The sequence below is a fragment of the Archocentrus centrarchus genome, chromosome 10 (genome assembly GCF_007364275.1).
Source record: "Archocentrus centrarchus isolate MPI-CPG fArcCen1 chromosome 10, fArcCen1, whole genome shotgun sequence".
Taxonomy (NCBI): Eukaryota; Metazoa; Chordata; class Actinopteri; order Cichliformes; family Cichlidae; genus Archocentrus; species Archocentrus centrarchus.
Genome location: NC_044355.1, coordinates 20969134 through 21506137, shown reverse-complemented (window position 1 = coordinate 21506137; position 537004 = coordinate 20969134). Strand labels below are relative to the sequence as shown.

At 41.3% G+C, this 537004-nt stretch overlaps 17 protein-coding genes across 42 annotated transcripts; 9 read left to right on the top strand and 8 right to left on the bottom strand.

Annotated features, from left to right (window-relative positions):
- Nucleotides 1-25399: 25399 nt before the first annotated feature.
- dctn4 (dynactin 4) lies at nucleotides 25400-35654 on the bottom strand. Of its 3 annotated transcripts, XM_030739490.1 has the most exons (15): nucleotides 35442-35654; nucleotides 34672-34742; nucleotides 34382-34560; nucleotides 34207-34250; nucleotides 32001-32108; nucleotides 31386-31406; nucleotides 30811-30884; nucleotides 29917-30029; nucleotides 29718-29827; nucleotides 29531-29604; nucleotides 29138-29192; nucleotides 28827-28934; nucleotides 26806-26903; nucleotides 26484-26722; nucleotides 25400-25907 (listed from the first exon to the last, which is right to left on the bottom strand). In XM_030739490.1, exons 1-14 carry the CDS (start codon nucleotides 35574-35576, stop codon nucleotides 26503-26505), a joined length of 1410 nt encoding a protein of 469 aa, XP_030595350.1. In that variant the 5' UTR covers nucleotides 35577-35654; the 3' UTR covers nucleotides 25400-25907; nucleotides 26484-26502. The 3 variants fall into 3 exon arrangements, with proteins under 3 accessions (XP_030595350.1, XP_030595348.1, XP_030595351.1); XM_030739488.1 differs by having other exon boundaries at nucleotides 25400-26722; XM_030739491.1 differs by lacking the exon at nucleotides 31386-31406 and having other exon boundaries at nucleotides 25400-26722.
- Nucleotides 35655-37844: 2190 nt separating this feature from the next.
- On the top strand, nucleotides 37845-41028 carry gpx3 (glutathione peroxidase 3). Its single transcript, XM_030739492.1, has 5 exons — nucleotides 37845-38052; nucleotides 39334-39484; nucleotides 39569-39686; nucleotides 40138-40237; nucleotides 40505-41028. Exons 1-5 carry the CDS (start codon nucleotides 37981-37983, stop codon nucleotides 40724-40726), a joined length of 663 nt encoding a protein of 220 aa, XP_030595352.1. The 5' UTR covers nucleotides 37845-37980; the 3' UTR covers nucleotides 40727-41028.
- Nucleotides 41029-41417: 389 nt separating this feature from the next.
- Nucleotides 41418-56792, bottom strand: tnip1 (TNFAIP3 interacting protein 1). 5 transcript variants are annotated; one of them, XM_030739484.1, is made up of 18 exons: nucleotides 56735-56792; nucleotides 52411-52593; nucleotides 50162-50305; nucleotides 49938-50023; nucleotides 49696-49755; nucleotides 48831-49040; nucleotides 47628-47722; nucleotides 47103-47274; nucleotides 46754-46846; nucleotides 46565-46630; nucleotides 45111-45242; nucleotides 44858-44986; nucleotides 44641-44775; nucleotides 44428-44553; nucleotides 44189-44272; nucleotides 43527-43742; nucleotides 43214-43295; nucleotides 41418-42859 (listed from the first exon to the last, which is right to left on the bottom strand). In XM_030739484.1, exons 2-18 carry the CDS (start codon nucleotides 52556-52558, stop codon nucleotides 42768-42770), a joined length of 2070 nt encoding a protein of 689 aa, XP_030595344.1. In that variant the 5' UTR covers nucleotides 52559-52593; nucleotides 56735-56792; the 3' UTR covers nucleotides 41418-42767. The 5 variants fall into 5 exon arrangements, with proteins under 5 accessions (XP_030595344.1, XP_030595343.1, XP_030595346.1 ...); XM_030739483.1 differs by lacking the exon at nucleotides 56735-56792 and adding an exon at nucleotides 53551-53681; XM_030739486.1 differs by lacking the exon at nucleotides 56735-56792 and adding an exon at nucleotides 53551-53681 and having other exon boundaries at nucleotides 43527-43652.
- A 1336-nt stretch (nucleotides 56793-58128) lies between these two features.
- On the bottom strand, nucleotides 58129-78694 carry anxa6 (annexin A6). Of its 3 annotated transcripts, none has more exons than XM_030738804.1 (26): nucleotides 78489-78639; nucleotides 71001-71123; nucleotides 70051-70106; nucleotides 68113-68197; nucleotides 67858-67952; nucleotides 66497-66610; nucleotides 66320-66410; nucleotides 66151-66230; nucleotides 65995-66051; nucleotides 65437-65530; nucleotides 65025-65120; nucleotides 64885-64943; nucleotides 64588-64710; nucleotides 64446-64504; nucleotides 64079-64157; nucleotides 63391-63472; nucleotides 63197-63291; nucleotides 62970-63083; nucleotides 62165-62255; nucleotides 61995-62074; nucleotides 61716-61769; nucleotides 61524-61617; nucleotides 61297-61392; nucleotides 61110-61168; nucleotides 59571-59708; nucleotides 58129-58521 (listed from the first exon to the last, which is right to left on the bottom strand). In XM_030738804.1, the coding sequence occupies exons 3-26, from the start codon at nucleotides 70051-70053 to the stop codon at nucleotides 58462-58464; spliced, it is 1998 nt and encodes a 665-aa protein (XP_030594664.1). In that variant the 5' UTR covers nucleotides 70054-70106; nucleotides 71001-71123; nucleotides 78489-78639; the 3' UTR covers nucleotides 58129-58461. The 3 variants fall into 3 exon arrangements, 2 of the variants coding, with proteins under 2 accessions (XP_030594664.1, XP_030594665.1); XM_030738805.1 differs by having other exon boundaries at nucleotides 59586-59708; nucleotides 78489-78635; XR_004020448.1 differs by lacking the exons at nucleotides 58129-58521; nucleotides 59571-59708; nucleotides 61110-61168; ... (5 more) ...; nucleotides 62970-63083; nucleotides 64079-64157 and having other exon boundaries at nucleotides 63240-63291; nucleotides 78489-78694.
- Nucleotides 78695-81280: 2586 nt separating this feature from the next.
- Nucleotides 81281-88547, top strand: LOC115786593 (cationic amino acid transporter 2). 3 transcript variants are annotated; one of them, XM_030738806.1, is made up of 12 exons: nucleotides 81281-81354; nucleotides 82995-83411; nucleotides 83811-83966; nucleotides 84129-84288; nucleotides 84428-84564; nucleotides 85096-85318; nucleotides 85840-85976; nucleotides 86879-86981; nucleotides 87059-87192; nucleotides 87322-87488; nucleotides 87566-87674; nucleotides 87757-88547. In XM_030738806.1, exons 1-12 carry the CDS (start codon nucleotides 81348-81350, stop codon nucleotides 87885-87887), a joined length of 1881 nt encoding a protein of 626 aa, XP_030594666.1. In that variant the 5' UTR covers nucleotides 81281-81347; the 3' UTR covers nucleotides 87888-88547. The 3 variants fall into 3 exon arrangements, with proteins under 3 accessions (XP_030594666.1, XP_030594668.1, XP_030594669.1); XM_030738808.1 differs by having other exon boundaries at nucleotides 81286-81354; nucleotides 83038-83411; XM_030738809.1 differs by having other exon boundaries at nucleotides 81288-81354; nucleotides 83041-83411.
- Nucleotides 88548-89252: 705 nt separating this feature from the next.
- On the top strand, nucleotides 89253-91681 carry LOC115787283 (platelet-derived growth factor receptor-like protein). Its single transcript, XM_030739891.1, has 7 exons — nucleotides 89253-89475; nucleotides 89661-89770; nucleotides 89851-89993; nucleotides 90075-90226; nucleotides 90354-90647; nucleotides 90791-90930; nucleotides 91356-91681. Exons 1-7 carry the CDS (start codon nucleotides 89346-89348, stop codon nucleotides 91560-91562), a joined length of 1176 nt encoding a protein of 391 aa, XP_030595751.1. The 5' UTR covers nucleotides 89253-89345; the 3' UTR covers nucleotides 91563-91681.
- Nucleotides 91682-93868: 2187 nt separating this feature from the next.
- On the top strand, nucleotides 93869-122171 carry n4bp3 (NEDD4 binding protein 3). 3 transcript variants are annotated; one of them, XM_030738539.1, is made up of 10 exons: nucleotides 93869-94086; nucleotides 117057-117337; nucleotides 117426-117597; nucleotides 118147-118359; nucleotides 118650-118771; nucleotides 118923-119118; nucleotides 119194-119286; nucleotides 119383-119634; nucleotides 119771-120029; nucleotides 120379-122171. In XM_030738539.1, the coding sequence occupies exons 2-10, from the start codon at nucleotides 117090-117092 to the stop codon at nucleotides 120744-120746; spliced, it is 1923 nt and encodes a 640-aa protein (XP_030594399.1). In that variant the 5' UTR covers nucleotides 93869-94086; nucleotides 117057-117089; the 3' UTR covers nucleotides 120747-122171. The 3 variants fall into 3 exon arrangements, with proteins under 3 accessions (XP_030594399.1, XP_030594401.1, XP_030594400.1); XM_030738541.1 differs by lacking the exon at nucleotides 93869-94086 and adding an exon at nucleotides 100643-100708; XM_030738540.1 differs by lacking the exon at nucleotides 93869-94086 and adding an exon at nucleotides 102522-102670.
- A 2110-nt stretch (nucleotides 122172-124281) lies between these two features.
- On the bottom strand, nucleotides 124282-129535 carry rmnd5b (required for meiotic nuclear division 5 homolog B). 2 transcript variants are annotated; one of them, XM_030740016.1, is made up of 10 exons: nucleotides 129426-129535; nucleotides 127435-127608; nucleotides 127102-127244; nucleotides 126879-127016; nucleotides 126596-126696; nucleotides 126247-126413; nucleotides 125973-126138; nucleotides 125777-125879; nucleotides 125538-125692; nucleotides 124282-125214 (listed from the first exon to the last, which is right to left on the bottom strand). In XM_030740016.1, exons 2-10 carry the CDS (start codon nucleotides 127571-127573, stop codon nucleotides 125151-125153), a joined length of 1176 nt encoding a protein of 391 aa, XP_030595876.1. In that variant the 5' UTR covers nucleotides 127574-127608; nucleotides 129426-129535; the 3' UTR covers nucleotides 124282-125150. The 2 variants fall into 2 exon arrangements, with proteins under 2 accessions (XP_030595876.1, XP_030595877.1); XM_030740017.1 differs by lacking the exon at nucleotides 129426-129535 and adding an exon at nucleotides 129024-129336.
- Nucleotides 129536-134552: 5017 nt separating this feature from the next.
- LOC115787095 (serine/arginine repetitive matrix protein 2) lies at nucleotides 134553-142815 on the top strand. The gene has a single exon (XM_030739668.1). The coding sequence runs from the start codon at nucleotides 134553-134555 to the stop codon at nucleotides 142545-142547; it is 7995 nt and encodes a 2664-aa protein (XP_030595528.1). The 3' UTR covers nucleotides 142548-142815.
- Nucleotides 142816-179035: 36220 nt separating this feature from the next.
- On the bottom strand, nucleotides 179036-181346 carry hbegfa (heparin-binding EGF-like growth factor a). 2 transcript variants are annotated; one of them, XM_030739419.1, is made up of 6 exons: nucleotides 181059-181345; nucleotides 180113-180367; nucleotides 179794-179992; nucleotides 179551-179703; nucleotides 179351-179437; nucleotides 179036-179236 (listed from the first exon to the last, which is right to left on the bottom strand). In XM_030739419.1, exons 1-5 carry the CDS (start codon nucleotides 181099-181101, stop codon nucleotides 179365-179367), a joined length of 723 nt encoding a protein of 240 aa, XP_030595279.1. In that variant the 5' UTR covers nucleotides 181102-181345; the 3' UTR covers nucleotides 179036-179236; nucleotides 179351-179364. The 2 variants fall into 2 exon arrangements, with proteins under 2 accessions (XP_030595279.1, XP_030595280.1); XM_030739420.1 differs by lacking the exon at nucleotides 179351-179437 and having other exon boundaries at nucleotides 181059-181346.
- Nucleotides 181347-184554: 3208 nt separating this feature from the next.
- Nucleotides 184555-190255, top strand: rufy1 (RUN and FYVE domain containing 1). The gene is made up of 17 exons (XM_030738751.1): nucleotides 184555-184890; nucleotides 185113-185292; nucleotides 185382-185499; nucleotides 185595-185696; nucleotides 185783-185906; nucleotides 185993-186054; nucleotides 186213-186348; nucleotides 186466-186567; nucleotides 186684-186800; nucleotides 186927-187094; nucleotides 187180-187277; nucleotides 187363-187482; nucleotides 187675-187804; nucleotides 188796-188890; nucleotides 188968-189016; nucleotides 189093-189170; nucleotides 189269-190255. Exons 1-17 carry the CDS (start codon nucleotides 184557-184559, stop codon nucleotides 189410-189412), a joined length of 2157 nt encoding a protein of 718 aa, XP_030594611.1. The 5' UTR covers nucleotides 184555-184556; the 3' UTR covers nucleotides 189413-190255.
- A 9-nt stretch (nucleotides 190256-190264) lies between these two features.
- LOC115786563 (heterogeneous nuclear ribonucleoprotein H) lies at nucleotides 190265-196352 on the bottom strand. 3 transcript variants are annotated; one of them, XM_030738754.1, is made up of 11 exons: nucleotides 196217-196352; nucleotides 195154-195250; nucleotides 194916-195071; nucleotides 194676-194819; nucleotides 193662-193800; nucleotides 192732-192910; nucleotides 192428-192540; nucleotides 192179-192314; nucleotides 192001-192084; nucleotides 191805-191897; nucleotides 190265-191040 (listed from the first exon to the last, which is right to left on the bottom strand). In XM_030738754.1, exons 2-11 carry the CDS (start codon nucleotides 195233-195235, stop codon nucleotides 191033-191035), a joined length of 1134 nt encoding a protein of 377 aa, XP_030594614.1. In that variant the 5' UTR covers nucleotides 195236-195250; nucleotides 196217-196352; the 3' UTR covers nucleotides 190265-191032. The 3 variants fall into 3 exon arrangements, with proteins under 3 accessions (XP_030594614.1, XP_030594612.1, XP_030594613.1); XM_030738752.1 differs by having other exon boundaries at nucleotides 190265-191036; XM_030738753.1 differs by having other exon boundaries at nucleotides 190942-191036; nucleotides 196135-196267.
- Nucleotides 196353-198587: 2235 nt separating this feature from the next.
- Nucleotides 198588-231766, top strand: ankhd1 (ankyrin repeat and KH domain containing 1). 4 transcript variants are annotated; one of them, XM_030738759.1, is made up of 39 exons: nucleotides 198588-199050; nucleotides 201888-202041; nucleotides 213516-213672; nucleotides 213816-213963; nucleotides 214091-214238; nucleotides 214324-214557; nucleotides 214992-215086; nucleotides 215837-215992; nucleotides 216311-216392; nucleotides 216538-216729; nucleotides 216839-216948; nucleotides 217242-217329; nucleotides 218139-218266; nucleotides 218381-218524; nucleotides 218642-218744; nucleotides 218864-219126; nucleotides 219277-219558; nucleotides 219658-220075; nucleotides 220185-220324; nucleotides 220432-220543; nucleotides 220687-220832; nucleotides 220919-221061; nucleotides 221274-221487; nucleotides 224449-224624; nucleotides 224935-225097; nucleotides 225188-225283; nucleotides 225375-225491; nucleotides 225591-225759; nucleotides 225891-226090; nucleotides 226185-226537; nucleotides 226624-226776; nucleotides 226976-227125; nucleotides 227864-229418; nucleotides 229530-229719; nucleotides 229946-230068; nucleotides 230242-230493; nucleotides 230607-230791; nucleotides 230881-231048; nucleotides 231154-231213. In XM_030738759.1, the coding sequence occupies exons 1-39, from the start codon at nucleotides 198772-198774 to the stop codon at nucleotides 231211-231213; spliced, it is 8046 nt and encodes a 2681-aa protein (XP_030594619.1). In that variant the 5' UTR covers nucleotides 198588-198771. The 4 variants fall into 4 exon arrangements, with proteins under 4 accessions (XP_030594619.1, XP_030594618.1, XP_030594617.1 ...); XM_030738758.1 differs by having other exon boundaries at nucleotides 215831-215992; XM_030738757.1 differs by having other exon boundaries at nucleotides 213801-213963.
- A 3209-nt stretch (nucleotides 231767-234975) lies between these two features.
- higd2a (HIG1 hypoxia inducible domain family, member 2A) lies at nucleotides 234976-237705 on the top strand. The gene is made up of 2 exons (XM_030739481.1): nucleotides 234976-235196; nucleotides 237148-237705. Exons 1-2 carry the CDS (start codon nucleotides 235010-235012, stop codon nucleotides 237312-237314), a joined length of 354 nt encoding a protein of 117 aa, XP_030595341.1. The 5' UTR covers nucleotides 234976-235009; the 3' UTR covers nucleotides 237315-237705.
- A 1547-nt stretch (nucleotides 237706-239252) lies between these two features.
- Nucleotides 239253-244048, bottom strand: cltb (clathrin, light chain B). 4 transcript variants are annotated; one of them, XM_030739547.1, is made up of 7 exons: nucleotides 243614-244048; nucleotides 243098-243141; nucleotides 242810-242927; nucleotides 242369-242480; nucleotides 241925-241945; nucleotides 241474-241527; nucleotides 239253-240323 (listed from the first exon to the last, which is right to left on the bottom strand). In XM_030739547.1, the coding sequence occupies exons 1-7, from the start codon at nucleotides 243765-243767 to the stop codon at nucleotides 240152-240154; spliced, it is 675 nt and encodes a 224-aa protein (XP_030595407.1). In that variant the 5' UTR covers nucleotides 243768-244048; the 3' UTR covers nucleotides 239253-240151. The 4 variants fall into 4 exon arrangements, with proteins under 4 accessions (XP_030595407.1, XP_030595409.1, XP_030595408.1 ...); XM_030739549.1 differs by lacking the exon at nucleotides 241474-241527 and having other exon boundaries at nucleotides 243614-244047; XM_030739548.1 differs by lacking the exon at nucleotides 241925-241945 and having other exon boundaries at nucleotides 243614-244047.
- A 1896-nt stretch (nucleotides 244049-245944) lies between these two features.
- pdlim7 (PDZ and LIM domain 7) lies at nucleotides 245945-275938 on the top strand. 4 transcript variants are annotated; one of them, XM_030739356.1, is made up of 11 exons: nucleotides 245945-246096; nucleotides 248194-248292; nucleotides 255615-255766; nucleotides 259367-259394; nucleotides 260216-260412; nucleotides 270647-270699; nucleotides 270916-271159; nucleotides 271616-271796; nucleotides 271889-272009; nucleotides 274473-274588; nucleotides 274927-275938. In XM_030739356.1, exons 1-11 carry the CDS (start codon nucleotides 246067-246069, stop codon nucleotides 275011-275013), a joined length of 1308 nt encoding a protein of 435 aa, XP_030595216.1. In that variant the 5' UTR covers nucleotides 245945-246066; the 3' UTR covers nucleotides 275014-275938. The 4 variants fall into 4 exon arrangements, with proteins under 4 accessions (XP_030595216.1, XP_030595217.1, XP_030595219.1 ...); XM_030739357.1 differs by lacking the exon at nucleotides 245945-246096 and adding an exon at nucleotides 247327-247468 and having other exon boundaries at nucleotides 274927-275937; XM_030739359.1 differs by lacking the exon at nucleotides 245945-246096 and adding an exon at nucleotides 247433-247555.
- Nucleotides 275939-281892: 5954 nt separating this feature from the next.
- Nucleotides 281893-426128, bottom strand: unc5a (unc-5 netrin receptor A). The gene is made up of 16 exons (XM_030739111.1): nucleotides 426035-426128; nucleotides 350081-350296; nucleotides 325316-325459; nucleotides 323573-323676; nucleotides 322138-322318; nucleotides 317605-317772; nucleotides 310983-311147; nucleotides 305334-305522; nucleotides 304199-304498; nucleotides 300199-300286; nucleotides 299568-299736; nucleotides 297201-297434; nucleotides 286600-286749; nucleotides 284586-284750; nucleotides 284282-284460; nucleotides 281893-282134 (listed from the first exon to the last, which is right to left on the bottom strand). The coding sequence occupies exons 1-16, from the start codon at nucleotides 426126-426128 to the stop codon at nucleotides 281969-281971; spliced, it is 2712 nt and encodes a 903-aa protein (XP_030594971.1). The 3' UTR covers nucleotides 281893-281968.
- Between the last annotated feature and the right edge of the window lie 110876 nt (nucleotides 426129-537004).

Genomic DNA, 537004 nt, shown 5'->3' with positions numbered 1-537004 from the left:
TGATGTAAACAACATGAAAACATGGCTCCATCCCTCCTTGGATCAATGGTTCAGGCTGATGGTGGTGGTGCAATGGTGTGGCAGATAATGCAGAGCACCTTTGTGATGTGGTGCAACAGGAGATTTGCATCATGTGAATCCGTAGCAAGTGTTTGATATTATCATGTCAAACACCAAAATCTCTGCAGAGTGTTTCCAGCACTGCCAGATTAAGGGAATTTTGAAGGGAAAAGGGGGTCCAACCCAGTATTAGCCAGGTGTAACTAATGAAGTGGCTGATGACTTCTTAATTCAGGGTACACGGGCAAAGACATGCAGGTTCAGACCTTGTTCAACACTAAGACTCATCTTAAAGTTAAAATACTTCAGTACATTTTACGGTATTAAACATTTTATGCAAATTACAGTAGGAAAATTAAAGGAGTTAAGGTTACAATAATTGTTTGAAGCTGAGTTATACTGTTTGCTAAATTATGATTTACTCAACACTAAATTAAAACAGCTCGGACCACACAGGCTGTACATATACAACTAAAGCAGTTCTTTAACTTAAAGTCAGTTCAGTAAATCACAAGATGGAACTACTCACAGCAAACTTAGGAAGTGCTTTTCATATAAACTTAGTGATGGATTTATGAAGAGTGGATGGAAGCCGTTCCTGGATCTGTCATTTATGGTGACACCGGCAGCAGGCTGTCATCGCACTGCCTCGGTGTTTTGTGCTGATGTCGATCAAACCAAAAAAAAAATCATTCATGGAGCGAGTTCCAATTTTCTTTTCTGCCTCGGCTTGACCTGATTTTGAACAATTAACACTTTGAGCTGAGATTATGGGTAAGTGCTCAGATTGATGGTGCTGCTCATGCCTTTGTCACGTTTAATTTCAGGTCAAACATACTGAGGTGACTTGTAATAATATTCATCCCCATCAGACGTCTCCTGGGGTGTATTTGTGCAGCTACAGCACCTTGCACCTCCCTCTGCTGCTTGCATTGTGTCTGGAAGTAATTAAATTCATACCTACATTCCTCCTGCCATCTGTGCTCTACATGTCTTTCTCACTTTTTTTTTACTCTGAATTGAGAGACTATGTCGAATCATTTTCCGTTCTGTGGGTTCACAGCACACTGTAGGCTTTGTTGGTTCAGATTTTTCTTTGCCCTTTTCTACCTTTCTCAGTGGAAAGTAATCCACTAGAGAAGGTTCCATTCTCTCACCTGGGAATAACTTACTGTAACAAGATTTTCAGAGTTAATGTACGAATATGGGCAGCTGCAAAAACACTCATGTTAAATGGCTGTGATAATATGATCCAAAAGAGAGGCATGGTCTAGAATGACTTCATTCATAATTCAAAATCAGTTTATGGGACTCATTCATGGAGAAATGTGATCAAAGAGCAAAAACTGAAGCTCAGTGTCATTTAAGCTGCCAGGCTGTGCCTGAAGGTTTGCCAAACCGGTAAGTCAGGCTGTAATAGGTGTTCCTGCTGTTCACATTTATGCAGAGTCTCCATAGTGTGCTTTCTTCATCACTGTCACTCCGCAGGTTTAATGGTCTCTCACCGGCCTGTGGTAGATCCCATTACTCTGAACCAAGTGAAGATACTGGCAAGGACATTTTTTTTTCCATTAAAGAGAAAGTGCTAAACAGGTCCGAGGAGGCTGATGGACGGGTCATGGTGAAAGTGCTTCACAGGAGGGTGGAGGTGGTTATTTATCTTCTTCAGCCAGGCTCGAGTGACCACGGGAGATAGCCACGGCTGACAAGAACCCTTCAGAGCACTGACAGTTGGGACAAACAGCAGCACAGACAGCTGCCCCAAGAGCCTGAAAAAATAAGCCAGGAACTGATAATGGGCAGCATTTCCCACTTTACCAGCTTCTCACTTCCTTTTTGAACAATGATAAATTAAAGTTTTCTACTTAACCAAGTATTAACAACAGAAGAGAAGCTGCACGGCCCTAATATGTGTTAGCCATTGTAATTAAACATGGTACATGTCATGCATGAAAAGTGGTACATATTGACAAGTATTTATTATGAACACTCTTGTGTCATGGAGTTACTCACAAGCAGTGGGAACCCCCTCTTTTGCAGTCCTCAGTGACTGGTCCATTTCACCACAATGACTTATTCAATCATGGTTTGTACCAGTAAAAAAAAAAAAAATCCCCAAGTCAAAATCCAGAAAGTCTTAGGAAAGAATTTCCCCTGTAAAATCTGCAGGCAGCTCGATCACACTTGTATGTAAGGGAAAGTTTTGACACATTCATGAGAGTTCACACACAAAGTAAAGCAGAGTAAACATCAATCTGCAACAGGGATGAGATTTCCAGATTTTATGGGACTAACTAACAGAATGCTAGAGGGGCTGCTGGAGCCAGATGACAGACCAAAGCATTGGCCATCACTTCAGGGTTTGGATTTTGTGTGTACGTGAATGGACTCCTTCATTTTGTTGATTTTTTTATGGGTCGGCATGAGGCTAATGTTTCTTATGGTAGTTTCCACGGAAACATGGAACACGTCTAATTGTGCAGACTACACTAATCAGTGAGCGAGAGGAGCCAATAGCAACAAAGTCATTTATTTATTATGCATAGAGAGAAAATTAGTATGGTATTGCATTATGAATGAAAGTAAACTGGTGCCACTGAGCTTGGTTTTACCTAAGGGTAAAGTGGGGGTGGGGGTGAAATGACAGTGATTATTGCTGTTTGCAACTGTTGGCTCATGGTCTATTATTTCATCTCAAGTTATCTATTTGGTTAATCTGATTTATTAGATGGCTAATCAGCTTTATGTGCCTTAGTATTTTGGGAGGGGATATTACTGTCGACTCATGCCGAGAGGGATCAGCCTCCGTGGTGCTCGGTATCCTCTGGACTTCTGTCAATGCCAGTCACAGCTCGCTGGTTGTGTAAGCATTGCGAGGCATCATTGCCTCTTAAAGATACAGTTCTTTTGTTTGACTGGCTATAGTTTTGAAGAGATAAATTGTATGCATTCGCAGACTAAGATGCTAAATGTTATATTCTAAATATACGCATCTGTACACACTGACAAATTTAATTTGTGTATTAGGAGATTATAGCACAGAGAGAGCGTAAGCTGGAGTTGGCATTTGAATGATTGCGGTACCTCATGTAGGTCTTAGAAGGATGGCGAATCCAGCTGGATGGTCTTTAAAATAGATCTTTTCCACAGCTGATATTTTTGATAAGAAACAGTGGGTAATCTGTCACAAATGTGCATGTTAAGGACTCAAATGCAGGACTCAAAGGCAGATATGACAAAAAAAAAAAAAAATCCCTAACCTTTATTAGGTCAGTAGCTTAAGCCCAAGAATACAAAAACCCACACAGGGAAAACAAACCAAAAATCCCAGGGATTAACAGGCAGCTCACAGGGCAGAAACACAGAGAGGAATGCAGACATTTTAACAAAGAACAAGGGGAAGACAGGGCTATATATATACTCAAAGGGTAATTAGGGGAAGTTGAAATAGCTAAGGAACAAGACAGAGGTGAAGAGAATCAGTCACAGACATGACATGGATAAAACTCACACTAAGGCACAGGAGACATAAGTTAACAAAGTAAAACAGGAAATAAATAATTCATGACTGAAATGGGGGAAATGCAGGGACATGAATAACTGGACAGAGGGGAAAACAGAAGGAAGAGAAAGAGGAAAAAAGAAACTGATGCAAACAGGACTGGGAATTAACGCTAATGGCTCAAGATCCTAAGGAAAAGCATAAAAATCAAAAGGTAAATGTAAATGTAACTAGGCACTAAAGAGCAAACAACATGAAAACAGAGTGAGCCTTAATGTCATTGCTAACACCTGTGTTTACCTGTTGTTTCATATCAAAACAAAAGGTGTATTAAAAATCCAGAGCTGCCCTAATGAAGCTAGGTGCTATTGACTACACCTAGCTTTGGTTGGGCCTGGTAAGGTTTGATGTGGTGGTCTCTTCAAACCTGAGACAAAATGTCTAAATCTTTCAAGCTGTCTAAAATTATTTTTATCTATTTATGACTAATTAATTTCCATCCATTCACCCATTCATTTTCTTCTGCTTATCCAATAGAGGGTCACGGGGGGGCTGGATCTTATCCCAGCTGTCATAAGGTGAGAGGCAGGGTACACCCTGGACAGGACAACAGTTACTCTGGGTTATTTTTTTTCCTGAGTAGGCGAGACATCAAGCCTCTCCTTACAGCATCCTGGGTTGTAAGAGTTGTGGTCACATTTGCGCAGACTATAATCAAGTGTATATTGTAATGGGATGGGTATGGGATTAGATGTATTGCCCCACAGCAACACTGTGACAAATTAATGTTTTTCTTATGTGCCACTGGTGGAAACAGTGTAAGCACAGCATCCTTCAAAGTGTTCTAGTTTATAATGAGAATCACATCCTCACAGGGCCGCTTTCATGATGACAGATTTTTAGTCCTGTTTTCTTCTTCTTCTTCTTCTTCTTCTTCTTCTTCTTCTTCTTCTTCTTCTTCTTCTTCTTCTTCTTCTTCTTCTTTTCATAGAATTTAAAAAGGCCGCTAAAGCCTTTTTTTTGTTTTTTTGTTTTTTTGGTTCTTCTCCATCAAATGTTACTCTGTTAATGATGCATAGCTCTTAAAATTGCTTTCGTGGGAAACTAAATACCAGACAGGATACCACAGGTGGGTGATTCAGTGTGAGAAAGCACAATGTAGATGAACATTAAGTCTCAGAAGCTGGTGCACCACTTTTCACCACTTTGTGAGCTGTCTCAGATGCTGGCCACGGTGATTCAGATGACTGGAGCTTCACTCTGTGCCCCGTAGGCGTGTGAAAACATATGTACTTGCTAGCACACGCATACACACTATTACCAGAACTGTTAAATGATTCTCAGGTGTATGGGTGCTGCCCTGTGCTGAAAGCAGCTGTGGCCTAAATCTCTGGAGAACACCCTGCAGCTCTGACATCATCCCCTCTTCCCATAAATACCAGATCCTCTACTATGCACGCTCTTCCACTTGACCCCTGACGGGCACTTAGCAAGGCAGGGCAATGTGGAATCAATACCCAAATTATTCACACAGTGTGCAGTGAATAATAGGAAAATAGGAAGTGCTCTTTCCTATTTTAAAGTAAACTCATTTGTTATTGTTAATAGGAGGTTGAACCTTAGGACATCCAAGTTGTTTATAACTGCCTGCGAATAGAAGTTAGTGAGTTTTATCCCATCTGCGCAGCATATGGGTTTGAGAAAGAAAAAAGGTTCTTTACAATGACCAATTTAGAAAACATGTTTTTCCACCTGATGCCATTTGTAATGGAAAAACCCATCTATGCCTCGAGTAAACCTCTCATCCACTGCTGTTAGCAGCCACCCACCTGGATGATACCACTGTGGCCCTTCCGTGCTTAGACATGCAGCGTGCGCTAAATAAAAACAGACTCCAGAGGCTCTTTTTTTTTAAACCATCCTGCACAAGATTGGTTTAAGCTTTTGCCCCATTCACAAGGAGAAATATAGTTTATGCAAGCTCTTGTGTGAAACCCACAGCCTGCAGCCTTCTTGATTATTACTCTAGTCACAACCAGGCATTCCAGACAGCAGCAACTGACTGTGTTGTAAATAGACAAAACAAGCTTTGACAGGCTTCCTACATCATCCCAACTTTTTGTAATGATTTCTTTCGTTCAGTTTTGTCTTTATTTTGACTGCTTTTTTTCTTTTCTTTTTTTTCTCTTCCTGCTGTACTAGTAATCACTAAACCACAGATATTCTCTGTGGGCTGAGCCAGCTTGGTTAAGAAAATGGAGTGCAGTGGAAATGTCCGTTTATAATGGAGCCAAGGCTTGAGCAGTGAGAGGGACCCAATAACTTAGTGCTACTTTCCCATGAGTTTTTTGTGCATGACCTAGGGTTATTTTATGCTAATGTAGGTTTAAGCCACAGCTGCCAAAACTCTGTGGTTTGCCTGTCTGTGAGAGTTATCTGTGAGAGTTCAAGCTGCAGAAACAGTAAGTCACCACAGAAGAGAGGGACCCCACATACTGGCAGTAGATACACTTTATAGGCGACTGGATGTTTGACATGCCCCCTAGTTTGTGTGTTTCTGTCACTCTGCCTGCCTGCTTTACACAGGCGTTAGTCTTAAAAGGTGCTCTTTTTTTTTTTTGTCTGTGTGTGCTTCACATTAATTTGGTGCACTCACAAGTGTGCATGAATGCTGTACCATGCATGCCTTTCTGTGAGTGAGCATGTTTAGTCTACAAGCAAAGGAAAGGGCGCTTGCGGCTTGACAAAGACAAATAGCTGGGTTTGTTCCTCTGCTGTGAACTTAACCTGTATCAGCACATGACATCATCTCTTCAGTTTTCACTGGCTGGTGGTCGGTACGCTCCGGGCATGCTCGTGCCCTAACACAGCACATGTATACTGCATAACGAGCAGGATGCGCAGTTGAAAAACAGAAGGAGAGAGAAGAGGACAGAGCAAGGTTCGGCGCAGTGCCTGATTAGATAGACGGTATGCCATTGTCACAGCATACAGTAAGCTATTCTGTGGTATTACCAGAGTGTCAGCGACATGTGCAGCATCAGCGCAAAATTATGCTGAGCAGCAGTGACGGTTTCTTTTGTGGAGAGAAAATCGTTACATTGAAAATACACACGAGTTAATGGTAAACAGATGCTGTCGATGTAAATGAAGCCTTTGCCAAAATCTGGTTGTTAGTCTTGCTTCTGAAATGCAGTGACTAAATCTAAAAACTCAAAATCTGCAGTGGCTGAAAACAATGTCATAGGAGCCAAAGCAATAAAGATGTGGGTAATTCTGGCCAAAAATGAATCTCCTAATCATTATTGGTGGTATTTTCACATGTTCAGTAAATATAATGTGTATGTGGTGTGCAGCAAATAGCCACATGTGCACACTTTAATAAAAAAAAAAACCCTCAGTGTTCTTATATTTCCAAATTAACTGTAAAGCATGCATAATAAAAAGAGTTACGAACTCGTTTTAGTCAGACGTCAGGAGAAAGCTACAGTCTCTCAAATGGCAACTTGAGGGAGGCTTCAAAAGTGAGATGATCCAATGTTAAAATCTCCTGTTGTGGAGTAGGCTTAAAGTTATGCATTATCAGGGTGTGACCATTTGGTAATAGGTGGGTACCAACACTGGTGGCTGTTCCGTCCAGCTGTTGCCTCAGGTAACTGGAGTCACCAAAGCTGACTTCCCAACTATGATTATTCTGTTGGTGCATTTTGGAGAACTTTTGATGCAGTTATCTGACAAATAATACAGGCTGCTGTGCACTTAAAATGTGCTGTGCAAACAAGAAGTCTGTGCTACAGTTTTTCCTGGATGAAATTCAAGCATTTTATTTGATTAGTACTTAACACTGATTAGTTGGTATCTGTGCCTTGAGACCTTGAGGCAACTGTTTGTTGTGATTGGGCTCTATACAAATAAAATTGAACTGATTCAAATTGAAATTGTGTTGGCATAATACGTCCATAGAGTCTACGGATGTAGCTCGCTATCCAAGCTTGCTAAAATTAACTGATAACTTAGCATTCGACCCTCTTATCCAAATATAATAATTTCTGGTTTCAAAATGACAAAGAGACACAATGGCTATGGCCAAAAACATAACATCACAGTAGCTGCATGTTTGTGTTAAATACAGTCTGTGTAGTACTGTGACATAGAGTAAATGGCCAATGTGTAGGATTTAGGGGGCTCTAGTAGTAGTGATTGTAGATGGTATTGTGTCTTATTAGTGTAGAATCACAAGTATCCTGTTTGTGTTAGAATGAGGCTGCCCTATCTAAACAGGATTCAGGTCCTTATCCATGGAGCCATGCTGCATTGTGATGTTGCTGTGTATGACGACTCGTCAGCCACAAAGTTGGCCTGCCCTCAAAGAATGATTAATGGAATCTGCTGTAATCCCTCTTTTTTTTTTACTCTAATGGGGACCATATTTAAAAATGAATAAATAAACATCACATTTTATTCAATAAGACATGAAACAATCAACTGAAACCATAAACTCACCAACTGTTTATTTGAGGTCATAGATCAAGTGAGCAGTAGGCTCAATGACTTTTGCACAGTCTGTTATTTTGCAACTAAAGGAGTCACCCCCCTGCTAGCCATTAGAAAGAATTCAGTTTTAGGGCTCTTTTGCATTGGCTTCACTTTTCAGTCCCAAAAGCTGCTTCCATCTTTTAAATGTAATCTATGTAGCTCTTACAGACAGCTGTAGCTCTTAGTGGTCTGCAAGGCTTCACCTCAGCTAGTTAGAGTCACAAAACTGGACCTCTTGACCATGTTTGTGGTGTTACTGTATCCTCCTGGTGCTGAGGTTATGCATACACACTTCCATGTATACTTACCTTTAATGTGTGGCTTTTATGCAAACTGTGAAGCACGTTCATAGCAATGTGCCTTATCGTCATTTGAAAAATATTTTTAAAAGCTGCTTTGTACACCAAGGTATATTAAGAAAATGAATGTGCCTTGCTAATTTGCATGACCGCAAATACTGCAACCACTACAACAAGATCCAGAGTCTGTCCCTGGTTTATGAGCGGTTTTGTCTTTACATGTACACACCTAATAAATGGCTCTTACAACCGTGTTCACAGTGGAGGTAAAATCAACTTTCAGGCTGCAGTGAATTTGTTAGCTGGCTCTTACATCAAGGAAGTGTCGTGTGTTATTGTCATTTGAGTCTTATCGCAGTTCCTGTAGTTGCATTTCTTTTTGCTTGAGCTCAGTAACATTTCCCACCATGTTCCTTTGATTAAGAGCACATCTGATTTCCATTAAAACTTCCACATTCAGATCCAGGGGCTGCCTTGGAGCTGGATGGAAAACTATTTTCTTCTTCGTCTTCTTCCCCACTTCTTTCTCTTTTTTCATCCAACCAGAGGCCAACTTGAGCCTGAGGTAAACTTTGCAGAAAAGGTTCAGTGGGCTAAAAGAAAGTGTCGGGGAAACAATTTTCTCATTAACACATTCCAGTTTTAGCTACACACACCAGCAAGTTGAACTTACCATCAAATGAGAAAATAAATGCCTTCTTCTTTTTTTTTTTTAAATGACTTAGCCAATACCACATAGGGGTTTGAAAGATTGTTGGATAAGAAAAGTCTGCCTTCGGCCACACAATAAAGCCCTCAGCCAGATGACATTCAAAGCCTGGGAATTTTGAAATGAATGACAGTTCCAATACACTCAAATTTCCCAATTTAATTTTCCAACAGCTAAATGGGAAAGAAATGTAGAAAAGTAAAGAGACAAATGTTCTTGACAGTAGTGGGCATGTTTGGACTGTGGCACCACTGGCCATAAAAAGCAGGACAAAGATGATCTGCTGCCAAGTGGTTCACTGCCTGGCAAGGACAATACAAAGTGATATGACTAATCCACGGATTCCAGGGAGGAAATGACACGCCACGGAAAAACCTCTCAGGCCGTGAATCGCACAGAAGATGAGGGATCTGGAGTCCACCCCTGAAGGAGAGCAGGTCATTTTACAAACTGGGCACATATTCTAATGTGTGTGATTGTCCCTTGGGACAGATTGTCACTCTGACGGGTGTACAGTGTGTATTTGAGACGAGATGAACGCTGACGGGCTGGAAGAGATGAGGACAACACGTCATGTTCACTCAGTTGACACAGCTCCTTAAGCTGCTACAGTACAAGTGTGCGTGTGTGCATGCGTGTGTGCATGCTCAAAGGATGACTATCAGTCAGTCCACCACTCAGAGTTCATTTTTTGTATTCCACATTTTTTTTTTCTCCTGGTACAGAAAAGCTTTGTGAAGTCTTTTAGGAATGCTGTTTCAAATATTGGATAATAACACTGGTGCAGCCTGAGCTGGCAAGACCAGCTAGGATTGTGGTTCTGTATCTGTGTTGGAATTCAGCCCCACTCCCAGAGCAAAGTAGTAAACAGCACTGTGCTCCATTTGGCTTTCACCTGGGTGTTGCTCACTTTGCAGAGGACAGTTGAACTTTTTTCAGTTTTCTTCTGGAATATCAGCGCTTGCCCTTTGACTCTTTATCTCAGAAAGCACTGCTAAGCTGCATTGCCAGCTCCCATTCACAGTTAATTACAGTAGTTCACTCTCCCTCGCTTGAAACCTATGTTTGAGAAGCAGCTCAAAATAGGTAAACATTTTCAACAAAAAATAAAAAGATTCAGTATTTCCACAACACCAACAAAAACCGCTATTTATACAAGGTTTTGAAAGGCAGCGAAAAAATGTAATTAAAAACAATACTCGCAGCACCAAAATCACCTGAAAAAACTACATAATGCCCCCCTGGTTATTATTTCCATTTCCCCGCCTGGCCATGTCCGTGGGACATATGAAGTGCATTTTACATGGCAGACTAGACCCTCCCATTTTGATTGACACCTCATTCGGCCAATTTTGGCCGAATGAGGTGTCAATCAAAATGGGAGGGTCTAGTCTGCCATATAAAAGGAACTACAAACGTCCCGGGACGTGGCCAGTTAAGGGGCTATGAAATACACTGCTAGATCATCCATCCAGCCATCCATTTTTGTCCACTTATCTGGGGCAGGCTCGCAGCCTAAGCAGAGAAACCCAGACCAAACCAGAACCATGCCCCAGTTCTCCATGCAATGCTGCAAAGGTATGTCAACCAGGACAGCCCTCATACATCCAGAGCCTTCAGGAACTCAGGGCAAATCTCATCCATTCCAGGGGCCCTGCCACCAAGGAGTTATTTAACTACCTCAGTGACCTCACCCCGAGTGATGGGCGAGTTGTCTCCAAACGCTGCTTCCTTTACTCTACTATAGCAGATGGTACAACTTGTACTGCTAGTACTGGGTTGGACCCCTTTATGCCTTGAGAACTTTGTTAATTCTTCATCACACAGATTCCACAAGGTGCTGGAAACATTCCTCAGAGATTTTGGTCCATATTGACATAATAGATTTAGACACTTGCTGCAGATTTATTAACTGCACATCTATGATGTGCATCTCCCATTCCACCACAAGGTGCTCTATTTGGGTTGCAATCTGGCAATCTGGAGGGCATAGTACAGTGAACTTAGGGTCATGTTCAAGAAACCATTTTGAGATGATGTGAGCTCTGTGGCAAGGTAAATTATCGTGCTGGAAGCAGCAATCACTAGATGCTAAAGGGATGGACATAATCAGCAACAATACTTTGGTAGGCTGTGATATTTAAATTGTGCTGTTATTACTAAGAGGCCCAAAGTGTGCCAAGAAAATATCCACACACCATTACACCAGCAGCAGCAGCAGCCTGATTCATCAACCAATCCATCCTTTCATGTTTAATGCCAAATTCTGATCCTACCATCCAAATGTTGCAGCAGAATTTGAGACCAACCAATGTTTTTTTCTAGTCTCCTAGTGTCCAGTTTTGGTGAGCCCGTGTGAATTGTACCCCCAGTTTCCTCTTCTTAGCAGGAGAAGCACCCAGTGTTGTCTTCTGCTGCTGTAGCCCATCTGCTTCTAAGTTCTGCGTGTTGTACATTCAGAGATGACCTTCTGCATACCTTGGCTGTAGCGTGTGGTTATTTGAGTTACTGTTGCCTTCCTATCAGCTCAAAGCAGTCTGGTCATTCTCCTCTGACCTCTGGCGTCAACGAGGAATTTTCACCCAGAGAGCTGCCTCTCACTGCCCCATACAACACTCAAAGTCACTTAAAACATTAAACAGTCTTTCAGTTAGTGCATATATTCAACTTCTTCTCCAATAATTCTCAGCATGTATATGAACAAGAGTGCTTTACAGACCACAAAACTTCCTAATTGTAGATTTTTGTAGACTTGTTACTTTAATATCTCTAAATGGGGTGATGTGGAGAGGACTGAGACAACTTTATTTTGCTAAAGCACAAAATCCAAAGTGTATAAAAAGCCACAAACAAGGACTCCAGAAACCACATGATCAGGGAAATTACCAGTAGGATCTGACAAAGAAAAAGCAGGAGGCAGAGCCGTGGCTGTGTCCGCACGTACGAGCGTGTTTCAGAAAACAGCTTCTCTGTGCATTTTGGCCTTTTGTCCGCATGTAAACAGCATTTTAGGTCACTGAAAACAGAGTTCCTTTGCGGATGAAGACGTTCAGAAAATCAGTTTCTGTATTTACATGTGTAAAATAAAGATTTTGTCTTATTAATGCAAGCATGTTTTTTGATATCAAACTGCGGTGTTATTGTTTCCAGTGGGGCTTCTGATTGGACAATCTTTCTAAATGGTCAGGAGACAGGTGCATGTAGACGCAGGTGAAGCTAATCAGATGGACAGGAAGCAAAAACTGAAGCAACGCCCACAAGAAAGCAAGACGGAGACCAAGCACAGACACAGATTCACACTAAGCATGATAACAGAAACAGGGGAACAGAGGGAGGAAGAGGCAGGGAAACTCTGGGAAGACGACAAAACAGTAAAACCAGAACTCAGTTCTAGCAAGTCAACTTCCCTAGAAAGACAATGGAATCAAATCAAATACCAGAATTCACAAATACAAGAATACACTAAAGCTTTCTGCGTGCATCACACAAGCCTGAGATGAATCTGTTTGTTCTTAATATAAATCCACACAGAAGCCCTGAAAATGTTAGACTTCTCTCCAGACAGTATGGGAGGTATTACCATTCCCAATCTGCATTACACTGGCTACCGGTCCCTCTATATTATAGCAGATTCATGGCACTGACAGAGCAGCTATTTCAGGTCATGCACCCTGCCACAGCAACCCAAGCATGTTGTAATTTGTGCTTGTCGCCAGGAATTAATTGTCTATTTTATTTTATTTTTTGCCAGAAAACATAAATCAGTTGTCCGCATCCGTTCAGCGTCAGCCGCCTTTAGCACAACGAGAGGCAGCCAGGCTTGTGAATTCCTGACAATTATAACACTGGGGTGGGCCACAGCCAACCATGAAGTCAGCCATTCAGGATGCTCAGACAACAGATGTCGTGGAGGTAAACGTGAAGTTCAAAACTTTCTCTATTTTTTTCGAGCAAATGGGAAGAAAACATCTGATATTATGTCAATACTTACTGTTGATTTCATTTCTTGTCGAAGTACTCAAAATAAACGCAAGATGTCTGATAATATTTCAGCACATATTCACTAGTAACATATCTCTAATGAATGATATAATAATAACAATAATAATCACGCCGGACTTGTTTTCATAAATTCCTATTTCCTGAAAGTCTGGCTCTTTTTGAGGATTAGCTAAGTGTTTGCAAGGTCCAACTAAAACAAAGATGACGGTGGTTTGAGTACTGCCCTAAACCACCATCCAATCTATCTACTGATCTCAGCCTAGATCCTGTCCAGACAATGCCCTGCTTCCCCCTGCTGCACCAATCAAAACACATGCCATTATGAGGCAGCCTGCGAGAGGCCTGCAGGCAAAAACAAGGAGAAAGGAGAGGGAAGGTGACAAAAAAAAAAAGAGAGAAAAGGAGGAAGAGGTAGGAAGACAACATGGCATCTACTGAAGAGAGGTTCCTATGTTGTCTGTTTTCACCAACTTCTCTACCTTTGTTTAGTCTTTTGTCCTGTTCTCATACCCGTGGTTCTGCTGACTGCATCAACTCTACTCTCCAGTGCTCTTAATAAAAGCCTTTAAGTGGAATGGAGAGCAGCCCTGAGTGGCTGATACTGCGCTCTGATGAACTAAAGGGACTAGGACTGCTGGTTGGGATCAGTGAACTCAGTCCTCCTCTAGTGCTCTCTAACAGAGTCTCTAATCCATTTAGGTTGAGGGCTGGCAGAGTCTGAGGTCTGACAAAGCACAGCTCTGTCTCTGTGATCCAGCCCACTGAGTCTTAAGTTTTTACAGATGTGTAGAGAAAGTGGGCATGGAGTTAGCCCAGACTGGGAAGGATGACTAACTGGACACAGGGTGCTAAATCTGCCTCTCAACAACTTCCTGATTAATCCTTCACGTCTGACTTCTAAGCTGACCTCCCCAACACACAGTGAACTCAGACAGGCAGGGCCTGGTGGGTATTTCCAAAACTGATATGTCAAAATTTGCACGTGAGGATGTCTGAAACCTTATGCTTTGTGTGTGTGTGTGTGTGTGTGTGTGTGTGTGTGTGTGTGTGTGTGTGTGTGTGTGTGTGTGTGTGTGTGTGTGTGTGTGTGTGTGTGTGTGTGTGTGCGCGCGCACGCGCACGGGCGCGTGTATGCATGTGTGCGTTCACGGGGCAGGCAGCCAAGCATCTTATCAGCCCTGATGTTGTCTTTCTTGGTTTCTGTCCCAGTGCTTTCCAGAAGAAGAGGAGGGCCCGATGAAGAATGTAATTTCTTTTGACTCAAATTTCCACTCGACCAATTGTCATGCTTGTGCCTTCAAACAAACCACTGTAAAATGTGGAAAAATGTCTCAGATCAGACAAGTCACAGCAACGGCTGTGCCAAAAATTATATGAGATACATGCAATGCAGACAGGCTAAGTTGTCTTTGATGATAGGCAGTTTATCTAGATTATGTTATGGCAGATGAATACAAAAAGATTTCCTCAACATTATGCTGAAACAGATGTTACCACTATGAGTTACCATGGGAGTGCCCCTTTCTTTCCTTTTCCAGTCAAGGAAGTAAGTGACAGGACTATCACGGAGAATGACCCCACCCCCCCCAGATCAGGGCTTCAAATTTGATTCATTTTTCTTTTGCTCAGTCAAGGCCAAATTCAAATTTGGAATGAAATCCACATCCTCTACTGTGCCCCTGTAAAATCACACAGGCACTGAGCTGGTTTAGCATTTTTTCTTTTACTTAGAGCTGCACCCATGAACCAAGAAACACACTCTCTACAACTGGGTGTAGGTCAAAACCAGGATGACAGACTGTGAGTGTGTTGCTGAAAAACACACACAAAGTGCACAAGGATGTGATAGCTAACTGAGTGAAATGGGTGTGCTTTCTGCGGCACTTTCCCTGTGCTATTTCCTGGCCACCTGTGTGCCAGCTAGCATGAATAGGAAAGTATTGTGCTTCTCTATTTTTTACCATCTCCCACAGCACTCTTTCCTCCCACTCCTCCTCCTCTCTCCTCAGAGCACTCTACACAGTCTAAGTCAGACTCCATTTGAGAAAAACTGTGACCCACGCTAGTCATTTGCCCAAACATTTCCAATAAAATGGAAGAGGCAGGGTTTGAATCATGTGTGGGCTGTTTTTTTTTTTACTTTCAGTTCAGTCCAGAGTGTCTCATAACCCCAATATTTCATGTGAACCAGAAATAGTTGAAATGCTGAGGAAGTCATTTAAAGAGGATGAAAGTTTATCAGAAGATCGGGGGGGCTGAAAAAAAGCCACAAAAAAAGAAGAAAAAGAGAAAAGAAAATTCAACTTTACTTGCTGCTTTTAAGAAGTACTTGGACATTTTAGAGTTATGCTAATTCGTTTCTTGCTACGAGTCCCACAAGAGGATCAATAGTGCTCTCTTATCTACCACTAGCAGCCACTTTCCTTAATTTTACAGAGGGGGGTGGGGGGTAAAGGGATTAGTTCTGAGCCTTAAAAGCTGGTCTTAGAGCTAGAATACTTGTTTCTGTTAGGCTAAGGTTATCTGTTTAGTTGTAGCTTCATATTTACCATACAGATGAGAGCTGGACACATTTTTCAGTAACACATATTATGGCTGAGTCGACCAGAGTAAAAACTGGATGGAAACATCCTTGCGACAAGAAAAAATCGGTGGTTGCCCTATGATCGCATTCAACTTTTTTTTGCTCTTTTTTGGGGTTTTTTTTGTTTTTTTGCTGTTGGCAACCAATTGCAAGTAGTTGCGGCAACTAGCTGGTCACTCAGAGGTTGAGTGTGCAACACTTTCGTCTGGTGGGAGGCAACCTGTGTCCATGTCAGACTGACTGTAATCAATCTCAGACAGATTAGCAAGGGTGTGCAAATAATCACCATCTAACTTATAAACACAGACAGATTGCCAACATGTTGCAGTCAGTCTGAGTCAGCCTGCACCAATGACCACGACTCATCTGCAACATGTCTCTTTGCAATAAGACTCAGCTGGTTGCTAATTAGCTATATTCTGCTTATATTCCTACTTTATATAAAAGCAAGGTTGCCAAGCACCTGTGTCCTTTTGCAGTTAAAACTCTGTCCTGCAGCAGTCAGCTGTGATGTGATGAACAGAGACCATGAACTCTTCATGAAACCTGCAGCAATGACAAAGCTTTCCAGCAACTTGAATAGAGAAAATGTTTGTACATAAGTTGCCAAATTGTTGACATCATACACAAAAACATGTCAAATGAATGTAAATAAAAGGGTAAGAAGATTTTGATAAATGTGACCATTATTTGCAAGTTTTTAATTTGCATATGGCATTAGATTTTAACCATTAATTGCTGTCTGAGCAGAATGACCAAGATTAGTTTCCACATTTCCAACTTTGAAGCACATGAATGCGAAAGTCAGAGGAATGAATTTCCAACTTGGAGAAAGGCACCATCCAAGGAGCGCGAATCAACTCAGAGGTGACATGATCCAATAGGAAGACATATGATAGGCTCAAAAAATACACAAGAGCGTTATCCACTCAACCAGACCCTCTAGCAACCAACTGTCGGGCAACGGAGCAATGGAGTGACATCAAATCCCTTTACTTTGTCCTTCCTTTGTTACAAGTCCCTGAATGAATATTCCCTGTTCACTGGTGACCACATGACTGTTTGCCTCTTCCTGTGTGTAAACCTCTGAACACGACGGCTGAACCCAAACCAGTGCAACACAACAATGTTATTATATTCTGCAGAACCAAAGAAAGCATGGACCATTCTCTCTGGGATTTCGTCCAGACCATCATTGTGCTTTCTAACTCTGAGTCAGTAACCAGTATGCGATTTCCACTGGCAAGTCTAATTACTGGCTGCAGCCAAGGTTAACTGGCAGTTTGGGTTGTAATGTATTTCCTTTCATAAACCCTTAGAACTGAAATGCAACACCACAGAAATAATTAAAACAAGTGTGGAAAACGTATGTGAACGATACCTTTTTTTTTTTTTTGCGAAGCCACAGGTTGCAAAGTTGTAAAGAATAAACCATCTTGGAATGACTTTAAGAGAATGTGTGGCGAGGAATTGCTACGTGTATACTCATCAGGTATTCATGTAACAGCCATGAAAGTTTTAAAAGTATCCCTGGATACACAACCAAATATAAACAGCCTGAAATACACGCCTGTTAGTTCTAGCCAGCAGCAGCCGTGTGGGCCTATCCAGTTGCAGTGCTGAATAAGAAAATGAGAAAATAAATAGCTAGCAGGACCAAGTTCCTGTTCGGGCTGACTCAAAAAACCACCTACTTCTGTTCTAGCCCACAGGTGATCAAGCCAGGCTAAAAGCTCGCTAATAAATTCAGCACCACGTTCCCTGAGGTGTCTGGGATTTGAAGGTCCTGATTAAGGGGATGTTTGACCTTCTGGTTGGATTCCCTCTCTGGGCCTGGAGCTCTCTGCTTCCAGAGGGGCATTTTCAGTACTAAAAAGTCACACTGGGTTTCAGTTCTATGACCCACTTAAAAGCTATGTGCTGGCAAATGTGCCCAAAAGGTTTCTTGTCAGCTCTAGACCGTTCCTTTCTTTTTTTCTTCTTCTTCTTCTTCTTTTTTACTCCCCTCTAATTATGGGCTGGGTGGAGAGAAAGAAAGACAGAAATGGAAAACTAGTCAAAGAAATACAGAAAGAGGAAGTAAGGAGGATTTTAATGAGAGGGATTGAGGAAGCATTTAGAGGGAGACAGAGATGCAAATGATTTGTATTCTATGCAGAAGGAGAAGGAATGTTTTGTCCAGTTATTCATGAGGTCATGCTATGATAACCCTCAGCATAAAAATATTTATGAACTCAGTGAAGTGAGGGAGACAAGGGACCTTAACAACAAATCACGCTGGACGTTTGCTGGCAAAAGTTCCTGCTAACAATGTTGTGCAAGGAACACGAAAAACATGAAGTCATCGGAGTCCCGAGGCTTTACACCCACATGTTGTTTTACTCATACTCGGAGTTTTAAAGGACTGTCTCAACAACAACACAAAGTTCTCCACGTGAGACTAAAACGTATGAAGCTGCACCTCAGAGGTGGTCTCTCTTAACATTTAGCTAAAGGAAACTTTTCTGAGATGCTAATCCAGTGGGGAATGTGCCAATCTTGCTTCGGGGGGGAACAAGGTCAAGTACAGAGGGGTCGAGCTCATCCATCCTCCCGCAAATGGAAGGATGTCAAGCATGTACTGCAAAGCCTGCCGTGCGCTCCTCTATCTGTAGCTATGGGTGAGCTCCTGTGTGTAGATGTGCACTTTGTTGCCCTGCTAATGCTGACACCATGATGGGTCGGCTTTTGCCCACTGATTGCTGTTAGCGTTTGGTTTGAACACAAATGACGGACAGAATGCACAAGTAATTTCAAAAGTGTCACTAAAGAAGCCAACTCCTTTGGGGAGTTCCAAACTGCTCGTTAAGTCTTGCGTATTAGCAGAGGACGTGATACAGGAAAGGCCTGACAGATGCTTTAGATTGGTCCCAGACCAAAATATTCCCCACCTTTGAAGAGATATTTTCCTTGTTTAGGACCCCTCCCTGTCCATCTCTCTTCTTTTTTATTTCTTCCTTCTCCTTTAACCTTCTTCATGCACCATATAATGTCAGACTTATTGGATTAAAAACATCTTGCTGTTAGTGGTAGGTGTTAAAATATGTAATGATTAATTGTCAAAACTAAATTATGAAACCATGATATGCATGTGACAGAGAGTTAGGGGGTCTAGAGATAAAGTGTCTAAAAGAAGGAAGAAATTCTTCCCTGCTAAAGTCAGCGGAGTGGCAACAAGATTATCTGTGCCGCATAAGCAGGAAATCAGATCTGTAAGTCTCATCAACAGGAAATTAAAGAGAGCAACATGGTTTAGAGAAAAGCAAACAAAGCTCCGGCTACTTAGATTCTCCCAGCAGCAACATCAACTAGTGGCAAGCCCTGGCAATGCCTGAGGATGTCCTTGCAGAGAAACACCCCTCAGGTCCATCTAGTCTGTAGATAAACAGAGACCATAGCTCCCTGACTGCAGACATCCTTGTGTAAATACAATTTGAAAGAATGTAGTCTCCATTCTGTTGGCTTATCTGGGCTTGGTTCATTTATGTTGCTGTTTTTATATTCGTCAGGCATTACTGCTATTTGTAACTCAGCCCTGTGTTCTCTGTGAGATCTTGAGGCTGCCTGTGTTTCCACAGCTGAGCTGGAATATTTCATTTGCAGACAATGTTTTCTTTAATTCAGTACATGGGCACAGGTTTTGAATGGAAAACAAGGGCTTGAACCTGCTAGTTGACTGAGGCTTTTCTGTGTGGGGTTTGCATTTTAGGCGCATAGGTTCAATCCCCGCACTCCAAAGAAATTATTCAATTCAATTCAGTTCCATTTTATTTATTTATATAGTGCCAAATCACAACAATGACCTCTTTAAACCGAAACCCCGTAACCCTAAATATAATCAGATGTCCCCCTGTGAGCGAGCATTTGGTGACAGTGGGAAGGAAAAACTCCCTTTTAACAGGAAGAAACCTCCAACAGAACCAGGCTCAGGGAGGGCAGCCATCTGCCATGACCAGCTGGGGGTGAGGGGAGGGAGGCGGGACAAAACACACACTGTAGAAGAGAGTCAGAGGTTAATAATAACTAATGATTAGCGTAGCGGTAATAAATGTATGAACTAGTTTTTCGGCATCACTCTGAGACAGGATGTTTCTCATTTTAGAGATATTGTACAAATGCAAGAAAGCAGTCCTACATATATGTTTAATGTGTGCATTGAAGGACATATCCTGGTCAAAAATGGCTCCAAGATTTCTCACGCTGTTACTGGGGGCTAATGCCATCCAGAGTAAGTATCTGGTTAGACACCATGTTTCTAAGATTTTTAGGGCCGAAGTACAATAACTCTTCGTTATTGTATTTTGCTTTGTCTGAATTTAAAAGCAGGAAGTTAGAGGTCATCCAGGGCTTTATGTCAAAAATATTAGTAGACGTGGTCCGTGATATTTTGGCAACCTGTCCAGAATGTATTCTATCCTCATGTGATGTCAGAATATCCTAACTGGATAGGAAAATAGTAAAATGGACTCAATGCTTAATAAAAACACAACCCACTGCACTGGTGGTGCCATGAAAAATGGTTTAAAAGCACATTTGTATTCTAATAAATGTAGCCACATGCCATAAACAAAGTGCCATCAGTGGAAAATGCAAAAGGGAAACATTATTTCATTCCAGCAAACATACAGAGTCTGAGAGTGAAATGCATTTCAGACTTTTATAGACTTCTACTTTTTAGGGACTCTTCACCCTGTGAAATGTGCCACTGATAGAGTCACAAATCCACATCTACAGTTTGACATTTCATATTCTTGCACTGTAAATCCAGTGATGCTCTCATTGATTCCACACATTGATTTAACTTAACCTCTCAGGGGTGAAATACAGCACTCAGTGGGAGCTTGTGTGTGTGTGTGTCTCTACCTGTACTGAATGTGGATAGACAGCATTTGCAGTGTGATGGTGGGTCATGTTGGGCTGGTCTTCTGTGGGTTTGGCTGCGTGCCCTGGGGTGGCTGCACAGCGGAAACCAGTCATCTCTGTTCTTGAACATCCAACCGCACACCGCACACATTCTCAGCTGCAAGCATGCTTTCATCAGAACCTAATGGGCCTTAGCTGCCCAAGAAGCCTGCGGCTTTACATTGAGACAACAACAGTACTTCTTTTGCAAGTGTTGCCCTAATTGAAATCATCTATTTACTTAACAATGCGCTATCGCTGGTGTGTGTCTGACTTTCTCTAGGGCGTGCAATTCTTCTAATTAATGAACCTTGTTTGGATGATACTTGTAGACCACAGAGGATTAGGTTGGGGTTTGTATTGCTCAATTAGGCTCTTGTTGAAGCAGGTGCAGAGATACTTGACTTTTCTTATAGACCTGTCTATAAAGGTGATTTCTGTTTCCTGATTTAAGAAAATAAATGGGTGTAATTAGTTTGCAGGTCAAAAGAAGCCCTGGCAATTTCTGGGTAACATATTTACCTTTTTGTTTGTTTGTTTAATCTGTCATTTTGTGCACTCAGATTACCTTCAGTCCTCATTCCTGATCCTTTTTCATTTCATTTGGTCAAATCTGACATTTCTGCTCCTTGCGTAGCGAAAACCTCGTGTTTTTACCTATCCAGCAGGATGGATCAGCTCCAGCAGCCTATTTATGTGATCTGATCTTTCTTTGATTTTCTCTCCATTAATAACTAAATGTTTGCCTGTGGCAAAGCCAATGATTAATCCCATTTTGCACAACCTGTGCTGAGCTACTTGAATGTACATTGCCTGTAGAAATATTAGAATTTTAATTCAAGCTCCAACAAACAAAAGCACATTTTATGGAATTTTATTTTATTTTATTTTTCTTAGGTTTGGCAACCAGCAACCATCAGCACTGTAGCCATAACAGAAGCGCAGTTCCTCAAATGGCCACTTGAGGCTTGGTCCAAAAGCAACAACTGCGTGGTGGCCAATTCATCCATTTTCAAGTGACATGGGTGCTTCATATGACAGGTGAATGCAGACAGACTCATATTGGTCCTTTTTCAAGCATATCTGGCTTAGCAACACACGCTCTCATTCAAGTATGGCCGATTCTGATTCCAAAAACAACAACAACAACATGGAGATGGCTACTATGGGTGAAGTCATGCTTGCTACTTCCATCTGTAGAGTCTGTGTTTGAAGGTGATCGGATGATAACGGGTGGTAACACAGATCTGGGCACACAACTGGAGCTTCCCAAATTGTAAATTTTTTTTCTGTAAAAGGCATCACTTCCTTCACTAGCTACACTGATTCTCAAATCTCTTTTCGAGTTACAGTTGTCAAGTAAGCGAGAAGATGTTCAGTGAAAAAGCAGATTTTCTGTCCTCCAGAGACCTCACAGGCTTCATTCTTAGCAATGGCCCCAGTCTGGTGTCTTGACACACATGCGGCCTTTATTGATCAAATTGTAAATGAAAGCAGAGACCGTGGCTGCGTATCTGTCAGTTAAGGCACACGGGGCTTCCGAGAGAGTGTTGAAGGTCAGCTGCTTTCTCATTTTCAACCGTGCATCCAAAATAAACATTCCAACCAGCCTACAGCCGTCAGAGGGAAAGCAAAGCAAGAAAAAAATGGAAGGAGAATTTCAAAGCATGTTGGGGGAGAAAATTCACTTTTTTTTCTTCTTTTCTTCTCTTTTCTTTTTGAAAAGCTAAGGTTTCACAGGTTTGGCTTTCCCAGCACTGAAAGCCCCCCCCCCCCCCCCCCCCCCCCCCCCCATGCCTCACCGGTTATTCATCAGGGTAGACATCATCAATTACAACTAATTAACCAGATGATGGTCTGGTGAGCAGAAAATGGAAGAGGTGATTCATCACTTAGAGCACCTCTGGGCCTCCTGCTCAACCTAAAAGGAAAAAAAAAAAAAGGGGGAAATGTGACTAAAAAAGGGATCTCAGGTTTTGTACCTGAGCTAATGCCCAGAAAAGGACATGTCAAAGCACTGTGGTCCACAAGCAGTGAAAAAACATACATTGGCAAGATTATTTCACCTGACAGCTAACAAAGAAAACACACCTCGATCCCCGAGCGTAGCACAGTTGGCCTGTGAAATAAGGGCCATGGAGAAAAGCTAGTTGGACACATTTCTGTATCTTTCTTATTAGATTAACAGAATTTTCTTCCTCTTTTGAGCTGCTGCTTTTCTCCTCTTTTGTTTGTCATGCTTCCTCTGTGGGTGAGTTACTGGCGGTTTGGGTGATGACGTAATTGTGGAAAGGTCCCGGGTGCAGTCAAACTTGTAATTCAGTGAGGAATTTTTCATCTGGTCAAGGCTGGCTGCGTGTGTCTTTATAAATAAAGATGTTAGTCTTCAAAAGGAGCAAACAGAGGAGCAGGGGAGACATTAAATGAGCGGGCCCTTGCCTAACCTACTTACTATACAGGCACTGCTGGAAACGCCTGATCTTAATTTCTAATCCTGATAACGTGGTCACAGGTCAGATTTCTGCGCTGTTTACAGTGTGAGGTTCTGCAAATAAGAACACGCTGATGCCGAGCGTGAAATAATTCCCGTCTTGATCCAGGAAAATATTATCCTGACCAGAGCGATCCAGAATTTGTCCTCCAGACGGTGTTTTTGGGGAATCGTTCAAGGGCTGCTCATGAGTCATTTAAAAGATGAGTGCATAAATCACCATATTCAGTCCATTTCCATCAGTTATGTCTGTTTAGGTGAACAAAAATTATGATTTACAAATATAGACTCATCTTTTTAAATAAAGTATGATATTCCCAGCAGCAGAGCAGGAACCCAGAGAGTGTATGCTTGGTACGCGACTGCAGGGCACTGAAATCAGCTACTGCTATCATCAGCTGTGTTTGAAGAGGGAGCCTGTGCTGTTTCAGTGGTATGGCACCCCCCCCCCACCCCATGTGTGCTTTATTACCTCATCTTCAGTGGTGATTTATGGCTCTCACAGAGACCACTTTTCTGGGCTGTTTATATCTCCTGAAGATAAAAGAAAATCATGGGTTTATTACCCAGATGGAGTGGGTCTGTTTACACAGCAGAGGGCCTCATCAGGGAGCTGCAACATACCAGCATCGCACATATCTGATCTGCCTTTTTGGAGGCATTAAACTACACAAGTGTGCAAATCATCCCCCCAACAAGATGAATACGTGTTAAATATAAAATGCTATCTGCTGGAATACAAATTCTTTTTCCTCTCTACTCCTCGTGTTGATCTACCATTCTGATGGCTTTTGCTCGGATCATAAAAATATTTTTCCTGTTAAAAAAAGAAAAGAAAAATACCTTTTGTTTTCACACCCACAATTACAGAGAAATTCAAGATCAAGGTTGCATCTGAATGCTATTATGTCCTCCCAGAGCCCCATTTTTGTGCAGCTGATAATATAAAAACTGTTTGGCTTATGGCTCCATCTTGTGGTGAGAATGAGCACAACACAAGCGTGACAGGCATGATCAAAAAGCTTTTTAAGAGATTAAACAGATTTTGGGAATTGGCATTACTTCAGATTCACTACTCTATACATTAGGTATACATCCGGATGATATAATATATGGGAAACTGATATGTCTGCTAAGAATTCTGCTCCTAATTGCACAAAAACAAACAAAGAAAAAGCTTCTTGGTTGAATCCTCCTGGTATAATAGCACGGGGGAATCAGCTAAAAGCCGTCTTTATTATGGAAAAAAAAATTACTGTGAGATTAGAGTTGAAAACAGATTCATCAAGATGCAAGCAATACCAGAGCTCAGGCTATCTCCTGTACTTCTTTTCTCTTTTTCTCATTGCTGTAATTTTTTTTTATGTGTATTAATGATGCAGTGGGTTTTCATTTTATAAATGCAGACTAAACTGGTTGACTGATGAAATGTATTTCTTAAACAGAGGTTTAATTAAGCCAGAAATAAAGAATGATATATGAATATAGTTCTGTAAAGATAAATGCGCATCATCAAATGTACTTTTTGTTGTATTACATGAATTAATAAAAATAAGTTTAAAAAAAGAGAAAAAAGACAGCAGAGAAAAATCCAGCCTATTTATATAACTTTATATTATTTACAGTGCTTAACAAATGCTTTAGACCACCACCCGGTGGAAGGTTTATGGCACAGTTGCCCTAAATTAACAGTATTGGTAATTATCAAAATCATTTTTATGTTTCTGTAATAGTCAATACCTCACTATAGACAAGCTCTTCAATCAAAATCCTAATTAATGTGAAAATATAATTATTATTATCCATGAATTTTCAAATTTACAAATTTTTCAATTTACAAAAAAGTAGAAAAAAGAAAGTATATTTTTGATTAAGGTGCCCAATTACTCATTTACTTGCATTCCTGTAACAGAAAAATGAATTTTAAGTGGTTGAATTTTATGCTTGAATATTTCTGGCTTCATTAGGAAAGTCCAGCTCAAAATTGGGTATAAAAACATGATTTCAGTTTTTGTTTGTTTTACACAAATTTTTAGACAGATTTCTAAAATATTTTTCTCATTTTTATCACAGGCGATCTAATAAATCTGTTAAGCACCATAGCTGTCAGGTCTGCAGTGTCACTGTTTAAAGTTCATTGCTTTAAGAGCGTTATTTTAGCAGGAAAAGTGCTAGAAACCCAATTCATGCCAAATGCCTTGCCCCAAATAAGAACACAGTGTGGATTAACCACTTTTAAACTCATGTCAGCTTAGAACATAAGACATCAAAGAGCTCTCTTTGACAGCATTATTTATTAGCCAGTACAGATAATTAACTGTGATGTCAGGACAGTTTTTTTTTTATTTACCAAGACCAAAAGATGGCAGCAGCTAACAACACACACTGACAGGGAGGTCAGTGAGCTCTACGAACCAAAAGCAAGTTTTCAAATCAGACAAAAAAATAGTGTTTCAATACACAGAAATGATGGGCACTTTGTACTTCATGTCATTTATACAGCTTGTCATAAATCCTCCTCAGAGTGCCATTAACAGTTACTGTGCAACTTCAGACAATATTAAAACTATCTTGATTTATCCAAAGAAGATCTTTTTGATAAGAAAACTACAGAATCCGTAACTGTGAAGACACCGTCTAGCCTGTGCAGTTTTTACTATATGTGAAGCATGCACGTAATTATCCTACTATTGTCTAAAGAATGACGAGGATTCACAAGCTGAAAGCGCAGAGGTGTGTGCGTGTTTCACGGCTGGGATTCGTTCAGATTGTTCTTCGTTCTGATTTCTGATTCTGCTCGTCGACGTCACGCATTTTAAGTTTCTATAATCTCATTTCCTCAGCTTTGAATTTAAACTTCTATTGTCTACAAACAGTAGAGACAAATATACAAAATAACCACAGCACAGCACAGCTGAGACAAAAAGTGCATCAAGGGTGGAGAGAAAGAAAGTTATACATTTAATCAACTAAGTAACTAATATGCATATATACGGATCTGTTCAACGTATCCACATACTAAACTGCTTCTTACTGATAAACTCGATAGTGTTTAGGATGAGAAAAGGGAGGTTTTTGGTACATCAGGCAACAATAAACTGAACCAAGAATCCACAGTTATCAGTTAGTGTGCAGCCAGTCATGGCTTCATACTGTTTTATAAACCAGGCAGCACAGGGAGCTGCACTCACTGTATTTTTAACAAGCTGCTGATGTGACTTAAGCCAAAGCATAGCAACAGCATTTGAAAGCCTCAAAAATATCAAATAATTCTTAGACATCAACGAGCTGAATCAGAAATCAGTTTTCAATTAAATGAATCCCAGTTTGAAGAAACTAGTTCGAAGAGCCTAACACTGGTAAACGCAGTATTCGTGTTCAGGGAGCGAGCGGTCCCAGCCTCAGCTCTACGTGGTGAGTGAGCCAGATGGCTTCGGCGGCAGTGTCGGCTCCCTCCTCGCTTGGCCTGACGGGAGCTGCGAGGTTGCGGAAGTCGTGTCGCATCTTAAAAGAAACGGCGACATCCGTGTCCTCTTCCTTCTGAGGGATCACTTTGATAAAGAAACCAATCTTGTTGGATTTCCTGAAGGCAACGACACTGTGGAGAGGACACATATCAGGTTGAGAGTTCTCTCGCGCCATTACTTTTAAGAGCGAGCGCCTGTTTGTGTAATAACTTACTCTGGGTCATCCTGGAAGTCCTGAGGTTCAGCTAGTTCATCATACTCAGCAGCAGCATCCTTTCCTGCCAACAGCAGTTCCTTACTGGGTACTATAACCTGCAAAAAATAACAATGACTGACTTCTGTGGGAAGATGATTTTAAATGTGGCTCTTCCATTTTAAAACATCTTAGAGTCTCATGAAGATGAATTATTACACGTCTATTTAAGTTCATTGAGCCTTAAAATTAATAAAGACGGCTATTAAATAAAAAGATGTATTTTACTGAATTCTACGCCTCACATAAAAAGCAGTCCTCAGCTGACCGTTTATATCTGTGTTGTGGGTTTTTTTTTTTTTTTTGGGGGGGGGGGGGGGGGGTCTGAATCCCACTTGTTGCTAAAATTGATGCAACTTTTCAGCTGTTACATATATACGGACTTACAGAAAGCACAGATGTGATACATAAAAAAAATATATATGCAGGAGGTGGGTGAACCCAGCCATGAGAAGTGGCGATAAAACTCAACCGAGCATAGCTTGATATGGTTCACAATGCCCTCCAGGTGTTTGGACATCAGATCGAGCAGAAAGACAGGACTGCACTCTCCATTTGGCCAGAACGTCAATGGAAATGGGTCATCGGGATGCTCTTATTTGGCCAGGAGCTCTTCCTTACCCAGGATGACCCATGACTTCATCACTAAAGAGGCCGATAACTTAAAAAAAAAGCCTGTAGTCAGAGAGCCTGAGAGCAGCTGCTGGCAGCAGGCAGCACTGTTAGCTGTGACAAACAGTATGGAGAGATGATGTGAAGGCTACCGACAACTCAGTTTCCAAAACAGCTGAGACGCTGTGCAAAATGTAAATAAATACAGAATGAAATGATTTTTTAAAGAACATATGCTCATTTTATATCTGATGCCAGCACATTAAAAAAAGCTAAAAGCTGGGGGAGAGGCATGTTTACCACTGTGTTGCATCACCTCTTTTTCTAACACTTCTAAGTGTTTGGGAGCTGAGACGACCGACTGCTGCACTTGTTAAAGCACTTTTGCTGCTTGTGGCCTCCTTTGTCATATTTTTGTGTCATAATGCACCATAAGTTTTCTATCAGGGGCCAGTCTGGACTGCAGGCAGCCCACTTCAGCACCTGGGCTCGTTTACCACAAAGCTACTGTAATATGTGCACAATGTATTTCAGCTGTCATATAATGCTCTAATACATATTTATACTGCTGAGCATTGATGGTGCCTTCACAGACGTTAAAAGTTACCCGTATGCACTAATGCACCCCCGCACGAACACATGCTAACTAACAACTAGCCAGATGGCTCTTCCTCATAGCCCGGAGTACACGGCATCTATGATTTTCTAAAATCTATTATATGTGGTCCATTTTCCATTAAAAATGAATGAAAGGGCTGGGTTTCTGAATGTTGTTTATATTTGGTTTTCCCTGTTAGATAGTTTTAGCATTTCTAGATGCAGATTTCTTAAAGGAAATCCCTGTCATTGATTTCCCTTCTGAAATTTCTCTGGATTCTCTGAACTCGTTAATAATATTACAAAAGTCAGATGATAAAACCCTCCCCAACTTTACCTCTGAAAGACTCAGCCTCTCTGATATGCTCTTATTGTGTCAATTACCTGCTGCCAATGAACCTAATTGGCTGCCGCAAGCAAATTTATTTATTCTCTTGGTATTTTAAAACTTTTCCTGTCTTTGTTGCCCCTGTTACAACATGCCAGTTGCAACAAAAGCTTACAAATTTCAAAATATTAAAAAAAACAAAAAAGGCAACAACCCTGCAGTAACTTTTGTAGGACCCACAGTTTGCCATGTGCCATCTGGAGCTTATGAAAAAGCAGATGGAGAACAACTGTGAGCAGCTTTTTTGGTTATGTGCTTAAGACTGATTTTAGGTTACAGATGGGCAAAAAAAGCCCTGAGTGCTGAGGACTGATTTTACGTCCCATTAAAGAAATTACAAATGGGATCTTTTGTCCTGTATTAACAAACTATTAAAAAAAAATACCTTTGCAGTGCTATTAATGTCATCAGGATCATTTTCCTCACAAGCAGCCAGTGTGACATGGGTGATGTTCTCCACTGGGTTGGTCAGAGTCAGCAGCACCTGGCTCTCCTAAATACACAGAATGAGGGGAAAAGACAAATGTTTTACCTCAAGTATTGTCTAGATGCCTTTTTTTTCTAAACACAGTGATTTTTCATTTTAACAGTCTATTAGAAACTTAAAACATTAAGGTTACGTTTATTTACATAAAGAATTTAAAAAAAAATATTAAAAGGCAAAGCTACTCTGCCAAAGTCAGCGTGTGCACGGACCTTCCCGTTCCGGAGATTTGGAATGGACATGATTCTCACTTCTGGGATATAACTCCTGTGGAAGGAAGGAGGCCAGTCAACACATCAACACACCACCACAATGACAGCATTTCACAAACAATTCAGTTAATGTCTAAACTCCTGAAAACAAAATCAATTAAAAAAAGCACACAATGACAATAATTTCCCCTGTGGGATCAACAAAGCATCTATCTATGATAATCATCTCCACCTAATATGATATAAGCAAACTTTTTTGTAGATTTAAGCTGTTTTTGCATGAAAAGGTTCCTGACCTCTGGGTACAGTCATCTAACTAAACTACATTTAAACTTCTCACGATAAACGGATCGGCTTCACCAAGAAAAACAGAAACTGAAGAGCGGCACTCACACAGCCACCAGCTGAATTTTAAACTTGATTGAAGTAGGATTAAACTCTGGCTTGCTCAAGTTGTGCTCGCATTTCTGGAGAAGGGAATGAAGAAGGAAAAAAAAATAAACACTGTCATGTAAATACACTCTGTTAAAAGAGAGGCTTTGATAAATATGGAACACTAAAAGCCTGAAGTGGTTCTGACCCTGCAGCGCAGCGAGCGCTTCATCAGGAGGTGTTTGTGTCTTGGGTGGAGCTGAGACGCCCCCGCGGGTTGGAAGTCTGGCTGCAGAAGCCGTTGGCGCAGTGTGGTCACTGGGACAACAAAAGAAAACACAGATTCAACTCAACCTCACTCAGAGAAGTTCTCAGTACTCTTTAGTGTGCTCCAGACAAGATCTCACCTTCAGGTAAATTGATGGGTCTGGTATAACAATCCTCAGGCAGGGGCTCCACCTCATCAAGGGCCTGGGCTGGTTCGATGCTGATCTCCTTCTGGTCCTCACCCTCTTTAAGGCTAATTAGGTTTACATAAATACTGCTTAATGATCTGTTGTTTCTCTTTAATGATTGTCTTTAAAGCAACTGGAAGTTAATTAAGTACACTGCAATGCAAACAGTGCAGTTATTTTTGGAGGCTTTGGAGCTTTATGAATAACTTAAATAAAAGTTGTGTGGTTACAGTTAGAACAAAGACTCTGGAAAACTTAAGGTCAATGCCTTCAAGGGCATCCAAGTTTTCATACTTGGCTACTGCACAGGAGTCCTTTGTAACAAGAGACACCGAAATACACATCACTCTTTTCGTTGAGTCCTCGCCGGCTTTACATTTGTCCCCTCGGTCTGACAGCATACTTTATCAATACACTGCCTTTTGTCAGCTAATCATTAATTTAAAATGTTAGGCAGGGTCCTTGAAAGAATTCTGGTGAACAATTTCTGTTAACAATTCTGTTAACAGTGCAAGGTGATGATGCAACTTGAGAGGGGGAAATAAAGGTGACAAACTGTTCATTGTGATGGATTAACTGCAATAAGTATTCTAAGCCAAGTTTCAAGGCTCTGCAAATTCATTTTTATGGCACCCTGAAATTAATCAAACTAATGGTTTGTGGACAGCAGAAAATTTATCTGAGTCACTGATAATATGCATATTAAAAATGTGTAATTACAGGGATGAAACATGCAAACCCAGTGCTGACCTTTAAAGTCAAAAAAAGTTCAAAAGGGCAAAACTGGTTCATGGGATGTGTTAAAAGCTGCAATAATTCCCAATAGATGACAAAAAAAAAACTCACGAAAGGCCAGCCAGGCTTGATAGGGGAGCTCCGGGCCTCTGCCTCTGCAGTCTGGTCCCAAGGCCATATTTTTCCTGAGTGGAATTGGAGGACAAAACACAATGAGGGAGCTAGCCTGGTGAAAATGAATGAAATCTCAAGATGATTTATAAAAATGGATCTACGGCTATTTTTCTACATGACAAATTGAACACCCTGACCCAAAACGGGAATTTATGATAACTTGTGAAAAACAACAACAACAAAAAAAGTAACAAAATGGCATTTCACATTTGGAAAAACAATACATAAAGAACAAACTGTTTAAATTAGCTTGTGGTAAGAAACTAAAGAAGAGCCTTTCTACTCAGAGTAGATGGAGAGAATCAACTAATATTAGTATGAATAAATGTTTTCAAAGAGAAAGCTCTTCTATTGCTTCCCTCCCTCTAATCAACATCAAGGCTCCCTTTGTGTGGATCGAGACATTCATGTGATCTGTGAGGTCAGTAACAGAGTAGACAGGAACTGAGAGAAATAGAAGACGGTGCTACTGTAAAGATGAGAATACCCAAATTGTGAAAAATACAACTCACCACCACATGAATAGTGTGTTGCTGGGGGGTAAAAACCAAAATGTCAGAGTGCATAAGCAAAGAAAAAAAAAAAAAAAAGAGAGAGAACAAAGAACAAGGTGAAACCAAAGCGATTAAGCAAAACATTAGTGGCATTTGGTGACATGCAACAGCAACAGAAATACATCAGTGATGGAAAACAACTGCAGGACATCGCAGCTTAAGTGGATGTTAAGTATTGCTTAAGAAGAAAGTGGCAGGTGTGAACAATGTGCCAAGCTAAGGAAGCGTGAAGACTACATCCACGGCAGGGGGACTAAAACTGAATATGCACATTTTTTACTGTGTTTTGGCCTTTTAGGGAAACTGAAATTGTTGCTGTTGTGAAATTTATTTTTGAAAGCAGGGTAAGAGAATGGATATGGTGTCAATCTTTAAATAAGACAGCAAATTTATTCCCTCCTGCTTTGGCTGAAGTTATGCAAATCAAATAATATGCTTACTGGCACACAAAAATATTCCAATATCTATTATTTAGATCAAAGTCAAAGTAAATTAATCTGTTATTTGCAAATTACTACTGTTATTTGTAATGACAACACATCAAACTGAGGCGATGGCTAACATTCTGAGTACCGAGAACGCCAGGGGCATGCACTGTCGTCTCCTGGCCATCTTCTTCCTGTCTCTCTCCTGCTTCTCTCGGTGGGCCAGCTGCTGGTAATACTCAATCAGCTTGTTGATCTGTAGCAAACAAACAAAAGAAAAATTATGAAAGCAGGTTTTGTCTTTTGTAATTTAAATGAGAACTGCACACTTGGGTTCATATCAATATCTATACTACCACACTATTTAGCAGGCACAAAAAAGATTTACGATGTCCTTGTACATAGTATGTCGAACAAAATACAGTATATTAAAAAAATTAAGAGCTTGACCGATATCATTGTCTGATGCTGGCCTATCATGATAATGATATCAGTTTATATGTTGTCTCATATGTGTGTTGTGTAACTTTTGTTTCAACAGAAAATAATGTTAAAATAAGTTGTTGGGATCATTTAGAGTTAACTTCATTAATTTGCTGAGGGGCTCCAACTCCAAGATTACACGTGAGCAGATTTTCAGATGCTTAGTCAACTGGTGTGTGTGTGTGTGTGTGTGTGTGTGTGTGTGTGTGTGTGTGTGTGTGTGTGTGTGTGTGTGTGTGTGTGTGTGTGTGTGTGTATGTATACATATATTCTTCCAGAAGCACATTTGTGAGGCCAGAGACTGATGTTGGACAAGAAGGCCTGGCTCGCAGTCTCCGCTCTAATTCACCTCAGAGGTGTTCTATCGGTTGAGGTCAGGACTCTGTGCAGACCAGTCAAGTTCTTCCATACCGAACTCTCTCATCCATGTCTTTATGGTCCTTGCTTTGTGCAGTGGTGTGCTGTCATGTTGAAACAGGAAGGGGCCATCCCCAAACTGTTCCCACAATGTTGGGAGCATGAAATCATCCAAAATGTCTTGGCATGCTGAAGCATTAAAAGTTCCTTTCACTGGAACGAAGGAGCCGAGCCCAACTGCTGAATAACAATCCCCCTCCATAATCCCCCCTCCACCAAACTTTACACTTGGCACCATGCAGTCAGACAAGTACTGTTCTCCTGGAAACCACCAAACCCAGACTCTTCCATCGGACTGCCAGACAAAGAAGCGTGATTTATCACTCCAGAGACGACGTCTCCATTGCTCTAGAGTCCAGTGTTGGTATGCTTTACATCACTGCATCCGACATTTTGCATTGTGCCCGGTGATGTAAGGCTTAGATGCAGCTGCTCAGCCATAGAAACCCATTCCATGAAGCTCTCTACACACTGTTCTTGAGCTAATGTGAAGGCCACGTCAAGTTTGGATGTCTGTAGTGATTGACTCTGCAGAAAGTTGATGACCTCTGTGCACTATGCGCCTCAGCATCCGCTGACCCCACTCTGTGATTTTCTGTGGCCTTCCACATCGTGGCTGAGTTGCTGTCACTCCCAATCATGTCCACTTTTTTTAGAATACCACTAACAGTTGACTATGGAATAATTGATAGCGATGAAATTTCAAGACTGGACTTATTGCGTTGGTAGCATCCTATCACAGTGCCACACTGGAATTCACTGAGCTCCTGAAAGTGACCCATTCTTTCACAAATGCTTGTAGAAGCAGTCTGCATGCCTAGGTGCTTGTTTTATATACCTGTGTAACACATACTTTTGGCAATAGAGTGTACATTATATCCACCGATTTATCAGAATAAGTTTTTTTTCCCAGAGAACCAGTATAAGCATTAGCCCAAAAAATCCATAGCAGTTTGGGCTATGACACAGCTCAAACTGCATTATGTCCTACTGCAGTTGGTCGCATTTTGGAGAATGCACAATGTTATAATAAAGTAGCATGTGACAATCGTATGCAAACTAAGAGCAAGTCAGGTACTTGGAGCTGCATTAAGTACTGAATGTAGGCAATTTTTTACAGGTTAATTTGATTGACTTACAATGTTATGCTATTAAATTAACTTGTAGCTGTAACTGTGGAATAATAAGTGAAAAGTCAAAAACAAAATTGATTTTATACAATAACTACGCATGTACAAATCTGTTCATTTCAAGAAGAAAAATGAACTAAATGGGAGCATGTGCCAAATTTGCAGCCTAAAGCAAAGCAAATGTTCAGCTATTTAGTTTGACTTTGCCTGGGTTGCACGATGTCACTTACTCAGGGACGCATCTATTTAAAAGTAAGCAATGTGTGATCGAGAAACATGTGAGCAACTTGAGATAATTTAAATGGCCACAGGGGAAAAACCTACCCGCTGGGTGTGAGGGTTCTCCGGCTCCTGCCATCCGCCGCTGGCTGCAGTAAACAAAATGCACCAACATCAGATTTAAGACGGCCACAGTGAACAAATACTGCCTTAGAAAAAGGCACTGACTAGGACTCGTGAACTAATTATGACCCATTATTAAAAATGCATCATCACCCACCAACTGATTTGTCAGCCATCCCCACATCTCTTGAGGTCCAGCGACAGAAGCCACAGGCCAAATAGTAGGCTTTCTTCATGGCTGTCTTGGTAGGATCATCAGGCAGAGGAGCTGGGATGTTAGTGGCCCGAGTAGACAGTGTGTGCATGCAACATGGGCAGTCAAAACAGTTTGCACACCTACAACAGGGCACACATATAATTAGGAATGAAAGGAAGGCTATTAATGGCATGACGGCATAAGGGGTGCAATATAAACTTGCAGCCTTTACTATGAATCTGCATACTCACCTGTTCTTTTTAAGCTTTGCCTCTGCAGAAGGCATGTTTTCCAGACAGCTGGGACAATAGTGGGAGTCCACCTGAACAACAGAGACAGAGGGGCAGCAGAGCAGGCAATCAGGATTAAAATGCATCTCATACAAACTTCCCAGCTTCCCAACTATTGGATCACCAATAGTGTTTGGAGGAATAACAATTAAGATTATTATTGTATATGGTTATCATTTCTATTGGACAGTATGGCACAATGAAAAAGAGGGGCAGCCATTTTTGTAGGAAGTGAAAAATATGTTTTCAATCAAATATCAACAGCTTTGCAAATGAAGTCAGGTTATCCGATGATGATGATGCCACTGATGGGAAAATCTAGCTAAATCGCTCTGGGCGTGGTGTCCTAAGCTTACAAGCGTTTAACACTGACGGCGTTAGCAGAGGTAGAGAGACGTCCAAATATTTTGTTTGTTTATTTGTTTTAATAACAGAGCATGACACTCATATCTTAATATAAGCTAGCTAGCCCGTTTATCGCTAAAGTCTATTGATAGCAACAGCCTGTTAGCTTGCTCTCTCGGTTCTTTCACTCAGCGGAAGCGAAACTGTGCAGCCAATGAGATGAAGGGGACCCTTTGATTGAGAAGCGGCCTAGCCAGAGAGCGCACCGTGTGACTGAACTAGACCCTCCTACCTGTCAAAGCTAACATCAGGTAACAAAGTAGCTAGAAAAGGCTAACTGTTAGCTTGCCGTTACCGGAGGATGACAAGGAGAAACACTAACGTACCTCATGAGACACGCATTCCAGAGACCGTAGCTCACTGCAATAGCGACAGAAATAAAGCTGAGATAGGGGAGCTCTAATCTTTTTTTCCCCACGAACCAGATAGACAACTCTATCTGGCTGCAGAAGAGACGCCATCTCTGCTCAGCGTAGCCGAGTCCAACGACTCACTGCACCGTCTGCTAATGTTGATGTCACCGCTGGCCGCCCGGCCCGTGGGCAGCACAGTGCGCTCATCGTCGCCCTCATGTGGTGAACATGGGAAACACCAGGATAACCAAAAAGAGGAGTACCAGAAACAATTTTCTGCTGTTAATGTTTGTGTTTGGACCAAATTTGTGTGTGTGTGTGTGTGTGTGTGTGTGTGTGTGTGTGTGTGTGTGTGTGTGTGTGTGTGTGTGTGTGTGTGTGTGTGTGTGTGTGTGTGTGTGTGTGTGTGTGTTTTTTTAATTGGGCTACTGAAATTGATGCCTTTTACATTTATGAAACAACTTAGCAAAGTGACAATTTTAAATTGTATCTTTAAACACTTTGTTACTAGCAGCCTGTTGGAAAAACACGGCATTTGTTATCATTTCTTTACTTGAATCTATGAAAAATGTCAAAGATAACACAATTGAACAGGCATAAAATATTATTTTTGCACCAACAAGGTGGCTTGTGTTGTGTGGAGTTTAGATAAAGCTGTAATTTATTGTTATATATACTGTATTAGTCATAAGCATTTGTATTTACATTTATATTTGTCCTTGTAGCACCTTGCAACTTATCATAATCAGTTAAATTTCAGTATTTTTCCTTCTGTTGCCTTTTGCATCCTCGCTGCGTAACAACTGCTTCTGGCTGCGTGGCACGCTGCAGATCTGAGTCAAACACTGTGTAAAATACAGCGAGCTAACAGGCTTGCAAAGACTCCTGTCAGCCACCCACAGGGCATATGGCCAAGTACCAGCTCACCATGGCAACAGCTGATCCCAAAGAGGAGAAATGATCCATGAATAAAATAAGCCAACAGTAGGCCGCTTAGCCCTCATGCATTCATGAAGATTCGGGCAAGTTTAACTTGTAACACCACAGGAGCTTTTTATTCAGTGTTTCAATCCAAAGCACACAAATTGTTTTTTATGAATCTTTACAGTCAGCTAAACAGCATTTATAGTAATATATCTACATTTACGAAAGTACTTAATATGTAACATGATGCATCAGCTCTGTTAATAGCTGAGATTTAACCCTAGAGCACTAAAGTGAGTTTTGTAACACACATACACACACACAAATAAATCCAAGCAAGTCTGCTAACCATCCACATAACTCACTCGTGATGCATCATGTCCTCTGTCAGAGGTGAGAGTGACTGGAAAAGTTAAATTTGTAACCCGATGCCATCCGTGGTGACCGACATGACAGTTTACTTTTATGACTTGTATGACAGCCCTTTTTTCTGTGTTTGCACAGAGGGTGTATCAAGCCTTATCTACACTTCGTGCAGTTATCCAGTCATCTTACTGCAAATAATTCAAGTTCCTATGAGACAGCTTATGCACATCTTAGTTTCATCTGTCAAAAGAACTTTTTCCAGCACTCTGCAGGGTCTTTTAGATCTTTCCTGACAAAGTCTAAGCTGACCTTCTTCTCCTTGATTGTAACCAGTGGTTTGCACCAAATGACTGTATAGAATGAATAGTTATTTTACACCTTGTTGTAAACCCTCTATATTTCCATTCATGATTGTAGAGCAGAGCAAGATACTCCTACGTCCTCCAGTGTTCTTGACTATGTTAGATGTTGTGAAGTTTTACTTAACCATGGAAATAATTGTGTGATCATCCACTGTTGGTGTTGCTGAGCTGGCCAGTTCATTAATTCTTTTTTAAGAATGCACCAGATTATTGATTTGGTCACTCCTAAAGTTTCTGCGGTCTCTCTGATGGCTTTATTCTGATTTTTCATCCTAATGATGATGCTCTTCGCTTGCACTGACATCTCTTTGGACCTTATATTTAATATTATGGCAAAAAGCTCTAAAATACAAATTTGATACCTTGAATCAACTTCAGATATCATGTCTACTTCAATTGCCATGAAATAACAAGTGCGCAGGCCTCACCTGGCGTGAGACTGCTTGTCAGTCAATTGTTTTTTTTTTCTTTGTATGTATGTAACCTGTTCCCTATCTTGTTTGTGAGCTGAATCTTAGACTAATAAAATAAGAATTTAAAAACATGTTTACTTTTTATTATTTGACAGTTACAGACCACAATATCAAGGACTCCTAAATTACAAAATAAACAAACGTGGTACTGCTCAGAGAATGAATGCCAAGAGTGAATAATTAACATTTTATTTGTCTAACCTGGAGCCATACATCCTTTTATTCACTGACGCCTTCATCCCCGCTTACAGCCGGTGCACGTCATCAGATGACGACACCTCAGCCAGCTGTGCGCCCCTCCCCTTCCTACCAGAGGAGTTTACCCAGAGGGAGAAGCTGACGGACATCTATAGAGTTCAGTCACGGTATCGGGGGAAGGACGGCACGATGTGGCCCCTGTTACCGCTGCTGCTGCTCGGTCTGTTGCGACCCTGCACCGCAGAATCCCCGTTGGTTCAGGTAGGTCTACCTGTTGATATCCTGCACATTTGTGGCGTGGATTCAAAAGCATTCGACACACGTGACTGCTGTAAGACGACATCCTTTATTTATTTGTTTGTTTGTTTGTTTGTTTTTTGCTTAATAGAGTTCTGTTCAGGTTGTAGGTTATCCGGAGAGTGTGGCTTGATGTTTAAGGAAAAAAATGTTACACAGCAGCAGGTCTATCCTGTGCAATTTAATTTAAATATTAAGAAAAAAAAATGTTAAAGATAATCCAAATCCTGCAGCCAAATAGGCTTTATCATATAGTTACAGTGTTAGGAGACGCCCCCGTGTTATTTTGTTCTTGCTATAGTTTGTGTGGCATTGTGTCAGTGTTTTCCAGAATGTTCTTTCTCACAGAGCCAATTATTTGTTCCATAAGAGTGAAACTGTAAGGAAATTTGAGCACGAGTAGGTCGCTATCTGTGCTCAGTGCACACCTCTTTCACTGATTGCTGGTTATTTTTTGGATATTCAGGCTTACTCTCACACCAAGACTTTGAATAGAAACATAAACACCTGGCACAACCAAAGGCTTTCTTTTGTTGGTAGAATTTCTAAGTGTAATTTACATCTTTTTTTCCCCCAAGCTGTGCTGATATTTTGTGACAACTGATTGCACAAGGCAGCATGTGGCCACCTATCAGCCACAAACACAGCAAGTTAAGATGCATCAGCAAAAGCTAATGGCTTAAAATGAGGTCATTTTAAACTCTAACCCCCCCCCTCCGGTTTATATGTTTTTGAATATCAGGACACCCATTTTAGGTAGTGACAGTTCTGCAGCTTGTGTTTTACACCCCTGTTATCTCAGCGAAATAAAAATAATCCCTGGTCATTTCACCAGATGGACTAGACCAGATTCGTAGGTGGGCGAGAGTAATTTGACAGCTGAAGTCCCTTTAGCTGTTTGACAGCAGAGTTCTCCTGTTGACACAGAACTTGTTTTGCAGCCCTGCAGCTGCATAACAACAGAGGTATGAAGAGGATAAAAGGGAAAGTATCGCAGCTGTCCCTGATGCTGCTTATCTAGTTAAAGCTTCAACATCAATTTGAGTCAACACACTCCTGATGTCTGTAGCGGATATGGATCAGACGAAGAAATGGGGATAGCTGATAATGACTTTCTTGTGCACCTTTTTTGTTTTTGTAATCTATAAAACCTTTTGTTTGTTTTTTGGGAGTAAGAACACTTCCTTTACATAAGCAGAGTTAAAACAAACATTGCATTCTTTGACCTTTTGTCTGTTTCCAAAGCGGTGTAACTCATCCACAGAGGGCACCATTTACAAATATCGGGCAAAGACTCTTAATGGTAGCCAGACTGTGAACTTCAGTGACTACGCAGGCAAGGCTGTCCTCGTTGTCAACGTGGCTACATACTGAGGATTCACCTATCAGTATGTAGGTGAGAAACAGCATTGTTTTTAACCCTGCAGTTAAGAAAGCAAAAGGCTTCTCCACCTGAACTCCTTTCTCTTTTTTTCATCAGAACTGAATGCACTGCACGAGGAGATGAAACCACTCGGGTTCGCTCTTCTTGGCTTTCCCTGCAACCAGTTTGGAAAACAGGAACCAGGGCAAAAGCACGAAATCCTGCCAGGTTTAAAGTGAGAAATCTTTGTCTTTCAGTGCACCTCAAGCCAGTCACATTGGAAACACTTTAAAAAAAAAAAATACTCATGGCTGAATTAAGTCTTAGTTTTCTGGGGGACTTGATGTCAAAATATTACATTCCCTAATACTGAGTCAGGAGCTTAACACACAGCCGTATATATGTGCTGTAAGGAATGTGCAATAATGGTAAATCCTCAGTCAATCAACAAAGCTTCATTAAAGCATTAAAACATCCTTTGGCAATAACAACAGTTTCTCTTCAAGGCCTCTCAAGCACAACCAAACGTATGTCTCAGATTTCATCAGTCATCACAGATCCATGGAAAAGCCTTTGCAACATACTATGAGGCTCTGCTCGGCTTGCAGGAAATCTAAGGCAGCTGCCAAGCAGCAAAGTGCTCAGAGGCACGTCCACTGATAGGATGTCCTTTTTCTGGATTCCAGGCACGTTAGGCCAGGCAATGGATTCGTTCCAAACTTCCAGCTATTTGAGAAAGGGGATGTGAACGGGAAAAATGAGCAAGAGCTTTTTACTTTCCTTAAGGTAAGAAATGGTCTGCTTGTGAAATTCTGTGATTTTAACACTTACGTTTTGATTTCGTATAAGTGAGTTGTGTGTGCTTAGATCATTCAGAAGTATTTAGTCACACAGTATTTGAATGCACTAGGTGTAATGCATGCCCAAAATGTGCAACAAAAAAAAAGGGACCTGACACACATGCACTGGGTTTGACACACAAAGTCAAACCCAGTGCATGTGTCTGAGTTTGAATGCGACTTTATTTACTTAAAAACTCTTTGTGCTATGCAGAGCTCCTGCCCCCCTGTTGGAGACAGCTTCGGTGCCGTGGACGGCCGGTTGTTCTGGGAGCCTCTAAAGACTAGCGACATCAAGTGGAACTTTGAGAAGTTTCTGGTGGGACCAGATGGAAAGCCAGTGATGAGGTGGTACCCGGCTGTTAAAATTTCTGAGATCCGAGCTGACATCCAGAGATACTTTCTCCAACAGTACACGCAGGATGTCTTTAACTAGATCGGCGTGATTATTTAGTATTGTCCATCTAATAAAGTAATCAGGATTAGTAGAACTAAGGTAGTCTGTTAAGGCGTAATGTGACAGTTTCTTACACGTGAAGATGGCATGTTGAATGAAGAGGAGGCTTGAAAACAGGAACTCTGTGGTGCCTCTTTGGAGCTTAGGGTTTAGGCCAGCCTTTCAGTGCATTCAGGCTGCCCTGCAATCCCACAGCACCATGTCATCTTCTCATCTCAGGACCTGTTAGCAATTACTGCCGAAATGTTAATTACTTCCAATAAATCATGGAGAATAGCACACTGATGTGCAGACTTGTCTTTCTGAGAAACAAACATGGGTGTCCTGTCACAGAAAGGTGACAATGATGCACTCCCTTGACATTTCCACCCTCTGGACAAAATAGGAAGATGAATAAACATGGTAAGATACAAATAAGACATTTAGAATAGATTTATTAAGCCAGTCAAATACAAAAAGTCTCACATGTGCTTTTTTTCCTACAGCAAAAAAAGAAAAAGGAAAAAGGGGGGAAAAAAGGCTACAAACCAGGAAAATACATCTGCCATTAATTACAGCATACCTTTCAAAGTGCAATTCTGTTAATGTCTCATCTCAGCTGTCACCAATCATGATTCTGTTCCCTGTTGATATCTCGGTAGATAAAACTGAACCATTTCAAAACTCATCTCCACATTTTTTTTTTTTTTTGAAGCCCTTCAACTGACTAGTCAAAATACACTATGCTAAGGAAATCATAACTGGCGTTCAGTTTAAACAGACGAGGCTTGTTGAGTCTGGGATTGAACTTTTCTTAACAGTACGACCTGGAGGTGTGGGCCTGCTGTTGCTGTGGCTCTCGCCTGCGTTACAGCAGTGCACAGGTCAGTTGGTAAGGTGTGGGTTGCTGGTTGTTGAAGTGGACAGAAACAAAAATCAGACATCCTGGCAGAGGATTTATCCTCTGAGGAGCGGCTGTACTGCTGTAACTGGGTGTCTGAGGGCCTTCAAATTGTGATGAAAATCGTCCTCATTCTGCTGCTTGAACTGAATTTGAATATTTGGTACTGATAAGAACGACTCAGTGAGTTTATATGACTTAACAGGTATATGAGGAGGCTGCTGCCATCTGATTTTGCTGCTGTAATCTCGTGGTACTGTGTGTTGGGGTCAAGCTGTGCGCAGTGGTTACAGGATGCAGTGAGATGAGCATAAATATCGGAATGAGTGGTCAAATCAAGTCGAAGTGTTTAATGAGATTAGGTCCATCATCATGGGGGAAGGAAAAAAAAAAGGTTGTGTATGTACTGCGTATTGTGTCTGATACAAACATACAATGTCAATAGCTACAATATATTGGGATTACACTAACAACATAGAAAGAACAGCATTACTAAAGACAATGATTTACACTTAGTCAATGCAACTATCAAAACAGCAGGTTATAAATAAATTATCAGTAATCACAATCATGTTTTTTGGTATGATACCATCAAAATTCATTTCCCAAAATTTTTGTATTTCAACAACCACTTTTGAACAGTTACACAGTTATGGGACAGTTCTATAACATCGATGGTACTGAAGAAACCCTCATAAATCAATTAACATTCACATTGTAAGCTCTATGATTCAGTGTACCTATATAATCATTCATGGTTGGAATGAGTATATGGAGTCTTAGTTTTAGTGGGGAATGGCTTCCTGTGACCCTACAAGTAACAAACTACTTGTTACATAGTTGCAGAGAAACAATCACATAGGTATATTGTCTGGGAAAAAAAATGTTAATTTATTCCAACTTATTTAACAAATGACTTAAGTTGCTGATTAAAAAAAAAAAAAAAATCTAAATAATATTTCATGTATATATTCAGAATAGCGTCACAAATAGCCTTATAAAACGCAAGTATAAACAACATTACAATAGGATATCTACAGTTCAGTAGGAAAATTATAGATCAAATCACACCTTGTCAACTCAAAAACAAACTGATTTCATGCTACTACCCAGACTCCTTTAAGTGGGTACGGTGATGCTTTAGTGCTTTCCAGGGTCAATGTTCTGTCGCTCCCTTTTTCCAAATCCAGTTCCAGGTGCTGCTGTCCCTGCTGCTGCTGCTGCTGACTGATCTACAAACATCAAAATAAGGTGCAAAGCTACATCATTTAAATCATTTGCTGCAGCACAGCTGCCTTTAGTCAATTGTTTCAAACCTCTGGCATCAGTGGAGATTTGTATAGGAGAATAGTGCTTCCTATAGTCTGTGTATTCTTATAAAGTAAAAAAATAAAGGCTCACATAGTTTACACTTTCGTGCTGAAGAACTTGAGACACTAATGAAAAAGGAGGTTCAATTTTGTGTCTCACTGTGTTTAACAGTACTTTGACTGTACATCTGGTTGAATACGTGCCATTATGTATTAGCCTGCTATAAAAATAAAACTGCAAGAATAAAGAGTTGCACTTGACAGGCCGTATCTTACCTGCATTCTCTGATGGTCGTGAACTCTCTCCTACTGCTCTGCCCCCTCTGGGTTGAGGGAATGGCATCTGCCAAGGAAAACCCTGAAAAAAGGAGAACAGCATCTATGTTAAAATCTCTATTCTTAGTCTTCACAATCAGCAGCCCTTAAGTCTTTTCTATAACCTAATATTGGTTATTGAATGTAAGCGTGCCCCCAGCAAGTAAGGGGAGTAGAGGTGAGAGAGAGAAAAAAAAAAAAAAAGAGCCTTGTTTCTTCAGTGAACCAGAGTCACTCCAGAGACAAAGACAGAGGGGCTTTAGAGCGCCCTTACCGGGGTAACGGCCTGGAAGTCTCGTACAGGGGGTGGTGCTGCGGCGGCTGAGGCTGTGGCGCCTGCTGCATTGGGCATCCGGGGAGGTAAGTGTATGGGCCAACCCTCAAGGCCCTGCGGTCCCACCTGCACAAAGGGACCACAGTAGGGAGGGCTCAGCGGGCCGTTCACTGAGTCTGACGTGGGGTCTGAGGTACGTCTTTCCTGCTGCTGCCCCTACGAGGGATCACAAGTACACACGTGATCCCCAATCAGTGCTTTGTGGCTAATCTCAGCGAATGCAGCAGCCCTGTCATGGCACAGGACACTGCTGACCTTCAACCCTGCTGCAGCTGCCTCCCACTGAGGAGTGCCAGTGTTCACGTTGCTGCTCCCAAATGCACTGACCAAAACAAGCTAGCTGGAGTGAGGCTCCTGTGATTTGTCCAGCATGAACCTATTACAGTCAATCTAGTCTTCCACCATTCTGTCACTAGGGGGCACTAGTCGGCAAGATTTACCACCACCTGTATCCTACTGCAACTGCAAAAGTCTTAAGTTTACTTCAACAAGTGGCCACATTGACCAAATATTTCACCTAATCAGTCTGACAGCACCATTTTAATGACCATTTCAGTATATTTGCAATACTAGCAGGCTGAGCCTTGAGCTGCAGCCAGTACCTGTTTGTGATGTTGCATCTGCAGTCTCTCCAGCTTACATCTCTCTGTACGTTCTCTCTGACACTCGTTCTGCGCCTGATGAAGCTGAACCACACAAACACATATGTAATAAGAAAAATAAAAATCTCATACTAGACCAGCTCATTTAGAACAGCTACTCATAGCAAAATAATGCAAAAGCTAAAGCTTTCATGATCATATTACATCCAGGAAAAAATTCTGCATACACACAAGCTCACCTGATTGGTCAAATTAGTAATCTGACCCTGGAGTCTCTCAACTTGCCGCCTCAAGTCCTCTTTCTCTTCATTCATTCGCTCCCTGTCGCTCCTTTCTTTTCTGAAGTCCTCCTCAAAGATTTTTACCTGAAGGGCAAAACAAACAAAAAGCAGTTGAAGGGAAATACACATAATTGCAGAAGATGTGTGTGTATGTTCTGTTGTTTATCTGACCTGTTCTTTGAGTACAGCGATTTGAGTGAGCAGCTCCTGCTTCTTAAGGTTATTGGCCGCATCTGCAAAGTTGCTCTGGCCAGGAGGTTGTTGGGAGGATGAAGGGGGGTGCAGGTTTAAGGCTTCTTCTAAAGCCTGAATAAAAAACAAACAAATGTTACCCTGATAGAAATGTCCCTGTACCTGATTGCTCTTTTTGCATTGCTTCCACACTCACTCTGTTGAGGCGTTGGATCTCCTTCTCTTGGTACTCTCTCTGTTTGCTGAGGGGCACCAGCTGATCCTGCAAGTAGCGGATCTTCTGCTTCAGCTCAGCCGTCTCAGTGTTTAAACACTCCTTCTCCCCCTGGAAGGAAAACACACACACAAACAATTCAAACTTTAAAAACACCTTTTGCCCACTGTCATTCTGAGTCCTGGTTTTGTTTAGATCAGTTTCGCCCAAGCTTTTTCTGCCTCTGTATTCTCACCTGTACATTTTCGATCTTGGACTTGGCCAGCAGCAGTTTCTTGTCGTAGTCGCGTTGCCTCTGCTCTCGCTCAGCCTCCAGCTCAAGCACAGTTTTCTGCGACTCAGCTAGCCGTTGTCTGAGGTCTGTGATCTGGGGAAAGGTGTAAATCGTAAAGTATTCACAGAGTCCTACAATCAGACTGTTAAAAGGTACAACTTTTAGAACATGTACATATAAATAAATAAAACTGATTAAGTAATAACTCTCTGGTACAGACAAACATCAGCTGGCGTATCTGATTTAGAAATGTTATCTAAATAGAAAACTAAGCCACAGTATCAAGGACACATTCGCAAACACGCACTGCTGTTTTTGTGTAAAATATGAACGAACCGAGTGACGCAAATGGATATATCTAGGGTTCTGTGGTTATAACCCAAAGCTGCATGGTGTCCCTGTCTGAACAAAGTGTGAATGTAGGTTTGTACATAATTGTGGGTGTGCACAACATAGGTGTGTGAGTATGAGTAAGAGAGTGTGTACATCTGTGTGTCTCTGCTGCCCTCTGACTGCACCACAGCAGGAAGTTAGCGGGTACCGGAGAGGTAAGGGGAATTCTTACTGAAGTGTGACAGGCCTTGTGGTAAGCATGTTCAGATCGCGAGCTATTGCAAGATTGCACCTTTTCCACTGGACAAGCATATTCAAAAAAAAAAAAAAAAAAAAAAAAAAAAAAAACTACACACAGACATCTGCCTCACTGCCAAGTCATGCACACAAACTTCAGAGTTCCTTAAAAATGTTTTCAAGTGCTTTCCATCTGTCACTTCACCCATCAGAGGTTTTTAATCATAACTAATCATAATGATATTTCACTTAACTAGTGTAACTAGTGTTACAAACCTACATAAATTGGTATTTTCTGATGATCAGATGATGATCATCTGATGATTAGTTTGGCAAAACACTTGAAACTAAATTCAACCATCACTTAGAAAACATGAAGCAACTGTAATTTATAAATAAAATAAGTAATTAAAGCAATACCTGAGCGTTAAGTTACGGGTAACTAAAGTTAGCATCTGTGGAAGTCTTTAGTTCAGTTTTATCCTTTAATAACACAATCCATTTTAAGCAAACAAACTGTCTGAAATTAGTAAGAATGGTGGAGAGATTCCCAATTAAAATGTGATTGGGTCTGTAACTTGTATTGGGTACAAGTGATTTACTTTAAGTCCAAAAATAACCCTAAAATCATTCTTAACTAAACGGGACTAAACAGAGCTAAGAGAGCTAAACATTTTCAAAATGTTAAAAACAAAAACGAGGCCTGAAATTTAAAAATATATTTTTTTTAAAGATTTTTTTTTCAATTTTTCAAAGGAATCTGTCTGTAAAAGTCTCGTAAGCAGTCAAAGGCACTGTAATGTCTTCCCACACCGTGCATAGCAGCTGTAAAGTCATTACTGTACCTTCTGCTCAAACTGTGACTTCATGGCGTTCCACTGAATGTCCCACTGCTTGTTCACCTCCAGCACCTGTAAGAAGCCAGAAAGTGAAACAAACACCACTGAACACGTAGGAAACAAAATACACACAGACTTTCCCCTATGGCAAAAGAGGATGAGCAGTAAGTAAGAAAGTAAGTAAGCAAGACTCACATCCTTTCTCTGCTTCTCCAAAAGCTTGATCTTCTTTTCATACACCTCAACATCACAAGGTTTAGCTGGGGTTTTCTCTGCAGCTTTTCCACTCTGGGGGGGGGGGTAGGGGAAATAAAATATTCCTAAATCCACAACATTTCTCCGCTGCGCATGTTATAAGACGTCACAAGTGGGAAATTCTCAGTCACAAGATTATTGAGAACCCTTTTGTTAAATGTCTTTTAAAAGACCATAGCTTAAGAAATATTTTTCATACAAAACTGCAACTGATTTTTATATGTGAAGCTACAGTTCAGTGTGTCTGTACAGAATTTAAAGAAATCATCTCTAACTGAACCAAAACTACCTTCTGCGGTGTGGTGGCCTCCATTTTAGGTCGGACAGCGGCAGATTCCTCCTTCACGGGCTCCTCTTTCGCCTCCGGAGTTTCGGCGTCAGGTGGCGACGCAGATGCTGCTGATGTTGCTGCTGCTGTTGCTGCTCCTGTGACCAGCTCCTTAAGTTTCTGATTTTCCTGTCTACACCAGCAAGAAAATGATAATGATTGTGTTTGAGAACAAGGACTCATTCTAAGAATTGGTTGTCATCTTGCTCCAGCTACAGGATGTCTTTTGGGAAGAACCTACAACACCAGAAAGCCCTGGGATAATTCCCCCTCAGAAGTGAAAGCATGCCCAACTGTCCAAGTAAAGAATAGATGATGCATATTTTATCAACAGTGATGAGAGTTTGATTCACCATACATTCACAAGTTCATCAGAAATAAAATAGTCCCACAAAAAGCAGCCCAGAGGAATGGAGAACAACATGTCAGAGTGATGGTATTGTTTTGTTATTTGTAGCTCAGTCGCATCAAAAGGAGAAACATTACCTCAGCTGTTCCAAGTCTCGATTCCTGATATGATGATCCTCTTCCATTTTCTTTCTAAGCTCATTGTTCTCTTGTCTGAGCTGCTCACAGAGAGTCTATAAAACCAAAACAGGACAATTCTGTATGATAACACTGACATTTTTTTTTTTAATCTATATTCCGCCACATATCCAAAAATGCTGTTAACCGTGCGGCACAAAGATAAGCATATACAGAGTTTCAAATTATGTTGGAATGCAAGTCACGAGTATAAATGGAACAGATAAGAAAATGCCATTCGTTTTATCTGATACGTCAGGTTTAGTTTCCCATTTTCATCCCATAAAAACAAACAATATTTTTTCCAGAGTGTGTTGAGAAAAAAAAAAAAAAAAATGTTCCAAGTAGCGTCACACAAAAAATTCAGAGCGTGCTCTTTGTGGGGCCCTAAAAATATTCTCTCTTTCTTAAACCTGTCCACCTTCCTTTTGTTGTAAACTAGATTTGAGTTGTACTTAAAAACGTAACCAACTATAAAAATGTTATTTAATATGTCTTATAAGCACTACCTCAAGCACTGCGTGCCTGCGGCTTTTGTTATTATTGTGTATGTCATGCAAATCCAAGTCTCCAGCCTACTTTAGAACACACTTTCATTATTGTTTCAGTGCTGAAACAACATCCGTCAGAATGGAATATAACTGATGTGTGCATCTGTAGCTTTACGAAACAGCCTTTTTACACTCACGACCCAAAAAACAAAACACAAAAATGCTTTTACAAATCACCAAGTTGTTCCCGGGGTGCCGTAAATGTCACGCTGTCGCATTTAATGACACAGTTTCAATTTTCTATAACAAAATTCAGACTTGATAGTTTTCTTCATCATGACTAATCATTGTACAGTATAACCCCTTTGGTCACAATCCAGGAGTTTTTGGTGTTTTTAAAAAAAAAAAAAAAAAATTCATATTCTGCCTACACAATCTTTTTAGGTAGGAGATGTCAGAAAATGAGTATTACAGTACAATATAAAACTATAGAAAATGATGTACACAACTGTGTACGCAGTGATCAAAGGGGATAAACACACTTGGTTTGCTCTCGCAGTATGATGCAACTTAAAATAAACTCAGATTGCCTATAAAGCAGTATTTCCAACAAGCATTATGGTGATTTGTCATATTTTTTTTTCTTTTATGATAAAATAGTTGTGTGCAATACCTGTAGGAGGGAGGTCCTCTGTTCATTCTTTTGGACTTTAGAGGAAAGATGATGAAACTCCACAGCCATGCGGCCAAGGTGTGCCAACAGCTGGTTTGGGTTGGACTCCTCTGCAAATATGCTGAATGAGCTCTCTAGCCTCTTCAGTTGGCTCGCTAGCTCGATGTTCTCCTGAGGAAGGAGGGGAATTACTCCTACTGCTGACCCGGCCTGAAGATACCCACACAAATAACCAGTCAGTCACCTGTTCCTCTCAAGCTGACTCAGTGCTCACAATTACATATGAATTTAAACCAACACAAAATGTTCTTTAAGAGTCATCATGTTCTATGAAAGGGAGCAGCTGACTTATGTGAAAGGAAAACTAGTTGACCCTGTTGGGTTTATTTTTACTCTTCGCAATTAGGTCTACAATTAGGTCTTCTGATTTTGTCAATATATACTTTTTTAGGTAAGGCAACAGTGGCAAAGCAGGCTGAAGAGTTTATAATAAGTGACACGCTGGCCAGTAGCACAAGTTTTGACATGTATGCCTCAAACGTTATGGCCTAGTGTCCTATTAACACATCCCCTAGGATTTAGTGTGTGAATGAATCAGGGGTGCAATTCTAGTGAATGATAATCCTGGACTTTCCCCTGACTGACTCAGGCTGGAGCTACCAGTATTGAGTTTTTTGGTGACTCAACACACCAAGGATACATTTCCAATATTGAGGAAATGGCTATAAAGAGGAATGGTTAAATTTAGCTTCACTAAGCAGAAACCTGTACAAACTACTGTTATGAAGTCATTTTATAGGGGGAATAAATCCTAAGAATAAGCACATGATTCAGGGATATTTGAGCCATTTATCTTGATACATACTGTCAATCCCTCTGAAGTCTTTCCCTCCAAATTCACCACCTCAAACTCTGACATGGCATCCTGCAAAAAAAAAAGAAAAGAAAAGGAGAAGTAGCACATAGTGCCCCAAAACAACTACTTTTATGAATGAAGTGACATTGTTCATTCATGTTATATTTTAGGCCCTGACAATGTCTACATCTAGTCTAAAAATAATAAAATCATTTCTACCTGAATAGAAAACATAAACACAGATTATTTACATTGGGCTTCTCAGGCTGAAGGGTCTTTCCTAAGCAACTTGATTGCTCCTCTTTTTGCTCTGTAGCGGGGTGTGAACAGGGTTTACCTGAAATATACCAAATGTACATTAATGGTAAAAGTCACTCAAATGCCAAATGGTGGCCACACTGTAATAATCCACAAATATACATATATGTCTACAAACGTAATATTTCTCCATTGCCTTTAAGTATCTGAAACCTACTTTGTGTCTCAGTCTGAATCGGCCCTCCCATACACAAACTGGCAGCGAAACTGGACGACTTCAGGGCTTCATTGTCTCTCACAAGTTCCTCCACTCGCTGCCGAAGCCTCGATGCCTCTGACTGAGACTCTTCTAGCAAATCACCTGCAAGTTTCAGAGAGAGTTCGTCTCTTAATATAACTTTCTACCAACAAATGCTGCTGTCAGTAGAACAATCAGCACAACGTCGAATAGCATGTGACAGAAACTCAGTGAAAGAGTACACACTCCTTTGGTTAGTCACTGAGCCATTCACATGGCATGTGAGCTTTAAAATAGATGGCTAATGCAGATTTTCAGGTTTCACTACATTCCACCACTATTGCTGAATAACACTTTTTATTTGGTTTTGACTACAAAAATAACATACTACAACATCACAAGTCTTTGTGGCTATATTAAGTTCATTTTAAATAACAATTCTGTGCTGCTTTCTTTATATTACACACACACACACACACACACGCACACTATAGTTCAGCACTAACATTAATAGACAAACACTAATATTGAAGCTGAAGATCAAACTTCAATAGCAGCTGCTTGAAGAGTGAGCAATATGGACATAATGAGCTGACCCCAGCAGACGAGAAGAGAGCAATGTAACTGAACTACATGGTGCATCTACTGAGCTGATCATGGAGATTGTAGCCAGACTCAAGATAGACACACAACAAAGGGCACAACTCCCCCAACTCACTGACAAAGTCCCATCAGAGAATACCTCTCTACTCGCCATCCCCACTACCAGTATCACTAAAACTAGAATAATACTAGAAATATTTGGGTCTAAGATCAAGAATGCATGTAGCAAAAAACCCTGTTGAGTAAAAGGCTGGAAGCCAAAATCAGGGAAGCCTGGAAGGATGTTAGGTGGCTAACAGTGGTGCAGATGGGCGTCAAGGTGACAAGTCCTGGATGAACAAGGGGTACAATAAGATTCCATAACTGAGGCCCTAGAAACTGCCAAATAAAGACTCACACCTCTGGCCACTAAGCTGAAAAGATGCATCAGAGAAGCAGAGGGCAAGAGAATAAATGGCCTCATCTCCAAAGACCCATCCATGGTGTACTCTTAACTGAAGGGAACAATAATACTAGAGCAGAGCCACTCAGCTGAGACTGAACAATACTGGAAGAATATCTGGGGAAAAGAAACAATACAAAACCAATGCCAAGTGTCTGGTGGACCTAAGAGCAGACCACCTCAACATCCCAGAACAAGAACCAGTCAAAATCACAAAGGCAGACTTCCAGCAACTCTCTGGAATGAAGAGCTGGGCAGCACCAGGACCTGAGATGATCAATGCCTACTTGTTGAAGAAGCTAACAGCACTCTATGGACGCCTTGCATCACAAATAAGGGGGCTGCTAACAGCAGGTACTCATCCGTACTGGCTAGCACAGGGTAGAACAACACTGATCATGGACAGTAGTTTAATGGTGGTATGACATCATCGAACTACCAGCCAATTACCTGTCTCTTCACAACATGGAAGCTCCTCTCAAGATCATAGCAATGAGTAGGCACAGGAGTGCAACTCAGAACAGCATTGGAAATAACACCAGAGGATCAAAGGACCCAAGCTGCAGACTGTTCAAAGGTACCTCAGAGACATCCAGTACATTGTAGCAGGAGAGACACAATCAAGCGGCTAGTAACATCTGCACCACATATGAATTACAAGTCCCCGTTTACCAATGGAAGGCACAGCCAAAGGTGGTTGAGAACAACATAGCTATAGTCCTATGGGACTTCAAGTTCCAGACAGACAAGCAGCTTCTGACCAACCAGACCTAGCGGTGGTTGACAAGGAGTAGAAGTGAACAGCAACATCGGAAAGAAAAAGCCCAAGAAAATAGAAAGGTACCAAAGGCTGAAGGAACAACTGGAGCAGATGTGGAAGGTAAAGTCCAAAGGAGTATTGGAAGCTGTAACCTGGAAACTGGAAGATGGCTCCAGCAGATTCCAGTCACAACATCAGAGATCTCTGTCCAGAAGAGTGCAATCCTGGATACTGTGCTGAACCCTCAAACTCCCAGGCCTCTGCTAGAGGACCCAAGCTTGAGGATCGCACACCAGCCCTCCGGGGGTTGAGAGGGATGGATACATACATACATATGCACGCACGCGCACACTCACACTCACACGTGCACACAGCCTTAACTTCAATCCACAGCTTTGAGATAACTAGTCTTTAGAAACGTACCTAAGCTTTTAAGTCCCTTCATCCGCTCCCTCAGTATGCTGTTTTCCTCCAGCAGCTGTCGATAGCTGTTCCCCCCTCCAGCCTCATCCCGAGCCTTGACTTCACTCCCACCTGGATCATAGATGCGGTACGGTCCTTTCCCCTCCATTGCCGTTGCTCACTTCCTACACATGGTCCTCTGAACTGTGGAAAGAAGACAGTCTGGTATTTTTAACTTAATAAAAATATCAGAAACTACTCAGCAAAAGACAGAGGAACACGAAGAAGACGAGAGGAGTAGCTGACCTTTACAGACCACAAACAGTTTTCTAACAGACTGAAAGTCCTGTAAAAAGAAATCTTGGCAATTTATACATTGTAAAAATATATTTAAGTTCTGACTTAAAACTGTGGCACGGATACGGGTAATTTAAAAGAATAAGATACACTACAAGAACACCAAATGCAATATTCGTGCTCCGTCTCAAACCAGAACACTTGAACATATGGTAAAGCATTATAACACCAGTTCGAAAGTAAAAGAAATATTCTCAGATGAAATTAATATCACCCGCTTTCTGTTTTATACCAAACAGCGTGACAGTGCCGACCTGTTTGTAAGTTATAATTTCCAAGGACGAGTGTGAACTATCCGTGAAGCCCAGTACAAAAAAGAAAACCCCCAACGACTCTGAGATGACAAATGCAGTACTATCAACTCCATGTTACCCTGACAGAGTGAAACATATGGCAAAAATGTGCTAGCGTTAGTGATAGCAAAATATGACAACTACAATGTTCATTTTAAAGGGAAAAGGGGAACAAAGGCAGAGCAAAAAAATTGCAAAACGTAACGCAAATCCAACTAACATTCATCTAACCAGGAGACCAGACTCAAATACAGCACAATCTAGCTAATGACAGCTACCTTGATTGGCTGAAGAAGGCTAATATTAGTTTTCGCTGTTGTCATGCAAATTGCTAGCAACATCTTCGTTAGCTGTCGGCTAGCTAACACTAGATGACTGTGCGGGAAACGAAGGCGCTAACTCCCCTTATTTTACCCTCTACAGAGACTTTTAGCGATTCGGTAAGTCGCTCGAAACGCGGAGATAAACGCTAAACCAGAAAACAAAGAAGTGGCTTTTTTTTGCTCGGTACCTTTCAGCTCGCAGTGGCCTCTCGTCTGCCCAGACATCTATTGCGGAAGTGGTCTACTGAGTCTATGCTGTAACCTGGGAAATTCCACCTCGCAACGTTTGGTAAACAGCGATGATTGACAGCGCTAGTAGCCAATCACAGCCCAGCTCTGTCAGAGGCGCACCAACAGGAGCAGCTGACCTTAATGTAAACACTGGAGCAAAGGCTTTACATGTATTTTAGCCTGGAGGTTTTACCAGAATTGCCAAACCTGCTCACATGATGCACTTTTAGATATATCAGTATCCACAAATAGCAAAGTAGCGCGTATGACGCAATAATTCGGCGATAAGGCTCTTAATAATAATATATTTTTAAAATGCCCTGTATTTTCTCTTTAATTGTATTTATTTTAATTAAACTTCGCATTATTATTAGTAATAGTACTTTTATTATTTACCTACTGAACCCCCACCCTCCCGCGACAAACCCGGACCATTTTTACTCAGTGACTTTTTTTTTCCCCCTTCATTGATAAATTCAGAGATGGAGCTGGTGGGGGTTTCTGTGATTGCATCACATGTTTCCTCTGAACTGAGATGGCAATAAGTTTTAGTTCGAGATACGCAGATTTTTTTTTTCTTTTTTAAAGTTGAACTAAATATTTGTCAAGGAAGCTAAGAGATGTGTAATAATGCATTTGAGGCTAGAACAAATGTATTTTCTCCACAATTTCATGCAAAAATATGTAGAAATGTAGATACGTTTGTTTGATTGTTTATAAAAAAAATTCATAAAATCACAAAAAAGAGAAGAGTTTGCTCAAAAACCAAGCTTTCATATTTAACGTCCAAAGCACACCCTATTTTGTCTATTACTTGACTGACTAGTCATTTTAGCTTTAACTGTAATATAACAAATAAAAGGAATCTGAAATCTCTGTGTTATAAATAAGGTGAATAATTGGGTTTGATCTTATTTAAGAGTTAAGCCTTTAAGAAGTGAATATTTTGAGGCCTTCATATCTATATTTTTTTTCTGTCCATTAATAAGAGGTATCAAGAGTGAACATTGCATCTATAACATAATCAATATAAAATATTAGCTTTGCCACTTCACTGACACCTCAGTAGCATCTGTGTTGTCTCACTAAAGTAAAAATATCCATGTATTGTTATATAAGGAATACATGTACAATGTAAAATTAACAGACTGATCATTTCTTGGATGGAACACTTACCTAAAACCGTGTTTCTCACACAGTGCTTACTATCTTTGACTTAACTGCCTGCCCCAACTCTATTGAAGACCCCCCCACCCCCCCCAAAAAAAGAAGCTAAAATTAATCACTTGGAGCAATAGTGACATCTTGTGGGAATTGACAAATAGATCATCTGTGGTTATGCTTCCTCAGGGAGTAATACACATTGTTCCTCGGGTAACTGGAAGCACGTAGTACTATACTTGAACCACACAAAGACATTCCCAGCTGAGTAGCCTGCTGTATGATTTCTAAGGCTCCATGAGCAGTGGCGATGTGACAATAAAATCTTACATCAGTAACAAGTAAAACTGCTATACATGGCTAATACATGCCAAACCTAAACTAATCTTCTAATTTAATCCAGCTTTTCTTTTATGCAATCATTATTTTTACTTCCTGTAATGTATAAAGTCCACTGGTGGGGCACTGAAATAATGTTAAACTGGTTTAACAGAGAAATCAACTTAAATTTAAATAGGATTTCCTTTTCATCATTTATGTCTTTGACTTAAAGTCTCTGAAAGACAACTTTACTGTAAAGAAAGAGAATAAGTGAGAAAACAAGAGATAGTGGGTGGACAGTGTGTGATTTAAAAAACAAAACAAAAAAAAACCCAGCTTATTTGAAAATCCTTTCATAAATCAGCCATAAACGCCCTTTTCAAGTCAAGTGAAAAGTCACATGCTTCAACCAAAACCACGTACAACAATGAAACAATAGGCGCGCACAAACACACACAGGGAAATGCATCCCTTTGGCCATAAAAATATGGTAAAATGTGTGACTGTGGCCCCCGGGGAGCCATTTGGTGTCAACAGGACAAAGCAAAAGCGCAGTTCATGTGGCTGTGACACACAGAAGATGTTTTTTCCTCATTCCTGTGCCTGCCAACATTTACCTTTCTTATATTTTTTTTGGTGCAAAGTGTTTCCAGTTTGAGGTGCTGTGATGTGCAGAAATGATGAACAGGGTACCAGCAGAGAACAAAAACTACAGGCCAGAGGATACAGGAAATGTCACCCATCATTCAGTCTTGCTGAATGACAAATTGCACAATTCATCTTATGCTTCCACCTACATTTAAATAAGCAGAATGGACACATATTATGTGGGGGGTGAAAAAGGGGCCAGTCCTCAGTTGTGAGCCCCTCTCTAAGCCCTCTATGTCTATAGCACAGAGCATGCACCTCACCCTGGTAAGACAGTCCAGCTTCCCATTTCCCAGCAGTAGAAATTAGCAGCTGATAGTCATTAGCTCTGCGCAGCTTATTACAAAAAGTCCTTTTGTTAGCCAAGTAATGACCAGCCAGCCTTCCGAGCCATTAAATTGGGGACATTATTGCTGCTGAGACTCAATCACAGCGCAAAAAAAAAACTGGACTACATATCACTGGCAACAGATATGCCTGAATTCTAACATTTAACAGGTTACTTACATCAATTTTAATAAAAAAAATGTAAGTTCTAGGCTTTGTAAAATCCAAAAAGCCATTGTATTAGATTGATAAGCACAGTTCTCTCAGGCCCATGTGTAAAGGATAATAACAGATTTATTTATGATAATGAATAAATCAGTTTTTAAGTATAGTTCGGGTTATTTTATCTTCAGTTGTTATAATAGATAACCATATTTTTAAATGTTTTTAAATGGAAAAACTTAAAGCAAAGAAGTTATAAGCATGATAATATACGTACTGTGATCAGTATACATGATACAGTTACAGAGATATTTTTCTAGCGTAATGGATGTTTTCACTTTGTTACATTTGCCTAAAACATTCTGTTCCAAACAAAGGGCAGCATGTAACTGAGAACATGAACTGACTCACGCAAAACTATCAAAATAAATAAATAAAAATCCACATTTCTATAGATGTTAAAACACTTAAAATATTCTTTACCTACATTTCAAATGTTAAAACAAATAAACAACAACTCACCCACACATTCAGCTTGTGTCGGAGAGGCACTTTTTAAGGAAACTGGTGAATAGGGGGGAAGCGATTTCACTGTGAGACTTGGGGAATTCCCATAACCCATAAAATGGCCTGATACTGAAGGCTCAGCCTGAACAGAACCCGGTGTGTGTATCCAACTGTGTGCCAACACATGAATAGAAAGCTGTATACATTTAAATCATTTATGTGCAGCAGCTTGCAGTACATACACCACACACCACACAGGGATGCATGGCACAAAACTGAATGATACAAAAGAGCCACTGGGCACATGATGTGAAAAGAGTAGTACTCAAGAAAAAATGCATAGACAGCCTGTACTGCTATGTATGCACAGTGCAGCAGGCTTACATGCAGAACAGTGCTTGGTTTGTGTGCATGAAGGAACCACAGTTATGAAAACAGTAAAGATAAAAAGTCAAAGGCTAAAGCAACCCCCTCGACTCCCTCTGAGCACATAACAGCTTCGAAATATGTAAACTACAATCTATTTAATTTATGCCGCACAAGCTGATCATCGCTACAGTTAAAAAAAAAAATCCCCAGTTATCAAAAGGGAAATTCAAGAACAGTGTATGTATTGGCATTAACAAAGTGTTATTGAAGCAATCTCTTAATCTCTTGTAATTATCATCAAATAGAGCAATTTCAAGTTGGGTGTGCCACAGAGAGCAGCGAGCGCTGCAGACTCTTATTTGTTGCCTTGGATTTTGGTGTACTGCAGGGGATTTCCTCGCCACACATCGTTTTTTTTTTTCTTCTTTCCTCTTTTAACTCAAAGTGGCCCGACAACAGCTGCGCTCACACATATGCAATGAGCTGAGACGCTAACAAGAATAAGACAGCTGTCTTGCACTTTTCCTCTGCATTAACAAGTGTACGAGTGCAACTGACACACGTGAAATGAAGCGTAGCGTGACGTGTTAATGCACACAAATGGGAGGGGATATTTGCTATCATTATTGCCTATTTATTATCTGCTATCCAGTAACTAAAATATTTGCTTTAAATATGCTGTTATTCTGGCATTATCAGCCTTTATTTACACCAGTTCTCTTTTATGAGCAACAATAACATATGGGTATTTTGCTCAGCAGAAGAGGCAATAAAATGGAAGGGGGGGTTTCCTAATGTTAAATATTCTAGTTCCCATTTTGCTCACCTCTGTACTGTTGCCAGTATCAGCATGGTTAATTATTAAATTGCCTTGCCAAATACAGGAACCCACGCATAAAGAAAGTACAGCAAGAGAAGGTGTGGTCTGATAAGAATTAACAACTGTAATAACATGTAGCACAAAATAAAAATTACAACACTTTTCAATTATATTTATATCTTTTTTTATTATTCAGGTATGTGCTACCTTTAAATCACAGTATTTGTTGGACAGGCTACAAACTAAAGGCACTGCACCTACTTGTCAAATACACTACAACACGATGATCTTTGTGAACATGTAACTCTGTTAAAAAAAAACAAAAAAAAAAAAACAAAGAATGGCATCATCTGCTGGGCAGGAAGATGAGATGTGCGTGCAGAAAACTGGCTTGCAAAGCTGAGAGGTCATAGGTCACTTGATTTGGCTGAGGAGTGGCAGCAGTTAGAACACTGAGAAAAGATGCTGACATGAACGACCACAGTTTCACTCTGTCAACAGTCTTGTGGTCACTAAAGTCTGCGAACTGAGCTGCAGCAGGGCTATAACTGGGTTAATCTTCCCCTCCACAGAGAATCAGCAGGGTTTTGCGATAGTCTCCTGAAGTGTCACCCTGTGCATGGACAGAAAAAGAGAGAAAAAAAAAAAACAGACAGACACAGAGGGAGATGGAATTAATGTAAAAAAAAATTTGGTTATTATTTATAAGACAGTGTTTATTTCTGACTCACACAATAGGCAAATGCAGAAGAAAAGCTGTGAAACCAGCCTATATCAACAAAGAAGTTAAAAGTGGAATTTCCCCTGTTTATCAGCTGACACTCATACAGTCGATAAAGATTTCTACTTTATAATCTTGATCAGGATTTCACATTTGTACGGCAAAAGTGAAACTGTACAGGGCAACTGGTTAGCTTAAATTTGTATACATTTTAGAAACAAGGGTAAAACAGCCTGGCATTTTCCAGAGGTAATAAATTCAACCAATCAGCACTAAAAAAAAAAAATCTCCTGTTGGCTTTAAGAGGTGGTGGAAGGAGGCTTACAAGCGTAGCCATGGGATTTGAAGCTTCTCCCGAAACTCTTGCAGGAACGTAAATAAGCATATTTCTCAAAACATGCACAAATGTAGCATTTGAGAAATTGCTCAAATTGAAACCGCTTTTGTAACTGAAACTAGCCAACTGAAAATATGCAATTAAACCAAATGAATCAATTATTTATTTGCACATTTTATAAAAACAACATAAAGCAATCCTTGCTGTTGCATAATCTGGAAATGTGTTTTCCAAACCAATCCAGTGCAGCCTGCTTGCTTGTTTTTATTTGTGTCACAATGATTTCATCTGTAAGTTATTATAGAACTGCTTTTAGGAACTTCCTGTCTCTGTGACTGCCAGCCAATCACACAACAGAGATAGAGGAAGCATGCAAGAGGGAAATTCCTAAACAGCTGTGTTGTGGCCACAGACCCATAGTCCACCGCAGAAAGCTATAGATTACCGTACCCCACCACCTTACCGCAGCAACAGGAGGAGGATGTGCATCGCATGCTCTGCACAGAGCAGGACAAAGCAATTAAACCAAAACTCCACAGACACACAAGTCACACGTGAACACAGCAAGCCAAACAGGGGTGTTAGTAGACAAAGACTGACTTACAATCATAGTTTCTACCTGGATGAATTCATGGAGGGAGGCATCATGCGTTTCCTTGAACTCTTTTCGAATGTTGAAAAGGTCAATCTCACTACGGGACACCATGATGCGAATCAGTGCTCTGTCATCTGTACCGAGACCCTGCAGAGGAGATCAATAAATACTTTGTATATTCTGATTTAGACTACAGAGGATGCTGCTGGCTGAGAGCACAAAGTCTAAATGTATTGCATGCACTGATAAAAGTGGCCTAATCACTTATGTCTGGCATCCAGTGCCCAGATGACATTCTGCAGGATGGCAAGCACTACCAACTAGGGCTGCAACTAATGACTAATTTGATAGTTGATTAGTCATCGGCTACTGAAATGATTAGTCGACTAATCGGATTATGAATCACATAATTATGAAATGGCACTTATTTAGCTATCAGCTTTTACATTTTGCATAAGGTTATTTAAAATGTGGTAGTAAACACATACTTCATTCAAAACTTTTAATCAGGTTTGCTGCTGATATAACTTTAACGGTCCATTTTTCCAACCATTAAAAAAAATAGAGAGTAGTTTTTCGTCCCTGTAATACAAAGTTGGCACAGTTTCACAGTATCCCCCATCACTATCCGGTCTTTAAGTCTGACGTAATTTCTGGGTCCAAATGTTTCTAAATAAACAACAATGGTATAACCATAGACATATATACGTAGACGCCGCATTGAGCGCTGACTCGTATGTCAACATCGCCGCCATATTGGAGGAGGCAAAAGCGGCCAACATAATATGAGAGAGATGCTGCACTCTGATGCTGTATGGAATTTTTCGAACCATTTTACAATCAAAACGGGATCACATGGGATTACCTTTCACAGGTAATACTGACGAATTGTTTTTGATCGTATTTGGCCATTCTAACATTTTGACAACAAAATTATTTTTTTTGTGCCTAACAGTTTCCCAGTGTATATTAGTGCATATTTGAATGTGTGAATGAACGCATTAATTTAAATAACTTTGTAGAAAGGCGCTTTATGAAGATCACTCCATTCACTTGGATTAGTCCGCAGCTTTGCCTCCTCCAATATGGCGGTCACACTGTTACGCCACATCAGCGGGCCAACCCAGTCAACGAGGGGTCTACGTATATATGTCTATGGGAATAACCAATGACTTGTCACTATTAAAGATGATTCTAACATACCTTATCAACTGCAGCCATTTCCGCTTCTCTTTCTCATCGGTAAAATCACAGCTGAGTGTGTTTTTTTCGAGTTAAAACAACCAGGGACACGGCATTGAAGCAAATTGATCACGTGACAGTTTGGACCCGGAAATGGAATTCTACGTCATCACTTAACAATCGGATTGCGCATGTGTGAAGCATGATAGACGGACAGGAAGATGTCTCACTACTAAAAAAAAAAAAAAAAAATCACCAGTAATAATAAACGACTATTATCAACAATTAAATTCGTCGTCAACTATTTTTATTGTCGATTATTGTCAACAATGTCGACTAATCATTGCAGCCCTACTACCAACATACCTTCATGGCTTTGTACAAGCGATCTGCAAAATAAGAGGGCTGGTTCTTCACACTGCGGACTGCAAAGAAAGGATAAATGAGCAAAGGCTGAGAAGCTGTCGCCCAGAATGGATTTTGTCAACAGTATCAGCTGTGGTATACTTGAAAGTAAAACAGAATGAAACCTACAGTGAAAAACAGTTATTACCTATTGCATAAAAGGCGTTTTTCACATCTCCAGACATTTCCTTCTTAATAATCTGTTCAATGTCCTTGTTGGTGCATTTGACGAACTCCTGGAATACTGTGAACAGTAAAGAGCACGATGACCTATCATGACCTGAATCCACTGCATTTTGTTAGAAAAATTTAAGATGAACATACATCAGCACTTACAAAGATCACTGTGACCTACATATCTGTGATGACCTTTACCTTTCCTGAGATGCGGGAAGCTCCTGGTGCACAGGATGCTCATAAACTTCATCACCATGTCATCTGAGTCGGCATTGCATGCATCGGCAAGTTCCTGATACGTTCAGGAAGAACAATGGGAACACAAAACTTTTAAATCTCTTCTTCCATTTCGTATCTGAACACAATAAAGAAAAGGATGCATTCGTTTACCTGAGCATCCGCATTAGTTCTTTCAACATCAGTGGGGCCCTCCTCTCTTGCACCCTGAACAGCAAAGGAGGTTAAATGCAAATTAGTGTTGCTCAGCTTTGTAAGACTAGTGGTTAACTAAGAACATGTTCTTTTATTTTTTAAGACACTAAAAGAGACATTTATGGAGGGGATTAAATAGGCCCTATGTGTAGCAGAGAACACAAACCAGACTGCAACTGGTGAGTGGGCGTGGAAATTACACACTGTCTGAGTTCTCATGATGATGATAGACATTACCTGCACGAGAGACACGAGGATGCGACAGAAATGGCCTGATGTGTCTGACTGAATGGCGTCCTCCAGAGACTTCTTATAGGCTGTGAAGTATGAGATATTACAGGAACTGAAAAAGGTTTTAAGGACAAGAAACTGATATTTTTTCAGCCTTAATTTGGTGCCAAACTCACCACTATGATAGGCAGCATTCATGGCATGTATTTCTTGATTGCTCCTGGTAACCAGGATCTCAATGAGAGCATGCTCATCAGTCCCAGCCCCCTATTGAAATAAAGCAAAATAAAAATATAAAAAAGTAAGATAAACCGTACCATAAACCTAGGAAAAAAGCTAGCATGAGCTTTATGTTTTGCTATTTTGGTCACTATTTTTTTTTAAAGTAACCTGACTTCCTAACTCTACACTGATTACTGTATGTGAACCAAAGAGGAAGTGCTTTGTGAAGCCTGTTTCACACTTTAGCTGGATTTTTAACTCTAAATAAGAGATTGGATTTCTAAGTTCTTGTGACCATCCAAGACTTCATTTTGCTACAAACAGGTGTCACGTGTCCAGTTCCCATACTAACTGAAAATTTGACTGTTTGTCTTCAAATAACCAAATTATTACATTTAAATACTTTAAAATGCACAAAACAAGGACACAAACAATTATGAAACACCATCTGCATGCAACTAATGTCTGCTGAGAGCAGAGGATGAGTCAGGTTTGCCACATAAGGAAATCCAGTTATAAATACATTTATTTGACTTTAAAATATTTCATGGCAACAACATTCAGGCAACGACAGCCCTCTGTGCCAAAACATCAACCACCGCGTGCTTGGAAACAGGTAACATGTATGCAGGGTTAAGATGTGATCCATGTGCTCCCCTGTGTTTACCGCACACAGAAGTGTAACATGCCAGCACTTTACTACAGGAGTGTCATTTAAGAAAGAAATCAGTGGGTGTTTTGGTTTAACTCCTACTTTACCTCCATTGCTTTTCTCATCATTTTGGCATCAAACTCAGCTGGGGTCAGCATTAGCCCAATTATCAGCCTTTCTAAGTTCTTTGACAGTTCAGACTTCAGGTCCTTCATCAGATCCTGGAAAACCAAACAAAGTGAGTTGTCATATCCAGTGGAAGATGTGTGACAAGGAAGTTGCATTGCCATTCATTTTTGATTTAGGCATATTTTCTATCATTCCTCTGTCTTACCCTTCCCAGTAGGGATTTGAAGGCCTGTCTGATCTCTTGTCTCTGGGCATTACTTCTCCGTGCAACAATATCAATGATTGTATCTTCATCCGTTCCTGTTGTCAAGAAAGAGGAAATAACATATGTAAAAAATAAGTTTTGTAAAGTTGCCACAGTAGTGTCAGTGTGTTTTATTTTTTTCAAGGTTTGCATACCAAATCCCTTCATGGCTTTTCTCAGTGCTTGTGCATCAGCAGCAGGGTCAAAATTAGTCGCCGGGCGGACTGTAGGCCTCAGCTGAGGTAGTGCAAATTCCAAAATTGAAAGAATGACAATTAGAAATCAAAAGATACACTGATACACTGACTAATATCCTTCAATTAAATGCATATCTGTAAGCTTGAAAAAAAAAAAAACACAAAGAAGTCTGCAGAGCATGCAAAATTAAATAATTTGTTATTCAAGATTTTTTTTTAACTGATAAATTATGAAGGAACACATTTGGTTTTATGATAATAATCTCTTGACATTTGAGGGGGCGGGTGCCCTCTTGAGTTTAGAATTCATGACAGCACTAACAATGCAAAAGGTTGGTAGGATGAAAAACAGCTCAGTTTCAGGAAGCATTAGTGAGACAGCCTATTGTTGTCAAAAATGCTGAGATCGTTCTGACATTCACTCTCCAAATGGGGGTTTGGAGAGTTCATTCTAACAAAAAGTATCTGTATTTCAGTGAAAAACATTCTGATCACATCTACACAAAGCCTTCGCTGTGTAGACATGAGAGTGTTAGCATATTGCTACAGCACATCACTACAGGGCCAGCAGGTAGTTGAGATACAAGGCTCTGCCAAGGCAAACATGCAATCACACATCTAAAGTGGGAGCAGATTGGGCCCAAACCTGCACTCTGGTCATGGCACTTAATTCCCACATCTTGTAGGCTATCTGAGCAGCTTCAGGGAAGAATTCTCCAGCTAAGCTGCAATGAGCAGTTTGACAAAACATAGCACACTCAGCAAAGCCAGAACCTCAAGCAGTAAATATTGGGCACATTTCTAGGAAGAAGACTAAACTAAAGTCTCTGCAAGACAAGTTTATTTTACTTTGAGGCAATGTTCAAATATCAGATTCACTTAGGAGTTCCCTTTAGCCTCAGCAACCATTAGGACAATAAACCTTTCATGGAGTTTAAACAAAAAAAACCCCAATAATGACTTAAAATGGTCCTCTAGCACCCCCTTCTGGATGCAGCCAGCCTAAAACTTACTCATCATCCCCTCCACACAGGTTGAGCAGAGTCCTCTTGTAATCCCCCGATGTATCATCCTGGTTTGCAAATGTAAATCATGTAAGTGGTCTACATTCACATACTGAGTGCACATAAAACATGCTGTACACGTTTCTCTCACCTTAATCATGTTATAAAGTGACTTCTCGTATCTGAGGCGGAAACACTCCCGAATGTCCAGCATGTCAATTTCAGAGCGAGAAATCATGATCCGGATCAGAGTGTTGTCAGCTGTACCGAGACCCTGGAGAGACAACAGTTAAGTCATCCTGAGCTATTTGAGTTAATATATAATATTATCAACATACACTGGATTGCAATCTGTCACTAACAAGACCAAATTTATCATAACTGTACCAGTGAGGCCTAGCTGTCTATAAACAGACTGGAACCCAACTGAACAGCCACTTGTGTTTACCTTCATTGACTTGTAGAGGCGCTTGGCAAAGAACATGGGAACACTCCTGACGCACTGGACTATGAGGAAAAATGCCAAAATTAAGCACTGTGTTAAATTGACAGTGTAAAGTATAACGGTACTTTGAGTGTATTTCCTACCAACGGCCAGCATCAGCCTTTCAAAGTCTCCGGACAGCTCGTTCTTAATGCTGTCCTCAATGCTCATCTCTGCAATCTTCTCATATTCATCAAAAACTAAACGAAGACAATATTGTACAGAATTATTAATCTCATCCTTCTGGGCCATTACTGTGTTAAATGTTGAGTTTGTCCTTGTACTTTAATTACTCCCAGATTTTACCAAAATTATTGTCCTGGTAAATAACTAAACATCAGCACTGTATTATTAAGCATGTCAGCAAGTTTTGATAACATACATAGTAGCAGAAGAGTATTACTGTGAGCAGTTTCAGCTTCTACTGTGCCATCGCCTTCTGAGTCACTTGAGGTCACAGTGGGAATGACTTGAAAGCCTCCCTGTTGTGCTAATTTCTCTGAGAACTGTGCTCACCCATGCGGAGGTGGGCCACGCTACGGTTTCCCAGGATCATGATAAATTTGGCCTCGTCCGTCCCCCACTGTTCCTCTCCAGCTGCATACAGGTCCTACAGAGAGTTGAGAAAACAAGGATGAGTCAGATCATTAAAAAAGAATGTTTATTTTGCAGGTCTGAGGTTTATCACAGTGTTATAGGAAGCCGTTTCATTAATATACCAAATTTCCACTGCACATAAAATTAAATATTTTTTAACTATTCCTGGATTCCTAAAACACTTGGTTCACATGCGCTTTTATGTTTAGTCTTAATGAAAAAAGGAATGCAAGCAAACTTGCTAAGCTAATTATTGTAGCTGCAGAGCTGTTAGCGCTATACTGAAGTACTAAAGTAATTAATGTTAAAGGGACAGAGGCCATTCAGCATTGCCACTAATTTGATACTTTCAAAGCAAAGTAAAAGATGGTCTTACCACAGGGCACTTTGATTACTTTTCAAACAAAGGCTATATAAAGTCAAACAGCATGTGCATGTTTTGCTTTTATGTTGGTCATGAAATGTTTAAATGCTCACTTGGGCGTCCTGCTCCACCAGGTTTGCATCCACTACTCCTGACTCATCTCTGGTCCCCTGGAATTGAATCGAATCAAAACAACACACTGCTGATCAGTCAGCGTTTAAAGGTACAGTGGTTAAAGCATTTTAGACTTTCCTGCTCAGTCAACTGACCTGAAGTAGAACAACCAGCATCTTCTTAAAGTGGCCTGAAGTGTCTGCGATTACATCCTCCTCCATGTCTCTGCCATAGGCTGCATACAGAGACGACAGTTTTAAATGCTGCCAGATGCTAATACAGCATTTGTTTACTTCAAGTGACATCTCAGATAAAATATCTTACCGTCCTTGTATGCTGCAACCATGTCATGTATCTGTCTGTTGTTTCTAGAAGCCAGGACTTCAATCAGGCATCTCTCATTTGTTCCAGCACCCTTAAAATAAGAGTATGAAGGTGAATATTAAAGTTTCTGCCTCATTTAATGCAGCGTGAGAGCAACTCACACTTTGGCTGTCTTACTTTGATTGCATCATGGATTTCTTTGGCATCATGGTAAGCCGGGGTTCTCATCAGACTGACAATGAGACGCTCAAATTTTCCTGTGAGCTCATATTTCAGATCATCAATCAGGTCCTGATGAAAGAGCATTTCACATATATAAGATGATGCTGGACTTAGAAATGCCATCTTTAGCTTTAAAGGTTACAGTATAATATGTAAGCCATCTCTGGAAAATACAGATTTGGTCAGAGGTTTACAGAAACTCATCATGGGCATGAATGTCATGGGAATTTCAGGCTTTTAAGGATTTTTTTGAGCTCTTCTTTTTCCAGGGTGGAATGATTGTAGAGCATACATCTTTAATGACTTCAAAATTTTGTATTTTCTCTAATCCACACAGAATCAAAAGTATACATAGAAGCTCAAATACATCCCCCACTGATATTTGGTTAAATGTCCCTTAGCAAGTTGCACTTCGACCAGACACTTTTGGTATCCATCAACACACTTCTTGCACAATTCTGGCTGAATATTTGACTACATTGGTTGCTTTCCTGTCACAGGCCCAGCCTTTAAGTGTAGTCCACAAATATTCAACAGGGTTGAGGTCCGGGCTTTGGGAAGTTCAGTCCAAAAGCTTAATGTTAACCTGCTTTATCCACTCCAAAACTGAATGATGTGTGTCTGGGATCATTGTTCTGCATGAACACACAATTGTGTCCACGTTTCAACCATCTAGCTGTTGATCTGAGGTAAAGTTAAAGAATTTGGAGATAGTCCTCCTTCACAACAGCCACAGAGCATGACGCTGCCACCACCACGCTTAACACTTGGTAAATGCTCATTGGTTTGAAAGCAGTTTCCAGTTTATGACAGGCTTGAGCCTTGGTGGTTCCTGAGTTGTTCCTGAATATCCTAACCAATTTCTTCTCATCTGTAGGTGACAGTTTGGGTCTTCTTCCAGACCTTGACAAAGTGGTGACACACTGGAATAACTTGTGCTTAAGTACAATTGTTCGAACCAGTGATCTTGGAATCTGCAGCTGTTTAGAAATAGCTCTAAGAGAGCTTCCTAACTTGTGTAAAACTGCATTTCTCCTTCTTAGATCTTCACTGAGTTCCTCTGACTTTTCTATTGCTCTGAGTATTGGTCAATCCAATGAGTGCTGTCAAAAAAAATACTTTTTAGGCTAGGTTGATTAGAGAAAATCCAAAATAAATTAAAACTTGCAAAATTCTTGTTTTTAAAGTCATTAAAGATGTCTGCTGTGCAATCCTTCCACCCTGTAAAAGAACATGTCCCATGAAATTCATGCCCATGATGAGCACATGTAAACTTCTGACCGCAACTGTAGCAATTAAAAATGTGTTTTTTTTACCTGCCCAAAGCTGCTTTTGTAAGCTGCGCTGATTTCCTGCCTTTGCGCATTGCTTCGAGAGGTGACAAGGTCCAAGATGGCCTCTTTATCACTACCTAAGAAAGACAAAATGAACATTTTCAGCAAAGACCAAAAAACCCATCTTAGAGTGCATTGGGAAATTCTTAGAGTGATGATTCAGCTGCCAAGAGGGGAGGATAAATGATGACCTTTACACCCCCATGGCAGAGAATCACGGAGGTGTGAAGCACTCACCAATGCCTTTCATAGCATTGTAAAGAGTTTCAGCATCAGCAGTGGGGTCAAAATCTGGAGCATCTGTTATTGTGCCTCTGAACACCTGTAAGAGAAAACAGTTCAAATAAATCTAAACATGAAGCATTTTCAGGTAAGATGATTCAAATGTGCCGTAATGTCCTGAGTGCTGTCAGCTCTGAGATATAACAACATAGACATGCTATTCTTTCACATTTAAATAAAGAGTGACATGATCACATGACATCCATGCTCTATTGTTCAAGATATTTGTGGGGACGGGGAATTATAATAATAACAATAAACCAAAAAGATAAATAATATAGTAATGACACTGATCAGTGGCTACAGAGGTGAGGCTACTGGCCACCAGAGCAATAACAAAGGCCTATAATTCCCGATATGGCACAAATATGTTGCATTAGTATTGTTAATGTAGCAAATAAACATCAATGTGGTTCTAGAGATGGCATTTTACAACTGTTAAGTGGACTGCCATGAAATGTGGTGCAAATATTCTCTCAGTTTTCCACTACTGCAATATGGCATTAACATTTCTGTTTTTTAGTCTCCACGGACAAGAAATCTGGTCCATTAATGTCCCTGTTAGGATGAATTCCACTCACTTTTTTTTCATCTTACTCTGTCAACAGGTCAGATTATATATTTGTTCAATGCATGCCTGCAAAACTATTAACATTCCATTCAGCCTCAACCGAATGTGATCGTGTTTCTGTGCTGATTAATAACCAAATGTTAGTGTGCTAAAACACCATAATTGTGAGCATTATTCATTTTACACATCAACAAATCAGTTTAGTGTTTCTTAGAAAAAAGGAGCCTACCAAAACTAACGAGAGAAGAGGATCTCACGTTTCCAGCCACATTTGCATGCTGCAAATGTGTAGAAACAGCCATGGGGCTGACTCTGTTCAGTCTTTGCATATGCTGCTCACTTCCACCCCAGTAACCCTTTTATTTATTTATTTTTTTTAATGGGGTATCATACACTTTGCTTTTTGAGGTTCACAAACTTGCACTTTATATTCATTTTCTAACACTGCATTATTTAAACTCATACTCCCTTGTATGGTGAGAGTAGTGGAGTGGTGAAGCAGCAGTGACAGCAGCTGACTATTTGCACTTGTCCCACCCCCAACAGATCAGAGGGTGTGTATGCTGCCTGTCTGTTTGTGCAGGGGTAAGAAAATAGAGTGGGTCAGGTTGCACACAGAACTTTTACACATCAGTATGTCTAATGTGCAATGATTTAAAAAAATGCCTAAAAATGTCAGGAAGGGCACCTACGCCCCACCACCCCTCAGGTTTGAATGACTGTATAATAACTGCAGCAGCTGCTGCCGAGATTACTGCTGCATTGAGGCTCTCAGCCAAAATGTGCTCTCCACCCTGCTAAAGAGGCCACTGCACATGCTCTGATACGCTGCTTAACATCACTCTTCAGGACAGCTGAAGAGCTTCACCCACATGGCAACAGGGCCACAAACACAAGCCCCTAGAAACAGACTAACTAAAAAAAATCATGGTTCTTATGAAAGGGACTAATATGGATTTAATAATATTAAGTTAATTTCCATCCATTCCTCCTTCCTATAAGTGCAGCTTGTTTCCTCTGATGCCCAAACTTTAATATAGTTAAGAGTTAGTTTGTGTTAAACCTTAAATAATTTTACAAAGTCATTCTGGAAAAATGCTGTCAGGTATATCTAGGTGCCACAGGTAGCACTGACACCCTACACTGCTGTCTTTATGATGCGGAGGGCTCACATGGTGGCAGATGGCAGCCTCACTCTATCCATGCCTCATTCACTGTCACACAAAACAATCCATTCTGCTGCACCGATACAAGATCTGGTGTGCAGTTTGATTATAGCCAACATGATACAACACCGCATGAGCAAGGTCTTGTCCACTTACCATCTCTATATTTGGTCTTATGTGTCAACACTGCTCAGGAATCAATAGTTTCAGGCCTAAAGGGAAAGACAGAAATGCTGAGGCAGGGCTTAGATATCAGCATTGCAAAACACGCCTGGCCTGTGAAAGGTGTCCTTCACCTCAGCTTTGGGTGAAGTTATGTTGCACGCCATGACAATCTCTCCTGTCCTGAGCAAATGCAAAGAGGTGAGCTGTTCGGTGCTCAGGCTGTTGGCTACCTAGTGCAATTCTTAGCAAGAACACAGCAGGAAAAAGCACACAGGGGGCCTATTTTCTATTAGACTCAACCTCCAATTCACACAAAAATACAATGATGCATAGAATGTGTTACTTAAACTTGCAAGAAAGCTATAGGCACATTTTCCATTGAGTTATACTCTGGCTGCAATGCAGTCATTCAGACAAGGTAAACATTTTGAGCCACAACTACTACAGAGAACTACTTGTGCTACCTTTTCTATACTGACTACAGTGAATCACAGTATAGAAGCAGGCAACACTGGATTTACACACAAATAAACTTTTTTTTTTAAGTAATTACATTTTATGCCAATTTAGTTTTTAAAAAGAGGGGGAAAAGCGTTCTCAATCAAGATTTGAAATGGTGTCCTGTTTTTTTTAAGACTGGAGTGAGGCTTTCCCAAAATAGCACACAAACTTAATGTCAGAATCCAGGTCTGGGGGGGCTGGGCCTCTATATATACAGGGCCACACCCCACTCTCTATACCCCACACTTCTGAGACTTTAACAAAATCTAACTACAGACTATTTTTCTGAATTAAAATTCTCTCTAAAACGTTCTCTGACTTGAATTTGATGATGTCTCTCTTTCTGCAGAGGCACATTTAAAATTGACGTCTCAGCAAACGCTTCTATCAATTTCTGATGCTGTATTGAGCAGACAACGAAAAGCAGAAGAGCAGCTTACCTTCTCTATGCAGGAAGTATGCGTGTAGAGCGGTGGTGGTTTCTCTCCCAGTCTGTCTTCCTCGGGTCCGATGAATCCAGGCCGGCCCGCTACTTGTCCTCAGTGACGTGTGACTAGCGCGTTCTAGCGCGGCGTGAACGCGTGTTTGCCATGAGAGAGTGGGAGCGCGCGCGCAGGCGCGAGAGCGAGAGAGAGAGAGAGAGAGGAGTAATATGATATGGTCTTAATACAAGAAAATGCTTCAAATATGGGTCTAGATGTGACCGGGTAATACTCGAATGCTGCTCATTTTGATTATTCCACCTACACCTTAATTTAAAAAGTGCGTTTTATCATTACTTCTTTTTCAAACGGATCAAAAAACATGTACCTTTCTTTCTTATACGTAAACCCACTGACGCGAAAACGTCCGTGTTTCACCTGTGAGTTTCTGAACTTTGTCACATGCTTGCGAGTCTGATCTTAACAGAGGGCAGCTTTCAGACACTAATGCGAGAACTAGTCTGCTCTATTTCTGTCCTGTCAGGAGACCTCCAGTAAGTTGTGTGTGTGTGGGGGGGGGGGGGGGGGGGTTGATTGGCCCTTCATGTATGACAGTAAAATGACTTTCAGATTCATTACTGTATTCCTGGAATGCATGTTTAAACCACAAGTTTGCGTGTTACGTGTGTATTTCCTGTCATCGTTTTTGTGTTTTTTTTTTTTTGCCCCTGCGTTGATTCATTCATTCATGGTGCCACCACATGTGGAGAGGGGTGATGGAAGAGATGATGAGAAACTAGAGGTGACTTACAGGAAGCCCCGCCTCTCACAGGCAGTCCAGTGCCCCGCTTAGCAAAAGCATGACTCAGTATTTCATTTGGTGGAGGAAAATGTGCTAAAATCTATACCTAATCTAGTGTGTTTGATAAATGATGTCATTTATTGCGCTCAAATGCAAGTTATAGATCATATTATGCACAGGGAGGCAGAGAAGATGAGGACACAAGATTAACATGCAAAATCTTAAATCCTACTTGTTATCTTCAAAGGCTGGGAGTAGAGATAGGCATGCTATGTTTACAGCAGGGAAAGACAAGATAATGATGGTGAGGCGCTTTCTATTAAGATCTGTAGTGATGTTTCAGCAACATTTTAGATAATACCAATCAGATAATCCTGTGTACGTTGATCAGCCAGTTTAAAAAGGAAGAGATGTTCTTTTTCAGATTTTGTATTTTGTACTCTCTCTTACTTGAATAATATGTTTTGGTCCACCTGTGCCTCTGGTACTATGAATTTTGAAGTAGATGTTTTCTTCTGTCAAAGATGACAGAAGAAAAAAGATAGATTACATAGCAAAGCCTGACTGTCAGTGGCTTGAGCTTTGATTTGTGAATAATATGAATGACACTTTGTAGAAAGTCCACAGAGAATTTTTCCTTTATTCTTTAGTTTTCCTCTCTTTTAGTGTATTCTTTTTCATCTTTCCTCAACCAGTGTTGAAAGACAGAGGGGACCAGATGAGGAAAACACTGGTGGAAGTGGCAATGATGACATGTATTTGTTGCATAGTGACCTCTTGTGCTTTGAAGATGCACTGCACACTCAACATGAGAACCCAATTCTGGATGAGATGGGAAATCGCAAAATCTATATTAATGCATATTAATCATTTTATGTATTGTTGTAACTAAAACAATTTCAAATTTACATCATTTAAATTGTGTTATGTATTTAAAACAGCTGAAATATTTAATGACTAATAAACATTTTGTCAAGCATGAGTCTATGATTGTCATGGTCCTGGGTCTTTGACGCTGAATATTCAGGCTTTTAATTCTTGCTTATTGGGTATTCTTTTTGGTTCTTAGGTTGTTATCGTTATATTTGACGTTCATATTCCTTTGTATCTTGACTCTTAGTTTTTTGTTCCGTGAAATTGGCATCAGTAATTTTGCTTAGGGGTTATTTTGTATAATCTGTGTTTTTCTTTTGTTTTCATAGCCTTCTCCCTTGCATCCTTCTGTGTCAAATTTAAGTGTATTAGGCTCTTGTCTCTGTGTGTAGTCACTTTGTTTATTTTTTGTTTTTGTTTTTTTATTTCGGGTACTCTGTCTTTTGTCTTGTATTAAGTTTTACTTCCCCTGTCTCATTGTCTTTGATTAGTTTCAGCGGCTTTCTGTTACCCAGGTGTTTCCACTCCTCCCTGATTGCCCTCTTTGTGTGTATTTAAAGCCTCATTCATGCCTGCCCTTCTCCTCTGTGTTTCTTTGTGGTGTCTGGATTTTGCTACTTTGTATCTAGGACTTTGAGTTTTCGTTTGGACTTTTATCAGCCAAATAAATTAACTCTGCCTTTGTATGTTGAATTTGGGTTCTCATTTAATATACTTCATTATACAACAGTGATTTTTATATCTATATTTTTTCATTTAACATTACATTTTTGTAACTTAAACCAACCAGTGATAGTATTTTAGCATCAAAGCAGGGCTATGATGCTAAAATATTTGCATCTCAATTGTCTGTCACTGGGTATCATATCGCATCCCGTTCCTGTTACAGAGTACAGTGGTATTTTGTGTAGCTCGATTAATCTACATAAGGACTTATTTCATAGTGTAATCTTAACGTGCTTTATCTGTTACGGGGTTATTGCAGTCAACTGCTTTTATTTTGTTAGGCTCAAAACCCCGGAAGTAGGACCTGTCGGATCGTTTTTGCTGAATACACGTTTAAAACTGGAAACTCACGTTGAGTGTCTGTGTTTATTGAATGCTGCATCGTAACATGGTGTCAGAAGTCGGTGAACTTGCGCTTTTGCCATAGCCTGATTATCGTGGGCAATGTCAGTGGACGGTAGCAGCGATACTGTACGAGTGACCCAGCGCCCGCCGATCGCGCGGCCAGGCATGGCTGCCAACATTCCACCACCATCTCCCATGAGCTTTGCGGGCGACTGGAGTGTAAACTGGGAAATCTTCAGGGCTGAATTTGAGGACTACGCCTTGGTCACCAGTCTTGCTGACAGGACAGGTGATGTTCAAGCTGCAATGCTGCGAACTGCGATGGGAAGTGAGTGCAGGCATGTTTATCGTCACAATCTGAACCTCACGGCCGAGCAGCGAAATGACCCTAAAGCTATACTGGATGCACTGGAGCAGTACTTCAAGCCTGCCAAGAACGTGATCTATGAGAGGTATGTGTTCGGACGATGCACGCAAGAAGACGGAGAATCGATTGACAGTTTTGTCACCAGACTAAGAGAAAAAGCGGCCACATGTGATTATGGTCAGTTGAGGGATGAAATGATCCGCGATAAAATTGTACTGGGAATTACAGATGAGAGCACTAGACGCAGGCTATTAAGAGAGAAGACATTAACACTTGCTAGCGCAATTGAAATGTGCCATGCAGCGGAGCAGACTGACATGCGCATGAAGATGATGGAGTGCGCGCCTCGATCCGAAGCCGTACACGCGGTTGCCCGGCAACGATTCAGACCAAGCACCTCGAAACAGAGCGCTCCAACCCCAGCCACCGTGGCTGGTATTGCATGCAAATACTGTGGCAATGCACACTCCAGGGGTAAAGAACATTGCCCCGCATTCGGCAAATCCTGCAGATTATGTGGCACAATGAATCATTTTGCAAAGATGTGCATGAAAAGCAGGAAGACTGAAAGGAAGCTAAACTGTGTAGATAATTCATCAGAGGGTTCAGAAATGAATGATGGTGACATATACATGCATGAGTCTATAGGAGCAGTGCAAACAAAGGGGAAGAAGTGGTTTGTAAGCATCAAAATCAACAAGAAGTCTCAACGTTGTCAGCTTGACTCAGGTGCCACCTGTGATGTGATGAGCCACAAAGACAAAATGAAATTGGCACCCAATACGCCACTGAAGGCCAGTAACACCAAATTAAAGCTGTATTCCGGTGACATGTTGCACTCCATGGGCATCTTTGAAACTGCCTGTGTGATTAATGGCCGAAAGCACAGGCTAGAGTTTGAGGTGGTTAAGACGGAGCAGAAACCTTTACTGTCGGGCTCCACTTGTGAACGCCTCGGTCTTATTCAGTTCAGGAGTCCAGCAGAGGTACATGCAGTAGAACACAATAGCTTCAGAGTGTTGACCAGAGAGCAGCTGATTAAAGAATATGGGGATGTTTTTAACTCACCTGTGGAATCTGTGCCAGGGGTGGTTCACTTTGAACTAGACCCAACCGTTCCCCCTGTGCAGTGTGCCCCTCGCAATGTCCCCATTGCAATGAAGGCAGTCGTCAAAGCGCAGCTGGATGAATACCAGGCAGATGGACACATCACAGATGTCATAGAGCCAACAGAGTGGATTAGCAACATGGTTGTAGTAAAAAGGCTCGACAAACTACGAATATGTCTGGATCCAAAGTTTTTGAACAAGGCTCTGAAACGTTCGCTTTACATTATGCCCACACTTGAGGATGTTTTGTATAAACTGCCAAAGGCTAAAGTTTTTACACTGGTGGATGCCAAGCATGCCTTTTTGCAGTGCAAACTGGATGAGGAGAGCAGCCTCATGACCACTTTCTGGACCCCCTGGGGCAGGAAACGCTGGCTTAAGCTGCCTTTTGGAGTGTCTGTGGCCCCAGAGGTCTATCAACGCAAGCAGCATGAGCTCCTGACTGGACTGAAGGGGGTGGAGCCGATTGCAGACGACATTTTGGTCGTGGGGTGCGGGGACACTGAAGACGTGGCAGAAAGAGACCATGACAACAACCTGCGGGCACTGATGGAGCGCTGCAGGAAGGTGAAATTGCGGCTGAGCTTAAAAAAGCTACAGTTCAAAGTAGCAGAGGTCCGCTTCCACGGGCACATCCTGTCAGCCGCTGGCTTAAAGCCCGACCCTGAGAAGGTGAAGGCCATCATAGACATGCCAAACCCTTCGGATGTGAAAGGTGTACAGCGTCTGGTAGGCTTTGCTAACTACTTAGCAAAGTTCATGCCACACCTATCAGATGTCTGTGAGCCACTACGGCGCCTTCTAGACAAAGACACCACATGGCACTGGCTTCCCAAGCATGACATGGCAGTGTCTGAGCTGAAATCACTGGCTACATCTATGCCAGTGTTGCGTTATTACGATGTGACCCGATCTGTCACAGTACAAAGTGACTCCAGCCAGAGTGGACTCGGGTGCTGCCTCATGCAAGAGGGCCAACCAGTTGCTTTCGCGTCAAGAGCCCTCACTCCTACAGAGAGAAATTACGCACAAATTGAAAAAGAGTGCCTCAGCATTGTTTTTGCCTGCCAGAGATTTCATCACTACCTGTACGGACGTGATGTTGTTTCAGTCGAGACGGATCATAAGCCACTGATTTCCATATTCAGTAAACCACTTCTCAATGCACCCAAGAGGCTTCAGAGCATGCTTTTGACGTTACAAAACTACAACCTGAAAGTTGTATACAAGCCAGGATCAGAGATGTTCATAAGTGACACTCTGAGCAGAGCCACAGCTACCTGCTCGGGCCGCGGCACCGTCTACGAACGTCAGGCCATCTGCTCACTGCAACAGGCACAATTCGACGTGCAATACATCAACCAGGCGGAATACTTGAATGTGAGCGAGCGACGACTTGAGCAGATCAGGCAGCACACTGACAGGGATGAATGCCTACAGTCTCTTAAAACCACAGTTATCACAGGCTGGCCAGAGTCAAAGGAATGCACGCCATTCAATATACGAGAATACTGGCCCTTTCGCGATGAAATCAGTGTGCAGAACGGCATTCTGTTCAGGGGACAGAAGGTCATCATACCCAGAGCGATGCGCCCAGAAATGCTTGCCCGTATCCACTCAAGCCACATAGGTGGGGATGCCTGCTACCGGCAGGCCAGAAGGACTCTATATTGGCCCAGCATGCAAGCAGAAATCAAAGATTTTGTGAGCGCATGCTCCACCTGCAATGAATATGCACACAAACAGCAAAAGGAGTCCATGCTGTCACATGAACTGCCCACACGACCATGGCAGATTGTTAGCATGGACCTGTTTACTCACAGACAGAAGGACTATCTGCTTATTGTGGACCACTATTCCGACTTCTGGGAGATTGAGCTACTCCCAGACTTGTCAGCAGACACCATCATTAAACGCTGCAAGTCCCAATTTGCTCGACACGGGCAGCCAGACAGAGTTATATCTCATAATGGCCCACAGTTTGGTTCTCAATTCAAGCGATTCACCTCTGACTGGGAATTTGACCATGTGACCTCCTCACCAAGGCACCCAAAAGCAAATGGCAAGGCAGAGTCAGCTGTTAAAATAGCAAAAAACATTCTGCGTAGGGCAGCACGAGATGGAGCTGATCCATGGAAGGCTATTTTACACTGGAGGAATACACCCACATAGAACATGGACAGCAGCCCAACACAACGACTTATGTCAAGGAGGCTCAAGACCTCTATACCTGTTACAAACAAGCTACTAGAGCCATCCGTGGTGGTGGGTGTCACGGAGAAATTGCGCCATCGGCGTCAGCTCGCAAAGTCCTTTTATGACCGAACAGCTAGGGACTTGCCAGAATTGGAGATAGGAGAGACAATCAGGATGAAACCTGTGCCAGGAGACACTTCTGGCCGCTGGAAAAGCGGCACCTGTCTTCGCCAGGTTGCACCCCGCTCCTACCTGGTGGATGTTGATGGCACCCTCTACCGCCGCAACAGAATAGACCTCAAGGTAGCAGAGCCCACAGTGTCGGCGGATAGGGATGGGCCTGAACCCCTCCACACACCTACACCAGAGGGAAATGTCACTGACAGCCCAGCACCAAAAGTGGTGCTAAGCCCTGTGAGGCCCATGCCTGAGGCTTCCTCAGACACTGGGAAGCAAGCACCTCACCACAGCGGCACTTACACCAAAGCAGGGCGACTATCTAAACCGCCTGAGAGACTCAATCTATAAACTGTAATGTGTCATGGTTGTACTTCTGGGTTATTTACAGTATATGTACATGTATGTTATTTCAGACAACCAGTCAAAACGATAGGACAAAAGGGGTGAGAGTAATGTACTATATTCTGTTCAGGAAATGTTTCAGTTGTTAACCAGATTTGGTTATTACTGCCTAAAGATTTCACTTAGTTCAAGCACTATGGGGTCACAGTAAGGCTTTCTTCTTTTAATGATTTACTGTCTTTCCAATTTTGTAAAGGAGGATGTTACGGGGTTATTGCAGTCAACTGCTTTTATTTTGTTAGGCTCAAAACCCCGGAAGTAGGACCTGTCGGATCGTTTTTGCTGAATACACGTTTAAAACTGGAAACTCACGTTGAGTGTCTGTGTTTATTGAATGCTGCATCGTAACATTATCCTAATCATACTCAATGCCGAATCTCTTAAATTATATTCACATTATTCACTTAGTGTGTTTTTTAGGGATTCGCTAGCTTAGTGTAGCTATTAGCTTAGTGTAGCTATTAGCTTAGCTCTTAGACGACTTACTAGCGGTATGGTTTCTTCACCTGCACTTTCCTGCTCTGTGTCAGATGTCTAGCTACTCCTCGGCCTCCTTTAGCAGTAACGGTATTTGCAACAAATGAAGCCTCTTTTGTAGTCTTGAAGACTCGGCTCCGCACCCTGGAAAATCCTGTAGCCAGGCCCCTGTAGTCGGTGCGGATCAAGGTACCTTAGCCGCCGTTAGCTCTCCCTCAGCAGATCCCGAGCAGCCGGGAAAGCAGGCAGGCTTGGTGACTTTGAGGAGGAAGCATAGTCCTAAACAGAATCCCCTGGTACACCACCAACCCGTTCAAATCGTTTTTCACAACTCGGCAATGCACACTACTGGCTAAGTCTAAACATAAATTTGGTAAAACAATTTCGGCAGTAATGGCACCCGGTTATGCCAATAGGAGGTCAGTAAAGTTAATATTGAATAGGTATCTAACTTTGCAAAAACAATGTCGGACTCTGTAGTTTTCTTTGGATCCCTCCCCAGTTGAACCAGGAGTGACATGTTTAGCAGTGTTTTGTCCTTAAATTGCTGTTTGTCTGAGTGGTGTCCAATAAATGACATGGGCTTTGGATAACTGGGAAACTTTCTGGGGAAAACCTGGTCTTGTTAGGAGAGATGGCATCCATCCCACTTCGGATGGAGCAGCTCTCGTTTCCATGAATTCAGCCCACTTTAGGTTTTAGCTCTATCAATTAAATTTTAGCCTTGTAATGTGAAGTTCATAGGTTCGATTACCAGCCTTAGTCAATTTTTTCCTCAAGTATGTCATTATTTAAATTTGGCATAGAAACACAGGTCAACGAGCTCATCCAGTGTCACTCGGTTGTGTGCGTGTTAAAGGCAGAGGGGTGTTTAACAACATTCAGTTGTTAATTTTCAGGATTCAAACTGTGCTTGTTTCTGGTCTGTTTCTCATGTGCTGCATTTATTTCAGTTCTTCTTCATTTTGATGAATTTTGCTGTTTCCTTCTTTTTTAAAAACAGTTTAGGTACTTTCTTGAGAATTTGAACTCACAAACGCACAGCTGAAAGCAGGTAACCCATAACCTGGAGAGGAGATGGTGTCTCAATAACTTAGAAGATCTTCATTTAGCCTGGAAAGAGAGTTTGTTGCTCTATTTAAAAAAAAAAAAAAAGCCTTTTATAAAGCTAGGACATCTTACTATTCATCACGGATCGAAGAAAATAAGAACAGCCCCAGGTTTCTTTTCAGCTCTGTAGCCAGGCTGACAAAGAATCAGAGCTCTGTTGAGCCGAGTATTCCTTTAACTTCAACAATGACTTCACGAATTTCTTCACAAATAAAATTTTAACCATTAGAGAAAAAAATTATTCACAACCATCTTACAGATGTATCTATGTGTACATCTACGTTCAGTACTGCTGTTATTTATTTAGACTCTTTCTCTCCAATTGATCTTTCAGAGTTAAATTCAGTAATTACTTCCTCCAAACCAGCAACATGTCTATTAGACCCCATTCCTACTAGACTGCTCAAAGAAGTCCTACTATTAATTAATGCTTCTTCTGTCATTATTAATTGGCTACGTACCACAGACTTTTAAGGTGGTAGTAATTTGACCATAACTTACTGTAAAAAGCTTGATCACTTGACCCAGATGTCTTAGCTAATTAGAGGCCAATATCCAACCTTTCCTTTGGCTCAGAAATTCTTGAAAGAGTTGTTGTAAAACAGCTAATTGATCATCTGCAGAGGAACGGTTTATTTGAAGAGTTTCAGTCAGGATTCAGAATTCATCACAGTACAGAAACAGCATTAGTGAAGGTTACAAATGATCTTCTTATGGCCTCTGACAGTGGACTCCTCTCTGTTCTTGTCCTGTTGGACCTCAGTGCAGCTTTTGATACTGTTGACCATAACATTTTATTACAGAGATTAGAGCATGACGTAGGCATTAAAGGTACTGTGTTACAGTGGTTTGAATCATATTTATCTAATAAACTCCAATTTGTTCATGTAAAGGGGGAGTCTTCTTCACACACTAAGGTTAATTATGGAGTTCCACAGGGTTCTGTGCTAGGACAAATTCTATTTATGCTATACATGCTTCCCTTAGGCCAGTGGTCTCAAAGTCAAGAATGCTGCTGCCCCCTTAAAAACCAGAAAATCCCATGGGCCCTCCCTCAGCTCTAGTCTGATTGGCTGTCCCTTGCAAACAGAGGACTTAAACAGCAAGTAGATGGGGTTTCTGTGCCCACATCAAGAGCTGTATGCCTGAGATGACCATATAGATCATACAGATCCAAGAGCAGAAAAAACAGTTGGAAACAGAGCATTTGGAACAGTCTGAAGCCTGAGATTTTAGCTCACACGGATTATGTAAATGTAAACGCATTATTCAGTTGTAACACAATATTTATATGACAGAAAAAGAGGAAAATAATAGAGGAATCTGGAAGCTTTTTTTGTAGCTACTACAGTTATAGGAATGTAATTATATAGATTTTTCCACATATTCCCAAATGTCAGTAATCCTCAGAAATGGTTAATTCCCCTAAAATGTATGCACTCATTGCAGATTGTATATCTGAAAGTATGGAACAAAATCATGTAAAAACACAACAACAAATCAAGTGAGCACAAAAGCATTTTTCACATTCTGAATAGGATTTGCTGTTCACAGTTCTCACCCTGTGCCTTCCATGCAATAATGAGCACATTATGATCCAAACTGGTCGGGAGTGAGAAAGGCTACTTTGTAAGTAATTCCACTGAGTGGGAGGGTCACGCAGGCCAGTCTTGTATATATCGCTGTAAAAGTCATGCTTCTTTCACCCAAAGTCAGCATCACGGATATTTTTGTTTCACTGCACTTTTGAAGTCACCAGTTATTCCTCGTGGGGCTGAATGCAAGGTAAAGAAATTGTGTGTCTGCTGCATAAAAATATCAAGTCAGATTCAAATCCCTGACCTCGTCTTTAATCAGAATCTGTTTGTTTTAATGAGTGTTTCTTTAAATGCACAGTAGGCAGCGAAAAACAACATGACTAATATTAACTCCTAAACTGTGGTGATAATGAGACTTCTGGCTAAACATACCATGTTTAGTGCAGGTCTTTTTTAGTTAAGCATTACCCCGTGGGCCTTGATATGCTATCTCAGCGAGTAAGATCTGCAGATACAAATGCTTAAGTTTAGTCAAAAGTACTTTGACCGTCCACACAGGCTTCCTCCCCACTCACCTCATGCCTGCAAAGGTAGATGCCATAAGGGATTAGGAGAGCTCAAATCCCCTGATTGGAGATGAGAAGGTAAATGCTGCCTCTCAAAGTGTGCTGCCTTCTGCCTGCATAAGTAATAAAAGCTGCTTTGTCCTCCCTGTCTCATGAACTCGCGGGGCCATTAGAGCGGCAGGCTCACACCTCCATGTAGAGATGGAGATACTGCTGCTGCACTGCAAGCAGGAAAACTCCAACATAGCTGTAGTGATAAGATCACAGGCTTGTTTTAAGCCTGCAATGCAGCCTGTAAGCAGCGCAGAAACATGAAGACCCTTTGAGAAGAAACAGTTATTGTTTGATTCACAGATCCCGGACATTAAGGATTAAAAAAGTGTTTCTTACTGTTCCTTTTGTTTAGAACATACTTTAAAAAAAAAAAGGTTTCTTTTGGCTGAAATGCAAACTTATAGTCAAAAATATGGTCACAGCCACAGCTCCAACTTAAATGAGTCACACACAAGAAAAGGTAGAAAATAAAAATCTGTACGAACATTTAAAAATAAGAAAATATACAAGTAATGCTGTCCTTGTTTAACTGCCTTTATATGAAGTTAAATATAAGAGAAAGCTACCATATATCTTTTTTTTGTTTCTCACTATGCCTTAAATGTGATTTTATGTGTTTTTTAACAGTGGTTAATCAAAAGCAGCACACAGTTAACCCAAAAGACTGTAATAAATCTGACATGAACTGCTGCATAAAGCTTTTTTTTTAATGACTTCTTCGGAAACATTCAAAGAAGTAATTGTGCGGTAAATGAAGGCTTAAAGTGCAATCCCAAAGCCGGGGCGTGGATTTCTGTTCTGTGGGTGGCATTAAAATCTCAGGTATCAGCATTATCATATCAGCAGAATGATAAAGCGGTATATCTATGAAGGACATATGTAATTTGGGGGAATGACACATCCGATTCGGTCTCTCTTCTAAGAACACCTGCGAGGTACAAAATTACACCGAAGAGGTGAGTGAATATGTTTTCCTTAGTCTCAGTTCTTTGAAATGTTAGTGGAGCATGTCAACTGTCATGTGAAGGCTATTAAGCTTTTAAAAAATGATTTTCTAAGACTTAATAATTTGCGATTGTTCTTTGGTGCCTCCGGTGTGAATATAGAAGTGTTCAGTTCTCTTTTTATGCAAAGAAAAATATTACTAGACTTTGAAAATAATGACTCAGAAATTTTCTGTGGGGCTAACCTGGCAATTATTCACTGATATGCCCTTACTTCCTGAAAAACACCCCTCACTGTTGCCCCCACTTACTCACTCATTCAGCCCCTCTTGTTCGCTCATCTTCCATCCTGATCCAAACCCACAGAAGTATGCCGTGTGATTTATTGAAGTCCTTTCTGGTGAGCCTGTCCCGGAGGAAGCCCCTCGAGCCCGAGGGGGAGCAGTCCACCTTTAATCGATGCCTAGGCACTCTGGATTTGGTAGCCCTCGGTGTGGGCAGCACCTTGGGGGCTGGTGTCTATGTCCTCTCTGGAGAGGTGGCCAGAGACAGTGCAGGACCCAGCATCATCATCTCGTTCTTCATCGCTGCCGTGGCCTCTGTGTTTGCTGGGCTATGCTATGCAGAGTTTGGTGCCCGGGTTCCAAAAACAGGCTCGGCATACCTTTACAGCTACGTGACAGTGGGAGAGCTCCTTGCTTTCGTCACTGGCTGGAATCTGCTACTCTCTTATGTCATAGGTAAGTTATTATGTATATTAGTCAATGACCTTTACATCCTTTTTATGATAATGTATTGATTTTCCTCTTCCCTGTATATGTAAAATGGATGCAGAAAATGTATAAGCTTAAGTTAATCTTTTCACCACACAATGATGCTCATAAATGATCAACTACCATCAAGACACTCTTTAACACTGCTCTCTAACCTTTTACCTGGTGTAGCAGCATATTCTTAACTGCTGCTTTTCCACTTCTCTGTTTCATAGCTATTGCCACAGTAATTTTAATAACCCCATAAACCAGGACTGTGGTCCAAAATACTGAGTTATAAAGTGGTTAAGAAGTCATTTTTTGTTTATGGCTGCAGGAAATTGTGATTATTTGATTAGTTTATTACATCTTTTACTATCTGCTCAGGGACATCCAGTGTTGCACTGGCATGGAGCGGGACATTTGATGACCTTATTGGGGGAGTCATATCAAAATACTTTGAAGAGAATGCAGCCATGGGCCTCCCTGGCTTAGCACCTTACCCAGATGTCTTTGCAGCAGCTCTCGTCCTGCTATTGTCAGGTAAAACAGCAAAACCAGTGGTAAATGGTGACTACAAAACAGTAAGGAATATATATATATATATATATATATATATATATATATATATATATATATATATATATATATATATATATATATATATATATATATATATATAAAGCAACCATGTTTTCCACGAAGGTCTGCTGGCATTTGGAGTAAAAGAGTCAACACAGATCAACAAGATCTTCACAGCAGTCAACATCCTGGTGCTGTTGTTTGTTACGATTTCTGGCTTCATCAAGGGAGACATCTCCAACTGGCAAATCAGCGAAGAGGCTGTGATAAATGCCACTACCATGTAAGCGAATAAACACACTCGAGTAAAGCCAGAGAGTCAAAAAGTGTGAAAAATCATGCCTTACATAATTACAGTATTATGGCTCTCCTGGTAATCTAACTGTAAATAACCACAAGGTAATGCTCTCTCCCCACTGTAGAAATGTGACTGACACTGCTAATGTAACAAGCATGTTTGGAGTGGGTGGATTTTTCCCTTATGGCTTTGGTGGGACCCTGGCTGGAGCTGCAACATGCTTCTATGCTTTTGTTGGATTTGACTGCATTGCTACAACAGGTAAGAAGGCAATTTGTCAGTGTGATAAAAGCTGCTCTCCGCTGCTCCCTTATTCACAAGGGGTTAAACCCACAGTGCCACAGTGGGTAGCTTTCCGTGTTTGATTTGGCAGCTTTTTTTTTTTTTTTATTCCTTTCTGGATGTAACCCCATAGGGATGTGTGTCTCCTCCCAGGATCAAACTAGGGATATTTCACTTGTTAGGTGCATGTGTAAAACATTACACCATGGAGCCACTATAATATAATTAGATTAATTAATAAAGCACACAGAAAATGTTATCTCAGTATCACTGAGTACGCCCATTGATTTAATAGAGCAGGTATTTTTTAAAGGTGCCACAACAATCCACTGTTTTAACCTCAGTCGCTCTTTTAGCTTAAATTTTCAAAACTTCTAATTTTCCAACATGGAATTTATTTTATTATTACAGGTTTCATCATGTTTGTATGACAATGCTATTTTCTTAATTGATTGTCAAACCACTGCAGGAGATTAGGAGTCACTGATTTCTTGGTGTCTTCTCTTGTAGGAGAGGAGGTGAAGAACCCCAAGAAGTCAGTCCCTATAAGCATTGTGGTCTCGTTGCTTATATGTTTCCTGGCCTACTTTGCTGTGTCTGCTGCTCTTACCCTCATGATGCCCTACTACCAGCTCAGTGAAAAGAGCCCACTGCCAGTGGCCTTTGACCACGTTGGCTGGGGTCCTGCCAAATACGTTGTGGCTGTTGGATCCCTGTGTGCCCTGTCAACTAGGTATGACAGTACAGGTAGTATATGTACGGATCATGTGATGTTTAAAACTCAGATTCCTACTCTGTATAAGTACAGCTTCTAAGAGCTGATAGGCCTGTAGACTTTCTGCCAGCAATATTTGATGCTGAATAATCAGTTTGGGCAACTTCTCAAGCATGAAAGAATTCCAAAAATTAATTTTTTACATGCCAGGGACCGAGCCAAAAGGCACAAGTACAAAAGTGAAAAAGTAGCTACTAAACAGTAGCCAACTCAGAAGGTTACTTAAACAAGAATAACATGTAATTTAGTTTGGAATAACTCACCTAAGTAACAGTTAACAGACAACATCATGGGCTTGGACACAAAAGTTTGGCAAATTAAAGAAATATTAGACACAACTGTTAACTAAATGTCTGCAAATCAGCTTTTTAAAAAAAAACCAAAACCAACAAACTGATGTGTAAAATAATGGCTCATTCAGATTATAAATTAAGCAGGAGCTGCACGGTCTCGGTTCATTTTGATGTTTGTCTTTCCAGCCTGCTGGGTTCCATGTTCCCAATGCCTCGAGTATTGTTTGCCATGGCGAGAGATGGTCTTCTTTTCCAACCTTTGACCAAAGTGACCGCCAAAGGCAGTCCAGCAATAGCTACCATATCATCGGGAGTTGTGGCAGGTACAGTTATACACTATATAGAGAAAAATACCATTAAAAAAAAACTTTTTTTGGTATGAAAAAAAAATGGGTTGGTATGGCTGTAAACTGTTTTGACAGTTTAGGAATATTTGCAGATGTTATATACTTAAAAATATAATAAAAATTGCTGCCCCAAGTGAAGGAGATAAGTATCTCGTGGTCCTGGTCACCAGTAAGAAGACATGGGAGCGGGAGATTGGCAGATGGATTAGTGATGTGGTGAAGGGAGAGCTGAGCATAAAAATGAAGCTCTTGTTTTATCAGTCAATCTACGTCCCTACCCTCACCTATGCTTTGAGTGGTTACCGAAAGAATGAGATCACGGATATAAGCGGTGGAAATGAGCTTCTTCCAAAGAGTGGCTGGCCTCTCCCTTACAGATAGGGTGAGGAAGGAGCCACTAGATGTGGTTTGGGCATGTCCTACCAGTAAGAGGCCCCCGGGACAGACCCAGAACACACTGGAGAGATTGGCAAGCAACGTAGCAGTGTGGAAAGTGTAGTGGTAACATTGCTGTCTTTGGAACAAGAAGTTGGGGGTTCGAATCCTGGGCGTGCATCCAGTAAGGGTCCCCATAGCAACTCTGCCATAAAGTGAAAAACCACATAAAGTTACAGAGTGGGGTTGTTGATGTGTCATATAAGTCACCAACGCTCTGCTGACTCAGTAAAAGCAAAGTTCTAAATCTCCTCTGGCATTAACATCAGCACAAAAACTGTGTGCCAGGAGCTTCGTGCCAGGCATGGGTTTCCATGGTTTCCTGTAGGTAGCCCAGTTCTTTTGCCCACAGCTGCTTATGAGGTTCTGTGGTACCTACAGATGTTGAAATGTATGCACTAGAAGTAACTTTACATTAAATTTTTTTTTCTATCTCTCTTTAGCCATCATGGCTCTACTATTTGACCTAGAAGCCTTGGTGGAAATGATGTCCATTGGTACTCTGTTTGCTTACACACTCGTGGCTGTATGCATCCTAATACTGAGGTACACTTATTTGTTTACACACTGGAGCTATATACTCAGTGTTATACAATCAACTTAATTTTTTCTTTTCATTGTAGGTACCAGGCGAGTTCATCTGAAGACACAGACCTCAAGATCCCAGAATCAAGGACAAAGTTTAGCTTCTTGAAGCCCCCATCAACACCCAACTCTTCCACTGCACGAACAGTCACAATCTTGACCATAGTTTCCAGTAAGGAAGGAAATAATACTGGGACAATTGTGGCTTTACTGATGTTTCTGTAGTACTTTTCTCAACCAGCAACAGGTTCATGACTGTCTCTCTTGACCGTAATTTTTCTCTAATCTCTATTCCCCCCAGTTGCATCTGTGATTGCACTGTGTATCACTCTGACCCAAGCAATAGAAGCTCTGACCAACATGGAAGCTTGGAGCATTGTGCTTGTCTGCATCTTTGCATTGATACTGGTGGTAAACATGTTGCTCATCTGGAGACATCCACAGAATCCCACGAAGGCATCATTTATGGTAAGAAGTCATTCAAGCGGTTTCTAGTTGGCATCAATTCGAAAAATCTCACATCTCGACATTTTCTCTTTCCTCAGGTACCTTTGCTCCCTGCTCTGCCTTTGCTGAGTACTTTCATCAATGTCTACCTAATGGTGCAGTTAGGGGGTGACACATGGATACGATATGCTATCTGGATGTTAATAGGTATGATGACCATATATTTTGTTTGAGAGCCTTAATCGAGCTGGTTGTTGAAATGTTGTGACCCCGACTCTTCTCTCTGCAGGGTTAGTTATCTACTTTATCTACGGAGTGCGTAACAGTGTTCAGAGGAAGCGACTCAGGACCGACCACACAGAGATTGAAACAGTCAGCAGCAAAACAGACAAGGATATCCTTAAAGAAGAGAAATTCTGAGCTCAGGTGGAGTGAGATGATGGACTGAGATGTTACAGTGAGCAACTGCTTTGAACTTACAACCACTGCTTGACATTTGCCAGGTGCTGCTGCTTTTCTGCAGTCTTCAGTCTCTGACGGCGCAAAGCAAACAGACAGATAACTTGTTAACTTTTACTCTACACGGACAGTTTATTGTATCTTAATGGAATTTGTTTTGCATCTAAATATTCCAAAATGAAACGCTCCCTAAAATATATTTGGACCTTGAAGATCTTCACTTATCACAAATTTTCACATTGTTATTAACTATATTTATCTGTGTATCTTGCTGTATTAGTGAGCCTCTTTGCTCTTCAAAAGAAAAAAGATTCTGTAGATAATTAGCATTTTATAATACTGAAACAACATCTTTACACTTTTCTTATCTGGTGCAAAATGTAAATATGTTTATTTCAGTTTTGTGTTATTTTCATAATATTTAATAAGTTTGTTTTTGTTTTTAACATGTAGAATTCAAATGAAGAAGTTATATTTTACAATATCGATACAGAAAATCTTTCGTGGGATTTCATCTTCTGCGTGTAAATGTGGAAACTGTTCATGATTGTTGATTAAATGACTGTTAAATGACTGTCGATGTAAGCGGTAATTAAAGTGAAATTGTAAAGTTTTAAAAGACAACAATCTGGAGTTGCTTTGTTGCAGGCTGTGTCGATAAAGAAGGTAATAATAAAGGACTACTATAGGTCACTTCCCCCTGTAGTCTTGGACAAAGAAGCAGAGATGGATCGCTATTTAGAGTTCACTGAGAACAAAAGGACCTTTCAAAGAAGCTTATCTGTCTCATGTACAAAATCACAGCTTAGCTAGTCACTCACACAGAAAGGTTTACATTGTTTCCACTGCATACAGCATGTTATAAATTTGATTAGCATGTATTTTAAGTAATGTGCCATTTCACAGGGATTACTTCTTAAATGCATTCACAAGAGGGCTTTAAAACTCTGCAGTAAACTTGAATTTTGTGATGATGTGTCTCTTTAAGCACCTAGAGGTCAGTGAACATTATAACTGCAAATCTTTCATGTCTAATTTGGGGTTTGGTTGTCATGTTACTTACGTTTATTTACCTGTGAAAACAATTTATGGAGGACACAAGGTTCATTAGACACCAAAAGCTCCTTTTCGAGGCAGTGTTTCTGTGGGTCAGGCTCATGCTGCTAGCACACTTTAAATCCAGCAGCTAAATAAACAGGCAGTGCGAGTCCAGATGGAGGGGCCTCATTCTCTGGACCCTCATTGGTTTGGACAACCTTGAAAGCCTCCATTGAGCCACACTGGAGGAATTTAGGGTACTAATGCCACTCTGAGGAAAAGGAATTTGTGGGATTCTGGTAAACAGCAGGCTGCTCACTTCGCAAGCTTTGCCCTCCTCCTCTCTTCTCCTCCGTCTTCTCTCCTTTTGGTTTCTGTTGTATGTTTCTCTGGGCTGAACTGCATGAACTAATAATCGACTTATCAGCCATGCCTTTGATGAACTTGTCTGAGTCAAAGTGGAGGTTGGTGCTCATTGCTCTCCTTATGTGTGCCGTAATCTTCGAGTTGGGTAAGTGACTTTAGTCCCTTGCCATCATATTTGTAGAATTGCCAAGCCAATTTTCTGTTGGTCTATTGCACAATGTGGCTTATTCTAGAAGCCAAAATGATACTTTTTTCACAGCAATCTTGTCTTTGTTTATAAAATATTCTGAAACATGTGCTCTGCACACTGTGTAACTTTTTGTCAAAAAGATGCCCAAGAGCAGAAGGCTGTTCCAGGAAGGACACCAAAACCAAGAAAACCAAAGCACGAGAAGTCAAAGGTCAAAGGTGCACCTGCAGTACAGACCTTCCTCACGCAGGTATTACATTTATTATACGTTAACTTTTTGATTTGGGAACGTTCATGACTGAAGTGCACGTCTGTGTTTGACTAATAAAGGTGCTAAACAAAGGTAAGTTTAAGAAGGTGGGTGAGACCATAAGTGTGCAGACAGGAGACACTCTGGAGCTGAGGTGCAGGGGAAAACCTGTGCAGTGGAGCGTCCCCAAGTACCTGGAAGAGGATGATGACGGGAGGCTCAGGTAAGTTACCCTGTCCACAAATCGTTATTCATAAAGTGTGATTTATTGTTATCAGTTAAAGAGTAAGTGTGTTCTGTGTAGAATTGTCCAATATGAGCGATATGGAGTTCTGACATTAGTCAACACCACTGGTGCAGACACAGGGGAGTACACATGTTATCCAATGTACTGTGAAGATACTGACTGCAGGAAGGAATACAGCAAAGCTGCTAAAGTCTTTGTCTTCTTTCCAGGTATGATGAATAAACTTTATTGATGCTTAGGCTTGCATTTCTCTGAACAGCAGGCTTGATAGGAATCTTTTTTATATCCTAGTAATTTTATCATCGATTTGCCATATCTCCTTTATGCGCCAACCAGATCCACATGAACTATTTGTTCCATCATCTGAATATTACGAGGTGATTGTGCTGAGAACTAACTGGCCTACAGTCCTGCCGTGTCTGGTGACGTCACCTGAGGCTAAAGTAACTCTGCATTTTGAATACCCACCTTCAGAGGTGGTGGTGGACGGGATGGAGATCTCCTTTAATGTCAAGAAGGGCTTCACGATCCATCGACCTCGGCCTTATCATGCCGGAGCCTTATACTGTGTTGCCAGTCTGGGAAACCTAAGGCAGAGCTCCACCAAGTACATGCTTGTCTATGTCAACTGTGAGTGCTGCCTACAACATGTCCACTCCCTCCTGGAGGTGTTCAGCCTATCCCAGCACGCATTATACAATGAGAATATGAAAATATCCCTTTATTACAGGATTACAACATTTTACTTACTGACACTTCACATTTGTCCTCAGATCCCAGGGCTCCTCCTGCTCCAGTGATCCAAGCGTCATCGAGCACAGTGGCTGTGGGGGAGAACCTGCGTGTCAGCTGCTCTGTGATGGGAGAACGAGACGTGGCCATAGAATTCACCTGGGAATACCCAGGACAACAGGTCAGACGCTCCTGGAAACAGGGCTGTTATACTTTAACACAAACTTAACTTATTTTTCTGTAGCTTTATTATTAATGCTTCACAAATGAGTTTAGGTTGTGAACTAAAAGACTAAGCGGAAAAAAATCTTGCTGTTGGCAAATACCTTCAGTCAATTTAGCTTGCGTTGCCTTTTTATCAAGTTCATTATTAGTCAAAAGGCATTCAATCTATGGACTGTCTGAACCTTATCCCCTTGGAAAAAACCTATAATAACTTGGGTCCTTACTGATGAGTCAGGAGGATATAAAGTGCAACTTGGCAGCTCATTGCAATGTTTACGCTCGTGCTGTGTGTGTGTGTGTGTGTGTGTGTGTGTGTGTGTGTGTGTGTGTGTGTGTGTGTGTGTGTGTGTGTGTGTGTGTTTATTCCTATGCTTGCTCCAGATTGAGAGGCCTCTGTACACACAAGAAAACATCAGTCCAGTCAGTGGAGGAACTGCTCAGCAGCAGTCTCAGTCCGTGCTCCTCGTGGATGAGGTTAGAGACGTGGACCAGGGAACATACACTTGCACCGCTCAGAACCTGCAAGGGGCCAAATCGGTGTCCACCACCATTAAAGTGATCCCTAGAGCCAAACCTAAGAAACCATGAGTTGGATGACATTGCTGAAAAAAAGGTGGTGGCTCTGACTCTTTGACTCTGTCAGAGAATGAAATGTTTTTTGTTTTGCTTTGGGGTTTTTTTTTTTGTTTTTTTGTTTTTTTTTTCAGAATATACAATCACAACAAAACATTATGTTCTCCAAATTGAATTGCAATAATAACAGAAATGTGTTCGTTTAGATAAATGTTTGTATATTAAACTATTTTTTCCACACACTCACAGTGCTGACAGTGTTTGTCTACTTATTTATGACTGTAAAAGATCCTTCAAAAGGTAAACACAAGCATAAAAAAAAAACAAAAGCTGTTGATAATGGGGTTTATTCAGTATATTATTATAGCAATGCACTCACCAGCTACTTTTGATACATCTGTTCAACTACTCATCAGGACAAATGTCTAAGCAGCCAATCACATGGCAGCATCTCAATGAGCTCACACATTTTGGCATGTAGACGTCGTCAAGTTGACCTGTTGAAGTTCAAACTAAGCATCACAATGAGGAAGAAAGGTGGTTTAAGTGACTTTGAACGTGGCATTGTTGTTGGTGTCAGCTGAGCTGCTTTGAGTATGTCAGAAACTGCTGATCTCTAGGATTTTCAGAGAATAATCGGAAAGGAGAATTATCCAGTTCTTAGGGATGAAATGCCTTGTTGATGTTGGAGGTCAGAGGAGAATGGCCACACAGCTTTGAGCTGATAGGAAGGGGACAGTAACTCAAATAACCACTTGTTACAAGCAACATATGCAGAAGAGCATCTGTGAACTCACATTGTACGAAACCTTGAAGCAGATGGGTTACAGCAGAAGAAGACCACACTGTCACTCTTGTCAGCTAAGAACAGGAAACTGAGTCTACAGTTTGCACATACCAAAACTGGACAACAGAAGACTGGAAAAGCATTGACTGGTCTGATGAGTCTTGATTTCTGGTGTAACATTTGGATGGTAGAGACAAAATGTAGTGTAAACATGAAAGCATGGAGCCAGCCTGCCTTGAATCAGTGGCTCAGGCTGCTGGTTGTGGTGTAATGGTGTGGAGGACTTTTTCTGGCCCGCTTTGGTCCCTCAGTACCAACTGAGCATTTTTTAAAAACTCCACAGCCTACCTGAGTGTGGTTGCTGACCATGTCCAACCCTTTATGACCACAGCGTACCCATCCTCTGATGGCCGCTTCCTGCAGGATAAGGGACCACGTCAGAAAGCTCAAACCATCTCAAACTGACTTCTTGAATATGAGTTCCCTGTACTCAAATGACCTCCATAGTCAACAGATCTCAATCAATAAAGTCGCATCATGCATGTGGAGCAACAATAGAGCACCTTTGGGATGTGGTGGAAAAGGAGATTCACATCGTGGGAGTGCAGCCAGCAAGTCTACAGCAACTGTGATGCTATAATGACATCATGGACCAAAATATCTGAGGAACCTTATTGAATCTAGGCCATGAGGAATTAAAGCAGTTCTGAAAGCAAAAGGGAGTCCAACATGGTATTAGAAAGGTGGAACTAGTGGCTGGTGAGTGCATCATAATCATTAATGTGTATATGCATGATAACTGTGAGATCACCCTGTCCATAGTGTACCCCACCTCTCGACCAGTGTAAGCTGGGAGCCTTCCCCCTGACCCCCTGAATTGATAAGAAGATGGATGGCTGGATGGATGGATGGATGGAGTACTTGTGAGACAATCCATAAAAAATTGGCCCACATTATGACTTCCTTTTCTACCTGTTTTGTTTCCATTGTCTCCAAAGTACACACTATGCACGGAGCACATGTACAATAAAGTTGTAGATAACAACTTTATTACTGTACAGCGCGGAGTCCCACAGACCAGTCAGCACCCCTGTGCTTCAGTGACACCACCTGAGAGGTTATTTTTCGGTTAAACATCAATCAGCTGATATTTGCAGAAAATTCCCTTATAAATTTACATTTAATAAAATTACTACAAACAACTGTCAAGCAATAAACCTGAGACCAGGGGGTCCGCCAGGGGAGGTCGCCCTATTTACCGGTCGGTAGTTTAGCTCTAGGATCAACTAAAAGATTTGTATTTATTTATTTACTTTTAATGTTTTTATTTATTATTATTATTATTATTATTATTATTATTATTATTATTATTATTATTATTATTTGCTGTTTCTGTTTTTCTTGCCGTGCATTTACTTGTCGGTAGATGGCGCTGCCTCTCCTCTCAGGTAAGTGTGTCAGTGTAGTTACCGGGGGATAGGACAGGCGCTTGTTTCCCTGCCTCTCGTGTTTTCTCTCATTCTGCTCTCTGCTGTTCAAACCTCTGCGAGGGAAAAGACACGGTCCCAGTCTGCACTCCGCTCTCTGTACGCCGGTCGATCGCTGTCCGTTCCGCACTAAAGTACTGGAAAATACCCCGGGGAGCCACGTAAAACCACGTTTTTTTCCTCCTTTTTTTCTATAACCACCGAGATACAAAACTGCAGCAGAGTACCTGAGCTGGTTCAAGAGATGTCCTGCATGCAGAATATGGTGAGCGCCAGTTTTTCCTAATCTCGCTGCGATTCGCTTCCACTGCTGCATGCAGCGCTGCAGCTGTAATTTGTGTCAGCTCATGGTGTGGTGTGGTCCACGACGATAAAATAAATAAATATATAAAAAAACTTAGTGCAGGCTAGACTTACACTTGATAAGCTTGCCTGTGCAGATTAAAGCCTTTAAACTGATACAGTGTCGCTCTCCCAAAGTTTTTAGCTCCTAAATCAGGGTTAATCCTTACGGTTCAGTGTTACCTGGGCGTTTGCAATGTTTTCACTCTGTCGGTGTGTATGTTAAAGAGAAGAGAGACCCATATATATATATATATATATATATATATAAACCGCTTGACACTTTGCATCTTTGGTGGTCTCCTGCGGTGTACTGAATAGTGTTTTGGCTGCACGGTTGTAAATGTTTGGGCTGAAGCTCGCACTCCGTGCTCTCTTTTTGATGCCCAGGAGTTTGGGAACAAAAGCTGCTTCTCTGTGAGTGTCTGTATTTGGGGGGGGGGGGGGGGGGGGGGGGGGGGGGGCTCCGGTCCAGTCTTGGGGACTGCGAGGCTGTCGTCGTGGAGACCAGAGGCCACAGGTGACCTCTGACCTGAGGAGTCATGGAGCGTTGCAGAAGGAGTCCTTTGACTGGTGGTTAAGGGTGTGTGCTGACGCAAGTGAAGGCTCACAATAGAGAGACAAGTGCAGGCTGTTGTTTGAGACTGTTTGGTAACCATTCCTGTAATTTAGGACTGGAGGTGATAGTGGAGTGATGCTGCTGTCTCTGTTGGTGTGAGAGTGCGCTCATCGCTGCATGGCAATTGCCGAGACAGCTTAAGTACTGTTTAGGGTTCAAGTCGCCGCATAAAAATATACATTTTCTCCCTCTGGTCCAGCTCAGATCATTGTCACATGAAGTGATGGAGAGATGAATCAGAACTTTAACCTCAGCAGGTGTCTATGAAAGCAGATTGCTTCAATGGTTTTGTTCAGAAACATGTTGCTGCCAATCAATAGATGTACAGAAAACTAATATTATAATAATTAATTGAAGATTTGGGGAATCTGTAGAGCAAATGTACCTATTACACATTCTCCCCTATGTGTCAGTATAAAAATAATGCCCTGGCTGTCACTCGGCATATTGATTAATGTTCTAGTAACCAGACATTTCCATGTGCTGTTGACCTATTAAAGAAAATAAGGGCTGATGCTAATTATTGCCATATTGTGCATTCTAGGATAGTCAGTGCATACTGTGAGGTTGTTTTTTGTGACACACAGGCATGGCCTGTCTCTTTGGTGCTCTTCTCTCAGCTGAATCAGCCTAACAGCTGATGCTAGACTTCGTTCAGCTGTTTGAGCTCAGGGCGATTGATGCCCCCCCCCTGTGAGTGTGAGTGTCTGTATGTCTTCCTTAAAACACAAGCAGCTGATGAAACACATTTTCTGCTGACCATTTGGTGAGTGTAGTAAAGATTAGAGGATCCAGATTCTTGTCCATCAATCAGTGGACTCTCCATCTCTGCACTCGTATATTTTTGTTTTAATGCAAGTACTGAAGGTGCAACTGAATGTTATATACTGTTTAATGTTTTTTATTATTTTGTAGTGCATAAGTGCATAGCAAGTCAGTCATGCATACTGTGCTCTAGCAGATGGTGTAGCGGGGAGAGCACAGTAGTAATGGCACAGTGTTCCTTGTATGACATTTCCCCTCAGGCCAGCCACCTAATCAAACACTAATCAGCTCTCCTTCCACTCACTGGTTTTGGTCTGCCTCAGCGTTCCTCAGATTTTCCTCTTCCTCCAGCCTCTGTTCTCCCTTCCCCTGAACTCAAGCTTATCCCGCTGCCCTATTCTCCCCACCTCCTTTGTCTGTGGTCATCTCTTTACAGGCACGGCCATGTCTGATTACTCTAAGGTGAAAGTGTCATGCTCTTTTACTTAACACTCCTCCCCTTCGCTCAGCCCGCTCCCCGTGGCTTGGCCTGATCTGCTCTCTGGGCCGTCTGTCGCTGCGATTAAAGCCTGGTCAGGTTAAGAAAATCACTGCAGGACCTGGCCAAGCGTGCAGCGCTGCCTGCCTTCATTCTGCCACAGTTTGAAATGAGGCTGTTTAGCTTTCAAAAACCTACCACGGTCAGAGCAGTTTCCATCAGTAAGTGTTTAAGTAACTGCCAGCAAACATTAGTGTGTCTTGCTGCAGGGCCAAGTTGGTCTCACTCACAAGTTAATGTCCAAGTGCCAATACAGAGAACACACCCTAGTTAATCATTGGCCCCAAGTGGCAGGTGTTTCCTTATAACTGGAGATTGATCTTTGGAAGTTCCTTCCACTTCCTCCTAACAGAATGGGACACTACCATACAACTTAGCAAATTAAACCTGCAGTGCAGTGGCTGTGTTATTTGGCTCGATTGATAAGACACCTTAAAGTTGCGCTAATCTATAACAGCAATGGATTGGTGGACTGTTTGTACAAATTTAGCAAGTAGTGCATCAACATAATGGAGCTTTGAAACTAAAACAATGCTGCACCACACTGTCACAAAAGCAGATATTAAAACAAGTAATACAGCTTTAAAGAATAATGCACACTTGCACGTGGTTAAAACAGTGATTTGGTGTTCCCAGTTGAGTGTGTAGCTGTTAAGTAATATCGCTGCACTCCTAAACTTGTCCAGCGCCGTCTGCCAGAAATATTCTGAAAGTCCCCAACTTTCACACTTTCACATAAGTACTGCAAAGTACAGTACATCACAGATTTATGATGTATAACAGTTTAAGTGTAAGTGTGAGTGAACATGGGTGGATTTGGCAACATCGGGAGCTGGCTCGATGGCCCACACACGCATTTCTGTCAGTCAAAATCATCCCCACTGCCAGGTTCACTTTTTGACATTTAATCCCTGTAAAAGTGTACTTTACCCATTTATTTTGTGGTATATAACTGACTGTGTGGTTAGTTGATCTCCCACCTGACTGTTTAACAATTGTCTCATCCTCACGGGACAGACTGGACCCTCTGACCTTCAGATGGAAAAGGTCTGAGAGTGTAGGAGGCTGGACCGACCCTTTTGTCTTTAAATGTCACCGACTCTGAAGGATGACGTGAATAGCTCTGCCGCTCACTCCCGCTTCGCCTCATCCTGGGACTACTGGCTTGTTTAACGAATGCAGCATTTACCCGTGAGTCAAATGCGATGTGTTTACCTCGTCTCAGCCTTATCGCTCGCTTGTGTTTTTATTGATCGGGCTTATCTCCCTGTGAGAAGCGCTCGCGCTCACCTCCCCTCTGTAGTTATCAGCAGCAGTTGTTACCTTCTGTGTGTGTGCGCTGGGATGAATTGCGTGTCTGTGTGTTGTGCTCAGCCCGTGTCTCTTATTTATTCTGAAGAGTTGTAGTGTTGCGGAACAAAAGGCCACGAGTCAAAGCGCTCCTCTGTGAGTGGGCATTGTTGTATTTCTATCTGCGTGTACAAGTAGCGGTCGTCGAGGCAGCTGTGGCTCTGTTCTCTCCTAGCATCATTTCAGTTTGCTGTCACATCCTGTGTTTTCAAATAAAATCAGCATGGTGGTTTTAAAGGTTACAGTAAGCTTACATGACCTCCTCCTGGCTCACTTAGGTCTCACGGGTGCAGTGGTTAAGTGGATCATTGGTAAAGACTTGGTGATGCTGTATTTCTCTTCTTTTCATGTGCCAGGTAATACAAAGGGTTATGACATAAATAAATATGAAGTATGGATGTAGCCACTGGTTAGTGAGGTCCAATTTTGATACTTTGATTTCAGCTTTCTTAATTTTTGGAACCAGAAGAGGACAAGAGGGTGAAGCACTAAAGCTGTAACCAGGGAAAATGTGCAGACAGCTATTGATATACACACACCAGCCACTTTATCAGATAGACCTGTTCAATTGCCCGTTAATGCAAATATCTGAGTAACCAATCACATGGTAGTACCTCAATCCACTCAGGCGTGTAAATATGGTCAAGATGACCTGCTGAAGTTTAAACCGAGCATCAGAATGGGGAAGAAATGTGATTTAAGTGACTTTGAACATGGTGTGTTTGTCTGAATATTGCAGAAACTGCTAACCTACCTAACCTACCACACAACAGTTTTTAAGGTTTACAGAGAATGGTTTGAAAAAGAGAGAATATCCAGTGAGCATCAGTTTTCTGGGAGAAAATGCCTTGTTGATGCCAGAGGTCAAAGGAGAATGGTCAGACTCCTTCGAGCTGGTAGGAAAGCAACAGTAACTCAAATAACATCTCATTACAACCAACGCCTGCAGAAGAGCATCTCTGAACACACAACACATCAAACCTTGAAGCAGATGGGCTACAGCAGCAGAAGACCACACTGAGTGTCACTCCTCAATCAGGAAGATGTTGTCTGATCTGATGACTCTTGATTTCTGCTGCAACATTTGGATAGTAGGATCAAAACTGAGTGTTGTTGCTGACTGTGTGGATCCCCTCATAACCACAGTCCAGCCATCTTCTGATGGGTGCATCCAATAGGATGACGAGCAGTGTCACAAAGCTCAGATCATCTCTAACTGGCTTCTTGAACATGACGGTGAGTTCGCTGTACTCAAATGGCCTCCACAGTCACCAGATCTCAATCCGGTAAAGTCACATCATGCATGTGCAGCAACAAATCAGCAACAACTGCGTGACACTATCAAAAGTCTCCACCAACATCTCTGAGGAATGTTTCCAGCATCTTGTTGGATCTCTCTTGTTCAATCACTCAATCACAGACACCAGCTAACCAGCCAGCCTCAAATGGCCACTTGACAAGCTGCACTTTTGCCTTGGCTTCATTTTTCATCCCTGGAGTTGCTGCATTCTTGAAACAGGGAAAATTATCTAATATAGCTCTGTGAAAAGGATCTATTTTGGTATAAATTAAAGAAATGAGACATTGTGTGCCAGTGTGTGAGCTTTACAGGAACTGGTCAGTATATTATGTGACCTTCAGACAGAGCCAGATTAATGGTTTCTTGTTTTTCCGCTAAGCTAAGTGAATGCTGTTTATGTCTGCCATACAGATCTAAGAGGGGCATCGGGGCTCTCATCTAACAGCCCAACACTTCTTACTCTTCATTTTTTTAAATGTGAAAATAAATTGTGTTAACTAATTGTGTAAGCGTCTGAATCCTTACAGACAGTAAGAGTTGCAAAATGTTATGTCCTGTTTTTCTAAAGGAGCTAACTCCTGTCTGGCAGACACAGTAAGCTCAGGTCTAACATGGGATAATGGTATTTCTCAAGAACCAGTCAGCCAGCATACCTCCCATAGCTCTTTCCTGCAATGATATAGAAGAGCTTAGGCAGAGGAAATGAGTCTTGCTTACATTGAGGTTGTCATCTAGTTGATTGGTCAGACAGGTACAATAACTATAAACAAGCCTTAACACATTCCTATCTTTTTTTTGTCTTCTCCATCTTTCTTTCTTTCTTTCTCTTTTTTTTTTGTTAAAACTTCTCCATCAGCCAGCTTGAAGTAACTATCTTTGAAATTTGACGCCTTGTGGGGCCCACACATAATGACGGGTACAGAAGCACCTGCTCTAGTTTTGGACTGGGCTGCCTGGCTTTGATGGGGTTATTCCCACTTTTCATTTTTTTTGCTGATTTTCTTAAGATTACACTCAGCAGGTCGAGGGGCACCATAAAACAACATACTCTAGTTCAGGAATGCCTTTAATGGTTTGCCAGTCTCAGCATCGTGCATCCCTGGCTGGCAAAGTGCTTTTATGAGCTGAGATTCTTGTGTGTCCACCCGTTGGTCCAGATACCCCTTTCGCTCCCCTCAGCTCCTTGGCCTACATCGCATTGCGAGTACAGAAGAAAGAAGTCGCTCTCTTCTGGTTACGGAGCAGAGAACAATGCCCTCTCTCTTCTTCCTTCTCATATCCAAGCATCTCCAGCTTGAATTGTGTCACTTGATATGATGTAGAACCCGTCCAGTAACTTAGCCTCAGGAAGGGAGACTTACACTCAGACTGTTGTCCAGACAGTCCACTCAGACACAGCCCCCACATGCCCTCATTTTTTTCCCATACATCTTCCTCTTATTTTGTTTTCATACCCTCATCCTTCTCTCTCTGTTTCTGCCATTTGCTTTTGAACTGAAGTCTAATCCCTCGTGATTGTCTTATTATCCTCAACAAAACAGATGCACTGCGCTGCCTTTGTCCAGTGAAGCTGGCACTTTAATTCAAGGTCTGGATTGAAGGCTTCAAAACAGCTGGGGCTTTTGTCTCTGGAACTGGAGGAACAAGTTCAACCACACTGGCCCCTGAGAGAGCGCAAGGTGCACAAAGAAATAAGCAGGACGGCAGGGTGTAGGGTAACTAGGAAAGCACAGAGCTCTCTTAGCTCAGTCTTGTTGATATGGGATCTAGTCGACTATTTAGAGCAGTGCAACGTCAGCCTCAGGTCAGTGGCTGAGGCAGTTTCCTCTTCATCCATGCACCTCCCACCTGCCATCACAGACTGGGAAACAAGTCATGTGACGTCATCATCAGTAGCTCGAGTGTGATAGAGAGCAATAGGGCGTACATGGGATCAGGAGCAGAGAAGTGAGGATTCAGGTGGACAGACACAGGTAAACAAATGGTTTTCTCTACATTTCGTACTGTTTAAAGACACTCTGCCAAAAGTTGACTTTGTCTCTCTGTTCTCTTGTGATTTGTGGGTTTGGATTTGTTTTGAAAAGTTCCTTTAATAACAGTGAAAGTACCTGAAGTCTGCTGTATGATACTGGGTTTCAGATCAAAGATCCATGTATTTACTAGCATGTTATACAAGGCCCAGATTTCTCCAGGGAGAGTTTGACAAAGTTGAATACCAGTAACCTTAAAATGCTCTCTGATGCACTGAGATTTAAGGCGGCATTGTCAAAGAGCAGATTAAGCTGCGGAGAGAAGAGGGAAGCGTCCTGATTTTTAATTACTTTGCCCACGAGGAATGCTTGTTTGCAGTGAAGCTGAATTGGAATTAGCTAACATTATAACTGAATCTTTTCTCCTGGGCGAATGACGTCACACCGAGCAGCAGAATCAGCCTTCACTTCCAGCTCGGAACTGACATGTTAATTAACAGTTAATTATTGAATGGCCCAGAATGAAGCCGCATGGTACTCAAATAATAATACACAGGGTTTTCTGCTCCAGTGAGTGGTGTAGCTAAAGTTCTTTAATAAAGCCAGGCTTTCTTTTTCTGTTATATCTAAATGATCTCTGGTCTGATGCTCTATTTGTGTCTCTGGAATTCCCCCTGAGGTCTATTCATGAACGCTGTACCCAAGCTGAGCAATTAGATTTAACTGACTCTGCTCTCCAGTCAGTTAAATTGAATCTAATTGTTTTTGAGATTTTTTTTTCTTCTTCTTCTTTTTGCAGTGCAGCCACAGTCAAAACAAAACAACCTCACCAGGTGATATTTACCTCACGCTCCACACGTCACTTTCATTTCTTGCTGCTTTGTTGTCACTGTAAACTCTCTACAGTAAACCTATTACCTAATTTGGCTGAATAAGGTGTTTTACTGCTTCTCAACACTGACAAACAACAAACACTCACTTTAGTTAGAGAGGAAACTCCAACAGGAGGGGAAAAAAAAGTGCTGATCTTCTGACTGGGTATCAACCTTCGTCAGCATCTGTGTTTACTGCCCGACATCCACTCTGCTCAGTTCTTCCTCTGGTGTTCAGGTGCAGATGAGATCAGAATAATTTGCTGGGATGTGATCGGTAAAGCATTTTCACCTGGCCTGAAGTGGAAGGCAGTAACAATTTAATCACTTCACATGGGATGGCCCATTTGTGTGTGTGTATATGCTTCTGAATCCAAATCAATTTTTAGCTACAGTGCACCAATTTTCCTGTTTGTGTTTGTGCTGAGTTTGTGTGGTCAAACACCGAGGGCATCCCGATGGATGCGTGTGCATTCGCTGCAGCTAAGTGGAAGTGGTTCAGGTGTGGGTCGATGTGGGAACCACTCAATTTCCATGGATGTAATCACAGAACGCTGACTCCTACGTGAACCGCTCCAGGAAACAAAGAAGCCACAGTGAAGCTCTGCTCACCCCCTCCTTACTGTAAAGAATTTAATAAAAAAAGCCTTTATCAGCTCAGTTTAACATTATATTACCTGCAGCCTATGATTATGTGGCTGAATAATCGGTCATTGAGTTGTTGTTTTTGGTCTGCTGTTACCAGGTTCTCATGGGAGTAAAAGTACTGTTAATAATAGATTTTTAAAAAGTCCCACCCCCTCCAGCAGTGGGAATGGTCCACATCAGAGCTATACGTGTTAAGTGTTGCATGGCACATTAATAATTATCCAGTAAGAAATGTAAGGAATGTGAGTTTGTTTCCTCACACTGCTCTCAGTGAACTTCTGCTCTGCATTGGACGTAGCTCTGCTGATAGCAGCAGTTGGCAAACACTATAACAGGCTTTACTGGCTGCCAACAGAAACCGAACAGAACCTGAACTGGACTTTTGTACAAATATAATAAATAGCATGAAATCGTGCCGCTTACTTTCTCACAAATGCCAATGAAGGTAAGTAAGGAAATATTTTAGCATGCTGCTGTTTTTTATAGCTGTTGATCTCCTTTTTGAAATAAGGAAAATTCACTTTAGGAGCGTGCTCATTAAGGCACTTTTGGATTGTGGGGTTCCCTTTATAAAGTCATAGAGTCAAGTGCCTTGAGATTACTGTTGTTGTTAATTAGTTCAGTATAAATGAAACTGAACTGAACAGCTTCAATTCTTGGCTTTTAATTCTCTATTTTCGCAAACTCCACCGGTAGGCCGGAGCAGCATTCACCCCGTATTTCTGCATTTGGTGTTTTGATGGTGGCGGTGGAGTGTGCTGACTAACACGTTGGTCCAAATTCTCCCAATAAATGTTCAGTTTGGTGTAAATCTGGACTGTAAAAGTCAAAGCATATTATTAGAACAAAGAACAACCGTTGTCTGTATTGATTTGTAGTGACCCAACTCCTACCAACAGAGAAGAGCTGCTGGATCCGATCACCAAAGGGGTCAGGGATTCAGTTTTTCCTCCATAGCGCATCACCTAAAAATGTGCTGAATTCCAAAAGAATTTAGCTGGATATTGTTTGTCTCGAGACCAAATTGAATGCAAGCGTTCTCCTTTATTACTGGGAAATGTGGTTCTTCAAAATTTCTCTTGCTGTTCAAAAAAAACCCCTAAGTAAAACACCAATTTAAAAACCTTTTTTTTTGTATGAAATATTAGCTTTTTTAAAGTAGCTCAGTAAGAAAACAATAGCAGTACTCTATGGTGTGATACATGAACAATGTTGCATTCTTTATTTTCATGTCTTCTACATGCATCGCTTTCATATCTTAATACCTAATGGTGAGCTAATAAGTTGTTGAAAAATAAAATACACCTCCAGTAAAATCTGCTGGCAGCTGTTGTGATTTCAGTGAAATTCTTTTCCTGTCAGAGGCCTGTCAGGAAACTCGGGAATTCTGATTGCTAAACCCGATACTGTTGTAACTGCAGCCCATGATACATTTTATGTGGGAGATGAAAGACTGACGGTTGTAGCAACAAGTACTGGCAATAGGAAGGGCTAGTTTGTTCAGAGATTAAGTCCTTTAGCTCCCAGACTGCTATCTAACTCACCATCTGTTGTGACTGAGCAGCAGTTGTTGTTTTGAATAGCAGATCTAAAATTATATTTCAAAGCATCTTGTGGAAGTTGTCATGTAGTTCTGTATCATTTGTATTTATTATTAGATATACTAGCAAAAACGGTTTTTACCAGGCCTGCAGCGTTTGTTGGCGCCGCTCACGTATGAAAACACAGACATGGATGTTAATTTATCATGTTATTCTTTATATCTTCATTACACCCAGGGGTTATTGCTCTGTGTGACTGATAAGCATGTATGGCGTATTTATATGTGAAGGGCAGGTGGATGTCATTGTGTATCTACAGCTGAAGAGGACACAACCACACAATCACAACGTGCCTGACCCTTAAACATTTCTTCACCTACATGAAGACCTTTTTTTGTTGTCCCCCATACAGGAGACACAAATACACACTGATTGTATCCTCACAACATGAGTCATACCTGGACTATACACACATACACAAACACACACATACAGGTTGAACTCATAACCTAACAGATGGAGCAGCACAGGCACTCATCCAAACAAAGTTAGGGATTACGCAATCAATTCTTTTCATGCTACAAATTGATAATATTTTAACAAAACCTACTCCTACTGCTGAAACACCATCAGAGGAAAACCACAGCAGGGACACTGTTGAATAAATTCCCCCATAAATAACACAAATAATACACATGAGGCTAAGAGCAGGCCCTCCCTTGTGCTGTCTTGTCATAATCAAACAGTTTTATGTAACAGCAGTCAGGTACAGATCAATATGGTGCAATGAAACAACAGTGCAGCCAGTCACTCCAGATAACCCCAACATGGCTGCCGTGGTCAGAGCCAGTAATTGAATTCTTTGCACAAATACTGTGATGTCAATAGAGGCAATATAGCCAAAGCACACTGTGCAGGCTGCCATCGATAGGCACACTGGTACAAAGTGAGGAAACCCACATCAGCTGCTGTGCCTCAGAAGAAGTCGTCACCTGATTTACTGAAGTGTTCAAGGCAAAGACAGCCGGTCAGATCAGAAATGTTAGACTTATGTATCGAGCTGAAGAGCTCATAAAAAATAATCCTGCTGATTTTCTACAAGAGATCTTTTCATTCCTCCTAAATTTTGAGTTTCACTTGATAATAAACGGATAGCAAAATAAATGACATGCATGGCAGGATTTTGTAATAAATGATTTATCTTCAAGATACATACGCAGCTGCAACCCTTTATCATATGAAAAGAATAAACACTAATAATTTAAATAATTTAAAAACCAAAAAGAGAAATTTGCATTATGCACACAAAAATTCTTATGAATACAGTTATTAAGGCAGTGGCTGTGATAATAAATATGAATCTAGAATATACTGTATAAGCAGTTCAGATTATTGCACCTCTGAGTTATTGCACACATGATAAATTGCACTGATGAACTGCAGTGTCACCTATTAAGGGAGGAGTTGTAGAGTTTGATGGCCACAGGTAGGAATGACCTCCTGTGGTGCTCTGTGATGCAGTTTGGTGGGATGAGTCTTGCACTAAACGGGCTCCTGTGTCTCATCACTGTGTCGTAGAGTGGGTGGGAGCCATTGTCCATAGTGGCCTGCAGCTTAGACAGCATCCTCCTCTTCTGCCATCAGCGAGTCCAGCTCCACTCCCACAACATCAGTGGCCTTGTGTGTCAGTTTGCTTAGTCTGTTGGCATCTGCAGCCCTCAGCCTGCTGCCCCAGCATGCAACAGCATAGAGCAGCGATCCTCAAATCCAGGCCTCGAGGTCCGGTGTCCTGCAGCTTTTAGATGTGTCCCTGATCCAACACACCTGATTCAAATGGCTGAATTACCTCTCCAGTATGCAGTCAAGTTCTCCAGAGTCCTGCTAATGACTTCTATATTTGACTCAGGTGTGTTCGATCACCCTTTTCCGGCTGGCACTCCACCCTTTTCCGGCTGAGGACCATGGCCTCAGACTTAGAGGTGCTGATTCTCATGCCAGCCGCTTCACACTCGGCTGCGAACCGTTCCACTGCGAGCTGGAGGCCCCCTACCTGATGAAGCCAACAGAACCGCATCATCTGCAAAAAGCAGAGATGAGACTCTGAGGCCACCAAGGAAGAAGCCTTCCGCCACCTGGCTACGCCTAGAAATTCTGTCCATAAAAATTATGAACAGAATCGGTGACAAAGGGCAGCCCTGACGGAGTCCAACACCCACAGGAAACGAATCCGACTTATTACCGGCTATACGGACCAAGCTCTCACTGTGGTTGTACAAGGACTGAATGGCCCGCAACAATGGGCCAGTCACCCCATACTCCCGCAGAACCTCCCAAAGGACACCCTGAGGGACACGGTCGAATGCCTTCTCCAAGTCCACAAAGCACATGTAGACTGGTTGGGCAAACTCCCACGCACACTCGAATATCCTTGAGAGGATAAAGAGCTGGTCCAGCGTTCCACGACCAGGACGAAAACCACATTGTTCCTCCTGAATCCGAGGTTCGACTAACGGACGCACCCTCCTTTCCAGCACCCTGGCATAGACCTTACCGGGAAGGCTGAGTAGTGTGATCCCCCGAAAGTTGGAGCACACCCTCCGGTCTCCCTTCTTAAAGATGGGAACCACCACCCCGGTCTGCCAATCCAATGGCACTGCCCCAGATCTCCACGCGATGTTGCAGAGGCGTGTCAACCAAGACAGCCCTACAACATCCAGAGCCTTCAGGAACTCAGGGCGAATCTCGTCCACCCCAGGGGCTCTGCCACCAAGGAGTTGTTTAACTACCTCAGTGACCTCACCCCCAGTGATGGTCAAGTCATCCCCCTCATCCCCAGACTCTGCTTCTACTACAGAAGGCGTGTCAGTAGGATTCAGAAGGTCCTCGAAGTATTCCTTCCACCGTCCGACTATAGCCTCAGTTGAAGTCAGCAGCACCCCCCCCCTGCACTATAAACAGTGTGAGTGAAGCACTGCTTTCCCCTCCTGAGTCGCCTGACGGTTTGCCAGAATCGCTTCGATGCCGTCCGGAAGTCTTTTTCCATAGCCTCACCGAACTCCTCCCACACTCCGGCTCAGGAACGAGTTCTTGCCTCAAGTGGAGGAGTTTAAGTATCTCGGGGTCTTGTTCACGAGTGATGGGAGAAGGGAACGGGAGATCGACAGGCGGATCGGGGCTGCTTCTGCAGTGATGCGGATGCTGCACCGGTCCGTCGTGGTGAAGAGGGAGCTTAGCGTAAAAGCGAAGCTCTCGATTTACCGGTCGATCTACGTTCCTACCCTCACCTATGGTCACGAGCTTTGGGTAGTGACCGAAAGAATAAGATCGCGAATACAAGCGGCAGAAATGAGTTTCCTTCGAAGGGTGGCTGGCCTCTCCCTTAGAGATAAGGTGAGGAGTGCGGCCATCCAAGAGGGGCTCAGAGTAGAGCCGCTGCTCCTCCACATCGAAAGGAGCCAGTTGAGGTGGCTCGGGCATCTGATTAGGATGCCTCCTGGCCGCCTCCTGGGTGAGGTGTTCCGGGCATGTCCCACCGGGAAGAGGCCCCGTGGTAGACCCAGGACACGCTGGAGAGATTATGTATCTCGGCTGGGCTGGGAACGCCTTGGGGTCCCTCCGGATGAGCTGGAGGAGGTGGCTGGGGAGAGGGAAGCCTGGGCTTCTCTGCTTAGGCTTCTGCCCCCGCGACCCGGCCCCGGATAAGCGGAAGAAAATGGATGGATGGATGGATGGTGTGTTCGATCAGGGACACGTCTAAAACCTGCAGGACACCGGACCTCGAGGCCTGGATTTGAGGATCCCTGGCATAGAGGATAGCACTCGCCAGCACAGATTCATAGAAGATCCTGAGCATAGTCCAGCAGATGTTGAAGGACCTCAGGCACCTCAAAAAATAGATGACTTTGGCTCTTCTTGTATAGGGCATCAGTGTTCCTAGCCCAGTCCAGTTTATTGCCAATGTACACTCCCAGATATTAGTAGTCCTCTACAGTGTCCATACTTTACGGAACCATAATTTGAAGCCTGGAATTTGTCATTTTGGTCATCGGGATCTTAAATTTCGGAAACCAGATGTCACAAGAAAGGAGCAGATCAGACTGAGACCCATGGCCATAATTTGTTGGACAAAGACTCAATTTTGCCTCTGTACACCACTACACTGGATTTGAAATCAAACAGTCAAGATGTGACATGCAGACTCTCAGCTTTGATTCAAGGGGTTTAACAAAAATATTGCCTTAACTGTTTACGAATTACAGACATTTTTATACACAGTCCCCCCATTTACAGAGGCTCAAAATTAATTGGACAATTTAAAATATAAGGATTGTTTTTAATATTTGGATGAAAATCCTTTGAAGTCAGTGAATCCTTGAAGTTGAGCGGATGTCACCAAATGCTGTTTCCTCTCTTGAGGTGTTCTGCCAGGCCTTTACTGCAGCCACCTTCACTTGCTGCTTGTTTGTGGGTCTTTCTACCTTCGGTTTTGTATTTAATAACTGAAAAGCTGCTCTGTTGGGTTGAAATCAGGACTAACTTGGCCATTGAAGAATATCTCATTTCTTTGCCTTGAGAAACACTTGGGTTTCTTTTGCAGTTTGCTTTGGGTCATTATCCATTTGCAGTTTGGCAGCATTTGAGCAGAGAGTACAGCCCTATCACATCATCAATAAACACCAGTGACCCGGGCCCACAGGCAGCCATATATGCTGATGCCATTATACTGCCTCTATCATGTTTGATCGTGAGCTGTTTCTCTCGTTCTCCATACTTTTCGATCATTCTGTTACAAGTTCATATTGGTTTCACCTGTTCTTGAGTTTAACCAGTGGTTTCCCCCTTGTTCTAAATCCTCCGTGTTTCCATTCACGAAGGCATCTCTTGATTGTAGACCTCGACAATGATACACTTTAGTTGTTTTCTGCGTTCTTCCAGGTCTTTTAGTGTTGCTGAGTTGGTCAGTGCATTCCTTCTTTTTAAGAATGCACCAGACTGTCAATTTTGTCATTCCTAAAGTTTTTGCTTTTGTCTCTGATAGATTTATTTTGGATTTTTTTTCTTTTTCAGCCTAATGATGGCCCTCACTCACTTGCATTGGCGTCTGTCAGGACGTCATATTTAAAACAAATTACAGTGAAAAGATCTAAAATATAAATTCAACACTTTGAATCAACTTTAGATATTATGTCTACTAGATTTATCTTGAAATAAGGCAGCAGGCCTGACCTTACCATAAAACTCCATGTCAGTTAATTATCCAATTAATTTTGAGCCTCTGAAAACTATCAACTATGTATAAAAATGGCTGTAATTCATAAACAGTTAATGCAAAGTTTGTGTTAAATCCTTTGACTCAAAGCTGAAAGTCTGAACTTAATCACATATTAATTGTTTGATTTAAAAATCCAGTGTGGTGGCAAAACTATAAAAATTGTGAGGAGTTTTTTTTCCAACAAATTTTGGACCTAACTCCATGGTGGTAACTTGTAGTCAAGCACACAGTAGGCCGATCCCAAACTATACTCTACCAAATCATTCATTTTCCTCTAAATGAGACTATAATTTACAAAATGAATATCATATGTAAGACTTGAAACCAGTGATTAAGACCATAAACTCAGTAGGAAAGAGTTTACTGAGGTCATAAATCAACTGAGATTCTAACTTTTTCTTTCTAATAGATTTCTGTACAGTCAGAAAAATGCAGGTGCACACACCGGCTTCAATTTCCAGACCCTGATGGTGCAGTTTATGTATAAAAACCTAACAACACATACTGATGTCATGTAAAAAAAAAAAAAAAAATTATTGATTAAAAAGTTTTTTTGTTGTTTTTTAATTGCATTTTGATAATTTTGGAGAACTGCATATTAGTGGATGGTGCAAAACAAGTAGAATATTTTATCTATAATAATGAACGAGCTTGCAGAATGAAATGTCTGTGTCTGCTCTCAACTGTCTGTCTGCTCAGTGGCACCCGGTATCGATAGCTATGACTAAATATGACCTTTAACCTCTGTAAAGACCGGTGTACTCATCATCAATGGGGACAGTGTGAGGCTGAACACTGGGCCTTCAGCTTTAGCACCACCGCATCCAACCACAAGTGAATTATAGTCTGTGTTTCAGAGAAAGACCCGTTGTCATGAAATCAAGTTTTAACCTTTCCTGTGATGTTCTCTTTGTGTCTCAGTTAGAAAACAGACGAGAATCACCCAGAAGCAGTCGTGCTTGAGGCGGCATTTCCAGTTTGTATCCGTTTGAACTTCACTGATGCTAAATGACATAAAAAAACTACCATCGAAGAAACGGAAGAAGAAACATTTAATGAGCCTGCTTTTTAGCGTCTAGTCTCTTCTGAATGGCCTCTGGGTCTGTGGAGAGGAACTACATCCCCCTTCTGTAATGAATAACCTGCTAACAATTAGAGACTGCTGTGTAACACTCCCGTACTGTCATGCCCTACAACCAGAGACACTCTCAAACTCACTCATTACAGGCTACCGTGTAACAGTCAATCACAGAGTGAAGCTCTCCTTTTCTTCATATGCAGTAAGGTGCCTTCCGTGTCGGCCTCAGGCACAGCTTACCACCCTGCTGCTGCTGACGAATTTAGACACTCAAAGCGTGCTCATATAAAATGAAACTCACATGCACGTACATCAGTTTCACAGGACTCCATGCAATTCTGTGACAAACTAAGTGAACTCCATCATCCAGTAGCTTGCAGAACCACTGTTAGCAGCACTAACTCGAAGTTATCCTTTTGTGTATGACTTTATCAGTCTCTCGCTCCTCTTTAGGATGTTCCTTCAATTCACCAAAGTGTGCAGGTACTGATTCATGCACAGCTCGCCTAAAGTTCAACCACAGCATTTTAGTCAAGTTGTGGTCTGTGTCATGTTTCAGCTGTGTACCTGCATTTGCAGGATGCTGGAGGCAGGAATCAAACTCAAACAGGTCTTTAATGCAGGGAACTTCTAAATACAAAGTCCAGAACCAAAGAGAAAGCTGGGAAATACTGAACCATAGAGCTCTAGGTAGGCTTGGAAACACTGGGAATACAAAGGCTGGAAACACACAGCTAATACAGACAATGCAGCACTGAACACAAGGACACAGAGGCAATAAATGAGGGGAGAGGTCACAGGTGGGATGCACAACTGAAAACTATGAACGGAACGAGGCGGGAGAAGTAAAACTGAACACAGAACATACAAGACAAAGGTTACCAAAATACAACAGGAAATAACTAAATGGGGGACATCACAGACGGAGACTTGACATTACATGGGGAACACAAGGGAGGCAGAGAGATAAAACTAATGACACCTAAAGAACTGTAAGAGGACATAAATACAAAGGAAATACACAAAGGTGACAACTAAACAGTAAGAAAACTAGGAGTCAGACTAAATATAAACAATGATAAACAGACTCAGAAGTCCAGAAAACATAAAATGCTGTGTCCTAGACCAGGATCATGACAGTCTGGACTTTGACTGGGCCATTGCATCACTGTGATTCTTTTTCAGTCGTAGATCTGCTGCTGTGCTTGGGATCATTGTCCTGTTGCATGACCCAGTTTCAGTCAAGCTTCAGCTGTCAGACAGATGGCCTCATATTTGACTGTAGAATACTTTGGTACACAGAGGAATTCACGGTCCACTCAGTGGCTGCAAAATGCTCAGGTCCTGTGGCTGCAAAACAAGCCCAAATCATCACCTCTCCACCACTGTGCTCGACAGTTGGTATGAGGTGTTTGTGCTGATATGCTGCGTTTGGTTTTCGCCAAGTGTGGTGCTTTGCGTTATGACACTGAAAGAAACTACTACAAGATGCTGTCATGGCCTTATTTTTTTTGATGGCAAGTGTCCCTCAGGGCAGGCTGTCAGAGTAGGTGTTAAATATATTCCCAGAGTTCTCTGTAGAATTAAATAACTAGGCCTGATGGTAGCAGCTTCATTTCACACAACTAACAGCTGTGAAAATCTAGCGAGCGCAGCTTTGATAGAGCTTATATAATGTAACAGAGTGTGTGTGCTGTGTGGGAGTTTTAGATGTAACCTGCAAAAGTTACCCCACAAATGTAAACAAACTTTGATCATGAGCAGGGGAGAGAGAGCGAGTGCCGAGGGAAGAGGGCAGAGGATCTGGAGCTGCGAGTGGTGCACATGCCTGTTTTTTTTTTTTTCTTTTCTTTTCTTTTTCCGGGACTGCGTTGAGTGACCGGCGCACACACACAAGTGTAAGTGGATGTCCGTAGGAGTGAGCCTTTTGTGCATCAAACACTGACGAGCCCGAGCTTGTGTTCTGTAAAGCATCTTTGGAATTTGGCTTCACCATGAATTCTCTCCTCTGTCCGAGTCCCGGTGTAAGGGTTTGAAATGGTCCCTCTTCACGCTCAAGCATTTCATTGAAAAGCACACAGGAGGTCTGATTACAAGATTTCAGGAGGGATCGCCCTTGAAACACTCTTCTCGAAGGCACGTTTTGTTTTCCTTGTTATTGCAGTAAAGCAGTAAGGGTATGCTTTTCTAGAGGACACGAAGAGGGATGAAAATTCTCACTGCAGGACTTGTGGGGGACACACCCCTTAGCAGTAGCTTAACATCTTTCATCTTTAGGACACTCTGCTCTGGAGTAGTACTAACAAAACTTTATTGATATTTTATATATTCAGGAGAGTCAGCAAGCAGAGGTTTGATGTGTGAAGTGTGTGTTTCTTGACAAATAACTTGTTTTACAATCCTTTGTCAGTTTGGAAATTGTAGTTTTCAGTAACTCCCCATTTAAAGACAAATCATGCAGGACATGACGCTCAGCTCTGTACAGTATATTCAAGGTTGACAACGGGTGCCTGCAAAACGTAGCCAATGTGCATTTGGTGGCAATCTTTTGCAAAGAAAGACATAGATGTGCATGTGAAAATGTACAGTATATGAAGCATCTGCTCTCTTCACAGGATTTAAAAAAAAAAAACAAAACTCATTGCTGCTTTGAAGGAAGCATAAATCAGGAACAGACTACTTTCTATTGGACTATAACTGTTCAAGGCTGGTTGAAGGTACCGCTTTGATGTGCACACACGCATGTGTGTGATTTAGGGAGGAGTGCTGCATTTCAGGGCCCCTTTGGCTAAGTCGGGGCTGAGCTGTAAATCTGGCTGTGTCTCCCGGTTTACTCGGGCCCATAAACTAGAAAGCAATTATGGAAAACAACTGGATGCAACATTTCTTCAGTCCTGCAAGATTTGTGGTTGCAGCCTAAAAGGATTTTTTTTTTTTTTTTTTTTTCTCTTATCTACCCAAAAGGAATTGCTTTGCCTCACACGCCCCTTACCCCAAGCTCAGCTTCCTGTCAAGGATCGATTGGGCTCTCGTGTATTTGGTAGATACAAGACACGGGCCGAGTAAAGTACTGTGGCTAAAAATACTGAGTCAGACCTTGACCAGTGCCCATTAGGTTTGGCACACTCATGATTTATTCATAAGGTGTCAAACACAAACAAGCATACACACTCATTTAGACTGACTCACATTGTTCATGTCATACTCTGACCCAGGCCTCAGATGGACAGCAGCAGAGAAGTATGTTTAACAAAGCATCTTACAGTCATTATCACTGATTATCAGGTTTCTTTTCTCAGCCTGAGTTCGGTATGCATTATATTGGCTTATCAGGGACCGGATGCTTTAGTGGAAAAGGTTTTCTTTGGGCTGCTTTGATCTCGCCCTGGCTGAGAGCCCCGAATGGAGTGGGCTGGAGCTGCCATTGCACAGCTCTCTCTGCCTGTTTAAACCATTTGCATAATTGTCATAACTGTCGAGGCCAGCAGTGCAAAACACTTGATAAATGCGGATTGTATTAGAAACGAGAGGGGATGCCAGGGTGCCACTGCGGGTGTCTCTTCTCAAACGTGGGAGAAAGTAGGAGAGTGAACTAAGGATGCGAGTGTGTCATGAGTGTGTGTGAGCAGACAGAGAGCAGACAGCTGGAAGGCCCAGTCATTAGCTGGGATGATCATAGACTTGATTGTCAACATATTCTTGACCAACACTCTGACTTTTTTTTTTTTTTTTTTTAAGTTTCAAGACTTGTTTAAATTGTTAGGCAACACTACATTTTATAGGGAAATTGCACATTTCCTTAATAAATACAGCCTGTTTCTTCATGTTTGTGACTGCTAACTAATGCACATAGTAATGCACATAGTGTAAACTTTGATGCCATTTTGCTGTTGTGTAACTGGAAATGTGCTACTGATTGGCAGACAGTCAGTTCCACTGACTGTTCTTTGCTTATTTTCCCATCATCACTCATACTAATGCAGGTTCCAGTCAGAGCAAGAAAATACTCGTTTTATGATGCTTTTAAGGACTCTTGTGAGATTTATGTGTCACCGACTAAACAGCATCCTAATGGAAGAAATAATCAAACACACATTCTTCTTTTAGAGCATGTTTGCCCAATGATGATCTGTCAGGCTAAATCTCAGGCTGGCATACGTTTACCTTAGAGCGTTTTTGGCAGCTGCGTTTCAGGTGTCTTATTTTATTTTATTTTATTTTTTTCACTTTTGTGGCTTAATAATAGAAATGCAAATACTTGCTGACAAGTAAGTATAGTCAGGAGTGATGCTAAGCATTCAAGATTGGTAGTTAATGGGCTAAAACAAGCAAAAGGTCCCTATTTGGCCCCTTTGAAGTCTACGTGTTCTTTGGTTGCCACATCAGTTGGCTGAACACAAAGGGGGACTAATCCTCCCTCGAGTCCTGTTTATACTCGGAAAGGCTGCAGCATGCTTGTGTTTTATGGTCTTGGGAATGTTTTATGGCTGCTGGGGGTGTTTATGCACAGGAAGAGAGGGGGTCAGAGGGGTGAAATCGATAGTGATCCTTAATGAGGTTCCTAAAAAGGAGGGAAGGAGCGGATATACCGGTGATGAGAGGGTTGTAGAGAGGAGATAATGTTGTGTGTGGTGAAGGGGCTCAAACCTGAGCTGACAAAGTAATTGGGCCTCTTATGTGGGTTTTCTAGTGACTTGACAGCTTGTTTAGTTTTGCCAAACAGATAATGGAAATCAGTGTATTTCTGACACTAATAATATCATAAAACAACACACGGTGCGACTGGCACTTTAACCATGATTTTCATGAGAGGCAGGAAATTTGCAAAGAAAATAAGCAGCCACCGGACTTGATTTCCCACAATGTGCACTGTGCAGAGCACCTCTCCTTTTTTAAGGAAATGAGTTGTAGTAACCTAGCTGGGTCAGAGTTACATAACAGGCTTATGATGTGACATATGGTGTCTGACCTCAGAGAAAAACATTACATTGACACAGTTTATGTTTCACATAATCCTGCCGTCTTTTGATTTGCTGTAGAGATAAAGATAACACGAGCTTCCGAGAAGAAAGATTCTGGGATAACAGTATTGTAACATTTTTGTCATCTTGGGAGGAATTTACCCTCTTTTTAAAGGCATCGTTTTAAGTTTGTCGTTGTCCTCTACCGTGCATGGAGCTCAGCTTGTGCGAGTTTGCTTGGCTGAGTTGTTCTGGCTGTGCCGTGAGACAGCTGTCTGTACAGGCAAACACAGCTGATGAAACGCGTGTCAGCTCGTCCGCGTCCTCAAAGGATTAACATCCACTAGCAGTAGTAAGGGGTCAAGAGGTGGGGTTTATTTCGGTAGAGGAGAAAAGGCAGTGTCAGTCGGTCCAACATTATTGTTCCACAGTGAAATATCTCAACAACTAGTAGCTGGATGTTTCCAGGAAAATGTGTCAGGATATTATAAATGGACTGGCACATTTACTGCAACCCCAATTCCAAAAAAAAGTTGGGACACAGGCAACAAAAGTAAGTAGTACCAACTAAAAATGTAGAACAATTTCATAATAGTGCTCCTCAACATAAAATGAAGATTTTGAATATCTCATTATAACAGCACATAATGTCATCAAACGATTCTGAGAATCTGGAGAAAGGGACAAGGTCGAAAATTAGTATTGGATGCCTTTGGTCTTCGGGCCTGTCAAGCGGCGTTGCGTTAAAAAAAACAGGCATGACTTTGTCATGGAAATCACTGCACGGGCTCAGGAGCACTTCTAGAAATCACAGTTCACCGTGTCATCCACAAATGCAGGTTAAAGCTCTGCAAAGAAAAAGCCTGATCCAGAAACACTGCCGTCTTCTCTGGGCCCAAACTCATTTAAAATGGACTGAAGCAAAGTCGAAAACTGTTCTGTGGTCAGATGAGTCAGAATTTTAAATTCTTTTTGTAAAACGTGGACGCCGCGTCTTCCAGACTAAAGAGGAAAAGGACCATTTAGCTTGTTAGACATCTTTTTCAGGGATAATGCATAATTCAGCAAGACAATGTTAAACCGCACACTGCAGCTATTACACCAGCGCAGCTTCTTAGTAGAAGAGTCTGGGTGCTAAACTGGCCTGCCTGCACAAACCTGCCTGATACAACAAAGAAGACCCAGGACTGCAGAGGAGCTAGAATCCTGTATCAGACAAGAATAGCACAGCAGCCCTCTCCCAAAAGTCCAGCAGCTGCTCTCCTCAGTTCCCAGACATTTAAGGACTGCTGTTAAAAGATGAGATGCTACACAGTGGTAAACATTTTTGAGACATGTTGCTGCCATCAAATTCAAAATGAGCTAATATTATTCTCTGAATGGTACCTTTTCTCAGTTTAAACATGTGATGATTTCTATGTTCTATTGTAAATAAAATATGGGTTTATGAGATTTGCAAATCCTTGCACTTTACATTTTACACAGCGTCCCTACTTATACAAATATTTGTGGTTCCCATGGGATGAATCCAGTGACTGATCCTCTGACCTTTACTTCCTTTTTACTGCTAATGCATACTAACCATGCTGCATGCTAACCATGGTGGTTAGCATGGATTTGCATAGCAAAAGATGCCTTGTAAGTGCATGCTTTCTACAGTGTAGATGGTATACATCAGCCTATTGGCATGACAATGAGAGCTCCACTTTGCATCTCTGCAGAGCTTCTATCATAGTTGCAGACTCTTTTCTATATTTTGACATTTCTGAAATTAATCACCAGCAATACTGGTAATCAGTTTACGAGTGTTTTTTTTAAAGCGAGATTGCCAAAATTCTCCCATTCTAGGTCATCAAAAGGTTTGAAGTCACTGTAAACACACCGTGAAAATTTTTATTTTTTTTTATGGACAAACAACAAATTAATTAACTGAGAAGATAATAAGGAGATTTTTTTTTATGTTTTTCTCTTTTTTACAGAGCACCTTCCCTCCCCACAGTGACCTGTAATCAATGGCAACCTCAGTCCAGACTCTTCCTCTGACCCGTGGCCCCAACAAAAACTTCCGCAGTCCCTTCCCAGCCCCACCTCTCTCCCCGCGTTGCGGCATGGGAAGTGTAGGTAGTTTGGTGGAGAGGCCAGATGTGTCTCCGACTAAAGGCAGCCGTGCAGTCCCCCAGGTGAGACCAAAACACACCAACGGGCTCTTGAAGAAAGGCTTCACCCAGAGGGAGCTGCTCAACTACCTCAACATCAACAGGTGGGCTCTGATGTAGTTGAAGTAGTCCACAAGGCACTATAAAAATGACAGGACTTGACCTCAGCTGAACTACTATGCTTCCAAACAGAAAAGAGCCTAAAGTGAGCCCAAGCAGTGATGGCAAGAAGGACATTATCTCTGGCCTCAGCTCGGTCAGTGCACGGGACGAGGATAACGTTTATGCTAAGGTCTACCACAAAGATGGCACTGAAGTAGATTTGACAAAGAACTCCCTGCCAAGCGGGGGCAAGTATGAAAAGGTGAATATTTTTTTTTTTAAATACTGCAAAAAGATCAGATCAGAAGTTATATTAATTCTGGATGTATCAAGGGGGGAAAAAAAAAGGTGTTAACTTAAAAACTGAATATATTGAATATTTCTAGTAATTTACATAAAAGTACCCATGCAGCAGTCAGTTTGAGGAGATCTGCACAGATGCAGATGAATAACTTCCCGTTGTTTCCTTTTTAGGAATGATTTACGGTCAGTGAAAGGCTTCTAGGGCTGTGGTAAATTGATCCATATCACATTTATACATCTCTGGCAGCATGGCGAAACACCCCCGTGGCCTGTTATCCAGCATAAATCAGCCGTAAACATCTTCCAGCTCACCAGCACAGATTGAGAACCTGCCACTTGCTGTGTTGTGAATTTATTGCACCGATCAAATATCACCTTTTTTTCCTGCTTGAATTGATCAACGCTAAAAACATAGGGAGGTGGAACAGTATTGATTTAATAGGAACATTGTGATTTACGATACGGAGCCTCGCTACCTCTCTCTGCTCTCTTGCTTCTTCTCCTTTAGGCGCGTTTCAGGTCTTCGGCCTTTAAGCCTGTCACCCCCAAAAACTTCAGCTCCATGCAAAACCTCTACCCGTCTTCCAAATCGGAGGATATGGATCACGGCCTTTCTAACGGCTTGCACAGAGCGTATGCCCATGTCCCCAAGGCTGTCTCCACCTCGTCTTCTTCTTCCTCACCTTCACGTCACGGAGCACCAGCATCAGCTGGTAACAAGGTGAGCTACCCTTATAACCTTCATTCATCCAGTTAATACCTCTGCCAAATAGGTGGCAAGTCTGTTGTCCTCTTGTTTACTTTACTGTTTACTTAACTGCTTGCTTACTTTAATTAAATTTGGTGGAAAGCTATGAGTAATGAGCCGGGCGAGCAAGATTACAGATGCACAACAATTAGCTACGCCTGACTTTTTATTTCATTTCCATCCATTATTTATGGCTAAAATTAAACTTTTTTCAGCTCATTAATGCTACAGTGATGAATAGCTGTATAATTATGACTGTGTAGGCCCTCTCCTCGGTGTGTGGGATGAGCCAGGAAGATGACAACCTGTCAGACTCGGGCCATAACTCCATGAGCAGCCTGCCGCCATACCGACCTCCCTTCCGCCCACACCTGGCTCACATCAGGTCGGCTGCAGTATTAGTGTCTTAACTATACTTTAGACTAAAAAGCAGTGTTGCTAGAATTGATTTTTCATGCTTACTGACTGTGTGGGTTGTGATAAAAGAAGAGATTTTAATGGCCTTTGTGGATTTTTTTTTTTTTTTTTTACACTAGTGCATCTATGGGCCACATCAACACCATCGGTTCTTTGGACCGCACCTCTGTGGGCATGAAGGCTGTGGGGTCAGGGGGCGTGGCTATAGGGGAGATGGCGTGTCGAAGCATGGCCACTCTGAGCCGCCTGGCTCCATATGGAGGGGAGGCTCCACCTCCTTATGAATGGACACTCTCCCTCTCTGTGGAGGAAGTGGTGAGTACTGGGGAGGGTGAGGAGGTCAGTATGATGTACAGATTGCTAAATGATTTGCTCTGTTGTCTTTTCCAGGTGCGGGATTTGGAGGAGCGCCTGGTGGAGAAAGAACATGAACTCAAACAGATGAAGAGAAATCTGGATGAGAGCGAGGGTGCCATCGCACAGGTGAATCTAATCATCTTCCTCTTCTTCAGCTTCAGTCTACACACCCATCTGCCTCCCCTTTAAAGTCTGACCCCTTCATCTGCTCACCGCATGCAGGTGTTTGAAGGGAAGCAGCGTCTGTGGGAGAAGGAGGTGGAGGAGCTGAAGCGCCTGTATGCTGCCAAGCTGCGTCAGGTTTCCCAGCATGCCCAGCGTTCCCAGCGCAACTTGCAGTTGCAGCTGTTTAAGGTCCAACAGGAGAAGAATCGGCTGCAAGAGGAGCTCGACAGCATGAGAAAGGAAATGAGTCGAGAGGCTGGAGTGATGCCCAGGCGAACCAGTCCGACCCTGGAGGAGACGCAGTGGGAGGTGAGGATGTGGAAGGGCAGTGAGGCACAGTTTATGGCACTTATACGTAATTACAGGGAACAGACAAGATATCTGGATTTGTCCTGTTTGAATTATGTCAATCTCGAGCCCCTTTTTTTCCCCATTACTCTCTCAGGTTTGCCAGAAGTCAGGGGAGATCTCCTTGTTGAAGCAGCAGCTGAGGGACTCCCAGGCAGAGGTAACTCAGAAGCTGAGTGAAATCTTCCAGCTGAAGACAGAGCTCAGGGAGGCCCGAACAGAGCTGCGCAACAGGGAATGCCAGATAGATGCTCTAAAGCTCGTCCTGCAGGGGACCCAACGTCACAGACGACCCTCTCAAGCTGCACATGAAGATGGAAAAGAAGCTGAAGAGAATCCATCAGCTAGGGCAACAGGTAGACTTATGTCACTCATATCTTCATATCTTTGATTCTTAAAATATGTAAAAATTCACCTTAATGGTCTTGAGGCTCAAAAGAACAAATAATAGTTGCAGTTTCAGGCACAGCGTTTCACACCGCAGTGTTTGTAGGTCACAGATGTGCTTTTAATATTAAACTAAGTGAGGCATTTCACACAGATGATTGGCTTATTTTCAGTTCTTATATTTACATGTTTCAGCCCAAAATCAGGTCATTTGAGTAACCAGGTCGAGAGTTTAAAAGCAGCCAATGTTTTTCTTTGTATTTTCCCTACGGCTCTGCTCGGCTCTAGTTGAAGCCATGTGAACCACTTTCTTTTCAGGGGGGTGCGGGGGCCCTACAGAGGAGCGTCTGCGCGCAGAGCTACTGCTGGAGCGACGCCAAAGCGAGGCCCAGGCCATGGCTTTCGAGGAAGAGAGGAGCACATGGCAGACGGAAAAGGACAAGGTCATCCGCTACCAGAAAGAGCTGCAGGCCAGCTACTTAGACATGTACCACCGCAATGAAGTGCTCGAGAGGGAAGTGCAACACCTGAGGGCAAGCAGAGAGCGAGGAGGAGGAGGAAGTGGAAATGGCACTTTGGAAAAAGAAGTGCCAGAGCTGAGGGAAGAGAGAGAGGGTGACAAACAAGAGGACACGCCTTCCCCTGGTCTGCCGTGGATAGAGCGGATTGAATCATCGGAAATTTGACTGTGACAGACTTGTTTGCAATGCAAAGTGTTTTCTATGGAAGACCATATGTGCCAGTAGAAGGGGAAAAAAAAATCAAATGAATCAGTGTTGCTAAATGAGATCAAAATTATCAGACAATAAGCAAAGATTTACCACTAATTAATTGCTAATAATAGTAATAAGTGAAACAATAGACTTGTTATGCCAAAATAAAGGAGAAATAACAGAAAACTTAGATTTACCAAGTCAAAATTGTGAAATTATGAGTTGTATTTCCTACTTTTAGTGTGTAATGCAATTCTTGACTTAATGAAAACTCAAAAAATATATAATGTTAAATGTGCAATCCTAAAAGAAGCATCTTAGGCTATTGTTTAAAAAATGATTATCATTTTTTAAAAAAAAGAAACAATGAGTCAAAATTATGTGATTTAAAGAAAAAAAAAAGTGTTAAATTTTTTTTTTTTTAAATTGCCAAATCAAAATTTGTTTCTATTATCCCATATTAAGTCTGTCCAAACTGGACATATGAGTGTATTCATTTTTAGCGTAATTAGCTTTCCTTTCAATTTTCTTCTTTTCCTGGCACAAATGGTCTTCCATAGCCTCCTCAGATTTCTTCCATAGACTCCTCAGATTTCTTCCATAGACTCCTCAGACTTCTTCCATCTCTTCCACTGCAATCTTGTTTAATAAAAGCCCTTTTCCTGCAGATACTGGACCTCATATAGAGCCAAGTGATACTGCGGGTCATCTATCCTTCTTGTGTCAATGCTGTAAAAAAAAAAAAAAAAAATAATACAGCCATGCACCTACACAATCCTGCTTTAAGACTTCTTCTTTAATGATAAACCTGTAAATGAGCAAAGTGACACGATGATTGTGACTGTTTTGTGTTCATTTGCTTTGAACTGCTGTAGGGGGCTTGACAGTAGCAAAATGAGTCAGATTACACGATAGTTAACATCTCAGCCTGTTCAGTGTGTGCAGATAGTCTATAAATTTGGGCTTCACCTGGACTCTTGGAGGAAACAGCATCTTTGGGTTAATTATGAAGAATTATCTGGTGCCAAGGTAGAGAAGACTGTGTATCCTAAACTGGAAATACTCAGCTTATTTTGCTCATTCAGTTTCCAGTCAGGTGAGATCTATATATAAATATGTATTTTGTACATAATTGTAATTTTGATTTTACTGACCTTTTGCCATTGTACTTCAAGCACACTGTTGTCTTAAATATGCATACTTTCACAAAAGCAATCAGTAGATGCGTCATGATTGCCCTGCTTACTGGTGCACAAACCTAGCACATAACAGCAAATGCATGACCTAGGTGAAAAATTGTCCTCTAGTACTGTTATTATTAATATATAAACATTCAAAAGCCAGCTCTTATTTGACCTTTCCACATACTGTGACTCATGTCTGTTTACTGGAATTAAAACTGTACAGTATAAAGATTTGTTTTGTATTCATGAATTATTCGTCAAGAGGTGCAAAACTGCCTCTGATGCCTTTTTTGTGAAAATTGGGGCTGCAAAATGGGTTATAATAAGCTTTTCTATCCAATGTAGCCTGAATTAAACTGCTAGAAATCACTTGACAAAATGTTCGAAGAGTGACTGATGGCGTTCGCTCAAGGACTCGGTCTGCCTGCTTTGAAGGGGCTTAAAATCCACAGAGAGCATACCAATAAAACCCACTGATAGGAGCTTTATGACAGAGTGGTGTAGGCTTTTGGGACTAATATGGCTTTTAGGGGTTTATCCTTGGATCCTTATCTCACCCTCTCCCTAAGGCCCTCCCTGTTCTACCTCAACCAGCCCTCGCATACCATCGCCTGCAGTACAGAGAGGAAAGAGGTGGAAGGTCAGCACAGATGGAAGCACAGGAGGATCCCTGATTGGTGAGGAGGAAAAAAAAAAAAAAAGCACCTCTGTAGAAACCATCAAATGTACAAGCCTGAACTGGATGCCAAGAAAATGTTGGCAGGAATGAAGGTTTAGCACCTGACTTTTTTTCAATAAAAATGTGCTATGGATACACAAAAGTGAGAAAAGGGAGAGCACATGCAAGTCCATAATGTAGGGTTATTTTTTTCTTATGCAGGGTGATAATCGGAATAGATAGGAGCTGCAGCTGACTCACAGGCCCTTACCTTGGCATTTAAAACATTATATAAACTGGGGCTTAATATAACTGTGCAGCTCCAGAGAGGCTGAGTGATTTACTGAAGTGGGATGAGGAAAGATTCTTACCTCTCATATGTTGTCAGTCTGTGGGAGTACTGCAGAGCTGCAAGGCAGCAATGCTGTTTATCTAATAAATTAATGCGTCGGTTAAATATTAGTGAATTATTTCAGAAGATAACATCATTTCTAGTTGTGAAACTGAAATTATATCAAACACTTGAAGGCTGTTTAGCTTGAAAACTGATAAGATGGCACCAGTGCCACCAAGTGGTAGGAAAAGATGGGGTAAACAGCTACAGAACCCCCCACCCCCATATGGCAGGAGCAGTCCACCACCAAATCCCAGCACAAGCCTCCAAAACCCGACTGGAGTATAAATTTTTATTTTAATTTCAGATGCAAGTATATGAAACATGTTAGAGGATAAATATTTACAATAAAAGTTGCATAACACACAAAAGCAGGAAATGCACACATTCAGCTAAAAATTAATACAAGTAGTACGAAGAGCTAGCGGTCTATCTGAAGGAACACTCAAAGAAGCGGTGAATGATTGTCAACCAAGGAGGAGGAAAACAGAGGAAACTCCACACAAAGCATGTAGCAGAACTGATTCAAGATCAAACCTAAAGCTGAGTGTAATGTTGCATCGTCGGTGCGAGCTGTGCTGGTGCAGTGCTTGCTGAAAAAGAAAAAGAAAAAAAATTTGCCTCACTAGTGTGCGAGGTGACATCACCAGGAACTTGCACTATTAACATCTAAACATAGTAAATGCTGCCTCGGATGTTGTGACACATCAAAAATTTAATATTATATACAGACTCCACAACCCCTCAAAGCAAATCAGCCTCTATAGATGTATAATCTTTGTTCAAGACTCCTTATATAAATGTATAACTTTAATACTAAATGCAAAGTGTGGTATGAACTGTTACAATGAGCCCTGAGGAAATGTAGGGGTTTTAATGTCACTTATTCTGTCTCAAGTAAAAGCCAACCCTACACAGCAGAGGCATTTTCTATATTTAAAACAGCCACAACAACCAGAGGACTTCCCCATCCACGACACGTAAAGCTTAATCACAAGCCTACAGTCACTGCAAGTCAGACCATGCGGCTACCATCACACCAATTTACATCTCCAAATCACATGGCGTGCAAGCTCGGGACACATGACGCGGGGGGGGGGGGCACAGTGAAGCGATAGCGAGGCTGTGATGTGAACTGTCGAGTCCTTAGCTCTCAAAGTTACGCAGTAGTAGTGTTGAATGTGCCTGTTGCTCTTCTGTTTACTATTTTACATGAGCCACTGCAGTGATTGCGATTAAAAATAGGAACAAAACACATTTCACAGTAGTATATATATAGATATATATATATTTTTGTTTGCTTTTGCTGTATTTGTTAAATACATACATAGAACAAGACAAATGGCTTCTATAATGAGAAAAAAATTTTTGCTGGTGCAGTAAGTCACAAAAGAAAAGCTGTCCCACCATCGATGGATAAACTGATCAGAACAGATGCATCAGCTGACAGTGACTTTCAAGCTACGTGAGGCCTTTATTACATTATGGAGGATTAATGGGTCACAATCAGAGTTCGGTTTGAGAGAGACCTCCAGTTCCCTTCACTCCAGCAAATTATACACCTTCAATAGTTTGTTACTCAGCGGGTTTCTTTTATGTATAATAGAAATTTATTACCAACCTGAAATCAGAAACTGCTTATCTACAACGTTTACCCACACGCTACACCCATTCATTATCATTCTGCTTCTGTCCAAAATAAAAAAAATAAAAAATAAAAAAAAGAAGCAGTCATCAAACTCAAATTAATTGATAAAGCCAAGAAAGCAAACACTAGCAAGTATTACATACTTGAAAAAGATAAGAGTATAACTCTGCAGGCATTTGCAAATGACTTTCAATAGATGATCCTTTTTCATTGGTGCTGCTTCGTGAGGATGCTCCCATTGCTGACTGACACCTCATTCTACTACAGGTTGTCAGTGGACCATCCCTGCTGGACTCTATATTATGCAAAGTTAGAGGGTCCAAGGTGGGTGACGGGATGGCCGAGACAGTCCAGAGGAGCACTGGGATAAAACCTTAATGCTTACAATAACAGGCCAGGAGGCCAGGGACAGAGGAAAAGGGTCAGAGCAAAAGGTCCTGGAGACACAAACAGCTCCAGGTAACTTCATCCTTGATGGGGCGAGAGTGCGGTATCAAAAGTAGATCTGCTTGGCATGTGACGGATTCTGCTCCATGGGACAGTACGGGCATTTCAACCTAAGGAGAAAGATTATAGGAACAAGGTGTTAACATCTTTGAATTCTTTTATCCTCTATTTTTACCTTTTAGAGAGCCACTTTAGTGTCCATTGAATTAATTAATTTGTTAAAGAATATAGGACTTTTTGGGGAAGCAATGACTAAAGTTACAGTTTATAATGCCCTCAACATCAGGCTCAGCATGTCACTCTTAAATCTTTCTTTTACATCTGGGTGATTAGTAAGGTTGAATACTTTAATCCAGGAAAATAGTAAAAGTGCTTTTAACCAACACTACCATGCAAAAACTATATAAAATAAAATCCTTTTTTGCCGACTTACTTCCCAGCGTTGGTTAGTTTGTTGAGAGCATCTCTGGAGATGACGTGTCCGCAGATGAGTTTCATGGGAGGATTGCTCTCTGACGTCTGCTGTCGAAGAATTGGGCACGCAAACACAGAGTGGTACCAGCACTTCTTCCCGAGGTCAATTTCAATCTGCCAGGTACAGACAGGACACGAGTTAACTCGCGGCTCAGAAATAAAGCGATGAATGCATTTTAAAAACTGTAAGGGACTTACAGGCAGTTCATCTTTGTGCGTCCACACTCCGCTGCACTGCCTCTGCTCTATCACCTGTTTGATGTTCATCAGCACAGGCAAGGCCATGCATCCTGATGCAAAACTGTAGAGAAACAGACATGGCAGTGTTGATAAGACCACATGGAGTTTGAACTTGGTAAGAAGAGGTCTGGTATACGGTTTGTGTTTTTCTAACCTAACACTTAGTGGAGACTCTACAGAGAGGCCCAGTAAAGCACAGGCATCCCGGGTGAAGATGTTGCAGATCTCAGCCCACTGATTTGTCTCCAGTAAACTGCGGTACGGCGAGTTTTCAATGCCGTGACGCAGGTACACCAGGCTGCCCATCAGGATCTGGATATCTACAAAGAGTGATGGAAAATAAGTAAAATAAACATACACTTTAAGAAAAAACTCATTCTGAATTGTTGCTGCATGGAGCTACTTGACGACTGTTGTATAATGCCCACCTCTCTGGTGCTGAGAGGCGAAGGGCTGGAAGTGCCTGGCATACTGCAGGGCCTCCATTTGGTTGCTGATTCCTCCACTGAGCAAGCTGATGAAGTACAAGCGGTGCAATTTGAACTCTAAACTGCTGTTCAGGTCCAGAAGGCGCTGCCGATTTGTCACAGCCCACCTACAGAGAAACAGGAAAAATAGTCAACTATTCTATGTAAACACTCCTGTAACAATAAACACTGAAGGGAGATTTGTACTGCTAATATCAAAAGAAATGTCTCAGCTGTGTTAGAAGGCAGCAGATGGTTATAAAGAAAAAAAAAATAAAAAAAAAAAAACAGATACAGAAAGACAACATACTCTAGCGCTGGCCTGAGGTCCTGCATCCTCAGAGCTTCAAGGATCCTGTTTAGCTCCAGGAAAGGCTGCTTCATACTCATGTCTATAACTACACCAGACTCCTAAAAGATTAAAACAACATAAGGAATTCTTAAAACAACTATCTTCACAAAAACAGGATGACAAAATTTTTAGACCAATATTCTTTCTTCATTTATGTGCACTCATCTCAAAGTAACTCAGGCGAATAACCCCCCCCCCCCCCCCCCCCCCCCCCACAAAAAAAAATGCTTGAAGGCTTTACCTGACAAAGGTCCTCTGCTACACTGAGCATCCCTTGTCTGTACAGGTGTTCCACAATGGATTCACTCAGGTATTTCTGTCTCTCTGGGGTGTCCCACACTGTCTCTGCCACAACAGCACTGATCTCTGCATCAAAATTCTACAGAAAAGCATGTCAGAGGTGACGGATATGTTCTCAAACATTTTCAAGGAAAACTGCAGAAAAACTTGTAGCCTTTCCTCACCCTGTCAATGGCTTTGCCCACTTTAGACACACTGCCATGGATGTCCTTATGTCGAGAGGCTAGCATCTGCACTGTTTCTTTGATATTTTTACAACACTGCGTCATAGTCTGTGATAGGACTGATAAATCTGCATCTTGTACCCCTGTCAAAGGAAAGAGGGAAAAGTTTAATGTTCGAAGCCAGAGGATGGAGAACAGAGAGGATGGAGAACAGAGAGCATGACACCCCCCCCTCCAAGAAAAAAAAAATTAACACCTAATACAACTGCAATCACTGAACCTTAAAAAAAAAAAAAAAAAAAAAAACTTTCACATTAACAGGTTCAGTCTTACCAAAAGCAACTAGCTGTCCTCGTATCTCACACACGCTACGCAGGAGTTCATCTAGCCTCTCCTCAGACTGGTGGCCGTACATTACAAAGCGATGGAGCACTTTCTCCAACTCCCGCTCCACACATGCACACTGTTCCATGGTTTAGGCTGGAACACGCACACACACAGTAACACCTAGAAGAAAGGAGAAAAACAAACAAACAAACAAACAAAAAACACAAATATTTAATTAACTACATGTTTTTGATATTAATTTGAAATAATTTTCAAAACTGTAGCAAAGATTTCTTTACATTTTTAAAAGAAAATGTGAAATGGGTTTAGCAATTTGTTGAAAAATGTGCAAGCATTTAAGACAACCCCCTGGCAGCATGTTTGGGATCATTGTCATGCTGAAAAATTAAGCTGTGGCCAATCAGTCACTTTCCAGATGGTATTGCATGGTGGATCAAAGTCTGATGGTACTCTTCTGCATTCATAATTCCATCAATTTTGACAAGATCCCCAATAGTTTTTTTTTTTTTTTTAAGGCCTACCACTTCTTTTGTCCTCCACTTGTCCAACTTCCTAAAATTTTTTAAGGACCCACTCCACACCATGCTGAGTTATGCCAAATTTTTGACTAATAGCACCATGTTGGTGCAAAAATACTATTTAATAATATTTTATGCCTGTCACGCTGTTATCTTTGGGATTTTCTTATTAGTTTTTTGTAGATTCAGCAAAAGGAATGAGAACAAAATACAAGTTTTTTTGTGACAGGTTACTACTCAAAAAGTGGCTAAAGATACAATTTAAAACTGGTTCTCTGCCTGATTTTCTTGTGTGTGTAGATACAATACCGGCTCATCCTGTTGAGGTAGGTGCCTTTTCATGCTTGACCTTTGCACAGTATTGTATATCTTTATTATCAGGATGAACTTTTTTTTTTAAAGATATCAACAAAAAATGTAAAATGGGGCAAGAAACCGCGACACGTGAACAAAACAATGCTGACAAATTTCTGGCCAGCTAACCATAAATTAATCTGACTAAAATAAACTTCATACTTTTGACTGTCAGTGATCACAAGTGTGCAGCACAATGGCGACCGATGCATTTAATTTTGCAGTTAAACAAGCATACGTATCTGGCATTTTAAGATCAAAACAGATTGCTTGGTATAAGAGTCTACAAATTTTTAATAACACTCCGGTTAGCTGCAGGAACTAATTTCATATCAACAATACTATGATCATCAGACAGCTGCCTCTATACCAAGCATGCCCGAGCACAAATAATGTCTTAAAATACCTCCAGCAGCTGCTCAGTGCTGCCCCGGTTCAAAGTTTGGCCTGTGTGATAACATTAGCACGGCCTCCACACAATATTACAAACAAGCACACAATGTGTGCCGCGGCCTGCTATTTACTAGCCATTGTCGCAATTTGCGCCTCAGCTGGTACTGCAATTCATTCATCAAGTAGTGACAAAACGCTGCAGGTCTGCATGCTGAGATTATTACTTTCTAAACCAAAAAACTTTAAAAATGGAGTAGCTTCTCCGCAGCTCACCGCTTGTTAAGCCCACAACAGAAGATGTCCACCTACCGTAAATAGCTAGCCAATACTGACTGACTTCTCTTTGTACGCGTTAATGTCATATTTCCTACGCTGTTATTTTTTTACTCATAACTACTCATTTGGCGTGCCATTAATTGCCAAGTTATATGGTGAAATTAAATTTGATATAAAAAGAAAAGGTGTCGCACAGCTAACATAAACAAACGGTATCGCAGCCGCTAGCTGGCTACAAAAGCTCGCCATTGCTAGCAGCTAGTTAGCTAGATGTTAGCGATCTGCTGATTGACGAGGCCCAAATAATTTCAGAAGAGAGTGACAACCCGCTTGGCTGCACCATTCTGCCTCATCCCAACAGTTAAAACACACGTCGCTGTTCCGCTATTTTTTGACTGATATATAATTTTTTAAATTAAAAAAAAATACACTCACCTGTCTTGCTAATTACTTAGCAAACATTAGCGTTAGCTACTTGTCTGTTATGGCAACACTTAGGCAGCAGCCGTAATGCGGATCTTCCTGCGTCGCTTCCTGCGCCAACGGGACCTTTCAAAATAAAACCCATTGTGTCTGCGACATGCTTCAAGCACACTGCTTACAGAAGCGGTTAGCAGAGGATACCGATGTAACGTCGAAGCTGCACCACCGGAGACCTAAATGTTTAACCCACTGTTAGTTTCTGGGTTTAATTTGTAGTAAACGCATTGCATCATATCACGTCTTAAATGTTATGTCACAGCCTTTGGAGTCATTTCTAGGAAGGAGGGCCACATTAAGAAAAAAATTTAATTGTGCATTTTGAGAAAAAAGTCGAAATTTTGAGAAAAAAGTCGAAATGTGGAGATTAAAGTTGTCGTTCCAAATCAAACTGCCACGGCTACTATACCTTCTACAAATGACCTTGTGTAGATGAGTTTTTGAAATCATACAATCGTTTTTTAGTAACAAGGAAATTATTTCTCTCCACACATAAACTGGTGATAAGTATAATATTAAAGAGATGGTGCAGAAAACTGCATCTTATCAGAGGGAAAAACCACACAAACTTGGAAGAGCTGGCTGGATTGGTGCAAAATTAAATACCTTTGTGCAGAACAGAGGGGATATGCTGAATCACAAGACACAACAAGACAGCAGATCAAGTTATTTCACTAACTAATCTATCCAAGGCATTTTGTAGAGGGTATAGCAGCACTGACAGTTGTTTGACTTGAAACGACAACTTCAGTCACCACATTACGGGTTTTTTTCTCAAACTTGTTTTTTGACATTTTTCTCGAAATAGTATTTTGACTTTTTTCTGAAAATTTTTACTTTATTCTCAAAGTGCACAGTTAAAAATAATTCTTAATGCACCCCTAATACTCTTTCATACATTTCGGTCTGGTGAAGCTTTAAAAAAACCCACTTGTGCTGAAAACAAATAATAATGAAATAAATTAAAGAGAGTGTGTCTAGTGTTGCCCCTGGCTGTGCAAAGTTAGTCACGTCCTAAAAGAGCAACTGGGTCAGTTCAAAAGAGATAGATTTGAAATGTGATCTATAAGTTTATATTCTTTCTGTTTGGCATAAATACTGGCACTTAAATAACCGATCATGAGACTATATCCTTGTTTAGCATCATATCCCTCACTCAGAACACCAACACGAAAAGTATCCTACCTATGCTGAATTTTAAAAAAAGTAACTCATGTTTATCTTCACACATAAGGGAGTGCTGTGAGCAGACAGCGGCTGGCATTTGCTCTGCATGTGGACACTGAACATCGGCCTCCCTGCCAAGACCTTTGGAAGGTTTTTAACTATAGTTTTTTTCTGCATGTACAGTTGAGGTCAAAAGTTTACATGCACTCATCATGAATGATTGTACAGCTTTACATCTTTAATGAGTTTTAAAAAAAAGTGTGCACAAGTTTGAATTTATTTTGGATTTTCTGTAATCCACACAGGGTCAGAAGTATACATGCAGGCTCATATTCATATATATATATATATATATATATATATACACACACTCACTTAAATCTTTTAATAGGTGGTGCTAACAGTTCTACAATGTCTTTTAGCTTGACAAGGCCTAACTTCTTGTTAGTGATGATGATTGACTACAGCTGGCAGTTTCTCTTTGCCAGCATAAAAAGAATTTGTTTGGCGCCATTGGATTGACCAATACTCAGAGCAATGGGAAAGTTCAAGGAACTCAGTGAATCTCAGAGCCATTTCTAAACAGCTGCAGATTCCAAGACAATCAGTTCAAACAACTGTAAATAAGTACAAGTCATTCAGATGTGTCACCATTTTATCAACGTCTAGAAGAAGGCCCAAACTCTCCTGAGATGAAAGGAAATTGGTTAGGATGTTCAGGAACAACCCAGGAATCACCAAGGCTCAAGCCTGCTACAAACTGGAAACTGCTGAAATGCCAGAGTCACTGTCCACAGTGAGGCAAGTTTTATATCACCATGGGCTGACAGGGTGCTGACCAAGAAAGAAGCTTCTGCTCCAAAACTGACTCCTTCAAACTAGACTGAAATGTGCACCTGCCCAAATGAACAATCTAAATGCCTTCTAGAGAAAAGTTTCATGGTCAGACAAGACAAAGATTCAGCTGTTTGGCCACAATAATAAGAGGTTTGGAGGAGTAAAAGTCAGGCTTTTAAACCTAAAATCACTGTACCAAGTGTTAAGCATGGTGGTGGTAGCATCATGCTCTGGGGCTGTTTTACTGCCAGTGGTACTGGTGCATTGCACAAAGTGGATGGAATAATGAAGGAGGAGAACCTTCTCTTCTTCAACTTCAAATCAACAGCTAGATGACTGAAACCTGGACACAACTGGGTTCTCCAGCAGGACAATAACAATGGAATACTCATTAAAACAGGTTAAAGCAGGCTAACATTAAGCTTCCCAAAACCCCGATCTAAACCCTACCAGAAGTTTGTTGATGGCTACCAAAGGCATTTAGTAGAGATGCAACTTGCTAAAGAACATTAAACCAAATACTAGTGGGCCTGTTCGGATATATTTGAGCCTGTTTGTATACTTTTGACCCTGTGTGGATTAGAGAAAATCCAAAATAAGTTCAAACTTGAGCACCGAATTCTTGTTTTTTTTTAAAAATTCATTAAAGATGTATGCGCTCCAATCATTTCACCCTGGAAACAGTTAAAAGAAATTAAAAGCCCCAAATTACCATGACATTCACACCCCTGATAAGGGTATGTAAACTTGTGAGCACAGCTGTAGCTTATTGTTCACGCACAACTTATGAGAGCAAGGGTGGGTAAGGTCTTTGGACTTGAGCAGTGTGGTGTGACTAATCTATCAGTGATGTAGACCAAAGCTCCCCATTGCTGAGGTGCTCATCATTCTTTCCCTCTGAGTCCTCCTCCAGTCTGCTGCACTGCCATAACCGCAGAGGTTCAAATTTATCAGCACTCCTTTACCCTTTATCTCACACCCAGTACACACTTACGCATTGATGCGAGTATGCATGTATTTCTATCCAACGGTTTATACTTTATGGGTTTGAACAGCCATATTTTACAAATTCCCCAAGTGATATCTGTGTGTATTTAAAAAAGAACATGATCAAATTGTGCTTTCATCCAAGGTTTTTTTTTTGTTTTTTTTGTTTTTTTAACATGCCATTACAGCTGCTACCCATTATACATCAAATCACATGATATCTTTGAAATGAGTGGTGGAAAAAAAGATATATATCTGTATTTATGTTCTGTGAACGGAGCCTTATTCAGCAGCTCCACAGAGGTCAGTGACTCTCAATTCCATTGTCAACCTTAACATTTAATTTGGCGATGTGTGAAGCTTAATACAAAAGAATAAGCTTAATTAATATTGTGATACCATACACAAAATGTCTCATTAACATTCCAGTGTACAAATATAATCACAGCCCTGTGCACTCAAACATTTTCCACTTGCTCCGGATGACTTAATGACTGAGAATGAATGATAATCTCATGGGGTATTAGGTATGGGACAGAGGGCTTATCCGCACTCACTACCACCAAACATGTTTAGACAACCTAAGAGCCATTGGGCAATGCAGTTGTAGCAACAGTAATAAGAACAGTAAAATGGCATGACCCCTTTTCCCTTTTTGTTTTGGTAGGTTTACATGCATTTGAATGATGGGCAGTCGTGAATGCTTATTTAAAACTGAAGAGCTTCACTGGCTACAATGACCCTGGAACTTAATATTTATAAATATTAAAGGAAAAAAGATGCAATGGAAGGGAGGTCTGCCTGTGAATTATTATTAAAATTGGGTGATCCGTGCTAAACTTCGACCTTTTCCTCAGCTACACAGAATTAAGCAAGGCTGTAGTTAGTCTTGCATGCATGTAACATCTGGACAGTGTGTGTGCTGTACTTCAAACTCCACATTTTCCGTTTCTTTCTTCTCCATCGCACCCTGGCACACAGCAAAATGGCTATGGCTATCTGGCCCCGATAGCATGGGTCTATATATAGAGGAGCCCTGTGACTGAGCTGGCTGTAAGTGTCAGATTCCAGGCACACTTATCCGTCCTGGCTGGATCAGCACCTGCTGCTAACTATAAACCCACCCACCCCTGTGCCGCACCCCATCCCAGCTCACACAGGAAGGTCTATGTCCAACCAAACCCCAGTTTGCAGAAGAAAAGAGATCCACATTAGATACAGTAAGCACTTTCCCTGTTGCCAGCTCAGAAGGGAGGGGCAGAAATAGAGTCCAAAAGATGTAATATGTCTAGGTTAGATGCCCCTCTTTGCTTTTTCTATTCAAGTCTGATGCATGGCAGTGTCGCTGACACTGTGCTGTCAGTGGGGCACGGGCAGACAGAGCTGGACGGATCTGCTCTGTCCTGGATTCAGTTTATGAAGTGAGGTTTTGTCAACTTGGAGTGTTTTATGGATTGAAGAGGCAGTTTGTCAGATGAGGGGCAGAAACTGCAACACAGAGGAATTCAATGTCCCTGGGAAGTCTTCATCAGTGGTTAAAGGTACAGTACAGTCTTTCTCTATTTGTACAAGGAGAGAGCTTTCTCTAAAGTTTAGAGATACATGTTGGGGAGAGCTAATCTTAATATTGTTACTTCACATGTCTAGGATGATCTCTTTTAGTAGTTTAAAATAATTGTATTTTGCATTTTGTCTTATAAAATCTTGTGAGACTTTAAGCTCATTCAGTGAGTCTGTAGCACAAAAAGACTTGGAGTCAAAATGAATGTTTATATATTCAGTTTAATTTCAAGTTAAATAACAGAGGTATTGTAGATGTAGTTATTATTAGAACATTAGGACACTGAAAGATATTTTCACTATGGAGAATATAATAAAACAGAAACAGTGCAATCCTCAGCTCTACATTTGCAATATCTATACTTTTTCCTCTCATTGATATTTATCAGATGTTACTGGTGGTACAAATGAATGAGCTACACACTGTGCAGATGACCATATCTTATTTCTAGTCCAGGAACGGAGCCCAGAGCAGACAAGAGGAGCAGACTGGACTGGCCACAGTGAGAATTTGGAGCTTGTGGACTAGCAATGGACAGCTGGACTCTCCAGGGGGACAGCTACTCCTTCCTGCGAAGTGCCCCCCGTACCTTTTCCCTTTGCCATCGTGACGGCACCCCCAACCACGTTGAAATATTCGACATTATCAACATCCCCTCTCAGCGCAGTGCCATCTCTGAGACCACCTGCCTGTGTGACATTTTTGGAGACGACTGTGAGTCGGCGTCTCTGTCGAGCAGCCCCGCTGTAGGGCCATTTGTCCCTTCCCAGAGGGAGGTGGATGGGACGGCTGCTGGTTCACCTCTGGTAGACGATCTGAACGATTCTTCAGGCTCTTACCACACTGCACAGGGTTCCAGTGAAGGTGAGGAAGGTTTTGAAGATTCAGGAGAAAAGTTTTACAGTCCCCCACTGCAGAGGCTGTTGGAGGCCAAGAGGCTGAGCTCTAGATGTCCAGAAGTTTCTGAAGACAGCAGCCCAAATTCAGAACCAAAAAGCAAATCACCAGTAGCTCAGCTTAATACAGCCAGCCCTTCTTCTCAAAACCTCAGCACTGGTGAGAGGACCCCCTCTCCTGAACATAACAGCTCCTATAGCTTCAGTACACAGGGAAGACTATCATCTTTGTCCTCCTCCTCCTCCTCAGCTGAAAGAAGACCTTCATCATCCTCACCTGATCCAAAACAAACACATTCAGAAGCTGAACCAATAAGAACAACTTCTTCATTCAAAGACAGGAACGACAGCCCCTCACATCAGTCTCTAACTCCAAGTCCCAGAAACTCGATCAGCCCATCCTGCTGTGAATCAGTGAACCCTCAGTTTTTGCCTGAGTTCAGAGTAGCACAAGACACACCTGAGCCAAGAGCCACCAACTTAAATCAAAACAGCAGTCCATCAGCTGAGCTCCCATTCAAAGACTTTTCTCAGGATTTTACAGAATCAGCTTTTGAATCAAGAACCACTCATTCATCTCCTTTGCCTTCACCCACATTATCTCATTCAAGAGAAAAATCAGTCTCCCCTGAGCTTAGTCATAGGTCCTCTTGCTCTGACACTCAAGCTTCATCTCCTTTGCCTGAGCTAAGAGGGAGGATCTCTCTACCTGATCTCTTTAGCAGAGGCTCTACGCCTGAAATTAAAGATTCTCCCCACACATCAGATCCTTCTACTGCGGAAAGAGACACCACAGCTACTCCTGAAAGCCAAAGGTTATCAGTTGAACCAGGTAGTTCTGTTTCCGCTCCTGCGCCACGATACACCCCTCCCTCACCTGTCATTTCAAAAACATCATCACCTGAGCTTATACGGGGTGCTGTCTCACCTGATTTGACAAACACAGCTCCCTCACCTGGCCTGCTCAGCGCTGCCTGCCTGACCAAACCTGGGTCCAGAACTTCCTCTCCTGAACACTCAGCAAAATTAAGACAGGTGTGTTCACCTGCTGTGAGTTGTAGTTTATCTCCTTCACCTGGATTGAGGGACAGCTGCTCTCCCATTGAGCACAGATATACTTCCCCCTCACCTGAAATCAGGATTACAGCATCCTCTCCTGAGGTGGGTAGAAGAGAGCAATCTTCTGAAGTGGAAATAATATCAGCCTCTCCTCTCCTGGAGCCTCTCTTTGACCCTTCCTCATCAAGAAGCCTCACTTCCTCCCCTCATATCACAGGAATTTCTTATTCTATTGTTCAGCCCGAGGACAGGTACAGTCCCCCATTTCCTGAACTTTCTTGTCCCCCCATCCCAGAGACAGCTAATACACACATCTCCTCTGAAGAAAGGAGCCTCACCACAAGCAGAGACGATATAGCAGAGTCCACTGGCTGCTTCAGAAACTCTGCTTCAGAACCTGAAATAACTCTCCAACATCATCCCAGGTACCAAACGCCTTCACCTCAGCCAACTTATCAAACTGCTTCACCTGAACCAAGATTTCAAAGCCTCTCATCCAGTAGGTCTCAAAGTCCTTCACCTCAGCACAAAAGTAGAGATCCATCACCTGTTGCCCCTGCACCGAGGTATCAGCTTTCCCTTGCGAGAAATACTCCTGGGGGTGATAGAGATTCTTCTTCAGTTGATATCACAGAAACACAGTCTCCCACATACCTGACAAAAGACAGGGTGTCACCCTCATTTAAAACAATCACAAGGGACAAATCTCCACCTTTTGTTGCTGCAATCAAAGGCAGTTCACCAGTTCATTCGCCTTTATCTACTTTATCTATTTTACCAGACAAAAAGGTGGATTGCTCACTAAAACAGCAACGAGAAGAGAGAGAAGAAACACCAGAGGAAGTAAATATACAGGATAAGTCGGGTCTAGCTTCCTTCCCTGAGGAAAAACAGGACATTCATCCCCTATTTTTTCAGAGACAAGACACTCATAATAATCCCCCTTCTGAAATCAAGTGTCCGTCCCCTAATCTTCTAGTCTTTAAGGACAGGAGTCCAAACATCTCACCTGTTCAGGGAGCTACATCAAATTCACCAGTGCAGAGATTGGATAACCCTCAGCCTCGGTTTACTACTTATTCCCCAACGTCTGACAGCAGTAGCTCTTTAAAATCCGCTTGTACATCTGAGAACTCGAAAAGACAGCTGTTAACCAAAGTTAGACGTGAAAACAGAGAGAGGTTAACGGAGGACATGTCCCACCATGTAAACAGAAGGCGGACTCCCTCTCCGCCACTCACCAGGTTTACACCTGTCCACATCATAGCCCCCGAGAAACCTTACAGACAGTGGCAGAACAGAAGCCGCAGTCCCACTCAGGTTGGCGCATCCACACCTAGAGGCAATTTAAAGAAATCGGTGACAAATAGGGAAAGCCCCGACAATAATAGCCAGGCCCAATGGGCCAGCCTAGGAAGGCAACTGGAAACGGAGAGGGGAATGCCACTGGAGCAAGAGAGAAAGGTGGCCAGAGAGAGGCAAAAGGATAGGGAGATGGAAAGAAACAGGAAGAGGGAGGAGCAGGTTCCTGAAAGGGAGGCGGGGTGGCAGGGGGACACCAGTTACAGAGGGGAACAGGTTGAGCTGTCATTCAGTGCCAGGAATAGAAAAGGACCTGCGAGTCGCGGTGCAGCTCCCACAAGCAGAGAGACCCGTCAAGGGCTGCCAACAGTGCATTCCTATTCAGACAGCTCGTCTGCCACAAGACAGCTACAGCAACAACAGAGCCTGCATAGACTTGCTTCTCAACAAGACACCAGGGGTTGTGCTGCCAGTAGACGACCTCGACCCCCTGCACCCCAAACCAAGAACAGTGCTCCTGGACGTGTGGCCTCAAACAGGCCCGGTCGGAGTTCCAGCTCCAGCATGGGAAGTGAACTGGACGAGGCAGACAATGAGGTGAAGTGGTTTACAGATGTGGCTTTCCGCAGCCTGTCAAGCCCTGAGATAGATTACCTCGACATGTACAACTCGAGCCACCGTTCATCCACAAACATCTCTCAGCCATCTACCCAAGAGAGCCCAGCTGGGATCAGTGCTGCCTGGCAGGCCTATGCTGACTTCAGAGGTTCCGCGCCAAAGTTGGACCATGATGATCTCTCTTCCCAGCAACCATCTGCTTACTTCTCAGATGGCCTAGATGCATCTAGGCGCTATGAACTGGGCAGCTTTGAATGTGTAGATGTGGCTGTGGAAAGGGAGGACTCCAGGAAGTTGAGAAGAGGAGTCCCAAAGAGGCAGATCCAGCTGAAAAAGAGGAATAATGCTGAAGGGAAGCAGGATGAAAGCAGTGAAAACAGCAGTCCTGGGCTAGCAGGAATTGTGGAAAGCAGCTCCCAGGAGGCTCAGTCAAGAGGGACCTTTGTGAGGCAACACAGCACACCAGCAGCAATGCAAGAATGCTACCCCTCTGAGCACAGCCCTGAGCCCCAACTAACAAATGCAAGAAAATCCCAACTCCAGAAATCTGCTTCTATGGATGAAACATGCACTAAAACCCAGATGGCTACTTGCCTGATCAAGAATGTGTTGTCCAAGAAGATGCAAATTGCTGATAAACAACCTGATGAATGTGTGAGCCCGGCATCTGAGAAAAGCACTCCAGCTGAGAGTGATGCAGCACCACTTAAAGAATCCCCAAAACCAGACACACATGATCTAAGCTCCAGTTTTCAGTCAGATTATAGTCTTTCATCTGAGAGCCTTCCTGTGAGAGGGGAACCAAGCACTAAGGATGAAGCTAAACCACCCAAAAGTTTTGGAGTGAGATCCAGTAACAGGCCGAGTTCATCCAGCAGCTGCAGAAGTGTTACCTTTTCACTGACTGACAGTGAAGAGGCTGATTCTCAAAGCAGGAATGCAGCGCTGTCAAGATCTGAAATGAGATCAGATCTGAAGGTGCCATTTGATAGCAAGCAGTGCAGAACTGGAGAACAACAAGCAGACGACAGCAAAACATACAAAGGGAAGGGTGGTGACTCAGCAAATGCCGCAGAAGCTCCTTCTGTCAGCGCAGCCCACGATATACAGGTCAGGACGACAGACAGAGAGCGGGAATGTGAAAGCGGGGAGGAACCTAAACAATTTCAACAGGATGACAGCGGCGCCTTCATGTCTAACACACAAGAGATCACACTGAAAGCTGTGGGGAAAAAGAAAGCCTCCTTAAACGTATGTCTCACACCTGAAGCAGAAAACAAACCAGAGGCTATTTCACCAGATGTGTTTTTTAGAGAAAACATTGATGAAAAAACAGAAGAAGACGGAAATGAGAATAGCAAAGTTAAGGCCCCACTTCACAAAGTTAGAGATGTGAGGCGGCTCGTGAAAAATACTTATAATCTGTCCTTCAAAGCCGCTAGCACTGAAGAAAGCATGGGAACATCTGATGAAAAACCTAAAGAAGACATCATAGCAGCAGAGGAGATGGATTTAAGACAAGAGATAAGGAGGGACGAGAGGAGGGAGGAAAGAGAAGAGGAGTTCAGGGTGGAGAGGATGGAGGAACAGAAGGAGGAGGTAAAAGATTCAAAAATGTTAACATTATCTCCACCACCTCACAGCAAAGGAAAGTCTCTGTCTGGTCCACAACCAATGCAAATAGAATACAAAGCTGTTTGCTTAAAAGAAGACAAAACTAAAACTTCATGCATCAAAAAAGACCCAGAAAACCCCAGTGACAAACCCCAGGTTTCTTCAAAGCCTGTCGACGTGGTAAGCGGGGAATCACAGTCTTTGAATGCACCGAATAACACAACAGCAGACACAGAAATATCCAAACTGTCTGAGTGTGATGTAAACATTACAGCAGAAACACAAGAGATGCTGGCAGAAATCCGTGAAGTTCCAGACAGTGAGGATAAACCTGTGGTGATAAGAACAGACAGAAAACATCACACACTTGGAAACCTCCCTAAAATGCACAGTAAGGAAAGAGAGGTGTCCACTGCCGTAGTGTTAATAAGGGAAGGACCGAGCAAGGCCAGGACATCTGCATCTCCAGCCCAGGAGCTGGAGATCCCAACCCCAATCCAAGCTCCAGCTGCTTCACTTTCACCTAAGCCCACTACTGCTGGCAGTGCCCCTGGTAGTGGTGGCCACTCAGTTTCCATGCTATTAAAGGAGAAAGGCTACCAAGCTGACATTGGAGCGGTTGTGGGTGACAGCCAGAATGTATCTGGAGTTAAAGGAGTACCCCGGAAGCATGTGAACTCTCTGGAGATTCCCCTTCAGAACATCACTCCTTTTGACAGAAGTTGGACTGAGTCTCACAGAGAGAGGACATTCTCCTCCTCATCTACCACTTCTGGTCCCTCAGCAGTGTCTGAGAACACAGATGCAACCACAAAGACCAGAGAAGATGAGGGAGGTAGCATTAAGCCTACAGAAAAAGACACTGCAAAAATTAGGAGTTTTTCTCCGGTAATGAATACACGGGAACAAGCTTCACCTCCTACCAAACAGAAAGATGTGGGAGATTTTGAAGCTGTGAAAAGACTAGATCCTACTTTCCCCCCAAGGTCACCTGCAATAAGGAGATTCAAACCACAGCCAATTCAGGTGAAATCACTGTCTAAAGAACCACAGAAAAAAGACATCCCCGCAAACTCCACTGGAAACAGCAGGCCTCAAAGCATTGAAGTAAAATCTATAGCTAAAAATTCTCAAAAGCCAGCCGTGCCTCCAAAGCCAAGCTGCAAATTCAAACCTGCAGATTTAGGTGGAACATCAAATGAAGCACAGAGATCAGCAGCAGCATCGACTGTAAAACAGCAAAGTGAGGAGAGAACTCAAACAATTGTGGTCAGCTCGCCGACAATCTACAGGAAGATTTCCACTGACTCCACTTCAACATCTAACTTTTCAAGAAAACTAGCTGTGTCTGCCGTATCCAGCCTCAAACCTCTACCCAGCAAAACAGCTTCAACCACCAGCTCCAGCCTCTCAAACCAGTCAGCGGAACCTCCAGACACAGAGGTTACTAATGACAGAGAACAGACACAACAACCAGCTGCCTCTCCTCAGAGCTCCAGGTGTGCACAGACAGCTTTAACCTCAGCTACAGTTCCACCATCAGCCACTAGCTCAGGTCTCACCTCGGCTCCAGGTTCGGTTTCTGACCCGATAGCAAGCCAAATTACTGGACCTGCCTCGACTGGAGTCAGCCTGCCAAGCCAGCCGGCTGTTATGGATCCCGATAGCCAGCTGCAGTATCCCAGGGCAGCAAACACTCATGAACAAGCTGTGCCACTAACTTCAAACAAAACAAAACAACCCGCTGCCTTTCCCACAACACAAGTGCCAAGATATACACGCCAGCAATGCCACAGATCACTGTCCAGTGAGCACACCCAAAGGACAGATGACCTGCGTTTTTATGCCTCTGATGACCCTCCAAGCTATGATGAACGAGAGAGCTTCAGTCCACTGACGCTCCCGGATTTGACACCCTTGAGGTCAAATCGCTTTCAACCCTCCTCCCGTCCTCCTGCCTGCCCTTGCACAGCTGGCTGCCCCACTTACGCTGGTCTCCCTCCTCCTCACCATCATCGGAGCCCCCGTAACCTCACCCCACCTGCCCCTACGCACTCTCCGGGCCAGGCTCTACCTTTTGCAGTGACACAGCCTCCTCTTCGTCCCCATCAGTGCAGACTTGATGCTCAGCCAATGAGCTACCAGCCGGGCTCTCCCAAATCAAGTCCTTTTGGTCCAAGCCAGCAGCCGACCATGTACCAACCTCTCCACCAGCCTGCTCCCTGCCCTCCCCACCCCTCACTCATGCAGGCCTGCCCTGGGGACCGCCCATTACCGCCACCCCAGCATATCGACCCTCGGAGGCCTCCTGTCCACAGATCCCCCCACCAGCAGCCACCAGGCATAACCGGGGCTCCTTACAGTGATCCTAGCCACAGCCACTCCCCTGGCCTTCCTCCTATGGATCCTCAGTTCCTATGTGGTACCCAAAGCATGGCAGGGCCTTCCTATGGCTCTGAATATGGGGGTGACAGCTCCAGTTTGTACTCAGAAAGTAGCTATGGGCAGACACCTCGCAGAGTGCTCCTGGATCCTGAAACAGGGAAGTACTTTTATATTGAGGTGGCTGTTCAGCCTCTGAGAAAAATGCTGTTTGATCCAGAGACCGGCCAGTATGTGGAAGTGCTCATCCCACAGCAAGCAATGTCACATTCAGGCCTGTATCCTCCTTCTGCAGCCCCTTACCCACCCCTCCCTAACCCCAGCATGTACGCCCCTGCTCCACAATACATGCCCTATGCAGCTCCTGCTCCCCCAGCCCACCCCCACCCCCAGGCCCAGCCCCAGCCACCTCGATACCCTGAAGCATCTGCAGCAGCAACAATGCACCCAAGCGGCTCTAGGGTCGGCTACAGAAATCCCTCTGGTCAGGGTTCTAAGCCCGAGCCTCAGAACCATCCACCAATGGACCACAGCTACCTGGAGAACATGTATTATGTCCCTACAGGGATGGATACAAGCCCCAATCCCACTCCACCAGACTATTACCACAAACATCCCCCCAACTTACCCCCAACAGGGGGGAAAAGGTCCTGAAATAGAGGGTAGAGGCCGCCTTCCTGGAGCCTGTTAGGTTTAAAATACACACTGTATAAATGAGGTGTCCAATGTTAGCCTGTAATGTTTTCACATTGCAACTGAAGACACCAACTCTTTGGTTGTTTTTTTTTATTTGCTGCTCTGTGCTAAGCCAGATAGATGACTCTTGGGTACTCAAAACAGAAGTAAGAAGGCCTTGGGTTTGAGGTGTTCTTGAAAGTGTTAACTAAAAATGTTTATATAGGAATTTATATAGGATCATACTCTAAGGTCATTAGTAATGCACAGACACTATAAAGCCATGGGTGTATTGATTAACTGAAGTGTGTATTTTCTCAACAAATATCGCCAAAAACAAACAAAAACAAAAAACCAAACAAACTTGAAAATACTGTTTTAAAAGAACCTTATATTTATTTTATGATTGTGTTTCTCTTATTTTGAATAAATTGGTGCAGATGATGTCTGTAAAACAATACATCATTACCAATAAAATGTCTCATACAAATTGTTCTTTTTTCTTTTCTTTTTTAAAATTATTTTCAGATGAAACATTAATAAAGGGAGGGAAATATATGTAAAATTCCCCCCCCCCTTTTTTTTAAATAAATGCTACACACAATAGTGAGAGATCCTGCAAGAAAAAACATTTAGGTTGTGTTATTTAAAAAAAAAACAGTTTAAATAACATAGACTGCCCCCACTCATCATCTTTGCAACAATGCATCAGCATACAAAATGCAATTCAGCCTTTAATAAAACAAATTCTGGCAGTCTGTTAAATAGACGAGTTCCAAGTAAAAAGATCCAAAAGATGCAAAAACTTTAAAAACCTTAATCAATGATAGTGAGTGATTAATGGGGGGGGGGGGGGGGGGGTGCACTTGGAGTAGAAAGATCATATAATGTGTAATTTGTTTAAATAAATAAGTAATTCACTATGATTAGTGTAAAACAGAAAACATTAAAAAAAATGCAGCCAGTGTGAGCAGCTCTCAATTCGTAGAATCACACTGTGACCACTTGGGGGCGCCACAGACCACTACAGCTTCACAGGCACGATCCTGAAGGTATGTAAAAGTCTGCTAATCTTTGGTAAGAAGACCAGCTGAGACAACCAGACTTTGATTTAATGATCTGTTGGGTGGCATGGTCTCACAGCAAGAAGGTCCTGGATCCACACAGAAAGGCGTGTTCTCCCTTTGCCTGTGTGGTTCTCTTCAGGTGCTCCAGCATCCTCCCACAGCCCAAAGACATGCATGTTAGATTTACTGGTGATTCTAAATTGGTTGTAGGTATGGCTGTGACAGTGAACGGCTGTCTCTCTATCTGTGTTAGCCTCGCAGTAGACTGGTGACCTGTCCAGGTCGTACCCTGGCTCTGGCCCTATGACAGGTATCCTCCAACCACCCAACAACCCCGAATTGAATAAGCTGTTAAGAAAATAGATTCCATCATTAAAAACTTGTCTTTATTACCTGTGAAAAACAAAGAAACAAAAAAAAACAATGGTTTTAGCCCAGGGAGGGACAAAAGCCTCCATGTCCTTTAATGTGGGTAGAAGTAAAATAAATAAGTAGCTGTAGGTGTGAGGGGCTTCAGTGTGTTCAACTATGCTTGTTGATATGCTCAAATGACTGAGCAAAATACCCATTTATCCTAAAAGTGTGTACATTCACATCTAGAGAGTGACTGACTTAAGTAAGACTGGCTTAATTCCTGTCATAGATGTGACTAAGAAGGGCAATAAACATGTGTGACTAAGGAAGAAGGTGTCTACTAAGTCGATTAGTAAGAAATGTGCAGCAAGAATCAAACTTGTTTGCAGGAAATAAACTGCTAGCCAGCCTTTATTCTTACAACTGCCTCTTCTGAAACAGTCACTGAAATAAGTCTAAGTTTACTGCCGTGAGCCTGCATTGTCACAACCTGGATAACTATTAGAAACACACCTTAGGAACACACACTAATCTGTGTAAACCTCCGGACACGCCTCGTACAAAATGACTTCCAGAGAAACGCACATACTTCCACCTACATTTGGTTACATAAAATCTAAAGTGTCTAACTTTTTTTTTTTTAATAATCCTGCATATCTTCTTGTCAGTCAAATACAAAACCACTTGGTGATTCCTGTCCTGAGAGCTGGTGGCTGGGACTTTCAGCAAAGTGATGATGTTATTTGCTAAAACTGCAAATTCATCTTAATATTTTAGGCTGATTAATGCTCATTTAACACTAATGAACATTTTCAAGACACGCCCTCCACATCATGTTTGACTGAAGTGAATTCCAATCATGGCTACACACAAAAACAGACACCATGACATCATTATTAGTGCTCCAGGTTCTTTCCATTGTGTCTGTTATTGTTATGGTTCTGTGGCCACTTTTGTACCCCACAGTGTGTTGACACATGCAGAGAGACACACACACACACACACACACACACACACACACACACACACACACACACACACACACACACACACACACACACACACACACACACACTCTGTAGGAGTTCCATCATTCTCACCGCACCCAAGAACCACCTACAGGGTCTCTTTGATGTAGACCTACCAGAGGGCTGATTGGTCACTGGAAAAGTCCTCTCTGTATTGAAAAGAGTGGGTGGCATGGGGCGGACAGCCCGATAACAGACAGAGTTTTAAGTGATGATACGCAAAGTCTGTTGGAATAAAATGTGCAACGTGCTTCCTGACATTTTCCACTAAGTGCCCTCTGCATGTGCAGTCACTGATATTTGTGGATATCAGTAGTTTCTAAAATTTGACTAACAGTGACTGTATAGGAGAGTCATGAGGAAATAATAATGTCTTTCAATCTTTCAGTCTGTCCATGACTGTGTGTGTGTGTGTGTGTGTGTGTGTGTGTGTGTGTGTGTGTGTGTGTGTGTGTGTGTGTGTGTGTGTGTGTGTGCGTGTGCGTCAGGCACTGATATTATTCATTAATTATTCCTGTGTGGTTGAACACCTTTATTTTTTTAACTTGTGGACCCAAGAGAAGCCAATCTTATCTGAGATTTGCATAATTATAAATGACCAGGAAATGTAATCAAGAATTTTAGAATTAAAAAAAGAATTCACTGATACGGTTTTTTTGTGGTAGACTAACTTTTTATGCATTTTGTGACCTACTGGAGGTAACTCGACCTCAGCATTGTGAACAGCTGTTATCTAGCTGTTATCTGCACTTTCATCCAGGAGGAGCCACAAAGTGTCAAAAGATTCATCATCCTTTTGATGTCTGCTTTCAGCACCAATTCTTCATCTGGAATCAGGAATCTTTATTACCTGGTGCTGCTGACACCCAGTCTTTATTGATCATAACAGGCCATAAAAACAGAGAAGAAACTTTAGCAAAAGACACGAGAGAGTGAAGGAAAGTCACTTCCCCGTGGCTGCCTTACCTGTATGCCCATAAAAGGCTATTCCTGGAGGAAGTTGGCGGGGGCTAAAGTCGTGTGAGCACGTGTGATTTGACAGCGAGTGAATGAGAGAAAGGTTGTTAACCTTGTTGCCTAGTAACCACACACCTAATAATGTCTGGGTGTCGCAAGCCCTCCTGTGTGTCATACAGACCTCCTTCTCTCCACCAGGTGGTGTCCCTACCTGTCTGTTTATGTCACATCCTGTTATTGCTTCAGCCAGAGCCTCAGTAATAGTTCTCACCAAGCTGAGTCATCTGTACAGTAACCACAGTATCTGATTTGGGCCAAATAACACACAGCTACAACAGCTACTTGTAATGGACCATTACCAAAAAAAAAAAAAAAAGTGCAGTGTTTTCATTCATAGTGGAAATCCTTACTCTAAACCAGTCTAGTCCTTTTAGTATCCCCTCGACCCCTCATGTCTACAGAGGAAAGTGTTACTTATAGTATGAGTCTATCCTTGTCTCCAAGGCTGAGACACAGATACACATACATGCACACAAACACACTGGCAATATCCAGTGTTGAGGATGAGGTAGCCAAAAAATGATGTCATAGCCTGATCACTTTACCCGTCCTCTCCCTCTTCTTTCTCCAAGGACCTGGATGGCAGATCAATGAGGAATGGAAGGAATAAGAAAAGAGGCACTGTGCGTGTGTGTGTGTGTGCGTGCGTGTGTGTGTGTGTGTGTGCGCGTGTGTACGTGCGTGTGTGTGTGTGTGTGTGTGTGTGTGTGTGTGTGTGTGTGTGTGTGTGGTAAGAACAAGAGGCACACGAGTTATAGAAAGGAATGGACTCTTTGCTGCCTCCATCCTGAATCACTCAGAGCTGATGACATGTCTAAATTCTTATTGATACCATGCCATCTCAGCTATTCACTTCTTAGAGCTTCACATAAGGAGATGGACACCCCACATGGGCTTCAGCCAGCTGCTGAGAGGTCTGGTAAATATTAATGTGAGGGAATATCCTGGGTATCAATGTGTAGGTTCGTTTTGGGGTCGTCTGCATGGGTCCGTGGATTCTTTGAGTATGAGGTAAAAGGAATGAGTCAAAAAAGGGTGGCCTGGCCTCACAGACTGGGTGCATTAGACATTTAATAACATAAGTATTAAACATTAAAGTGGCTGCTGCCAATAACAGTAATAGATCAGATAAAGAAAAATGTATGTTTCATTGAGCTCACTTTTTTTCCCACTGGTATGTCCTCATGCGTGTGGAATCTCAAACCACATCATGACAATACTCTAGCACAGTTCTGCAAGTGGGATTTGGGAAAGGCAGGAAGTCCACGATCCAAAGGCTAAAGGGCCCACGATTTAATTTCCTCTAGACTACAAATTTATAGGACATGCCTATGTGTCTATGTGTACAGATGGGGACCATTTGTATAATTAAAAACAAGCATATGAATTCATTCCTCTTTGGGCCAGAAACACTGATATGATAGGGACACATCAATTACATCACTCTCTTCTCTTGTGCTATTGTGCAGCTTGGCCTATTTGCCGACCAGCTAGCTGCTGAGCATGAATATTTGAGTTCATCCACATTGTCAAACACAGTAGACTAAAGGGAACCGTCCATCCTTATCACAAGTTAACACCACTGTGGGATGAAGCCGCTAGGCTGGAGATATATGTAGCAGGTTAAAAAAAAATCCATGCACTTGTGAAGGCAGATGGGTGAACACCACGCTTTGCACTTCGCACTGTTTGTCATGTTTAATAATCTCTGAGTAAACAGTTGAAAGATAACAGGTTGCAGTAGCAACCTCATATTAACATATCAAAAACTATAGCTAGGGCTGGGTCAGGTGACCCATCCCTTAGTATTGCTGCTTTAGGCCCAGGCTGCGGGGGGACCTCCCCCTCCCTCACTTCCATTGCATAGGCTTTAATTTGCATATACGCCTTCTATAGTTTGTAGTTTGTCCTGTTTGTTGCTTGGCATCTGCCTGTGCTGTTCTCTCTCTTCCCTTTCCCTTCACCTCATAACCAGTGGCAGCTGACGGCTGGTCGCCCCGAGCCTGTCAGAAGTTCTGTCAAAGGTCTCCTTCTGTTTAAAGAGTTTTTTCTCCACACCATCGCCAAATGCTTACTCACAGGGGATTTGTTTTATCCTCGGTTTTCTAACTACAGTTATGTAAGGTCTGTTTATAAGTATAAAGTGCTTAAAAATTACTAATGATTGAGCAATGTTTTGATGCATTTGTTGGATTTTTAATCACCATCCCAAAGCTTGACTGAAATATAAGATTGTTTTAGCCTTTTTTGAGGTATTTTGAAGTAAAAGAGAAAATGTGATGCAAAAATCATGTTAATAATACGGGCTCATTATGACCACTGCCAGTGAAGTAGTGATGGCCTCCAACAGGACAATTCAGTATAAAGCATCTCCCTGGGTTTTCTCCTGAAGCACCTAAAACCGTGTTTTATTGTGAGCAACAGAACACAGTTTGTAATGCGGTTGCACGGAAACCAAAAGCACATACACCACATATCAATAGTCTTAATTATTCATTGGAGTTACACATTCTATTAGACCTATGTTAAGACTGTGGACATTATGAAAAAAAAACATTTGTCATTCCTATTTCACCTGATAATCAGCCTCAGATATCATTAACATAAATACACTTCAGAAAGATTTCACACAAATTGCAGGGATGAGCTCTTGTGGTCTGATGACACACTGACAAGACAAAACAAGCAGAAACAGCGGTAAACGGCGTGTGCGGAAGCCCTAACTTAATAGTTGTGTTGCCTGGATAATTTGCCAAGCAACCTGCCCTCAGATTGTTGGTGGTGAGTGTCAGAGAGGTGCTATGTGTCATTTTCCTGCTGCTGTTTATTTTTTCCATCCAGAGTTCTTGTTTCATTTGCATTAGCAGATTGTTAAGAAAATCATAAATTGTTAATGTTGCTAATATTTTCATTCTCACTAAGTCTTTGACAGTGATTTTTTTTTTCTTTCTAGAAACATGCAAGGCTGAACATGAGACTTGTCATATCAGGGTATGAGGTCAGTCTTGTGTTAAGCTGGGTGTGATAAGAGGTAAATGAGCTCTGTGTCAGCTTAGCATTTTTTGCATATAACTGAAAGAGGACATGCAGGTATGTTTTGGAAAATTTTACAGCTTGTACTTTTATAGTCAGGTGTACCCAGTGTAGAAGAAAATACATCATGAAGGCTCAGCAGTAAACAATAGACGGGTTTCAAGGGTTTTGATTTTTAGCAACAGGAAAAGTAAAGGTGAAAACGATCAAATTCATAACACTACTTTCCTTTTCATCATTACTGCGTGCTAATCGTGCACGCACTCACTTTCACACTCGGCGTACTATGGCACTTGAATACCACAGAGTCATTGTTAATGGTATTTACTTTACTTTTTTAACAAGTCAAAATGTGTGATGTGAAAAAGCCTTTGCTCTCTAGTTTTGAATATACATTTCCCATGGAAGTATAAAATAACGTACAGTTTGCACGCAGTAAATTAATCTGTGAAAATACTAGTGCAATAGTTTTACTGCAAATCCAGTGATAATTTCAGGATTTATTAGGGGTTATTTTTATTTTTAAAAACAAGTGAAATTAATGTGCAAATCTGTGTGTGTTTAAAAAAATGTTAACAGTACAAATTTGCCATTTTTCCACTGTACGTGTTCAAAACCATGATATAATCGGCACATAGTAATACCATGTCAGGACTCAGGAAGCAACTGCAGCCGTGTGATATCAATTGTGCATACAGTCAGTCAGCCAAAACATTAAAACCACTGACAGATGACCTTCTTGTTACACTGCTGGAAAAGCTGATCAGGCCCAGGGGTGGTAGCAGGATTTTTTTTAAAAATAGGGGGGCACAGCTGGGCACCAAGATCCAGTCCACTGGAAGGAGGGTCCACGGGAAATCTGAAAACTCTGAAATCAGAAATAAACATTTAAAAAAAGGCAGCAGCTGTGGAAAGACCTGCTGCCTTCAAAACATGCTTTAGGAGATGAGACTGCCCTGTAGCAACAGATTTATACTTCTGTGTTAAATCTATGCCAAAGGTCATAACCACAAACCCTACTGTAACCCTACACCGTAACTTACGCCATAACCTGACGTGCACCTCCCTAGAAAAACAACTACACGTTGCCAGTGACGCAGCCCACGCAGGTATAAATGCTGGCAGAGGCATCAGCCACTTGCATAGGCTACGCTGTAGGCTCTAAATAGATTCACCACAGAAGCATAATTCAGAAGTAACAATATTGAGTTCAATTCAATTTCCATTTATATAGCACCAAATCACAACAACAGTTGCCTCAAAGCACTTTATATTGTAAGGTAAATGCCCTGCAATAATACAGAGAAAACCCAACAATCAAACAACCCTCTATGAATAAGCACTTGGCAACAGTGGGAAGGAAAAACTGCCTTTTAACAGGAAGAAACTTCCAGCAAAACCAGGCTCAGGAAGGGGCAACATCTGTCATGACCAGCTGAGGGTTAGGGGAATGAGAGAGGACAAAAGGCATACTGTGGAAGAGAGCCAGAGATTAATAATGACTAATGATTAGATACAGAGTGGGGTATAAACACATAGAGAGTGACAAGAGGTGAGTGAAGAAGAAACAATATGACAGCAGCAATGAAAGGCAACATTCTGCCATGAGGTAATGGAGCTAACTAAATGCAAATGTAAAAATGTTTTATTGATATCTAGATGCACACGGTGTCACACATCCTTTGTTTTAAGTTCACCATTGAAAAGAAAAGGCATTAGTAATAGTGTGATTAGCATAAAATAGAGCTTTCAATACATATTATTATATTATTTAATATTATATAGGTTTATTTGCAATGATGCATTAAGAAGGATGCTGCCTCCTCCCCCAAAATCTGTAAAATAGCCATATAGTGGGTGCACCAGCTTGCCAATAACTCTCCCCAAACATAGCAGCCTTCCCTACCAGAACCAGCACACAACCCCATGACCCTGCTAGATTGCAGATCAAAGGACCGAAGAGATCACCTGATCTCCTAACATACCAGATTGGAGTCAAGCATCTGTGAGGTGAAATAAGGCCGCTCAGTGAAGTCAACACTTCTCAACCAACAGGACCCAAAGGACCCCTAGAGGTCCCATGCCAAGACGACTTGTGGCAACACGCAGTGGACCTACACAGCATTAGGCAGGTGGTTTAGTGCTGACTGGTGTATAAACAGTGTTATCATTTGCTTTTCCATGCAGTCTATTTTATAAGTGATAATGTACAATAGTCTAAATGATAAAGAAACAGTAGAGGGGAAAAAACAGAAGATATGTATGAGTGAGTGTAGCACAGCGAGTCATGCAGGGTGGAAACAGGCAGAGAAGGCTTTCTATTGTTACAGGGAGAAAAGGAACTCTCACACAGTGACATTCCATCCTACTAGTGTGGTCACGATGGGAGCACGATAAGCTTCATCTGAAGTGATCTCAAAGACTCTGTTGTGAGCCATATCAAAAAAAAATCTCCCCTTTTGAATACCTCTATGGTGTGTATGCAGACAGCAGCTTACAGATTTGATGATGGTGGTGAATGTGTTCACTGTTGGCTGTTAGATCTGATCCATTGGCAGGCCACCTGTGGGATCTGCCATTGTTCTTCTGTCAGTACCATCCACATTTAGCACCTGAATGAAACACTAACATCACAGTCTCTCAACTCACGTCACTTACTGCGGTCTCCGCTGGCTGGCAGTCTCCAATTCCCCACCCACAGCATCCATTCCACAGTATCAGTGCATTCGAACACAAAATCGGAGTTTGGATGGAAACCATGGCAATGACTTGCTACCACAGCAGTGACTCGTCACCGCAGTCACCACAGCACTGGGCACAGCTTCTGTAGGCTGCTGCAGAGCCACAGAGTTTTCCTCCACTGCTCTCTAAAAAACTTATCACTCTGTGGGTTTCAGAGGTTTTTATTGCTCCAAAGTTAAAACCATGCACTTTGCCTTGTTACGAAATGGTTCTCTTACTCCTTTTTGCTGTCAGATTTATACTACAGTTAGTCTAAACAACAGTTGAAAATTGAATCTGGAAGTATTTATTTTGGATATATATTTAACTTATGACCACCGGCCTGGACCATGCCAACCATGCTAACTAGCTGGGGCAGGGCTATATTTACAGAGGGATGGGCATCCATCATAGTGGTGCAAATGCACAGACATCCAGAGAGCAAGGAAGGGAAAGTGTGGCCCATCAGTCACCACAGTCCAATCTAAGGGTTTGCCTATTTAAAACACAAACACAATTTGACCACAACAGTGCCACAGGTCACGTTGTACTATTGGACCTACAGCACAGCAATAAAACATCTGCATCCTTACAACATGCCACCTAGTGTGCACAAATGTATAACTTGACTCAGAACTGCAGCCATTGTGTCTAAAATTCTACCCAGACATAATCTTGGGTGGCACAGTTTGACATATTCTGTGTCATAGTTCCTATTTTTCTTTCCATGATTTCATGTTTTCTGTCATTTTTATGCATAAATCTCCCAAGTGTGGGAGAAATTCATCAAGGCACATGGCTTGTTATTTATTTTATCAAACTGAGTCTATGATGTTAATGTGATAGACTGCAAACCCCAGTATTTTCAGAATGCATTAAGCAAGAGTGTCCGTGATTTATTTCTTCACAACTAGTGTTTGGCAATACATTGTTCAAAAAGTATCTTCTGCCCTACACAACACAGAATCAGACTTGCTGCACATGCATGAGCAGAAAGCCTGGTCCGGTCTGAAAAAGCTGATGGACACCTGGGCTTTCTGCCCTGGCACAGTGCACCTGAATGACATCACCCAAAAGCGCAGACGAAATAGCACATCAACTGTCAAACACAAACAGGACTGCGGCTGCAAATAGACAACCAGACAGATAGGCAGGCACGCTGCCTGCAATGATGGTGTTAGAGCAGACAAACAGACGGACAAGGTCAGAGAGTGGCTGACAGACAGGCATGCTGTATCACCACTCAAGAGAGAATATGTTTTTGCTCATGCATCATACGGGGTTTTTTTCTTTTTTTGGGGGGGGGGGGGGCTGTGTTTTTTGGGCTTTTATTTGTTTGTTTTTTTAACAGGCTGACAATATATTTTGTGGTTACTTTTATCATTTGCTTAAAGAAAAGCAGCCTAGAATATCTTCAGTCTTCTGCTGCTGACCACTAAACAGCCCCAGGGGAACAGTTTGGGCTTAAGCACCCTGTTTACAACCGTAAATATTGTTGAACTATTGATGACACTGGCTGTCATCCATTCCACATAGATTTTCCTAGAATCATTTAGTATTTAAAGCGCATTCAAAGTAAACCTATGACACTCCAGTCACGAGCTTCCTGCTGCCCTATGCGTGGGCATGCATGTGTGCTTACTCAGGCAGCAGACTGCATCGATTGCATCAAATGCCCTGCAGGACGGGGGTTGGCATCTCCAGCAAGGCGGCCAAGTCGTTAGCACGTTGCATTGGAGAAGAAACCGTCCCATGTAGGGACATTTGTGAGCACAGAAACACTGAAACCCAAGAAGCTTCTCAAATCCCCCCCAACTGACTAGCTTTGAGGTATTAATAACACACACCCATATGTACCCTTGCATCCACCTACTCATCAACACTGATAGCAAGGAAGTTTTTTTTTTTTTTTGCTAAAATTTGTCATTGCAAGAAGAATCATTTGCTCATGAAAGTCCTTATATAGCACATAAATTGCATATATATTTCCAGGGGAAGAAACCACTGAAAACAGAACACGAGGTTCATGTTAATGTTGGGGTCATGTCTGGGCTGTGATCAGGGGGGTATGTGTATGTGTCCACTTTAATGACATCATGTTAACTTAGAAATTAACACCCTCGACTAACCGCCATCCCCTGACCATGTGGATGCACGAGCCTCCTGGATGGTGAGGTCATGGTGATCTGTAGATCCCCGTCATGTAGGCGGGGGGTCGGCTGCTAAATACAGAGTAAGGGTGGGGGGAATTCTGGCTATGAAAACTCAGTGCACTGTATAGCCACTATGTTTGGTTTCCCTATCTTCTCTTCTTAACCTTTGCACTCTCGCCACACCTGCATGCATTGTTTGGAAGCTGCCGGTTGCTAAACTGCACAGAATTTCCTCTTTTCATTTCAGATGCACTGGTCTCAAAAAGGAGAATGCAACCTAAAAGCCTAAAATTGTCATGCAGTAATTTGGGCTCACAGCTGCTGTATTCGGCGAGCCCTGTGTTTTATGACCTCTGGGCTCTGAACAGGATCTCCAGATACAGTGGCTCACATAGAGTGGCGCAATTAATTACGAATGTGTTGACTGCTGTAAACCGTGACGTGTGTGTTTTTGTGGGTATCAGTGGTGCGACATACTCAAGAAACAAAACTTCAGGAAAAAAAAAAGAAACACAGAAGGCAAAGAGTAAAAGTAAAAATGGATGCAGTGACCACTAAACAAAGTGTCCCATAATAAAAGTGTTGTTGTGCCTCTCGTGTTGTTTTGGAAAAGTGCTTAAGCTCTGCTTTGGAAAAATACCGCAGGGAGACTCCTGGAAGATGGGGGAAGCCTGTGCTGCATTCCTGAGTCATAAGGAGAATTAATCACCCAGTGATGTCATGACAGGTTCATAGGTTGTGCTCGCGTACGTGCCCAGACAGAGACGGGTGTCAACACTTCACTGCACACCTTCTTCAGGAAAGAACATTGTATTCTCTCTACCTGAGTATTGCTACAACAGGATTTGACTGCATTAGGTTACTGGTGAAAAAAATCTGTGGTAAAGTCCATCAATTTGGTCCAGATTGAAATATGCCATTAACTATTAGATGTACAGCCATGTAATTCATGTTCTGGATTCAGAACTCTTTTCTTTATTGGCTCATTATAAGGTCAGACAAATATTATGCTTGCTTGTTTGCGTTTCAGAGATTTCTCCCAACACTACGGTGATGCAGATTCAACAGAACTCACTGTGGACAGTCTCAGATTATCACCTCTGATACTGAAGAGATTCTGAGCTCTGGATACTTTTTAAATGATGTTATCACAAATTAAATTCCATTATTACAAAGAAAAACTATCTGGATGGATGGATGGCTTCTAGCATATAATATGGTATTTCTAATGGCGTGAAAGGAAAGGAAAACAATGATCTCCTTAAAACAAGTTCCACAAGAAAATAATCTACTAATCTCTGAAGAATTAGTATGAGTTTCTGGTGGATTTCGTCAACCCTCTGCTTTCCACACAGACTGTTTACCTGCATGCAACCAAATGCCAGAAAGCTTCCAGTGCTGAAACCCTTCTTGCCTACAAATGAATTACTTTTTTCCAACCTTCTTTGAATTGAGCCCATAGAAATCCTGTCTGAACTACATATGAATAGGCTTAAATTAAAAAAAAATTTTAAAAATCATGATATGTTTCCCAGATGTTATTTGATTTGAGCTCACAGCTCACATGGCTGTAGAGTGGTGTTTTAAACCAATGGTGGGCATGCAGCTGACCTGTAGTTGCTGCAGGATGTTATGTAACATGTAAAACTAGCTTTTGTGGGGGTAGATGATCACACTGATGAGCCTACTGTGTCATATTTATGGCTTTTGAATGAGTTTGTTGTCAAACCCGTGAAGTGAGAGTTACAACCCCAATTCCACAGTGTGTAAAATGTAAATAAAAACAGAATGCAATGATTTGCAGATCTCATAAACCTATATTTTAGTCACGACCATAGAAAACTGACATATTTTACAATTTTACTACTGTGAAAAATATTACCTCATTTGATGGCAGCAGCAAGTTAGATGTCCAGGAACTGGTCTCCTCAGTTCCCACATGTTTATGGACTAACAGCGGTAAACATGACCCTGTCCCAGCTTTTTTGATTTAAAATGAGCTCATGTTTTTTTCATAAAGTTCTACATTTTCTCACTTCAAACATTTGATCTGTTTTCTTCATTTTATCGTGACTAAAATATGGATTTATGAGACTTGAAAAGCTTATAGTAGAGCCATATAAATCTTTACTTACATTTTACACGATGTCCCAAATTTATTTTGTAATTGGGCTTCTATAACTGCTGATATCTGTGATGCAGATGAGCTATGTCACTTCAATGCAGTCAACTCAATGTGTCAGCCGAGTCATCAGACTGCCTGTCTGCTTAGGCTGGATTCATTTCCAGTATCAAACAGAATATGTCTGTCTCCCACACGTCCTCTGCATATTTCACATAATCCACGGGGAGCAGCTGAGACTGTGTGCAGACTCCCTCGATGAAGGATGTGAGTGTGGTCCACGACAGAAAAATAAACAAGGCTTTTCATCACGGGAGGCAACACTTAGTCAAGGAAACCCAGGCAGGCAGTCTTTCTTACTGACAAATGTGTTTTCTCTTTATTTTTTCTACAAATCAACATACTTCTGTCCCATTTGCTTATGCTGGCAAAAAGCGCCATATAATTGCTGGGCCTGTAAAAAAAATCTGCTTTTCTCAGGGATTCCCCCTCTCACGGCCCACTACACACACACACACATTCACTTGCAGACTGGCCGGGCTTGTGTGTAGAGACATTTAGCTTCAAAAGCAGCATTGTGTGAAGGTCGGGAGAGTCTGTGGAATGGAGATCTATCGTTGTGACATTCTCCATTCAGTGAGAAAGGTTGGTCGGATCCTGTTACACATGCACCAGAGGGGAACTGGATAAAAGGCAAGGAGCGTAATGCTGTGCTGTGCTGTGCAGTGTGTGTGTGTGGGTGTGTGTGTGTGTGTGAATGCTGGACCCACAGAGCACAAGGCAGACAGTGATTCTCATCTTATTATGGCTGTAGACAAGTGAGTAAGATGGAGGTGCATCTTTGATTTCTTTCTCACAAAGGCCGTAAACACACACAACTGGTTCTATTGAATATAAAGTGAAAATGGAGAAAAGGTTACGGTTGCGATGACTCGTACCTGAAGTTTCACCTGACGAAACTGCGAGGTAATACCGACGCTGCAAGCATGCAACCACGAGAAAACATTTCATTGGTCAGCAGCTGATATGTGCTTGCTTTCACTTTGAGTTTATCTTATACTGAGCTTTTCAAAAGCTGGGAGAGTAAAACCAAAAATTAAAACAATGGCTAAATCTTGACCAAACTTTCTTGAGAAATTAAACCACAGGGAGGGTAAGGCGCGCAACACCAAGGAAGCGCAGTTCTTACTCCCTCTGTAGCTTCCTCTTTTCTTCTCCCACCCAAACTGTCATGTGTCTGTTGGCAGCACACAAACTGCAAACTGTTGCAGAAGAATGCCTCAACAGTAAGTAACACGAATGACTTGAGCAGCAGGAAGCTGCCAAGCATGACAGTGAGGCTGTTGACAGTATCGAGCTCTGTCACCAAGGTGGAGTTATTCTTTCTGTTCTGGTATCACCACTCATACTCAGGCAAATAATTAATCACTGACATGCTTCTTTACTGAGAGCAGCTAACTTGTTTTCTGGCCCACGTGATCATCGACTGCCTAATGCAGAAATAAAATACCAAGCAGCAGCCATGTAGATTTTGGAGTTTTACAAGTTAAGAATAATGGCATTGACACAGGCATGACCAGGAAAACTTCCTGCAGGTGTGTCTAAATCCACTCAGCCCTACCTGAATCACAGGGTCATCCTGCTCAGCTTTGCCCAACCCTAAACAGTAAACCGCCAGAGCAGCGGGTATAAAGATGGCTTTATCACCAACGGTTTGAGCTGAGACCAGTTTTCTGGGAAGCAAACTAGGGCCAAGCACTTGTATTTTTTCTTTCATTTGGCCTGCACTCAGTAATCCAAGGAATTTACTGTGTTGAATCATTGAACAGGGTTCTCAGAATTTAGCCATTAATCCACCACAGCTTCCTTGAAGTAGCTTAAGGTTCAGTACATGTTCAATAACCCGGAAAATAACTAATTTAGCAGTTTATAGATCAGGATTGGATGACGTCATTAATACCAGCAGCAACAATCAAATGTTTCAGATTCTTCTTCAGTGAAACTAGTGGCTAGGTTTAAGGTGTTACAGTATTTTACATGAAAAAAAATTAACAGAAAAATTGTACTTTTGTAAAGCAAAGTGGAATTATTTTATAGTAAAGACCACAATATAAAACCATTAACTTGATTCTATGTTGAGGAACCTGCATGCGTACACTGGGACCTAATAGTTTTCTCATGGTGTCATCTGAAAAGCAGGTTAAAGAATGAAACAGACAACTTGAATTGTCACTGCATTGCATCACATCCCCTCCACTGCTATGATGTAATGAGAGCACCACCAGGAACCCCAGTCCAAGTTTATCATGTGTCCGTTCATAGTTCCAGTGGTAGTAATGTAAACGTCAACCATTTCTCAAATGCATTAACAAGGCCTAGAGTTAAAAATAAAAAGTATGTAAACAGTTTAGATAATCTGTGGATTGTTCTGCTGGAGGAACGCTGTGAAACCTCAAAAATATTGCTCCTTCTCCTAAAGGCAAGCTGCCAGGCCATATTTTTCCCCCGTCTACACTGGTCAGGTGCTGCTATGCAACTGAAACTTCAATAAAGCCCAACATCAGTACTGTAGTTCTTCACTTGGCTTGAAGCCTGAACACACCAGGATGGATCAGCAGTGATCAAAAGGGTTCTCTGCCTTGTCCAATTACAGCAATCAAACACAGACCCATGTCTGTGGCAGTGGAACATTCCATGGTGAGCAATGTGATATGTTTGCCGGTGCAGGAGCTTTGAAGTTACCTGCATTGCTGCCTCGTCATACGTTTACTCAGGTTACAGCAGCTGGCTCTGGAGGTTTGCTTTTATAGAGAGAGAATGAGAGAGTGAGAGCAGTCCAGTTGTAAAACAGTGTTATCTTTGTGAGTCAGACCTAATTCTGTAAATCATGTTCCGTTCAGGTATTACCTGTATCAAGTTAGAAGAAGGTGGCCCCAGGCTACACTTAGCTCTCTTCTCCTGCTGGCCTCCCTTCTTTTGCTGCTTTGCCGCCACACCTCATTTATCACATTCCTGTATTTCCTGACACAAGCTGAGACAACTGAGACACCATTTGTCAGAGTGTTTGTGAGCTTTATGTATGGCACACAGGTGAGCTGCCACATATATAAGCCCTGCCAGTACAGGCTGAAGTCAAACTCTTGTAGAGTTGTTATCATAGTCTGTTGTTGGCTCATACAAAAGCTTCTCAGCAAACATTGTTGAAATAGTGATTTCATAACCTGGGCCCACAACTGTCAAAAACAGCAGAGTGGTTTTGAGGCAGCTGGCCGGGGGCCAGGGGAGACACGGTTTCCCAAGCCAACAGAGCTCCAGTCACCCTCTTACTAATATTGACTGATATGAGTCATTTTGCTCTGAATAAGAGCAAATGTATGCCTTTTTTTTTATCTGAAATTTGACTGACAGTTTATTTGTTTGTGAAATGCTGAGACATTCACTCCACAGACAGTCACAATTGATCATTTCATGGGGCAATCTCTTTAAAAAACATGCAGACAGCAGTTACTCAGTAATTGTACGCCACATTCTCCACCATAATCGAGTTAATGGTCTAAACCTCAAAGGAGGGGGGAGGGGGGGGGGGGGGCACTGATTCAAAAAACATCTGATAAGGCCAGAAACACAATCATCCACATAATCAGAAAGTTCATTTAAAGCCTTAAAAAATCTTGCAGTGTTTTTAGGGTTTTTATTTAGGTCACAGACTGCTAAAAGACAGAAAAAAAAAACTGATACAGAGAATTGTAGCACTCATCATTTCTGCTTATCTATATCTCACATCTGTGAAAAGGCTGTATATAAATGATGGACAAAGCTACCATGATGAATCTTCAGTTCAGGCATTTTGATCATAGTCATCATGTTTACTTGAAGCCACAAGTGACCCTATTTAGGTTAGGGTGAAAGCTGATTTAATCAGCTAACTCTCAAATATTAGTTGGCAAAGTGGATCTGTAAACTAAATGGGTGTAGATGTGCTAATTAATGCTAAGTAACAGACTAATAAAATATTATAATTTCACTCACCAACAGTGAAGTACAGCCTTCTGTATAGTCTGCTGGTACAACTGACTACAAAAACAAATGCTCCAAAGGGCACCAACATTACAGACATGGTAAAAAGGTACAGTCCAGTGATTTGAATTAGTTGAGGTGAGGTTTAGCAGACATCTAGCAGCCTAGTCTGCACCCTTGAAGCATCCATGCCTCCAATAATGCATTCACCACTGAATTCACCACTGTAAGACTGTCATGAAGCAGGAAATTAGTTAAAGAGATCAAAACAATCTCTGTCACTGTAAACATCGGAATTTCCGCTCTAAAATGATCCATTTTAACATTGGAGTCAAGGGGGACTGACTCACTTTTGGACCCAGCCAAAGGTGCTATTCAGGGCATTATTTTTGGCACTTTTAGAGTAGCTATACTGGCCTTCTCAGGCTGTTTTATTATACAGTCAGAGAAAGACAAAATCATATCCAGTAAACTTACCGATCATCCATTTTCTTCTGCTTGTCTAATTTAGAGTCATGGTGGGGATGCAACCTATCCCAAATGTCAAGATGAGGCAGCGTACACCATGGGACAGGTCACCAGTTAGCAGGGCTAACTCATGGAGAGAGACAGCCCTTCAGTCTCACATTCACAACTACAGCCAATTTAGAATCACCAGTTAACTTAATGCATGTCTTTGGACTGGTGGAGTGATAGTAAAGACCAGGAACCCATCCAGAACCCATGCAGGCACAGTGAGAACAAGCTAACGCTACTCAGAAAGGCCCCAGCGAAGCCAGAGCCTTCTTACTGTGAGACAACAGTGCTAACCACCATGCCACCCAAAAGAAACTGACCTTGATTTATACAGTTAGCAAAGTGCCCTCTTAAATGACTATGTTCCTACACCTAAACTAAGCCTTAACCTACTGTACAGGTGAACTCAAAGGAATATCACATTAAATTCTGTCATATAAACAGAGCTTGTTGATCTCCTTCTGCTTGTACAGCATATCGCTGAGTGTCTGCCATATGGTATCAAAATAAAGTCATAAACCGAAGCCATGGAAAAGCAATTGCAATATGACTTCCATTATGACAATATGCTTAATAGCCTCCATTACACTTTTTCCCCATCAGCAAGTCTTTGAAATGATCTAATCTTAGCATGTAAATGCACAGCAGCTTGAACACGGCTGCATAATATATCCAGGTTTAAAAGGCCTGGTGCCTGGCTGTCTCCTAACATAGCAATGTTAAAGAGTAATGCTGCTTAGTAATGCTTGGCATCCCCGGCCTTGCCTGCCGACTGAGGTGGGAGCATACTTTAGTTATATACCAGAAAGGCTCTCACAAGATTTCACACACATTCCACAGAAACAATACAAAAGCTCATAAAGGCAGCTCTCTTTAGCAGGAAGCTCAGCTTTTAAACCTTTAAAAAAGAATTGCAATGGATACTGAGAAAGCAATAAACAACCAGGAACTGTGTTTTTAACCGTGTGTTTAAAAATACTAGCATGACACTGGAATAGCCCAAACCCAAGGGGATTATGTGAAAGTGCTACCACCATGCAAACGGCTCCCCATTGTGGCATTGTGTATATGTCTGTGTGTATTGTGGGTTCAAGTGTCCAGCCCCACCCCCATTTATTCACTTGAAGGTCAAGATATAACAGCAAAACACACAAAAAATTCATCAGTAAGGCCAGCAGACAAAAAGATATTTAAAAAAAAAAAAAAAAACCCACCTCTGCTCTTTTATCCTCACAACAATCAAACTTCCTCACTTCAAACACTTTGTTATTTCAGCTTCCCTGTGTTTGTGGAGGGTAGGCTGAAGATCCACTGGTTTATAGGGCGCTTATGAGGCCACTTCCTCTTAAACTGTGCTCTGCTATTAGCTCAAACAGTCTATGAACACCAGTCATGTCACATTTATTTAGGTTTTTAGCTGAAAATGATCGTGCAGGGGCCTGCGGAGGCCGCTGGCATTTCCACGGCATCACAGGAGCAGTGATCTCACTGGGCCACCCTCTCTTGACGTCTCTCCATTTGTCACTTCAGCCAGTCTCAGCCCTCAGCTCTGTTCTTCTCTCTTTCATTCTCTGTTATGAGACGGGACAGGAACTGGTCAGGGAAGAATGTGGTGGCACAGTGGCATGACACAGCCGGAGCTCCCACACAGACACAACAGAATTAGAAAGAGAAGGAGGGGGGAAAGAGTGAGAAAAAGGTATTGTGTGCATGTGTGGGAGGAGGATGTCAGTGAGGTGACAGGGTTTTGTGATTACGGTATTCCAGCGTAAAGATGTTAATGGAACCACAATGGTTCAAATAAAGCAAGGAAGTCGTCAGAGTGTGGTTTCACTTTTAATTGCCGTTTTTCTGAAGAACATGATGTCACAGGATCACACACTTAATCACTGAACTATGAAGGCTTTTGATGGTCTTTGCACTTACAGGAAGAAGTGTGAGAATGTGTTTGTGTACTATTTTTGTATGTTTACAGTGAGTCAGGATCCCGCACGTCCTATGAGGGCTGCTGAAAGACTAAACGGTTCTCTGTGCGAGAAAAAGCTCATATTTTGCTCCTGCCAGTCTCCAGTTGGCACTGCAGCTTATGTTCAGGAGTAATAATGTCCCATGTAAGTGTGATAAAGAGTGTCATGTGGTGACCATGTAGCTTTCAGGTTGTCATCTAGTCACACTGAGATGTATAATTTGTGCATGTCGGACTATTTTCAAAGTGGATTTTGGTCACATTGCGGTGACGCGGATGGAAACAGAAATGTAGTGCATATTAAGGGCGCTTGATATACTGAAACTAACTGCAGTGAATGTTGATCTACATCTATGCTAAGTTACGGAAATTTTGGACATCTGGTTGTTTTCTGAACTTTTCTAGATCTTACTCAGTGGAACTGCTGGTGAGATCACAAATGTCATGACACTAAACAGATCTTAGCTTGCTGTGGTCTCTGATTGCACCCCTGTGAGAAGAGAGCAGGTAGCTGTCTGGAGAGAAAAGCAAATTATTTCATCACCTCTTCTGTAGAATAAGATGCTCTTTTTGTGCTCAGTCGTGTTGCTGGTTTTGTTGCCAGTTGACCTAAGTAGTTGTTAGTTGTTTCTTTTTAGTACCAGTTACTTTTCTTGCCTCAGTTCCTCAGTTTTTTGAGATTTTGCTACCATCAGATTCATCGTGAACTCATATTTTCATAAAATAGTAAAATGTATTTAACATCCACTATGTTTTCTATGTTCTTTTATGAATAAACTATGGGTTTGAGACATTTGCAAATTACTTCCTTCTGTTTCTATTTACACTTTATACAGCATCCCATTTTGGGGGAAATTGGAGCTGTAAATCTACCAAAACAACTTGTATTCTGCTTTTACTCTGTTTGTTTCTGCGCACATAAAAGGCAGATGACAGCCGTGACGCTAATCATATACACAAACTCAATTTTCAGACATTTGTTTCTATTCATCCACATCCTCTTCTCCTACTGGTTCCTTCTTTTGTGTATTTTTAGGTCATTTAGAAATGTATATTTTTAGTGCGTGCGCTGCTAAAGTAACACCAGCTTCTAAAGAAAGCCTCTGAAAATAACACTACTGACAGACAGATGGAAGAAAACCCAGTTATGCTGGTGAGGGACAACCTACTGGAAAAATGGGAAGACAAAGAAGAATGTTTATGCAAGATGGGCCTTTTCTTGGGTGTGTAGGGTCAGCGTTGTGTCATCAGTGTGTGTGTGTGTGTGCGTGTTGGTTGTATGCCTCTGTGCCTGTTTGTATTTCCGTCTGTGACTCTGCAGTAATCAGCCAGGAGGAAGAGCTTGTCCAAGTGCAGACAGCGTATCTCCCCTTTGCCTGGATCCAGACGTTTTTACCCACAATTAAGACACACAAGTCTAAAAACACACGTGTGCATGTGTAGCGTCATTTGACTACAGATAACAATGTGCAGGGATTAGATTACAAAAGTGACAAAAAACACCCGGAAGACGCTAATAAAAAAAATGTAATGGAGACAGAATGGGCAACAGAAAGACAACAGTGACATGCTGTTTGCATGCTCTAAATAGAAGCAATTGTTATGACAGAAGGGCTATTTTTAACCAACATATCAAGATAAGAGGATGGAAAACTGTGTTACGAAGAACAGAATGGAGAAACGTGCAGGGAGGAGTGAGACAAATGTCAGCAAAACATGAACCAAAATAATTCCTGCTTCTGCTTTAAGGCCAGTCTGTGCCTCGAGGGTGCATATTAAAAACCAGTTCTAGGGTTTTTACTGTAATGGCTCAATCAAGTTTCGATCACGAAGGCATGATCTGCAATTTGTCTGTTTTTCAGCAGTGGTTTAAAGCTATCATTTATAGACATTAGTGGCTTTAACAAAACTGAAACAGACGTTACTGTTGCCTTTAATGTTTATGAATGCTGCCTTTGAAACAGGAAGAAAAACAACCATCAGTGTTGTCAGCTGCAGAAATGAGTTTTTTGGGGAGGAATTGTGGCCTCTTTGGGGTAGAACCTCTCAATCAACCCATAAAAAAATCTCATATATCTGAAACATAGAATTAAAAACTAATATGGCAAAACTGCTGAAAATAGAGGCTCCATAGTTTAGTTTTTACACCTTTATCTAACAAGCCAATGATCCCAGGTTCGATCCTGGGATGAAACACAAATCCCTTTAAGGTTGTGTCACCCTTTCTATGAGCTTTAGTACAGGTGGGGAAAAAAGTGATACAGCAGGGTATCTTGGTATTTTGCATGGCAATATTTTATCAATACAGGGACACCAAATAATGATACTCCATAACAAAATTAATTAATATTCCGGGAATATTATGAACACTCATGCTCCACCACCTTGTTTGTTGCCTTTTGATTGTATTGAATTTTTTTACATTCTGTGACCGATTGCAACTTGTGGTGACTAAATTGTTGCCCAGAGCTTGGTGTTGCACACTCACGACCACTTTTAATCTCAAGTTGATTGCAAAGGCTGCCTGATAGGAGGCAACCTTTCAGCAAACAGTTGCAGTGACTTGGACTGACTGAAACGCAGACACATTGCCAACATGTTGTCATCAGTCTGAATGAGTGTTTGTCAGAGAGCACAACTCGAGAGACACAATCCACTGCCAGCTGGTTGTAGTCTGAAATTCTATTAAATGTGAATTTCTGTCTATGTAGACAGCAACAGATGTGTGATTTTTGATGATTTATAACAGTAAATTGCTGTATTAAAAGAAAAAGATTGTATGCAATTGCCAACTTGACTCCATTCAATTTCAGACTGATTGCAGACTGGTTCTGTCTTATGGCAACATTCACGGCAGGTTTTAGTGAGTATGCTTGACAATCTCATTTTGCAAGAGGAAAATATCTGAAGTGCGTTAACTTTATCTTATTGACTAAAACAGATATTAAAATAATTTAATTTTGAGGACCTAATTTGCAGTTGAGTAAAGGTGATAAATCACAATATATGTTATTGCAATACTCAGCATGTTAAATATCAAAATAATATTGTGAGTGAATTATTGTGATAATATCATATTGTGGAGTGTCTGGTGATTCACATCTTGAATCTTTACCAAAAGTGCCAAAACCAGAAAATTTTGGCATTATCAAGTATCAGTTTCTCATACTGTATTTTTACAGCCTGGTACAAAAATTGCTTTCATATCTATAGTTAATCTCCTCCTACATGACAACTGTACAGGGTTTAATTTATTTTATTTATTTATTTATTTATGTTAATTTTTTCTTTTTGCTATAGTAAATGCTTAAAGTTATGCATTAATAGGAGTTTGACAGGATAGGTGTGTGCCAACCATTCTACTAGCTAATCTGAGTCCCTAAACTTGACCTTTCAGCTGTGTTTGTGGTGTTTTTGCAGATTTTTTATTTTTTTTTCCCCATTTTTGGCCACAGCGGCTTTTATGTTCAATGGAGAGAGACAGGAAATGGGGGAAAGATACAGGGGAAGACACGCAGGCAAACTGGTGACGGGCCGGGACACAAACTCGCGCCACCCGCACCGCAACGCGGCACATGTATGTGGTCGCCGGCTTCACCACTAAGCCACCCAGGCTTTGCAGATTTTTTATACAATATTCTGACAAATTATTTGTCCTTTTGTGGTTAATTGTACAAGCAGGAAGGCAGGAAGGGGTTGACTAGACAGGTGTTTTTGCAGCCATACAATCGACTGATGCACCTCACTAACCAAGCTTGTTAGTATTAGCTAAAAACCGAGCGCTTCACACTCTACTCAAAAAGGAAATAAAGAAAACTGTAACGCAGCAATCAGCTGTTCAAAGTCAGACTTCACAAATCAGTCAGCTATGTTATGCTGCTTTGTTAATTTTCTTCAGAGCCCGTTGCTGCTAGAGTGGGTTAGAATACTGTGTGCGTGTGTGTGTGTGTGTGTGAGCATGTGGGGGTGTGTTGTATTGCTACCTCTGTGTGGTTCCTCTCAAGACAAAAGATGTCTCAGAAATTAATGTTTGACCACATTTTATCTTTTTAATCTAAATTTTGCTGGTTGGGAAATTCAGACTCCTACACTGACTCACTGACAGTACATGATAAAAGCAAAATTTAAAAAGCAGGACAAAGAAAATATTGTGTGTGTGGTTTCTCAAATGATAAGAGACAGACTTTTGGAAATTGGGTGTGGAATCTCCTGAAGTTGACTGACTAACCTTGACCAGGAAAAATATAAATCATCTTCACTGTCTACTGCAATCCTACAGTGACACACAAGCGAACAAAACATTTCTTTCAGCCTCACAGCGCAACATCTGCAATCAATTACTCCCACCCACCCAGCTATAGAATCCAATAATGACTGTAAAGCACAACAGCAATTTTCTTTTATGATGTTGTTTTCCCTGCTTGGCATTACTTTGGGTAACTATAGAGATGCACAGCAACAGCTGGCACTGACTTGAGAGAATGGCGTTCAGCTGGGTGGTCACAGGGTGAAAAATAGGTCCACTATTACTAACTTCACTGAAGGCACAACTGTTGATTCACCCTCTCTGTTTTTCACTATATAATGTGCCATAATGAAGACTTACACACTAAGTTACACACAAGAGTCATTCTGGATGGTAGCCAGGACCTACTCACTCTGCAACAATGACTCTTCGATCCTGGTAGGACTGAAGTGAGTCCGTGCTGAAGCAAGCCTCTTGAACAAACACTTGTGATGTGGTAATCTCACTTCCTGGCAATTCTGTTTGAAGTGGGGTCTTTGTTGGTGCGAGGGGGCGAGGTGATACCCCACTGGGATGGATGTAAGCTGAAAGAAACCAGAAAGGAAACGGGGCAGCTAATGAGCACAGAAGCAGGAGGATGTTGTGGTTGGTCAAAGCAGCTGCTTGGTTTACCAAAGTCGGTTCAGTCTTAGGCTTCCGCAGCACTGAGACATAATTGCTCAGCAGCCTCTGACCTGAATGTTAGGTCAGAAAGTAAGATAACAGCACACAGATATGGAGGGAGTGTCTGAAGAGAGAGCGAGAGAATTTGATGCCAATAAATATGACAGCGTGGACCCTATAATTACTGTCAGGGAACTCCCATAGTTGAAAACACACCTGCAGCCTCACAACAATCACACCACTGTTTTAGAAAAGAGAAGTGAGGCCTTACAAGGAGACAGTGTGTGTGTGAGAGAGAGAGAGAAGAGAAAAGGAAAACAGGTGGGGAGGACAGTGATTGAATTCCATCATCAGAAACAAAAATAGCATGAAAACATACACACATACATACATGCACACACTCACACACCCACTCACTTTGTTTGATTTCATGGACAGACTGACCAAGTCCAGGCCAATTTAGTGATCTCAGGCAGCATTTTCATAACACACAAAGATCAAACACAACAAAGGCTGACCATGTGTCTTCTGTTAAAGTTACACCCCAAAGAAGAGCATGTAACAGTCAGAGCTTGTTCTCTGTAATTATCCCACAGCGAGTTTGTTTAAAAGGATGTGTTTCATGCTCTGAAAACTAACAGGAAATATGTCTGATAAAGAGTTTAACTGGTCTTTTCAGGAAGTGATCTTTTTTGAAGGAAGTGTTTAAAAGTCTCAGGAGAAACACAAAATGTTTGTACAAGACTGTATATAAAAATGGATGTAGTCACAGTGAAGTCACCCACTGGAGCATTTGGCCAGCACCCTCTTGTTTGATATTTGGGGGGACAGAGCAGTGCTGGAGAGTTATCAGCGGAAGCTAGCACCAGCTAGCTAGCTAAGTTGAAAAGATGTATTGGTAATTTGCTGTTATAGTAAATGGATCATCATTTTGGTTAATGAAAATCAGGCTTTAAAGCATGAACTTAGTGAAGTACGACGGAGTATTAGGGCCACATTTAGAAAAAAAGAAAACAAAATGCCTTGGGTAGATGAAGCAACTTGATCAGCTGTCTTAGGGGCTCTACACACGGGGAGCGACTTCGCTCCTTCTCCATTCCTGGAACTTGTACGAAGCGATTGTGGCCTCATCGCACAAGTTCCATAGGAAATGAATGGAGAGCAAGCCATGTTGTTCCCCGTGTGGCGAGCCCCTTATTGTGATTCTGCAAATCCCCTCTGTACTGCACGAAGGTGCAATCATCGAAATCCTTGCATCTAACCATTGCCAGTTTGTGTGGGTTTCCTTCTGAGCCGATGCAGCTTTCTGCACATCTCATTACCATCCTCATAGTCTTCACTACATTGCGTTTGTGTACTAAAAGAGAAATAAATTCCTTGTTACTAAAACCGATAGCATAGTTTCGCTAACTCATAATGCAAGACATTCTGGAGGTTATAGCAGACGTGGCGTGGCAGGTGTTTGACTTGAAACGACTTAAATCTGCACATTTCAACTTTTTTCTCAAAATAGTATTTTGGCTTTTTTCTCAAAATTTTGACTTTATTCTTGAAATTTTGACTTTATTCTTGAAACAGTATTTCAACTTTTTTCTCGAAATTTCGACTTTTTTCTCGAAATTTTGACTTTTTTCTCGAAATTTTGACTTTATTCTCGAAATTTTGACTTAATTCTTGAAACAGTATTTCAACTTTTTTCTTGAAATTTTGACTTTATTCTCAAAATAGATTTTTGACTTTATTCTCAAAATTTTGACTTTATTCTCAAAATGCACAATTAATTTTTTTTTTCCTCAATGTGGCCCTAATACTCCTTCGTAGTGAAGAAATTGAACAACTAATTATTTTAATCTTTTAATGCCACAATGAACAAGATGAAATGTATCACTCAAAGCTGACTGCAGTAACAAATAGCATTGTTAGCATAAACCATACCTGTCAAGTCTCCCGTTTTGGCCGGGAAATTCCCGTATTTTACCCCTCTTTCCCGCCGTCATCCCTTATTTTTATTTTCCCGTATTTTCAGTTTTCAATTTTCTTTTTTTTTTTTTTAAAGCATTCCTGTGCCGCTCCAAACTGAATTGTCACTAGGTTATCACTAGGTTAGTGCCGACAGCTGGAACAACCCCATAAAAACAACTGGACCTCAGTTGGGCTCAGTGTTGTCAACCTAGTGTTTTTTTTTCCCCATAAAGTGACTAGCGACAGCAAAATCCTCCGCTGTCACCATGTTTTGTGTACATAACGCCTTCTTACTGTGTCCCTTCGTACACTTTGGCATCACCCAGACCTCACTTTGTCTCCACCCTCCAACCCCCGAACCTCACTTAAACACCGAGCTTGCCCACCCGCTCCCTCCGCTCCCATCCCCGGTCCTCGCTTCGGCCTTTGTCAACCTTTGAGACAGGCGACAGCGAGTTTTCATACACAAGTTGGCAACAGTGGCTCAGATAAAGGAGGAGGGTTGAATGTAGCTAGCAGTCTCACCCCACAGTGTTTTCATTAAATTAAATTTGATATTCTAACATTAAACAATACGGGACAAAATTGATCTAAGTAATGTGGGTCTAAGCAAAGCATTAAAGTTATTAAGTTATTTCATAAAGTTTATTTGTAATTTTAAACATATTTATGGTGTTTTTTTCTTCACTTTTTGTCTCTCCAAAGATGTTTTTCCTCTCTCCTGCAGCCTTGATTGCATCTACAGTACATCCAAATGAACAATTATGCAAATTTCTCTGTATTATTGTAGGGTCTTTACCCGCAATACAAAGCGCCATGAGGCGACTGTTTGTTGTGATTTGGCGCTATATAAATAAAATTGAATTGAATTGAATTGAACTGAATTGAATTGAATTGAATTGAATTGAATTGAAATTAGGCAATGGCGTCATATAGTGACCTCTATTTTCAGCAGTGGAAAATTTCCCGTATTTTTAAATACAAAACTTGACAGGTATGGCCTAAACATAAAGCATAAAGTTGGGCATATTAACATTAGTCTATAAGGATTGGCTTGCTTTATGAGACAGATTCAAGCGGGCATTTGAGGAACAGCAGTTTTTCACATGGAGCTCTAACTCCATGGAACCACACTGTGCAAAACTCTTGAGCCACCTGTCATTTCTCTATATTTTGCTAGGATGTGTGGAAACAAATGTGCAATTCTTAAATGAAAAACAGTAAAAAGGTAAAAATAACATTTTTATATATCTAACGAGCTTTAAAGTCATTATTTATTCAACTCTTAGGCAAGCGTTTAGCAGTCTTCAGGAATAGTACTCTAAGCTTCTTGAAGGACATTCAGAGCTCGTCTTTAGATGCTGCATTTTGTTCTGCTCTCTTACAAGATGATCCCACACGTCTTCTCACACTGGCTCTGTCCATGATGGATAGCGTTCAACTGTAAGGTGCACTGGCAGTGTGTTTGGGATCATTGTCGTGCTGAAAAATTAAGCCATTGCCAATCAAACACTATCCAGGTAATATTACATGATGAATCAATTTTTCCATCAATTTTGAAAAGATCTCCAACACCGCTGGCTGAAATGCAGCTCCAAACCATGACAGAGCCTCCACCGTGTTTTACAGATGGCTGTAGACAGCTCATCTGCGATCAGTCGAACAGTCAACCGACGATCCCCCCACACACGTCAACACACTCAAAACTGTGGACTCTCCTGCAATATCCAAACATTACATCATTCAATATTTCTTAATTTTTGTCATTTTCTTAATAAATCAGTCACTTCTGTAAAATCGTATCACTTCCTCTTTTCTTGAATGAGAGCTCCATACCATGCCACTTGCTGTCGCACACCAACTTGAGGTCAGCTGCACAGAAAATGAGTCCTAACTTTGGACCACTCATGCCAATACTTAAACATGCTTAGTCAGCCAAATTACAGTCATTCAAGACTACTGAACAGCAACAGACACTCACGCCGACAAGGAATTGGTGATGGTCAGCCAGATATTCGCCAACACATTGCCCTGGCGATCAACTGTTGGATCCTGATGTGTCAGAGCTCTTTCTGGCGCGGCTGTCAAAGGTACCGATACTGTAATCAAAAGTGACTCCAACTATTCCAGCTCACAGAGGGAGGATCTAGAAAAACAACATCTGCACCCACATAGATGTGTCACATTCGGATGGTGGCCCTATTGTATCCCCGACAAAGCTTCAGTGCTATGTCACATTCCCGAAATCCATGCTGGAGTAAGGGGCTTGGGGAAGATTATTATTTTTCACACAGAGGCACAAAGCCACAGAGCACCGGTCTCCGTTCATGACTCACACACGGGGAGAAAAAGGGGCTGACTAATCACAGTAATAATCATCATCATCTTGCCGTCTCGACAGTTGCTTCTTCTCGCCCAATCAGTACAATACAACAATTCAGATCACTCCTCAAGATGAGACAATGTTGCTGTTGAATCAGCTGTGTCAGTGCATACGTCTGTGCTGAGCACGCTAATTGTAGCATGTTACTAATCACCTCCATCCCTCAGCCAGTAATGGGGTACATTTTAGTAGGGCTTTTCACATGGCTAAGCTCTCTAAAGTGGTCTGCTGGGGCTTGACTTTACTGCCTCATGCAAAGCCGACTGTGTGGTGTGTTGATAAAGACAGAGCAATCTGGAAGATTAGCTGTGGTGTAATGGGGCGAGATGAAAACTAGATGTCATCTCTCTGCTTCCACGGGCTCAGCCCTTCTCAGTGTGTGTGTGTGTGTGTGTGTGTGTGTGTGTGTGTGTGTGTGTGTGTGTGTGTGTGTGTGTGTGTGTGTGTGTGTGTGTGTGTGAGTGAGTGAGTGAGCGCTGGCAGAGGGAGGTCAGGGGCGCGTCTGCCACGAGCTCAGCTCTGGCTCTGTAAGCGCCATCACCCATGACCTCATCTAAGGAAAAATCCCCCTCTCCTGCTTTTCTCTCCTCCCTTTTCTCTCCTCAAGCAGCTGAGCTCTAAGCGCTCTTTCTGCATTCCTGCTCTCCCAACAGCTCCCACACTGTCTCCAAGCTGTGGCAGGGAAAAGGGAACACACAGAGGAACAGTGGGGTGATGGTTAGGCGGAGAACAGCAAAGGGGAAAGTCTTGCTGAGGTCATGGACCCCACTAATAGTCAGTGGGCAGTTCAGGCAGCCTCCGGGGAGGAATGTCAGTTTGTTAGAAAGTCAGATGGATGGAAGTAGATGAATGAAGAAATTCAAAAGAGGCTAAATCATTCAGTCACTTGCTTTAACTTGCTGGGCTTTGGCTCAGTTATGAGGCAGCTTCACACCTGGCCCTTCTATGAAAGAGTTATCCCATCAGTTTCTGAATGGACCTCCATGAAACTGGAGGTAGTGAACACTGCCAACAGTTTACCTGTGAACAGGTATTTCTCCACAAGGAAAATCCCTTCTGTCATTTCTTACAATCCATTCAGAAGTCTGTAATAATTAATGATTGCTTAAAGTGTTTTGTTTCTTGGGGGGGCGGGGGTGGGGTGGGGGTGGGGGTTGTGGTGAAAGGGTGAGGTGTTCTTTCAGTTTCAACAGCAGCCGACCACAAAGGAAACAGCGAATAAGATTGCCTGGAGCCCAATCCTTGCAGTAACCGCAACATGCTGCCAGCCTCTCTGACATCCATCCACTTCTTTGTCATAAGCTGCAGTGTCAGCCAGCTCAACTAGCCAGCACGTGTTGAGCTGATCCTCTACAACCATCATTAGGTGCCTGCTTATGCACACATACACGCAATGCACGCTGGGCGGATATGGGAGGAGGTTTTTTTTTTTTTTTTTAATTTCAGAGAACTGCAGGGCAAACTGTAAGGGGCAGAGAAAACAGATGAGTCAAGTATGCAGTCATCCGGTCTTCCGGTCTATTTGGCCTTTTTTGTCCAAGTTGTTTTTTTCATTGTGTGTGTGTGTGTGTGTGTGTGTGTGTGTGTGTGTGTGTGTGTGTGTGTGTGTGTGTGTGTGTGTGTGTGTGTGTGTGTGTGTGTGTGTGTGTGTGTTACAATGGCGATTGGGTCCATGTCTGCTCTCTCCTTGCTCGTGTCTTTTTTCTATTCTTCTGTTCCGTCCTTTCGCCTGCCTCCCTTTCTTGTCCCCTCTTAACCCATCTCCTCTAACTCTCTCCTCTCATTTTAACCAGTAAGTAATGTGATGCTACCATCAGCCTCCTCTGGGCCTAAATAGACCACAGTGAGAATTTAATAGTGTGACCATGATACATAACAAGTGTCTGTCCAGCAGGGTGACATCAGCAGCGGGGAATCTGCTGGTATCCCTGCTGAGCTCCTGCTAGCATCAGGTGCAAGAGGAGAGGGGCAGAAGTGAGCTGAGCTGCTTTTTTCAACACTACCGACATAGAAAGCAGCAATGTGAGTGGAAGCCATTTTTCAGGCCATTTTTCCTTTGTTGTTAAAATCCCAAATGAATGACGTACTGACTGTGATTCTGTGGTGTGGTATGCCTTTTGTCAGCAGCAGCCACTGTGTTTGAATTCTGCGATACAGTCGTTTTTGCATTTGTCACCCGTGCAGAGCCAAATTACAGTGAGTCAACATTAAAACTCATTGTCAACTGTCTTATCCAGGTGATTTTGAAAGGAGTTCTGGGAAGAGGGCTTAGCTACTAGTTTTACCAAATAAGTATAAAGTAGAAGAGATGGACATAGCCACCATGACATCATCCACTGGTTTGTTGGCTCCCGTTCTGAAGCCTCGAGTTCAGCACTTTTTTCAGCATCACAGCCATAAATCATATGGCTGTTTTATCATCTGGTTTACTCAAAATGGGACTATAATTTACAAAATGATCACTATGTTGCATTCAGGTTGACTTGAAACTAGTGACTGAGACCATAAAGTCATCAGTAGAGTGTTTATTGAGGAGTAGGGTGGTTTTCGTATAGACTTCTATACAAGCAGACTACATTTTGGAACCAGCAGCCCACTGAAAAAAAAAATGTAGGTTTATGGCACTTCCACTTGGGATTTACTTCACTTTACTTTTCTCCCTTGCGTCCTCTTCTGTCACACCAACCCTCTGCATGTCCTCCTTCACTACATCCATGGATCAGTTTCTCTCCCTTTACCAGCCATAGTCGTTACATTGGCTAGCATAGTTACCATTTATCCAGGCTTGGGACTAGAAATACGCTGGTTTGCGGCCTAATTTACTTGCCCCCACTGTGAAAAAAAACCCAGAGTTACTGGCTTAGCAGCAACATTTTTTTTTTCACATCATCTTTGCAGCTTTTGGGGCAGTGGTAAGAAAAATATATTTAGCTATTTAACTGAGCTTGATGAAGTAGTGGAGGGAGTAGGCATGAGTCAAGAATGACTAGTTCTACTTTGTTTTCATCTAACGAATGAGGGGTGTTGTTCAGAAAGTAAATGCCATCAAAACTGATGAAAAATTAGATTTCATTACTTAATATTGCCGCCTCTTGAGGGCCACTTTGGTTAGACAGACAAATGGCCTGCCTTTGGTTGCACGTGTCAATTTTAGAAGCTTAAGGAGGAAGAGAAACCGCCGACAGGAAAAGGATGAGGAAATGGAGGAGAAGACGGGGGCTGCATGACAGGCAGGAATAACAAAGAAGAGGCTAGTTCACATTAGCCAAAGAGCAAATAAATACAAATGACTCGAGAAGGAAGGCCTCCTATGATAGGTAGTGACAGAGTGACTCAGCACCCTCCTAAGTAGGAGTTGTCACCTTGACCCATTCTCTGTCCTCCTGTATCTCCATCCTTCTCATGTTACCCCATTCCCTCAATCACTCATTCCTTCTCTTCATTTCTGTCATCCTCCCCTCCTCCTTCTCTTTTACAGTGTAAATCGGGCGACACAGATTGCGTGCAATGCGCTGAAACACTGTAGTTTCCTATTGTTGCTCAACAATGACTCCATCCCTGTCATCACTTCATCCATCAGGAGTGGCATGCAGACACTGGGCCTGCATTTCAGGTTGACTTCACAGGAGCCAATGATAAGCGTGTACTTGAACACCTAAAACACAGCACTCACACAGTCATCAAATTCAGGTAATAATGTGTTCCTGTTGATGATATCCGGCAAGAGAATAATTGCATTTCCAACTGTCGGCGTGCGCACTTCCATATTAGTGTGGAAACTACCCATTGTTGCTTCTCAGCAGGGCAGGAAGCACCTTTCACAACAAACCTACCCTCCTTACACCGATTCAACCCAAGGCAGCTGCTCTAGCATCTGATTACTTGAGTGTGTTTGGCAATGACAAGATGACAACTGAGTGGTTTACTTGTTGGATTTATATTATTTCATCAAAAGACAGAAATAGCTAATATAATAAAACATGTTTATTTAAAGTTTGAATGTCTGAATGTTACTATTTGTCAGGTGTACCTCAGTATAAAGTGAAAACCTTACATGTGAGTGTGTGAAACGAAAACACTCGAGGAAAATCACATCCCAAAAACAATATCAAATACAATGGCCTTTCTGGTATTTCCCGCAAGTGTCTGGCACACAATAAATTTTGGCACTTCTATAGAATTTCATCCAACCTGTGAGGAAATGCCTTAAGCTCTGCGGAAAATAATCTCTTTGACTCTCTAGGAATAATAATAATAATAATTTTAAAAAAACAGCTCCTAAGGGCAGGACTAGCTACACATGTAGACTCTGTGGAGCTGTTTCTCAGGCCCTACAAGGAAAATTCATAAGAAGTGGAGATGACTGATGATGGGCCACCATCCTGGCCATTATTTCCTGGCTGGTGTCCACGAGGTCACCGAGAAACAGAACGCAGTGAACTCCCTTCTCGCTCTCTCGGCATTCTGGCTCTTCGGCCGGCGATCAGGCCCGGGAATAGCAGCTATGTGAGCATGACTGCACGGCACTATTTCTGTGCGCTCTGCTACTTGACATTGAGAGGCCGGGATTAGGTGGCCCCACTACTGTAAATGAATAGCTCCCGTCTCACACACACAAACACACAAACACATGTGTGTGCTTTGTAAATACACACATGACCCTCTGAACATAGAGAATATGAAATCCTGCGACAGAGACTGCGAAACAATAGTTTACTGCACAGTTTTCACTTTTCTGTAAATGCCATGCGTGGATGTTGAAAGCTGAATTGCTCTTTTTCAGTTTCTCAACAAATGGTATGAAGAAAGTTATGTCCTGAATCAGGTACCACACCCTCCGTGGTTCAGCTGAACATCTGTCAGCACCCCCCCATCCGTGCGAACATGAACTCCCCACAGTATGTTGCTTATTCAGTATATATGGAACGTATGGGAATCAGACCCACAAACAGTGCTGAAAAAGATCACATAACAAACATGCATGTTTTGCTGTGGATTTTTCTTGGTAGTGGTTCGGTTAACCCCCGTAAACCCACTCCGAGTCAGCTCTGAGGCATGACTCTACCACATTCCCACTCACACAAACACACACTGCCGGTGTAACAACATCCGTGTAGGAGGTGACTTCAAGGGGTGACTAACGTTTGGCTGGGACTCAACCTGCCTTTGAGTCCAGCTGGGTCTTTTGACTATCCTTACCTCCATTAAACCTGCATGCGGCATACATGACAGCATTGCTGCATCCTGCTATTTGCTGTATGTGGTTTCTCTGAATCCTGTGGCATTCAGGGCTGGTCGAGGCCTCGATCGTATGTCTTTGAACGCGACATCTGTTTGGCTGTGTGAGTAATGGTGTGTGGGGCTGTGGCGTGATGTGTTGTGGCTGAATATCAGGTGTTTGCTGGCTTATACACCTCACATCTGTCCCCCACCCCCTGAGAAGTGAGTCCTGACTGAGCTTGGCATGCTCAATTGATCTGTCAGTGAGTCTGACAATGCTGCTGTCATCACACGAAATGACTGATGTCTTCACTTTCCTCATTGCTCACAGAGACAGGCTGTTCATTTGGCATCAGTTGTTTGTTAAACTGTAAACGGTGGCCACCACAGATAATCATAGCTACATCTAATGATTCAGGAAGGATTTCTGATTCCATATGTACAAGCACTGGATAAAAATATTAACAGCACTAATGTGCAGGATACAGGTGCTTCAGTTAAAACCGGCTGCTCACACGCCAGAGACAGGAAATGCAAACACTGTGTTTGCTTTAATTACAGGTCCTGAGCGAGCCAAAAAAGCAACAATGGTGTTATCATTATTAAGACAGGCATTAATGTGCGGTCCAACTCAGGAAGCAAATGAAAGAAAATAAGCTTTAAATAATAAAGATTTATCCCTGAGATAGACTGACCACCTGTCCAGGCTGTACCCCGCCTCTTGCCTGTGACAGCTGGGATTGGCTCCAGCCCCACCATGATCCTGATTTGGATAAGTGGATGGATGGATGGATGGATGGATGGATAACAGAGAAACTACAGAACTCACATATTGAGATGTTTGATTTTTTTTTATTCTGCTCCAAAAAGAAAATCACAAATAAAAATCACTTCAAAACTGCAGGATCTGAATGGATAAAATACTTGAATTCACATTGAGTTTTTCTTTTTTTCTTGACAGCTTAACAGTTTCTAATAAGACATAACACGTTTATACCAAATTCTTTCTACAGTGCATTTCATATGTGACTCCCTTCTAACAAAAAAAAAAAAAAAAATCTTAGCAATGCAGATGCTGATAGCCCAGTTTTTCCTGGTGCCTTTAATCAGTACATAGCAGTGCGCCTAATCATCAGTATGACTTCTGAAATCGAGGCAGTACACGAAGCCTAACTAAAGACTAAAGATCCCCGAACCTGCAGGATAAAGCTGGGTGGGGGAATGGAAGAGAGCGGGGCCTGGCCCTCCCTCATTACCAATACTGATGTGCCTTTGAGCAATACACTGAACGCACAGCGGAGCCACTTAGTGGCTGACAGATCTGACTGGTTGCCCCCTGGGCAGCTTCCAGGTGTGACTATGAGTAATCGTGTGAGTGTGGGCAGAGTGTTGGAAATCATCTGAACGACCCTGAATCATCAAAAAAATAAAAAATAGAAATTTGAGCCTGTTCACTGATCAATTTATTAATCACAGTGCTATTGATCATCTAGTGAGTTGCCAAAATTAGTTTTTTTTGCATTATTTTTCATGAAATACTGAGCTTCTGCTTTCTTTGCTTCCGGTTCATAAATAAATAGCCTCCAATAAGAAATATAAAAACAATTGTAACATTTTTATTTTAAAAACTGCTAAAAGGTGGTTAAAAATCTCCATAAATACAGTTAGCTTAAATAAATAAATTAAAATTATAAATATACTGTTTACTGTACACACAAGAAAAAAAAACAAAAAAAAAAAAAACAGAAAACAAACACATGACAGCCTCGAGCGGGAAAATACAAAATGCTGAGAAAAAAAGAATCCAGACTGAGCTCCGACTGTTGTTAAAAATCTCAGTTCAGTTTGAATTTTTTTTCTAAATGTCAAGAAGCAGCACAGAGTCTAGACGTGTTCCTCCTTCCTCTTCTCGTCCCCTCGTCCTCATCGCCTGATGCTCGTCACACCTCCAGTCCATCCTCTCGGTATTCCAATTCCCGACCGGGTGTTCTTCCTCTTCTTCTTCTTCTTCTGAAGCCATCAGGAATACATTCAGCTGTCCACTCTTTATCCGAACGTCCAGCGGAACATCGGAGCAGATACCTTTCTGTTCCCTTCTTTGCGTACGTTCATTTTTTTTTTTTCTTCCTCTTTTCCTCCGGGACCTCCTGTTGCTCTTCACTTTTCATTTTCAGTTGAGGTAGAATTTCTGCATCTTTGTCTAAGATGAAAGAAAAAGGGAAAGTGAGTGAAATCTAGCTGCACTCCAGCGACAAAGAGCACAGCTGATGCAGGGTCAGTGCATGTGTCTGTAGCCCTGTCCCTAACCACTCACCTCTCTTTGCCTCTTCAGTGGTTGGACGCTAACCCTAACTTGACCTTCTCCTCATTCTCTACATCATACGCTCCCCGCTTGTGAAACCTGGAATGAACGAAAGAGAAAAGGACGCTTGTTCAGTTTTCTTGCCTTATTATTAGCTAAGCTCCTAACCTGTGAGTGGTTGTAAGTGTGTGTCTGGTGTGTGTTTTGCTCACCTGAGCATTAATAAAAGTCCAATGATGATGAGGCAGAGAGACGACAACACCACTGCCACCACGGCCAGAGCCGTGGTGCGGTTGTAGCCCTCGGGGGAATGCACCGGCAGCAGGATGAACTGACACCGATCACCGGAGTAATTCTGGTGGCACCTGTGAAGAGGACGGTGAGGAGAACAGTTAATAATTGATTTGACTTGAGTTGTAGATGGCGTGCAGGTAAATGCGGAGCTAAATACTCACACACACGATGGCTCACGGAGGTCCCTCAGGTAATGGCAGGTCCCGTGAATGCAGTAATCTTTATACTTCTTCAGGCAAGGATTCCTCTTTCTTCCCTTTCCTTTCCCCTTCTTCCTTCCCTTTGTTCTCCTTCTGTTTTCTTCAGTGTTTTCAGCCTCCAGGATGGTAGAAGGATCCTTGGGTTTGCTTGACATGGCAACTAAACAGGGAGGGGGGATGACCAACAATTACAAGTGCCATCTTTGTTAAGGAGCACGTAAAAGCACTAATGAATCATTGAAGCCTTTTTTTTTTTTTTTTTTTTTAATAGCTTCCTTACCTCGTGGCAGTTCCACTTCATGGTCTCCAGACATGCCATCTTCATACTCTTCATCATAATAGTATTCATCATCATGCTCCTCCACCTCGCCTTCCTTGCTATAATCCCCTGTGGTGGCACTCACACTCCGGCTCTCCTCCTCCTCCTCTGCTCTCCTGTCTCTGGTTGTGTCCAGGAGGTTGATAACGGAGGTGTGCCGCTGCCTGTTGCTCTCATAACGGTCTACTGCAGCACCGCTGGCAAGTCTGGACATCACTGAAGGAGCAAAAATGAAATGTTAACACTTGCTTTGCAAAGCAGAATGTATATGACACAATCAAAAAATCTTCCTCTAGGGGACAATCAGTCCACAGGTTAGTGTGCCAAGGTGGGTGGACCTTTATGGGCAAGTTCAAACATGTTTTGCTGAAAGAAGCTTCAGGCAGGATTTTTATTGAGGGCTGCTGTTCTTTCTTAGGAAATACACAGCATCAGGTATTGAGTATGGTCCTCACGGAATGGTTGATTGAATGCCTTGGCTAAAAAGTAGCCAAAACCATGTCCTTAGATTCGTGGACATTGAGCCAGGAGCTGGCAATTAGCCTTCCCCCCTCTGTCTCATAACACACGCACAAAATGCATGGGCAGACAGTTAGCTAATGTCAGGCAAGAATATGAGTTAAAAATAAATGTATCCAGTTACATAAAGCATGCTCTAAAATAAGAGAGATGACCCCATTAGCTCCCGAATAGCACGGCATCATGAAAACTGTTGCCTAAAAGATTAAGTTTACAGGACACATTATAGCTCGGTTATTATAGAGGGGATTACATTGACAGCCAAGAAAAAGACAGTATACACACACACACACACACACACTCAAAAGCAACTGACAAGCGCAGTGATCCATTAATGAACAGAGAGGAAACACGCTCGCTTTAAGGCACAGGCGCACATGAAACGTACCCAAGGAGTGAGCCAGCAGGAGCGCAACAACGAAAATCCTCATGATGGCAAAAACCTCCAGTGACTTCTAGTAGAAAAGTTCTTTTAAAAAGAAATCTAAAAGTTATATTCCGTCCACCTATCCCGGTTCTCCGTATTCCTTCTTTTTCGCTTTTTTTTTTTTTTTTTTTTTTTGTGCGTTTGTATTTTTCTTTCAACTTTAACTCCACTTGTCTGCTGCAGCTTCTTCTTGCTCTTACTTGTTGCGGCTCTTCTGCCGATGGCTGAGAGTGAAATAGCGTGGTGGGGACAGAACAGCGGTATTTAGGCGGGGGTGAATTTCACCACGCCTTCTGGGTGGTGATCCTCACCATTAGCACGCCAGCAGAGGCTGCTGATTCCAGAAGTCTGAAATGTGATGCAAACTACAAGCGTGTACTGATGTTATAAGTTCACCGCGCAAATTAATTACTCCATTCGTTCTAAGCCATTAATAACTCATTATGGTATTAACTTGGAGCTGCAGCGTACAGGGCGTGTTACGGTCACAGCGTTAGTCCACCAGTGAAATGCTGATCATGACTGGATTCTGCCTTCTATTCATCACTGTGGTACCGTTCACATTAAAGCTAAAAGATGGGGTATTTAATTAGTGACATAACATGTGACTCTGCTTATCCAGACCAGGCTGCAGTATTGGCGCCTAATTGTAGGATTGATATGCTCTGCTGCCTTAATGCTGGGATGATTTAAAAAATTATAATACTAAAATGTAAAAGCAGCCACAAGATCAAAGGAAACAGTCAGGAAGCTGAAAGAAAAAAAAGGACTATTGTTTCCTTTTGTACATATTGACGAATGCTTTCCGTCTGAGTGTTGCGATAGGGGTTTGGTTGTGTTTAATCCAGGTAAGTCTGGTGGTTCAGCACTCACAATTTAAAAGCAGTCTACAGTGTAACAGATTCAGTAGCTCAAAGTAAAACCAAAAGACAGAAATATTAGGATAGGAAAACCAGTGATACAGGAATGAGAAAAAGTATACATATACATACATAAATATATATATTATATTGGCCTATGAGTATTAAAAGTGCCTTTGGCTGCTACGAAGCGCCACCACGTGGTAGAATTGCACTACAACGTTAGTTTTCAGAACAGTTTTGCTTGCTTCCGTTTATTTGAAAGATGTTTAATTTTAGTTTACATTTTATCAGTTTTAGTGTTAGTTTACTTTTTTAAAATCATTATAACATGGAGGGTATATGTCAGGTCACATTTTTCAGAACTTCGTGATAGATATTACAATACAAACGCAGCACTTTTTGAAAGGCACTTGATTCAGAGTAATACAGACATCCTAAAGAAAGAAAGGCAACAAAGCACCGACTGTGATACCGAATGTGACCAAACCGACTAAAGACTGACACTAAAGACATTTCCTGTATATATTTATTTTCACTTAGTTTTGTAGTAATACAATATCTTTTCAATTATCTTTTATGTCTTAGGTAACTAAAGTGGGGGAAATAATTATTTGATCCCCTGCTGAATTTGTATGTTTGCTCACTTACAGAGAAATGAACCATAGTTTCAGTTTAACGGAGAGAGACAGTCTATAAAATACCATCAATAAATTAATAGTACAAACACTTTAGTCTGTTTTTATGTATGACAGATAATAACATTCCTGGGGTTAATATTTCATGTTTGAGTAACAAAACACATCAAATCAAATATAATTAAATAGATCAATACCATGACTTTTGGTCTCATTTTGATCTTGTGCTCATGCTGCAGGCTTGCTAGAAATTTATGGGCTGTGCTGCTAAATATATATGCTTATGGTTCCCCTCATGCCTGGGGGGTAAATCTGGGGGTAAAAACTGTGTTTCTGCAAAAAGTGCATTAAGAACTAAGCTGAACTATATTGTTTTGCCTGCTGAGGTCACATGTAGGTTGGGCTGCTTACCACACATGGGGGTAATGAATCCATCTGTCCTTTGTACTCCTTAAGGCATCAGCTAATTCTGTAGTGACCATTAGAACTGGGACTTCTTCTTTCAGCTGCTCCCTTTAGGGGTCGCCAGAGCCAATCATCTGCTTCATCTCTCCCTATCCCAAGCATCCTCCTCTGTCATACCAACCCTCTCCTTCACCATGTCCATAAATCTTCTCTGAGGTCTTCCTGTTTTCCTTCTGCCTGGCAGCTCTAACTTTAGCATCTTTTGTCCAATATATCCACTGTCCCTCCTCTGCACATGTCCAAACCATCTCAGCCTTGGTTCTCTGACTTTGTATCCAAACTGCTCTACCTGAGCTGATCTTCTGATGTACTGATTTTTAATCCTGCCCATCCTGCTCACTCCTAGTGAAAATCTTAACATCTTAACTTCCGCCTCCAGTAGCACCACCCTGTTCAAACATGTATCATAACAGGTCTCACTACCACCTTGTAAACCTTTCCTTTCACACTCTTGTTGCTTTTTGTTCTACCACAAATCGCCCCTGACACTCCTCTCCACCCGCTCCACCCTGCCTGCATTCTCCTTTTCACCTCTCTTGTGCACTGTCCATTGCTTTGGATGGTTGGCACCCAGGTATTTAAACTCATCCACCTTCACTTCCCCTGCTCCTTGCAGCTTCATCTTTCCATTTGTCTCCCTCTCATTCATACACATGTATTCTGTCTGCTTCTATTGACTTTCATTCCTCTTCTCTCCAGAGAATACCTGCATGTCATCTGCACACATCATAGTCCACAAAGACTCCTGCCTGGCTTCGCCTGGGTAAACACAACTGGTGCTGAATAAAATGTGTTTGGGGCTGTTGATACATTTTGGTGTTTAAGGAAACCTTGATATTTGTTGCAGGAGGATCTGGCTCCAGATATTGAACTGGGTATGCTTTATTGCTTTCTTTTTATTAAATGTAGTTTCTTCATTGTATCATTGTATTTCAGTTTTATTGTTTTGAATTTTAACCCGTTTAATTTTTTCGCCAACATTGCATTATTATATCCACTAGTTATTGTACATTTTTTAATGTCATGATGTTTCTTTCGTTTTAATGTGTGGTATCTAGCATTACTTATTTTATTTTATTATTATTTTACTACTTTTTTGTGCATTTGTAGGCTATTTTAAGAATTATTTTTATTTCTATGATGCACTGTATTTTTTAATTTTCAGTAATATATATTTCATATATTGTCTGCTTTGTTATATTTTGCTGCATCGTATTGAACGCCACTCACCTGCATGAAAGGTGTTATACAAATAAAGTTTGATTAAATAAAAAGCTGTTTTTTAGTTAATGGGCAGAGCGCTGATGAATTGTTTCCTCGTCAGTCCTCCAATCTGCAGCCAGGTCCAACAGGTGGCAGTGAGCTACCTCCAGTGTGGTTCACTAACCGCCAATGAATCAAAAGTAGAAGAATGAAAGCCCTCACAGACGCGTTTGATTGGGCTGATGCGATCACGTGATTTACAGGCGAGAAGGGAGGCGGGGGGGAGGGTAAACATGGCTGACGAGGCAGGGGAAGTAAACACAGCTGTTACAGACGGGGAAGAAAAACAAGAACAAGATGACGCCAAAGTTTCGGAACCAGCGACTAACGGGGAGCCCGACGGAAGCAGCGGGCAGGACTGGACCGAGACGTCGGCTCCGGCGGTGGCGGAAGAGAACCGCTGGTCAGCTCCACTCCTGTCTCTGGCTCGTAAGGCCACGGAGACGATTAGCAGCGGAATGAGCTACGCTGCTGTCCCGAGAAAGTCCTCACTGGGATCCACTGCGAGCTCTCCGACCGAGAATGAGCCCGAAAGTGATCTCAGTATCACCGGGAAAAAGCTTCCAGGTAGGCTGTGATTATTTTTAATCTCTGACACCATCTGGTTGATGCTCTAAACAGTGCAGCTGTCACAGATACTTTAAATACTTGGCTCAGCGTCAGCTGGCGTGTCACATGATTCCCAGGATCATACATTTGATTAGTATGGTCGGTGACGTGCACTTCCTTAGGGTTTTTCATGGACAGATTTAATCTCAGAGCCTCTGCTTTTTCATGCTTTCTGAACAGTTGTGCCCCCCAAAGATTCAATGGCGATCGAAAGATCCAACCTCCTCAGCATGATGAAGCTGAGCATCAGAGTCTTAATTCAGTCCTCGATGAGTCTGGGCAGGACGCTTGACTCGGAGTATCCTCCTCTGCAGCAGTTTTTTGTTGTCCTGGAGCACTGCCTCAAACACGGCCTTAAAGGTGAGACTGTAAACGAATCAGACTGTTGAAGTTGTGTTATATTTATCTGTGTGCATGTTTAAGTTACATATGCATTTTGTTTTATTCAGCCAAGAAATCCTTCATTGGACATAACAAGTCGATATGGGGTCCACTGGAGCTGGTAGAAAAGTTATGTCCGGAGTCTGTCAACATTGCCACAAGTGCTAGAGACATGCCTGGAATTAAGTATGCTATTAAAAATGATCTTTCTCTAATAAAGCTACAAAGTACGGCCCAGTTGACACCTGTGTTTTAATTGAAATAACACTGTCCTTTTTTAGGACTGGTTTGGGGAGAGGAAGGGCTTGGCTGCATTTGGCGCTTATGCAGAAGAAAGTAGCCGACTATATGAAAGCCCTGCTGGACCACAAGGACCTCCTGAGGTTAGTTAAAGTCATTAATTATGTTGGTCAGTACCAAATATTTTATTTCTCCTAGCACCCACTTTTCCTTTTTATTAATCCCTCAGTGAGTTTTATGACTCTGGAGCGTTGATGATGGAGGAGGAGGGCTCGGTAATGGTGGGACTGCTGGTGGGACTCAATGTAATTGATGCTAACCTTTGCATTAAAGGGGAGGATCTGGATTCACAGGTTGGTGCTGCTCACTAGGAATCATTTTCACTTCGAGAAACAATTCCACAAGGATGCGGCGTGATCTGTTCCTCTTTCCCATTTAGGTGGCAGTTATTGACTTTGCCCTTTACCTGAAAGACTCTGCTAACAGTGAGACTCCAAAAGAGTAAGTTTCTACACTGCTTTTCATTATTTTGTGATCTGGACTGTTCTTTGTTGTTATTGTAGTTTAAACCATGACCCCACAATAATAATCCTCATTTAGTCTTTGGATAGTTATGGCTTACAACTGTAAGATGGTAATTTTAGCTCTTTCTCCCTTAGTGATGCCAAGATGACAGCCATATTAGATCAGAAGCACTACATTGAGGAGCTAAATCGTCACCTAAGTGGCACCGTCACTGACCTTCAGGCTAAGATGGACTCTCTAGAGAAGACTAACAGCAAGCTCGTAGAGGAGGTCAGGCATACTTTGTTGTGTCTGCAGCTGTGTGATTGCATTTGTGTCTTCTTTAATCACAGCTGGTGTTTGTGTGTTTTACCTGTTTGGAAAAGGTGTGTTTCTTCTCCTCCTCAGCTGACGGCAGCAACAGACAGAATTAACTCTCTACGGGAAGAACAGGAACAGTTGAAAAAGGAGAATGAGACAATTCTGCAGTCCAGCCAGCGAAAGGAAGAGGTTTGAAAGCATCTAGGATTAACTGGAGATGAAACCACTCCAGATTTTAAAAAGGAATTGTTTATTAAAAAAAAAAAAAAAAAAAAAAAAGATTTGTTATGTGTTTGTTGTTTCAGGCAGCACTTCAGGACAGCCAGGCAGAGCTGGAGACATACAAACAGACTAGACAAGGCCTGGATGAGATGTACAATGTGGTGTGGAAGCAGTACAAAGAGGAAAAGCGCATTCGCCAGGTCAAATATCCGTGAGCTGCAGGGCTAAAACATAAAAGCGTGACAGTTTAAGCTAAGACTCCGTGCCTAGTGTTTTTGTGTTTAGGCTCCACTCTTTGACTGAATTTGACCCCTCTTGTGTATTAGGATCTGGAGCGTGAACTGGAGCTGCAGGTGGGGCTGAAGCAGGAGATGGAGGTGGCCATGAAGCTGCTGGAGAAGGACACGCATGAGAAACAGGACACGCTGGCAGCCCTACGGCTCCAGCTTGACCAAGTCAAGACTCTTAATGTGCAGATGTTCCACAAAGCTCAGGTGCAAATAGATGACTATGATTTTACCTTTCTCTCTAAAACACACACACAGATCATGCTTTTATACAACTCTTGTGGTTCCTCAGGATTCGCAACGACAAGCAGAAAAAAAGCAGGCAGAGGCCGTGCAGCTTGAGCAGAGGATGAATGAAATGGAGGATGCCATGAAGGAACTCGAGCAGAGGTATGCATGCTTGCACAGGTGAGATTCTGTGTTCTGTTTATATTCCTTTAAAATAACCCTCCTGTTGATATTTTGTGACTCCCAGACTGCAGAGGTCGGAGCAGGAACGCAAACAGAGCGACCAGTCAGACAAAGACATGAAGGCAGCCCTACAAGGAAAAGTCGACGCTTTGCAGAAACAGCTAACAGACCTCGATACACTAAGGTGAAGGCACACAACTGTGTGGAAATCCTGAATCTGTTATTGTGCAGTATTCAGAGAAAAGGTTCATAAAATGGCAAACCAGTGGTTCTCAAACTTTTCCTGATGTTGTGTAACCTGAGTCCACGCAGCAGTTTGCAATTTGATGAGTTGTGAGTCACGTTTCTGTTTTTCTGTTCTGTTTTCTGAGCACAGGCTCGGGTTGGAGAATGAGCTGCGCAGTGAGAGGGAACAGAGGCAAAACTTGCAAAAAGCTCTCCAGCGGGAACAGGACAACAGCGCTGAACTGCGCACACAGCTGCAGCAGCTCCAGGGCCTGCACTCGGTCAGCAACACATACACACACACACACACACACACACAGCTATGTCAGGTTACATTTACCCTGATCTTAAGTAGCTAAATTATAGTGATGGGGGAAAATGTGTGCAGCCCCTGGACAAATTATGTCATATTTTTTAAGTGAAACAAATGACATACAACCCCCTGCAGCTGCAGGTAGTTTTCATATTTTCAAAGATTACTTCTAGACACAAGCACAATATACCGTAATCTAATGCCATGATTTAAAATGTATGATTGGCTTTGGAGAGACATCTTCAAAACTCTAGCAATGAAGCTGAAGTGGCTACAACTCCGAATAGGATCGTTTTCTTCTTATGCACATTTAAACATACTTTCTGTAATTACCCTCTTAAAAAAAATGCAGCTAAAACTTTCACCACCAGGGAGCAGTGTTTTACTAGTGACTGTGCTGAGATGTTTTTGATGTGTAGTGCTATACTTTTAAATTTAGATCTTTCTTTGTATCCATGTTATCAAAAGGCTTTCCCTTTTGTAAATAAGAATGTGCTCTTAATGACTTTCCTGGTCATTAAGCTTAAATTAACTCGATGTGCTATCTTGTGATACAAGAAATTACAGCCCAGCCCTATTCCAACTTCAGTGAATATCTCTTCAACACAACACGTAGATGTTTTTAGACAAAAAGTCATAGTTTGGTTCACATTCTGGGTTGGACCACTGACTTGCAAGTCTGAACCTTTCGTCAGTCAATTGTATGAAAGAGCTCATTTTTAATATTAGTAATAATTTTTGATTCTGTGGTTTTATCTTCAGACATTATCAGTTTCATTAGTTGGTGCAGTTGGGTTAAAGAAATGCTCTGTTTTACATAAATTTTGTTCACGTGACAGCTTTTAACAAAATATCTTATTTCTGCCTCCTTTAAGTAAGAGTGTACGTAAGAGCGCATTATTAAAATTCTCAACACAAATGGGATGTTATGCGTTTTCTCTTTTGGACTGGCTCTGCAGGAGCTGCAGGAGTTGAAACAGGAGAAGCAGCAGCTGCAGCAGACGTGTGAGCAGCAGGAACAGGCTCTACAGGAAATGGGACATCATCTCAGCCAGTCAGTAATGTTTTTTTAAACTAATGGGACACCATTTCACATCAGGAGAATTTATGTTGCTTTCATCTTTCTCAAAGGTCTAAACTCAAGATGGAAGATTTCAAGGAGGTCAACAAGGCCCTGAAGGTAAAATGTGAACGAGTCATTTGCTTTTATTGTTGATGCTGTAAGAGTGGTAGTGACAAACCGTTGCTCTCATCAGGGCCACGCTTGGCTGAAAGACGATGAAGCCACTCATTGCAAACAATGCCAGAAGGAGTTCTCCATCGCACGTAGAAAGGTATGCCCCCCCCCCAACTGCATTCCCTTTGAGAACCACTTCTGTTAACATCCGTGATTACAGAAATTTCAGTGCGTCACTGTATCTTGCATCTGCAGCACCACTGCAGAAACTGCGGAGACATCTACTGCAACAGCTGTTCCAGTAACGAGCTGGCCTTGCCCTCCTATCCGCGGCCTGTGCGAGTGTGCGACATGTGCCACTCCCTCCTGCTGCAGAGGAGCTCCTCCACAGGTTCCTGACGACGTACCCACAGGCTTAAATGTTTCTGCACACGCTCTAACACTGAATATACTTATCCACTATGAATTTAAATGCTCGTGTTATAAAAAAGAAAAGGTCATCGAATCTGAAGCAAATGCGATTTGGTGTTCCATTGCTAGTTACCTGAAATTCAGGCATTTTTACCTGTACTAAAAATGGTCACCTTTAACATTGATGTGACAAACTAACACGTAGTTTATGCAGACTGTATGCTGAGGAGACTGTGCCTAGACAGCGATGTTTCTCTGGGTTGGATTAAGTTTAACAAATTTGGTAATCTCTCTTGATAAACTGACCTTTTGATATGTGCAGTTTTTCTAATCTGACCTGTGAGTGTATTATGTTGAGGTATTGTTGGGATTTCAGCTTTAGCTGAGAATCTCTACTGTTGCTGGTTTATAATATTCACAGAATGTAAATGCGCACCCCTTTCTTTATTTAGGATGATTTTTCAAAATAAATGTAACAGAAATAACATGAATATTTAACTTTGTTTTAAAAAGATTATATTCAAACTTTTTGATGATCCTGAATAATAAGAGTGGTGCATTTTGAATTCTGAAAGTGGCTTTGATATTCAGCTTTATCATGCACTTTTTTTTTTGTTTAACAGCTCTAACTCCACTGCTGGATACATGCAAAATTGTGTAAATGACTGTAGAATGTTGACAACAAAAAACTATTTTAGAATGTATTCTATCAGGGTTTTATGGATTACGTCAACTGCTACAAAACCATTTTCTTAATTTAGGAATGGTGACCAAATTTTTTTTTTTTAACTCTAGATATTTGATAAATCAATAAAGCCTTCTGTTTTTTTCCACCACTTGTTTCAATTAGATATTCCAGACTAGTTTATTCACTTTGTGCACAGGAAATACAAACAGCATCTGAAGCAGTAGAAACCTTCATGTAGCAGATTTGAATTCACTTGCTCTCAGTATAGCCCTCATCAAGAAAAAAAACAACACTAACAGTCAGACCGTAAGAAAACAAAACATGCTCTGACCATGTTAACAGGAATTTAAAAAAATGAGCTTAACACTATGTAGAAGGTGAAACAAGGTCCAAACATTAGAAGATACCAGACGTTTTCAGTTTGGGTTCATGCACTCAGACACTAAAACTTATTAAATCCACCGGCACGGGATGAGTTAACCTTGAGAAATAGCCATGTGTTTAAAGAATGGTAAAACAAAACGGCACGCTTCTGGGTAAAAGAAAATTCAAAGCACGGTTTCTGTCATCTGTAAATCTGTGAGGAGTGGGGAAGACAAACAGCACTTCGGACACATTTATTGTGACGACATATGAGCTCACTTCTCTCTGAACATTGCCCACTTTAAAAAAAAAAAAAAAAAAAAATTACAAACCCCTACCCCTTGTTTTCTCAAAAAAACCCACCAGATCCCCTATCCTATTTATTAGGAGACTTGCATTTCCAGTCCTTTCAGCAAAATGCTGCTTAAGAAAAAAAAAAATCTAATTGAGAAAAAAAAACAAAATACTACATTCCCCATCCCCCACCCAGTCCATTCATTGAGCCTCTGCTTCCTCCTCCACCGCCGCCATAGTAACTGCTTCCCATTCCGCCCTGGTTACCTAACAAGAGAGAGAAAATACACACTATAGGACCGAGGAGTTCACCAAAGAGTCATGCACAGAAAAAATAATGATGCATTTATGTCCCTCAAGGTAAAAGCTTTCTAAGTTTAAAGGGTTCGATCTGTGAGAACACAGGTGACGCAAGCTACCATAATAGCCTGGATACAAGATGAGATTTTTCTGGGTACACTTTTCCCACATTTGTCTGGAAAGGACTAGAAAACATGTTCGGTACATCAGCTCATCCTTCCAGGCTTAACTGTGGGGAGCACTCTTTTTGGTAATTAACCACTACTTTCACCCTTTACAACACTGCAGTACCCAATTTTAAGTCATCTCACTTTTCCACTGCAGAATTTGCATTTCCCATCCATCCATTTGCATTACTTTTACTATGCTTAGTAACTATAAAACTATTGTTTAAGTTCAAAATGTGTCCTTCAGAAAAAAGGTTTATCAGCCCAGTTAAAACTGCAGTTTATTTCTAAAGGCTCATCATTCTGATGCCACAGAATATTTGACTAAAAATGACTTCAAAGCATCTCCTTTGGTGCAGAACTCAGAAATCTGCCAGAGAGCAAACATTTACAGCTGTCACAAGTTTTAAAAAAAGACAGCGAGAGGATAACTGCACACAAATGAGGTTTATACATGAGTGGAACTCCAATTTCACTTCTCTGAAACAAAAGGATTCAACTATAACAACTCTTTGCTCAAAATTGCTTAAAATTATATTTTACAAAATACAACAGAGATGACACTCACTATAGTCACTGTAGCCACCCATATTTCCTTGGCTGCTATATCCACCGGAGTACCCTGAGCTCAGCTGTCCTCCACTATAAGATGACTGGCTCCCTATGAAAACAAATCATTAGGTTGTGTGAGCAAATCAACAAAAACAAGCATTTTAAGGCAAATAAAGGCCCCTAGCTTATGTATTTCCATTACTTCTACTCACCCATGCCCCCCATCATCTGGCTGCTGTAGGCTCCATTACTGCCACCTGCTGTTGAGTTCAGAAACAGCTCCACATAGCGATGCTCTGCAAGGTAGGGGAAAAAAAAAAAAAAAAAAAATATGAACATGCAGCTCTGAATGGGTGTGGTTAATTTAAATCGGATGTAAAGCAAACTCACGCATGTTAGCTTTGTCTTTGGACATGGCTGCTACAGCATCTTCGTGTGTTGCGAACTCTACATCTGCCTCCCCGGTGACCCTGCCGTCTGGGCCGATCTCAATATGGACCCGCACTGGATTCAAAGGTGAAAAGAACTTAAAAAGAACAAAAAAAGAGAAATGCACAAATTACCACTGGTACCTGCTTTGAAACAGTTGCAATGACACACAAAAGATAATAAAAGACTGTCAGTGATTTGTCAGCTTACATTGTAGATGTCTGTTTCTGTGGCTCTGTATGGCAGGCCCCTCATATGTACACAGTGGCCTGTTGTGCTCTGAAAGGAAGAGCCGCCATCGCCATACCGTCCATCTGATACACCTGAACATACATAACTGAGATTAACACAAGGTCTTATGAGGACTTTATCCTAATCTTGTTAACTCTTATTACGGGACGTGTTAGCATTAAGGGACATGGCTGGGGCGGGGTTGCTTATTTAAAAGCAACTTCACAGTAAAAAAGGCCAGTAAATCTGATTTCAGCTGCTCTCCAGTCCCACTAAGACACACCTCCTCCGTAGCCTCCTCGACGCATTCTGTCATAGGATCCCCCTCGGCCCATCATGTTGTAGCCGCGACCACCAGAGGGCCGGTCGTAGGGGCCGGGTCTCTGCATACCCATAGGCTTCCTCTGGGGTTCGTAATGGGTCCGGACCTCAGCACGGCTACTCTTGAAGATCTCAATGTACCTGAGAGCATAGAGATACCACAGTGAGGGCATGGAGAATGGGTGAGAAATTGCATTTGCTTAATACTCGTGAAACTGGGCTATGCAGATGCTGTCATGGTGTAGTCCATAGGTAGTAATACTTTAAGTACTTAATGCTAGTCGTTAATGAGGATTAAAAGAGCAACTTATTTACTAATTAAAAGGAAGTTGTCCAAATTGATAAGGGCCTCAGTGAATTTTACACTTTTCTTATGGTTACCTGAAGCGACTCAGTGTGTTTCAATAGTGGTATGCGTCATTGCCATGACAGCTTTTGTCCTGGTTTTTGAGGCACAGAGAGAGCACCAGCTCTTCTGCAACCCACTAAGCATTACCTGTGACAGTGGGCTCCAGGTCCTTGTGTACAGTGGCCCTCTGATTTTACTAGCAGGGAGACTCCTTACCATTTAACAACGTGGACTCATGTTTAGTGCTGAGACACCATTCGCTCTCTAAACGCACTCCAATTCAGGATTCACCTCACATTTTGAATGGTGACCAAGCACTAATCCTTCCCCCTGAACATTGTGAATGTATTCAAAAAAAAAGAAGAAAAAAAAAAAGAAAAGGATCTAAGATAGAAAGTAGTGTGTATGTATGTGTGTGGTAAATATGACAAATATGCTTCAAGTAGCCAAGATCAATGTGTCAGTTTTGCATTTGGTTCAGATGTTGAAGGTGCACACCATAAGAAAAGCAACTTATCCAGCCAACCAACCAACCATCCCCACCTGTGCCCTATTCTTTCCTTGTGTTTCTTTAGAGCCTTTTCAGCTATATCCTGTGAAGCAAACTGCACGAAGGCCTCCCCCGTACTCCTCCCCTGGATGTCCACCGGCAATGTTATCCCATTTGGCACGATTTCCAACCCTTCAACCCAAGGACAGATAACCCCAGCAGGGGACATATTAAATCACATGCCCAATCACAGAGAGAACTTTCTCTAAAGAGAGAGATATTAAACTTATGGAAAACTCTACACATCATCACACATACCAATTCATTTCTTTAAAAACCAGTGACTTGCCATTTAATTGAGTTACATTTACTGGATAAAATAGAAATGACAGGATAGAGGAAGAATATGGAGAAGGGCACTGTGCGTGGGATATAGGGCTAGTATCAATGTGTTGATGAGGAGAGAAAAAGATCTTGGTGGGTGACATGATTAAAACTGTTTGCTCCTTAGTTACATCTAACAGTTGGCATATACTGTATTTAAAAACATTTGTAAAAGACAGAAATATGAGTAAATGGGGAGGAAAAAAAAAAACTAGGGTAGGAGGAAGAAGTTATCAGTGATGAGCAGGACCCATTCAATCAGTGTATAACCATTAGGCTGAGACAGTTTAACAGTGTAGCAACAGACCCAGATAATGGGGGGCAAATAGTGATGAATGAGGGCTGAAGATGAAAATGAGGGGCAAAGATAGGAAGGGGGTGTTTGCACAACAGATTCCTGCCCTTATACAAAACATCAGGTCTTCAAATAAACTCTCGATTTAAACTTCAACTGGCTTCCTTTTCCAGCATCATTTCCTCACTGATTATGATTTTTTTTTATTCTTTTTTTTTTTTGTTTTGATCTAACAACATTAGATAGTGATTTCCAATGGCATACTGACTTCTTTGTAAATCAAATGCGACAAGCTTCAGTGTCGGTGAGAAAAAGATTGGAGAGGAACGTTTAAATTACCAGCATTAAGGGGGTTTACAATTAATCACTGAACACGGCTTGTTGTTACCTGAGAAAAACTGTACGATCTCCTCCTTGCTGCACCCGAAGGGAAGGCCCCGAAGCCGCACAAGGCCATCCCCTGTCGTCTCTGGACAGTTTGGGCCAGTGTGCTTCATGACCCAGTCCATCTCCACATTGTTTGATTTAAACACTACATGAGAAGACAGAAAAATTACTTTTCTCAGCTCAGACTACAAACATACAGCATTTATCAGAAAACAGCTCATCTGTAGGCTGTTCTACGCACCCTCTACATATCTGTGACCCATAGTTTCTCTGTCCTTTTTCACTGCGATCTTCAGGTCTTCTTCTGTCTCAAATTCGACAAATGCCTCTCCGCTGGGACGCCCCTCTCTTGTGTATGTGAAATGGATGCCTCCTCCGTTGTTCATGATTTTGCAGTCTGCAATCCAAACATTTCAAATAATTACTAACTGCATTAGGAGTTTAAGTATTCTTATAAAAAAACAATGTTGTATAAATACCTGAGAAAAACCTCTGTACTTCATCCACTGAACAGGACCAAGGAAGTCCCCGGATTCGCACTACATATCCCTCATCAGCCATGACTGGTCACGATCCCTGAGGATTAATATTCAGTCCATGTTTTAATGTAATTAATCAGTACATACTAAAACATAAGCATAGACATGTTTCACACCAGGGCTCTCTTAAGTTTTCGTTGATTCCCTTCTAAAAATAACTTTTTTCCTGATCTGACTTACAAACACATTATGTCTCTAATGCTGATGCTACTAACTCAATACAACTTTTCTTTGTTTTTTTTAAAAATCCAGCTGTCTGGTTTATATACATACACTCGGACTGCAATACGGCTTTCTGTCTGCGCCGTGATAAACGCCCCCTTCCCTCCCCAAAAAAGTTAAAAAGCCCAAAATCTCAAATATATTCAAGATTTATTCCAAGCTTTTTAAGTTACTCTCGACTATTAAAAAAAAAAAAAAAAGGGCCTATGTAGTAGCGCCATCTTGAGACCGTTTCGCCACATATTTTGAGAAAAAACGCTTTCCTGCTAGTGCTCTTCCGCGTCACAAATGTGCCTGTTGTTTAAATACAAGTCTAAAACAGTTATCACAATTTCCTTATCCGTAACACTCGCTAACAAATTGCCGGCACCTACTAAACAAAAAGCGGGAGCTCAGAGTCGGTGCCCGCTATCGACGCCAAATCAATAGCCAGCCGCTTTCATTCGACAATACATCAGACACTGGTTGGTTTCGGTAAATATTTAAGTACTTGAAAAACCCACGTCGTTAATTGGTTATGAAATATCTCACTTATTTCAAACACAATCCATGCCCAATTGCATATTAATTACCGCACCCAGACACGAGAACAAAAGCGGCCCTCTCGGCCTGCGCCATGTTATTAGCATCGGCGGTTAGCTCTTAAGCTAGCCCCACAAACTAACCTAACAGTATTAAAGCTGAATATCACACACGTACCTGTACATATAGGACCCTAAAGCCAAAACTAGGTAAGCCTTGATATAACCAAGTTAAACGACAAATATATTTATGAGTATACCTGATACGAACGCAGATGCAACACGCCGGAGTATGTGCTATCAAAACCTGCGTGGTGCGCCTGAAACTCTCTACTCAGTTGCCAGAATCCTCTAGCCATCCCCCACCTTCAGGAACACCAAATCGGCGCGCCTCATAATAGCATCTGTTTTAACAACGCAACTGAAACAACAAATTTACAAGAAATATGAATATTTCTTTGTGTGTGTTTTTTAACTATATCAAAACTGAAGAATGTATAGCCTGTGAAATGGGGTGAAATATATATTTCTATCTTTCGAGAGACAGAAAGGGTGTATTTTTAAACATACCTGGCAACCCCAAGTGAATAATCAAACGCCTCCGACCGGCCTGAGTCCACGCCCAGAAACGATGACGTTTCTGCCTGAGGTCCTGGCTGATCTGGAGACTTTCTTCTGGCCTACAAATCCAAGTAACTCTGTTTACGATGCTCAATAACCCGCAATCCTCTTAAGCCCCCCCCCCCCCCCCCCCCCCCTTTTTTTTTTGTTTTTTTTTTAAAGGTAGAGTATAGTTCACAGGACACTTATTATAGCAAGCCCAACGATCTCATGCTTATCAAAACCAACTCAAAGCATCATAGTACATCACTAAAAACAACCCATTCAGCAAGAAGCCTCAACAGGTTTTTGGGTTTTTTTGTTTTTTTTGTGAGGGTAATTTGTAATACTAACCTAGTTAGATGAGGCTTAGTTTGACTATTGGAACCAAAGTACAACACAAGCCTCAGATGCTGGTTTTGGTGACTACTGTGACTGAAAGATCAACAGTATAAATGTGACAGGGACTATTTGCCAGACTTGGATTCAGCCTAGTTCTAAACTACAAACTTTCTTTTTTTTTTTTTCCTTGGTGATTTTCATCAAAGTTTTCTTTTAGTTTAAGACCAAGGTTAATCCAAGTTTGGGAAACTAGCCATGGGGTTAGCAGCTCCACATAATCCAGACATAGACCACAGGCCACCCAGACTTGCAGCAGGACGCTTTTTGAAATCAGTGAACTCCTGCAAAGACTTAGGAACTAGATGTTAGTGAGGTAATTGAGAGTGTTTTTTGTTTTTTTCAGTATTTTATTTCAGTACTGCTGCTTATTTAAGGTTACACTAAATCATCCAGTACTGGCATATGCTGGATAGTTATAAAAACAATATGAAGAGTACAATGCTGTAAACAAATAATATCAAAGATTAATGAATGGTGGCACAATAACTAAACAATGTGTTGTGCTGCTACATATTTCTAAAAAACAAACAAACAAACAAAAAAACTGACACAGTCACATTGGGTTTAACCAAAAGGGAATGAAAAACACCTCTTTTACCACACTCTAGGAGCTTTGCATAGTTCAGGTGTCTTGGTTCATGGTGGTCACAATCCTTAATTCACTGGTAGTTCTGCAAGATTACATCAAACACATGCAAAGCTCCAGGTAGGCTTTTGAATTTTTGAGTACAAAATGATCTTTTGCAGCAGAGGGCAGTCTGAGTGAAGCATTTATTCATGACTGAAGTCCCCATTGTGTGTTTAGTCTTGTTCAAAAGTCGCCAAAGCATACACAATACATTAAGCCTCGAGGATATCATGTGACAAATAGACTTTCTTACACAGCAGACATTTTGACTTGTTACAGTATAGAAAAAACAGAGGTGTATTAATGATAGCTGCATTCCTGTTAGGGGAGGGAGGTCCTGTTTTCATGCATGATGTTTCATGTTGATGACTTACTGGGACTTACTGGAAAAATAAGCTCTCTGGAAGAGCTCTTGATATGCCCCCCAAAGCATAACACAACCCTAACCCTTTATTTTAGGGGTTAAAGATTCAGAATTTCCATTTAATTGTTTACCTGGCTGTGAATGAAAAGTTTGTTTACGATCTAGTGTTTTTTTATTTGTGTGTTTGCATATGTGTGTCTTTAATTGCACCTAAAATCTATGTTTTTGTTCTTGAAATTCTTACGTATGATTACTAACCCATTATATAGTTGCATCATATTTAATTTGAGGCACTCAATAATGACTTGATATCTGTTATTTTCCATAAAAATCACATTAAATTAGTGAATATAATTTTCAAAGGGTGGCAGTACACTTTCGAAGTAGTAGGCCCGGTATGCATATGGTATCCCAGCCCGAGTTTACATCAACTAGTTAAACTAGCAACTAGTTAAGTTGGCCTACCCTGTCATGTCTTGACGTTCGTTCTACAGCCTCGTGATATTGGTAAACCTAACATGACGTTGCGGTCTCATGTTTGACGAACATTAACTTTGACCAATAGAAAAGGCCCGTCTTTCCCAATAAACCTATAGGGTGAAGAGGATTTTCCACGGGGTGGCGTTTCTCAGAAACCGTGCGTATCGGGTTAGGTTGTTAGAAAGTTAATGGCTGGGGGAAAGAGATCCTCCTCAACCCTCGCTTCGGGAGAGTTTCTGGATTCCCTGAAGTAAAATCACGCGAATATTCCACAAGAACGCGCCTGGACGGACATTTAAGTCAACAACTAGCACGTTAACGCACGTATTGTGAACACAAGTATGCAGGATGCAGTAGCCGGGACGGCAATGCTGACGGACGGCTTCGAGGACGAGATTGACTCGGTGACTCCTCGCTCCCCAGTGGCAGGGATGGGGGTAGGAGCGACACCAGGAGGAGTCGGACTAGGGGGCATTGGGATTGGTGTAGGTGGAAAGAAAGTACGTTTGTACGGCGAGCCAGGCGGGCCTGCTGCCGAAAGACTGGATTTCAAATTAGCGGCCGCAGCCGTCCTCTCTTCGGGTCCAGGATCCGGCAGCGACGAAGACGAGGTTTCAGAGGTAGCTACGCTAAGCTAGTTAGCCAAGCCTAACCATAGAACTAGGCAACATTCCTCTCCTAACGCTAGCTGGCTGCTAGCTAGCGCATTAGCTCGCAGCTGGCAGCCACCCCCTCCCAGGCCGCTAAAATTACGTAAAATTAACCAACCTTTCAACGGAATAACACCGCTCGTCAGTTGAAGTGCTTATGGACAGTTTAATGTCGATCATGTTTGGTGAGACGGGAGCAGTTTTTCACGCCAACCGGCTGAAATGTTTTATTTATGCAGCGCAGGCTGTGGCCACGGCCTAGTTCGGGTGTAAGCGACGACGGCCTCGTTTGGAGCTGTCGTCTCGCAACACCATCACAAGTTTGCAAGCTATCCAGCAGCTTTCCAGCCACGGCAAATGGATGATGCCCGCAAACCCACGGACGCACACGGCCAACTAAATATCTGCCATTTCATAGTTGTGGTGCAATTACGTCACTTTTCCCCCACACACCATGTAAATCAACGCCGATTGTCCCTCAGGCTAACTTTTCGATACGTTTAGGTTCAGATTTTTTTTTAAATTTATTTATTTTTGCTCGTGAATTTGCACAGTCGGTGTCGACTAATGAGCTGGTTGGTCTTCCAGCCGTTCGTCTCGGCCGGTCACGGTGGCTGTCGGCTTTATTTGCGTTGCCACATTTGAGAGCGATTTGAGTTCATGTTGAGGTATCCAACTTTTAGTGTCACACACGGGGACAGGTGTGGCGGCGTCCCCTCATCTAAACACACTTTAGACATGTTTTATCACCTGGGATGACAGTCTAGTCACAGCTCAGGCACCCTGTCACACGTGCATTTTAAAAATGCATGCGACAGAGCCACAGCTTGGGGACTTTTGTCCAAATTTTCAGAGATTTAGTTAGACTCCCCAGACGCGTGGTCATTTTTTAGAGCGTCAGTTTGAACGTAATGAGACTTTGCAGCTTTACTATTGTCATATAATTGAATTTACCACATCATATGGCAGCAGCAGATACTGAAATGGAAGTTGTTAGACTGCTTGTAGCAAATATTTGATTTGCACAAACTTGCCCATGTGACTTTTTCATGGCAACTTGAGGGGTAGTGTAGTTTGCACTGTCAAAAACACTGCTACTGAAAAGTTCTAGATGTGCAATGAACCTGCACCAATGAGGACTGGACTTGACCTGTTGAACTGTCTTTGTTATACTTGACTAATATCTGACCGGAGGATTGCCCATCTAAAACACACAGCTACAGCTTTAACAGACAAGTGAGGATGTGAGCTCATAGGGCTGTCAATATATCCTGCTGTTTTTCTCTTGAGCATCAGCTGTGTAGCAGCAGAAGAAGAAAACATCCCATTTGTCATTTGCCTCAAATTGCAAAGGCATGTCCTCGCAATCATGTTTTCTTGCTCACCCAGTCTACGTTGAGGCTGAAAGGGAGCATTTGTTGTGGTGTTTTACTCCTGTGGAGAACTCACTGCACTGGGCAGTAGCAAAAATCTGAGCCCCAGGATTAAGTAGATGCCATTCTAGGCCTTTCCAGCTCTGTGGATACCAACACTCTGGGAACTGTAGTTCATTAATAGTGAAGAGTGATACCCATTGTTGATGATAAAGGCCTCTGTAGAACTACATCCCCCACGGACTGTTGTGCACCACGCTCCTTTCATATAACTGAATTCCTCCACATTGCTGAATGCTGACTCCCTCACAACAATTGCGCTCTGGACCAGACCCTGAAAGTCTGCTGCAGCTCATGTGTGGACATTGAAATACTGCTTCTTTCTCAGGTTTTGCCAGAGGTTGTTTGGCAGTGACTAGTAATTTATTCAAGATCTTATTTGGAATATTACCTTCCTGGTAGTCTGAGTTAGTTATGTCTGTGGTATTTATATTACCCAGTAGCTAATCTGTATACCAGAGCTGCGATACCAAAAATACTTGATCAAATTTAATGAGGCCTCCCCCTTTGCGTGAAGCCTCTCTACAGATTTCCGACATTAGTGTATTGGCAGTTTTATTTTTACTGCACCTGTGTTTTAACAAGTCATGTTTTTTACTTCCACAACTACCTGGATATGATCAAAAAGTTGCTTTAAAGACACAAACAGAATTAAACTGACTAAATCTTAAAAATGTCAGCTTACAATTTTTTTTTTGTTTATATTACTAATGGTTATGAATAGAAGATTATGCTTTTTTCATAAAAAAATGTTTTTCATCTACTCACATTTTTAAAAAAATGTGAGTAGATGAAAAACATTTTTATGAATTTTAGCCTTTAATTTGTATTTTCAGTAACATGTTTATTGCTCCAATTTTGTTTGGTACTTCTTTTTTTCTGCTCTCCTTTGTAGTAGTTATATATTTTTTTTGTTAAAGAAACTCTGTACTACATACTATGATATCAAAGAGAGCCAAAGCTCAGGTATGAGACTGGTGCTTGGGCAGCTGACTCTCAGCTGAATCTGTGTGTGCGCGCGTAGGGGCTGTAATTCCCAGCCGTAGCACTTCCTGTGCTTTGACTCTTTATCCCTGTGCTCCTTTTTGCTTTCCCACTGTTGAGAGAAACCATAAATAAACAAGAGCCACATGCCGGGTCTTTTTATAGGTGGTTTATTTGTATGCGTAGGGCCACTTTTTATACAGGGTAATGTAAATAATGTTTTTGACAGTGTATTTTCTTATTTTGCACTTAGTTTTTTTTTTTAATATAACTATTAACCTAGGTCTGATACTTTTTATTTTAATTAATGGCTTGCATACAAAGTGGCATCAAAAACTAGCTCTCAGTGGGGCAACGATTTTGTTGCTGATCTTTACCTGTCTCTCCCAGGTGGAGTCATTCATTCTGGACCAGGAAGACCTGGATAACCCCATTATGAAGACGGCGTCAGAGTTGCTTTTGTCCAGCGCCACAGATGGAGTAGATTTGAGAACAGTTGATCCAGAGACACAGGCCCGACTTGAAGCTTTACTGGAAGCTGCAGGTATGACTCCACTGTCTGAACTTAACTCAGCATAATACTTGTAATATTAATTTGTATTTAATCAGTACGTCATTAACTGCACCCATTTTTATGCAGTTTTAATTTGTGCTTCAACATACAGAACCAGCAAACCACACCTTTCTGCCTCAGTCCTTTTCCCTAATCCATTTCCAAACCTTCAAAAGTGGAGTTATCATGTTTCATGTTGTTTTTTTTTTTTTTTAAAAGGCCAGAGGATGAAATGGTAATAAGGAGAACTTGTCAGTTCTGTCAGTGTCATATCAGCAGATAGTTTGAAAGTGGTTTGGATAAATTAGTTTATTAGCACTTGTAATTTCAGAGTAAGAAGGTTTGTGTAGATTAATCCATTAGGGCTGGGTGTCCTGGCCTCGTTTGGGCTTGTGAACATTGCCGTGCAGATTAGCGCTGGAACATGCTTGAGCCTCCACATCATGCACAGAGCTTGTGTTGAACGGCTGATGGCTAATCTCATTCTATTCCCCTTTCTCCCTGGCCGGGCTAAACAGCACAGCTAGTAACTTACATTATCAGTTTGCTTGACATCTGTGCTCCTGTGTACAATAATAAAAACAATAATTTTATTTATTTTTTTTTTTATTGATTTTCTAGGTTTCTTGTATTGTTTGTAGAGGAGTGTGTATGAGTAATGGCTGTGGCAAAAAGGTCTGGACAGCCTGTTTTCATTCCCAGCATGAGCAAACTAGCCAAATACCAAACCTGTCAAGACCATCCACAGAAGATGCGAAGTGTCTGGTGACGTCTGTGGAATATAGACTTAGATTGTTGTTTATTGCATGATATTTCCAACTAAATATGTTGGTATGGATTTATTATTTTGGGCTTGTTTTGAGTTTTCCTCTTTGTTTTAGACTTTGTCCACATATATGAAGGTATATGTAGTGTTTTCAGTGCATTTTGCTATTGTAGTAACACAGAATCTCAGCTCACTAAAAAGGGAGATGGTGAAGACACCTATGTTTGCTGTGTCTTGACAGATGTTAAGTTTTAAATTGAAAGTACACTAGTTTGGATGTAGCCTGAGATGCCTAAATTGGGAGAAAAGAGCAGCAGTCTGCACACTGTTTGAAGATGTGTGCATTTGGAAATTAAATGTGGTGTGTGGACATTAACCTTTTTACTTTCCAGTCCATTGCAGTGGAGTGTGATGCCAAATTAACAGCTATGTGACCATATCCTCCTGTTTACATATCGTTCTTTAAGTATTAAAGCAAATTTTTTTTTTTTTCATGTAGAGGAGGGAGAGAGACTACCCAGACTTTCTGGCACAGACACAACCGTTCAACAACCGATCAAAACTAAAATAAAAATGACCTTGGTCAATTTTAACTGATAAGTTTTATTACACTTCTAACAGTCATTGATATGACATTAAAAAAGTTGCCTAACTAGTGCAGTAATTTGATGTAAACAGACAAATGGAAAGGTATCTGTGACATCCGTGGCAGAGCAATGGAGGAATCCCTTTTATTGCTGTAGCCATCTCAATGCTCAGATCCTAAACAAAGCTATTGGAATAGATACTCAGACAGGTAGGCCCCTCCCCTCCCTAGTACCTGAAGTAGATGTTCACAACACTGAACAACATTTTATGGGCAGGTTTGAGAGGTCAGTCAAGCTCACATTTCAATAATATTGACGTATTGAACAGCTGTCATAAATGTTAACCTGGTTGGCTCACACATTAACACCAGTCGTTTAACTATTAGGAATTTTCCGATGGCCACCTTAGCTGTCTGATAGCATTAAGGTACTATCTATGGCTAGTAATAAAACAATGTCGGTAATGTTGGAGCTAGGCAGCAAATGTTATCAGCCCTGCTTATCAGTAACTTCAATAGACAGTGTTAATTTAACAGCAATTATTTGTGCCTAAAAAGAGTTATGTTTCTCAGATTGAGGCTGAGAAAAGTCTGCCAGCAAGTAGACAAACAGTGACAGCCTACCTTAGCAACTCTATTTGATGAGTAATGAAAATTTGGTGCCAGGTCATCATAAGTTCAGCACTACCTAAGAGAATCTTAAAATATTGATCATATGTAGTTCTTACAGTTATGTTCCATTACAGCTTAGAAATAGTGTTGTCATTGTTATTTTAATCTATTTTATAAAAAAAGAAGTCTTAATTTAAAGGAATTCCCCCGTGGTATCAGATGGTATCAAGTGAGTATTTTCCTGGGTATTATCAAGTTTGAAATTCTAAACAAAGCTCTTGGAATAGATGCTCATTTGCAACAGTATTAATGCCCTGCATCCATACTGTTGCACTATAGTGTATCGTGAAAATCCTAATGGAGACTAGTGGTATTTTAGCCAAATATAACCCCCTTTTTTGGGAGGATTTTTCGTGTTTGTGTAAATATAGGCTGAGTGGTGGCATTTGGGAAATGATATCAGTAATGCATGTTTATATAATGAAATATTAGCCATTTGGAGCTGTTAATGCCTGGTTAAAACATGCTAATCTTGTTCATTCAGGTAAAGCGTGAACAAGACATGAGAATTTTTTTTTCCTTATTCCGCATTAAAAATATCGACTTTTCTAATATTCAGCAACTCTTTAAAAAAAAAAAAAAAAAAGAACTATGAACTGAAACCATAGCCTAAAAATAAGCTGAACAGGGCTCTGTTGATCATGATAATCGTACCCCCCCCCCCCCCCCCACGTAAATTAAACTGGATGTAGTAGTCGTGACATGCGACTAAGCATACCCATTTCATCCCTGTAGGGATGCCAAAAAAAAATTATATGTAAACAAGACCTGAGTGTTTGTGACCAGGTTGTGATCTCAATGGCAAAAAATTCATATTCTTTAAATAATAGTACATTAAATGCAGTTGTTTCGGTTAAAGGTTCCTTGTTTGAGTTTGTTGTAGAGAGGCAGTAAATGCTCAGCAGGCTTAATTACAAGAAATGCATGATGTAAGACAAGTCGCACATGGATAATAAATGAAAGCTACTGTTACCAGTGGCCATAGTCGGGTGTACTTGGCTAATATCTTTCCCTATTCTCTTTACTGCTTAATGTAGATGTAGTGTGATAGAAAACACTTGGAAACTGAGAACACAAACTGCTGTAGTTAAGAAAGCAGGATGTGTTCCACATATTTGCTTGATAAATGATCTCAGCATCTTAAAGATTTGGGGCCTCCTTTGTGTGTTTGTTTCATAATGCACCTGATGTTTTCATTAATTAATAAGTGTGTACTGCAGGCAAGCTAGTGCATTTAGTGTTGTTCAGCCTTAATGGGGGTTTTCACAGATGTGCACGATTGCAGCCCAACAGATCCTCTCCTCTTTAGCATACAGGACATCTCGTCCATGTTTCCACATTTTGATTGCTCAGACTGGGACAGAGTTCTGCTTGCTGCTTTTCTGGATCTTGTTTGTCATGCAAAGAAAAAAACAAACAAACACACAGCTTTAATTTGAATTTACAATGAATTGAGTTGATAGTGATGTAAATTTTCTGAAGTTTTCCTGAGGCCAGGTAATGATTTCCACTACAATATGTTGTTTCATCTTTTGTAATGTTAAATTGTTTTGTCATGAAATTCACAAATTCTTAGCAAGCTAATTCATAAATTGTAAATGTATTTGCTCATACAGCCTTTATTGGGAAAAATCATGATTTAAAAATTTTTAGTCATTATATGATGTCAAAGAAATCAGTTTATGCAGCTTTTTCTTGTTTAAAACTATATATTTTTCTTTAGTTCCCAGTGAATATTTAATGTTTTGAAATGACCTTCCCTGATTTTTACTTCTGGAAGGTTCAGCCTCACTGGTATGTTTGTTTTTTATTTATATCAAATCACCTCACTGACCTATTGCTAGTTACTGTAATTGCAAGATGTCCCAAAAAAGTTTTTTTTTTTTTTTTTTTTTTTTTTTTTTTTTTTTTTTTTTTTTAAAGCATAACTTTCCCCACCTTCCATCTTTCCAGCGTAAAATTGAAATAAAATTCAAATTGCTTGGCTATTTTTGCATTAAGGAGACCTGTAACTGTGGGCTCTTGTTTTTTTACTGTTCCAGTCATGTGATGCAAGAAATGATGTTCAAAATCCATAATGGACACTCCTCAGCAGGGCAGCCAGCACAACAGTTTGGTAACATAGTTTGAAAAACTAACAATTACACTTGGTAAGGCATTACACTGCTGAATGGCATGCTAGGTACTGCTAGCTAGCCAGGTACCATTATGTTCTGTTACATCCTGTCCAAAGTTTTTCAATTAAATTAAAAAAAACAAAAACTAGAGAGAGACTTGTTTTGCTAAATTTCTGGTCCCACTGTCTCTTTGCTGGACATTTGCTGCTTATGGGGCTCAGGTAGCTCTGCCTACACAGGGCAGGTTTCAGAGCTGCACTTCACAGTTCTGGAGTGGAAGTGAATGCTAAGGAGCCATGTGTTGGCTTTGTTTAAGGACAGTGGCAACAAAAGTGGCATTACATCGGACTAACTCTAAAGCCCTGGGCTGAGGTCACAGGTTTAACATTCATTAACATAACCTGCTCTTCTTGAATATTTGAATTTTTAACATATGTTTTATTTATGTGGTATAGCACTAAAGTTTTTTTTAAATATTTAATATACATTTTATTAAAAAACAATATAAATACCCACTTTTACAGAAATATTTAATAATGGTAATGATTATACCACGATACTGTGAAACTGCCAGGATCTTAAATTACTGTGATGCAAAATCTTTTATCATACCGCCCAGCGCAATGTCCATAAAAGCTTTCCAGCAAATGTTAAACTTAACATATCGAGAGTGAGAGCAGGCCAGGGTCAAAGAAATCTAGAGGGAAAGTATCGTCGTCGGATCTAGGTCTTGACTGCAGTTTGCGGTTAATTCAAAGTCTGTTAATAAACAGAGGAAATCTGTTGAGTTAGCAGTTTTGAAAAGCCTCCAAACTGTTGAAGCTTTGCACTTAGGTTCCTTCTATGCTACGTTAGCTCTTTAGATAGCGCCCGTACACAGCTTTTGACTCATGGCGTAGTGTAAACAGCACACAACACAACAGAACTGAATATGGGCCACATTTATCTACCTGTTGTCACAGATACCTGATCCTTCTGTTTGGGTCAGGATGGGACCAAGATCAGGTCATCCCATTGTGTTGCAGCTGTGTCATATCTCAAGTTCTCAAAAAGGCTATGCAAAAATGGGGGTTATGAAGAAAACCATTTGGAGCATGGGAGAGGCTATAATGTGTGAAGGTTACCTTGAGCTTGTTTACACTGATGTTCAAGTATGAAGTCTTAAGCCTGACAGATAACGAGCTGCTTTGTTGTTGTTTTTTGATAAAAATCTATTGCCTCTGTTTGTACAGCATAGTAACCTGAATGAATGGCACTGTAGACAATATTGGGCAAAGGCTGATTAACTGCTACGTATGTCAGAAATAATGATGGAGACATTTATGTTGAATTTGATGTGAATTCTGCACAGTATGAGCTGGATCCAGTCAGCAAAACAGACTCTCAAGCCTTGATTGAAGCGCTCTGAGCATCCAGCAGGCAGGCACGCATGCATCCATTGGCTGCAGTGGGCTTCGGTAACCAGCATAGTGCTTCTGCAAAGATGCAACCAGGGCTGGGTCATACGGCTAGATAAACTTGTTCTGGTATGATTCAGAGGGTGAAGGGCAAATGCCATATGTTGCAAACCGTAGCATAGTTTGATGTCAAAGTAACAAACACGGTGTGCAATATAAATTGTGGACTGTGTACTTGCGTGGTGACAGTGGTGCATGCTTTTCCTTGTAAGAGGATGGCTTTGTTGGCCCTTAATGTGGAAATGTATGTGTCAGAAGTACCCTTACCAACATGAAGCCACGGCGACTGTGAAGTCATCACTGTAGTTGGGTCCAGAGAGCAAAGACAATTTACTAGCTATGAGTCAGGCTAGATTAAACGGGATATACTCGCACTAGTTGTGGTTTCCTTGTACTGTGCCAGAGCAAGATTGTCCACCCCTCCCAACCCCCCCTACGGGCCTGCCCTCACACAATGTGTAACAATCTGGGCCCCAAGTACACTTCACTTTTTTTCAGCATCTCAATTCCTAACTCTTCTCTCTTTTATGCACACAAGCTTTTGAAAAACACTGCTGCAGAGCACAAAAAAGATTCGAGGTTTTATGCATTTCTGGGCTAAATTGGGGCTTTTTGGGGCAGGGGCTGCTATCCCTTTACGTGCCTTGTAGATTTATTAACACTGATTTTCATGGAGGCAGCTGTCGTTGCAGAAGGGTTGGAGCTCTGTGCTTGGGCTTGGATAGTGATTACTTGCATACTGTGAGGCAGGCCACTACACAGCGGTCACACTAGATAGGCGAATTCAAATCTAGGGGTAAAATTGTGCTCAGGCTCATTAAAAATCAGCTAGTGTAAGTATACAGTCTAAAATGAGAGGTTCTGCCTTTCGCAGTTAGGAAACTTAATCTTCCACTATTGAGTGTGTTTAATATTATGAATGTAATTTCTTGTATGTGATATAACATGTGAAAACCAGATGAGTCCAAAGCTTTCATTTTTTACATTGTTTCCTAAAGTTTAAAAGCTACTAGATTAACCTGCAAAACAGATTTAGTCTTCATTTTCTGTGATTTATTTTCTATTTTTTTAACTTGAAGAGATGGTGGTGTAGTAACAATACTAATAGTCACTTGTAGCATGTTCATAAATTATTAAACCTCTGCTTTTAAAAACTCCACTAGGTTTAAAAGAGAACTACTGATCAGTTGTAAACCACACAGCAGTATAACCACAGGCTGAAGACAGAAAAGTCGCCGGCATCACTAACGGTGCAAATTACTGGCTGACTGACCAGGTCACACCCTTAGGCATGTGCAACTGTGCTGAGTGGTGGTTTTCCCCTCATAGCTGAGAGGTTTACAGGATCAGGGTTTGGGGCAAAATGGTCAATAGTTGCAATTTATGCATCCAAAACTGTTCAATAAACCACATTTTTCAGACATAGTTTTGAGAGACGTTCGCAGGTAGATAAGACAAGTCTTCTTATTCATGCTTGCATTGTTGTTTGGCTGTTTTTGTGTGCAGCTTCTGTGTGCTGCATCATATCTATAAAACACTATAGGCTATAGCACTATCTGTGATTGCTCCCTTCCCACAAAATGCCAGGTGACCTTCATTTGTTAAAAAGACCAGCCATGCAAAAGAGCTTCATGTCTTCACTGATCAAAGCCAGGAGGCTCGCTCCTCCTATGAGGAAGTCCTTTTATTACATTTATAGATTGGGTTTATGTTTGAGAGCAATGGCAGTTTGGATGTACACAGATTAAGCACTTGTTGGGAAGCTTTTCACAAACTCAAACATGATGTTCTCCACTCCACACTTTGCCAAACCAGCACAGAGACCATAAATGTAGAACAATACATATATTCTAATACATCGTGTTACTTTTTCTTGCAATGTGGTTAGTTTTATGTGTCAATATTTTTATCACACACATGCAGGGCCTCTAAATAGACTGACTGCTTGATGAGTGGTGGTGGTTGAGCCTAATAAATGAATGAGGGTCAAGTGTCTGAAGTTGCAGTGAAGAAGAAATGACTCTCAAATGGAAAATGGGAGACAACATGGGAAAGCAATACAATTTTAAGTTAATTAAAGAGAAGGGGGAAAAAAATTAGTCAAAAAGAGGGAGAAAAAATAGTGAAAGTTGTGTTGGACAAAGGTTTAACATTATCTATACAAATATTGCATAAGAGCCAATTAAAACTGTTGATCACATTCTCTCATAGTCAAATCATATTCTAAATTAAATTACTACTTGGAGTTGAGTGTGCAGGACCCCCCCACCCCTTTTTTATTTTCTTCTTTTTTTTCCCCTAAAGTGCTGTTTGTTGTAAGGTCTCAAGATTGCGACAAAAGCACTTTATGGATCAGCAGTTTATTGAAGCATAATTGTTTCTAGCAGTTATTCTGCTGTGTACTTTATAGAGTTGAAACCCTTTCATTTTCTGTCTGGGGTTCCCTTGTTGCTTTATGTCTTGGCAGTTACTTGTTCTGTCTTTTACAGGAGTTTTGACCCCATTATTTTGCACTCTAACCTTATACGGCCAAGTTCCAGTTTTAAGAGATCAGAGGCTGGTCTCATTGCACATTAACCAGACACCAGAGACATCACTGATATGAGATATTATTGGTACTTTGTTTCAAGCATTTTCATATAATGAATGAAGTACTCGCAATTACAAAAATGTTAATTTGAAGAAATAAATACAGTAATTTAAAATATAAAACATACAAAAAAACCTATTAAAAACAGTGGAATAAAAGTGGTATAAACTACAGTATTCATTTAGTTTCACATTAAAAGATGAGCAGTGACAGATAAATGCAGTGACAGATAAATGCACATACACATACTGAGATTTTTAAGATCTGTGGCTCTCACTACAGGTTATTTCTACATTACGGCAGTCAGAGGCATCTGGACACAGAAAATAGTGAGTGCAGAGAATCACAGTAAGTCATTAGCCAAAGCTTACCAGCAATATTATTGCTTGGTCCTACCCAGAAGGCAAGTAATTTTCCCTGAAATGGTATCAGTGGCTTTGTGACTTACTGTTGGACAGTTTACACTTTGATATACTTGTTCACCTCACTGCAGTTAAATGGCAGCAAGAATGAGTTATACTAGAATGGTGTTAATGCCAGTTATATTTAGTATATACACTTATCCTGACGTTTTTGTTTTTTTAAGTTTAACAAGCTAGAAGAAAGATTGTTTGTGTGTGTAAAGTTGTGGGTGGAGCTGAGTATGAACAAGTGTTTGCGTAAATACACCAAAGGAGGTCTTTAAATTGATGTTGTGACTGAAATTCTTGACTCAGTCTCTGCTTCCTGCTCTCAGTATTTTTATGTAGAGGATTATACAAAGAAGAGGGGAGTTGGTGGAGACAGATATCTAACCTATTTATTTCTGTTTAGTGAGTGAAGTGTTTGTGTTCTCTGAGGGGGAAAAAAAAAAACGATGGAGTAAAACATTAATGATCAACTTCCTTGACCTGTTTTCCTGTGCATATGAGACTGTTGTGAAATCCTTGTCTGAAAGTGGTACTAAGTTTAGCCCGAGTCACAGACCCAGTGGTGTCACAGACCTTAAGCAGTGAAGCTCTCCTGTGCCTGGCTAATGGATTGGTTGAAGCTGAGGCAGAAAAGTTCAAAGTCAACTTCTTTTTTTCTTTTCCTCACCTTTCTTGCTTCGTTTTTACTCATGCCTGCAAAACGTACACCACTAGTCCTCACACATTTGGTTTGCTGGTTTGGAAATGCTCGTTTTTTCCTCGAGATCTTCCACTGTAGGGCATTAGCAAAAGCAGTTTTCATAATGCTGCTGCTTGCATCTCACTTTGGTCATTGGCTTTTCTTCTGTTTCATGACAACACAGATGCAGACTTCTCTCTCTCTGTCTCATGGCATTTTTTCTTCCACTTCTTTTCTCTCTTGCTGGCCACTCTTCCTAACACAGCAGTTTCTCTAATGGTCACTGCCTCTTACCCATCTATAATTCACACAGGATGATACGTTTTTCTCCATGCATTAACAGTCTGAACCTTTGTTGACTCGTATACACTACTGATCAAAAGTTTGGGTGTACGTGGAAATGTCCTTGTTTGTCCTGTTTTTCTTTTTTTGTTTTTTTTTTAATAAAAATATTTTAAAGAGCAGTGAGAATACAGGACGATTGGATACTTTATGTTCAGAATCTAAGTTTGAGGTATTTGAATCTGAAAAGAACATTTGTGAGAGGCATACCAAATGAAATGCAAGATGAGTGCTTTACACCATCTGTCAGACATGGTGGAGGAAATGTGTTGGTCAGGTGGGGGGAAAGTGGGGGATTTGTACAAGATAAAGTTTTATCTCCAAACTGTGCAAGACTTGTTTTAACAAAGCAGCATTTGGCTAGTATTAAAACTGAGGCACCAGTGATGTTGCTGGTAGTCAGGCCCATTGAGCGTTTATAAGGAATAGCTAGGCTGTGGAACATACAAGAAGTGCACATTAACATTGAACTAATTTAATTTACGGGATGTTTCAGAATGATTGTGCAAATTAGCTCAGCAAACTGATGCCAAACGTCTGCAAGGCTATCTTTCCGGCAAAATTATACTCAGTAAATGTCAGAATTTCTAACCTCGTTAGTGTGTTGACTGTATTTTGTCTTCACATTGGAGCTCATTTAATGAGTTTTCATGAAAACTGAAATATTTCTGCTTGACCTCCAACTTTTGAGCCTTAGTTTATACAACAGCTTTATTCACTGGCATTGTTGTTCTGCACACAAAGCAGACCTTGTACACAGTACTCTGCAAAAGTTTTGAGTCACCCCTTATTTCCTTATATTTTGCTGTCAAGGAGCCAGACTTCAGAACTTTTAAAGTAGTCTTGAGCAATAGTTCTCCAGGCCGTCTGAAAGCCTTTTGAAGGTTTTTCATTGGACATTGGCTATCATTTTTCAGTGAGGTATAACAGTGTCTACAGCCATCTATAAAACACAGTGGAGGCTCTGTCATTGGGGTTGCATTTCAACCAGTGGTGTTGGAGCTTGTAAGAACTGATGGAATTATGAATGCAGAAAAGTACCATTAGATCTTTGATGCAATACTGTCTGGAAAACATCTGATTGGTAATGGCTTCATTTTGGGGCTGATAATAACCCCAAACACACCGCCAATGCAGTAAAGGCATAGCTGGATAGAAGGAAAAAAATCACAATGGAACACTATCGGTCATGGATTGGCCTCCCCAGACCCCTCGGCATTATTGAAGCGGTGTGGGATCATCTTGACAGAGAATATAATAAAAGGCAGCCAACATCCAAAGAAGGGCTTTGAATGTCCTTCAAGAATCCTGGAGAACTATTTCTACTTAAAGAAATTATGAGAAGACTTGCCTAAAGCTTTGAGGAATAAAGGTGGTCATATCAGATATTGACTTTCAAGTTCATTAAACTTGTACAAACTATTTCTATTCATGTTTGCACATGCTTCAATAAATCACTGCCCCCATTTCCCATTTTCCTAGCAAAATGTAAAGAAATGAAGGCTGACTTGACTTTTGCACTGTTGTAGATAACTGCCATTGTTCCCCAGTGCATATTATGTACTTTGCTGTTTAATAAAGGACTTGTAAATCCTAGGCACTGCATTGGAATTAGTAAAAAAAAAAAGATATATTAAGCCATATTAACAAATGCTTGTGTGTGTTTTCTGTGTGATTTTTATTTATTTTTATTATTATTACTTTTTTTTTCCTCTTTGTGTATGCTGCTACTAACCCTGGATTGGATTTGCTGGACTGGACTTGCTTCTTCATCTGGTCTGGTGTGGTTGTGCTCCCCTGTGGTTTGCATTGCCCTATGCACCTCTGCCCTTTTGGTGTTCGGCAGGCATCGGTAAATTGTCCACTGCCGATGGTAAAGCTTTTGCAGACCCCGAGGTGCTACGCAGACTGACGTCATCCGTGAGTTGTGCCCTGGACGAGGCCGCAGCTGCCCTAACCCGGATGAGAGCTGAAAACACACTCAACGCCGGCCAAGCCGACAAGTATGTATCTCGCTCACACTATCAGCTCACTCTCTGCTGCATATACATTATATGTGCATGTGTGTATGTGTTTGCGCTGCCTTGGGTGTATGTGTGTTCACCTGCCACAGTGGCAGTAATTGTAGCAGTCTGGTTATTTTCAGCCGTAGTTTAGCAGAGGCGTGTTCAGATGGAGATGTCAACGCCGTACGCAAATTGCTGGATGAGGGCCGGAGCGTCAATGAACACACGGAGGAAGGGGAGAGCCTGCTGTGCCTCGCTTGCTCGGCTGGCTATTATGAACTTGCACAGGTATGGAAGAGGATAGGTTGGTGTCCTGATTAAATTACTGTTAAATAGTTAAGGGGATATATTCCATTGATGATGAGCTTGTGTATGTGTTTCCTAACCTTATAGTTTTTTAATCTTTCAACCTTAGGTTTTGTTGGCTATGCATGCCAATGTGGAGGACAGGGGCATCAAGGGGGACATAACGCCACTCATGGCTGCTGCCAGTGGAGGTTATGTGGACATTGTCAAACTACTTCTTGTCCATGGGGCAGATGTCAATGCACAGTCCTCTACTGGTAAGACTATCTTAACTTCTCTAATTGTGGCTTGTCCCTTTTTAATGTGACTGTGAAAATCTCTAATCTCGCTTCTGTCTTTCAGGAAACACAGCTTTGACGTATGCATGTGCCGGTGGCTTCGTGGACGTTGTGAAGGTGCTGCTGAAAGAGGGTGCTAACATTGAGGACCACAACGAGAACGGACACACACCTCTCATGGAGGCGGCCAGTGCTGGCCATGTAGAGGTGGCCAGGGTACTTTTGGAGTATGGCGCTGGCATCAACACACACTCCAATGAGTTCAAGGAGAGTGCTCTCACACTTGCGTGCTACAAAGGTCAGTACTTAAGTATGGTACTTGTGTCCTGTTGGTTAGTTTTATGTTTAAGGTTTATTTTTAGAAAGGGCAGTGTGCATTCACACCCCCCCCCCCCTCTTTTTTTTTCCCTTTGTTATACATTTGAACACTCTCTTTACTAAGACTTGGTTATTGGTAGTTAAGTGTTAAACTAAAGCTCTTACATAAGTGCTGTCAGCTAGCCGAACAGTCAGCTATTCATTAAACTTCAGCTGGGTATTTTGTTCGTTTTTTCACTTTAGTAAAATGGTTTTAAATAAGTGTACATTTTAAGATCAGTAACAATGGCATGCCCCCACACTCCGCTGAACCAAGCTAACTGGCTGTTTTTCACCCAGTGGCTGGCTACGCCCATAACCTTGTCCAAAGGCCTGTAAAAGATTAATTACATTGATTTTGTTTGTCCTCTACAGGTCACTTGGATATGGTGCGCTTTCTCTTGGAGGCTGGAGCAGACCAGGAACACAAAACGGATGAGATGCACACAGCGCTGATGGAGGCCTGCATGGTAAGCATCTGACCTAAAACCTCACTTCACATTTCACACCCCAAACCACTTGTTTTAAGTTCAGATTTCCTTTGCATTTGTATTGATCAAACACACTTTGAATTATTGTAATTACATGACAGTTTGTCCCATCAAAAAATTCGAATGGTTTCTGAAAGCTGAGAAATTGTGCTACACACCCAACATAGGGTTTATTACGGTAGTTGTTGCCGGATCAAGATTGATCAAGATTTAGCTGCATTATTTATCTATATAATGTCTCAGTGCAGCTCAGACATAATAAACATTCAAATTTATTTAAAATAAGCAATTTTAAAAGCTCACAGAACATTACATCAGAAGTATAATGGCAGCTATTGTTCGGTGTCTACACCTAGCCGTTGGTAGCTATGTTAATTGGGTACTTGCATGCTAAACAGGTGAAGAAGTGGACTGAAAGCAGCATTTATAATCATTTCAACCTTCTCACCCATTTCTAATTGGTTTTTATCTTGTTTCCAGACCAGTCCATCCAAATAATGGGGAAGAGTTGTGCAATTTTCTGATGAACACTGTTAAAAATGTAGCAGTACAATTAAGTTTTAGATACCTTTTCTATCACTTTGTTAAAATCTTCTTTTTTAATTAAAACACACTTTTTCAGATTATGTTTTGGATTCATACAGGCTGTAGCTTGACTTGACTGGAAATTGATACATTTATTTATTCAGGTCCTTATCTCTATATTCTCTGTGTGTCTCGCTGTCCCAGGATGGCCATGTGGAGGTGGCACGGCTGCTGTTGGACAGCGGCGCTCAAGTCAACATGCCAGCTGATTCCTTTGAGTCGCCCCTTACCCTGGCAGCTTGTGGAGGACATGTGGAGTTGGCAGCCTTGCTCATAGAGAGGGGTGCCAACTTGGAGGAGGTATGCAAAGAGACACACAAAAGAGAAAAAACACACCATAAAATTCTGGTGTTAATTCTGGAGTTGTGCCAAAAAGCATCTGTAGTTTTGTACAAGTGTTTGTTTTCCAATTTTGCAAACAAACAGCTTATTATTCACTATTGTTAAAAATGTAAATAATATTAACATAACTGACTTAAATACAGTTGGATGAACATTTCCATCCCCACAGGTTCCATAGACTGCAAGTCAGACTTGTTCCTATATCATAATAATCTTGCCATGAGACGTACTCGCCCTCATGTTTTCTTATGTGCTGTTGCTTCTGTTTGTGTCCAGGTTAATGATGAGGGCTACACTCCGCTAATGGAGGCAGCTAGGGAGGGACACGAGGAGATGGTAGCACTGCTGCTGGCTCAAGGTAGCAGCCTTTGTTCTTCCATCTGGGAAATGGAACCTCTGTGAAATGCCATAACAAAAAAATTTATTTATTTATCGTGGTTGGTTATTATATTTTGCCATTTTAGAAACCAAGCCATCCACCAATAACAAAACTTATTTTCTAGGTGCTAACATCAATGCCCAAACAGAGGAGACCCAGGAGACCGCGTTGACTCTTGCATGTTGTGGAGGCTTCTTGGAAGTGGCAGACTTCCTCATTAAAGCGGGAGCAGACATTGAGTTGGGCTGCTCTACGCCTTTAATGGAAGCTGCGCAAGAAGGCCATCTGGAATTGGTGAAATACCTATTGGCTGCAGGTGAGCACGGAAAATGAAAGGAAGACTCTACAATGATAGTGGTCTAAGACATTTTTATGTCGTTTTTCTTTCTACTGAGTTCACCTTCCTGTAACTTTTTCTCATTCAGGAGCAAATGTTCATGCCACAACGGCAACTGGCGATACAGCTCTGACGTATGCGTGTGAGAACGGACACACTGATGTGGCAGATGTGCTGTTGCAGGCTGGAGCCAATTTGGTACACCATACTCTTAAATCCCTTTAGTAACTTATGATTGGCTCTGCTTCTTTTTTTAATATATGCGTTGGTTTAAGTGACAGCAGAGCAGGAAAAGATGTATAATAAAGTCTTTTGTGTGCAAATATATGTTGATTGAACTGAACATATTCTATTGTGTGAAGCAAGACATTTACCTTGTAGAACATCTACAGCAGCAGTTTTCTGCTAGCTTGTTTTCTTGATGAATACAAATTGTAGCCTTTTAGTTTCACTTCTTTGCTGAACTCAACAAATCTATCTTCGTCCTCTAGGAGCATGAGTCTGAAGGGGGGCGGACGCCCTTAATGAAGGCAGCAAGGGCAGGACATCTTTGTACAGTGCAGTTTCTTATCAGCAAAGGTGTGTAATTGACTACCTCTTTGGTGTAAATACAAGTATTTAAGAATCATTTCCTTTTTTTTTTTTAAACCTAACCCACTATAGAGTTGATTAAATTTCAAGAGAATGTTTATACATGTTAAAAACTTGCCCTTTTATTCTACATATTTGACACTTAAACTATTCCAACACTTTTCCTTAACTTTGTCCTCTTTGAAAGGCCAATTTTGAGTATGGTTGGACTCCTTAAAGTACATATATTACGTTTTGAGTAAGAAATATGAACCCTTAGTTTTCTTTGTTATTCCTCATGTTTTCTTAGTTACTGCTCTTTCCATTTTCTCTCAATCACATTTTCAGTCAGCGTTTGACTTCATTGTTTCTATATGGCAGATGTAAAGTAGCTCTTAGATCCAGGGAAAGGTAATTTTATAGGAAGAAAATGGTAATTTATTGCAGTTTAATAAATTATCAGTTAGCACAAAGGGTTCAGAAGCTTAACATTTACCTGAAAATTTGGCTTTTTACAGCATTTTACCAGGAAGATAGTAAATCCTGAGTCCTAAACACCCCCCCCCCCCCCCCCCAAAAAAAAAAAACAAAAACAAAAAAAACTAATAAATAAAATAATAATCTGTAATTTTGATGCAGTGTATTTTCCACTGATACACTTAAGTGATGAGGCTAGCAGTAACAGGTGAATTGTTGTTCACTGCATTAAAGTTCTTGTGATCCATACTGTTGAACAAATACCTGGTTGTAGCCTGGTTATGGTATCATTACTTTCAAAAGGGGTGAATTCATGTCTTTATCTGTTTTCTCCCGTTTAGGTGCTAATGTGAACAGAGCCACTGCCAATAATGATCACACAGTGGTTTCTTTGGCCTGTGCTGGAGGACATCTGGCTGTGGTTGAGCTGTTGCTGGCACACGGAGCAGATCCTACACACAGACTCAAAGTAATGGGCACAGTCTGGATTAACACCAGCTGCTTTCTTAATAAGAATAATTACACTCATCTGCATGTTTGTGAGTAACTCTGTGAAAAACCATGTCATGTTTTCTCTTTGTAGGATGGTTCAACCATGTTGATAGAAGCTGCTAAGGGTGGGCACACCAATGTAGTTTCCTACCTGTTGGACTACCCCAACAACATCCTGTCTGTCCCAGCCCCTGACCTTTCGCAGCTCACCCCCCCATCGCAAGATGCCTCTCAGGTATCCCCCCCCCCCCCCCCCCCCCCCCCCCCCCCCCCCCCTTTTTTTTTTAATGACATTCTTGCAAGCATGGCTGTTCTTCATTGGTTTAACCCAAAATATCCTCTATTATAACAGGTTCCTCGTGTCCCATTCCAAGCTCTCGCCATGGTAGTGCCCCCTCAGGAGCCAGACAGAGCTCCATCAAACATTGCTACACCCCCACCTGTCTCCAGCAAAGGTAAACACTGCAATGAGCCCTCTTTCACAAGCAGTGTACTTACAAAATGCAATTGCAGACTTCACTGAGCTGCTCATGTATCAATCGCAACTTCTCTCATCTCTTTTGTCCAAATTCAGGCGTGTCCAAACAGAGACAAGCAGCCCTTCAACCCGGTGTCCCCACCTCTGTTGGCCGGGGACCTGAAGCAGAGCCTCTGCCACCCTTCCATTTGTGCCAGCCGCTAGAGTGCATTGTGGAGGAGACAGAGGGAAAGCTGAATGAGCTGGGCCAGAGAATTAGCGCTATTGAGAAGGCCCAGCTACAGTCACTAGAACTCATTCAGGGGGAGCCGCTCACCAAAGACAAGATTGAGGAGCTGAAGAAGAGCCGAGAGGAGCAGGTATAATCCATCATCCACTTAAGATCTGATCTCATTTTGATCTTAAGTTAGGTAGCCTTTAGCTTGTAAGCTAATTTACGCTTAAGTGCTTTTTTGTATGCATAGCACAATATCATAAGTTAGTCAAACCAGGATGTGGCTCTTACTTAGGTTCAGAAGAAGAAGAAAATCTTGAAGGAGCTGCAGAAGGTGGAGCGCCAACTGCAGTTGAAAACACAGCAACAGTTCACCAAAGAGTACATGGAGGCAAAGGGCTTAAAGGAGGAGCAGGAGGCTGGACAGAGCCAGGGCCCGGGCCCGGGGCCTGGAAGTGCATCGTCTGCTCCAGGGCCCCTTCTCACCACACCGGGAGTACACAGTGGCTCTGACAAGGACGAACAGACAAGTAAAGATGTGGAACAGGATGAACAGCAGGAGGAGGACGTAGAAGAGGTGAATTTCTGTGTACCTTTGTTAAAAAAAAAAATGTTGGTTCCCTGGATGGGTGTTATTAGACCCTAGAGACTTAAGGTGCTCTTTGTACAATTTCAGGATGAGGAAGATGATGATGAAGAAGGCTCAGAGGAAGAAGCAGATGGAGAAGAGGATGATTACCCCAAGCTTCCTCAGGTGTGCACAATCCTCCACAGGGATGGGCCACAGCTTCCACAGCAGCCTCCTCTTCCCCCTTCGCCACAGACCCAGCCCCAGCCGCCTCCTCCGCCTCTTCAGGCAGCCTTCGTCCCCATCCAACCTCGGCCAGACTACAACCCTGCAGACTACCCAGGAAGTACCAGTCCAGAACTGCAGAGGGTACTAGTAGGGCAGCAGATGTTAGGCCAGCAGCAGGGTCAGGGTCAGCAGCTGGCTGGGTTAGGCCCTGGAATGATACCTCAACAGGCTCCAAATGGGCTCATGGTCGCTACACCTGCACAGACGCTCACAGACACACTGGACGACATCATGGCAGGCAAGTGCTTCAAAGTTTAACTGCTTATAACTAACTGAAAATGAGACTGTGGTCTACAACTTTTTTCCCTTTTTTGGGCTTAATTTTTTTTTTTTTCCCCCTCTTGCAGCTGTGAGCAGCCGCGTGCCCATGCTGAACACTACAACTTCACCCACACCCCTTTCCCAGCCACCCACACAGACGCCTGCAAACATCGCCTCTCCCCCATCAGTCCTACCCCTCTACCCCTCCGTTGACATAGACGCACATGTAAGCCATTTTTGACATGACTGTTAATCGTATTACTGATAGTGCAAGTCAATACATTTATGGACAAAGTAACTTACCCTGTTAAGAGATGTTGTTTTGCCTCATAGACGGAGAGTAATCATGACACAGCCCTGACGCTGGCATGTGCAGGAGGACACGAGGAGCTTGTGTCTGTCCTGATTGCACGGGGAGCCAATATTGAGCACCGGGATAAAAAAGGTATCTTAGAATGATGACTGAAAAGAGCTTATGAAATAGACTCCTAATAGTATTATGACAAGCTGGAGGATTGAGTTGGATTTTAATTGAGTAGTTTTTATATAACAAAAGTATAAAGCTCATTATTTCTCTTTTCTCCACAGGCTTTACTCCACTGATCCTGGCTGCCACCGCTGGCCATGTAGGTGTGGTTGAGGTACTCCTGGACAAAGGGGGTGACATTGAGGCTCAATCAGAGAGAACCAAAGACACACCCCTGTCCCTGGCCTGCTCTGGGGGACGCCAGGAGGTAAACACCATTTTTCAGTTTGCCCTCACAGTTTTGTGACATTTTTGTAGTCCTGTTTTAACTTGATTATCATTTATGTTGGAAAGGTTGTTGAGTTGCTGCTGCTGCGGGGAGCCAATAAGGAACACCGCAATGTCTCAGACTACACGCCTCTCAGCCTGGCTGCTTCTGGGGGTTACGTCAACATCATCAAAATACTTCTCAATGCTGGTGCCGAGATTAACTCTAGGTGAGCAACCATCACTGCAGTATACTATTTATGCTACAAATCCTTGCATAGATACACCTTCTGTGATGCCAAATTGCAATGAATACGTAATATCTACTATAACGATACTTTATTTATTGTCTTGATTAATCAAACCTAGTAGCATACATATAGCATTCACACTGTGTTATGCATTTTTTCCATTTCTAAAGACTTAATTTTCCTCTTTTCAGGACTGGCAGTAAACTGGGCATCTCTCCCCTGATGCTGGCAGCTATGAATGGGCACGTGCCAGCAGTGAAGCTGTTGCTGGATATGGGTTCAGACATCAATGCCCAGATTGAGACCAACAGAAACACAGCTTTGACTCTAGCCTGCTTTCAGGGGCGGGCTGAGGTTGTCAGTCTGCTGCTAGATCGCAAGGCCAACGTAGAGCATCGTGCTAAGGTGAGAACTCGTGATCACATATAGCAAGACACAGTGGCCACAAATAGTCAAATTTTCTCAGGAAACTTCCTAACTGAAAGAAGTGACCTGGAAGTATCTGTGTGGTGATCTTAATAAGAGCTGTTCCAATCTGCTAAATATTAAAGGAAGGTTATTCAGTGCTGCTTTTATTGCCTTCATTAGCAAAGGATACACTGGATCTTTTGCTAAGATTTAAGATCTAAAGGCAAAGTGACAGGAGGAAAATGAGTGGACAGAATGAACAGATGTTTTAAAATTAAAATCTCTGCACTGGAGTGGAATTTCTCACTGGTTGTTCTCTTGTATGAGACTTGCATTAAACAACCCAATAAGAACACGTTGAGGAACTTATCTAAGATGCGGGTTTTGTAGTCCATTGTCCGAGATATTGTAGTTCGATCACAGCAGACCCACGTCAGCATCATCTGCCACGACCATTTTTTGTGTAGGTGCAGTTACATTCTCTGAGCGCCACACCATTTTCTTAATTCCTTAAAAATTCTTCTGTTTCTCGATCTCATGAGGTTTGGTAAGATGGTGAAAGGAGGTTGGAAGTAATGTTTTTAGCTGTTAGACCGCACCATACTCTTCCACACACCTCATTCATTGCACACACATCCATCCTTTTACAGAGCTTTACATAATTGTTCTTGCTGGCTACACAGCCTACTATAAATTGTACAACCTCAAGTCTCCTCTGGAAACGGTGCAAGCATGATGATAGCCACTGTGCTTTTTTTTTTTTTTTTTTTTTTTTTATGTCAGTTAGCACCCTCACATTTTTAATTTTATTTAACTTTATTTAACCAGGAAAGTCCCACTGAGATTAAGAACCTCTTTTTCAAGCGAGTCCTGGCCAAGATGGGCAGCAACAAATACCTTTGCAAAACCTTTGCAAAGTTACATAGTTAAAATACATGATGATCAAAGACATAAAATGGTTAAAATTTTTCAAACGTACATTAAGAAAAACGAGTGTATGTTATGGAGTTAGCCACAAAAATTTGCAATTTAGATTTAAAAGCACTCAATGAAATTAACTTACAAAAGAACATACAAAAGCCTTTTTACCCAGTTTGCAGGCAAATGGAACAGAAAGCAGCAACTGATTCTGAGAACGTAATGAATAAGGAGCATCACTTCTCAGTGTAGTTAAAGCACAAATATAGGCTGGTAGGAACCCAAGTAGTACCTTTTATAGATGAAAGTATACCAGTGACAGGACCTACGGGTGGCCAAAGCAGGCCACCCCACCTGAATATATAGGTCACAGTGATGCGTTGACACTTTACAGTTGGTAATAAACCTGAGGGACGCATGGTAAACGATATCAACCATTCAAGTCTGAGTAAGAGTTGAACCATAACACTAAATAACTGTATCGTCAGCATAAAAGTGCACGTTTGCACCTGACGCGTATAGACCCAAGCCATTGATATAAATAAAGAGGACCTAATACAGATCCCTGGGGCACCCCCTTGTGGATAGTAACAACTTCAGAACACAGGTCATCGTGTTTAATGCCCTGTGTTCTATTACTAAGATAATCTGTGAACCAGGCGACTGCAGTCTCTGTAAAACCTGACTGGAGGAGTCTAAATTTTAAGATATTGTGATTCACAGTATCAAATGCTTTCAACAAATCAATAAAGAGCAATGCACAGTATTGTCTCTTATCTAGTGCCACTATAATATCATTTACCACTTTCATTGCAGCTGTGATGGTAGTTTTTTGTTTTGTTTTTTTCCTGAAGCCTGACTGGTAATTTGATAAGATGTTGTGGTGTAATTTTAGCCAGCACTGACAAATTGGAAATTGGCTGATAATTAGTTAAAACTGCTGAATTACCACCTTTTTAATAAAGGAAACACAAATGCTGATTTCCACACTGAAGGAATTTGATAGTAAGAGGCTCTGCTACAAAATCAGCTGCCAGCTTCAAAAGGAGAGGCTCCATCAAATCAGGTCCACTAGACTTCCTATGATCTAAAGCTTTAAGGGCCTTATGGACTTCATTAACAGAAAAAGGAACAAAATTAAATTGCTCACCAGTGTAAACTGGTCAGCAATGGTGTAAACTTTGGCCCCTGTAAGAACAGGGTGTCACAGAATTAACTCCAACTGAATCAAATAATAAGCCAAAAGAGAGAAAATCCTTATTAAAACATTTCAGTATTTCCATCCTATCATATAGAATATAGGAAGGTAGTATCTGGGAGCTTTTGCTAACTGGAAGAGAATGAATGAATTTCCGTGGATTATTTAGGTTCTCAGTGGTGACAAATAATAATGTGATTTGGCTTTCTTGATCAAAGAGCATCTGTTTCTTAGTTGTCTGAAAACAGACCAATCACTGATGGAGCCAGTTTTCCTTGCCTTGGCCCAAGCCAGATTACGCTCATGAATAATGTCTGGGAAGAACCAGGGGTTAGCTCGACCCTTAACCCTGTATCTTCTTAAGGGGGCATGCTTATTTACAATTTCTATAACAATCCCTGAAGAATGTCCAAGCTGTTTCTACATCAGGGATCAAACATTTTCTTCCAGTCAACATTATACAAATCATGATTATATGCTTGCTCATTTAAATGCTTCAGACTCCTCTTATAATTAACACGTATGAGTGCCATCCAGAGTTTGACGAATGTTAGCAAACAACTTAATGACGCAACTAATTAAGAACTGTATTGATTGCACAGAAAGGAGAAATCCTCAGACTGCTTTGGCAATAATTTAATGATTTGCAGGATTGTGTCATAGGGAAAATGTAGGCAGTGCCTCTGCCTCAAACTAATTTTAAAATGTCCTAGAACACCTAGTTGGCAGTTTTTCCCTCTGACATTTCGATTTACATGGAGGATATATAATGCAAACAGTGTTTTTATCCTTTTCACTTACCCACTTGACCCTCTTGGTAACGAACTACTTGCTTTAAACAGACCGGCCTTACTCCTCTGATGGAAGCAGCCTCAGGAGGTTATGCAGAGGTGGGCCGAGTGCTGCTGGACAAAGGCGCCGACGTCAACGCCCCCCCTGTTCCTTCGTCCCGAGACACTGCTCTCACAATTGCTGCCGACAAGGGCCACTACAAGTTTTGTGAGCTTCTCATCAACAGGTGAGGGGTGTTAGATTTTTAGGCATTTCTGTAGAACTTTATTCCAGTTTTTGAACTAAATTTTCAGTGAATTAGTTTAGTTTTGGGGAAGCTTCTGCATTGCTGGGTTCACTGAAACTACTGATTGAATATAAGTTGAGTATTTCTTATTCACGTGAAGCAGATGTTTTAAGTCATGCTTTTGCTGATTTATTTTTTCCCTCTTTCCTTTTTAAAAACAGATGTTTGCCATAAATTGTAACCTGTCTTCCAACCTCATTAGCCAAATGGCTTTCATTGACTACTGAAAGCAATAATTCTTTTCTTTTAGGGGTGCACACATTGACGTACGAAACAAGAAAGGGAACACTCCCCTCTGGCTGGCAGCAAATGGTGGTCATTTTGATGTGGTCCAGCTCCTGGTGCATGCCAGCGCTGATGTGGATGCAGCTGACAACCGAAAGATTACCCCACTCATGGCTGCTTTTCGCAAGGTACGCAGTAGAATAAAATCCAAAAAAGTTGCTCTGTCCTGCTGCACTTTGGCAAGACTGCGGTTACTAACGCTTTACTTAAATTTTCAGGGTCATGTGAAGGTGGTGCAGTATCTTGTGAAGGAGGTCAACCAATTCCCATCCGATATTGAGTGCATGAGATACATCGCCACCATTGCTGATAAGGTTGGTATTGTTTGCATTTCAGACTCTAGTTGCCTACAGCTACCAAATTGACAGAAATATACAGAGCTAAAACTGCAAGTGTGTCCTGCAGGAGCTGTTGAAGAAATGTCACCAATGCATGGAGACCATTGTCAAAGCTAAAGACCACCAGGCTGCAGAGGCCAACAAGAACGCTAGCATTCTCCTCAAGGAGCTAGACTTGGAGAAGGTAATTTCAGACAAATGTGGCTGTGTTTTTAGGGGGTTAAAGCATTTTTAGTACAAGGCATGGAAACAGAGGAAAAAACAAATTGTGACTGTGTTGCAGTCCCGAGAGGAGAGCAAGAAGCAGGCTCTGGCTGCCAAGCGTGAGAAGAGGAAGGAGAAACGCAAGAAGAAGAAGGAGGAACAGAAGAGGAAACAGGAGGAAGAGGAGGGGCAGAAAACAAAGGAGGAGACCTCTGAGATGCAGGAGCAGAAGGAGGATTCAGCTGAAGGTATTGTTTCATCCAAACTTGGATTTAAAAGAGAAAAAAATAAATAAATTTCAAGACTTGAATATATTTTGACTGGAATCACTTGGTTCAATGGTTCCTAATGTCTGAATTTTACCGCTCGCCTTCTTTAGAACCAGAGGTTCCTATTGAACCTCCGAGTGCAACCACCACCACCACCATTGGTATATCTGCCACCTCCACCACTTTCACTACAGCTTTCAGTAAGAAGCGAGCGAGTGTGGCTACTACCCCAAGCACCAATCGCAAGAACAAAAAGAATAAGACCAAGGATTCGGTGCCCAATGAACCAATCATTTTGCAGGATCCGCAGGTGAGCGCTGCTGTTTTCGATCTATGGTGTTTTCATCTCTATATTACCCTAATGAATGAGGGTGAAAAAAATGACTATCTGCATTTATTTGTAGGTTGCACTAGCACAGCACAAGGCTGACAAGAACAAGATCCACGGTGAGCCACGGGGTGGGGGTGGGGGAGTGACAGGCGGCAACAGTGATTCTGACCCCTTGGATAGCACCGATTGTGCCAGTGAGAGCAGCAGCAGTGGGAGCAAGAGCCAGGAGCTCAACTACCTCCCTGACCTCACTTCCTCTGCCACCTCCTCCTCCTCTTCCTCCTCATCCTCTTCTTCCTCAGCCCCCTCCTCAGGAGCAGCCCAAGCCCTCCTGCCCGGCCCAGAGAAGAGACACAGTTCTCAGCCACAGACTGACGGCAAAGTGGACAATAAGGTCACAGTCTCCATCTCAAAACCGACGCAAAAGTGAGTCTCTGATCAAGCATGTAGGTATAACAACTCATATCTTCGTTACATCCCATCATGTTTGTAAGCAAACTGTCTGGTTACAGAGTTGCAGATACAAGCGACTCCACCTCCAACTCCCTGCCCTCCCCATTCAAGACCATGGCTCTTCCCGTCACCTCACCCAACAGTAAGCTCAGCCTCACGAGTCCAAAGAGAGGACAGAAAAGAGAAGAAGGTTGGAAGGAGGTGGTCAGAAGGTTAGTTTAAATGTTTGACTCCATGTGCACAAATTACCAAGAGGAACACTTTTTTTCTCCACTCCATGTCAAAATTAACTTTTTCTTTATTGTATCTTAAGGAAGGGCATTGCTTATGCACAAAACTAATGAATGCATGCTACAGTGCAGTCACTGTAGTACAAACATTAATGCCAACATTTCACCTCTTCTTTTGAAGATCAAAGAAGCTTTCTGTGCCAGCGTCTGTTGTGTCTCGGATCATGGGCCGAGGAGGCTGCAACATAACAGCCATCCAAGACGTGACAGGAGCTCACATTGACGTGGACAAACAAAAGGACAAGAATGGAGAGAGGATGATCACCATAAGGTAAATGCAGTGCCCTCTGGTGGGCTGTAAAGCCATTGCAGTTGAATTACAGCAGTTTGATGTATAAAGTATATGAGGCCTTTTTTTGGTTGATGACAAAATACAAATCTGACACTTGCTGTGCAAAACATGTAGATTTACTATTGCTAGTATTTCCCTCGAGACATTCTCAGCTCACAAAGACAACTGGGGCTGAAAAGGTGGAAAAAGAGCTCAATCATATAAGGAGTGTTTTCAAGGCATTTAGAGCAGGCAGGCAAGTGGATTTTCAAAATAAAGGCAAGAATCATATTGTGGGACTGAATGGTGCAGACATATGCAAAGCTGCCTTTACCTCTTTGTCATAGCCTGCAAAACAGCGGACATCCACATTAGTTTGAAAATACAGACCTCTTTTAATGTATTTATTGCTGTTTGACGACATGGCTGTACATTATGCCATGAAAATGAATGGCTGAAAGGACTAATGAAAGATTTAAAAAAAAAATAAGGGGAGCAGTATTACAGTTATGTTGAGGGGAAAATGAGTGTCGCTGGATAGTTTCCTTCCTTTTTGTTGTATTCTTGCAGCTTAAAATGATGTGCATTGAACTTGTCTGTGTTTGGTGTTAATTTGTTAACTTGCATTTATTTGGCTGTCAGAATGTAACATTTTTAAGTTTTTATTTTTAGGACAATTTCATTTAATAGCTTGTTAGGACACATTCTGAATAAGCGTATTCTGGTATTTTGTTTCAGAGGAGGCACAGAGTCTACGAGGTATGCGGTCCAGCTGATCAATGCTCTGATCCAGGACCCCGCCAAAGAGCTTGAGGATCTGATTCCCCGGAATCACATCAGAGCGCCTGGTTCTAAAACGACCTCAGCTTCTTTCACCAGTACCACGGGGGCCACCAGTGGTTCAACCACTGGGCCAAAGGCTCTAAGCTCATTGGCCACTTCCCCAGGCGTCTCGTTTCAGCCCTCCTCATCCTCGTCTTCATCCTCCTCTCAGCCTGGGGGAAAGATTGGAAAAGGGCTGTCCTCAAACGTCAGGCAGCCTTTCCCAGTGTCTCTGTCCCTGGCATACACCCATCCTCAGCTGGCTCTCCTGGCTGCTCAGACCATGCACCAGATCAGACACCCTCGCCTACCTATGGCACAGTTTGGTGGCACCTTCTCTCCTGCTGCTAGCACCTGGGGACCTTTCCCGGTGCGTCCTGTAAGTCCCGGCAGCGCTAACAGCTCCCCCAAACACAGTGGAGGAACCAATAATACGGGGCCCCAGGCCAGACCCAACTCATCTCACAGTGAGCACAGCAGCACTACAAGCTCAGGAGCCCCAGTCACAACCACCAATACCACCACCACCAGTGCTCCTAACACATCTGCTGTTGCAGCCTCGCCTCACACGCCTAACCCTACTCCATATAATCCCCAGCCTAGTGTTCCCACGCCTTCCACCGTCAGGAAACAGCTCTTTGCCCCTGACCCCAAGCCTGCTGGTGTCACACCTGTTTCCGCTGCAGCACCTTCTAGTGCCAGCAGTACAGTACGAGGCACCGGCTCTCCCGCACATCACAGTTCCACTACAACTACAGCTAATGTTCCTCAGCAGCCGGTGGGACCCATTTCACAGCCCCCCATCCAGGCAGTTAAAACAGAGCCCAGTGCTGCTCCCCCTACTGGAAAAGACAAGTCGTCTCTGCCAGTAGAGAGCCAGTCTGTTGCTGTCAGTGAGAGTGTCAACTCTGTGGGTTTCACCACCCCTGCCATGGCTTTAGCTCCAAAGACAGAGCCCCGACAACACTTACCTCCCCCTCCCTCCTCTGTACCATCCACAGAGGCTCCACTGCCCCATCTCAACCTGCAACCTAGCTCCCACCTTCCCACAGCACCACCTCCTGTTTTCTCGCACAATATCACACACCCCAACAGCACCGTACCCCACTTCTCTGCCCCTGCGCCCAGAGTCTCCCATCGTATGCAGCCACCAGGGCCTTATTATTCCCTTCCTGAGCAGCAGCAAACTCAGCAGCAACAGCAGTCTGTGTTTGTACCCTTCAGCGCTCATCAAGAAGCCCCGAAACAAACCCAAAACCAGAATTCCCAGCCAACAAGTTTGCCTCCACAAGCCCAGACCCAAGCTCAAGCCCAGGCTCCAGGCTCCCTTCAGGTCTCTGCTAATCTTGGGATGATGAACGGTTCTCAAATGCAGCATGTCACCAGTGCAGGCAAGCCTCAGCAGATGCCCCCTAACTTTGGTCCTGCAGGTCTCTTCAATTTCAGCAGCATTTTTGATAATAATAGCCAGGTGCGTGCAAATCTTCACAATTACAACTTTACCCTGACATTACATTTAGACTTTGAAAAGTGCACCATTCAGTTGTATTTTGATTGTAATCAGTTGTGTTTACCTTTGCAGGTGGGAAACAGTCAGGTATGGGGTGCATGCCATTTGCCTGCACGATCACCTCCAGAGCAGTCTTTCTCTGCCCCACAAGCGTACATGAGCATGGGCCAGCTGGAGAATATGATGCCCCCACCTCCTCCAGACAGCTCCAAAGCCCCTGGCTACCGCTCCACCTCCCAGAGGATGGGCAACAGCCCCATTGGTAAAACTGTCTTTTAGTTTTTGTTTTTTTTTTTGCTTTTTCTTTATCTTTTTTAAATGTATTTGTTTGGGTTTAATAATCAAGTTTCAGGAGGAATAAAAAATGAAGGTAGTAACAGTACACATGTATCCAAATGTGAGAATATATGCTAACATGTAAGGCCTTACTTTTTTTTTTATTTAGTAGTGTGACATTTACAGTCTCTTTCCACTGTCTGTGCCCTCAGCATTGACCAGCTATGCCACCAATATCTCTGGCAGTCCTGTGTTTCTACCTGGTCATACAGCTGGCGCACCCTCATTCAGCAGACAGCACTTTTCTCCTCACCCATGGAGTGCATCCACATCAGGTACCAGGATCTTTAATTCTTTTACATTTTCAGCCTTAGATGTTCTTTTAATGTTGTTTTTTTCTTCTTTATTCCCTTTCAAATCCATTTTTCATGCTTGTAAAATGGCACAGTGGAAATCTCTTAAATTACTCCGACATTTTTTAACCTGGACGTTTTGTCTATTCCACCAGGTGAATCTCCTGTCCCACCTCCCTCCACAGTGTCCTCGTCTGCCCTTTCCACCTCAGCGGTTGCTTCTCCTCCACAGCCTAAGCCAGGCAGCTCCTCGCAACAGGATCGCAAGGTCCCCCCACCCATCGGCACAGAGCGATTGGCCAGGATTAGGCAGACCGGGTCTGTAAACCCACCTCTGCTCACAACCAGCTACACAGCATCAGTTGGACAAGGAGGCATTTGGTCATTTGGGGTTGGCAGTGCTTCAGGTAAGAACAAACTGGACATGTGTGAATTAAACACAACCATATACAGCGATTGAGTCTCAATGGCTTGGATATCAGTGATAAAATCGTTAACAGCTTGTGTTGTTATGATACAGAGGCCATGTCTGGTTGGTCCCAGCCCTTGATGAACAGCCACATGATGCACCCACAGCTGCATGCGGAACAATCAGCCTTCTCTCAGCACCAGCCCATGGAGCAGGATGACACGGGCATTGCAAACCCTGCTAACAGCTACCACCAGCCGCAACATTTGCCCAACAGTTACATGGATTTCCCAAAGGTAACACAGAGCTGTAATTCTGTCAGACTTCTAACTTCTGTTTCTCTGCGTACTCCTGTTTCACCAGTTATCTGAATCTGTTTCTCCAGGGGATGCCCATGTCAATGTATGGAGGAACCATGCTGCCCCCTCATCCTACCATGGCAGAGGGCCCAGGGGGGCCAATGTACAATGGTTTGCACGCTGGTGACCCTGCATGGAGCCCCATCATTAAAGTGGTCCCAAACAATGCGGATAACTCTGACCCACAACAACAGGTAAGTTATAAAATCAAACTTGTGGCGCTTGTGTAAATTTATGCCATTTATAAGAAGCAGTATTTGACTAATAAAGCCACCTGACCTTTCTGCTCTCTCCCTCAGGTGTGGACTGGTACCTGGGCACCTCATGTGGGCAATGTGCACCTGAACCATGTCAATTAGACTGCGTCCTACAGCAATCAAACACACACAGCATGACCCACAGCGCAAACATGTAATACCAACTGACCGATTTGACCGAACAAGACGCCGAAAAAATAACGAGTACAAACTTTTAAACTTTAGTAGAGACCTGAAAGTGCAGAGCAAAGGTTGAAGAATTGGAAGTTCTCTTGACGCCATTCTTTGATGTGCCTATCTTAAATGAGCAAAGAGGAAATTGGGCCAGAGCTGTTATCAGTGGTTCCAATGATGCAAACATACATGCGCGATCACCTGTTTAACAGGATCCATTCTCTGCGTAGTTTAGCGATTTTTGACTTTAAACCTGCGTACACCGTTCTTGGGCTACAGGGGGCTCAACATGAAGTAGCTATTTAAACTTGGCCCAGAACTAGATGATTACCTGAAGAGAAAGCGAAATCAGAACCTTTTAGAGTGGTAAATACATGTATAATTGTTTACATACTAAAAAGGGTTAAAATGAGAGTAAATTTCATGTCGTATAGTGGCTCTACTTTATGTAGCCTGTATTAATGTGAAATATTTACCTTAATATTCAATAAAAAGATTGAAAAATATGTGTGCTGAAACATTTTTTGCTTATTTTCCTGTGTTGATGGAACATGTGACTCCTGAGCCTTCAATTCACTATATTTTTTTGTTTATTTTTTAGAGCTTTTTGGGCTCCAGCTTCTTAACTGCAGGAGTCTTTGTGCAGGTTTGTTTTTGTATTTATCTAATAAAACTTACTGTAGTTGAAATTAATTTTGAAAGTGGAAAAGCTGGAAGCACTTCACTGTTTTCACCCAGTGGCACCTTTTTAACGGGATTTCAGATATTCTTAGAATCTGATCTTGGACCATATTGACAAGAAAGAAGGGCACTAAAACCTTATTTTGTTTTTGTTCTGTTTTTTTGAAAAATGCTTGATAACGCTGGTCAACAACAAATTTGTTGTCTGCGTTTTTTCAGCTGATTTAGGACGAATCTGATGCGCTGAATCCAAAAATCACATTGGTTTTGCTCAATCAGGTCAAGTTTTTGAGCTATGGCCACATGTCGTTTTTTACGTTTTTGTTCACATGTACGCATATGTGGAGCATTCTAGAAGAAGTTGGTGGGGTAAAATGCGATGTCGAATATGATGTCCGATAGTTCTGGGTGATTATGTCGAAAAGGGATCAGTTTGAAGCCATAAAACCTCGAAGTCTTCCAAAAATTGGTGCGGCAAAGCATAAAGTTGGAGGATCAAAACTAAAGTTAATGGGGCAGCCGCCCCACGAAGTGTATAGGAAAGTTTGCCTCTGTACTCATCGCTCACTCGACTACACTGAAGAAGTATGAAGCGGTGAAGTATGTGCTGGAGAAAATTGGTTATGATCAGCATAAGTGGTTTATTTGTGTTGACCTGAAGATGGTGAACTTTTTGTTGGGACAACAGTCTGGCTTCACCAAGTACCCATGTTTTCTGTGCATGTGGGATAGCAGGGACCATGCTCAGCATTACACGAAGGACTGGCCTGTGTGGGAGGAATTGGTGCCTTGCAAAGAAAGGAACGTCATCAACGACCCTCTGGTGGACAGAGAATACTCTTCCCATCGCTGCACATCAAGCTGGGCTTAATGAAGCAGTTCACCAAGGCTCTGGACAAGGATGGTGACTGTTTCACTTACTTGTGCCAGGCTTTTCCAGGATTGACCATGGAGAAGTTGAAAGCTGGCATCTTTGACGGTCCTCAGATCCGTCAGCTCATCAGAGATCCAGAGTTCGAAAACTCAATGAACGAAGTGGAACTGGAAGCGTGGAAGGCATTTGTTCTGGTAGTGAAGAACTTTCTTGGCAACAATAAGGCCAGAAACTATGCAGACCTTGTCTACAACATGCTTACTGCTTTCAGAAACCTGGACTGCAACATGAGCGTCAAGATGCACTACCTATTTTCACATATGGACCGGTTTCCTGAGAACCTGGGTTCAATGAGTGACGAGCAGGGGGAGAGATTCCATCAGGACATGAAAGAGATGGAGTTCCTGCCGCTGGGCATTCCAGGAGTTCGAAGAAACGGAAGTTCAAGCCCTGAAGTTTGAACAATGGTGAAGCAACATGCAATTTACGTGTGCTTACCTTTATCATTGCCCACCATTCAGTTTACAGTAATCGATGTTTCTATCAGGTAATCAATATATGTTGTTGGAAAAACATTTTTTTCTCTTAAAAACATATTTAGGATGATATGTGTTGACAAAAATCAGCTGATAATGCCACAAAAATGTAATCGATTTTGTCACAAGATCTGATTTTTTTTTTTTTTTCAAATCAACTTAGCACAAAAACCTAACCTGATGGAGAAAAACGGATGCCATTTCCTGATTCAGCAGTGCAAAAATACCCTAAATCAGTTGTAGAAATCTAGACAACATTCAAAAAGTAAAAAATTGTTGCCCAGTGTAATCAGTGAACTTTATGCAATACTGCCACCCAGTGGTAAGAATGGGTTTAAGAAAAATTGAGCTACTGAGAAACATTATTTAAATCCTTCCTATATGGAGGGTAATCCTTCTCCATATAGCAATCATTCAAAAATAAACTGGCTCTTGAAGAGTAGTCAAGTTTTATCATTGTGATGTGTGGTGGTCTCCTGAGTGCAAAGCATACAAGAAATGAGCCAGTGGAGAGTGAAATATTACATCCAGAGTGTCTGGAACATCCAGCAGTTGCTACTAAAATTTATTAGGCCACATTTAACTTTTTCTATTGGATTTACTTTTAATAAATTATCAACCATGCCCTTTTTATTACAGTGGAACCATGCTTGATTGAGTGTAAGGAGTTTCAGTTTTTCCTCATGAGCCACCTTTAGTGTCTTACATTTGAAGTAAGTACCCTGATTTAATATGGACGTATCACCTTTTCACTGAGTGATAAATTCTCATTTTAATTGATCAGCCCCTGGACTTGAAAAGCTCAGATGTGTTTGAGAATCACTTCTTTTCCAGCTCAAAAGTTTGTGCAAACTCAACACACCTGTATACAGATGGAAATCCACGAGTTTATTGTAACTTTGCAATAGACAATTTTTCAAGTATTTAGACACTTAAATAAAAATCTCAAACAGTGTGAACATTTTAGCACCAAAGTACATTTGAAGTAAAATAAAAGCACTCATGCAGACTCATACATCATATTATTGGATCATAATTTTGTGATTCATTTATCACCAGATCAGCTGGTTTATACTGTGTCTTCATACTAAGTTGCTAAGAGGTTTTGGGGGTGTTCTGCTGACAGAGATCACAATTATACTGCAGTTGTTTATCACAAAACATTCCGTGGTTGTGTGAATTTATATTTACCTCCACCAAGGAGGTCATGCTTTTGGTTGCATTTTTGTGTCATTCTGTCTGTAAACAGGATAGGCCAAAAAGTTTTTGTATAAATTCTGATAAAACTTTGTAGGGGTGTAGAGTGGGGTCATGTTAAAAATCCACTAAAATTTGTCTCACCTCTTTATTGGTCCAAAATTGACAAAAAAGTCTTATAACTTAGAAACCATGATTCTTACAAGTGTGGTGTGTATTGTCAAGATATAGAAAGTACCATATAAAATTTTAAAATGTTACATTTGACCTCTGACCTCTAAGGGTCAACAGATATATATAATCTAATTTCTTATTTTGGAAGTGAAATTTTTTTTATGATGTTTAAAATATTTGGACCTTTATTGTGAAGTCACAGCAAACTGTAACCGGAAAGTGTAGTTCTTCGCTTTTCCGGTTTTTCACTTCCAAGCTAAGTATGGCGGCCGCAGCACCCCCCGGAGTGGCAGAGCAAACACCTAAAGCACCTCCGCAGAGGGCTGTGCCGTTTGACTTGTCCCAGCCTCCAAATATCCAAGGCTTCAACCCTTTGCCTAAGACCAAAGATGAAACATTCAAAGAAAAGTTTGTGAGGAAAACCAAGGAGAACCCATTCGTCCCATTAGGTGAGTTACACAAGCGGAGTACAGTGCGACCTTTACTTCACAGCCTACCGAAAACAGTGTGTTAGCATTAAAGCATTAAACACGTTGCAATGCTCGCCCTCCGGCTCATAACAGAGCAGACGTGTAGCTGACCTTTTGGATATTTCCAATCAAACTGCTTTCGGTTCCCCGGGTGCGGGAGCGTCTGTTGTACCACCGGAGGTCATCGTGGTCACTGTTATTCATATTATTATTTATATGTATTACTATATTTATGTAACTCTTGCGGTCCGTGGGCACAGCTTGGTCCGAACATGGCATCTTTTCCAAAGTAATGTTTTGGGAAACAAATAAACAAGGTAACTTTGTATTTGATGGGTTACTCACTGCTACTTCACTAATGCTTTATTAAAATATCCTTTGCTAGTTTATTTTATCATTATATATATATATATATATATATATATATATATATATATATATATATATATAAATAGTCCATTAGAACAATTTGCCTATATTGAAATTGTTGATAGACTACTACTCATTTATGGTAAGTGTTAGTAATTGCTGCAGAAGTTGTACAGACACTGAGTGGGAAAGACTGGACAGATGACAGGAGCCTCCCAAGTCTTCCAGGAACAGAGTATCAGTAGGAAAAGGGATGCTTCCTGCAGTCAGGTGTCCCTCACATTTAAGCTAAAGGTAACTATAAAGGCCATCCTCTGCCAAGGTCATAAGCTGTTTTATAACTATAAAGAAAAGGGTTCCAGGTAATGCACCAAAACCTTAGGGGTTCTTTGCCCATGTGCTCTCAAGCAAGTATTATTATGTCATGTGTTCCAGGACTTTTAAAACCCCCTGGAAATGATATTTAAAGGTTCCACAGAAATTATGTAACCTTTAGAGAACATTCTTAGAACAGTCATCTCCTTCTACCATGATGCCCATGCGTAGCTGCCTAGTTAAAGAATTGACTGAACTGGAAATACATCAGATGAATGTATTTTTATTCTTTAATTCAGTTATGATGAAATATCAGGAGTCTGGTAAAAAAGGGAAAAAAAAAAAAGTCCATCCATACATTTTCTTCTGCTTATCTGGGGCTGGGTTGTGGGGGCAGCAGCCTACGCAGAAAAACCCAGACTTCCCTCTCCCCAGCCACCTCCTCCAGCTAATCCGGGGGAACACTGAGGCATTCCCAGGCCAGCCGCGAGATATAATCTCTCCTGCATGTCTTGAGTCTGACCCGGGGCCTCCTCATGGTAGGACATACCCGGAACACCTCACCCAAGAGGCGCCCAGGAGGCATCCTAGTCAGATGCCCGAACCACCTCAGGTGGCTCCTTTTGATGTAGAGGAGCCAGTTGAGGTGGGAATAAAAAAAAAAAGGGAGTGTTCCCGAAAGCATTTAAGATTATAAAAAAAAAAAATATATATATATATATATATATATATATATATATATATATATATATATATATATATATATATATATATATATATATATATATAAAATTTAAAAACTGCCTACACTGAGGTCTGTTGATTTTTCAGTCTGTGGACAAAAACTTTAAAAAGTGTCTCAGGGATCCATTTTGAATTCTTTACTCTCAACAAAAACTTCAGGTCATCTGTTACTGGAGTTTGTAGCAACAAAATTCTCATTAGAAATTAACAAAACTAAATCTTCAGCACTGCGCATGGAAAAGTTTGTGCTCCTGTTATTTTACTGTTGACTGCAGCCAGTTCCCTGCTATAAACTTGGTATTATATGTTTAATAAACACCACCTTGATAACTGACAAGTGCCGGAGCAGTCTTGTGCCAAAGGACAGCACAGCTTTTATATCTTCACTTTCCCATTCTACTCGACATTAGTATTCTGTCACAACTTCTGCCTTGTCTGTGGACCCTGTTTATTGCCTTACTAAATCCAGTTTATAAGCTATTATTTCCTATTTATTTTCCAGGTTGCTTGGGAACAGCGGGAGCACTGATGTATGGTCTCCGTGCCTTCCATCAAGGGAAAACCAGACAGTCCCAGCTGTTAATGAGGGGACGCATCTTTGCTCAAGGCTTCACTGTTGTCGCCATTATTGTTGGTGTTTTTGTCACGGCTCTGAAACCTAAGCAGTGAAATGCATTGATGCCACGTCTGCCGTTGTCCATTCAAACTGCGGAATCAGACTTCTTTGGATAAACTGAGTGATGTATTGTGTCTTTAACATTGTTCAGATACATATGTTAATGGCAGCATTATTTATTGCTGTTTAAAAACTGTGAATTGCTCACAGTAAATGAGTATTTTGCTTCACGCTCGCAGTGTGGAAAGTAGAACCAGCTTGTTACCAGACAACGTAAGCAAGCTGAACTTCTGTAACTATACTATAATGATGTTGAAGCAAAATGCTGATAAATGTAAATTTTCTTGCTACATGCTCACGATGAGCTTGATTTCAAATGTATCCCACAAATTCTTACTGCCATTATTATTCATTATTATATTCTAATATAAATTCACATTTGAACTTGGTGTTTTCGTTGTATTTAAGATAAATGCGTATTTCTGTTGAGGTGGCATTTCCTAGTATGTTAAACTTTGTTATATAAAATGAGTGGGGGAATTCATTGTTACTGGCTCAAGTATCTCATACCTTAAAGCACTCAACAGAATCAAATCCTCCAGGAGGAGAGCTTCACATGTATTATCAGGAATGCAAATTATACACTTCATGAAATCACAGCAGAAGAGAATTATGCTAGCAGGGTTAAGTGTAATATATATGAAAATGTGTGCAAGTCCCCCAAGAACACCTGTTTCACACATACTCGCTGGCCATCTTATTAGGACCAGGCTGGACCCCCTTTTGCCTTCACAGCTGCATTAATTCTTCATGTTATCCTGCTGGAAGCAGCCATCATAAGATGGATACACTGTGGTCATAGAGCAGGGCTCTTCAACTCCAGGCCTTGAGAGCCCCTGTCCTGCAGCTTTTAGATGTGTCCCTGATCCAACACACCTGAATCAAATGGCTGAATTACCTCCTCAGTATGCAGTCAAGTTCTCCACAGGCCTGCTGATGACGTCTATATTTGACTCAGGTGTGTTGAAGCAGAGACACATCTAAAACCTGCAGGACACCGGCCCTCGAGGCCTGGAGTTGAGCCCTGTCATAGAGGGACAGACATGGTCAGCAACAATACACAAGTAGGCTGTGGTGTTTAAAAGTTGGTACTAAGAGGCCCAAACTGTGTCAAGAACACACCACCACCACACACACACCATTACACCACCAGTAGCAATCTGAACTACTGATACAAGGCAGGCTGGAGCCACGCTTTCATGTTGTTTACACCAAACTGTAACCCTACCATCTGTCACAACAGAAATCACGACTCATCAGATCAGGGAACATTTTTTCAGTTTTGCGTTGTCCAATTTTTGTGAGCCTGTGCAAACTGTAGACTCATGTTTTCTGTTAACTGACAGGAGTTGCACCATGTGTGGTCTTCTTTGTTGCAGTGCACTCAGAGACACTTTTTTTTGCAATACCTTGGTTGTAACAAGTAGTTTTTCCAAGTTCCTGTTGCTTTCCAATCAGCTTGAAGCAGTGTGGCCAATCTCCTCTGACAACAAGGCATTTTGGCCCCGAGAACTGCCACTCACTGGATATTTTCTGCTTTTCACACCATTCTCTATAAGCCCTCAAGATGGTTGTGCGGGAAAATCTCAGTAGATCACCAATTTCTGAAATACTCAGACCAGTTTGTGTCTGGCATCAACAACCATGCTACATTCAAAGTCACTTAAATCTTCCCCATTCTGATGCTTCAGCATGTCATCTTGACTGTATCTAGCACCTAAATGCACCGAGCTGCTGCCATGTGATTCACTGATTAGAGATTTGTGTTAACAAGCACTTGCACAAGTGTACCTAACAAAGTGGCTGGTGTGTGAAAATACAAGGGGCTCAGGGACACAATCGTATTTCAAGTAATTATCTCCAGTGCATTAAGATGTCGATAGTTACAACAAAGAACTGAAGACAAATCAGCTGAGGTGATCACACGCCACTCTTTTTTTTAATTTTTTTATTTTCCAGTTCCCTTTTAACATTCACTTTTTCACTATTCATTAAATCCAAATAGGCAACGTGTGAAACAATGTGAAGATGTCGCTGTTGACAATGAACCCTTAATGCATTAAAAAATAAAAGTAAAAAAATTTGTTGGTGTAACAGAAAACGGTCACTTTTGCCGACAAAAAATTTGTGAGATGAGAAACAACCCGTCAGTCGTGAACTCTGAAAACTTTGATGAAATCAGAAATCTTTGGTTGTTTTTTTATTTAATTTTTTTTGCTGAAGTTTTGCCAAATTGGAGAGAAATTCATCCGGCTAAGTGCTCAAATTTAGTTAAGAGCTAGATCAAAAAAGGCCACAAGCTTGCGTATGTATGCTAACTAACTTAAATACAGTAATTAGGGATATAACATAATACACCAAATATGTGCTCGGGTTAATGGTTGTGTTTACAGTTGATGAGAGGCATAACTGGTTACAATCTAATCTGTAACAGTGCTTAATCATTGGGTGTTTGACCATAATGCTAATTTATTAAAACAACTAAAACTGTGCATCCAAAATATCAGGAAGGCATGCAGTAAAGTTGACCTAATAACAATTTATAAGTTAAAGGAAAAAGGAAATTATTGAATTTACAGTAATAATATTTTCTTAATATAGCAGTGATGAAGCTGACCAGCTAAAGGATGTTGTAACAAAAGGCCCTCCTCTCACATGAGTGTCAGATTAAGTATATTACTTGATTATAATAGGCATTGTTAAAGGCAGGAAGTGTTTAAAGGTTATAAACATACCAGATTTTTTTTTTTTTACACAAAAGGGTATACAAATCCTTCTGATGCAATGTGAGATTAAAAGGCAATGTTTCTAGCTCCCCCACTGACATCTTCTAGCGAACCAGAGGTGCCTGTTTGAGAGAGATCAGCACAGATCGCATTCGAGAAACATCCTTCGCTTGCTTGTTGGTTTTTGGATTGAAGTCACAGAGACGGGCTACTCGCTCCCATTCAGATCCGGGGCTGTTGCTGTCAGTCTCTGCCAGGAAAGCCTCCTCAGATGCTCTATGGGTGTGAACAGGAGCACAGAAAGGTGTCAGTGAGCTGGAAGGTATCAGAGGGATTTCACAAAAGCAAACCCAGCATTAGCCAAAACACGGTTCTCAACCACAAGGTTCAATCACACCAAGAGCACAAGATAGTAAAAAAACAAAACTTCATGCATCTCTTTATACTGTACACGGTGTAAAAGATGGATGTAGCCTCCAGATCGAAAACGTAAATCTTGCCTTTGTTTTAATGGGCAGCAGGAGGCGATTTCTCAGGCTGCAAAAAGACTTCAGAAGCCTCTTTTCTACTAGCACCTACTCAGCTTGACTCTACTGTGTTTCAAGCATTGTCTATGTGGGTGGCGTCATTATAGCAAGGTGGCCCAAAAGCCCTGTGATGTCATTTGTATGCGACACAAACGGTCGCTCCCTCTGGATTCTGTCATCAGCCACCAAGCGCAAGTGCTGGGTTTCAAAAACGGCAGGTTTGATTCTTGTGAAGGAGTCGCTCTCATGACTCATCTAGTGACATCACTGCCTGGCCAATTAGTGGCATGCAGTCTGCTGACATCACATTTTCTCGATTCAGCTGGCTCGGAACCTCAGCTGAGTAGGTACTAAAAGAACTAATGGAAAACCCTGAAAACCAAGTAGAGCCGAGCCAAGTAAGTACTAGTGGACAAGAGGTACAAGTGAATAGATGTTTTGAGGAAAAAGGTCTTTGGTTCTCTCGCTCTTTGACATCAGTGCACCCTTTCGTGATGACTTTATGGGCTCAATCGCTTTTTTCAATCATAGTGAACAGAACATGAAGTCCATTTTGTAAAATATGGTTATTCTAATGGTCAGAAAGGCAGGTCAAGCAGGATATGCTCATTGGCTAACAGCTTGTCAATATCAAATCACAGTAAGGCTTCATAACTGGACTTCACAGTAGCTGCATCCATCTTTTATATCGTCTATGCTTTGTATACACTTTACTAGTGACATATTTAATACTTATTTTCATATATAAAAACATTGCAGGCCAACTGTACATCTCAGTAAAACAAGAAACTACAATTAATGTCAAACAAGGCCTTTGACAATTTCAGTGTTGGGTCATGCATGGGGGAAAAGAGGTAATTTGGGGGGAGGGCATACAACATTAGAAAGCATAAACGTACACAAAGCCTATAACATCAGAGTTGGGCTGTTTGTAGAAAGCCTTGTCAGCAATCCTAGCGTGCAGGCAAGGTCAAGAAAGCAGGAAAAAGAAGGAGAAAGAACAGTTTCAGTGTCAGACAACAAGCAGAGAAGTGTTAGTGTCTGATTTAAAAGGCTTGTGTAAGCAACTGAGAAACATTTCTAATGAAATGGAAAAAAAAATGACTAATGATAAAAAAAGCAACTCTCTTATGCACTAATGTCATAAACAATCTAGAATGGACTGGACTGTGGCGTTTTCCTTCTGCTGTCTGCATTCTTTCTATCTAGCCAGCTTCCTGTTTTTGCTTTCCAGGCACTTGAACTGGACACACAGCTGTAGACTAATATCTCATTAGAGTATTGTCTCTCAGTGCTTTAAAAAAAAGAAAAAAATTAAAGAAAGCTAGAGCTACAGGTGCAGAGCGATACCGTGCCAGACTTGGACAGAGTCTGTTGGGAAGTGTGAGAGAAGAACTGGTTAGCTTGGTCAAGAAAAAATAAGAGACTGCACAGTTTATGATGCTGAGGGCAACCAGGCTAAATTATCAACCTTTAAGTATTACACTGTTGGGATCACCTCAATGCAGTAAATTCAATTCATATGCCTCCAACTGTGTACGTTTATCATTCAGATGTAAAACATACACAAGTCTAGGATGTAATATTGTTGAGAAAGGTTCAGTTTCCCAGACAGTAAAACGATCTATGAGGACCTCCGCTGAAAGTTTCTTATCTAAGGCGAGGCATGTTTGGGAAACTAAGCCGGCGTTTCATCACTAACAGTAAAATCAACATTTTCAATAAGTTATACCAATACATCGTATTACTTCTCTGCATGTTAGTAGTGAGGATTGGGGGAGGTTAGATCCTAACCTGTTGTTGGCCTTGTTCTTCTCCATCTGCTCACTTTGGTGTACATGCCAGTCCTCAAGCTCCTTCTTGGCTTTCACTCTCCACTCTTCCTCCGCTGCCTTGGATGCCGAGTCTTGTTAGGATGCAACACAGCAGATATTCCACACAGAGAGTCCCCAGAAGGAGCCAAAACAGAGAGAAGAAATGAAGTGTGTTACAACCATGTGAGATACAGCAAGACGTTCTGATTAGTTTGAACTTTGTCAGTGTGTGGAAAGGCAGTTTAGCATCTACGCAGCACAGCACAAAGCAGTAAAGTGAAGCATTTCTGCCTAGGGGTGAAATTAAGTTGTGGCCTTGTATAATGAAAATAAAAACACTCGTCATGTGGCTCATCAGATACACATTAGTAAGTGCATTATACATTATCACTGACAGCGCCAGGGGAACATTTTTACTAACCTAATGCTTCAAGGCGTGCCTTCTGCTCCTCCCTCCATTTGCGTAAACTTTCAGGTTCTTGCCTCTGAATATCCACCTGGGCAATGGCTGCATAGTTGTCTGTTGGGCCATTGGACTCCTGTTGGGAGGCCAGAAAACATTTACTCCATTATGAACAGCCATTCAGCTCATTCATGACCTCCACAGTAAACCCCCATTCCCCATTCATTACATGATTACGGTGCTCAGAATAAAACTCGGCCGCACACAGGGTGTATAAAGAGATATTAGAGAGAGGCTGAAGCTCACCTGAAACATGTCTCCATTCACCGTGGCAGACTCTTCAAAGCCGTCTAACATTTTAAATAAAAAACAACACAAACAGAGATATACGTTACAAGTTATAAGTTACACTTCCTCGCTATAGTATGTGGAGTAACTTATGTTCGCTCTACTACGGAAACGGATAAGACTTCAGAAATGCAGCAGCACCTGTTTGGTCACCTGTGTCATATTGCCTGGACTGCTCTGTTGGATAAAAAGACAGGATTTTCCGGAGCGCTTGCTCTTTAGCTTAGTTACAGTGTACCCTCAGCTAGCTAAACGATAAGGCTAACGTACTGTAGACTGACTACAAATAAATCCGGACTGACAGTGTTAACCGCTCATATCTGACACTGGTGTTACTGTTAACGTATGGAGGTTTGGGCTTTGCTGGCTAACTACTGTGCAAGTTATCGACGCGAGCACCGGTCTTCATATCAGCTAGCTTTAGTTAGCTCGTTAGCTAAACATTAGCTGCCATTAGCTCAGGCACAAACTTGCCATAGTTGACCGTCTGCGGCTGCTGGACACCCGCTCCTTCCAGCGCCCCAAACGCCTCGCCGTCGTTCTCTATCCCCGCTATCTCACTCTCCTGTTGAGCCAGGAAAGCGGCGGCCGGGTCCTCTTCAGTCGGGTGCGCTCCGTTGTCAGCCATCTTTCACAAAAAAGTACAAGTTTGACTGAGCTTGTTTAGCTAGCTTAACGTTAAAAGCCACAAAAATCAGGCCACCGAGCCCTGCAGCGTTAATACTTCACTGCCTGAAAATTATACTGAGTATTAGCTACTCGAAAATGGAGTCAGCTATTAAATCATATGAAATAAACTGTCTACGCTTCGATTAAAGGCCCTAACTGATGATTCATTATTTCTTCTCTTGTTCTGGCAGTATGTGATGATGGAGCAGGGGCAGCACCCCGAGCGGACCTTTACATTTTTTTGGAGTTTGTCTCCATCTCCTGGCCGTCTGCAGCACAGCACTGTCATCTCCAAGGGTTGTAGCACACATTGCATAGACATAAATGGAAAATAGCTCGGAAAAGCATAAAGGTTCTGCATTTGATTTTATTCTCCTGCAGGAAAATAAATATCTTCAGAAAAATCTGCACGAGTAGGTCATTAAAAGAGACACACCAGCCATATGTACGTACCTTATTAATGGCGTACACCCTCACTCAGGTATTACAGATTAATAAAAACCATTTGTTATAACTTTAGTCCCTTTGAATCTATGCCCATTACTAATAGGTCCCGAATCACCTATCTGTAATGGTCACAGTGGGCAGTAGAACTTTTTTGTACTACTTAAAATCCACAGCAATTAATAACAATTATTTTGTTATAAAATATTAATCTGCAAAGTACCCATGTGAGGTAAATGTAGTACTCCAATGTGCTATATTTGTCTACTGAAATGCTGAGGAGTAGAAGTACAGTTTGTTCCAGGGTGAACACTTTATACACAATATATACTTGTCAGTTGCCTTCAGTGAGCAGCAGTATGGCTTCATGCTGAGAAAGAGCACTGTAGATGTGATGTTTGCTTTGAGAATGTTGATGGAGAAGCATAGAGACGGTCAAAAGGAGCTGCATTGTGACATTGTGGATCTAGAGAAAGCGTATAGGGTGCCAAGAGAGGAACTGTGATACTGCACGAGGAAGTCAGGAGTGGCCAAGAAGTATTTGACTGTAGTGCAGAACATGTATAAAGACAGTGATGAGGTGTGCAGTGACAGACGAGTTTAAGGTGGTGGTGGGATTACACCAAGGATCTGCTCTGAGCCCCTTCTTGTTTGCAGTGGTGATGGATAGATGAGGTCAGGCAGGAGTCTCTGTGGACTATGATGTTTGCAGGTGATCTGTGAGAGTAGGGAGCAGGTGGAAGAGACCCTGGAGAGGTGGAGGTATGCTCTGGAAAAAAGAGGAATTAAAATCTGTACAAGCATAACATAATACATGTATGTGAATGAGAAAGATAGGCGTAACAGTGGAGATGTAAGTAGCAGAGGTAACGAAAGTGGAGGAGTTTAAATACTTGGAGTCAACTGTTCAAAGTAATGGGCAGTGCACAAGAGAGGCAAAGAAGAGAGTGTAGGCAGGGTGGAGTGGGTGGAGACCAGTGTCAGGGGTGATCTGTGACAGAAGGATAACAGCAAGAGTGAAAGGGAAGGTTTAAGATTGTAGTGAGACCTGCTACGATGTATGGTTTGGAGATGGTGGCATTAACAAGAAGAAAGGAGGCTGAGCTGAAGATGCAAAGATTTTCACTGGGAGGGAGCAGGATGTGCAGGATCAGAAGTGAGTGCATCAGAGGGACAGCTCAGGCTGTGCAGCTTGGAGACAAAGTTAGAGAACCAAGGCTGAGATGATTTGGACATGTGCAAAGGAGGGATAATGGCTATACTGGACAAAGGATGCTGAAGATGGAGCTGCCAGGCAGGCGGAAAAGAGGAAAACTACAGAGGAGCTTCACGGATGTAGTGAAGGAGGTTGGTGTAACAGAGGAGGATGCTCAAGGGAGCAGAAAGAAGATATACACATGCAGTGTCACATAAATAATCATAAATATTACCCTCCTGAAATGTTTTTTTTCTTTTTGTAGAAACAGTTGTAGAGTCATTTATATGAGTTTCTGTTTGCGTTAAAGTTATTTCTTTTACTTTAGTTAAAACTGACGGAGTGTTTCAGAAAAGCTGTTTCAGAGTGCTTGTGGTGAGCGATTTTAGCAGTAGCAGCTGATGTGTGTGAAATGAAGCCGCCGCCCATGTGACTTCTGACGTCTCAGGCGAGTCCTGCTAAAAAGAATCAGAGGGAATGATCTCGCTGCTCAGCAGGGGGATCCACGGCGGCTTCCTGACGCTCGCCTTGAGGAAGTCTGAAAAGTTGCCTGCTTAACAACTTTTTTTTTATTTTTATTTTTTTATAAATAAATCCGGTACACTGACACTGACTCGTGATGTCTGGCGATAACAGAGAAGGACAAGAGGTAAGCTAAATTATCTTTGTGTGTAGTGCAACTTCTTCAACTTTTGGGTTAATGTATGGCTTGCGCTGGTGCTCCAGACTGTGCAAACTTCTGGCCAGCTTCTCCGAGCCCCCGCTGCTCTGTAGCTGTAGCTAACTACTTCGTTAACTTTGTTAGAGCCGACAGTTTTGTGCAGTTTTCGTGTCCTGTCCTCCTCCTCCCGTGCTGTGAATGGAAACCTGTCTCCGCGGCGGTGTCACCGGGATAAGGCGTTAGCGGCGTGGCCTTTAATAACCGCTGGGAAATTATTGTGCTGGACACACTGAAGTTGTTTAAAAGTAAGCCGTGTAAGCTCGTAATTACGTGGCGTGTTAACCATAAAGGAAACAAGCGTGTAATTCCAGCTTCTTTCAAAAACACAAGCTCCTATAGAACTAATACAGCAACAATATAGAAGATTATAATAGTAACACCATAAACATGGGCGTGAGTGCTGCATATTAATTGGCTTAAACGGATGTTTTCCTCCAGTGGCTTATCACTGAGGGAACTGAAGTGCATTCACATTAATACTGTTGCTTTCTCTGCTTTAATACAGTCTGAATAATCAGTTTGCAGTGTGGTGGTATCTCAAGCGAAATCTAACCACCATTACCTGCTGCTTCTGCTGCTGCAGGTCTTTCTGTGTGTTGTCTTATGCACTCAGTATCATAATTCATTTTCTTGGCTCTCAGAAAACTAAATTAAGCTTTGCCAATAAAGACTGTTGTTTGTACAGATCCAGAGAGTGCAGTGACAGTCGTGCAGTAAACACAATAAATTAATGCAAATGAAACTCTTAAAATGATTTCCATTAACTGAGCAGATTTAGTGGTTTTCTTGATGGGATTATTTGGGGTGCGAGGCTGGATTAAGGGCTATGTTGCTAGATGCTGTTATCTGTGTGCACACCGCTGTCCCAGGCTTTACTGTATGTGAGCTGCTCTGTTGCTTTAAGAGCTTGATGTTAAAGTATAATTGCTGGTTTTTGGTTGTACTATGTTTCATGCCCTCCAGAAAGAATGCAGAGTTCTCTGTGCTGTGGTGCACTTGGGAGGGGGGGGTCTACTGGCCCTTGCCAGAATCCATGGGTAGTTGACGTTACCTCTCTCCGTCCTCCTCTGCCCCCCTTCTCTGTCTGTGACTCATGTGGGTGTTGGGCTGAAATAGTTTGGTGTAGTTTTACATTCCTTATATAGCCTCTGAGGAGTGAGCAGAAGCTAGGGCTTGCCTGTGTCACAGTCAGGATTGAGGGGGTAGGGTTTGCCAACAGAGAGAGAATCTGCTTGCTCCAGCTTACTGACTCTCTAGCTTTCTCCCAGGTTTGGGCGACCGGCTGACCTCTGAGGACAAGGTAGGTGGCATATCTGTGTGTCATGAAGACCCATGACACCTGGTAGGTTTGCAGAGGAGGAGGAGCAGCAAGACCTAGAGTAGCAGTGTGAGTACAGAGGTCAGTGGTCAAACCTTAACTCTGTGTGAGCCAGTAACACGGGGCTGCATCTCATGTTGCCTTTGGTTCTTAAAATTAGCTAGTTATTTAGTGCCTTGCCACTGAGTGACAGTAATTGGTCGTGGTGAAGCCGTGTTACCTGTTACCTGACTGAATACAAAAAGTGGCGCGTAATCACCCCGAAGGAGGATAGCTTCTAAGAGCTGTTGCTGCTCTTGTTGTCCAGTAGATCTGTGGTGCTGGTGTTTTATGTGTTGCACATTTGCACTGTAGTAGACTAAAACTCATGACACTTTAAATTCAGCCCTGGGATTAGATTTAGATGTGTTTTGGCATCATAATCTATTTATGTGTGTTTTAAATATGTAAAAATGGCACGTGAGTAGCCTAATTTTGTCTCATTGTAACATGGTTATTCCTAAAACGCTTCTATGATGTGACATTACCGACTGTGAAAGGAAACAGAGTGTCATTTTCTGCATGAAATGTGTGTATTTGTGCTCAGGGGAGTTGCAGACAGCCAGCAGCTAGACTGCTTCAGATAAAGCAAATAAAATAAAGGACCTTGGGAACCTTTTCCGGGCTTTCTGGCTAATTAAGACATTTCCTTCTTTTTCTTCCTCAAGGCTATGAATATGTACTCTGTAACCCTCAACGGCCCGGCGCCTTGGGGCTTCAGGCTGCAGGGTGGCAAGGACTTCAGCATGCCTCTCACCGTGTCAAGGGTAAGAAACTACTCGTGGAATCGGCTTTTGTGCTTCTCTGCGTCTGTGCAGAGCAGTTGAGGTGTTTGCACTCTCCTTGGAGATTTCCTCTGAGTTTCTATGAAAGCTTTGGCCTGCTAACAAGAGTCTTCTGGTTTTAAGCACCAGCTTGGCCACCTCAGTCACCAGGGCCTCAGGATATGCATATGTCACATAATTTTTTATTTTTTTTTCTCTCAGACACACATAGTAAGATAGTAAAGGGTTTTATCTACAGAAACATTTTCATACTATTCAAATTTTTATAGCTCGATTTGGTAACCCATCCTGATCTGCTTTAACATGCAGTTTCCTTGCACAATGTGCTGCTGTTTGTTTCACGTTGCTTTGTACTCTCCAGGTTAGGCCGCCGCCTCTTCGCTGGATGAATTTTCAGATACTCTTTTATAAACTTCTGTTGCTGTTGACGAGCGCAGCAGCCACTTTCCAGGCCATATAAGTGCAGCGCTGCTTTGCCTGACAAACATACAGACTCGCACTTGCAGCCACACATGCCTGCACATTGCACACACACAAAATCATTCCAACTTTGCTGCCAGCTATTGCGCACACAGATCCAGTTTTCTATTATGTACTCACTAGCGCTGGTATTATTACACTGCTACCCCGATAGAGTGGGTGATCTGTAAGTGTCAGACTGGCTTAACAGTTATTAATTCTTTAGTTATGTTCAATATTTGCAGTTTATTATTTCAGAGATAATTAGGAGGATCTAATAGGTTTGGACCCCCATGTAATTATTTATTTGAGTTTTAATTTCTTTGTCTTTGCAGATGCACAAAAAAGTTATGTACTTAGACAAGCGCACATTCCCATGAATTCATTGTAGAGAGTCTGCAGTGTATTGTAAGCAGCATCACACAGAGGTGTGTGCAGAGCTGATGTAATCCTGTAGCGAGGGCAGCCGTTATCACCAGCCCTGTCAGTACATGTCTTGTGTTTGCTCTACTTACTGCCAGGCAGCGCAGTCAGAAACACAATGTTCCTCTTAGATTTGTGACAAGAAGCATTTACTTCTACCCATAAAAGACCAAACAGATGTAGAAATCGCTTTTGACAAACGGCCACAAACAAACTGAGATTTGAAACATGGTTGTTAACTCTGAGCAGACAAGGCGTGCTGTAGGCTGACTATTAATGGGTGAGTCAGTAGTTCTAGTTGGCCATCAAATGAGTTCTTATCGAAATATGTTGACTGATTACTGAAGCGGTTTAAGGGCCAGATTGTCTGCATTCCAGGTACATTTTCACATGTTGATTGATAGTTTTTATATTTAAAGCCTTTTTTTTTTTTTCACGAGCAATTTCCATCCTTCAGGTTGGTCTAAGCAGCTTGGAGTAAAATCGCTCCTGGCTAGAAAAGAAACAAAACAAAAAAAAACTCAGTATCTCTAAGCTTGGAGCTGTAATGGCTGGTCAGTGGCCAATATCTCTGCTTGCTCCAGCGCTGGGCCTCCGGGTTCACAAGTTATAAAGATGTGACAGGTTTTCTCTCTTTACCTCTCGGGGACTGTTTGCCCTCGTCGTGATTGTCGTAAAAGTGGGGACAGTGAGTCCCACAGTCGCAGAGGGTGAAAACAGCCCAACAAGGGGCTGTAAACCCCAATGATATACAGTATCCCTTAGTAACAGGAAGACAACTCAGGCCTATACTTACTGTGTTCACATTAGATGGGTGGTCTGTCTGTACCGGCTTGTAGCCGATGAGATGTGTATTTGAATCCAGACGGATGGTTAAGTGATTACATAGTGAAGGGTATGCAGAGCAATAAGACAAAAGGCTCTTACAATCCTCGTAAGGTGAGGAGATCACAACTCCCGAAGGATCGGTGTGCCAGAGTGTTTTTTGGAAACACTGGATCACAGTTACCGTTGTTTGAGAATGGGTTTGTTAAAGCTCATGGCTGTTCAGCTCACTTGAGCTCGATCGTGCTATGACAGATAGTGATGTTATTTGTTGTAGTGCACATGGATATTCTGATCATCGATTCGTAAAAGTTGTGGCTCTGTGACTTACTGCCTCCCGTGTTTGGTGAGCCGGTTTATTGGTTTCCATGCTAGACAAATGCACTCGTTTCCTTCCTCTGTCTACAGGCCAGGAAAGCTATGCTTTCTCAGCATTCCAGGGATTTTTCTCATATCCACCCTGTTGCTGCCAACAGACAATCCTGTTGTCTCCTTTCTGTGTCTAATATGTCTTACACACTCACTTTTCTCATTCATATGATGGACTCCTCCAGTCTCAAAGGGATACTTTCCCACTGAGATCAGAGGCGTGATGGCTATTACTTCTAAGTCGCAGTGAAAGGAAAAGGAAGAATAACTTTTTCACCTTAGATTAATGGGTACACATGGATTAATTTTGAAAGAAATATGTGCTGGAGCTTTGTTTGGCTCAATTAGTGTTCCGCTTTTGGGACACAGCTGATTTTCTTTAGCTGTTCGGTTTGTTTTCCTTGTGTTAAAAGATGCATAAACATTTCTAGCAAGTAAAATCATTAGTCTGTGTGACCCTTCACCATGCCATGGAAAAGCTATCTACAAAGCGTGCTATTATAAGCCATAAAACTGACAGGATGATGCTAGCTGCAACCATGCCCAGTGGACTTTACTTTGCCCTCTCAGCAATTACGATCTGAGTAATGTTTGGCTTTGGTTTCTTTTATGGTTTAGGACTGAATGTTATTTGAAATTAAGTGGGATTTAAAGGGACAGCTATTTAGCGTTTCATATCCGTGAAGTTAAGGGACTTACAAGAGACAGCTGAAGCAGCAGAAGCTGAGAGATCCTCACTTTCACTCCCCAGTGTGAGTCAAACTCCACAAACACTGAGTCCTACATTTTCCATAAAGCAGTTTGATGGTTCTTTTTTAGGTTGTAATGAAACATTTCCAGTATAAATGTGTAGTCTCTCCCAGTGATGACAGTGTTTCTCAGACATACTAAAGTTCCCTTAAAATTCCCCTAAAATTCCCCTAAAGCTGCAGAGGATATTAGTATTTATGCAAGTGTTTGTCTAGAATAGAAAGTGGAATAGCAGTTGTTTGGCCGTGGTGGCAGTGTGCAATTTTTTTTGTTTGTTTTTGAATCCAAGATTTCCCTGACCTTGAGAAGTAGGCAGTCTTCTTGTATGAACTTGTATCTCGCTCCACATACTGGTGCCAGTATCCTGTTTCAACAGGAAAGGCATGAAACGTAGGAAGCAAGATGTTGTCGTAATGCGGTTTCATCACTTCTTATGTTGAGCAGAGCGCGCTCTGGTGCAGCCCCGCGACTCTTCTGGGGAGTTTGTCCATATATCTGACCCAGATCTCATGCCAGTGTGCTTCCAGAAACATTGCGATACCATAACCGAGGCTACTGAGCACCATCTGGTTCCTTTTGACAAACACATGCCATACCACTGAAATCAGATGTTCAGAGGAAATTACTAATGATGTCATGTCAATAAGCAAGAAGAGAGGTCTGTGAGTGTCTCTCCACCACCACCACCACAGCTGGATGAGTCACGGAGTCTTATATTCCTGTTTCTGTGTCCCAGTCTGACTAGTAGGCCATCTGTTGCTTTATCAGTGGTATCTTCTTAAACACTCCCTTCTTTCTCACTCTCACATGAACTCTGGGAAGAGAGACCTTGCTAGAGAGGTGAATTAATAATTCAGCGCATACTGATAGATCGGCTGCAGGGGGCATTTCTCCTGGTTGGATAAATAAATGTCTTATGATGCAGTGTGCAGTGTTTTTTAAGGTGAGTTGGTACTAGGTGTTCAATTGCAGTCATGGTGGTGGTGGTGGGGGGGCCACATACTTGCAGGTTTGGTTTTCCATTTCTCAGAGTGATATTTATGGCTTTGCATCAGCTGTGGTGTGTGTGTGTGTGTGTGTTTGTGTGTGTGATGTAAGGACAGGCTGTCTCTTGGCCCCCAAATAGCCCTGGAAAGAATAAAAGTGAGGTGGTGCAGAGTTACACAGTCAGTATATCAGAAGTTGCAGATAAACTTGAGGGCATTATTAGTTTAACCAAAAAAACAAGCATGGCCGGCTGAGAGCAAGTGTGAAGGCCGCAGATCACCGGTGAGGTTACCCAAGGAAAGAACTTCAAAGATGAATGCAAGAAGTTGCATTTCGAGAGGTTGGCCAGTGCTTTGAAATTCAATAGCATTCCAAAACATCTTTGCTGCTCTGCTCTGCCAAAAAAACGCCTCAAAACTGGCTGCAAACTCTTAGGCCGTCCTCGTGGTTGTGAATATTTTAAGTTGCAGAAATGTCATGTCATTGGTATGACGTGAGCTCCAATCACATTTGCACACAATCGCATATAACACGAAGAGCGGACTTCTTTTTGTAAATAAACGCCCACAACAAGAAGCGGCCCCGCCCGGGGCCGTCTTCGCGCTCCATCTCGTTAAATTCCCGGCCGTTGTGAGGTACGGTGTAGTGTGTTACAAGAACATATTTTCTACTGTCTTTTAACTGTATTGACAATCTGCGGCAAAGTGGATGAGGTGGGTGTAGGGTTTCTGTCTGCCCCCCACCAACCGAAGGTCTGAGCGCAGCAACTTTAACTGCTGTCCTCTTAAATAAGGGAGCAGCTGCACTCTGAACCTGAGCCAGCGGCACAGGTGTCTGTGTCCATCAATAACCAGCTCACACACACATACACGTAATAGCCTACAGGCTTTAGACCTTTAGCTATATCTTCCTTTTTTTTTTTTTTTTTTTTTTTTTTTTTAAATAAACTTGTTAGGACATCGTGGACCACCATGACCCTCCAGGACAATGTCATTGGTTCTTAGTGTAGTTTTTTTCAAAGCCTTCTGTTTTTGTTCCTCCAGCAGAATTGCATTTTTAAAGAAGATAACCATTTATTGCTCTGCAGATGATGCTGGAGTGGTGCTGCTGGCTTTTCCTTTGTACTTGCTTGCTAAATTTCTAAATGTAACCCCTGTTAGGAGCGTCTTTGTTAAATGCTTCCCAAACTGCTGGGGTTTTCTGTCTATATTCTGTGCTTCATGGGCATTTACTGTGTTGGCTAACATTTTAAAACCTCTTTGATTTAAAGGAGATTAAAGATACAGCTCCCAAGCGGCTTTGCCAACTCTTCTGTGGCCAAAACTAAAAGGACATGCTGTTTAACAGTAATCAAATAATTGTTTCGCCTTGGCACAGTGACGAGATGCTGGAGTTTTACTATCCAGTGTAGTAGGGAAGCGGGACTGCAGCTCTTTTAGTGAAACTCTGTGGCATTATGCCATGATGTGGCCCTTTATTATTATTTTTTTTCTTTTCTCCAGAATACGTCACATGTCGTAGTTGTTTTTCCTGATGTAAGCTGTTAAAACCCTTTTTGAAGTTCTTTCTAAACTAAGAAAAATCTTTCTTAACCCCTCTAATTGCTTCCAATGAGTGAAAATCAAAGGCAATTAAAGTGATGCTTGAACTTGGCTGTAAAATAAGTATAACTTGGATTGCCCCGTAGGAATGCATGTCTTCCTATTTTTAGCTTGGCCGTGTTTGATGCCAGACTGGCTTTAACTCTGTTGTCTTTGTGGGGTGCAGTAGTTTTTCAGCCTGAGCTGTCATCAGTTTATGGCGCATATTACCCCCGCCACCACACACACACACACACACACACACACACATCACTGTTTATGTTTAATATGCGTAATCAAAATGGGGAGTGCAATAGCTTAGCTGAACATGGCAGAAAGCTATTGATTGAACTATTCCTGAGCTTTTAATGAGCTAGCATTTGCTGGGATCCATGACATCAGAGTAAATCTATTGGGGCTTTTTTTTTTTTTTTTTTTAAAGAAATCCTGGCACTCACTCACTTATCTAATGCCAAACACTTTGTTCTTCGGTTATTTGAGAATTTGACATGTCTTTTCTTTGGAAAAGCTGACTAAGCCTTTACTGAACGTGACTGGTCATCTCCGTTCTGTATATTAGTGGTTGTGGGACATGTGTAGTCTGTGCACATGTAGAAAAAACATTATAGCTTCTATCAACTATGCCACATTTTTCCTGTTGTAACAAGACTCCATCCCTGATTCAAGCTCTGACTCAGAATGCTCGTGGTCTGTGTGACAGCCTGAGAGGATGATATCATTCTCTTGTCAGCAAGTGATTTACCTGCCTGTATGGGAAAAGGTAGATGGTTCTTTCCAGTAAATGATGTGACTATTGGTAACACATGGTCCTTGTCTGCAGCTATCAAGTGTGTCTCTCTCAGTCTGCCGTAAATCTCATGCTGCTGACTGATAACGTCATGATGACCCATAATGCCTGTCCCTGCTGGTGAAATGGACCCAGAAGCAGAGACCATTCAAGCGGATCATCGAGTTTTAATGGACAACACAGCAAATTCAGTTTTGGCTCAGGAGGTGGAGCGGGTTGTCACTAATCACAAAGTTGGATGTCGGATTCCTGGCTTTTTTTTCTTTTTTTCTTTTTTTTTTGAGATGCCCTTGGGCAAGATACTGAACACCACATTGCCCCCCAATGTGTGTGTGTCTGTGTGGGTGCGTGTGAGATGCACAGAGCGCTGTCTAAATGTGGCTTGCAATGTAAAGCGTTCAGAGTATTTGCCATTTAATGAGATTTTATGTTTAGATTTTTAATTTGCTTTGAACTATAATATATAAGAGGTAGAGATGGAATCACACAGTTACATTTTTAAAAGAAAACACTTTGTTTCAGGCAGTTTTCTTTCTTGCCCGTGTGCTGTCCAAATCTTTAGTTTATAAAGGGCAGCCCATCTGATGAATGTTGGCTTTAATGGAGGGGAGGTAAAGCAGCTTGTTTCAGAGAGTGGATATGCTGAGCAGCTGCACCGAGGCCCAGTGTAAGGCTGATGGGGAATATTTTGAACAGAGAATCATTCAAAGTTACTCTGGAGTCCAAGAATAAAGAAAAAGGGGCACATAGGTCCCTTTTTAAGTAAATGGATTTTCTTTAATACATGATGATACCAGACTGATGAAACAAATGTGAAATGGAGTTTTGAGAGTTTCATTATTTCATCCCAGCCTATGATGACTGATTGAAAAAAAAAAAAAAAAATATTACAGAAGTTCTCCTATTAATATTAATTTCATTGGTCAATTAAATTCTAAGTGATGTCATTTTTGTAGTTGCCAAAGTTCCCCCTGGAGCTCCCCTTAATTCTTGTTTTCATCCTCTGCGCCATTGCTCTCATTTTCCATTTAAAAAAAAAAAAAAAAAACAAAAACAAAAAAAAAAAACCTATGTCTGAATTCTTTTGTTTTCTTTTCCTCCAGCTGACGCCGGGTGGAAAGGCAGCTCAAGCTGGCATCGGGGTGGGAGACTGGGTGGTGTCCATCAGTGACGCCAACGCAGAGGACATGACCCACGTGGAGGCACAGAACAAGATCAGAGCAGCGTCGGACTCCCTCACCCTCACTCTCAGCAGGTTAGCTGTCTGGTAGTGCATGATGCAACAAAATGACATATTTATCTCATTCAAACAGGAGCATAAATCAACACAAAACAAATACGCCTCTCCAGCCTTGCGTGGACAAGACAGGATGACATACTTTTGAGGTTTATGAGAGAGATAAAAACCCGGCTTCCTTTGCTGCACTTTGATTGGTAGTGTGGTAGGCATATTCAGGTGTTCAATTTAAATAAAAAAAATAAAATAAAATAAATAAATTACCTTATTTCTGAATCATAAGACACTTCAGCCTTAAATCATCCTCCAAAAATATGATGGCATTTTGCTTGTAGTCAGTTCAGAAGAGACTGTAACGTGGTCATCAGTCTGAAATGAAACCTGATACAGAGAAAATAGTCACTGCATGTAAATTAGTTTGATGTTTATTCAAATCTAGATGCAGGTAAAAACTTCACCATTATCAGTTATTAAAGCAAAAAGTGGACGGTGGATTTGGCAGAGGTACGCGCTGCCTGGATTCTTTCTAGCTTACTTCTAACGGCAATATTCTGTCCTTCACATCAGAAAGAAGCAAAAGCACTGGTGAGTGTGCTGATATGCTCGCGACTGCTGTCGTGTGGATACGCCGCCCCTTGTTCTGTTCAAATACACCATCTTCAGAGGAACCTTGGGTACCGTATTTGCTTCAGTTCCATAATGAAATTAGAGAAACTTTTTTTTCTTTTTTTCCAGATTAAAACACTTTGTTGTTGAGCGTGAGCCAGGAAAATCTTTTTTTATTTTACTTCAGTAATTTTTAATTAGCACTGCATAACCTTCCTAAAGACGGCACTTATACCTGCTCACATAATTCTTGCCAGAAATTCTTGACAAACTCTCTCTGTAGAGTAGAAGCCAGAATGTTTCATCAAAAGCTTAATGATAAGAGAGAGTGGAGGAGGGAAAAAAAAAAGAGAAATTCCCTCCCAATGAAAGATCAAACGTTATCATTCAAGGACCTAAAACCTTCAGAAAATGAGAAGGTATTGACTTGTTAAATAACAAAGATGGGCTGGCTGCTGCCATGGGACCCATTTTGATTTTGTGATCCTCATAAGGAAGGTGAAAATAGCTGTGTTATCATCTCCACTTTATTGTCCCTACCAAGAGACTCGACTGTTTAATTCTTACAGATCTTCTCTGTGTGTTCAGTTGAATCGGAGCAGCCACGGGTCATTTATCCGACTGCTCAGAAAGCGGAGCCGTTATGTGAATGAGTAGTTGGAGATTTGGAGATATGTTTACTGCATATTGTTTAACACGTTCAAAGCTTTTCTTACATTCATACAGCATAATAGATTTGGGTATTTGGACCACACAGGCCAGTGGGTTTTCCCATTCTTCCCTTTTAATTATGTTGACTTGGATTTCTGCAGCATGAAAACTGAGGCTGGAAGTTAACCTGTATTTCTAAGCAAAATACAATAGAGTAAATAGTGTGAGGGACACACAGTTATGGATTATGTGTGATGGATTATAGTTTGGGTTTATAGGGAGAAGGAAATGTGAATAAATAAAAATGAGACTTGGTGTTGGGGCTCTATTGGATTGAGATCTGCTGCAGTGAATCCATGTTCAAGAAACCAGTTTGAGGTCATGTGAGTTTTGTGACATGGTGTGTGATTCTGCTGGACGCAGCCATCAGACGATGGGTACACTGTGGTCATAAAGGGATGGACATAGTCAACAGCAATACTCAGATAGGCTGTGGGGTTTAAACGATGCTCAGTTGGGAGTAAAAGGGCCCAAAATGTGCCAAGAAAATGTCCCCCACACCATTCCACCACAACCAGCAGCCTAAACCGCTTCATATAATGTTACTTAGTATTTGAAAATATATATTTTTAATTAGAAATGTGATCTCATAGGAAATGGTGTAATATTTCAATAAACCTGTAACGGATCAACATGTTTTTTTTTTTTTTTTGTTTTTGTTTTTTTCTTGCACTCTATTGCTCATCTACTCGTGGAGTCCAGCTTTTATAAACATGTCCCATTCTTCTACCAATGACTCCCTTCCCATGACTCTTCAGTCTCCTCTCTTCATCTCACCCCTATTATATTGTAAGACAAGCAAATATTATTTTCCTGAAACACTTTTCAGAGAGGAGCTATTGTCAGTCTTATTTATTTGTATCTTGGCTGCCATCCACAGTTCTTTTTATGTCAAGAGAGGAGGACAGCTGCATGGTGATGAGATATGGTCTATTGTTTGGTTTAGTGTCTCATTTTGTTCAGCACCAATGATCATCTTGTGCCATTTCCTTTTCTTATAGGAAAGGTTTTAGCTTTTTCCAGAGCTTTTTTTTTTTTTTTTTTTTTTTTTTTTAATGGGGAGTAGAATCCAAGAAAATGTATCCAGTAGTGTTTCACCTTCAAAGGCATCCGCAGGGACACATTAGGTTCATAGTTTAGTCAGCTGTTGGACTAGAGGCTTGTGTTTGGAGCTTGCTGGTGAAGTGTGCAAAGTTGATTACAGTATCATGGGATTTTTTTTTTTTTTTTTTTTGTTATTTCTAACTTTATCTAAGATCTGCTTGAAAGCTAAACATGCATCGGCTAAGAGAAGTGACCCGTGAAATGAGATGGGAAATGATCTCATAGGCCGCATATTTGGTTTCAACACAGGCAAACTGATTTCTTCAGAGAAACTCTGACTAAATGGTCTCCATATTTCTTCATTTAAGTCCCCGGTGCCAAAATAAACACGGTTAACACGAGGGTCATCATTTGAATTCCTTGTGTCCCAGATTTCAAGTGTCTCATTAAATTGTCAGGCTAGCCAAGGTGAGCTCAAGCACTGTCACATCGATTTGTCTTCCAGAAATGTGACATGAGCAGACATGTCAGTACGCCTTCCCCCTCGCTGCCCTGTCAGTCTGTTCAGCCCTGTTGTCATTCTGTCTTAAACACTGCTCTATTAGTGGTTGAACAGGCAACAGCATGAGCGGTTATTATTTTGTGTCACAGGAAGCGCGGGCCATTGTTTTTGTATGTGATTATAGCCTTAAACAATGAGAAGTAACTGCAGGGTGGATTCATTCTAGCTTAACCCCATTTGAGCTCTGTGCAGCCCATAAACACTGGTCAAAGGGTGGTAGTGATTTATGTTCAATTATTTTAGGAGGCAACAGAAGTGTAAAGCTGGCTGCCTCCATGTTTAATGTGTAAAGATATTCTAATAAATGTGCGCTCTGCTGGGGCGGGGGGACACCGCAGGAATGTGAACCCTGGGAGAAGCTTTAAGTCGTGAACAACACGGAGTGTGTTGTTGGCTCTGAATAGAAGAACTGCATTAAAATGAGAATCCAGTTGATTTTTTTTTCTTTTCTTTTTGTTCATTAACCATAAAATTTAAATAATTTTAAAAATGTAAATAAATATGAAGTTATTTTTCCAGGTCAAAATGGGTAGCATTATAATAAAACAACTTGTCATAGGATGTGTATTTTTTTTTCTGAATATATTCCAATTTATAAAACAGATTTTTTTTTTTCAGGATATGATGTACACTTTTCTTCCCTTCAGTGTTTTAATAAAATGTGTGTTTTTTTTTTTTTTGTTTTTTTTCTTCAGAGCTTTCAAGGCGGGTGGAGACCAGAAGGTAAGACAGCATTTATCTAAATCCCTGAGCTCACCTCTGGACACCTTTTCTGAATGGCTTGGCGTGGTGTGCAGTGACAGTGGATTTCAAACTTAATTGTTACTCACAGTTTTTCATGTCACTTTGTGTTTAAGTTCATCCAAATCACCTGCCATGTGCTGTGCATTAGCCAAGCATCAGCAGGCTGCTAAATTAGTAGTTTGCTGGAGTCTTGTCAATGTTGCTTTTGGATTTTCCTCGAGGTTATTTTGTAATGCATTCCACAGTCCCCGATACCAGATAAATACCCACTGCATTAATTCTGTGGAGTTACTTGGCCGGCCAATCAATCTGAATGGTGTCATGAAATGCTTTGTGCTGCATGCTGTTTTTAGTAAAGCAGCCGGCGCATAACACAAACGCAAAGTCAGTGTTCTATTTTAATAGTTTTTTTTTTTTTTGCAGTCCGTGCATAATGCTCAGTAAGAAATCTCATTAGTGAGACATGTCAGTTATAGATGACAGCATTTTCATTTTAGCAGCAGTGGCAGATTACATTGGCCATTCATTGGCTGACTGCCAACACAAATAAAATGGCTGTGTTCACACTTCTTAAGCACTTTTTTTTTTTTTTTTTTTTTTTCTCCGTGTGTAGAGAAAAGCCCGCAGGCTTTGACGGAGCCGCTGCTGCAGTACTGAGTAATCTTTTGCTATAATGAAATATTGGGAGTGCGCTGGAAAAGCTCGGGATTGTGCAGATGGAATTCTTTCTGCGTGTCACAAATGTCTAACTGCATGTTGTGCGCTGTGCTGCATTGTCTCCTTCTCCCACACCCTCGCAGGACTCGCTCGCCACAGCTTCCGTTCCGCCAAAGTACTCCTTTGCCCCGAGCACGACCATTAACAAGATGGCGAGGCCATTTACAGCAGGTGGTGCTAGTGCCAACTCAGGACCTGCTATTAAACCTGTGGCCTACTCGCCCAAACTCAACACCCCACGCTCACAGGGCCATGCCAGTACACATCAGCCACAGAATGGGTAGGTGGATGAATAAACACTATTACCGCTGGAACCGCAATGTGACTAATGTGGTTTTAATGGTATTTTGGATGTCTTATTGTTCTTGCTTTAAACTTAAAAGGAAAATAATGCCTTTAGGAATTCAAAGAATTTGGCCCAATCAGTGCTGCAGTACGTTGCCAAACTTAAGTCACAGATTTTAAGAAAAATTACAGAAACGGGAGCAGGGCAAATGTATGCTGACTCACTGTAAAAATCCAATTAATAACTCAGCCAATAATTAGTCTAAACATGGGGCTAATTCTAAACACACCAGCAGTAATAGTTGCCGTTGTAGAGTGCGTCCTGATTGAGTCTGCTGGTGTTTGCGTAGCAGGAAATATTTAGCTGAAATGTGCAATTCCAGCTGCAGATGAAAGACATGGATGGTGAAATCTATCAAGATGACAAAAACAGTTTGGAGAGGGAGAGAGTGGTTATATGTGCCAGGAACCAGACAGTTTTATGGTCATGTAAGCTCTGTATTCTTTGGCCACTGTAGATGTTATCGTGAATTTGAGTAAACACTGAAATTTTTTTTTTTTTTTCCCCGGTTTAATCTCTGTTCCCATCAGCAGCATTCTGTGTGGTTTTTTTAAATTAATCTGTTTACGCAGTCACTTCCTTTAGGAGGAAAAAAACAAAGTCCTCATGATTTAAATCTTTAAGCTTTTATAGAAGATCAGATAAGGCTAGATTTGGTTATAGATTAGTAAGCATTTCCTAAAGACTTTCTCTTGAGGTAACTCTTTAGGAAACGATTGCAAGTCGGTGTAATGTGTGAAATGATGGCGTTTGTGTGAAAGAGGTAGAGAAAAGCACTGAAGAGATTTTATTTTGATTGCAGTAACCGAAGAGAAGACGGCAGATTTTTTTTTTTTTTTTTTTTTTGCAAAATTTCTTTTTATAACAGAGTTTCTATTTCAACAGATGGGTTATTGATTGAGTGTGATTACGTAGCTCTTGTATCTCCAGCTATTGAGAAAAAAAAATATATACTAGAATGAAATTTAGTGTCTTTAAAAAAAAAAAATGTAATATTTCTTAGCTGTTAGAGGCTTTTAAACACTGATGGATTCAATATGGTGCTTTCCAATATGATTCTTATTTACCGTATACACACATACAGTAATGGTCGAGCTGTCATTCCGTCTTGCCCAAGGACACTTCGGCATTTTGAGGAGCCAAGGAATGAATAGTTACCCCTTTATTTAGTAGACAGTCTGCTCTCCCACCTGATCCACATTTTCCCAGAAACTATTTGATCAATTTTGCTGAAAAAGTTCACTCTCGACCGTGAAATCACCATTTCTGTTTTTTTTTTTTTTTTTTTTAACCCACCAAGATTTTAGATTTTGCAATGATTCCAGTAAGAAATGTGTTTTTAAATGATCTGGAACGTGGAAGTTTGGCATGAAATGGCCTTTAAGGATAGGCCGGTCCGGTTCCTTCTAATTTGGGTCACGGCAGTGCTGTGACTCCAGCCGCTGCTGAGATGTGGTCTGTTGCTGTATTTAGCCTCATATATTCTGCTGGGTTCCTACTCACAGCTTTTACTGCTCTGGTTTTCATCTCTCTCTCTTTTTTTTTTTTTTTTTTTTTTTTTTTAAGCAACTTCGCTCGCTTCATAAAGTTTCTCTGTAACACTAATTCCTCTTGTCATGTTTGAAAAGAGCAGAGTCTAATCGTAGCCATCGGGTTAATTTGGGGAAGACGTCATTGACGTCTTTGATTCTCCACAGTTAACAGTTGGATCCAAAAAGCTCTCTGAGGCTGACATGTTAAAACAGGTTTTGTGTTGTGTTGTTTGGACAGGGCTCACAGTAATACGTCACCGCTGTAGCATTTAGAATAGTTTCACAGGGAACAGGAGCACAAGAAAGATGTGACTAAGCGCAGCGGCGAAACCTACAGGCATTTGCAAGTGTTGGTGTGCAGGGATGAGAGCAGCAGAACAGCAAATGTTTTGTGCCAGTCTGCTGAGTCCTTTTGGGTCACGGTGACAATGGATGATTTGACAGTCAAACAATGCCGTCCTTCTCTCGCAGAGCCTGTTGACAATACCAGCATGTCTCGTGCCACCTCTTGCATGGTTTCTGCATTGTGCAACGTTTTTGATCTTCAGTTGTGTACAACCTTTTTAATATATTGACGTGTTCTGCCCCCCCCCAAATCTTAACTCTAACCTTTCTCTCACTTTTCTTTTCTTTCACCTCCACAGATGGAAACTCATGAAAAGTTAGTATGTTTGTATTTTTGTTTTCATTTGCAGTCTAGTATATAATTGCCATTCACGCTTAGCACTGTGGCAGAGCCGTGAGCTGTTTGATAGCTGCCTGGTTGCATATCTTTACTGGGTGTGAACATTTTGGAGACTTCATGAAACAGTTTGTTGTATCAGAATAACTTAAAGTTGTCCTGTCACGATTTAAAAGAAAAATGCAAAGATTACAGGGACGATTTGCCTTGAAGCTAAAACCCCAAAAAGAAGACTCAAGTTGCTGTTTAATTAAAACCCATCTCCTACATCGCACTTCAAACTATTCAAACTGTTTACCATCTGATTCTTTTTATTAGACGATTTTCACATTACAGCCAGTGCAAATAAGAAATATCGTGTCATCGCACCCTCTATTTACTTCCTTTCCTTCTATCGTCTCCCTGTGTTCATAAGAATAGTATTTATGTAGTCTTTGGTCTAATCCACAGGGGTGAAGCAACTTTCTATGATGAGATCTACCAACAGTCCAAGTAAGGGGCAGCTGCATGCTGGCTGTGTTGACAGCTTTGTAGGCTAATGTGGCCGGGCTGTTTATGAAAAGAGAGAAAAATGCTGATGCCCTTTGTTAGACTCAGTGATTGGGTTTTTAGAGCAGAGATGGCATTTCATTAATGACTATTTGTCTTTTATATTTTCCTTGCTTGGTTATGAATGCATGCTACAGTTGACCTACAGCTGTGCTGAAAATAAGCAGCTTAAAAAGCATTTCATTTCAGTGATTAGGTTGTTAATCAAAAATAAAAGCCCTGCTTAAGGAGAAGCATTTTTCTCACACAAAGCCAGGTACTGCACTGAAGTGGCTTTTCTTCCACTGATTCTAATGACAGCTATGAGTATCTTCCATTTATGAGCATCTGCAGTGTCCCCATGAGAAATCGTAGTAATGTGTCCATTAGTGCTGCTATTGCGTGACTCTGATGCTAAGCGTTCCTCCATGTTCACGGTTGCCTAATCGGATGCGTTGGTGTGAGTGGGTAGTCCCTGGATGTGATTGTGTTAACCACACCTGCTGTGTGCTGCGGCCTCTGCTCCTGGGTGTGTGTGTGTGTGTGTGTGTGTGTGTGTGTGTGCAGGCACGGCCTCAGGGTGGAGAACATCCCCTGTTTTATTCCCAACGACCGCAGCAAGAAGAGGCTGATCGAGGACACTGAGGACTGGCAGCCCCGCACTGGCACCACCCAGTCTCGTTCTTTCCGCATCCTGGCCCAGCTCACAGGCACCGACTTCAGTAAGTCGGGGGCCCAAGCCAGGAATGATAGACTGTTACAGCAGAGAGTAATGGGTTGACGGGGGGGGGGGGGGGGGGGGGGGGGGGCTCTCTGCTAGTTGAGATAAGGTGTAGGAGGGGGGCTGTTACTAAACAGCTGATGTGATTTGATCACAGGGACTGTCTGTGAGTGTGACAGCAGAATGAGTGACACAGAAAAGGAGGATAACAGGTTTCTTCACTTTTCAGCTGAAGAGGGGTGGCTCGTGTTCTCAGTGACAGCTTTTCATTTTTTATCCTGACTCTAACTGTCTGACAAAGGAAGAAACAGCATTGTTAAATATCAGGAATATCATTACTTATTTTTTTTATTTTTATTTTTTCCTGAGACCAGCTGCTTGGAAAAACAACAGTAGGTGTGTGTGTGTCACCTTTTTTTAAATTAGTGAGGCATTCTGATGTGTGTGTGTGTGTGTGTGTGTGTGTGTGTGTGTGTCTCTCCTGGATCTCTCAGTGCAGGACCCAGATGATGAAAACATGAAGAGGTCCAGGTAACAAAACAAACAAACCCCAAAACAGTGTGTCATTAATTTGAATAGTCACAATTGTTTGTGTTTGTACATTTGCATATCTTGAAGCCTCAGCTTGGCAATTATTTGGGGGGAAGAAAAAAAAATTTCAACTGTACAGTCATTGTCATAAGTTTAAAATTTTAGAGCTCTGCCTCCTGTATACCACCACAATGAATTAAAACAAACAAAAACACCCAGATCTGATTTAAGTGTAGACTCAAAGCTTGTTTTAACAGTCAGGAATCCCCCCCCCCCCCCCCGTGGTCTCTCCACTTTCACTGGCAGGGATTTGGGATCAGTCACGGGTGTTTATTGATGAAGTAGAAGGATACAGTTTGTGCACGGAGCTTTGTTTTCTGCTGAGATTCAGTCAAATTCTGCAAAACTGTTAAGACGACCCAAAGAAATCGAAGGTTCATAAACGGCTGGGTTAGTCGCCTGACCTCAGCCCGGCTGAGCGTGCTGTTCTTTTACCGTAGACAAAACTAAAAGTAGAACGCCCCACAAAAAAGCAACAACTGAAGGCAGCTGCAGTAAAGGCCTAGAAAAGCATCTCAAAGGAGGAAACTTGGCATTTGGTGATCTTTATGGTTTCCAGATTCTGACCTGTCATTGACTGCAAAGGATTTGGACCCAAGGCTTAAAAAGTGGTACTTGGTTATAATTCCCAATTTGTAGACTTGCTTTTGTGCTTGTAAAGGGACGGTATCAAGGGACTAAATTAAAAGATAAAGTGCTGTCGTTTCTGAACTGTTTTTGTTAAACTCCTGGAATTAAAGCTAAAAGTCTCCATAGCGTGACTATAAATCCACTGTGGTGGTGTACGGATGCAGGATGAAAACCTTTTCGCTCTTCAGAAACTTATGAACACAACTTTAGTGACCGTAACGGCGCTGCTTTGAACATCAGCATGAGTGGTGTGTTTTTGTTCGTGCATTTGCGTTTTACATTTGGAAATGGTGAGATTGTTTGTTTGTTTTTACACCAGTGCACGAGTCTGCTCTGCAGCATAACATATTAACATTTCTGCTTTTCTTTTTTTTTGCTTTGTTGCTAAGATGTAGAATAACTGGAGAAATCATCCAATTACCTTAACATACAGACGCCCAAACAAATGAGGCATTATGTTGCTAAAAGGATTATCCCTTCTGTAGAGGAGAAGGGAAAAAGAAATTAGCAGGTTAGCAGTTTCCCTCTGTTCCCGCGCTTTAATACTTTTTAAATGTAAGAATAATAAATATCATAAATGATCTACAAATCCCTGTGACTTTTCTTTCTGTGCAGTTGCGCCTGCTGCATTCCTCTGCTGCTTTTCACCTTTTCTGTTTGTGCACTTTACTTCCTTCTCTGCTCCCTCCCTCTCATTTTATTTATTCTCTCCCCTTCAATCTGTTTCCTTCTTGGCTATCTCTTCTTCACATCTCTCTTTCCTGCGGTCAGGGAAAAGTTCCTCACTGAGATTCAGAGTCCCCGCTACGCCCGTCTGAGGGATTGGCACCACGACAGGTCTGCTCGCGCCCTCAATATTAAATCCTGAGCGACATCCTAGACGCCCTGGGACGCAGAGCCCAGCCAGAGCCTGCTAGCGATAGCTACACTGCAGTGACTACGTGATAAAGACGACGAAGATAGTGGACTGTCTCCTGGCAGTTAACAAATTCACCTTTTTAGATACAGATGGACTCGCAAAGAAATTTGAGGAAGCGAAGAAAAGCAAAGCAAAAATATGAGAAATCCTAGATGACAAAAGCCTAAAGTGGAACCTTGCATACTGAGCCTAAGTGTAAGATCTCCCTCTGAAATTCTGACTTGATGATTGTTGAAAACACTGTGGACCATTGTGTCTGTAGCCCTATTTTCTGTTTCACACCGCCTTACTCGGAGTAAACTGGTGGAAAGGTGAGGAGGGGGTCTCGACTGTTCTTTCTTCTTTGATTGTGAAGTTCAGACCCTCCTTTTGATCTCTGTCTCTTTTGCTGCCTGTTTACATTAATCGAATTTTCTTTTTAGAGTTTTCAGTTTTGATCCCCTCTTCTAATAGGCTTCTCACACAATTAAAGCAAAATCTGTACTTTTTTTTTCCTGCTGTCATCAATAATACATATAAAATATAAAACATCTGGAAAAAAAAAAGAAACTCTTGTTCTCTGTCCTTCTGTGTTTCTTTTCTTGTTTACCTCAAGCTTACAAGGGCACATCTCCCGATAACCATTTTCCCTTCCTTCGGCTAAGTCACAGTTGCTTTACTTACAAAGTACTGGACAAAAAATGATTACACAGAAGTGGGGCTCTGTTCAGTATTTATGCAGGCTGGAGTTAATGGGATGTCTTAAAGAGCCAGGTTCAAGGTTTACTTTTATTGCCCGAGAGAGAAAATTGTTGTGCATTCGGGCATAAAAACAACAAATGTGCATACTCATTTATAAAGTGCTGAGATGAACAGTGAGGAAATTCACTCCCGAGTTATTTGCATTCTCCTGAAATACAAAAAGCCCCCAAAACCCTGCAATCTCAAAGTGCTATAGCTTTTGACACAGGGCTAAAATAAATGATTTTTGGTATGTAATGGCTTTTCATTAGTAGCATTTCTTGTAATAAGGCTTCTTGATGGATAAAATAACTTTTATGGTTAAGGATATATATAAAGTGTTATTAAAAACACACACTCAAAACAACAAAATATCCCGAGACAAGATCCGTCAGAGTTTGAGGATATGGTTTTAAACAACTCTCACGCTTCTGGCGTGACGCATGCTTATACTTTGATTCACACGCTGACCAAACAAATCTCATAGTGTACGGGGAAGGCTTAAAGCTGGTTCTTTATGAGGGGGGCAGATGGTTACTTTTTAGTCTTTTTCAGCACCATCATTAGTCCATAAACATCAAAATACAGCTTGATTAGTCTGAGGCACACAGACCTGTCTGGAAGATGAATTATTATTACACATGGACAGAATTTCCACTGTTTAGCATATTATTCATAAACAAATGAATAAAAATGCATGTCAGCAGTAAGGACAGCAGATTCATTTAATAAGTTCTGTGTACACTCACTGGGCACACCTTGCTAGTAGCAGGTTGGACCTTATTTTGCCTTCAGAACTGCTTTAATTCTTCATGGCACTGATTCAACAAAGTGCTGGAAACATTCCTCAGAGACTTCAGTCCATATCGAAATGATAGTGTCACACAGATTGGATTAAGATCTGGTTGCCGTGGAGTCCATCTGAGTGCAGTGTCATATTCAAGAAACCAGTTTGAGGTCATGTGAGTTTTGTGACATTTTGTGTTATCAGAAGTATGTGTACGCTGTTGTCATAAAGGGATGGACATGGTCAGCAACAATACTCAGGTAGGCTGTACTAAGGGGCCCAAAATGATGTTCAGTTGGTACTAACAGGGTCCAAACTGTGCCAAGAATACCCCCCCCACACACACACACACACACACATGCACACATCATTACACCACCACCACGAGGCTGAACCATTGATACATGGCAGGATGGATCTAAGCTTTCATGCTGTTCTGACCCTACCATCCAAATGTCACAGCAGAAGTGGAGACTGAGCAGACCAGGCAACGCTTTTCTAACCACCTACTGTCCAATTTTTGGTGAGCCTGTGAAACCTGTAGCCTCAGTTTCCTGCTGTTAGCAGACAGGAGTTGCACCTGGTGTGGTCTTCTGCTGCTTCAAGGTTCAATGTGTTGTGTGTTCAGACACGCTCTTCTGCATACCTTGGTTGCATCAAGTGGTTATTTAAGTTGGTGTTGCCTTCCTATCAGCTCAAAGCAGTCTGGCCGTTCTCCTCTGATTACTGGCATCAGCAAGGCATTTTCATCTGGAGAACTGCCGCTCACTGGATTTTATTTTATTTTCTCAGTCCATTTTCTGTGAACCCTAGAGATGGTTGTGTGGGAAAATCCCAGTAGATCAATGTGGAGAAATCAATGTTGAAAATAATAATTTTAAATGCCATTAAGTGCTGCAGAAATGACAGTAAGGAGGAAGGGACTGAAGAAAGCTCTTGTCACAAAGCTTGGACCTGAACAGCCTATAGGAATGCAGCCTCACATTCAGCCCTTCTAGGTATGTGCCACCACAGTCTGACATGCTTTTAGTCACATTCAGCTTCTTGCAGAGCTGCATCACCTTCACCTCCTCACTGGGTGGAGGGTGACACATGTCAGAGGCTGGCTCCATGAAAAATCAAAACTTGCTTATTTCCTCTGCTGGATGCTGAACTGAGCTGCCAACAAAGTTCTCCACTTTCCTCATTGCTCAGGTCGATGCATCCCACAGGAGTGGAAACCCCCAAAAAAGAGAAAGGGGTGGGGGCAGATGAATCTGAAATCAGAGGTGCAAAGGATGAACAAGAAAAGTGAAAGGAAATGTTCCAGTCAAAGGCTAAATAAATAAAATAAAAATCCCGTCTGCACAGCCTGTGATAGAGAAAATGTGCACCTGCATCATATCAAGCCTCTTGCTGAGCAGGAGAGGGGAGGAAGGATGTTTGAAAGCACTGAAAATGTCAAGGATAACACGATCCAGGCTGCTCCGGGTGGGAAGAAGCAGACATAGAGGGTGTACTCCAATTTGCACCTGCAACATTCATCATAGTTGAGGTGCAACAGAAAGAAAGAAACCTCATGGTTGTGAGACACCTGTGCCGGCAGCCTGGCAAAGGATTGTAGCTGGGGCAGCGGTGCTGAATAGGAGTTTGTTTTGTCACTTGTTAGGTGAGGTCCCAGATGTAAGTCTTGTTGGTGTGTGGAGTGGAGGGCAGCTGACCCAGGGTCTGAGAGTCACACGGGCAGAAGCAGTCGCTGCCCTTTGTTTGACTCTTCTGCCAAAGATCCTGCTCATCTAGCCTTCTGACTTCCTTTCACTGAGCTTTTCTGAGGTTTCTTTGCAAAAATCTCATGGTAGAAGATCGTGCATTCCTTAATTTAGAAAGATTTTGCTTCCTTACCATCACCAGTCCTATAAGCCATATTCTTGGTATTGCAAAGGGATTTAATGTTCTTTATTATTCCAAAAATAGAAGTCTGCTTTTATGCTTTTTCTTGCTAGATTGCTCCCGGCTGTAACTTCTCCTGCCTCTGTAACTTCTTTCTTGTGCCTTTTTTTAAATTTTATTTTTGGCTACATAAAGAATATAATTTATATACAGACCTAACCTGATAACGGCATAACTATGGGATGAGATTGGTGTAGGCTAATTGATTTCACAATCTTTCATTTTCTTTACACTAATGAAAGAGGATTTCATCCTCTTTCATTAGTGTGTTTTAGATGGCACAGTTGATGATGTAAACACGATAGACGCCTAAGGTAGTGTTACAATTTTTTTTTATTTATTTATTTTTTTCCCCCCTCAAGATAAAAACGTCTCCAGAGCTCACTGTCTTGGCTCAGAAGTTGTTTTTCTGTCTCCGTCAAGGTTTGAAGCTTTTTCTGAATATAGTGACTCTTGCTGCGGGTAACAGAACTTTGAAATGTAGAAAACGCTTTATTTCAACACTTCTGCACATGCAAGCTTTAAGCGAAACTCTTCTGCATCCTAATCTGAGAGCGGCTGAGTTTCCCGCTTGTCTAACTTTGCCTAACTTTGAGCGATGTCAATCAATCTGAGAAGATGTTCGTGTTTCTTATTCCTCTCATTAGAGCTGCGGCTCTTGAACAGCGCTGATGCAGAGCCAATATCTTGAAAGGATGTATGTTTGGCACTGGTTATTTTCAACAAATGACTGATTGTATGATTTTTGTATAATCATACAAAATGGTCTGCAGACACCGTGAACTGATAGAAACGGCTCACTTTTGTTCTTTACCACTGGAGAAAATCCCATTATTGTGTATCTCCTTAACATTCAGCTATATCTAATACACTACAACAGAATGTGTGGCCACAACAGGTGGGAGCAACATGCTACCCTTTTTAATCCCAATTAATATTAATAATGATGCTTAGGCTCATTCGCACAGAAGGTAATCCATGGCAAAGCATAATGCTGACAGTTCAGCCATGGCTGCTGATATCCAAACGTGACATCCATTGAAAAGTAACTATAGCTACTGAGGGGTGCGTGTGCGTGTGTGTGTATGCGTGTGCATTCCTTTTCTAATTAGTCATTTTCTCCCCACAGCCTTGAGCCAACTCCCTCACCTGCCAAGGCCCAAGCAGCAAATAAACCAGATGGTGAGTTTCTGCTCCTGCTGATGTGTTAAAAAGCACCCCAGCAGCCTCCAGGAGAGGTTGTGCTAATAGATTCTGATTCTTAAGTGTCAATACATGAGCATCAGCAACAACGACGTGACACTCAAAACTGTCACCACAGACATCTGTTCGGAGGGTGGATTATTACAAAAAAAAAAACTGTTGTGACTCTTTTTTTGGGGGGGGGGTCTGGCACAGGATCCAAGACTGCAGCTGCTGCACCGAGCAGTTCTGCTCCTTCCTGCCGCCCACCGTGGGTCACAGACAGTAATTTTGCTGACCGCTTTAGCCCGGACAAGACCAGCACCGTCGTGACCCAGCACCAGAAGCCAGCCCAGCCGACACCTATGGAGAACCGCAGCTCTATCTTGCAGGCTGCGCAGCAGGCACCCGAAGACAGCGGGAGGACCCCCATATGTGGTGCCTGCAACAAAATCATCAGGTGAGACTGCACCGCCGCTACAGACACTTTGATTCCTGTAAGTAGAGTAAAGTATTCAGGGTTCGCTCCTTTGAGGTTCCTGCTAGAGATGACAATTTAAGACTGTTAATATTCACGACACGCTGCCTGTCTGCAGCAAATTAAGCCAGTCAGCATATTTCACAGAGTCTGGAGAGATCTTGTTATCACTAGGAATAACAGAGAAACCTCAGTTGATATTCTGGTCACTGCTGCAAACAAAGAGCTTTTATTTATTAATATTTGACAAATGAAGACTCAAATTCTCAGGAAAACTTAAAACTTGACTCCAGCTTTTGGTCATGTTTCACAAAGAGACTAGTGTACTTTCCCTGAGTGCCTTTGGATCTCTCACCCCCCTTGAAGCTGGTAAAATTATTTAGTAAATTAAAAAAAAAAATCCCTATTGATGTGTTATTAAAAGAGTCTATTTTCCAGGGGTCGGTACCTGGTGGCGCTGGGACGATCTTGGCACCCAGAGGAGTTTACATGCTCACAGTGTAAGGCAGTCCTGGAGGAGGGGGGCTTCTTTGAAGAAAGGGGAGTCGTCTATTGTACCAAGTGCCACGATAACAGATACGCTCCTAACTGTGCCAAGTGCAAAAAGAAGATCACAGGGGTACGAGCTGCTCTGTCATATCCAGCAAAATCAAAAGAGGACTGCTGTTTCAGAGTAAAAGTACAACTTTTTTTTTCTTCCCCCCTCATCAGGAAATCATGCATGCACTGAAGATGACTTACCATGTTCAGTGTTTCAAGTGCGCAGCCTGCAAGACTCCTATCAGGAATCAGGCCTTTTACATGGAGGAGGGTGAACCCTACTGTGAGAGAGGTGAGTAACTGAACCATTGCAGTTCAGTCCACGCGTACTACACTCCCTGTCTTGCATACCTGAGCAATCTAAATGCAAATGGTGCAATTTATTTTGTAAGCGTTGGAAAAAGTACACAAAAAGGGAGGGAAAAAAAATAAAGAGTGAAACGGCACGTTCACATACTGGTGCAGTAGAAGCTTCACATCCTGCATCAAACAATAAGAAGTTTAACTTTGTGATGCATGTAATTGTTATTATTATATATTGTATTTACGCCCAACTTTGCTGCCTGCATGCTTGGTAGTAGTGGCGGTGATATCCTCTGTCACGCAAAATATGGGGTAAACTCCTACCTAGTATAAAAAGGCAGACACAGCCCCTGGATTTTAAAAGGAAGCTTAAACATCCATTTTTTTCTAATGACCAGCAGGGGGCGACATCTCTCAGCTTGGTAAAGAAGTCAGTTTCTGTAGAAGTGCATGAAAAATTGAGTCTACTTCACTCTTGATTAATGACCTCTGTAACCACTTTCCTAATGAGTTTTTCTTCTGACTTGCTAGTTTCAAGTCTTATTTAATACAGCGTGGTGTTCATTTTGTAAATTATGGCTCCATTTACAGCAAAATAGACGATAAAGCAGGGCAAGCTTTAGGGCGTCACTATTTCACCATTAACAAGTAGCTACCATATGAGCATGTGCATCCTCAGTTTGAGTCTGATCCAAAAACCATAACATACAGTCTGTGTTTAAACTGTGCTCCAAAAGCTGATCCACGTCCACCTTTCTTTTTATGATTTCATCACTCCTTTGGGAGTTTCGGTTCCAGACTCACATGTATCTGGTGAGAAAAGGATAGTTTAGTTATGATAAAGGTCTCAATCGTGAGCAAATGTGTAGTTTTGACTTAAGGACTCTGTTCATTCATTCAGCCAATGCAACATTGCAGGCTTCATTAGACAAAGGTGTCACCATGGTGAAAAATCCCCGGCTGGAAATAAAAGGAACGGTTGTATTTATGTAGTTCTAAGGAACAGTTGCAACAACGGTGATAATAGCAACAGCAACGGTAGCCAGCAGGGCTGAACAGAGGGTAGCACCCACAGAAACCCCCAGCTTCAATAAAAAGTTTAATTCTAAACCCGAGTCCAAGCCAGATAGCATTTGCCTGAGCGTGCTGAAAATCCGAGTGTGCGGATTGATTAGTTCCAGCGCCAACTGAGAACATCTCAGCTCATGTAAGACGGCCTGTAGCTTCACACATGGATCGAGCCTTATTATAAATCTGCACTGGCCTTGAGTCCGTGGATGAACAGAGCAAGCTGACATACCACCACAAAGCGTTGCGTTTGTGGCTGGATGTTTGATCTTTTTTTATATATATATATATTTTAATGGATGCCATAGCTAAGAACCGCACAACTCAGCTGATGTCATAGATGTTGGGGTACAAAAATCAGAAAATTCAGCCACTGGGTGAATCGGGTCTAGGGTGCATTTTACTCCTGATTAAACCTATATTCCTGCCAAACTATACTACTTTTGACAAAATGTGCCACAAATAGCTTATTCTATTTATTTTAAATCAAGCGTTTTGTGACACTTTTTGTCAAACGTTGTAGTATTGCTGTGGGACCTACATCAGGAGTCTCTTGGCACATGCTGCAGTCAATCATAAAGTGTGATGTTTTCATCTGCTGTAATCTATTTAGCTCCAGTTTACTTCATACATACCTCTATTGGATTTTATGAATGGTGTGCGTGCTTCTATTATGATATAAATGATTTAGCGGGGCATCTGACGTGGACTGCTGCTTTATCAGAGGCCAAGCCAGAACCTGAGTACTCATATTCTGAATAATGCCCTCAGCTCTGATAAACATTCCGCTGCCTCAGCATCTTTCAGGAATTGTACAGCTCTCACCCACTCACTCTTGAGAAGCAGCATTATAACCTGACACTTTCCCCCAGAGTCCTTGTGATGAAAGAGACTGGCAAATCCAGTCAAGTATCTGGAGCAATTTCCACCTCGTCCTAATCCCTCCCCTACACTCTGGAAAGGCATTAATGTACAGTGGGTGGACATAACACAAACAGTATAGATATCAAATGCCCAATAAGAAGAAGAAGAAGAAGAGCCAGCATTTGGCATCGAAGCAGCTCTATGCATCTTTATTTTTACACCATTCAGTCCCTTAAGTGGTTGTGTGTACCTTGTAGTGAGGATTGCTCATCTTCAGCTGCAAAAAGCCTCCACTTCTTCTTTAAAAGATGAAAGATGGGGAAAACCGTTTCGCTCCCTGCGGATCGCGTAAAGGTTAAGTGATATTTACATACCTATGATTGCGGAGGCCGTGGCAATTCCTTGGCCTGACGTGTGGAACGATAAAAGCTCTTTTGGAATTAAAAATATAATTTTATTCTGATGGTTATCTCACATTTCTTCTACTCACCACCTGCCCCCCCCCCCCCCCCCCCTTTAGACTATGAGAAGATGTTTGGCACCAAATGCCATGGCTGTGACTTCAAGATTGATGCTGGGGATCGGTTCCTGGAGGCCTTGGGCTACAGCTGGCACGATACGTGCTTCGTCTGTGCTGTAAGTCACTTTGATGGATATTGCTCCTCGTGGGCTCTCTTTGCCCCGTGTCTCGCAGCTGTCCCAATACAATGGCACCTGAAAAAATTTGCCTCCCTGTCTCTGGACCTCAAGCTTTCCTCCCTCCCTCCCTCTCTCTCAGCCTGTCACCTGCAGTCTATCACTCTCTCCATCGCTCTCATTCTGTGAAGAAAACTGAAAGTAAATGCAGTCAAGTAAAGCTTGCTCTGGCCACTAGAAACTGTGTAAATTCACATCGGTGGTGTTGAAGTCTGATATCTACTCTGCCCTCGTTTCCCAATCTGTCTCTCTCTCTCTGTCTCCTTTCATCTTTAAAGCTCTGCCAAATCAACCTGGAGGGGAAGACGTTCTACTCGAAGAAGGATAAGCCCCTGTGCAAAGGCCATGCTTTTGCTCCAGTGTGAGAGAGCGAGGTACACCCTCAGAAGAAGGAGCCCTTCTCTCTCCCTCCTCTTCACCCCCTGACACATCCGTAGATGCACCACATCCCTTCTTTGCCAACCACACACCTAGTTAAACTAAGTCCTTTCTTTCTGTGCTGCAGACTTTGTTTTTGTTCTTGCGGCTTAATGCTGTTAGGAGACTTCACATGTCACCGCCTCTAATGCCAAATGCTGTATTGTGTAACTGGAAGTAGTCAAGGAATTATGTCATGTCACTGCTAACTTTTTGACTTCCAAGTTGTTTTTAGGTCACTAAAAAAAAAAAAAAATGCCACTGCAGGTCATGCAGATTTGTAGCTGTTAGTGAAGTAATCTCCCGCCTCTATTCTCCCCGTCCACGTTAATTCAAGTCACTAACTTGAAGGAGTCATTGAGCCTCTAATAATCTCACATATTGCAGTAATGATCAACCACTTCTCTCGCACTAAGTGTGGTGAAGTGCCAGCCCCATACAGGACCCCGGCCCACTCATCGGCTCTTGCCGCAGTGCCCTTTAATGTAATGGGGGGCCAGTCGAGCAGAAAAGGAGGTGTCCATTTCTGCTTGACTGGATCTCCTCCACAGAATCACTAACTACTTATTACTTTGACTCTGGCAAGTCAGAGCACATACTCCAGCTTTAAGAGGCATTTTGAATCATGTAGTAATTAATCTGCTTTCAATCATCATACATGTGGCTGATGGAGAACATACAAGTTTTTTTTATTTTTTTTAATGTTTCACATTCCTTTGATTTGACTTTTTTTTTTTTTTTTTTTTTTTTTTTAATTAATGCGAGACAAAATAAGTCCTGGCACACGTGTTCCCCGTGTTACTGTGATATTATTCCTTAGAGTACTTTCAAGCCCTTGTTGAACCTGTATTTATATTGCTTCAGAACTGGCCTGTAAGTGTTGTTTTTATTGCAGCTGAAAGTTTCAAATAAAATTATTTAGTAATTCCATGTGCCGGGTCATTTTTTAAACCAATTAATTTCTTGGAAAGAGTCCCATCTGTAACAAGTCGTCAGTTGCCATCTTTGCTCTGGCTCTCACTAACATCTGCTCCCTGACTTTTTTTTTTTTTTTTTGAACAAACTTCTCTGATTTAACAAAGAGCCTCTTAAAGCCTTTGCATGCTACCTATAGAGCTAATCAGCATACTGAAATAAGTAGCCTTTTATCTCGGATGTTAAGTAGCCATATATTTTTGTATTGAGTTGTCTCCACCTGACAGCTTAGCATCAGGAGGGGCAGCAGTGGGGAAACGGCTAGCCTACAGTCTGTGGTCCAGAGATTAAATAAATGAGATGACACATTTGAGCTTCACTTTTGGCATTTGCATTTTAAAAATCTGTACACAGATAAATCCCCAAATAAGTGCTCAGAGGTGTTTTTAAGATGGCTGAAAAACCTGCTTCTTTATCTGAACCATGGATTGCTGTCACAGGAGCTAAAAACTTTACTTTGGTCTACTGAGCAAGTTCAGTCCGCTAAAGAACGATGATGAATTTGGTCAAAAAATCTACACAGACATTTTGGTTTGAATATTTTAATCAGATTTTCTGGCTGAACTGCAGTGCAGGATAAGGCTGTGAGCAGATCAGCGGTTCTTACACTGTAGGGCACAGAGCCAGTGCTGGTTGGGTGTCGATTACCAGAGTGAAAATAAATTGAATCATTTTTGTAGGGAAAATAGTTGGCTGACATATTGGCACTAAAAAAATGTTTGGGTTTTTTTTTTTTTAAATTGTTGATTGATTTCAAATTGTCAGTTTAGTTTGTTAAATTCTTGAATGAGTTTGCTCATTTCATTTGTTATTAGTGTTAATTATTATAACATGGAGGGTATTTGTCAAGATTTAGGAAAATCAGTACTGTCCCTCACAGCAACCCCCCACTGGGACCTTTATGTGTGGCGTTGTCTGTGTGGGTTCTCTCCAGGTACTCCAGCTTCCTCCCACAGTCCACTTAATTGACCTTAAGTGTGAATGTGAGTGTGAATAATTGTCTCTGTGTGCGATAGACTGGCGACCCTGCCTTTCCTCCAGTGACAGCTGGGATAGTTTAAAGAGGTTCGTGCCATAAAAAAATCTGAGAATCACTGAGGATGATGTAGAGAATACTGACACATTAAAGGAAAATCCTACATACAGTTCTTGGTGAGGTGGTGTGCCCCATGCTTCCAGATCATCATCACTGTGGCTTGGCACTAGTTCTCCAAATCTGTGGAACTCTACTTAAGGAATGTAACAATTCTTCCAAAGATACACTGAGCCACTTTATTAGGTACACCTGCTCAGTAACACAAATATCAGCCAATCACAGGGCAGCAACTCCATGAATTTAGGCATGTAGACATGGTCAATGTGACCAAGTTCAAAACAAGCATCAGAATGGGGGAGAAAGGTGATTTAAATGACTTTGAATGTGACATGATTGTTGGTGCCATAAAGGTCTGTCCCTTTATGACCAAAGTGTACCCCTCTTCTTTCTGGCAGGATAACATGTCACAAAGCTCAAATCATCTCAAAACTGGTTCACTGTACTCAAATCTCAATCCGATAGAACACCTTTGGGATGTAGTGTAACGAGACATTCACATCACAGCTGACACATCTGCAGCAGCTGTGTGATGCCATCATGTCAATATGGACCAAAATCTCTCAGGAATGTTTCCAGCACCTTGTTGAATCTGTGCTATGAACCATTAAGGCCGTTCAAGCAGCAAAAGAGGGTCCAAGGCAGTACTATAAAGCGTACCTAATAAATTGGTGAATGTATTTTCTCATTTCCTAATTTGATGTTGGTGAAGAGTCCAAAATCTCCTCCCAAACGGTGTTCAGCTGCGTTATGACGGTCATACTCGATGACTCATATCATTCAATAAGCCCTTGTGCATCATGAAAGGGAGCGTAGTCATCCTGGAAGAGACTGCTCCCACCAGGATAGAAATGTTTCATCATAAGGTAAAAATGATGACTCAGCAGTGATTTACACTGACATTGACAAGATGATCCAAACCATGCAGGCAAAATTTTCCCCACAGCACAACAGAGGCACTGGATCCGCTCACTGATCCAGGTTTTTCCTTTAGTTTGTCTCCCATCTGTAGCTCTGTATTTAATGCATACATGTAAAGCAAAACTGAACGTTTCATTTCTTGGCAAGAGAAACAATGCATTTCATAAAATGTCAAACTCTTCAAACTAACTAGTTTTGAGTCCACACATCCAGTGAAAACTTTTCAAGTAAAAGATCCAGGCCTTGATTTAACAATATATAATTTATTTACAACAATTTTCGGATTGAATTACTATACATACCTTTCTGAAATGTCATAGATAGATATATATACATAAGGCCAAGTAAATACTTGAAAGCACTTAGAAACGAATTTCCAAAATTCTACCCACAAATTCATATCATTGTCCAAAAAGTACAGAAAACCTCCCTTAGCAGAAGTTTTTCCATCGCCACAAAAGTTCTGACAACAATTTACATTAACGATAAGGAACACAAAAGGTTAAAAAGAAATGAACAAAAGGAGGATTATACAATTGCATAAGCGCTGTGGCATGTAATAAATACAGCATTTTTGACTTGCAGAAAGGCAAGGAACATTGAATCAAGGAACTAAAGAGAAAAAAAACCATTCACAAGTACAGAAGTCTATTGTTCTTACTTCAAAAAGAAAACAGTTTAGTAAGAGCGACAGGGAGGTATGCACGCACACAGGCTCTTGCACGCACGCACACACGCACACTCAAATACATCCCTGACACTGAATAGTAATGAGTGACACAAAAAGTACAGTGCTGAGATGTTACATTTTCCCCCATAACACAGGGGTGAACTGACAGTATAAACCCTTGAACAAAGCTTGTATGTTACTGACACATACTTACACAGGATTATCAGGCCCAGGTTTTCTCTCAAACTGTATTCGTCACACACACACGCACACGCACGCACGCACGCACGCACGCACGCACGCACGCACACTGAGTAATAAGAGAATTGTTAAGATTTGTCGGATGAGTTAGATGTGAAGATAGATGCTCAACATCCTGGCGGCTGGTGAATTACATTACTGAAATGTGCTTAGGCAACATATCTGAGACAATGACAGGGGTGATAAAGTTTTCACACACAGTCTGACTGTACAACTGCCATGGCTCATCTAAACATGCTGCGTCGACACCGGCTCGTCAGCGTCCGCGTACGGATGTCCTCGTTGTCCCAATTAGCCGTCCCGGCGCAGTGACTCGTTAAGCGCGAGCGACAGTTTCCACCTTGGCTCTTAAATGCTTACAGTTAGAGAAATAATCAGGTGTGCAGAGTGAGGACGAAAAAAAACAGTGATAAACTCTCCTGCGAAACGGTCTCTAAACCCTTAACACTGCAAATAGTCTGCTAGATCGCCAAACAACAGTATATAGGCAAACACGTCACGGTTTAGACTTGACAAATGCTGCGCCAGTTAAGTGTCTTTTTTGGCTTCATATTAAAATATAATTTACATTTGTTTACAAAGTGATAAGATGACACAGAGTACTGCGTAAACAAACAGCATTAAGATGCCTTCAAGACAAAAGCAAAGGAAAGAGATGAAAAAGGAAGGAAAAGAGACGGCTACTCTACTCTGCTGCAAGAAGCAGCGGCTTAATGGACACAACATGAGGATGCGGTGGCCTCAAATGATATTCAGAAAACTTTGGTTAACAATTCTGCTGATATACAGTATGCAAAGTGACAGCACACGGCTGGTATAGAAAAGTATTTACATATCACGCGTGACGATCTGTTTCAACATGAAAAGATTCATTTAAGGTGGAATCACCGTTTGATCCGAAATTAAACGGTTTCATTTTCACGGCGTCCTGGTAATGGGGGTCATTAAGGGGAGGATGCGTTTAACGGGATGGGAAACAAGAAGGTGGCGGGAGCCGATATAAAAGAAAAGAAAGTCAAACTTTCCGCCTGCTACAAGGAAACTAACGTACATTCCAAAAAATCGGACAATCATTTAATCTTAAAGGTTAAAAACCATTCGAGCCTGCAGGACGGGCTGTCCTCGCTGTTTGAATGAAAGGGGGGGGGGCTTCCTGTGTAGCTTTGAACAGACAACTTCACATGCAACCCTGAGGCAGACACAGAGAGAACTATGGCTAGTTTGAGACTGCTCACACCTCGACGAAGGAAATTGCCAAACAAGAAATTTCTGTATTTGTTTGACAGATTCATTACTTAAAAATTAAAATAAAATACTGTTAGTGAAATACAAAAAAAATGCAAAAGAGCCGTTGCAGTTTATGGATTTCTCGCATGAATCTACTGGATAATTGTCGCTGGCAGGATACAGAAAACAAAAAAAAAAAAGAAAAAGAAAAAAAAAAAAGAAAAACCTTTCAAAGCATCTTTTGTGAGCAGAGGGGTGACATTATGAAAAAGCTGCTCTTTACTTTATCTGAGAGATGGGCTCCTCTCTGATGTGGAAATACTGTTTGCCACACAGCAAATACAGAATTCCCACCAACATTGCTTTATGAATAATACAAACAAAGCTGCACAATTACCCTTTCAACATGAGTAATCTTGTGATGATTTTGAAGAATTTGTTGTCAGATTTTCTGAGGCAAAGTGCTCTACATAATTCATATGGAATAATAACCCTTAGGGCCCTGTTTTTATACTACAAAAATCAATGTAATCAAGAGGAAAATTTCATTTTAGAAATGAGTTTTGACGACATTCGGCGTTCACACACACGCGCGCGCGCGGGGTCGGTGTGCCTCTCGGCCCTATGGCTCCTTCATTAGCCGTGGAATTTAAAACAGAAAAATGCCACGATGAACGATTGGGGTAATATAAGAAGTGGAAACCTTATGGATCAACATCAGAAGGCTTTAAATAGAAATTTCCTCTAAAATATGACTTTAGTGAAGAAATTACTCACTTCTCCTTTAAAAAAATAATAAAAAAAAAAAAAAGGCCAGAGAATCCAAACCTCACATATATCGATTTAAAAGCAGGAAAAGCTGCGAAGCATCTCACTGTATCAAGATGTCAAGATGTTAGATTCACAGTAGTGATACCGGCTGGACTACAACACACACGCACGCAGGCACGCACAAACTAGATGCGATGGGTTTTTGGGGGCTCAGGCATACAATCTGTTTTTAAACCAGCAAGTCCAGGATGTGCTACAAGCCGTCTGTGTGTTAAACAGATGATGTGACGTGCACAGTCTCACTGGGATGCTTAAAAAAAAAAAAAAAAAGTGGGCTAATGTTCTGAGATGATGTCCTGTAACGAACCTGCCAATTGCATATGTTGCTGGTTCTCTTTAACCTGAAGTGACCTGCACCCTTTTGTCACATTCCTTTTTATTGAATATTTAACCCATAATTTTTGAATCCAAGTTCAAAAATTACCGACTGAATTTGCAATATTGACCATTAGTAATAGCATTACATTTGCATATTGCTCCTTGTTAGACGTATGTGGCCTATTTCTAAGAGTTAATTTGATGTTACCTTTGCAGTAGAACGAGAATATGGGCTAATTTAACTTCGGTCTTTGATGGGAAATAAAAGGTTTTTTTCCTCTACTGAGTTTGTGAATACGTTTCCCCACACGCCCAAGCTCTACCCTTTTCCCTCATTTGGTCTGTCATTTAAAGATTTTTACTGCGTTTGATAGGAAACAGGGACTCAATCCTACATAAACACTTTCTTATCTTCTAAAGTGAAGAAAAGGAACGTTGGGACAGCTCTGTTCTTCGATTCCCGCTGCAGTTATTGTTTTTGTGTGTGTGTCTGTCTGTGTGTATATGTGTGTGTGTGTGTGTGTGTGTGTGTGTGTGCATGTGTGTGACACAGAATGTATTGTGTTCTGTACTTTTCCTCTGCACCAGTCTGTCCCTCTTTTCTAGGTTAGCACTCGCCATCAGAGACCAGGAATATCATGGCTTCCTGTTTGCCAATGTCAGCCATGACCGTGGCCAGCTGGTTGATGTTGCCGCTGTGGAAATGTTGCGCCTCCCATAGGTCCAGGATCACAGAGGTCGGGCTCGCTTTGGATGCAAAGAAACTCATGTGTCTGCAGGGTGGAAGAGAGAAGGGAGCACAGAAAATTAGAGTGAGAGAACGAGATTTCTTTTTATTCAATCAAGCAATGTGCACACATCACAGAGTGTCAAAAGAGTCTCTCATTTTCTCTGCGCATAAAGACTGTCAGGAAAACCTTTTCACCGGGTATTTTATTGTGCTGCCGCTCCTTGTAACTCTGTCAATGTCAGGTTTTATTGTAGGTTATATTGCTACATCCTGATATCTAGTGTTGGAGCACTAAGTAAAAAAATGATAAAAGCTACAAGAACACAGTCTGGCTCTTGAAACTGCCATCAAGTACAGAATCTCCGGCAATTCTCATTTGAAGCTTAACTCCATAACCCTCATTCCTCTTTATTTGATGCTGAAATTGGGCCCCAAATCCCATATAGTAAATCCTATATGGACTTTCACAGTTAAGTCGGAAGTGACCTTTTCTATTTTAGGAGTGGAACCTTTACGATCAAACCCAATCAATGACAACAAAGCAGTGGCCCGAGTCAGCTGGATATTTGATGTTGAGGGGACCCCGCGGTAGCTGAAGATGCTTGTTTGATTTAATGGCATTTCTCTGTTTTCCAAATGTCCAGGGCTTTAACTCTTATGTAGAACCCAGATGACATTAAAAAGGGGAACGGTGTAAAGTGCAAAGAATCATTGTGCTACGTAGGCGTTTGGGAGAGAAAGGGGAGACAAAAACCCGAAATGCCACCGAGCCTTTTTCACCTTGAGAAAGGTCAGATAGAGTCCGACTTCCTCGTATCTTCTGTTTGCCTAGTGAAGCATTATGTGATGGTTATAAACATGTGACTGCGGTGGTAGGACACAAGCGCTGAGAACACATCGTGACCGTGCTATTTTGAGTCAGCTGGATTTTATAGAACATGCAGCTCTGGCCCTGCATCAGGAGAACACAACAAAGAGGAGTGCTGGTCAAAAAAAAAATACTGTCTGGGACTGAACCTCTGTGTCATTATTAAGTTGGAAGAAAGAAAAAAGATGACTGAGCTTGACGTCCAACGTGTCAACCCTGCTTATTCACCACACTGTGTGAAACATGGGCTTATCTTGTATGGCTCAGACGCAGCCGTTTGCGCCGTCTTGGGAGAGAAAGATCAAATAAAAGGTTCTTGGCATTTTAAGTTTTATTGATTGGTCCCGTTCCGCTCGGTCTGAACACTTTACACGCGCAGAAACAAACACAGAAATTCAGCGTGACAGAATGCCAAGGAGCTGCAGCCTTTTGAGGAAAACACGTTGTTAAGGACAGATCAAACAACAGAGCAGTTGTTCCTTCCTTAGGTCTAAATGAGAATTGATTATGTTGAGCAAAACATTGCTAATTAAACCTGTAGTGCATCAATTCAATTTGTGATTAATTGGGGTAAATAAAAGTTGATTGGACAAATTAAGTGTACCTATTTGATTTCATTACGAGGTAGAAATTAAATTGGAGGGTAAGGGATCAATGCTCGGCTCCGCTCTTGTTACAGGTGCTCTGGTGATAGAGTACAGTAACTGCGAGAGCGAAGTGGTCGGCACGAATCCAAACCTATTCCAATTTTTTTTTCCCTCCTCCCACTGCTGATGGGCAGGTCGCTCGCTGCATTTCCAATTACAACTGTTAAGCAGAATGTAGCAGGTGGAAGTTTAGCTGCAGACTTTAAGCTTCTTACCTGTTTCTGAGGGAGAAAGGAAGAAGGGGGTCATGTTTTCTTGCAGAAATGATAGCTGTATCCATCAAGTCCACATTAATCCTATAATACTAGCTCTGTCAAAAGAGGATTAGCTTGCTAAGGCATTACCTTGTTTACCTGAACTTTAGGAAAAACACTCCACTGAGGTGATGCACTTCACACTGATTGCGCTTGATTACTGAAATGTCACTGTTTTGTGTTAACATCTATGTTAGTATACCTCTTTATTATCATTATCTTATCATCATTATTTTAAGTGAGCTGTATCCACATATTGTACATTTACTGCTGTGCAGCCTCACTTCTCAAGAGGTTTGGACAAACGAGGCTCTGCAGAATTTCTTCAGAGCTTTCAAACCTGAGCTGCCGGCTCCGACACGCTCTGACAACAATCAGATCAGCGAATCCGATAAGGCATTATTGTAAAGCTGATCTTTACCTCTCGAGTTTAAGTCTTTGTGCTAGCATTCTCCAGTCGGCTCCGTTGGGACAGGGGGCATCCAGGCTGCTGCAGATCTTCTGCCTGATGAGGTACGGGATCTGAAAGGCGCTGGGCCCCGCCAGAGCCGTGGCGTTACTGTCCATTAACAGAAACTCGGAGTCCACCGCTCGAGTGTCCTGATGGGAAAAGCCACAAAGCAAAGCTCAGCATAAAAATTTCCTCCTTTATGAATAACCAAAATGATGAATAGTCGTTGCTGCCTAATCACTTGCAGCTTCTAAGTGAGTAGAACGAACGTTACCTTGGCAATGTTAAAGTCGAGGCTAAAGCTCTGTCCCTCCCCCTCCACCTGCCACACACACAGCTGGCAGGTGAGCTCGCAGGTGCTGAGGCTGAGCCGCTCCAGTGTGAACGTGCAGTGCAGGTACCGCTGGGAACCATTCCAGATGTGGTAGAACGGAATCTCCTGCAGGAAAAAGAAAAAAAAATGAAGCGCACACAACCAGCGGTGCAGCAGCACAGGCAGAACTACATGTCTGAAACACGCCATAACAGGACCGCCTGCCTAGAATACACTGAGATTATCATTAATTACACTGACATAAGCTGTCATCATTATGGCTAAGTATATCTGAGGCAGCAGAATGACAACGTTCAATTAAGTTAAAGGGAATAAATGTGCTGTTACTGACAAATAGAATCTTTAATAGGAGTTAAGAGCTGTCAGCCCGACTGCGTTGATAACAGAAGAAATCAAACTTTGGATTTTAATAGATTACACACAATCTGTCACACTGGCAATGGAAACATTTTTTCCCTTTTCATCTATTTTCTTTCAGCTGCTTCAGCTTTTCTCTGGAGGTATGCACTGACTTTCAGGCAGAGGCACAAATGATGCTGTTAGTGTAAATGCTGAAATATCACACCACTACTTTGAATCTAAAGCACATCACGTAGCAAAGGCATAAGCATACTCAGTAGATCTGAGTATTGCTGCTGTATAGCTTCAGCTTCTGTCTAGCAAACAGCTACCAGGGAGTGTTTAGAAGAATGCATTCAGGACTGCAATTTCTCCCCCTTTTGCTGCATATTCATGACTTGTTTGCATAACCCAAGAGAAGCACAGTTGTAATGCTGGAGAAAAAAAAAAAGGGGGGGGGGGCACACTAACTCCTTGCTTTACCCTGAGTTTAACGGCTACCGGGAGCTTGGTCTGAAAGAAGTGGGGCTGCAGCACATCCTGCTAACCAAATGGGGGCACTGTTACCCAGGCAGACTGACAACGGAGCAGCTGAGCGAAATGCACAGAAGTCTTCATGGGCCCCAGGGAGACTAAAGGCCTTTTTGACTGCACTGCTGAGAGGGGAATAACACTTCCAAATGAACAGGCACAGTCCAGAGGAATAAGCCTCTGTTCTGGGTGCATTGTTGCTGCCTTGCTTGCTTGGCACAGTCTGTGTGCTCTCTTTGGGGACCCGGTACTCAATGCTCAAATAGTTGCAGCCAGAACATTTTCTAGTCCTCTTGGAACATCCCTTGTGTCTCCATACGCTGGGCTGCAGTGAAACTGGCCACGTGCAGGTGCGGGGAGTGCAGTAAGGTGGAGCCGTTCCAAAATTCAGGTTGCAAAGTTCGAGATATTTACATACTGCTCTATATTTCATACGAGCTCCCTTTGAGAGAGCGACAGCTAGTATAATCAATCAGCTCGCAGCCCTGAGTTAGTGCACACAATTCAGCTCCTCTATGTGCATGTAATACACTATGTGCACCCGCGCACTCTATGCACAGGGGTGCACACACCAAAAAAGGTTCCATCTACTCTGACAAATGACTTTAAGTTCCAAACTGTGCCAAGAACAGAAAAGGGTATTGGACAGAGGAGTCCTGCAGTAACAGACTTAAAAACCCTCCTTTGTGTGAATCTTTAAAGTGATCAACTGAAGCCAAACCAAAACATGCTTAATTAAAAAGTCTGGACCAACTCAAACGAAAACAACTTTCCAGAGACATTAGGAGACCACGAACCCTCATTAACAATAAAAAGTTGCTCCCGAATAGCTTTTGACTAGTCAGTAACTTTTTAACTTTTGTTAACACGCACTCAGTTCATTTTTAATTTTTCTGGATGGCTAATTTAAACTAACAGCATGGATTTTAAATTGAACCTATAAACAAACATATTAGAAAGCCTTATTACTGCTGATACACAAATTTGACAGATTCAGCCAGGCACTTGTATTAAATCTCCTTGCTCCCGCTCTGATCTAGAGTGACTCCCTGCCCCTGCAGCCCCCCAGGGCAGCCCAACACACCTGGTAGCCGGCTAGCAGCTTGCTCCTCCAGTGCGCCTGGGGCATGTCATGGATGGACAGGCGCAGGTTGTGGTAGCTGTCTTTGAAAAGCAGGACGTGAGGCTCGTCGATCAGCCGACCCCCGAGCTGCCGCTCCATCTGCATCACCTCCTGATCAAAGAGAGAGAGGCAAGGAGAGGTGTCAGGGCTCCGGGGGACTACATTTACCAACACACTCGCAGAGGTAAGTGAAAACGTGTAAAACAATCCATAACTGTTTCCTGTTTACACTTTGTCTGGGGCATCGCTCACGCACACAAAACTGTACCGTTTGGAACGAGAATGTGTCAATGCACACACGCAGGCACAAGTCCAAAAAAATACACAAAGACATGGGCAGCGGTGGGGACACAGAATATATTTAACTCAAACAGAGAGACACATAAAAACGCCTGCTTGCTCACACACACACACACACACACACAGACACGTGCACACACACACACACACACACACACACACACACACACACACACACACACACACACACACACACACACACACACACACACACACAGCATGAGCATGAGGCAGGGGTACAGTACATCTGAGGAAAAGAAGATAGTGCCTCTGCATGCAGCCGCAAAGGACTGGACCGACTTGTCTCCGCTGAGCTTTAATGTCATCACAAGGTTGATCCTCTGCCTCTGTTTGTATATGCTGGGCTTTCAGCATCTGCATTAGCATGCACAAACTGCAGCCATCCCAGCCTATTGGCTACCTGGGCTGTGATGAAGTAAGTGAACGAGCCATTAGTCAACTGCTCATTGTTCTCGCATGGCGAATCTCCTTAATTTCATTTTTGTTTTTGTGCCAGTAGAGATTTGTAAATGCATGCTTAATATTTTAATCTCTGTGGGACTTGCTCAGTGGACCATTTGTTGCCATCCAAATGACCATCTGGAATGGGATGATAATATCCGGCACATTTCCCTCTGATTTATCAATTCGCTTTGAGCTGGATGCTTTGTGCTGAACATGTCCTTAGAAATCCAGTACTTTGGTGGCCATTCACATGTGCTGCCTCATACTCCAATCGTAGGAGCATATTACAACAGAGAAAACAGACCTCTGAAATTAGTGGTGTGAAAAGACCTCAGAAACAAGATATGTTCTTTTAATCTGTCTGAGGAGGGGAAACAAGATGGCAGCAGAAGGAAAACAGTCAGCCAGTGTGCGCCTCAAAGTCGTCCCTCAAAGACAACAGCTCTGGGAGGGAGAAGTGTGTATAGATAGTTGCCATATGTTGAACACCGCATACCAGCATGGCTGCTCATGGTATGATTTCAGCAAAGACATCCAATTAAGGTGGAGAATGGTGGTAATTTCTATCTGCACAACACTGATTCAATTTTCTGCCCTCTTTCCCAGGAACAGGCTAGACTGATTCCAATTATAATGGAAAGAAAGCTGTTAATTATCCATTTGGAATCTCTACCTGCATTATTTGATGTGCTCTCCCCTTTGACGAATGAGCACTTTTTGGTTCAGCCTAACAATTGAATTTCAATGTTTGCTCAGCGCATTGTTAATTTCCATGTTTGCTTTGTGCTTATCTTCTTGTTAACACGATTATTATGCCCCTTGCGATTATCTAGATTGATTCCCGCATTTGCATTGGTTTACTTTTTTCCCCATTGAAAGTACCACAGGACAACAACAACAACAAATCTGAAATGATCTGAATGTATGCAGCTGGCTGGAATATATACTTCTCAGTGCTCTGCCAGACAGGAGTCTTGTGATGTTACCCAGTCCACTTACTCAGAGAAGGAAGGTCAGGCAATGGCTCTGAATCAAAGCGTTGAGGTCTAATGAGTTAATAACAGAGGGCAGCGCATTCTCCACAGAAAAGCCCTCTGCTATTATGTCTCTTACAGATACAAAAGCCACATTATGTGGGCTTCCAGAGAGGTTCATTTAAACAGTTCTTAAGCACAATTATTTGTTGGGCGGCGATTAGCATTGCAAATTGGGTGTTGGACTTTGATCAGGTTTTGACCTATAGAACGGATCTATAGCCCTGCTAGCACCAGAACGAGTGCAGAATGCCAATTATCCTATTATCAAATCCAGCAACCAGAATGAATACTAACTCGGCCTTCTAGCAGCATGTCAGGTTCAAGGCTGACACGCCAGGATTACAATCAAACAGAATCTGCGACATGGTTCTCTTGCTACCTGACAAGAGAACCATGTCCCAGGGAAAATACACAACATGGGATGATCCATTTGCTTCTTTAAAGTGCGCTCATGTCCCTGCTTTCAAAATGACACTGTCTGGCCTGCATGTTGTTTATGTGTGTCTGAGTGGCTGTGAGAGAGTGTACTGCAGTGTGTTTTTGTACAGGATTTCAGCATATGTTCTGGACCGAGAGAATAATGGCCCTCTTTACGCCCCATTATCCTGTTAACAAATGACAGTGTGAGTGAGCTAATAGATGAGAAGCTAAATTTGACCACATTATTTACTCTTTCTGGGAGAAAACAATGCAAGGTTTGGAATTAGTTTATCAAATCACATATTAATCATCATCGCACTACTTAGCTTTGTCCCCCGTTCAGTGAAAATAAAAAGAGCTGTTTTCTCTTAAGGCACCCTGAACCTGTACAGCTATGGAAACATTAAGATGCATGAGATAGGCGAGAAGTTCAAGTACCGCAGGAGAAAAACCCCTTTTGTTCTGACGGAATTCAGGATAGCCTGGGGTGTGTGTGAAGACTGCGAATTCAGAGTCAGGCAAAGCCAAGACCACCCCCTGACATTCAATGAGGCTGGCTAAAGAGAGTGAGATAGAGCAGGGAGGAGTGAAAAGAGCAGGAGCAAGAGAGAAGAGAGACAGAGGCAGCTTAACATTTGTGTCTCCAGGTCACTCAAGTGGCCAGCTTTAGCAAGAGAGATAACAGGATTACTGCAATCATGGCCACAGTTTTCTATGACTTCAACCCCCCTTTCTACCCTCACTCATGTCCCCCACCCCATCACACTCCTCACCCACCCCCTCATCCCCTCGGCATGGACCAGAGTTGGAACTGTAATGGACTGGGGCTGGGCTCCACCAGGAAACAAGAGACACTCATACAGCTAATCTCTCCGGGCTGGTGATGACAGAAAGAGGTTAGTGGATGCACCAAACTCTCTCCTGCAAAAAAAACAAAAAAACAAAAAAAAAAATCCCAGCCAGCCTTGGATGTAGGGTGGAAACACAAACTAAACAAATCAAAGTATTAGCAGAGGCATACATATTACGAACTGGACTGGCACAAAACTGCAGACTTTCCCCTCACAGCAAGGCCAAGCTGTTTCTTGTGGCCTTGTGTTGTGCTGGCTTTGTGTGTAGCAAACTGATTAACACAACCAGCTCTAATGGAGATTATAAGTAGCCTTTGATCAGTTAATTAGTCAAGCTACATGCCATCTGAAACATGGAGCTATACATGCACACGGGCGGTAATATCCTCAAACTCGTCCTCACCCCCTCACTCTCGGCGACGTGGTGTCGTCATGTTTAAAAATGTGCATTCATAGTGAAGATCCATTTTCAGAGCTGCTCTTTTCAGGCAAATGCATTTGTTTATAGAGAGGGGCCTGGCTATGTGGGCTCCATAAATCTGTGTATTTGTCAGCAGGATGTGACAGGCTTTTCCTCTCTGACTGAGAGTCTATCGGTCTGAGCTCCAGTGGCCGTGCCCGCTACAGTCAACTCTGATTAATAACTACAAATAGAAGGGACTTGTCTGCTCAGTTATAAATGGGGACTGTGTTTGCAAGGGAAAAGATGCACATTCTGCTTGATAAATCACAAAGCAGGATGGGAGAAAACAGCACACAGGAACACAGAAATATAATATGGAAACAATTTTTCAGCTGGGCTCAGTGATAAAGCTGACTGTCTTGTTTAACTTAATGCCAGCAATTACTGGGCTACGCTCTTCTGTTTTTCTTCTAGAATTTGTTGCCAGTAACTTTTATAATGGAGGGATCAGGAAAAAAAAAAAACAACAGTCTGTATTTCACTCTGTACATGCTGCTTTTCTCGTCTCTGTTACATAAAAGCAAAAAAGTTTCTGCTCAAACACGGCTTGCCGCTCAGCAGCTAGCGAGGAAACGTCATAGTGGGAGCACATAAACAGTTTACGAGCCCTTTTAAAAGCAAATAAGAATCCTTGCTTGAGGTCAAACGCTGTACAAAAAGAATCCAGGGGCCACTATTTAACCAGCAAGACATCAATTAAACACCCATTTAATCCTGGAACATACATTTTTACAATGGGGAGACAAAAAGCTAAATGTATTGGACTCATAAGTTGTTACTGATGAGGGAGTAAATCTGCAGTCTCAAATAAACCACCAAAAGGGAGTTCGCTTTTTTTTCGCACCATTTAATTCCTAAGATTTGGAATTTCATGGCTATAAAATGCTGCTTAAAGTCACTACTACAACGATTAATTAGACAAAAATCTGCATACCTAAGTGACACTATAGGGGAGTTGACCCACCCCCTGTATCTTGGCAACTGTGGCAAGCACCAAATTACTTAAAAACTGTTTTTGGCTCGTCAAGGTAAAAATCAGATGTAATGGCCGCTACATCAAAGCAAACGTCCCCAAGTCTAAAAATATTTATGATGCGTGTTGGTGATTTGCCAACTATAAAAACCTGAACAGCCCGAACAGCAGCTATGGGAAAAGGTGAACCAAATGCCACGGAGTAACCCGAGGGAGCAGTTCAACTTAGTCCACCATGAGGTACTGAAGTTAAGCCTCTGAAGTCTAAACTTGTATTTCAGTGTAATACTACACAACTGGTTTAGTTTATCATGAGTTTATTTAATAGGGACAGTGTACAAGTGCACTAAAACCTTCTCCGATAAGAACTTTGTACCAGATTATAACCATAATCTGGCCTGCTAATCAAAAAAAAAAAAAAAAATGATGATGATGATAGCACATATTTCCAGAAGCTCATGCAATGTCACAGGTTTTTTCTGCACTCAAGAGATGCATTTTTTTTTTTTTTTTGGCCAAGATCTTGTATTGATGATGGGTGAGTCAGACTGCTGCGTAAACTATTTTCTCCAGTACAGCTCAAAGACTCTCAGTGGGGTTAAAAGTCTGGACTCTGTGGTGGCAAATCTGTGTATGAAAATGATGTCTCATGCTCCCTGAACCACTCTTTCCCAATTTCAGTCCAATAAATCCTGGCATTGTCATGTTGCTTGAACCTTCAATCCAATGGAAGCCTCTTGCCTATTTGCTTAAATCCAGGTGGTGACCTTTTTTTTCCCCCCTTTGCCAGGCAGTGATATGGGCAGTGATTTTTGATTTAGTTTTAGACTCAGTCTTTAGACCAAAATGTCTATTAGTTCATTTGATCACTGATTTTAACTTTTTTTCTTTTTAATTTAATTAACTCTCTGTTTAGTCTGTTTATGGGAAGGTTATAATTTTGGTCTTAATGCAAACAGTTCAAAGACTTCATTTGTCTGGTTTTATGCTGTTTTAAGTTAGCTTTAAAGAGGAAAAAAGCATGACTATTTGGAAAAGGAAAATAGATTATTAAATTAGTTTTTGAAAAGAGGTAAATTATTTTTTACATTTCATATGGGTTTAAATCAGAATCAGTTATCAGGGGTGGGCAATTCATTTTCCCAAAAGCCCACAGTTAGGGCCTGACTTTAACATCTGCTCTTACCAATAACAGTTTATATAGAGATAAAAATGAATATTGAACACAACTGATTTCAGCTTATTGGTGCAGTCCCAGTTTCTCAGTTAGTTTAACCCAAGATGGTGAACTTACGCCTAACCTGGGGTAAAATTAGCCACAGGAACACTTTTTTTGAACAAAGAAGCCATATTTTTAGAACTTTTTGTCATAGTCTGATGAGTTAAAATGGCAGGAAACAGCCCGAAGTAAGGTTTGATACTTGATTGTACTTCTGCCTCATTTTCTCTTATCTTGAGGACCATATAAGTAAAAAGTGGCTCACCTTAACCCACTCTCCCCTACTTTGTAGCAGCAGTCCTTAAAACAAAAAATGCCACCATCAAAATGCTAACATAAGAGGGTGGGCTGAAAAGTTCATAGGCTGACAACGATGCAACAGTCGAACTTCACCAAATGTGTTTTTATTTTTCGACATAGTCTCCCCTGCGGTCCACACGCTTCCTCCATCAGTGTTGCAGCACCTGGATCTCTTCAGCAGCAGAGATGACCTCGTCATCAGACCGATACTGCTTCCCAGCCAAGTGTTTTTTCATGTTGGGGAACAGAAAATAGTCAGATGGTGCCAAATCAGGAGAATATGGAGGGTGATCAACCAGCTCCAAGCCACAGTCACGCACAGCAGCCATTGCAACCACGGACTTCTTCAGCTGCGCACTTTTGCACAGTTGATAAAGCTGGAGTATCATCCTCTAATGTAGCAAACATGTCAGCATGAATGTCCTTTGGGGGCTAACCCCTTTTTCTGCAGGATATTTGATAACTCCATGGTGCCAAATTTTATCAATTTTCACAAAACGTCTCTAGTACTACTTTTCCAAGTCCTCAATTCTGTATGCAATGTGGGTTTATCTGGAAAGAAAACATGCAGTTGGCATCAGTAAAGGTTGAATTTAAGGCATGCCAAATTTAATTACTGAATGATAACTCCTTCTTAGTCAGCCTATGAACTTTTCAGCCCACCCTTGTCCTTGCATCACAGACAGTATAAAATGCATGATTAGCTTCTGGAAGCTTATGAAACCAACGAGGAAGAGCCTTAAACCTACGTTCTGTCTGTAGGCCACCAGCTGACGACAGCTGTGGCTGCAAAAAGACCTCCGGTCCTCTAGAAGTCTAATATATTTCAAAATGCAGGATATCTGTGGTGTGATGAGCATGCGGTTTCACAGTCAGACCCGTCCCTCCTCATCACATCAGGTCACCTCGAGGCTTCAAAACATGACTTCAGAAACCAACGGGCGACGTCACGATACTTACGGCCATTCTTTTTATACCGTCTATCAGCATGCTGACACACTTACACTTAATAGCTGAAGCTGACAAGCATGTCAGTGGGAGCACATAAACAGCCCTTTTAAACATGTAAATCATAGCTATGAGTCAAACAGTGCAAAATAGTACTGACAAGTACTATTGTACTTGTCAAAAACTGAATTAGTCTAAATCTAAACCAAATAAAACACTGGGATACAGACAAAGTGATCTTTTCCTTACTGTTTCAGTACCAAGACAGGATTGGGGATTTTATGACTATAAACATATCACTGTAAACTCACTACAATAATCATTAAGCAAGAAACATTTACTATATGCTCCACGAGGCAGTACTTTGTAGATCTGCAAAGGTCTACAGCTGTCTCTAGAACAGTGTTTCACTATCAGCATGCTAATAATGCTCACTTGCAGTGCTAAGTTGTGGTATTTTAGCAGGTTACCATTTGCTAATTAGCACTAAAGTCAAAGCAGCTGAAGATAATGGGAATTTAGTTTAAAGTATTGGGCAAATTAAAATTGTGAGCGGATTATTGTGCTACACAGGAATCAGTACAATTAATGTGCACCATGCTTACTTGTATAAAATTTCATGTAAATCTGTCAAATAGTGGTCAGAATGGTCTGAAATAGTGGCTCAATCTGACCCGCACTGTCCAGATAAACACTACAGCATCAGTATTTATTATGGTTTCCTTTAAAGTTTACCAGTTAATACAGCGGGAAAAAAAAAACTGCTTCAACCTCTGTCAAAAAATAAATAAAATAAAAAAATTAAATCTGACAGGGAGTGGGTGGTTTATAAATCATTTTTAAATGTTTTTTTTTTTTAAACTGTACAAAAACACTGGCCTCACAAACACAGAGATGTGGGTGTAAAGGAAGAACATTTACTTATCAATAAACACAGAGATTTTTCATTAATGTTCCGCTATTCAAATTTGGATTATGCTCAGTGGAAAACATCCCGACTATCAAAAGCTGTCAGATTGTGAAGAATATCACAGCTAAATATAAAAAAAAAGTAGCTGCACCGTTTTCCAGTCCTGAAAAGACACCCTTGCAGTTAATTAGATGAAGGTGTTAGGTGTATGTCTGCTCTGAGCTGGAGGCTTGCTTCATTGCAGTTGTGGAGTGGCAGAACCTCAGTGATGCTCTCCCACAGGTTTAGCTGGAACAAGCGAGCGCACAGCGAGGGCGCTACCAAACGCTGATTATGTCGCCTCTGCTGCTGTGCCAGCCTTGGCTGGGCCGATCAAGAGTGGGACACACATTAAATATTAACTTAATTGGTCCCAGCAGAGCCGTGCTAACATACGGCAAGCATCAGACGAAAATGTCACTGTTTCCCCAGAGCCCCCGCACACTTAGGATCAAAGACAATAACATTGGTTCTAATCTGCTGTAATTGGGAGATAAGAGATTCAATGGTACAGCATGCACAAGTGTAGCTGAATGCATTTGTGTTTGCGTGCATGTGTGTGTCTGTCATTCTCCCTGATGGAGGCTTGTCAGAGCAGACTGACAGCCAGCGATGGGACTAGTCAGAAAAGCTCAGCATCCCTTCTGGTCTCTACACTTCCTCTTGCCACTGAACATCCATTTTATCTCCCGTTCATAGAAAGGCCTGTTTAATGCATGGAAAGTTATCGTCCTGCCTGAGAAAGACAGCGCAGTGCATTAGCACGTTCCAAGTGCAGTCATAAAAGTCACATGTGCTGAAGGTGTACTGTACATATACACGGACATATAAAAAATTTTTTTTTAAAAAGCACTGCTGTGCCGCCACTCCACTGCACCACCTACCACTAGTCCACCACTCTTACATACTACAATTAACTCTAATGGCAGCCATAGTGAAAGTCTAATCATAAATGGTGCATTTTAAAGATAGTGATTAGTGATTAGTCTGAACCTCTCCAGGGAAGTTTAATCTCCACTCAAAGTAGTTAATGTACTTGCTAAATGAACTGCTCCCTCCATAATAGCACCAAGAGCAGTGTGGAGTCGAGATTACTAAACAGCGTGGGCCACGTTTTAAATCACTCACTAAAAACTACAAAACCCTGGAGACGCCGTGGCTTACCACAGCACCAGGTTGTGTGAGAGACGGGGAGCTAATGCACTCAAGGGCGTCGAGGGAGCTGCAGAGTATGGCAGCACAAGTGCTGGAGTCAACAAGCTCAGATGTCCTTTTCTTGGCTAGGAGAGCGGGAGAATAGCAGAACAAGAGCTAGCCAGAGGGAGAGGAAGAGAGAGAGAGAGAGAGTTTTTGTGCACCAGCAGCCTTCCTGCATCCAACTCAGACACACAAGGTCATTTCAACAGTCGCACACTACTGGGTCAGCGGATGATCTGAATAAAGAGAGCGCGCTACCATTAGAGCTACTCGGATGCCAAGTAAACATATGGGTTGATATGTATCTGAAGAAAAACAGTCTTTAGCTCCTGTGTGACATCCTTTTCTCCAACACAGCACATGAGAATTTTAGTCAGAAAAACGTCCTGCATGCCTGCTGTAAAGCAATAGCAGCAGGGGCAAAACTCAGGCAGAAATGGACAGATGTAAGCCAGGAGACATTTCTGCAAATCCCACCTCACAGCCAGAGCCTGTGCACAATTCTCATCTTCATCTCCCTGACTGCGAGGGCGCTAATTTCAGTGCAAGCTCCCATTGACTTCCGTTTGTTGATGTCCCACAGCCGTCCATAGTTTGTTCTTTTTTTTTTTGGGGGGGGCTGCTTCTGCACGAGGAGGTTAGCCATTACAGCTGGCAAAAGTGGGCTCTAGCGGTAAGAGGCACTTGTGGCTGTGGGTGGTGTCAGAAGAGGAACAGCTTAGAGGGAGGAAAAAAAAAAAAGGAGGCGTGGAGAGAAAGAGAGCGAGAGAGAGCGCACAGGGGTTGCTGGGAAAAGATTGGGACAGGCTCTCCTTTTAATTTACTAATTAACCATGCAAATGAAATCTTAACAGGCTACTCAGAGGCAGTCCTCGGGGGAGGGAGGAAGGCATTAGTGCTTGATTATACTCTGTCCATGTGGAAGGGGGGGGGGGGGGGGGGTGTGAAATATGCTGTTGAACAAAGTGATGGGAAACTTCTTGGCCCATGGCAGCCAAGCAGAACCACTGCTTGGCTGAAAGGAGGGAAATGTCTCTGTTGGCATAGACCCCCCCCCCCCAATAGAACACAAAAGCAAGCAAACAAACACATACAGAGATTATGCACTATGTTTAACCTGCACAGATGGATTGTTTCAATTGACTCAGGGTTGGTGGGGGGCGACCATCAGGGGCCATCATCTGAACAAATCGCACACTCCTGAATTGTACGTGGCGTAATCAGTCCCGCAATATCGTTCAATTTATCATGGCTCTGCCCACCTCCTACATGTCTGTGCCGATTTCTGCTAACCTTTCAATGTGACAGACAAAGCTGTTAGACATAATAGTCTACCTGTCGCTCAGCTGATGCGAAACCGCCCAGTCGCTGCAATCTCAGGCCTCACAAACTGCCTGCCACACGCAATAACAGCCGGCGCCATAATTTTCACAACTTTACCTTGAAGACGTCCTGCGTGTCGTCCATGCAGTACACCCTGATGTTGTATTCCAGCGTGGAGCAGTAAGCGTCCGAGAAGAGCACCAGCCTCAGGCGCTTGGCTGCGCCCATGTGCAGGGACTCGCCCACAAGGGCGAATGTACCCAGCTGCTCCGAGAACAGCCGGCACGTCTCGGCCTCGAGCTGGCAGTAATAAGGGTCTGACACCAGCTCCTCTCCCATCAACAGGACATCCTGGAGGAGGGAAAGGAGCGGAGAGAAAACACAACGTGTGGAGAGAAGGTCAGGTACTCAATTTATGTAGGAGGGAAGGGCAGTGTGTTTGCCTGGATATCTGGTGTATGTATGTGTGTTTGTAAAGGGCTTTTAGGAAAGCAGACTGGCCCAGTAGCAGGGCATCAAACTCTATTGTTACTGCTGTGTGACAGTAACATCAAAGGTAAAGGTCTTTAAGGTAATGTTTAGATCAGGGGAAAAGGGTCTACTTTGATCTTGCTTCAGATTCCTTTTTCACCGCAGTACAACTTACTACATCCTGACATAGACACACACACTTCCTCATACAAAGACACGCATCCTATAGAACACCATCAGTTTACTTAATAATGCATGAACGAGGTGCTCAATTGACATGAAAGGAGACTCGAACAGATTCCTGGCAAGAACAGATGGTTCTGGCGAAAGGAAAGACCGGAGGTGCGCTGAATATTGGATTATTGGAATTGCTGGAATTTCCTTCAACATTTGTTTCAGATTTGTTAAGACAGGTGAAAACAACTTGCCAATTTATCTGGAAAACAACAGTGTTGCCTGATGGTGAGAAGTGCTGAAAAACACTAACAGGCAGTACAAGAATTAATTGGTACTTTAATTTGCCATGGAGGAAAAAAAAAAGACAGGTTTTTCAAAAAAAAAAAAAAAAAAAACTAAATCAGAAGCAGCACCTTGCATTTTGTTTCGTCGTTACAGAGCTGAAATCCTGCATCACAAATGCATCCCTAACAACGATGACAGACCTATGGAAATATCCCATTCCATCACAGTACAGGATATTTTTCATGAGATAATTCCACTGCTCGCTGAGATAATTTGATGGAGACAAATTGGACCCAAGGTGACAACATTTTCTCTAAAATCCCTTCATGCCAGTTGACTGACTCTACCCATTAGCCAATCAAGCTGAAGAGAGCATTCTGCCTGCCAAATGCCCAGCGAGCCCCTCTAGGATCGATTCAACCAGACACCATCTACATCAATAGAATTAGTATTGACAATTCATTTGCTATGCAACCACAATGGAGTCTCACTTTTTCATCATCTTAATATTTCTACAGAGTGGAACAGAGAGTGAGGTGGCTACAAAGCGCTCGCTCTACGAGCAATTCATTCCTCTTTCTCCCTCTGCACGTTTTATCTATCTTCACCATCTCTCCCTGCATCCTCCTCTCTTGCATGCCGTTCCTCTAGATCTGCATTACCTGCCTGTCTACTTTTCCTCTCCCTCTCGATCTTATTTCTTTTTTTCCCCCTTTCACGTTTCGTCACACTCTGCAGTTACTTCCACTCTCATTCTCTTGTCCACCTGGCACTTTTCCCCTTTGGTGGTCACGCAGTCAAGCCGCTGGGCTATATTTGGTCCGGCCAATGATTAAAAGGGCTGGTCTAACCTCTGCCTCAGACAGGCCAATCCATCCCACAGACACCCCACCGCTGCCACATGGGGGGGGGAGGCTGAATAATTTATGCACAATATTGAACATGAAAGAAGACCTAGTAACACTCCGAAGCCCACCAGCACCCTTTCCAATCTCTCTGGATTGTTGAGATGGTTAGACTACCTCAAACTGTGCTTGTTTGTGCACGTGTGTATGTGCGTATGTGTGTGTGTAGACACCAAAGGTTCTTCCCAGCTGCATCCTACTGGTGTCTGGCACTTCTGGTTACTTTCAAATTTCATGGATAGAAAAATGGGGGAGGGAACTCTGTAATTGGAAGCAGCGGTCAGAAATGGTCAAGGAGCACTCAGAAGAGTACTTTGAGGATCAGTAATTTGCTTAGAGAATTTCTGTTTTGAGAAACATGTTGCTTAGCAACTCGTCAGCTAGAGAGCCAGCGCTTCCAGGCTTTTGTTCAAGCCCGATGAGAAAACACCTGATGGTCAATAATTTAAGCCCGATGGAGTAGATGAGAGCTCGGTCAGAACTAACTCCGCTATATACCACTGAGTGCCTTTCAAGTCACTGCTGAGTAAGACTGTACTTCTCGGAGAAAAGCTCTGAATAAGTTTAGAAAGACTTTACAAATTCACCGGTTAGCAACTTTGTCTTTCTCCAAAGGATCTGTGCTGGAATTATAGCGCCGTCTTACCTCCCAAGCGCCTTCATAGTTCTGCTTCTTAAGGCGCACGGCCCAGTTATCCAGGCATGCGTCAAAGCAGTGGTCCATGCTGAGGATAACCGGCCGGCTCAGGACCACCCCCGGAGGGCCACAACTCACAATGGGGCTGAGGAGGGTCTGGCAGCCGGCCAGGGGTAACCTACACCGAGGAGAGGAGCGAGAGAGAGAGAGAGCAATGAATGCTTTTACTCATTGAGTTATAAGTGAGAATTTATTGGTCTCTTGTAAGCAGGATATGATACTGTCACCTCTGCAAATTATCTAGCAGCTGTAACAAAGAATCATGAAAGCCTGCTGGACTCACTGACTTGTTGCACCAAGTTGTGATGACTGAGTAATAACATGACACTACCACGGCACGCTGCAGTGACTGTGCCACGAGAGACTGAAGTGCAGCAAGCCAGATAAACAGTGTTTTGCAAACAATTCATTTAACTTAAATAGTGCACATCCCGGTAAAAGGCTACGTTATTTATTTACATCCCTCCTCCACAGTACTGGCACAGACTGCTAAGCCGTTCCTAATGGAACAGTAGAGCATCAAAACAAACAGCCTAGTGGCAGGGAAGACTGCCAGTTAGACAGCGTTAAAGAGACCCACCTTAAATCTTCCTTCCTCTGAACAGTGAGATAAATCTCATAGATCTTTCCTCTGGGGATGGCCTCAGGAGGAATGAGCAGACTGATTCCTAATGCAAATAACAACAAAGGGAGAGAAGAGAGGGGGGGTGAGCAGGAGGGGGGGACAGGCTCATTTGTTCAGAGTGAACAACGCTTTTGTCATCCCACAAAGGAAGCCAGCCTACTCAACAAAACTGTAAGGCTGCAAAAACAAAAAACAAATCTATTCTGAAGGTCAGAGGCAGCCTCCTTCAGGTACAGTAGATGCAAATCTCTGCACCGGCAGCCGAGCCGGCACACGTCCCCACGGTCAACAATTAGTTGAGACAAAAGCGCACGCTGCATCGCAGTTTAAATGTCCTCCGTCTGCCACCAAGTAGATAATTGAGACCATGGAACAGACTACTCCAGGAAAATTGCACTTCCCCAGGAGAGTGTAGGAATGCACACTGGAGAATAGACAGAGCTATTGAAATAGCTGGAGTGTTGTGGCATTTGTGTTGCGTTTTCTCGTGACAAAATCATCCACTTAAGACTCCCATTTAAAATGTTGTACAAATAGAGACTATGTGACACAATCTTAACAGTCTCTGCATGGTAAACTGGGCCTCTATTCACCATAAAACATCTGTTTGAATAAGGCGAAGGTGCCTAAATGCTCACAGCCTTGTCTGAATCCATAAACGGCGTCTTCCATGTGCCCACTCTGAAACTGTGCTAAATGACAGTATATCTCTTTTGAGTTGAAGCATAAAAGTGCTGAGATTTTTTTTTCCCTCTGTGTCCCACTGAGAAGATGGGTGCCAATGCGTGGTATAGTCAACATGGCTTTGAGTTAATCCATGCATAAAACATCTTCAAGAGAGTGGAAGAGAGGCACAGTGAGAGAGGGAGAGGGAGAGTGGTGGCAAGGAAAACAGGAAAAAAAAAAAAAAAGGACCTTTTCTTCCCAAGACATACCAGCATCAGCTAATCTGGCCAGCATACAATGAGCCAAGTGAAAACACTGTCTTCCAGTATAATTATATAAGCTCTAATCGGCTAATGTGAAGAGGGGAAGCAAAATAGGGAACTAATGATGGTGGGGTGGACTTTTTTTTATATCTTTTATAAGACCAATCTTTGCCATCTTTTTTCTTCTGTCCACGCTCTTAGCACAAAACTGACACTTGTGGACATTGGCTACAACCCCCAACCAGCTCTGTCATTAGCCAAGGAAATAATTGGAATAATTTGTTATAGATTTTTATTCCAGATTTCTTTCGGGGCACAGCTTCTTCAGCACACACTCATTATATCTCATCTCATCACTGCACTGAACGTTCTTTTTAGTTATTCATGCGTTGCTGTGTAGATGTGGCTTGTTGACAAATATAAGCAGAATCACTTTTTTTGTGTGTGCGTGTGTGTGCGCGTGCGATTTAATGTTAGGATTAGTGATTTTCTTTTTTGGTGTCCCATCTTATTTCCCTCATAACTGATTGGAACTAATTTGTATCCCATACAGAAATACAGCCTGTGCACTTAGCGGTTGTCCTGGCATGAACCTATTAGGAAACAGGAGTTTTGAGGCTGAATAGTCTGGGGTCAGTTTCACCAAGACAGTAATGTTTATGGGACTGAGCTGTTATTGTTCAATTCTCCTTGCAAATGTCCAGTCACAGACACTAAAGCAGGTATAATAAAACATATAAAACGGACTCATTCCCGCAGCATTTCCAAACACAGAGCAGATGTTAAATTGTTTAGATCATACTTCTTTGTGTGCTTAAAGTATCGCTGTAAACAGAACATCCTACAGAGGATTAAAGATGCCATTACACAGCACAAATGTACAATACCATGTCTACAGAAACAGGGCCCGACTAAAAAAAAAACAAAAACCTGTTTTTACAGTACAAAGGTTTTTTTTTTTTTTATTCCACTTTTATGAATTACGTTTATAAATTTGGGAGCAGTAAAGCAGAAACTGCCTTCAAGTTTGACGTTTCAGTTCTTATTACGAATAAGCCAAGAGCTGTAAACAGAGAAGCATATGGAGCGACGGGTTACCTATTCACACAGTGTTTGTGACTGTCATCCTGCATCAGCCGCTGTATGGACCTCCAGGGCAAAATCAAATTCTAGAGACTGACATATAGTCAGCAGCACCTTATGTGTACAGCACGGTTGTCTGCTGTCACAAAGAGCTAACAAAGAAATAATGTATGGAGTGCTATTAGTTCAGGCAGCAACTGCATCTTAGGCCATAAATAATAGCGGACAGGTAGAGACAGTGTGAGCTTTCATCCATCCAAACGAGCTGAACCAAGCACCAGAGACTGTTTGAACGTTACCAAAGAGATTTGGTAACCCTGACTACAGAGATGCAAAGCACCCACATCACGATGGGCTTCTGATCAGACCCTGATAGGCCTGTTTGTGGTGTAAAAGCAAAACAGAGCAACCAAAGAACATTCTAATAGCTCGCATTTGATTTTAGGGATACATTCAAAACTTTAATTACTGTTAAAGCTGAGCTATTGGAGAAGAAAAATAGCCCGTGAGGTTTAGAATATGTATTACAGTAAGCCATATGTGTGAAGATCAATTTCTGGATCAACCTGTGAATAAAATGAGGTTAAACTGCAGATCTGGAGAACTTGAAGCTTTCACCGTGCATTTTAAATGCCTCATTATGACTCAATAGGTGCTTTTGGACTGCAGGAACTTTATCTTTCTTTTTTGTAATAACTTCTGGAGGAGGAAGCCCCTATTTTTTTTTTTTTTTTTAGCACATCTACACTGCAGGAAGCAGGAACTATCAAAGTTCTGAGAGCCCCATTTGTGGACTTTTCTTATAGTTCATACTTTGGCTAAGTTCTCCCCAGCACAAGAGGAACCTTTGAGTAACACAAGTGCACAGTGATTGGTCTAGACATAATATGTCACTCATATGCTGAGTATATATATATATATATATATATATATATATATATATATATATATATATATATATATATATCTCAAAAACATTATAAAGCACTTGAGACATTATAATAAAACTTTGACGTTAGCTGTAAAAACAACAGAAAGCTGTAAAAACTATACAAACAGAGAGAGCCAGTCCAGGCTTTAAGCCTTTATGTGGCAGAGGAAATACAATGTGATTCTGATACAGCAAAGCAAAATATAACAAAATCTTTACTAGCATTTCCTCTCAACTACCTGGGGCATCCAGCTAAACAGTGAAGCAATGTAGAGAGAAAATGTAGAGACTGGAATAGGATTACAAGAAACTGAGAGACCACAACAACCAAAGCGGATCCGAATAGGCCTATTTCACAGCAGCTATTTCCCATAAAATGGTAGGGAAACACACATGCTAATGACATTAACAGAGGTTCTCTTTTATTCAGGCACAAAGCTTTTATTAATGTGATCAGTAACACCTGTGTTTCCCTGCTATTTCATGTCGAATTGGCTGCAGTGAAATAGGCCTATTGGTATGGTTTACTGAAAACCATTAGCCACATTACCAGCATGTGCTGGTAATGTGAGCACAAAGGATTTATTAGTTAGGCTAATACATCATGTTAGGTAGTTGGAAAGCAAACAGAAAAAAATCCCCTAAGGGTATGTAGCTCTCAGGGGGACCACCCCAGTGGGTAGTAGAGCCCCAGTTGGGTAGAAACTGTTTGGTCTGAAACTGACTGGTAACCCCATAGTACTTCCCCCGGGTAGTAAATACCTCCTCCTGATCTTAACCTTAATGTTTCTTCTGAGCACACACAACAAGGTTCAGTAATGCGCTGCATTTGTGTTATCTGCTTTCCTGAAATGGGGGCATTATAATGCAGTATGGCATCACCCAAGAAGTCCAATAAAGATCAGTCAGTATGACTTTCTGTTTACAACTCTTGAGTTTTCAACCAAATCAGCTGACCTGAACAGCAGGAGTGGCACAATGAAACCTAAATGGACCTTAATGAAGAACCCACCTGTGTTGGGGATAGTCAGCCTCCCACCTAGGAAGTTGAAGGTCCCATAGGAGGCGTTAGCCACGTCACGGGGCAGTGTTTTAAAGTAACTCTGGGTGGACAGCCTGCTCACAAACTCTGCAGCATCTGAGTTGAGCTTGCCGTTGTGGAGGGTGTGCGAGCCATTAGGGAGCGGGTCCAGCAGAGGCCCGTTGGTCATTGAAAACTTCCCAGTGGCATCGTGGCGAGAGCGCAGGGTGCCCTGGTAACTGGTAGTGGTGGTGGTTAGATCAGGCTGGATGGTGAGCAAATGGGAGTTCTCTGTTTAGATGATTTAAAAAAAAAAAATAGAAACAGACAAAAGCAAACGTGTGAATCTCAAAGAGTGGTGGGAGGAAGGGTGGGGAGGGTGGGTAGAGGGAGGGGGGTCCCTACATCACAGAGACAGACCTAGCACTCTCTAAAGCTGTTGCAAGCCACACAGAAAACTGAAACAAACACAGAAAGAAGACACATGGTGCAGAAAAGAGAGCACTCACACGTGCACACTCTTGACAATAACACAAACACAAATTCCAGTCAAAGCCAGTCAATTTCCATCCTCTCTCTCTCTCTCTTCCTCCCTCTCTCTGTTTCTCTATCACTGTCTGTCTCTTTAGCAACCACACAATCAATTCCAAACAGAACTCAGATGCAGCTTAGCATCCAGAATGTATAAAGGCTTTTTTTTTTTCTCCACAGTGAATCACAGACACAGCAACCCAGTCCCCCATCTCCATCCAACTCAGACAGTTGTATTTCTATTACTTGCTGTTAAACCTCTGAGGCTCCACACAGGCAGTAAACAGAGTGGGTACATTTCCTGACAATAAGGTGCTGGCGAAACATAATGTGTCAGGCAGGCAAATAAACAGCTCGTGCACCACACACACAGACGCACACAACCACACGCGCAACATAATAAATCTCGCTTAGACCACAAACCACTGCAAACACATTCATGCCACCTCCACAACCACAAACAAACAGCATCGGTGGTACATGTAGATGAGTGTGGCACAGTCACTGTGGCGAAGATGGACAGACGAGAGCGGAACAAAGAACAGTGTCCTACTGCTGTGGGGGGGAGGCCTGCGTGACCGCGGCGCCCACACACCTGGCTTGCTGGGCTTGATGCCCATGGGCTGGAAGCCAGTGGTGAGGATGGAGGAGTCGGCCACGTCGGCATCCAGGCCCTCCTTCTTGCGCCTGTAGACCAGGACGACCACAATGAGCAGCAGGGTCAGACACAGGGCCACGGCCACCATGCCCACGTAGAGCGCCACGTCCTCGGCTCCACTCACGGCTGCAAGAGGACGACAAAGAAGAAAGAGAAATTACTAATCAAGGCTGGAAGATGCCCTCTGGTGTTAAATTTTAATACCATTTTGAGCTGCCACAACATATTCTGCGCAAAGGTCTCACTTGAGGACCTGTTTAATGGCTTGTAGCATTCCTTTCCTGCCACCTAATGTTGCTTGACTGTTTCATAAAAAGTTAAGAGAGCCAACATTATCAAATACTGCAGCCATTTTGATACTGTAGCAAGAATTTCTAAAACTCGGTGATCTCGACGTCAACCAGAGAAGAGGGAAGAGTCAGTTTCTCAAGCAGGTTTTCACTGTCATAATTCTTTATTTCTGCACTGGATAAATATATCTTGGGCCAGCATGTTCTTTTACCTCTCTTTTTCTAAGCACGCAACACCCCCAAGAGAAACAGAGAAAAAAAATGAAGCATTTGCTTATGAAATTCTAACTCCTCTTATTGACTGCCTGTCTTGCAAAAGCACAGGAGTGTCTTTCTCCCAAAAGTACAGTATGAAGCTGACAGCCAAGCTGAGACAAACATCAATGTCTCCACTCATTTCTGTCTATGCACTCTGTGTGTGTGTATGTGTGTATGTTTTGCAGCAGAATGGGATTTGCCACGGCTGTCTCCCGGGGCTGGGGGAATTTGGTGGTGGAGGTGGAGGATGCTCCTGGGGCCTTTGTGGAGGGCCATTGTGCTGGTGAGCCACGGGGGCGTAGCGCTGTCAACTGAACACAGTCAAGGAGGGGACGCGCTGAACAGCGCAGCTTTGAGGGATGGAGAACAACAGCAAAGGTTAAAGCACTGCAGGCTGGCATGTGGTGAGTTGACAACAAAAGGAGGAGAACAGGCGCGGGGAAAGCGAGGGGAGCAAGTGTACAAGAAAGAAATTCCGAATTAAAGAAGACTAACGGGAAGACAGCATGTGCCTGCGACTGACAGCATGTGGGATTTGCATTTCAGCAATGAGCAGCAGTAACACGTCCAAAGGGTTTGTGTCAAAATCAACCTGATTACCATTAGGTTTGTCATCTTTTGATAAATATCTCCCGGCTGTCACCACTGTGTAATCCTACTGCAAGACAGGAGCTGCACTCAACCTTAGAAACACGGATCTGACAAGTTTTAATTGGTGTTTGTAAATCTGTGACATGAAAACGCCACAATTGAATTAGCAGAGCGCTAAAAGTTGGGGCGGGGGGGATTTCTTCCTTTCTATCGGCAGCTCTCATTTCTATTCATCTCTTTACATCTATTTGTCCTTCCCTCTCCTTTTGCCTTGGAAAATCCATCTTTGGACAAAGCTGCCTGACATACCCAAGTGTTTAAGAGAAATGCCAGAATCTATTTCATGGGTGATTATCTCAGTACAATCTGATACTTTAAGTAGCGGGATTATATGCAGCCAACCTCTATGGCAGCTCTTTGTAATGCCAGAGATCTCTTGACATGTAATCGATCGAATGACTGGCTGAAGATAAACACCAGACTGTGTGTTTTGTTCTTGATGCTACATAGCACATCTGTACATAACACACTTAAAGCATGAGGACTCTTATCTGACACATTCAACCTTCCTCCACCTCGCAGCTTGTCCATTTACCTGCCTTTGCCTCTCTCTGCTCTCGCTCTCCCTCCTCAGGGAAGCATTGAGGTGCTTAACTGCAGGATGCCTGGCTAAACTTTCCGCCTTTCACAATGAGCTCCAAAAAAGGAAGGGAGAGACTCTGGCTGAACTTCTCATTAAAGTTCCCAAATCCAATTGTCTTGGTGAGCCAAAGGCCAGATGATGCCGTGATATTTGAACTTCTTGTGCTGCAGTCCGCTGGGAGATGTGTAGTTTGACTAAAGACAAAGCAACACCCGTCAGTAAGGAGACAAGCCAGCTGGTTTCTGCTGATTGGATAAACATAGCCTTAGATTGGCCAGTTGCTGTTTACTTGCTAAGGGCACACCAAAGACAAGTGGCTAACCTCAGATGCAAAAATCCAGTATCTCTGCTCTTCCATTTTCCCTGTGCACACCATTCTTGTGCCCTGACAATAAAGCCAGTCAATCAAACAACTCTTCTTCTCTCTTTCTCTCTGCTTTGGCTGTAATCTCTGGTGGCTTATCGGAGCATCCCTGAGTGAAGTTTTATCTGACCCACCAGGTGTCCTAGCGAAACGATCCAGACGCTCGCAACAACCCTGACCAACAACTGCTCTCAGCTCCTCCTGGCCCCACTCATTGATTTTCATGATGCCAGCCAATAATTGAAAGGACATCCATCACAGTTTAATTGACATAGCTAATCAGGTTTTATAATTGGATGGGCTTTACTTTAGTCCCTCTCTTACATGCCCTCTCTCTCTCTCTCCAATCACAGTCCATACCAATTTACCTCTCTTCCTCTCTGCCATCAGTCATTCCATCTTTCATTTCCACTTGACTTAATTGCTGGCAAAAACTTTTGACTCTCTTTGTGTGTGACCTCTCATCATGAGTGACACCCGCCTGAGGATAATCTGTGGATGCGATGAGCCTTTTTCACAGCTGACCTCAGGCCAATCTCTCTTTGCGCCCGTCTCCCTCAGCTTTCACTGCAGCTCCTCAGATTCGCTCCAGGGCTGGCTGGTAGGGGATCAGTTTCTGACTTGAGATGGGCCGGTATAATTCATCTCCTCTAAGGCGATGTATCTGGCTGCTGTTGAAGTTTGGACTCTGGCTGTATTGACAGTCAGCACAATGACCGCACCTGATAGTCCTCGACTCTCTCTACCTGCTTTTTTCTCTCTCCTGCATTGATAAATAAGAGCTTTGGAGCCTCCTGCGCCTCTTCCCTGGGCATTTATCAGGACACCTGAGAATATATTTCATCCCATGGCCAATCCTAGTCACTTGCCTGAAGATGAATAACACGGGAGTTCTTAAGGTCAGGGAAATATGGCTACTAAAACTCTCAAAGTGAACGTGACTATTACTATCTCCACAATACAGTCGTCCCATCCCTCAGCAGGCTCCGGTGAAATATGGCCCAAAAATAAATGTCCGGCCATTTTTCACAAAGCACCGTGACCCCGCTCTGACAAACAAACCGGTGACGAAAAATCTCAGCCTCTGTGCCGCCGAATTAGCCCTGAAATTCAAAAACAGACTAAAGACAAATTAACAGTTTGATGTGTTTTGCTCAATAATTTGTGACACATCCCAAAATGGGATGCTGCTGCAAATTAAGTTCATTACCTTCATTACACACATTAAGCCGAATAATTGTTTTTATGTTGTCCTAATTTCCTGCGCCTCAGAAAACGAGCACCATTATTTTCCCCACTATCCTTTCTCTGCCCTCTAACACCTGTCTCCCATTTTGGTTCTGCCATGCTGCACGCATATTTATTATTTCCCTGCATAGATTTTGCATAGAATATATGTTGGGGTCGACTTGTTTGCTTTATGAAAATGATCCGTCCTGGATCAGATCGTTTTCCAGCTTAGTGTTGCGCATTTATTCTCACATATGTAACACCTAAAACAATAACCTCATCTAACGTGTTTCATTTCTGGCTTAATGAGGGAGATTAGACATGTCTGTGAGGTCCTCAGACAGACGACAGCTTTTGTTGCAGAGTGACTGTGGTTCACTCTGCAGTTGTTGTGTTAGATTACAGTAGGAGAGGAGGGTGCCTTTTGTTTCAGGGGGAAGTTTTCCATCTCGGCTAATAGCCTGCAGACATGGTTGAAGTATGGGAGTTGCTGACAAGCCAAAACCATCTTGCTATTTTGCTTATTATAATACTTCACACAGCAATTGTCTATGGAAACGCATCTGCTGGGAACAGATTGGGACAGGCATTCTTCAGAGGCCAGCGCTCCGCTCTGCTCTGTCAGTGTAAATACTGAGTGACTCTGTGTGTGCGTTTGTTCGGATGTGTGTGTGTGTGAGGAACAATGACTGGCATCTTTGTGTATATATCTTGCTTCTCTGGGGAGGAGCTGCTGACCTTTGATGATGGGCTGACTGAACTCCCTGGTTCACTGCACCAGCCAAACCCGGCTATCGGTGGACACTCACACATACATGCGCATACCCGCGTAGCACTAACACATACACACAATGCAACATTCACATGCAATTCCAAACAATCCCCGCCATCCGAGCATCAGTCTATTTGATCACATCAATCAGAGGAAAATACATAATTCAGTTTATTAATTCAGTGGCCCATGTCAACTGAATCCCCATTAAAACTCAGTGTTTACCATACAGATCAGCCAGAGAGCACACTATTTATAACATTTTCTCTCTATGAGATGCCACCCTGAGACTCATTGTGGGCACGCTGCAATATCTTTCTGTCTTTGATATCTGTAGGAAGTGACACAACTCTCCCTTCATGTCCATCTGGTCTGCCGTGGACCCCGTGGTGCCACTTTCCACTCAGCTGCCGTCTCCGGCCACACGAGCCTTGCCCTTTCTCATCCTGACAGTAATGCACATGCCCTATTAATGACACACAGGGGAGTGGCACCACAGTATAACCTGATTTACATTAAAAAAAAAAACACACATTACCCTACATTTAAATATATGCACAATATTTTAAATGTGTCAAAGTAACTGACAGGTTGTGCTGCAATCATAAGAGAAATGCTTTAATTCCTGGTTGTATTAACAGGTCAGTGACACAGCACCAATCCACATGGTAAGAAGGCGCCTGACTCTAGCAGCAACGATAATTAGAAATGATCATCTGAAAAGGTCACACAGGTGGGGATGAGCCAGCAGTGGGCTGCAGATTAATCTTTTGTCTGTACAAGTGTTTAATGAGATGGGCACCTTTCCTTCATGAACCCCTTTGTAAGATGAACTCAACATCTATGACAAAAAGCTGATGCCATAAGGAGGCTTCAAATGTTTGGTCAGATAAAATGAACAGGATTCGTCCTCTTTCCAAATTGGAATTTTTTTTTTTATAAATTAAAAAAAAAAAAAAAGCATGAAAGAAAAAGCTTTTCCCTCCTATTCCTGTCTAGCATCCTCGCTTTAGGGGCTAATTGATGCTAATGCTGTGCACCTGTTCTCTATGTATTGTTTGGGATCTGTTTGCTATATCTGATGAGGTTGTGAGACTGAACCCTGTTTAATATTTACCTTTGAATAAATTTTTCCACTTCAGCCTTGAGTGTCACGCTGCTGCTTCTTTTTTTTTCTTTTTTTTTTTTTTTAAATTAACAGCGTATGATCTAGCAAAAGCTCTCAGATGTTGTTTTGAGTGCGTTTATTGGTTTTAAAATGTTCATTTGCCACTCATCAGCTCAGTCATAATGTGCAAATACATAACAAAACAACCATCTACTTATCCTTGTGCGAGAAACTGGCTAAAAAACATATCTAAAGTAGATGTTTTGTATTGTTTCACTGAGTTGAAGAGTGAGAGTTTAGCTTGCGGAGCGTGGGCGGTGGTGCACTCACTCTGTGGACACTGCTCGCTGGTACAGTTGAGAGACTGGAGATCAAGCCCCTGGCAGTCTTTGCCCCCTGTGCCAGGTGAGGGCTGGGTGCACTCTCTGCTCCTCCACATCGAACAGTCTGCGCCACATGCTGACCACTTGCTCCACTCGCTCCATCCTCCGTCCACTAGAAACAAATTAAAAATAAAGAAAAAAAAAAAAAACACTGCTGAAACACATGCACAGCAGCTAAAACTCAAACGAATTCTCTTCAAACAATTTATTTTAGTTCACAGTGGTTAACTATTGATTGGAAAACATCAATAAACCAAGCTGTAACTCCCTTTTTAGCAGCAATGTGAATTGGTCAAACTGCACAATAAAGTTGAGACACGAGTGTGGCGTCAAACTATTTGTGCATTTGCGTGTGAGACGAGAACGAGTGGTTGAATACTCTGTTGCCATCCTGTGCAAATCTAAAATGGAAACCTGGTAATGAAAACCTTTTAAAGACATGCAAATCCACTTGCACACACTCAAATCTGGCAGCTGCATAGAGAAACCAAAGCGTGTAAAGCTGCTGAGGGGAGCCATAGTGTCTCTATTCTGCTTTCTTTGTTTATCTTCAGCATGGAAATCAGATGCAACTTTTAACCCCGCTGGAGCGAGGGCGCTGCGGCCTGGTAAACCAAGCCACCAACAAACCAGGGTGAAAGTTTAACCTTTGGGTAAGTGGCCCATACACACACACAGGAACATAACTTTAAAATTTCTCATGCACCCAGCACAACATCATGTACATTTGAGAGAGGGAACCATCTCACCCTTGTTTTGATTTTGTTGTCAAGATGCTAATATAGCACCTGCAGTGTTGCCTGAAGTGCATCCAAATGCATGAGAAAATACATGTGGTATTACTCTGAAAAGAAGAGAAAGTACATTACACCTGCAGCCTGACCATAACTTCAAACACACCCCACAATGAGCACAATGGAAATGGGCCGGTAATAGTTCTGAGCATGCCTGGCTGTAAGAAATATCACCTGCTTTACCACATACAGAGAGGAAGACCATTTTGCAAAGGTGGGGGTAATTTGGCATTGCGGCTGGTGGGGGTGGTGGCCGAGAGTAATATTGAGAGTGACACAGCGCCAGGTCTGGGGAAGGTTACTATAGGGCTAATGGGAAAAAGAGCAATAATGAGCTCTCATGGGGGGGAAAAAAAACACCACTGTCTCACTCTTACTCTCTCCCAAATGTAAGGGTGAAGGGGACCAGACAAGAATTACCAGAACACACACACGCGCGCACTCATACACGGTTAATACACACCTCTATGACAGCAGCAACCCTTCCCCTGGCTGACCTCAGGGCAAGGAAACCTTAGTGCTCATTAATCCCAGCAATAAAGAGTGCAAGGGGCATGACCTGCAGAAAGCAGGTCTGACCCACTGCAGGTCATGAGGCTTTGGTTAATAAAACATAAGTGAGATGTTACTGAGGGCGAGGTTACCTGTTATTGCATAACTATATCAAATAATGATTTTATTTGGTTCTCAAGCAAATCCCCAATTGGAAAACGAGATAAAAAAAAAAAGAAAGACGGAGAGCGCAGAGGGTGAATTAAACCCTGCTCCCACACACACCTATATGTCAGTCTGTGTGCATGTCCTGAAATGACAACTAGAGAATGAGACTATTTGTGCACAAGCGCATATGTGTGTGGTAGGATGCTGACACAGCTTGGGCCTTTTTTTTGCAGTCAGATCCATTTGGCAGAGAGCGCAGAACCAATCAGATAATTGTCCTTGTTTGGCATTGAGTGGACCCATCCGTGGGCCAGTGGGCTGATTATCCAGGCTGGGAATGAGAATGATTGAATAGCGAATTACATCCTAATGAATATATTATGTCGCCCCTCAGTTTATCCACACCACGGTGAAATAAAGGGATGAGATCAACATCTGCCCTGATGAGGTGATGAAATTCTACTTCTCTTTTCCCCATCACAAAGCAAGACTAATCGCCATGCAAATGACATTTTCAAACAAGGGGATTGGCGTGGCAACAAAGTGAGAATGTGGATGAGACACAAGCACTGCGGCCCAAGGCTAAGGAAAATCAAAGAAAAATGAAGATGCATAAACAGTCCTTGATGGCCTGGCTCTGAACACTGACTCTGTGCCCGGCTTTCATTTTAAGAAAGCCAAGAGGTTTTCCATATGAGCACAAGCCAAATAAATGCATGGGCAACAAAAAACAAGACAATGTCTTCCCTTGATTCTTTAAAAACATGCAACAAGGAACAACAATAGAGTCGAGATTTAAGGCTAAAATTAGAACCACACCTCATACTTTTAGTTATTTTTCAGAATCCACATAAGAAAGTTGTTGTGCAGAGACACAGTTTTCCTTATCAAATCCCCAGAAAGAGATTGTTAGCGCTCCTGCAAAAGGCTATGCAGCTGATTTTCAATCATCCAGCACCGCAGGTTTCAGGTCAGGCAGGTCTCCGAGGAGGGACAGTAATACAATAACCCAGTGGCAAGCGCCCGTTTGGACATGTTGCCAAGGGGAGAAGCAAAAGGAATCTAACCATTTTTTAAAGGTCGGTGGGAGGGCCTGTTTAAGGCTTTGCTGTTCAAAACGACAATCGCCGCTGATGGACACAGTCCGAGATCATCAAGCACCCATGGTTTCTGTGTCCTTGAGGGAACCCGAGGAGGTAGACACGTATCACTGAGACCAGCAGGCCTCAGCTTCCACTGTCCTGTCAATGCACATGTGTGTAAGCACCACTAATCCCAGTGCTCCAAAGCTGATGGAAAAACCCCAGAGAACCACGGATAGCTCAGCCACAGAAGTGGGTGATGCAACAGAGATTAATCGTCCAGCGTTCGCCTGTAATTCTGATAAATTTAATAAAAATGAAATCTTAACACTGGATTTTTTTCTTGCTTATTTAGGAGTAGACTGCAATCAATAACTAAACAAATCAAAGTTTGCTCCCTTATTTTAACTAAACCGCTAAAACAGATGAAAAAAAACGTGACAGAGTGACACATGAATAGAGTGCGCCAAAACAAATGGCACCAAATGATTAAAAATGATGCAAGGCTGTCACCAGATGGCCACCATCTTTTCACGCTGAAATAATGGGCTTTTCTACCACATTTATTTCCCATTGCCTTTATTTATTCCGTGGATAAAATATGGAGCCCCCTCAACAATCAGTGATAAAACATCAAGAAAAACACGAATGTTTACTTCCAAAGTAGAATTAGACTTTTGCCTGCAGTGCAGACAGCAGACATACGGGTGCTAACTTGGATGTTTACAACGCATACGCGCACAGACACGTGCACGAATACGCCAGCCCCGAGTCTGTTTATTTTCCATCTAGCTCAATTCTCACGACTCCTGTGGCAAGCCTGAGGGATCTGCGCTCTATTTAAATAATTCACATGAGTTCGAAAGCTCTTCAGGTTGTTTGGTGTTCACTCTTAAATCAAGCAACAGTTTAATTCATTTGTGTGGGGCAGGTGTCACTGAGTCGCTTCCAAAACTGCAGACTAACTTTTTGCTGTTGGCTCAGGTTAGTGTTTGGTGGAAATGTTGGTATGACCTGACACTTTGCCATGGCTATTGGCTCTGACCACAAGTCGGCGCGGGGCAGAGTTGACGAGAGGGAGAGGGATGGACTGCAGAATTATGTGGGATACTTCTGCAGGGATATGCTGGGATGGAGACAAAAGAAATGAAGAAGGCAGCGAGAGGGAAGAGAAATGGAGATAAGCCCTTGCATAGCTTGGCTACTCGCTGTCTCAAGTGTTGATATGCTCTGCTCTGAGCCTCAGGCTTTAGCCTCAGCCGCCTCCTCTTCCACAGCTCCCTGTGTCTCTCCCAGCATGGAGCCCATCTGATCTGCCACACAGGCCTCCGCCAACTCTCATTAAACACTTTGGAGACTTAGACAAAAATACAGATGAGCCTCTCGAGCTTCACACTTTCCCGATGAGAGGTGGGAGCTCACATTTAGATATAAGAGTCATTGTGAATAGATACGTGGAGAGTTTTATTACTGAAGAGGCCGTCTGTGTCAGTCTGTGGAGGTCGATATAATCCATGGATGAAATATGCCTCAGCGCCTATACTCTGAAGGAGTCATGCTACTTTTTGAATGTGGAACAATAAATGGCCATCAGCATTTCAAAAATAAATAAAGGCTCAGTTGGGCGATGCGGAGACAAATTAAAGCCTGTGCATACCGTTGGTTCCAAATTAAAACTGATTTGTTTCCAGCCAATATTCATGCGGCTCTTATCCCTAAAGGATGAGTTAAGCAAATCTAAGAAGCCATCTCTGCACTTGATAATAGGGTTTCACAGCACAAGCACCTAAAAACACAATATACTTTCTGTACCCCATTTCAAAGACCTAATGCTGAGAGTTAAATGCACTAGAGACAGCTAATGATCAGCAAAAAACCCCCCCAAAAAACTTAGTCTAGATAATTAATGAACTCTTGAAACAAAACCAGCATTAAATCATGAATTTTTAAAGTCACAGCTCAAAAACAAAGCCAGTGTAGAGAAAGAAAAATGCCTCTCAAGACCGACTTAAAAATAAAGAACACTACTGTTGAATCCAAATGTCAGCTCCGTCTAAATAAATAACATGATGTCTATCTGTAGTGTCACAGCTTCCCATGTAATTCATTTTTCTCAAGTCTCTTTCTCCTAAAATGGACTGACATCACTAAAGCTATAAGCATGGGGATAATTAAAGTTCTCATCCAGTAAGAAGTGATGCATCTGCTAGGCTAGTCTGTCGCCCCTTCCTGTTAATCATGCACTTTATTAATCAAAGAGGTACGCACACAAACACACACATAGGGGCAGTGAATCTTTGTTGTGTGAGTGTGTGTGTGTGTGTGTGTGCTGGGTGACAAAAGGGATGGGAGCTGTCAGTCAGCTCATCTTCGGGTAACTTCAAAGGCAGGTCTGCGAGCATCGGCGCTGCTTGTGATCGGAAACATCAGCTCATCATCCCCAGGCTCTGCTGCTGGTGGACTTCTGGCCTTGAGGGGGAGCCCTCTCGAGGTGCAGACAGCTGGGGCTTCACTGATGTCACTCACTTCAGACAGGTAACACGTGAGAAAAGGGGGCAGAGACGAGCGTCTGTTGCCAAACAACAGGGCTGATAGGGGTGTGAGCGGGGTCACGGTGCTCGAATGTCTCTCATCAAAAGAAAAAAAAATTGAGTTCTTTCTCCCTCAAAATCTCTATAAACTGTCTTCGCGGAGTACAATGTAATTTTTGTCACAGCACTCCACTACTTGAAATGAAACACTTTCTCTTTGTGGAACAAGAGGAAGATAGAGGGAGGGGGGCTTTGGCCTAACAATAGCGGCTTGGACTGACATTAATTTCTTTAAGCTCATGAAGGTCAGTATCCTGCTTTGCTGTAGAGGAATGTCAAGCATCCCTGGGCACCCCTCTAATTCAATTACTAGTTGCTCCAACTCCAGTAATTCCAAATCCACGCAGGTCCTCACTCCACACTATGAATTTGTGCTCCCTTTGTCTTCCTCCTGGCGAATTCCAGCAGGCCATGTTACTTACAGTCGTGCTTGACATCTAGTGATGTCTTTACATGCTAGATGTGTAAGACAACACCCCGATTCACCGAGGAAGATAACCTCCGTTTTAGACAGGGAAAAGCTGCCACTGCCAGGGGTGTTGTATTTCCCTCCCTGCTATTTACTGCACGTGGGAGATTTCTCCTGTGGTCAGCATGGCTGCTTTGCCCCAGCTATATGTCCGCACACTGATCTGCTGGCAGACAAACAGCCAGCTCCTGCACACAGTCAGGCTTTCTCTACTTCTTTTTCAGCCCCCCCCCCACCCCCCGGGCTTTGTTCTTGCCTTCCTTACACTGTATCTGATTCCACCTGTCTCTATCCCTGCCTACACCTTACACCTCCTTTTTCCAAGCTTGCTCTCTCACTCGCTATCTCTTCCTTTGTCAGGGGCCTAATGTGGGACTGCAAATGAAGCAGCTTGACTTCCATCTCAGGCTACCAGAAATCAATATGTGTTGCTCACTATCAGGCAGGACACTCTCTGCCTCTTCGATGCTCTCACAAGGGAGGATGGGCAAGCAAATGAAATGCCCTCAGCTCCTCGCACGTAAACATGGCACGCAGGCTGACATAATTCAGCTTTTTAGTGCCCATATTTACTACACAGTTTGAGCGGCAAACAATAACAAATGTATTGGCTGAAGTGACAAAATAACATGGCTGTAACCATGTCTCTTCAAGCAGACAGGTCTCTGAAAGAAAAGCGGTGTCTGCATACAGTGCAAAAGATAAAGAGGTATGTGAACAAAGTGTGATAATAATAAATCACTTTTAGCATGAAGCCCTTACTGTGCAGACTAATAGGCTCTGACGTTGCGGTGTAAGCGGTCTAACTGCAGGAAGCAATAAAGCCTGACATCTAAGAAAAGACTGTTAGTGTTGGTACAAAAAAGGCAGCCAAAATAAAGATGAATTGATGACTTCTAGATGCAAAAAAATGCAAAAAGGAAGCCACAGGAAGCCAAGCGCCACAGGACAAACAGGGTTGCCTGGGAGTTACCTGGACAGGTGGCCACACAGGCACTTTTCTGGACGTTCTGCCCCTCACAGGATGTGCCTCCATTCAGTGGCGTGGGGTTGGTGCAGCTCCGACTCCTCTTCTGCCAGCCACGCCCACACACAGCACTGCAGGACGACCAGGTGGTCCACGTGGACCAGCCACCGTTGACTGTCAGACCAGTGCCAGGGGGGGTATGGAGGGGTGAGGTAAGGGGGGGGGGGGTGGTTGGGAGGGAGGGAGGGATGAATGAATGAAGGGACAGAGCAGCCAGGATTACCCGACATGCACTAAGGAAAATAGGCGCGCTGCGCTAGAATAATCAAGACTGCTGTTACACTCTTTTGGTTCGCCACTGCAAAGTGAACAAATGGAAGAGCGAGAGCAAAAGGGCCGCTTCCTGCGTCTGAGTTACACAAACTGCAGTGAAAACAAAATGGCTTCAACAGGGAGCAGAAAAATCTGACAGCGTGCCATCGTTCACCTTTTCTCCGAGGAAGGTGCGGCCACTGCAAACTGCAGCTCGTGGACATTTTAGATATCAAAATCTCCCTCTGAATTTCACCAAAATAATACGAGGCTATAATAACATCACTGCAACGCCATGGCACTTAAAACCACAAAACCAGAGTCATACATGCACGAAAACAGAAAAACAACAGTGCCTACTCCTTGGACCAGCAACACATTGCTGAGAAAAACAAATACATCATGGTTGTTCTTCAAATTCAGATTGTGTCCTTCACAGATCTGCCGCTGATTTCACACCACAACATATCATTCTACAAAATCAAGTAGGCCATTCTTTGAATTGGAGAGACCACCACTGAAAAATGTATTCCTCTTTTATTTATTTATTTTTTTAAGAGTTGAAACTTAAAGTTCAAGCAGTTGAAAAACTCTAAATTTCTATTATTACAGCCACTTGCTGAAGCAAACTTTAACCATCCATTGCCACTTAATTGGTACCATGTCTCTCAATCATGGCAGGTGATTACATCAAATCATCCTGTATCTACCGTGTTTCCTTCAGCTTACAAGATACAGACATTCCTGATTTATTGACTTGAACAGCACTGTCGTTCTTTCTCTGTACATACTCCCTTCCTAATTTCCCCCTAACACTCTCCTGTGCTCGTCGTGGCTGAATCATTTCCTTGCCCTCTCTTTGCGATTGATTGCCCGCCACGGCGAGGTAAATTGCCAGGCAACTCGGCCCCTGATTACCTCTTAGCGCAGAGTGCAGTCACACCAGCCAGGCCTTGTTAAAATGCATCTCTGGCCCCCTGTTGAACCCCCTTTGAAAAGTAGCAGTTATTATGACTTGCTACATATAGCGAGATTAACTAGTATAGTAGACTGTGATACCCTCAGCTAACTGACTCTTTTTCTAGAAGCAATGCAAGTGAACAGCAGCAACTTTTTCTTTTCTTTTTTTTTTAACAAAACACCCTCTACCATCCTAAATCAGTGTTGCAATGGTAATAAATGTCATCAAGCAAATAGTGTGATGGAAAGAAATAAAATTACACATGCAAGCAACTCAGTTTGTTCACATATTTCTGAGTCTGTGAGTGAAAAAAAAATCACTGTTTGACAATACAAGAAAGGCAAACAAAAAGAGTGCGAATGCTTGTGCCTTCACAGTTAATTCAACTCCAGATTGCTTCTTTACATCTTTTAACAACAAGCTAATCAATTAGGAATAATTGTGCTTCTTTAGCTTTATGCTGGAGGCTTGGAGGAATGTATGATAATGTGTTCTGACTGCATGCTCCAAATTAACACACTTTTTCAAAAGTGGTGAAAATGCACGACTCAATTTTCAGCTACATTTAAAGCTGTAACATCTGGACCCCCTTCAGGTCTGTGGAATTAAAAAACAAAAAAAAAAGAATTAACCTAATAAAAGAAAGTTAATTTGAAGTATTCTGACAAAGACCTGAAAGACACTTGTCTCACTTACTGTTTATTACACTATTATTGTTAAAGATTGATTTGATAATTACATTTCTTAAAGTAAAATGCTGCACAAGTCAAATCAAAAGTAATGCGCACAGTTTTTTTTTTCTCCCCACTGTAATTCATCTAAATGACCAACATTTCTGTGATACACAATACAATCACGCTTTCTTAATGCAAATTTGTCCTACAAGCCAAAATCCAACAAAGTTTTATAGAGAATTGTTGCTGACTGGACGGGCAGAGGGACTGTGATCATCAGTGGTAACTAATATTAGCAGTGCAACTGATAATCAGTCCATATATGATCCCCAGATCTTTTCAAACTCTTTCGTTTTCTGTTAATGCAAATGTCACTTTTTCCATAGCAAGCAAGATCTATTTTTCCAGCATACAGAAATTTTACATTGGGATATTAAACAACAGAAAATATACCATCTTTTTCTTAACATAATTTGATGATATTTGAAAACATATACACATGAAAAGAACAAACATCCAAAGGACTCTATGCCTTCCTGTGAAAAATTAATTACACCCCAGGTATCAGTAGCCTGTAGAACCACCTTTAGCAGCAATATCTTGAAGTAATAATTTTCTGTATAATTTTATCAGCCTCTCACATTGTGGTGGATGAATTTTGGTCCACGCTTCAATGTTGCTTCAGTTCTTTGAGGTTTTCAGGCATTCACTTATGCACAGCTCTCTTAAGGTTGCGCCAAAGCATTTCAATCAGATCGAGGTCTGGACTTTGGGACTTTGATTCTTTTCCTTTTCAGCCATTCTGTTGTAGATTTGCTGCTGCGCTCGGATCACTGCACAACTCGAGATTTAGCTGTCAGACAGATGGCTTCACATTCGACTCTAGAATACTTTGGTGTACAGAGGAGTTCATGGTGATTGAAGGTGCCCAGGTTCTCCCCTTTGGTCTCGTCTGGACGTTGTTCCAGAAGTCTTGTGGTTTGTTTGGCCGTGCTGCCATGTCCTTGTTTTTTTTTTTTTTTTTTTAAACCTTTATGAGGTTTGCTAACTGAGGCCTGCAGAGTGTGAGATGTAGCTCTTTGGTTTGTTGCGGTTTCTCTTGAACATTGCACGGTCTGAAAGTGGGGGGAATTTGCTGGGACGTCCACTCCAGGGAAGATTGCGGCATTGTGTTACACACAGACCTGAATGCTCCAGACCAGCAAAATGCCAAAATTTCTGCTTTTATAGAGGTGCTCACACCTGCTGGTGATCAATTAATCAAGTGCATTTGAATATCAGCACCTGGCTGCTGCTTACCCTTTTAATTCCTATGGAAGTAGTAAGGGTGCACTTACTTTTTCACATGACTGTAAATCAGTGGATTGTGTTTAGCAGTTACCTTCTCCAGCTTTCTTTCATTAGTTCATTAACACTTATTTTTATGCATTTTTGATATCAATTTATCTGAAGGGGTCACCATGACACATTGCCATCAACATAAAGGAGCTGTTACCATGTTTGGCATGTTACACTTTTTGGTTGAATGGTCAAATAGAAAATTCAGAGGCTTTAAATACCCAGAATGCATCATATGTTTCCCATTTTTAAAAATACATTTGCAACTTAATCATAATAACTTTTTCCAATTAGAGTATTATACAGATATTAAAGAAACCCACATTCAAATATACCTTATAGCAAAACAAACAGAATGCAAAAACAACAACAACAAAAAACTGAACAGGTAGTGCCTTTTATTTGTGGCACGCACTGTGTCAGATAATAAACAAGAAATGCTGCTCTGCCCCTACAGCACATCACAGTATCATCTTTCTCTGGCAGCCTTAACAAAAAAACAGACCCTGTGTCAGGCATTGTGTCACATTATCCATCTATTATTCCCAATGTTGTTTTCATCAATCGTTCCCTCGTGATTTCCATCTTCTGTTCGCGTGTAGCTGAGAATTACACCAGGCTGTAATATATTCAAAACTTTTGTAGTGCCAGTAGCCGTGGAACCCTCTGTGATAGAAAATATGCTGTTTCTCTGCATTTTAATAAAGGCCAGTCTGCTTATCAAGCCAAGTCATTATTTACAGTTTGCTGTTAATTCAATTTCTGTTCTCGTACTGGATCCACTACAGAGGAGGAGGAAGATGGCAGCCTCGACATCAGAGACTGCCAGCTTTGGCAGAATGGCTGCCAGTAACATTTTAAGTTGTGGTAATTAATGTGCAGATACACCACTCTCTCTTTATGTAGTGATTTACGAAAGTGTAATTCTTTGCTTGCTGAAAAACAGCGCTGACGTATGCAATTTGTCACCACGTGTCAAATACGGGAAACATTGTGTAATATTTAAAACTACACTGTAAAGTCTGAATGTAACAGTATGACGATCTGACAGAAGACTTGCACCCACGTATCGTCCGTGCAAGAGCATGCAAAGGTTAATGTGGAAATACGGGACAAGGAGAAGCAACATGCAAGCTTAAAAGCATTCAACCGAGCCGTTTCTATCTTTGTACATTCTGAAGCTCAATCAAACCCAGACTCGGCACTAGTCTCTGTGCACAGTTTTGACATCTGCTGAAAGAAGTCATCACCTACCATAGACAAGGATCGCGGCAGAGGTGCTTTTGCGGCGAGCAACGATGTTTTTGGCCACGCACGTGTAGTTGCCGGTGTCGGCCAGCCGGGCTTTTTTGATGACGAGATTATGGTCGGGCGTGATGAAAAAATTGGGGTCACTCGCCGGGTCGATCACATCCTCGTTTCTCTGCCACTCCACCTGAAAATATATTTCAGTGGTCAAAATTCACTCCAACTCAACAGACAGCAGCCCCCCCCCCCCCCCCCCCCCCCCCCCCCGTGCAGCTCTACAGTGGCCATACATGATGTGGATGAGAGATTTCTACAGGGACGGGGAAAAGCAGCGAGGTACTTCTTTTTCTGATGCAATCAAACAGACAAAAGATGGCCAGACGTGGCTTAGTATGGTACTGAGATACAATTTATTTAACACCCTACTAATTTGAATATTTATTCACTTCTTGAGGGGGAGATTGCAGCTTTTATTTTGTAGCTGCTGAACGTCTCTGTAGCTGCTGGAGGTCCGCGAACAAAACCGATCGTGCTTTGTGTAGTTTCTGTGCCCTCTTGCAGGAGCCAAAACTGATGTTATTTCTTTTTTTGGTGTTCTCTCAGATTGGCTTGCTTGTTTTCTTGCTCTCACTTGACCTTGTTCTGTCTCAAGAGGAGCAACAGTATGGCAGCATTGTTGTTGGTATTACTGCCAGTTGTGATACCGCATATAATTGGGCCTTCTTCCTCTGGTGCGCTATCCCTGTTTTCTTCCGTCCTGACTTCTACCCTGATGTTCTTTTCTGCTGTACTGTGGCTGGCACCTTCCTTCCCATTTCTCTGCAAACTGTCCCTATACTGTCGATCTGTGATTGGCTACTCTGCGGTTTCTGGTCTCTGGGCTGTCTGAGCGGCTGGGCTGAGCTCTTCTTGTGCTGTTATTAGAGCAGTTAGTGCCTATCTGGGACCGGGAGGATGCAGTGGACGAGGTGAGACAGCTGGCCCCAGTCTGGTCCTCTAAGCACAGACATGGCATAGTGAAACAGAGAGAGAGAGTGACTTGAGCAGAACAAGAGGAGTGTATGAGAGATACAGCGCATGGAGAGGCGGGAGAGATACACCGAACGAGATAAGGAAAGAGTGAGGCAAATAGACCCATTAATTATGCATAGGCCTTTAGAGATGCCAAATGGGGAGTGAAGCCTCCAAGCCTATGCTGAGTGATGTGACGAGACGATGTGATATACAGCTTCCCAGAGATGTAAGAGAGATAATAAATCAATAAGGGCAAATAATTAGAGGTGTAATTTATCCGAACAGGGTTGTCTATTCCCTGGTGGAATGGGGAAATATGCCAGGGATCTGATCTTGAGCTACTTTGTGCTCTTTGTCCCCTTGGTGAGGAAAGGGTAAATGGATGGTAGATGCGGGCCTATAAATATCTTCTGTATCCGTGTCTCACCTCGGCTTGTGGCACTCCCTCGGGGGGATGGCAGCGCAGCAACACCTCCTGGTCCAATGCCACCTCTTTACCCTGAGGCTCCTCCTCAAAGTTCTTTCTCAGGTCTTGTAGGAGAAAAAAAAAAAAAAAAAGTAGAGAAACATAACCAATTAGGATTTTTGTGAGAGCTTGTGAAGATTTGAAAGAAACACTTCTCTCTGCAAAACTTGGCCTGGCGATGTGTCTGAATTTTCAGCTCTTGAAATGTCCAACCGTGGCCTCACTGAGCATGTCGCACTCTAGTTGGCCCCTAAGCCACACTGGGATCGGTGGCACCAACCATGTTGCTTATTACAGGCTGCCTGGCTGGTTCAGAGATGCTTGTCTGCTGCCAGAGGGGCCCGGCATCAAGCAAAAGCAATTGCATTACCCCTCACTCCCACCCACTCTGCTCTCTCTCCGGCATCCGCCAGCCTCCAGCTTCCATCTGTATGACGGCTTGGAGCAGCCACACGAAAACAAAGCCCTGAGGCGCCTGGACAAGAGCTCCTGCAAAGCCTGGCTGACTGCATGGGGCTTCACATTACGTCTCATTGAATACTTACTGTTGCACCAAGTCCTAGTATATATTTGTCTGTAAGCCCCAGCTGTGAATTACACAGGTAAAACTGGGAACACTCATTTCTCGTGGGGAAAATAAATGTAGATCCATTTGTATCAGATGAGCCAGACAGGCCGCTCATAGCTGGCGGGACTGGCACAAATTTGATGTGTTCACCCCAGGTTTTGACTCAGAGTGAAGCAATGTGTTATCGTGTTGTGAGAGGCTGAGGGCGCGACTGTGAGAATTCCTTTAAACAGATGCTGAGCCTGTCCTGACCAATCATACTGAAAGAAACATTAAGACAGGCAGAGAGAAATTGACGACATTTAATTTAATTAAAGCTGATAAATTTGGACCGGAGGAGACTCGAGATATAACAGTCTAGGAAGGCTCAAACGTATGCGAGTGAATACGCGCGTGCGTGTAAATATCCTCAATGCGATCGCCTGGTTATGCATCGTTATTCAAGCATGTGCGTGTCCTCATCTCGCATCTAACTGACTTTGCTGAGCTCTCACACAAGGATGGATAATGAATGTGTGTTTTCAAAACGTCTGGTGGTTTGGAGACGGTGCTGTGTTTGGCTCTGTCTGGAATAATACATATTTATGTGGGAATTAATAGGCAGAATGTTTTAAAATACTCAAATGTAAAATGGCTTCTTCTAATAAAGCTTTTGAGGCTGCGGCGAGGGATGTGTCTGTGTTCCCCAGACAGATTTATGATTGCTGCATAGCAATAAATTTCAAATCTGTTTTTATTTCAGTTACTTTCATAGGGATCATTGCTGATATACTGTATCCAGCAGAAAATATGCTCATGAATACTCAAATTTAGAGTTCCACTTTTTGTTTAAGACCTTCCTAGAGCAGACACATTATTCTCTGGTTCTTCCTGCCAGTGCTGGATGTTTTCTTCTCACAAGCATAATCACAGGAAGATGATTTAACTAAACTGTAATCACAGTAGTGCACTGTGGTGCAACAGATCATAATGTTCCCTGGGCTAATTGTTAAATGAAAGTTAGTCCCTTCCCAACCCACCCAAGGTGAAAACACAATATTCTCTTATTACATGCCGACATGCAATATGGAAGCACCTTGTTAGGCAGCAGCCTTTAGATTTATAATGGTGCAGTGCTCATTTTAAGGCGCACTCACAAGCAATCCTGATGTATGCTTTTTGGCTCTTCTGGGTTCCAGTGGTGCTCCAGGCGACACACTGACACCAGTACTCATCAAGTCCGAAGATCTTCTCCACCTGCTGTCTGGTAATTTCGATTGTCACCCGCATGACTGGCAGCGCTGCAAAGCAAAAACCGAGAATAAAAATCAGAACGTTGGACACGGGACAAGCGCGGCTTTGACAGCAGCAAAGAGTTAAAAGACCATAAATACTTCTCAATGAAAGGAAAAAAAACAAAACACAAACAAATGAGCTGAACTGATACCTTAAGTGCATTTTGTACCTTGAACTAAACCCAGCAAAGTAATTTTAAAAAAAAAAGGAGAGGCAGAATAAACAAGCAGAGAACTATAATCATATATAAACAGAGTGCTTGTTAACTGTGGAAAATGAGAAGAGAGCCTCACAGCTATCCTTGGTGTAATTTGGAGGGCGTGAACACAGCAACAGTTAGGAAGGAACAAGGAAGTGCTAAACAAGCACTCAGCAAACAAAAATACTCAACATAACCTGCGTCTCTATTATTAAATCCAGGAGGGAAGAGTTCAGCGTTCAGCTGTAACGTGGGGCAAAAAAGAGGCTTTATTGCTTTTCTAGAGGAATGTAAACAGAAGCCTTCTTTAAACAAAGAAAATTGGGACAAAATCCATCCCACTAAACCTTCCAAACAACACAGCGTTGTTAGACTCATGTTTTTTTATATCATATAAATAAATATATATATATATATATGAGAAGCAATCTTTCATTTCATTTTCTTTTGACCTTCTACTTGGGACTTGTAATCCAGTGGTATTTCTTATATATTGAGCTGTGACCTTGATCCTTACCATGTGCATTACTTTGTCTTCGCCTCGATAAAGAGACTGCCGTGTTTTCCTTGAGCTTCGAGCTTTCCCCATCTTATCTGTTCTCTTTGTTGTCTTTTTGCAGAGAGGTGTTCACACGAACACATTTTTAGAGTCACAGAGGACACATCCCGGAGACTAACAGGAGCAGCATACAAAATGCAGGATATTCAAATTTCAATGGAAAGCCACTTTCTAACTTCCATTCACACAAAAGCACTTTGTGACACTCTTGATTTGTCCGTGACAATCATTTCCAGCTCCAGACTGAACCTGACTGAAGCTTAACTGAGGACAGATCTATTACGCCATCACAACTTCACAGAGAAAAGGAAAGAAAGCACTTGTGCACACAAAGAGTATTCAGCAAACCGAGCAAACCAAAAATTTGGATTTTTTTTTTTTTGGTAAATAATTCGAGGGGAGCTGCACAGGACTGTACGAGAGCAGGCTGGCCCAATGACGCCACGAGCTGTTGGCGAGGGGAGGAGGGGCTCCACCGCCGGAGGCCACACACAGTGATAAGTAGCTGTGAGGGTCACTGGCAGACTGCCACGTATTAGTGTCTAAATGTGGCAGATTTTGCTATATGTGATCACAGTAAATGTGAGTACATGTGCAGTGAATCCAGCCCTGAAGCACCACTCTGAGCATCAACAACACCTCGTGCTGTGTGCAGCATTTCACCAACATGCTCACTCGCAGTTCATTTAAAAAGTAGAGAAACTGATCCTCCAATGTTTACACTGCCTTTTATAAGCCTGCCAAAAACTGTCGAAAAGTTTGAGTGATTTAAAATCCAAGGCTGGATTGAAAAAATCCTCATTTATTCCTTTTTTTTTTCTCCGTTGTCTCTCTGAAGTCCACTTCTTCTATTAAGTATGTGTGTCTGCGCTGTGTGTGTGCATCCAGTGTGTTTGGCACGGCCTGAGAGAGCACCTAAAAGCTAAAGAAATGGCTAAAGTAACAAAATGGGTACCACAGAGCATGAACAAATGGAGCATAAGAAACCCTCCTTCCTCCTGCAAATCAGCAGCATGGGGAAATTTGGCTTTCCCCCCTTAAAAACACACACTCGTAAAAGGAACAACATTTAACTTTACTACAGTGCAAATATAAGGATTGTGTTTATTTCGGCAGCTGCATCTTGTAGATTCAAAAGTAAAAAGTCAGGACCCTACTGACTGAAATGATGTCAAACTCAGGCGAGCAGCACTTATTATTGGCTGTATATTTACTTTTGCAGTAATGTGCAAATTCTATCTCGTACACCTGAAAGTGCTTTGAGAGGTAGAAGTCAAAAGCATTTTTGCTGGTGTACAGAACACGTGTATGCTTGTTATTATGTGTAAGTTAGTAATAAAATCTATGAAACGCACATTATATATGGGTGAGTAGGTGCAGCAAAGCAAAAAATGGGGGGAAAAAAAAAAAATCAATGTGAAGCGTGCCCTCAAACCTGAACATTAAATGAAACTTTATTTTGAGGGATCCTTTACAGCCTGAATAACAATGGAAACATCTGATGGCCCTGACTTAGACTGAGCTCACAGCAGTTTATGTGCACAAGATAGAAAAAATATATTTGAATACATACATTTGAAATTTGCTGTAAAGTGATATTCAGTGCTCGGTATGGTTCAAATTACAGTAGGAATTCATTTGATTAATGCAAACCTTCCTCGTTCTTTGAGCTAGAGGGTGAAAGGAATAAAGATCAGTATGGAGATGCAAAGCATGAACAATGGCAACCTGAGGTGAGAAATCCTAAGAAGAGCAATTTGAAGCTCTGCTTGCCAGGGTAATTGCATTCTGTTTCCTTATCTTTTCCTGTCTCCATAATTACCTGCTTTCTGTGTCTGACACCTTCCAGTAACACTGCTGTGAGTCACTCTGTCCAATTTCACTCCAATTAATAAGTAGGACAAAATAATCTCATCACTTTGAGGACAAAATACGTCTGTAATTTTACAGCAGTTTATAACCATCGGACAGGCTGTTATTTACCGTTGTTTTTCCCAAAGTCTGCTCCATTAAGACAGCGATGAGTAAAACAAAACTTTATGAAAATTACTCAGAGACGGGTGATGGAGAAACTACATTATTGATTCCTAAAAAGCTGTCCTTCTGAAAATGGAGCGCTGGAGCACATTTATGGCTCAATTATATTAATATTGATTTATAATAGTATGCTCACCACCTTCAAGGTGCTAGGAAGATGGGAAATTTACACTTCCTAGCCTGAAAGTGTGCACTTAACATTCCTGTTAAATGATAATTAAAACATGACACCATTCCTTCAGCCTTTGGTTTAATCTGCAACCCATTTTTTAAAATGAGCTCATTTCCCAAACCTCAGTGAAATCACTGAGAAAAATTTAAAGGGTGATTATGTGATTGACACAGTGTGAATCCGGTGCTGGAACCCTTCTATATTTTATTCTAGTGAAGTGGGGTAACTAACCCTATTTGAATATAATTTCTAAAAAGTTCATTTCACTATTGTAACACTACATGGGAATAAATTGGACTGATTAAAAAAAGAAGACAAAAGCAGGAACACCAACACAAATGCCAACAGCAGTAGAGTCAGCTCCTTTGGTAATTAATATCAGTTTTCACACCAACTACCCTCCCGACAAGCTCTAAAGCTGCAGAAACAAAGAAAAGGCATATACACTCACTCTCCACTTCAATTAAGTATACCTGTTCTGCTTATTAATGCAAATATCTTATCAGCCAATTACACAACAGCAAGTCAGGGAATTTAGGAATCTCCTGGGAGATTTTTCCGCACAACCACCTCAAAGATTTCCAGGTCCAAGGTCAAAGGAGAACAGCCAGATGAGCTGTTAAGAAGTGACAATAACTCAAATAACCACCCGTCACAATCAAGGTATGCAGAGGAGCATCTCTGAATGCATCTTCTGATGGCTGCTTCCAGCATGTCACAACCCTAAAAATCATCTTAAACTAGTGAACATGACAAGGAGTTCACTGTACTCAAATAGCCTTCACAGTCACCGGCTCACTATCTGTACTTTATACTACTCACAAGACGTTGTCTGCGTGATGGGCTACATTTCTTTATGGCCTGCAGATGGAACCTGCAGCAGCAGAAGTCTAGCTTTCTCTCAGAACACCTGAATGACAACATGCTGCATGAAAACAGGTTGATTTCTGCCACCTGAACAAATACAAAAGTTAATTTTGGCAAACTCCAATTATTAAACATTAAACTGACTCAATCATAGTGTCTTTGATCGAGAAGTGTTGATTTGTGATAATTATTTTTAAAATGCATATTTAAGCGGTAAATAAAAACATGGACTTTAAAAGATATATTTACATTTCCCTGAAATACCTGCATGGAAGAGTACCGTGCCCTTTTTAGCAGGGCAGCTACACAGGGTGCTTACAAACTCAATTTAAAATAATTTAATAGGGCAATGTAATGCTGCCAGTGAGGCAAAACCCAGAGGGAATAAAGTCAGCAAAACACACTGCTGCTGCTGCTGCTGCTTCTGAATTGTTGAAGGTGCACAGAATTAACTCAAGTCTCAAATAGACAGTTAGTGATGTTTGAAGAGATTTTAGTGCCCAAATCAAACTTAAGCATAAAAAAAAAAACACGAGGAGACAAATTGGATTTTGAAAATTATCAATTTCCCAAAGAAAATTGCAACCTTATTGTGCCGTGATTTAGTTTACCTGAACACAAACAATTATGGTAATCAACAATCTTTGTGTAAAGCAGAGAGAGAGAAAGAAAACGCTTTTATCCAAAAAAGAAGAATTAGGTAAAGCGTCAAGGCTACGGGCTAAGGCTTGGAGAAAACCACAAAAAAAACAAACACAAAAAAACACATGACTCTGCCTTGAGAAAGCCTGAATTTTAAAAAAAGTGAAATGAAAGGAATAAAAAAAAAAAAAAGACAGAAGCAAATGCAGAGTGGTTCAGTTCATGAATAAACTGACCTTACTATTGTATGATGGAGTCTTCAGGCAACAGAGTACAATATAAGCTATTACTAGATCTACTGGCACACACACACACACATTCAAAATTACTGTAATGTGTTTTTATTTTAATCTGCAACGAAGACAAGATTATTTACACATGCACTCCATTCAAATGTGCTAGAAGTGCAGTGCTGAACAAAAGGGATGGGGTCACACTGTGAGAGCACAGACATCTTTCTCTGTGTGTGGGTAGGATGAATCTCCCCCTGAGCCAACAGGGGCTCAACACACACAGGGTAAACATCATTGGACTCAATCCCGGGTGAGTCGATATTAGGCTTGTCTGAGAGCAGGACTTTATTTTTCTCTCCCTCACTCTTGTTTTCGCAGGCTCTGACCTCAATTCCATAGGGGTCATTTGCTTATCAAAGGCAAGGACTGGAACTCGCAGGTCCTGAGTGTGCGCTCATTGTGACCAAGGAAATTCAATTAGGCAGCATCCCTACAGTGTGTGTGGGTGGGATTCATCAGTGGATATAGGAGGATTAGGGTTGGGTGACTCTACATCAGGGGAATGCACCATTTCAAGGGAGAGAGTTCACAATGGTTGATGGGAGACATCACAGATGAACGCTTTTAAGAATGCACTGTCTGCACATCCCGGCAACCAGTCAAAAGCATACTCTAAGGGTTTCATTTCCTCCCGTGGTTCTTCTTTGTACCGGATGGCATCAGTGTCATCAACGGCTCCGCAAGTGTCCAAAGCTTCCTTTTAAGAAACCAACAATGTGCTCTTCTGCAGGCCAATTTACCTTTCCTACATGAAAGAAGTCCAGACATCAAGCTAGGCTGGCAAAAAACCACAACTTTGGATCTCATTGAACAGCCTGTCAAAATCAATCCAAAAGCACAGTTACCTACTCATCTATACAGTATTTACATGTGTAACCCCATGTCACAGAGCCAAGGGCATAACTGCCTTATCAAGTCTTCAAACTTCCATTATCATGTAAAGCAGTGCAGTGATGAGTGGGCTATGCTAGCTGACGCTGAGAGCTGAAAATGGCAGGTGGCGCCATAAGCGTGCCTCTCCTGACAAGGATAATGTGGCCTTCTGAGTGAAGCATGGCTCTATTAAACAGCAAGAGAGACAGGAAGAGGAGGGGGAGGGAATAAAGAAGCGGGACGCTTAGTTCACGAGGAATACACTAGGACCTTCCATTCAGGGATGTTGGTGAGGTTGCTCTCCAGTCAGTGGGACAGTGTTCTGGGTCAAGGCTGTGCCTCCGGTTATGACCAGCTTTTCAAGAGCTTCTTTTGATTGAGCTATCCATTTTTCACAATGAATGCATTCTGCAAGGCCCCTGCTGATGCTCTGAATGTCGGTACAGATTATTCATGGCTGACAAACAGGCAAACAGGTAGTGCTCCAATCAATCCGGCCAGGTTGAGTCCAATGCCACTCCAAGGAGACTCAGGTGGAGATTTGACAGTGGAGTGGGAAGAGTAAAGAATGCAGGATGGAAGAGACATGCCTGGTCTAAAAATCAACTTGTGTTGTTAAGTGACAAGTCTCAGGTCTCTTTATCTCTTTCACAGCTTTTCTTCCCCTGCCCATATTTACCTTTAACTCTATACAATCAAACATTTTGCACACAACAAACATACAGATGAATAAAATACAGTAAAATAATCAAAAATCCTTATCTGCAGGTTACCTTCATTTATGATGATAATTAGTTGCTTAATTATCATCCAGTAATTAAACTACAGCGACTTGATGGTTCAATTTATATTTTTTAGTGGAAAATGAAAAGATGAAGGAGGAAAAAAAAACTTGAAAGATTTTAGCAAATGATTATGAACTAAAAACAACCCCCATTACTTTGATGCATTTCCAGGTCACTGTTTATCTGAAGGACCTTTAAACACGAGCTTTCATCAGATTGAGATGCTTTAACCAAGGATTAACCACAGCTTATTTAGCATAGGCAAAATGTGTGCATGCCTAATTGGTTATGAAGCCGTTTGATGTATTTCAGAACCTTTATTTACAAGAAGCGCTTTAACAGAAAACAAGCAGACGTTCGATTAAACTGTGCATTTCCCCACAAAGCTTTGCTAGCATGCCAGTAGCTAGTAGCGTAGCTCAGTTTAGGTACTGATGATGTGATGCGTTCCTTCCTGTGTCATGACTGCCACATTTTTCACAGGAGACAATCTGACTTGTCACAGCAGTCACAGTCCTTGTGTCTGTTTTACATTCATGTATTGAGCTCAGGGTGCGACTGCTGTAAAAACCAGAAGGGGTGGCCCCCCCCACCCATGAAAATAATTCAGGGACCATGCTCCTGTTACAGTAGCCTAGTTATTACTGCTGTCAGTGAAATGTTTATAGAATAATTATAAACTTCAACTAACCACATTCAGAACCTAAAAATATAAACTAAGTGTTAAATATGCACAATTTTCTCAAGTCTCATTTTCTCCTCTTCAGATGATCCAATCAAACATAACAATGCAGTTAGCATGCCAGAATTAAATCCCCCTTCCACTTAGCGCTATTTAACTTCAATATTTAAGATGAAATTATTTCAAAATGCACCACCATAAAATGCTGTTTAAAAAAAAATATATATATAAATATTCAATTACTGTAGATTACTAACAGTCTGATAATGGATTATTTCTGCTTTTCTGCAAAGTGTCATCTGCAGCATGTCTCTCTTTTACCCTCATCTGCAAATCTGTAGGCAGTGAGGGAGGCGACACTGCTCCATTTACTGAGATTAACAACAGACTTGGAGTTTCAGAGTGAATAAATATCCCGATCAGGCATAACATTATGACCACCTGCCTAATATTGTGTTGGCCCCCCTTTTGCTGCCAAAACAGTCCTGATCAATCGAGACATGGACTCCACTAGACCCCTGAAGGTGTGCTGTGGAATATGGCACCAGATCCTCGAAGTCCTGTAAGCTGTGAGGTAGGGTCTCCATGGATTAGACTTGTTTGTCCAGCATATCCCACGGATGCCTGATTGGATTGAAATCTGAGGGAATTTGGAGGCCAAGTCAACACTTCAAACTCCTGCTCCTCAAACCATTTCTGAACCATTTTTGCTTTGTGGCAGGGCGCATTATCCTGTTGAAAGAGGCCATACATTTCCATAAAAGGGTGTACATTGTCTGCAACAGTGCTTAGGTAGGTGATACATGTCAAAGAGACATCCACATGGATGGCAGGACCCAAGATCTCCCAGTAGAATATTGCCCAAAGCATCACACTGCCTTCCCTGGCTTGCCTTCTTGCCATAATGCATCCTGGTGCCAGTTGTTCCCCAGGCAAGCGACGCACACACACCCAGCCATCCACGTGATGTTAAAAAAAACAAAAACAAAACATGATTCATCAGACCAGGCCACCTTCTTCCATTACTCTGTGGTCCAGTTCTGATGCTCACAGTGCCCATTATCTGCACTTTTGACGGTGGACAGGGGTCAGCAAGGGCATCCTGACTGGTCTATGCAGCCCCATACGCAACAAACTGTGACACTCTGTGTATTCTAACAGCTTTTTATCAGTACCAGCAATAACTATTTTGCCAATTTGAGCTAGCTCATCTGTTGGATCGGACCACACAGGCCAGCGTTTGCTCCTCACGTGCATCAATGAGTCTTGGCTGCCCACGATCCTGTTGCAGGTTTACCACTGTGCCGTTCTTGGACCTCTTTTGATATATACTGACCACTACAGACTGGGAACACCCCACAAGAGCTGCACCTTTGGAGATGATCTGCCCCAGTTGTCCAGCCATCACAATTTAGCACTTGTCAAACTCACTCAAATCCTCAGGCTTGCCCATTTTTCCTGCTTCTAACACAAACTTTGAGGACAAAATGTTCACTCACTTCCTAGTATATCCCACCCACTCACAGGTGCTATGATGAAGAGCTAATCAGTGTTTAACTGCAGGATGTCACAGACAGCAGCTCCGGTGCATAACTGTAGAAGTACCTAACTGCAGATCTCACCCTTGTAGGGAATTCTGATCTCGGTGATCAGGTCTTTAACAGCAGGAATGTTTCTAGGACTTTACTCTTCTTTGTAAAATCTGACTCTCTGAATCGTTTTAATTTCTCTCTAGTAGTAGTTTTCACATTAAAACAGGTGCTTGGTCGCATAATGAAAAAAATGAAAAGTTCGAATAGTATGGGATGTGGACCTGTGCATTGTCATCTGCTGTCATGGGATTGGGAATGCTGAAAGTGAAAGTTAATTACTCATTTTATTGTGGTTTGTGTTGCAGACTATTTAAAGATGCACTAAAACAGCCTACCCCCACGGGGGGATAAAAATTATTTAGCAGAAGCAGGGACGGGTGTGTGGGGGGTGGGGGTGGGGGCTCATTGCACCCTGATTGAACTGCACTTTTAAAATTTGCAATGTCTCTTCAGTGTCCTATCACACTTTTATTAGTAATGTAATAAAATCTCAACAGTAATATCCCAACAGCACTGGCAGCGGGTCGGATCCCTTACCACGGCACCAGAATGGAGCTGCTTGTATTATGTATTCTGTCCGTTTCAGAACCGTTACACTACTTAAGATAATTCGTCCTCATGTGTCCTCTTTCATTGTTAACTTGTAATCAAACACAATAAAAAATGATTACTTACAATGCTAAGGCGAGACAGCTTAATTAGATTCAAACCAATTACTTCTGAAACAAAATTTCACATTTCAAATTGTGCTCCGCTGTACCAAACTGCAGAGCAGCCCACAACACAATGGGAAGAAGATGAGATTTTGAGTGAAAATGATTTGGGCTCACTAATAATGAATAATCATGTACACACTTTGTATTCCCCAGGAGAACGAGAGCTTCACACTGCAAAAAAACTTCACTGCCATATTTGTCAGTGACAGAACACTACACTAAGCGCACACAGATTCTCACAAGAAAGCAGAGTGCGGAATAAATGACGCCCGAGTTGTTTTTAGTTGCACAGGTGTTCACGGGTTTAGAACGTGATAATGAATTGATTTACAAAACTTCAGAATAGCTCTTCTCTGTGCCCAAGTAAAGACATCAAAAGCCAGACATTCAAATTGAGTTTCCATTAATGTATTTCACATTTTTATCTGGTTGCTAGCTACCGCACAAAAGCCAGAACTGATTACATCAAATGGACATTAATTCAAAGCAATGGATTTTTCTATTTACACTGTCCCTCCGTAATTAGTTTGCCTAACCTTTCTTAATCGCACACACACACAAGCGCACATAGGCAGTGCTGTGATTTACCACCGTGCCCTTACCAAAGTGCCCTTTTTGTAATTACTCTCCATCCAATATCCTAACCCTGATGATTGGCAAGAGCAAAATGTTCCAGATGCCACAGTCTTCTGGCTGGGAGTGACTGGGACTTGCTCCTTTATCTCCCACATACACCTTGTCCTACTGCGAATGAGAACACGTCGGAGGTGAAGGCCTTGAGCACTTTGCTTCTGCTTCCATTACATTTTGCAGAGTGGGAGGATCTGATAGAACCTTACCCACATGAAAGCCGTGATAATTTGCTCCGGCTAACATGTTTCTCTCCCCCTTGTCTGACATGGCCTTGGGCGCTGAAGTAAATAAGGAAAGCTGCTTCAGGTAAGCCAGCCTAGCTCCCATCTGGTTGCCGAGTGCTCTGCGCCATACAAATTGCATTAAGGTTTCTCCCCCACCTCCCCTCCTCACGATCTTTGGGTCCCTTTTAGGGCCTTTGGCCGGCAGTGTTGTCTCAGTTAGAAGGCATGAGGTTTTGGTAATCCAATGAAGGTGTGTAGGCGAATGTAAATACTGAGCACAACAACCAGCATTCAGTAAACAGCCTGGGGGAACACAGAGGCTAAAAAGTCTTTCTACTGAATTTCATTTCTTTCTCAATTTTTTTGAAGAACTACTAAGATTAGAATTTGTTTTAATAACAGCATATAGCTTTTGTGGATAATGACTCAATACAACTTCTTAAACACGTCTGTATATAAATATTTTTACAGTTCTATTAAGACATTGCAAATAAAAATCTCTCTACTTGGAGGTCACATTTTTCAGAGCTTTTTACTAGCATGCACCATAGGAAAACACTTAATCTCAGGTCCATAATGCCATAATGAAACCAAAACATTACAAGATAATCTGACAACGAAGACACTGCACAGCATTTATCTCAAAGCAATGAAACTGTGTCACTCAGAACACCGTGATCTAAAACTAAAGACATTCCTATAATAGAATACAAAGTTAGACATGCAGTTTTTATATATTAACTACACAGTCAGGATACCAGTCAGTCCTGTGTTCCACATTTCACTGTTTGAGAGTACATTACACCAAAGACTTAAGAACTTAGAACTCACATTATATACTACACACTGTGTTTAAATTAAGCATTTAAACACAGATATTTTTAATTTACAAACCCTGTTACACTTTTTATTTGTACCAGTAATGCAGCCAACAGCTGAATAATGATAATTTTGGTGACATTCAAAAAAGCTGTTAGGCAGGAAAATCCCCTGCTGAATACCAGGTAATTTCTTCAGTAATTGAAAGTGATTAATTATTTTGAAAAAACAAACAAACAAAATAGCACAGAATGTGCAATATAATCCTTCAGAAACTGTAAATATTTTAGCAACGACATTTGTTTAACGCCACAATCTTAATTCTGGTCTCGCCTCAATGTTCATATGGCGGGATACAGCAAACGCCAGACTGCACTGATCTCTTAAGAAATTATACGTTTTTATTTATTAAATCAAATCTGGCATGAAAAATAAGACTGAAGCATTGAGGAAAAAACACTGGAGAGCAAGTATCAGCATTGTGCCATGTCAGATATACATGACTGTCACAGAAAATGTACGGGACAATAATCGCCTCAATGTTACTGTTACACCAACCTATTTGGGTGCCTCTTTTTCTTCCGACTGCTCCCTGTAGCGGTTGCCCCAGCGGATCATCTGCCTCATCTCACCCTATCCCTAGCATCCTCCTCTTTCACACCAACCCCCTGCATGTCCTCCTTCACTACGTCCACAAATCCATGACTTTTGGATTAGAGCCTTCATCAGAAATAAAACATGCTACAAATAACATTCTAAATTGGGCAGATATGAAGTCGAAAAATAAAATCAATCACACGCGTGCACGCATACACGCACACACAGACACAGTCAGTATGGGCCATGTGACTTCAGGCTAATTTTTTGTTTGAGGTTGGAGGCAAATGGAGACAAACAGGCCCAAGGTGTAACAAAGGCTTGATACATAATTATAGAGGCTTGAGTATCAATCCTCCTGCTGCATTACAGTATCACATGTCCAGTACCAGATACTTGCTTCGCCTTTCTTCCAGCCTGGGACTTCCACTGGTCTGCTCCATTAACCTATTTGAAATTTTGTTTACTGTATGTTTTCTAATGGTCCTGATGAAGGCCACTAGCCTAAAGGAAATCAGATGAATAATAAAAGGTTTATGTCTTATGTACTTTAAGTGTTCTTGGTGTTTTGACCTCTTATTGAACGGGGAGGGAGGGGTAGGGTGTGGGAAGAAGGGTAGAAAAATCTGAGCACATATAACATTCCCTGCAGTGACAGAAATGGAAGCTCCGACTTAAACCTGGAAACTGTTCACAGCCTCAGTGTGTAATCTGTTTAAATCCCCCCAACTACCCCAGCGGTCACATGATGCCAAGCTTACAAGGCTCTCATTCCAAGGCGGACTGTGTTGTTGAGTCCACAATCAAGTATAATGCGACGCATGAGGGGATGAAGCGCTGCAGACCGAGCACGGATTGAGCCTTTAAATATTGATTTCTTTGTTCAAATCTGACTGCTTCAATTATTAATAGTGTAGATGCAAGACAGAGAATTGTGGACTTTATAAATAACCTCATGCTGAAAATTGAGAAATTGGGGTGAAAGTACAGAGTTGGACCCCCTGAGCTTTTTTTAATAGCAGAGGTAGCAGATGTTGGAAGGTGGTGTTGGAATAATATGCATACATGAGGCACAGATGCAGAAAACAACCGAAGCAAACCAAATGTTAAAAAAGAATCATATGCAAATGATAGGGATGGGCCCCGCCCTTTTTTTTTTTCAATATATGAATAAGTAATTTAAATAATTCTCTAAATAATAAAATAATTCTCTTTGGCCTTTGACTGCTCTTTAAATACTCTAAAATCTCTTGAAAGACACAGGAAAAGAAAAAGCATGTTCAGAAGACAAACTCTAAAACAACACAAATGAATTATTCATTTGAATCACATAAAATCCTCAAGATTGCTTCCTGATGGCTCCCAGACCAGGACGTCTGCTCCTGTTGTTGTCAGCACGCCTCATTGAACACCTGCTTCGATGAAAAGGTTTCCTCCGGTTCCAAAGATGCTCTTTCTGCATCCCCCCCCCTCGTGTGCCGTGTGGTCAACACACTGGCCGCAAACGCTGAATCGGGAAGTGTTACACGTGGGCAGGAAAATGCTGACTACAGTTTTTATTTTGTGAAACACGAGGGAGAAAATGTTTGCCTGCTTGTTTTTCACTCTGTCACCCACCTGACTCAAAGTCCAACAACCTCTATATAAAGCACACAGGCGGTCCACTGTAGGTTTACTTAATACTTCAGAGTAAATAAATTCTTAGGGTACAATATACAGCAGACAGGTTTAGATGTCTTTGGTTATAAATGCACCATCCCACCTCCATTTCACTACCTATTTGTGACACTTCTTTCTCTTCTCTCCTGCTCACATTTTTACACAGCACTTCACGAGGAGATTGAAGCTATTCTTCTTCCTTCACTGCATAAAACAGTCCTTTCACTACAGCACCACTATCCCATACCCAGGACACCCTGCAGCTTTTAGTTTAAAAGGGAGAAAAGCTGCAACTTGATGTTTGTTTGAGGAGTGTGTAAAATACCTATACTGAAAGTCTCCTTGGGGCCAAACACACAAAGCATTAACTTCCAAGCCACCGAGTTCCTCTGCCTATCAAAAAATCTCCAAGGACTATTTAGCTGTCAGCTCCTTCACTACACCTGCAGCTCCACTATTTTTAAACGAATTTGAGCAAAGCAGATGTTGATTGACACCACAAACTCCCACTCTGTCTCCCTCTGTCAGCATAGCACCAGCGCCTTTCATTTTCCAAAGGATGTAGAGGTAAGTTGAAAGATAAAATTACATTACAGTGTATAAAAAAAAAAAAAAAAGAATGGCAAAAAAAAGTATATCAAAGCTTATTGCTCAAAACCAAAATGGCAGGATGGAGTTTACCGGCTTCTCTCTGCTCACTTCTCAGTCCCAGCATTTTTAAAAATAGCAAATCTTGAGGTACATTATGAAATCTAAGCACATTTGCAACTTTGGCCTCTATTTTCTTGGCACAAGGGAAGTGTGAGTGGTCTGGGTAATGCATGGGTAATGCATGTGCTGCAGCATACAAAGCACATTTTATCCAGATGTCTTGGTTAAGGCAGGGAAAGCTCAGAAGTAGTTAGACAGATCAGAGCCAATATTTCCATGTAGCTCTCAGAACCTAGCTGCTTTCCACAAAGGTACTGAGTGCCTTTGAAAATGCATTTTTAAATGCCTTTACCCGCAATGATTGCAAAACTAAAATACTTAACACGCAAACCGCAGAAAATATCCAGCAGCGTATTTGCACTTGAAAATGAGGAATTCGCCACAATAAGAGATTTTTTTTTTTTTCAAAAACAAAACTCACACACACACACACACACACACACACACACACACACACACACACACACACACACACACACACACACACACACACGTGCAAGCTTGAAGGACTGTATTGATAACATGTCTATCTTTACCAGACTGTGTAAATAAATAACTCGAAATGTTCTAAAAAGAAAGAAACACTAAGACTACTGAATGCATTCCAACTTCCACCAAGGGCACAGCTTTTGTGAGACTGACAAATGCAAAATTACTTTAGAGAAAGCATGGCGCTGAGCTGACGTGGGATATGTTTTGGTGGGAGGACAAAGGCTGTGCGTGTGGGAGACTGGAACAGTGGTGTTGTTGTTTGACAAATGGTAATTATCCTTTTTTTTCCCACTTTTGTTCCACTAATTGCAGTTAATTTTGAAATTTATTATTCCTTCATGTCAAGACCAACTTGAAAAGAAACAGACCCAACCAAATTTAAACTAAAAATAAATAAATAAATAAAAAAACAAAAACAACTACTACTTACACAAAGTTGAAGAAGCCAAGGAGTGCGGCCCCCTTGTATGATTTTATTGGTGGGATCAATCAGCACAGCTGGCTGGTTTTTAATTCAGTCCACCACACTTTACTCCCACTGCTGCAAACACACTTGCAGTTGTCTCAAGGCCAGGCAAACACAGGCTTCAATTAAATCCACTTTGACTCCCCTCTCACTCTGTGGTGTGTTGCTGTGCTCTGAGAAAGGTCTGCCTCCCCGTGCATAAACACGTACACGGACGCGCTCGCTCGGCCTGACCTGCCTGAGAAGTCTAATAGAACACACTGGCAGATGTGTCACGGGAACAATTCACCTTGCCATCTGTTTTTCGGTGCTTCATTGCCAAATCCTTTCCCCTCCATCCTGCAATCAAGGGCAGGATGAAATACAAGTCCCATTATGGGGAAGCAGCTAATAATGCATTATCAATTAGTCCCCTTGGCTACTGATCGATGCTTAGCAGGTGGTACAAGGCCATTCTGTTCATTTAGGACTATATTGTCCTCTTCCCCACTGATTCTCTTATTTCCTTCTGTTCATTAGATCCTGGCTCGCAGGCCTATCAGGTTTTGCTTGAACTGCAACAAGACTGTTCTTCAATATTCTTCTAAAGATCATGTTTAATCACTTTTGTGTGGCCCCAGCACCACTAGGATACCGCCGTCGTGATTTCACCTGAATTTTGACAATGCTAAAATGACGGCAGGCTTGTTACTGCTTTCAAATAAATGTCATTCGTGTAAATGGATCTCGTCTCCTCTAAGGCATCCATGATGTTGACCTATACAGATGTGAAAGAATCAAGAAGAAAAAAAAAAAAAAAAAAAGAGTGTAATACAGGGACCTGGAGAGGGGAGAGTGGGTGGGAGTTGGTGTGCAGGAGGCGATTGGCTGCTATAATACCACAGATAAGTATTGAGGTATTAAAATAAAGGTTACAGATCATTTAGGCTTAGCCTAGCTTATCTCCCCCTTAGATCAGAAATTAAATATGTCATCACATTGCAATCCATGATGGAGTGAGTCAGAAAAAAAAACGATAAACATATTTTATACAAATGAATCCTCTCAGGTTTGCAGACATCGGGGCTAGCCCTGTATTGTCATAACATTATTAGTTTCTTTTTTTCTTCCCTAAACAGGTAGATGGCTTTAAAAGATTTACTGACTACGTCATACGCGGTATTTAGACTTCAAAGGATTGACAGAGGACAAGAGCTGATGCTGATAAACCCCAGGTTCTTAGGGATGGGTTACATTCCTTTTCTATAGGTCTTGTAAATGACTTGTGGCGGTGTAAAAAGAGAATATTAGTTTATTAATATCGTGCGAGTGACTCAACAGCAAACTGTTTCAAAAAGGACAAAGAAAGTGTTTGCTGTTTTTCTTCATCATTTTCTCTTTTCATTTTCAGGAGCCTCGTCGACATCCGGTTCAATCAACAGAGAAAATATAATCTCCCATCTTTATAAGACAGTTGCAGAGGTTTATTGAAATAGGAATGTGAAATGCATGTATTTTCCACCTGAGAGGGTCTGCTGCTGGGTGACAATGCGAAGCGTGGATCAAAATCGTTTCCATCAATGCTGGCAGATGAAATGCAAACACAATCAAATCAGCCTGGCCCATACAACAAGCCTCCGCTCAAATGCCAATCTCCCTTCTTCTCATCATGCGTCTGATGAGATATCATAGAGTGGGAGAATCTCCTAATCTATGCAAACACACTGTCAGCATTGATTTGTTCGGAGGGGATATGTCTTTATTAGGACTCACCAGACGTCTCCTCTCTCCGACCTGGGAAAGACACAGAGCTGTCCGAGGCTTTGGAAGCAGACACAGCCATAACAATTGAGATAAGTTACTGAGGACAGGTAATGAGAACCGATAGACTTGAGGATGGATCGATACTGGACACTGAAACCAGAAGAGGAAGGACAAATTGTGACATCTCTTCTCTTTTCCATGTTCAAAGGAGTTTCTGAAAGCAGCTGTGTGTGTGTGTGTGTGTGTGTGTGTGTGTGTGTGTGTGTGTGTGTGTGTGTGTGTGTGTATAAAAAGGACATTCATGAAATACAAAGGTGTGTGAGTAAGTCTAACTGTAACTAAACAGTACACACAGTAGGTGGAGCGCCTCTTTTGTCTTTCCTGCTCTGAATCAGATTCAATAAACAGACCTGTCTGATGAGGGCAGAGGTCACGTCTCTTGTAGACAGTTATCCACATGTCATGTTTTCTGCAGCCTGAGCCGTGGATACTGAGAAATCTGACTGAAACACGCCGGCACGTCAGACCTGGGTCAGTTATTAATTTAAACCCTTCCAGTTACTTTGACGTTTCACTGAGTGCTGGGACCGAACATGTTCGGGAGTTTGCTGAATATTACCTCTGCTGTGCTGGGTCAGACCAGCTCATGTCAGAAACTGCCACGTATCCCGTATTCCTTCTTTTATTTTGCTCTGCTGCATGAAGGTGAAGGATTTATCGATCACTCCTTCGGCTCGCTTTGACCGGTTTGTTTTCCCATTTGATATTCTTTAGTAACAACAGCACGACCAAAAGTGATTAGGACTGAGGCAATCCCTTTATGTACACTGTGCGGTAATCACAACAGACAGTGGAAGGTTGCTACAATGCTTCAAACGCCTTGGTGAACCAGACACGCTCAGAACAAGCAGTCTGGTTCAACTTAACTTATGTCACAGAGAGAGCCTTGTTCTTACTGCTTTGCCCGTAGTCTGCAGCAAGTATGACATAATTTCATACCTTACAATGACACCAAACAATGATAGGAAGTATTGGTTAATCCAGTAAATGACATCTCACAAATTAAGGTGCATTATAGTCAAATGTTGCCCTACACACGCCTTGCTTAGAGACTAGCAACATTACAAGTATACACATTAAAATTTTAAAGGTTTAAATTTTAAAATCATGTTTCTTCATCCTATTTCTAATCTATTGGTTTAATAGATTTAGAGCTCTTACGTACATTGTTTTTGACTTGACTTTCTGCACGTTGCCTCACGCGCCCGAAAAACGTTGCCTCTCTTTTTAGGTTCAAATCACTGGCAGAGAAAGTGGGCACCGTCTCTTCTAGGATCTAATTTAGTTTGAAATGTTTAGTTACTATTGATCAGTTATTGTTTCAGATTAAACCTGTCTGTATGGCTTTAGTGATGAAGTCTTATATATTATTGTATAACATATTTTTACTGCCTGTTTTATAATTCTGTATTATATTAGACTTTAACTTATGTCTGCCTGTGTTGGCAAGGGCACTCTGAAAAAAAAGGTTTCAGTAATGCTCACTGAGTGAAATACCGATAATGAGGCCGCTCAAGTCTTAACTTGAATTCACCCTGACAAGTTTAATTGCTGAATAAAACCTTGAAACCTTTTCCAAAATGCTCAAACAAGCTCAGAAATATTAGCGGGCCCCAACAGCAGCAGTATTTTTCTTGGCTAATGAATAATAAATTTTTCACACTTACAGTGACACACAGCTTAATTAATTAGCTTCCATTTATTTTGTACCAATGTCACTGGTAATTTTTCAGGCAGGTTGTTGGCGATTATCAAAAGGTTCTTTAATGAAACCAAATGCAGGCCAAACAGGGGCAGAAAAAGCCAGCAAAGCCAAACTAGGAAAAATAATTACAAAGTGGACAATCAAAGGTGTGGAGGGAAAAAGGAGGATCACAGACTTGAGAGATGGATGGACAACGAGGCACAGGTAAACTTAAGACGATAAAGGCAGAAAGAAATGCAGCCTCTGAAATAGGAAGTATCAGGAACAGGAAGTATCTGAGGTAAAGTTGTGGACCACACACACACACGCACGCACACACACACATATCAGTGTTTTGCACACAGACTTTACCAAGAATATTTGATAAAATACAATACCACTCAAAAGTTTGGACACACCTTCTCATTCAACATTTTTTTTTCCTACATTGTAAATTAATACTCAAGTCATCCAGACTAAGAAGGAACACAGGAATCAAGTAGTAAACTTAAAAGTGTTAAACCAAAATATGTTTTAGATTCTTCAAAGTCGGCACCTTTTGCTTTGATTACAGCTTTGCACACTCTTGGCATTCTCTCAGTCAGCTTCACGAGGTAATCGCCTGAAATGGTTTTCCAACAGTCTTGAAGGAGTTCCCAGAGGTGCTGAGCACTTGTTGGCTGCTTTGCCTTCACTCTGCGGTCCAACTCATCCCAAACCATCTCAACTGGGTTTAGATCAGGTGATTGTGGAGGTCAGGTCATCCGGTGCAACACTCCATCACCCACTTTCTTGTTCAAACAGCACTTACATGGCCTGGAGGTGTGTTTGGGGTCACTGTCCTGTTGAAAAACAAATGATGGTCCCACTGAGCACAAACCAGATGGGATGGTATGTCACTGCAGACTGCTGTGACAGCCATGCTGGTTAAGTGTACCTTGGATTTTGAATGAATCACCAACAGTGTGCAAAGGCCCCAGCAAAGCCCCACACTTCCTCCTCCATACTTCACAGTGAGAACTACACATGTAGGAACCATCCGCTCACCTTTTCTGCATCTTACAAAGACATTTTGGAACCAAAATCTCAAATTTGGACTCATCAGACCAAAGGAGAGATCTCCACTGGTCTAATGTCCATTCTTTGTGTTTCTTGGCTCAAGCCATTCTCTTCCAGTTGTTCTTCCTTAGAAGTGGCTTCTTTGCAGCAATTCGATCATAAAGTCCAGATTCATGCAGTCTTCTCTTTGTCTACACATCTCAGTTGATGTTGAGATGTGTGTGCTACTTGAACTCTGTGAAGCATTTAGGTGGGCTCTTATCTGGGATGTTGTTAACTTGTGGTCTCTGAGGCTGGAAACTCTGATGAACTTATCCTGTGCAACAGAGGAAACTCTTGGTCTTCCTTTCCTGGGGTGGTCCTGATGAGAGCCGGTTTCATCATAATGTTTGATGGTCTTTGCGACTGCACTTGAGGATACTTTCAAAGTTCTTGAAATTTTTTGGATTGACTGACCTTCATTTCTTAAAGTAATGATGGACTATTCTTTTTCTTTACTTAGTTGAGCAGTTCTTGCCATAATATGGATTAGAACATTACTCAAATAGGGCTGTTCACTGTACACCAACTCTACCTCTTCTAATACATCAAGAGGGCAAGAAATTAACTCTTAACAAGGCACAGCTGTTAACTGAAAGCCATTCCAGGTGACTACCTCATAAAGCTGACTGAGAAAATGCCAATGTGTGCAAGCAAGAGGTGCCTACTTTGAAGGATCTAAACTTGTTTAACATGTTTTGTTTACTAAATAATTCCATATGTATTCCTTCAGAGTTTGGATGACTTTAATATTAATCTACATGCAGACAATTTTTAAATAATAAATAAAAAAATAAATAAATAAAAAAAACACTGAATTAGAAGATGTGCCCAAACTTATGGCTGGTACTGTATATATTTTTATTTTTCACTGATGTGAGAGAGTGACATCATCAACAACTGATATCGTAGCTGACAACCCCGCTAATTTTGAAAATTCAGTTGCCAACTAGTTTCCTGTGTTATTTCCCTACTGGGTGGCTCATTGGCCAGATTGCTCTTCAATACCACTCAGCTGCTTGAGTCTCATGTCCAATTATAACCAGAACCTGCAGCAGGTAAAGAACTGCTTCATATAAACTACTCAGAGCTCACCAAGCCTTCACAGCAGAACAGGCTGCAGTCCATCCTTAGGACAAGAGACTTACTGGAGAGGTAGCTGATTAAAATGTTCAATTACCTATCATGATGTGCAATTAAGATGTTTGTAGAGGAGAGCCGTATTATTTAGTATGAAGGCTTCTTTCTGTGTGTGTACACAGGTGCATGTGTGAAAGCAGGACTTAAAAAAAAAAAAAAAAAAAACAACAAAAAGAAACCCAACCTCAAATCAGTGGTTAACACTGTGCATGCAGTCCAAGTATACACAGGAGGCACAAAAACATGAGAATACGAATGGAGAAAAATCGACGGACAGCGCAGACCATAGCAGCAGGTCGGCTGCTTCTTTCACAATCAACTTAAAACTGCATGTGTGCCTCACTGTTAATGAACCACTTATCCATCAAAGACTGGAAGAAAAACCCTGCTGAACAGAGGACAACAAACAATAAATCTGTACACCATCTCCGACAGTGACTCTTGATTTTGATGTGTTTACGTGCAATTTCTATTAATTTACTGTCGAAATTAAGAGCATCCGTTTCATTTGCATAACAAACAAAGAAGGACCCTTGATAAGAATGCTAATCAGTTTAAACTGAGGCTGATATCTGAGGGGCTTTTTGACAGATTTCGCATCATCGTCATGTGGGTATTTACATCTCTGGTCTTCTTAATGGAGAAAGCACTGGGTGCAAAGCATGGGCAGAAGAAACTACTAAGAATCACACTGGAAAATGCTCAAAATTTCTCTAAAAACAAAATTGTTACTTTTGACAAGGTGATTTTTTTTCCCCCCTGCTCTACCAGGTATAAATCGTCAATCAATTTTTTCAACTTGGATACGTCTCCAAACTCCTCATTCCTCTCTCCTTAAGGCAGGATGTTGATATCGGGCAGCTTCTGGTGTAACAGAAGTCCTGGTTGCTTGGCAACAGGTATGAGTTTAGAGTCCAGTGTGAGTGTGACAGCCAGGGTAAGGACAACCTGACACACACACACAGCTTTGCCACTGTTGGATGTGTGTGCCTTACACATTTCTTGCAAGAAGTGGGATTAGACGGAGCCATCAGTAAACTCCTCGGGGCAGTGCTGACATTAAACAGCACAAGTGTTTGAGAGATCGATGCAGGTACCTCGGAGTATCCATACCTCTGGACAACCACACGTCCTTCATAACTGCACAGCTCCACATATGAAACATCCCTCATCAAAGGCAGCGGGACTGCAGACAGATATGCGGAGCTGTGAGGAAGCCTTGAAACTTCACAGGGTTTCTAAAGACTGAGCCCCTCACTGCTGCGGGGGTCCGCGGCACCCAGCACGACAGATTTGTTTCATAGACAAATAAATGCCAACTATAACAGCTCATAACCGCATGGCAAATGGTCCATCATCATTAAACGTTGGCAGAGCAACATCGCATTAGTAATGTGATGTTCCCATAAAGTCAGCAGTTTATGGGGCACATCATGTTCTTTTTAGCTATTGACAAAACAATTCATATTCAGCAGATCAAAGTTAAGGAGCAACCTCCAACAATGTCACCCGGTGCTGGCTGTATATCATCCAATCAGTGTGTTTATTTAAATAAGCAGGTCACTCTAAACTTAAGATGTGCTGTTCAAAACATGTCTGAGCTCAAATGGGTTCAGAGCTCTTGTGAAAGTGGACTGAAAAGCCAGCCATTATAAACTGGAAGGGAGAAGCAGGAGCAGATATTGTGTAAAAATAGTGATAACACATTTTCTGACAACCCATCCAGTGAGACACTGAGTTAAATTAAGCTAAAGAGACATCACCTATCAGATGTCTGAGAGGGTTGGCAGGCGGGGGTTTCAGACAGTATGCTACTGTCTGAAATGCAGTTTGGACAGGCTATAAATTCAGCATAAAAACCCAGGTTATGTAGATGGCCAGGAAAATGTTTATTCTAACGGTATTGTTTAAAGAAGGTGGTACAGTGGTTATATTATTTATATATGAAGTTCTTTCCCTCTGTGTCACCTGGGCTAGGCTCCAGCACCTCCCCATGACCTCTTGTTGGAAAAAAAAAATGGAGGGATGGATAATGACAGAAGACGCGGTGTAGCTGTAACCAGAGAATCTAACATTTCCGTTAACAGCTTCAACAAGTCTGAATTTTAAAGTGATCAAAAGCTAGAGGCCACTTTAAAAGTTTCTAGAGTGCTTGTGTTAATTTCAGTTTTGCTAGCAATTTTCATGTAATTATTCTAATTAATTATCTCTCCTTCTGCCAGCTGCACTGCTGCCACACTTTCCTTTTTCTACTTTCTTTTGTCATGAACATGTGTGCGCATAAGGAGCTGAGAAGAAATGCACACATCAGAGAAATCTCCATGGGAAAAGTCAGGTTTTTTTAAGAACATGTAAGAAAGCAGCTTATTGGACAGTTACTGGCTGTAACGTTAGGAAGGTACAAATTTGTTGAGAGAAAAGCAGTAAAGCCCCTGTATGTCATGGCTGGCTAAGGGTTTATATTTACCTGTGGCTAGTAGATGTCGAACATTTATTTGGCTTTAAAAAAAAGAAAAAAAAGAAAAAAAGAAAGAGCACTTTTTTAAAGCATTTTCATTTGTATCATTCCTGTTAACAACTGTAGCAAACTGTGAGAGTAGAGCTGTTAACACAAAAAGGGAAATCACATTTTATCACAGTTGACTAACTGAGAATTTCTTCCTAATGATGCAAATCAACAAATGCTCCCTTGTGCCCCCCCCCCAAAAAAATAGAACTACAATCATACTTTTTTGTTGCCGTTATGAAGAGCCCGACACCAAAATGCTGCCGAAACGGCGTGTCATCCAAAAACTGCGTGTGAGTGACTGCGAAGTTGTGGGAAGAGTTATAAAGAAGCTTTGTGCCTGGGAGGAGTGAAGTTTAAACTCACCAACAGTTTCTCAAAGATGCTCATGTTAGAAGAGGTTTTTTTTTTCTTTATTTTATTAGGGGGGAAAAAAAAGGAAAAGAAGAGGAAGGGACAAGCCGGCACGCGCACCAATCAAAGTCTCGTTATGGGAGAACTTTGGAGACTAGATCAGACTCGCCCATCGAGGTGTCAGGCTGAATTGATATCCAGACGCTGAAAGTTAGAAAACTGCCTTTTTTTTTTGCTTACATTTGCTGAGGTGCTGCATGCTAATTCCGAACCCTGTAGACCAGATGGATAAAATGTTAACACTGTGAGCTCTTCATCTTTAAACAAAGAGGCAGTGTTTGCATATGAATTAATATATTTCTGATTAAATTTCTCTTCAGAGTTTCCTGAATTCCCTTTGTGTTTGTGAGAAGAACCTGACTGATGTGTCTATCTTTTCATGCATCCCGCAGTTGTTGCACTTTATCCCATTGTCAAACATGGGTTTGTTATGTACGGCCAGCTACAAGCGATTTTTGCATGTGTGCACATCTATTCCCCCACCCCCATAAAAACCTGTCACGGCCACGTTTCTCCTTCCCAATCAGCTGTCAAGGCTGTAAATGGGTGGTTTGAATTTGCAGATCGCTGCTGAATCACACCACATCAGTGTCATACATGTTTATGACACTGATGGTGGAGGCGGGGGATTGCAGCACAACAGAGAGAAAAACAAACAGGTCTCCAAGGTGATCGAGAAGATTTCTGAGACTGAAACCAATGTGCTTATTATGAGACTGGCAGGCTAAATAGGCTGGAGGATGAGCCAAGAGCCCGATGGAGCACCGTAATCACTGGCAAATTGCAAATCCAGGTTTCAGCACACAAACACTTTACATAATGATTCTATGAAGTTGCACATGTCATACATCTGTAGCAGACAAAATGCAAGAAAAAAAAAAGAATAAGTAAAAAATATAGCTCATATTTGGGCTATCGGAGCCAAAATTCCATTACTGTCGGTATATTTTATGTTTAGTGTACCTGTGGCTGGGTCAACAGTACGTTCAATCAAGTGGTCATCCTGGTGAACCCACTCGCCGTTGCACTTGAAGTAAATCTGCGTGGCCGGGGTGGAGCGGCAGGTCAGAGTCACCGGCTTGTTCTTTACGATGTACTCGTCCTCCGGCTCTACCAAGAAGTGAGGTAACATGTCCGAGAAGGCGGCGGGAAGCGTTGCTGTGGCAGCATGCTCGGAACCTGGGAGAATAAAGAGGAAGAGGGAAAAAAAATATTTCAGAGAGATGTCAAATAAAAGTAAAAAAAAAAAAAAAAAAGCTTTGAAAGTATTTCAAGTTGTCATGAAGGCAGGAGCTGAACCTTGTCGTACTTCGTTGTTGTGACTGCTTGACTGGTGAGCGAAAATGCAGAAAATCTCTAATGCAGGGATTCAGAGTCCTTGGTGAATTTTAGCTCATACATATGCATACGAATGAGGCAGAAGAAGACAGAGAGAGACAGATGGACAAAGAGTGAAAGAGAGAGACAGAGCTGCATGGAGTATAGTTGGCAGTGACAGAGCTCGGCCTTGTGTACTCTTGGCTGGGTCGCGGGGATAGTGAAGTCCATGTCTTTACTCCAGCTCTTAATCACAGGCCTTTAACATCACCACTGATGGACCAGCAGCCATAAATCCCATCTCAACGACCAGGCCACTTCACACTGTGTTATACGGCTCTTCAACCAAGACTCTAACTCTACCCAGATTAAGCACGACAGGGCAAGAGGCAGGAAGGTTGACTGACAGCTAAACAGCCTGTTAACTTCAAAATCAGTTCCTATATACAGTAGATGTCTTTTTATTCCTTTAGAATCTCACATGACATATAAATGACATGTAAAGGAGGAAGAGGGGTAGAAACACCTCGGAGATATGGAGCTGTCCTTGCTCGGATGATGCTACAATTTACAGCAGACTTCTCGCTGAAAAATGTGCTATCCAAATGCTGAGTGACACAAAAGAGCCTACAGCGCACACATCCTTCCTCCATGAACACACTTTCCCGCTCTCTCTAAACATATTAGCCTCGTGCGAGAGATAGCGAGAGGACACAGAACAGAGTAGAAAGAGGGAAATAACCTCTTTACACCACTGACACTCAAGGGAGACCGGTAAATCCCAAACTAAAACCCCTCTAAAAAAAAGAAAAGAATGTAATATTAATTTACTGCCCTGAATCCAATATGGCTGACAAACCAGGCATTAACAACCTTCTCCATCACTCCCTGTGCAGCGGGAGAAGATGGGAGCTCACATCTCGCAGAATGAAACGCCAACACTCGCCCTGACCTCTCTTTCTCCTGTCGTCCTCTCCTCCCTCGCTCAGCCTTTGCTCATCCTTACAACTTGCTGATGCCCGGGTCAGGGCTAATATTATGTTGCATCATAAATACCAATCTTCAGATGAAGACATTATCTGTCAGTTCCTCCCCCACTCCACATTATATTAATGTCTCTCTTTCTTTTCCCTTTTTTCTTTTACCCCTGTGTGCTGAGTTGCTAATTTATCAGGATGAGATACAGTGAGGCGCGGCGCTGCTGCTGTCACTGAACCCCATTAATGTTTCGTGTACATGTTTAACTCTTAATGAAAACTAAATGTTCTGTGTCCAATGAACGACATACATCACTTGCTGACACGTTCCCATTTTCCCATTTTCCAAGCACATTTTCTTATTGCACGCATTTGCAGAGAAAAATACAACAGCTTTCTATTCAGGACAACACAAACTACCCGACATTATTGACTGCGTATGTGAGTGTGTGTTTAGGCCACAGTTCATCTTGAATAGGGACTATAATTGCTTTAAAGGAGAGCCAAAACTTTGCTAATAAACAGCGTGGGACCGCTAGGTCAGGCTGTATCAAAACGTGTTGTTCCTAATGATGGCGGGTTCTTCGAATGGGCCTGCTTCCAGCTTTGTGACTATGGCCATTAGCTGGCTGGGCTGACCCCCCTGTACTCCCTGCAGACTGAGGACGACAGCTCACTAAAACAGTAGGCGAGACTCACCTCACACCTGCCAGGTTAATCATCTCATAGAGGACAGATGATGTTGAAACAGAGTGAAACCGACGCCACCCGAGAAGGCTGACAAGTTGTGAAATGACTTGACGAACTCCCGATGTTAACTCACCACCGACTTCCCATTTGCAGGGGTCACATTCAGCATGAACTCTCAACTTTTGATGATGTTGCCAATTTGTGTTTTTGAGTGTGCACTTGGGCGCGCGTGTCACAAGGGGTGGGGGTTAGTCCTCCGTTTTAGTGCATGTGCTTTAGGTTAATGAGGTTAAACGCGTAATTTCTTTTGAGAAGCAAATTGTCATTTTATGGAAGAGAATTCTAGTCACGCACCGCTTTATGTCAAAGCCATAATGGAGGGCTGATGCGTAGTAAATTGGCTTAGATTATTGTCACGACACAACATACTTCAAAGTCAACGTGCACGCATGCACACACACGCGCGCGCGCACTTGCTCACACACATAGGGGAGTACCAGGCACTTAACTGACTTCTTGCGGGTCAGCGCACAAATCAAGACATACAGCCCTGCATTATATTCCACTGAGTGTGATTGGCTCAGGCTGCTGTTAATTGTGAAATGCATCCGAGCCCATTGCCAGATCATTTTGTACACGCGCAAACAACAAACAGTGGATGCTAAACGTCTCCCTTGTTGATCATACAGCCATGACAGTGATTTAATTGGTACAATATGTTGGATGTGTTTCTAGGGCCAAGTCACTGTTTGGACTCCTGCACAGTTTTCAACCGTTCCCCCCCCCATAAAGAAACCAGATTTTTTTTTTTTAATACTTGTACTTTTTAAAAAAGAAACACACCAAGTTTTGACCTGATATTTGTCTGCAGCTGCTACTCTCTTGAGACACAATTCAACTGACCAGAAACACACACAGCCACAAATACACACACACACACACACACACAGCCACAAATACACACACACACACACACACAACAAGGGTGCACCAGCTGTCAGTGTGCTGAGCCATGATGTCCAGGGCAGATTTCTTGCTTCACACAGACCCCATGACTCATCTGTCCTGCTGACCACATCAACTCCCAAGTCAGGGGGGCTGAGCACATTCACACGAGGGTAAGATGATAAAGCGGTTATGATACAGTCAAAAACATTTTAAAATAAATGTTAAAATCTTAAAAAAAAAAAAAAAATTACATTCCTGTATTAACTGTAACTATATACTATATATGCCCTGCTTTTTATATACACAGGATTAGATACTGCAGCTTTGTAAAGGTCATGTTACCGTCAATCTTCAATATTTCATAATGATTTTTACTTCAGTGTCATTTACTTTGCAAGAGTAGATCTCTCCTTTTTTTTTTTTTATACACACAAAGCTCAATTTCAAAACACAATCCAACATGCAGCACATATACCCTGCTTGTGTCTGTGTGTTGCTTACTGTCACCTTGTTTTTAATTGCCATTTGTAAAATATTAAAATTTATCTTCCATCAACTTGAAGAGCAGAAATGCAGAATGCAACAGAGTCTGACATGTTAGCAAGGGGGAAAAAAAAAAAGTCATAACAAACCAAAAAAACCAAAAAAAAAAAGCTGGAGAGGAAATAACCCTCTTTTGTGTTTCTCCCTCACAGCACCAAAACATCATATGCCCTTTGGAGCCAATTACATTTTTTTTTCTCCCAACATCATGTCCCTGAAGTAAAGCATCATTGAGCAATCACTGGGCATAATTTACATCACAGTGATAAACAGCAGCTATAACAAGTGTTTTATGACGCTATCAGTGCCTTACGATGTCCTCTGAAATTAATTCAATTAAAATTACAATCCAGAATATTACGCAATTTCACATTTAGCTATTAACAGCAAAGCTAAGATCAAATTCATCTCGACCACTTTGTTGGTTGATGCTTTCCTTCTGAGCGCCGGTGTTTGTTCAAGTGGGTTTCTGGACTCTCCAACAGCTGAGTGTCTTTATTCAGTGATCACTCTAAATATAATATATGTACATAATGGTTCTGGGAACAGAGGCACTGATCGTGTCGAGTTAGAAATGCTATCTATATGCCTATGACAGCATTTACATCGAGAGCGAAAAACGCAGGAAAAGAAATTGAAATAGGATGAGTGTGGAAAAAAAAAAAAAGGAAAAGCTCCCTCCGCCATCATATATAATGTGCTGCATGCCTGACTGATGTATGTTTGTCCCCAGATGAGAAATATTTACTCCTCCACATGTCTGAGATTCAGAGAACATTTTTCAATGAGACAACCACGCTTCAACAAGCACTTGAACCACACGCACTCATTTGGTGTCAGAAACACTCATGCTCCCATATACTGTACACATACACATAGTGCTGGCGCTGACACACACATTCTCACACACACACACGAAGGGAAAAAGAAAGTGCATGTATGCAAAATGAAAGACCACAAGAATGTAAAAGGAAAAAAAAAAAAAAAGCTGCTCACAAACAGCTTTGTCTTTCAATCAATGAGAGGTGCAGAATTATGCATGCAACCCCAAAAAAATAAATAAATTAATAAAAAAGGAAAGAAATGCTAAAAAGCAAATTCAGACACCGTGCAATATCCCTGGTCATTAAGGTTGGTCTGGAAAACAATCAATTACTGTCAGCAGATATGCACCAGTATAGAAACTGCTTTCATGCATTAAATAAACATGTACTCGAGCTGGCACCCACTGCAACGTAAACTTCATCACATCACATTAGCATCGGTTGTAGGAGGATGCAGAGGCTTTAAAAATAAATAAATAAGAGCACGAAGGACAGAAGGAGAATATGAGCCTCGAGGACCGGGATGAATATGTAAATTGTTCTCACACATGCCACATATGACGTTACTGCAATCTTCCCCCATTTAATTGAACGCAAACTTGGTTGCTAAGCATATAACACTGATGCAGGGCCGCACATGTGTTTGCATATATTCATCCCAGATACTAATAACACGCTGCCTACAGTGCTACCAAAGAGAATATTTCCATAATAGATGCACTTCTAAAGCTCCAATCTCATCGTCAACTTCCGAGAATTGCCATCAAATGCCGGAGACATAAATCATCATTACTGAAAACAGGCATCTCTTTGTTTGCGTGATTAAATGCTTTTGCTTGTTTTGTCATTAAACAGTTTGTCAGTCAAAGGAAAAGAAAAGAAAAGAAAGGAAAAAAAAAAAAAACCTAGGAGCTGTTGTGTAAATATGGTGCACAACAACACCATTAATGAGCCTTACACCTTTGAACAGAAGCCTACACATTTACTTATTCCGGTTTGTTGATTCTTATTTATCAATTTTCCTTGTCATCTATTTGAAGAAACACCTCAGCGGGGAGTGGGTGGGGTGAAGGTGGGGGTATTAGGCAGGGAAGCAACTGTGCACCGTCTACCGCCAGCACAGCACTGACACCCCCCCCCCGTCCCACCCCACCCCACTGCAACACGTTCGCTTCAGCTCACCTTTCAAGGCGACGCCGTCATGAAAGGCATATTTGCCTCGAAACCTATGAGACCATTTTAAGTTTCCTGTCAGGGTAAAAGGGCTGACATTTTGAGAGCGGAGTGTAAGCGAGAGCGGCTGGATGTTGAGCGACTTGATGCGAGTATTCTTGTCTTTGCAAATGTGCATGCTTGTGTAAAGGTGTGTGAATAAATGGCTGAAAGTGATGCTTAAAAAAAAAAAAAAAAAAAGAGCTACAGCTGGGAGCTGGAAATCTGTGCACGCAGCAACAGGAGCGCGGGGCGAACTCGTGTTTTAGAACAGTCACGCAGTGATTCCGGAATCACATTCCTATTGTCACAAGCACCGTTAACAGAGTCTCCAAATTAGGAGAAACATCCATATTCATCACTCAAGTGGCACAGCTGACGCTTTGTGACCATTCAGTTCCAGATGTTTCCAGACAATCGGGTCCTTTGGGCTGAACCAGACTCTCACACAATCACTTCTATATATCAGTGGCTTCTTTGCTGGCTGTAACTTCCCCATAAATTCTGCAGCTCGCCCCAGATTATTTAGTGACTACACTTAGCTGGGTGTGTTTCTCATATGAATATATATGCGGTCCTCTTCAATTACAAATTTTAGTACACAGCAAATTAAGCACAAGAGCACTTAGCTCTTTTGTAAAAATAAATAAATAAACTTTTGATCATGATCTTATATTAAATAGCATCTCCTCAGGAGATGAAGAGCTTGGTTTTAACGGAAAATACATAATTCAAAAGGAGAGGATTGCAAAGATCAAGTTGCCCTATTACTGTGGTTGGGAAATGTGCTCTTCTTGGAGCATTTATGTCTAAAAATTACTTAAACTCCTCCAAACAGCATAATAGGTGGGGAAAAAAAAAAGCCAATCAACATTCAGAAGCATCCATAACTGCTAGTTAATGTTTGGAGTTAAAGGTCACTTCAACCAAGCAAAAGATACAACTGAAAAACAATGAAAGGCCAAAGATCAAAGTACTTAAAAACCAAAAGAATCTAGTACATTTTTGGGAAATTCCCCCCCCCAAAAAAAAACTGATTGAGAAAACCGTTTTATTGCACTCCTGAAAAGTCTGCACAAACATGAGACGGGTTTGACAGATTTGGCTCATTTTAGAGGAACATCCGAAATGCCTCGCTGTAGTAAAACCTGCAATGTAAATGCATCCGATCCTTCAAAGCTTCACCTGTTTGGCACTTCGGAGCATGATGTTTCTCAAAAGAGCCGAGGAGATTTAAACACATTTGACTTAATAACTACACACAATCCTCAAAGGAAGTAAAGACATCCCGCGCTGTCAGGAGGGGCAGAGGCAGCCGCAGTCTTTGTCATGCGAGGCACGCGCTCGCTTGCGGATTTGTCGTCCCCTTGCGCTTAGCCGGAAACGAGGTTATCCTGAAGCAAGTTGATTATAGGACTCAGAGCAGGCATTGGAAGAAACAGAAACGTAGACGGAGAAGTAAAGGAGGCCTTAAATCTCTGAAATGGAAGTTAGGAAATAATGAGAGGGAGGAGGAAGAAAAAGACAAGACAATTTAGATTACCAAATTAATCCTTTAATTACCAGGTATGCCTACAGCTAAAATGGGAGGTTTCACACACTGAATTTTACGAATGCTGAACAATTTAAACTGCAGAAAGTGAGCCAGAACGCCATAATTATCAAGAACTATAAATGTTAAAAAAAAAAAGAGCAGAATGGCAGCTTTAGTGCTGAAGGAAAAAAAACAAAATAAAGTGTATTAGTAAAACGGTGCAGCCAACTTCCTGGGCACTGATTTTATGTATGTCTTTAACACTACAGGGGTGACAGAACACCATTCTTCTGAAAGACATGCCCTCATGTGGTGTTAAGATGGTGGTGGAGACCACTGTGTGACATGAAGTCCAGACTCGACCAAACGTGTTCATTCTCATTAAAGCATTTGTGATCCTTTGTGCCCGCCAGAATAGAAATGTTTCATCAAAAGACATAGGCAATCACTCGGAGCAATTTTGTATTGATTTGCACTGACCTTTCCTTCTAAGGAGACAAAAAGACCCAAATAATACCACAAAAAATGCCCCCAGCAGCATCACAAGAGCCCCTCATTTTTGTTTGTTTCATTGTTTATTACTCATCCTTATATATGCTGCTTTATGATGCCGGAAAAACCGAACTAAACACCATAAATTATGATTCAGCGCTCACATTACAAACGCTGCTTTACAACAAGATAAAATGTGTTCTCTTTTAGCTGCCCTTGCTGCGAGTCCTCACAGAAGACACACAGAAAATCACTTTAGTGTCTGTCCAAAAAAACATGTTGGCAACGCAACAAACCAAATACAGAACATACACTTGCTGATGTCTGCAGAAGCTCCTTAAAGTTTTTCCAAGGGCTTTTCACACAAACTATATTAAACGGACCCCTGTGACACTTGCCAACCACCTTAACCCGCCTATTCATTCCTCTTCCTCCTCCTCATCCCATCATTTACCACCCTCCCAGTAAAGATCCTGTTAGAAACAAATAGAGGGTGACTTCTATCTAATTACCGTGACGGAGCATGGAGGCTCCTCAGCATTAGACAGAGAATTAGAACACAATACAAAGATATGATCAATAACGAGGCGAAGACAAACCATCACCTGTTCAGCTTTAATAACCTTAACACAATGGCAGAACCAACTTTCCAATTTGCCATGCCACCAGCACTTGTAGAGGTGACACACTTTGCCACTGGATCCTCTAATGACTCACCATTAAGGTGGAGGAAGCATATGCTCAGTGTCTCCCACAGAATTAGATTGTATTTTTGGCAGTAGCGAGTCAGGGTATATGCACACACACACACACACACACACACACACACACACACACACACACACACACACACACACACACACACACACACACACACACACACACACACACACACACACAGAGTAGAGGTGCACCCAGACTTTCTTAATAAATGAATAAATAATACTTTTTAAAAAAAAATAACTGGTTATACATCTTGATCTACTCTGTATCCTTGGTGAGTTCAGCATAATGAGCAGGGACACGTGAAGGAGTTCTCCAGCTGCTACATTATAGTTTGAGTTCACAGCAGATCTTCAGTATAAAACAGTTTCAGGCTGTAGTCCACGACAGGTTAGCAGGAGTCAATGAGACTGTGGGACAAGAGACTCTAAGGAGAGACAGCTGAGTGACACTGAGGGCTGCCACAACAGTGACTTGGTCAGGATGCCAGTAGAGATGGGGAGTTTATCTCCCACGTCCAGCCTGTACTGATGAGAAAGCATTGAATCACAGGTAATGCTATTCACATACGGCAGAGGTCCTCAAACTGTGGAGTGTGGAACCACTGCAGGTGATGTGTGGATGCGGAAACCAGGGGAAAAAACGTTTGCAGTGAAACTAAGTTGAAACAGATGAGAGTTAGATGATGGGAGGAGGCTGACCTTTATTTAAAATTCAACTTCCATTTTCAAATAGTAAGGACTGATATAAACTGTGAGGTGTGGTGCCATGAACAGAAAAAAGCTTAAGAACTAGTGACATACAATAATGAATGATGTGGCGTGCCATGAATAGCAGATGGTCAAGAGAGGGGGAGATGATCTTAGTATCATCTGATGCCATTTGCCTGATTCTTTATTTTACATATGTGACTGGCCAATAGAAACAATATATACATAAATAAAAGTGGTTCCATAGAGTAGTGGCTTACACATTTGCCTAACAAGCAAAAGATTCCCGGTTTGCTCCTGGGAGGAGAACAATGCCTTTGGGAATGTGTCAGGAAGGAATTCAGCACAAAAAAAATAAATAAACCTACCAACTCAAATGTGAAGCTTCCCGCTGTGGTAACTCCTCGTGAGTAAGGGAACAGACACAGGACTGCTGGACTTGCAGTACACTGGCAGGAACCCTGCATCTTCATAAAACCGAGAGATTTCATTTTGCACCAAAGTGGTGGACAGGCAGCCATTACTATCTTTGTAGCCATGCTCCTAGTGTGGCTGTCCCCCCCCCACTCAAATAGCCATGAAAACACAGATCCATAAGTAAAGTCAAAGAGCAACACCAAATGACAACTCGAGCTTCTATCGTCCCTGACTATGACGAGAATAATAAATGTTCTAACAGCAAGAAGACTTGGGCACTGCCTAAAAAAACAAAACACATTTACCACAATGTCACATGTTCACAAGCAGCACAGACTCAAATCCAGAGGATCTGGACCTGAAAGAGACTATAACTGGGAATTATGTAGATAAGTGTGAACCTGTATAGAAATGAAAAGCAGAGCTGGTTATCTGATATGACTTTCTCCCCCAAAGCAAACCAAAGCACATCTGAACTGTACGCGTGTTTAGGGTATCAGTCGAAGGCAGCGGCGGCATGCAGAGTGGGGAAACTCATTTCAACCTGAACAGCTTTCTGATTATTCTCTAAGTTTTTTTTTTTTTTTCCTCACCCCCCCTGCAGCTCCTTCCAGTCCTCCTGACATCACAACCAAAAGCAAAGGCACACTGGCGGCTGTGACTTGGCAATGCATGAATACAAATTGGTTTTGGAAGAAGCACCGCTTTCATTACTCAAAACACACCTTCTATTCCATTTCAGGTTAATCTACCTCAAAAAAAATGAATTTGAGTTTTCTTAGCCAATTTGAGGAAGTTATATTACAAATGAAGTGCTAACAATAGTGAATAAAATGAATCCCTGAGTGTGTGACAGCAGTTACATGTAAGAAAAAACAAAAGTAAGATAAGGTTCAGTCAAAATCCCAGTGAATGCAGCTGGCTCGACAGCTCAGCTTCCTCACTTAAATGAATATTCTCCTCTTTGAGGCTGACTCATGTTATTTGGCCTTTAACTGTGCATTGGTAATCACTCATGTAATTTGTACATGACTCCCTACCTAGTCATGTACATTAGGAATGATGGCAATAGTGCCCTAAGAACATGCAGTATGACCCTGTACACTTAGAGGTGACTAATAACAATAATGACGCAGGACGATGTGCAGTCACTGAAGCATTTGCCATCAGCTAGGCGAAAATAAAAAACTGCAAATGGAGGAAATTTAAAATGGAAAATCTGACGACCAGCTGCTCACCAACAGATTCAAATGAAATCACTGCTTCCTAAAAATGGAGTTTCGACTTGTTTTTCTCCCAGTCAGTCTAATTTGTTTTGCTTTAACGGCACTGAAACTCGAATAAAGGGAGCTAAAAGATGGTAACGCACTTGAGCACAGTGCTTGTTCTGCCTTAACCCTGCAGATCAGACGTGATGTTATAGGCTTTAAGCTACTTCAGGCTCCGAATGGTGATGCCTTCACACTGCAATTTAAACACCACTCCTACCTTTGTCTGGAGAAAAAAAAAAAAAAAAAAAAAAAAAGGTGTTATTTCACCTTATGATATTTCTTTAAAGCTACTAACTTGGCATGTCAATGTTTAAACCGTGTATTGAGGAAAATCAAAGACAGACAGTATAAGAACAACCGACTGCAAAGGACAAGCAGCTTAATCTTATAAAGCATGGGTGCTGTAGTTTTCAGCAAATTCTATTTAAATAAGATTGTCAGGGACTATTTTTTGTTGCTGATTAATACATGATTGTTAGCGTGTGTTTATGGTCCCAAATCACTCCATGTGGGATTGAATCAAAATAAATTACATGTCAATTCTTACAATACAAATGTTTTTTTTTTCTTTTGGAAGTTTTTTGGGACAATAGAGCTGCACGTTAGAGGAAGATGAATGTCAAGTTTCGGATCAAATAACATGTGACCTGAAAAGCAATAATAGAACCAAAGCAGCATTAGATAAAGTATCCCAAGTTCCTTTCCTCATCCACCGGGATGAGACACGCTGGGCTGTGTGCCCGAGCCAGATAAGCAGCACACAGGGCTCTTCTTCCCGGGCCGCTACGGCAGCTGATGATCTTCTGACAGATGATGTGATGAGGTGGACAGTGCCCGCTACGCTGCTATAATACCTCACTGCAAAATAAGGGCTTGAAGACATGCACATCTGATAACAAGGAAGCAGCTCTCAATGTGCAATAAGTGCCTAGCATCTTTAGCGTTCTAGTCTGCAATCTTCCCTCCAGTTATCACTGCAATTATTATTTAAATAAAAAAAAAAAGAAAAGAGCATATTGGAAAAAAAGTGTCTGCAAGCAGCATGCAAAAAGCATGGGGAAGCTGGATCAACACGATGGTGTGTCGCTATTTCTACATGTTTACCTTTGGAGACCCTGTTAAAAGTCAATTATTCAGTTCTGCAGTAAACTAGAATGGCACTTGAAAATTTATCATGCTGAACTTGTGCAGTGGCTGTTTTCCAGCACTCTGAAATTGAAAATCATTTACTGTGTAGTATGCTAAAAAAGGCAAGATTGTAATAACATTTCCAAGTTAATCTAGAACTAAACAAACTACAAATACACTGGGGTACAGCGGGTGACAATAACATCCAGAGTTACAGTATGTGCCTTCTGTCTACAGTCAACAAAGCCTGAAAACTCAGACAAGTGTACGTTTTGTTTGGTTGAGTAGTGCTGTTGTACTGTTTTATAAGCCACCTTTAAGGGCTGCAGCACACTTATCTGAATTTATCAGTGGACACAACACAAAGACTCGCTGAGATCCTCCGATTGAGAGTTGTGCCTTTCAATCTGTCATCTGTGTATTGTGAATACAAAAGGGCCCTATAAGTAAATACTCTGTTATTGCAGTATACAGGTTCACACTTCTCTCCAACAATGCCAACAATATATTTTCTGGGTTTTTCTTCCTCTCTGCCTTTTCAAATCCATAAGGAGTCTTGATGGCCACACTCTACCACACAGAGACACAAATTGCTTCCACATCCTACCCAGTAATGTACATGAACAATAGCAAAGCATTAGGTGGCTCGCAATAAATATCTGAAAAGAGGCACTTTGCTCCAGGAAAATACACCAATAGAATTCCAGCTTTGGGGGCAGAGCAGTAATCTTATCAGGACTGCCGACCAATGCCCAGAAAACTGAATGAACAGTGCGAAGTGCTTTAACAGCAAGAAAGATCATTATCTAAATTAATAAGAAGGCTTTTTATGAATTGAGTCAGCGTGTCACCTTGTTCCTTCTTGAAAGCAGTATAGAAAAGAGTCGTTGTGACTAACTGCAATTAGGGCTTTTCTTGTTTGACTGTAAAACTAGCAGGAAAATGGAAGTCTCAAACTATAGGCTCACTTTGAGAACATTTGAATGTCATTTGGATAATGGAGTGATATTCAAGGTTTTTTTTGGGAGCTGTTTTGAAATGCAAGGCAGGCGAAGACCCCGGGAGACTATACACGAAGGCACCATCAACAAAATTTGGCTTTAATGACTATTCAAAATTTGAAAGGGGGGGGGGGGGGGGTGTTCAGCATTTGTAAATTTAGCATGACAGACCTGATTTCACTTTCAGATGATCTTTGTCTAAATAATGAGCCATTTGTGCAAAGCTGGACAGGCTTTGGCTTCAAGGTAAATGCGGACCTACCACGGCTGGTTCTTTTTAGTGGAGCAGGAGGAAAAAAAGGCAGCTGCTGCAACAAGCTTCAACATCACACATTATATTTTTATACACACCACGACAGCTAATACTGAATCCAAATGTGCCCAATTAATGCTGACATTTTACATTATCTCTCATCAGGTTTCCAGTCAAATGTACAATCTTTACTCTATGGCTAGAGGAGCTCAATGGCAGGAAGTAAGAGGAAACTAACAGCCTACCTATTGAGGTTTCTCACATGACGTCATGCGTACATTGTTCGAGAGTTATCTGTCACATTAGATGTAATATAACCATTCCTCGACCGGTTAGCAGTGGTTCTTGGAGGTTGGTGGCTCGCCCCAGGTGAAAATGATTGTAAAGGTAATGCACCAAAAACTTACTAGTGATTGCTTTGGCTGCTAGCAGATTGCCGTGTTTGCCAATAGTTTTTGATGCTTGTCTGCAAATAGTCGCTAATTACTACTACTACCAGCAATATTATTGACCACTCTTCTAGCCTGAGCTTTGCATCAAAAAAAATGTCTGTAAAGAGGCTCGCAACTTAGGGTTCATCTTTGACTCCGACCTCTGGCTTGATACACAGGTATCTAATGTCATGCAGTACTGTTTCATTCAGCTTAGATATCAAAAATTCGGCCATTTCTGTCACAGTCTGAATTGGAAAAGGTCATCCATGCTCTCACTTCTTCCAGACTTGATTACTGTAATGCACTTTACTCAGGCATCAGTTACTGTAACACACAGAGACTGCAATTAATTCAAAATGCTGTGGCCAGGTTCTCAACATGCTGCGAAAGGAGCGAGCACATTACACCTGTCCTTGTAGCCCTTCACTGACTACCTGTTAGTTTTCTTTTTTTAATTGAATTACTGGTTTTTAAAGCCCTACACGATCTGGCTCCACATGAGCCTGGCCTCAGCCTGAGAGCTTATGGCATGGCCTTGTTGGTAGTTCCAAAGGCTTGTTTAATCTCTAAAGATGAGGATTTCAGGTGGGCACATCCTGTAACCTCTTTTAAATCTCTTCTTAAAACTACAAACAGAGCAGAATACAAATGATGAAGTGCGACGCAAAGCGTAAATGGAGAAGAAACTTTGCCTTCAAAGTTAAAGTTGTGCTTCAGTGCCGTAGCCAACATGTTTCACAGGGTGCAACGCTTACACTTTTACACTGAATGGTTTCTGTTTCTCGTTTGTGTTGCACTTTTCACTGTTTCACTACAGCTTGGAGAGTAGCTGGACACTGTCTGCAGACAAGTCTGTCACTTCCATTCAAACTAGGACTGCAGGAATATGCTAGCAACCAAACCATAGGTGGTTTTTGCCAACCTGGGGAATATACATTTTCCTAGCAACAGGTGGTTGCCAGGGGGTCACTGACCTGTGTGACTGAGACTTTAGCAATAATTTTCCCAGTTACTGGCATTAACCTCCACTACCACTCACCAACCAACTGGGAAATGCTCACTTTCCCCCCTCATGACTGGTGGCTGGTTTCTAGGCCTGTGTGGACATTTAACCCATTTAACTTTGGTCAACTTCAAAATGGTAGAAAGATTAGATTAATGATTTTGCTTTTGTGTAATCTTCTTTTCCAAGTTTAAGCCATTAATGAATTTGGTTTGATTTTTTCAACATAGCAAATCAGACATATCAAACAACAGAATAAGTACAAGCGCAAATCAATAACAAGCGTAATGAATAGATAAATGCTAATCAAAAGGGGGGGGGGGGGCGCAACATGAGCCACTAAAACAACAAGAGGCTGTACCTTAGGGCTGTAGTGCTGCCGCCTCTAAACTAGAAATTAATTGACACAGGGTGGATGAAGGGATTTTGCTGTGCACACTGAAGAAATGTTTGAAAGCATTACACTACGGTACAGAGGTGTTTGTCATTTTAACTAAGAGGAACAAAAGCATTACAGCCAGCTAAACCAGGTATTGCGTGGTGTTAGGATGCTTATCAGAGCTGATTAAAAGATGCATTTGTGCTGCAAATCATCTGTTTCTGTACAGTTACATCCATAAGTTTTTTGGACAGTGATAAATTTGGTAATTTTGCCTCTACACACGACCGCTTCAACCACTGTGACGTTTCAATCAAACAATCAAGATGTGATTGTTATCTCCTTGAACTGAACCTGAAAGTCTGCAATTCAATCACATCTGGACTGTTTGAGTTTAAATGTGCTGCGATGGTGTACAAACGCAAAATTACATGTTATTGTCTACTGCATATACATGTGAAAAAGAAAGCATGCCCTCTTTCAATTCTAAGGTTTTGCATGTCAGGACATAAAAGTCACCTGGTCCTTACCATGTTCTAATACTGGGTAAATATAACCTCCAATGAACAGCAGCAGACATATTACACTGCGTCATTATTTTAATTAAGCCAAAATACAGAAGCAGTGTGCGGGGAAAAAAAACAAAAAAAAAAACTCAGTACATTCCCATGATTCAGTAGGGTGCAGAACCACCTTTAGCAATAATAACCTGAAGCTATTTTTCTGTATGACTATCAGTTTCTCACATCATTGTGGAGGAATTTTATCCCACTCTTCTTTAAAATGTCTGTGTAGATTCTCATTCATCCAGGCCATGATAATCTCAAGAGCTTGGAAAAAAACAAAACAAAAACTTTCATTCACCGCTTTCAATTCTGAACTTAAACTTAACACCTGCAACACCTCAATTCTTTTCTTTTTTTCAGCCATTCTGATCTAGATTTGCTGCTGTGCTTGGGATCATTGTCCTGTTACCTGGCCCAATTCAGCCCTTTAGCTTTCATACAAATGGCCTCAAATCTGACTGTTATGGTATACAGAGGACTTCATCCATTCAATCACTGCAAGGTGCATGGGTTCTGTGGCTGCAAAGTCTTCTTCTAATTGTGCTGTCATGAACTTTAACATTTAATATGCAAACTGAGGTCTGTAGAGTCTGAGGTGTAGCTCTTGGATTTTTTTTGCAGTTTTTCTGAGAATTGCACAGTCTGTTTGTGGCGTTGTGTTAACACACACACACACACACACCACACACACACACACACACACACACACACACACACACACCACACACACACCACACACTTGAATGCTCCAGACAGCAAAACTGCGAAAATTTCTGCTTTGATAGAGGTGCTCACACTTGTTGACGATCAATTAATCCAAGGCCCCCCCCCCCCCCCAAAAAAAATAAAATAAATAAAAATCTGCATTTTGGTTTAAAATAAATAACATTTTATGTCCTGCTTTGTAAAACCAAAGAATTGAAAGAGTGTACTCTCTTTTTCACATGACTGTATATAGTCTATAGTCTATAGTCAATATCAAAGCAGCCTTTGAATAATTTTTACCTATAAAGCTTACTAATGTCATCAAGACATATTCCTGCCAACACAAGTGTTTGATACAAAAAGAAAGAGGCGTGGGAAACAACAAAGCACAAAATAAAGACATTTCAGATCGAATTATTGCTTCACAGATAGCACTGTCATGTTATTTTCAGTTTCTAAGATCCCTGAACAAATGACTGTGGTTAAGCATCTCATCAGATAAAAGCTGATTGTATCCACACTCAGATTTAGTAGCAGGGACATTTTTTCCCCCCTCCAAATTTTATGACGAAACCTTAAATTACTACGGTATTACTGTGGCATCGCATTGCCGCTCAAGTTCTGTAATTAAATCTACATTTGTAATAAATGTACTGGTTATTATCTCGTCTGCGCTGCATTAATTTGGCTTCCAGGCTAAAATGGCAATGATGTTAGATCTACTGCACCAGTAAAACAGTGCAAATGTGTGAAATACAGAGACTATTATCCCTGTATTATCATTATAACCATATTAGTGATAAAATATTAGTGACCCGTAGCTGAAAAAACAAGCACCTCAGAGGATGTAATGATCAGTTTCAAGTTGCTTTATTAAAATTTTAAATTATTTCATTTTACATTCAAATTATCAATGTATCATCCTTTTCCCATTACCAGTCAGTGGGACTTGTAATTTGTTGTCATTTGTTCAGCATTATGTTCAATATTACAGACACAACGCTCACTACTTTGTTTCATTTTAATCAAATTATAGCCTGTCCCTGTTTGCAATCATATACAAGGTATTTGTAGAAAGAAGATGCATAAAACACTAGAACACATTTCCACAGTGAGGCTGTTATTCTACTGTGATCAAAAAACAAGTTTATTACTGTAAAAAAAAAAAAAAAAAAAAAAAAAATCTCACAGTATTGTGCACATAGAACATGTTTTCACAGCCATCAGCCATCAGTATATGTACACTAAGGTATTACTATCAATTTCGTGGGTGTGGCCATGCATCAGTGCCAAAACTGGGACTTGTCAAGCAGCGGCAGAGGTGGTGCATGTTTGCTCATTGTCGATCATCGCTGCTATGATATCAGGCATGATTATACTCGCGCACACGTTACTAAATATTTCAACAGCCTTTTCTTACTAAGCATTCAGAAGTGGCGGTAACTGATTATCATCTGAAGGGAGAAGTTGTGTAATCACCCCGAGCACAATCTGTGACGAGAAGTTCACTTTGTATCGTGGAGCAGTTTGAAATAACTCGAAGCGCAGATTGAGATCAAATCCCGTCTTATAAAAGCGGGTAATTCAAGTTTAACAGATTATATCAGGCATTTTCATATTAACACATGAGAAATTGGTCGACAGAGTGAAGACACTCTTTTCTCATGTGACGACAGGATTATGAAACTTTGCACAGAGTCGTGCAAAAGCATGATCTGTCAAAAGGTCAGAGTAGGGGTATGCTTGGTCTAAAACTTGTGGGAGCACTTGTGCCAACCTCCAGCTGGCTAAACAGGCTCGGCTATACATTGAGCGGCACAATGATGAGATTCTTCAACAGGAATTACACACAGGTGATCTACCTGCTGATGATGTTTGATTAGAGGCTGGCCCTGAAACAAGCCTTTTGTTTTTCAGCATATGTTTGGTCCTGTCCAGAATGCCCTGATCTTTCTATTGGATGGTAATGCTGGACAAGCTTAAGTGTGAACTAACCAGACACCATTTATCTACATCCTGTTCGATGAAATGACATGCATGTATTTCTCAAGAGAGAGTGGCTGATAGTCATCTCCTCTGATGTCCTGCCCTGGCTTGTCTGCAACACAGATCACATATGCCAAGATGCACCTAATGAGTATAAACATAACCTGCCGTGGTGTGTGTGTGTGTGTGTGTGTGTCTATGTTTTGACATGAACGTGTTTTTAAATGAATATTTTTCCTTTCTGTTTAACAAGTATAGGATTCACTGTGCAACATTTTTAGTAGGTTTGAGACAGAATATTGAGATTTAAAAAAAATCATGGTAACACTGGTAACACTATATATTAGTTCTCTGTAATAAATACTAAACATTTTATACAGTAAGAACATTAATGTGTTGCATACTTGTTAATAGTGGCAAAATATTCAGAAGCACTTCCCAGAAAGTCTTAAAGAAAATCCGAATTACAAACACATTTATTAAGTTTTAATAACCTACCTATTATGTCATCGCCATACCTTTATTGAGTTTTTTTTTATTTATTTCTTTATTAAGATTAACACATACTTTGTGTGTTTATTAGCTCAAGGATTTCATTAACATTTTTAAGCAATCCAAAAACGATTTTACCTAAGTTCCTTTGAATCTTCACTAACTTTGAAAGCACTGGTATGAAGAAGAGTTTGTTTTATTAACATGTTATTAAGCATCTTTTAAAAAAAAAATTACAAACACCTTGTCAGCTGCTACTACCCACTATCACTGCTTCTGCAGTGCATCATCTAAAGTTAATGATAAATATTTTCAAACTTACCTCTCAAGTCAACATTGTCAGATATTTTCATTTATACTTCAAATCTGACACATTTACATTCAGTTTAAAGACTCACAGCAAATACATGCAGGTCATTCTTCAGCACCCCTAACTTATCTTTAAAGCTACTGCATGCCACTGATAGATTCGAATCTTAAGTATAACACTGCTAGAAGATAATGATTGAAAATATTTACGTTTTAAAATACCCACTAGAAATTGGCAAAAATGTAAGTTATTAATTTTTTTTTTTTCCCCCTTGGACCTTGATGAGATCTCAGCCTTTGTGGTGAATTCCTCTAATCTTACTTTTTAAAGCATTTTAAAAACCACAGTGAACATAAAAAACTGGCCTGATGTTATTATTCAGTACAGGAGTCTCGATCAGAGTGGCCTCGCCAGATAAAGGAATACAAACAATGGAAACCACATTACACACACACAAAACAATCAAAGTCCAAACCACAACATGACTGAATAATCACAACAGCACAAATAAATCATTGATTTTAATGTGCAAATCAGCAATCCTGGGAGTCTTTGCTCTTCCATAACTCCATAAATCACCTCTTTGGATTCTATAGTTTTTATTTTTAAATGTTGACTGTGTGCTAAATGAGGCACTTAATGCAACATGATATTGCTCTAATGAGTTACATGGATAGACTCAGGCAACAGAGCCAGTTTGTCAAATCTGAATAAAAAACACTGCATTATTATACCGTCAGACAGCTTGGTGTTAATATTGTGTTGCTCAAAGGTATTAACATTTTAGTATCAAAATATTTAAATGTATGCCAGCATCAATTCAGCTACATATGCAAAGAGTTGCATATTAGTGCACAAATCTTAATATTTACTACAATGCTTGCAGAAAAAAATGACTATTATATCAGAAACGTGTTTAAGTAAATAAACAGTTAATCAGCACGGCAGCGCGAATCAATCTCATAACACGGCTGATCAATAATGTCAAGTTCAGCCAGACACTGGAGGCCGACCATCAAGTCAGCGACCACCTGCAGTGGTTTGAGGAAAGTGCTGCTAGTCAAGGATATAAATGTCTGGCATTAAAATGATATTTTGTTCTCTCTTGTGAAGAATCAGAGTTCTGATGTCCGGTGGCAACCCAACAACCCCCACCACCACCACCTAAATGACCCCCATACCTCTGCAGTGAAAAGACAGATTGCCTATTTTCCTATCACCCGTGCTGGGGCCGGGCCCGTGGCACCTGCTAGACGAGCACAGTTTAGTGCTCTCCCTGTCACCTAACGTATGGGTCTACTGATGTGCTCTGACTGGGCTGGGCTGATCCTACCCAACACGCATTAGAGCCAGCTGTTGTGCCTCATCTGTCTCTGTGTGTGCTCCGATAGCCACAAAAAGATAGTAAACACAGGCTGCTCCAAACATAACGCTCCAACTACCTTCACCCTGCGTCATGCTGCTCGCAACACCATCATCTCACCGGCCCCTCGCTAAACGAATGGAGAATTGTCGGGTCTTAATTGAGACCAAGAATGTGGCTGATGGGGGGAAAAAAGTTGATTCGCTGCAAGTGTGGTAATTGAAGTCTTGATTACACCCGTCTGAGAAGCTAATTCTAGGATTTAGGATTCAGTGAGACTTAATAGAATGGTTTCTACAATTGCAGTCCAAAGAGTTAACAATGCAGCCTGAACATTGCAAATTGCACACTGCTTTATTTGACACTGATGATTAAGGTTAAAGAATTCAATGATGATTACTGTAAGTGGATGAAAAACAAACAAAGGGCCCTGATAAATACACGTGAAAGCCAATCCAGACTCATCAAGTAATCAGCTAAAAAAAGAAAAAAACAAAAAAGAAAAATCACAAGACATTTGCCATTATCCAAATACAATCTACCAGATACAACAATATTACAGACATGGGGAGACTCTACCTACCCTGTTGAGAAAGATGAGGGAGACGCCCTTTTCAAAGTTTGAGCCCATGAACCCCTGAAAGGTCTGTTCATGCCCCTGCCGGCATGAATAATCACCCCAGCTTCCCTGTAATGTGCTGCGGATGATATATTGGGCCACATTTATTACTGCTCCGCTTCCACCTGGCTAGGAGCAGCAAGTCCTCCATTAATAAAAAAAAAAGCAGGCCCCTGCAACAAGATTTCTTCACAGCATATGACTACAGGCTCAGAACCAGTGTTAAGGTTGTGTGACCTTATTGGTAAAAATTAGAGTTATGGAGTCATTTTGCCCATAACAAAGTATGATATAGAGTTCCCTTTGTTTCTTATAGCCAGTGCCTTTAATAGACCAGGACCACAAGCAGTTTTAATCCTCGTCCTCATTCACATGTCTTTGCAAGTCGTAGCGTAAGATTTACGTCATCTCGGCAGAGAGAGAGAGCGAGAGAGGAGAGAAAGCAACAGTCCACTCAAGTCACATCACACAGCTTTGGTTAGTCAACACACACGCAAGACATGTCGGTAACAACTGAAGATTAGTTGTGCGGGGATAACGCATTCTCATTTGAATGGTAATATAGGATTAAAACTGCTGGCACTTTGCAGAGGATTAAAACACCACTACATGGTATCCCTTAGCTGCAAATTAAGAGAACAAGTCATCCCCTTTAGAAAAACATGCCGGAACACATGTTTTCATCTGAATCTACTCAGTCCTACTCGCATGATTTTATAACAAAAGTGATTTGAGGAGACTGGCATGTTTGAAATCACACTGGGTCATGGAGCACTCAGTTCAGAGAGAAGAAATCAAATGATGAACATTTTAACATAGAGTAGCACAACGGCAGCCGGCGGTCTGGCCGGCACACTTGCGGCGGTTTGTGTCGATAATGACTTATTACTTTAGAGTGAACTTATACGATATAATCAAAACTAGAACAATTGGCACAAAAATAATGTGATTACCTTTCTACTAGTGTGAATAATTTACAAAAAACAGTGCACCATTATAGAAAACCATTCTGGCATTGCTGGCAGATTTACGGCAGCTTTTGCATGGCCCACCTTCCCCTACAGTCTCTGAAGGTTGCTCTCCCTCCTTTCCTTCTCCTCCCTCTGACGCTATAAGCTGCAAGTATTGCAAAATGCAGGCCTGCACTTGTTAAAGGTCAACATTGTTAAGTGCCTGTATGTATGCGGGGGATAGCCTTTAGTACCGCACTACGTTACTCTAATGCTTGGAGCCCGACAGTAACCACGAAGCAGAAACGCACCTTCACCGGCAGTGAGTAAATGTGTGTGCACGTACGGTGTTTGCGCATCTGCACGCTTGGGGCATGTGTCTAAGAATGCATGTGTGTGCTGAGAGGTTGCAACATGAATCAATTTAAAGCCATCTTCCACAGAGAAATGACTTATTTGTCCAATTTATTAGAGACTGTTCTATTCTATTGTGTAAGGCAGGAGAATTCGCATGCCTCTTGATTGAAATCATTGCCACTGGGAGAACCTAGCCAACACCCTCAGAGGAGCTGCTATTCTGAAAGTGAGTGAATCATTGATTTTCAGCAGGAAATCATCAAGGCGAATCTATGGTAAATGAGACAGTTGAGACGGCAAATGGTCCAGTTCAGCGGGATATTCAGTTATCACTGTATTCTTTCATAGACAGTCTACGGTGTCCGGCTATTGTCAGGCCTGTATTTAAGTAAAGACCAGTCACTCACAAAGGGTGTTTTTTCCGGCACTTTGGGGAAGTGCAAATGGAAAACACCTCAAGTGGGCGGAAAAAAAAAAAAAAAAAAAAAACAGAATTTGAAAGAAAATGTAATCTTACTAAAAATAAATACCAGACAAGAAAGCAATAACATCCTGAACCAACACTGAAATCCTATTGTGGTTTCTACGCCAAAGGGCTGCTCTATGAAAATGAGCCGCTTTGATGTTTGATTTAAAAAAAAAAATATATCCTCCTTCTTTGAATCCCTCTAAGATTTGTTTGCAAATTAATAATGGTTGATTTAGAAGATTTAATAAAAGGGCTAACAGCTCAAAGCCAGTTCACGAAAAAATAAAAGGGACTGTACACTCTCCCTCTTTTTTTTTTTTAAACACAGTAACATTTGACATCTTCATTGTGAAATAATCAGATGTTAAAATCAAAACAAAAAAAGAAGCATTATCGACCCTTCCACAAATGCATCAACAGTCTCGCCACTGGATTTTAGGCAAGTGAAGACATGTTTTGGAAAGACAACATATACATAGTGTAAAGCCACATTTTTTTTTTTTTGCAAAATGGCAAAAAAAAAGTTAAAAAAAAAAGTATCAGCACCTCCACTTAATCAAAACATTTCATTTTCAGTTGTCAAATTATAAACATTAGTGCACCAAAAACACATTAAGCTGTGACAGAAGCTGCAGATTTAAGAATAAGGTGTTTGGCTGCTGTACTGCTGACAGAGAGATTACCATTACAGCTGGAAAAACACCCCGTTGTAACTCTAGATGTCCTTTTATGAACATTTATTCAAGGCTTAAAAAAAACAACAACAAAAAAAAAAATCCACTTTATTCTTTGACAATGACAGGAAGTCAGCTTCTGCTATAACACCTGGCTTTTTTTTCACCTGCCTACTGTGAGTAAAGTGTCGATGTAAAGCACACGAGGGAGGGGAGTAAATGCCATTTTAGAGCTATGGCATAAAGAGCAGGGTTGTCCAGTAGTGAGTCTGTTTGAAATCCAGCTATTTTTTCCCCCCAGAATAAACTAATTTAAAGCTATGTTGGTGCAAACTCTGCAGCCATAAGAAATGGCTTAAGTTTATAAATACAGTGTTTGGACTGCCTGTGCACTATCTGCCTTAAATCCTAAAATAGCAACTAGTCTGATATGTCAGATGAATTATGACTCATCTTAAATATTCATCTGGCTGGGTCACCCTTAACATTTTGAGATTATACAACTGATTGACTTGGCTGGCCTAAGGCTACCATGGACCTGTGCCAGAACCTGACAGGAGGAGGAGGCAAAGAAAACATTACCTCAAATTTCCAAATGCAGGAGTAGATCAGTGAGGAAGGCAATCTTTGACTTCAGGTATATTTTCCAGTGAAAGAAGCCCTCAGCAGGACAAGGAACCGGATGCTGCGCTGCACTGTTGTTTATCCCATGCTCAGTGAGAACAATAAAAAGGCTGGCACTGTGTTTTGAGGTGTTAGGGGAGCTGTGTGTACCACATCTGAGTGCACGTGACTGAATCTCCCGCGCAGCTTAAGTGAAAGTGATAAGCAGCAGAAACAGGGTTCTGCTACTCACAGGCTGCTTTCAAAGATCGCTGGGAATTCGTTGCTTTCTAACCATGAAGCAGGAAGAGGAGGAGGAAAGTGTATTTAAAGGATTTTCACAGTCCTTAATGCCATTTACTACATCTCACCAGCTGCTGCAAGGAGTGGCTGCATGTAATTGCGTCCACAGATCTTTTGGCTTGAAGACAACCAATCAAGATGGATCCCTTTGCCATTGCTGCAACTGATCGCGAGTGAATCCCGGTGACTTAGAGACAGGACATTATTTAACATGGACAGAGAGTGACGCTAAGGAGAATTAGGTTCCGGGATTGGTGAAGCACTTGTCACACTCCAAAGGCATCCATCTGCACAACGCTGGCTTCAATCAATAGATAAGTAATCGGCTGCAATGAGAGGCAGCACGTGGTATTACTCACCGACTCTGTCCTGAAAAAGCCTCACCGCCCAGCAAGCAGAGCAGCACAGAGCACGTGGCTCCATCATGAGGGAACTTATCTCTCAGCCGAGCACGTCGGTATCGACAGGCCAGAACTGAGAGCACCTTTGTATTGGTACAATCAGTCAAAGGGGCCGTGCTTTCATGTTACAATCTTTCCCCGCTAAAAAAAAAGTCAATGCACCAAATAAAATGGGAAACAACTCTCCTTTGCTATACCTCATGATAACCACTCCGGTGATGCAATCTATGATGAGTACATCATTAAAACGCTTAACTGTTGTGCAGAAAAAGAAAAACGAGGAAAACAAGTGACCACAGCAATAATGCAGCAGCCCGACTGTGGAGTTGTTACAGTGCAATATCTGACATTGCAGCCATTCCATTTAATTTGCTATAAGAAGCAGTGAATTGTTGCACATGAAATAATGGGATTGTGAATTATGTGTGTGTGTGTGTGGGGGGGGGGGGGGGGGGGGGGGGGGGGGGGGGGGGGGGGGGGGGGGTGCACATTTATGGGTGTGTGTCGGGAAAACACAATCATTGCACCCGCAAAGTTTGTGGAAAATTACTCCAATATTGGTCAGTGTTTGAGCATGATTGACATTCACTTCAGTATATTAGCTCCTAGTTCCACTTTCTCATCAAGTGGAACATTTATAGACACGTTCAGCTAAGAATTATGAGATGATTCTTGTAGGGAAACTGAAAGTAGGACAAAAGTAATTCCTTTCCTCTTTTGGGTAACCTATAAAAAAGGTAATTATGTGAGTGTGTGATGAAATTCTAATTTAATTGCACCTACTTTATAATTGTACTTCACATCTAGTAATACTCCATTCTCACTAACAGCAGAAGCTACATTGAGGATGTTTGTTTTAGCCACAATAGAAGTGCCACCAAATTCCCAGGCAGACTGCTTTATTAGTAACAATGACTGTAGTGACAGAAAGAAGGATAATTATTTCTTTAAAAAAAACTTTGATCTTGACATTTATGGACTACTAAAAGAAAAAAAAAGAAGAGCGAATTTAATGGAAAAAAAAAAAAAACACTACTCACTGGCTGACATATTACTGATCAATGCTGGAGTGTCTCTTTGTTCAAATGCACCTAAATGTACCCTCTGAAATTTATGCAATATTTCATCAACCTAAAAATGTTAAAACAGTAATATATAAGAGGATTAACAACTGCAAAGAAATAACTCAAGATTCTTAGGCAACACCAACAGGAATACATCTAATTTCGATTGAGAAAGAGTTGATACACCCACAAGTGTCTAATGTAGGAGGCAGTGGCGCCTTAAGGGTTTTCAGCTTCCTGTGTAGTTTAAACCAAAGAAAAAGCTGAATCTCACTGAGAGAAAAATGGTCTCATCTGTATGAAAAAGGAAAGAAAAGACACTGACATGAATTTAACAATCAAAACAGGGATATCAAGAGTCTCAAAGGGGAAGGCAAAGGTTGGCTAATGTGCTTCACTGCATAAAAATGCATCGAGTTGTCTCATGTTCTGCATACTAACGTCTTCCCCGCAGACGTGATTACTGGAGGCTACAATGGTCATACCTTCTGTCTGTGGCATTAAGAAAATAACAGTTCTAATACCTGCTGATGATTGTTTATGGAACATATTTCTAAACCTACAAAATAGCTTAATTAGCCTGAAATGTGACACAAATTCCTTCTCTTTTTGTAGAGAAAGATGCCCCCTTTAAACAATGCATTAGCATAAGCCATGCCATAAATTAGTACCATGATGTTGGCGGAATCGCCTGCTGTGATTTTTCTGAGCAGACATGGACAGCAACACAGCTGGGAGCTGCACACCAATTTATTTTTTAACAACAAATATATGCAGAAGATTTTCTCAAAGAAAATGGAATATTTAATTATTCCTATCAATTTCCGAACCCCATGTAAAAACTCCCTGGCTGATTCACGCTGAGTTTGTGTGCAACAAGTACAGTATCAAAAGTGTAAAAGTGCAAACTGTATTTTTATAAATACCCTTCAGGATTTTGATGCTGAAGATCAAACAGGAATGCATGACAGCAATGAGAAGCTCATGCCATTAAAAAGTTTTTAAATTTACACCAGGACAATATTAGAGATACACCAACTACACTTTCTTTCCTTAATTTCCAAATCTATGTCTGACCTGCCAAAACCCATAATTGACAGAATGCATTTTATTTTTATACCTTTTTTAATGAAAAGATGCTGGAGGTCATCAGAAGGTAGGTAATATTGATTACAAAGGTGTTTAAGATGCTGGACCAAAAACCTCCTTGTGATTTCCTCTGTCACTAAGTATTTGCAATCTTTAAACAGTTGCCTACTTGTCTGCAAACAGTTGCCAACTTACTCAGAGCAGCAGTGAAATAACTGTGACACAAACTGGAAATGGAGCATGTTCACCTTCAAAGTAAAAGTGTACCGGTTGCAACATTAAGGCACAATTTTTATTCTGAATGTTTGTGTTGCACTTTTTCAACTTCTCTATCGCACGGTGAGTAGTTGCCAAGTGTTTGCAGACAAGTCAGTGTCTTCCATACAAACTACCACAGAAGTAACCACAGAAATCTCTTTAGCAACAGGGATTTTTTTTTGGAGCAGCACCCTCTTTGCAAGTGATGCGGCAGCCAGCTACCTTTATCAACCACTCGCCAGCTGGTTGAAGATTACACAGTTTTCCCTTGCAACCAGAGGTTGCCTACCAGTCTCTAGGCATGTGTTGCTGAGGTCTTAGCAAACCCATCATACTTATGCCCAAAAAATTTCAAAGTGATACAAGTTACTGGACAGAATGTGTTTTTTTTACAATAAATAAATAAATGCAAATGAAAGCTTACATCAACTGAAAGATGAACTGGAGAACCAATAGCAGAGCACCAAATGTCATTAGTGAAAATGAGGAAATGCCAGCTGGCTAAACAGGCAGAACACTGGCTAATGTGTTAGCATTATCAGGAAGCTAGACACAATTACAGCCCATTACTCATTACACCGTGACTCACGGAATAAATATCCTTCTGCAAATCAATACACAGTGTTTTAACTGATTTTCATGTTACTTTATACAGCGTATGGCAACAAAGCGAAGCAGGTTGCACATTTACTCCAGTTTGGACAACGTGTAGTTCGATTTTCTGAAGAGCTGTACATTAGGCTGCAGTGAACCAGCACAGAATCCAACATATCTCACAATATTATATTCAAAATCCTGTTTTAATAAGTATTATTGCATTACTCAAGGACAAAAAAAAATAAAAATAAAAATCATCAGCTCACAATTTTAAGCACACAGAACTTAATGTCGCTCTGTTAACAGAGTATTAAAACCTGTCACTGATTAGCTCTCTTCACAGAACAATTGGCCTTAAATTAGATACTGCTCTATTGGCTACATTTGATAAAGTTGCGGCATTCTTGTGTTGACAGCAGATTTAGATTTTTAGGCTGTACTGCTCTAAATATCACACTCATACAAAAGAGTAGGACAAAGGCAATCATCTGGATAAGTGCACTGTATTCAATAAATGCTAGGAGCACTGCTCCAGGGATTCTAAAGTTATTCAACAGGCCTATTGTGCTTGTCCAGTGGCACACATCTCTAATGCATGAAAAGGAATTAGACTGGGCTAATTTGAGGTTATATTTTATACAACGAAGAAGCTTCAGGGCCTTAAACCAGTCAACTTCTCTGAAGAACCCCCTCCCAACCATCCCCCTCTTGTCCTGTACTCATCTTAACTGTCCTACCTTAGCTCCTCTTTCCATATGTTGCAGAGATTTGATTACTTGCCATTTTTCCAGCTCATTAATGAAGACTTATGCTGCATTTGTAATGAATGTGTCCGAGCTGAAACATGATCAAGTTTCTGGCCTCACTGAGTGCTTTTCAGATGATTGCTTTCACCTCTGTGGTTGGTTTCATTGGTGGTACAGGATGAAGCCAATGCAGAAGCCACTGTAAATGGAGAACAAAAAGGGAATTCTAGCACAGGAACCTAATTACAAATGGATTTTTTTGAAATGTATATGGAGAGCATATGCTGGAGATTGTTAAAATTAAAAAGCACTAGGGTTAAAATATGACATTTTAAAACTGCAAACTTTAAATGTTTAATATTTCATGTCATAAACAAGGCATTAGAAAAAGCCTGAAAGGCTTCAGTGCATTAACTTTTATACAGTGTATTTAATAAAGTGTTACGTATAATTTCTCTCCCCCTGAAAGCTACCATGTGTCAAACCACATAATAAACAACCAGGCCCTTGTAAAATAGGTCCTGATTCTTTATTAGGCTGAAACAAGGGACCTAAACAGCGGAAAAGCCAGACATTCAGCTACGCCTTTCAACTAAAATCTAGCTGTATTCAGAGTCTGCAGATGTGACTGCTGATGCACATAAGCTGTATTCACAAGAGGCAGGATATCAATGCTGCCATCCATTTGCATCCATACTCTCAGTTCCCATCATTCTCAGTTTATTGTCACCAGCATGTTTACTAATTACAGCTTGTGACTTTGCTATTTTTTTTCAGCTTGTTTTTTTTTTTTTTTTTTATAAAACAGTAAATTTGAAAATTCGTGCATAACTATATTTTAGTATTAAAAATATTTGATTAAAGAGCTTGCAAATACTGGTGGATTAACCATTATAGAAATATACGCGATGTTGGTCCATACCGAATAAACTAAATACTAAATAAACCACTGTTTATTTAGCTGCGGCATAAACCTTAGATTTGGTCTCACACACACACACACTTTATAATAGTGTCATTGTTTGTATTGTTCTAATCTTTAGTAAACAAATGCCTCTAAATTTTTGTCAGTTTTTTATGTGGTATTGAAAATGCTATTGAGTATTTTACTGGGTACCAATATCAAATTTGAATTTAAGTTTCATGAAGTATCATGATAACCCTACCACTTGATAATTTCGACTATTAACATAAATCAGTTAAGCAATATTTTTACAGATTAAGCATCCTGGTAGCATATACTGTAAAATAACTCCAGCTGCAACATTAATCTTACAAGTATTTATATAAGAGTACATATCTACTAATTCAAGGCTCAAAAAAAAAAAATCATGCTGGATATCTACTGATATGGACTGGGTAATGTGTGAGCAACGAAAGAATCATTTGATGGAAATGAAATTATCAACCTACAGAGGGCCGAAAGTCAAAGTTAAAAAATGATGCAGCAGGCTAGTCTATTTTACTGAAATTTCATTGCAGCAACTCAAAATGGCACTCCTCCCAGATCTGGACCAGGACATCACTGAGCTCCCGGATAGTCTGGGGTGCAACCTGGCGGCATTGGATGGACTGAAACATAATGTCCCAGAGATGTTCTAATGTATTTAGGTCAGGTGAGCGTGGGGGGCCAGTCAGTGGTATCAGTTCCTTCATGTTCAAGAAACTGTCTATATACTCTTGCCACATGAGACCGGGAATTGTCATGCACCAGGAGGAACCCAGGACCCACTGCACCAGAATAGGGTCTGACAATGGGTCCAAGGATTTCATCCCGATACCTAATGGCAGTCCAGGTGCTGTTGCAGAGCCTGTAGAGCTCTGTGCATCCCTCCATGGATATTCCTCCCCAGACCATCACTGACCCACCACCAAACCAGTAATGTTGAAAGATGCTACAGGCAGCATAATGTTCTCCACAGCTTCTCCAGACCCTTTCGCGTCTGTCACATGTGCTCAGGGTGAACCTGCTCTCATCTATGAAAAGCACAGGCCTCCAGTGGTGGACCTGCCAATTCTGGTATTCTATGGACGTCAGGCCCTCGGGCCAACCTCATGAAGTCTGTTTCTGATGGCGTGGCATGGTTTCTGGCAATGGCCCATATTGATATGCCATTCTGGAGGAGTTGGACTACCTGTGCAACCTCGTATCACCTCATGCTACCTGCAGTGACACTGACACTGACCCTAGCCAAATGCAAAACTCGTTAAAAAAAAAAAAAAAAAAAAATAGAAAAAGGTGAGGAGGGAAAATGGTCAGTGGCATCCACCTGTAAATCAGCTTCCTGTTTTGGGGGTTGTCTCATTGTTGCTCCTTTAGTTCACCTGTTGTTAATTTCATTAACACCAAAGCAGCTGAAGCTGATTAACAGCCCCCTCTGCTACTTAACTGACCAGATCAATATCCCACAAGTTTTATTGACTTAATTCTATACTCTGATTAAAAAGTGTTCCTTTAATTTTTTGAACAGTGTATAATGTTCTAAAACTGACTTTTCTAAATTAGTATGCTTTTCTTTTACTTCTGTAATTTAAGTAAGCCTTGATGCTACTCATGCTACTTAAGATACTGATTGCAGTATTTTTTTTTTTTCCCCACACACTCTTGCATTTCATTTTTAACTCGACCTTCACTTTAAAACAATGGATACAAATACTTCTTCCACTAATGCTATCAACAAAAAGACACAGAAACAACACTTGAAGGATTCTCTTTATTATAAACAAAAGGAATTTATACAGGGAAACAAATTAACATATCCCATCTTCAGGAATTAATTTTTTTTCTTTTGCCAGATAGCTCCAATTCTAAATAAGACATCACAATCATTTAATACCACCAACGAGAAGCATTAATATAGTATGTAATGATTATCTGACAGCCCTCTCCTGGCCTACTCCAGAACCGCTCATTTGCAACTTTAATTCCGCAAATGGACTCCAAAGCTGTGTTTACAAGGAGCGAGACAGTCTTAGCTGTGACAGCTCAAAAGCAGTTCCCTAGTAATAAATAGACTAATGCTGCATAATCAAGTCACATGTACGCTAATGTCTACTTGAAAGCTCTTTAGAAGACGACGTCGTTGCAAAGTTGTATTAAAAATGTATCTTATGTGGTTTGTTTTTTCTTGCCTACATATACTGTATTTGTAATTTAGATGGAAGCTCGCTAGTTCTCGCTTGGAACAGCCCTCATGGCTGCTAATGATAATAAGCTGTAATAAGAAATGGGTCAAGAACTGACAATGGGGAGTTGATTGCACGTGTTATTTCAATGCCATAACATAATAACACCAAGTTAGTACTTACACTTCCTTTTGCACTCAAACACACACACACACACACACACACACACACACACACACACACACACACACACACACACACACACACACACACACCCACACCTTCCCTAAGAGTTTTCTGCTAGTGCCAGACATTTATTCTTAAGGTTTTGAAAAGAGTGGTCATAAGAAGAATTGCTCAGTGAACATCACTGCAATACATCAGATGCCTCTGTGGCAGGACCCGAAATAACACAGGGCTGGTCTGTTATGACTGTCACGTATGGCACCCCTGTTTTCTCACTGCTAAAAGCCCACTGAGGGTGGAGTCATGTCAGTGTGTAGAATAGTGTCTTATATGAATGCGCGTGTATGTGTTGGTGGGATGGGTGGTGATGCCAGAGTGAGGCATTGAAGAGGCGTTGGCATCCCACACTGGAAAAGTGTGGAAATTTGCAGAGCGGAGAGAATTAGCGACTCCCCGCTGGGCCAAAAAACGATGGGTGCGGAGAAAAAGGGGGAGGGGAGGAGAACGTTCCACGACAGTGTACAAAATGACCTCTGAGAGGGAGGGAGCGAATGACAGGGGAGTGGGAGAGAATGGGTGTGTGGGTGGGTGGGGGTGGGTCCTTAGGGAGAAGCGCAGAGAGGGATCCAAAGCCAGGTCACCTTCTCAAGAGAGAGCAGCTGTGAACACTCTGCCCCTGGGAGGAGGGTCACAGTCGAAAGCTCTGTATCTTATACACCAAAGCTCAGAATCTCCCTCACTGCCTTCACCCTGCACAGGTCTGCAATAACAAAGCCAATTAAGAAGCCCAGGAGAGAAGCTAGCACAGTCTCACAGTCGCCTCTCGCTGACTTGGCAACCAGAATTAAGGCTCAAGAGAGTACCTTTCAACATCAAATATAGAGAATATCAGCAATTACCATTCAATACCTCCATTCTCCAGTTCCATTTCTCCAACTGATGAGGTGACTCATAAAGCCACTTAAAATTTCTCCCAGATGCATGCTAACTGAGAATACTGGGGGGGGGAATATGCATGCAACAGCATAACACCTTGCATTTGGAGTTAAAATGCTGCTAATCTCAGCGGAGTGTTTTATTTTGTAATGATCGGGCCACTGCCAGGGTGATCTTATTTACTCTGCGTGGCATTTTAGGTGGCATTTGTTTCATCTGGATGTCATACTGCATGACATTAATTCAGATTTGGCTGCGAGAATCAATATCGCAGTATTGTTCTGGGAGACATCAAGGGAACAGACAAGTTGAACTCTGTTACACAACCTCTATTATCCAGGAGCACAAAGAATAAAAAAAAAAAAAAGAAAATGTTACAATTTTCTTCAGATCTGTGCAGATGAGGCTGCCACATCTGTGTGATGTACTGTGAAGAATGTTTTGTAGTTTGTTACCTGAACAGCTATTGTCATACAATTGTTCAGGCCAAAATTCTGGTTATCATTCCTTGCTATATTCTTTCTGTTCCAGCTATTGCTCTCAGATTGTCTTTCTGTATGGTAGCAGCCCCGTATAAGAAAAGTGATTGTAAACAGTGGATGCAGCCCTAGATCCTTTTCATGGGTGGCTGGGCTTTAGCAATGCGCTCCTCTGTAACTGTCATCTTGTAGATTTGAAATCCCTCCCCGATCGATTGTACTAAAAGCTTTAATCTGATTGTTAAAAGAGCTGATTTGACAAAGCGGTTATCAAACTGATTTAAGTACCAATCAATACTGCATTATCTGTGGGTGCCTTTTTTTTTTTCTTTTCTTCAGGGTTTGGACAACTTTTCCAAGGACAGTTTCAGGAATGTCTGTCATCTCTAAAATCCCACTAAAACCATAAGACTCGCACCCCCTTCACAGGGGTTTCATATCTTGCAGAGACAAAGTAAAAAAAAACAAATAATGTACAAGCGCTGAAGTGTGGAAATGAAAAAAATCATGTCATTCCTTTGTTGATGTTTTAACATTAACTGGGGTGTCTATTGAAATAGGTTCCAAACTCATATGTGATTGTATTATTCAGGGTAGTGTAATGGTCCATGGAGAGTTGTGTAGTTCTCCTGAAAGGAACATTTCTCAGTGAGAAAAGGAATGCACACAGACAGCAATATCAACCTCCTTTTCCTCTTCCATCTTTTCATGTCATTCAGTATTCATTCCACACACGTATTCAACATTAGAGGGCAAATAAATTGATTGCCAGCAGCTGAAGACACTTATCTCCCAGCGAGTCAGCTTTGCGCTCGAGACCCCAATACCAAAACCGGGAAGCACTTCATTACGTTGATGCTTAACAGTAAGAAAAAAAAAAAGACCAAACACTGGAACAACACCAGGAAACTGCAGTTACAAAACAACAAACGCGGTGAGACCGCGACGGAGTAAGACGGAGTGGGACACAATGATCAAGACCTCCGGGCTAAACCGTGTTCATTAGTGACAGCAATACAGAATGAATGGAGCTGCTTACTTATTCTGTAAGCATCTTGGTAAAAGTGAGCAGGCAGGAACAGGGCTAGCCTTAGCCTCATGCTTGCATGGGTAGTGATGGCCAATTAAGCTCCTCTCTGATGAGCCATACAGAGGCCCAGCAAGCAATTAGAGGACCAGGAGTTTCTGCTCATTATTGCTGCAGACTATCGGGCATTGTCCTGTGTAACACACATCTTAAGCCATGATATTCCAGAGTTGCTTATTAGATTTCGGTTTATATAATTCAGTCGGAATTAAAGAGAAACTCTCCTGCAACTGCTGCTTTAATGCCTGGAGAGGCACCCTCTCTGTGTTTACGCCAGAGCTGTTTGCGAATAGAAAGCCTCTCTGATTTGACATTCAGTATTGTCTTTTTAGATGTGATTTGTCAATATGATGTTGATAACCAATGAAGGAGATGACAGAAACGAATGCATCACCAGCGATATTGTCTTTTGACTGACAGCTCGCGCCCTTAACTATTGATTTAGTTCACAGATTCGGATGCAATGCTGGTGTGTGTGTGTGTGTGTGTGTGTGTGTGGGAAGGGGGGGGGGGGGGGGGGTGTGTGTGTGCAAATTCAGCTCTAATACAGTCATGAAGCCAAGAGAAAGACTGTTATATTATGTTAAAGATAACCAAGTCTGATAATGGGAGTTTACAGTACGGTAACTAATGAAATGGAAAACAGTACCATAAATAAAAAGAAGAGCAGCTTCATTTATCTTCATTTAAAGAACTGGATACAAAACACTGGGATCATTAAAACATGTAAAACTGTATCTTCTCTATCTGAAACTGTTCAACACATCTACTGCTGATTGATGTTTTAAGATAAGAATTATGTTATGACTTTTTTTAAATTAATAATAAAAAAAAAAAAAAGTACCTGCTCTAAGTGAAGATTTAATATGGCTAGATAGGAGATGACTTTTATACCAGATGGTGCTTGGGCAGAAATAATTGTATGCTAAGAAGCTGAAGTACAAATAAATATGATTCATTTTTAAGTGCTCTGTGTTTATACAGTACTTTAAGGGTATTATAATTGTTTGCTTTTCATGGGGCTGGGGGCATAGATGGAATAAATGAGAGCCAAAGGTACACTAAATAAATATAGTGTGTAGGAGAATTACACAGAAGCACAGATAGCACAGCAGTACTAATGTTCCTCTGCTGAAAGGCTTCTATTTCGGCCCAAGCCCTTGTGCGGTACAGCACAAGGCAGTCCATTAAATCAGTTTGGAGACATTGTAATGTTTCCATTCTCATTGTGGCTGAATCCGCCAAGGGTTCAATGGCACTGAGTTCAAATCATATGGCTTCGGCCATAAGAATAACAGTGAGGGATCATCTCCAAGAGTTACACTGTGACGGAGATCACTGACAAGCATTTAATCACCTGAGGAAGGGCACTGCGTGGGTGTGTTTGTGATCTTTACGGACACCAGTTTATGACCGCGTGAAGTACAGGATAAAAGAGAATATCACATTGCATGGTCTGTGATTAAGCTCAGATAAAAACATTGTGAAGCTGCTAGTCTGAATGTGCAAACCCACTTTGATTGGCCCACTGGGAGTAATATGTACACAGAAGCCATATGTGGGAAGAGGAATGTAGCTCTTTCCCCAAGAAATGAAAACTTGCCCCTGGAGGACTATTCACGGATACCAAACTTGTGGCAGGCAGCACATATGAGATCTAGCCTGAGTATACACACACACACACACAAAAGAGAAAGAAACGGCTCACGTTTACAAGCATCACCAAGTAGCTTTCATGACTAATTACACACAACACTCCATCATAAAATGTACCATTTTTCAGATTTCAAAGCATATTCAAGTCTGCTGGCTCTCTAAGAATCACTGTGCCAGAAACGAGCAAGTCATAAATTTTCCATCACCGTTGTACACAGATGCATTTGGTTAAACAACTTGGAACATGAAATACTCAAATATATCAAATCATAATAGCTTTAAATCAGACAAAGACAGCCCAGCTACAATACCTGGCTTCCGTACAGCTCATTTGAAGTTGAGTAGTAGCAAAACTGACATCAAAGTAAGATTATGGATTAGCAGATGGTCAGGATTTTTCAGTTTTTTACAAGCAGAATCCAAAAAGTACATTTACCAAAAAAACATGCAGCAGCAAAAAAAACCAAAAAAAAGACATTCAAAATAAATGATAATCACATTGATATAAGACAACAGTGGGACCAAATTTCCATGCTTTAGATACCCATGCTTTTTTAAAAAAAAAAAAAAGATACCCATGCTTTTTTAAAAAAAAAAAAAAAAAAGATACCCATGCTTTTTCCATGGCACAGTGAATAAACTGCCAATTACACACTGCGTTTTCACTGGACCTCATTATCTTTTTTTCTGAGTCTTTAGAATGCATTTTACATAGACTACTACACACATGCAATTAAGTTTGCTAAAATTAGCCCCTTGAGTGGATACTGAGCATGTGATGAGAGCGGGACCGTGAGCGAGTGAAAAATGGGAGAGAGGGAGACTGTGAGGGAAACAAAAATATACAACAAAAAGCTCTGCGGCCGACTGTAATAATTAAAATTAGTTGATTTGAGATATATGCTTTGAAGTTGGAAGGCTGAAGATGAGTCTAAATATCTTCTAAGGACAGGCATGCATATTCTGTGGGGTCTTAATCAGCCCTGCGAGTTTTGATGGTTATTGAATGACATGACTGAATGGCAGCTAGGTGTCCAGGGGAGCCAGAGCCGACAGCAGTCGTGAACATATGGGCATTAGCATAGGCTGTCGGCAGCCTGTTGTCCCTCAAACTGTGCACTGGGACTGGTCTACCTGACGCTCTGCCCGGTTCTGGGTGGACAACGAGCCCAGTGTGCTGGCATGCCTCCAGCTTTGACAGGACAGCTATGAAGCTGGATGCTGGCCAAGGTCATTTGCAGAAACTTCAGTTAACTGACATCGTAATGAGGGACAGAACACTTAACTAAAAAATAAAAGAAATGGCCTAAAAGGAGCAACATTAAATCTTCAATGTTATCACTGCCATTAAAGCCTGAAAAACACCATCTTTTAGCTTTTATTATTCCCCATTTTCACAAATGAGTCATTTTTTTAAAAGATGTCAAGGAGCTGGAAAGCAAAAAATTTTATACTAGCACACCCGAGACAGACACGATACTTATTTCCACCACTGCAAGGTTATAATGCGGGAGAAGCAGCAAGCCTGATTGTGTGATTTTTAATAACACTAATAGATGTGATTATAAATACTGTACGTGTAACTAACTTCAACTTAGATACTAATCCAAAAGTCATGATAGTGAATACTTATTAAAATGTTAATCTGGGGCCAGTTGTTAGTGGTGAATTTCTAATTTTATAATTACCGGCATAGCAATGACTTCCTTAATAAGAACATACAGTCGAGCTGAAGGGATAGAAGAGCAGGCGAGTTTAAAGGACTAAGTTTAAACCCTGGCAGTGGGGTTTCTGGAGGTCTCTTCACTCAACGAGCACTGGTATTCCAAGCCTAGAAATACATTTTCCATGTAAGGTCTGTGCAACGGTCAATCAAATTTGCAATTATTAATCCATTATAAATGGTAGCATTGGAAATCTTTACTAAGGAAGTATTATAAACACAATTTTTGAATGAGATTTCATTTAAATGCTTTAAGAAGAGATGTCAGCTGGCTCCTGTCTGTAACTAGTGCTGACTATTTATAGATTATCCACAAAACAGAACTCGAGAAATGACTGTGTGATTGTGTACAGAAATCTGTTCAAGCTGTTCTTTGGTTTGAATTTGTGTAAACTGTAACTCAGGCAGACAGAAAATGACAGATTTAAACCAAGCTTAAAATAGGTGTATTTTTAGAATAAGCATACCAAAACAGGTTTTAATTTTTTAAAAAGGAATTCCTCAGAAAAATGGCTAGCTGACGAATTCGCTGCAATTAAAGCCAACTGACAGTGTATTGAATACTCCTTTCTAGTTTGCCTGTAGATTTCACGTCTATTATTGCTTCAACACATGTAAAGACTATTTTAACACAACCATAACTTACTTTCACAGTACTCTGCAGTCCTGTGAAAAACTAAGTACACCCCATGATTCAGCAGCTTGCAGAACCACCTTATAACTTGAAATAACTGTCTTCTGTATGACTATCAGTCTGTTACATTGTTGCATCAGTTCACTGAGGTTTACTGGAAGCCACAGCAATTTAGGTTGAGATATGGACTTTGACCAGGCTATGACATCACCTTCATTCTTTTCTTTTTCAGCCATTATGTCATAGATTTGCTGCTGTGCTTGGGTTCATCGTCCTGTTGTATGACTCAATTTTGGCCAAGCTTAAGGTGTCGGACAGATGCCCTTACATTTGACCCTAGAATACTTTGGCATAGAGTTCATGGTCGACTCAATGCAAGGTGCCCGGGTCCTGTGGCTGCACAAAAAGGCCAAATCATCACTCTTCCACCACTGTGCTTGACAGTTTGTATGAGGTGTTTATGTTGATATGCTGCATTTGCTTTTTGCCAAACATGGTGCAGTGCATTATGGACAAACATCTCCACTTTGATCTCATCTGTCCAAAGGACATTGTTCCAGAAGTCTTGTGATTTGTTCAAATGCAACTTTGCAAACCTAAGCTGTGCTGTCACACTAAAAAGATTTAGAGAGAAGAGGCTTTCTCCTGCCAGCCCTTCCAAACAAAACTTACTTGTTCAGTCTTCTTTTAATTGTACTGTCAGGAACTTTAACATTTAGCATGCTAACTGTGGTCTGTAGAATCTGAGACATAGCTCTTGGTGTTTTTGTCATTTCTCTGAGCTCAGTTTGACCTTGGGGTGAATTTGCTGGGATGCCCACTCCCAGGAAGACTGTGACATTGTGTCAACTGCCCAAAACCTCTGCCTTTAAAGATGTGCTCATACTTGCTGATCAATCAAGTGAGGGTGCCCTTAGTTTTTCACATGACTGCATAGAGTCACGAGACTGTACATCAATGATTACACAATGTATACAAAGTAGCACATCACTATTATGCATACTTTACACAATAATGCTGTATGTTTGACTGCAAACAGTTTAAACACATAAATCTTTACATTTATTAAATAAAGAAAGTCTAAGTGATCACAATGTTAAATTCAATATCATGTAAATATAAAAGCATCTACAGATTGAAAGCATCGTCTCTAAAAAGGACTGAAAGCATTGCGGTTTGCAGTGAAGTGCAAAAAAGGGAAAAAATATCAGGTTGCTGGATAACAATGTCTCTCCATCACTTCATTGTTGCCAAGATTTAGTCGGAACTAAAGATCTCCCATATAGTGAATCATCCTCTTCGAGAAACAGGACAACTCGTGTCAGTGTGGTTGTAGAGATGCATAACAACTCTGGCATTCTTCTGACAGAAATGCCACTACGAAAACATTGTGTGCCGCCTACGTCTTAGGAATGCAGAGTTCTTGTCTAGAATGTAATATTTATCTTGTAAATGTCTTGCAGGCTCAGCTTTCGCCTCTTACCCCACTTGGTATGTGTGCTTTGCTATGCAGCTAAGCACTCCATCCATTCTACAAAAACACCACCTTAAATGTAGACTTTTCAGAGAAGACGTTTGAACATCAGAGACACATCCTTTCTGTCTTGCACTTTCTCCAATGCTAGGCTATCAGCATTGCAGGATAAACAGATACAACCCTCGGGTATTGAAGTGGACAGAAATATTCAGTAGCACATTAGGGATGAAGCTGCCAAAGGCCTCCTAGGGGGTGGTATGCCTGATCCACATCACGCTAGCTTACTGCACCTCTGGATCACTTTAAGTGTCTCTGGTGCAGAAGTATTACTATATTTCACAGAATCCAGAGTTTGGAGGACGTAGCACAGTATAGTAAAGGTTTTTTCCCCTTTCGCAACCAGGTCACACAGTTAAATGAGCCCGTCTATGATCTCACCTCCCTTTATTATCCCCAGATCGAACTCTTGAGTCAGTTGATTGCTTCCCCCTCCCCCGTCACTCGGGTGTCATCTGATGTGCACCTGCACTTACCATGTGAAGGACATGACTAAATGTAAAATGTGATCTTTAGACTGGCGTCAGATTTACATTCCATCAGCTCATTTGATAAAATCCCAACTCCTTCTGTATGGAAACCAAATATGGTCACATGTATAGCAGCAAGGTAACACATCTGAATGTGTAGCATCATGCAAGTGAGTTAATTTCCCTGACATGGTGCATCCTGCAGTGTGACTATTACGCACATGCAAATTGCTGTGTTGATGCTAAAATTATACACTCAGCCACTTTATTAGGCACACCTCTTCAACTTCTCATTAATGCAAATATTTAGACAGGTAACTCAGTGCGTTTAGGGACATAGACATGGTCAATATGACCTGTTGAAGTTCAAACCGGGCATCAGAATGGGGAAGAAAGGTGATTTCAGTGACTTTGAACATGATATGGTTCTTGATGGCAGATGGGCTGCTGACCAACTAGGATTTTCCTGCACAATATGGTTTGTAGAGAATGGTCTGGAAGAGAGAAAATATCCAGTGAGCAGCAGTTCTCTGGGCAACTTGAGAACCCTGTTGAGGTCTGAGGAGAATGGCCAGACTGCTTTGAGCTGACAGGAAGGCAGCAGTAACTCAAATAACTACTCGTTAGAACCAAAGTATGCAGAAGAGCATCTCCGAATGCACAACAAGTTGACTCTTGAAGCTACAGTAGCAGAAGATCAAATTTGCTGAGAACAGGGGACCGTCAATATGGACCAAAATCTCAGAGGAATGTTTGCAGCACCTTGTTGAATCCATGCCACAAGGAATTAAAGAAGGTTTGAAGGCAAAATAGGGCCCAAACCAAGGTGTAACTAATGAAGTGTCCAGTGAGCACATCCCTAATGTAGTTAAAACCCAATTTTCTAATTCACTGTATCTGTTATTGCACCAAGTAAATGTTGTGAGTTTAGTGTGAATTCCCCAAACCAAATTTTGATAACAGTGTTATGTAAGTCATGACAAAAAGTAGCTACATTACTGTTACTGGCTCTAACATCAAATGCTGACATGTATCAAATATCTGCAGTGATTTTTGCAGATGGGATGATATTGGATTATGACAGCTATCTTCAATCGAATGCTTTCTAGCAGCTTGTTCATCTAACTCAATTAACGTTATTTCAAAAAGGACTCAAATCCAATTCCTGTTCCCATTTCTTTGAGCAAAAATCAATGTAATTGTTAATTTTGGCAATACTGTATTAACTTCAGCGAGAAATGCTTGCAGGCATCTAACCGCAACTAGATTAACTTATTATGCAAGCAGAAAACATACTTCTCATCTCCGGATGGAAAATCTTGGGTTTGTTAACCCAGCTTACAATGAGAAGTAATAACATCCTCAGAGAGAAGACAACTTTTTTTTTTTTTCCCTCCCCATAAGGTAACGTTTTGTTCCAGCTGCAGACTCACAGCAAATCAGGCTTACCCTCTGGCACAATGACCGGATAGCAAAACAATATTTCTGAGTGGAATATCCAAATTTTAAATCAATCTCGTCTCTATTGGCTGTTCAGGGTGAAGTGTGAAATGAGGGACACGAGTATTTGTATTTCTAGGTTTAAGCCGTAGCTGTCAACTTGGGGTTTATACATACACTTGAGTTATGTGAACTCTTTCACCCACACACAGTTGTGTAACTGCAAATCTCTGTGCAAGTTTTCTTTATGCCCTCATACACTGAAAAATTATTTGTCCAAAATCTTTTTCTGTGCGTTTCTGAATTGCTGTATACTTTTTTTTTTTTTTTTTTGGGGGGGGGGGATCCATTTGTTCTGTTGTATACTTTTTACACACTGAACTATTTGAATTCATTTGATCAAAGTGTTTTAACACATTCACACGTGTGAATCCATTCACACCAAATGTTTTCTCACATTTAGATGTGGTGATACACAGCTACAGCTCTTATGACCCTTTTTTTGTTACCATATCTCAGGCAACCCATTCACCCGGGCAAAGATCTGTTAAAACCATCTGCAGGGGACATATTGAGTAAAAGAAGACATGATGAGTAAAGCGAATCTGTTCTTGGTCAGAGAATCTTGCACCACCCCTGACTTAATATTATGTGATGCATTTATTTTTACCCCTCTCCTCCATTGCGGATCAATGTCTTTAATCTCATCGTGACAGAACTTGGAGGATTTTTCATGTGGGAGGAAACGGATCATAAATAGAATCTCAAAAGTTTACTTATTTGAAGTTGACCTCAGTATGAAAAGCAGTTGGTTGATCCCAAACGCTACATTTTATACGGAGACAATACAGATCTCAAACAGATTGATGTTTATATGTGGAGAACTGAATCATAAAATGTTATGACACAGAATGTGTCCTGGATTATGCAAGACCATCTGAGACCAAATTTGACAAGACATTTTCTCCTGTCCTGAACATTAAGTGCCACCTGTCAACTAACCCTTATGTTAGTTAACCCGACCATAATGCTGACTACAACACACAGACGCTACATTTCCAATAGATTGCCTAAGATAAGGCAGTGGAAACACAAAGCATTTCATTAGGTGACTTTACAGTGGAATTAAAAGTAACACCGTGCTGTACTGAATAAGTACCACAGATGTAACACTCCTTCAATAAACTATTATCACCAATACTTAACCACACAGTGCAGCTAATGTATGGTAATACGATGTAAATGTTAATGTCAGAGTAATGAACACCTTGTTGAATAACACTGTAATTCACCGGAGGAACAGAGCGACAAATTCATCTGAAAGCAGATTAAACCAGACACAGTTTCCTCTTCAAAATCCTCAAGAAACAGGTGTAGAACATGCAGGGTTATAACTGGAGCAGTCTGGATTCTCCCTGCTGTAAGTGTTGTTTTTCTTCCCCCCATTTTCTGAATTCTATTGGACTGAACAGATGGTTATTTTGCGGGTCGACAATGGTTTTGTCTTTTCTGACTGCTCTTCCATGAAATTTGCAGAAAAAGTCAAATCAATCCCCCCCTCCGACTCACTTCAACCTCCAGAATTTAAAAAAAAAACTTTTTTTTTAATAACGCAGAAAGGGCCCTCTTGCTTTTTCCGTCCTGGTCCAGAGGAAATCTAGATATGCCGATGCACTATATGATAAGATATTTAGAAGCCTGGTGCTATGCAATTAAGTTAACCTTTTGAAGCCCTGGGTTTCTCTTGGAGAGTCAAGAGGCTCCAAAGTGAAGCCAGGATAGCGCAAATGCACCTGCTGGCTTTGAAGGAAATTTTAATTTAGCTGCATCATCAGCGTCAGTATGATATAAGGGCATCATTAGTCTTTCATTCATTGGGGTCCCTCAGTCAGCAGACCAGGACAGCTTGGACATCTGTGGAGTCTGTGGGATCTATCACAGCAGCATTTGTGACAGTAATCAGTTAACTTTAGTGAAATTAGTGGGATCTGTGGATTCACTCCTAGAGGCAGAATTCATTTGCATATTTGTGTTAAGAAGCTTCTCACCGACCGGACAAAACAGGAACTGTGTTTGTCATTTCATCAACTAGTGAACCAACAGACAGTCGCTGTCTGATAATGTCATCTGGGCCTGTCGATATTTACTGACATTTCCTTATTAACTAACTAATGAGCAGCAAATTAGTTAATTAATAAGAAGGAATAATATAATATAATATAGTGTAATACATTGATGTATGCGGTCACACCTACGGCATATTTGCACTTCTTTTAATGTCACTGTGTCCAGCGTTGTGTACATACTGCATCAACAGTCGTACTGAATACAAATGCCATCTGTTATCAGGAGTTGTAAATCCTGGAATAAATTCTACAAACAGGGCGATATGGCTTCTAGAGGCAGCATCCCTCAGGCACAAGTGCAGCTAAGAGACGACTATGATGCATGGCATTTACCCGAAGGGCCGGAATATAAGATATATTGGAGCAATTTTGATTTATGATGTTTTCTTTTGCATGGTTGACCTATGTGCGTTAGGAGGAATTAGGAAACCATTCCTCAGTGCAGAAGTTGGACTCGTGCTTGGTGTTTGTTGAGTCTTTACATCTCTAACAGATGTGAATTAATCACAGTGGCATTTCTCTCGATGGCGGGATGAATGGCAACAGCACATGGACGTGGCTGAACATTGGAAAGTTTATGATCAAATAACAGCGTTTTGGGGATTTTTTTTTTTTCCTTAAGCTCTTGACATGCATCTCCTTCAACTCTGATGTGACTACGTTCATTAAGAGGTTAATTAAAAGACTTGGCTTTCTTCTAAAGCAATTAACTTTACTTCTGTTTTATGCCATTTGCTTTCTCCAACTGACTGAGTGCAATTTGTCTAATTAAAAAAAAAACATTATACAAGCTGGCTACATTATGGGGTGGTGGTAGCAATACGTGCATATTGATAAGCTTAAACAAAAGTAAACACATTAGAAGTAAAATAGCTCTTAAGCCAGTTAAGGAGTAAAAACCTTTGAACCATTACACTGAACACTTCTCAGCTGCTAACACCAGTCCAGAAACACCAGCTCCAGCAGCTCAGAGCAACCCCACCGAGGGTCCCGAACCTCTGTTTGTCTCTGTGGGAAAGCAGCTCTATGGTGCACAAGCCCTGGGTAAATGCCCGCGCACAGAGGCCGATACAGGTCATGTCCGTAACAGTGGAAAGATCGCTGATTTACGAGGTTGAATTTAGTACCTATTGAGTGCAATTACATACAGTACAGGCAGCAGCCATTTTGTGCTCTAGAAATTTTGAGCTAGTGATATCAAAGTGAATAGGATGGCTTCTAAATATGCTGCTGTCAGAATGAATTAATAGATGGCACCCAGAAATGTAATGCTGTAACAAATATTCTACTTTCAAGAACATGCAGAGGAGATGGCCCTCTGTAGAGATGTATAAATACATTTGAGTTATATGCAGTGCTATTTCAATAATGAAATTGCCATATTCTGTGGCGACTTGTGCTTCACTGATGATGCATGCTGCTGATCATCTCTGGATGCGACTGAACAAACACCAACATTTAATCAGTTTAAAGCTCCCTCTTTCTACAGTGCTGGAACCTTTGGACCATGAAGCTTTGATCTCTCTTGTAGTTTAGCGCTGTGCTTTGTGCATGTGACGGGGCATTTCGTGCATATAGACAAGACAAGGATTTAGATAGAAAGATACTTTCTGCCAGGTCTAATTTAATGCACAAAATCTCAGAAATTGTTTTTGTTTTAATCTTCAAATATTCTGTTTCGAAAGCGTGGCTTTGTGAACTTTTTAGAAAGAAAATGTAACAACACCATTTGTTTGATTATTTCAATTAGGGCAGCAGGAAGAAACGAGAGAGCTGCCTTAAACTGGCTGAAATATGCTGCTCATCCATTAGCTTAAGCTAATGAATCACAGTAAGATAAATGACAGTTGGCTAACCTGTAAAATGGTCCTCTCTTTTAACAGGCAAATAGCCTTACATTGTACTCAGGAAAAGAGCTCAATTTATTGCCACCTTCATGTGAATGCAAATGAGGTGCAATCAATACGTCCAAAGTCTGACATGTCATTAATAATAAGTGGCCTTAGAAAAAAAAAAAAAACACAACAAAAAAACCCCACACCAACATTAATATAATGCCGGCAATTACAAAGAACATAAATGAACAAATCCCCATGAGACGAGGACAGTTGTAATTAGATAATAACCAGCTACAGTAAAAATTTTAAACACCGCTGTTTAGAAATGTTGGAAAAGGTGTCAAACAGAATGACATCACAATGGCTCGTGCAATTAATTGCTCTTCCATTACCAAGACCTACACAATCCAAGTAATATGACTGGCTGCAAATGAATGAATGAACTCACACAGATCACTCTCCCCTCTTGCGTACCCATTTGGTTACCAAAAATAGGATTTCTAGATTGGATTAAAAACACACACACACACACACGCGTACTTCAATAATGACTATGCCAAAAAAGCCCAACCACAAAACCAAACAAACAACATGACCCAACTCCTTTGAAACGTCAACAGACAAGGAAATGGAGGCAATCCAACCGTAGTGAAACAGCAGGACTGAGTGAATGGGAGATTCAAGGTGGCTGCAGAAAAAGGAGAAGTGAGAGATTTATGCTAAACGTGTGCTGACTGACAAAGCAACATCTTCTCAAGGCTCTGCAGGAGATCGGCCTAAATCCTTCTCATAAATTTTATATTAATGCCAGAGGTAACCAAGGTTGTTTTTCCCAGTATTTCTCCAGGTCCATTAAACACATCTAATATATTTCAACATTCTCCTATTTCCTCATCTAAGTAGCGCCGCTGAATTGCAAAACTTGTACATAAGAGAATGTTTATTCCTTGCAGAGCCTGATGAGACTTCAGTGGCTATGCGCCGTTGTTAAGGTTGACTGGTTTAAAGATAAAAAAAAAAAAAAAAAAGCTAACAGACTCACCTTCCTCTGCACCTGTAGCTACTGTAACCTTGCCATTTCATGAGATAATAAGACGAGCTGTCTAAGTGGGGAAGATTGGGGAAGGGGGGGGGCAATCGTTCTCAGATCTCGCTTACGGCTCTGTTGTAGTTTATTCCTCAGGAATGAGAATTCGACTTGATAACAAATCACAAAACCTTTTATTCCCAGAAAATATGAGAGCTGTCTATCATCAGCTCGGCTGTGAGTAAGAGAAAAGGGTGCAATTTGTTAACTTCTGAGCAACCGTCTGCAGCAGGTAATGCCAAGTTTCTCCTTTCACACCTTCCTTGGCTGGCCTATTTTAAGATGTGGAGCGCTTTCCCCTCCTAATTCCCAGTACAACAAATCCCAAAGCAACAGACTGCAGTCACTGCCATTAAATACAGTGGCTACCATGGAAACTACCCTGAACTTCAGGATTCGTATACCACATAACTAGATAATAGTAAAACCACTAAGGTAGTCTATATTCCTGTAACTAATTAACATAATGTACCACATGAATAATAGACCTACATACGAGGAATGTGTTCTCCCCCTTAGTGAACACACATACTGTGTCCCACTGTTGTTCACTGACAAACTATATTAGCAGATCACTTAGTCACTGTACGTGCTCGAGGTGCATTCGAATGCTTCGCTCTAAACAAAGAGGCGCCCGAGCTCAAGACGGTGAACAGCAGCAACTTTGACTAAAGTGCAAAATGGGTTTCGACATACAACACTCTTCTCAGTCAAAATGGTGGCTTACTCTTTTTCACAAGGAGAGGAAGAAAACATGTCTCCCAGCTAGACAGGAGCAACAGCGGTGGTTTGATCTCTGCTTGAGCTCCACTTTTCAATTGCTAGTCACAAAGATGTAAGAGCATATGTCTGGCATTTAACAGCCATGAAAAACAGTCATGGAAGATGCTGGGAAGGGAGACAGTGACTTTATTCTGAGGAGGAGGGGGGAAAAAAAAAAAAAAAAAAAGCATCTCACTTGTCAAAAACATGCTGATAGACAAAACATTGGAACACACACTCAGACAATTAAAAAAGCTCGGGAGACGGCGGACTGATTGTTTATCTGCATCGCGGCATAGAGAATTGAAATCCACAGCCACAGATAAGACATCAGTCTTCCTCAGTGGGCTGCGTAAATAAATCTGATTATGGGCAGAATCATTTCCCCTTTAGAATTGTTTTATCTGCTCATTCCATGCCTCAGCACCAGATAGCTCACAGAGTGCTTGGCACAAGGTGACGGTTTGCCTAGTGCTTGTTTCACATCAGGCCTGCTGCCTGCGGAACGATGCCATATCCGATTCAAACTTCAAATTATCTGTAAAAGAAACACATGTCCAGTCATCTTGCATTACCAGCATATCATATAATTGTTGGAAATCGAGATAATGACTGTGGCTAATTAAAGAGTGAAATCCAGCTGAATCTAACAGTTATGTTCAGTTATAGTTAGGTCTTTAAAAAAAAAACAAATGTCTTCAAATGCTGAAAACGATTACTTTGTTTTTATTATTACATTGGGTAAAGCGCTAAAAAGCAATTTAATTATAAAAATACTAGAAGCAAATAGTTTTTCTTCATCAACTAACTGATCAATATTTCAGCTTTAGTGGAAAACTGGTTTTTACTTTACTCTGACCGGCTCCATGGTGTAGTAGTTGACACATTTGCCTAAAGTGAAAAAAAGATCCCTAGTTTGAGACCAGGAGGATACACAAAAACCCCACCTCAGGAGGTCTCAAGCTAATGTGCTCTTAGTGGCAGTCCCAAGCCCAGATAAATGGGAGGGCTGCATCAGGAAGGGCATCCGGCATAAAGTCTGTGCTGAATCAAGCATGTGGATCCAGTGCTGTGATTCCTTGGAAAGTAAGAAAGCAACAAAACGTACCCCAAACATAGACTTTAATATACCCGTACAGCCAAATAAACACCCAACAAAGCATACCTGGTGGCTCATTTTTTACGTGTCTAGAAGAACACAATCAGCTTTTGATTCATTTACAAACAACCCGCTTGCAGTTTTTTTTTTTTTTTGGAAGTTCGGTCATTTTGAACCAGCCAACCCCAGCCCTTTCCATCTTGTGTTTCCCTACTGGCTGGCCTGCCTGCCATGTCACTTCTGTGGTGGTTCTCGATCATTATTCAGCTGCTCCTCCGGTCCAGGTCAGGCAGATTTCAAGTCCACCGTCTTGGACTCCAGCTGGTGACGGTAGTTCTTCCGCTCTTGAGATTACTCTAACCAAGAATGCAGCACGGGAACTGCTTCATGCGACACTACGCCGAACTAACAGAGGCTGGAGTGAAAAATAAGGACTACCATCTGCGCTCCAAGACCACGGACTTGTTGTCCATCTGTGGGATGAGAGACTCTCTGAAGAGGCAGCTGATTATTCCTCTCTTATTTGTTCCAAAGAATTTATAAATTAAAATATTTACTGAGAAGCACCTTATAAAAAGGTATTATTTAGTGCACATGTGCCACCTTACACACACACACTTTGAACTCAAAATGTTTAAGCACACAACATTTATTCAGTTTTTCCTTCAGCACTTGACAAAGTCAATTTTAGGCTTCATAGTCTGCAAGGGAGATTGGTTTGGCAGTGCTGTGGTGGAAGGAACAAAACTGTTTATACTGGTGTAATTACAGTTCTAATATTAAAGCAAATTAACACATTTAATCAAAAGCAAATCCATGAAAAACCTGATAATAGGGTGTCTATGCCTAGAACAGCTGTGAAACTTCTCAATTCTCAAATAATTTAAATTATATGTACTGCAGGTCATTCCTGCTTAGAACTGTCTTATAATTTCAGCACACTTAAAGCCTCTGAATATTTGATGCAGTCAAGAAAGATTTTTTTTTTATACAGATGTGGATAAATGAGATAATGTAATACTGGAGTCTGCTAAGCTTTTGCACAAATCCTACTGTTCATTTTAACTGTTTGTAATGTGTTAGAATCCTTTTAAGCCAAAACTGATTTGCAGGAGTTTCTCTGTTAGATCTGATAAAGCATTAAAGGCATTCAAACTGAGGTCAGTTCTCTTGGGTGACCTGAATAAGCATTGACAGCCACTAAAATGAATTTGGGCAAATCAGACAAGCCAGCAGCTGAGCACATCTACATTGGTCGAGCCCGGTGACAAAGCATTCCCTTAAAACACACCAGATAAAAGAATAATTTGGTCCAATTTCGCTGGAGGGATGCTTATCTCAGAATTCAAATAAGGTCAAAAGAGAAAACAGTCAGGGTAGGTGATAAGATCATGGTGGAAAAGCAAAATAAACTCTGTAACCCCTGTGAAAATGAGTTATGCTCTGGATCCTTGTAGATGTTGTTCTGCCTCTTATTGCCATTTACCTCCAGTAAGGGCAACATGAGTCACCAAAATGAAGGTAAATAAATAACTGATGAGTGCAATAAAAAGGAAATGCAGAAGTTAGGCTTATCAGAACAAAACAACAGCTAAATTTCTACAACAGAACGACCACGATAAGAAAACTGGACCTCAGAGGAAATAATAACCACGATTCATAAATCATCCCAGATTAAATGTTAGCATACTGTACTTTAGAGTAATCTTTTCCATAGCAGGCACTTGTTGTTTTCAAAATTTATCAGGAATATTGTGAGTGTGTGTTCAGAGTGGGAGGGAGAGGGAAACTTTTCTTTTTTTTTTTTTTTAAAGCACCTTTAGTTGCATCCCCAGCACAACACTAGGTTATTGTTAAGAAACAACAACAAAAAATAGACTTCTAAAAGTTTAGAATTCAAACTATTTGATAAATGATGTCAAGAAAAGGACAAAAACTGGGGGAGCGTATAAACTAAACGACTCAGATCTTATAGAAGTTGGGTTCATGTCCCGGCAGCAATGAGCCGCGGCAGAGAAAATGCACAACGAGACAGTAATGAAAAAAAGTGTGCTTCCATCAGCTTACTGCTTCACCTGTCTTTGGCTGAAGAAAGAAAGATTGCCGCAACAGAACTGTCTATCACTTATGAACTGCAGCCCATCAGAGCAGAATTTCTTTCAGAAGACAAAAAGCGGATCACAACACTTTCTCAGCACAGACCGTCGCTGTTTTTGATCAATCACCAAAGATCTGAGAGAGTTACTGACACGGGAAGATGTGAGGTAACTGATTGACAAATCATATATATATTTAAAAACTTTATCAATATCCACTTCTGTTAACAGCAATTTAAGGGCATAAAATATTGCTGCAGTCTTGATTAGGGCTGGAACATTTTTTTTTTCTTTTTGGTGAATATCTCTTTGGGTCCTTAAAATGTGACTTATGGTACTTTAGCTGACATCATCATTCAGGGTTCTAGCCACAAAATTGGCATGATCGTGTCTGTGTGTGTTCCCGTCTTGGTACCAACCAAATGTACTGAACCTAATGCTTGCCAATGCTAATGGCTTTGGGGCTAGCTAACTGTTATGATAGCGATCTTTTCTGGTAGCTAACTGGTGAAATTCTCAGCCTGGTGCGACAGCACCTCAGCAGGGTGCAGCGCTGGGCGATCAACCATTGGCTAGAACCCTGAGGCTGCTTGATTACGAGGGGGAAAAACAACAACAAAAAAACTAATTATGAATATTTTGGTTTAACTCCATCTATCCACTTTTTTACTGTTTTTCAAAATCAGAACTGCAAGGGGGCGCTACACCCTATTCCAGCTGTCACAGAAGAGGCAGGGTACACCCTTACCAAGGCCAATTATTGTTATCTCAATTATTGAACACATTTATTTACGTAACAAACGTGCTTTTATTAGATTTTACTTTGAGTCTTTTTGTAGGGGATTTTTTACATTTTAAACTGGAAACCTAATAGATAAATATCAAAAATAGAGGTGGGCCTGGTCGGGAACAAGGTATGTCAGACTGGGAGTTGGGTCGAGACTTGTGGGTGTTTTTGGCTACCCAGAAACTTTTTAACTTCCTTTAGATAAAGCTGGCTGACAAAAGGCTCTTTCCATCATCATGACTAAAGCTGAGCTACATGATGAGTGAGACTGGGCTTTGAGGTAGGGGAGATAAAGGAAAAGGGCACGCTTGATTTATAAACACAATACAAATCGAGAGCTTCGCAGTAAAAACAAATGGAAATAAAAAAAAGGACTCATTTTATTCCCATCATCATGTTTTCATAATTGTTGAAAGCCAAAATTGTAATTGAAATTAAAATCAGATTTATCGCTCATCCCCAATAGAGATGCAGATGATCATAGTGGGGATAGTTGCTGGGAAAAACCTATCTATATTCAAGGATGTTTCCCCATTTGGCAGTTCTTACAGATAATCACACTTGGCTGTGGTTGCTGTTGCTACCTCAGTTAAACCCCGACGTGCTCAGACATAGTTCCAAACAACAAGAAGATGGTGAGTGGTAAACTGAAATCCCAGCTTCAAAACTCTCAGAAAGTCCTTCAATTTGATCTTGCAAATGTGTCACTTGATGCCGTTGTTTTTCTATCTGCCTGGTTAACGATACAGCAGCTCTATCTGTCCCCCAAATACCTGGTAACTCTGAAATCGTCTGTTAAAAGTTTGGTATTGTTTTGATTTTTCTTCCATTCATCCAAATCTGATTTTTGTAATCAGATTGGAATTCCATTTGTACATTATGATTCCCAGCAAATCTTAAAGTCACATATTTGATATCACACCGAATATAAACAAACAAACAAACTAAAACTAGAGACATGCTCAACTAGTTTACTAGATGATTACATGTTGCTACCCTTTCTAGTAAGCATTAGAAACACTACTCAGTTACATCGTTTTCCTACATTTTCTTACTTCTGGATTGTTTTCCCTCCCATTTAGTAAAATTACTCACCAATAAAATTCCAAGAAAAAAAAACAAAAAAAAAAAACTGTCACTTTAATGACTCAGTCAGACTAGAGTAAAAATAAGATGGCAACGTCCTTGTGACGAGAGGGAAAAAAAAATAAATGAACAAATGAAGAAGCACTCAGAGAGCGCAAACCTCCACCAAGGCAGCTCACTCTCTGGGCAGTATTTGTTTTTAAGGGGATAGTATTTTGTATTTATTCATTTGTAGTTCATTCATTTGAAGTTTGCAGTGCAGTACAAATCGGATAAGGGCAGCATGACAGATAATTACTCTGATTATATAAATATTATGTGGGAGTAGGTAACGGATAATAGGTATTTATTTGTAAATAACTGGACATGAATAACTTGAGCTTATTATATAATATTATGCTAAAGTACATTTCTAACTAACCAGGCAGCTCATTCTCTTTCTCTCTACAATACTTTCTGTAAGGATCGAACACATTTTGGGGTCAACTTGAAAGAACGGCAGATGTGAAACGTGAAAGTGAGGTCATGTTTAAAATGCCCATATGCTGTATCATTTCCTAAATGTTGCCAATACAAATAAAGGCAGTTAAATTTTAAGCAGCGTTTTAAAGATAAAATACATTTTATGAAAGTTTGAACCTATTTGACCTTAAAGAAGAGGTCAAAGGTCCAAGGTAACGTGATATTTAGAATCCCCATATATCATTCCTTATATGCCTACATCAATACAAACAATGGCAGCAAGGAACACAGTTTTAAATAGTTCTACACAGCATTATTATCACTATGACCTTCAGATCAGTCTATTGACTCTGAAGGAGAGGTCAGAGGTCAAATGTGACATATTAAATCTTTATACATACTTTCTATATGTTGACAAAACACATCACACATGAAGATGATGAAATTACCCCCCCCCCCCCCCCCCCCCATGGAGCCAGGTAGGTTTGAATAGCCTTTTTTTCCCTTAAAAAATGAAATCATCTTTAAAAAATGCATTTTGTAGTTACTTTTGTTATCTTTGAATAATATTAAAATTTGTTTGATGATCTGAAACACTGATGTCTATGACATAGGCAAAAAACTAAGAAATCATAAAGAGGGTACTTTAGATGAAGGTCAGAGGGTTCAAAGGTCGTCTTAAGTGAATCAAATTTAGTTCTCACTTCTAAGCCTCACTTTCCACTTCCTCTGTATTTGCACACATTGTTAACTGATACATATGCCTCTATAAAAAAAAATGCTGACATTACCATTGTGCTTGGTTAGTAAGGCGTCCCAGTGAATGATTCAGTAATTTCACTGTTTCAGCATTTAAAAAAAAAAAAAAAAACCCAAAACATCATAAATACATTTTAGTCTATCATGTCAGCCAAGTGTTTTCTGTGAAAACACAACCTAATTAGCCCACTTCAGTTTTTATGTGAACGAGTCAGAAAAGTACAGTTTCAGAGCCTGATCGTTAATCACCGGTTAGATAAACACATACAGCTGCAGAAAGAAAAATTACAATTAAACCTTAAACACAAGTAGTGCACAGATGCACAGCAGAAAAGAACAGGAGGAGCAAACAGTAACTCTAAGCTCGACAATTTCTCACAGCTGCTGCTTGCTGCCGCCGACAGCAACGCAGTCAGAGCGGTGGTCAATAAACTGAGATGTGAGAGTGAGTGCAATTTCCCATTGTTCTGAGGCGCGCATACATAAACGCAAAACCAAACGCTAAGCAATATATTCGGCTGCCACGGCGCGCGCAGTAAATGATGATAATGCAAATGACTATATGCCAAGAGAGTAAGCCGGTCGCACCTGTAAGGTCTGTGGTCATTTGTTATGCGACTGCCGGGGCCATAATGAGCAATAGGCAACCTGTGAGAGTGAGCCTGATTAGTTTTGCCCCTTGTGTTGCATTATCTGGCTGACCTGTCACAGTTGCATCACAGAGGGGTTTACTGGATTTAGAGGCCGGGTTGTTGCGGTTTAAACTGTCGTGGATGCTGATCAGTATTACGGTGTGGTGTGTAAATGACCACAGTGTCTTCACTGGTGTCTCACTTTAACACACGTCTGCTGTGAGTGTGCATGCTAACACTGCTTTCATGTTGAATCTGGGTTGGGGGCATGTCACCCTAGCATTCAAACAAACAGTGACTACTACATGGCCAGCAGTATGTGGGCTTCAAATAGCGCTCAATGAAAAAAATAAAAATTGCTAAACGAATTATTCAAAACCTTGCTGCCATGCTTGCCCTCTGTAAAGGCTTTTCATAATGTTTTGGAACATGGCTGCAGACATTTGCTCCCATTCATCCCTAAGAGCATTAGGACCTGTGTCCACAGAGTGCTTTTTGTGCTAGCAGAGTCTATTTTCTATACAAATCCTATAAAATTTAGCGTTGACAGCACCCACAGCTCTGTGCAACTTTTTTTTCCTTCCCCCTCTTTCCACAGCACTCACTGTGCTTTGAGTTGAAAATAGTTAAACTGCTCGTCAATGTCGGTTCTTTCTAACAGACCAGTCAAAGTCAAGAAGGAGCAGGATTTGCAATACAAACGCTGTCAGCAGTGGCAGAGGTGAAACTAATCCAGGCTGTCACAGAAAACTCTGTTATTTACAATCTAGTATTTAATACGTTTTTTTTTTTTTTTAAACTTAGCAACAGCAAATGCTTGAGAGAAGCACTCTGAAAATGAGGTCATGGGCACTTCCACCCGTCGAACCTGGAAAATCATTTCCTTTCATTGCCCATATTTTATGCATCGAGCATGTTGTAGCAAAGTTTAAGGCACAGTAGTGTCCAAAGTTGTGTTTTACACTTAAGAGTTCATATTTCACAAACTAAGGGGGGGGGGGGGGGGGGGTCAGAGGAGCATAAAGGAGATGAAAGCAGGAAAAATGATTAGTTATTCTAAACTAAAATAAGCATATGGTTTTTAAAAAATATAGGTTTTAATACATTTGGCTCTCATTTCTATTCTTCTGGCCAAAATATAGGTCCATACAAAAAGCACATAAATTATATGAATGTATATATACGCAGTATGAATACTGCTATTCCCACGAGGCCAACTTCATTCCTTGCTGGACTGTGCTCATGCATTTTTCAGGGCCACAGGTAAGCTGCTTAAAACTCCACCTCTCAAAATGGGACTAGTGGACGATAATTCAATAAAGTACAGCTCTCAGAAAGATCGTGCCTTCTGGTCTCTCCCTTTTGTGAAACCACGACACCGCCTGAAATCTACAATGACAAAACAGACAGCTGTTAACTGGGAATTTGGCATTGAGGAGAATCGGGTCCCAGCGCACGCACCCATCCTGGTGCTCCCGCATCATCACAGTGACAGCGCTCGCAAGTCGAAGACTGTGGTGGTGGTGGGCCTCAAACGTTAATGTTTCATTCATCAGACCTCCGCACCCTGCCTCCGCTGCAGTATGAAAACATAACTGTAATGAAAATTCTATTGATCGGAGTCGCTTCCTTTTAGACAAATTGCACTGTTTTCTCAGCCTTTCAGTGTTTGGAAGGCAAATGTAAAGAGCAAAGATGAAAGCCCTCGAGACATCATAGTCAATGCTCCATCATGACAGGCAGACCTTGTCTCAACTTAAGCTACAGAGGAAACCCTTCTGCAGAGCAGCAGATAAGATTTTTCTAAGGCATTTACCAACACTGATCAAAAAGCTAATGAATTACTGTATTTAATGACTAGTCTGGATAATAAGGTTTCTAATTTTACCATACAAAGACATTACAGTAAGTTTCCCAGCCTTGTAATGGTGCCATTTAATTAAAGGAGAATTCCAGTCATGTCAAATATTTTGGCAATTGTGCACGTGCTTCAAAGCTGTGACAGTGTAGCCTGTTCAAGTTAACAGCTGCTGCCACCAAGAATTAGGAAGCCCTCTCTCCCACCTCCCCAAATACACCTAGATAATTCTGGAGGCAGGGCAGGCTTTGTGGTTTGAGTGAGATCATCCCAGCTTTGATTTACCACCACCCCTGCAGAAATGTCCTTGATCAGGCTGCAGCTACAGGGGAGCTGCTCCTGGCTGCCCCTGTGTGCTCACCCCCTTTGCTGCAATGCAAACACGCACATCTCAGAGGAAAAAAAGCCCCCCAAAAAAAAGAAAGAAAGAAAGCTCATTTCAAAGCTGCGCTGCTCGTGTTAGTGCACTGGTTAGTTAGCCTTCCCGTGTCTAGTCTCAGAGGCTTCCAAGGCATCAAGACGGAAATTTTTAGAGATTTCTGACTTCATCACCCCTGCCAGCCGTCATTAGGGAATGGAAAGACAAAGAAAACTATTTTTGAAGTACTGTACGCGGTCTCGGAGGAGACGCTTGCAAAGCTAACATGCATGAAGAAACAAGACAGACAGAGAGTGTGGATAACCATCTTTCCCATGTGAAGTCCTCCTGCATTTCTAAATTAAAGATAGGGAGATAGCACTGCTGCAATCTCTGTTTGGAATCTCCGTTCTCTGGTGAAGTAAATGGACTTAAAGGAAATAGATCAGGCCAGCATCTCTGGGGTCAAGGGTTTATTTAATGAAGTCATATCAGTGATGCCTACGCCTCTGTGTTATCTTCAGGTGGCATTTATATCAATGGGGCAGTTGTGAAGTTCAAGTAAATAACCACCATATTCTTACAAAAGGCCACTTCCATTTTTTTCTTCTCCCAATCACCAGTAAAGATCAGTGATGGAGATTATTTCAAGATGACAATATTTCTATTAAACTGAATATAATTCTTTTTGTCAATATTTCCCATTATTATTATAAAGAGACACAGAGCCCGTCCAAAATGCATTCAAAGAGGGCTTCTTAGAATACAATCTCAATTCTCAAATTATTACACATAGTTAACTGAGGATTGGTTGCTATTTTAAAAAAAAAAAAAAAACCCAACAAACTATGCCAACTGGGGTGAAACTTTAAACTCCGAAACCTCAAATTCTACCGCTGTGCTACCAACTGTTCATGGTGAATAACAAAATGTGTGGGTGGGGACTGTGCAAGCAGTTCTGTTTCTATAAACATATCATGAACATGACTTTCAACTGACAGAGATTTACAACTGGGTTTTGTATTTTAGGAGGCATTTGGATCTTTATGTAAAAGCGGAGTGAAGGAAGAGCCACGAAATGCAGTGAAGATATGTGCTAAAAATAAAAAAATATATATACAGTAACACACATTATTTCACTCGTGTGTGTTTTTGTGTGTGTGCCATAGCTTGGGGGGTGTAAAAAAAAACAAAAAACATACAGTGTAGATTTCCTCCAGTGTGTTTGCATCTCTTTCTGGCTGTGGATAGGTGGGACATTCATGGTAACCCGGAGCAATAAAGCAATCAGTAAAAATGAAAGAATAAGCCCTAATTTGAGGATAAACTGACACAGGAGCTTTGACAGCAATAACCCGACATGCAGGGGAATTAACCAGGGTATTACTGCTAAACCTGTGGGCCTGTGCAGCCTCTGCAGGGAAACTTAGACTTAAGGACCAGTACGTGCTGTGACCTAGGAATGCTTTGCCTGTTATTGGGGGGGTGTGTGTCTAATCTTGAACCTGGAAATAACTAAAGTGCTTTTTTTTTTTTTTTTTTTTTTTTTTTTAAATGGGATATCATTCAAATCTATCAGAATAATTAGCAGCTCCAGCCCAGAAACGAGAACTAGCAAATATCATGACGTGTGTGTGTGTGTGTGTGTCGGAGGGTGGGAGGGTGTGGGGGGAGTGGGTGGGGTGGGCTTGCATTTCCAGGCTCATGTTTTGACTCCAAGTGTCATGGAGACAGAGATTTACTGTGACAACGCTGATGCCAAGTGTTGTACTCCTGCAATGCTTTGCAGAAACATGGCATGTATAGCATTCTGACTTTGCACACAATATTCTCCAGGACTGGAGTTAAAAACGTGTAAGAATAACCACACTACTCAAAATAAAGGAAACGAGAAAAGATTTTTTTTTTTTTTCAAAGAAGAGCTAAACCAGAGAACACTTTCTGTTTTATGAATAAGCCTCGGACAAAAATGGTGACACAGGCAACAGAATGATGAGTTTAAGAATATCCTGCAGAGACTGGTGACTGATAAAACATTAACATCAGTCACTTTAGATTTTAAACTATTAAGAATTTAGGCCAATAGGCTTGTTTTTATTATAGTCCAGCAAAAAAGAAAAAAAAACCCCACAAAGTTAACAAAACTATATGTTTAAATTCAGTTTAAGGATTTGTGATTCACAACTATAGCTACAAAAAAAAAAAAAAAAAAAAAAAAAAAAAAGTGCTCTTTGGAGTATCACCATCTTGTCAAGTGTTTTTGTGCATGCAGTAGAAAAATATGCCGTTTGTTGTTTAACACATTTACTTTGCCTCCTGGTGACTCTTTTACAGCAACCAAAGTTTCATGAAGATCACGTCAACGCACTCCTGCTGTTTGTCTCATATTTTACTGTTGGCAGCCGCACAAAAAACAAATGCCATTTTAGATTGATTACTGGAAGGATAATGCAAATTTGCATATAATAAAAATTAATTCAGAAGCAAGCCATTACCAGGAAAAATATTCAGCTCCATCAATTGAATTTATTTATTTCCGTAGCCACGGGAAAATTACAAATTATTCTTCATAACATTTTATTTTGTTGTTATTCTGCATTTGGTTATGTTTTGTTAACACCCTCACCTTTTGAATTTAACTTCATGAATAAAACATCACAGAGGAAGGAGAAGCATAACACTAACATTTGATTACTCCCTCATCATTACTTAATTTTGACGGTTTCACCAGCCTGACATGTTTCAAAAGAATTGGTTACATGTATGTGAATGCGTCTTTGCGTTTACTGTACACCTTTGTGTACAAAAATGTGTTTGCTCTGCAATTCATTCACCCCGTCCCTCTTTTGTTGAAGCATTGGGCAGCTTAGCTTCAAGCACATCACCCCATAATTGTTCCTTGGTTCATATCTGTCATGACACTTCTATAGGTCTGCAGCCACTGTCACAAACCACAGCCTGCAGCCCTAATGGGGTCGCTCTATTCCCCCCCCCCGTCAGTATCTCATACAACCAGCCTTTGTTCCTCGTAGCACCGCAGCACAATCTGGAGATGCCATTAGTGGGCAGGAAGACAGTGATGTTTAGTGACAGCCAACGACTCCTCTGGTCAAGAAAGCGCCCTGGAGTCATCAGAGTGTCACACACACCCATCCACTCTGACTGAACACAGCCTCAGTTCCCAGAGTTCACCTTTGTTCTAGCTATCTGAAAAGCAGAAAGCTAATTGTGTGACAGGGGTCGGGGTGGGCATCGCCCACGACAGCCTGAATTGTGCCACAGCGTAACACTGCCAGCTCTTCTTGTCAAATACATTGTAGGAGAATCCAAAAAAAAAACAAAATATATATATATATATATATATATATATATATATATATATATATATATATATATATATATATATAAATATAAATTAGGCAAGAGGGGGAGGCTCTCATTTTGCTGCAAGTGGCAGTTTTTGTCTTTATGTGCTGTTCATGACTATTGTCATCACATTTAGGGCTGAGCTCAAAAAACATGCAGAAATTCTGCAAGCGGCTGGTTAAGATGATAAGAGAGAAGCTACATGGCCTGTTTGGAGCTGATAGCTCAGACTCAGCATAAATCAAACACCTTCTGGCGATTCAAATAATTTGTACAGTATGCATCATATGTTTAAGGGGGGGGGGGGGGGGGGGGGGGGGGGGGGGGCACTGAAGAATTCGGAGTAAGAAAGTATCATGCCTCAGTGCCCCAAAATGAAATGCTGCAGACTTGTCAAATTACATCTTCCAAGTGAAATGCTTAGGCTGTGATTTGCCAGCATTACTGCACACCATACAATGCACTTTTACACTACAAATTAAGCACAGTTTGCAGAGTCCACACATTTGCCCGACTACTTTCATCACAAATGTACAAATAACACTTGGTCACATCACTTATCTGCAGAATGAGTGAAATATTTTCTTGACCCCTCTGTGGTTACTTAACTCAACTTAGCCAAAGCAAACACTAAGTCAGCTTGCGGTTAATTTGTGGATACTATCATGTGGAGACAAATGCACAAACCACTCTATAGGCAGTTAATGGGTTTACTTGGCTGCTTCATACTTGTGGGACTTGAGGCCCTACTGTTTGCTTTAGGCACTGGCAATTTCCAACAGGCTGTGGAGGCGCTCTGCATCAATGCTGGCTTAACACAAAATGGCAGCCTGTTACAGAGGATGGGCACAGATAATGCTTTAGTTTATGTTTGGGGGGGTGAAAAAAGTCGACCCATGAACCAAACTGTGCTACTTAGCTCAGTGCTGGAAATGTGTTTTACTCGTATTTGAAGTCTGAGCTGTGGTTTTATATAGATAAAGCTGACACAGAAGAAGACAAAAAAAAAATTGTTTCCAAATGATACTGTCAGCTTCTACGGCTCCTGTAATGAGTGAGAAGACTAAGCTATGCCGTTGATTAATAAAAATGAAATCTGAAAGGTAAGAAAAAGCCCGATAAAAGGGAAAGCTGAAGGCTGCTGAGGCAAGAGAAAAGCGTCTTTGTAAGATCTTAGAAATGTTATCCAAGTACGGAGGTCCTTTTTTAAACATGGGACTGGTTTGTTTCACAATTTCATCTTGATCCTTTGAACACGAGTGGGACAAATCCTTTCTTACAAATCTGGAAGGAGACTTGAAGACTTGTGTAGCAGAGTGCACAAAGATAAAAGAGGGTTTTTTGAGTAGCAAATGATCTTCTTAAAATGATTACTCTGCTCTTCTGTGTAAAAGCTTAGGATTTCACAGTAACACTTCTGCAGGAAAATAACTAAAAAAAAAAAAAATGTATCTAAGGGAAAAAGTTTAACAATGACATTTTCAACAGCAATCTGACTCAGCCAGAAAAGTTATTATTTAATTATTACTTTAGTGGAAATAGCAGCACTAAGTCAGATTTAGTGCACGGCCAAAAAAATTGAAATTAAGACAGATTGCATTTGGCTTTTTGACAATTTAGTCTGAAACCAATCTGTCTGAGTTATCAGTAGGTTCATTTAAAAAAAACAAAAACAAACAAAAACAATTAATTTTAAACTGTGTTGACAGTCCAATCTCACAATTCCCTCGGTGGCAGCTCTGCCACACGTTATGGGGATAATTCAGGGATGAGGTCTGCAGTCTGGCTCCAGGATCATGTGAGGCAGAGTCTGACATCTTTTTCTTTAGTAAGAAGCATGGCGTGAGCCACAAGGACTCACAAGTACTATGTATTTGTTATACATACAATATTTGAACTGCTTTAAATATGCAAAAATGGCAAAAACTTATTATTCCAGGTGAGAGCAGGGGTTTTGCTGTGCATACAGATAGCGAAGAAAGAAAAAGACATATCCACTCAGCACAGGGAGGTGGCGAACGAAGGCTAATAAATAACAGAGTGAAGGAGAACCCCCCACCACCCCCCATTTCCCTCCCCTTGCTCTCCATTTAACTCTTTCTCTTTACAATGCAATCTATTCATTTCCTCCTGTTTGTCTTATTAGACAGTAATAATGATACAGAAGTGTAATAAGACCCAGAGAAGGATGCTTCCTTGTGTCCAGAGACCCCTAAGCCCTCCAGAGGGAGGCTATTCATAGTGGATTATTGGGCCTTTATTAAGTTGTCATATTGGAGGGAGATTAAGGGGACCTGGTCCCTCCCCACCCCACTCCACTCCCCTGGCAGTGCCACACCAGGTTGACTCAGTGGAGCCCCCTGGTGCCACAAGGTGTCGACTTGACGAACACACTGTACGAACATCGTCTATGGGTGTTCTACTAAAGGTCATGTTAGAAGCACTAAAATTAAAAGAGATCTATAAAGACTGTAGTTCAGCAAAAAGATTGAATGAATAACCATAAGCCTGGAAGGTTTATAACTAACCACATTTGGTATTTCTTCAAGAAATTGTATGTGTGGGTCTGTGAAACGCTCCAGTAAAGATGAAGGACTTCTGTGATACTCACTTGTTGTGGCTTCTAACAATCCAGCGTAAGGCTGGTGTTTTCCTTGTTGATGACAGAACAGCCGGGGACACAAAAGAAGACATTTGAAATTGAATCTCAGAGTTTCAACCTCCAAACTGCCTGTGAGTCATAAATGTCGTTAAACTACATTTTTTAAAAGAAAATAGAGTCCCGCGTACAATGCAGGTATATGCAGCTGCATATGAAAATGGAAAACGTGCACACTGCTTATTGCTGATGAAATCAGGAGCTTGGATTTCACACTCCATTTTGACACCAATCAAAACATCTATAGAAAATAGATCATAACCCAACTCTGCTTCACTACTTGTCATGATAATATTTACATTTCACAGATATTCTTATGCATAACTGTCTTGAAATACTGTACAGTCAGGATGCACAATTAATCTAATTTCAATCTTGATCATGATTTTGGCTTCCGACAATTAAATAAACATGATCAAGTGATATTTAAAATACACGTGCTGTCAATTAAAATGCCAAGCAGAACCAAATCAAGCGCTCCCTAAATCAGTGCCTGACCACATGCCACTCACAGCTGCTCCCTGCATTATGCGGCTTGAAGTTTGAACTATGTTAAAAGACAGCTATACAACAAAAATCACATTTCAGAAGGTGATAAGGTTCTCCCTCAAAGTGGATCATCATCTGCTGTTTGGAAAGACTTTGGATTTAGCACAAGTGATGTTAATCAAGAATAAATCATATGCAACTTGTCTGCACCACAAAGCAACACGTTATTCAACCACCTGAAAATATAACGCAAACGGCAGTATGATGAATGCATGAAAGCCAAGAAAAATGACGTGAAATCATCCAACATCAATTCAGACGTCCACAAAAGCGAGCCTGTACAGGGTGTCCCATCCATCCGTCCATCCCACAAAGACACACTGAAATCACCAACGCACTCCCATTCCACTTGGCCAAAGGTGTGTCCACCAATGACTGTGAGTAATTAATGTTTCAGTAAAATGGTCAACGTACCGGACAAAAGATATTTTTTGTCCAAAATGGCGATATCTGTGCATTACCTGTTGCAAGGGAAATGTGCAGGGATCTCACAGCTGTCAAGTCCTCTGCTTTGAGTTTTACTCACATCCATCATGCAGGTACGATGAATGGAGTGAAGGACTTTATAGTATTTGTCTCCAAAGATTAATTCTTAAGGACTGATTAACAGGAACTTAACATAATGTAAAGGTGAATGCAGCCCTGTTGATTTCATTTCGTGTTAGCTTTCGGTACAATTTCAATTTAAAAACGTGTTTCTCACAATTAATAACTGTGACAAATAATCCTGAGATCAATATTGATGAAAATAATCATTTTGACCATAATCCTACAGCCATACTGTGTGGTATTTATGGTTTAAACAATGACATGAGATCAATTAAAGACAAGACAATTAGCAACACTTTGTGACCACTCATTGTTTGTTTGCATATCTGAGCAAGCCACAAAAATCTAAATGTTGCAAATCAGGCTTTTTAAAACCAACTGCAGGACTGTTCTGTCCCAACTGACTTGTCATCTCCAATTAGATTGTCAAATCTGGCATAACTAAGATGAATAAGACTCTAAAGTGTCTTCTGCTTATGAGTGATGAGATATTCTGAATTAGGAGTGAAAATGTGCTTCTGTGGCACATAAATAAAGGCTGCATGAAGTCATTAGAGAAGCTGTTAACAACATCGTACAAGCTGAGCTTGATCACAGGCCAGTATACATTCAATCAACCCATAAAATTGGACACCAACTCACATTCATTAAATGACAGCCACATACAACAAATAACTTTGTGTATCCTTGTTTATTGGTCACCAGATGTCTTCCCGCCTCAATTGCATGTAGGCAAATTAATTAAATGAGCAAACTGAACTGAGCTTTGTTGTTTTTACTAAATGTGCTGAGCAGTGCCAACCCCCCAAAAGAAGCAATGGTAAAATTACAATCAATAATCTGTAAAAGCACTTTCAAGTCTATAAAAATCATACTAGAAAATACACATTATTTAGTGTCCAATTGAGTTAAAGTAGCTTCTGTTAGGCTGGAGTGGAGGCTGTATGATGACTTCAAACCATCTTTAACAAAGGGGGCTTGAACACCATTTCCAGTATATCCACCCACATGGAAATGTAATGCTTATGTCAATATATGCAGTTGTTCCCAAACTGACAGCACCAGCTGGACTTAACTCGCAACTCGTGCACCAACAAAAGGTCCAAAAACCTGAAGCCGTTTAGTGGGAAAAATAAAAGCGATGCACTGAATATTCCATCACCACATAATCCATCCATTTACAGCCTTATACTTTGGAATTTACCAAACAACCAAACATCCTCCCATCCATTGCAGAAGATAGCTCACTAACAGGGATTACAATCCCCACCCAAACCAAGAGTGTTTGTGTTGCACTTTACTTTTACAACTTCTCTGAAACATCCGACTGGCGCCTCTACTGGTAACATAATGAGCCTTCAATGGCTGCGGCAACAAAGTGTGTTTGTGTTTGAGGAGGGGCGAGGTGACGTGAGGTGAAGTGCAAAGACAGCTTTGGGTGGAAGCTAAGACTGATAATGGATAGGAGATGGGTGTGAGTATCCTGTTTTTCTTTCGGTTGGCTGCATAAATGAAAGAACATTGGCTTCACATCATGTTTGTGATGTGTCCATTTTCCCCCCATTCTTTTAACAACATCCACATATTGAGTTGGTTTCAATGTTGTTGTTTTTTTCCTCCTCTAGAAAATGTTATATTGCTACACGGGCAACATCATATATTTGCAGGTAGCCACTGGGAAACTGGGCATACAAGTAATTCTCCGAGCAGTATTTAATTTCAAGACTTTTTTTTTTAATTTAGCACTTGTTTCCTTAGGCTTGATCAAACATTTACCAGTGTCAGTTTTTTTTTTTTTTTTTTTTTTTTTAAATGGATTGTAGTTAGATGCTCTTTCCAAGAGATATTGGATCTAATTGCCTGCCAACTTGTAGCTGAGAAAATCCAATATGGGCGTGTAATGATAAAGTAAACAGTGCTTACAGTAGCCCAATAATTGAGCAAATGTAGCCAACCAAATGCCATAAAGAGAAGAGAACTTCACATGATTATAAGGGTTTGTGTAAGATTTTAATATAAAAAGCTGCTTTACATGGGACTTCACTGGTCAGAAAAAAAAAAAAAGAAAAAGGTTCATCGTACACTAATCTTATTTTGATGACACCAGTAGGTAATAACCAGAGTGCTCAGATTCAAGATGATTATAAGGTACTGAATTGATGATGTGACCCAGTATTTTTTAAAGTACAACTGCTGCATGTTTGAAAAGATTTTCTGTAAAGTTTTCAGCTATGCTCATACATCACTGATTTTTCTACCAAGACCTGAATGTTTTATCATAAAGGCATGAAGCCCTGAATCAATGTCGGGCCTACTCTAAAGGCTTACTCCACACTGTAACAGTCTACTTGTCTAACACTACTAAACCTTCAGTACCCATTCTGCCTGACACACAAGACTGTAAAACAGTAGATAATTAACAACAACAATGGCGGAGCGGAGCTGCTCTGTATTCAGTTTTTGAAAAATTCAAGCGTCGGCGACAAGGAACTCCAGGTGCGAAAAACACACTTTGATTCGACGTGAATGCCTTGTCAGCGGACATTTTAATCCACAGAAGCCATAATCAAGTGCAATACGTGTTGTAAAAAGAGAGCATCGAGCCTCAATGGAAGCTGTGTTGTTGTGATTAATTCTATTGGAGTGAGGACTTGAATGTGTTTTCCATGAGCCTAGAGTTCCTGATGGCCTTGCCAAGAAAATCTGCTGCTTAGCTTTAAGCTTTGAATCTGTAATGTTCAGACCTCATTTCACGTCGGGAAATGGTTTGTTTGGGAGAAAAAAAAAAAAAAAAAACAATAACAGGGGGACCTACATAGATCAGAGAGGCTATTCGCTTGCTGCTTCACATTTAGGGTGGATAATAAATGGTTCATGTTTTCTGGGGCTCAACCTGCAAAGCATATCATTAGAATGAAATTTTTTTAGATGATTTCAGGTATAATTGTAAAGAGGAAAGCGACAAAAAGGAGGGGGATCTGACCTTATTCTCCTGTTTATTTCTTTATGTATCTGTAAGCAATGTAAGAACACAAAAAAAATGACACAACTGACATTTGTAACGTCATATCAATGCTGAATTATTAACAAGCTTACTGCTAAGTCCAGTATGGCTTAACCTTACTGCACAACATGCTGTCTGGGCCTGAATGTGTTCCCAAAGTCAGTGCTCTGTTGACTCAGTTGAATTGCTTGCCTGAGGCATTGGTGCCTGGACACATACATATAATTAGGAAAGGTCACTGTGCCTCCTGTCTTGTCAACAAAATCACTTCAAGATGACAAATTCTGGCTCAGGCTGAGCCAGACCTCCCTCAGATACCCTTGTCAATCAAGCGCCAGCAGGGCTGTCTGGGTAGCCTTAGGTGATTTCTAATTATGCCTTTTACATGCCATGCTAAATGAGGGAAAAGCATAACAATGAGCCATACATTTGGCTGAAGGTGTAAAGCGGAAGGTGTTGAAAATTCGCAAGCAAAAAAAAAGGAATGCATAAAATTCAGAAATCTTAGAGTTGTTTTCAAACATTGAGATATATAAAATACTTTGTTACATTTTAAGTGAAAAGGGTAGCTTTTAATAGAAGAAATTGAAATAGCAACTGTAGCATGTGTGAAACTTCAGATGCCATAATAAGCCAGGGCTTAGAAAAATAAATGGAGAGATTTTTGGCTGCCTTACATGCACATAGTGGTTTTTTTTGTTTTTTTTTTTTAGATCTCCTGTTCAGGCCAAGGAACTGTGAGAACTATGCCAAAAGCTTCAGTTTGTGTTTTTAATAGAGTTTATGTTGAATTTTAAAGAATGCTTTTGAGTCATTTCCTTGAAGCCAGCCTAGTTTCAGTTTCTGCTTCTTGACTAAATGAATGACACTTGCAGATACTTGCGATACCTTTTGACAACAAACATCTGAAAACACAAGGTTGCAATTCTTCCAAGACTGAAGGGGGCGGCATGCGCCAACCAGTATTCTAGTCTATCTCTAGATACTGAAGAAGAAAGACGACCACAAGTACAGCAAAAACTGGCGACTGGTACAGCTGCCATGATAACGCTGCCCCAACTTGTTGAAGAGGAAGACAGTAAAGGTCAGGTGTGGAAATACAGTTAAACATAGTTAACTGAATCTGCAAAAGGCAATATGCAAATGTTATCATGTTTTACCAAGAGAGGAAATGCTTCTAATTTAGCAAAGAGCCTAAAAGGCCGGCATTTAGATCGGTTCAAAGAATTCAAGTTTACTAAGTTTCAACATCCAAATTATCCTTTTTTATCCTTAATACACAACATTTTTAATACAGCAGCTATATTCCATAGACTAAAATATTTGCTATAGCTAACGTCATATAAATACTTAAGCTAAAGTAACATTATTCCTCATAGTAACGTTAGCAGCCTACTGAGTAACCACCATAACATTTCAGCTCGTGTCCTGCCAACAAAATCTAACGTTAAGATTTTAAATAAAACAGTCTGCCACCACATAAGTGATTGGACAACTTTTTGATAAAGAAGTTTATGCTTAAGTATATGAGATAATCATTTAATTTTGTATTAAATTGGGTATCGAGGATCATGTAATTCTATTTACATTGTAAAGACAACTAAATTTCCGGTATTGTGACATCCCTACTTGGATCCGCAATTTGCTGATATTTAGTGGAATACATTCTTCCCTCCATAAACTATCTGATGGCCACACAACACCAACTCGGGAAATATACACTTCTGTGGGTGATGTTGTTCTCGTCAATCATTGCTGCTCTTTTCATCAAACATACTTTTGGTGATTGTGGCTAAAGAGCCCAATTTCAGTTCCATCTGTTCACCGTACTTGTTTCTAAAACAACAAATGTTACTTTGCATACTAAACATTCTGCCTTTTGTCATAAGGTTGTAGGTATGCCTTTCTATATGACTTTCCCGCTAGAAAAAAGAAAGCCCTATTAGTCATTAGTACCCTACATGGCCTCTAGCAGTGATGGAAGTAAATCAATCTGAATTCCTCACCTTGATAGAAAATGGAACTATTTAACATGTAAAAACATAAAAAAACCAAACAAAAAGAAAAACAAAACTCAAACCAGATATTTTTCCCTATCCCTAACAAGGTACCTTGGAAATGCAAACAATGTCATTACTTAAACAGTGCAACTTAATTTATACTACTCTTGAACTTGCTTACACTGAGATTTCTGCTCTTTTTAGCAGGGAACAGTGTTGAGGTTTAGCTGCAAATAAAGGCCACCATTACCAAGACTCCTATAGCGATGAATTAATCACTTGAAGCCGATGTTCATGTTCAGGGCTGATATTTAAATCTTAATTAAAGCCGTGTTCTAGTTGTTGTCTAGTGTAAAGAGCAATAGGGCATGGGAAACATGCCAAAACACGGACCTTTGCCTCCTGACAATATACTGTCTACAAGTTCTCCTAACTTTCTTTAAAAATCAAAACAAAAGCAACAAAAAAAAAAAAAAAAAAAAGTCATAATTTTTCCTGAGTCAATTATAAATCACATAAACTTAGGTAAAAGTACTTTTTATTTAAAATTAAGTAGAGGTCTGTTTGCACAGTAGATTCAGTTGATGTGAATGAACTTCTACATTACCCGAATTGCTAATTATTCTAATGCAACATATTAAATTTACTATACTTACATTTTTCTAAGGCACAAGGCAAGTTTGAAACACTATCATTTTGTTAGGAACACTTACATGAGTCAAGTCATTGACAAATATGTTAATACTGTTGGAAACTGGGTTGTGCATGAATGTGACACCTAAAGCTTTCTGCATCACCTCTGTAGAATTTGCTTTTCCTTTCCTGCGGTTTTACTTGAAACTTTCCTTGTTCTTCTAGAGCTTGTCTTTTTTTTTTTTTTTACCCAAATAATACTTTTTTCTTCCCAATCCATCTGCTTTAGTAATTTTTAGATGCACAGCATTTGCTTGGAGGAACTCGCAACTGTTCAATGTTACCATCAGCTATTATTCCTAATGAGTCCTACTGAGTCAATTAAAGACTTCAAGGGCTTAATGAAATTCTGTGACTTTACAGGTACAAGGTTGCCCAAACCCAATTATTTTTTTTAGTTCATTAAATAAAAATAGCAACATTTGAAGAAGTGCTAATTTTTTAGGTGTTTGCCGCAGAGATTTTCTTTAGTTCTGTTGCACAAATGTGTATTTGACTGCACCTGCCATATATACACACATACGAGAGCTTTAAAAATAAAGATTTTACACAATAAATTTGATCAAATCTGGTCAAATCATTCCAGCGCACAACCACATCAAATGACCTTCACACTGTTTTAAGCTTCCTTTCCTGCTGCATGCTTTACACTCTTTCCATCCAGTCCACCTTATGATGAAGTGGAAGTGGCTTTCACATCGCTCCCTGGTGGCCTTAGTAAGAAACTATTAATCTACAGCTCTCCATATTGCATTCAGATCTGCCTTCCCCAGCCACCACCTGGCCTGAAGTAAAGGCCAAGAGAGGACCCAAAGGAGTGGACAGGCTCTTATTATGAGCTGCACCAAGACACCTCTGGGTTTCTGTGCACTTCCTCTGACAGTGACTGATGGCCAATTAACCATTTGGGGAAGAGTATTGATCACTTGGAGAACGGGAAAGACCTGAAAACTTCTAACACATGGCTATTCTGACTGTACAATGTTAGCAGCCAGACAGCACATCGTGTATACTAAAAACAAATACAGGAAAGGCTTATCACACAAGATTGTATCTCAAGGCCAATCCCCAAAGAGAGTGTTTTCAGACGGGGTTTTTCCCCACATATGCACTCACCCGCCCACACTGACTCTGAGATGTCATCTCGGTACCCCTACATATATTTTTCCCCTAGCAGTAATGAAGTGTATTCTCCATAGACAGCTGTTTAAAAAAAAACAAAAAACAAAAAAAAACAAAATCACACAAATCTGTTGTTGTTCTCTGATTATTAATGGTATCTGTGATGATCAAGCCTCCCGGTGTCACTATAAATACATAAAAACTATTTGATTTCTTCATGCTGAGGCTGCATGAAAATCATTTTTTAGACTGTTACTACAGCTGTAAATTCCTGCTGTAAATCAGCCTGGTGAAGATTGTCCAACAGCTCTCCTCAGAGCTCCTCTGTGCTGCTGACTGGTACACAGCTGCTTCTGACGACGTCTAAACGGGGGTCGGTCAAATCAGTGTGGACTGAAGAGCCTCAGCGGTACTCGTGTTCAATTTTTTCCTGTGGATCTCTAGTAAGGGTGCACAGCTTTGGTCGGCCCTACCTGTTTTCTGTTTAAATAAAAGTCACCAAAGTCACGGCCAAAACATTCTGGAGAATGCGACTACAGAACATTTTGAACTGGTATGTTATAGTAATTTCTGGGGTATTGTTTTTTCACAGTTCCCATGCTTTTTGCTCAGGTGAAAAAACAAACAAAAAAATGCAAGAGAACAGATTAGCATTAAAGGTTAAGGCTCCTTCCTCCTCATGATAAAGGAAGTGAAAGACAAAACTTCCAGAGAAAAGACCCAAGACTCGACCCAACAACCTTTTGGGCCCCGTTTACGCAAGAACATTTTCAGTGGAAATATTTCAAAAATGATCTCCGTTTACACAGAAGAATAAACCTCCTCCACCAATGCAGAACCAGTTACACTCATTTCCTCCAGGGGTGGAGACGTGTGCTCAAAAGTTGACTGATGGGCCCAAAGTTGGAATCACTGATGTTAAAGGATATGGGAGCGGCAACCACAGGAAATTAACCGATGACTGGCCGATTCCATGGAAATGACCCCAAATTAATCTAGCAACAAAACATAACAATGGGTTATTAAACCTTTCAACATGTCAGCTGATTCTCAAAAAGGCACCAGTGCAAAACTGGCTCTGCACTGGGAAAAGAGGTCTATCCAGCTGATCACTGTTACAGGACAATTAGCAGTAGGAGAAACAACAGTAGAGATTGAACACACTCTCCCAACTGCTGATACAGTACACTGTCAGATACTGTGACCTTCTGTGAGTTATTGTCTGGGTTTGCACAGAGAACACAGGGTAATCTCATCCTACATCAGGGGTGAAAGGTGAGTTTTATGCTACCTAGATAGAAAACCACAGATAGTAACTATGGTGCGCTAAATTTCAAGGGGGAAAATGCCCAACTTCAACTCCTAAGTGCTCTCACATAGACCTGAATCATAGAAATGGGGTAATTGAAACAAAAGGGCAGAGTTTGACAGAGATGTAGTGCCTTCACTGGGCCTCTGCACAGACTGCAGAAAATAACACCTAACTCCTCCCCCTCTGCAAGGTTCATCCTCCATGTGTCCTTCCTTTACTCCTCAAGATAGCCATTTGCAAATGATAAGTGTAGGGACATAGCCTGTTGAAAGATAAGGTTCTTGGGAATTTGTCACCAAATGGAGCTTGCTCCTGCGCTGTTCAGAGCTGACCCCTGTTGACGTGCACTGTTTACCTTTTATTCATTTATTCTGAACTATTATCTCTGCCTTCATTAATCACAGTAACTCAAACTGAGAAAATTACTTTGCGGGACTTCCGACAGGAAAAGGATTAACTCAAGTCATCCGTTTTCTCTCATGCAACCAAATGAATAAAAGCGAATAATAACACAATATAGTTGATCCATTCGTTCTTGAAAACAAGCAATTCAACTCCGTCATTTTGATATCGTCCAATTCAAATTTTGCGAGCAAAATTCATCACATGCATGTGTACTCCTGAGGAGAGAAATCATTTCAATTCTTTACCGTTCTTTTGGTGTAATTGCCTCCTTGCTTGCTATGTTCTGCATCTGTACATCATGCTAATTTACCGCGTATCAGCGGTTGAGAAAATAATTTCAAATAAAATTTCCCTCCCCCCCCCCCCCCTTGTCTGTGTCATTTGTATTCATCTCCCACGACTGCAGGGAACGAAAACTCTTTCTGGTTGTAAATTATCGCTTCCCTGTAAAAGACCATATCCCTGCAAATACATAGCGATCATTTGCCATGCATTAGCTATGGGACAAAAACGAAGTGGTTTTAAATTCCTTTGACCAGAAGGCAATTTCCCCCAATAAATTATGTTAATTTCTGCTTTCGCTCTCCTTATCGCATTCTTTAGTGAGTCAATGAGGAGAGACAAAACTGGCTGTGAGAAAGACAACTCTGGGATGATTCACATTAGAATGATGAGAGACATCTGGCAAGAGAATCCCTCACAATACTGTACTAAGAAACGGGGACTCACAAATTGCTGTATTATGCAATAGATTTCTGGTTGTTGTCATTTGATGGCCATCTCCTTGCATCAGCACAAGGTTTACACCCCATGGAAATTGCTCTGAGGTGACTGTTCGCACAACTAGGAAGGTGCCTGATACCAAATCCCATGCTCCCTTGCTGAACCACACAACAATCGCTTGGCAACGTTCTCTCTGGGCAAATGAAAAAAAAACTAACAAATAATTTTGATTCTCGCTGCACGCAGGAACTAACAGGACATTAATAACGGGCAACAGACCAAAGTTTGAATACATGGTGAACAATAGAAGCAACAGGAATTGGATTAATCTGCAGACATTCACCTTTGTACACACACAGACACACACGCAGCAGAAATGCATGTATGCAAATCCTTGTGGAAACATCCTCCCCCCCACACACACACACACATCCCAAGAAAAAAAACCCCCAACACACACACACGCACCTTGCATACTGAAAACATCAAGTGCTGTGCGCACACACACACATACACTGGCAAATCAGAACAGTTCTTTGTTCCTAAGGCTGAACGCGTACCTACCCCCTCTGTCCGGCAGTCAGATCACTCACAACACAGCGAAAGGGAAAGTGCTCAGCTAGCTCAAACTTAGATTGACAGCCCTACCTTTATTACTGAGAGAGTTATGTTTCCCTGCAAAAAAGACAAGCCAGCTTTGATACTGACGAATGCCGAGTCAGCTCTTTGCCTCGCTACAGAGGATAGCTCGACTGATCTCGACCGAGTCTGTCCCAGTCCTGATGTCGAAAGAATTGGCTTCCAAATTACCTTCCGATCCATTTCTGGAACTCACTTTGTCCTAAAAAAAAGTGGCCACTAAGCTGTGATGGGAGCCTAGAGGGCTGCCTGTACTGAGTTAATGTATGATAGAGTGACAAGACTGAAACATGGAGAAGAGGGGGTCTAGAAGGAACAGTGATACAGAAGGAGGGGAAGAGAGGTGGAAAAGGAGAAGAAATGTCACAATTAACCCCATGTTTATCTTCCTTCATACATTATATATTTTCTTCAGGGTCATGAGAAAGCTGTGAGCCTATTCCATAAAACATTGAGTGACAGGCAGGGAAACACCCCGGTTAGAGCTCCAGTCCATCAGTGAGTGAACAAAGAAACAGCACACACACCTTTGGGAATTTAGAGTCTTGAAAAATCAACCTACAACCACCGGTCTTTGGACTGTGGGAGGAAACCAGGGCACGCAGAGGAAACCAAATGAACATGGCAGGAACACGCAACCTCCAGGTAACATCTTGCTGCGAGGCAACAGCGCTAAACCGCTGAACCACCACACACCCCCATACGTAACCCAGGAACCCCATCCAAATACATCATTCCCAACATGAATCATAAACTGACTTGTAAATACCAGCACACTGCTACATATTTAACTTGATATATGAGGTCCCTCGAGCATAGCTGTTTATTTAATCCTAATATATTCATAATTATACACTAATTAATGCAAGAGAAAAAAAAAATGCCCGCTGAATTCATCATCTCTGTGTCCTGAAGCGGTAGACACAATTACACCAACTTTAACATGTTTGCCTTCCGTCTAAAGCAAGGTTAACAGTTCGGAAACAAGCGTGAGGCAAATGGTGTGAGGAAATTCGTGGGTTCTGGATACTCACCAGCAGCTTCCAGCTGTGTGGCACAGCCAGGGTGATATTTAGCATCAGAGGGAATATTTAAATAAAGTGTTTTTAAACAGCCCAAGTGCTGAACTGTAACATAATGTGTTATGGGCAACAGTGAAATTGGCTGCATTGACTGAATAACTGATGCGAATGTTAGATGGCTGATTTGATTGTGCACTATAGTGAATATTAGAGGTCAGTGAACAGCACTTTGTTGAGTTGGATTTTTAACAAACATGAAAGAGGCACTTGCACAGTCGGTTGTGATCATGAGAACTGTTTTTATTATTATTATTATTATTAAAAGTGTATATCATAGGTCCTCTTTTAAATGGGATGCTGCTGCTGTGTGAAACTTCTCTCCTCAGTGCTTCAGCTCACCTCGCTCTTGATGACTGTTTAGCACATTTGCATGCAATCGGGGACTGTCTGGCCAAGCTACATCATAAAATCTAACTCATCAGTGCGAGTAGGTCGTCTACCAACTCAGTAAAGCTGTCAGCATACTGCTAATGCAGCAGGAATGAATCCTGGCCGGAGCGAAACGTGGAGCTGAATGATCCTGTCTGCAGCCAGCCAGAGAGCGCCCGGTTGGACGGAGGAAGGGGAGACCGTGACTACACTACGGTCCGCTCTGTACCCCACACAGCTCGGAGATTTAATAAGAAAATCACGAGGGTGCTGTTACCGAAGGTTGTTTATGTGACAAGGGGAAAGGAGCGCGATGTTACCGGCCACTCGCTTTTATTGTCCGCGGGCCCCGTCTGCTCCAATCATCTTTTTATAGTTCTGATTTTCTCGGGCTTTCAAGCCCTAAGTTACACGACAGGAGGGATAAAAACGGGTGTCGTAAACTTCTCGCTGCTGCTTAGAATTAAAAAGGAAATAAAGAAAGAGAGCCGGACGAGGACTGCTGACATTTGTCTTCAAGTTTTAACCTTGGTCGACATGTCTGAAGCAGACTCTCCCCCCTTGTAACCTTGAAGGTGCAGGCTAATTGACGTGTTGGTGCTAGCAAATTAGAGAACAATAAGCAGTGCCAACAACGTGCGCACCGGAATTTCGACTGAAAACACCAGCTAACAACTTGTCACGTGCAAGCCTTCCAGTTTGTACGCAGCGTGCTTTAACCAACACACAAAAACAGTTCACCAAAAAAAAAAAGAAAGGAAAAAAACAAATAAACAACAAAAAAAGCAGAAATTGTTTAATTGTAGCCCAACTCACCACCAGTGCAGGTGAAGCCAGCGAAGACGAACCAGAGCGCAAGGAGCGTGGCGCTGAACCTGCAGCGGACAAAGGGGCCCAGAAGTAAGGGCATCTTCGTGGTGTGTTTTTTTGTTTTAATCACTTAAGTTTAAAAAAAAAAAAAAAAGGCAGGGAACAGAGATGAAACACGGGCACACTGGGCTTTTTAAAGGTCCGGAGAGTGATCTCTGTAGCACTTCACGCCTTTTTTCTCAACGCCCAAGTCCTTTCCTCAGCACATATCCTCCTGCCGTAGCGTGGCCATCAGTATCCCGGTCGTGCGTCTTCGTTGCTCAGAACAACGCATCACAGGTGTGGTAAATAAACTGCTGCCTCGCTCTCGCCTCCGCGGGTTTACTGTAGTCTACTGTATTTCTCCAAAGCAGCTATCCGTTCACAACTCTCCCTCTGTCTCGGAGCCGAGGAGGGGAGGGTGTTTCTTGCTCTTTCTTCTCACTTTGCAGCCTTCGCGCGAAAGAATACCTTCTCCAAATGCGAAAATAGGGAGAATTGGCATCGGAGAAAGAACATCTGCTTGCACAGCAATGCTGGAGTGCTTAGAGTCAGGGAAGGTATAAGCTGCGATGGACGGAGGCGCAAAACCAGGAACGGATTTTGCCTGCACGGTGGGATTGGAGCGCCCTGAGCGCGCCCTACTGCTTTCTCTTAGACAAACATTTACATATCTTAAATAAGCATAACTAACCACACACTGGAAACAATGCACGTAAAAAATGTAAATTATTTCATCCATATCCTTCCAAGTGTGTATTTTCATATCTTCTGCCATACATGAAAATGATGGATATGACATTCAGCTCTGCAGGATAGGAATCACATCGGTGCTTTGCATACAAATTCACACAGATCACATCTGCGTGTCATTGAGTTTCAGTTAAATATGCTTCTGGTTTGTCATGCGGTTTTGTCTCTGCGCCTGTGTGTGTGTATATGATGCGTGCATCACTGATGGACAAACACGGGCGAAGAAGCATGAGGATTAGCACTCTCATGAGAGTGTACACCTGTCAGCAAACTCACACCAGGATGTGACTTATGTTCCAGATAGCTTTTCCTCATTTTCTGGGGGTGTCAGTGGAGTGATTATCAGACTCTTCAGCCATGCCTTTTACAGCACTGCCAAAAATCGACAGCAGATTATTAATACACTTCAGAAGTGGGGGAGGTGATTTAAAGGGGGGGGATCTTTGTTTATCCATTTCTCCACTCCCACATACTAGTCAGCAGAATGATAAGTGAAAGCCCAGAACTGGACCAGTGTCTTACCAGCTAATTATGGGGCTCATGCAGATGGATGATTTCTTAGATAGAGCTCAGCTATTATGCAAACTCATTAAGACCTTCTCTCTATCCAGCATCTCTCGCTAAAGGTCAAAGTCACAGTCGGAATGACAGAACAAAGCGCAGACACATGCACGCACATGCTGAAATAAAAAGCCTTATAGTTCCCTATCCAACCCTGACAGGTAGCGTGAATGTGGTGGGGCAAGGACAGCAGATGCACAGCAGCTAAATCAAAGAGAATGACTCAGCTTTGGTCACTTGTGAGGTTGCTCGTAATGATCTTTCTCATTCTGCTAATCTGCTCTGAGCCCTATCAGACGCTGCAAGCTGGAGAGTGCCTCTTCCTGTCACTGTATATAAATGCACAGTCAGTCATATTATTCTCTTACAGGAAGGGGGGGGTTTGCATCATCTGTTTAAAGGGATTATAAGTGTGTTTTCTTGCCTTGGCGTGCACTTGCCAAGCGAATGCAGGTCATAACCTCCTCCACAGTCTTCTGGATCCAGCATCTTCCTCTTTTGCTCCCTCGATCAGACTACAATGAGCAATCGCAGCTCTTTGGAGAGTTGACACATTCAGCTGTTCATCGATCTGTGGTGTTGTAATTAATTTTCTCTCCACCACTGGCTTGACTTAGAATATCCGGAGACTTGAAGCAGCTTGTTCTCCTGCAGTCAATTGCAAAACCAAGACAGAGCCATCATTTCTTTTGTATCATCTCGTCGTATTCAGAGCAGCTACTGTACGCGACTGGACTTGATGGCTTGATAAGTAATAAGGAAACGTGTGACATCCTGGTGTTTTGCAGATTAATAAACTGTTGGACATCCTTCCCTAAAATGCACAATTACACTCTCAGGATATGAAACCTATTAAGACAGAATCACCTAGTCAATAAATATTGATCGAAAGAAGGTGTCCAGCATGAAATTAATATTATTTATTGTTTGCAAACAGCACAGGAAGTCCCCGGAGGAGGATGCAATGCAGGACCCAGTCTCCCTTTCAGCACCGACTTGTGGAGAGAGAGGGAGGGTGTATCAACTTCCATCATGACCACAGCTTCACAGCCGGTTGTTTTGTTTATATCAAATTAAACTGTAATGCTACTCTAGAGAGATATAATTGACCACAGTCTCAGATTAAATGACTGTAAAGATCTTAATAAGCCATCAGTGGATTGCATATTACATTGCAAACCACTTATAAGGATGCAGTCCAATGAGAATAAAACTGGGGTTCAGATTTGCATGCCACAGCATTTTGACTATTAATTACCATGCAAAATGACTGTATGGTGATCAATAGTGTATCAGTTTATTTAAATACTATTGATATGGGGTTAGGGAAATAAATTTGGAGTCAAACAAGACCTACTAATGCTGGAAGAGCACGTATTACCTTCACATCATAACAGCTAAAGTTTTTTTTTTTTTTTAATAAATAGGCGACCAAGTCCTCTGACCTTAATGAAATTACACTGTACTTAAGATTCACAGTAAAGATGTTAAAGCACAGGTTATCTACGAGTTCTCTAAAAGCCATCATCATCGCTACATTAGAAACACAACTCCTTATTACGATATCTGCTGCAGCTCTCAATACGCTAGTAAAAATGTTATGATCTGGATATGCTAGGCATAGCTGTGACTTTGTTTAATTAAATTATTTCACACAAGTGGAGATAAAATAGCCTACGTGTGATCTCACCACATCTTGTGCAGCTGAGAGGAGAAAAACCAAATGAGAGCGAGAAATGGAGAGTTTAAAAAACAGAGAGGAAGAAAGGGAAGGGGTGTGGGGGTGGGATGAAGGAGCCCACTGAAGGTCTCTCATTTCAGCAGCACAGACTGCTGATGAAGCTGAACTTCCAATATCCCACCACTTCAGCTCTGATGATTTCTCAATTTTACAGATATGGCCCGAGAATATGATTTGATGAAAATGTAAAATGGGATAACCACCAAATCATATGAAATGGGCCACATTTTATTCCATGACTATAAATCAAACGCAGACACTCCAAAAATTAAAGTTGATTTTGTGTTTTCGATTCAAAGTACACCTCTCCTGACTCGGAGGAATCAGAACTGTCCCGTCGTACCCTCAAATTAAGATTATCTGTCAGGGAGATTGTCTGCACTCTTTGTAAGCCGAAGGACTCGATTGTTAAAAGAAAGCCCGGCGATTTTTTTTTTTTAGTGTCGAGTTGTTTCAAAAGAGAATTTGAACAATTTATTCATAGAATGTCTTTCCATCCCAACTAGATTCCCCTAATCTAAAACACCGCACGAGCGTTTGGAAATATATGATGATTTCATTTTCTTTCAGTCTCAGGGTCATAAATAAATTTGCATTCTGTCAGCAAAATGGGCTAACTGACTTGTAATTCATCAAACCCGCTGCTCAGAGCTTTAAACAGTTCAACACATGGTAACCTATTTTTGTTTCATTCGCAGAGTTGCCTCACAGCTGTGTGCTCTCGCAGTTGAAGGAAGGAAAAAGGAATACTTACATTTTAAAAAAACCTCATGCAAAATAAAACAAGAAAGAGAAATTAACACCGACAATGACACATTTTGGGGGCAGACTTTAATTCCGAAGAGATGCATCTGCATAAGGAATGCGTTCTGATTGCAAATGCTCACAAAGCTTAAAGGTATCTCATCATGTCCAAATGGGTGTGATTTGCTCAACAAAGACTCGGTATAAAAACAGGATGCGTGTCCATTCCTTCCACTCTAAATTGTTTATACTGATACAAAATTCTCTACGCCTGACAAAGTATGAGATTACAACTTTACTGGAACGACTTCACCAGACAATGGGTGACAGTAAAAAGTGTCAGACTGAAAATTTTTTTTTCCCACAAGTTTTTTGTTCCCCTCCACATCTACATTTCATTATTCTCAAACAAAAAAAAAAAAAAAAAAAGAAAAAAGAGAGAGAATGATTTCCTGAAATGTGCTTCCTGGACCGACACTCTTGTTGTCACAATGTCTAAGCGTGCATGGGAGAGGAGACTTTGAATGATGCTGAATGTTTTATGACTCCCTGCTTTTGTGTCAGTCCTTCGGAGAGCTGCTCTGAGACTCTGATAGGGGAACCTTGCCTACCACAGCTGAGTGTGACAGCATAGTGTGGGAATAACACACAGACCAGCTGCACTTAACATTTGAGGAGCTTCCTTTTAACACGACTTGTCTCAACACTAAGAAAATGTTACCTGAAACATGTTATGTAGGATTAAAAAAAATGGCAAATGTGATTTATTATTTTTTAATATACATCAGCAAGTACAAAAACATTCACAGTCTTACTGTACTTAATACTGCTGTTTTAGAAGCAACTATACGATTCACTCCATACACTCACCGGCCACTTTATTAGGTACACCTTACTGTTGCTGGGTTGAACCCCATTTTGCCTTCAGAACTGACATGATAGCGTCACACAATTGCTGCAGATTTGTCAGCAGCACATCCATGATGTGAATCTCAGTTCCACCACATCTCAAAGGAGATCCGTTGGATTGAGTTCTGGTGACTGTGGAGTCCATTTGAGTGGAGTGAACTCATTGTTATGTTCACAAAACTATTTTCAGATGATTCTAGCTTTGTGACATGCTGGAAGCAGCCATCACAAGATGGGTACACTGTGGTCACAGAGGGATAGACATGGTTAGGAACAATATTCTGGTGAGTTGTGGTGTTTAAGCAGTGAACTCTGGAGCTTGAAAAAGGTGACTGGACTTCTTTTTGTTTCTTGAAGACGTTTCACCTCTCATCCGAAAGGCTTCTTCAGTTCTCAACCAAATGGTGGAGAGACCCAGGTATTTAAACCCCTGTGGGCGTAGTCCCCTGGAGGTGGTTATGACCCTCTATTGATCATGTGCTTGAACACATGTGCCCAGGTGTGAAGGGGGCGTGGGTCATACTTAATCAGTGGTTTCAGTTGAAACCAATTTAGGACTCCGCTCCATTGTTTCCTGTGGCCTATTGAGGTCACTGGAACAAAGGTGTGAATGGGGGTTGAGACGTCTGGGAAGGGAGCTCAGGACAGCACTGTAAGCGGGGGAAAGTTGGTGACGTAATCCACCTCCTCTGTTCAATGATGGTTGTTCACAGTGGACATAGATGGCTTCTTTCACTCCTCTTTCAAACCATCTGTTTTCCCTGTCCAAAATGTGAACATTGGCATCCTCAAAAGAGTGCCCTTTTTCCTTCAGATGCAGATGTACTGCTGAATCTTGTCCTGTCGAGGTGGCTCTTCTATGTTGTGCCATTCGTTTGTGAAGAGGCTGTTTGGTGTCTTCAAGAAACAAAAAGAAGTCCAGTCGCCTTTTTCAAGCTCCAGAGACTACTATGACCTGGATGACTGAGAATCTACACAGACATAAGCAGTGAACTGTTGGTGCTAAGGGGCCCAAAGGGTGCCAAGATACACAACCCCACACCTTTACACCACCACCAGCACCTTGAACTATTGATACAAGGCAGGCTTTATCCATGCTTTCATATTATTTATGTCAAATTTTGACCCTACCATCTGAATGTCACAGCAGAAGTTGAGAATCCACAGATCAGGAAACAACTTTCCAATCTTCTATTGCCTGATTTTGGTGAACTGTAGCCTCGGTTTCCTGTTCTCAGCTGACATGAGTGGCACCAGATGTGATCTTCTGCTGCTGTAGCCCATCTGCTTCAAGGTTTCATGTAGTGTGTGTGTGTGTTCAGAGATGCTCTTCTGCGTACGTTGGTTGTAACCAGCGGTTATTTGAGTCACTGTTGCCTTCCTATCAGCTCAAAGCATTCTGGCCGTTCTCCTCTGATCTCTGGTACCAGTAAGGAATTATTGCCCAGAGAAGTGCCGCTCACTGGGTATTTTTTTTCTTTTTTGGCCGTTCTCTGTAAACTCTAGAGATGGTTGTGCAGGAAAATCCCGGCAGATCAGCAGTTTCTCAAAATACTCAGCCCAGCCTGTCTGGCACCTACAACCATGCCATGTTCAAAGTCACTTAAATCTTCTTTCTTGATGCTCAGTTTGAGCTTCAGCAGTGTATATCATTAACAGCTTTTGCTTCTTGTTACTTTACAGAGTCTCCTAAATCATTTTGTAAATTAAACATCAGAAACAGCAAATAAGTGAATATCTTTTTCCAAGATAGAAAGGGAAATCTGCAGATGCTTTATTCTGTCCAGCTGACAGAGAAAAACCAAATTATAGCTTCAAAGATTGAACCGGAGAATAATGGAGTTAATCAACCTGCAGAGGAAGTTAAATCTTTATTTCGTCTACTCCTTTTATTTCAGTCTCACAAAGATCATGGTGTTACATAAACTGCTAAAAAGCACACAACTCAGTTTCAACCAGCTACAGCATTAAAATGCAGATTGCATGCATGAGTTCTAATAGCCCAATGATACAAAAATATACTACCACTAACAGGAGCCATTCTGCCTCTGTAATGCACACTTTTACATCTGAAACTTGGAGCACTTTTCAGGGTGTAACATTTATAAAACAATTTTCAGATCCACTGAACCACTTAATTAGCACTTAAGATATATATTTACACATCTGCTGTCATTAGTACACGTTCAACCTTCCAAAAATATCCAGCGAGAATATCTTTTATACAAGATCTGATAATTCCACTTTACACATAACACCCAAAAAACGATGCAAAGACATGTGGAAGCAAGCAAACGTAAAACATTTTGTTTCAAGTTAAAATGTAATGACGTGCAGTGGCTCAGTCTAATCATTTTACTCTGGTAGAAGGGCCATATAGCAAGAATAAATGAGACATGCATTTGTCAAATCACAACTCAATACTGTCTTTGGCATTTGACATGCAAATAGATACAGTTACTATGTTAATGGAATGAATGGATTTTGCTGTCACACAGCCCAGCCGGTTCAATGACACTTTAATTAACTAATATCTTTTGAACGTGAAGGTATAAGCGGGCTCTCGGTTAGATTTGCGCGGCAATTAAAGTATATTCCAGCACAAAGGCATTTCTTGGAAACCTTGTTCAACATTTCTCAGATCACCTTAATGCAATCCATTTGTGCCTCTGACTGCATCCATCCAAAGGGAGTTAGAAAATAAACAGGAGCCAGCGGACGACGCCTGTATACGTTTAAATCTTTATTTTGCCATCAGTGTCTGTTTGTGAGACGTCCAATCTATTTGTCTGAACACATTCTTGGAGAGATGTCAGAATGGTATTGACAGAGACCAATCGGGAGGCGAGTGCACATATTGTTCACTCCTCACGCATCCTGCTCATTCAATTCTGGGAAATAGCTCTGCCTCAAAAAAGGCTGTCATTATTTTGTCACTCAGCATCCCAGGTGACATTTACAGCAAATAACCTCACCGGCTAAAGGAAACGCCGCAGAGAAAATATGAAGTCATGTTTTCGGCTTGAAAACAAAGTGCATGCGCGTCAAGAAGCAAAAATATTGACTGTAATAGGATAAATGTAGGATAATTGAAACGCTTACATGGGAAATGAAAAAGCTGCTGCAATGCGAAAAACTTCACTTAAGTCAAGAAAATCACTCATAAACTCATAAATGTTATAAAAATTGTTGCATTTCTTTAAGTCAGCTTGATTTGTGTTGGGGCATCAGGATGTTGCAACACACTGGGATTACTTGAATCCTATGTGGTATGTTTTAATGGACCTATTGGCTATGTATGGATGACGGGTTTGATAAAACAGCCACAGATACCTTTTGAGTGCCGCACTCATGCGTCCTGTACTGTACCTGCCAGAATGACAGATTGCTGTATTACTGATGAAGCCAATTCAAAAATGCAGCCTTCAGTTTGAGACAGGGTGGTGGTGAAGGCTAGCAGGGGGCCTACCTGATGACTTCTTATGCCATGCACGCTCCTGCACACACAAACACACACGCACACACGATTCCCAGATAGTTGTGTCTATTTTTTTTAAAGGGTTTCTTTTTCCTGCTTGTGAATACATATGATGAACAAAAGCCCATAAATATACAGTAAAATGTGCTGTTTTAAAATGAAGAAATTTTCCATAATAACGTCTTTATTTTATTTTATTTTTTTACAGATTTTTTTCTTACTTTTTAATCACACATTGAATTTTACCATTTACCATTGATGGAAATGCCCATAAACTTCTGTAAAACAGAACAAAACAAAATGGATAATGCACTAACAGAAAAAAACCCAGACATTTTCTGTTTTTTTCCCCCCCTTTTTAAAGGTGCATTCAAGAACTCAATTATTCTGAGTACTAACCACAAGGTGAACTTGCACAGATCGCATAGATTCAGAAGTTTAAAAATGCCTCACATCCACTTAATATTGACATTGGTGAACGTCTAACTGAGATAATGAGTTTCCCACAGCTATTACAAACTGAAACACAGCACTCACAACTCTTGAAATGCATATATTGTAGTTGAATATTAATGGAAATTGGAAACACTGACCCTGGCTGAAGAGCTTAATCACATGACCCAGGTGGACAGGCATCAGTGTTACGGGCCTAATTCATTACAGGAAACACTTAAGTCTCCTCTTGGGGCGAGTCTCTTCAAGTGTTAAAACCCGTGAGTCCTGTGCATGTCACTGTAATGATGGCAGCTCAGCAGTTAAGCCCTTTTCAATAGTACATTCTGTGGTTAGATAATGGACAACTTTTCTGCTCTCTTACATGCCCTCTTAGACAAGCAGAGTGGTTTAAATAACAAATTAAATTTCCATTGCAAATGAAACACAGAATTAGGCTTTATTTGTTTTATATGATTTTAATTTCTGAAGAAGATTATACAGTTTAAAAATGGACAGATTGGGAAAATATATATCAATGAAGTAAAAGTGATATTTAATAGTTTGGAGACTATGAAATAAAATGGAAAGAAACATCAGCATATTAGAGCTGCAGGAACAAGGGCTGATTAAAATAGGGAGTTTTTTATTTTTATTATTTTTTTTTACTATTAAGCCCAAACGAAGAGGCTTAAGTTTTAGAAACACAATAAAGAATGTGTTATTGCTGAATTAAAATATAATTTAATCCATATTCCATTTACCATGCAGCTAGTTCAAAGGTAGGAAAACATTCAGAGCAGGTCAGCATGTGAAATCCTTTTATGCTCTGCAACTTTACTCCAGATTAATTAGTAATTTAAAAAGAAGAAAGTATAAAAGAAAATAAGAAACACGAACAATAAATGAACATTCACCGGATTAGTTCAGTATGCATCTGAGGGTAGCGTTTCAGAGCAAATATGGTTTGTGGCAGAAAATCAAAAAACTATAAGACAACAAATTCAGCTCTTCATTACACTACCGCACCAAGACGACACTGAAATATAAACAACCACACAGTTTTTTTGTAAAGCTGTGCCCAAAGGTTGTCTTAGAAGAGTTGGACCTTCCAGCAATCATGGAAAATAAGGCAGTAAAAATAGTTCAAAGAGCCATAACAGCGGTTCTCTGAAAAATCCCTTTCATCATTTATCTGCTGAACCTCTCCATCAGCAGAAAGTGCTTTGCTGGTACTGTACCATCATCACAAACAGAGACAGATTTAACTGAAAAAAAAGAAAGCAAAAAAAACAAAACAGAACATATGCCTTTGTCGGTGGAGTTACACGCTCACTAGTCGGGAAGAGTAATGACAATTCGGCAACACTCACCAGTGATAGATGTTGATTAATTGCTGTCATAGTAACAATAGTATGTTACCAGCTTTGCGCCATGCCTTAAGCATTTTATGTTGTCAACACCTGAAGCACTGGATTAGTAAAAGCCTTAAGTGTAGGCTGTCTTAGTGTGCCTGTGTGACATATCGTTAAATGTCTGCCAGCCACTGAGCTTGTGGGGTATCATCTGCAGCCCACAAACAGGTTTGAAATTGATAAATGATGCAGCTTGAAAGGACTTGTTTAGAGTTCAGTCAGACAAGCTGTCCCAAATAGATTCAGAAGATCACATGTCAGCAGGATACAGAGATATTCTTACAGGACCAAGGTTGTGTGTGTCAGAGAAATTGTATCCAGCGTTCTGATGGAGTTCATTTTTCTCCCTCATGTCTTGGCCCCATACCCCCTTATTGGATGGAGAATTTATGAGCATGGATGAGACACCAGGACAAAAGTTACAGCGGTATTTTATGTCGCATGTGAGCCAGGACAGGTTAGACAACGACTTGTTGTGTGTGTGTGTCTATTTTTGTGCGTGCAAGTTTTGCATCAAGAAATCCAGCCACGAAGTGAAGTTAATTAATGGCCCCATTAAGCTTAAAATGTTGCGTAGAGCATCCATTCTAGTGCCACGCCCGTATACCTGTGTCAGTGTCTTTGTCAGCACCAATGACCACCTCCAGAAGAGTGACAGCAGGCTGGCTGTTTACTGTAACACCAGCTTTTATGGGTATAGGCACAGGTCTTTAAGACCTGCAGGTATAAAAGTAAGAAAAACTCTGCATTACATTTAAAACTGTCGTTAGTGTGCATAATAAATCCTGTTGCTGTAGGTAACTGCACAAAGTTGTGGGTATTTAATAAACTGAGGGGGATGAATCTCACTAAGAAATGAAAGAAACAAACACAAGTTGAGCTCTTACATATTCTAGTGAGTCTAATTAGTATCCTGTTATAGACAGGTGTTTGTGGGCCTCTTACAGTAAGCATGTGGACTCTGCTCGCTGTGGTGTTTTTGTTTCTGAAAGGAGGAAACAGCCTTTATCTCCTTTCTGTTTCTTTCCATAAAGGAGGGACTTTGAATTTTCCTCTTATTTGGTAGAAGATTTGTATGGACAGCGCCGACTGAGTGCAGCGCTGTCAGTGCAGTGGTTACATGTATCACATTACAATATTTGACAGTGTTAGATCCAGCTGGCTCTCATGTGCTCCAGGCACTGTGCATTTTTTTTTTTTTTTTGATGCCTTTTTCACTTCCTTGACCCACCGGACCTGCACCATCTCTGTGATCCAGGACCTTGTGATTTACAAATTAAACACTGGGTTAGAGTATGAATAATAGGAATAAGAAAAACAGATGAAAAGTTGCTGCTGTGCAGCACCTTGGAGACACAGAGAATATGTGGATAGAGAAACACTGTTTATTCATATGCGTGAATATAAGTGAATACTTTTTTTTTGCAGATTTTTGCATAAGCAATGAAAAATAGAAGTGTATGAAAATAACTGAAATATTTTAGAGACCCTCCAAGGCTAAAATTTTGTTGCACGTGTATGTAGACATGTAGATCCCTGTTTCAGTGTAAGATATATCATCTACATTATACCCATGACCTTAATGTTGCAAACATAGTACCAATCTACAGAGCTACCATACAAATAAAACCAGCAGGTGACACACTGTGAGACAGAAATGTAATTTACATGTAGATACACACTTGGCAAAAACATTTATTATAATGATAAAAAAAAGGCATCAGGTATTGAACATGTTGTACAGGGAATATTGTCTGGCTGTCTGATCTCATAAACTGTCAAGCTAATGCTGGCAGGAACATTTTTAGACCATTCAAGACATTTCCAGGTCAGCTGAGAGATATAATCTCTCCAGTGTGTCCTGGGTATGCCTATGGGCCTCCTCCCAGTAGGACATGCCCAGAACACCTCACCCAAGAGGCGCCCAGGAGGCATCCTAATCAGATGCCCGAACCACCTCAACTGGCTCCTCTCGATGTGGAGAAGCAGCGGCTCTACTTTGAGCCCCTCCCGAATGGCTGCGGTCCTCACCCTGCCTCTAAGGGAGAGGGGAGCCACCCTTCGGCGGAAGCTCATTTCTGCCGCTTGTATTCGTGATCTCATTCTTTCAGTCGCTACCCAAAGCTCATGCCCATGGGTGAGGGTAGGGATGGTAAATCGACAACTTTGCTTTTATGCTCAGCTCCCTTTTACCACAACAGACCGGTGCGGCATCCACATCACTGAGTCTCATTTACCCAGAATCTCTCTGGCTAACTCTTATCAATTAAAAATGTATATTTTTTATCTGATCCATCTTTACATTTGTAGTTGTTTTGGTGATATAAATATGTAATCATGGCTGGACGTAGAGTGTTCTATATCCTACCAACCTTGTGCCATCCAGAAATGCAAATCTAAAGTATTTTAGCACATTATATGCAATTCTGTTTCCATACTCACAGTTGTTTATGTGATTTACAGATTATCCAGTAACAAATCAAAATGCTTGGGATAAAACTTGGCCTAATTTAGGACTAAATAAGAGCCATGGTGTACTGCAATGTTGTAATCGTTCTGGTGCTCAGCGGGGTATCGCAGTAGAAGATCCAAGCCTGATTTGGATTAGAAGAGGAGATCAAACAAAAGAAAATTTGGATTTTCTAACAATAAACAAAGGATTCGAGTAAGTAAAACAGGTTTTCAGCATCAGAACATTTTACCCTGAAACAGTGAAAGAAGAAATAAAGGTCTAATTCATCCCTATTAATGTTGACTGTGAGCAAAGTACCTGAGACCCGGGGCAGTAAAAGGATCTAAATCAAAGGAGTCCACAGTCACAGACAGTTTTCAGTCTATTAAAGCCAATATATGCCACTTAGTGTCTAAGTTACAGCCCATCTGTGCGGTATTCTTGTTGCCTACATTAACTTTGGATCTCATAAATCACAGTTCAGAGTTTAATGCAACTGTCAAACTTTAGAGCTGATTCTGTCTTTATTGTGTGGGCTACATAACACTGTGATTTACTGAAGTCATTCTGAGACATGTATGTCTGCACATGGTGTAAATGCGCACTGTAAGCCCTGCATTGATAATGATACACTTTTATCATGTCATCATATGTGATTTACTTATATTAATATGTAATTATGGTATGGCAAATATAAAATGAATGCATGTATATGTTAGTTTGAATGGTGTGTTGGTACATAATGAGGATTTTTTTTTCAAGAAGAGTAGCGACCTGTGTTTTTGTTTGTTTGTTTGTTTTTATTTGGACCTGCAGTGACTGAATTTTACAGATTTTATTGGGAAATGTGTTTTGGAGAAAAGAGATGTCATACTCATCTGAGTGGTTGTTGTCTTTGTCAATCAAAAACTAATGTGTGCAGAGCACCGAACTGCACAACATGAACTATATTAGTTCTTGAATTGCCTGTGAATTACTACTGTACAGTCAGTGGTAGCTATGATATATATATTAACGCCTAATTAAAATTTTATGCAGGAAGCAAGTAAGTCTGAATTCAAATTAGCAACCAAATAACAGTAATTATCTTTGTGATATTAAATCATGTAACAGATTTTCTAATTAGACCCTTATTTTAACATGGGTAAATAACATTACAAGTTTTAGGTGTTAAACTCAGTCCAGGCCATCAAACCAAACCGAACAATGAACTGAAAATAGTTTAGATAAATCCCTGTTGTTAACCAATGGGATGTCACCCACAGTGATACAGGAGGCGAGTATAAGGATGCAGCAGCAGTGCTGTTGTAGCTGAAAAAAAGGCCGGCAGCAGGAGCGTGAGGTGGGTGACTGCAGACTTTTGAAATGCTCAGTGTTTAAATCTTTCTTATTATGCATCTTAAATCTGAAACACTGAATAGAGTTGGTGGAGAAGGCAAAATGACAGGAGTATCCTTGTGGGTGAGGTGATTATATATTGAGTATGAAATGTCATGACAAGTGAGTGACGTGCTGCACACACAGCACGATGGTTCAGAAACAACATCAACAATGCACGGATAGCAGCAGTGACAACACTGCAAGGCCTTGGTGTCTGACACTTCATTTCATATCCCAGATTACACTATCTGGAGTTAATGATGCAGTGGATAAAGTGTTTTTCCTATTATACAATGCATTACAAATAAGTGCTCTTCACATTAACCAAAAGCATGAATATATGGTTTTGAAAAACGTAAGTTTGGAATATGGCAATATTATAAGATTAAGGGCTTTGGACAGCATCATCTATTATCCAGAGAGTGAGAGTTAAGTGAACAGAAAAAATAAGTGCTGTTTCAAGCCTGTCTGAGCCAAGCCCAAATTAACCACTAACAGTTTGACCTACTTCATACCCAGAGGGACTGTTTTTTTTTTTTTCATATTTGCTGATGAGGCCAAAGAAGAAAGTTGCATTAAGTGCAGGAGGAAAAAAGCCAGTCTTTGAAAAACAAATAAGTAAAAAAAGGAATAAAAAAGAGCTGGGAACAAGTTGCTTGGCAGCCACATACATCCAAAATTCTAAATGACCTTCTGACCTTTGCCTAATTCTTTTTAACTGACTGGCCAGCATCTTCCAGTATGAGTGATTAACTGCTATGAAATACAAACTAAACAGTTGGGAAGCTGTAAAACGTTAAAAAAAAAAGAAGAAAAACCGAATGCAACAGTTTGCAAGTCATTTAAACCTTAGATTTAATTAAAAATAGTTTAGAAATAGATGACAAAAGTGAGAAGTTATGTAATTACAAAGAACAAACAAACAAAAAACTTTACTGATGGAACATCTCAGAGCTAATGAAGTTAATTTCAAACATGTTAGTAACGCAATTAAGTATAAAAGGAACAATCAGGCCCCTTATGATGACATGCAATCAGGCAGTTACAATTCTGGACAAGAAGCCAGTAAGGGTGCACCACTGCAGTGTTCCTAACAAATGAACTATATTAAGTTTTGATAATTTCATTACGTCTGCTAATCTAAAATTAATATACAGATGGTTACATAAGTGATCTCGTGGTTCCTCTTGAAGCTGTGGGTTCAGTAACGTGGGGGAGGATCTACTGGGAACTGCAAAGGGTGCCACTGGGTAAATCTTCATTTCTATTCAAGCAATCAACATGTGGAATTCTTCACCCACGGAACTCAAACTGGAGCCTGATTGGGATCATTTTAAAATGAAACAAACAGTTTTTAAAGCTTAATCAATCATGCAGTCATGAATAGTCTGCCGGCTCTTGCTTTATGTTTGTTGTTAATTAGTTTATACTGCAGTCTGCGCCCTGTGCTGTGATGTCTGTCTATACTTTGCTGTGTTTTATAATGTGTGTATTTATTGTATAGATTGTGCATGTTATTGATTTTTCTCTGCTTGCGTTTTAAAAGATGGGCACTGAAAACTTGCTTGGGCAATAAATACTGAGGTGTGGGCAGGCATAGTGGTGTGGTGGTTAGCACCGTCCCCTCACAGCAAGACGATTGAATCCACTCGCCTGCCGGGGCCTTTCTGTGCAGGGTTTACATGTTCTCCCCACGCCTGCAAGGGTTTTCTCCGGGTACTCTGGGTTCCTCCCACATTCCAAAGACATGTGTTCGGTTAACTGGTGATTCCAAATTGGCCGTAGGTGTGAATGGTTGTCCGTCTCTATAATGGTAGCCAGGATAGACTCCAGCTCCACTACAACCCTGAGCAGGATAAGTGGAAGAAAACGGAAGGATGAATGCTCTGGTGTGTGGCATGATTCATGCAACATACTTTCCCTCTAAAAATAAACCACGAGTAAAATAAATAATGAAATAAGTAAGAGCGTGCACGTGGGTTGATAAGAACAATGTTGCTCGACATAAAACTACAGAGAACTTATTGGATTTCATTACATACAGTTCATAATGTTATTAAAAGATTTAGTGCATGTGGCAGAGGCAGCACATCTGTGAAGACACCATTAACCCTGGAACACTAACGTCACCCACGTGAAAGAGACAGTGTTACAAAACTCAGGTTACTGTTCCAGGGTTAATGCTGAATAATATATACAGGTTTTACAGCTGCACATACGGCATCTTTTTCCAGTGCAGGCTTTTTAAATTTTAAGCAAGACAATGCCAAAGCACATTCTGCACAGATTCCGACAGCATCGCTCTGTAGTAAAAGACTCCACATGCTAAACTGCCTGCAGTCCCATCGCCTGCTGAACACATCTGACAACCTAAGGAAAAAAAAAACATGTCAGAGGAAGCCCTGAACAGCTGACATCCTATACCAAGCAAGAATCCCCCTCTGCTCCTCATTCCCCAAACACTTACAGACTGTTGGTAAAAGAAGAGGTCATGCAAGATGGTGCACATGCCTTTGTGCCTAACCTTTTTGAAAGGTGTTAGGCCATCAGCTTTAAAAGTGGCATGTATTTAAAAAAAAAAAATCTCTATCTCGACATGTGATATGACGTCTTTCTCAGTTCACTAAGATTTGTAAATCATTGTGTTATCATTGCACCCTGGCACGATGTTAAAATATATCAACTGCGGTACAGTATAGTAAATTATGTAGGAGGATTGGTCTTGGCATTCATAATGCCTATAGTAGACACCAAGAGATGAGTCACTGCAAACATTACCTGGAATAAAAAAGACCTGATGCAAACTTTGTCAGTTAGCCTCTGTGAGGATAATCTATTTTTCATGGCATGGCAGTCAACGGGGATTTAATTTTTATTACTGCCAGGCATCCAATTTTAGTGTCAGATCTATGAAAAACTAATATAAGCACAAACGTGCACACACGCCCCTGAAAGTAAACAGTGTTTAGGAAAAACAAACACCATTTCGAGCCCTGAGAGGAAATCGAGGCTCAGAACTAAATTGTTGGATGTGGCGGTGCTTTCCCTAACGGCAGCCCAATCTGCTGGAACCTATCCCTATGGAGGATTTCTTATGAGCCATGTGAGCTCACAGAGGCACAAACACATGCCCATACACACACACACACACACACACACACACACACACACACACACACACACACACACACACACACACACACACACACACACACACTCACTCACTCACTCACTCACACATTCTATTACTGGATGTGTATTCATCAGAGCATGGTGCCATTAGGACAAACTCAGATTAGCTTTTTCATGCCATCTGGAAAGGCAGGCATCCATCAGCTGGTTGTTATGCTCACCTCAATGAAGGTTCCCGGTGGTAAACCGCTTTGTGGAATTCCACGCGACGTCTCGCGATGAAGGATTTGTTTTACGTATCACCAATGTGTCAGCTTTGCAATAAACAACATCATAATGCCGAGATGTCAAACCTGATGGCAAAGCCGGTCAGATGCTTGATCTTTTCAGCTTATTGTGTGATATTTCACAAGAAAAACTAATTTCCCCCTTCGGGACATGAGCCGTCACATCCTGCATTTATCCCCCCCAAAAACAGGAACAGGAATAGCAAAGCTGCACAGTGTGCATAATAGGATAGTTCTGTTTTAGCATCTGTCATACATCACGCAGCAGCTTAATTTAAACATCACTTGACTGAGAGATGGAGTTTGGGTGTGACTGATGTTTCACCCAACTAAGGTTTGCAAGTGCTCAGAACTGCAGTTTACCTAAAGATCGTAGACAACTACAGCTCGTTTAGCATCACTGATGTGTAGAATATAGACATCTGCAAACCTCTACTGGTGTCCATTTTGCTGTGGTTTACCATCTCTTGTTTTAATTTTGATATTTTACAGTCATTAAAAAAACTGACTCGTGTGAGGACATCAGCAAATTGCTTTTATTAAACATTCCTCAGGCTCTTTAACTTCTGGCATCTTTGAATAAAAGCAGTGGACAACCTTTGATGAGTTACTGGAGCAAACTGGGTAAGGTTGAGTTGGATGAAAAGCATCCAAATGCATCCAAATGCAAAAACTGGAGAAAAACTCCAATGATGCCACGCAACCACAGTTTTGTGTTTTCATGGTTATTAAACAGCACGTGGCAATAAATCTGACTCTAACCTGTTAATTATAGGACAAATTAGATAAAGTGCAGGCAATTTCAGAGATTTGCTGAATTACCTGAGCGTAAGTGCACATTTCGTGTCCTAGAACATTTTGATTGCACCTTTTTATATTTCAAACAAGCCTGGCATCAAGTACAAAGAACCAAACCAAAACACAACAACCCCCCCATCCCCCCACCAAAAAACTCTCAAGATCAGTACTAAGAGTAGTATCAGTCAGCAGTTCTTATATGAAAAGATTATAGTGAGACTATAGATAGACGTGCCTGTTGGCTAACATTATTTAGTTTGACTAAATATTCTTTTAATTAGTTTGTAAATAAATTCAAATTACTGTGTTTTTACTGAAGTCACAGCAAGCAGCTAAAAATAGGAGTTCATGTCCCTGTGTGAATGGAACAAATTAAGAGAAGATGATGAGTTTAAAAAGACAAAGAGTAAAGTTCTTTGTGTGGAAAAATTAGTTCTAACTAAAAACACACACACACACACACACACACACACACACACACACACACACACACACACACACACACACACACACACACACACACACACACTATAATGTGGTATATAAACATAACACACAATGTAAGGAAATTTGTGTTTGGTTGATTATTTCTATGCTTCCTAACATTAATCTTATACTGTTTGAAAGCCTGTTTATTTGCCTTTAAACGGTGCCACATTTGTGGGAAAATGCATTGAGCAGCAGAGTTGAGTATGTGGGTTGCACCCATGAAAACTTGCCAAACCTTCTCTGCCAACGCCAAACAGCTTATTCTGCTGTTGACTCTTGTTTGGTGACATTTATCAGACTGGATGATTGAAATCTGAAGAAATGAGACACATCGGCAATTTAACCATTTATTCGTTTAACAAACGGAGGCCTCAGCAGCATGTGGAAGAACCATACACAGCCACAACAGCCTGGCACCTCCTCCTCATGCTGGTCGCCAGCTTGGGCACACACTGCTGTGGGATGGCATCCCATTCTTCAACCAGCATTTGTTGCAAGTCGGCCTGGGTGAGCGTTGTCATCTTGGAGGATAGAGTTCAGTCCCAGACTGTGGAGATTTGGGATTGCCACTGGAATCTCTTCTCAACATCTCGCTGCATTGAGATTGCCTCCAGTGAGGACAAGCCTTGTTTTTCCAGTGAAGGAGATGCCACCCCATACATCACACTGCCTCCTCCAAAAGCTGTTACTTGTTTGGCATTGGCAGAGAAGAGTTGGCAAATTTTCATGGGTGCAATCCACGTGCTCGACTCTGCTGCTCAACCCACAAATGCATTTCCCTTACAAATGTGACACCATTTAAAAAGGTTTAATTAATCACAGCAAATGTATTCATTTTGGTAGGTTTACAATTTACAATCTGTGGTTAAAAAAGCTCCACGTCTTAAATAGTGTCTGTTTTGAATGTTTTTGGCATGCAATAAAACACTCAGTGGAACTGAGCAATCATTTATTCCACCTGTGTTTTTCCTGCTCTGACAAGTCAAAATGGCTGCAGTCAAAAATGTCCACCGATTACCAGTACATGATGACGAATTGAGATATTTTCTATGGGACCTTTCTTGCTGGTCTTAAATTTATACAGTTTTTTTCTTTTCTTTTCTTTTTTGTAAAAACTTCAGAACTGCTCAGCACTCTAGAAGGTGCTGGAAACATTCATTTTGGTCCATACTGACATGACAGGATCACACAGTTGATGCAGACATGTCAGCTGTTCCACCACATCCAAAAGGAACTCTGCTGAACTGAGATCAGGTGACTGTGGAGGCCATTTAAGACACTGAACTCATTGTCATGTTCAAGAATCCAGTTTGAGATGATCAACGATGCTCTGTTAGTACGAAGGGGCCCAAAGTGTGCCAAGAAAATACCTCCCACACTACTACACCACTACCCCACCACCAGCACCCTGAACCACTCATACAAGGCTGGCTGAATCTACATACTTTCATGTAGTTTTACATCAAATGTTCCAAATGTTGTTGCAGTAATCAACTGTCATCAGATAAGGCAACATTCTTAAAATCTTCTGTTGTCCAATTTTGGCGAGCTCGTGCAAGCTGTAGCCTCACTTTCCTGTTCTTAGCTGGCAGGAGTGGGTCTTCTGCTGCTGTCGCCCATCTGCTTCAAGGTTCAACTTGTTGCGCATTCAGAGATGCTCTTCTGTGTACCTTGGGTGTAACGAGAGGTTACAGTATTTGAGTTACTGTTGCATTCCTAACAGCTTGTTTGGCCAATCTCCTCTGACCTCTGACATCATCAAGACATATTTACCCAGAGAACTGGATATTTTCTCTTTTTCAGACCATTCTCTGTGAACCCTAGAGATTCCACTCAATTCAATTCAATCCAATTTATGTATATAGCACCAAATCACATCAAACAGTTGCCCCAAGGTGCTTTATATTGTAAGGTAACGACCCTACAATAATTAGAGAAAATTGGTTGTATGTGAAAATCCCAGACCAACCTGTCTGGCCTTTCTTCTCAATTCTGATGCTCAGTTTGAACTTCAGCAGGCCATCTTGACCATTTCTACCTACCTAAATGCACTGAATTGCTGTCATGTGATTGGCTGATTAAATATTTGCATCGAACCAGTGTACCTAATAAACTGTCCACTTGGGCTGCACTATGCTATTTCCTAGCCTATGTCCTAGCCTCAGCTCTTGGCAAGGAGTTAACAAAGGGATTTATTCTCAGGTTCATACTCGAAGATCTCAGGACTGAGAGCGGGCGGATTTTGAGACATGTTTGTTTGGGCAACAAACATTCATTCAAGCCCTTCATTTTGTGGATTCATACCTAACTGTGCTTTAATAAGCCAGAGCAAAGATATGAGCCTCAAAATTCAGTAATAACAGGTTTCTTACCCATTACTGGTTCAGAAATTCATATCTTTTCCATGGTCTGTCAAACATTAGGTGCAAATTCTGACTGCTGATGTCTGAGTGTTGAATGTTTCTACTTTTATAATGCACTGCAGCTGCACTACAAATATAATAAAGTGCAGGGCCAATTTTCATTTCCAGTCCATCCCTGATGTCATCTGTCTCATCTATTCCGGTTGTTGTTATCCTTGGCTTTTCCCCCTTCCCGTCTCTTTTGAAGCACTAAAAATGAATTGGGCTCAACACATCATAATTGCCAAACTGCTGAGCTTTACATACCTCCAGTTTACTGGCAGAAATACTGTCCAATACACATGTAAAGGAGCCAGCACGCACAATAGCAGAACACAAACTGAAAACTGAAAATGTATCCTTTCAAATCAATTACGCCAAAGCAGCGCTCGAAAATGTTTTGACATTTTCTATTCTGTTTCTTCATGTTATTGCTACAAATTCAATCTAAATCATAAACTATCTGTGGTAGCTTATATGCAGTATGTAAAGTGGTTTATATTTACATGTTTAATCTGCTTTCATTGGGGGATTCCCTCTTGCTTATGCTGACACACATAGCAAAAATAGCAGCATTGGAATCATGCAGGAAATAAATACTCTTTCGGAAACCCAAATTCACATAGTCCTCAGGCAAAACAAGTAATAAGGAGACAGCCTATGAAAATTGCATGCATTGTTTTTTTGCACCCAGAGATATTTTTATCACAACAAATTGAAAATCTCATATAAATGTAGACAGCTGCTGACATTTTTCAGGCAACCTGACATGTGTTTTATGTGTAATGACCTATTTTAACTTGGCTGTCAGTTCAGACTGATTATGTTAAGAAATGAAAATGAGGTATATACACTACTTCAAGAAAATTAAAGTATCACTTTTAATCAGAGTTCAGCATCAAGTTTGTTAAACTTCTGGGATAGTGATCTGGTCAGTTAAGTAGCAGTTTCAGCTGATTTGGTGTTAATGAAATTAACAACAGGTGCACTAGAGGGGCAACAATGAGACAACCCCCCAAAACAGGAATGGTTTTACAGGTGGAGGCCACTGACATTTCCCTCCTCATCTTTTCTGACTGTTTTTTCACTAGTTTTGAATTTGGCTAGGGTCGCTGCTGGTAGCATGAGGTGATACCTGGACCCTACAGAGGTTGCACAGGTAGTCCAACTCCTCCAGAATGGCACATCAACACGTGCCATTGCCAGAAGGTTTGCTGTGTCTCCCAGCACATTCTCAAGAGCATGTAGGAGATTTCAGGAGACAGGCACTTAGTCTGGGAGAGCTGGATAGGTCCATGGGAGGTCTTTAACACATGAGCAGGACCAGTATTTGCTCCTTTGTACAAGGAGGAACAGGATGAGCACTGCCAGAGCTACACAATGACCTCCAGCAGGCTGCTGGTTTGAATGTTTCTGACCAAACAATCAGAAACAGACTTCATGAGGATGACCTGAGGACCCAAATTCCTCTAGTGGGCCCTGTGGTCACTGCCCGGCACCGTGGAGCCTGGTGGTGGTCTGGGGAGGCATACACACAGACCTCTACAGGCTAGGCAACAGCATCCTGACTGCCATTCAGTATCAGGGTGAATTCCTTGGACCCATTGTTGTTGTTGGGACCCTATGCTGGTACAGAGGGTCCTGAGCGCCTCCTGGTACACGACAATGCCCAGCCTCACGTAGCCAGAATATGCAGGTAGTTCATGGAAGATGAAGGAATTGATTAGATTAACTGGCCCCCACACTTGCCTGACCTAAATCCAATAGAACACCTCTGGGACATTATGTTTTGGTCCATCTGATGCCTCCAGGTTTCACCTCAGACTGTCCAGGAGCTCAGCGATGTCCTGGTCCAGATCTGGGAAGAGATCCTCCAGGACACTGTCCATCATCTCTCTGTTGTCAGGTGTGCATACAAGCACATGGGGCCATGCAAACTACTGAGTACCATTTTGAGTTGCTGCATTGAAATTTCAGCAAAATAGATTAGCCTGCTGCATCATTTTACACTTTGATTTTTTGGGTGTCATTGAATTCGACCCTCTGTAGGTTGATGAATTTCATTTCCATCAAACGATGTCACATCCTTTCATTCCTAACACATTACCCATATCAGTAAAGATATCCAGCATGATTTTTTCCCATTGAGATCTGAAGTGTTTTCAGAGTGTTTCTTTAATTCTTTTGAGCAGCACATTTGAAATAGATCCAGATGTGTGTGAATTCCAGGGCAACAGCATTCAGCATGCTAGACGCAGACATTTTTCACACCAAGTTATATCATTGCATACAGACTCCTGGGATTTTGTTCTTAATCTGACTTCAATGTGTGTGGTGCAGCAATTTGGAGCCTCCGGTTTTTACTGATAGGTCCGGCCACTTCTGGGTGACTTTAGTAGCACAACAGAGAAATACACTCTGCAATGCATCTTATGCTAATCAGGTCTGTTCTGCTTTATATTTTCACTGCATAGGAACAAAGTAAAGTGACTTTGCCAACAAACAAGATGAATTTTGGCTCTGTTGGTTTTGTTATGAGTTATATAAAGGGTTGACCCACAAACTTGACCCAGTGTGAGAAGCAAGTAATGATTTTGGCTTGATTTAATGTTATTGTGTTACTTAAGTATCATCATTACACAAGTGCCACACTTGAATTCAGATTAAGTATCTGCAGTAAATGGGTTCTTGTTGGCTTGCCTTCTAACTGGGAGTCACTGTAAGTATAGGAGAATGCTGCAAAACACATCAATGTATCTAAAAATAGTGTTTATCATCTCTACACTCTATATAGTATGTAATTTTAGCACCAGGAGAACTGTCTAGCTTTTTCTAGATCTAATTTGAAGGACATTTATGTCTTTTTAAAAAAGTGATGCTAAAATTAAATGAAAGGACAACCCCTTTTGCCTTGGCACCTGTGCAAGACTGTGGAAGTAGGGGTGCTAAAGGTGCTAAAGCTCCCCCAGGTGAATGCAAAGTACCTTTATGACCATCAACTACTAACTGAAAAATAAATGAAAAAAAATTTCATTTAGTTGTATCAGTTATTTTTTCTAATTCTATTATATACATTTTTAGTAGTTTTAAATAGCTGCTTTTAGGTTGTTTCAGTTCGGTCCATAGACAGTTAAAAAAAAAGGATGTCATTTCACTGAAGCCAGTGTGGAAGCGGCTTACACCTGCATTCTTTTTAATGGCCACCAGGGGGCAAGATGTGTAGTTGCAAAAAACTTTTGGTCCAGTAGAAGGTTATGGGAAATTGGCCCTCGGCTATGACCTCAGTAAAAACTTACCTGATGAGTTTATGGGCTCAGTCACTAATTTTGGTCATTCTAAGTGTCAGGAATGATGATTATCCAGGGTTTGCTCATTGACTAATGACAGACTGGCAAGTTGTCAGCCAATGAATAAGATCCTTGGTTCAAACCCAGGCGATGACACATTCCTTGTGTTAAAAAAAATCTCCTAAGCCAAGTGTATAGTGCCATCTGTGACTACTTCTAATGTTCATGGTGTAAATCTGACTTTCCTGTCAGTGCTCATTCACTGGATGTGTAGCCAGCCTACTGTATATTTTCTGCATGTTTTCTTGGATGATTATGCTTTCAGACACCAACGTTATCTTTATTAACATAACTGAATTATTTTTCAAGACTGGAGTCATATAAGAAAAGATGCATAAGCACTGCACAACATACAGCACATCTAATTTATAGAGCTCTTATTTATATGGGTGGTGAGGGTGCTACCTAACTCATAGTGCAATCCTCACAGCACCTCCTACATGAAACACATTTCCATGGCTGTGCTCTCATCTTGGTGGAAGAATAACAAGGCTCAGTCTGGCTCTGAGGCTGTACTTGAGCAAAACATGATGATGATGATGATGATGATGATGATGATGATGATGCTAGCATGTAGAGTACCAGGGTTATAATGTTTTAGTAATATATATATTACAACAATAAAACATCTGTTGTTGCAGTACTTCAGACAACTTAAAAATAGTGTTTTCAGTTATATTATTGTTTGTACTGTAATCTTTAGAAAAAAGTAATAATACATCTTATTATTTTTTTTTTGCCATTTTTTCCCCCTGTGGTATAAAAAATGCTATGGAGTATTTTCTTGGGTATTGGTATTGAGTTTGAAATTCAAGTACTGACAACTCTAATATGCAGGAATCAGACAAACCAAATATAAATAACAATTTATCCTGTAGTAGTGTAAATATCTCAGTCTGGGTCAAAGTGGTGGAACAACTAACAAAGAAAGCTGACGATGTCATCACTGAAGTCGTTAACATGGCTTCAGTTCTTCTTGATTAAAATAAATAAATAAATAAATAGAAGAATCCAAATAAAGTGAGGCAGGCACTTGGCCCAAAATGTCAATCCTGCATGTAAAAACAAAGACAGCTGCAGGAATCTAGTCTAGTCCACACCATCTTACATGGTAACAGTTACACGATCCATTCACATGGAAATGAAGTCCAGTCAGAATACATACGTCAACCTTACACCGAACATCCAATTTGTTAAAGAGTAGCTACTGTAATATCCAGCATGAAAAGCTTGTGCATTAAACGGTGATGACTGACAGTCACAAAAATGTTTTGTTTGTTTTATTTCAATTGATTTTTTATATTTTCAGTTCAATTCAGTTGTATTTTATATAGCACAAACTCATCACAACACTCGCCTCAAGGTGCTTTATACTGTAAGGTAAAAATCCTATAATACATAAAAACCCCCACCAATCAGACCCCCCCCATGAACAACCGCTTGGAGACAGTGGGAAGGAAAAACTCACTTTTAACAGGAAGAAACTTCAGACAGAACCAGACTCAGGGAGGGGCAGCCATCTTTCTTTCTTTCTTTCTTTCTTTGGCACTTTTAATTTGTTTGTCAAAAACAATGTGCTCAAAATGTACACCTGTTCTTGACAGACATGTCAATAAAATCAATAAATACACTATGTTGCGTCCTGCAGCGTGTGATGTTTTGCAGTTTTTGCATAAAGTTCTGCCTGACAATCTGCTTCATAACAAAATATAACTATTACAATGCTGTGTGGATTGTTAAATTGTTTTATGCTTTGTTCTCAGCATTATATGTAACTGGCAATGATCTTCTTATATAACCCAAAAATTGCTAAGTAGAAGATTTCCTAAAAAATGTCAAAGGTGTCCTTTTGCTCTGCAGACCTGCAGTTTCTGAGTGACCATGCCGATTCTGGAGAGAGAGAAAAAATATGAAAACAAAAACACAGTTTATGATCACTGCAAAAGCGTCTCTGTCAAAGCTTTCAGATGTTTTGAAGTTGACAAGATGGCTAAACATGGTTATTAGATCCATGCTCACATGGAGAGATTTAAGAGCTTGGGAGCCCAGAACAACCAACACACATGCATTCATGTGCTCAGGATGTGGTATTATTCCTTTGCCTCTTTGCAGCCAGCCACCTGTTCCTTTGTTTACTTGCCAAACTCTTCATACACTGAAAATCTTTGGAGACAAGAGGGCTTGTACTACAGCAGACATGATACTCTAGCTAGTGCCTGATGAAAATCAGTCTGCAGCCAGAATATTGCACCAAAGAGTTAGGGAAAGCAAACAAATACTAATTTCCATAATTAATCAAGTGCACATAAAAATTGCTTCACTTTTTTTTCCTTGTAGACAAAGATAAGCCATTGGTTGTTGCAGAATTTCAACACTGGCTCGTACAACGGCAGCGATTGTTGTTGTGTTTGAATGTAATTGAGTGTTTATCTTCTTCTAGCCTATATTTTATTGCAGATGTTTTTTTGAAATTCTAATTAATTTTTATTAGTCCAGTTTTTATAGATTACATTGCTTTCAATTCTTGTCAGCCTCGCTCAGTTGAATTAGATTTCATTTCAAACTTGTCATAGTTATTACTCCCTCACCATCTCTTTCTCCCAGAGTTTCATTCAGTTTCTCACCTGTCGCGCCTCCGTGGCTTTTGGCACTGAACAGTTGGGCTGTAATTTTCTGACAGGCATGCATCAACACATCTCCATCTTTTCTGACAGCTCAGTCTCATGAATGGCATGTTTGAGAGTACCTTGCAAGAAAACAACAAATCTGAGAGGGCCCAAAACACGCCAGCTTTGAGTAAGTCGTCCTTATTTTTTTCTTTAGCCAGCTCTGCTAAAACATCATGAAAGCACTCAGTTTTTCAGAGCAATATATCTATATAACCTGTCAGTGTAAATGCTGAACTCAGAGCAGACAGACTTGAATACTATTAAGCGGTTATAATACCTCTAGTTTTCATTTTATTCACACCTCCATGCATTGCTTCCTAGCCAGTTTCACACCATAGCAAGAAGAATAATCAATTATGCCTAATGCATTCTCAAATTAAATTGAGTTTTACAGAACACTATGAAAATTCTGCCAATAAACCAAATTCAATCTTCTGAAAAGCTGTTTGCATATTTTTATATGATCTTGACCTACTGTTGCTACATGTTGTCCAGAATGAGGAGCCAAATGCAGAACATGGAGACAGTAAGGCAAAAATGATATATTTTAATGAAACTTACCACAGAAGAAAAAGCACTGCAGGGAACAGTCAGATTAAGTACAACAAGAAGTGATCCAGCACACACACAAAAAAAAAATAAGATGATTAATCTGCAAGTGGGGAAAAAATGGATCTCAGGAGTCTGAAGTGCAGGTGAACCATCAAACTCAACTCAAGTCAGACTGGTAGAACTGGATATGACTCAGTGTACCCCCCTGGTGGCTGAGTGTGTGGAGAAACTGAAGGCCCTTTATGACCCATGCAGCAGGCAAAGGGAATTTCTCCATGGGCCAGGCAGGAGGCTGTGGGTGAAGACCTTTCAGAGGCTGACAGGACAATGTTGACACAGATAAGGCAGACAGGTGCTCCTTGGGCTGGGAGTGAACAGTGATGGCTGACCCTGGATCAGGCAGGAGATCAGCAGAAAGGGCCAACTCAACAGATAAAGAGGTGTCAGCTGCCTCAGAAGCAGTCTCTGAATTAGCCAATTAAGAATCAGGACCTATTGAAGTACTTAGGGACTGGGAAGATGCCAGGCGACTCTGACCCAGGAACAGAGGTGGAAACAGTTGCCTCAGGATCAGGAACAGAAGAAAACAATAGCATTAAGAAACAGTCTTAGGAACAGCTGAATCGGACTAAAGAAGAAAGGAAAATACAGCTATTCAGATGACTTGGACTAGGGGACAGTCTTTCTATGGGTAGCCTTTAGGGCAGAAGAAGCATGTAACCATGTAACAGACCTGAGCATGGTGTTGATAAGCTAACAGCACTTCATGAACACCAAGCAGCCCAAATGAGTGAGCTTAAACAGAAAGGTACTCACCTAGACTGTCTAAAAGAGAGCAGGTCAGTTCTAACAAGAGAACAGAACACCTTCAAACCACTGGTCGATATCTCCTCTCAGGCATTATAACACCCAAGTTCAGCAAATACTAGAAAGAAAACACAGAGGGCCAAAGCAGGAGCTGCTTGTGGATAAGAGCAGCACACCAAGACTGTAAGACTCAGACCCACCTCGATTCTATTTAAGAAAGCCCATGAGTCAGTGTGCCATACAAGTATACTTGTGTGGGGCATTGAGTCATTGGTACTATCCAAGGCATTATACAAGGTTAATGGTACACTGACAAACTTCACGAGGAGCTCAGTGTGGCTGTGGAAAGCAACACTGGAGGCCAACTTCAAGGCCATTGCATAATTCACCATCAAGCACTATCTCTGCTGCTGTTCTATACAGGCTTGACCCCCTCAGCCAGCTCATCACAAAGAACAGATATAGATACAAATCCTGCACCCTGAAACTCTATGAGCAAAGAAAAGAGAGAGGGTGAAGGTTGGTGAGTCTCAAAGCCAGGAATCAGGATGAAATAAGGACCATCCATGAATACATCAGCAAGATGCAACCCCACAGGGCGAACTGCTACAAGAGTGCTTCAGACAGCTGAAGACAGATGGTGATCAGCAAAAAGAGGAAATATCATGGAAGACCAAGCCTCTCCATTGGATGTAGAAGCACATACTAACATGTTGCAAGATGCAAGTTCCACCAGTGTACACTCAGAGGCACAGCCAAGTGTGCAGGAACATCTGTGCCACCAAATTCTGATTGGGGACACCTCAGAAAGTGACTGAGAACAACAGGGCTAAGATCCTGTGGGACTTCCAACTTCCAGACACACAAGCAGTGGCTGGCCAGCAGTGGTTACATTAGTCTTTTCTGTTTAGTTTGTTGAAGGCTGTGTTGGTGAACCGTGGTCGGTGCTGAATTCACTGGGTGACGAAGTTTCCAGACTGATATGATAGTTTTTACCAAAAATGTAGTGGCATGCTGTGCTGGGAGAAAACGTGCCTTAGAAAAACATATGTAGCATTATTAAAATAAACCCTATATGCCTATCTATGTCAGATTTAATTAGTATAAGATCCGAGCCCCCTTGATTTTTTAATGTTCTCGACAGATAGGGCTCTTTTACAGCCTAGTGGGAAAAGGCCTACCCTTTTACTTTAGGCAACGACAGTTTGAGCTTCTCCTGAGTGTCACTAACATATCATAATATCCTCACATATGTCCTTTCTAGCCTTAAAAATTCAAGTCCTTCCTGCTGTCTAATTTGATCATTAGGGATTATCCACATTTGTACTCAGGTTTGCTTGAATCCTCTTTAAACTGTGGCGTACTGTAGGTGTGCGGTTATGACTCTTGAGTAATACGGGTTTAGAACAAGCTGAAATTGTGAACCTAAACAAACTAAGAGCAGTGCTGAGTTGCAAAAGCTTGACAAATGCTCGCTGTGGATGGCACCATTTGCATGAATTCAGTGCAGAGGAGATGTGCTCATACAATTTCAGAAAGTCCCGGGAAAATTGTTCTGTACATCCTTGACTTATATTTGGACCCAGGCAATCAATAGGAACAGAATTATGAGGCAGTGAAGCGAGTGATTTTAATCTGGGACTAAATATCCAGTAGTGGATTAGTTTCAGACAATTTCATACCTCCAGAGCTCTTCATGAAATATGGATAAGGCAGAAGGGGGAGGGGGAGGGGGGGGGGGGGGATTATGAAAAATAAAGGCATTTTCCCAAACCTCCTCCTTCGATGGAGGCCAGATGAAAAGTTTTGCAGATGGGCAGCAGGAGGATTCAAGCCACTTTGCAGAGCAGATGCCCAAACTCCCACTGCCTTGGTTTGGGCACGAGCTTAATTAGAAAGACCCCCTAGTAAGATACCTTTCAGCACTGACAGCGGTGTTCCTACATGCCCACATTTTTTCCTCACTGTGGGAAGCCCCATGGTCACTGCTACTGATGACCCTGGGTTGCACAGAAAAACAAAGAGATTGATGCAAAAATGGGTCATTTACATATATTGTTATAGTCAAGTTTGTCCCCTTTACATATCCCAGTTATTCCCATTCAGACCTTATACATTCTGCAAGGCAAGTGATTTTTTTCTTTCAAAAGTAATTTTAACTAGAATGCAATCTAATTCCATCTCAAAATTGGACTATAGTGGAGTGTTAATTTGTCTGCCATTTTGGATATGTGACACAGTGGAAGTGTAGTTTCAACTGAATGATGCCCCAGTTACAGAGAGCTAGAGACCAATCAGTGACCCCCTGGCAACCACCTGTTGCTAGGTAAAAATGTGCATTCCCCAACCAGTTCGCTAAAACCTTCTTGTGACCGCTTTGGTTGCAAGCATATTGCTGCGGTTGTAGTTTGAATGGAAGTGACGGACTTGTCTGCAAACACTGTCCAGCTACTCTCCGAGCCGTAGGGGAACTGAATGATGCAAATTGAAAATGGAGAAGATTCACCTTCAAAGTAAAAACTGTGCCTGTGGAAACATGTTGGCTGCAGCGCTGAGGCACAACATTTACTTTGAAGGTGATCCTTCTCCATTTCTGGTTTAGGTTGTACTTTTTCAGATTTTATGACAGCTGGGCTAGCAGCAACCGTGGCAGTCTGCTAGCAACCAACTCAATCACTCGGAGGTTTTTGGTGCAGCACCTCCTCTGCAACTGATTTCACCCAGTGACTGCCAGGAACTTCCAGGAGTCACTGCCACCCAGGAGGGAAATACACATTTTTCCCTACCAAACGGTGGCTGAAAATTATCAGTGTGAAAAGTTAGCCATTGAAGCCCTATATGCATATTGGATAAATATACACACAGAAAACATGAAAAATATCTTAGGGTTTGTGAACAAAATAACCCAACACAGATTCATTTTAAATTTTGTTTATCAAATGGGCCACACCATCTATTTACCAGGTCATTTGTTAGCAAAATGTAATTTGAAAAAGTGGCATCATTACACCAGACACACTGCTGCGTTGCTGCACCACCACTTGCATTCACTTTTGTTTCTTTTTTGGGGTGTGGGGGGTGGCAATAATGGATCATGCTGCCTCTCAGAAGTTCCTGGAATTTAGCAGCACAAACCAGCAGAGCAGTAGACATGCAACAAAATAGATTTTTTTTCATTGCGCTTCTCAAATTAATGTGCATTAAAGGATGCTATTGAAATTTTATCTTCTAAATTAGGAGATTTAGGGAACTGATAGCACGTTAGGCTAGAATACTGATAGAATAGATTAATAGAATAACATTTACTAGGAAAAGCCTCATAAGCTGAGCTGGTAACTCCCTCATAAGACATTACTGCACTTGACTGTCACTGTTTATTTGTCTGCATACAGCTGCACATGTATGTTCAGACCATTGTTACTGTTGCAACATAGGATATGTGCACAATGTACATAACTTGTTATTCTTCCAGAGTTATATTTTTTTTTATTGCATGCTTAATTTTATCTATTTTTTGGTATTTTAACATCCAGTGGGGGCAGCACTTAAAAATTTCATTGTACAGGGAAACAATGTTTCTTCACTGTGCATATGACAATAAAGCTTTGAAACTTTGAAACTAACTGTGAATTTTGCTTTCTGACATGACGTTTCATCCACTGTTACGGAGTTATGGAGAAAAGGGCTTCAAAGTAGGGGTTAAATATAGTATATTCAAGACTACATATGATTTAAGTAATGTAGGGACACCAAGGGTGCATTGTGGTGGAGGCGAGCTTATTTTTTGATAGGGCAACACAAAAATGGTGGGAGTAGCATCAGATCTCAGCCTAGTTTCCCTCTTTTGGTCATGACAAAATGTGTCAGTGTGCTGCTGCAGAGTGAGCTTTGTTTACTTCCCATACAGGAAAACAGATTTTTATCTTCCCACATGCCTGACCTTTGGTTCTGTGTACAGCAATGGCATACATTTAGATTACACATGTGAAAACCAACAACGTAAGAGAACTTTATATACAGCTTTTTGTCATAAGAATCACTAATGACACTTGTCATGCTCTGTTAAACATCAGCAGCAAAAGCGGCTGACAAGCACGACTAAGCAGTAATTTCCGGGGCTGAAAATTGAAACCAGCACAAAGGTGCCAAAAGCTACAGTTCCTCTAGTAGCCACTCGAGGCTGGCTCCAAAACCAAGTCAGTTCCCTTTTGGCTTCCTTGTTAAAGTGTCTCAAATTACATCATTATAAAGCATTTTAACAGCCTGGTACAAAAACAAAACTAAAGCAAAAAACTCCCCCAAAACAAAGTTGGTTTGGCCTCTGATATGAATGGGTGAGTGTGTCCAAACTTTTGACTGGTACTGTATATAACTCATTCATTTGTACACTGGTGTCCCAACAGGAGACTAGAGCCTATCAGCTAAGCTTCACCTCCACTAATTGGAATCACTGACATGGATCTTTTCCACACGTTTGTGCTGTTGGGAGCCTTTGGGGGGATTTTAAGGGAAATATTATGGCTTGCAGTGTGGTACAGCAAAAAGTCCAAGAAGTTTGCAGCTCACTTTTGGTGAGTGAAATTCCAGTGTTTTCTCAGTCTGTTACTTAGCAGTAATTAGCAGTTATGTGTGTTTGTGTGTTGAACCCTCACAGTTTATGGATGCAGCTTGCTGGCCAACTTGTAACCGTTAGCGGATAACTAAGCACTCTAGCACCTTGTCTTGTGGTAACTTCTGCCTCCATGAAGCACACAGTGAATAAAAACCCTGATGTTGAGGCATCAAATTTAACTGTTTGGTTTCCCCTCAAATCATAATTTTGTCAGTCAAATCACATTTGAATGAGGCTATTTTGTCATATTCATTGCTCAAGATTGCGACTTCAGCTGCACAATTTCAACTGAAAATTGAAATGTTCTTCAGACGTAAAATGCCTGTGTGCTTTTACTCCAGCCTGTCTCGTTAGCTGTAAACTTGGACCAGTGATTGGGGCGGGGTGGGGCTTTCATAACATTGCATGAACTGGGCCTTTATTTCCTTTCTTATATGGCAGCAAACACTATGAACAACAACTGAGTAGCTGTTACACTGAAATTTATCCATATCTAGACATTATATGATTTATTACAATAGCTTAATCATACCTCATGCACTTCACAGTGGCTGCAGCTGCTTCTCACACGCTGTCACTTGTGGTGTGCCATTTTTTCAAATAGATATACTTAAATTGATGCACACACACAGAAACACACACACATACATATTACAAATTACTGTATTAACCGAAGGTTTTTGTTCATTCCTTATCTTTTCCACTCTCTCGCAGTTTGCTCCTCTTCTCCATTTTTGCTGAACTGTTAGGATAAAGTTTATTTTTTGCACAGTCTGTCGCCGTCCCCTCATCTGTTTAATCTAAACTGCTGGGTACCACTGCATTATATTACACACTGATTACACCCTGTCTGTTCATCTTTTTATTGTCACAGAGGCTTCAAAGCACAGTGTGTTCTGCTAGAGCTCGAGTCACAGACCTATTAAAAATCCTATTATATTATTTCATATTACAAACACGAACAACTGTGTGACAAAGCTGAACTCCATGTGATCATCAAACCCTGGAATTGATTCACATTCAGTTCATCTTAACCACATATGTTTTTCCTGAATTATTGATTATTTGTCCTTGTGTTATTGTCTGTTTGTGTGAGAATAATTTATAAAATTACACTGGGAAAACAATGTGGCAGTGAGCCATTGAATTATTATCTAATTCATCAGCTTTCCTGCCTTTAAGGGAACTATTTGGAAAGTTTGCAACTTTCCTGATATGGATGCATTCAGTGCTTTCATAGACGTTTTGGTTTCTTGACTAAATCTCATTTATTTATGTTTTGTTAGGAAATAGGTGCAGTGAGTTATTGAAATGTAAATACAGTATATACATTTCTAGTGAGCTCTCTTTCTCATTTCCTTTTCTCTCTCTTCTCTCAGGTGGAGTCGGGCTGGCATTTGCGCTTCGCCCTGCCTGTGGACGGAGCCCTTCTGGGTTCCCGGGCTTCAGCCGTCACACCTGTTTTCCATCTGTTCATTCTCTTGCAGTATTTAAGGACCGGCTTGAGCCTCCATTCTCTGCCAGATTGCTGTTGCCGCCCCTGTGGTGTGAAATGCCCTGTTCAAAAGGTGGCTGGGGCTTATTCTCTGGAACCTGCAAGCAATACCTAGCTCCTACTTGTGCCTGTCCACTTTTCACTGCTCATCCTCTCACGTGCTTCGAACTTTCCCAGCCTGCCAGCTCACCCCCCTCATCACCAGCAAAAAGAGACGAACAAGTAAGCACTCAGAGCCCTGAATGAAACTATTAACTGTCAGTTCACATCCCCTCTGTCTGCATGCTAACCTTTTTTCTCTTCTCTGGCAGAATTCCCATTTGGCTCCCGAAAAGAATCCACTTACTTGTTGTATTTACGTGTTCTCGAGCTCCAGCTCTGAATTTTGTAATTTTTGTAATAAAAATCTCTAAACTGGTCTCAGGGTCCTGTGTTTGAGTCCTGACATATGTCGTTATTGCACCTTGAACCCTCTTAGGCACCACTAACTGCAGGTTAGTGGGGTTTAAGTAGTTTAAGTAGTCTTCAGGAATAGTTCTCCAAGGACATTCAAAGCTCTTCTTTGGATGCTGCCTTTTCTTCCATTCTCTCTCAAGATCCTTCAACAATGTTGAGGTCCAGGACAATCCATGACTGATAGCGTTCCATTGTGTGTTTTTCTATCCAGGTGTACTTTTACTGCAATGGCAGTGTGTTTGGGGTCATTGCCATGCTGAAAAATGAAGCTGTTGCCAATCAGATGCTTTCCAGATGGTATTGTACGGTGGATCAAAATTTTATGTTACTTTTCTGCGTTCATAATTCCATCAATTTGGACAAACTCCCCAACACCACTGGCTGAAATGCCTCCACCATATTTTACAGATCTAGACAGTCTGTTAGAGAAGGTGCTCCACCACCTGTCCAGTATGTGCTACAGAGGGTGGCCACGATTAAAATTTTTTTATATTTTACAAATTTAAACCATGTTTGAACATTTTTTTTTGCTTGAAATAATGCAGTGAAAAGATGTATTTAGCATTGTCCTTGTCAATTTGTGCAGTTAGCTGTCAATAACAGTAATAATAGTTGCAGTAATGAATTAAAAAAAAAAGAAAAGACTAGACAAAAATGGTTTTATCAGACAGATACAGTCATAAACAGTCATGACAATACTAAAATGAGCTGCTCTATTTTTGATAGTTTTCTATCACAGTAGAAATCGCCTAAGTCAAAGTCACACAAATCGGATTTTCACTCTAGTCGGATGGCTTCTGCAGGTCCCGATTTTTCCTAATGTTAATTCCAATAAAAATAATCACCCAAATCGGATCGTACAAGTCGGATTTTTGCCTACCTCAGATAACAAATCTGGTCCCACTGTAATACATTTCCAATTAAATGTGATCACATAAGTCGGATTAGTTTAGCGCTAAAGCCCTCTTCAGCTTCCACCAGGCCTACACACACTAACAACGTGTGGAGATCTCGTGAGTGTCTATACAGTCAGGTGATGTCTGGAGTGGCTGCACTGGGCAAATCAGTTCATTTCGCTGGAGACAGTCATGGCAAGCGCAGGAGTCTAGTGTAAGCTACAAACTTACACTTACAAGCAAACATATGAGATTATAAAATTTGCGGAAACAAATCCAGGGATGAAGCAGAAAGCCACTGCAGCAAAATTTGATATTAGACCCCAAACTGTCTGATATTTTGAAGAATTTTTAAGAATTGGATTTTATCCGAATTACACATAACAGATTTTTTTACAAGCTGGATAAAATTCCGCAATTTGATTCCGACTTAGGTGATTTCTACTGTATTACGAGGGCAACTTTTTGAGTTATTTTTAAATTGCAGTCTTGTCTGTGTGGGTTCTCTCCGGGTACTCCGGCCTCCTAGCTCCCACAGTCCAAAAACATGCAGTTAGTGGGGTTAGGTTAATTGGTGATTCTAAATTGCCCGTAGGTGTGAATGTGAGTGTGAATGGCTCTCTGTGTCTCTGTGTTGGCTTTGCGACAGACTGGTAACCTGTCTAGTGTGTACCCTGCCTCTTGCCCTACGGCAGCTGGGATCAGCTCCTGCCTCCCCACCCCCCCACGACCCTGAATTGGATAAGTGGAAGAAAATGGATGGATGGATGGAACATCACTGGCTGCCAGATTCAGTCTGACACAGTCTGCTTTAAACGTGTTCAGTTAGTGAAGGCTGCATGGATTTCTTTTAAGAAAACAAAGCACGTGAGTTTCTGCAAAACTGCTGCCATACCGTCCAATCCGGTGCATAATGTATTTTCCACATTACAGCTTCTCTAAGAAGTGCACAAAGCTTTTCCCGCCGTTGTCCCTCTGTGCACAGACTAGCATTAAAATCAGAAGTGAATGACATTCAAAGGATTACCAAACACAGAGATCTTAATGGTTGATTTGAAAACAGGCTGGGAGTGAAAATCTCCCAGATCTTCATCTAGCTTTGCTCCTTAGAGCGTGAGATTAGACAGTAATGCGATCCTTGATTGTGAACATGAAAATAAGTCACTCAGATGCTTATCACCAAGAGACTGAAAACTACAAAATAGCACAAATATTTATTTAATTTTTTTTTTTATAAATCTGTGCTGTGTTAAGCTATTTCATGTGGCATTGTTTTTTATCTGCCTTTAATGTTTGTGTCTTAACATAACAAGTCAATGGGCTTAACTGCTTGAAACAAAGGCTTTATCCTGCTCAGCAGAAGTCTGTTTCCTGCTGTCGTTTAAAAGCAATTAGCTGTATTTAACTAGAAATATGATGGCTGATCATGCATAATGTGATCACAAGATAATCTAAAATAAAAGCGAAACTTATGGAAAATATTCAGAATCCAAGTTTATCTTAAAATATAGAATAAAACAGATAATAATACTCTGTATTTAGTAAGCAACCTACAGCCAAGTACTTACTAATTTCTGTGTTAGCTCGATTACAAAATTACTATGGTTTATGAACAAATTATGCATAGGTGATTTACTTACTGCTGCCTTTTTATACGAAGACGGCGCCACCATTAACGGCAACTTTTAAGAGGTGCCGTTTATATTTCTTTATCGTGCTGTCAGAATTATTTATTTATGTCACCTATTTTCAGTTATTAAAGGTAAGTAAAATAATGCCAGCATCTATGGCGATAACATTAACCTTTCATTTTCACTGCAAACTTTAATATTTATTAAATGAGGGCAATGTTGTGATGAGTCCAAATTTTTAATTGCCTCTGCAGCAATCTCCCAGGTCTTATAGGCTCATCTATCTGTCATTAAGGCAAGCAGAAATGATAGATGTGTGACCTAATGCTTGCTAGTGTGCGTGATCACCTGGACCATTATGCATTTTATGGGAGCTTTTACCTAAATGACCAGTTGGCTATTTGTTAAACTAATTGCAGGCAAAGTCTATACACATGTTGCAGATAAGCTTAGAGGTTACCTGGGGACAATAGCTGCTTTTTTAATAGAATCGATAGCCTTGTCCAGATGTTGGTTCTCTTACTCTAGATAATATAGTTGGCAATGAAGAGATTTCATCATGCATCATTAACTTTTAGCCAGCCCAGGAAAGCCAAAACAACATTTGGAGAAGTTTGGTAATAGTGTGATAGTGATGATAATTATTCTTCCTTGCTTCACTCGGGTGAAGCAAGACAGCCCAGCCCTTGATAAAAACATACACAACAGTAGGACTGCCTGTGATGAGAACTCCCCTGACCTTAATTAGCTGCGTTCATGGCATCGCATGAACCCATTACCGAGACTTTAAAGCATATCCATTTCATTTCTCACCATTTGTCTACACCTCTGGTCTGGCTAATGAGAGCCAGAAAGGACTGGAGGGAGGCTGTTTGGGTGTTAGAAGACTGTCGCCAACCACAGAGATTTAAAAAAAAAGAAAAAAAAAGAAATAGAATAAACTGGGATTACATACTGGCTTCATAGCCTGGAGTCAACTCAGCTGAGTCTGGAAATTTGAAAACTGTCACATTTCTTCAGAATTTTACTTCCTCTGCAAATTGCACTGCTTTAATTATGTGAATTAAATCCACAGCACGACACTTGAATATTTCTTGAAGATTGCTGTTTGTTTTGCATGCACTGATGTTGGAACTTCAATATGTCAAAGAATTTCCACCATAAAGACAGACACATACATTATAATCATTTCATGAATCCCAGAGCAAGACCTATTTTTTTTTGTGCTTCTATCTTTCCACACAGTTGTCTGTGTTGGTGTGTGTGTGTGTGCAAGAGGAAAAAAGGCAGAAGCTCTACAACCATCCCAATATCAAAGCAGGTGATACTTCAGCTGGAGATTTCTCCCCTAGGGCAGAGTGAGCAGAGTTGACCCTAGAGTGGCCATCCATTGCATTCCTTTGAGTACACTCCAGCCATAATAACACTTCACCACCTCTTTCATCTGTCATCAGCAAGCTGTGATGTGGCTAACGTTGTTTCCTGCTGAACATTTTTGCCCGTGACAGTAATATTCACAAATAATTTACAATTCAAATGCTTGTTTGTCAAAAAAGGATTCAATGTGACTGAAAACAAAATCATATAAAAATAAACATTTAGTCTTTTTTTTTTTTTTTTCTTCTTGTCATCACCAGAGGGACTCCACCACCAGTCCTAGAGGCCAGGAAGTTTTTCAGTCTGTTTCCACAAGGAAATCGATATCAAACATTCAAAAAGTCACATCTTGGCTAAAACTGAGCTGACTGTAATGGAATATGACTGACAGCAGATGATTTTCTGATTACATGCCTGACAGCTTGAACTTATTGAAAATGATGAGGACAGATGTTTGCTCTGACTCACATGCAATTAGGTTTTGACTTCATCAAAAACGAGAAATCAATTAATAGTGAAATAAGGAAAGAAGATTGTTGTGTGTATATCTGTCATAATGGGAGGCAGGCATGACTGACTCTTTTACACTCTTTCACATGGATTAATTTTGTTTTTAAAAGTTTCCTCTTTATACGAGGCTGCTTGCTTTGAATGTACCAAGATGCATCAGTTATAATTACTGCAAACAGATCACGTTGCATAATGAACCTGCTATTCATGCTCCTAGAATGAGCAAATCTCATGTTTGGTTTATTTAGACTTAAAAATGTCTGTGTCCAAAAGAACTGGCCAAGCACTGCCTCCTGGCAAGGCCACGAAGTGTTTCTCAGTATCATTGCATCTCAAAATATATTCTTTATTTTCCCAACAATGAGCGTAACACAATTGAAAGTGGAAAATACATTTATAGGATACGCAGTCATGTGCAAAAGAAAGTCATGCTTGTAGAACCACCTTTAGCAATTATGTAGCAGACATTTAGGAAGTATCACTTTATAAGTCTCTCACATAATTGGGGAGAAGTTTTGACCCACTCTTCTTTACAGTGTTGCTTCTGTTCATTGAAGTTTGAGGACATTCATTTGTCCACAGCTCTCTTAAAGTCCTGCCACAGGTTGAGGTCTGGACTTTGACTGGACCATTGCAACACCAGGGTTCATTTCTTTTTCAGTCATTCTGTTGTAGATTTGCTGCTGTGCTTACTGGTGTCCAATTAAATGCCCCAATATTAGCTAAACTTTAGCTGTTGGACAGATGGCTTCACATTTGATTTCAGAATACTTTGGTATACAGAGGAGTTCATAGTTGACTCAGGTGCCCAGGTCCTTTCTGCAAAACAAGCCCAAATCATCACCTCTCCACCACTGTGCTTTACAGTTGGTATGACGTGTTTGTGCTGATGTGCTGCATTTGGTTTTCACCAGAGACAAGAGATTAAGAGAGACTGAGCAACTTCACCAAACGCAACCCCCGACCAAAACCAGCGTCTGCCATAATTGCTGGTCTGTTCAGAGCTGTCAGATGCTGGTGTTTATAATTAGAATAAGCCTACACACAGGAGAGCTCCCACTTCTCTGCAACGTAAATGATTCATCCAGGTCATATTTTTACTTTTATCAGGTATAAATAAAGAATTGATGTCTTGTGGTCAGTGGAAGTGCGATGTTCATTATCGCAGACATTCAGGAAACATTCGGACACTCGATGCAAAACACACTGAGCCTAACGCCACATAACAGACAAATACAAATGGTGGCCTCAGAAGTCACGTGATTTGCCAGGGACGCATTGAAACACGAGTTGCTTGGTCTCCCTTAATGTATTGTGTCTGGTTTTAGCCAAAGGTGGTGCATTATGTGCATTATGGCTAAACATCTCCACTTTAGTCTCATCTGTCCAAAGCACATTGTCTCAGAAGTCTTTGTTAAAATGCAGTTTTGCAAACCCAAACCTTGCTGCGACGTTCTTTTTACAGAGAAGAGTCTTTCTCCAAGCAGCCATTCCAAACAAGCCATACCTGTTCAGTCTTTTTCTGATTGCACTTTATGAACTTTAACATTTAACATGCTAACTGAGGTCTGTAGGGGTCTATGATATATCTCTTGGGTTTTCTGCAGTTTCTCTGAACATTGCATCGTCTGACCTTGGGGTGAATTTGCTGGGAAGTCCACCTGTGGGAAGATTGTGGTATTGTGTTAACACACACCTGAATGCTACAGAGCAGCAAATTGCCAAACCTCTGGTTTTATAGAGGTGCTCACACTTGCTGATGACCATTTAAATGGACTGGTGCTTTTTGAGCACTGAAAGTGCTTTCTTCTACGAATCTTATTCAACCTATCACACACATTCATACAGTGCTTTTATCTATATCTAAGCACTTATAGCTAACATTGCCATTCACACTCCGATGGATGGCAGCTCGTGGTTCAGTGTCTTCCCCAAGGATACTTCGACACATGGAGGAAGGGATTGATCCACCGACCTTCCGATCGGTAGACGATCCGCTCCAAGAGGATAAGTGGTAAGTATCTGAGCCACAGTGGCCTCTATTTATCAAGTAGATTTGATTTGCAACACCTGGCTGCTACTTACCCTCTTAATTCCTGTGGGAGCAGTAAGGCTGTATTTAGATTTTTTCAGAGTTATTTTTCATTTTTATTTGTATTTTACTCATTTGACAACATGAGAGTGTCGATGTTATTTTCAATAACACAAATATTTAACAACCTGAGACAAATTCAGGTTTCAAGTTTGGTATCTCGTGAACATTTTAGAAATCTAATGCCGGCTGAGGCTCTGCATGATAAACTTGCAGCTCATGTGCTGCAACACTATGCTGTGACTTCATTAAATAAAACAGCATCCCAAAATATTCCCAAACCACTGAGACTATATATAAAATCCTATAACTGCAAGATCATTAATGCTGTGACAAAAAGTAAACATAATAAAAAAGGTTGGCTGTAATAAGAAATAAAAGTAAACATTACCCAGGGTTCATTTGAAGCTGTGCACCATTAAAACAAATAGCAGATATAATTACCTCCCTTATTTTTAAACGTCTGTAATAAATGGCAATTTATGTCACTTTTTTTGACATCTAATACTGCCTTTAGACAGGAGCTATATTTATCTAACATCAATGACTTGAAAAACAACTTCTTTTTTTTTTTCAATTAAAGCAAATTTTCATTATGTTTACTGAAATTGCCTGTGAAACTTTTGTCATTAATTCTACTCTTACGCTGATGGCACCTCTCAAGACACACACGAGCAAGCAGAGGAGTACCTGAGGGGTGCTGACGGCTAAAGGGCTTTAGAGTTAAAACAGCTGCAAAACATGCGGCACCCTTGGCACAGAACTTTTGGGAGCGCTCACATCATGAAGACTCCCAGGCCCAGAGCCATGAAAGCTCAGACAATCAGCGAGGATGGGGAAATAAGGTGGTTGGTGTCAGCTGGGTAATTTTGTTTACCTAAGAACTTTGTGAGTGTGAAGAGCTGCTGTGATTATTATGGCGGTTATGATTGCTGTTATCCACAGAGTCATTGTGCTCAACCCGCTGTCATCTTCAATTACCGCTGTTTGTGGCCCCCAATCCTCGCACAGCCTGTGCAGCCCCACCCTCAACACCCTTACAACTGTTAAAAGAAAATCCATACACATCAGGTTATCTTTGTGTCTCTGCTTTCTAAACAGAGCATGACAGCGAGGGGGAGGGCGAATTCGTGTTATGCCTTGCGGGTCATCGAGGAGCCCATGTGTGGATTGACTCTCTTCCCTTTGGGTTTTGAAAGACACAAATGTCTCTCAGGGTTGAGGATGGGCAATTCAAGTTTTCAAGTTCAAGTAGTGCACCTTTTGATGTGCAGCTCCAGCTCTGGCGAGGTAGCGCGGGCCTGGAGTGGCAGGTGTGTGTAGGTGAGCTTACTGACCTCTCAACAGACACAAGATCTGCCAGCTGTAATTGGTCTCTGTTCCATCTGCTTTCTTATCTAGTTTTCTGACAGTCTCTTGACAGCAAAAGGCAAATTATTGATCTGCGCTTTAAGGATATAAAGGACATGTAATTTAGCTACAGAAATTCAACACACACAGTACGAGCCCAATACACAGGGAACAGTCTTAAGAAGTACAGTTGGCTCTTGTTAAGCACCTCAGTCAGGTTATTCCTCGGAGGCAACGGAGGGAAGACCTGCATGCTAATATTGTCTTAAAATGAAATAAGAATCAAGGTGGCCGAATGTTTCCATATGCTGCTGAAGAGCATTCATCATATAGCAATTCTCAGCTGCCGTATAACCCCTTTAGGACACTAGAAGGTACAAAACAAGTTCCCCCCTAATTAAAGTAAAAAGTGTTTTTCTGCTCATTATTTGTACTATAATAAACCCCACATCCTACCCCTTTTCCTCTGTTTGTTCTTTATCCAGAATCTGTGAGGAAAAAAGGTTGTGTTTTTTTTTTTTTTTTTTCCACTGAAATTAATTTAATTGCATTTGTATATTTTGCCCTCAGGCAATGTTCGCCCACAACGGTTTAATCCTCACACCGAGTGGAATGAAACATACATATATAATGCATGGGCTTCAGATTGCACTTCATGTGAATGGTAATTAAAAAGAAATCATTTTAATTCAGCGTGCTTATCACAGGGATGATGGAAGGGGAAGGTGTGTGGAAAAAAGGGGATGCGCGCGTGTGTGTGTGGGGGGTGGGTGGGGGGGTTAGGCGGGGGTGGGGGGGTGTAGTGGAGGGGGGCAAATGAAAAGAGGACAGATAAGGTGGGAATGGCACTGTCAGAGTGTCACGTAGAAGGCAGGTTGAAATCCCCCTCCTTCAAAACAGAGACAGCCCCGCATCCCTCATCCCGAGGCTGTGGACAGTTTCATCATGACAAACAGAAAGCGTCAAACCCTCCTTGTTTCACTCACTGCCTTTAACCCTCTCAAAGAGATCCTCTATTTATAAACAAAATAAATATTCCCTGCTTCACCTTGGCACCCGAATTTCAAATAGAGACATACATATGAAAGGTCCCTGATTCATTTGTGGCTTTCAGAACATGGCACTTTGTGCAAATAAATGTGTTTAGTTCCCCCAAGCAGCTCTTAACCATGCCATTATTTCTTCATCCATTCACAGATGGCTGCCCTTAGCTTCCCTGAGAGGATTGCAATTATCAAGAGGTGTATAGCTTTATATTCACACGCTTTAGAAGAATTAACACCAAGGCAATAACTCCAACATGTGTGAGATAAGCACCCACAATATGCCTGCTCCCCAGCATACACCTAAGAAAAGGGTTTAATACTGGATCAAGCAGCTTCAGTGGAGCAAATTTGAAACACATCAGGAAGGGAAAACTATAAATATATTGCCAAGTGCATGACTTACCAGTAAATAGCCTCTAGCTGCAACACACAAGTGATATTAAGTGGATCTGACATTATTTCAGTCCAATTTCACTTGTACTACTTGGTAATATCACTGACCCTGCCTGCAAGAGCTGAAGTACTTTTTACATTCTCATATTAATACAGTAATACAGTAGCCTTTCTAATCTTGTTAATGGTTATCTTTAGCAGAGTGGTTGCATTTTCTGGCAAAAAAAGATGCCAATGTGCGATGAGTCAAGTAGGGAACAGGAATTACAAGTCCAGATCTCCTGGTAGTGCACCTTGGCCCCGTTAGGAGAGAACATGCTCCACTCTGCTGCCCATTTACTCTACAGATATGGGCTGCTCAGCTTTTACTGAATGTTTACTCCTCAGGGAATTGGCTCCATCCTGTTAAAGTTCAGGTCACTTCTTCCTCCTGCTCAGCTGCTGCTCCTCTGCTCTTCCACCACTTTAGTCACCTCCCTTTTCCACACAGGGCATTTCAAACCTGGATAGCATCAGCAATATCCCTCAGGTTTGGTTCAGAAGTGGGGCAAATGATCAAAGCCCCCCTCCCCAAAAACTCCTCCAACTCGATTTAAAGTGTCTTTGTGAGCGGGTTTTGTATTTCCAAACACCAGGAGTGTGTTTATGATAAAAAAAAAGGGTGCAAAAAGCCACTTGCAGTTTTCATTGTAACCTTATGCTCCTTGGTTTCTGCACACATATTTTCCCTTCAGAATCAAGCTTTCAATGCTTTCTTTCTTTGCAGCAACTTACAGTCTTATGTAACAGTGATGAAGCTGTAGAATCCTGACAAAATCATTGTGCAATTCATCTAATTAGAATCAAAATTGCTTTGTCTACTCCTCAGTTACAACAGGTGCACAGAGCAGGGTGAATGTTGAAAAAGTTTTCCAGAGTAGCAATCAAGAGTGCAATTTCCACTGGGTCTCTAAATCCTTATTTTTATCCCTCATTCTTGTCTTTAAATAGCTTCCTCTTATCCAGCTGTCATAATCCATCTAAACTGATAAAAAAAAAAGTTAGCATCTAGGCTCTTTGCAGATATTTTTTATTCCCTGAGTTTTGCGTCTTAGGCTGTACCATATACAACCTGCCTTAACATTTAGACTTATACAGCTCGTGGTTGCTAAAGACATTAAGGATGACATTACGCAGGGCTGAGTTCTCTGATGAGTTAACATATGTCCAAAGCGCAACTCAAACAGAAACTGTTGTGGTTTGGCAAGATTGGGTTGGATTTTACCTTTGTCCTTTTTTCCTCCTGTTTCTCTATTTTTGTGATCACTCTCAGGTGAAATTGTTGGGCTTTGCTTGGCATTCCCGCTCCACCACAGGGTGGAGTCATCCTGACGGAGCTTCTCTTCCCACACCTGTTGGGTATGAAGCAATCGAGCAATAAGTACTGTACATCTGGGCAGAGTGATGCCATAGTTCTTCACCACATCGTCATCGCCATTAATGTAACAGGTAGACCCCTGTGGTTTTTGCCTCATCTCAGAGTTATTCATCCACTTACTCAGCTTCTCTTTCCTCCATTCTGCAGCCTGCCTGGAACCTCGCTTGGAAACCTGTTTGTTTGAGTTGCTACTCATCCCGGGACTGGGGTCAAGATCAACGCTGCTCCATCTGAGCCATGTTCCTACCACCCTGGAATCAGCATCGACAGTCTCTCTCTTCTCTTTAACAGCGCTCCAGTGTGCTCCCCTGAATCAAAGCCACTTGTTCACTCCCTGCTGCAGTCGTCATATCTTACCCTTACACAACACAATAAACTTTTTAAACTTGCCAGCAGTCATCTGAGTCTGCTCCCTAAGCCTGGTTTACATCAAATTATGAAATAAACAGCTTGAATCCAGGAAGAGCTCCTTCTCAAAAACTGTTGGAGGTGCAGCTTTTACTTTGAAGGCAAACCGTCTCTTTTTCCGGTTTCTGTTCAATTTAAAAAATTTCACTACCGCCCAAAGAGTAGCTGATAAGTCTTTGTAGGTGAGTTGGCATCTTCCACACGCAATATGTTAGCGACCAAAGTAATTGCAAGGAGGTTTTTGCCAACTACACATTTTTCCTTGGAAGACCAGATGGTTGCAGACCAGTCTCTAGGCCTGTGTGACTTGGCCTTATAAACAAATTGGCCTTATTCACCAACTGTCACTGCGGTTGTCACATGTCCAAAGTAAGAGACAAGTTAGTGTCATATGGTTAGCAGTCACCTGGTTAGCAGTCACATGTCTAGTGGTCATTCATCTCAATACCTGTAAATGCAGAAATCTGCATGTGTTGTCTTTTTAAGCTTTTGCTTTAAAAGTCTACAAACATACAACTTTGGGCGCTATCACAATTTTAATTGAAGTCTTATGTGAAATTGTGAGAGGAAACAAAAGGGATTAGTTACACATGAGAGAAAGAAACCATAGTGATGCAAAATTGCAAACTGAAACAACCTTTTTATCATAATCTTAATTCTTCCATTTGAAGTTTTGAACTGTTTTTGAACTGTTGTCTTAATACATCGACTCCGAGTAAACACCGTCCATCGCTTCAGCCGATGATGGGAAAAAAACCAAAAAAAAAAAACATGATGAGATTCAAGAATTTCACACTCTTCTGGCATTACAGATTTCACAGGTTCAGTCAGTCTGCAGGTTCAGGGTGAGGTGTGATGTTGGCCTCATGTACTTTAATAACCCCAGCCCTTAAAGCATTCATGATTAACAGTATCAAACAAAACAGAGAGGAACAGCAACAAACAATCAGCTGCTTCCCGACAACAAAAGTAGCAGCAGCAGCAGCCGCAATCCCGGCTTTGTTCCTGACACTGAGCATGTGTGTGAACATAAATTCATGGTGAATTCAAACCCTTCCCTCTTGGCCCCATCAGGGAGCACATGCCACATACAGGCTTTTCACACAGTCTGCCGGACAGGACAGTCAGGCACACAGCAAATCTGCTTAGTTATTTTATCATGAAGTGTTACTCGTGGGAAAGCAACACTTGTCAAAGTGAATATTGTAAAGAAACTCAGCCCCGCAAGGCCATGCTCCTATGATTTTGTGACCTTTGTAGAATATGCCTCATTTAAGTGAAAGGATCTTTTTAAAGTGACTGCAAAGCTCCTTTTTATATGAACAGAGGACCAGCCAGAAGATATTGCCTTCACTGCCCTGTAATACTATTCCCCTTTAGTTGCAACTGTATAGCTGGACATTTTAATTTGTTTAGAGTGTATTTGTATGCATTTGTGACAAGAGTCCTTGGGGGTTCTAAATCAAAATCCTTTATCCACACACTTTAAAGAGAATAAATAGACACACAGGCCCTGCAGTACATTTGGATGGCTGCATTAAAGGCCAGTGTTAGTTGACATTTTACTATGGCTACACTTTCCTTGCCTCCTACAAGCTATGAATCAATTAACTAGTGTGGTTAGATCACATGATCAGTCCCAGAGGGAGCACTCTGAAATCATCAGGGTTATGAATATCTCTGAAGGCAAGATAGTCTGAAGGCGATGGGTCAAAAGTGTAAAGCATGACGTAACTATCATTTACCTGGCACATGGGTCGATTTTCTGGGAAGGGCCAGAGACCTGTGAAACCAACATTCACCTAATTAATGATAATCGTATAAAAGCAGTTGTTTCTGAGATCCAACAAGTGCCAGTTTGGTACCCATAATCAAATGTGAGCTGCAGCAAATGCTAAAATCCATTTCTAGTGGAGGTGAAATGACCTCTCAAGGACACAAAGACTCTCTGTTAATAGCACTCTGATGTTATAACAGTGACTGCACACAATGAAAACACGGTGAGGGCTGTGCAGCTGCAATCAAGGCTTGAAAGGTAGGCTATTCTGCTGTCCACCTAACCATTTGTGGGTGATACAGTCAAAAAGCCTTGTCTCTTTCACTGAACAAGCCCATTCAGGGCCACCATTACAAATGTTCTGTAGGAGAGATCTACTGTATACGATGGAAGAGAAACTGCCAATGGAAAGAAGATGATGGAAATATTGGGGATAATATAATACCAGGCAACGGTGAATATTAATGTCATGATCAAATATTTGGTCTCAAAACTTTTTTTTCCCCCCTCCAGCACACAAAACATACCCTGTGTCCAGAAAGTTTTGCTAGAATTTATAGAAGTTACCTACAGGAAGTCAGATTTTAATTTATTTTGAATAAAGATCAGCTTCTCCTTTACCTAAAGTTTGAAAAAAAAAAAGTCTTCATGGATGTCTTATTCCATACTTTTTCTATTTGCAGGTAAATTGTGAAGCTTCTGTCGCCAGCTTTATCTGAATGCCTGCAGGTTTCCTGAATTTAAATTCGCTGTTTGTATCTCTGTGTTGTGTTGGTCTATGTCAGGGTTATGTTAATTGACTTTCAGCAGGTGGTTTTGTGCCACTTTCAGATGGGAAAAACAGACTTTCAGCTTTCCGTTCACTTGCTCCTTTTTCATTTCAGGTTTCTCAGGTTTTTCTTACACCTCTGAAGTAAATCTGCTTGGAGATAGCGTCCAACTTGAAGGCACGAGGCATCATTAAAGTGGAAGGCTTTGCAATTTCGTTTTAAATTTCTGTGGAGTTCTGCAGACTAATCATCAAACAAAACCATGTCAAGCATAATTATAGTATGTAAAACATGGGTTAAACTGATCTTAACCTTGCCAATGAGTACGGTTATTTCAGGTCATTCAATTAAACAGAGGAGCTGTTTGGACAGAGTGAGCCAGAGGAATGGAATAATTAATATGAGGGCAAATAACATGTGAATGTGGCTCATGAGGAATGTTTGAAACCAATTACCTATTGGAGACTCGTGCAAATAAAACAATATGAGAGGTAGCCTAAGCAGAATGATTCAGATGAATCTTGAAATGTGCATCATTTGCACTGTGACGCAGCTGCCCATGATCATAAACCCGGCAAATACTGAGAGTGCAAAGCTGTCCTTCTCTATTCTGCTACAGCAGCACATACAGTAAAATCTACAGTATTCATGAAAGGAAGTGTCCACTGCTCGACTGCTCTGCCACATCCAATGCATTATCTCAGTGTGAAGCTGAAAAGGCAGGGCGTGGGGTTGGGAATATTAGAGACAGATTGTGCGCTGAGATCATTTGGACTGGATGCGGGACCTGGCCTGTACACAGCTGTGAAGTTGATCAGTGATACTGACAGAGGAGAGAGGGTGCGAAAGCAAGCCGCAAAAGGTCAGGAAATAAAGTAGCTCTCACTCTTATTGTATCACCAATCAGCTTAGCTCAGCTGCCCTTTCCCACCTGTCAGCCATAGATCCGGGCTTGTTTTGATACTACAACCTTTAATGTCATCAATTTACATGAACACCTCTAGTAATGGTGGATGCAGAAGCAATTAGCATCAAATTACAATCGCTGTTTGAGTTAATGGAGCTCAACAAAATTTGGAATTACCTGTGATTAAATACCATCCTGCCTCTGACTCGCCATACGGTAGAGCATAAAGATAAAGGTGGTGTTTGTGATATCAAATGCCCAGTATGATGGATTAAATCCAGTAAAATGACAATTATAGAGCAGCAGTGACATTTGGTGGGGTTGTTGGGAACCATTTCTCCAGAGGTATTATCTTGAATTGAATTTACATGCAGGGTTTCCAGTAATTACCTCACTGAACGCGAAAGAGAGAGAGAGAAAGAGAGAGGGGAGTGATAGACTGTTTTAATTGGATATTTGGCCCCTCTGGATGTGGACTGAACCATGGAGCAGCATCATTATAATCTCTCATCAGGTTCTAATTTGAACCCTGAATGCCCACTCCCCACTGTGCTCCGCACACTTGAAAGTGCTGGCAGTCTGCTTAAATCTTTATTTATTTATTTTTTTAAAGATAATAACAAAACTGATATTCGAGCATACTTCACATTTAAATGATAAAACCCATCCTATTCAATCCCAATCTTGTTTGCATGCGTTCCTCTTCGTGCCGCGATCCTGTTCGGCGTCCTGCTCTGCCATAACTCTGCCTCCTGAATTGGATCATTTTGTCACATTAAGCTTTACTGCGGACAGAATGAGCAGATTTGTGATCTGATGCACATGCTGAACTTTGTCAGCGGTAAACCTCATACCGGCATCACACCGGCACCCTTTGTCCTGTTGTGCATAAAGAATTGCATTCGCCCAGCAGTCATCCTGCTTATCACCAAACCACCGAGCTGTGAGGTTGTTTTTGGTTGCTGATTGCAGACAATGTGGACTCACTCAGGGCCCTTCAGGCTGTAAGAACACCGCGCTCAGATGAACCCTGTCAACTCCATTACCTGCTGATGTGAAACGACCTAATGACCTTTGAGTGAACAGATGGGTATAAATCCAGTATTTCACTGTAAACCCTGTCAAGAATGGCAGCGGGGGGGTGCAGGGTGGGGATGCAGGAGTGATGCCACGCTGAAAATAACAGATGAGAATCTAATAAGAGTCTGAACATTCTGGTCATGTGGGTTTAATGTTTCCGCTGATTGTTTTCTATATGCATCTCTGAGCTTCAGATTTATTTTTACAAGCTTATTGAAAGATCAGTTTTATCAAGTTAGAGATGAGGCAGAATGCAGACAGCTTTCTGGAATCAATATGCCATAGGTCAGCTGAGAGTCTTGTATCTTTACAATCAATACTCGCACATCAAAGGAATATGCCATTGTACACACTTAACTGCAAAAAGGCTGAACCCTGGAGGATCAACCCAATAAGTAGGTCAAAAAAACCTGACCAATTGGGTCAAATGATAATGTGCCTCTGGATAAGATTTCTCCAAGAAATCCAATACTTTTGTGTGAATTCGCGGTCGTGCATGTGTTCATTTATGTTTAACAATGTACTTGTTTTGATCAATGGCTGAATGTGCCTTTTTTTTTTGCATTACTATTGATTGAAAGTAAGTTGCAGCTACACCTCTGCCAGGGAGCTCCATCTTGTCGTATAAAATCCGTTACCTTTCACCATTCAGCATTTCTTTACAGGAATCTACATGTAAATTAATCTGCACAGCTGAGTAAGTGCCATATTAGAAACCTGCAAGTGTCTTTGCTAGCAAAGCAAGTCAACATAACTGATGCAACAGCAGTAATTTCATTGCCCATAAAGAAGCAAGTTGGTTTGCTAAATGTGAGAGGTTGTGATGGAGCCAGCAGCTTCAGAAGCCATTATATGTGATTTCTCTGCTTGGACAGCCCAAACAGCTGATCATCAGTGACTGATAGGAGGCAATCACGCTGCAATCTTATCAGAGCGCTGTGTATTGAAGCCTGCTTGGTTATCTGCACACTGTAAAGGGGAAAGCAGTGCATTAGTTCCCCTGCATGCTTCCTCTCTCTCTCACTCTCTCTCTCTGCACCCTGGGCACTGAGATAATTTTGCTTCCTTTTCAGGAATCGTAAGCATCCAAGTTTTAGACCTGTGTAGGTGTACATGTTAACATGTGAACATAGATTGTAAGTGAGGGTTTTCATGCCTGAGAGGCAGAGTGAGATAAGGATGCGCTTGAACATGTTGAGATACATTATTTCTCAATGAGGGCAGCTACATCGATCTGTTCATATCAAACACCAAATAAGATTAATAAGATTAAACAAGCTGTGGGCTGCTGCTTCAAAGCATGGTGTGAAGTAGTAATGATGAACACAGGGCCTGCTTGCAAGGAATTATTTATCAGAAGTGGAGAATAAACTATATCATTAATTAACTACATCTTCTATAATAGGCAACACATGAAAGGGATTTTTTTAAAGCAATATATTGTTTTGAGTGTTTTTCAAGTTTTTATCACACATAGTCTTTTTCCTGCTCTTACAGAGGTTAATTACATTTTCGTACAAAAAAAAAAAGTTAGAAAGTACCTTGAGATTTAGCAAACCCCACATTACTTGCAGCATTGTTGACCAGAGACTGTGCTGGAAAAGCATGATCGCACTGAAAAGAATATATAACAAATTATTTTTAGGAAAACTGCTTAAAGCAAGAGTGAGAGTGGGCTAAGAAATGTCATTCACAACAGTTTGACCATTTAGGCCTGTGTGAGCATGTCTGTGTTCCAGATGCTTTTGTAATTTTGTAATATTACAGTAGCAATCTTTGAGGTTGACAAATAAAGCCAATGATGAAGTGTCAAAAACTTAAGACTGGCTCCTAAAGTGAGTTGACCTTAATCTTAAAAAGGGACAGTTTTGGTCTCTATAGTTATTTCTCACTTCATGGAAACTGTAAAAATTTTTTTTATTACTCATCAGAATGGATGCTGGTCGGGCATTAAGTTAGGGGTGTGGTTGCCAGATGTACACTATGTTGCCAAAAGAAGTCTGCCTTCACATGCACATGAACTTGAGTGACATCCCATTCTTAATCCATAGGGTTTAATATGATGTCGGCCCACCCTTTGTAGCTATGACAGCGTCAGCTCTTCTGGGAAGGCTTTCCACAAGGTTTAGGAGTGTTTATGGGAATTTCTGACCATTCTTCCAGAAGATCAGAGATCAGACAATGATGTCACAGTCTCCACTCTAATTCATCACAAAGGTGTTCTGTTGGTTGAGGTCAGGACTCTGTGGAAGCCAGTCAAGTTATTCCACACTAGACTTGCTCATTCATGTCTTTATGCTCCTTGCTTTTTGCACTGGTGTGCAGTCATGTTGGAACAGGAAAGGGGTCTTCCCCAAGCATGAGACTGTCCAAAATGTCTTGGTATGCTGAAGCATTAAGAGTTCCATTCACTGGAACTAATGGGCCGAGCACAACTCCTGAAAAACACACCATAATCCCCCCTTCACCAAACTTTACACTTGGCACAGTGCAATCAGATAAGTGCCATTCTCCTGGTAAATGACAAACCCAGACACATGCATCAGATTTTCAGATGGAGAAGCGTGATTTGTCATTCCAGAGAACACGTCTCCAACACTCTAGAGTCCAGTGGCATTGTGCTTTACGTCACTGCATCTGACACTTTGCATTGTGCTTGCTGATGTAAGCTTGGATGCAGCTGTTCGGCCATGGAAACCCATTCCATGAAACGCTCTACGTGCTGTTTGTGAGCTAATCTGAAGGCCACATGAAGTTTGGAAGTCTGTAGCGATTGACTGCAGAAAGTTGACCTTTGTGCAATATGCACCTCAGCATCCGCTGACCTCACGCTGCGATTTTACGTGGCCTACCACTTCGTGGCTGAGTTGCTGTCATTCCCAATCGCTTGGGAATGACAGCAACAGGTGACTGTGGAATATTTAGTAGCGAGGAAATTTCAAGACTGGACTTGTTTCACATGTAGCATCCTATCACGGTACCATGCTGGAACTCATTGAGCTCCCGAGATCGACCCATTCTTTCACAAATGTTTGCAGAAGCAGTCTGCATGCCTAGGTGCTTGGTTTATACACCTGTGGCCATGGAAGTGATTGGAACACCTGAATTCAATTATTTGGATGGGTGAGTGAATACCTTTGGCAATAGCTCATTACTGTCTGCTAGGCTTCACCTTTGCTAACTAGAGCCACTGACTTGTACCTCTGTCCTGTGTTTATGCTGTTGGTGCCTTTTGAAGCATTTCTAATTGAGTTATATAGAATGCCTTTATTGTCATTATACAGGATGTACAATGAGATTGGACAAATAATATGGACTGCTATTAAGTACAAGCCACCCAAGAAGTTTGTACATCAGAATTGATAAGTGAAATGAAATTATTTACTTAGTCTGTTATTTAGCATATACACAGTGTGCAGTTTTTTGATAAAAATTAACTCAACTTACAAAATGCTGATAATGCCACACTCTCTCATCCATCCTAAAAACATGGCAGCGGCCAAAAGGCTAAAGTTGAGGCTTTTAAGTCTAGAATCCAGTGGGTTATGCCACAGTGGATATCTTTTATATGCATGTACACACATCACAATAGAGCAATCTAATCTAATCTAATCTAATCTAAATTTGAGAAGAAAAGTGTTTATACTTTTCTTCTCATGTAGCGTTCCACTGATGACACTTGTGCTTAAGAGGGTTTACATTTTATTCAGTGCAGTGCAAACCTAATTGCAAATGTAAATCCACTTTTTGCAAGAACTAGCTTAAAGTTCAGATCACGATTTAGAACTTTAAACTTAGTTTTCCCCAAAATGAGATAGTTCATGTCTTTTATTCATTTTTAAAAAGAGCTACTCCAAGCAAATCTTTTTCAGTGAAACAACTAGAATCTCCTCCTAGCAGCTATCCGTGCAGCCCTCGGTCATTGCCAAGTCCCAAACTAAATGATTTACTGTACCACTATAGAATTACAGAGTACAGAGAAACAAGCAAACAAAGCAGGCATTAGTTTTAACACCTAAAGTGTCAAAAAAAACAAACTCAAAACTGATTGGTTTGAAATGTAATTAAGCTCGTCAAGACATTTGCACCTGTTGGTTCACGGTCTTACAAATTGGTGATGATTGCTTGTTATCATCTATCACTCTTATTTGCCAGTACCGGCTGGCTGCTTCCGTTCAATGCGATGCTTCAGATTTGCTGCAGATGTTGTTGACGTTCGGACTTGTTCTTTCAGACCTTTGCGCAATTTGCATAAAAGCATCAGAGTCTATACTACTCACTCATTAAACTCCTTCAGATGTCCATATGGACTGTATTCAGCAGTACTGGTGGTAGCTGTGTTGTCTGTACTAATCATGCTGACAAGCTGTTTTGATGTTTCCCGTGCATCACTTGCAGTGCATCCACTTCATGGGACTTATTCACAACAGCGATACAAGCTCTTTGTGTTTAGTTGGCCATTCATGAATGGCTTTGAACTAAATGTTGGTGGCACTTAAGCATACTTATCAGGCTAATTTTTACAAAGAATAAAAAAGGCTAATGGGATTGTTATTATTTGTGTATGCAGTATGTCATCATAAAAAATCAGAGGGATAAATGCTTCTAAAGTCTAAGGGAAGTGAAGTTTTGCAGAGATAGACAACACTGGGAAACAAATGTAAATTAGTTGTGCTCTATCAGGACAAGCAAGGCAAGCAGTGCTTGCCTAGAGAAAATCTAAAAATAGACATAAATTAAAACCAAAGTGAAAATGATCCTGCTCTATTTATCTCAGTGTTCTGTCATACAGCTTCTTGCCTGTTTGCACCCATTCTTTACATTACTGCCATCTTGTGGCCACTGTTGGCTGTTATTGTGGGAAGCAGGCTTGCCTTTGATGCCACTGAAACCCTGATGTGTCTCAGTTTCATGAGCATGTTTGTGTCTGGTTAACCAAGGCTTGAGCTTGTCAAGCTGAGAAGCCACAGTTTTTTTTCCTGGTTGTTTGCACATGCACATTGTGGATAAACCTCTAGTCTTTGACAGGAGACTGCTAGGAGATTAGCATGCTAGGCAAGCTGCTATTGGCTCGGCTTTCACTGCTCTGACATCAGTTATGATCTGCATGTTTGTGGAAACAGTGCTGGCATAAGCAAATACATGAGCTTCTGTCAGAGGTGGGAAGTAACAACGTACAAATATTTCATTATTGTACTTAAGTAGATTTTTCAGGTACTTTACTTGAGTATTTATTTTTCTGACAACTTTTTACTTTTACTTCTTACATTTTTACACAAATATCTGTACTTTCTACGCCTTACATTTTCAAAATTGGCTCGTTATTTTAGGTTTAACGCATCTGAGAGAAGTTTTTATTTCTGGTCACTGCGCGTCAAGCATCAAATCAATCTGAGCCTCAACAGTGGAATAATAACAGATAAGGGACAATCGTATAGGTATATCCATCCCCGAGACTTATCACATATAAAGACATGAAAGAGGCAAAACCATCTAATTTATGGATTTATAGCACTATGCTCAGGGGTTACAGTGGGCCGGACCAAGTGCAGATGTTCGTAAGTTGTACTTCATCTTCTCTTCATCTAGCTAGCACTACAGAAGAGGAATGAAAATAAGTGCTGTGGCTTCAAATCCAATGTTTCTATCAGCTCAACCAATACCAGCAAACGCACAAACTGTTTGTGTGCAGTTTGTCACACAGTGGGTCTGCTAGCTAAAGGTCCAGCTGCTGTATTTCCAGGGAGGGAAAAAAAGAGAGAGAGAGAAGTTCACTCAAAGATGGAGAAAGATGGAAGAAAGAGGACAGGAGAGGAAGAAAAGAGGTTAGATTTAAAGGTGACTGCTCAGTGACACAGGTCATTTACAGTTTCATTTTTTAAAATCAGATCTTGGATCTGTATATGATGCGAGGTTTCGTTTTCCTTCAAAACAAACTGAGGTATTCTAACTAGCATGAAAATACTGCAGTTTAGTGCAGGATAAACAGGTTAGTTTGCTGTACTGTGGTGAGTTTACAGTAAAGCTCTGTGTTGGACTGGTGCAGAGCAGAGATGAGTTTGAATTTAACCTGATGAAGCTTAGATTCATTCACTGAATTCAACCTTTTATACCAACTTTATACTCTCAGTGTAGGGGATGGAAGATAGGTCGTGAAATATCTTGTTTAGTTGTGTAAATCCACACAGCGCAGTAAACCTCAGAGCAGCAGCAGCTGATCACAGCCTGCACACAAAGAAAATCTACTGGAGCTCACAATAGAAATTATTGTGAGCTGGGACTCATTTCCCCATGTTGAGCCACTACAAGGGTCCCCCTCACCTGCTGAATCCCACTGTAACCCTTGACTGTACTCATTTTTCTGTTTAGGTGATGAGGCAGAGTCATCTTCTACAATGTAGTTAACAGCAAATAGAGCTTATTTTTAATGATTCTTTTTCTCTGCTCGCGTTTTATACAGTGTTCAAGCTGAGTGCATTCATTAGAATTAGAATTTAGATAGAAATAAAGTTTGTATTCTCATGTAATAATATTGTTTTATTATTACATTAATATAGTGCGAGGTTCAGTTAGCTTAGCACCAAAATAGCTGTGCTAAAAGTAGCTCTTTATAGAAACATCCCCCAAAGAGCTACTTTTACTTTCTTACTTTCAGTAGATTTCAGAGCCTGTACTTTTTCAAGTTTACTTGGGTAAAGAAGTTAAAATCAGTACTCCAACTTTTACCAGAGTATTTTTAACACAAGTATTTGTACTTCTACTTAAACACAGAATGTCTGTACTTTTGCCACCTCTGGCTTCTGTGATTTATCATCTTAACAGATAAATTTTCTCTTACTGACCATATTGGCCAACATGCGATACAGAGGAATTAGAGGGCAGTTTGAGGCAGTTTTTAATAACTCCTTTAGCACATTAGCATAGAAAGCCTTGATGATGGAGAGGAGAGGTCGTCTCCTGCCACGTCTGGTTTAGTAAAAAAGGTAAATTGAACTCAGTGAGCGCTTTCAGATTAGCATCTTTGAGAAATGCTAATCTGGTTGAATGAATGTGCAAACCTTAACCAGCTGTGTTGCTAATACAACACCTTCATTTTTCATTTCATCTGTGATTTTATTTATTGCTAATATATTTAATGGATGGATGAAAATCAAGGTGTAGGCCTGTGTTCAGCTTGTTTTTCAGGCCTATGTGGTCTTCACAGGACAGCCACACTACACACATGATTTTATAGAATATGATACTGGAAGCTCAAGCTCAACCATCTGCAGCAGTAATATTAATCTAAAAAAAGTACTTTTACTTTTGATATATGCATTTGCCAGTAATACAGTTTAATGTGTAGTGAAGTGTTTTCATAGTGTTTTATTACTTCTTTTGTTAAAGGAATGGTTCTAAAAAAAAATCTTCCACCTCTTGTCATTGTCAGCTAATAGCAAATATTTAGTAAAATAATAAATATTTCTTTAACTATAGAAGTAATAATATTTTCCAATTCTTCAGCCAGGAATGAATGCAGAAAGGTGAAGACATCCAAGAAGCGTGTAGCAAGCTGCAGAAGGCTGTCAGCATATATATAAAAGAATAAAAGTCAGGCAGTACAAAATAGTATGTTTTAATCTGGTCCAATTTCTCTCGATAAACAGTGGAGGAAGTGGGGGTGTGGGGTCTTATCATCTCTGCTTGCCTTTCTGTAGAATTCACTGCACATCACTGCTCTACATATATAAATATATATGCAAGCTGGACCTCATAATGGTGCTAGAGTAAAAAAAAGAGATAATGACTCATTACTGAGATTCATCCTCTTTGGATCAGATATGTTTATACCAAATTTTGACCCAATCCACATCTAAATCACCATGACAATTTGTATCAGATTTCATGGTAATCCATCCTGGTGAGCAGAAAAAGGAATTCAGCAAACATCTCTGTGACAGTGAATTACAGCAGAAGAGACAAAATATGCATTGCAGGATAAAGGAGCGGCATTACGTTTATATGTCTTGTCTTGCTTTTATTTGTGATTGTGAAGTTAACTGTCCTCGGAGCTCATTGCTTAAAGGATCCAAGTGGTTATGCAGGGCTGCTTTTAGCGCACACACTCCATCAAGTACGATCAATCACAGCACTCAAACATTCTGAGCAGGCAGAAAGGATGGAGTTTCAAAATGATAGGGTTGCGCCTGATCCACAGCAGATGACAAAATCCAATAAATTGGGCTTAAATCCAGCAGCTGTGTGCACAGGCTTGTGTTATATATATATTATTAGGCTACTGCCCATTGTGACTATGCCACTTTTTTTCTTATAAAGCTGAAATGTCAGTCATTCGGTGCAGCTCCTGGACGTGAGCTTTTTAAGCCTCTATGGCAACTAAGCATACAGTTGCCATGGTGTTGCATCTATAGCCATGGCAAGGGCATGTGGCCCTTATGCCAGAAGAAATTTTATAATTAGGGTATCCAGACAAAAATGTGGATTCAGTAGCACCTGACATATGGCTGGCAGTGTTACCTGTTAGAGCTCTGCAGAGGCTTTATAATGGACTCCCATCGCTCCTGAAGCTGCCCTGCAGCTTGTCTCCTTTCTTTATGGTCTCCACACATGTTAAACCTCATAAAAAAACACACCCATTATTAGATAAAGCGTGTGCAGCACACACTGTTGTAGCTTCATAGTAATCTGCAATCAAAGCCCGAACATGCTTTATGTTAATATGTATATGTACTGTTGCCATTTCATTCATTTAAACCACTAAATTGGAAAAAGGAAGGTCCTGGAGTGAATATATAATGTAAGAAGTGATGTCCTGTCAGCCTGAGATGATCATTATCCTGCATTGTTTGATTGGCCCCTTAAAATGTTATGTGAAAGGAAAAAAAAAATATTGGTATGGCAGTTTTAGAAGCACCTTAATAATCTGGTGAATGAGGCCCCAAGGATAACCCTTCTTCCTTAATGGTGTTGTTAGCAGTCTGTTGAAATCCTCGGCCAATACTCAAGGTTGCAAAGGCTAAGGAATGTGTAATTTAATAGAGTATATTTCTATTCTAATGCCGTGCAGCTCCTTTGGTTACACAACATTTCTGTACATCTACTACACTGGCAGTCAAAGGCTGCAACAAGACTCTGGGGAATCACTGGTTCCTAAACCAACACAAAGATAACTGGAAATTAACATATGTAGCTAATTACCTTCAGTGAGCACTCATTTATCAACATAATGTCTAAATTACTTTTTGTCAAGGTAAATTAATTTGGATTGCACTTTGACCTTTCATGCTACACTTTTTCAGGACTTCACGGCTTCATATTAACAAAGCACAACATGTCAGGTTGTTGGAAGTTTTCAGAATAAAATCCCACGTTTAGCCCATGCTCACCATATTAAATGGCTCCTCGTTTTGGGATCTTCTCCTACTTTCCTACTTTGGGTTGATTTGAGAAGATAATTACTTTTTAAACACACTGTGCTTTCAGTGTGTTCCTATCCACATGCCCAGCAGCAGTCTTGCCCGGCTGTTTCTGGATGCTTCTCCTCTGAGCTCTCATGCGCCAAACCATAAAGAAGGTCCGGAAGAAGACTAATTAGTCGATGAGTGGCACTGGTGGTCCAAGAGAATTTTAGTGTTTGGAAGAAATGGTTTGCTCAGTTTTTTTTTTTTTTTTTAGATAAAATAATTATTTTAGCCTTTCATTTACTTTTAAACATATGACAGAATAAAATAAAATGATTGTGTTCTCCGCTCCCTCATTATCAGCTGAAATGATTCCATCAGTCTTTTAAAATTTTTAAAGAAAATGGGCGAAGATCAGTGGAACATAAAACACTGGGAGATGACAGTTAAGAAGCAGATGGGCTTTTTTTATGAATAGATATGTGTCAGTTACTCAACCATGATGTTCACAGCTATGAAATGCATATTTTGTGACCCACAGTAAATTTAAAAAAGAGAGGCATTCCAGGCCAGGCATGAAATGAAGCTGTTATCTGACATTCACATGACACCGTGTCTCTTTTAGATTTAAGGAATATTAATGGAGATATGCAATATGAAGCTATTTCATTTTAAATGAAATACATGTAAAATAGGATTATCTGATGAATACTTTTTTTTTTGCTGATTTACTGTGTAATATCTCACACTCAGGATTTGCTAAAATAAAAATCGACTGAAGCTGGCTTTTACATAAGAACAAACCTTCGAGATAATCCAACAGTTATCTGTATCTGGATTTGTTGTTCTTAAAAAAATCTTAATTGGTTGTGTGCGGGGTTATCACCAGAGTCCTATAGACCTCAGAAAATGAAAGATTGTTGTTGAAAATGATTTCATTTTTCACTTGGTCCATTTGGTGCCCTTCGGTGTTTTCCTGCTAAAGCATTTGCTGTAATTAACAGAGCTATGTTTGACGTAAAGACTGGATGTACTGCATTATTATCATTACTAGTACCACTGCAACAGAAGTGGAGCATTGTTGTGTTTGAGAAAAATCCTCATAAACTCATACAATCCAGCAGCATTTTGTTTGTGTGTTGGAGTAGATGCTCGTGAGCCAAACTGTCACTACTGGGTGCAGATTGGGGAGATGTTTGAGTGCAGCACAATCATGTTGGTAAAAAGAGGGCAGCATCTTTCCTATTGAGAAGGATTATTTCTGTCAAGTGCAGCACTCATGGGCCTATCTAAAAGCCATGCTAATAAATGTCCATCACTGTGGCTATCCATCACTGCTATCCAGAAACAAAGTGCTCACCGCACCATTGTTGAATTAAAGCAAACAAGCTCATCTGCCTGGGAGATGCATGCGAATGAGCTGCTGCAGTCGACTGTGTGTGCACAGAGAGGCATTTAATGAAAAGAGGAAGGGAGAAGAACCCAAAATGCCCCCCCCCACCCCCACCCCCACCCCACACACACTTACACGCACATAAAAAATGCACACAGTTTAATAGCTGTGCATACTCGCATGTGCACAATCATAGACTTTCATGTAAATTTGCAGAACTTGCGCATCATTACAGCTATTTTCTGCGAGTACTTTGATTGCGTTAATTATAGTTAATTGGCTGCCTCGCTCGGTTGATCCATCATTACCGGTTATTTGTTTGTAACCAGATTCAAAGTTCTTTCTGAAGTTACTGTGTCTTGCCAGAGTTTGTGCTCTCTCAGCAGGTTATCTGAAAAGGCTTTCGAAAGTTTCAGCATTGTTCCAGCAGCTGAGTGGCTCCATGTAATCACAAATGGCTGGGTTATTGTTTTACTGACAGAAACGCTCAGATTTCGAGATTTGCGCATTAAACATGCAGCCTAATAAAATATTAAGGTGCAGTGCAGCTGGCATTGCGAACCTAAAAAAGTAGAATCAGTTGTTGGTACCCCCCCCCCCCCCCGCCCCCCCCTTGCTGTGTAACACTGGTGCGAGCTATAGAAGCACCTTGCATTTGTTTTTCTTGCAGGAGAGAAGGTTTACAGTGAGCACAAAAAGGTGTTAATATTTGCGCTTAAGTGACCAGACTCATCTGTGGAAACTGACTGATGATAAGTAGTGCAGTTCATTTAACCGAGTACCATTCTTCCTCTGCGATATGTTAAAAGATAGCTGGATACATTAGCAGAATGTACCCTCAAGTGACATCTGAGATAGAGTACCTTGCCCTATTTCACTCAATCAGTCAGCTAACACATCCTCGTGGCAGATCAGTGAGCCTAACACCTAAAGCCTAACCTAGCTCACAGATTTGCAAACTAACTGAGCCGATCCAAAAATCTGTAGTTTCAGTCACAGCTTCTCCTGCATTGAGGAGATGTGACAGCTACCTTCTGTACACTGAAAATGACAGCGAAACACAAAATACTTATGCAGCCCACTGAGAGCCTTTTGTTTTGAATTGCAGATTTCATTGGAAAAAAAAACATTATTGTTATTGTTTTCCACAGTGAAGTCCAGCATGACTGTTCTGTCTTACAGTCCAACCAAGTAAACATCAACGTGCATGTTCCTCATCTGAGTTGTCTTCAGACCAGGAGCGCCTCGTCTGCTGGCAAAGGAACAGATCTCTACCAAGTTCAGCCCCTCATTCTGGATGAATGATCTGCGCTCCCAACTGCCTGGCTCCCTCCATCAAACCTGGCCAACGCTCATAATAAATGATAGTGTGGGACAATGCCCTATTTTCACCGCAGAGTCATCTGTCATGCCAGGCCAGACAAAGCCCCCAGAGTTTCATCATTTTCAACCATTGCTCACACCGAAGTTACAGAAAAGAAACCTTTATCTGTTCTGTAATGGCGGCGCAATGCCTCCAAAACATAGTCAGACGTCTTTACGAAACCAAACACGTTTTATCTTTTGGGCTCCACCAGGAGTTTGATGTATGATCTCACCCAACTGTCTCTGTTTTGTATTTATGAGCAAATGTGTCTCTGTTCCTGGTCAACACTTTATTACATGGGTGTTCCGTTCAATTTCACGTGTTAAGTGCTTAATTAACCCCTGAATTATATTAGGTGGCATGGTAATGCAGGGAGTTAATGGGTAATGTCAATTTGCAGGTTAATCAGGTCACCTTCTATCATGTGAAAAGCAGCAGAGGCCCCGTGGTCTTGTAGTAATTGTACACCCGAGACTGCTTTGACATTCATTCTGAAATCCATCTCATCTCTGGTCATACAGTGAAAGCTGTGCTATAGTTACACGTCAGTGTACGGGGTGTTAACATGTGAAAGTACCAGCTTCATGAAAAATCTCTTCTTTCTGCATCAAACAACACAACAGGAGCTGTCTAAGAATTCATTTTAGATGTTGAAGAAAATCTGTCACCTTTAGGGTGACAATAATTTATCATCTATTACAATTTAATGATAACGTTTATCTTAATAACTCTCTTCAGGGTCACAGGATTGTGTGCTGAGAAAGAAAATCTGTTTCCAGTCATCTCATTTACTCTAATAATACGACTTTTCAATCACTTTCCATGCTGAAAAGACAATATACTTCTGCTTTATGGGCTTATGTCATCTAGATTAAGCATTCAGTGGCATGGGTGCCCAGTTGGCTTAGTGGTGAAGCCGGCGACCATATACATATTCCGCGTTGCGGTGCGGGCGGCGTAGGTTCGAGTCCCAGCTTGTCGCTAGCTTGCCCACGTGTCTTCCCCCACTATGGCCAAAAATGGGAAGGGAAAAAACAACATATGCAGTGGCGTGTGCAAAAGCAGAAAGTTAAAGAAGGGATCAGATATGCAGACCTGCAGAGTGAGTGCAGAAGATGACCCTGATTTGAAAATGTAGTGTTCAATTTTTCAAGCTATAGAATTTATGTATGTGATGGATATTTCTTACACACCACTGCACACATGACCTCAGGTCAGCACTATATGCTCAAGTGGTCACATATAATCAACTGGTGAAAGCAGGCTCTGCTGAAATACAGGCTCAAATGGTTGTTTGGTTAGTATTGGATATTATTTAGGCAGAATATGCATTTTCTGCTTAAAATTGTATGTCTTAATTAAGATTAATTCCATGGATGGCAGGGAATTGCTGATTTTCCATGTTAACTATAATTTTCCTATCACAGAATAACTTTAAAGGCTAGTTTTTGCCTTTTATTATTTGTTTATTTCTTGTTTGCAGTTGTGCTTTGACAGGATGACCGAACAGGTGTCTCGCAGCAGATATTGGATATCTTTTGTAAGCTGTTTTCCTTCTTGAGAAAATAAAGGATTTAATGGCTGACCAGTTGGAGACTGACGCAAGCCTAATGCATTTCATGGTCCATTTCACCGCTATGAGTATGCCCATTGACAATAGCGAGCCATATTTTATCAACATAATATTTCACAACAAGTGAGACAGTTGATCTCCAGCGCTGACGCACACTCAAACGCACACGCGCACTCTAAAAAATCATTTTCACACCACATAATGCAAAACATGAATAATCACACCAGTTAACATTTGACAAAACACGTAGGTGCGATCTTTATGTGCAATCTGCCATAAGTCTGGCTCTCTCCTGCTCTGAACCGCCACCGCTACCCTCAACCTCCTCCAGTCTGTGCTTCAAACTCTTCTCCAGGTGATAGATGCTATTTACATGGCAGAGGAAGTGCTGTGAATGCTATGAGTAAAGCACCTGGGCGCTGGCAGGCAAAGACAAAGTGCCTTGAGAAAGAAATGTAACAGCACTATCTATCTGGGTTATTAGAGTCGCCCCTCAGGATCCTTTTCAACAGAACACTGGCTATTATGTAGGCCACAGTGAAACAATGCAAAAAAAAAAAAAAAAAGAAAGAAAAGAAAAAGTCTGGCTCCGGTATCACAGCAGAGGAATTAACTCTGGAGCCCCGAACCCTCGGCTTCCTAGCCTACAGCCCCGGCCTCACTGGATAGGATAATGAAAGATTGTGCAAAGTGGTAAAGTGTTTCCTGGAGAAACTCTATCTATCTATCTATCTATCTATCTATCTATCTATCTATCTATCTATCTATCTATCTATCTATCTATCTATCTATCTATCTATCTATCTATCTATCTATCTATCTATCTATCTATCTATCTATCTATCTATCTATCTATCTATCTATCTATCTATCTATCTACATACACATACAACTTTTGTACTACATCATCATGATAAAAGAATTGTAAGACATTATTATTTTGTCTTTTACTGGTTACTGGGCTCAGTTTTCTGCAAGCCAAGGTAAATTTTGAATCAGTATTTTTTTTTCTTCCTGAGAAATATCACAAGGTATTCCATCTGCAACCTACACAGGTGAACGTTTTTTCATGCAAAAGTGTGTTGAGTGGTGCAGAATTATAATGTGCTATTGATGCAAAGAAAGAGGCTGGCACGAAATGAAAAGAGACACCAGGAAAAATGGCAAAAAAAAAAAAAAAAAAAGGGGGGCATCAACAAAATGAATGTATGTTTGCACCGATGTTTGCAAGACGCCATGGACTGAGACAGCAGATGAAAGTCTGTAATTGATCATGTTGCAACATTCCTGGCTCTTGCTTTGAATGTTCAAAATGATTAGTCTTCTGGCTGATGGATTAAAGCTAGGTGGGAGGGATAGGAGGGGCCTGTGAGAAGAAGAAAGAAATGAAACATGTGCACGCTAATCCTCCGTTGCTTTGGCGCTGCAGAATAATGGCACTGTACTAATGTAAGAGTGATTGCATGCACCTTCCTATGCTAGCTGGCTACGCCCCCAGTGTTCCTATCATTCCCCTGCTCCTTACTGTTTACTTTTTGACTATTGAATTAGTGGGTTAAAAATCTCATTAAGTAGCCTCCCTCTACCCTGCACTCCCAGGCTTCCACTCCTCCTTTTAATCAGCTGGTTTTGGTGGTTCATATAAAGTCTCCACAGTAACTTCAGCAGCCTTAACTCATCTGCAATGCAATTAGAGACACATGGGTTAATGAAATAAGAATGTAAAACAAGCAAATATGTGGCTGGGACTTTCACACGGAGCGGTCACACACACCGTGCTGCAGTTACGCATAATGCTTTATATCCAACTACCTCCCACATGCACACATACTACAACCTGCCTATACAGTATGAACAAACCACACTCCAAAAAAAAAAAAAAAAAATGGTGCGGGGGCACACACATGTGCCTGCAACAACAAGTCAGCAAAGCTATGCTTAGACAGGGAAGTCATTAAGGGAGTATTTAATTAAGGCCGGGAATAAGGTCAATGTTGGAAGGACAAAAATATTCTAATAAAGAGTGGGTGTGGGTTACATCCACAGGATCCCACAGCACTGTCATACATCAGATGGGGCCATGAAGACTACAGCCCAGTCTCGTAACCAAGCTATTTCTATGCAGATTAAAAGCTCATTCATCAATTCAACTGCACTCTTCTTTTGATTACCCCGTCCCTTCTTCTCTTCTCTTCTCTTCTCTTCTCTTCTCTTCTCTTCTCTTCTCTTCTCTTCTCTTCTCTTCTCTTCTCTTCTCTTCTCTTCTCTTCTCTTCTCTTCTCTTCTCTTCTCTTCTCTTCTCTCCTGCCTGTGGTAGTCCCTTTGGCCTTTCATAATACCACAGTAACAAATGTGCACCCATATTCTTAATTAAATCAATCTGTGAGGGCCAGCAGGTGCATCCACTCACCTTTGCTGCAACTCACTCAGATCAACACACTCAGACTGACCTTGGCCATGCTAATCTGTGCCACCTGTACCTGCTGGCCCAACAGACATGGAGCGAACGGAGTCAGGTGTCAGATGATGACAAAGAGAATCACAGAGGACCTCTGCACCGGCGATCAGAAAGAAGAGCCGAGATGTACTCCTGAGCAGAGTATATATTACAAATTTTTAACTGGTTCAAAGATAAATACAGTCCTTCAGAATCATTATTTCACATTATAATGAGAGTAATCAATAAACTTAACATTGGCTCAGTCAGGTTTTTAGGTTTTTATCTCACTAACCACTTGGATATCCCAGCTAAGTACGAAATTATTATTCCAGCCAATATTTTTAACCTGCACCCATTAAAGGTGTTACAGGTTTTGGTGTGTGCTGGAAGCAGCGGGGTTTTTTTTTCTTTTAGCGGGATTTTTTAACAGTTACTTTTTTTTTTTTTTATGACTGAACAAAAAAAAACAAACAAATAACTAAAATCCTGTAGAAACTTCACAAACATATATATGGAATGTATTGTTCATATTACTACTCGCAGAAACATGCAAAAATGAGTTTTGTTCTGTATGTCCAATAATCATCAATGAGTGATTGAAACACTATCCAAAGGGGTTTAAAGGCTTATAGGATTCACAGGCATTTAAAACAATATATATATAAATTATATAAAACTATGAAATGCTATCACACTGCCAGGCGGTCACAATTAAAATTTATGAATCTGACTAAACAGATTCTACATGGAAATTGTGATGCCACGTGTTAATTACACATGCATTACATGTAAACACTGTCACAAGTATTTGCAATCATAACTCAGTAAACTGAAGACTCGACAGCTTGCCCTTACTAGCATGTAGGTCATCTTCCATCTTAGTGATTCTGAGGCTTTTTAATAACTCGGTTCATATTGACCAAATTTCAGTATCTGGTTAGTTACACTTTCTTTCTGTCTTTTTAATGGACCAGTGTCTTTTTGTGTGGGTTCACGTCTGACATTATTATTTTTTTTTTTTGTACTGCACCTGCAAACAATGTGAATAATGCAACGCGCAGCCCTATTAGTGTAAGATAAATAAATGTCACAGCAGATCTCCTGCCATGAAATTAACAATTAAAAAGGCAATTTCTATAATGCAGCTGACAGCAGTGTTGGGTTGACTAATATGGCTCTTTGTGTAACAACAGCATCAACTGCATGTTTGTCATCGTCTTTAGAAAAGCTGCAGGCCTGCGGGCCAAGCGCATACGCTGAGTTAAAGTAATTCATATGATTTCTAGTCTTGGAGCACAGCCTTCACTGAGAATCTCAAAGTAGGATAAATCCATTCTCAGGTCACCTTCTTGACCACTCTCACTATAAATAAAGGTGAAAAAAACACACACTATACTGTAGCTACTGTAAAGATTATGAAACAAGTGTTATGAAACAGCATTTTTGGTGTATGTTTCTGACAGTTTTACTCTTAGTTTCATACAGCCAGTCATTAATACTGATAAATCTGAAGGTCACTAACGCTGTACTTCTATGCAGCTTTAATTCTATTGATTTGGATCTTTGGTCTATAGATTTTAGTTTCCTCAGTCCAACTATGCCCTCAGGAAGAAACACAGCTATAGCTCAGACAGGCCAAAGTGTCGAGAGCCAAAACCAATAAATGGAACGAGAAAGTGTGGGACTGGAGGAGAAACCTGACCATCAGGCGATGCACTTAGGTCTGGAAAAATTCTGGACATTCAAACAGTTTTCATAAGACTGTGTGCATCTCTGTAGAACATGAAATTAAGAAAAGAAAAAAAAAAAAACCAAGATGCAAATAAAGTGCAGACTTTTAGATTCAATTAAAAGGGCTGAACTAATCACCGAAGAGCAGATTTCCTCATCAAGGTGAAAAACAAAACAAAAATACTGTACTGATGCACTACCACGGACAAGCTACCAGAAAATGTGGGAATGGAAAATCTGACCTAAGTGGTATCTTTTAACTTGGAAAAAAAAAGCACTTTACAGAGTGTTTCTCATTCACACATGCATTCACACCCTAATGGCAGTGGAGCTGGGATGCAAAGTGTAGGCATGTTTCTCAGTAGCTCAACTGAAGGACTGTGACACTTGGACAGGTTACTCAGAATATATTAGTAGATTAGTATTAGCAGAGAAATTAAGCAAAAGCATTTAAAAAGTATGCTGTATTTGACAAGCCTTCTGCTCATATATGCTGTATAAAACCATGTGAATTTTGCAGTATATACAACACAGAAATTTATATTTAATATGTTTAAGTAGCCTTTCATCTCTGGATAATTGGAGGTGGGTGGCACGAGTACAGTTTCACTAAAGGTTAAACCTACAGATCTCAACTGTGTCATAAGGAAGGAGGTTTTTCTTTTTTTAGCAGAGCTGTCAGGAAAGGCTCAGCATGCAGTCCAACGAGGATCGTGACATGGTTGAAGTCTAAAATTTGATGTGAGACGTTTTGAGCTATTAAAAGCGAAAAGACGATATTCTTCTCGCTAGTTGGGGTTCGATCAGTGAAACAACAAAAAGCACGCCTCGCTTTCATGTTTGTATTCTGACTTTAAATTTGAGTAAAAGTTAGAAAGTTCAGCATTTTAATGACATGTCTGGATGCCATGCTCTTTTCATTAGACAAACTATACATTTTCTTAGACGGAAGAATATTAAAAGTACATGTTTTGGGTTTTGTGTCGGAGGCAAACTATTTTATTGCTTTCAAACTTCTTTGAACACAACTCTGCCACCTTCAAGTGACTGGAATAAATTTATTAAACTTGTTCAATTGAACACATGTTCATTCCTCCATCCTTGTGCAGCCTTCACACTAAAGCAAGCCATTTTATTAAGAATGTTTTAGACAAATTACACCACTACAGTGTAGTACAGCCTGGTTTATTCTCCTCATAAACAAATTGGCATCTCCCAGTGCAGTGGAGCAGCATTCGAACAAACATGCCTGGCTGTGTGTGCAGACTGCAGCTTGCATTTAATTTTTTGCTCATTTCTAGCTTGTTTGTGCCTTACCTTGGTTGTGACATTTGTTTGATAAAGACGTTTTCCCAACTAGGCTTAATCACATTCTGCTCTTACTCATTCATACTAATCATATAAATCCCTGACTGAACATGCAAGTGTACTCACACATCCCTCAAGCCTATATTACACAAACACTTGTGAGTCAGTGTGTCTGCCTGACACACTACAGATCCAAGTAGATATCTTATGTAGGGATTTCATTAAAATTTCACCTGGGTATGTGGCTCGGTGTGTTTATCTGATGCACGGTTTTATGTGCCTCACGTTTCTACAGTACTGCGTCTACAGATTGAGCTGGATTCCAAGGTTATCGTTCCTTAACAGCTTTCACATGAGCTACTTGAAGTAGGCTAGGGACACCACATCTATCGGGGAAAAAAGTGTTTGCACTTACAGAGATCATATATGACTCTGGTCACTGGGGGCTTTTTTCCTTTTTAATGAAATAATATATCAAAATCTGCCTGATTTTGTGGCGCTGCATAAAGTATTCAGCTTCTGTGCTCTCTGTGCCTTTATTCGCTCTCCTTCTTACTTCTCGTTCAAAAAAATCACCGCAAAGTTTCCCACAGCACGCTGGAAAGAATAAAGAATAAATACTTTGATCGTAAAACAAGGAGACAAGTATTTGTAGTGCTGCTGAGACTTCAAGGCTTGATGGGTGTGCGGTTGCATAGTGGAGTTTGCCTGCAGAGAATGCGCGGGATGTGAATGGCCTAGCAGGAGCCTGGACAAAGACACGCTATTACAGTTAATATGCACCCTCTGCTGCTGCTTGAAAAGAGACATTTGGAAAACTGCACACTGCTGTGATAAGGGTGGATATGACAGTTCTTTCTCTCTTGCTTTCCTTCCCTCCTTTGCCTCAATCCCTCCAGCTCACTCAGTGTCTCTTAGTTCTTTCTCTGTGTCTTTCAACACTCTTCCTCCTCTGTTGTTTTTTTTTTTTTTTAGCTTCTTCTATCTCCTCTTTCGTTCCTCCACCCTCCCCATCTCCTCTGCTGGTGATGACTGTCCCCAGCACCTCTGTTCAGTCAGCCAAATGTCACATAACAGAACCTGAAATACCAACTTGGCAGTCGATATGGCAGAGAAATGATGGTGAGGAGGGGAAAGGTGCTTCTGCCCTGTTGTCCCCAAAGGTGAGTGCTGGACTCTGGCACCCCATTTATTGATGACAGCAAATCAGAAGAGGAAAAGGCCAAAATGAGTCATTTTTAAATAATTTTTGCTTCCTTTGCTTTGCAGTAATATTGCATTCAGATATACAAGCTACAAGTGAAGATGATTTTTAACTGTATGGAGATTACTGTGGGGAAGGAAAAGTCAGAAAAGAGGCAGCCTGTTTTTTTTTTTTTGTTTTTTTTTGCGGGGGGGCAGGGGGGGTGTCTTCTCACTGCAGTTAGTCAAACTAAATATATTTTTCAGAAGCAGAAGACTTGATTTAAAAAAAAAAAAAAAAGATCAGACAGTGACCGCGATGGCTCACAGTGGGTCATAATGTTGCCTTTTTCAATACACATAGGAAAACATGTGTGTCTCTTTTTCAGGACTTAGATATTTTTCCCATTGCAGTCATTTAGCTGCTGACTGCAGCTCATCACAAACTTTTAATTACCCCCGATCAGCTCCATGCTTGTGTCTCCACTAATAATGTCTTTTCCTAATGCTCAAGAAAGCTACACTCACATCATTAATATTAATCTACAAGTGGATTGGACCATATTTCCTCAGTGGGTGCATGTGGCTAATATTAAAAATTGAAAAATAAAGTTACTATCCTCCAGGAACTGATGAACTGTTGTGAAAAATGTTGGCACAATTCCCCATACAGTATGAGTACTGTTTTTTAAATAGGCGCATAGCTCACCCTAGCTTTATACTTGTCCAGTCTAGAAAAATAATACCTGCCAGTGCTATATGCAGCACTGTTACACATACACTCACTGACTAGATATGCCTGTTCAACTGCTCGCCAATGCAAATACTTAATCAGCCAATCACATGGAACCAACTCAGTGCATTTAGGCATGTAGACATGATCAAGATGAGCTGCTGAAGTTCAAACTGACCATCAGAATGGAGAAGAAAGGTGCTTAAATGACTCTGAACATGGCATGGTTTCAGGTGCCAAACAGGCTGGTCTAAGCATTTCAGAAGCTGCTGATTTACTGGGATTTTCCCACACCTCTATCTCTAGAAGAATGGTCTGAAAAAGGAAAAATATGCAGAGAGCAGAAGTTCTCTAGTCAGAGAGGTCAGAGGAGAATGGCTTCAAGCTGATAGGAAGGCAACAGTAACTCAAATAACCACTCGTTACAAACAAGGTATGCAGAAGAGCATCTCTGAGCATGCAACATGTCAAACCTTGAGGCAGACAGGCTACAGCAGCAGAAGACCACACCGGGCGCCACTCCTGTCTGCTAAGAACAGAAAAGTGAGGCGATGAGTGAGGTTCACCAAAATTGGACAGAAGATTGGGAAAAATATTGTCTCAGTATCTGCCTCAACATTCAGATGTTAGGGTCACAGTTTGGTGTATAGTCCTGGAGGCATCCAAAAGGGTGTCCAAGCCAGTAAGAGCAATGTGTACCTAATAAAGTGGTCATAAATATATACTCTATATATTAAAAATTTAAAAAAAATAGTGCTTGGCATTTTCAGAGTACTTTGTATTTATAGTTTAACTGTGGGAGATCATCCAAGATGTCAACAACAAGACAGGGCCAAATCAATATAGAGAAAAAATCATTAAAAATAATCAGAGCATTTATTGGCATCCCTATGCCAGCTATTAAGGAATCCTGCTTTTTTCCACACTGTCTTCATTTGAGGATCCAATTTGTTCTGACCTTTAATGACACAGCATGTAACTGCTGGCTCTGGAGAGAGACATTAATAGACAGGAAAAACTATTACCAGCCTGCTCTACCTAACTGTTAATAGCAGGGAATAGAAAAACTCCCTGGCTGCATGTCAGACTGCAGCAGCTCCACTCCTTCTGTTACATACTAACTCCTGCGCTTATTATCTACACATTTTTTTTTTTTTAATCTGAGATGCTTTTACTGTCATTTTATAAAGCTTTATGAAGTGGGACTGTGGACATCTTTTATGCAGGAAATTGAAAACAGTCTTCTTCTGGTAGTAATTTAGGCTGGGTAGTATTACAAGGATGAGTTATTGTACGTAAGGTCCATTATGAGATATTATGAATATCTTTGTAAATATCAAATGTGCAAGAGAAATGCACGAGTCCATTTATAGATCAAGCATTAATCAAACTGTGGCAAGTATGGATTTAGAGTCTGTGCAATCTAATGTGAAGAGTTTCGATTATAAGAATTAAACAAGGTGCTTTTACTGCATGCCGCGCTGAAGGTTTATTTGTCCTGACCCCTATCACAGGCTTTGTCTACTGCAAGATCCTCTACATGCTAATTATGGCCAAGTTGTTTGTCGTGGAGCAGCTCTTTCTCTTGTTTACTAATGAATACCATGCGTGTTGCTGCTGTAGCCTTGATTAGAATGGATTAGGTGACCTCTCTTCTCTTTTGCTTGTATCCATGAGAAGCGGCCCAAAACTCATCCTTTCTTGCAACCAGGCAGTCACATCTTTAAAGTGCATCTGTGTCATGTCCGGTGGGATCTGGCTCCTTCATTTCGTATACAATATGACTCTTTTTTTACCTGCTGAAATGCAGCTGTGATCACTGGGAGTTTGTTGGTCTGATCATGGAGGTGAAGAGTGGCCAAAAATGGATGAAGGCTCTTTAAAGTGCACCTCAGTGGGACACCTGAGGGGAGCGTGTGACCTCCAGGGTCCTCCAATCCATGCACTATTGTTTTGTTCTGCTAATTAAGAAGCAGTGTTCAGGCTGATTGCTTTCCAGTGTGTAATTACTAAACCGTCTGCTGAGAGTGCTTTCCATCTGAGTGCCAGCCTCTCCCCCTCGACCATGAGGAAACTATGTGAGAGCCTGGCGATGCAGAAAGCCAGGGTCATGAACCTCATTTACCCAAAACAGGTCCAAGGACTCTAAACAAAGATGAAGGACAAGGACAGGTAAAGGATTTACACCAGGCAAGACAGAGCACCAGACAGGTGTAGGCACCCTCTTGTTTCTGCCCCCTTTTTTTTTGTTTAAATGAAGAACATGACAGCCTCGCTCCACCCTTTAATGCAGGTGTTGCTATTATATCTCAGAGAGGAGGGAAAATTATGGAATAAAGTTTCATTTTTGGCAATCTGGAAGTTATTCAAAACTTAGAAGAAAAAAAAACCCAGACAGAGTGACTCAGGCATCAGGCCGAGAATATCATTTCAGAAGATGCCAAAAAAAACAACAACAAAAAAAAAACCAAGCAGCAGTTGGCCCAACTCTAATATAGCAGCACATTGACAGATCAAATAAAGAAGTCTGCTTTCACTTCAAACTGTAAATGTGAGCACAAGTATTACAAAATATCCAACTACAGTAAATACCTCGTGGCAAATTTTCATTTCAATAAACATTTACCCCCAACCATCAGTTCGTAGTTATAATAATACAATTGCAGGTGTCAAAGTGTCTACAGTACTGCTCTCCAGCATGCATGCTGGAACACCACGTTCGTACTGTTTGATCTTTACAATGTATTCAGTATTCATGAACCTGCTAAGCTGAGCAGAATATCTTTTTCCTAGGATGCTTGCCATGAGCCGCTTCCACAATATCACTGCTTAGAGGGACAAGCCAGCAAAGTCTGCCTTCCAAATGAACAGTGAACAAAGGGATGCTTGATTTCCAGTTCCGGGTTTTAAACCCACAGATGAGTCAGAAATGGGAGAATGGAGGAAATGCACTTATCGGTCCTCAGGAATAATGGACACAACAAAGGATAAAGTTGCAATGAAGAACTACCTGTAAGAATAGCCATTATGTTACAAGGATGATGAATAAATGAAGGCACATCAGCTGGTGTTTAATCTTCAAAGGCCATATGCTCTAATTTTCAGTTTCAAAATCATATAATAGCAGCGTCTGGGTAACAGTAATATTGTTTAGGAAGAAAAACTGTGTTTGTTATTCAAAAGTAATTAGTTTATTTTTCAGATTTTAGCACTGTTATACCAGAGAACCATATTTTTTTTTTTTTTTTGAAAGAGAGGAATTCCTGCAGTGAGAAGAAATACAGCTAATTGTAATGCTTTGTTGTAACAACTGTAATGTATTGTTTAGAGGAAAGAATGTCCTTTGGAAAGTTATCACTGAATCCACAATAGCTGAGCACAATGATATGTAAAAGGAGGGGTTAGGCAATAATGTGTCTTCTACAGCCGGTGCCTCAGATGGGTGCACTTCTGAGTCTGAAAACGCTGTGTACACATTCAAATATAAAATCTCAAAATTGGACCTACAGTAATGCTTATCTTTCACCCCCGGAAGAAAAAAAAAATGATAAAAGCCCGAGCGAAAGAAAAGCTTAGAAATATAGAAAAAGATATCTGGGAACTAAAATCAGAATCGCTGTCTGAAAACATCTCCAGCGCTTTCAGTCGAGGCAGAGCGCTCACAAGATGTTTACCTTCCCTCACATGCATGAATGATGATGTCATCACCTGCCATCATTGGGCCGCGGTGTGAAAGATCTTGAAAATTAGGCAAAAATATAGACAAGTCGCAGCGCTGGCCTCGGCACGTGGCGCCTGGCGACAAGCGGTGCCGGTGGCTAAATGAGTCAACACGAGGCTGTTGGAGGAATCTCTCTCACACAGCAGTGCAGCGAGAGAAGGGACGGACGAAGACGTGTGAGGTAAATTTTTACATCTAGAAAATGTGTTGTAATACTCAAAGAGCCCCAGGTGCATTTCCTATTCCTAAGTTGTAAAACTTCAGTCATGAAAGGTCAACTATTCCAAAGATATTTTCCCCGCTGTACCCTAAGACAGGTTCCAATTACATGACCCATAATTCCAGATATATTGCAGCAGATGGCCACTCACCATATATTGTCTCAAGCATGAAATGGATGATGGTGATAATTGACCAAGGCATGGCCTGTATGACGGGTTCACCTAATGATGAATGTGAGGGAAGACAGCAGGTGGACAGAAGAGTGGGATACTATAACTCGTTTCTCCCCTTTTATCACAGCGTGAGTCCCTGCAACAACATCCTTCCAGTGCTCAAGGGACTGAAAAACATGGAAATCTTTTCTGTCTCTCGCCTCAGCCTCTCTCCTTCCATCCTCCCTTTGTGTTTGTACGCGTATGCTCAACACAACTGTTCCATTTCATCAGGTTTTAGTCTCTGCTACCCATTAAAAAAAAAAGAGAGAGAGAGAAAGAGAGAGACACTCAAAACAGGATTTGGGCTACCATTGTCCAGGAGAGACACTGTGTTGACAGCAGACATTTTTCATGCGAGCTGCTCAAAAGCTCGAGACACAATCTGCAGTGCAACAGGAGAAGAGTAGGCAAATCATTGTGCTATGAAAACAAAAAGAGCAAGAGCATCCAGAAATGAAGTAAGCAGCTTCAATTTCGGGATGTGTTGCAGCACTAATGCGTGCGGCATTGTGTGTCATCTCCATTTCACCAATTACTCTCACTTCAGTCATGCCACAATGCTCCCAGTGCCATCTGTAATTCAAATGGAGCATTTTCAACCAACACAGGAAAATCTCACTATTTACTCCACAGATTTCTAAGCCAGTATTTCATGCTAATTCAAAGCTAACATGTCAAGAGAGATAATTTAGACTGCAGTGCTTGGGGAAATCCCCTCTGGCACATTCGTGAATTGTGAAGCAGCAGTGTAATGAAAATACAAAGAAGTATTGTTAGCATACATTCCTGGCAGAAATTAATGTATTTTAAATGGTCTGTAATTGCCATTTGTTGCATCAAAGTAACTGCAGGGCGAAAATTACGCCAGACTAAATCAGCCTGGACAATCGGTCCCTGAGCTGCGCTCAATCAAATCGGATCCATTTTGGTCTGCATCAACCCAACTAGCAGTGACAGCAAAGAGGTGTAGCTGTGACAGAGGGAGCTGGGACAGAACAGGTTTAATGTGATTTGGATTGAAAGAAAAGAGAGTAACTGAGTTGAAAACATTTTCTCCCTCGGACCTCAATTTCTTTGTCAAACCAAAAATAAAATTAGCCATCAAAAAGTCACGGATGTCTTACTGATTGACTGCAATGTTCAAATTGGAAAATAAGAATTCGTTAGCATAGCATCAGTTGCTGGCATGCTTATGCTCTTTGATGTGCTAAAGCTAACTATTAAGGAGGCTCTAGAGCCATTTAGATAGAGGACAAAAATACTGTCACTGATTACTGGAATTTTATTTTAATTTCACCTTGTTTTTTTTTTTTTCCTACCAAAGGAGCAGTGGATATAAAATTTACACAGCAGTACTAAGCTGGGATTTTCAGCTGAAGCAAAAAGCAAATGCGCATAATGTACCTACGGCTGAGAAATATAGAGCGAGGGAGTGCAAAGGAGAAATAAAAAATGCGAGAAAAGGACAGAGATGCCAACTGGTTGCTCCCTGACTTTTTCGGATGTTGTAGCTGCAGTAGCTGTCATTTTTCCATCAGGAGGGAACAAAGTCACCTTGGCCTGCGTGAGGACAGGTGACAGGAGGAGAGGGAGGCTGCAGCGCTGGCGCTGGCCCCTGCTGACGAGGGCCGGTGTGAGTAGAGGTGACAGGAGCGAGAAGCTGCTCACCGGGGGCCCCTGACACCATACAGCACCTGCCCCGGGGAGATGCAGCATCAGCACATTTTTCAACAGGAAGCTGAAATAGAAGAGCAGGGAGGCGAAGAAGTTATCAGCTTCCTTTCTCTCCCACTTTACTGCTACTTTATTGTGTTACTCCTCTAACTCCCATGTGAGAGAAAGACAGTGGCAAGACTGTCGCACTGGAGGATCACACTGTGAGGCCTGTCAAAATGTTGATTTTCCGATCTGTGAATATTTTACTCAGTAGTCATTGTGGCACTGTGCAATCGTCACCCCTCATTTCTTCATATTTTGCTTTCAAGGATCCAGATTTTACTCAAGTGTTTTACTCAAGTGTTCTTGAGCAATAGTTCTTCGGGCTTTCTGAAGGTCTTTTAAAGTTTGTCTTTGTACATTGGCTGCTTTTACACTCATTTCCACCCCAGTCCTTGTTCCTGACCATTTTTCAGAGGAATTTTATTTTTTATTTTTTTTAGCTTTTTAAGTCACTAAATTCTGACATTTAAATCATTCATCCATAAAAAAGTTAAATCTATGAAAAATACCAAACATAACAGTTTGATAGATAAAACAGAAATTTAGAACCAATAAGGTGATTCCCAACGACCTATTAAATCCAGCAAAGAGCTGACACAGGACCTGAGAGATGCATCTGACCCTTCAGCTGATCCATCTACTGTTCACTGAAGCCTCATCAGAAATGTTCTCAGTGGCTGTCAAGAAGCCATTCTTAAGAAAGGGAAACAGGGAGAAAAGGCTGAGGTGTGCCAAATTACACAAGAACTGGACTGAAAATTAGTGGCCTCAGGTCTGATGGGGTGATGAATCCAAATGAGAAATTTTTGGTTCAGATGGTTTGGTCAGATTGGTCAGTATGTACAAAGGAGGTCAGGAGAGAGGTACAACAGTGAGTGTCCACAGTCATCTGTAAAACACAGTGGAGGCTCTGTCATGGTTTGGAGCTGCATTTCAACCAGTGTTGGAGATCTTGTCAAAATTGATGGAATTATGAACACAGAAAAGTACCGTCAGATTTTGATCCCAATGCAGTACCATCTGAAAAGCATCTTAATGGCTTCATTCTTTAGCATGGCTGTGATCCCAAACACACTGCCACTGCAGTAAAAACATACCTGCATAGGAAAACACACAGTGGAGTCATGGATCGATCTCCCTAGAGCCCGGACCTCAACGTTATTCAAGCAGTGTTGGCTCATCTCGACAGAGAGCAGAACAAAAGGCAGCCAATATCCAAAGAAGGGCGCACACACACACACACACACACACACACACACACACACACACACACACACACACACACACACACACACACACACACACACACACACACACGCGCACGTCACAGTGTTTGTGGCTGGTAAAAATGTATATAATGTGCTTCAACTCCCATTTGACATTCAAGGTTTTATGGACTTGTAGAAGTTAGAATTTAATCTCTAATGTAAAGTGAAAATCTCCTTATTGTATTGCTAAATATCTTCCCCCTGTGGGTGCTCAATATTTTTTTTCCAGTAGTACAGAAAAAAAATCATATATATGCATTTGTTATTGTTAATTCTCTTAATTCTCTCTTCCCCCTCTCCTCCTCTCTTCTCTCCTCTTTTTCTCTCTCACTTCTTTCTCCCAGGTCAGCATCCATCACCATGCAGGAGGCCACCTCTCCTCTGACAGCTTTGTCAATGTAAATTACTGCAGTCTGTCTGGAGTGGTCTCGGCCCAGGGAGAGCAGTACCTGCAGGGCTGCCCATCTCCTACAAGTATGTGCAAGAACCCAGAATAACCAACCTACAGGTCCACCCTTTTTGGACTCGCCCCTCTCTCTTCCATCACTTCACCCTTGAATTCTCTGGATACTACACAGTATGTTGTTATTTTATTGATCTTAATCCTCTCCATTTAACTCTGCAAAAGCAATACGATGTGTTTTGAAGAAAAGTGGGAGAGATGTTGTCTGGTTATATTTTTATCTGACCAAAGACTGCAACCATCCTCTGCGTAAACAAGGTTGTGTGGTGCTTTGATTTCCTCCATTACATGACTGATTTGGTTACATATTTCCCCTATGGAACTTTGTTCACACGGTGGTTTCTCCACTTAGAAATATGGCCTATTTCCTGCTTCAAATGAGCTCCCTCAGGATTTATTTACTAAATTGCAAAGGACGAAAGATAATTCATATCTCAGTAATTAGGCATGCAAGAAATACATCACAGAACCCAATACGCCTTGTTATTAAAAAAGAAAAAGCTACAGTTTGATATTATGTAGATTTAAAAGCCCTCCCTGAGGGTTTTTATTCATTAATTATTTCAGCTTTTTTTTCCTTTATTTTGAGTCGAATAGAACATCAGCGTGAGCTGGTTTACACCCACAATGCTGAGCAAATTAAGAACAAAGATGACAGAGGAAAGAGGTGACTCCATTGTTCTTCTCATCTGTGTTTCTTTGAAGAAACACGATACTCAAGGACTCATTTGTACAATATTAGCAAACCACAAAGAAAAGCAGTTATGTGCATGTCGGCAGCCTCGGATGACCCGGTTGGATGGATGATAGCGATGAAACATTTGGCATGCAGCGCACATGGCAACCTGGATGCAGAGTTAAACTCCTGAACAAAACAAGAGTCACTCTTGAAGCACTGTTTATGTGTGTGTGTGTGCGGCAGTAGGTGTGTGGTTGTATCCGTTTGCACGTTTCCCTTCATGCACGTTCCCGTGTGCGTGAATACTCAAGTGCGCCTCTGATGTTTCAGCGATGCACGGTTCCGCGAAGATGAATTTCAAATGATGGAAAACACGTCGACGACAGGTTTCTGAATTATTTTCGTGGAAACGGCGCACATTTTCTGCTTTGAAATCTATAGCACTATTATTCTTAATCTCACTTGGATGCAGAACTTCAGGCAAACATTGTATGAGTACACAAATTCAGTCTTCCATTTATGGTCAATGAAGGCGCTCCGAGCTGTACAGCAGCTTGTCATCGCAGATTAGAGTTTCTGTTCTTTGGGTTTTTCCTAAGCAAAAGCACAAAAGAGAGAGAGAGCGGGATGACTTTCCGCTTCACAACCTGCGTGTCCTAAACTGATCAAACTTCAGAGGCAAGCTATGTCATGTAATCACCAAAAATAATTTTAAAAAAAGAGCTGAAAATAAACCAATGCCTGGAAGTACACAAGCCGTGCCACTTATATTAGAGTTCTAATGACAAATATGTTTGCATTACAAAAAAAAAAAAAGTTTTAAAATGAGAGCAGTCCAATGCATATATTGAAACTTCTTAAATGTCCACTGAGATTGGAAAATAGCTCTTCATATCTGCCCATTAATAAGTGATGATGTTGTGAGATGTTTCCTGATGACAGCACAGGAAGAGGGCACGCGACTAGATAGCAGGAGTCGGGGACTGGATTGAGTAGACCAGCTCTCCTTCAGGCTTGGGAGCACAGCCACCTGTCACTCCTCTTCAGCCCCAGCAAGAAATCATCCAATTTCATCCGCATGCAAGCAGAAGGTCACTGTGATGGTGGTTCATACTTTGAGAGAGCAGAGAGAATCGCTCTTACTTAGAGCTCCGTCCCCGGGGACTCTTGTTCCTCTCAATCACTTCCCAGACTCTGAACACACTAAGCCACTTGGCTTAGACTGTGGCCACTGCAGTGTTTGCCGCCGCAGTTGTAGAGAATCACCCACAGTCTGATTTGATCCTTAATCGTAAATTAAAGGGTAAAATGACAAATCCTAATTGAGAACACAGAGGCCTGTGCGTGACTAAAAATATATGCAGTAAGGCCAGCGTGCTATTATGCTATTTAAAGAAAGTGAAACTAATCTGCATCAAATATAATGAGTTCTGCTCATGGTACACCTCTCATCTATAGTGCTGTGCAAAAGTCTTGAACCACTGCTCATTCATTTCTATTTTGTATCTGAGGAGCCAAAGTTTCTTGTGATTTTTTATAGTAGCTAGTAAAATAGTTAAGATAGCTAGAGTCGGAATAGAATAGCTCTATTCTTCTCTTATTCATGGCCATTATCACAGGAAATTCTTTTGGTTTGTTAAGCCACTCAACACTGACCTGCAAATGATGGATCATCTTGACAGACAATGAAGCAAAATCCAACCAACATCCAAAGAAGAGCTTTAAATGTCCTTCAAGAAGCCTGGAGAACTATTCCTGAAGGCTGCTTAAAGAAATTATAAACTGCCTAAGAGAGTTCAGGTTGTGTTGAAGAATAATAACGGTCATACTAAATGTTGACTTTCAAACTTGTTAGAACTGCACAAACTCTTTTCTTCCTTTATATTCTGTATTTCTATGCATGTTTGCACATGTTTCAATGAATCACTGCACCTATTTTCTGTTTTCCTACTAAAATAAAGAGAAATCAGGGGTGACCCAAGACTTTTGCATCACCCCTGAAATACTGACATGCACAGTATACACCATTTCATATTAAGAAAAACAATTAAAAGTGACACTGCAATGCTGGGGTATAATGGTATAAAATATTCAAAAGAAAGATTTGAGTTTGAAAATCTTTTCAGCCCATTTGCAGTGTGTCAGTGTAGTATTTTAAAAGTGCATTTCAAATGCCTCCTTTGCTTCTATTGCAAATACTGTATTTAGATATGCCCGTGGGGTATGCAGCATATTACTAAAATCAAGCAGAGAATAATAGATGGTGGTCTACTAAACAGTGAAAAAGTTGGTAAAATGCAAATGTGGGTTCTGCCAGCTTGCCCACACATGCATGCACATAGCACACAAAAACATATTCATTTCAAATGTATTTCTCTTCCATAGCTCTACATGTGAAACTCAGCTGTAACAATATTTAATAACAACTAAGTCTGCTTTGTGTGTATATTTTGCCGCATCCTTTTTCCTCGTACCACGAGCAAATTAATGGATTAATTAAGTTATATTAATTATTCAGAAAGTAGGGCACTGCTTGGGGACTTCAGACCTCAGAAATGGTAAATTCTTGGCTAAATTTGTGTATGCAACAGTTATCCAAGTACGGCCATTAGCCGGGCTTTCTCTAATCCCAATGAAAACATCATTAAATGTATTTTCACTTATTTGAAACATACATTTTTAGAACTCAAGGTCTTTCAGTTATGTGGCAGTGTTGCAGAAGAATGCCTAAACCCTGTTTGAAAGTCTTTTCAAATACAAATGTAAAAGGCAAGCTATTTCATGTTCAAAGAGTTATTTTTGCAGCACCTGTGTCATTTAAATCCTTCTGTCTAACTCTCACTCTTACAAAAAAAAAAAAGAAGCTCTGTGAGAACAGCCTGCCTTGCAATGCATGGCTTAATTTGCCTGCGTGCAATCGCTTGTCTCTGTTGGTTCACCGACTAGTGTCGAAAATCAGCGCGGGTACACCAGTGCTCCCACTTCAGAGTGACACACAGCACGAGGCAGGCTAATAAATAAATTAATGAGGTCCGTGCAGCACCCTGAATTTAAAGGAGTCATCATTGTTGTAGATAAGCAGAACAAGGCGAATGTGAGTTCTGGGAGAGACTCTGGCCTGAAACACATGTTGCTGTAGGCTTTGATCTGGCCTGACAGCAGAGGAGAGCTACAGAAGACAGGCAAGACCAACAGTGATCAAAGTCAACACCAACATACCTCTGCTTTCAATATTTCATGGATCAGCACTGGATTACTAAAACATGTCATCATAAAACAGCTGACTTTTTTTTTTTGATTGATATTTGTTGAACAGGCATCATCCAAACCTCTTATGTGCTTATGTGCTTTTGAATCTTTGAAACCACATCTATACAAATTGGATTTTTTTTTTTTTTTTTTTACAGTGCTTCATCTCACAAAACACTGAAGAGACAGTGATGAGAAGTCATGTTTGCACTCACTCTAAAGTGCTGCAATGAACTCTATGATCAGTACTTTACAGCAGGGTGAACACTCCACCACAGTGTTTTATTTACTGCTGCTGTTTCTCCTGCGAGACAAAGCAGCAGTGACAGATGCACCGAGCAAAATGCTGAATGCCTGAATCAGAGAGAATCTGACACGATGACACTGCGGGACAGAAAGACATCACACGTCCTCGCTTTGCATTCCCACAAAAATCAACACCTGCACTATCATGACCTTGATATTACAGCAATCCAAATTAAGCAAGACCCCTCAAAATAGGCCGGGTGACGGCTCAAAAATAGGCCTAAATGACAAATGTTAGACAACTGGTGTGCCCTTTTTACATTTTACAAAGTATTGCAATCTCTTCTTATCTAGCCATTGTTATTCAGCATATTTTTTTCAATGTATAAATTAGTATTCCCATCAGCCTCAGTAGTATTTTGTATTTAGTCCTAATTAACACATGTTGTTGCTTCTGATCATGATGTATTGACACTTCATGTCAGGATCTGCAGCCATTTACGCTGCAGCACACTCGCGGTGTTACTTAAGCAAATATTGAAGCTGCCGGCGTCCTGAACTCTAAGCTAATTTCATGGCAGGTTGTACTTTTGCAAATGAAAAAAAAAAGGAAAACGACAGCGCTGGCTGCCAAGTAATTTCCCTCTCCTCTGTATATCTGTTCACCTGTTATGCTTTGTGTACCAAACCTGCAGTGCATTTAATGACTAACACTTGTTCAGCTTTCACCTGGTCGGGTAGATTTGGTTTTTTTTTTTTTACATGATGCTGCCTTTCCTGACAGTCTGTCTTCATCTAAATCTCCCAGTCATGACTGAGCCGGATGTAAAAAAGCAAAACCAATAAAGACCTGCACTTCCACTGGATCTAATCTGTGTATTTCAAGCACACAGTAAAAGCTTGTGACATTTCCTTTGTTCTAAGCCCAGGGGGAAGACACAAATCAGTTTTTGATGCTTTACCACATTTTTTTTTTAAATCCATGCCAAATGTAATGTGGGATTTTGACCTTTGAGGTTGTTAGTAGCAGTAACCCCACAGCACTTAATTAATTTGACTTTCTCTTAACGTGAATATCACTCTTCCAAAGAATGAGGCACGCTGTTTCATGGCAAAGCAGCAAACTGCAGAGGATAAGCCCTCCATGTTTTTATTGTATCTGCAAAATAGATGCGTAAAGATATCTCACTAAGTGAAATGTTATGCAAAAACCAGCAAGTAAAACACTGTTGCAGTCTTTGCAGTACCACTGGGCATCAGTTTCCAAATGTACTTCTAATTAACACCAAAACCAAGGTCATATTCTTTCGAAGTATAACAGATTTACTCATTTACACAACAAGAGTTGATTTAAATGCAAATTACAGTTTTCCTAAATTAACTTCCGTCTCCTCAACCAACTGAGGTTTAACTTTGCTACTGTAAAAACAACAGGCAAGGCAGCACGATGCAGTTTCACAGCATCCCCAGCTCACAATAAATTCAAACATAATATGCCGTTTGAATGCTTTAGATAGGGACATAGGCCGTTTAGAGCTTTTAAATGTGAATCTAATACTTGATTTGCAGTGGCATTTATTAAACAAAAACACAGTAACAACATTTTAAGTCGATTCTGGCATCCTATAAATCATCCTTCACATACAGTATTTGGGGAATGGCAGGGAGCAATAAAATTCCTGAAAAAGACATTAGTTGAAGCAAGTCATTTTACCCCCCTCCCCTTTAAAAAAAGTTCTATCCTGGTTTACAGAGTCATGATAATCCTTACCAAAGGTCATCTGAGAACATGGCGGAGCCCGCATCGACAGTTTGTCACATGTAATTGCTGTAATCTGCCCATTGTCTTAATGACACTGTCAGTGGCCCCTAATGACCCAGCTCAGACATCACCTGCTGCACTGTATTAATTTGAACTGGCCCCACATTGGGAAGGTTATTTTTTATTGTGTCTGTCAGTGTCTGATAAACCTCTGCACATCATCCATCCTTGTGAGGAAAAGAGAGTGGGAGGATGGAGAGACTGAAGCATGTTACAATTCTCCTCATCCCACTCTGTTTTCTTCCTTCTCTCTGTCTCAGTGCCCTGTATTTATTCTCTTTGTCTTTATTCCTTATTTCTCTCCCTGTCTACCATTAGCTTACCTCCTTTTTCACCCACCCATTGCATTTTCTTTTTTTTTTTTTTTCCTGCTCCACATGGAGGCCCTAATATTTTCCCGTGGGGCGCCCACTTCTCTCAAACGGTGATGAATGGCTCTGGCTTCTATATCGATTTCCAAACTGAAACAATTTAGGGACAAAACAAGTAGCAGTTTATCATATCGATTTTCTTCTGAATTCAGTTTCTCCCTTTAAGGTGACACTGTGCACCTGAATGAATACATGAGTGAAAAGGGTAGATGAATGCTTAACGCTTCCTTGTTGAGCAGTGACTGAGATTTAAGGCCAGTTTCACAAACGCCACTCTTCTCAAAGAGGTTTTTAGCTGAGAAGTCAATGTAGCAGCAGGGATATGTTTAAAAAGGTTTCCAATTCATGACCGAAGCCACACACATACACCCCCAGCCCCCCTTCTGAAGACATACATCATTGACTGAAGTATGAACCGCATTGGATTTTAGTCACGTCCAACCAACAGTGGAAATTGCACATCAACAATTCACACGGTGCAGCTCACTATGCAGATCAAAGGATTATTATTGACTCCATTCAAAACGGTTTAATTCAGCATGCAATCCATATTAAGTTTTATAAGGTGACCAGAGCCAGGAAGATCATCGAGGACCTGCCTACAATCACATTATACCGACTAAGTTTCCCTGTTTTTCTTTTGATGGAGTCAAGTGTCAAGATCGTCTTTTAATACCAGATTGGATTTGATTACAATCTGCTGACGCCGCAGACCGCGACACACCTGAAAAAGCATGTAGCTCTGCCCTGAATGCATTAGTGCTGACAGTAAAGTCACAGGCGAGCGGACGTGCCCTTGGCCACAGTGATCTTCGCCTCGCCCCAAACGGTGACCAACACCGACAGCACAGCCGAGGGCGGAAATTGCCTGGGAATGGAAAGGCCCATTAGAAAACTTAAAGCAAACAAACAAAAGAACAACCGTGGCGACACAAGGGATGACAGCTTGGTATAGCAAGCACATTATCTGCTTAACCTTATGTCCTTTCCTCATGCTGGTTCTTCTCTCCCCAGCTGGCTAAATTAGCTTGACTCACAGGACGCCTGAAACAGAAATTGCTTTTACAAGAAACATCTGCAGGATGGTGACAACAGCAGGGGAGCACAGGCAGTCAGATGGACATGTAGCTTAGGAAAATCTATTTTCTTAAGAAATTTTCTTAATGGCAAAACACATTACCACCCTTATGATAAAATCCCTGAGAAATCAATATCAAGGAAATGGAAAAGGGCTATTGCTAAAAGAGGACCAAGATTAGAAAGAAAGTAAATGTTAATGTTTTAAATGTATTGCGTGTCTCGTAAGACTTTTATTTTGTCATACTGAGAATCTTAGCACAAAAGGTAAGGAAACTTGTGTTTCTTCAACCAGCATTTCTTGCAAGGCAGCTAATGTGGTTGTGTTGGTCACACTGGCATGAACAACACACCCAAGCTGACCCCACAAGCGTTCAATGGGGTTGAGGTCAGGACTGCAGGCAGACCATCCTCTCTACTTGCAAATTCTGGAGGTAGTCTCTGGTAAATAATTCTTTACCTGAATTGGAGGTTGTGGCAAATTCTATTTTTCCCGTTTCCCACTTTTTTCTTGATTTCCCCTTCTTGTACATGCGGCTTTCGTTTAAGATTACTAATATACAACTGGACAAAATGCAACCCCATTTATCATTAATAAAATCAACAAGAGACTTACTGTATTCTAAGCAACCCCAAGGGAAATTTCCCATTTTTTAAAAAATAACACAATAGAGTTTTTGTGTTCCAGAAGCTGTTTTGTTTGACCTTTTACAATCAAATGAATCTCACGCAGGTATAATGGTGGTAATAATCTCTTGCCACAAGGCAGCTCTATTTTGATGATTAAAAATATTACACCCACTACTGTTATCAATGGGAGCATTATTTTCTCAGTGCGGCAAAAGTTCAGCGGCGAGTGGCAAAGCAAGAACTGAGTCAGTGTGCTTAATTTCAGTTTTGTATTCACACTTTGCTTTAAGAGTGCAAAGAGGATTTCCTCTGATCTGCATTGACTAATATGTTAACACAGAAAAACGTCACAGGAGTCACAGTTTTATTCATCTGCTCAACATTTTGTCCAGAGGAAAGTATGTTAACAACAACTAACTGATAAGATTATTATGGGTACTCCATCTTCCTCTTACAGTTCAAAGACGTGCACGCTACATAGGTTAATTGGTGATTCTAAATTGGTTGGAGGTGTGAATGTGTTAGCCCTGGATGGATGGCTGGATCTTTATCATTTTTTACACTTAATAGTCGTTAATTGGCCAGTGTAATATGCAAACTATTGATTAGTTATATTAGTGCCTTTAAATCTACTGTCTCTATTTCAGAACATCAATAGTTTTCCTGACAACAGTATACACCGTAAAAATCTGGCAACTTTAAAGAGCATAGCAGATTCTGGGAAATATTTGGACAGTTTTATAATTTTGTTATTTGATGTCATTTAACAGAGAAGAAAAGAAATGCTAATTCCTCCTCAAATACCTTATTTGAAAGCTATCATGCTTAGTATTCTGTGTCCCGCAATAAGTTTGAGGAGACATTTTACATTTTTGTCTCCATTTGATCTGTACAGAAAGATGGGGGTGAGGTAGGAGAGGAAACAGTTTTCCAGTTTATGACTTTTTACTTTTACTTTGCTGTGTAACATATGCATTCAGAATGTTGTGCAGGCTTTGCAGGAGAGTACGTCACAGAGGTGCGCGCTACAGCTGCCAAGCTAGTCTGAAAAGGACCCTTTTCTTTTGACTTCTTTTTGCCCAAAACGCCACCATGTACAGATTTTTTTTTTAAGCTCTGCATTGTTCTCAAAATGTTTTTGAAACTCTGTAGAAAAGGTTGTCTATGCTGTATTGTATAGATTCAGCAATAATTTATCCACTCAAGGAGAGTGTGTGTAAGGAGAATAAAGCAATAATGCAATGCTCTGCTGTGCAAACAGCAGAAGAAGAAAAAAAAAGGGGGGGGGGGGGGGTGAAAGCAGGGGCTGGAAGTAGGTGGAAGCAGTGGCTGCTGTGTATTTTGACCTGTGTGGCTACTGGTGGGGAGAAAATTGGTATCAACTATTCTTCCATTATGTATTTCTCCCTGCAGGGTTTTTGGATAGAACTGAAAAAATGGTGGTCAAGAAAAGGTTTTGCTTAAGAGAGCGATGTTCCAGCTAGAAATCTGAAACGTTAAAAAAAGAAAAGAAAAAAAAAAACTTATTTGAAAGCATAAACTTCACCAAACGTATACAAGACTGCTTGGTACTAGTTTGCAGAGAGTCTTATTCACACCAGAATGGCTTAACAAATTTGACCTTCAAAATAAAAGCACAATAACCAAATTAAATAATTTATAAATGATGAATGCAACTAAAATATTTTCTCAATTATGACACAAGCCTTAAAAATATGGTCAAATTATTTAAATCCATGTTACAAAATGGAAATATGGGATATCATTTTATTCCTAGTTTACTTTACAAGAATACATCACCAAACGATGCATTTTTGAAACAAAGTGTGAGGTGTATAAGTGCTATAAATAAAATTTCACAGTGGATAAAAACTATAAAGACTGATTTAAAGGGGAAAAAAAAGGGCAACATCACATGTCAGTTTTTTTTTGGCAGAGCAGTCAGTGATGGACTTTGCTGGGGTGTGTGGTCACACCAGGGTGACCTTTAGTTAAGTGCCTACAGCTGTGCCCATAGGATGTTGTCAGGCTAGTCTTGACCCTGACTGACCTCTCTGAGCTCAGCGGCACACTCCCACACCAATATCTCAGGGCCATCACACCTTGCAATTCAAAAACAACAAGATTTGTTGTAGTCAAGACATCGAACTACAGAGAATGCATAAGGTGTGACAGAAAAGCTGGCGATGTTATAGGAGCACTCTGAGCAGCGAGTGGTGCTTTTTGAACATGAGCGTGAGTGCTTGTTTCCAGATACAAGTTTTTGGTTCTTTTTCTTTGCAAAGCTGCTGAATGTCACTGAGGTGGTTTATGAAATGTGTCACTGGCTCTGCATTCAGATCAGTATTAATGTCATAAAAATGAGAGCAGATACATGAGAAGAATACGCCTTTAATCATTAGCAAATCCCTTAAGTAAAAAAAAAGTTTTATGTTGCAAAAGGACAAATATAACACATTAAACTATTACATTAAACTACAGCATTCACTCATCAATTTTATAATTTTATGTTCAGAAAATTTTATGTTAGAACACATCTGCTTTGTTTTTCTGGTTCTGCTTCTACCTGACCCAAAAAATAAAGACATGTAATATGTCTATCAGTGACACGCCTATTCTTTTTTTTTTATCAACCTCATGTATCAAATGTGTTTGGCACTTTTTGGTCAAAGTGAAACAATCACAGAATATGACACATAAAACAAATGAATATATATTGTTATATGAAGATATACTGATTTGAAATCTTCACACATTACTATCAGAGTACAGTGAGTTTTCTCTGCTCAGAACCTACTAGCTATAAAAACATGCCACCTTAGGAGGGCAAGGAGTATGCATTAATCTGTGCAATATTTTGGTGCAAAGCAAATCATTCAAAAACTAGCTTCACAGTAAATGGATTTGTAGCTTCCAGGTCTGGAAAGTGAAGCCAATGTGGAAGCGTTTTAAAACTGCATTCTATTTGAAGGCCACCAGATGGCATCAGCTGTGATTAAAAAAAAAGACTTGGGTCAAATAGAAGTTTATGGAAATATGGCCTTCTGTACTGACCTCTGTAAACACTTTCCTGATGTGTTTATGGACTCAGTCGCTCTTTTGGGTCATATTGAATAAAAGTCTATTTTGTAAATCGTAGTCATACTGTGTTTTAAACCGGAGGATTATTAATGGTATGTGCATCTTATGATTGACATGTCATTAGCCAGTGAGCAAGCAGATCCACACTCAGACCCGCCCCCTCTCATCACAAACGTTTTTTTTGAAACCAAGATGGTGGCGGTGCTAATCTAGAGGCTTCAAAACGGGACTTCAGAAACCAATAGATCACATCACGATAGCTACGGCTATCTTTTTATACTGGCTATGGTATAAACATTTACTGTCCCTCAGCTTAAACTTTTATCATTTTAAGAACTAACTAATGGCAATAATCTGTGATATCCATGCTCCCATCTGACATCTGACTTTGTACACAGCAAATACTACAGCTGTATTGAACTGTATTTTAATTTAATGAGAAAATTGCAAAAAAATTTGCTCTACACATTCATGCTCCACAGAAGATGAACCTTTACCAAGCTGGATACTCCATGAGCCCTTCTATGGCTTTGACTTTAGTCAGTGGTGTACACAAGCTTTAAATCAACATGTCCTCCAATCCCAAACGACAGTATCATTAGTTTCTGCAGGGCCTGAAATACGGCCTATAAGAGCGTTTCCAAAATGAGCGCTTCTACCTGTGGCTTAGCGCGGCTTCGTGTGTCATCTGGTCGTGTCTGTGGGTAATATTGCTGTAGCTCAGGAGGTAGAACAGTAATCTCTTAATCAGAAGTATGATGGTTCAATCCCAGGCTGTACCAGTTGGCATGCCAAAGTATCTGTGGGCAAAATACTTAAATGCTTGTATGAATAAGAAATGTTGCATATATATATATATAGTTTATTTATTTATTGTTTTAACTTTGTCGGTTTCAACTTCTGCCATTTAGTCCACGTAGACCTTTCAGAAATCTGAGGACATCCATATTTCTGGATTTTTCTGGACTTGTCAGAGAAAACCGAACACATTATTGACACCCACTTTCATCTACGACTGCTAGAGGTCGCTTAATTTCATTTTAAAACGTAGATATTGGTTGTAAAACATGCAGAAACGACCAGAGCGGTCGGTTTTTCAAGGAGATCGGACTCCTTTAAATTTGTGGGATTAAATCCCCTGTATCAATTCAGCGTCCCCACAGGATGTTCAAATCAGATCAAAAGTTTATAAAGATTATAAATTTTTATTTTACCAATCTTTCACAGAGCAGACACAATATGTGGCTAATGTATAATGATCCCAGGAAAATCTCTGGTGTCTAGCTAACTGCTTTTCTGACCTACCAAAGTCCACCAAACAGCTGCAATCGACCTGGAAGGTGAGCGAAACCCAGCTGCAAACAATTCCACACAGAAAAAAAAGCACTTTTGCAATTCTGTCAGTTTTTCTTCTGTGTTTTCCTCCTGAGGCACAGTCTGTAACACCGTAACTCTCACGAGTTTCTGACTAAACTTTCTGATATAGGCAATTAAATGAGCTGAAATTAATGAAATCTCATTTAGCTTAGATGGATGCCCTCACAACACATGCGTGTGACCACAATCCCATCTTTGCAGGTGTGCGTATACAATATGAATGTAAGAAAATCATAAGTCGTTTAGTTTCATACATGAAACACTGGAAAAAAATCTTAATTAGAGAGTTTTTCTTCTCCAGCATGCCTGACCTTTTGTTGAAAATGAGCAGTTTGTACCGGGCTTTGTTTGGTTTTTAATAACTAGGAGAAGACATTTTTATTACCAGCTTTCTACATGTTGGCACATGAGTTTTTGAGTCATGCAGTACCTTTTGATGAACCAAAATGGAAAATAAATTATAATCCAAGCAAACAGATACCTCAGGGAATGTTTAAAACAGCAATCATAAAAAATGTCAGAGAACAGAGAAATGGCACATTATGTTTCTGTTAAACAGTTTTCAATTTCACTCCACACTCGAGGGAATCACTTTCCTTCTAACACAAACCCATACACATTTATCTGAGGATTGAATTTCTTCTGCTCACCAGTTTTTCAAACTTCATTTAGAGGAAATCAAAGTATTTTGAATAGTTAAGTGACAAGTGGCTCAGCGGCATGTTCTAAATTTCTGCTACAGTATGCGCAGCTCTCAGAAAGACAAAGATAGATTTCCCGTGTTGCAGAGTTCAACCCCTCTTTCTGCCACTGTTCAGTAGCCCCCCCACACCCACCCTCACCCTGACTTCCTGCAGGCAGCACATACATCCTGATGCCCTCTGTGGCCATGGGTCTGGGGTGCAGCACTGAGCTTTAAACTGAAACAATAGATTATTGTCACCTCGGCCATGTTAGAGCCAACAGTGAAGAGGGCCTTCTGAAAAGGACAATAGGGTATGAATTGATTTATGAGGGTTTGGGGGGCCATAATGTGCAGTAGTAACAAGGAATCAATGGGCTAGAAAAATGCTAACAGCAGCCCTTTATGTTCTAAGCCTTTGTCTCACCCAGAATTTAATTAATTTCTCTCCTTTTTGGGAGAGGGTGGAGTGGTGATGGAGAGGCGCATCAGTCTCCTCTCAGGCTGCTGCTTCATTGCAGTTTATAAACCAGCTCAAACTGGCCTTTATGAAAAGTGAACGTGACAAAATGATGGTGTGCTTTTAAAAATGGCACACCCAATAACAATTTTTTAAAATTATTATTATTCTAACTGTGAGACCAAAGTAAATAGATAAAAAAAAAAGACCTGATGACTTTTAAGTCTCCCAATTGCAAATGTAAATGAGGGAAAATGCAAAGAAATCTTGCTCCAGATGTCAAGTCAACCTCAGTTGCTGTGTTTGCATAATAAAAACCAGCGTACTCAGCTCGACTAGACCTGAAAGAAAACGAATATAAATACATTTTTAGAAGAGTTTTAAAGTGATTTAAAGTTGTTCCAAAGATTAGGCACCACCACTGAAAAGGCTCTGCCATCTCTGCTTTTAAGCCTGGATCTCAGCAGGGGATCTCAGAGCAGTTGGTTTGTAGACCTCAGCGCTCTGGTAGTAATATATGGTTTTAAAAGTTCAGTTAAATAACAAAGCGCCAAACCATCGAGAGTCTTAAAAACAAGTGATAAACTGGATCTTGAAATGAACTGGAAGCCCGTGTAACGAGGCCAATTATGGGTGTAATCTGATTACACTGTTTCTTTCCTGTTAGAAGGCGAGCTGCTGCATTTTGAACAGCTTGCAAGCGACAAAGTAACGACTGAACACAGCCAACATATAAGGAGTGAACTACTTTCTTAAAGTCATGTGGTGGGTAGGTAGGCCTTCACCTTACTGAGGAGCCTTAATTGAAAGAAGCGCATGTTAACAAAGCTAATCTGTTTATCAAATTTGAAAGCACCATCAAAAATCACAGAGGTTCCTTGCTACCGGATGACAGTTAGAGGCTAAGAGACCAATGGCACTGTCATACCCATCTAAAAGGTGGGGTTGCCCAAATAAAATAATTTCTTTTTGCTTTTGCTCAGTTTATGTCCAACCATGATTGAACATCTCTAAGACAGGTCACTAGTGCCTGGATGGAAACATGGCTGTTGGATTGTAAAGGTAAATGTATTTGTAGGCACTAATCGCTGCAGAATATTTACCTGAAACGGCACCTCACATCATCTTGACTTATTTTTACTTGCAATGTTAATTAACTACCTTATGCCAAGCATTTCAGTGAGCAATACAGAAATTAAAAAAAAAAAAAAAAACTGCCAGAGCATGCATTTTAATTAGAAAATATGACATAGAAATAAATTGTAATACCATATTAAGTTTGCATGTACGTATGATCAGTGACATATGGTGTACAGAATCTAATCAATCCTGTCATCTTTTCGCTATCTTTTGTTTACCTTAATTGGCACGTAGGCTACTGTATGTGAGAACTGTTATTACAGTTGGCAAAATAAAACTCTATCCTCAGGCTTTACTCAGAACTGTGGCTGATGTATTGGCTTTCTGTCAGGAAGTGTTAGATGTAATATGATGTGCTATACGGTACATTAAATGATGACCTGTATATCAAATTAGTCACTGAGCTGTCTACGAATATTACACTCAAACACACTTTAGTTTGGCTCGTTTGAAGTGGTGTGATTTTGTTGGCAAAGACTGCTTGATCACTGTTTCTGGAATGGTTAAGTAATGGTGGCACAACAGCCAGTGACTCAGCTAAATCCAGTATCATGGCATTGAATATGGTGGTATACAAGGAGATTTTATTTTTCTAATTAATCTGTGAAAAAGAAAAGGTCACATACAACAAAAACTAATTGTTAAATCTTTGAAAAAGATCTTATTATGGTGAAGTCCCAAATCTGTACTTTAATTGTGTTATCACATACAATAGTACATATTTCTCTTATATAAAATTAAAATGATTTTCTGTGCCAGTATGAACAGTATGCTTGAAGATACATATATGAACAATATAAACTCACAACAGCTAGTTGAGGGGAGGGAGACAGGACAAAAGACATGCTGTTGAAGATAGCCAAAGATTAATAATAATCAGTGATTAAATGCAGAGTGGGGTATAAACACATAGAGTGAACAGAGGTGAGCATGCGTCCAGTAAGGGTCCCCAGGGTAGGATTGATAATCCCCACGCTCCAAGATCGGGTACCAAGCCTCAAGAACAACTGGTACATTGAATGCCAGAGCAGCTGACCTGAAAGAGAAGCTCATGGCTAAGCTGGAAACCTGGGCCCTCCACGGCCAATTACTACCTGAAGTACCCTCTGAAAGTCTGCTGGAGGATGTGAATGCTGCACTACAGTCAATTTCTACTGCGACCATCACTGAAACCAACCAGCTAATCTATACCATGGCAGCAGTGATCCTTGAGATGTTTGAATGTTCTTGGTGCTTGCTGTATGCGGGTAAGTCATAGAATATTCTCAAACCCTCATGGAGAAAGAGTTGCAGAAAACCAGAAATCTATATTAATGTTTTCTTTTTACCTTTTTAACTTTTTGAAAGTGAAACCAGAAATCAGCTGCCACTCGTATGCTGGATGATTACCAATGGGCTTCAAGTGTGTATCATGACAGAGAGCTATAAACAGGGTGCTTTGGGATGATCAGATCACAGTCCTGCAACAGCTCAAGGTTAAAGCCACTTGAATACCTCAAACAGGAAAGCCAAGAAAACCAATAATCCTACATCAAATTAACTCTTTAGTGTTACTTTCTTTACATCCATACAGTGGCAGAGCCAGATTTTTATTATAGGGCCAGCCAGGCTGAGACTATTAGGCAGCATATATGCATATGTGTTGCTTCAAACATAGTAGATGAATGTAGCTACTGTGACATCACTTTAACATAATTTTAGCCCGTCATTTTAAAGTCCTGTTTTGAAGCCACAAATGGTAGATTAGAGCTTACAGGGTAATGGCTTGCAATTGACAACTTGTTAGCCAATTAGCTGCAGTTTCATACAACAAATAATCCTTCAATCCATTTTGAAACATGGTATGACCCCAAAAAATGTACATAACAGACTTAATTTTTTTATTCACTGTGACCCAAAAAGAGTGGCAGAGCCTATAAACTCAGCAGAAAAGCATTAGCAGAGATCAAGCCAGAAAGCTGTTTCCCCATGGACTTCTAGAGGACCAGAAATCTTTTTGCAACCACAGCTATTAGCATATGGTGGCCTTCAGATGCAGGTTTAAGGTACTTCTGCATTGGGTTCATTTTTACAACCTGGAAGTGATATCCATGTTTTATACTGCCTATGGTTTCAGCACGTAGCGAGAACAATCAGTTACTCACAAGGCAAGCTAGTGGAGTTTTGGTAAGCAATCAGCATGAGCTAAACTTTAGCTGTTAGCGAATAACTTCATAAACAATATGGTGATTACTCCTTTATTTATATGTCCAGCAGAACTGACAAGTGTGTGAGTGAAGCCTTATTTAAACTGTAATACCAGATAAACTGACTGAATCTCCAAACATGATGTCTCATTGCTTTTCTGTCTGCGTGGCAAATCGCTTTAGGCCAGATGGTCAGTTTCTTTAGTTACTCAGTTTTTTAAATTTGCTTATGCAGGAATGAATGGCATTTACAAGGACAGCATGAGAATGCATATATAAAAATAAAAAAACACTCAAAGGATTAAAAAAAAATTGGAACAATGACTAAATTTTTCTTTTCAATAGTTGATGAAATTGCTAAATTTCCACCTTCTGTTTTGCGGGGTGGCTACCACAGAATAAAGTCTTGGTTCCTTTGGATCCACTCCTGCCAACATATTTGTCTCAAAACTACCATAACTGTCACAATTTCATTCTCATGAATTGTTGCTAGTTGCTATGATTATGATTTCAGTTTGAAGATTTTCACACATACTGATATTAAGGTCATAAAACACAGACTTCAAGAGTGATTATAGATGCTCCATGTTAAAGGAAACGTGTGACAACATGAATATATTCAAAATGTGGACTATATTAGGAATATATGCCAGCATCCTTATACCATAATTCCAAAGAATTCATCCAGTGCAGACTGTACTTGAAACCTTGTTGCATTCATTTCATAGCAAGTTATTATTTATTCACCCAAGAATAGTACAAATCTATGCAGAGGATTGTCAAGTTTAATATACAATAAAAGCCTCATACTTTCTTCAATACAGTGATGTATGCCAGTGCTATAGCCAAACACTGATACTCTGTATTCACCTTACCTTACTGTACATACTATTTTCTTTATTACAGTTTCCATGGAAATATTAAGGGTATTTTGTGTGTTTAAGAAAAGAAGGATAAATACAACACCATCTTCCTCCCAAGATCAGACCCTGAATATGTCTGCATATTTGTAATATATGCAAATCAATCTGATGTTGGCACGAGCTTTAAATCAACAAGAAATTCTAAATTGAGTGTCTGTTCCAACATTAGAGATTAAAGGAGAGATTTTTGTGTGTGTGCTCGTGTTCAATTTGGATCTTTAAAAGCATTAATTTATCATTTGACCAAGTGTCATTATTTTTTGCATCACATCTTCTACATTCAGAGCTCCATCACTCACATCTCAGCATGTGTTAATTACATGATCACTGCCTCAACCCAGCACACAGCTAGGTTACATCGTGGCTGCCCTACATGGGAAAGGTAGACGGGCAATTAATAGGTGGCTCTTTTGTAAGTAAGTTATGCGTGATGAATATAAACAATAACAACAATTTTACACGCTTTCGCCAAGAAACCGATCTATGATTCAGCCGTGATTTGTACAAAATGACTCTCAAGAGTGTAATAAATCATGATGAAGTGCAGAGGTACCATGAAATATCTGACACTTAACTGACAGATCTGAATTGAAAATATATTGACTGCTGCTGTCTGATATCCGGTATGTCAGTATGTGTATAGGTGTCTGGGAGGTTATATGAACATTGATTTGCTGGCTGTTTGTGTGTACTGATGTGCACCGCTTGGCCTCAATATTGCCAAGAGCAATACCCCCCAACAGCTCAGATGTTTGCTGAAGGCTGTCTGTGGTGCTATTAAACCAGTATATAACTACTGTAATGGGAAACAAATGCTGTACTGGCCACTGTAATGATAGCAGTAGTTTAATGAACCAAATAACTGGATGGGACCCATGACACAATAACATTGACTAATATGATTACTTTACAAATTAAAATTCATTTAAAACTGTTATCTGCCCCTCACTGTGTATTTTAGTTAATTCTCACATGACTGAGACATTGCTTGAATGATTAAGTGGAGAAAAATACCTAAAAAAAAAAAAAAACGAAATCCAACTGACTCGACAGCAAAAGTATGAGTTCAGAGCTTCTAACCAGAAAGGATTTATTGTGATGGGGAGGTGGAGAGGCAGACCTTGAGCCCTGACTTTCCCTTCAGGTCTGCTGCAGTCACTTCTCCTGGGGGATAGCCCAGTTGGTTGCCAGATGAAAACATGTTAAAGTAAACAATACAGCCAAGCCTCATCTTAAGATGCTACCGAGATCAGCCACGGTTTCAAACTCATTGCACACAGGGCTATGTAAACCCTACACTCTAGGTCCCAGGTAAGCCCTGTGCCGGCAGCCAGCCAGCTAAATCAACCAGGCGTGTGGATAGTTGTGGTGCAGTGAGACAAGATATTTCTCCTCTATTTTAGGCAGCTTCCTAATAAGCACACTCAGACAGGGCTGTAGGGGAGTTGGGTAGCTGCTGAGCCTGGCACCACACAAAGCCCAGAACAGAGCAGCCAGTGGGGCTAACAACCATCAGCAGCCCAACCAGCTGCTGCTGAGTGCCCCAGTCCAGGCACCAACACTCCAGGGACAACAGCGATCAATAAAACCCACAGCCCTGGAAGATATGCGGGAAGAAATGTGTTGAGGCAAAACAGGCTCATTTAAAGCTAAACTGTCCTATCAGTGGGGTTAGAGGAGCATGCTGAATATCTCTCCAGAGAGCAGAGAAGGAGGGGATGTTACATTCACTCTAAGAGGCTTTTGGTTGGTCTGCAATTTGGAAGGTCAGAGTAATTGGCCAAATGAGGGTTAGTTCTGAACCAAGAGCATGTCTATGTGTGTGTGTGTGTGTGTGTGTGTGTGTGTGTGTGTGCGGGCACACACATGTGCGGGCACACACATCCTGTTTGTATCCTGTAGAGGAAGAGAAAGAAAAGCCGAGAAGAAAACGTGATGGAGAGCTGAAGAAGGTGCAAACATCTGTTCAGTCACATGGGTGATTTGACAGCCAGAATGATAAGTCTCACTCTGTGGTGCCAAAACATGATGGGGGTTTTGAATATTTTAATATGAATTGGCCTTTTATTGAGTAGATTTGAATGTTTCACCTGGAAATCTTTTCATTATTCATATCTTTTTTTTTCCTTCTTTTTCTTTTTTTTCGGAAAAAGAATACTTCAGCATGTTCTGTTCTTCAGTATCACATAGATCTTCTAACATTATATACTCGTCTCAGTGCAAATGCAATTATCTGCTCTGACTTATTATGATATGAACTTTAAATGCTTTCCCAATTCCTAAACTAAAATTATGGTTTAATATCAACCTGCGTGTCTGCTATAAACGTGGCCGCTGTGGCTTGATGGCTTGTGCTTCTTTGTACACACCACTTCCTCAGTACAGAGCCAGGAAAATGAGGACTTGTGCAAAAACAATGAATATTGTAGCAAGTTTTAACAATTCTGCAGCTTTCCAAGCAAACATTATTTTTCCATGAATTGTCTTGAATGCTTATCTTCAAGTCCAACCCAAAGTAAACACAGCAAGTAGCCCCCCCCCCCCTCCCCAGTGCAGCTAACTGCATAAAGATACATGTATAATTTCAGATCAGTGTGCCAGCTGAACTAATCACCCTGCATATTAATCTGTTTATATGTGTGAGCCTGACTTCCCCTGTGGTTACGCTATTATCCTGTGGGTGGATCACAAGCCCTTTCACTGATGGTCAGCCATATTTATTCAAAGTGGCGTAAAGAAATGAGGAGTTAATTCAAAGCAAAAAGGAGACAAAAAGAAGGAGGCAGAAACAGGAGGGCAGCATGACCACCCCGGAAAAGTCAGCAGTCCTCGTGAGACTGCTGTTTCTTGCTCTGAGTAGCAAACAGACGTTGCTGCAAATCGGGACCTGTTGATGCCAGATTTGAAAATATTTGTCTCCAAGGGGAAAAAAAAAAAAAAAAAGGCAAAGGCCCGCTGGGTCGAACGGTCAGCTCGCCGCATGGTAAGGAAAAGCAACTGAGACAATAAAAAATGTACTGCTGCACAATGGGACACTGCATGACACAATAACTATCGCGCCACCTGAGTAACAATAGTAACAACACTATAAACAATTTCAAAGACACATGGAGCACATTTAATGCACATTTACTGTAAAAGCACAATGAGCCACAAAGAGGAGTGCACAGATAATTAAAAAGCAGCACTCGAGGGCAGTCCTGTGTGCACACTGCCGCATGCATTTAGCAGTGATACAGAATGCAAAGTGCCATATGCCCCATGTGTAAACAAGTTACACAAGGCGCATGGGGCATATTGTATGTTCAAATTTGGTTGAGGTCTAACAGTATATTTCTCTACACATGTATTTGTGTGTCTGTGTCCATGTTGTAGTGGGTGTAGCATGGGGATGGGGTGATGGGGTGGGTGGGGTGTCAGACCATTCTCAACAGTTTGACAGCTTTGGGAATGGAAGAGGCTGTTTTTCAAACCTTGTGGTGCGTGCATGTACTGCCTTACCAGATGGGAGTAGTTTGAAGAGGTGGTGGACAGGGTGCATCGGGTCACCGATGATGTTTACAACATGTAAAAATGCCATGGTCCAGCAATGAAAACTACCATTGGGTTATAGATTTTCCTTACGCCCGCTGGGATTTGAACTAAAAGCACCAGATTAAAGAAAAAGTTACAGCTGGATTACTCGCTGCAGGTGAAGAATGAATGAATGGGACATCTTTGAATTTGTTTCAGCTGATTTACAGAGCAATTAGCCGCAAGTGGAGCTTCTGTCATCTCGATTTAGTCAATAAAGACCAAACAGTGTGAATCTTGCCTTTTTCGTGCAATTCAGAAACTTTGCTGCTATTCCTAGAGCACAAACACATGGTAAATGACAGTGATCTCGATGTATTCAGCCATAATGGCTTCTTTGTGTGCTTACTTACAGACTGAGACGCAACTGTTTGAAGTGATTCATGTATAAATCACGTTTAATTGGACAGATGTAATAGAGGTTTGCACTGCTTTCCCCAATATACATTTGAGTTCTCATTTTCATGAATTGCCACTAAAGAGATAGCAAGTGCAAAGTTAGCACAACCATTAAACCCACAAGCACCACATTTATGGGAAATCCATGATGCTGAAATGAAACTGAGCAATGCTTCAAATGTTTAAATATTTCAAGTTGATGATAGAGCGTTATATATTTCACTAGACAAATATTTAGCCTCACAGATGTGGCAGATCTTTAATATATGTTCAGATGTTGAGATGTGTCTCTATGAGTTTTCTGATTTACATGCCTGAAAAAAAGAAAAGTTAAAAATAGCCAAAGATTTTTAACAAATATCTTAAGTTTAGAACAATATAGCCTCAAAATGGATCAATCCATATCTATTCCTACTATTTCTAGTCAAATTTCAAAAATCTAAAGAGAAAAATCGGAGGCACTTGCAATTCAAAAGATGATTATGTCATTAGAAGTAGAACTCTTAGAAATGTAATTTATGTCATTTGTAAGACTGCTTGATTCTTCAGTAAACCAAAGTGTAGACTTTGACCTTCTGTTTCTGGTATGAGGAGGTTCATCAGAATCCAGATGGCTGAAAACGTTTGTGTGCCAGTGATGCAGGTTTTTTTAAACAAAGCTTAAAACTGAAGCCAAAAAAGCCAGAACCTGCGGCAATAAGTGCACTCAAGCGGCACAGGTAAATAATTCCCATAATACTGCTGACAGTGTGTTATGTGGATCATCCATTTATTGGTCTCTCTAAAAAAAGGAGATGTTAGAGTTGATTTTTATTTTATTTTATCTTTCAGTTTACAGATAAGAACGTCCACACTCTTTTATGATCAGTGGCAACACGAGCTAGAGCCTCTCTTTGTGCAGCATCAACACCTTAAACAACAACAGTGTGATGAGGATTTGAGGATTACTGCAGATCTGCTGGAATGCAATCATCTGTATCCTGCGTATGAGCAGCCACTTCCAGCGTTGCCACTTAAAAGCAGTGTTGTGCAAGTTCACGCTTCGCTCAGTCAGTTCACACAGATCAAAATGAAGTAGTTCACAAAAATGCATAATTTTGAATGTTGAGCTAAGTTTCCAGTTTATGTTCATTTCTTCTTCTTCTTCTTCTTCTTCATTTTTTTTTTTTTTAAATGAATGCCCTTCACTGTTTGAGCTGGCGATGAATGGGTTGTGGGAGGTAAGAGATGAAAAAATTAAACTCCTTCTATATTCCTATTATATTCCTTTTCAGCATATTAACCACATTTTCATGTTTGCCCAGTCAGTACAATGCCTTCCATCCACCATCCACCCTTCATGGAATCAAACAGATACATTTAGCGGCTTCACAATGCTGCTTTAAGAAGAAAATTACTTCCTCTTTGGCACCGAGCAGTGACACTAGACGTAGAATCATCTAATATGGATATAATTCTTTGGCATACTGGGCTTGAACTATACAGTTATGCTAAGTTCACTTTCATAAAGCCAGTGCAGAGGCAGATTTCTCTGTCTAAAAGTCTGAGAACATAAATGCATAAAATATATCATCTGAATGTCAACATATCTGAAATAGGAAGCAGAAAGAAAGGGTTAGTTTGTAACTTGAATTGACTTTTATTTTAGCACGGATACTTTTCAGTGTCTGTGAAGGAAAGCTAAACACCTTGCTGGAACAAAGCCAAAGGAGTCAAGCATCCCATGTGTTGTGAATATAATAAGAGGACACATATGGCTCACTTTGGATAAAATCTGTATATCTGCGAGTGTGTGAAGAGAGTGTGCGCGTGCGAAGAGCGCATGCGGGATGTTGCACTCGTGGCAGACCACAGACCTTGCGCTGTCATCCTCTGTTGAGGAGGCGCGACTGAGGTGACATTCACGTCCCCGGTAATTATCGGGACTATGATGTGGGAACATTAATGATGTATGAGGGCCCAGCGAGGGGTGAGAACCGTGGCTTCACAGGGCCTCATTACTAAGAGATACCACCAGCGAGAGAGAGAGACTGCACTGCCACACCCAGCCTGGACTCTACTGAGCATCCTCCAACACTTCACTCTCAGTTTTGCTCTGTTTTGTTACTGCTGCTGTCACACAATAAATTAGCTTCCAAATGCCAACACCAACGTGTTTATGTGAACGCATTTCACTTCCTCCCTCTGTGGGGGTACAAGTGTGAGGCAAAAATCTTGAACTAACAATGTCAGATTTATAGAACTCAGTCAGAATGTCAAATCGAGAACTTTGGTCCTCGCAGACCTCAATTTTGCCCTCTTGTAACTAGAATGGACAAGATGTCTGATTATCTCTAATTAAAAATGATTAAGCACCTACTTACTGCAGTCAATGACCATTGACTTAGGGGAATGCTGATGTGGTGAGTGTGGTCCTGCTTTGGGTTAATTCCAGCAAGCCTTCAAATTTCTCATTTCGAATCAGAGAAGGTGCTCATTGACCAGATTTAAATCATTAAATCCATCCACTTCTCTCCTGTAGGGGGATTATAGATCTCTGGGCTCCCCCCGTGCTGTCCGCTTCATGCATGCTGAGCAGAGGGAATAGGGAATGGAGCCAGTGAATGTGAAAAACGAATAAAGGGTTCAAACAGAAAATAAAGACAGAGGGAATAAAGTCAATTACATCTCTAGATTGTCAAACATTTGATCATGAACCAAAATGGGGGATCAACAGGAAAGAAGGAAGAGTCAACATCTCTGTGCATTGCCGAGTTAAACACAGGATAAAACAGTGTTTTTTTTTTCAGGCTGATGAAAGTTCCACTGTGGTGGTTTTCTTCTTGTTGTTTTGGGGTTGTTGTGCCCCCCCTTTTCCTGAGTTGTAGTTCAGGTTCTTGGAGAGATGTCAGCCGACTTGTCTAGCTGTCACAATCCAGAGGGCACGTGCATGACTTCGTGTCTAATCAGGTGTGGTATCCATGGAAACTGAGGTAGCGGAATGTCATGTACAGCATTTCCTCTCGCAGTGCTCTTGGCAAACAGTGAGGCTGCGGGACTCGTGGCCCACATAGAGCATGTTAGCTACGTTCAGCACAACACACCCGTCACAAACACGCCACCAAGCCCAGCTCCTCATAACAGAGGCTTCTAACCTGCTTTAGACATTATTATATCAGGATCCCCGAGGCTGGATTCCAGCTACAGATAAAAAAAAAAAATTAATTCCTCATGACTGAATGAAAACAACACAGAGCACCAATAACAGATAGCTTTATACAGGTGAGTAGTCTAAAATTCCTTAGCACCTCACACCCCACAATCATGTGTAGGCAACATGGCTGGTTAATCTTTATTATAGCATTTCAACACATTACTGTGATGTTTACCATGTTTATCATCCTTAGCATGTTGGTAATCTAAAATTTGTTTATTGCCAAAAATCACAAATGATGTACAGCCTATACTGATCAAAATCACAATTATTGTAATATAAAGGAAAGAAAGCTAAAAGAAAAATTCAGCCTGATGGCAAACGCTGTGACTTTTTTCCCAAAATGTTGTGGCATCCATCTATTTTCTTCTGCTTATCCAATTCAGGGTTACGGGTGGTGCTGGAGCATATCTCAGCTGCCATGGGGTGAGAGGCCGGGTAAATCCTGGACAGGTTGCCAGTCTATCGCAGGGCCAACACAGTGAGAAAAACAACCGTTTGCACCTAGGTTAGTTTAATTTTGTGTCAGCTACCCCATTGGGGAGCTGGAGGAAAAATTATAATATCTCTAAGTTTGGAGGGTTCACCCTGTAGACACTAAGGCCCTGTACTATGAAGAGAGCTCAACACAACCAGGGTATATTTCCCTTATCTGAATTCACTCACCCTAACATTGACAGTCAGGATGGTCACATGACCATATCAACTCTATCTCATGTGAAAGGGTTGGTGCTGGAAAAATCTGACCATTCACAATTATTGATAAGTGTACTGGCAGCAGATTTTACAAAAGAAGATAAAACTAAATTAGAAAAAATATGGTTAAACACACAATACAGGCTGAAAGCAACACATTTGCCACAGACAATGCGGAGGCACGAGTGTGTGTGAGGAGCACTATTCAGTAGTTTAGTACTAAAGGCCTGTATGACTGTGTGTGTACTTTAAACCTTTTTGTGAGTAAGACTGAAAAAGAGCGACAATATTAATAAAATTTAGCCTATTTGAAGCCAGGAAAGAAAGTCATCAAAAATGAGAATCTGATGGATTATAATTATAATTGTGTATTTCATTAAATGAATGTTTAAATTCACATGAGACAGTGTTAGCTTTTGTTCTTTCAGCTATAGCCCTGATGGTGTTTAACAGTCTGAAGCTAGGCTGCGTGCAAATTTGATCTCAAGTCCACAAGTACAAACAGGCGCCCTGTTTTTGGATCATATATTAATGTTCACAGGACAATAAAGTTATTGTAAAATTGTTTGCAGCCAAGAGGAAAAATAATCAAGAAACAATCTATATATCACAAAGACTTTTGATGCATTCCATTTGCCTCAGAAGTCGGATGTCGGGGCTGGGAATGGCATCACTTTCAAGTTGAGAACGTTCCAGTAGTAAAGCTGGAAAAATAAGGAAATCCAGAATTTGTTTTGGTCCTTAGCAAAGTTCATGCATCACCAGAAAGGAGAAGCCAGGGCTGAAATGCTGCAGAGCCTGATTGTGGATTACTTTCAGGTGCGCAGACTGATTGCGAAGCAGGTGATGATTAAGTGCCACGCCCAACTGGATTCAAAAACAGAGGCACTTACAGCATAAAATGGGAATCATAAAAGAAACAAGAAAGTGGAGAAAATGCCACACAACCTCAATAGTGAAATGATACAAGCAAAACTGACGAAAGGCTCCAGATGGTTCAATATGAGCTGCAGAAACAACAAGTTTCTTTATGTATTTGTGTTCGGATAAAACCTAAGAGGACAAGACCATGGTCTAAAACACACACCATATTACTGCTTAGGTGAAACAGTTTGAATCTGAATGTGGGAAAATGTCCACAACAGATTTACTCGCAGCAAGGTTCAATTGTTCCACTCCATAACCGAGTACAATTGCTTTCTGATTGTCCTCATGTGCTCAAATGAGTCAAACTAAGGTGAAAACCACTGCAGGGTTTCATGCGTAAACAAACTAATTCACTCCAAACACAAAAAAACACTCCACAGTTCCTCCGGATAGTGCTAACACATTACCATTTAGTAACACAAAGACTGCACATTGCTAACAGAGAAAATGGTTTTAACATTGTCAACAGGGTTATAATCATTTTAATCTCTGCTGACACGTGTGACCATAAATTTAAAAACACCAGCTACAACAATAAAATCTGAGGGCACAAAGGCCCACGAAAGACTAACGAGGATTAAGGGGCATTCTGTACCGGTTTTCATCACAGTTACTACAATTTCATCAGAAATGGATCTTAGCAAACATACAGAACACGTCTCCATCCAAGTGACATTGCCCAAACGAGGAGGAAAAGATTCTGTAAAGTTAATTGAAATGCACTGCATGCTGGGAAGTACGCCAGTGAGCATAATTAAGATGTTCTCTCAACTTACAAGTTAAACTCACAGGAGTTCTGAAGCTGATTAGTGGCGAGATGAAACTGACAAAAGTATGAATATGAGGTTACTCACTGATTAAGAATTAATCAAATCCATGATATTGTTTTTACATGTGTTGTGTGGAGCAGCAACTCATGTTTTTTTTAAGAAGGCATTAGAAATTGAAATTTAGTAATTACACTTACTAACATTAGTGACACCTGACAGCTTCAGAATTTAGGGCTTGTTTGATATTTTACAAGGAGATGGGTGAAATGTAACTACATGTAACTCCAAGGATGTCTCATTTATATAACGTGTTGTCTTAACTGCTTATTCAACTGCTTTGTATTGTACAGGATATGAAACTCAAGACTACTGCTGCTGTGTGCAGCCAGTGAAGCTAATTAGTTGTTTATGGTGAGTAAATATCCTGAAACCTTAGGCTAGCTGCTTAGTAACTGCTGCATCTTTTTTTAGTGCTACTTTCCCCCCTGTTACCTTTGCAAGAGTATATGCTCAACTACAATTACATACAATTAAACTTACCATTCAATAGAGTAGAAAAAAAAAAAAAAAGTACACACAGTCTTTCAATTCTAAGGTTTTACATATCATAATCTCCCCTCCACCAAACTTTACACTTTGAGAAAGTGCAGTCAGTCGTGTCTCCACTGCTCTAGAGTTCAGTGGCAGCTTTCTTTACATCACTGCATCCAATGCTTTGCATTGCGTTTGGTGATGTAAGGCTTGGATGCAGCTGCACAGCGCAGCTGAGGTGCACAGGTGCATCATATCAAGGTGCCACACTGGAATCCACTGAGCTCCTGAGAGCGACCCATTCTTTCACAAATGTCTGTAGAAGCAGTCTGCATGTCTAGGTGCTTGGTTTATACACCTGTGGCCATGGAAGTGATTGGAACACCTGAATTTAATTATCTGAATGGGTGAATGAATAATTTTGGCAACATAGTGTATTTCACAGTGTCATTATTTATTTAACAAAAATGAAGCCACAATGCAGAAGCGGTGTGAAAAAACCAAGTACATCCTTACTGCTTCCGCACTTGATTAACTGTTCGAGCACCTCTATAAAAGCAGATGTTTTGGTAATTTGGCAATGCCAAAGAGGAAAGACATCAGAAATGATGTTAAAGAAACAACTGTTGTTGCCCATCGATCTGGGAAGGGTTGCGAGGCCATTTCCAACCAATCTGATGTCCATCATTCCATCTGTCTTTCTACAATGAGAAAGACAGAACGGCTGAAGAAGAAAAGAATCAATGACCCGGTCAAAGTCCAGACCTCAACCTGATTGAAGTCCTGTAGTGGGACTATTCAGGTTTGTGGGCATAAACAAATATACACAAACCTCAACGAGCTGAAACAATGTTGTAAAATTCCTTCACAACAATGTAAAAAAAAAATTACTTCAAGTTATTCCTGCTAAAGGTGGTTCTACAAGTTAGTGAATCATAGGGTTAACTTCCTATCTCTGTAATTTGGTTTGTTGAATAAATAATGACACAGTGTATTGTATTGTAGTTAATATGAGGTAATTTTGAGACCTGGTAGAGACTAGTTACTTTTATGTCCTAATATGTAAAATCTTAGAACTGTACTTTAGTGTGTACTTTCTTTTTGTTATAACTGGATATACAACACATGTGCACACTACATATATACAACATCAGTAGCATTAGAGGGAACAAACAGAATTTTTGCAAATACATCAAATACATTGCTGTAACAGGAGACAGCTGTTGTTTTGGATCCTAAAAAAAGTACTTCTTAGTCTGACATTTTGTCATTTTTATGGCACATGGACATCAAACACTGCAGAGTTGCACCATCTCAGCTTGTTGCAGAGACCGGGCTTCTCTGCAGCAAGGACATCGCCTTATCCTGTTGGCTGGGGGAGGGTCGTGTTGTAGGCAGGAGATGGCAAGAGCATTCTCTGCGCTTACTGTTTTATTCATTGAGTGACTGTCCTTCAACATGACTGACAAGAGGTCAGATTCAAAGACTGTATGCGTGTATGTGTATGTGAAAAAGAATATGATTGGTGAGCTACGTCACCTCGCCTCCTGGGTTTGATTGACTCACCATCCCATCTTGAGGTACAAAGTGGTATCAGGCGATGCATTACACCATGTGGTGCCAGTTAGTTAGCAAGCCAACTTCAGTATCTAAACCCAATATACATGCCTTATATAAAATCTGTAAACTGTTAAAAATTCTCTGAGAGTTTTTAGCCATCATCAGGCCCGAGCCAACCGAAGGGTCGGCGAGGAGCCTATTGGAATTGTAGGGGGCGTAGGTGCAAAAATGGGCGCGGTCCCGGTCATATACTTTGTCCAATTGCCCTCAAACTTCACAAGTGTGATAAGGATCCAACCCTAAACACATCCACATGACATTATTGAATGCAGCTATAGCGCCCCTAGCGGAACAAGAAAGTTGCTCTAATTCAAACACTCATTGTCCAATCTGCACCAAACTTCACAAGTGTAATAAGGACACACCCCTGCACACATCCATATGACATCAGATGACAGTGACAGCGCCACCTAGTGAAAACAATAGGTTGCTCAAATTCAAACGCTCATTGTCCAATCTGCACCAAACTTCACAAGTGTGATGAGGACCCACTCCTGAACACATGCACATGAGATTATTCAATGACAGCCGCAGCGCCACCTATTGGAAACAGGATCCCCATGACACATCCAATCTGCATCAAACTTCACAACTGTGATAAGGACTCACCCCTCAATACATCCATATGACATTTAATGCCGGTTGCAGCGCCACCTACTGGAAACACGTACAATAACAGGTGGCTCGCTGGGGGTTTGCGGGTCTCACGGGTGGCTCCATGGGGGTTTGTGGGGCTCGCAGGCGGCTCCATGGGGGTTCGCAGGGGCTCACAGGCCTTTAATGCCGCTTGCAGCTTTAATTTATAATTGTGTTTTAAATTTTCTTTTCTTGCTGTTTTGTTTTGTTTTCCTAATTGTTTTATTGATTGTTGTGCAGCACATTTAAGCACAGCGTCTGTTGTGTTTAAATGTGCTATGTAAATAAACTCAACCTTAATATAACAGTCCTGCATCTTCTTTCAATAGGACATGTATATAATGTTATATAATGAGGAGAGATGCTTTTCACAGTAGTGGTGACCCCACAAAATTTGGCTTTAATTCAGTACCAAGTAATGCATTGCTAGGACTACAGATCATTTTTATTGTTGATGATCTAAAAGTTGATGTGTTTATGTGTAAGGGACTAAAATGACATAATTTATGTGAATGCATTCTTAACAGGCTAATTATGGAAGTGTTTAATCATTGACAAATATTTTGGATGTGTACAGAGTTATTATGTATATCTTTAGTCACTGTATTAAAGTATAGATTCAGACAGAATTTTGTAGGTACAGCCCAGTTAGACTCCCTTTTGCCTTCAGAACTGCATTCATTGACATGACAGCATCAAGCAGTTGCTGCAGATTTGTCAGCTGCTCATCCATGATGTGAATCTCCTGTTCCAACACATCCCAAAGGTGCTCTACTGGATTGAGATCTGGTGACTGTGGAACTCATTGTCACGTTCAAGAAACAAGTTTGATCACTTGAGTTTTGTGACATGTCGTGTTGTCCTACTGGGTACTGATGGGTACACTGTGGTCATAAAAGGATAGACATGGTCAGCAACAATACAAACAACATTAAACATTGCTTAATTGGTACAAAGGGGCCCAAAGTGTGCCAAAAGAAATCCCCCACACCATTACACCACCAGCAGCCGCATGAATCATTGATACAAGGCAGGATGGATCCATGCTGTCATGTTGTTTACACCAAATTCTGACCCTACCATCTGAATCAAGACTGATCAGATTAGGCAACATTTTCCAATCTTCACTGTCCAATTTTGGTGACCCGGTGTAAATTGTAGCCTCAGTTTCCATTTCTTAGCTGACCAGAGACACTTGGTGTAGTCGTCTGCTGCTGTAGCCAATCTGCTTCAAGGTTTAACTTGCTGTGCATACCTTTTGCATACTTTGGTTGTGACAAGTGGTTATTTGAGTTCGTTTCCCCTTCCTATCAGCTCAAAGCAGTCTGGCCATTCTCTTCTTGCCTCTGGCAACAACAAGGCATTTTCA

Coding starts and splice junctions, on each gene's coding strand:
- dctn4 (XM_030739488.1), bottom strand. CDS start 35,576: ATGGCGTCTCTTCTGCAGCCAGATAGAGTTGTCTATCTGGTTCGTGGG. Junction 34,251..34,381: donor GATGGCTGACAAATCAGTTG/GTGGGTGATGAT, acceptor TGTTTACTGCAG/CCAGCGGCGGATGGCAGGAG. Junction 29,828..29,916: donor ACCCATCAATTTACCTGAAG/GTGAGATCTTGT, acceptor TTGTTGTCCCAG/TGACCACACTGCGCCAACGG.
- tnip1 (XM_030739484.1), bottom strand. CDS start 52,558: ATGGAGGGGAAAGGACCGTACCGCATCTATGATCCAGGTGGGAGTGAA. Junction 50,024..50,161: donor GATTCAGACTGAGACACAAA/GTAGGTTTCAGA, acceptor GGTATATTTCAG/GTAAACCCTGTTCACACCCC. Junction 46,847..47,102: donor AGGCCACCACACCGCAGAAG/GTAGTTTTGGTT, acceptor CCCCCCCCCCAG/AGTGGAAAAGCTGCAGAGAA.
- anxa6 (XM_030738804.1), bottom strand. Junction 64,711..64,884: donor GCCTCTACAAGTCAATGAAG/GTAAACACAAGT, acceptor TTGTCTCTCCAG/GGTCTCGGTACAGCTGACAA. Junction 62,256..62,969: donor TGATGAGAAAAGCAATGGAG/GTAAAGTAGGAG, acceptor TTATTTCAATAG/GGGGCTGGGACTGATGAGCA.
- LOC115786593 (XM_030738806.1), top strand. Junction 83,412..83,810: donor GCTACTCTCTTATGTCATAG/GTAAGTTATTAT, acceptor CTATCTGCTCAG/GGACATCCAGTGTTGCACTG. Junction 86,982..87,058: donor GTATGCATCCTAATACTGAG/GTACACTTATTT, acceptor TTTTCATTGTAG/GTACCAGGCGAGTTCATCTG.
- LOC115787283 (XM_030739891.1), top strand. CDS start 89,346: ATGTTTCTCTGGGCTGAACTGCATGAACTAATAATCGACTTATCAGCC. Junction 89,771..89,850: donor TACAGACCTTCCTCACGCAG/GTATTACATTTA, acceptor TGACTAATAAAG/GTGCTAAACAAAGGTAAGTT. Junction 90,227..90,353: donor AGTCTTTGTCTTCTTTCCAG/GTATGATGAATA, acceptor TGCGCCAACCAG/ATCCACATGAACTATTTGTT.
- n4bp3 (XM_030738539.1), top strand. CDS start 117,090: ATGGCAACCTCAGTCCAGACTCTTCCTCTGACCCGTGGCCCCAACAAA. Junction 118,360..118,649: donor CAGCATCAGCTGGTAACAAG/GTGAGCTACCCT, acceptor ATGACTGTGTAG/GCCCTCTCCTCGGTGTGTGG. Junction 119,119..119,193: donor CCCTCTCTGTGGAGGAAGTG/GTGAGTACTGGG, acceptor TGTCTTTTCCAG/GTGCGGGATTTGGAGGAGCG.
- rmnd5b (XM_030740016.1), bottom strand. CDS start 127,573: ATGGAACAGTGTGCATGTGTGGAGCGGGAGTTGGAGAAAGTGCTCCAT. Junction 127,245..127,434: donor AGGACAGCTAGTTGCTTTTG/GTAAGACTGAAC, acceptor TTCCTTTGACAG/GGGTACAAGATGCAGATTTA. Junction 125,880..125,972: donor GAGTCTCCACTAAGTGTTAG/GTTAGAAAAACA, acceptor GTTTCTCTACAG/TTTTGCATCAGGATGCATGG.
- LOC115787095 (XM_030739668.1), top strand. CDS start 134,553: ATGGACAGCTGGACTCTCCAGGGGGACAGCTACTCCTTCCTGCGAAGT.
- hbegfa (XM_030739419.1), bottom strand. CDS start 181,101: ATGAGGATTTTCGTTGTTGCGCTCCTGCTGGCTCACTCCTTGG. Junction 180,368..181,058: donor CCTGCTGGCTCACTCCTTGG/GTACGTTTCATG, acceptor TTGCTCCTTCAG/TGATGTCCAGACTTGCCAGC. Junction 179,993..180,112: donor TGAAGTGGAACTGCCACGAG/GTAAGGAAGCTA, acceptor CTCCCTGTTTAG/TTGCCATGTCAAGCAAACCC.
- rufy1 (XM_030738751.1), top strand. CDS start 184,557: ATGGCTGACGAGGCAGGGGAAGTAAACACAGCTGTTACAGACGGGGAA. Junction 185,293..185,381: donor CCTCAAACACGGCCTTAAAG/GTGAGACTGTAA, acceptor TGTTTTATTCAG/CCAAGAAATCCTTCATTGGA. Junction 186,349..186,465: donor ACAGCAAGCTCGTAGAGGAG/GTCAGGCATACT, acceptor TCTCCTCCTCAG/CTGACGGCAGCAACAGACAG.
- LOC115786563 (XM_030738752.1), bottom strand. CDS start 195,235: ATGGCTGATGAGGGATATGTAGTGCGAATCCGGGGACTTCCTTGGTCC. Junction 192,911..193,661: donor AAGGAAAGAATAGGGCACAG/GTGGGGATGGTT, acceptor CTATGCTCTCAG/GTACATTGAGATCTTCAAGA. Junction 192,541..192,731: donor TCGAGGAGGCTACGGAGGAG/GTGTGTCTTAGT, acceptor ATGTATGTTCAG/GTGTATCAGATGGACGGTAT.
- ankhd1 (XM_030738755.1), top strand. CDS start 198,772: ATGCAGGATGCAGTAGCCGGGACGGCAATGCTGACGGACGGCTTCGAG. Junction 219,559..219,657: donor AGGAGGAGGACGTAGAAGAG/GTGAATTTCTGT, acceptor GTACAATTTCAG/GATGAGGAAGATGATGATGA. Junction 221,062..221,273: donor GGTGCCGAGATTAACTCTAG/GTGAGCAACCAT, acceptor TCCTCTTTTCAG/GACTGGCAGTAAACTGGGCA.
- higd2a (XM_030739481.1), top strand. CDS start 235,010: ATGGCGGCCGCAGCACCCCCCGGAGTGGCAGAGCAAACACCTAAAGCA. Junction 235,197..237,147: donor GAACCCATTCGTCCCATTAG/GTGAGTTACACA, acceptor TTTATTTTCCAG/GTTGCTTGGGAACAGCGGGA.
- cltb (XM_030739547.1), bottom strand. CDS start 243,767: ATGGCTGACAACGGAGCGCACCCGACTGAAGAGGACCCGGCCGCCGCT. Junction 242,928..243,097: donor TGAATGGAGACATGTTTCAG/GTGAGCTTCAGC, acceptor GCCTCCCAACAG/GAGTCCAATGGCCCAACAGA. Junction 242,481..242,809: donor GGCACGCCTTGAAGCATTAG/GTTAGTAAAAAT, acceptor CATCCTAACAAG/ACTCGGCATCCAAGGCAGCG.
- pdlim7 (XM_030739356.1), top strand. CDS start 246,067: ATGTCTGGCGATAACAGAGAAGGACAAGAG. Junction 260,413..270,646: donor ACACATCAGCCACAGAATGG/GTAGGTGGATGA, acceptor TTCTCCCCACAG/CCTTGAGCCAACTCCCTCAC. Junction 271,797..271,888: donor GCAAAAAGAAGATCACAGGG/GTACGAGCTGCT, acceptor CCCCCTCATCAG/GAAATCATGCATGCACTGAA.
- unc5a (XM_030739111.1), bottom strand. CDS start 426,128: ATGCCCTTACTTCTGGGCCCCTTTGTCCGCTGCAGGTTCAGCGCCACG. Junction 297,435..299,567: donor ACTATGAAGGCGCTTGGGAG/GTAAGACGGCGC, acceptor TCCCTCCTCCAG/GATGTCCTGTTGATGGGAGA. Junction 286,750..297,200: donor ACACGCAGGACGTCTTCAAG/GTAAAGTTGTGA, acceptor CTCTTTGATCAG/GAGGTGATGCAGATGGAGCG.